Source organism: Phyllostomus discolor, chromosome 5 (assembly GCF_004126475.2).
Source record: "Phyllostomus discolor isolate MPI-MPIP mPhyDis1 chromosome 5, mPhyDis1.pri.v3, whole genome shotgun sequence".
Classification (NCBI taxonomy): domain Eukaryota; kingdom Metazoa; phylum Chordata; class Mammalia; order Chiroptera; family Phyllostomidae; genus Phyllostomus; species Phyllostomus discolor.
This window is the reverse complement of record NC_040907.2, coordinates 100,910,721-101,430,722: the sequence shown is the minus strand read 5'-3', so window position 1 is coordinate 101,430,722 and position 520,002 is coordinate 100,910,721. Positions and strand designations below refer to the sequence as shown.

Sequence of the window (520,002 nt, the reverse complement as noted above, 5' to 3'; positions counted from 1 at the left end):
AGATTCATTCATAGAGTACTCTCAAAGGTGCTCCTGCCTCTATTCACAAGGGCACAATAAAGCATCCAGGGAAGTGACTGGGTCTTAAAACATTAGAAATAATTTTTCAAATGCAGGAATGGAGAAAGGCAATCCAGGTATAAGGAATAACATGTTTTTGATAAAATCTGTTTACTCTGGAAAGTAGCTAAATATGAATAGAGAGTATAGGGGAGATGTGTGTCATGCGTTGGGGTGTGAGGTTTTAGAAGCAGGTCAAGAGCAGATCGAGAAAGTTTGTAAGCCCAATCCCGCAGGCAGTAGGAACCATGGAAAGATTTAATCTTACATGGTCAAATATTTCTACAGACTTCATGGGAAAGATAAACTAGAGGAGGAACTATGTCAGGGGCAGTCCAACTCATTAGACTATAGCCTAGGCCAGTCGTTCTTAATCCTGAGTATACAATAAAATAATGTAAGTTGAGTTTTTTAAAAAATACTGATGCAGCCCTGGACAGTGTGGCTCAGTTGGTTGGAGCATTGACCTGCAAATCGAAAGATCATGGGTCCAACTCTTGGCCAGGGCACATGCATGGGTTGCAGGTTCGGTCTCCAGTCAGGGCATGTACAAGAGGCAACTAATTGATGTTTCTCTCCCCCCTCCCTCCCTTCCCCATTCTCTAAAATCAATAAGCATGTCCTCAGATGAGGCTAAAAAATATTGATGCATAAAGGAATATATAGTAATGGAAGTTGTCATTAAAAGGATAAATCTAAATGACAAATGACTGTAAAACAATTATGTCTCTCATGGTTAGGAATATATAAAGAACATTAGTTTTAAAACAACACCACAGTGGCCTATTAGGAGAGTAGGGCAGATCAAATGGTCTAGGTTCTTGTGTTAACTAGGATGAGGATAAAAGTCCCAGTTTACCAGGTAACATGAGACTTAAAAGAGTGCATGTAAGTATGGTCAAGTGTGTAAATATGGTAAAGTAAGTATTTTCAAGCAGTAGAAAGAAAGCTAGTCTAATAAAGGACAATCCAAAATAAAAAAGAAAATAAGGGAAATAAAATAGGTATAACACCAGAAAACATTTAGTAATGTGATAGATTTAAATCCAAATAAACCAGTAATTACATGTACTACATGCTCTAATTTTTTTTAGATAAAATTTTTTAAAAACAGCTATGTGTACCTCACCAGAGAGAGGTCTAAAACTTTATGTCTTAATAGACAGAAGGGGAAAGGAAAATGAACATCATACAAATTTTAACCAAAAGATAATGATTAGCTATATTTCTGTGTGTTAAAAATTTTAAGACAAAAAGCATTGCTAGGGATGAAGATGTATACTTCAAGTAAGAGAATATATAACAACTCCAAAATTGTGTGTGATGTAGTAGCTTCAGCAACTCATGGGTCAGAGAAGAAATAAAATAATTAGAAAATATTTTGAACTGAATAACAATGTAAATATCATATACCACAGCTCATGCAAAGCAGCTAAAGTCATACTTAGCATCAAAATTATAGTCCTTAGAGTTAGTATTAGCAGGGAAAAAAGGCTGAAAACCAATATTCTATACATTCATCTTAAAAAGTAATTAAAAAGGAATAACTAAACCCAAAGAAAAATAAATGAGGAATTAATAAAATAGAAAAATATTGGAAGTTCTTACATTTTAAAATATTAAGAATGATAAATCATGACAAGGATGATAAATCATGATAAGAGAATGAGAAGAGGCATGGAATGACTAAAATTAAAAATAACAACAAACCTGACACTAGAAAAGAAAGGGACATGGAATGACTAGAAAGAACATTTTACATTGCTGGAAGGAATGCAACATGATTCAAGCATTATGGCAATTTCTTATACCTTTACCATATCTGTTAGTTTTCCATGGCTGCTTTAACAAGTTACCACAAACAGTGGATTAAAATAACAGTATTCTTACAGTTTGAGGGGTCAGAAAGTTGATATGGGTCTCAAAGAGCTAAAATCAAGGTGTGGATAGGGCCATGTTCAAGGCAAGAATCCCTTTTTTGGCCTTTTCTAGCTTCTGGAAACCATCTACATTCCTTGGCTCATGATCCAGCCTTTTTTAAAGCCACCAATGGTGAGCTGAGTTCTCACACTGGATCAGTCAGACCTTTTCCTCTTCCTTGTTCTTCCACTTAACTGGGCCTACCTTCATAATCTCCTTATCTGCTGAATAGCAACTTTAATTCCCCTCTGCCAGGTAACCTAACATTGAGAAAGTCCAGATTGAGATCTTTACGGGAGTGACATTAGAGGAATGGTGGTATGAGAGATCCCCTTGATCTCTCCCCCTGAAATTTCAACAAGTATATCAGCTATAACTCAACAAAGGAGTTCCTGTTCAACATACAGGCATGCCAAAGAGATCCCTGCATTGAAGTGTCTAAAGGTAGGCTAAAGGGAACAAACGAGGCAAGAAGGGAGGAGAGCCCAAATGAGACACTGACACAGCCCTGCAGCCCAGAGTTTGCAGTGGACTCAGCTTGAAGAAGGGAGGAACCCAGCTGTGGTGATGCCTCCTTTGGCTACCAGGGAGGAGCAGAGAGTCTTGGTGGACCTTTCTGCAGGAGTGAGCTGTATGAACTGCAGGTGAGAGGCCTGAGCAAGGACACAGTGCAGGGGTACTGCAGTGACGGTTGTCTGTCATGTGGTCATTGTTTCAAACAAAGAAATGGAGCCACAGAGCTCTGATGCCTTTTAGACTACCAAAACTCACCTCCTGTGGTCCTTGGTATCGGGTCTAGAGCACATTGTCTCCAAACCCAAGAACTGTTATATCAGAATTGCTATATCCCTCTGTGACTGATCCCCTGTTGGGATTAATGGCAGTGAAACCAATGGAGACCTGAAGTTGCCATTACTGAGAGGATAAAACAAATTCCACCCCTAAGCATCACAGCTATACTAATGACAGCCCTGGAGGTCAGCTTTGGGATTTCACCAAGCTTTAAAGCTCTTGATTCAGTGCCACCTACTGGAAAATAGTTAAAAGACCTCTTCATAGAAATCTAGTAAAGTACAATTAATACATAGATGCCTAGACAGAAACGGAGCCCATCATATACCATGAATAACCAAGGTAGCGAGGCAGCTCGTTACCATGTGAACTGGAACACATGGTAATCGGTGATATATACGACAGAGCATTCAAGTTAGCAAGTTGTGAAAATATTCAAGGAGATGCGAGAAAATGCAAACGGGCAATTTGATGCATTGAGAAAAATTAATGAAAAAAGTACCAAATAGATTGAAACTAAAAAAGAACCAAACAGAAATCCTAAAAATGAAGTATTCCAATAAAGGAGATCAGGAATGAACTACTGAGCATAAAAAACAGCCAACCAGATGGAGGAAAGAATTAGTGGTATTGAAGAGAGGAATCTAGAAATGATGCAGAGGGAAGAAGAGAGATATCTGAGCATAAAAAAAAAAAAAATGAAAGACCTCTACAAGAACAATCTGACTCCATCAGAAAGAGCAATATGAGAATAATAGGCATACCAGAAGAAGAATAGGCAAAAGGAAACGGCCTATTCAAACAAATAGATGAGAACTCTCCAAACCTATGGAAAGAACTAGATCCTCAAATCCAAGAAGGAAACAATACCTAGTGACCTTAATCAAAAGAGGCCCTCTCCAAGGCACATTTTCTTAAAACTCAAAAATAATGACATTCTCAAAGCAGCCAGGAAAAAAAAAAAAAAGACAGTGATCTACAAAGTGAATTCCATCAGATTATCATTGGACTTTTCAGTAGAAACTCTACAAGTTAGAGAGAAGGGAACCAAATATTCAAAATATTGAAAGAGAAATTACAAGGCAAGAATAATATGCCCAGCAAAGTTATCCTTTAAATATGAAGGAGGAATAAAAACCTTTCCAGACATACAGAAGCTGAGGGAATTTATCATCAGAAAATCTGAAAACAGCAAAAGGTCACAACATTTTGAGTGAGATCACCAAAGAAACAGCATAAACAGATAATTTGTGACAACAAAAACAGAAGGGGAGGGGGCAAAGGCTTGAACTGGCAAAGAAGGAGGGAAGTAGATGCACTCAAAATTAACAAACTATGGTATGTATTCAATTTCTTTTTCATAAATGTAAAGGTAACCACACACAACAACCCCAAATCTGACACACATAACTTAAAGAAGAAACAGAATAGAAGTATGGAATACTACCAAACAAAATCAACAGACAAACACAAAGAAAAATAACCAGTTTTCTGGGACAGAGATGCCAGAAAACAAAGAATAAAATGGCTATAGGAAATCCTCATCAATAATAACCCTAAATGTAAATGGATTGAATTCACCACTAAAGAGTTACAGAGAGCAGATTGTGTCTAAAACAACCCTAACAGTATGCCTTCAGGAGACATCTAAGCTGCAAAGACAATGGTAGATTTAAAGTGAAAGGGTGGAAACTAATTCTCCAAACAAATAACATCCACAGAAAAACAGGTGTAGCCATATTTATATCTGCCAAACATATGTTTATTTATTTTATTTTATTTTATTTTATTTTAATTGTTGTTCAAGTACTTTTCTGTCTTTTACTCCCATCCCCCCCAGTCCTCCCCACCTCCCCCCATTTCCACACCCCCTACATTTTCCCCATGTGTCCTTTATACTTGTTCCTGTAAACCCTTCCCCTCTTCCCCTGAAATTCCCTCCCCTCTCTCCTCTGGTCACTGTCAGCCTGTTCTCTATTTCACTGTCTTTGGTTATATTTTGCTTGTTTGTTTTGTTGTTTAGGTTCCTGTTAAAGGTGAGATCATATGGTATTTGTCTTTCACTGCCTGGCTTATTTCACTTAGCATAATGCTTTCCAGTTCCATCCGTGCTATCATAAAGGGTAGACACTCCTTTTTCTTTCAGCTGCATAGGATTCCATTCCATAAATGTACCACAGTTTTTTGATCCATTTACTGATGGGCACCTAGGTTGCTCCCAAAACTTGGCTATTGTAAATTGTGCTACTATGAACACTGGGGTGCCTAGGTTGTTTTGGATTGGTGTTTCAGGATCCTTAGGATATAATCCTAGCAGTGGAATTGCTGGGTCAAAAGGCAGACCCATTTTTAGTTTTCTTAGAAAATTCCATACTGTTTTCCATAGTGGTTGTACCAGTCTGCAATCCCACCAACAGTGCACTAGGGTCCCCTTTTCTCCACAACCTCTCCAACACTTGTTGTTTGTTGCTTTGTTTATGATGTTCATTCTGACAGGTGTGGTATCTCATTGTGGTTTTAATTTGCATCTCTCTGATAGCTAGTGATACTGAGCATCTTTTCATGTGTCTTTGGATTTTCTGTATGTCCTCCTTGGAGAGTGTCTGTTCAAGTCCTTTGCCCATTTTTAATTGGGTTGCTTGTTTCTTAGAGTGGAATCATGTAAGTTCTTTATATATTTTGGAGATTAAACCCTTGTCTGAGGTATCATTGGCAAATATGTTTTCCTATACAGTTGGTGCTCTTTTTATTTTAATACTGTTTTCTTTAGCCATGCAGAAGGTTTTTATTTTGATGAGATCCCATTTGTTTATTCTTTCCTTTATGTCCCTTGCTTTAGGAGACATATCAGTAAAAATGTTTCTGTGTGAAATATCTGGGATTGTCCTGCCTATGTTCTCCTGTAGGACTTTAATGGTGTCACGGCTTATATTTAAATCTTTTATCCACCTTGAATTTATGTTTGTGTATGATGTAAGTTGGTGCTCAAGTTTTATTTTTCTTGCACATAGCTGTCCAGTTCTCCCAACACCATTTGTTGAAGAGGCTATTTTTACTCCATTTTATGTTGCTTCCCCCTTTGTCAAATACTAATTGACCATAGAGATTTGGCTTCATTTCTAGACTCTCTGTCCTGTTCCATTGGTCCATGTGCCTGATTTTATGCCACTACTAGGCTGTTTTAATGACAGTGGCCTTGTAATACAGTTTGTTATTAGGTACCAATCCCTCCCCAGGAGGGATTGTGATCTCTCCTACTTTGCTCTTCTCTTTCAAAATTGCAGCAGCTATTCGGGGTCACTTATGGTTCCATATAAATTTTTGAAGTGTTTGTTCTATGTCTGTGAAATATGCCATTGGTACTTTAATAGGTACTGCATTGAATCTGTAAATTGCTTTGGGTAGTGGGGCCATTTTGATGATAATTCTTCCAATCCATGAACATGGTATATGTTTCCATTTGTTTATCTTCCTTGATTTCTTTCTTCAGTGTTGTGTAGTTTTCTGCATACTAGTCTTTTATCTCCTTGGTTAGATTTATTCATAGGTATTTTATTTTTCTTGTTGCTATATATTGAATGGGATTTTATTTCTTGATTTCTGGTTCTGCTGTGTCATTGTTGGTATACAAATATGCCTTTGATTTGTGAATATTGATTTTGTATCCTGCTGTTTTGCCAAATTCACTTATTAGGTTGAGCAGTTTTTTGTGGAGTCTATAGGATTTTTTTTTTTAAGATTTTATTTATTTATTTTTTAGAGAGGGAAGGGAGGGAGATAGAGAGAGAGAGAGAAACACCAATGTGCGGTTGCTGGCGGTTATGGCCTGCAACCCAGGCATGTGCCCTGGCTGGGAATCGAACCTGCGACACTTTGGTTTCCAGCCCGCACTCAATCCACTGAGGATTTTCTATGTACACTATCATGTCATCTGCAAACAATGACAGTTTTGTTTCCTCCTTTCTGATTTGGATGCCTTGTATTTCCTTTTCTTGTCTGATCTCTGTGGCTAAAACTTCCAATACTATATTGAATAGAAGTGTTGAAAGTGGACAGCCTTGTCTTCTTCCTGATCTTAGTGGAAAAGATTTTACTTTTTGCCCATTGAGTGTGATGTTAGCTGTAGGTCTATCATATATGGCCTTTATTATGTTGAGGAATGCTCCCTCTATTCCCACTTTGCTGAGTAGTTTTATTATAAATGGGTGCTATACCTTATCAAATGCTTTTTCTGCATCTATTGATATGTTCATGTAGTTTTTGTCTTTGCTTTGTTTATGTGATGCTTTACATTTACTGATTTGCAAATATTGTACCATCTTTGCATCCCTGGGATGAATCCCACTTGCTTGTGGTGTATGATCTTCTTAATGTATTGTTGGATGCGGTTTGCCAATATTTTGTTAAGGATTTTAGCATCTATGTTCATCAGCGATATTGGCCTGAAGTTTTCTTTCTTTGTTGTGTCTTTATCAGGTTTTGGGATTAGGATGATGGTGGCTTCATGAAAAGAGTTCGGGAGTCTTCTATCATTTGTGATTTTTTGGAATAGTCTGTGAAGGATAGGGGTTAGCTCTTCCTTCAGTGCTTTGTAGAATTCTCCTGTGAAACCATCTGGTCCCAGGCTTTTGTGTGTTGGGAGTTTTTTTATTACTGCTTCAATTTCATCTGTTGTTAGTGGTCTACTCAGGCTTTCTGCTTCTTCACCGAGTTTTGGAGTATTATATTTTTCCAGAAATTTGTTCATTTCACCTAGGTTTTCAAATTTCTTGGCATACCCTTCTTCATAGTAATTTCTTACAATTCTTTGTATTTCTGTGGTATCAGTTGTAATCTCTCCTCTTTCATTTCTGATTTTGTTTATTTGCATCCTCTCTCTTTTTTTTCTTGATTAGCCTGCTTAAAGGCTTGTCAATTTTTTTTTTATCTTTTCAAAGAACCAGGTCCTGGATTCATTAATCCTTAGAATTGTGCTTTTAGTCTCTGTGTCATTTAATTTTGCTCTGGTCTTGGTTATTTCCTTCCTTCTACTTGCTCTGGGCTGTCTTTGTTGTTGTTCCTTGAGTTCTTATAGGTGTAGGGTTAGGTTGTTTGTTTCAAATGTTTCCGTCTTTTTTAGGTAGGCCAGTATCACTATGAACTTCCCTCTTGGGACTGCCATTGCTGTGTCCCATAAGTTTTGGGTTGTTGTGAGTTCATTTTCATTTGTTTTCAGAAACTTTTTGAATTCTTCCCTAATTTCCTTGTTGACCTATTCTTTGGTTAATACCATGCTATCCAATCTCCATGATTTTGAGTGTTTGGGTTTTTTTCCCTTGGGGTTGGTTTCTAGTTTCAGTCCATTGTGGTCTGAGAAAATGCTTGGTATGTTTTCAGTTTTCTTGAATTTGTTGAGGCTTGTTTTGTATCCTATTATGGGGTCTCTCATTGAAACTGTTCCATGCACATTTGAAAAGAATGTGTTTTTAGCTTCTTTGGGATGAAGGACTCTATATATATCAGTTAAGTCCATTTTATGTAGGGCATTGTTCAATGCCTCAATATCTTTGTTGATATGTTTGGAAGATCTGTCCATTTTTGACAGTGGGATGTTTAAATCCCCTACTATGATTGTGTTGTTGTCAATATGTTTCTTGAAGTCCTCTAAGACTTTCTTTATTTATTTGGGTGCTTCTATGTTGGGTGCTCCTCTGTTGGGTGCATATATAAACATTTACAATGTTTAGGTCTTCCTGGTGGATTTTTCCCTTGAGTATTATGAAGTAACCCTCTGGGTCTCTCTTTATGGCCCTTTTTTGAAAGCATATGTTGTCTGATAGGAGTATTGCTATCCCAGCATTTTTTTTTTCTGTCTTTTTGCTTGGAAAATTTGTTTCCAGCCCTGCACTTTTTTAGTCTTTTGTCCTTAGGTGGGTGTCTTGTAGGCAGCATATGTGTGGGTCATGCTCTCTTACCAATCCAGCTATTCTGTGTCTTTTGATTGGAGCATTTAATCCATTTACATTTAAGGTTATTATTGATAAGTATTTATTCATTGTCATTTTCATACCTGTGTTCTGCTCTCTGTCTTTTCCTTCTTTTCCTTAAAGCAGGCCCTTTAGCATCTCTTGCAGAGCTGGTTTGGTGGAGGTGTATTCTTTTAGACTTCTTTTGTCTCGGAAGCTCTTTATGTGGCCTTCCATCTTGATTGAGAGCTTGCTGGGTAAAGTAGCCTTGGTTGCAGGCCTCTGGTTCTCATTACTTGGAATATTTCTTGCCATTCTCTTCTGGGTGTGGAAGGCTGCTTTGTCTGGCTTGAGCCCAGCTCCCACTAGGAGATGCACAGGACCCATGCCCACAGATAGGTTTTCCCATGGGGAATCAGGCCTGCAGTATACCTAGGCTGCTATAAGTCTTGCTTTTAGCTGAAACTCCCTCACCCTGAGTTGAGGACATTTACTGCAAAGCAACTTGCTAAAATCCATGCTAAACCTTCCAAGGATGAGTGTAACTGGTCCAACTACTTTTGCAAATATCTCTCTTCTATGATGTGATTACCAGCATCCTCTCTCCTTTGTTTTCTGTATAAGGTAACCACCTCAAGTGAGCGTGTGCATAGTTAATGAGGACCTTCTTGTAATGTACCCAGTAAGACAATAAAAGCTCATTGGAGTGAGGGCCAAGGCTTTTGCCCCCCTTGAGAGAAAAGCCATTCCATCCCCTTTCCTCCACTGAATTTGGTAATCCATGTGAATGTCTCATTTTTTCCATAATGATGTGGACCCCACAAGGCAGGATCCCCATCACTGGCTTGGAGCATTTCTATTTAGAAGTCAGCTGCTAACCTTATCGGGGCTCCCTTATACATTACTTACTATTTTTTCTCCCTTGCTGCCTTTAAGAGTCTCTCTTTGTCCTGGAACTTTGCCATTTTAATTATGATGTGTCTTGACGTGGGCCTCTTTGGGTTTCTCTTGATTGGGACTCTCTGTTTCTTGCATTTGTGTGACTTTTTCTCTCATCACATTAGGGAAGTTTTCCATCATTACTGTTTCAAATAGATTTTCTATCCCTTGCTCTTCTTCCACTCCTTCTTGTATCCTTGTTATACGGATATTATTACATTTCATATTGTCCTGCATCTCTCTTAATCCCTCTTCATTCTTTCTGACCCTCTTCCTTTTCTTGCTCATTTTGGATATTTGTTTTTGTTTTTGTTTTTTTTGGTCTTCAGCTCGCTGATCCGATCTTCTGCTTCATCAATCCTGCTTTTGATTTCTTCTACTGTGTTCTTCAGTTTAGAAATTGTATTCTTCATTTTCGCTTGGCTCTTGTTGATAGTTTGTTTCCTTTTTTGTGTTGATATAGTTTGCAATGAGTTCATTATAGTTTACCTGTAGCTTTTGGTAATCCTCTGTGAGCTCATTGAGCTTCCTGATAACTATTGCTTTCAACTCAATATCTGATAGTTTATTTGCCTCTATGTCATTTAGCATTCTTTCTGAGGCTTCCTCCTTTCCTTTCATTTGGGGATTGTTTCCTTGTCTTCCCATTGTTTGTGAGACTCTTCTTGTTAGCCTCACCTTCTTAAATTGATCTGTTCTGACTCCCTGGGTTTATTGCATGATCTTCTGTGATAGAGTACCTGTGAGATTCAGTGGTGCGGTCTCCTTGGTCTCCAAGCTCACTGGTCTTGGGCTGTCATTTAAGTTGGCTGTGTGTTTATCTTTGGGTTTTTATTGCTCTTAGATCTTTCTTTGGTTGGTCCTTCCCACCAGCTGGTTAACTGAGGGTCACTTTGTCCACCACCTCTTGTATTTTGTTGTGCTTGTGAGGGCAGGTTGTGTTGAAACTGGTTCTTCTGTGTGTATTAGGTTTTGACGATTCTCTCTTGCTCTTGTTCAATTGTTTGTATTGGGTAGTTTCTCCACTATTTAGTTGTATTTCTAGATAGGTCCTGTATTGAGATTCGTGTGGTTTCCAGTCCCTCCTTCACCTTCTTCTGTTGTTATCTGTTAGTGGTTCCTTTGTTGTTGGGTTTCTTCTTCCAGTGGGTATCCTGATGTTCACTGCTTTCACCTATTCTTTTTTATGATTATTTGGAGGAGTAAGGCAAAATGGTTTAAGACAGCAGGAAAGTATTCTATGATATTTACAGTAGCAGCTGATAGAGAAGAGATAGGAGATCCTTTTGCTATGTATAGTGTTAACCATGATCTTTCACCCAACTAGCCACTTTTTAGAAAGGATAGAAAGAAGATAAGACTCTTGTTGGGGAGGGAAGTATTGTGAGTTGGATCTAGAAAGCAGTGATGTTGTGGGAGGTCAGATTCTGAGGTAATGTGAGAATAAAGGATAGTAAATAGGTGTAGTGTCTGAGAGAATAGAGTTAACCACTACAGTAATAAAGTTCAGGAAATCGTGAAGTGAGCTAAGATCTGGGACAGGTGTTGTGAATATTTACAATTGTATGGAACAGCTATTATTTACAATAATATTCAAGCGACAATCATATGACAAAATGTATGTGATCTGGATAACAAGAATAGGGAGTATAGGACCTTGAGTAGTGTGCTAATGGAACACAAATGAAGTGAAGGACAGTAAATTAGCAAGACACTATCAAAGAGAGGAAAGGGGAAACCTGTCAAATGATACAATATAACCAGCTAATTAAAGATGACTATACAGAAAAAAAGAGAAATACAAAAATAGTATTAAAGTAAGAGATGTAAGAATAATGAAAAAAATAATACAAATATGCAATGATTTGTATGTTCTCTGTGATAGCAAAGTGAAATTTGTCACACTGAGCTGTTGCGATGCCCCCTCTTTGGGTCCAACTCTGGTCTTTTCACAGTTCCAGTTTTTTTTGTCTCACTTGTAAGTGTTAAAAAAACAAAACAAAATAGAAGAAGGAGGGAAGAAGAGATTAAATTGAAAAGCAAGGAAGAAAGAATAAATCAAGAAAGAAGGAAAGAGAGGAAAAGGGAATTGAAAGATAAAAAAATAATTAAAATTATAAAATTACTTAAAAAATAAAAAAGGCTCTTGTTGGTTTCAAACTGGCCACACTGCTTTTTCTGGTCTGGCTGGCTGCATCAGGCTGAGGGGAGATTGGTCTGGCTTTTCTCCCTTCCCGATCTGCACTCAGTCAGCCTCTTACACACTCTCCCCAGAGCTAGTCTGGCACCTTTCCCTGGCACCTAGCGTGTAGTATACGGGCCTTCCTGAGAGCTCACTTTCCCCAGGGGAAAATTGCTGCTGTGGACTGGGGTGCAGGAGCGCACGCACTTGGCCAGGATGCCTCAGTCCCGGAGGTTTGGGTGCATACCCTTCCTAGTTCTATGGGAGTGCTCAGCGCCTTTTGTGCAACATCGGGATCCCTGCCTGGCTGGGTGGGGAGTAAGCTGGAGTGATTGCTGCAGGAGAATTTCCCAAACAGTGTCTCTCTCTTCATTTTTCTTTTTGAGAAATTCCTCCTACTCAAGCCTGCTGCTCTGTACAGTGGTCTGGCTTCTCTCACAGCCAATTCTCCAGCACAGCCAGTTCTCCAGCCAGACCGGGGACTGTCGGGGTCAGGGCCCATTGCTGCACTATTCTCAACTCTCTCCAACTGGCATCCACAGATTCCATGGATGCTCACAGCCCCTGTGTGTTTGCCACTTAGTCCTTATTTCCTTCTCTGCGACTTCAAGTAACCAGATCTCTCCTGGTGCTGCCTAAGCCTTGTTTGGCCTGGGAGGGAGCAGTTGACCTGGTTCTCCCCCAAAGACCCTGTGGCAGACCCAGTGCATGCCAGGCCTGGGGCTGCAGCCATCCTGGTCCCTGGGCTGGTACCTGTGCTGGTCCCTGGGACCTTATTGTCCTGAAGCACTCTCCTTACTCTCTGGTTTTTCAGTGTCTGCTAAAATTTTTGGTCTCTTATTTTCATATATGCTGGGGTACTGTTGGCTGTTTGCTGTGTTCCTCCATAGATTGGCTAGGTTTTTCTTCCGTGTGTAGGGGAAAGTCGAATCTGCTTCCTCCTACCTTGTCTCCATCTTCCTCTAAATATCTGCCAAACACATTTAAAGATAGCAAAGGTAACAGGAGAGAAAGATGGAGATTTTATGATAAAGGGGACACTACGTCAAGAAGACATAATACATCTTAATATATATGCATACAATCATGGAGTACTGAAATATGTAAAGCAACTACTAACAGAAGTAAAGGGAGAAACAGACACAGAAATAGTCATTGTTAGGGATCTTAATATTCAACTGACAGCTCTAGATAGGTCATTGGAACAGAAAATCAAGAAAGATCAGCCTTAAATGACCCATTAGATTAAATAGACATAATTGACATATACAGAGCCTTTCATCACAGAACATCAGATTGTTCTCCAGTGCACGTGAAACATTCTCAAGGATAGGCCATATGTTGGGTCACAAAACTAGCCTCAACAAACTCAAAAACATTGAAATTTTACCAAGCACATTCTCTGATCACAATGCCTTGAAATTAGAAGTCACCTGCAAAAAGTAAGTAAAGAATCCCATAAATATGTGGTGATTAAACAACATACTACAAAAAATTGGGTCAAGGAAGAAATAAAAGGTGAGATCTAAACATGTAGGGACAAATGAGAATGATATACCAAATCTCCTGGGTTGTAGTGAAAGCAGTAATAAAAGAAGTTTATATCATTATAGGCCTATTTAAAAAATGAGAAATCATAAGTAAACAACCTAACATTACATCTTAAATACCTAGAAAATGAACAAATGCAACCCAAAGTCAGAAGGAGAAAGGAAATAATAAAAATTAGAGCAGAATTGAATGAAATAGGGAACAAAAAGACTATAAAAATTGATACAACAAAGAGCTGGTTCTTTGAAAAAATTAATAAAATTAACAACCCCCTGGCTAGATTCACTAAGGAAAAAAGAGAACAGACCCATATATACAAAATCAGAAACAAAAGAGAAGTTACCACAGACATCACAGAGACAAAGGATCATACTGTGAAAGACTATATTCCACCAAATTCAATAACCTAGAAGAAATAGTAAAGGTCCTAGAAGTATGTAACCTTCCTAGACTAAATCATGAAGAACTGAAAAATCTAAATAGACTGATCAACAATGAGGAAATTAGAGCAACCAATAAAAACCTCCCCCAAAATAAAAATCCAGGACCAGACTGCTTTACCAGTGAATTCTATTAAACATTTAAAAATTTAAAACCTATTCTTCTAACTCTTCCAAGGAATTGAAGAAGAGGCAATACTTCCTATCACATTTTTGAAGCCAACATAACCCTGATACCAAAACCTGGCAAGGATAACACACAAAAAGGAAAATTAAAGACCAATCTGTTGAATACAGATGCAAAAATCCTAAACAAAGTACTAGCAAATTGAATACAACAATATATTTAAAAATAATGTATCACCATCAAGTGGGGCACAAGGATGGTTCAATATATGCAAGTCAATCAATGTAATGTACCACATTAACAAAACAAAGGATAAAAGTCATAATTTTATCAGTAGCAGACAAAGCATTTAATAAGATATAATCTCCACTTATGATTAAAACAAATAGGAATAGAAGAGAAGCACCTCAACATAATAAAGGCATATATGACAAACCCTCAGCCAATATCATGCTCCATGGCAAAAAACTGAAAGATTTTTCTTTAAAATCAGGAACAAGACAGGGGTGCCCATTCTCACCACTCTTATTCAACATAGTTCTGGAAGTGCTAGTCAGAGCAAAAAGGAAGAGAAGGAAATAAAATGCATATCATTTTGGAAGGAAGAAGTAAAAGAGTCACTTTTGCAGAGGACATGATTCTGTACATAGAAAATGACCAGAGGGTAGTGGGGAGGGAGATAAGTGGGGAAAGAAGGGGAAGGATCTAGGCAAGAAACAGGTATAAATGACCTATGGACATGGACAACAGGGTAGGGATTGACTGTGGGAGTGGGGGGTGGGCAGGGCAGGGGAGAACAATGAGGGGAAAGTGGGAGAACTATAATGGAACAATAAATAAATAAAACTTAAAAATTAAAAAAAAAACAAAAAGAAAACTTTAAACAGTCCATGAAAAAAAACTTAAAAACAATAAACAAATACAGTAAAGTTGCAGGATACAAAATCAATGTACAAAAATCCACTGCTTTCCTATATACTAAAATGAAACTTCTGAAAAAGAAATTTTAAAAATTGCCTTTGTGACTGCAACCACAAGAATAAAATACCTAGGAATAAACTTAACAAAGGATGTGAAAGACCTATATAATGAAAGCTACAAAGCCTTATTAAAAGAGAATGAAAAGGATACAATGAGATGGAAAGACAGTCTTTGTTCATAGATTGTAAAAATCAACATAATTAAAATGGCCATGTTACCCAAAGCGATATACAGATTTAATGCAACCCCCATCAAAATCCCAATGTTACTTTTAAAGAATAGAACAAAAAATTATTAGATTTATATGGAGCCACAAAGGACCCTGAATAGACAAAGCAATTCTGGGAAAAAAAAAAAAAATTGGAGGTATCACACTACCTGATTTCAAATTATACTGTAGAGCTACAATAATCAAAACAGCTTGGTTCTGGCAGAAAAACAGGCACATAGATCAATAGAACAGAATTGCAAGCCCAGATATAAAACCACATGTATATGGGCAGATAATTTATGACAAAGAAGCCAGAAACAGCCAATGGAGAAAAGAAAGCCTCTTCAATAAATGGTGCTAGGAAAATCGGAAAACCATATACAAAAGAATGAAACTAGATTACAGTTTGTCCTTGTGTACAAAAATTAATTCAAAGTGGACCAAAGGCATAAGTATAAGATCTGAAACAGTAAATTACATAGAAGAAAACATACATACTAAAGTTATGGACCTTGGTTGTGGAGAACATTTTATGAATTTGACCCCAAAGCAAGGGGAGTAAAGGCAAAAATAAATGAATGGGACTATCTCAAACTAAAAGGCTTCTTCTGCCTTTTAGGGGGGAAAAAAAGATGATATTTACAAACAATAGCTCCAACAAGTGTTTAATATCCAAAATATATGAAGAACTCATAAAACTTTACACCAAACAATACAGTTGAAAAATGGGCAGAGAACCTGACCAGACACCTTTCCCAAGAAGACATATAAATGGCAAACAGATACATAAGATGTTCAACCCCACTAGCTATTAGGGAGATACAAATCAAAACTATAATGAGATACTACCTTATACCTGTTAGAATAGCTATCATCGACAGGACAAGTAGTAACAAGTGTTGGAGAAGATGTGATGAAAAGGGAACCCTCATTCACTGCTGGTGGGAATGTAGACTAGTACAGTCACTATGGAAAATAGTCTGACAGTTTCTCAAAAAATTAAGAATAGAGTTGCCCTGGCTGGCGTAGCTCAGTGGATTGAGCGCGGGCTGTGAACCAAAGCATCACAGGTTTGATTCCCAGTCAGGGCACATGCCTGGGTTGCAGGCCATGGCCCCCAGCAACTGCACATTGATGTTTCTCTCTCTCTTTCTCCCTCCCTTCTCTCTCTAAAAATAAATAAATAAAATCTTCAAAAAAAAAAAAAAAAACAGAGTTACAATATGACCCAGCCATCCCTCCCCTGGGTATCTGATAAGGACTCCAACCAGTGGGATCTGTGGTGTTGTGGATGCAGTGAACAAATTCACACAGACTGCAGAAGTCCTGTGGAGAAAAAGGGACAGCATGGCCACTCTGAGTGAGAGAGTGTTGTGAGAGAGTGCCCAGACCCTTGCCTGGACAGGCTTTTATTGCTTTTCTTGGAGCATTACCTCAGGGAAGGTCCTCATTCATCATTGTCAGGCAATAATGGTCAAACAATAGGTAACATTCAAAGAACTATGAGGGCTTATTCTGAGTCAGGGTCAGATAGCTAAAGGGCCATAAAACTTTGGGAAACAAACTCATTTCATGCTTGGACCCTTATCAGAAAATTGAGGACATTCTTAGCAAAGCAGGTTTCACAGGATTTTATGCATTCTTTCTTAGGCTTGATCACCCCAGGGAACCACCTGTTTCTGCCCAGGGCAGCACCACCCTCCAGCATTTTTTCAGGCTTAAGTCAAGCAGGGGAAGTGAGGCAGCCTTGAGATTAGGAGACATCTTACAGACAGAATGAGGACTCAGGCTATATCAAAACTGAGGGGTGAGGTTCCATCACCTCCTTTTTCTATAGCCCCCCAAGTCCTTCCCTGATGGCCCCTTGTGACTGTGCCTGTCTTAGGTCATCCTGCCCTTGAGTAATCTTACCTGTCATTGGCTAACCAGTCATCCGCCCGGGGCCAAGCAGGGTAAAGTAAAAGGGGGCAGAGGCGGTTCTCTGACCAGGAAGATAAGCTTTGTGTTCTTAGTGGCTTATGGTCCCAAGATCTCTTTACTTAGCCTTAGCCTTGGGGGGTTACAGCTTCTGAAACCAAGAAAGGTTTCAGAAGCTGTGGTCTGAAAGCTTGGTCTGAAACCAAGAAAGGTGGTCTCCAACAGGTATCTATCTGAAAACTTAAAAACATGTATTTTCAAATATATATGCACCTCTATGTTCATTGCAGCATTATTCAGTGGCCAAGACATGGAGACAATCAAAGTGTTCTGCAATAAAGGATTAAAGAAAATGTGGTACATATATACAGTGGAATACAAGAAAGCCACAAGAAAAAACTAAATACTGCCATCCTTGACAACATAGGTGGATCTTGTGAATATTATGGTAAGTGGGATAAGTCAGAAGAAACTAAGAGCTGTAATATTTCCCTCATATGCGGGATATAAAACTGAAACTCATGGATACACCAGTGTGGTGGTTGCCAGAGAGAAGATGATGGGGGAGGTGGAGGAGGCCTAATATGGTGATGGAAGACAATTTGACTGTAGGTCATGGTCACACAGTGCAATACACAGATCTAGTAGTATCATAGAAATGTACACTTGAAATCTGTATGATCCTGTTAACCAATGTCACCCCAATATATTTAATTTAAAATCTTTAAGGAAACATTGTTCTGCCTATCATGCCATACAACCAAGCAATTCCAGTCCTAAAAAATGCATTGAAGATAAGTGAAACTACTTGTTCATAGAAGATCCTGTATTTAAATGTTTATAACAGTTTTTTTCACAACCTGCCAAACTTGAAACAACCAAAATGTCCATTATCTGATGAACACATAAACAAGTAGTTCATCATACAATGAAAAGGGACAAGCTACTGTTACATGTAGAAACATGAATAAATCCCAAGGTAGTATGCTAAGTCAAGCCAGACTCAAAAGGCTATCTGGAGGCCCCAGGGAGAGAAGTGATGTGTGTCTCTTTACCAAAGCTACTTCATCTATTCACCCTCTGTTTGTGGTGGTGGATCCAGTGGCAAGGCAAGTGGGGCAGGGTCTAAGATGTTGCCACTGTCCTTCCTGAAATGGCAGTTAGGGAGCCAGAATGCAAGGGACCTGTCTCACAGAGCAAGAAGGTCAGTTCTTCTGAAGGTAAATTAATAAGTAAAATAATTGAAACAAACTGCCTTGCCTAGTTGTCAGATCTTGTGCACTTATCACTTATATAATACAGATATATTGTGCCTGCTGCCTATATATTGTCTCTCAGCTTTGAATTCCTCTTCCATCATCTGCTCTGTGAAAGTGAAGATGGGCCCTTTAAAGGTGCTTCCGTTATGTACTGGCACATGTTAAGTTTGTTACCAGAGGGCATAGGAAAGAGGTGTTTTTCTCTCCAGTTCCAGGATGCTCTTTCAATAGGTTCTTGAGAGCCAGGGCCTCACTCTGATTGTATTGTAGCAGACTGCCTTTGCTGAGGTCTCTTGTGAACAGCTTTTCTGGATTTAGTTTGTTAATATTTTATTTAGGATTTCTGCAACTCTCTTCATGCATAATTATCCTTTTTCAAAAGGATAATTTATTAGGCTTAGAAATGAAAGTCATACTGGTTATATAAAATGATTTTAGGAATGTTTCTTTACCTATTCCTGGGGAATGTATTTGCTTCCTATTATTGCTATAACAATTTACCACAAACTTAGTGGTAAGACCAATACAAATTTATTTACCTTATAATCTCTGTGGTTAGAAGTCTCACTTTGGTCTTATCAGGCTAAAATCCAGCAGAGAATCCATGTCCTCACCTTCCCCAGCTTCTGGAGGTTGCCCGTATAGCCTGTAAAGTGGCATCTCTCAGGTCCTGCTCAGCCATCACATTTCCCTCTTGACCACTGCTGGGAAAGGCTCTCAGCTTTTAAGGACCTAAATGATTAGACTGGGCCCCCCTAAACAATCAGGCCATTTCCCCAGCACAAGGCTGTAACCTGAACCACATCTGTAAAGTCTCTTTTGCAAGGTAAGTTTCCAGGAACTGGGGCACGGACATCTTTGGGATGGGCGCATTATTCTACCTACCACAGGGAAAGTCTATGAAAGAATGGCTTTCTTCTTTATACGTCTGGTAGGATTCTTGGATCAGGTTATTGCAGCCTAAACTTTATGCAGATTTCAATTATGGATTGTCTTTTATTATGAAAATTTCCATTAATTCTTGTATCAGTAAGTTAGTTTTAAAAATGAATTTATCATTTCTTCTATATTTTCAAATGTTTTGACATTTTAATACCTATAGGATCTATAGTGATATTTTTTATTCCCATTGTTTTTGCCTTATAACTTTTCCTTTTTAAGAAAAAAAAGCCAGACTTTTTGAAGTACAATTTACATTCAGTAAAAAATCTTCTAGGTGTGTAGTTGAATGAAATTTTACAAATGTATGTAGCCATGTAACTGTAAGAGGGTGCAGCCAAGAGGGGGGCCCCAAATAAGGATTTGTAATAGGGTTCAGAAGAGCTTGGAGATAATTGGCTCCACACCACAGGGCCACATCTGCCCAGAATGCTGGCAGCTGTGGCCAATTATGAGAGGAGCCGGAAATAGGGCTGCAGAGGAAGATTAGCGCTGGGATTTAAATGGAGGCACAGCAGCCATTGGGCATCTCTCTCTTTTTGGGACCACATGTCTGTTTAGAACTATGCAGCGTTGGTGTCTTGGTTGGACCATGAGGCTTGGGTGAGAGTCAGGACCACGAGGCTTTGGAAGTGCTCCCTTTTGCCACATGGAGGGTGCTGGGAGGACTGTGTGCATTTGTGGGGAACTTTAGTTTGTATTATTTCAAATGAATAATACATTCCTTTCCTTTTCACTGATCTCTGGTATTAAGAGACATCTTTCCTCAGGCAGCGGGCAAAACGAGCCCAGATAGGTGGGGAGGAACCCCCTGGAGACTGTAATATAACCACCACCACAATAAAGATATGGAATACTTCTACCACTCCAAAAGCATTCCTTGTGTGCCTCCTCCTCCCATTCTCTACAGGCCTGACCACCACGGATGATTTCTGTCTCTATCGTTTTGCTTTAGCATATAGTTATATGACAAAAATGTCACATAAATAGGAGTCATATAGTATAGCCACAGCCCCTATCCTAATGAAAAAGGATATTTTCTCTGTTAAATCTTTTACTTTTTTAAATAAAGAAATGCAGACATACAGAGTGGAACTGTGGAGCCACTCATTTAGACATAGGTGGCTTGTGGCTCTTCTTCCACAAATTTCCACATAGAGTGCTTCTAATTATAGTGCATCAGCTCCATGACCCCAAGTAGATGGCTTTAGCCCTGAGTGTCTGTGGCTCTAAAGATCCACACTGCCTTGTCCCACTTGCTGAGCAGCCAGTCAAATTCATAGACATAGAAAACATAGACCATTTTAGCAAACATAGATTTATAGGTAATATTACTGTCCAAAAAGTTCCTAATTATTTACATAGCAATCATATTCTTTCTTGAGTAAACATTTCATTTTTCATCTCAGTACACAGTTTGTGCTAATAATCAGATCCTGCCTTCCTTGATCAGCAAAAAACTCTATAGCCCCCTCCCACACCTTCCCTTTTTTGGTTTGGCTGATAAGAAGTTCAGAGTTTGATTTAGTGCCTAATACCAGTAATTAGCTTATCTTTAATTCCTAGTACATTTACCTCCCTGCTTCCCCTGTAAGGTTTCTGATAGCTTAAAAAATTAACTGCCCTGTTCACATGTGATGTGTTTTTACTATAAAGTTACCATCTATTTTTAAAGATTGTGTTTATTTATTTTAGAGAGGGGAAGGGAGGGAGAAAGAGAGGGAAAGAAACATCAATGTGTGGTTGCCTCTGATGTGCCCTCTACTGGAGACCTGGTCTGCAATCGAGGCATGTGCCCTGACTGGGAATCGAATTGGTGACCCCTCAGTTTTCAGGCCAGAACTCAATCCACTGAGTCACACCAGCAAGGGCCTCATTTTGGATTTGAATTTGGCAAAGCAGGCATTCTAAACAAGCACACATAGGAAATATATGTCCTCTAATTCTGTTTTATTTTTCCCATGTCTGCTTAGAGAATTTTTTTCTTTGTAAAGCTTAGCCTATTGCTTCATTTATCCATTCATCCAGTTTCTTCATATCTGTTGTGGCCTCTACAGGCCCTTCAGTGAGCATGATGGTGGCGCAGCCAGATCATCCAGAATCCTCTGGTTGAGGGCTCTGGTGGGGGAAACTTAGGATGGTGCACCCAACCTGGACTTGGTGGGGTCTCAAGCAATCTTTCCAGGGGAATTGACATCTGTGTGAAGGCCTAAAGGATGCTGGGTCAGCCAGAGGAGAGTAGGGGCTGTGCTTCAGGCAGAACACAGTCACCAAGGAGCACAGGCCCTTTTCCCTGACCTGTGAGAGGTTGGGGAATAAGCAAGGGTGAGGACAGCAAAGATCTTTTACCTGGTGTGAAAGGTTTTGGACTTTACCCTAAGGGTAATGGGAAGCCATTAAAGAGTTTAATAATGGGTATGGCTCCATCATATCTGTGTTTTGGTAAAAAGCCCCCATGGTCCTGTGTAAAACTGGATTGAACTACAGGTGTGAGTTGGTGCAGGGGGAGGGAAGGTTGGGGGAGCAACTGGGCTATTGGAGGGCTCAAGGTGGTAGAAATGACATGGGCTGGGTCCAGAGGACAGGAGGAATATTAGAGGGCTCCTGGGGAGACAGGATGGTGGGATGGTCCTGGCAGGACATGAGGTGGGAGGGCACCAAAGACAACTGCCTGGATCTCTGGCTTATTCACTTGAGCATATGGTTGTGTTACAACCTAGGGCAGGGAAGCCAGGGGCAGGAGCAGATTGTGGAATGAAGTGGCAATGACTGGAGAGCAAAGCAGGAGGTCCTGAAGAGATAGATACCATGTGCAGATGAGACTGGAGACTAAGGAGAATGTGAGATCACCCAGGGAACACATGTAGAGAGAGGGAAGTTCCCCCATCAAATCCAGAGGAATAACATATTTAGGTACAGACCGGGAAAAGGAACCTGCAGCAGAGTCAGAAAGAACAGCCAGGGTGGGAGGAGGAAAGCCAAGAGATGTGTACCCTGGAGAGAAGAGGCAGAGTGGACAAGAAGGACTGCTTTTAAGAATGAAGCCATCACATGCACAGTGCCAGGAGTGCAAGAATCACATGTAGAATTGGGATTTCTCCTCAGTGATGTCACTCATCACCAGAGCTAGCAATGGGACAGCAGTTTCATCAGAGGCTGGAGTGGGCAGAGTTGGATTCAGACGGTGGATGGAAGATGGATTCAGAGGTACACATAGTCAGTGGACTTGACTAAGAATGCTGGCTATGACAGGGAAGAGACGGGGAGTCATCTAGCTTTACTAAGTAATAAGTCACCCCCAAAATGCATACAACAACAACCATTTGTCATTTCTCACAAGATTTCAGATTGGCTAGATAGTTCTGCTGATCCAGGCCAGGCTCCCCTGAGCTGGGCTGGGGTACATCCTGGGTCTGCAGTCAGTTGCTGCCTGTCACCCCATCATTGAGAGTCTGAGCTTATTCCCATGGTGGAGACAGGGGTACAGGTTGCAGATGGAAATTTGTAAAGCTCCTGGAGGCCCAGGCATCCAATGGCAAACCATCACTCTCACTGCATAGCCAGTCTTGACCCAAGAAGTAGGAGGTAGATCCCACCTTCAGTGGGAGCAGCTACAGAGCTGCAGTAGGAGGAGGCAGATAGAGGCAAGGGGAAGTGTGGCATTGTGGTCACTTTGTCCTCAGTCCACTGGTTGATACACAGCATCTCTTCCCCTTTTGCCCTCTACTGGCCCCCTTCTCTACACAACAGCCACAGTGGCCCGATCACAGCTATGACTGCAACATTCCCAGGCCTCAAACCTCTTTGTCCTGATTGTGGCTTCATGTAGTTCAGCTTCCTGTAGGATCTGTTTCCATATGCTGTGGGATCCCCCAGTGATGTACTGGGCTATTCTAGTTTCCCAGAAAGTGTCAGCTCTCCTTCCTGAGGCCTCTCCACAAGCCCTCTTGCAGTGGATGCTTTCCTATGTGTTTACATGTTTTTTCAGTGATTGTCTTTCTAGAAGCAGCCCTGTAAGGGCAGGGGCTTTACTGGCTACATTAACCTCGTATCCCAAGGTGGTCACATACCTGGTCAGCAAGCATTTGCAGAGTGAATAAACAGCCACTGGACCAGCAGAAAGGAAATAAGAGACCAGGGTTATTTGGGGCAGAAGTGGTGAGAATGCCTGGAGGTGCTAACAGAGGAGACCAGCTTCAGTGGGCCTTGTCCACATGGGGCAGGTGCAAGGTCACCAGCGTGTCATGAGCACGTTGTCCTCTATTACCTGCCTTTCACTTCTCTTTAAGGCCTATTAGGACCCCCATAAGAGTGTATGATAGAATTCATTAGTAAGTCTATCAGCTGTGGATTTTCATAGATGCCCCCAGGTTAAGGAAGTTCTATTCCTAGTTTTTGAGTTTCATTTTGAGTTAGGAATCAATGCTGGATTTTGTCAAATGCTTTCTCTATATCTATTGAAATGATCATATTTTTTTTCTTTTTAGTTTATTTATTTTTATTGAGATATAATTAACATATAACATTGTATATGATTAAGGTATACAGCATGTTGATTTGATACACTTATATACTGCAATACGATGATCATTTTAGGTTGCCTAAAACCTGTATCACATCACAATTATCATTTCTTTTTTGTGGTGGGAAAATTATGACATGGTCTCTTAGCAACTTTGATGTTTAAAACAGAGTATTATTCTCTGTAATCTCTATGCTGTGCATCAGAGCTTCAGAACTTATTTGCCTATTAGTTGCAAATTTGTACCCTAAAATAATAAATTTCCAACTCCCCCAACCCCAACCTCTGGTAATCACCACTCTACTTTCTGTTTATATGAGTTTGGCTTTTTTAGATTCCACTTATAAATGGCATCATGTACTATTTGTCTTTCTATGTCTGGCTTATCTCAGTTAGCTTAATGCCCAAAAGGTCTAGTCATGTTGCAATGGCAAAATTTCCTTCTTTCTCATGACTGGATAATATTCCCTTGTGTATATGTGTATCACATTCTCTTTATTCATTTATTCATTGGCACACTTAGGTTGTGTCCATGCTTTGACTATTGTGAATAATGCTGCAACAAACATTGGCATGCAGCTCTCTCTTCAATATTCTCTTTTCATTTCCTTTGACTATATACCTAGAAGTAGAATTGCTGGATCATATGGTATTTTTACTTCTAATTATTTGAGGAAACTCCATACTGTTTTCCACAGTGACTAAGCCAATTTATATACTCACTCACAGTGCACAAAAACTTATGTCTTGTCTTCTTCATAATAGCTATTCTAGTAGGTATGAGGTAATAGCTCATAGTTTTCATGGCTTTGATTTGCATTTCCCTGGTTAGTAATGTTGAGCATCTTTCCATGTACCTGTTGGCCATTTTTATGACTTATTTAAAAATGTCTATTTAGTTATGCTTCCCATATGGTAATTGGATTTTTTTTGTTATTGAGTCATAGGTGTTATTTATATATTCTGAGTATTAACTTCTTATCCAATATATGGTGTGCAAATATTTCCCTCCCCATTCTGTAGATTGCTGTGAATTTTGGGGGTGAGGTTAAAATATATTTTTTGATTATGCTATTACAGTTGTCCCATTTCCCCCACTTTATTCCCCTCCACCCTGCACACCCTCTCCCAACGGCAAAACCTCCCCCTTAGTTCATGTCCATGGATAGAACATATAAATTCTTTGGCTTCTCTATTTCCTATACTATTCTTAACACCCCCTATTTTCTACCTACCATTTATGCTACTTATTCCCTGTACCTTTTCCCTCACTCCCCTCTTCCCTTCCCTGCTGATAACCTCCATGTGATCTCCATTTCTGTGATTCTGTTCCTGTTCTAGTTGTTTGCTTAGTTAGTTTTTCTTTTTGTTTGTTTTTTTTAGGTTCAGTTGTTGATAGTTGTGTATGTGTTGTCATTTTACTGTTCATATTTTTGGTCATCTTCTTTTTCTTAGATAAGTTCCTTTAACATTTCATATAATAAGGGCTTGGTGGTGATGAACTCCTTTAACTTGACATTATCTGGGAAGCATTTTATCTGCCCTTCCATTCTAAATGATAGCTTTGTTGCATAGAGTAACCTTGGTGGTAGGTCCTTGCCTTTCATGACTTTGAATACTTCTTTCCAGTCCCTTCTTGCCTGTAAGGTCTCTTTTGAGAAATGAGCTGATAGTCTAATAGGAACTCCTTTGTAGATAACTTTCTCCTTTTCTCTTGGTGCTTTTAATATTCTCTCCTTATCTTTAATCTTGGGTAAAATAATTATGGTGTGGCTTGATGTGTGCTTTCTTGGGTCCAGCTTCTTTGGGACTCTCTTAGCTTCCTGGACTTCTTGGAAGTCTTTTTCCTTTGCCAGACTGTGGAAGTTCTGCTTCATTATGTTTGCAAATAAGTTTTCAATTTCTTACTCTTCCCCTTCTTTTTCTGGCACCCTTATGATTCTGATGTTGGAACATTTAAAGTTGTCCTGGAGGTTCCTAAGCCTCTCTTCATTTTTTGGAATTCTTGTTTCTTCATTCTGTTCTGGCTGAATGTTTATTTCTTCCTTCTGTTCCAAATCTTTGATTTGGAGTCCCAGTTTTCTTCCCATCATTATTGGTTCCCTGTATATTTTCCCTTTATTTCACTTTTCATAGCCTTCACCTTTTCCTCTATTTTGTGACCATATGCAAACATTTCTGTGAGCATCCTGATGACCAGTGTTTTGAACTATGCATCTGATAAGTTGGCTATCTCTTCATCTCTTAGTTGTATTTATTCTTGAGCTTTGACCTGTTCTTTCATTTGGGCCATTTTTTTTTTTCTTTGTGTACCTGTTACATAGTAGGAGGCAGAGCATTAGGTATTCACCAGGGTGGGGCAATCCACATTCCTGTGCTGTGGCACTGTATGTCGGAGAGGGGCCCAAGAGGGAACAATGCTGCTTTTTCAGCTCTCTGCCAGTTTTCAATCACTTCCTCTGCTACCCATAAGCAAATTGGGCCCTTCTGGTGCAGATTCCTGGGCGGGTGATTTTGTGTATGTTCTAGGACCCTGTGGGTCTCTCCAATGAACTGTTCTGTGAGGCTGGGAGTTTTTACCACTGCCTCAACCCTCACAGATTTTTTTTAGTCTGAACTTTTGAGGCTTTATTTCCTCACACTGGAACCCTGGATTGTGCAGACTGTCTCACTCCCCTGTTGTTCTTCCCAGTTTATCTGCACACAGATATGGGACTGCCTGGTCTGCTCACCACTACATTGCCGTGAGTCCTCTCTGCCCTGGCTGCCCATTTCTGCCCCTCCTATCAGTCTGGATGAATGTTTCTTTTTTAACTCCTTGGTTGTCAGACTTCCATACAGCTCAATTTTCTGGAAGTTCTGGTTATTTTTTGTTTTTAAATTTGTTGTTGTCCTTCTTTTGTTTGTGCAAGGAGTCAAAGTGTATCCACCTATGCTTCCATCTTGGGCAGAAGTCTTCCTCAATGTGATATTTTCTTAATCAAATTTTTTTCTTCATAAAGAAATTCCTTTAATGTTTCTTGTAATACTGGCTTGGTGGTAAGTGGTTTTCTTTTTGGTCTGGGAAGCTCTTTATCTCTCTTTCAATTTTATATAATAGCCTTGCTTGGTTAAGTAGTCTTGGTTGTAGGTCCTTGCTTTTCATCACTTTGAATATTTTCTGCCAATCCCTCTGGCCTGAAATGTTTCTGTTGAGGAATCAACTGACAGTCATATGGACATCTCTTGTAGATAACTAACTGCCTTTGTGTTACTACTTTTAAAGTTCTCTCTTTGTCTTTAACCTTTGCCATTTTATTTATGATGTGTCTTGGTGTGGGATTCTTTGTGTCCATCTTGTTTGGGACTCTCTGCACTTGCTGAAATTTGATGTCTGTTTCCTTCACCAGATGAGGAAAGTTTTCACTCATCTTTTCAAATACGTTCTCAATAACTTTCTCTCTTTTCCTTCTGGTACCACTGTAACAGGAATGTTGTTATGCTTGATGTTGTCCCAGAGGCCCCATAAACTATCCTTACTATTTTAGGATTCTTTTTTCTTGTTGCTGTTCTGATTGGGTGTTTTTCACTGCCTTGTCTTCTAAATTATTAATTCAATTCTCTGCTTCATCTAATCTCTTGTTGATTCTATCTAATGAATTCTTAATTTCAGATACTGTATTTTTTAATTTCTGGCTGTCTTTTTTGTATTTTGTATCCTTTTTTTTATGTGTTCCTGTCTCTTTATTAAGTTCTTACTGAGTTCATCTGTTCTTTTCTTAAGTTCATTGAGGAACCTTATAACCAGTGTTTTGAACTTTACATCTAGTAGATTGCTTGTTTTCTTTTTGTTTAGTTCTTTTTATGGAGTTTTGTCCTATTCTTTCATTAGGGACATGTTTTGTTGTTATTTTTGGCTCCTTATTTTGCCCGCCTCCCTGTTTGTTTCTATGTGTTAGGTAGATCTACTGTTAATTATAATCTTGGCAAAGTAGCCTTATGTAATAGGTGTCCTGTGGGTCCCAAAGGTGCAGTCTCCCTGATCACCTGTGCTGGGTGCTTCAGGGGTGTCCCTTTGTGGTTTGTGCTCAAATACCTGTTGTATTTGAACCTTGATTGTTGCTGTTATGGCAGGGAGTAGAATTAACCCTCATGCTGACTGATTGTGAGGACTGGCTGTGACCACAGTGGAAGAGATGTTATGTTGGGGCTGATGCCATGTAGCAGTTTTACTTTAGTGGGCATCTGGTATCTGCCAAGTCCACTCTTTGTCATTTGTGGTGCTAAGGCATGCTCTGGTATGATCTGAAGCCAGCCACCAGGTACATTTGTTCTTGTGCCTCAGGAGAGGCTCCAGTGCAGGCCAAAGTCAGCTGCTACCTGTATCTGGCTCAGGCCACTTGGTTAGCTACCTACCAAGTGATCTTCAGTTTGTAGCTTCCTATACTGGGTTTGAATGTGCCTGGGAATGGTTATGCTGTGAACTGAGGCTGGCTGTGATGTGTGGGTCACTGGCCAGCAGTGATCATGGAATGCTGCAGATGGCTCATCGAAACACGAGAAAAAAACATGCATAGAGACAAACTAGTTTCTGTGGAGAAGTAGGGACGGAATGGCCACCCCTTCTAGTGGGGAGTGCGCCGATTTACCATCCAAACCTGCTTTTATTGGGCTCGTTTTGCATAATAATTCAGGTAAAGTACATTACTCATTACGAGGAAGTAAGGAACAATAGATAACAAGGAACTCTGCGGATCTATTTTGAGTCAGGGTCAAAGAGCTGTAAAACTTTGAGGAACAAACTAACTTCTTCCTTGGACCCTTCTCAGTCAACTGAGAGCATTCTAAACAAAGAAGGTTTCACAGTAATTTAAATGTTCTTTCTTAGGCCTGATCACCTGGGAAATCCACCCTTTTCAGCACCGAGCTGCACCACCCTGTCATTGTTTCAGGCAGGGAACCAAGGCAACCAAGAGATAAGGAGATTTTCTCCCAGACGCTGAGAACTCTGGCTATGTCAAAGCCGAGGAGCAAGGGTCCATCACCTCCTTTTGCTGTAGCCCCCAAAGTCCTTCTTTTGGGGGCCTCCCACATGATCGTGCCTGTCTTAGGTCATTCCCCCTTGGGGAATCTTACCTGTCTTTAGCTAACCGACCAAGCTTTGGGGTTCAGTTATGAATGAACCAGCAGAAGCAGCACTCCTGCCAGGGAGATAGGCTTTTGTCTCCTTGCTGGCTTATAGTTCAAAGGGTGTTCCCTCAGCCTTAGCCTAGGCAGGGGTTACAGCTTCTGATACCAGGCAGGGCGGTTCCCAACATGGCTGCCTCTAGTGCTGGGCTTGGGGCCACTTAACAAGAGATATAGGGCACACCTAGGCCAGCCACTCCTTGTTTGGGGTTTGTGGACTTCCGGGAGATTTCAGGAAATTTCACAGTGCAGACCAAGGCTGTCTACTTGTGAGAAATAGCCCCTGAAAGAGGTTAGGGTGGTACACAATTCAGGTGGGGCTGAGTTTTAGAAAAATCACCAGGGTTGGGCTATAGCAGTGTTATCCAGATTGATGGAGAATCAGATATAGTGCTGGCCTGCTCTTGCAGGCTGGAGGAGGGAGGGTTTACCAAGGAACAATGGAGTGGTACCTGGCAGCACTTTAGTCCAGACAAAGCTGCCTCTCCAGCTTTTGCCCTTAAGTTACACAATTCAGTTCCTCCCCATATGTCCCTGGCACTTTCTGAGCTGCTATCTCTTCTTTGGAGCTTAGGGCAAGTGTTTGTGCATAGGTGAGTCTATGTGTAGGTCCTTTAAGAGGATGTCTGTTTCAATAGCAGCCCTCCATCTCTCCCAAACCGAGTCCCTATTTGATTTTTAGAACCAGATGTTTTGGGGACTCTTCTTCCTGGCCCTGGTGCTTTGTGATGGGGATCCCTGTGTGGGGCTGGGACCCCTTGCTTCTCAGGAGGACCTCTGCAACTGAACTATCCCTCCCAGTTCTTAACTGCCACACATGGGTGTGGGGCCAGCCCATTCTGCATGTCTGTCCCTCCTACCAGTCTTGGCTTGGCTTCTTCTTTGTAATCTTAGTTATAGGAGTTCAATATTCAGGTGATTCTCAGGTGTGGTTATTCTATAATTTAGTTATAATTTTAATATGTTCATGGGAGAAGGTGAGCACAGTATTTACCTACTCACAAGTCCACAGTATATTTGATCTTGCTTTAAACAACTTACTATTTCATGGCAATTTTTAAAGTAGAAAAAAACAATATTTTATGTTATTCATATATTTTTCATTTTCAGTGATTTTTATTACATCGTGTAGATTTGAATTTCCTCTAGGTATGTTTTTCTTTAAGCCTGAAGAACTTCCTTTAACATTTTTGTTAAATTTTATTAGCAATAAATTTTTTTCAGCTTTTGTTTGTGTCAAGGTCTTTATGTGGCCTTTGGTTTTAAAAGATACAGTCACTGCCTTGGAAGTCTAAGTTGACTTTTTTTTTCATTCAATACTTTAAAAGGTGTTATTACCTTATGGTTTGCATTGTTCTTGATGAGATATTTTCCTCTTATTCTTAATTTAGTTCTACTCGATGTAATGTGCTTTTTTTTCTCTGACTGCTTTTAACTTTGTTTTCACATTGATTTTCAGGGGTTTGATTGTAATTTTTGTGTGTCTATATATGCATATATACACATACACATCATACATACACACCATATGTGTCATATATATGGTGTGTATGTATGATGTATCTGTGTATCTTTTTATGTTCTTCTTGGGACTCATTGAACCTCTTGTATCTGTATTTATAGCTTTCATCAAACTTGAAAATTTTTGGTCATAATTTCGTCAGTCTTTTTCTGTCCACTTTTCTTATTTCAATTACATGTCCTTTAGTATTGTACCATACCTCACTGTTGCTCTCTTAATATTCTCAGTTTTTGTTTCCTCTGTTTCATTTTGGATAGTTTCTACTGCTCTGTCTTCAAGTTCATTGATTTCTTTCTCACAAATCATCTGATCTGTTGTTAGGAGCATGAAGATATTTTTCATTTCAGATACTATATTTTTCATGTTTATAAGTTTAATTTGTGTCTTTTACAAATCTTTCTGATTTTTTTCCCATTATGTACATGCTTTTCTCTACCTTTTTAAAATTATAGACTGTATTTATAAGAGTAGTTTTAATGTTTTGTCTACTATATCAACTGTATCTTTGCTGGTCTGCTTCTATTGATTCAATCCTATATTTCTATGGTTTTTTTTTTTTGTATGATTGGTGATTGTTTATTGGATTCCAGAAATTTACATTATTACAGATGGAGTACTAGAGTTTGTTGCATCTCTTCAAACATGTTTGCCTTTTTTCTAGATGCAGTTAAATTCCTTGGAATCAGTTTAATCTTTTTGAAACTTGTGTTTGCACTTTGTCAGGCAGATTTATTCTGGAGTTAATTTGGTCCCTTTAGTGAGACCACACCCTTCCACAGGATCTAACAGCCTCTTCTATTATGAGATCACTCTTGCTTGCTTGTGGGAGCACAAACAGTTCCTGGTTCTGTGCCCATTATGGGAATTGTTTTGTCTGATTCCTGATGATCGCTCTTCCCCCAGCTTGTATCATTTCTTCACATATTTGCACAGCCTGATATTGGAGTTTAAGGGGCCTCTCTGAAGATCTTGAGGGCTTTCTTACTCTCTGCATCCCCCTCTTTTCTGGTTTCCTGTCTCACAAATTCTGCTTGTCTTGTCCTCTGTCTCTATAACTCAGTAGGCCCTAAGGTTCTGTTTGGGTTCCTCTTCTTTGTAATGAAGACTAGAAACTCTCTAGGCACTTGCTGAGCTCACTTATGTTATTCACCACCCTCCGCCGCTGCACTTTTACATGTTGAATTCCGAAACCCCAGTACCTCAGAATGTGACTGTATTTGATGTATGGCCTTTAAAAATGTAATTAAGGTTAAATGAGGAAACTAAGGTGGGCTCTAATATGACTAGTATCCTCACAAGATTAGGAGTTTGGGATACAGACACAAAGGGGAACCATGCGAAGGCATTAAGAGAGGGCAGCCATCTGCAAGCCAGGAGGAGAGGCCTCAGGAGAAACTAACCCTGTCAACATCTTGTCCTCAGACTTCTAGCTTTCAGAACTATGAGACAATAAATGCCTGTTGTTTAAGCCATCCAGTCCATGGTACTTTGTTATGGCAGCCCTAGCAAACTAATACACCTCCTTTGATTCCCTTCTCTCTGGAATCACTGTTCTGATGCCTGTGTTGTAATGTGTTAGATTTTATATGGCTATCTAGTTATGTAAGGTGGAAGGGTAAATCTGATTTCTGTTCTTCCATTATGTCCATAGGCCGAAGTCAGAACTGACCTTTAATCACTCAGAAATATCTGCTCAGTCTCTATGTATGATTCAAGAGGAGATGGCTATTCACAGAACATCAGATTAGAAGGAAGTCTAGTAGAGATTATGAAAACACAGACTACTATAAGAGAAGACTCAAAGTTAAAGTGATTTGAATACATAAAATTTTATTTCTCTCTCATGTAATACCATAGGTAGCCCATGCATGGCAGCTTGACTGGGTCAGAAGGTCCCTCCTTCTTACCTTTCTGCTATCTGAAGAGTTGACTCCTGTGTTCATATGTTCATGGCTTTCTCCATGTGCATATTCCAGCTTGAGAAAGAGAAAGTGCATGCGGCTTTCTACTCATAGTTTCTGCTTATGGCTAGGTCTGCAGCAGGCAGTCTTGGAAATGCATTTAGGGGACCATATGTACTCAGATAAAATTTTTATTTCCATGGAAGATGGGGACAATGGTAGCAGTCCATGCCACACATACAAGACTTCTATCTGGTAAGAGAAAAGACACTTTTTAAATGGGATGCAGGAGTGAACTTACATGCACAAAATCCTGTTCACCAGGCAGTATAAACAGTAGCTGAATTTTCCAGGATGGAGCCAGTAACAGTTGTTTTGGGATGGTGCATATCCACTTGTTTCATGGCTGAGAAATGGCTGTACTGAGATATCCCTCTGTGATGTTCTCACGCCTGATCTTGGGTAAGAGGAGGTGAGGAATGAATAAATCTGAGAGATATGGCCCAAAATCAAATTCTAAGACAATATGAAAATATAATCTATGGTAAATATAAAATTTAGGCATTGAGTGTAATAGTTGAACTATTGAACTTATGTTGTAATATTAATTCTGGATCATAATTTTCAGTCTAAACATCCTTACAAGATCCTCCAGGATTTTTTTTTTAACATTACACCCAAATATAACTGGCAGCTTGTAAGTTGTTACAAAAATGTTAGAAAACAGAAAAGTTATATTTGCCTAGGAGATGTAAAAAGAACCAAGTGCACATGGTCCAAGGCCTCTTTGATCATAGGGAGTTTGAACTGTCCTGACCAAAGACTTTATCACAGGTTATGGGGGATGCCCATGCAAATGGGTTTCTGCCCTTACCCCTGCTTAAAGGAGGATTCTTTCACATGATTTTTATGTTAAGCTTCCAGCTAAGATTTCATTTGAATAAAAGGTTCTAGGGTTTTGAAAATATAAAGTATAAAGCAGCTCTTTTACAATTTACTTGGTTGATGTAACTTGAATGTTTATATGAATAGATAACTCCAAAGCCTATAAAATAACCTGAAGGGACACCCACCTCCTTTGCACATTCTGTCCCTTTATCCTGGGGGTCCCTTCCAAGGTCCAGAGGCAGTTCCAACTCCTGAGCCCCAAGGACATGCTCTGTTATCACTAACCATTCTCTAAGCTTCACAGCTGCATGTCCTTTGGTGGTTTCCCACACACCCCTACACCATGCCAGCTACCTCAGCTGGACTGTCCATGGGGCATATGACCAGTGCAAAGTACAGTGGGACCCTCTGCATATTCCCATGTAGGCAGTTTTGCATTCACTAATGTCATGTCATCCTTTTGAAGGAACCTCAGTCACTCTGCAAAAGATCTTTGGTTAAGTGCAATAAACTTCTTGTTTCTATAAGTTTTTTTATAATATTTGAATTGGTTCATTAATCACTTCTTTTGAGGTAACTGTGACCTTTACTCTGGCATCATTTTTATCTACCTGTCCTACTAAGTAAGCTTTAGGGCATTGACAAATGTGATATTTCTGCCTTGATGGGTTCATCTAAATCATAGAATGCTCTACTAGGCAAGGCCCTGTGGTATGCCACTATAACCAAAAACTTCAGATTGAGAGTGTTTTGACTTGGCCCCATAGAAGATTCTAAATCCTTTGATTAAAATCTAGGTCCTTTGATGAGTCTTTGAAAAAATATAAATCAATCACAAACATCTGAAAAGTCATTTCCAGACTGATTTACATTTATTAGGGTTATGATGCATATTTAAGAGTAACTGAGTTCAAGGTAATGTATTGGATTTGCCATGATTTTAATAACTCAGTGTTGCAGGGTCTTCCCACCTTCTTCTCTTGTAAGTGTTCAGCACTACACTGGCTAAAAAGTGAGAAGAGACAAGCAGCCAAGACTGAGCCTTGCAGAGTCTGCATCTCTGCAAAGAGCATGTCCTGAACACTTGAAAGGGCTGACATTAGATATGAAGCCAGTCTGCAGAGTGCAGAGTGATGTTTCCACATCAAAACCAAGTGTAATAACTTCCAGCCAAGATGGAGGCATAGAAAGACACACTCTGCCTCCTGGCACAACAAAAGGACAACAATTTAAAAATAAAAAACAAACCAGAAGTGCCAGAAAATTGAACTGTATGGAAGTTCGACAACCAGGGAGTTAAAGAAGATACTCTCATCCAGACTGGTAGGACGGTCAGAGTCTGGCATCTGGGGTGGAGAGGACTCGAGGCAAGGCAGCAGCTGGAGGACCCAACACCAGATTGTGGAGCGGGGCATGCAAGGTTGCAGCTGTCCAGCAAGGCTACAGCAGCAGCTGGTGAAGCAGGAAGTCCTACATTCACACGCAGATAAACTAGGAGGAACAATTGGGGAGCAAACAGATCATGCAACCCACAACTTCAGCGAGGGGAAATAAAGCCTTAAACCACTGATTGAAAACACCTGTGGGGCTTGAGGTGGCAGTGTGAGAAACTCCCAGCCTCACAGGAGAGTTCACTGGAAAGACCCACAGGGTCCTAGAACTTACACAAACCCACCCACCTGGGAATCACCACCAGAAGGGGCCAGTTTGCTTGTGGGAAGTGGGGGAAGTGACTGAAAGCTGTCAGAGAGTAGAGCAAGCACCATTGTTCCCTCTTGGACCCCTTCCCCATGTACAATGTCATAATGCAGAGATGTGGATTACCCTGCCCTGGTGAATATCTAAGGCTCCACCCCTCACTACATAACAGGCTAGTCAAAAAAAAAAAAAAGCCCACATGAAAGAACAGATCAAAGTTCCAGAAAAAATACAACTGATGAAGAGATAGCCAACTTATCAGATGCATAGTTCAAAACACTGGTTATCAGGATGCTCACAGAATTGGTTGAATTTGGTCACAAATTAGATGAAAAAATGAAGGCTATGCTAAGTGAAATAAAGGAGAATGTACAGGGAACCAATTGTGATGGGAAGAAAAGTGGGACTCAAATCAATGGTGTGGGCCAGAAGGAAGAAAGAAACATCCAACAAGAAAAGAATGAAGAAACAAGAATTCAAAAATGAGGAGAGGCTTAGGAACCTCCAGGACATGTTTATACATTCCAACATACAATTATAGGGGTACCAGAAGGAGAAGAGGAAGAGCAACAAGTGGGAAAAGTTATTTCAACAAATAATAAAGGAGAGCTTCCCCAATCTGGCAAAGGAAATAGACTTCCAGGACATCCAGGAAGCTCAGAGAGTCCCAAAGAAGTTGGACCCCAAGGAAGAACACACCAAGGCACATCATAATTACATTACCCAAGATTAAAATTAAAGAGAATCCTATAAGCAGCAAGAGAAAGGGAGGCAGTTGCCTACAAAGGAGTTCCCATAAGACTGTCCAGTTGATTTCTCAGAAGAGACCTTACAGGCAAAAAGGGACTGGAAAGAAGTATTCTAAGTCATGAAAGTCAAGGACCTACATCCAAGATTGCTCTATCCAGCAAAGCTTTCATTTAGAATGGAAGGGTATGTCTTTTTATTTTCCTTCTAAATCTTTTAGTTTGAGATAATTTTAAACTTAACAAAAAAGTTTGCAAAATAATACAGAATTCTCATACACCTTTCACTCACTTCCCTTAATGTACATCTCACAAGAGTACAATATCTAAATCAGAAAATTAACATGATATGATCCTAATCAAACTTATTTGAATTTTTTCCCATTGTCCCACTAGTGTCTGTTTTCTTGCCTAGAACCTCACTTTACATTTGTTTTGCCTCTTAATTTCCTCCAGCCTGTGACAGCTTCTCAGTATTTTTCTGTTGCCTAGGATCATGGCTTGAATATGGGGAAATGAGTACATGTCTCTTATCTTACCAAAATTTCCCCCCATGGTAAACACAATCCTAACCCAATGTACCCAAGTTCTTTTAGTTTCAGCCTCCCTGCGTACTTGGTTTTCCATAGATGTAGACATCTGGCATCCTACTCTCTCATGCCCTTTTCATCTTTTATCTCTAGGACCACCCACAGTGCCTGTGCATGGCAATTAATCAATAAATGTTGCCTGAGCTGGATTCAGGTACTTAAGTGAACCCAGAATGTGTTGAGATTGTGTGAGGTACTGCACATGTATGCAAACATTTGTAGGAATGTGTGTGGGCAGAGGAGTGGGTCCTCTATGTATAGCTGTTGCAAAAATTGGTTATTTCTTTAAGCCAAATTAAGCCATTAACTTTTCAACTGAAATTTGTTGAGTATCAGTTTGGTGGCAAGTGCTGTACTGATTTGAAACTAAGGGAAGAACTAGAGAAGTGGCTAATGAAACCAATGAGGTATTATCCCTGCTCTGGTTGTTCAGTTTTCTAATAGAGCAAACACCTGCTGGCTGGAACAGACACCATAGCTCTGGGAGCATGGAGGCCATCAGGGAAAGCCTCCTAGAAGAGGTGACATCTTAGTGAGACTGGAGGGTTGAATGGGAATTCACCATGAGTGACAGAGACTGAGGTGGGAATCCCAGGCAAAGGTAAAAGAGAGGGTTGTATTCGGAGTGGGATCATATCCTTCTGTGCCAGGTCCCATGCCAGACACACTGCACATTCCTTCCAGCCTTTATGCCCCAGAAAGTAGGCATTATTGTTCTTTAAAGATGAACTGAAAGTAGCTCAGAGGCTGGTGACTGGTTCAAAGTCACAATTTCACAGAAGGCAGCCTTGAGGTCTAATCTCAAGAAAAGGAAACCTGTGGCTTGAATTTGAGGTCTCAGAGGATTACAGATGAAGGCCTTCATGAGAAGTGAAATAAGGGACATATAATCTGTAAAGAGACATAACAAGTTTAATTTTATACTTACGTCCTGGCCACCAGAGGCTCAGATCATAATTAGCAGGGGCCTCAAATGCTGGAGTTGGAGGCAGTTCTTTTCTGATGGACACTTATGGTCCTGTAACCTGTGAGCAGTGTGTGAACCATAGGGAGAGGCATAGACCTGGAACAGCCTCCTCTCTGCACACTCAGCCATGCTGCACAGAGACTTTTCAGGGGTGTCCAACCGTGGCCCACATGTAGCCCAGGATGGCTATGAATGCAACCCGACAGAAAATCATAAATTTACTTATAATGAGATTTTTTTGTCTTTGCTTGTGTTTGTGTATTTAAGATGTGGCTCAAGACAACTCTTCTTTTCCAGTGTGGCCCAGAGATATTAAAACCTGGGACACCTGTACAGAGATTGTTAGTGCTAAAGCTTCTGAGTAAGTTGATAGAATTAACAATAGCAGCAAGGAATACAGCCCTCTCCCTCTGCTTCACAGGAGGGAGAACCAGCAGGATCCCAGATGATTGAACCATAAAGGGAAAGTAAAGCCAGAGACAGGGACATGTGACTGTAGTCTTGAGCACTCAGGAAGTACATCAAACAGGCAAGACAGATGAGGAGGAAAGTACTTAGGTTTTAGAAGTGGAGTCCATTTTTCTTACTAAGATAAGAACAGTGGCCAGTAAGTCATGTGACCTTTCTCCTTGGTATTTTATGACTCCTGGGCTACCTTGACAGGTGACCAAGGAGTTACTCGAGGGACGCAGCCTCCTTCACACCACTGAAGACAATGTACCCCAAATGCCAAGAGCACAGTGCTTCTTTAGGAGCCTTGCACATCAGTGGGACCACATCATCAGTTCAGGAAATTTTCCACCAACATATACTTGTCACTCAATAACTGGTTCAAATACCCTGTTTCATGAGAGAACTGGGTGCTAAGGATTGTTACTTTTAGAAGCATGGGGGCAGGGTGGGAGAAGGAGGGCAAGACTGGGTGAGATAAGTAGTGGAGCAGTAGAGAAAGAAACTCTGAGTGTTACAGAATGGACCTGTGGGGAGGGTCAAGGTACTGTCACCAAAACAAGCCCCCTCCCCTGGGGTCTTTCTGTAATTGGTTCTTTGCCTGCTGCTCTAGGAATTGTGGCTCTCAATGCCAGAGTTTGGTAAAAAGGGAAAGAAGTATTTATTCAAAAGTTATAAAAGGCAAGCATAGATGTCACTCGCACATGGCTGGGGACGGGGACATGAGCTCCCATTCACCTGAGATTGACCCCCTTTTCAGATGTTCTGTTTGTACCTCATGGCCTTAATTGCTCTAATTGCAGCGGTTTCTACTGAGCCAGCATCTGTAATAGACGCAGCTGCCAGCCTTTCACTGATGGTACTCTTTTATCACTACTGCAGACTGGTGGGGGGAGGGGCACTGCCTGTCCTCACCCTCCAGGGTCTGAGGCTGGCTCCTGCCTTTCAAGTGAGACAGTGCTGGGCTGCTCCATGCACACTTGGTCAGTCTTCCTGGGCCTCTGGGACCTAGGTCTTGCATTATGCATAGGAGCAAGTGAAGCCTCACACATACTAATAAATGGCAGGACTTGGGCTCAAGCTAAGATTTCCTACTCGGTTGTCTACTACTCCATAACAAACCACTCTAAATGCAATGTTTAAAGCATCCACCATTTATCTGCTCAAAAGTCTGCACTTTGGGCTCAGTTGGCAGTTCTGCTGCTGGCCCTTGAGGTCCTCTGTGCAGGTACAGTCACATGGTTGTCAGGGAGCTGGGTGCCCCCAACACACATACTCATCAGGCAGCAGACTAGGTGCCAGCAGCAATAGTACACAAAGAGTAAGGTGCAAATACTTCAACTTCTGCTTGCATGACCTTTGCTGATGTCCCCGTGGGAGAGCCCCAAACAGGGATGGGAGGGGACCACACGGTATATGTCCTGGGACTGCCCATTACTGTCATGATGGACCACACTTCTTACTCCACACTGCTTTACAGCAAGAAATAAAATAACATTGTTGCATTGTTTGTGGTTACCCGAGATTATCTAAGTGAAAGTCCCCTCACTAGCTAAGGATCAGCAACTCAGTCCCTGATGATAGTAAGAAATATGGTCCCTCCTGCCACTGCATTCAACTCCTATGCTACCAGTAGAGGCAAGGAGGCTGGTGTTCTGAACAGGCACTTCTATTGGCCACATGTATCACTACCATACTTGGTAAAGATACCTCTTACTTTTATAATTAGAAAGGGTTTCAAATTCAGGGAAGAAATCATTACAGAAATACGTAAAAACAATCAAGACGATGAAAACCACAAGCACTCCCCAAGTCCAGAGTGAAAATTTGACATATATCTTCCGTTTATTATTCTCTAAGCATGATTTTTTTCTACCAACATATCAGAGTTTACCTACTGTTCACTTAATATATCTTGTACCTAGCCCCACAGACAGTGTTTGGCAGCTGCCTGACAGTCTCACATATCAGAGATGAGATAAATAATTTCTTGATGATGGGCATTTAAGATCCTTTTAATTTATCATTATTACAAGTAATGGTTCAGCAAATATTCTTAAAAATTTCTTTTAATTACAGTGGACATTCAACATTATATTAGTTTCAGTTATATAGCATAGTGGTTAGACATTTATACATCAAAGTGATCCTGCTGATAATTCTAGTACCTAGCTGATACCATACATAGTATTATAATATTGTTGACTATAATACCCCCTGTTCTGTACTTTATATCCCTATAACTGTTTAGTAACTGCCAACTTGTACTTCTTAATCCCTTTGCCTTTTTTCACCTAGCTGCTTACCCCCTCCCTTCTGGCAACCATTAATTAGTTCTCTGTATCTATGAGCTTGCTTCTGTTTTGTTTGTTCATTCTTTTTTTTAGAATCCACATATAAGTAAAATAATATGGTATTTATCTTCTCCACCAGACTTACTTCACTGAGCATAATACCCTCTATTTCCATTTATATTGTTGAAAATGTATTTCATTCTTTTCATATGACCAAGTATTGAATAACAGTCCATTGTATGGATGTCTCACAACATTTTTTAATTTATTTTTATTGTGATACTATTAAAGATGTCCCCAATTCCCCCCCACCCCTTGACTGCTTCTATTCAACCCCCACCACCCACTCTGCCCACTGGCCATCACCACACTGTTGTCTGTGTCTATGAGTTATGCATATATGTTCTTCGGCTAATCCCTTCACCTTCCTTTATCCAGCCCCCTACACCCCTAACAGCTGTATTCCATGTGTTCATGCCTCTTTTTATTTGTTCATCAGTTTATTTTGTTCATTAGATTTCACATATAAATGAGATTATATGGATTTGTCTTTCATTGACTGGCTTATTTCACTTAGCATAACAATCTCCAGGTATATCCATGCTATTGCAAAAGGTAGGATTTTCTTCTTTTTTATGGCCACGTAGTACTCCTTGTGTAAATGTACCATGGCTTTTTTATCCACTCATCTACTGATGGGCACTTGGGCTATTTCCAGATCTTGGCTTTTGTAAATAATGCTGCTATAAACTTAGGGGTACATATAATTTTTTGAATTGGTGTTTTGGAATTCTTAGAATATATTCCCAGAAGTGGGATCACTAGGTTTAAAGGCAGTTTCCATTTTTAATTTTCGAGGAAACTCCATACTGTTTTCTACAGTGGCTGCACCAGTCCTGTATTCCCACACACAGTGCAAAAGGGTTCCGCTTTCTCCGCATCCTCACCAGCACTTTTTATTTCTTGATTTATTTATGATAGCCATTCTATCAGGTGTGCAGTGATATCTCACTGTGATTTTAATTTGTATCTCTCTCATGATTAGTGACATTGAGCATTTTTTGATATGTTTATTGGCCATCTGTGTATACTCTTTGAGACTTGTCTATTCAGGTCTTTTGCCCATTATTTAATTAGATTGTTTGTCTTCCTGGTGTTGAGTTGTATAGTTTTTAAAATATGTTTTGGAAATTAGCCCTTTATCAGATGTATCATTGGCAAATTTGTTCTTCCATGCAGTGGATTCCTTTTCATTTTGTTGATGGTTACTTTTGCTATGCAGAAACTTTTAGTTTGATGTAGTCCCATTTGCTTACTTTTTCCCTTTGTTTCCCTTGCCTGAGGAAATATATTGGCAAAAATATTACTATGAGAGATGTCTAGGATTTTGCTGCCTAGGTTTTCTTCTAGGATTTTAATGGTTTTTTCAACTTACATTGAATGCTTTTTTCTATTTTAAGTTTATTCCTGTGTATTCCTGTATGGTATAAGTTGGTGGTCTAGTTTCATTTTTTTTGCATGTATCTATCCAATTTTCCCAATACCATTTATTAAAGAGACAGTCTTTACTCCATTGTACATTCTTGCCTCCTTTGTCAAACATTAATTACCCATATAGTTATGGGTTGATTTCTGGGCTCTCTGTTCTGCTCTATTGATCTATATGCCTGTTCTTATACCAGGATCAGTTTGTTTTGATTACAATAGCCTCGTAGTGTAGTTTGATATCAGGTAGTGTGATTCTTCCAACTTTTTTTCCTCTTTCTCAACATTGCTGAGACTATTTGGGGTCTTTTTTGGTTCCATATAAATTTTTGGAATACTTGTTTTAGATCTGTGAAATATGCCATTGGTATTTTAATAGAATTGTATTGAATCTATAGATCGCTTTGGGTAGTATGGATATTTTAATGATGTTAATTCTTCCAATATATGAACATAGTATATACTTTCATCTGTTTGTATCTTCCTCAGTTTCTTTCTTTGGTGTCATACACTTTTCCAAGTACCTCCTTTCACCTCCTTGGTTAAATTTATTCCTAGGTACCTTATATTTTTGTTGCAATAGTAAATGGAATTGTTTCCTTAGTTTCACTTTCTGATAGTTCATTATTGGTGTATAAAATACCACAAGTTTCTGAATGTTAATTTTTATTGTGCTACTTTGCTGAATTTATTTATTAGCTCTAGTAGTTTTTTGGTGAAGTCCTTAGGGTTTTCAATGAACAATAACATGTCATCTGCAAATAATGACAATTTTACTTCCCTTTTCCAATTTGAGTGCCTTTATTTCTTCTTGTCTGATTGCTGTGACTAGGACTTCTAGTACTATGTTGAATTAAGAGTGGTGAAAGCAGACATCCCTGTCTTCTTCCTGATCTCGAGGAAAATGTTTTAGTTTTTGGCCATTGAGTATGATATTGGATACTGGTTTATCATAAATGGCCTTTATTACATAGAGGTATTTTGCCTCTATTCCCACTTTGATGAAAATTTTTATCATAAATGTGTGCTGGGTTTTATCAAATGGTTTTTCTTAATCTAGTGATATGATCATGTGGTTTTGAATCCTCCATTTTGTTTATGTGATGTGTCACATGTATTGATTTGCAGATATTTTACCAAACTTGCACCCATGGTATAAATCCCTCTTGATCATAATGTATGATCTTTTCAATGTCTTCCTAGTTCCAATTTGCTAATATTTTGTTGAGAATTTTAGTATCTATATTCATCAAGGCTTTGGCCTATAATTTTCTTTCTTTGTAGCGTCTTTATCTGTTTTTGGAATTAGATAACTGACTCATAAAACGAGCTTGGAAGTTTTCCCTCCTTTTGAATTTTTTGAAATAGTTTAAGAAGGATAAGTGTTAATTCCTTTTTGAATATTTGCTAAAATTCACCTGTGAAGCTATTCAGTCCAGAACTTTTTATTTGTTGAGTTTTTTGATTACTGACTCAGTTTCACTAGTTGCAATCTGTCTATTCAGATTCTCTGATTCTTCCTGATTCAGCTTTGGAAGATTGTATGTTTCTAGGCATTTATCTATTTCTCCCAGATTGTCTAATTTTTTGGCATATAGTTGTTTGTAATATTTCCTTACAATTCTTTGTATTTCTTTGGTGTCAGTTGTAATCTCTCCTCTTTCATTTCTGATTGTGTTTATATGGGTCCTCTCTCTTTCTTTTCTTGATGAGTCTGCTTAAAGGCTTGTTGATTTTGTTTATGTTTTCAAAGAACCAGCTTCTGAATTTATTGATCCTTAGAACTGTTTCTTTTGTTTCTATGTTGTTTAATTCTGCTCTGATCCTAGTTATTTCCTTTCTTCTACTTGCTCTGGGCTGTGTTTTTTGTTGTTCAAGTTCTTGTAGGTGTAAGGTTAGGTTGTTTATTTGAAATATTTCTACCCTTTTTAGGTAGGCCTGTATTACTATGAACTTCCCTTTCAGAACTGCCTTTACTGTGTCCCATAAGTTTTGGGTTGTTGTAAGTTCATTTTCACTTGTTTCCACAAACTTTTTGATTTTTTCCTTGATCTCATTCTCAACCTATTCATTGTTTAATAGAATGCCCATGCATTCTATTAAATCTCCATGCAAATCTCCATGATTTGGAGTGTTTTTGAGTTTTTTCCTTGAGGTTGGTTTCTAGTTTCAAGCCCTTGTGGTCTGAGAAGATGCTTTTGATGATTTCAATTTTCTTGAATTTATTGAGGCCTGTGTTGTGTGCTATCATGTTTTCTATCTTTGAAAATGTTGCGTGTGCATTTAAAAAGAATGTGTATTTTGCTTCTTTGGGATGAATGGAATATATATATTCCATTAAGTCCATTTGATCTAGAACATCGTTCAATGCCACAATGTCTTTGTTGATATTTTGTTGGAAGATCTACCTATTTTTGACAATGGGTGTTAAAATCTCTTAGTACAAGTGTGTTGCTGTCTATATCTTCTTGAAGTCCTCCAAGATTTTCCTTATATATTTGGGTTCTCCTATGTTGGGTGCTTATATGTTTATAATGTTTATGTCTTCTTAATGAATTCTTCCCTTGAGTATTATGAAGTGTCCTTCTGAGTCTCTTTTTATGGCCTTTGTGTTGAAGTCTATTTTTTCTGGTATAAGTTATTGCTACCCAGGCTTTTTTTTTCCTGTCCATTTGCTTGGAATATTTTTTTCTAGCTCTTTACTTTCAGTTTGTGTAGGTCACTTGTTCAGAGGTGGGGCTCTTGTAGGCAGCATATGTGTGGGTCATGTTTACTTATCCACTCAGTCACCATATATCTTTGATTAGAATATTTACCCATTTACATTTAAGGTTATTATTGATAGGTTTATTCATTACCATTTTACTCCCTTTCTATATGTGTTCCCCTCTCTCTCTCACTCTTTTTCTTCCTCTTCTTAAAGCAGTCCCTTTAGCATCTCTTGCAGTACTGGTTTGGTGGAGGTGTATTCTTTCAGCCTTCTGTTTTGTCTGGGAAACTCCTTATCTCCCCTTCCATTTTAATTCAGAGCCTTGCTAGGTAGAGTAATCTTGGTTGCAGGCCTTTGCTTTTCATTACTTGGAATATTTCTTGCCATTCCCTGCTGGCTTGGAGTGTTTGAGAAGTCAGCTGTTAGACTTATTGTTGCTCTCAGGTACGTCACTTCCTGTTTCTCCCTTGCTGTCTTTAAGATTCTCTCTTTGTCTTGGAATTTTGCCATTTTATTTAGGATGTGTCTTGCAGTGGGCCTCTTTGGGTTACTGTTGATTGGGACCCTCTCTGCTTCCTGGATTTGTGTGACTTTTTCTCTCATCAAATTAGGGAAGTTTTCCATTATTACTTTTCAAACAGGTTTTCTATCCCTTGCTCTTCTTCTCCTTCTGGTATCCTTATTATATGGTTATTATTCCATTTCATGTTGTCCTACATTTTCCTTAACCCCTCTTCATTCTTTTTGAGTCTTTTTTCCTTTTCTTGACCTTTTTGGGATTTTTTTCTACCTTGTCCTCCAGCTTGCTGATGTGATCCTCTGCTTCATCTAGCCTGCTTTTGATCCCCTTTACTGTGTTCTTTAATTCAGAAGTTGTATTCTTCAATTCCTCTTAGCTCTTGTTTGTTTCTATGTCCTTTTTCATGCTGGTGTAATTCACAGTAAGTTTCTTGTATTTCTTGTAGCTTCACTGTTTTGTGCGGTTTTTTTGGTAATTCTCAGTGAGCTCATTGAGCTTCCTTATTACCATTGTTTTGAAGTCAATATCTGATAGTTGACTTGCTTCTATTTAATTTAGCATTATTTCTAAGGATTCCTCCTTCCCTTTTATTTGGGAGTTGTTTGTCTTCCCATTATTTGTGATACTTTACTAGGTTGTCACTGCTTCTTAAATTGTACTGTTTTGATTTTCTGACTTTGTGATGTGAACCTCTATGGTAGGAGGCCTGTGAGATTGAGTGATGCAGTCTCCTTGATCACCTGAACTTCATGCTTTTGAGGTGCCCTTTATGCCTTTTATGCTGGGTCTGTGGATGTATCTGGGTTTTGATTGTTCTTGGGTAGGTCTTTGGAAGGTCCTTTCCTCCAGCTGGTTGGCTGAGGGTCACTTTGCCCATCATGTTTTGTATGCTCTTGTGCAGATGTTGCCAGAACAAAACCACAAAGCCCAGGGCAGAAACCCACATCCGCAAAAGTGTCTCCCTCCCTCAAAATCCTACTGTCAATAGCAAATGAACCAGTATTAATAAGGGTGTAAAGATATTAAGACTATTATAAGAAAGGAGAGAAGTAAACTATGGTATAGAATCTAGTCACTTAATATGCACAAATTTGATGGATAAGAAATGAATGTTAAGCTGTACAGGAAAGAAAATATTGATGATCATGGGGAAGACCACAATTTATTTCATCTCAGTGGCCTCTCTTATTTACCACTGTTTTTCCTTTCTGGATCCACCTCTGGTAATGTCGGATGTTGACCTTGTCTGATCTTAGACAGTCTGCTCTCAGACTGCCAGGGATCTACTATCTGTTGCTGTCTTCTTCCATTGTTAATCTAGTCAGTCCTGCACTTAGCTGTCAGTCTTCAGCCCTCCTGGGCGAGGCTGAATTCCTCCTGGGATTGGGCTGAATCCTTCCTGAGGAAGGGGCTATTGTTTCTCCTCAGGCTGCTGCTGCTCGAGTGGAGTGGTTGCCTGAGCAGGATAGCTGCTGCTGCAGGGTGATGACTCAGCACTGGGATCCCAGTGTCTACTCTGTCTCCAAAGCTTCCATCCCCAGGCTCCCTCAGGAGTCTCCATCCCACTCTGCCCCTCCTATTGCCAGAGCTCTGGGTAAGTGGCTGCAAATGAAAATTTGTGTGTTGGCCCTTTAAACAGCTCTGTGTGTCCAGGTGTCCATGTCTAACAGAGAGCAACCCTGTCTCTTTTCACCACCATTTGTTATCTGTGTACTTTTTTGGTTCTGGTGCTCTAGGCTGGGGATCCCAGCTTAGGGTTTAGATCTAATTCTTCTCAGGGAGATCCAACCAGTTGCTTAATTATCCCTGCAGTGCTGCCTCCTATAGGTGCCCAGCCTGCCTTCCTGAGTCTTCACCACACTCCTTGCCAGTTAGTTAGTGCTGAAGATGATTCTTCTGTCTGCCTGGGATCATAAGGCTTCTCTCTTGCTATTGGTCAGTTGCTTGTTCCAGGTGATTTCTCCATAATTTAGCTGTAATTCCAGATTGGTCCTGGGAGGAGGTTAGTGTGGCTTCCATTTACTCCTCCTCCATCTTGCCTCAAGAAGACTTGGAATTATATATATATTGGGTCTTGATTTCTTATCTATTCATCTATTCTCTGTCTTTTGATTGAAGCATTTAAGCCAATTAGAAATGGTTATTGATAGGTACTAATTTATTGTCATTTTATTATTTTAATGCTGTTTCTTTTGTTGTTGTTGTTGTTTTCTTTCTTCTTATACTTCTTAAAGTAAGTCCTTAACATTTCTTATAATACTGATTTGGTGGTAGCAAACTCCTTTAGCTTTGCTTGTCTGGAAGTTCTTTATTTCTCCTTCAATTCTGAATGATAGCTTTGCTGGTTAAAGTAGTCTTGGTTGTAAATACTTTGACTATTTCATGCCTATGTTTTCTCGCCTGAAATGTTTCTGTTGGGAGATCAACTGACAGTCTTATGGAGGCTCTGTGTAGGTAATTATCTGATTTTCTCTCATTGCTTTTAAGATTCTCTCTTTGTCTTTAAACATTGACATTTTAATTATGATGTGTCTTGGTGTGGGCTTCTTTCAGTTCATCTTGCTTGGTTCAGTTCAGTTGCTTCAGTTCACTCTTTGCTTTTGGATTGGCATGTCTTTTTTCTTCACCAGTTCAGGAATGTTCAGGGTCATTATTTCTTCAAATAGGTTTTCAATTGTTTTGCTCTCTCTCTTCTCCTTCTGCTACCCCTATGTGGATGTTGTTATGCTTCATGTTGTCTCAAAATTCCCTTAAACTATCCCCATTCTTTTAAATTCTTTTTTCTTTTTGCTGCTCTGACTATATGTTTTTTCTACCTTTCTTCAAAATTGCTGATTTAGTCCTCTCCTTCATCCAACGATTTTTATTCCTTTCCTGACATCATATATAATATTCTTCATTTCTGACTAATTGTTTTTTATGGTTTCTGTGTCCCTTTCATGCTTTCATAGTTCTCCTTGAGCTCATGAGCACCTTTTAATCTTTGCTTTGAACTCGATATCTGATAGATTGTTTGCCTCTATTCTATTTTTTTTATAGACACTTCTCCTGTTCTTTTATTTGGGGCCTATTTCTTTGTATCCTTATTTTGATTGTCTCTTTGAATTTGTTTTTATGTAGTAAGTAGATCTGCTACAAATCCCAGTCTTTGGTTGGGTAGCCTTATAATAGTAGGTATTTTGTGGGAGCCAGTGGTTTGATCGTCTGAGCTGGGTGCCCTAGGATTGTCCCTTTGTTGCTTATGTGAGCCCTCCTGTGGCCTGTTTGCGCATGGGATTGACCCTCTGGCTTGCTGATTGTGAGGAAAAAACCTTGACCACAGCATGTGAGCTGCCCTCCAGATGCAGTTTCAACATGCCTTCTTCCACTAATGCTTGATTATAACACTTTCTTCAGCTAGTCTTTAGTTAGTTATTAAGTGTGATTTTTCCTCAATTTAGTTGTATTTCCAGTTTGGTCCTGGAAGGTGCTAGTGCAAAATTCACCTACTCCACTGCCATCTTAAAGACTGTCAAGTACCTTGTCAAGGATAGAAGTACCATGCTATAGAAAGCATGAGTATTCCTGTGGATGTGAGTTATCACAACTTTTTTATCCACTTGTCTATGGATGGTCACTTGGGTTGCTTCTATATCTTGGCTATTTTAAATAATATTGCAATGAACATAGCTTCACATACATTCTTTCAAATTAGTGTTTTATATTTCTTTGAATATATACCAAGAAGTGGATTTGCTTGGGTCATAAGTCAGTTTTATTTTTTTATTTTTGGGGGGAAACTCCACATTGTTTTCCACAGTGGTTGCACAAATCTGCACTTCCCACCAACAGTGCATGAGGGTTCTCTTTTCTCTACACCCTCAACTACACTTGTTGTTTATTGACTTATTGATGACAGCTTTTCTGAGAGGTGTGAGGTGGTATCTCATTGTGGTTTTGATTTGCATTTATTTAATGATTAGCGATGCTGAGCAACTTTTCATACATCAATTTACCATCTGTATACCCTCTTTAGAGAAGTTTTATTCGGGATTTTGCCCACTTTTTGATTGGGTTGTCTGTTTTTCTGATATTGAGTTGCCTCAGTTCTTTATAAACTTTGGATATTAATTCCTTATTACATGTATCATTGGGGAATATGTTCCTCCTTTCAGTGGGTTATCTTTTGTTTTAGTTGACAGTTTCCTTTACTGTGCAAAAACTTTTTAGTTTGATGTAGTCCATTTGTTTATTCATTTCTATTTGCTTGTTTGTTTCTCTTTCCCAAGGAGACACATTCAAACCATGTTACTGAAAGTTCACTGTCTATGTTTTCTTCTAGAAGTTTATGGTTTCAGATCTTATATTTAAGTCTTTAATCCATTTTGAGTTTGTTCTTGTATATGGCAAAAGAAGTCTAATTTTATTTTTTGCATGTATCTGTTCAATTTCCCAAACAGTTTATTAAAGAGAATATCTTTACCTCATTGTATGTTTTGTCTCCTTTGTTTTAGATTAATTGACCATATAATTGCAAATTTATTTCTGGGCTCTCTATTCTGTTCCATTGATCTATGTGTTGTTTTTGTGCCAGTACCATGTTGCTTTTTATTGCAATAAAAACTGTATTACTTGTAATATAGTTTGATATCAGGTAGGATACCTCCAATTTTGTTCTGTTTTTTTCAAGATTGCTTTGACTATTCACAGTCTTTTCTTGTTTCACATATATTTTAGGATTATTTGTTCTAGTTCTCCAAAAGTGTCAATGTATTTTGGTATAGATTGCATTGAATGTGTAGATTTCTTGGGGTACTATGGACATTTTAATGATGTTGATTCTTTCTATTGATGAGCATGATATATGCTTCTATTTATTTGTATCTTCACTTTTCTCTTCAGTGTATTATAGTTTTTAGTACAGGTCTTTTACTTTCTTGGTCAGAGGGTAAAATTGACTCTTAGGTTGACTGGCTGTGAGGATTGACTGTGGCTTACATCAAGCAAGCTATTATGTGGGAGATGCCCACTTGGAGTGGTATTTGCTTCAGAGAGCCTATGACACCTTCTGAGTCCACTCTTTGGATGTGCCACCTGTGTCTCAGGATGGTCTGAAGCTAGCCACTAGGTAAGTTGGTGTGGGACCCTCTTTCGAGGGACTCTGTTGTAGGTCCAGCTTACCTGCTACCTGTGTCTGGCCCAGGGTCGCCCATATGAACTATAAAGTGATATTGCCATTGGTAGCTGGGGTTTTTTTGGACTTGGAGGAACCTGGGAGTGGTTATACAGTGAACAAAGGCCACCTACCATTAGTGCCAGGCTTGGGGCTACTTAGCAAGTGGTACAGGGTACCCTGAAATCAGCCACTGCTTGTTTGGGGTTGGGGACCAGCAACTGTTTGTTTGGGTTAAAACTTTGAGAGATTTTAGGAAAGTAGGAAGCATGGGCTAAAGCCAGTCGCTTGTGTGGAACTAGCCACTGAAAGAGGTTTGGGTAGGCGTATCAATTGGGTGAAACAAGCAGTGTTAGCAGTTGAATGGAGATCTCAGAATTTGGTGCCCACCTGTAACTGCTGGCTACATGTGGGAAAGTATCAACAAAGAAACAATGGCACATGCCAGCATTCAGTCTAGCTGGACCCTCCAGTCCTTGCCTTGCAACTAGACCAATTCAGTTCCTCATTGTATATCTGTGACACTTTTCAGATATATCCCTTCTCTGTAGCTAAGACAAGTGTTTGTGAGTGAGTGCATGAGTCTGTGCTTAGGCCTTTTAAGAGGACACCTGGGTATACAGAAGCCCTCTCTTTCACCTGAACTGAGACCTTGCTGATTTTCAGAGTCAGGTTTTGTGGTGACTCTTCTTTCTGGCACTGGTGCTCGGGTCGAGGAGTCCAATGTGAGACTGGGATCCTTGCTTCTCAGGGGCCAGACCTCTGTACATGGGATATCCTCTTTTATTCCTAATCACCACACATGGGTATGGGGCCAGCCCTGTTCAAGTCTACACCCCTCTTACCAGTCCTGAGATGGTTTCTATCTTTTGTATCCTTACTTACAGGAGTTCTGTTCAGCTAGTCTTCAGGTGGTTATCAGTTGTGCCTGCTCTGTAATTAATTGTAATCTTGATATGGTTGTGGAGGGGATAAACACAGTATTTACCTACTTTGTTATCTTGACCAGAAAACCCAGTACATATCCTTTGATGTAACTTTTTGTTCACATTTCTGATCACTTTTTTGATTAGTCTCCCAAAGGTCCTAAGAGTATGAACACTTCAAGGCTCTTGGTACATTTTGCCAAACTGACTCGTGCCCACCTGCCTACAGTGAGCATGGAATGCTGTGGATGGTTCGTCGAAACACGAGAAAAACATACACAGAGACAAACAGGTCCTGTGGGGGAATAGGGACAGAATGGCCACCCTCTTTCAAGTGGGGAGAGCACCCAGTGTCCATACCCAAGCAGATTTTTATTGAGGAAAACAGACTTAGTTTGTGGATTCACAGTCTGGCAGAAAAGATCAAAAGATGTAGGCAACTTACAAGGTGGGACAGAACTCCTGCTGAAATTCTGGGCAAGGGTTATGGTCTTTAACATATGAAGAGCTACAGGTTCCAAAAGTTTCCTGCCTGTGCTTTTAAATTCCAAGTTCCTCCAGCAAACAGATCTCACAGGATCTTGCATATTCTATGTCCCAGGCCTGATCACCCTGGGGGTCCACTGTTTCTGGTCTGGGCTGCCCCTGCAGGCCTGAGTTAACAAAGAAGACAAGGCAGTAGGAGACTTGGATTTCTCACATCCAAGGGCAAAGACTCAGGCTTGACAAAGCCAAAGGGGGCAGGGGTTGATGTCCATCACCCCTTCATTTCCACAGCCCCGAGTCCTTCCCAGAAGCCTCCACATGATCATGGCTGTCTTAGGCAATTTCCCTCTGTGGGAAATCTTACCCATCATTGGCTAACTGATCAAGCTAGGAGGTTTTGGCACAGAACAGGCAGCGTTCATGCCAGGGAAATAAGTTTTGTCTCCTTCAGTGGCTCCTGGTCCGGAGGTCTTTCACTCAGTCTAAGTCATGGGGGGTTACAGCTTCCTGAGACCAGGCAGGGTGGCCCCCAACACCAAACTCTAAAGCTACCCCTTAAAAAGTGAAATTGCTATGATTCATGGCCTGTTGGGGACAGTTCCTGCCAGTCACAGAGCCATGTTGTTGGCTTGGCCTCCTACCTCAGGTGTCTCTCAGAGATCCTAGTCAGGGCTAGAGTTCTGCATGATGCAGGTGAGCCTCTCAGAAGATAGCTCCTCCTGTGACTTCAGACAAGGGCCTGTGCTGCTCAAGATGGGGCCGAGCAAGGAAGACTGGTGCTCCAAATGGCAGGAGGGTCAGCACTTAGAGCCTGAGAGAGCTTCCAAAGAAAACATAGTAGGGGACAGATGGCATTTTACATATGGTGTGTCTCCAGTGCTTTTTTCAGAGTAGATGGTCAATAAGGTTTTGTAAAATTAGAGGCTGAAGTAGCTGGAACCAATGGCTATAAAAATGACCCATAGCGGCTTGTTAGTAGGGAAGTGTTTGTAGGGAACCAATCTGCATGGCAGTGGCAAATGTAGCCCAGCCCCTGATTTAGAAAACTTGCAGGAGTGAGGCAGCACACAGGAACTGGTCCCACAGATTGGTTTTCCCATGGGAACCAGGCCTAGGCTGCTTTGAGGCTTGCTTTTTGCTAAAACTCCCTCACCATGAATCGAGGCCAGCAAATGTTTTCTGCATATCTTTAAAGTAACTTCCTAAAGTCTGTGCTAAACCTGCTAAGGATGGAGTGTAACCAGTTCAACCACTTTTGCAAATGCAAGGGTGATTGCATCACCCTTGCATTTGCAACATCCTTTCCTTACTTATCTGTAAAAGGTAATTACCTAAAGTGAACCTGTGCATAGTAAATGAGGACCATCCTCAATGTAATGGCCCAGAAAAACAATAAAAGCTTGTCCAGGCAAAGGTCAGGGCCCTCTCTCACTCAGAGAGTGGCCATGCCATCCCCTTTTTCTCCACAGGGCTTCTGTAGTCTGTGTGAATTTGTCATTGCATCCACAACACATGGACCCTGCTGGTCAGAGTCCACATCAGATGTAACCAAGCAAATATTTGAGTGGTGTAGATCAATTACAATAGAAATTTAGTGACAGCTCATTTACCTGTACATGTGTGTTTGTTTCTATTAGCACCTACTCTAAATTGGGTGATCTGCAATTCATAAGTGGAACTCAAATTTACACAGCTCTGTCTAAATGCACATTCATTTTCCATCATTCTCATCCGTCTGACTATATGTTTGCTGCCCTGGTGTAGGCACTGCTAATCGCCAAGCTATTTCCTGAAATGAGATATAGAGCAGGGCTCTTAATTTTGGCAGCATGTTAACATCCCTGGGAACCTTGTAGAAGATACTGACTTTTGGACTGACCGCAGGCCTATTGGCAAGAATTTTTGGGTGGATCTGGACACTGATATTTTTTCCTCAGGGTTGCTCCAATTTCACTGGGGCTGAGAACCACAAGTTCAGATAACTAGAGAAACAGATGCCCCTGAAAGCTTACTTTGCTAACTCTTTACTGATTCAACTGTGAAGAGACTCAATTCAATTTGCATATGTTCATGCAGCAATTTCTTTTTAAAATTAAACTTTGAAGAAAATTTCCATCAAAACTTAAATATGGCAAAGTATAATGCTGCCACCTCAGAATGATAGTCATCCTGTCTAAGTAGTACCGACTCAAAGACCAGGCTAGACCTGTGGGTCTGCAGCACGATTAACCAACAGGCAGAGCAGCAGCTGGGAGCACCCTGCTCCTGTCCCTGAAGAAAAGCCATTTTCAATTAACATCTACTCTAACAGGTACTAATAGAGGTAATTAAATAAGGAATTGATTAAACCTGTAATGGAAGTGTTAACAGCAAGGGTTCTCAAAGAGGTTGACTGGTACTTGGTCTATTGCCAGTACCCCACCTCATTTCTTGGTGCCGCAAACCTCCTTTCTTTTTGAACTGTGTTTTCAGGTGACATCCAGCAAGTAATTTCTTTTAATTGTCAGAAAAGTCAAGACTAATAAAAGGGGTGTAAATGATTAGAACAGAAGAGAATAAAATCAACTTAAGTTAGTGTTAAGTTATTAACACTAAGTAATTAACATCACTGTCTTATTGTTAAGACAGTAAGCAGGCCCTAAATGCTGACAAATGTCCCTGCCTCTCTTTGGACGTTTCTAGGACAGGGATGCCTTGCTCCAGCTGGCCTCCATGCCCCATGCTGCCAATAGGCTGAGGAAATCCTGGACTTCCCTGAGCCGTTGTCATCCACAATGAGGAGACTGAGCCTGCGTCATAGGCCCATAGGACAGTAGGTGATTGTGTATGAATTCACCATTCGACCCCAACACAGAACTGCATAGCTAGCCCTCTTGGTGGCATTTTTCCCTATGTCTTCCTCCATCTCATCTGAAGATCTTTCTCCATATGGAGAAGACAATGCAGAGTTGGTGTTGAGTTGTTGAGAGTTTTAAACAATAAATAAATGGGGCCACTTTAAGACATAGCCAGAGCTGTCAACCCAGACAAACTGTTGTATGTATCCTAAATCTTTGGAATGTTAAAATAGCACAAAATAACCTTTGGACTGGGAGTATCACAACAGTGTGTCCCAAAGAACTGTTTGCAAAGATAATAAGAAAGCAATAATTATGCCTATTAGACTGATAACTACTGGATTGAAAATTAAGCAATTCTTTAGAATTAACATCACTGTTGTTACTTGCACCAGTAGAATTTCCTTCTTTCTTTTTTCTTTTTTTAAATATATTTTATTGATTATGATATTACAGTTGTCCCATTTCCCCCCTTCACTCCCCTCCACCCTGTACGCCCTCTCCCACCCATATCCCCCCTTTAGTCATGTCCATTTGTCATACTTATAAGTTCTTTAGCTTCTACATTTCCCATACTATTCTTACCCTCCCCTATCTGTTTTCAACCTACAATCTATGATACTTATTCTCTATACCTTTTCCCCCTCTCTCTCCTCCCACTCCCATGTTGCTAACCCTCCATATGATCTCCATTTCTGTGGTTCTGTTCCTGTTCTAGTTGTTGCTTAGTTTCGTTTGCTTTTGTTTTAGGTGTGGTTGTTAATAATTGTGAGTTTGCTGTCCTTTTACTATACATGTTTTTTTTTTATCTTCTTTTCTTAGATAAGTCCCTTTAACATTTCCCTTTAACAGGGTGCAGCCAAGAGGGGGGACCCCAAATGGGCATTTAAATGGGGTCCAGAACTCAAGGTGTCCAGGAGATTTTAAGATGTCTTCACCCCTCCCCCCACAGGTGTGAGTTGGGGGAAGGGACACACAGAGCAAGAATGTGCAGGGCTGTTTTGTACAGCAACAGCTTTACAGCTAATCCATGGCACAGTGATTTAACATACCTATAGCCTTTGCCTGATCACTTGGATATGCTAAATAGCTGTAGCCATGCTCTGGGCCAGGGGGATGGAAAGAGACTCCCGCCACCCAGGATGTGACTGTGGGGCAGGTCCCCCAAGTTACAGTACCTGCGTGCGAGCTTGGAGAAGATTGGTTCCATGACATGGGGCCCCACCTGCCCAGACCCATGATGGCAACCAGACAGGAGTGGGTACCGGCCAGTCCAGGATCTGTGGGCCGTCAATGAAGCAGCCATCACCCTCCACCCGGTCATTTCAAACCCATACACCCTCCTGAGCCAGCTTCCCCCAATAGCAACGTGGTTTACCTGCCTTGATCTGAAGGATGCCTTTTCTTGCATTCCTGTGGCACCTTCCAGCCAACCCATTTCACCTTCGAATGGAAGATCCACACACTACAGTCAAGACTCAGTTGATCTGAACTAGACTGCCCCAGGGGTTTAGGAACTCCCCAACCTTATTTGAGGAAGCCCTAGCAAGAGACCTGAAGCCCCTCGCTGAGGGGGAGTTATCATGACAATTCTGCAGTACGTGGATGACCTCCTCCTGGTGGCCCATCCCAGGAACAGTGCTGGGAGGGAACACACATGCTGTTGAAGTTGCCTGGCTGAATTTAGGAAAGAACACCAGAAGCACATCCTGAACACACTCCTACTCTTCACGTTGAGTTGCAGAGGGTGCACTCTGTGTATCTGAAGTGCCCCCACAGCCGTCCGTGCAGTCTTCTGTCATGGCCCTTCATGGTGCTCCATCGGGTTCACCTGCCCAGTGGCCTGAAAGCTCCCTTGGCTTCTGGCAGCGTTGCCCAGCATAATGCTCGGCAACCAGGCCTGTCGGAAGTACTCATGGTATGATCAGGGGCACGGATGGAAAATGGAACTTTAGCTAAATTCTACCAGGAAACTGGACTGCCCTGAACAGACTTGCTGCCACTAGCATTGCTTAGGTTGCAGGAATCACCCCTTGGATCCACTACAGCTGAGCCAAAACAGCAGCAGATACTGAGGACCTGAGGACTAGGCCTGCACTTAGACTGCCCACGCTGAGGCTCCGGAGGATGCCAGCCAGTAAAGAAGACACCAAGGAATAGACCATTGTTCCGCAGGGTACCTGACTTTAATGGCACCTTCACAGGAGTATTGCAAATGGACTAGTGACTGTGACCCCTGCAGAATGGAATCCTGTGGAGTGGATCACCCTAGGAATAGTTTATCTCTGTTTGGTCTCTGCATTTGGGTTTATTGTATGCTTTGCTTACTAATGCAGCCCCTGTCTCAGCCTCAGCCTGCAAATGTAATACCCCTGGATGTAGGATTATGCTCAGCAGTAGAGTGGTCTCCTACTATCTTCCAGGGTCAGCTTTCAGCTCCTCCACTGACATGCCATCAGGTTGCATTCAGCCACAGCAATCCCTCTGCACTTGGGGAGGGAAGGCATACCAGACTGGAGTAACTTCCAGGACCATAGGATACCAGACCCGAAGGTGTCAGGCATATGGGACCCTGCATCCTCCGGAACTTGGTCCAGCACCTGGGGGCCACGGTGACCCGTAGGGCAGCTGCCAAAGTGTTAGCTCTCCAGTGGTACCAACACCAATATCAGCAGTTTCAACCTTCCCCAGCACCTCAGCCGTATAGCCACGTATATGTTGATGCCAAAGGGATAGAAACATCTTTATAGCATCAAAAGGGGGGGACTGTGACAGGACATACTGTGCAGTAGCCATTCTCAGATAGTGGTTCAGGACATACTGATCAGTGGCCATTCTCAGATAGCAGTATTTCAAGGGCTGCACACTAACCCCCACATTCTGCTTCTGTGTAACAGCTTCCTGCCAGCAACTGCTTTCCTCCCCCCTCCTCCTTCTGCCTTTGCAGCAAGAATATAAGCAAGCGCCCGCCTGAGCTCGGGGCCCAGAATTTGGAGACAGTCTCCTCTGCACGCATGAGTAAAACTCCACTTTGCAAACTCCGACGCTGTCTGAGTTGCTTTTCTGTAACAAATAAATGTTGCCTTTTACTTTGAAAGCACTTTTTAAGTTACCAAGGGCATCCACCTACCTTCAATCTTTCATCTTTAATGTCATAATTCTTAAGCAGGACTTTATCCCCCACTCACTTTTTGCTCTAAACTCATCTTGTTGCTCTAAACTCATCTCCAACTTCTCCCTGTAAGGTTTTCTTAGACCCCGCCGAGGAAATAAACAGCCAATCAGCCATGGAAACAGGCAGATGAGCTTTATTGTGGAAGTTTGTGCTCCGGGGTGACATTTCCCTGCCCGGAGAAGGGGCTAAGAAAAGACTGCGGGGAGAAGGGAAAGGCTGGGAGTTTATATGGCTGGACTTCTCACGGGAGCCAAGGATGGGTCTTGGTGAACAAAGAAGCAACTTAGCATTGGTGGCTCCTGGTCTGAGGTCAGTCACTCTTCTGGGTCAGAGTTCAGTTGCCATTTATTTTGTAGTCCAAATGGTGGCCATATTTGTAGTCCAAAATTGTAATTGTAACTAGATACCACTTGTCCTACCCTGCCCATCCTGACCACTCCCCACTTAAAAAAAATTATTTGGGATAATTAGGGATCCATATACCATTCACCAAGTTTCCTCAATGGTAGACCTTGCAAAACTATAGTACTATATCATGACCAGGAAACTAATACTGAAGTCATCCATGGCCTTATCCAGATTTCACCAGTTTTACTTGTCCTGGTGTGAGTGTGTGTACACATATTTATTTCTATGAAATTTGATCACATGTACCGAATCAGGTGACCACCACAAGTTACAGAACCTTCCATCACCACAAGAATCTTTCCTATTTGTAGTTTATACCTCTTCCCATCTTCAAACCATCCCCTACTCCTTGCAACTAATCTGTTCTCCATCTCTATAATTATATAATTTCAAAAATGTTTTATAAGTAAACAGTATGTAACATATTTTCTATTTTTTAAATAAAAATTATATATATAATTTTATATATATAGACACACACACATGCAGGGGTGAGAAAGTAAAGTTCATATGGAAAATAATACAATAATAAATAATAATAATATAAAAATAAACTGTTTTGTTGTACTCACAAGTGAAAGCCTACTTTTGCCCACCATATATATATATATATACCCACCATATTTATATATATATATATATTTATAAAATATAAATTCAATATTATTTTGTACTAGTTTCAGGTGTACAGCATAGTGGTTAGACAATCATATACTTTACAAAGTTGTTTCCACAATATTTCAAGTACCAACCTGGTACCATACATAGTTTTACAATGTTATTGACTGCATTTCCTATGCTATACTTTACATCCACCTGGTTATTTTATAACTACTAATCTGTACTTCTCAAATCCTTCACATTTTCTACACATCCCCCCAACCCATCACCCTTCTGGCAATCATCAGTCTGTTCTCTGTATCTATGTATCTTTTGTTTTGTTTATATTGTTCTTTAGATTCTACATATAACTGAAATCATATGGTATTCTCTTTGTCTGACTGACTTATTTCACTTAGCATAATACCCTCTGGGTACATCCATGATATTGCAAATGGTAGGATTTCATCCTTTTCATGGCTGAGTAATATTCCATTGTATATATGTATTACAACCTTTTACAACTTGGTAGCTTCCATATCTTGGCAGCTTCAATATATTGGTTATTATGAATAACTGCAATGAACATGAGGGTGCATACATTCTTTCAATTAAGTGTTATGGGTTTCTATAGATACTTACCCATAAGAGGAATTCTGGGTCATAAGGTAATTTCATTTTTAATCTTTTGACTAACCTCTGTAGAGTTTTCCATAGTGGCTACACCAGTCTATATTCTTTCCAACAGTACATGAGGATCTCTTTTGTTTGCATCCTCACCAGTACTTGTTTGTTGATTTATTGATGATAGTCATTCTGAAGGTGTGAGGTGGTATCTCATGGTTTTAATTTGCATTTCTTTGATTAGTGATGTGAGCATTTTTATAGGACTATTGGCCATCTCTATGTCCTCTTTGGGAGGTGTTTATTGAGGTTCTCTGCCCATGTTTTAATTTGGTTCTTTGTTTTCTTGGTGTTGGGTTGTCTGAGTTCTTTATAAATTTTATATTGACTTTTATCAGATGTATTATTTGCAAATATGTTCTTTCATTCAGGAGGCTGTCTTTTGTTTTGTTAATGATCTACTTTGATGTGCAAAAACTTTTTAGTTGATATAGTCCAATGTGTTTTTTTTTCTTTGCTTGTTTCTATTGCCTGAGGAGATACATCAGAACAATATTGCTAAGAGAAATGTCTGAGTTTATGAGTTTTTTCCTAGCAGTTTATGGTTCAAGTCTGACATTAAATCTTTGATTCCATTTTGAGTTTATTTTGTGTATGTTGTAGAATGGTCTAGATTTATTTTTATATGTATCTGTCCAATTTTCCAACACTTTTTATTGAATGAGGTATAGACTGTCTGTAGATCATTTTCTTTATTGCCTTCTTTGTCAAAAATTAATTAACCACATTGGTATGGGTTTATTTCTTGGCTCTCTATTCAGTTCTATTAATCTATGCAGGGGTGCAAACTCCTTTTCATCAAGGGCCACATCAACCTCTCAGTTGCCTTCAAAGGGTCAAATGTAATTTTAAGACTGTATAAATGTAGCTACTTCCTTAACTGCTAAGGAGATGAAATTACATTCAGCCTGTTGAGAGCAACCATGAAGCTGATGTGGCCTCCAGTGAAAATGAGTTTGACACCCCTGATTGATGCAGACACCAGCTCTCAGTGTCCACATCATTATGGATGAAATCACACAGTCACACAGACTACCAGATCCAGTGGAGGAAAAGGGGACAGCATGGCTTTTTTCTCAAGGGAAGAAAAAGCCTCAGCTTCTGCCATGACTGGCCTTCATTGGGTTTCTTTGCCCATTACAAGATGGTCCTCATTTACTATGCACAGTTCACTTTAGGTGGTTACCTTTTACAGAAAACAAAGGAGCCAATGCTGCTATCACATCACAGAAGAGGGATCTTTGCAATGAAAAGGCAAAAGTAGTTGAACCAGTTACACTCATCCTTGGAAGGTTTAGCATGGATTTTAGGAAGTTGCTTTGCAGTAAATGTCCTTAATTCAGGGTGAGGGAGTTTTAGCAAAAAGCAAGACTCATAGAGGCCTAGGTACATTGCAAACCTGATTCCCCATGGAGAACCTATCTGTGGGCGTGGGTCCTATGCATCTCCTAGTGGGAGCTGGGCCACACACCATGCAGAGTGGCCTCCCACACCTGATCTAATGTCTGTGTTTATACTAGTACTATACTGTTTTGATTACCATAGTCTTATAGTATAGTTTGATATTAGGTAGTATGATACCCTCCAACTTTGTTCTTCTTTCTCAAAATTGCTGTGGCTATTCAGGATCTTTTATGATTCCATATAATTTAGTTCTAATTCTGTTAAATACACTATAGGTATTTTGATAAGAAGTGCATTGAATCTGTAGCTTGCTTTAAGTACTGTGGACATTTTAATGATATTAATTTTTCATAGCCATGAGCAGAATATATCTTTCCATTTATTTGTATCTTCTCTTTCTTCAGTGTCTTACGATTTTCTGCATACAGGTCTTTCACCTCCTGGTTAAAGTTATTCCTAGGTGTTTTATGTTTCTTTGTTGTTTTTGATGCAATTGTAAATGAGATTGTTTTTTAGTTCCAATTTTGATAGTTTATTATTGGTGTATAAAAATGAAGTTGATTTCTGAACATTTATTTTGCATTCTGCTACTTTACCATTCATTTATCAATTCTAGTAAGTTTTTGGTGGAATCTTTAGGGCTATTTATGTACAGTATCATGTCATCTGCAAATAATGACAGTTTTACTGCTCCCTGTCCAATTAGTATGTCTTTTATTCTTCTTCTATTCTGATTTTGTGGCTAGGACTTCCAGTACTAAGTTGAATAAGAGTACTAGAAGTTAACATCCTGTTTGTTTTTGATCTTAAAGGAAATGCTTTAGTTTTCCTCATTGATTATGTTACCTGTTGATATTGTGTGTTTGTCATATACGGCCTTTGTTATGTGAGGTTCGTTCCTTCCTTTCCACTTTGCTGAGAGTTTTTATCATAAATGGGTGCTGAATGTTGTCAGTGCTTTTATGCATCTAGTGATATAATCATATTATATTTATCTTCATCTTGTTTAGATGTGGTGCATTATATTAATTGAGTTGTGATATTGTACCATTCTTGTATCCCAGAATAAATTCCACTTCTTCATGGTATATGCTCTTTTTAATGTATTGCTGAAGTTAGGTTTGCTAATATTTTGTTGAAGATTTTTGCATCTATGTTCATCAGGATATTGGTCTATAATTTTCTTTCTTGTAGTGCCTTTATCTGTTTTTGGAATTAGGATAATACTGACCTCATAAAAATGAACTTGAATGTCTTCCTCCTCATGAATTTTTTGAAGTAGTTTGAGGGTAGATGTTAGTTCTTTGAAAGTTTGGTAAAATTCACCTGTGAAGTCATCTGGTCCAGGACTTTGTTTGTTGGGAGTTTTTTTTTATTACTGTTTGATTTCATTTGTTGTAACAGGTTCAGATTTTATGTTTCTTCTTGATTCAGTTTTGGAGATTGTAAGATTCTAGGAATTTTTAAGTTTCTTCAAGACTGTCCAATTGTTGGCATATAGTTTGTTTGAAATATTTTATTATAATCCTTTGTATTTCCTTAGTGTCAGTGGTTACTTATCTTTCATTTCTGATTTCACTCATTTAGGACCTCTCTCTCTTTTTTTTTCCCCTCGATGAGTCTAGTTAAAGGTTTATCAATTTTTTTTAATCTTTAAAGTGCTAGTTCTTGGTTCACTGATGTTTTCTATTGTTACTTTTTAGACTTTATTTTTTATTCCTTTTTGATTTTTTTAAGAGATTTTATTTATTTATTTTCAGAGAGGGAAGGGAGGGAGAAAGAGAGAGAGAGAGAAACATCATGTGCGGTTGCTGGGGTCATGGCCCACGACCCAGGCATGTACCCTGACTGGGAATCGAACCTGTGACACTTTGGTTCACAGGCCACCGTTGAATCCACTGGGCCACACCAGCCAGGGATATTTCCTTTTTGATCTTTATAATTTATCTCTTTCTGGTCACTTTGGGCTTTGTTGTATTTTTCTACTTCCTTAGGTGTTAGATTTTTCTTGTTCTCATTTGGCCTGTATGCCATAAGTTTCCCTTTTAGAACTGCTTTTGCTGTGTTGTATAGATTTTTTGTTGTGTTTTCATTTCATTTGTGTCAAAGTATCGCTTGAATTTTCCGTTGATCTCATTATTAACCCATTGTTGTTAGTAACGTATTAGTTCTCACATGTTTTTGTGTTTTCAGTTTTTTTCTTGTAATTGACTTCTTCATTAATTTCATTATGTTCAGAGAAGATGCTTGATATGATTTCAATCTTCTAATATTTATTGAGACTTGCTTTGTGTCCTAACATGTGGTCTATCCTACAAATGTTTTGTGTGCATTTGAAAAACAAATGTATAATCTGCTGCTTTGGGGTAAAATGCTCTGAAAATATCAATTAAATCCAAGTGGCCCTGTATGTCATTTAAGGGTGCTGTTTCCTTGTTGATTTTCTGTCTGGAGGATCTTTCCATTAATGGTCATTGAGGTGTTAAAAGATCTTACTATCACTGTGTCATTGATAATCTATTTTATGTCTGTTAAAATTAGCTTTATATATTTAGGTGCCCCTATGTTGAGTGCATAAATGTTTACAAGGGTTGTATCCTCCTGTTAGATTAATCCATTTATCATTGTGTAATATCCTTCTTTGTCTCTTTTTATAGCCTTTGTTTTAAAGTATATTTTGTTTGATATGAGCCCTGTCCCAGGTATAAAAATTTCTTTTCATGAAATATCTTTTTCTGTCTCTTTATTTTCACTCTGTCTTTGTCTTAGTTTTGAGGTAGGTCTCGTGTAGACAGTGTTTATATGGGTCTTTATTTCTTATTCATTCAGCTGCCCTATGTCTTTTGACTAGAGCATTTAAGTCATTTATATTTTAGGTGATTATTGACAGGTATGTATTTATTACCTTTTATTTCTATAACTATGTTCCCTCTCTTTTTTTCTTCTTACTTTACTTTTTAAAATATATTTATTTGACTATGGTAATTACAGTTGTCCATTTTTTTCTCCCTTTTATTCCCCTTCAGCCTTGTAACCCCCCCCCCTCCCATCACATTCCCCCACCTTAGTTCATGTTCAAGGGTCATACATACAAAATCTTTGGCTTCTTCTCCATTTCCTATACTATTCTTAACCTCCCCCTGTTTATTTTTCCTACCTACCATTTATGCTTCTTATTCCCTGTATCTTTTCCCCTATTTCCTCCTCCCCCTTCCCTCCCCACTGATAACCCTCCATGCAATCTCTCCATTTCTGAGACTCTGTTCCTGTTCTAGTTATTTGCTTAGTTCATTTCTGTTTCTGTTTTTTGTTTTCTTAGGTTTGGTTGTTAATAGTGGTGAGTTTATTTTCATTTTACTGTTTGTAATTTTTGATCTTCTCCTATTTCTTGGATAGTCCCTTTAACACTTCATATAATAAGGTCTTGGGGATGATGAAACTTTTTGAACTTGACCTTGTTTAGGAATGAGTTTATCTGGCCTTCCATTCTAAATGCTAGCTTTGCTGGAGAGAATAATCTTGGATGTAGGTCCTTGACTTTCATGGCTTTGAGTATTTCTATCCAGCCCCTTCTTTCCTGTAAGGTTTCTTTTGAGAAATCAGCTGATAGTCTTATGGGCACTCCTTTGTAGGTAACTGTCTCTTTTTCTCTGCTGCTTTTAAGATTCTATCCTTCTCTTTAATCTTGGGTAATGTAATTATGACGTGCTTTGGTGTGTGCTTCCTTGATTCCAACTTCTTTGACAGTCTGAGCTTCCTGGAGTTTCTAGAAGTCTATTTCCATGCCAGATTAGAGAAGTTCTCCTTCATTATTTCTCAAATAAGTGCTCAATTTCTTACTCTTACTCTTCTCCTTCTGGCACCTCTATGACTCAGATGTTGGAACGTTTCAAGTTGTCCAGAGGTTCCTAATCTTCTCATGTTTTTGAATTCTTGTTTCTTCATTCTGTTCTGGTTGAATGTTTATTTCTTCATTCTGCTCCAAACTGTTGATTGAGTCCTGGTTTCCTTCCCTTCACTGTTGGTTCCGTGTACATTTTCCTTTATTTCACTTCTCATAGCCTTCACTTCTTCCTCTATTTTGTGACCATATGCAACCATTTCTGTGAGCATCTTGATTACCAGTGTTTTTGAACTGTGCATTTGATAGGTTAGCTGATGTAGACCCCAGCCTGTGGGGTCTGTGTGTTGTGGCTGGGATAGACGAATTCACACAGACTACAGAAATCCTGTGAGAAACAAGGATGGCATGGTGGCTCTCTACATGAGAAAGAGGACCCTGACCTCTGCCTGGACAGGCTTTTATTGCTTTCCTGGGCACATTACATCGAGGATGGTCCTCATGTACTATGCACAGGTTCACTGTAGGTCATTACCTTTTGCAGATAGCAAAGGAGAGGAGGTTTCTAGTTACTACAAAGAAAAAGGACATTTGCAAATGGAAAGGAAAAAGTGGTTGAACTGGTTATACTCATCTTTGGGAGGTTTAGCATAGATTTTAGGAAGTTACTTTAAAGATATGCAAGAACATTTGCTGCTTCAATTTAGGGTGAGGGAGTTTTAGCAAAAAGCAAGCCTCGAAGTGGCTCAGACACAATGCAGACTTAATTCCCCAAGGGAAATCCTATCCATAGGTGTGGGTCCTGTGTCCAGACCTCGCTCCTGCTCCCTGTCATTTTTCTGAGTCAGGGGCTGGGCTACATTTCCCATGCAATGCAGAATGATTCCCTATAGTTAGCTATCTCTTCATCACTTAGTTGTATTTATGCTGGAGCTTTGATCTGTTCTTTCATTTGAGCCATATTTTCTTTTTTGTCCTGGAGCACCTGTTATGTAGTAAGGGGAGGAGCTTAGGTATTCACCAGGGTGGGGCAAGCCAGGGAGGGGGCAACCCACATCGCTGTGTTATGGCACTGTATGTCGGGGAGGAGTCTGAAAGGGAACAATACGGCTTGCCCGCTCTTGGTCAGCTTTCAGTCACTTCCTCTGCTACCCACAGGCAAATTGGGCCCTTCTGGTTCTGATTCCCAGGTGGTGGGTTTGTGTATATTCTATGACCCTGTGGGTCTCTCCAATGAACTCTCCTGTGAGGCTGGGAGTTTCTCCTGCTGCCTCAACCCACACAGCTTTTTTCAGTCAGAGTTTTTGAGGCTTCATTTGCATGTGCCAGAACCCTGGGTTGTGCAGTCTGTCTCACTCTCCAGTTGTTCCTCCCAGCTTATCCGTATGCAAATGTGGGGACCACCTGGTCTGCCAGCCACTGCCTCGCCTGCCCTGGTCCTTTAGCCTCTGCCTTGCTGTGTGTCTTCTCTGCCCCAGCTGCCCATCTCTGCCCCTCCTACCAGTCTGAGCGAATATTTCTTTAACTCTTTGGTTGTCAGACTTCTACATAGTTCAATTTTCTGGCAGTTCTGTTTTTTTTGTTTGTTTGTTTGTTTGTAAATTTGTTGTTGTCCTTCTTTTGGTTGTGCAAGGAGGCAAAATGTATCTACCTATGCCTCCATCTTGGCCAGTCCTCCCCTCTTCTTCTTTTTCTTAAAGAAGACCCCTTAACATTTCTTATACTACAGGTTTGTTGGTATGAACTGCTTCAGCTTTTACTTATCTTGGATGCTCTTTATTTCTTTTCATTTCAATTTTAGCCCTGCCATGTAATCTTGGTTGTAGATATTTGCTTTTCATCACTTTAAATACTTTATGCTGATCCTTTAGCCTTAAATATTTATGTTGAGAGATCAGCTGACAGTCTGATGGAGCTGCTTTATAGATAATTATCAGCTTTTATCTTCTTGCCTTTAAAATTATCTTTGTTTTTAATCTTTGGTAGTTTAATTATGGTATGTCATAGTTGGGTCTCTTTGAGTTCATCTTATTTGGAACTCTGTGTTTCCTGAACTTGTGTGTCTTTTCTTTCAGTGGGTTAGGGAAGTTTTATTTTATTTTATTTTATTTTAATCATTGTTCAAGTACAGTTTTTCCCTTTTACTCCCAATGCAGCCCACCCTCCCAACCCTCCCACTTCCCTCCCATTACCACCCGGGTTAGGGAAGTTTTTATTCATTGTTTCTGTAAATATGATCTCAATTTCTTGTGCTCTCTCTTCATCCTCTGATATCACTATGATGCAAATGTTGTTATGCTTCATGTTGTCCTCAAAGATCCCTTAACCTGTCTCACCTGATGAAGGCATTCTTTTGAGTACTCTTAGCACAAATTTCCTCACAAACTTTATAGACAGGACCTTTATAGACATTCTGAACCTTATGGATGAGGTCTGCCACCATATAGACTAAGCCTGAAGCTGGATGAATGATCCCTTCCTTAATCTGTAACCAGATGCTCTAAGGCTGAATCGTATGGATGATTCCTTTCCTGATCCAGAAAAAAAAAATGCATGACCAAGGCCTAAACTGATGAGGGTCCCCTCTCTGAAGTGAATAAAGTCTCTGAAACCTCAAAAAGTGGGAGATCTTGGATCTGAGAGAACTTACTGAGAGATCTTCTAATGTCACCAAGAAAACAACTGAGCTCAAGGGGCTCATGCAGGAACTGGTGCATTGATTCAGGATGGCATCAGGAGGATGGTTGGTGCTGCTTCAGGTACCACCACTGCCACTAAAGCAGTGTCAACAAAAATCCCCAAAGAGGGGTGGAAAAAGACTTTATTTTGGCTAATAGTTTGCAAATCGAGAAAATGCATAGTCCAGAAGAAACCAAAAGTGTGCTCCAGAGAGAACAAAGAAAGCTGGAACTTATAAAGGCAAAAGTCAGTAGCTAGAAGAAAATAAACTTTTCCTATTGGCTACTTAACATGGTGTTATGGTTAGTTCCAGGTGGTGAGACTTAGAGGTAAGCAGGTTCCAGGATATGCTTCTATAACAAGCACAAAAGTCCAAGACTTCAAACCTCACTTAGGTCTTCTATGTAAATGAGTCTTCCAAATTGTACAGCCCCAATTTGTCCAAATTGTGCAGTTCTGGTTGGTTGGTGTAGATGCAGATGAAATTATAATTTTGCAGTTCTAATTGGATGGGGCAGTTCTCAGTCCACCGGTGAAAGATGCAGCCAGGGACTTCCTTATAAGTGTTGATTCAGGTGGGAGGAGCATAGTACAGGAGGTTGGAAACAGCCTGTGGTTTTTCCCAATATGCATGAGGAGCCTCTCTCAACAATGGCTGTCAGATTTTGGTTATAAATTTGGGCCCAGTTAATGCAAGGAGTCTGTTTTGGCAGATATATTCTCCCTGGGGATTCACAGCTAAAACTCTAGGCTTCATTATAAACTCTAGGCTTCAGAGAAAGTTCCGAAACTTCAGACCTGAAAAGCCTCAAAGGCTTCTCATTGCTTGTGTCACTGTTGGTTCTTAATAAGTATTCACTGGAATATTCTATAAATGGCAATATTTGAGACCATCTCCCCTGTGTCAGTCACATCACAGACACTGTTCTTGCTGATCTTCATGAAGAAAAATGGTCAGTATTCCTTTCCTCATTCTATAGATGAGAAAAAGCAAACTCAGAGTGCTGACTTAACTGCCCTAGATGGTCACTCTCCACATTGTCCTTTTTACAGTGTCTCCTTCCTCTCTGAAAAAAAGGATGCCTGCTGCATGGCCCTCAGCCTCCCACACTCACCTTTCACCAGGACTGCAGGTCCTCAGAACAGACTCCAGACTCTGAGTCACAGCTCTCCCTGTAACTCGGTTCACATGGGCATGAGGTTGTTTGTGGATCCTCCATGGAAGATTGTGCTGGTGACAGCATAAGACAAGTAAAGACCCCACAGGATAATGGACCAGACAGCTCTTTCTTCATTGCTGTGAGACTGACTAAGCCAGTTTTTGTCTCAACAGTAGCAGCATTTACCACATTGGCCAGGTGCTAGTGGGTCATCCATTTCCTTTCTACTTGATGGCCTCCTGATTTCAGCATCCAGGTCCCACAAATGTTCTAGGTTGGGGCTGTTGACCCAGAAAGCTGATGCACATCCAGGGCTAGAGCAAGAGCCCCTTCCCTCTCTGGCTTCCCACTTGCTCCAGGTTCTAGTGAGTATTGCATCTTCAGAAGGCATTTTCTCTGACTTCCTTTCAAAAGTGTTTTCTCCACCTTTTTAAGAGCAATTTCATCCTCTAAGAAAAGTCAGAAAGAAGAGATGTATTACCTTGACAACTTGAATATATGTCGTACAAAGTTAGTGAATGTCTTAGGCAAGAAGACAGACATAGCACTCACTTTCCTGTACATATAGGAAACAGAGCAGAGACAGTGATGGGTAGGAGCACATGTAGCCACCACCAGTGTGAGATCATGTCCATGGTGTCTCAGCAACCTGACTCCAAGCACTTCTCCTAAACACAGAATTCTTCCTCTGAGCACAGAGTCTTGGCAATCTGAATTTCCACTTTATCATCCAAGTGTTTCTGAATACTAAAATGCCCAGGCACATTCAATCCATGCTAGGCCTCTCTTTTTCTTTCTTAAGTCAGTGAAACTTGGTTTTCAAGAGGGGCATCAAGATCAAGAACAGTGGCTGGCAGCTGTCCTGGAGACTCCCTACCACCCACCCTACCCATGCCCAGTCCTTCTGGGCTTGATCACATGCCCACCCCAGAAAGCCCAACCTTCCTCCATTCGAAAAACTCTGACCATCTATTAAGATCTAAGTAATTGGTGTAATTAGTATAAGCATATAGCAATTTTAGGTGACTCAGAACCTTAAGCAGTGACAAAGTTCAAGCCTTTGAAAGCTTCCAGGTGATTCCAACATGTGGCCAAAGTAGAGAATCAGTGAGAGTGATCAGTGACGCCATGGGCAAACAGGTGGCAGGTCCCAAGGACACTGTGAGATCACACCTCCCTTAGAGGCCAAAGGTGGGCCAGGAGGAAGAGCTCTAGACCACAGCTCCAGGACTTCTCAAAGTCTTCCTCCTCTAATACCTATAATGGACTTCAACAAAGCATAGAGCCAGGCCACCAGGCCTTTGCAGGCATCACACCTGCTGGTTTTGGTTTCTGTTGGCCTGTCTGACCTTCCTTGCTAAGGTAACACTGCAGCTCCCAGGAGAATGAGCCATTAATGATGAATGACCCTGACAAGCTTTTATCAAGCATGTACTACATTCTAGGACTGAGTGGTCCCCTCCAAAAGAGTGTGGCAGGCATGGGACAAAGGAACATGGATATCATCTGCAAGGTGGGGCGGGGCTGGTGAGTCAGGCTGTGGGGGCAGTGGAAGAGGCATTGGTTTCCAGACAGAGTGCGAGATAATCTGGGCCTCTGCATGCCTTTGCACATTCTAGGTCCCCCTTTTGAAGGCTTTACCCCAGGGACACCAACCTTCCCAAGACATGGTGGTTCTGCTGGTTCTGTGCTATTGGAAAGAATGGGGCTAGCATTCTTGGAAGGACTTTGCTGGAGAGATCATCCCAGCAGTATCTTCCACTACTACTTCCAAATCATGAACCTCAGGGGCCAGGCTATGGTTCCTTATACTGATGATAGGAATTCTTTGGGGGGCACTGTCTACCCCACCCCTTGCAGCCAGGGTCCATTTGACTGATGAACAAGTGTTGCACTTAAAGAAGTTATGGGTAAAATAATTAAACTTCTGACCTGGAAAATGCAAGCATGTTGAGATGTTCATCTGGGGGCAGGAGACAAGGACATGTACATTCACTGTTTGGTGAACTGGGGTCAGCTCTGCCCTGTAGTCAGCTGTGAAGCACACTCTGGCCATGGTTCAAAGCTTAGTGGCTCCTGTAAGAGGTCAGCTATGACTTTCACACACAGGAGAGCTACCTACCCCTCCTTTTATGCTTCCTCAGGGTCATGAGCAATGACAACCTCAATGCCTGCACTGTGTCAGGCTGACATGGGTGGTAGATACAAGCCAGTGGCCACCACCCTGGCTGCTGTCTTCTCCTCTAAGGAGGGGCCAGACCATGTGCACAAAATGGCCACAGCTTGTGAGCCCAATTATCCATATCTAACAAGGGGCCTGAGCTTCACTTGGGAATCTAGTGGTCCTTGTACTGGAGAAAACCAAAAGGGCCTGAAAGCCCTCTCTTACAAGAGGCAGTTTACAAAGATTATGCCACTTGATTTTTAGTCTGAGAGTAGGTCTATCAAATGACATTGTTTTAGATGAAGAATCTCTGGCCTGAGATCACATAGTCAGTAGATACCCAGTATTTGAACTTGGCTTCTTCTAATCCCCAAAAACACCCATGAAATGAGCTCTGGAAGAAGACCAGACTGTGCAGGCTGGGGACCACATGCAGCAGGGCAGTCAGGATGCTGGGAGACCAACCACTCTGATGTTGCTGAGGACTCTTGGGCTGTGGGCTCTCAGTGTCTACATTGCTGATACTGTAACAGGGTGCAGCCAAGAGGGGGCCCCAAATAGGGATTTGGAATGGGGTCCAGAACTCAAGGTGTCCAGGTGATTTTAAGATGTCCTCACCCCCACCCCCCAGGTGTGGGTTAGGGGAAGGGACAAATGGAGCAGGGCCATTGAGAGCTGTTTCCGCAAAGCAACAGCCTTGCAGCTACCCTCTGGCATGGTAATTTAACATATCTGTAACCTTTGACTGGTTACATAGATATGTTAAATAGCTGTGGCCATGCTCTGAGCCAGGGGAATGGAAGTAACTTTCCCCCCCAAGATATAACTGGGGGGCAGTTCCCCCAAGTAACAGCCCTGCGTGGGAGCTTGGAGATGATTGGCTCCAGGACATGGGGCCACGCCTGCCCAGACTCATGATGACAGCCCAGTAAAGCTGGAAGGATATGAGTTCTGGCATGTGAAGCTGAGTGTAGGAGGAGTCGGAAATGGGGCTGCAGAGGAAGATTGGCTCGGGGATTTAAACCCAGACGCGGCAGCCATTGAGGGAGAACCATGTGGCTGTGGCAGTGCATAGAGGATCACAGCTATTGAAAAAGGGGAGAACCATGTGTCTTTAGCAGAGTGAGGACTCCCGCAGCCCTGTGAGAGAGAATCACCATGCGGTTTTAGCAGAAAATCGCCACTCGGCTTTGGGCAGAGTGGCGACCCCCCTCCCCCAAGCCCCACCCTCCCCAGCTCCCCACAGCTTTGTGGGGAGAAGCACTCGGTTTTGGCTGAGTGGTGACTCCCATGGCCCTGGGAGAGAGGACCACGCAGCTTTAGCAGAGATCCTGGCGACACAGCTGAGGGTGCCAGGAACCCAGGGAGTCTCCCTGTCAAGACGGGTCACTGGGAAGAACCAGAGGCTGCCTGAGCCATGGACTTCTATTTCTTTTCCTGAGATACGGTACTCCAGAATGGGCAAGTGGGAAGGAAGGACTGTGTGTGTTTTGTGGGTGTTTTAAGGAACTTTGGGATTTTGGTGAAGACATTAGGTCACTAGTTTAAGTTTTGTATAGCATTAAATAAACATTTCCTTTCCTTTTCATGAATCTCTGGCATTGAGAGACATCTTTCCTATAGGTGGTGGACATAATGGACCTGGGGGCTCCTTTAGATAATAGTATATTGTCCCAGGCCCCCCCTTATTTGTTTGGTAACAGCAGGCAGCTGCAACTGTCAGGATGAACTAGTGGTTCGGGTGAGCAGGAGGGCAACACCTGATTCAGAGCATTGGTCCCACATCCCTTTGATGTGGACCCCTGCTTGTGGAGTCTGAGACTTGTGGATGGGGGAGAGACATTCACGTGGACTACCAAGTCCTGTGGAGGAAAAGGGTGGGTGGCTTCACTCTCAAGAGGAGCCAAAAGCCATGGCCTCCACCATGACAGGACTTTATTTCTTTTTCTGGTCACAGTACATGATAGTCCTCATTTACTATGCCCTGGTTGGCTTTAGGTAGTTACCTTTTACAGAAAACAAAGGAACCAATGGTGCTAATCACATCACAGAAGAGGGATATTTGCAAATGAAAAGGCAAAAGTAGTTGAACCAGTTACACTCATCCTTGGAAGGTTTAACATGGATTTTAGGAAGTTGCTGTGCAATAAATGTCCTCAATTCAGGGTGAGGGAGTTTTAGCAAAAAGCAAGACTCAGAGGCCTAGGCACATTGCAGGCCTGATTCCCCATGGGAGAATCTATCTGTGGGCATGGGTCCTGTGCATCTCCGAGTGGGAGCTGGGCCCACACTATGTAGAACAGTCTCTTACATCCCTTGGCCAAGGGAAAGACAACTAAGGCCTTTTTCATTCTTCTAGAGCTCCTATAGCTGAGTGAGAGTCCTGAGTGTTAAACAGGAAATTAGGCAAAAATAAACCCTACTCTGAGTTAGAAGTCCCCCCCATGCTTGGTGCTGGAAATCCTGCTGCAGGGACAGTGGGCCTCTCCAGGACCCTGTGTTCCTGAGTCCCACCCCAGGGAAGGGGGTGTGAGGTCAAGGCTACAGGATAGAATAGTGAGGGTGTGCTGTGATGCTAACCACTCCTATCATCTGGCAGCTCTCAGCTCTAAGCAGCTTTGTGTTAAGGACCTGACAGCCATGAGTTGTGTCAAGTTATCACTAGTCTGGCTCTGTCCCATTGCTGGTGCCCACCTGTAAGCTGCACAGCTCCCTCTTCTCAGCTGTTACCTCCAAACCCTCTTTTACACTGACATTTAGATCCTCTGAAGAATATGGTTTGGAGGAGTCACAGGTCCTGCAAATTCATAGTCACTGGCCATGAGGTACTGCTGTACCCTTTAAGGTTGCTTTCTGAGTTTAAAGAACATCTCCAGTCTTGGCCACAATGTGCTGAGGGGGTAGGAGACTGATGGGCCAGCAAGGAAGGCAAGTTGCACACCTGTAGTGGCATTTCCCTAAACAGCCCTGGGCTGTGTTTCAGAAAGTAGTTTTCTGAGGCCAAGGCAAGTGCTCCACATGTACCAACACAGAGCTGTGCTGATGCTCCACATACAGAACCAAGTGAATTGTAATAAAGTTCTAGGAACACCAGCCCAGCACTGGCTCAATATGTGTAAGTTCTCAGGGTCAGACATAAGCTTGGAATCTGGCCAGGAGCTTGAGAAGGAGCTCACATTTCAGTCTCAGAGCTGAGAGAGCATTTTCATCAAGGAGACAGAAAGTGAGCTTCCTGCCTTCCTGGGGCACATGGGTGCATGTCCACTTTAAGACCCCACTCTTGTCCTCGCTCCATGGGCCAAGACCAGTGTTGAAGCTTGCTGGGAACAGGAAGATCCTTGGGCCCAGGAGGCAGCCTGGGCTTCTGGAGTGATAGCTTGTTCTTCTAGGATTTGCTCATCAGTTGGTATGGAGGTGTTTTGCAGCCCCACTGGGGTGAGTTGAGATGTGCTATGAGGGCTTGTTCTGCTAGCAATGCTTCCTCCCTGCACAGCTGGCACACGCTTTGCAGCTCCAGGCTAACCCTGGGTAGGGTGGGGATGCAGAGTACAACTTTCCTGGTTGCCCTGCCTCTCTTCCTTCCACATGCTCCTTCACCTCTTCATCTTCATCCAATACAGGAGAGCTAGAGGAGTGAGAAGGGGTGTGCATGTTGAGCAGGTAGAAAACATGGAGCCTATTATAGAGACAAAGACTATTATATGGCTGCTGTCTTTTGAGCAGTAACTTCAGGGAACAGGGTTAGAAACTGGGAAAGCCAGCTCAGGAAGGAGGAAGGTCTTAGAACTGTCCCACAGAAAGAGAATGCTATTTATGTGCCAGTTCCATGGGGCATTATTCTAGCTGAGTGTCCCCAGCCTCCTCTAGCCTTTCTGATGTGTAAATACTATGTAGGCTTCTGCAGGCTTGTCTCAGTGGGGTGACAGAAAAGCCCCAGGACACAAAGATGCAGTCAAAGGGAGGGATAGTGAGGTGATACTCACTAAACTGGTTGTCATGGTAACAGCTAAAGTAAAGGATGGGCCTAGAGGATTTGAGCGAGGGACACAGAAGGTTTTTGGCTTTCAATAAGCAGACAGCAACCCTGGCTGGTGGCTCAGGAAAAGAAGCCAAGTTTTGGCCAGGAGTCTTGTGAGCAGGTATGGGTCTCAGGGGCATACCTGAGTGGAGATCCTCAGAGAAATGGATGCATCCAGAGGCTGGAAAGTCAGAGACTGAGCCTGAAGTTCTCTGGGTGCCCAGCCCACTTGTCACTTCCTGCACAGTGAACTTTGGAACCAGAAAAGCCAGCATTTGTGCTGCCTGTTACTTGCCAGACCCAATAATCAGAGACAGGGATTGAATCTTTATGGGCGCTTTATTCAGATGGCAAGCGATCTGACAATATGATGGGTTTGTAAACTAACATTTCCTTTGTAATCTTACATTTCCTTTCAAGTCAGCCTTTTTTATAAGGGGACAAAAGTGTAGGTAAGGGGTCTGCAATTCAAGGGAAAAAAGTGTAGGCAAGGGATTTGGAATTAAGAAAAGAGGTTAATAAATAAAAGCTGCAGTCTGGCAATTTCCAAATGTTGTTTAATCCTCTGATTGGCCATTTCATTTTTTTAAACTGTATTTTATTGATTATGTTATTATATTTGTCCCATTTTTTCCGCTCCTTTATTCCCCTCTGCCCTGCAACCCCTGTCCCACCAGCATTCCTGTGCCCCTGCCTTCAGTTCATGTTCATGGGTGATACATAAAAGTTCTTGGGCTTCTCCATTTCCTATACTATTCTTAACCTCCCCCTGTTTATTTTCTACCTACCATTTATGCTTCTTATTCTCTGCATCTTTTCCCCCATTTCCCACCCCCTTCCATCCCCACTGATAACCCTCCATATGATCTCCATTTCTGTGAATTTGTTCCTGTTCTAGTTGTTTCCTTAGTTCATTTCTGTTTTTTATTTTTTGTTTTTTAGGTTCAGTTGTGGATAGTTGAGTTTGTTGTCATTTTACTATTCATATTTTTGATCATCTTCTTTTTCTTAGATAAGTTCCTTTAACATTGCATATAATAAGGGCTTGGTGATGATGAACTCCTTTAACTTGACATTATCTGGGAAGCACTTTATCTGCCTTTCCATTCTAAATGAAAGCTTTGCTGGAGAGAGTAATCTTGGATATAGGTCCTTGCCTTTCATGACTTTGAATACTTCTTTCCAGGCTCTTCTTGCCTGTAAGATTTCTTTTCAGAAATCAGCTAATAGTCCAATGGGAACTCCTTTGTAGGTAACTGTCTCCTTTTCTCTTGCTGCTTTTAAGATTCTATCCTTCTCTTCAACCTTAACTAATGTAATTATGATGTACCTTGGTGTGTGCTTCCTTGATTCCAACTTCTTTGACACTCTCTGAGCTTCCTGGACTACCTGGAAGTCTATTTTCTTTGCCAGATTAGAGTTCTCCTTCATTATTTTTTCAAATAAGTGTTCAATTTCTTACTCTTCTCCTTCTGGCACCTCTATGACTCAGATGTTGGAACGTTTCAAGTTGTCCCAGAGGTTCCTAAGCTTCTCCTCATGTTTTTGAATTCTTATTTCTTCATTCTGTTCTGGTTGAATATTTATTTCTTTCTTCTGCTCCAAACTGTTGATTTGAGTCCTGGTTTCCTTCCCTTCACTGTTGGTTCCCTGTACATTTTCTTTTCTTTCACTTTTCATAGCCTTCACTTCTTCCTCTATTTTGTGACCATATGCAACCATTTCTGTGAGCATCTTGATTACCAGTGTTTTGAACTGTGCATTTGATAGGTTAGCTATCTCTTCATCACTTAGTTGTATTTATTTGGAGCTTTGATCTGTTCTTTCATTTGGGCCATATTTTTTTTTTGTCTCAGTGTGATTGTTATGTTGTAATACGGGGAGGAGTCTTTGGTATTTGCCAGGATGGGGCAATACACATTGCTGCATTGTGGTGCTGTATGTGGGGGAGGGGTCCAAAAGGGAACAATACCGCTTGCCTGGCTCTTGGCCAGCCTTCAGTCACTTTCAGCCACTTCTCACAAGCAAATTGGACCCTTATGGTGCTGATTCCTGGGTGTGTGGGCTTGTGTACATTCTAGGATGCTGTGGAGCTCTCCAGTGAACTCTCCTGTGAGACTGGGAGTTTCTCCCACTGCTGAAACCCCCACAGGTTTTTAAAGTCAGAGGTTTTGAGGCTTTATTTCCATGTGCTAGAATCCTGGGTTGTGCAGTCTGTCTTGCTCCCCAGTTGTTTCTCCTGGTTTATCTGCACACACATGTGAGACTGCCAGCTGCTGCCTTACCCACCTTGGTCCTCCAGCCTCTGCCTTGCTGTGTGTCCTCTCTGCCCCAGCTGCCCATCCCTGCCCCTCCTACTGGTCTGAATGAATGTTTCTTTTTTAACTTCTTGGTTGTTGGACTTCCATACAGTTCAATTTTCTGGCAGTTCTGGTTGTTTTTTGTTTTTAAATTTGTTGTCCTTCTTTTGGTTGTGTGAGGAGGAAAAATGTATCTACCTACACCTCCATCTTGGCTGGCTCATCCACTGACTGGTCATTTTCTTTATCAGTGTTCTGTGTCATGTGTTCTGTTTCCTGGGCAATTTTCTTTATCTGTGTCCTGAGTGGTGACTGTCTCTCCCTGGAACACAATGGCTTAGATACCACCTTGATTGCTTATGGTCTCTTCTGGAGCACAAAAGTCAATCACTTGTGGTCTCTTGGAGTCAGATTGGGCTGTACCTGCAGTTCCTGAAACAATAGCTTTTTACATACATTAAATACTAGGCTTATTAACTATTACTTTAAACTAAAATTTTCCAATTCCTGAGTCCCCCATCAGCTTCTCACTGTTCCTTAATCAGCCACTGCATCTAGTTCATTTCACACAAAGCCCAGCATGCCTGCTCCTGCATCAACTCAGTACAGCTCCTCTAACCAAGGATTCTTGAAAAACACTTGGCACAGAGATAAAGAGACACACAGTGGAAGATGACAACATTAGGTAGAGGGTGACTGCAGCAGACTATGTGAGAAGGAGAGCAGGGGTAATAATAAAATCCTTAGCCACCAGCACAGAAGAAATAGATCTTACCTGTACCTGAGCAAATGCAGGACTGGGGCAGAAAGATGGGGCAGGGTCATAGGTTAGACGGTGTGAAGACTGGCCAGATGTGTAGAGGGGGTGCTCTGGCTCTGCCTGTGTACCACCAGCTGGGATAGGGAGAGGGTTCAGGGGGATTTTCACCCAGAGATGTGTAGGGCTACCTTTGGCAGGTAGAATGGATGCATCCGGCCAGCATTTTAGGTTCTGCAATTGGGCTCAGGAGAAGGGAAGCTGAGGCCCCAGCTTGGGAGTCCTTCATTGCTGGAGGCACTTTAGACTGCAAGAGTGTCTGAGGCCATCATGGGCAGGCATGGGGAGAGGAGCTCCATCTGGGAGGAGTATCAGTGTCCTCTGGCCAAGAGGAAAGAGTATCCAGAATGAAAGGATCACCTCATGGAACCAAATAGGACAAAGCCACTGAAAGAAGGCAGGAAAACTTCATGGAAAAGTGGTTCAGATGTTAATGGCAGCTCAATTTATCATCATGTGTGATAGCGCATCAGGAGGTGTGGGGCAGGCATAGGCTGTTATTTGGCCAGGAAGCAGATGGGCATGTGGGGCTGAGCAGGTCAAGAGTCATACATCCCCAGAGGCTTCTTGTTTCAGCCAGGCTTGGTAGCACATCAGGTCAGCATGGCCATGAGCAGTGCCATGATTCATGAATCTGGACTCTAGACCAAAGCTGTGCTGCCTGGAATAAGTCCAAGTCTTCCCTCTACCCTTGGCCTCTGCGGACCCAGACTCTATCCTATTTATGTCCCAGCCAGGGCCTGGGCAGCTTTTGGAAGCTTCCTATCTAGTATTCTAGCAATACTAATGGTCATGAGTCCTCAGCCATGATCTGGTCTGCAAGACTGTGATGAGATGCGCATGTGTACCCTGTACCAGTCTGAGGGCAGTCAGGGTGAAAATGCTTCAAGCAGGGCATTCTTTCAGCACATGTGACAGTCTCTGGTCACCCTTCCACTATGGGGGGAGGGAAGCTGGCACTGAAATACACAGAGGCTATTAATTAGGATTTGTTTGGTCAGTTTGGTAAAGAATTGAACAGCAGATTAAGTGGCCCTGGCCCCACCTCACCAAGGGTTACAAAGCCAGTTGGAGGCAGATGTGGTGCTAGAAGCTGACCCCTGATTCTTAGGCTTCTTTTCCTCCCTCTCCTCTCCCTCTGGCCCCTCGCCTTGTGGGTGTCTTGCCCCAGCTCTGAGGTTGGCAAGGTGTACACTGGTTTGAGTCCCTCACAATTTGATGCAGGCTGCTCCAGGCATGGTCAGCAGTTTCTCCCACCCTGGCTACAAGGACCCTACCCCAAGGCCACTGAATGCCAGCATGCAGGCATTGGGCAGAGGCACACCTGTGTGGGTTTTGCTGTGTTTGACTTAAAAAGTTGGTTGCCACTGAGTGGGGGCAAGTGGCATACAGGACATCTAGGTCACTGTCATCAAGGGCCACAGAGGGAAAGCTGAAAACCCACTCTAGCTATGAGGAACATTAACCTCCAGTTTTGAATCAGGCTTCAGGGAGCAAAGACACATGTGAGGTTATCCCAGTTAAGATAGTATGCAAGAACTTATATGGAGACATTATCAAAGACCACCTAGACAGGCCTACCTGGGTCAGGAATATGGTCTTGGCAGCCACACTGCCCAGGTTTGAATCCTAGTTACTCTACTTAGCTACTTCCTGAGGGCTCTCTGCTTCAGTTTCCCCATTATTGAAATTAGTATGTTCCTGACTCATAAAGCTGATTTGAAGACAAAAATAAGACAATGTGGGCGAAGCATGTGTGGGTTGAGCAGAGTGAGCACTTACTACTTCATACACACTACTGTAATCATGAACATGGGTGCTGCAGACTTCTAGGGCTCAGGGATTCACACCTTTCGCATCAAGCTGTTCTCCACCTTTGCTCTTGCTTGGGTCCCTCACTGTCACTGTCCCACTCTGTCTTGCACATTCAGTTCCCACAGCTGAACATGCAGTTTCTTTTAGCTCACCTGTGGGCAGAACTTGTGCCCCTGTCTGCTAGTGGTAAAGGGACCCATCTCCTGGTCAGATGCATGAGGCCAGGATGATAAGGAGGGGTGTCACACAGGACAAGCAAAGGACTGCTGTGCAGGCTTTTCTGGCTGCCTTGTTCACAAAGGGATGTGGGTACTCAGAACCTCTGGTCCCAGCCAAAAAGAAAAAAGGAGTCCTTGCTTACCATTGGCATCTGGACCAAAGTGTGACCTAAATTAATTGCTGTGAGTAGCAGAGGGTAAGGATGGAGGCTGGCCTCTTATTTCAGTAAAGGAGAAAGTCTCTCACCGGGGACTTCTGGTAGCAGTGTTCCCCTGGGGCTTGCTAAACAGGGGATCTTGATAGGCTATGGTAGCTGTGATAGTTAATTTTATGCGTCAACTTGATTGATCTAAGAGATGACCACATAGTTGGTAACACATTATTTCTGGGTGTGTCTGTAAGGATATTTCTGGAAGAGCTTAGCATTTGAATCAGTAGACTTGAGTTAAGCAAACTCACCCTCCCCAGTGCCTCACCCATTACCATGTGACTGATTCTCTCTCACTTCTTGAGCTACATCCACCATCTCCTGCCCTCAGACATCAGAGGTCCTGGTTTTTGGGTCTTTGCACTCAGACTGAATGAAACCAGGTTCTTTTTTGAGTTTCTAGCTTGTACATGGCAGATTGTGGGACTTCCCTTATTTATCTATTCTTCTAATATTTGTTCTGTTTCTCTGGAGAACACTGACAAATTCATAGGCCCACAGTTGGGAGACTTTCTGGGTGTCCTGCAACTCTTTCTCCACAATCTCATAGAGACTCCCTCTCAAAATATGGATGGCCTTCTCCATGGCCTCCATGCTGGCTTATCCAGGAGGACTTTCAGGTCTGCCCTATCTCTGCACATCCTTGCTGCCACCCTAGGCAAAAGTACCATTGCCTCTTTCCTGGACCTCAGGTTCCCCACATCCACTCTCTATATTTCCCACATGGGGAGCTTTAAAACATATACAGGGTTGCCTCACCCTCCCTGCTTACTTGCCCATTCCCTGTCCCCTGCCCTCTTCCCTTCCTGGTCTCCCAGTTTTAACCAAGTTATCTCCAGCCCTTCTGGGTATTTGTATATACCATTCCCTCTCTAAAAGTGACTTGCCACATTGCCCTCCACAACTACATGAGATCCTCTTCATGATCTCTTCTTACCTTTCACTATAGTAATTGTTTCCACAGTAACTACTGCTTAGTTCTTTTATTTAACTTTACTTCTGACGTCTTCCTCACAATGTGGTGCCGAGCATAGGCACATTATGGGCTGAGTCATGTCCCCCAAATTCCTATGCTGACATCCTAATCCCAATACTCAGAACATGACTGTACTTGGAGATAGGGTCCTTAAAGGAGTAATTGAGTTAACATGAGGTCATTGGGGAACCTAATTCAATTATGACTGGTGTCCTCATAAGAAGAGGAAAAATGGACACGCATACACACTGAAGAAAGATCATGTGAAGACACAGGGAAAAGATGACCATCTAACAGCCAGGGAGAGAGGCCTTAGAATGAATCACCCCTGCAGACACTGTGATCTCAGATTTCTAGCCTCCAGACAGTGAGGAAATATATGTGTGTTGTTTGTGCCACCCAGTCAGTTGTCCTTTATTATTGCAGCCCTCGCAGACTGAATACAGATACCATGGGTTTGTTCACCTCTGTTCCCATAGTAGCAAACATGGTATTTTCTGACTGACCTGCTGGAGCCTCACTGGGAATAAGCTCCAGAGAGGCTTGTACCTTTGCTTGGCACTTTGACTCCATCTCCGTGATTCTGGAGCCTGCCATGAGGAATCTTGGAAAATAGTTGTTGAATGAGTGAATAGAAGTGGGAGGGATAAAGAGGAGACACACAGATGCAGACTGAATGTCCTAAAATGACCTTGATGAAATAGGCATCATCCCCAGGTTTCTTCTGGCAGAAATGTGTGTGCCCTTTTCCTGTACAGGAGGAATGAGCCCTTTGCCTACCATGTGGACATTGCCTACTTCTGCCAACAATTTCCAGGCAGGAAACAGTTCAAATCTTGTTCTTGAGTGGGCTGGATCCCTCTGCCATAGCCTGTTCTTCTTAGGCACAGCCCTTCTTGTGTTTTTAGATATTTGTTCTGCATGAGCCTGCCTTTCCTGATTGTAAACTCTGCCCTTCCTTGACCTATCTCTAGAACCAAAATGACACTTGTGAGTGCACTATGTGCATTCTCTCATGCATGGAGGGGTGCAGACTGGAGCATTTTCTGGAATGTGGGTGGGTGCATTTCCTCCATAACAATTCCTTTCTGTATCCTGGCTTTTACCTGGTTCTATTTTTTAGGACATTAGAACATGACTTCCTCCAAACTCAAGACTCTTTCTCCACCTTCATATGTTCAAGTCTGTTGGTTATTATTCCAGATCCAGTTTTTATATATCATTTTCATAAATGTGGTCCAGTGAATATCTGATGATCCATTTTCTCAGACTTTGCTGGGGGATTTCTGGGGACATTGTTATGGGGAGGAGGTGGGCCTGAAAAGTTTTTATTTGGCCAGTCATGGTTTTCTCCTGTTTTGCTCCCAGCATGTCAGGAAGCCCTCTCATCTACATCCTCAATCCATGTGGTTTGGGTGGGTGAAAGCTCAGGGACAGCCTTTATCTAAGACCCTATCAGTCAGCATATTGCTGCCCTCTGTTCCCAGTGGCAGAGTCAGGGAGGTCATCATGGGCTCAGACTGAAACAGAGGTAATCAATCACAGCGAAAGGGAAGCTCTCTTTTGGTGGGGACAGCTATGCTCTTAGTCCTTCTAAACCTGCTGGTGACAATATTACTATGACATGGGGACAGCCTGCCTGAGAAGGGAGCCAACATGGAGGACAGCAAAGACAAGAGATACATAAGAGCAGCACATGAACACCTGGATTCAACTGATGCAGTTTCACCATTGGTATTTGGGCAGAACAGTCTTCAGGGTGTGGGACTATTATACACATTGCAAAATGGTCAACATCCCCAGTTCCCACCAGTAAAATGCGGATAATTTCTCCAGTCATCATAACAACTAGAACCACCTCCATCATTTCCATATATGTCAGATGACTACCTTGGCTTTTCAAATACTTGAGTCAAGAATCTCCCCATTTTACTTATTCCAGTTGTTTTCTGGCATTTTCAAATGAAAGGGCCCTTACTAATGTCACTCTGTCACAGCTTTTTTGGGTGTCTGTGACTTAATCCTTAGCATGCCAGTCAATCTTGATGTTGCCCGTCAGAGCACAGAACTAACTTAGAGAAGCCCATGGCTACTCAGGCACCTGTCAACATGGACAAAAAAAGTTACCAGATTCTAGTTCTAGAAAACTGCACTGTGGATAGGCCTCAGAGTGACTGGGCCAGCTCTGCAGTTGGGCTGACAACAATTTGACCTGAATCAGGGCACAGGCAGCTCACAGGACAAAGAATTACTCTCTTGCAGGCATCTGAGTGTGGCCTCCTTTGAGGAGTTAAGAGAACCACTTGGGAGTGTAATATCAAATGGAAATCAGAAGGTAACTCCAACAACATGTTCAAATCAATAAGGATCTTGACAAGATTCACAGAGATGGTGACTGGGTCAGTGCTTTCTCTGAGCAGGACATGCTTTAGGAGGGCTTCTGTGTTCTGCCTTTACAGGGTTTGAGCAAGAGGAGACACATTTTCACAGACTTAGAAGGGAACTTGGGGTACAACTGTTCATCTTTCCATCTAGTATGGGCCCAGGTATACACCCTCAGGTACAGCTCACAGCAAGTCACTCCCAGCTAATAATTATCAATAACCCCCCTGCCTGTGGGACACAGCACAGACATCCCTCATCCTAGCATGTGGTCTTGCCCCAGACATTGAGCATTGTGGTGCTTTCATCTCTCCATCTATGAATTCAGGCAGGTGGTTAGTGCAGACAGCAGAGTAAGTATTGGCTGCCAAAATTGTTTTAGGATTTCTGCAGCATTTAAGAAAAAGCAGATATTGGAAGTCCTGGCTCTGTCACTCATTTAACTCAGAGCTAATAAGATAATGTTACCAAGTCTCTATTTCTTCATCTATAAAATGATGGTGTTTAAGGACAGAGTGAAATAATGTTTGTGAAGATATTTTGTAAGTAAAAGGTTTTGGATAGTATTTCAGCCCCTCTGTTTGGAAAGCCTGGGCTCCTGTTCCTCAAAACCCTTAAGGATTGTTCAGGTCATTTTACTGGATTTGCCACTGTGTTGTCTTTACAGCTCTACTAGGAGCTAACTGCTCTCCCTCTCCATCCTCACCCTGCAACACCCACTGTGGCTTTTTGTGGGGAAGTTTACATGAAGGGCTGGCCCATTGAGCTTCTCCCCTGGGAAATAAGACCCAGTGCTCCCTCAGGACAAATATGCAACCTTATTGGTGTTAGTTAGAGGAAGAGATGGAACCCTTGTTTACAAAGTTCATAGAGACCAAAGCCTCACTGAAGCCCCAGTACACCAGTGGGTGATTGTCCCTGCTTTGTAAACTGAGTGGTTGAGCTGTCCCAGTGAGCACACTGTTCTCCCATTGGGTGTTAGACCACCAAAGGGAAATTAGTCCTGTTTGTTCAGTTAGTATGGATTCAGAACATGGGGTGTGTTATGGGATTTGAGTGTAAAATGGCACAGGCCCTGAGGGGTTGGCATGTCCATCTCTAGAGTCAGGATATTCCTGTTGGTCAGTCTTGTTGCACTGGCCTGCCAGGCACCCTATCCCGATGGACTTGTCCGCTGGCCCTGCTCTCCCCATTCTCTCTACATAGGACAGAGGGTTAGCACCCAGCTTTGGACTTGGAGAAGTAGATTTGAATTCAAGTCCCATAAGCTATGTGATCTGGAGCGATTATTTCTACCTCTTCTAACCTTGGTTGCTCATGTAACAAATGAATATAAGAACATCTTTTACCAGGCTTGTTGGGAGAGGTAGGTGAACACGTGCTATGCTTCCTTACTGGAGTGCTGGGTCCTCACTGTTCTCCCTACCTGTAGCTCATGGTATGTTATCTTATCTTATACAAGTTCATTTAATTTTTATAGAAGAGTAAAGTGGTTCTTTTCTAAGCTTCTTTCTAGCTCAAGCATATATATGATAGCCAAAGAATATAGGCATTTGTGTTGCCTAAGAAGGCAGTGAGAGCCTATTTCTGGAAACATCTGATAGATATCAGGCTACCAAGAGAGCCCTCTGCCAAACAATAGTCTATATGGCTGGTTTGGGTCAGGTCTACCTTTCTGGAGGTTGGCAATTTCCTGAAGTCCCTCCTGTTGGTGGCTTCAAGGTCTCCTCTACCCTGTGATCCCAAGGGCCAGACAGACAAGGGCAGGCTGTGACAGTACTTGTCTGAGAGGTCAGTACCAGACACTTCTGGTTGCCAGGAACTTGAATAACTACTGACACAAAGCACGTTCCCACAAGAAGGAATGTAAGTCATCTGCAAAAAGTCAAAGGACAAACCTTTCAGGCAAATGAACCCCTGAAAGGAGCTAGGGGTCCTTCAACTTGTGGCTAGACACCTACCACCCAGCCAGTGGATCTCTAGCACAGGTTGGGTAATCTGCTCAGTCTGCTCGGCAGCCCACCACCCTGACACAAATTCATGTACCCCACAAGGGAACACTCTTAGGTGACAGGTGTGTGAGTCAGCGGGCTGACCAGCAGGGACATGGGCTGGTGCCTGCCAAGTTCTGCTCCTATCAAGCTAGGTGTTTCTGCTCAAGCCCATCAGCCCTTGCCCCACCCTCACTGTTCCTACCACCCAGATACGAGACCTGTCCATGTTCATTTTTATTTAAAGACTCAGAAACACAGGCATCATAGTTTGTCAACACTATGAATTCTTCCAAAATCACACACTGACATTTGTGTATAACAAAAACATTGGTCTGTGAATGTGTGTATGAACTGTGCAAAGTGCAAAAAAATTCCCAGCCAGGCACTTGAGCATATTTGGGGCACCGGAATCAGGGAAGTTCTTGCCTGGCTCTGGTTCCCCACTTCCCTCTCATTATTCTCCGGTGGCCTCATGTACCCATCACCTTGGTGTCCACTGACCCCTCAGGTCATTGGTGGCTGTGGACTCTACTGTGCTCCTCAAGCAAGTCACCCTGGCTGCCAAATGCAACTGTACAACCAAGATGTGTAAGTCCCTGGGCCAGGGTGAAATATGAGGGTTTCAGACAAGGTATTGCTAGACAATACCGTGGTAAACAAAAATGAATGTGTCCTTTGAGGAAGATGGCCTGAAGGAAGGGTCTAATCCTCTTGTCTGCTGGTTAAATGATCATAAAGGCTGATGGATCTGACTAAACCTGTTTGAAAAATCAGCCTAAATATGGGGCCTATTGTATACCTACCTGCCCTCTGGGTACTGGGCATTTGCTCTGGGAGCCCCTCCTCAGAGGATACCTGGCTGGCTGGGCCTACAGCATCACTTTCCTTCCTAAGTCAGTACCAATGGCCACCCCTGATTCTGTTATGAGTGGGGACAGCTGATGTCTTACAAAGACTCTGGTCATCTTCTCCAGCTCTGCTGTGAGGAGTGCTGGGTCCAATAGGCTGCCGCCTCACCTACAGTTGCTGAGCTGTTCAGCACTTCCCATCTACCTCTACCATGAGCATCATGTGGGTGGTGGCCAGGAGAGGAAAGAAGGTCCAAGTTAGTTTATTCTGTTGCTTGGTAAAGCTGTCATTAAAAAAAAAAAAAAAAAGACTTTCCTTATGTGGAGAAATGAGTTAATACTGGTTTCAGTGGAGAACACTTACCTCAGTCAGCATGTTAATCCATGCATGTTTTTGGTGATGACATGATTTAAAATATGCACATAATTTTTGCAATTAAGTTTGCAGCTCATGGCAAATAGGTACCCTCTGGTTATCATTAACTCATGCACAGGACTCCTTATGTTTAAACGTTTTTTTTTCTGATTCAGAACAAATTTCTCAATTCTATTAAGTCTATTTTTAGAGAGGAAACAAGCCTTTCTTTAGGGTGATCCCACCGGTGTGCTAACCCTTGGGGCAGTAATGCATATCTAAGCCACATCCCAGAATAGGAACTCTGAAAATAAGCATTTGTATTTGGAAGCATCACACCAGGAGAGGGAATGTATCTGGATCTCATTGCATCCCCCCAAATCAGAGAGGTCTTATGTTACCAAAGGCTAATTTATTCAGCCTAATTTAAACCTGAGTGATTTTATAAAACTATAGTGAAGGTTTACAACTGTGACTTTGAACAGATGAGAATGTATTCCTAAGGTGTGAGTCTCTTGAAAGCAAGACTGCCTCATGACAGGGCTGCTGTAGGCAATGTCTGTGAGTGTAGGCAGTGGGGCCCAGGAATATATCTCTTGGACTCCACCTAGGGGAAGATCCCCAGGTCAGAGCTGCCCCTTCCTCTTTTCACTCCATCCCAGCTCCTGGATCCTTCCAGTCTACAGAGATGACTCATTCCTGTCACTCTCACTGTACCTCTAATATCTAGACCAAGGCTCATGCTGCCTGATAAGGGAGTAGTTATGTATTGTTTTTTAAATGGCAAAACCTTCACAAGGTTTTGTAGACTTTGAAGGCTTACATTTGAACTGTCATAAAAACTACACATTTCAATAGCCAGAAATCATAATTTGATAATGCTCATTGTAGTTATTGTTGTTAAAGCAAAAAAAGGGAAATTCCACATTTTAAGGCTGGGGTCGACCTTCATGTCCTTTGTACTGCCACACAAAAGGCAATTATAGTGCCTTTTACTCCAAATATTTCCAATTCGTGAATAATAATTATCACTGTCTAAACAAAGCATGGAAATTTGGTAATGGTTTAAAGAAATTGGCTTTTTCCAAAATCCCTTACATCCCCTAAATGGATTCCCTTTTATCCCATGGAACAGCAGCCAACACTGTGGTGTTGAGAATGTGGACTTTTCAGAGTTCTCCAAAATTCGTGTAGTAAATATAAAAATTCTGCCTATTTGATGTTTTCTCAGACATTTTTTCTTTCAAGCTCAACCAAGTCATTACAAAAAGGCAGCACCAGATGTATGAAAAATAGGCAATGTGTGACTGATTAAAGATATATAAAGCCTAACAGCTTTACATTAAAAAGATGTTAGAAAGAAGTGATGCAAAGGGGCAGTGGTGGCCAAAAAAAAGTGTTGTTCATAATACCGGCAGAGACAGAGCCCAAAGGGAGCCCCACAGGAGCTGTGTGCTGCTTTTCCAGGGAAAGTGGTGCCTCTGTGGAGGCCCATGGCCAGCAACACCCTTGCTGAGTGGCTTGGCGGCAGGTGACTGAGGTATAAAAAGAGGTGATGGAGCAATCTGAACCCTGCATGTAGCCCAAACAGCCCATGAAGCCATTCTGCAAACTGTCTGGCCCCATGCCCACTGCCTGCCCAGCAGCCCCATCCCAGTGCAAGTCTGTAGCTCCCAGACTTGCACCAGGAGATGCAAAGACATGGCCGATTGGCAGAAGTCACAGCAGCAAGTCCACCTGCATTAGCATCTCCCTCTCTCTCCAAAGGTATTTCTTTACAGTTCACATAGGGGTAGTAGGCATCTTGTCCAAGAACAACATCAGGGTGTGCTCTCAGTTGGGGGTTGTGAGTATAGGCGGGACCTCCACACCCTTGGGCCCCAACCCCAGGCTATGGTGTTCCCTGCCAGGGGCCTTAGAAGGCACCTGAGACCCTTGAGTGTTGTGACTCTTTTTGCACCTTGGGGCTTCCTGGAAGGCCTTCTTCCCTGGTGATGGGCTGTGGAAAGTTCATCCTCAGAAGCTCTCGACGAAACTGCCCGGGAAGAGGCCTGTGCGGCCATTCCTCTGCTGGGTCCCCTTGTACCAGCCATCCTCACGTTTCTTGTGCACAAACACAATGTCGCCTTCCTTCAGCTCTATCTCCTCCTCACTCTGGGGTGGGTATGACACCACCACTCGATACCTGAAGGGGAACGGGGGACAAACACTGCAGTGGGTAAGCCTGACCCAGACAGGCTGGAAGATGAGCCAGGGTCAGGCCCACTGTCTGCTGCAAGATCTCTTCATTTTCTTTTCCACTTCTTGGTGTAAATGGTTGCAATTTGGGGTTACTATTCTCACTTCAAAACCAATTCTATTTATCTTTAATTTTTATTTTTCTAAAACTTTTTCATTTTTATTAAAAATTTAATAATTTCTCCCTGTGATATCTTTTAGATCCTGATCTATGCAGCTGGAATGTCTCCACCCCAGGTGCAGTCCCACCATGTCACATCCTTCTTTCAGACTGTGGCCTTTCATGGGGTGGGAGGGAGTGGGGGGCAGCCACTTCAGCCCTAGGTCAGGCATTTGGTAAGGACAGGACACTTGGCTGTGTCCTGCCTTCTGACCTGTCCTGGCACAGGACCCTGTACTAGTGCCCTCAGCTCCTGAATGTCAGCCTTACTGCCTGAAGAGCAGGCAGGTGGAGGACACCTCTCAGGCAGGTGCCCCATGTGAGGCATAAAGATGCTTTGGATGTGGTGTTAATAAAATGGTAGTTCTTTTTAAAAATCATAAGATGTTGTGGCCTTAGCACCTCAACTGGCTGAGATCACATCATAAATGAGGCCCAATTTTTCACACACCTCATTCCTGAAAAACCTGAGAACCTCCCTGAGGCATCCAAACTCTGCACTCTTCATTTTCAGACCAACGTGACATATAATGCAAGTGGTGACATGACCTGCTGGGCACCTGAAGGGGGACCTGAGGGCCTGAGCTCTGACCAGATCAGGCACAGCCCCTGAGGAACCCAGGAGGCCTCAGCAGGTGCAGCAGTGGGTGGACACCCGCTGCTGTTCTTTATAACTGCCCCCCAAAAGCTCCCTCAATCTGAGACAAGGGACCCTTTCTGGCATCTTGCCAGGAGCCTCAGCATCAGCACAGGCAAGTCTGGCACACGTCCCACCCCCACATCTGTTCTTTAAGCATCAGAAAAGGATGAGGAAGGCTGAAAAGAAGCTTTGCTCTCTCTGTGGAGCAGCCTTCTCCTAAAACACCATCCATGAAAACCACCAAGTGCCCCTGTGCCCATATCCCTCACTACCCCCAGCCTGGCAGGTGTTGCACTGTTCTTACCACTCCAGCCAACTGAACCTTCCTACCACTCCGGGAACTTACAGGGGTGTGTGTGATCTGATGTCAGACTGGGTCCTGGACCCTCAACACACACAGCTAGAGATGGTGTATAGGGGGTGTCGAGAAGAGCCTACCCACCATGCTAGGTGCAGGAGTTGAGGTCCTGCAGGACAAAGTCCAAGAACTAAATGTGAACAGGTTCAGTGGCAGGCTAGGTGTAGCCACATTTACCCCCTGAAAACCTCTAGCTGAATTTTGCTACAGATATGGGTAGGCTGAGGTGGGCTGCAGGGGACTCTGGCCAGGCCAAGGTGCCCAGTAATTGTTCCCTAACTGACCAGGCAACATCCTGAGGGCAGTTCCTGGGTTGCCTGGGAAGGCATGCATTGAATCACTTTTGCCCACATTCTCCCATAACCATACCATGCATGTCCCCACGGGTTTCTTACGGGCCACTGCACTTGCCCTACTGCATGTTCCCTGCTTTATCTTTACTCCACTTCAATCTGCTGTCCACTCAGCAGCCACAGTAGTGAAAACATAAGGCAGGTCACAGCCCTTCTTTGCTCAGAAAGCTGCAGTGGTCTCCTTTTCTCAGAATAGAAGCCTAAGTTGGGAAAAGACTTCTGTGTTCTCATTACCCTCTGAGCACATCTGCTCTCCTCTACTTCCCTCAGGTACAGCCCAGGGCACCCACCTGAGAACTCCTGAGGGTTCCCTCTGCCCAAAATGCAATTCTCCACCTGTCTCGAGAACATTCCCCACTTTCTTCAGGCCCTTCCATGACCTATTTACGATACTTGTGGGTTCTCCATGCTGGTGTGCCAGCCCTGTGATGGGTGGCAGGAACTGTGGTCCCTTGCTCCCTGCTGTGTAACCAGTACCTAGAACAGCCCAGCATACAGTAAGTGCTCAGGCCAGTTACTGCCCTGCTAGGACACACTGGAGGGGAGGCTGTAGCACTGGAAGAGGGACTGGAGGGGAGGGGGTTGAAGGTGTTGGAGTAGCAGAAAGGGCAGAAGTTGAATGAGTGCCAGCTGGGGACCAGACGTTTCTGCTGCTCCCAGATGGAGAGGCTGAGCAGTGAGCAGTGGGGTCAGCAGAACCTGCTGCTCCATGCCAGCATCCCAATAAAGAGCTCCTACCCCCACTTGTCTCATATTAACAGATGACCCAGTCCCTGGAAGGCCACTAGTCTGACTGATGCTCCCATCTGTGGGCAATGAAAGATAACAGGAGTTGAAGTGTGTGCGGGAGAACAGGTCTGTCCTGCCACTTCTCTGCTTGGGGACTAAGGCTTGATCCATGGCTCTCTCAGCTCTCAGGCCTGTGAGTGCAGCTCCTGTGCAGTGGGACCTGTCCAACCCACAGGACCATGGGCCCTCTTCCTGCAAAGCCCCGGGCACATCACCAAGTCCAGAGTCACACAGATGGCATGTACCTTCACTGCTGTCTGCTATACCCTTCTCGTGTTTTCCTTCTTCTGAAGAAGGCTATGGGAACTCCATGAAGCAGTGAAGGGTCCCCCGACCAGGATTAGAGGGACAACTTGGAGGAGACACCACCCTGCTGCACCCTCATCCCTTGCAGTATCCAAGCCCCTCACTGGGGCTCACTGGCTGGATGGGAAAGGTGGGAAGTGTCCTTTACCCTCAGTCTTCCTTGGGCTACCAGCCAGCTGTAAAGGCCTGTCCTCCTGTCCCTGCCTTTCCCCATCAACCATAGCCACACAAATGGCCCCTGGTATCCCACACCAGGCTGTCCTAAGGGTTATCAAGGGGTTCCATATGTGGAGCCTTTCACCTGGTAGTCTGGTTTTTAGGAAACTAGGACATTCATTGTAAAACAAAGAGATCCCAAGTCAGCATTTCTCACCATGTCAGGACCTTGGCACAGATCCTGTGTCCATCTTGTACCTACTTGCTGAGATGCTGGGGGAATGAAGCCAGGAAATTTGCATTTTTAACAAATTCTAGGGGAGAATGCTTACATACTGATGTCTGAGAATTGACATGCTGAGTAAAAAAAATTACTGAGGAGATTTAATTTTCCTTCATTCCACATGTTCACAGAGACAAGGGCACTGGCCTGTCTGGGTTGGAATACAGAAGTCAGAGTTCAGGGCAGCTGGAGTTGGCACTGGTGCTTGGGGATGATGCACAGGCAGAGCAGACCCAGGCCCAGCAGGAGAGTTTGAGGACAGTAAGGAAGGTGACTCCTGGGGCTAACTTGGCAGGCATGCAGAGCTCCTCCCTCTGAGGGGGCAGGGCCAGCCAGGTACCCTAAGTGACTTGGAATAGCTGCAGGTGCAGGACATCAGAGCTAGTTTCCACTGATGTCCCTGGGAGTAAAAAAACTAACTTTTGGGATGTGGAGGAGGAGAGAAAGGAGAATGTAAGTTTTGTCCTCCTCCCAGTCCAGTGATGAAAACAGCTGCCTGCCAGGACACTCCCTGAAGGAGGATAGATGGCCTCTAGGATGTAGCAATGACCTGTGAGATCATCCAGCACTGCACACAGACTGCACCATTCCCAGGCCTCTAGCACCCAGGCTGAGTGTGAAAATACCAAGACCAGTCCTGGTCCTCCCTGTGGCTTTCTGCCATCCTCAACTCCTTTCCAAACACTTGCATCCTTCTCTCAATTTCCCAAGGAAAAGCAAAGCAAAGAAGGAGATGGTTTTTCGTACTCTGAACAAAAGACTGATTTTTGCTTCAACTGCCAGATTTGAAACAAACAAGCAAATGTGTTAGGAAAAAAGTAATTTGGTGCTTCTGAGCAATTAAATGACTTAATAAGCTCAAATGGATGATGTGACATATGAGACAGGCATTTAATGTGCCTGTCCAGATCATTCCAAGACTCTCAGCTATTCTTCCTGTTGCATAAAAGTAATTGATACCTGGGAGGAGATGGCGGCAAGGTAGGAGGGAGCAGATTCCACTTTTCCCTACACACAGGAGAAAAACCTAGCCAGTCTATAGAGGAACAGAGCAAATAGCCAACAGTAGTACCCCAGCATATATGAAAATAGGAGACCAAAAATTGTAGTGGACATTGAAAAACCAGATGGTCAGGAGAGTGCTTCAGGACAATAAGGTCCCAGGAACCAGTATGAGGACTAGAGCGGCTACAGCCCCAGGCCCAGTAGCGGCTGCCAGGCCTGCCACAGGGTTCTTGGGAGAGAGCTGGGTCAACTGCTCCCTCTCTGGCCAAACAAGATTTGAGTAGCACCGGGAGAGACCGGGTGGCATGAAGTCACAGAGAGGGGAATAAGGACTAAGTGGCAAACACACAGGGGCTGTGAGTACCCACAGTCTGTGGATGTTGGTTGGAGAGAGCTGAGAGTCAGGCTGCGACGTGGCCTGACCCTGATAGTCCCAGTCTGGCTAGAGAATTGGGCTGTGTGAGATGTCAGGTCGCTGAACAGAGTGGCAGACTTGAGTAGGAGGAATTTCTTGAAAAGGAAAAGTGAAAAAAGAGAGACACTGTCTGGGGAATTCTGCATTCCAGCCTCCTCCCCACCCAGCCAGGCAGCGCCTACCAGCGGGCAAGGGAAGCCCTGTGTTCCCCCAAAGCACCGGGAAGGGTGTGTGCCCAAACACATGGGGCCAGAGGCAGCCTGGCTGAGTGTGTGCACCCATGCCTGCAATCTGGGGACAGTGAGCTCTGCTAAAGGTCCCAGCCCACAGTGGTAACCCCTGGGAGAGTGCTGAGAAAGGCCTGGATCCCACACTCAAGGGCCCACAGAGAGGTACCAGTTAGCTTGGGGGAGAGTGCGAGTGCAAGGCTGACTGAGTGCTGATCAGAAATGGAGAAAAGTCCCTCAGCCTGCTGCAGACAGCAAGACCAGAGAAACTGGTGTAGCAAGAGGTATTTCTTAAGTAATTTTTTTGTTTTTTAATTTTTATTATTTTTCTCTCTCAATTCTTTTTTTCTTTCTCTCCTTCTTTCTTGTTTTATTCCTTCTTCCTTGCTTTCCAATTTTATCTCTTCTTCCTTCCTTCTTCTACTTTTTTTTTAAATACCCACAAGTGAGACAAAAAAAAAACCTGGAACTGTGAAACACCAGAGGTGGACCCAAAGATGGGGCATCCCAACAGCTGAGACAGTGAGATAAATTTCACTTTGCTATTACAGAGAACCTGAAAGTTATTGCATATTTGTATTATCATTATTCTTACATCTTTTATTTTAATAGTATTTTTGTATTCCTCTTCTTTCTGTATAGTCTCCTTCCCTTGGCTGGTTATATTGTATCATTTGACAGGTTTCCCCTGTTCTCTCTTTCATAGTGTACTGCTAATTTACTGTCCTTCACTTCACTTGTGTTCCATTAGCACATTACTCAAGGTCCTATACTTCCTATTCTTGTTATCTAGATCACATACATTCTGTCATATGATTGTTGCTCAAATATTATTTTAAATAATAGTTGTTTCATACAATTGTAAATACTACACAACACCTATCCCAGATCTTAGCTCACTTCACGATTTCCTGAACTTTATTACTGTAGTGGTTAACTCTATTCTCTCACACACTACACCTATTTACTATCCTTTACTCTCACATTACCTCAGAATCTGACCTCCCACAACCTTGCTGCCTTCTAGATGTAAGTCACAACACTTCCCTCCCCAACAAGAGTCTTACTTTCTTTCCATATTTTCTAAAAAGTGGCTAGTTGTGTGGAATATCATGGTTAACACTATACATAGCCAAAGGACCTCCTATCTCTTCTCTACCAGCTGATACTGTAAATATCATAGAATACTCTCTTGCTGTGTTAAACCATTTTGCCTTCCCCCTCTAAATGATCACAAAAAAGAGTAGGTGGAAGTGGTGAACACCAGGATACCTGCTGGAAGAGGAAACCCAATAACAAAGGATCCACCAATGGATAACAAGAGAAGAAGGTGAAGGAGGGAGTGGAAACCACACAAACCTCAATCCAGGACCTATCTGGAAATACAACTAAATAGTGGAGACACTACCCAGTACAAACAACTGAACAAGAACAAGAGAGAATCCTCAAAACCTTGTACACATGGACGAACCAGCTTCAACACAACCTGCCCTCACCAGCACAACAAAATACAAGAGGTGGTGGACAGAGTGACCCTTGATTAACCAGCTGGTGGGAAGGAACCACGAAAGAAAGACCTAACAACAATAAAAACCCAAAGACAAACACAGAGCCAACTTAAATGACAGCCAAGACAGTGAGCTCAGGAGATCAAGGAGACTGTACCACTGAATCTCACAGGTACTCTATCACAGAAGTTTACACCATAAACCCGGGAAGCCAGAACAGATCAATTTAAGAAACAGAGGCTAACAAGAAGAGTCTCACAAACAATGGGAAGACAAAGAAACAATCCCCAAATGAAAGGAAATGAGGAAGCCTCAGAAAGAATACTAAATGAAATTAGAGACAACTCAACTATCAGATATTGAGCTGAAAGCAAAAGTTATCAGCAAGCTCAATGAGCTCATAGTGAATTACCAGAAACTACAGGGAAACTAAAACGAGCTCACTGCAAACTAGCAACATGGAAAAGGAAATAGAAACTATTAACAAAGGCCAAAAAGAAATGAAGAATACAATTTCTGAACTGAAGAACACAGTAGAAGGAATCAAAAGCAGGATCGATGAAGCAGAAGACTGGATGAGCAAGCTGGAGGACAAAGTAGAAAAAAAACCCCACCCAAAATGAGCAAGAAAAGGAAAAGAGGCTCAGAAAGAATGAAGATGCATTAAGAGAAATGCAGGACAATATGAAACGTATTAATATCCGTACAACAGGGAGACCAGAAGGAGGAGAAGAAGAGCAAGGGATAGAAAACCTATTTGAAACAGTAATGATGGAAAACTTCCCTAATTTGATGAGAGAAAAAGTCACACAAATCCAGGGAACACAGAGTCCCAATCAAGAGGAACCCAAAGAGGCCCACCTCAAGACACATCATAATTAAAATGGCAAAATACCAAGACAAAGAGAGAATGTTAGAAGTAGCAATGGAGAAACAGGAAGTAACATACAAGGGAGCCCCAATAAGGTTAGCAGCTGACTTCTCAATGGAAACACTCCAAGCCAGAACAGAATGGCAAGAAATATTCTAAGTAATGAGAACCAGAGGTCTGCAACCAAGGCTACTTTACCCAGCAAGGCTCTCAATCAAGATAGAAGGCCAAATAAGGAGTACACCTCCACCAAACCAGCTCTGCAAGAGATGCTAAAGGGACTACTTTCAGAAAAGAAAGGAACAGAGAGAGAGAAAGGAGGGGGGGGGAACACAGGTATGAAAATGGCAATGAATAAGTACCTATTGATAATAACCTTAAATGTAAATGGATTAAATGCTCCAATCAAAAGACATAGAATAGCTGAATGGATAAGAAAGCATGACCCACATATACATTGCCTATGAGAGACCCACCTCAGGACAAAAGACTTACACAGACTAAAAGTGAAGGGCCGGAAGCAAATATTAAAAAGCCATAGAGACGCAGAAGGTTATTTCATAATACTCAAGGGAAGAATCCACCAAGAATACATAAACATTGTAAATATATATGCACCCAATGCAGGAGCACCCAAATACATAAAGAAAATCTTAAGAGGACTCCAAGAAAGATATTGATAGCAACACAATCACAGTAGGGGATTTTAACACCCCACTGTCAAAAATGGACAGATCTTCCACACAAACTATCAACGAAGGTATTGTGGCATTGAACAATGCCCTAGATCAAATGGTCTTAACTGATATATACATAGAACCCTTCATGCCAAAGAAGCTAAATACACATTCTTTTCAAATGCACATGGAATGGTTTCAAAGAGAGGCCACATGATAGGACACAAAACAAGCCTCAATGAATTAAAAAAAATTGAAAATCATATCAAGCATTTTCTCAGTCCACAAGGGACTGAAACTAGAAACCAACCCAAAGAAAAAAAACCCCAAACACTCAAAATCATGGAGATTAAATAGCATGCTATTAAACAATGAATGGGTCAAGAATGAAATTAGGGAAGACATCAAAAGGTTTCTGGAAACAAATGAAAATGAACTTACAACACCCAAAACTTATGGGACACAGTGAAGGCAGTCCTGAGAGGGAAGTTCATAGTGACACAGGCCTACCTAAAAAAGATAGAAACATTTCAAACAAACAGTCTAACCCTATGCCTACAAGAACTTGAGGAACAACAACAAAGACAGCCCAGAGCAAGTAGAAGGAAGGAAATAACCAAGATCAGAGCAGAATTAAATGCCATAGAGACTAAAAGCACAATTCTAAGGATTAATGAATCCAGGACCTGGTTCTTTGAAAAGATTAAAAAAAAATTGACTAGCCTTTAAGCAGGCTAATCAAGAAAAAAAAGAGAGAGGATGTAAATAAACAAAATCAGAAATGAAAGAGGAGAAATTACAACTGATACCACAGAAATACAAAGAATTGTAGGAAATTACTATGAAGAAATGTATGCCAAGAAATTTGAAAACCTAGGTGAAATGAACAAGTTTCTGGAAAAATATGTTGGGGACCACCCTGCCTGGTCTCAGGAAGCTATAACCCCCTGTGACTTAGGCTGAGTGAAAGACCTCTGGACCAGGAGCCACTAAGGAGGCATTTCCCTGGCATGATCGGCAGTTAATGACAGGTAACAATTCTCTAAGAAAGAGAATGAATCTATGACAGATGCGATCATGTGGGAATGCCCTGACAGAAGGGGCTGTGGAAATGAAGGGGTGATTGACATCAACCCCTGCCCCCTTGGCTTTGACAAAGCCTGAGTCTTTGCTCTTGGATGTGAGAAATCCAAGTCTCCTGGCTGCCTTTCTTCTCAGGCTTGCAGGGGCGAAACAGCCCAGACCAGAAATGGCGGGATCCTGGGGTGATCAGGCCTGGGACATAGAATATGCAAGATCCTGTGAGATCTGTTTGCTGGAGGATGTTATTAACTTGGAATTTAAAAGCACAGACAGGAAACCAAAACTAGCCCTTTAAGCAATACGTTAAAAACCCCAACCCTTGCCCAGAATTTCAGCAGGAGTTCTGTCCCCACCTTTGTAAATCACCTACATCTTTTGATCTTCTGCCAGACTGTGAATCCACAAACTAAATCTGTTTTCTCAATAAAAAGTTGCTTGGGTATGGCCAAGCGGCACCCTGCAGGAGAGAGGGTGGCCAAGGTGCTCCCTACGTGAGGAGTGGCCCTTCTGTTCCTATTCCCCCACAGAACCTGGTTGTCTCTGTGTATGTTTTTAGCATGTTTTGACGAACATCCATGGCTGAGATGGATACTGCAGGCCGGTATCTTCCACAAAATTACAATATTCCAAAACTCTATGAAGAAGCAGAAAGTCTGAGTAGACCAATAATAGCAGATGAAATTGAAGCAATAATCAAAAAACTCCTAACACACAAAAGCCTGGGACCAGATGGTTTCACGGGAGAATTCTTCAAAGCACTGAAGAGTTAACCCCATAAAAACTCTTTTTATGAATCTAGCATCATCGTAATTCCAAAACCAGATAAAGACACCACAAAGAAAGAAAACTTTAGGCCAATATCACTGATGAACATAGATGCTAAAATCCTCAATAATGTATTGGTAAACCACATCCAACAATACATTAAAATGATCATACACCATGACCAGGTAGGATTCATCCCAGGGATGCAAGAATGGTTCAATATTCGCAAATCAGTAAATGTAATACATCACATAAACAAAAACAAAGACAAAACCTCATGATCATATCAATAGATGCTGAAAAAGCATTTGATAACATACAGCATCCATTTATGATAAAAACACTCAGCAAAGTGGGAATAGAGGGAGCATTCCTCAACATAATAAAGGCCATATATGAGAGACCTACAGCTAACATCATACTCAATGGGAAAAAAATAAAATTTTTTCCACTAAGATCAGGAACAAGACAAGTTTGTCCACTTTCACCACTTGTATTCAACATAGTTTTGGAAGTTTTAGTCACAGCAATCAGACAAGTAAAGGAAAGAAAACGCATACAAATCAGAAAGGAGGAAACAAAACTGTCACTGTTTGCAGGTGACATGATAGTGTACATAGAAAATCCTATAGACTCAACCAAAATCCTATAGACTCAACCTAATAAATGAATTTGGCAAAATAGCAGGATACAAAGTCAATATCCAGAAATCAAAGGCATATTTGTATACCAACAATGAAACAGCAGAAGCAGAAATCAACAAAAAAAACCCATTTGATATGGCAAAAAGAAAAATAAAATACCTAGGAATAAACCTAACCAAAGAGGTAAAAGACCTGTATTCAGAAAAGTACACAACACTGAAGAAAGAAATCAAGAAAACCACAAACAAATGGAAACATGGATCCACCACGCTCATGGATCAGAAGAATCAAAATGTCCATACTACCCAAAGCAATTTACAGATTCAATGCAGTACCTATTAAAGTACCAATGGCATATTTCACAGACATAGAACAAACACTTCAAAAATTTATATGGAACTATAAATGACCCCGAATAGCTGCTGCAATTTTGAGAGAGAAGAGCAAAGCAGGAGGGATCACAATACCTGATATCAAACTGTATTATAAGGCCACTGTGATCAAAACAGCATGGTACTGGTATACAATCAGGCACATGGACCAATGGAACAAGACAGAGAGCCCAGCAGTTAACCCAAGTCTCTATGGTCAATTAATATTTGACAAAGTTGGAAGCAACATAAAATGGAGAAAAAAATAGCCTCTTCAACAAATGGTGTTGGGCAAACTGGACAGCTATGTGCAAGAAAAATGAAACTCGAGCACCAACTTACATCACACACAAAAATAAATTCAAGGTGGATAAAATATTTAAACATAAGCCGTGCCACCATGAAGGTCCTAAAGGAGAACACAGTCAGGAAAATCTCAGATATTTCACGCAGAAACATTTTTACTGATATGTCCCCTAGAGCAAGGGACATAAAGGAAAGAATAAACAAATGGGATCTCATCAAAATAAAAACCTTCTGCATGGCTAAAGAAAACAGTATTAAGACTCCCAGCCAAGATGGAGGCATAGGTGGACACACCGTGCCTCCATGCACAACCAAGATTGGAACAACAATTTAGAGGCAGAATAACACGCAGAACTGACAGAAAATGTATATGAATGGAAGTCGGACAGCCAAGAAGTTGAAATAGACCTGTTCATCAAGGCCCGTAGGAGGGGCAAAGATGAGCAGCTGGGCGCATGGCGCATAGAACAGGGGGAATTGGGTACATAAGGCAACCGGGAGTGCATAAGGCATCTGGGGCGGGCAAGAATGCAGCAGGTGGACCCTGACTACGCAAGTGGCAGCTGGCAGACCCAGTCAGGTGGTGATTGTGGTGCAGGGCACAGCGCCCAACCCAGGATCCCAGGGAAGGGACTGAGATCCCACGGAGAATGGAGCTACTGCCATTGTTCCCTCTCGACCCTGCCCTCACGTACAATGTCACAATCTAGTGACTAGGGTGCCCAGCCCTGGTGAACACCTAAGGCTTCGCCCCTCACTGTAACAGAAGCTAGCAGACCAAAAGAGAGAGAGAGAGAGAGAGAGAGAGAGAGAGAGAGAGAGAGAGAGAGATGGCTCACACAGAAGAACAAATCAGTGCCCCAGAACTCATTCTTTTGAGCGACCAAGAGATAGTCAACCTATCAGACGCACAGTTCAAAACACTGGTGATCAGGATGCTCACAGAATTGGTTGATTTCGGTCACAAATTAGATGAACAAATGCAGGCCACGATAAGAGAAATGAAGGAAAATGTACAGGGAACCAATAGTGATGGGAAGGAAACTGGGACTCAAAACAATAGAGTGGACCAGAAGGAAGAAAGAAACAACCAAACAGGAAAGAATGGAGAAATAAGAATTCAAAAAAATGAGGAGAAGCTTAGGGAGGTCCAGGACATCTTTAAACATTCCAACATCCGGATTATAGGGGTACCAGAAGGGGAAAAGGAAAAGTCAGAAATTGAAAACTTATTTGAACAAATAATAAAGGAAGACTTCCCCATTCTGGCAAAGGAAATAGACTTCCAGGAAGTCCAGGAAGCTCAGAGAGTCCCAAAGAAGTTGGACCCAAGAAGGAACACACCAAGGCATATCATAATTACATTAGCCAAGGTAAAAATGAAGGAGAGAATCCTAGAAGCAGCAAGAGATAAGGAGACAGTAACCTACAAAGGAGTTCCCATCAGACTGTCAGCTGATTTCTCAAAAGAGACCTTACAGGCAAGAAGGGGCTGGAAAGAAGTATTCCAAGTCATGAAAGGCAAGGACCTACATCCAAGACTAGTCTACCCAAAAAAGCTTTCACTTAGAATGGAAGGGCAGATCAAGTGCTTCTCAGATAAGGTCAAGTTAAAGGAGTTCATCATCACCAAGCCCTTATTTTATGAAATGTTAAGGGACTTATCGAAGAAAAGGAGATTTTAAAAAATGTATAGTAAAATGACAGCAAACTCACAATTATTAACAACCACACCTAAAGCAAAACCAAAAGAAAACTAAGCAAACAACCAGAACAGGAAGAGAACCACAGAAATGGAGATCACATGGAGGGTTAGCAACAGGGGAGTGGGAGGAGGAGAGAGGGGGAAAAGGTACAGAGAATAAGTAGCATAGATTGTAGGTAAAAAATAGACGGGGAAAGTAAGAACAGTATGGGAAATGTAGAAGCTAAAGAACTTATGACACATGGACATGAACTAAAGGGAGGGAATGTGGGTGGGAGAGGGTGTGCAAGGTGGAGGGGAGGGAAGGGGGGAAATGGGACAACTGTAATATCATAATCAATAAAATATATTTAAAAAAAGAAAACAGCATTAAAATAAAAAGAGAACCAACTCTATGGGAAGACATATTTGCCAATGATACCTCAGACAAGGGTTTAATCTCCAAAAAATATAGAAAGAACTTACATGACTCCACTCTAAGAGGACAAGCAACCCAATTAAAAAATGGGCAAAGGACTTGAACACACACTTCTCCAAGAAGGACATACAGAGGACCCAGAGACACATGAAAAGATCCTCAGTATCACTAGCTATCAGAGAGATTCAAATTAAAACCACAACGAGATACCACTTCACACTGGTGAGAATGACCATCATAAACAAAGCAATGAACAACATGTGTTGGAGAGGCTGTGGAGAAAAGGGGACCCTAGTGCACTGTTGGTGGGATTGCAGACTTGTACAACCACTATGAAAAACAGTATGGAATTTGCTAAGAAAACTAAAAATGGATCTGCCTTTTGACTAGCAATTTCACTACCAGGATTATACCCTAAGAACCCTGAAACACCAATCCAAAAGAACCTAGGCACCCCAGTGTTCATAGTAGCACAATTTACAATAGCCAAGTGCTGGAAGCAACCTAGGTGCCCATCAGTAAATGAATGGATCAAAAAACTATGGTACATTTACACGATGGAATTCTATGTAGCAGAAAGAAAGAAGGAGCTCCTACCCTTTGTGACAGCATGGATGGAACTAGAAAGCATTATGCTAAGTGAAATAAGCCAGGTAGTGAAAGAGAAATACCATATGATCTCACCTTTAACAGGAAGCAAACAACAAAACAAACAAAGAAGCAAAATATAACCAAAGACACTGAAATAGAGAACAGGCTGATAGTGACCAGTTGGGAGATGGGAGGGAATTTCAGCAGGAAAGGGGAAGGGTTTACAGGAACAAGTATGAAGGACACATGGACAAAAACTAGTGTGGGGTGGAAATGGGAAGGAATTGGGGAGGGCTAAGGGCTAGGGGCTGGGCTGGGATGGCAGTAAAAGATAGAAAACTGTACTTTAACAACAATTAAAATAAAATAAAATAAAGTAAAGTAAAATAAAATAAAGTGCTACTATGAATGGGTAAAAATTAATTGATACTTCCTATTATGTACACTTGTGGATGGCAGCTACTGTAGGTCATTACCATGGAGTCACAAATCAATGAGAGTGTCTCGCACTAAGATAAGTTATATCAAACATATCTTGTTTTCAGATAGGACTCAGAGAATCAAAAAGCTCAAAATCAGATGGAATTTTTACCAGTAAATTTTGCAATTAGCCTCATTTGTGCTGTTTGGATTGTCCTCCTGTGTCATCTGCTCTCCTCCCTTACAACAGGAATCACAAGGGGGCCCTCCACCTGGCACTTTTTGGAACACTTGCTTCTGCACTGTTGAAGACACATGGTCCCCAAGTTGGTGAAATGTGGTCATAACAGAGCAGTGTCCTGCTAGGAAATATTAAGGACACATCTATACTTTGGACATTACACTCTTAATATCAACATGTATTTTAGTTGCCTATTGCTGCTATAACAAATTTCTACAAATTTAGTGGCATAATAAAACACAACTTTCTTATCCTGTGATTTTTTCAGTCATCCCACACAGTCTCACAGGGATAAAAATCAAAGTCTCAGCAGGGCTGGTTCCTTCAGAAGGCTCCATGGGAGATTGTGCCCCTGTCCTTTTCCAGCTCCTTGGAGCTGTCCGCATGCCTGGGCTGGAGACTCCTTTCTCCATCTTCAAGGACAACAAGGGTAAGTGAGTCTTTCTCCCATCATATCACTGTATCCTTATCTTTTTCCTCCCTCTTACACTTAAAAGGACTCTTGTGGTTACAGTAGGCTCACTCAGATAATAGGGAATAATCTCACTTGGGGGAATTGGGGCACAGACATCTCTGGGAGCTATTATTCTGTCTACCATGACACATAATACATCAAAGCCAAAAACTTTACATCCTGACAAAACCAAACAACTTACAGGCCAGCAAGAAGTGAGGATGAATAGATTACCTGTGTGAACATAGAGGAAAAAAGACTGTGGCAATAAAAAATAGGAGAGGGCATGCCAGGCAGCACTGGAAGAATCCTTATCTATGATTGTATACATTATATGATATAATAGTATATATGTCATTTATCTTTAAAAGTTTTTAAATATTTTTTCTTTTATTGATTTTAGAGAGATGGGAAGGGAGGGAGGAGAGGGAGAGAAACATTGATGTGAGAATCATTGACCAGTTGCCTCTTGTGCATGCCCCAACTGAGGAGTGAACCCACAACCCAGGCAAGTGCCCTGATGGATAATTGAACCAGTGACCTTTTGGTTTGCAGGACAATGCTCAATCAACTGAGCCACACTGGCCAGGGCTGTCATTCCATATATTATTGTTGTTGCTCTTGTATATGTGCTCATAATTTTTTAGGTATTAACCTAGGTGTTTTACAAATATTATAACTATCAGGTAGGTATTATTATTCCCCATTTTATATATGTGGGAACTGGGGCTCAAAATAACCCCTTTATTTGGAGTGAAATGGCCAATAAGTGGCAAGTGTGCTGATTCCTCAAAACCACTCAGAAATACTGCCAAGATATAAGACAGCCAGAGGGCAAACACCTGGAGAACGAGGGCAGTGAGGTGGCTGCCTAGGAATGCAGCCAGACCTGTCCAGGACTGGCAGATCTCTGCTGTGTAGACAGGACATTAGTTATGAAACCACACCCCACTGTGATTTCCCCAAGCAACTTCCAGAAATGTGGCTCCCTCTGCATGCTGTCCATAGGGCATGAATATGTCCAGATTCCCAAATGTTAGTTTTGTAGGATGGGTTGGAAACTGGCCCTCTGGTTTATACATTAGTCTTGTGGGCTTGGCTCTAACAGGTCTCCTGTTGTCTTCCCCAAACCTTAGGGGATAGATGGTCAGACCCAAGGTGGTTTGTACTTAGGAGACATCTAAGAGATGCAGACAGTGGCTCTGCTGCACATGCTGCCTAGCAGTGCCAGGCAAGAGGGGGCACCCCTCCTCAGCGTGTTGGTGGTAGCAGCCTCAGTCTGAGATTCAGCCTTCCCTCTACCCATTCTCCCACCTACACAATCATAAAGTGGCCTTGTACACAGCAGGTTCTCCTCAGAGGACCCCATAGCAGGGGTTCTTGTCACAGCCACTTCTCTCTTCACAAGCCTGCAGGACCTGAGTCCAAGTGCTTTTAGGATTGGCCCCAGCCTGGACAGTGATCATTTTCATTGTCATGTCCTTAGCTTTCACCTTCCAGGGGCTCTCAAGACAAAGTAGCTTATGGGTGAGGAGGTTGGTGTTCTGGTCACTAATGAGCTGTGCAGAGTGCTGGGGACAAGAAGGCACCAAGAGGCTCTGGGTGCCATAACCCACTGTTTAGTTGGAATATTCAGAAAATAGGAAGAATCCTCTGAATCTCCTAGGTAATCATAGACTTCAGTGATTTTTTTCTAACGAGGTCTTTAAAGACATTTTTGAGCAATCTGGAAGTTGTAGGATCTGGGAAAGAACAGAAACCTAGGGAAGACATGAGAGAAGGTTTGAAATATGTAGAAGTTTGTCATTTGCAAGAGCCACCAACTTTGTGATCTGGAGAGGAAGGACCAGAACCCATATTCAGAAATCACAGGTAGCCAGGGGTTGGTTCCATAGAGGAGTGGCCCAAAGTTGGAGGAGGCTCCCCCAGAAGAAAAGGGAGGCTGGAGAGAGATAGACAGAGAGACACACACAGAGACTAAGAGAGACAAACTGGTGTGTGTGGTGTGATGTGTCAGGTGTGTAGGGTGCCTGTTTGTGTGGTCTTATTGGGAACCACCCTGCCTGGTTTCAGAAGCTGTAACCCCCCAAGGCTAAGGCTGAGTAAAAGACCTTGAGACCATAAGCCAATAAGGAGGCAAAGCTTAACTTCCTGTCAGGGGCACCACCTCTGCCCCCTTTACTGCACCCTGCTTAGCCCCTAGTGGATGACTGGGTTAGCCAATGATGGGTAGGATTCCTCAAGGGAAGGATGACCTAAGACAGGCACAGTCACAATGGGGCCATCAGGGAAGAACTTGGGGAACTATAGAAAAAGGGGGTGATGGACCCTCACCTCTTGGTTTTGACATAACTTGAGTTGTCATTCTGTCTGTAAGAAGTCTCCTAATCTCTTGGCTGCCTTACTTCCCCCACCTGACTTACTTAAGCCTGAAAAAATGCTGCAGGGTGGTGCTGCCTTGGGCAGGAACAGGTGGTTCCCCGGGGTGATCAAGCCTAAGAAAGAATGCATAAAATCCTGTGAAAACTGCTTTACTAAGAATGCCCTACATTTTCTGACAAGGATCCAAGCATAAAATGAGTTTGTTTCCCAAAGTTTTATGGCCCTTTAGCTATCTGACCCTGACTCAGAATAAGCCCTTAGTTCTTTGAATGTTATCTATTGCTTGATCATTACTGCCTGACAATGATTGATGAGCTTCACCTGTATTCCTGTCCAAATCGAACCCATTAAAAGCCCATTGAGGAACAGGCTCAAGGCCCTTCTCCTTTGAGAGATTGGCCATCTTTCCTCCCCAAACAGATCATGTCTTAGTAGATTTATTTTTATTTGTGGCAGATGGGGGGCTCTGCAGGTGGAGCTCCTGCCACATGGTCTGTGTGTATATTAGTGGTGTGTGCTTGTGTGGTGTGTGTGCTTGAGCAGTACATGTTTGTATACTGTGTGTATCTGTGTGGGGTATATGTTTGTGTAGTGTGTGTTGTTTATGTGGTGTATTTGTGGTGTGTGTACTTATTATATGGTATCTGTTTGGTGTTATTTGAGTGTATTTGTACTGTGTATTTGTAGTGTGTATATGTATGTATGTGTGGTCTGTGATATTTTCATGGTGTGTTTGTGGAGTGAAAGTGTTTGTGTATTGTGTGGTGTTTTTGTGGTGTTTGGTGATTGTGCTTTGTGTATTTGAGATTTGTGTTTATGTATTTATGTGATGATTTAATTCTGTGGGCGCTTGTGTGGTATTTTTTGTGTTGTGATGTTTTTATGGTGTCTATTTATGTGTGTGTGTTCAGTGTGTTGTATTTCACAGGTGTTTGCATGGTGTGCATGTATTTGTAGTGTTTGTGTTTTTGCAGTATACGTGTAGTTTGTGTTATTTCTGTAGTGCATGTTAATTTGTGCAGAATATTGTGTGGTGTTTTTTGTGTGTTGCATATATGAAGTTAGAGTTTGTATTTGACTATTTATGTGGAGTTTTGATGGTGTGTTTGAGCAGTATGTTTGTGTGTTGTGGTGTAGTGTTCATGTGGTATGTGTTTGTAGGTATATGGTGTATTTATGTTTGTATGTTTTTGTCCTATGCACTGTGTATTTGTAATGTGTGTGTTTGTATATGTTGGGTGTTGTTCATGCATTGTGTATGCTCGTGTGGTATTTGTGTGGTATGTGTGTGTTGTTTATATGGTGTTTGTGGCTTGTGTGGTGTTTGCATGATTGTGTGGTATGTGTGATGTGTAGTGATAGTGTGGTGTCTGTGATTATATGGTTTGTATCGTTTGAGTGGTGTTTGTGGTTTTAGTGTTTTTAGGGTATGTGTGTTTTGTTTGTGTAGTATATGTGGTTTGTGTGGTATAGTTTATTTGTAGCATTTGTGTGTCTGTCTAATATTTGTGTGGTATGTGTTTGTGGTGTTTATTTCATGTGTTTGTGTTTTGTGTGTTTGCATGGTATGTGTTTGGGTGTTTTAAATGTTTATGTGGTTTGTGTGGTATTTGTAAGGATTACGTGTTTGAGTGGTGTATATTTCATTTGTTGTTTGTGTGTTTATATGCTATGTGCTTGCACGGCATTTGTGTGTTAAGTGTATTTTTGTGTTGTTTCTTATTGTGTGGTGCATGGTGTTCTGTAGTATGTGTAGTTTTGTGTGATATGTGCACTGTTTGGTATTTTGGTGTGATGTGTATTTGTGCTGTGTTGTGTTTTGTGGTGTGTTTGTGTATTAGTGGTATGTGTTTGCATAGGTGTGGTGGTTGTGTGGTGTGTGGTATTTGTGTAGTGGTATTTCTGTTGTGTTTGTGTAGTATGTGTGTTTGTGTGTTGTATGTGTTTCAGCGGTGAGTGGTATATGTGTATTTGTGGTGTGGGTGTTGTGAGTTTATGTAGTGTTTCCATGGTGTGTGTGTTTGTGAGATGTGTCATATTTGTGTGCTGTGCATTTGTGGTGTATTATGGTTGTGTGATTTGGTGTTTTTGTAGCTTGTATTTTTAGTGTGTTTGTTTTTGTGTAATATATGTGTTGTGTTGTTTGTGTGGTATGTGTTTATGTGGTGTGTATGTGTAATGTATATTTGAGGTGCGTGTTTGTGTATTTTTGTGTGTTGTTTTTGTGATGTGTTTGTGGTATGTATTATGGTGTTTCTGTTGTGTGTATAAAATATGTTTGGCTTGTGTGTTAATGTGATTTTCGTGTAATTGTGGTATCTGTTTTTATGTTTACTGTTTAATGTTTTTATAGTGAATGGTACATGCATTTGTGGTATATGTTTGTGTACTGTGTATGTTTATGTGCTGTGTAATTATGCCTATTTGTATGTTTTAATGTATTTGTGTGCTGCGTGGTATTTCATGTGTGTTTCTGTGATGTATGTGGTTGTGTGTAGTGTGTTTACTTGGCTGCTGTGTGGTGCTTTTGTGTTCGTGTGGTATGTGTTCTTTGTGGTTTGTGTCTGCCTATGTGGTGTGTGGTGTTTGTGTGATGTGTGTGTTGTATTTGCATTGTGTATGGCATTTGTGTGTTGTGCTCATGTGTTTGTAGTTTTTGTGGTGTGTGGTATTTGTATGTATGTATGGTGTGTATTTGTGGTGTTGGGCTTATGTGTGTTTGTATGCTTATGTGGTATGTGTGTGTTTGAGTAGTATTACAATGTTTGTGTGGTATGTTTCTGTAGTGTGTGGTTTGTAAGATAAGATATGTGTTTCTTTGTTGTGGTATTTGTTGTATGTGTCAATGTGGTATTTTTGTTTATTTGTAGTCTGTATTTGTGTATTATTGTGTTTGTCTCAAATGTAGTTATGTGGTATTTGGTATGTGTGCTATGATGTCTGTTTGTGTGATATGTATTTGTGTTGTTTGTATGTTTATAGTATGTGTGTAATGCGTATTATTTGTGAAATGTGTATTTGTGATGTGTTTTGTGTTTGTGTTGTATGTGCTTGTGTGTTGTGGTGACTTTGTTGTAGTGATTGATGTGGTATGTGGTGTTTGGTGTGTGTGCTGTATTTGGTGTGTGCATGCATGGTATATATGTGTGCTTGTGTGTGTGTTGAATAGTACTTGTGTGGTATATGTGTTTGTGTTGTGTGTGTGTGTTTTTGTGGTATGTGTGTGTTTGTGTGGTATATGTTTGTAGTGTGTGTTTGTGTAATGTGTGGTATTCGGGTGGTGTGTGTTTACTTGAGTGTTTGTGTGGTATGTATTTGTGGTATATTTGTGTTTCTGTGTTTGTGTGTTATGTGTTTGGTGTGTTTTGTGGTGTGTGGTGTTTGGTGTATATTCAGTGTGTGTTTGTGTGTTTGTTGTAGTGTGTGTTTATGTTAATGTGTTTATGTGGTGCTTTTGGATTTTTGTTTTAATGTTTATGTGTTATGTACAATATGTTTTTGTGTGTTGAGATGTTTGCATACTGTGTTTTTGTTGTGGTGGGTGTGTGCTTCTGTAATGTGTGTGCTTGTGTGGAGTATGTGTGTTGTTTATGTGGTATGTGTGGTATATGAATCCAGTTCCAGAGGGCCTGGGATCTTACTGTGGGAAGGCACTTAATTGGAATGGGTCCTGCTGGGGGGTCAGAACCACAGGTATACCTTGGACAGACAGTGGGGTAGTGATCCACTATAGAGGATACAGAAACAGATGCTGATATCTTGAGACACACTCATACTATTTACAACTGAACATACCTAGATCCCTCTGTGGGCCAGGTGAACACAGGTGGCTGCTGACAATGCACCACACAAAATAGGGTGGTTCAGAGTCTGTACTCTTGGGCTGGAAAGCTTCAGTTCAATCCCTGGCTCTGCTGCTGACTTGCTGTGTGATCTTGAGCAAATTGCTCAGCCTTTTTACTTAGCCTCATTTTTCTCATCTATAGAATGGGGTTACTGAATTCATAGGGTTCTTGGGAGGACTAACTGGGATGTTGGCAGATATTAAACTACATTCAGAGATTGGCTGTCCTGGAGGTTCATGGCTAGAATCCATACCAACTGTTAAGTGTTCTGAATATCACCCCTGCCCAGAGCATTCTGTAAATCCTGTTAGTCTAAAAGTAGGTGTAAAGAGAGACTTACACTTTCCCTGTTTATCAGAAGTCAAGAATTGCTGGCCCATGTTGTCCCTCCAGATCCTTGGGCAGAGATTTGTTCTCAGTGGCTCAGAATCTCAATGCCACCCCAATGACTCAGCTCTAAATCCCATCATCAAGACCAGGGGTTGCCAAATTGTAGCCTGCACCTGATTTGGGTGGTTTGAGAACTATGAATGTTGTTACATTTTTAAATGGTTGAAAGATAAATCAAAAGAAGAATATTTCATGACACAAGAAAATTACATGCAATTTAAATTTCAATGTCCATCATTTACATATGGTCTATGGCTGCCTTTATTCTATCATGGTGAGGTGAATAGTTGCAAAGGAGACTATGGTCTGCTACATCTGCAATATTTACTACCTGGGCCTTTACAGGGAATGTGTGCTAATCCTGATTTATATTGAACCTTGACCAGCCCTGACATGACACCAGAGGTGAACAGATGCTCAGGAGAGTGGTGGCCTTTTCAGGGTACAGGTGCTGAAACACACATGGAAGAGTTGGTGTGGCCATGTGGGGTGAAGAATTCTGACAGCATTGCCAGGATTGTTTTCTTATTCTTACCATTTAATCAATGATGCAATGAGAAGGAACTTAGAAAGTACTTTCCCATTATCCTAATTTGATGTCACCTCCTCTCTCCACAGCACCTTCCAACCCTTATTTAAAGCTGACCCACTGAGCAAGACTCCAGCCTCTGACCCTTTGTCAAATTCAGCACCCATGGTCCCACAGTCCAAGGCCTCAGTGGGCCATGTCACCGCAATTAGACTCACTTTTATGAAACTCTGCAGGGGTGCCCAACCTTTTGGTGTCTCTGGGACACACTTGAAGAAGAAGAGTTGTTGTGGGCCACACACTAAATACACAAATGTTAATGAAAACTGATGAGCAAAAAGAAGGTTTTAAGTAAATTTATGATTTTGTGTCGGGCCACATTCATAGCCATGCTGGGCTGTGAGTTGGACATCTCCGCCAGGCTGAACTCTTATGAAATTACTGGTTTTGTTTTTTTTTTTAAAAAGTGAATGTTATTATATGGTTCAACCCAACAGAGTATATACATTTGAAGCTGTTTTGGAGGTAATTTTTTATAATTTTAAGATGTTTGAGTGGGGTGAGCTTCAAGAAAAGCTGCTTCCTGGGTGGGGTGCACAGGCCCATGGAAACTCAGCCCACTGGCCACACTCCAGGGTTTTCTCAGGGTTCAAAGAACACAGTCCTCTCTCTACCTCTCCTGGCTCAGTATCCCAGTGTTCTGAAAAATTTCCTAATGAATCCCTTATAAATACCAAACTCAGGACCCAGATAGATTCAGAACACAAAATATGCTCCCATTTATTCCCAAACTTGTTTTATTCAAGACTAACCATCCATGATGACCTGAGTAGATATGGCTAGTGATAGATGTCTAGTCAATTTAATCCTCAGAAAATTCCTGCTGTCCCTGCTCTCCAAAAGTGGTTCCAGACTTCACAGACCAACCCACACCAGGGTCTTAGAGGATGCACACTCACCCTCCACTCTTACCTCTCTCTGGGCACCGGCTTGGGCTTGGAGCAGGTGACGGCCATGTAGAAAGGGGCTTGCCTGGAAGGTGATGAGAAGTTCAGATCTAAGGAGCCCGCCTTTCTGTGCAGTGGCTCCATCTGCATTGCCCCCTGAATCTCGCTCTCTATGGGGCAGGACCCTGCCCGTCTGTGGATGGACAGTGAGGACACTTCTGGCCCCAATGCACCGTGGAATGAGGTGTCTACTGCCACCTGGTGGTCATGAGTGGGAGATATGGACGTTGGGGATCCAGACTTCTTCTTGGTGGATGCCCCTGCTAGAAGTTTCAGCAGCCCACTCTTCTTCTCTTTCTAGAAAGACACACAAAATTGAAATCCAGTGGGCTAATGCTTCTAAGTGTCCTTGTTCTCAGGGAGAGGAGGGAAGTATAATCCTTTTGGAAATTTGAAACGTAATCTGGTAAAGCTGGTTAAAGGAAGAAACAAAGCTAAGATTGAGAGCTTTTCCAACTCATGTCTTCCTTTCTCCAAACCTGGTGTAAGTGCCCCAAACAGCCCAGAAGGCACGTAGGGCAGACAGGAGGGTGCCGTTCCCAGGATAGTGTGCTGCAGGGGGCACTGAGAACACGTCCACTGGGCATCACAGGACCCACCCTAGCCTGACAACTCATTTGTTGTGTCAGGGGAACCAGCAGCCAACATAATTTGGTCGTTCCTCACTCAGTTTTTAAGTGGATTTCACTGCTTGGGGGTTAATTATTCTGCATCAGGCTTCCTGAGATTAGCTCCCTCAGTCTTAGGGATTCTGGACACATCTTCCATTGCAAACTTTTCCTCTGCATATATAATCTGTAACACACAGGAAACCTGCAGCACATGTGTGCATATGTGCATCTCTGATTTTTCTGGGGAGAATCACATGCTTGTCCCAGAGCTGAGGGTGGCCCCTGGTGAGGGCAAAGTCTCCCAGGCCCTGGATTCCTTCACTGGTGAATATTATGGTGAAAGTTCTTCACCTGGCAGAAGGCTTTCATACCTTCAGGGATGTGACAACATTCAGGACATGGTTCCCCACATATACAACCAGTGAAATAATCAGAAGAATCTCCCCTTACAAGAGTGAAGCTTGTCTCAATGTCATCCCATTAGGACATCCAGACCCCTCTCCAGGTGTAGAACTCATTCCCAGTTCCTACAGATGACCCCCTGCATCCACCCTAACTACCCACCAGCAAGTAAGATCCCTGAATGGTCTTCCTTAGGACTCTTGGGCCCTGCAGTTTGTCTCTTCATCTCATGCTGTGTGGGTTTGGAGCATGCTCTCCACAGGTGCCTGAGTCAGGCTGCAGCAGTGACACTCCTCCAGACAAGGGTGCAGACAGTGTCCATGGGGGTCCCAGCAATCATGTCCACACTTCTATTTGTCCTGAACTCTGTGCAGCAGTGGGAGTGAGTGGGCCCTTGGCAATGCCGGTGTGCATTGCATGGAGAGCTTTGACTGTTGCCATTGACACATCAAGGATATTCTGGGTGTGGGAGACAGGCACTCAATGGAGGCTACACCATGTGTGCAGGTGTGTGTGAGGACACATGGGTGAAAAAGCATGACAGTGTAGACACACAGAGAGGAGCTTTTAGAATAATGTGTGTGCCTTGGAATTTGGACGCTTTCATGGCTTCACTGGAATTTAGTTTTCTAACGACCAGTGGAAGTTAGGTAGCAGGTGGATACAGGGATATGGTGTGAAACGCTGGCTGTGAACAGAAGTCTGAAACTGTACCAAGTGGGTCAGTGATGGCCACCCAAAAGTCTGCTTTGTCATAGACTCACTGGACTTTGTAGGGACAGATGCATGATTTCCTCTTTCTGCCTGCCTTGTCTGCATGGTTAGAAGCTACCAGGGGGAGTCAGTTGCTGAAACTTCCTTCAAATATACATATCTAGTAACATGCATTTGCTTAAGCTAAGCCATGAACATTTTAGTATAAATAGTATGTTTTTCTGTACTCTTAGCACTGATATTAAAAGATACAGGCAGATGTTGTAAATACTGTCCATGATGATAAAAGGCAAGCCCAAGGGCTGGTAGGGAGCAGGTGGGTACAGGGTGACATGGCACAGGGTAACCCTGTCTGTTTACTTTGCCCAGCTCAGCCTTGTTTCAGCATTCTTTTTTAAAAAAATATATTTTATTGATTATGCTATTACAGTTGTCCCATTTCCCCCCTTCACTCCCCTCCACCTTGCACACCCTCTCCCACCCACTTCCCCCCTTTAGTTCATGTCCATGTGTCATAAGTTCTTTAGCTTCTACATTTCCCATACTATTCTTGTCCTCCCCCTGTCTATTTTCTCCCTACTGTCTATGCTACTTATTCTCTGTACCTTTTCCTATTCTCTCCTCCTCCCACTCCCCTGTTGCTAACCCTCCACGTGATCTCCATTTCTGTGGTTCTGTTCCTGTTCTAGTTGTTTGCTTAGTTTCTCTTGCTTTGGTTTTAGGTGTGGTTGTTAATAATTGTGAGTTTGCTGTCCTTTTACTATACATGTTTTTTCTTTATCTTCTTTTCTTAGATAAGTCCCTTTAACATTTCATAAAATAAGGGCTTGGTGATGATGAACTCCTTTAACTTGACCTTATCTGAGTAGCACTTGATCCGCCCTTCCATTCTAAATGAAAGCTTTTCTGGATAGACTAGTCTTGGATGTAGGTCCTTGCCTTTCATGACTTGGAATACTTCTTTCCAGCCCCTTCTTGCCTATAAGGTCTCTTTTGAGAAATCAGCTGACAGTCTGATGGGAACTCCTTTGTAGGTTACTGTCCCCTTATCTCTTGCTGCTTCTAGGATTCTCTCCTTCATTTTTACCTTGGCTAATGTAATTATGATATGCCTTGGTGTGTTCCTTCTTGGGTCCAACTTCTTTGGGACTCTCTGAGCTTCCTGGACTTCCTGGAAGTCTATTTCCTTTGCCAGAATGGGGAAGTTCTCCTTTATTATTTGTTCAAATAAGTTTTCAATTTCTGACTTTTCCTTTTCCCCTTCTGGTACCCCTATAATCCGGATGTTGGAATGTTTAAAGATGTCCTGGACCTCCCTAAGCTTCTCCTCATTTTTTTGAATTCTTATTTCTCCATTCTTTCCTGTTTGGTTGTTTCTTTCTTCCTTCTGGTCCACTCTATTGTTTTGAGTCCCAGTTTCCTTCCCATCACTATTGGTTCCCTGTGCATTTTCCTTCATTTCTCTTATCGTGGCCTGCATTTGTTCATCTAATTTGTGACCGAAATCAACCAATTCTGTGAGCATCCTGATCACCAGTGTTTTGAACTGTGCATCTGATAGGTTGGCAATCTCTCGGTAGCTCAAAAGGATGAGCTCTAGGACTTTGATTTGTTCTTCTGTGTGAGCCATCTCTCTCTCTTTTTTGGGGGGGGGGTCTGGTCACACCTTTTACAGTAAGGGGCGGAGCCTTAGGTGTTCACCAGGGCAGGGCACCCCAGTTGCTGGGTTGTGACATTGTCTGTGGGTGCGGGGGTGAGAGGGAACAATGGTGCTTGCTCCGTTCTCCGTGGGACCTCAGTCCCCTCTGCTGCTTCCTCCAAGCAAAATGGGCCCCTCTGGTGCTGATTCCCATGTGGGTGGGCTTGTGCATGCCGTGGGACCTTCCAAGAACCTCCCCTGTGAGGCTGGGTGTCTCTCTGTGCTCCTCAACTCCCACAGGTTTCCTCTATCAGTGTCCCGGGGCTCTATTTCCCAGCGCTGTGATCCTGGGTTTCGCGCACTGCCTTGCTTTACAGTCGCCACCTCACTGGATCTGCCAGTTTCCAGTTGCCACCCCTGGGCCAGGCTCTGCCAGCTGCCGCCTGCACACTCATGGTCCACCCGCTACAATCTTGTGTGACCCGGATGTCTTATGCACCCCTGGATGCCTTACGGGACCAGTCCCACCGCTCTCTGCTCTCTGAGCCACGACCCGCACCTGGCTGCTTGTCTCCGCCCCTCCTACCCGTCTGGATGCACAGGTCTAATTCAACTTCTTGGTTGTCCGACTTCCATTCAGATCAATTTTCTGTCATTTCTGGATGTTATTCTGTTCCTAAGTTGTTGTTGTCCCTATCTTGGTTGTGCGTGGAGGTATGGTGCATCCACCTATGCCTCCATCTTGACCGGAAGTCCTGTTTCAGCATTCTTGAAAAAGATTTGGGAACACTTAAGAGAGCTTCTTCAGTAATTCTAGGGAGCATCATGCAGCTGGCTTAGAGGTTGCCTCAGGGCATCCTTGTCCTCTACCTAGCTGGGGCTCCTGAGGCCAACACTACTAAAAGGTGTCATATAGGGGAGGGCATTGGAGCTGAGAGGACACTGTATGGATGTAAGGGATGGCATCTGATGGCCCATGGCCCTCTGGGCCCAGCTGTCAGAGCCCCCAACCCTTCACCACCAGCCTGGGCTTTCTGCCAGCATGTTCCCCCACTTGGCCTTTTCCTGCCCCCTCTTATTCCTTTTCTCCCAGAAGGCTTAAGTTGCTTTTCTTTCCCTGCTAGGATCCCCTCTAGATATGGTGTTGAGGGCAGGGGCTGTGTTTATTCTGTTCATCATCATCTCCCCCATGCCTAGAATGCTTCCTAGAACACAGCAGGTGCTCAATACTGGCTGGATGAAGTAACCTCATCTAGTGTGAGAATTCTTGTGGTCCTTTCAGGAGTTTCCTTCTGTCTCATGAGCAGAGAACACATTTGATCAACAGATGCTTGCCTGCAAGGCACTGCAGCGAGACAGATAGCCCAGCACCACAGCCATGCCTCACTGTGTATGCAGTGAGCTGAGAGAAGAAAGAGTCCCTGGGCCACTTAGCATGTTTGCTGTGAAGTCCAGCCTCAGCTGTGTGTCTGGAAAGTGCTGGGTTATTGCAATGGGCAATTTTCCTGTCTCAGTTCTCCATGATTAACTAGGACTGATCATTTTCTTAATTTGATTTTGGCACTGATATCGTGGTTGGAAGTGTCCATGACAGAATTCTGGTAATGCCTTCCTTAAGCATTTGGTTATTACACACTGCTGTGGAGTTCAGTGCCCTGGCAATTACTGAGCACAGAGTTCATGGAACAGAGATGCAGGGTGCTCCAGCATCTCCCCAGGGGTCTGTCAGTTCTCTGCCATGCAGGGAAGAACCAGCTAAAGAGCTCTTTGAGGGCCATGCAAAAAGACTCAGTGGTCAACTTCAAGGGCAACATCATGGAAGAATAAGAGGTTTTAGTGGATGCAATTTAGGGTCATTCTGGGCTAAAAGTTTATGTTAAAGAAAGATAGATTTGCTAGGGTTTCTCCTAGGACCAGAATGAAATTAGGGACTTTCATGCACCCAGTGAGCTGCAGAGAATGGTGTCCTACTTATGTGTTTGGGTCATTGCTTTCCTATACAAACTCATCATCATTCTGCTGTCTCCAGCTGTGGTTCAAATCATGCCCCCTGAGGGTGAAACACTTTCCATCCCAGTGACCCTCTGAAAGGCCAAGGTATGGTCACTTAAGCCTTGGTGGAGACCCCAGTATGCATTGTGGGAACAAAATGTACCCCGACAAGTTCTGCCAGAGGAGGAAGGCACATCTGCCCCCAAATAAGTGATGGGATAGTGCCCTCCAGTGGGGACAAGCCCTCCACTCATGATCACCTATGCCCCTCCCCCATCACACCATGTGGCTGATGGGGCTGGGAGCATAGGAGCAGCCCCAGGCTGGACACTCAAAGGCTTAGTTCTGAGTATTAGCTCCAGGGACACTGTTTGCCTCACAGAGTTAAGATAACAGATATAAGAATGCTTTTTAAACTATTAGTGTACCTCAAAATATTATGTAATATGCTGGTTTTATGATGTTTTGATATATTTAAGATTTTGCAAAATACCTAGGGCCTAGTTAGCTTCCAATACATTTTTGTTAAATGAATAAAATCTATTTCATCTCCAGGACTCAGTGTCTCACCACTAACCCTTGTTTTGTCTTGGAAAAGCACATAGACAATTCAGTGGCTCTTGGCTCTCCAACTCTGTGAACAAAGAACTAACCAGGGAGTTAGATAACGTACACTTTGGGCCCTACCCTTAAAGATTCTGACATGGCAGTTCTGAAATAGGGACAAAAACCAAGTGATTCTGGTATCAACCCACCAAGTGATCAATCAGAAGCCAATGGTCATCTGTGCAACCTGATACATGATTTCAGAGGTTATGGACAGTAATGTAAAAACAGACAAGAGATCAGCTTCAAGGGAAGGTGATAAAAGAAGAAAACTACTATTTATTCAACATTTACTTAGTGTCCCAGCTCGGGGGAACATGTATGGGTTTTCAGCAGTGTGTTAGGGTACAGGGTGCACTGGAGCGTGGATTCTAATCTGCCCTCTGAGCTGACTGGCCAGCTCCCAGATGAGGTCACCCTCTCCCAGCTGCACTTTGAGTGGCAGGGGCTAATGTGGGAAGAGGAGTTTGGCAGGCAAGGAGGGCCATGCAGGGCAGAGGGGCAGGTGCAAGCCCAGGACTGCAGGTGGGAAACAAGGCCACTCCAGAAGTTCCAGCTCTCAAGATAACACCTGAAACTGAAAGGCCCCCTCAGCATATAAATGGAACATCATACCAGAGAACAGGAACTTATGAGTTATATTAAGAAAAAGTGGTGCTTGCACACATACATGAGCACACAGTCACACTTGCACACACATGTACATACCACATACCCTGAAGTAAAGGCATATCTTACTATGAAAGAAATCTAATATTTAAAAAAGAGATATTTGAAGATGTTCATTCATATAGGAAAATTGTAAAACATTCACAAATGATAAAATAGTGGTTTTTCTATTAAGATTAAGATAAAGGGCTTCCCCCAAGGCCTTAGTTGTTTTACAGAACATTAATATAAAAACTTGACAAGAGGAAAAAGAAATTTAAAACTTAAATTAAGAACTGTTGCCAGTTAAAAGTTGATCAAAAATTATGGAAAATTGTCTCTGAAATTATAAGAAGTCAGAAGGAGTAGAATTTAATATGTAAACTGTGTTACTAAATTTTTCATGGATATAGTTGATTTCATTACAGTGAAGTAAGCCTGTAACATGACTTAAAGTGCTCTGTTTCTGCTCAGCTGTCTCCTTCACTGACCCATGCCTCAGCAGGCAGCTTTGCACCACTTCTGTTAAACAGATTTGCCGTCTTAACTCTTTTTTGCTTAGGGCAATGTATATAGTCATTGGTTGGGCACATATTGAATGTCAGGCCAGATATGATGGACACAAAAATTTAGTCTGCAAGGTTTAGCCTGAATAATCCAGGAAAACCTCAACTTTCAAAATACCAATCTGCTTGCACATGTCGATGGGTGCGGCTTTTCTCAACATCAGAAGGGTAGCTGAGGACAATTTATTTTTGAGAATAAAGGACTAGGCACAAGAACACATTTTTTCAATCTGCCAGGTGCACAAAATGACACTTGCGTGAGTTGAGACCCAGGAAATAGTGGTCAGGTCATGTTCAGATCATGTGTCCAAACTCAGTAACCTGGGAGCATCTGTGAAGAAAGCATAAAAGCACTCCCTTCCAGGCTGTCAACATCTGTCACAGGGGCAGTACTGGAATGGAGTGTAGGCTGAGGAGGCCCCCTACACAAGACTGGCTGGAAGATGGGAGACGTGGAGCAGGGCCATTAAGAGTTATTTTGCATATCAATAACTGCAGACTGTCTTCTAGAGTGGAGAAGGAAAAGTATGCATGACTTTAACCTGTGATATAACTGGCAGGCAGCTCCCCCTGGTGAGAGCTTGGAGATGGTTCCATCCACACCATGGGGACTAACTGTGGCAGACAAGAAAGGCAGAAAAATACGGGAGTGCTGGCAGGTGTAGCCAATTGTGGGAGAAATTGGAAATGGGGTTATGGAGGAGGTTCCAGGCTGTGATTTAAACTAAAAGTGGGCCACCACCAAGGTGCAGGAGACAATGCGAGACCAAGTGGGAAGAAAAGGGGTGAAAGGACTCTCACTGCTGGGCCATGAGGAGGTGCCATTTGGTTGTGGATTAAGAACTGGAGATTGTGGTGACACAGCTGATGGTGCTGGGAGCTGTGGGAGACCTGCCTAGCTGATCACAGATTACTGGGAGGAACCAGGAGTCTAGCTGAGCTACGGACTTCTTTTTCTTTTCCTGAGATACGGTACCCGTGACTGGCCTGGTTTGGCAAGGGTAGGTTGGACTGTGTGTGTTGGTGGGTGTTTTAAAAGGACTTTGGGATTTAATGGTGGCATTCCACCATTATTCCAAACCTGTACAACTTTTGAATAAATAGTTCCTTTCCTTTTTACCAAACTCTAGCATTGAGAGCCACAATTCCTAACACCTGGTGGTGGGCAAGAAGAATCATAGCACAGAAAGACCTTGGGGGAAAGGGCTTGTTTTGGTACCCATATCTGGGCCCCTACCCAGTTCATTCTGTAACAGTACTATTTAGCTTTTGTTATTATGCTCTTTTGTATTGTTTATCTTAAGTCAAACATGTTTCTTTTTGAGAGGAAATATAAAGGGAAAAGTTGCAACCTGTGCTTTGCAAATAATGGTACTAGATGTGATGAAACAGACAGAACTTGTACTATTCATTAGGTTATAGAGAAGGAGGTGGTCTTCTAGGAGGTGCCATTGGGGTGGCCTTGAGAGCTGGGCTGATCTGGATATAAGAGAAGGGCATGGGCTGGGAGTGATATGGTCTAGGTGAAGAATGAGAAGGTGTGGAAGGATATCTAGCCAAAAAAAGGTGGTGTGCTAGAGGTGTGCCTTCCTGGTGAGATGAGGAAGGCAGTGGAGAACACACCTTGGTGGCCTAAATGGTTACTGAGGAGCTTGGAGTCAGCTTGGGAGACAGTGGGAGCTACTGACAGCTGCACTGGAAGCCGAGCAATAGGAACAGGGATTGAGGGCCTTTGAGGTCACGGTGCTTCTGTGGAGCCTGAGAGGGAAGAGTGGTGCCCCCCGATGGTGATGGTGACATTGTTAACAGAGTGTTCAGAGGCAAGATGATACCAGCTCCTGCCAGGTGGAGACAGGAGGTGGGGAGGTATGTGCCCTAATGCTGTGCTCCTGGGTGGCAACCACAAAAACTGGCTCTGTACCCATGTGGCCATGGCAGACTCTTTATAGCTTCCAGCCTTGAGCTCATGCCAAACCCCTATGCTCATTCTTATCCATTGGTAATATGTTGAATAACATCAATATTCTGGCTGATGCAGCAGACAGAATAAAGGATACGGAGTGAATTAAGGTGGTTATATAATTCTCAGGTGCCACATGAATCTATGGGCAGTCAGAAAACCGTGGAAGGCCTGAGAGGCTACAGGAAGGTCAGCGTTTGGAGAGGGAGAGTCTTGAATTAGAATGACCTGCAGCTATACATTTGGGAAAGAAGTGCTGAGGCTAAAATATTGTGGGAGGTCTGGCCCACATGAGTTTAGCATATATAATGCTGGGCTTTAAAGAGCCTTTACATAGTCAAAATAAAACACCAAGGCACTATGTCCTTATCTTTACTGAGTTTGGCTCCAGGGCAGCAAATCACACTTGAAAGCCTTTTGACTGGAATTTTATGTTTGGACAGTTTCTTGTTGGAGATGGGGAAGGGTGAGTAAAAGTCACATCCTGTTAAAATTTTGATGGGGAAAGACACATCTCTGGTGATGCCTAAAAACACGTTACTGTAAGAGTAGAGAGGGTTATAACAATGTAAATATGCAATGCATTTTCAGAAAGGGTAGAGGAATAGAAGAGCTATAATAAACAGAGGAAGGAGTTAACAATCTAATTAAAAGAGACAAAAATTGTACATTTAGCTATTGACTAAACTTTAAAACACATCTTTAAAAAACACATTTAAAAAAAGATATAAGGTAACTAAGGTTGATTCATGAAAATAAAGTGGTAAATCACCACATGCCAACCTGATTGGGCTTCCTCTGGCTTTACAGTGAGATGCCTGCTGGTTGGGGCTGCTTTTCTTGCTCTTCCCAAGGAATGAAAATATTAGCAGGGAAGCCTTTGCTCAGTGCTCTGCCTGTGGTCCTATGCTGCGACCTCCAAAAAGCAGGATTGGAGATACTGGTATTTTGATCCTTCAAAGTGGAGCTACAGGTATTATGATCATAGCAGTTGGCCAGACGCAGAAATGGAGTGAAGAACACTCAGGAGCCTGGGCCTCCTGGCAAGTGGTTTTAGATGACCAGCCAAGTTCAGTACAGCATGAAGGAGCTCATGAAGTGAAAGAAACTGTCACCCTGAGGAACTTTAAAATGTTTAGTCACATCCTAACAGACTTGGAGACAGATGGCATATCTGTTAATGTCATTTATTAGTTGACTGAACTTGAACAAGTTACTTAGCTGCTTTTAGGCTCAGCTTCTTTATATGTAAAATGGAATACACACACATACAACTAATTATCCTGGAAACTATTTCTTGAGGATAGAGCCAGACACTATTCTAAGTCTTGTGCATACATTAGCTCATTAGGCTCTTAAATAGACACAGGGTAGTTAACTAGTAAGTTGCACAATCTGGATTTGAACCCAGAACTCAATTTCCAAATTTTAATTGCAGGTCTACTGCTGAGTCCTGAGAACTGAATATGACCAGGCACATAACCCTGTATGGCATTCAGTAATTGGTAGACACCCCACAATGCCTGGTCCAGATTTTCATTTGTTTAAGTCATTTCATGGATGGCACTAGGGTATTGACATAGAAAAATGATGCTTATAGAGCTCTGGAAGGGATTGCATGGTGACACAACAGTGGACTGGCCAGTAACATGTCATCCTGGTGGCATAGGCAGCACTTCACTTCTCAGAGCTGCTCCTTCAAGAAGAGATCAGTGCTGTTGGGAGGACTAATGATGGTGACACGTAAAGGACCTCACAAAGGTCCTTACCTGGTGCATAGTAAGTTCCCAGGAAACAGTAGCTGTTAGGATCCTGAGTTCTGGTAGGATATGACATAGCTCTTCATCCATTCATCTGCCCAGCCAGAATTCCTTTTCTGTCAGCATAGGCTGAGGTCAGAGAAATTACAGCCTGTCTCCATGTTGATCCAAAAAGGAAGATGCTAGCCCTGGCTGGCGTAGCTCAGTAAATTGAGTGCAGGCTGCGAACCAAAGTGTCGCAGGTTCGATTCCCAGTCAGGGTACATGCCTGGGTTGCAGGCCATGACCCCCAGCAACCACACAGTGATGTTTCTCTCTCTCTCTCTCTTTCTCCCTCCCTTCCCTCTCTAAAAATAAATAAATAAATAAATTCTTCAAAAAGGAAGATGCAAATAGCACCAAAGTATCAGATACACATCTATGAGCCTCTGGAAGTCTCTTGTGCAAAAATAGGCTGAGAATATCCTGTAAGTCCCTAAAACAGTCCAGTTTTGACCAGTTACTGAAGATGTCTCAGCAGCTCCAAACTTGAAGAAAAAGTTGGGTTTAAGGCCTAAGGGCAGGAATGTTGTAAAAAGCAAACCAAAGTAAACATGCTATATTCCATGTTTCATTCAAACTCAGTTTGCTGGGTGGAAGGCACTAGGTGCCCTTTCCAGCTCCCAGCAAACACAGTGAATATACATGGTGACAATGTAGTGATGACCAGAAATTATGCTAAAAAAGAGACATTAACCTCATCTGGGCCCCCCATCACCCCAAACCTGACATCTCCAGGGCACTGGCATTCCTTACCTCCTCCCCATTACCATGTTTCCTCCCTTGATTTCTTGACACTGTCTTATGGCCTCTTTTGCTGCCTTTCTGAACAGCTGTTGAGTCTTTCCAGAACTACTCCTTTCTTTCAGCCCAGTGCAACACTCCTAGACTCTTAGTCTCTCCTTTCACTTGTTAATATGCTTTTGCCTGAAGCTTCAACACAGGGTTGGCTCTCCAATTCTCCCTTTTATGGTAGTAGCATCTCCAGCCCCAATATCTCAAATAAGCTCCCAGGCTTTAATCTGCAACTTCATCTAGACATTATTTTAAGACAAAAATCACACAAATAAAACCATCAAAAGATGCCAGAAGCTCTGAGATGGAGGACTGGGGAGACTCTTTCACCCAGACCCAGTTAGAGAGAGCCAGAGATGATCATGTTCCCAGTTCCAGGTGAGTGGCCAGTAGTCTAGGTGACAGAGAGGCAGAGAAGGAGAGGAGTAAGGCCAAGACAGGGGGCCTGGGAGCTTAAGTTCTAGGCATGATTTTGGGCCATCACCCTGACACTATGCTGCTGTCTCTCCTGATCCCCACCACAGGGAGAAGCCTGAAAGCAGCTCCAGGATGCTCAGCAGTGCAGTCCACACCTGGGAGGTTCAGTTTTTCCAAGCTTGCAAATGATGGCAGCCCATACTCAGCCTCTTCATTTATCCACTCTTTCATTCTGCAGGTTTTGCCCCTTTTCAAGGGCCCTACCTACTCTTTTGTTTCCTTCTCAGTCAGGTAGGTAGTAACACCAGCATCCTCATACCTTTCTTTTATAGAGGAGGAAATAAAGCTAAGCAAATAAACAATGAAAACATGAACCGGATGCCTGGCATTATGTACACCATTTTCATTTTGATATACCTGTTCTGGTTGGCTTGGGCTGCCACAAAAAATACCAAAGACTAACAACAGACAGTAATTTTCTCACAGTTCTGAAGGCTGGAAGTCTGAGATCAGACTGCAAGCTTGGTCAGGTTCTTGGTGAGGGCTCCTTTCCTGGCTGCCTTCTCTTTGTGTCCTTGCATGGCCTGTCCTCATTGCATGTGCAAAGAAAAGCAGAGATCCCTCTCTTTCTATTCTTATAAAACCACCAATCCCACCAGGTGGCCCTACCCTCATAACTTCAACATTTCCCAATTACCCGCTAAAGGCCCCCAACACATTGTAGGTAGGGCTTCAACTTATGAGCCTGGGGGGACACAAACATTCCATCTGAAAACAGTCCTCTCCATGACAGCTGTTTAAGGGACATAGTTACCTCATTTACAGTTGAGAAAACTCAAGTTCAGAGAGATAAAGTGGATGGACCAGGCCTTGGACCCAGGTCTCTGGATGCAGACTCACAGGCTTCCTCTACTAGCTGCATTGCCTGTCATTCCCATGGTAGCTGGTGAATGAGTGAACAGAGGGTTTATTCTTCCCTCATTATAGGCATCACCAGAGGCCTCTCTCTGGCTTGGCCTTCCTGTCCCCCTGCCCCACACACCAGGGACTGGCTCAAGTTCTGAACACATTACACATTGTGTACTGAGTCTCACTAGCCTTCATTACTGTCCCCCAAACACTATGACACCCATCCCAAGGTAGAAATGGACTGAACTCTCCCATTGGCCTTTCTCAGACTAAGCTCTACCTTCTCTGCAAAATGTTCTCCTCCCAGCTAGGAGGTCTGTCCCTCTCCAGAGACTGAAGGCAACCACACATGGATCTCTGGCATTGAGCACAGGGCCAGTACGCTACTCTACTCACGTTTGGCCATCCTCTTTCTCTGACTTGATAATAGTCAGCATCCATATGCCTCCCTTTTAGATCAGTAATCACTAGATGTGTGATGAGGATCATGGTGGTGACTGAGATTAGTAATCAGCCTCCACTAGAGTGAAACTGTCTTAGTGACAGATGGGTGCAACCCTGAGAGTTAATTCAGCCAGTCTGGGTAGGGCAACCAGGCTACCTCCCTTACGATCCTTGATCCATCAGAGGAATGGAATGCTAGCATCCCCAATTCATCTCCTCACACTTCTCTTTCTTCTCAGCCCCACAGGCCATCAGAGCCTTCCTGAGGGCAGAGCTGGGCTGCACCATAGCCTGGCCCAGCCACGGGCCCAGCACTGAACAGGTGGGCCCAGAGCCTGGTGGGCCTGTCACAACTGCACAGCCAACTTCTGCAGCATGGTCCCATTGTGCTGTCACTCCACTTGGTAGGCAAGGCCAGGGTAACAGTGCCTTGGGTGGTATCACAAAGGCCACCACAGCAGGGCAGCTCATAACTGGGGAAGGAGGGTGAGTATGGCTCAGAAGACATGTGATGAGGCTTGTTGGGTGTGCACTGGACAATGACCTGACACAGGGCGCCAAGGTGCTCATTCAGAAGCCCAGAAAGCAGACTAACATTTTGGACAGTAAAGGGAAAGTGAGGTGCAGCAGTGCCACAGTGGGGTAGGAGCAGGTGACTTGAGTTCCTGTCTGGCTTCTACTACTTACCCACCAAGCAACCTTGAGTAAGTGAGTCAAATTTTCCATGCTTCATGGAAATACAGTGAATAGGAAAATTTATCTATTTGTGAAATAGGGTAACAGTAGTATCTAACAGAGAATTATATGGGGATCAAGTGAAATGATATGTTAGATGCCTGACACTTGGGAATTGCCATATTTGTCTGCTGTCATCATTGTCATCATCATCATCATCACTATCATCATCATCATCATTGTTGTATGGTTACAATACAGGTGTTTGGCACCGTGGAGATACTGGACACAGTGCCTGATTTCTGAAAGAATAAATCTTGGTTTGAAAGCTTCTCTAGTGTTGCTTTTTACTATTTTGGAAAAGAAAGTAGCACCTCTCCACCAAAGGAACAGCACCAGGCTCTAGTCTTTTCTTTTTAGGCAGTGGTCCACCCAGGTAGCAAGGTTGAACCCACCATTTTCACAGGCTGTGATGACATAGTTGGTCTGAGTGGACACATCACCTTGTGTGGCACTGAGCTGCAGGAGGCTGTCAGGAAACCCAGAACAGAAACAAGAATTATTGGAAAACTGGTTTCCCGTGATCACAGCTTGAATCATGATGGACCTCAGAGATCAGAAATCCACAGGTCTCATTAGTGGTCTGTAAATAGTTTCAGGTCTGGGAAGCCCCTGGAATTACAAAACTGGAATAGGTGTGTCTATATGGCCTTCACCAGGTTCTCAAAACAGCCCATGACCCCCTCCCTAAGAGATTGATGGTTTAATTCAATTGAAAGATGAGGAGTGGGAGGGTGTATGTGGACACCCAGCACTGACCAGCAGTTGTGTGGACAGGGCTGTGAAGTCTAGGATGAGAGTGCACTGTACTGCAAACTGCTGCTGCTTCTGCCCGTGATGTCAGGGGGAGTGGGAAAGCAAGGTTCCTTGCAGGTAACAGGTAAAACAGAATTTATTTTTGCATTTAATTAAAAAGTACTGAATTGAAGGGAGCAATAACAGACAAGAAATGTTCTGACTGAGCTCAAGGAAAGAGTGATAGGTCACAGAGCTAAAAGGGGACCTGGGAAATGTGACAGATTGAGTTTTCCAAATGTGGCCACAACACTGTTTCCTCATAAAGTGACTGTGGCACTCTGCTTGTGAAGAGCTGTGCTCCCTCCCCGTGTGCAGGAGACCCATGGCAGCCTCCAGGACATATCCCAGTGGATATGCTGTGTGTGACTCCAAGGCTAGCTCCCACTCTCAGAGCCCAGCTGCCCTGCTGAGAGGAAGTCCCAGCTCACCCACCTGCAGACTGCATGGAGAGGCCATGTGCTGGGGTTCCAACAAACAGCACAGCTGAGGATCCAGCCAACCACCAGTGTCAGCTGACAGACATGCATTAGCACACATCCAGATGGCTCTAGCCCAGCCAGCACACCATCCTGTAGGGAACCTCTTCACAAGGCATGGAAATGTAGCTCAGCACCCATGTGGAAAACCAGTGGGGAGCAAGTCAGCACACAGGGCCACACCCATGAAGAAGTTTTCCCATGGGAAATCAGGCCTGCATTATACCTAGGCTGCTTTGTGACTTGCTCTTGCTAAAACTCTCTCACCCTGAGTTCAGGCAGCAAACTCTTGCTGCATATCTTTAAAGTAACTTCCTGAAGTCTGTGCCAATTCTCCCAAGGACTGAAGTGTAACCAGACCTATTAGTCTTATCATTCCCTTGCATTTGCAACATTTTTTCCTTGTTAATCTGTAAGAAGTAATCAGTAACATCCTTCTGTGACTATCTATAAAAAGTAATTACCTAAAGCAAACCTAAGTATAATGAATGAAAACCTTCCTTGATGTATTCTATTAGAAAGCCAATAAAAGCTTGTCAAGGCAAAGGTCAGGGTACTCTCCTCTTAAGAGAGTGGCCATGCCATCCCTTTTCCTCCACAGGACTCAGCAGTCCATCTGAATTTATCTTGTCTCATCCATAACACTGCGGGCACTGCAGGCCAGTGTCTGAGTCATCATCCCCAGCCTTCATGCTTGGAGCTGAGGCCCCAGACATCCTGCAGGCAGAGATAATCTCTTGTGCCCTGCCCAAGGTCCTGACCCACAGAATCCAAACACAATGTTAGCATAACAGAATGATTGTTGTTTTAAGCCACTGAATTTTGGGGCTATTCACTGGGCAGAGTGCAGCAGATCTCACTTGGACCTCCCATGAGATTTGTAGTCCCAGACCATGCCTGTACAACATGACTGTGGCACTGACATCTCTGAGCATGAAGATCTTCCATGTGAGTGCCAACACACACACATACAGTATTTTTGATGAACTAGTGTGGGATGCAAAAAGGAAAGAACATCCCAACAGGTTTCTATGAAAAAGTTTACAGAAATAGTGGAAACTTGTATATCTGAAAGGCAAACCAGGCATTCAAATAATAGATGAGAAGAATTCTGAGGAGAGCAGCCTTCAGCATATCCTTACTGGAAACACAAAGACTTGTAGATAACCTAATATTGTACAATCAAACCAGGTAGCTGGGTTATAAAAACCAACAGATCATATTTACCACTGATGGGGAGTTTAGAAACTAGAAGTCCCTATCCTGATTTTAAGGCATAACTGGGACCCAAAGTAGAAAGGTCTCACTCAGAATATAGTCTTCAGACAGCCTGGGAAACCCAAACTGTGCAAGTCTGAATGTGTCAAAGAGACAACTAGACTGTTTTGTGGGAACTGAGAAAGAGAAATGGAAGTAAAAAATATAGCAAAAGCCACTGAAATGGAAGTGTGAAACCTAACAAGGACACTAGGACATGAAAAACATTTAAATTGAAGTTCAGTTCCCTCTAGAACCCACTGCTCAGCTGGCTCAGGACCCTAGGTGGGCGCTTTCATCACTGCCAGTGGCCAGGACACTCAGGACCTTCTCCCCAAGGTGTGTCTCAGTCTTGTCATCCTATTAGTCATACCACCAGGGTGGGGAGATTGGCAGGCGGGCATGGGGGACTTGTCAGCAGGAAAGAGATTTCCTCTACACAGACTTGGAAAGATAACTCCAGCACCAGTCTCAGTCCATGAAAGATGGTATTTATGTGGATTTTCTGACATTAGTGGGGGTGGCATTAGTGTGAGGGACTGGTTACCCCAGGAGATTGAGCAGCATGAGAAAGCAGTTAGGTGCCCTGGCTGGCGTAGCTCAGTGGATTGAGCGCGGGCTGGGAACCAAAGTGTCCCAGGTTCGATTCCCAGACAGGGTACATTCCTGGGTTGCAGGCCATAACCCCCAGCAACCTCACATTGATGTTTCTCTCTATCTCTCTCTCTATCTCTATCTCCCTCCCTTCCCTCCCTAAAAATAAATAAATAAAATCTTAAAAAAAAAAAAAAGAAAGCAGTTAGGAGACACCAGCAAAGAGAGCCAGGGGAGCCTGGATGCTCAGGGGTCTCTCAGAAAGGTTCACTCTGGCCCACTCCAGAACAGGCTTAGCAGAGAAAGGACAGAGCCTGAGGGCAGGTGGACAAGCCTCCTGGCAGCACCAGACAGGCCACCACCCCCTTCCCCCTCACTGGCCATCCAGTCCATCTCTATCCCTCCTCAGGAGCCTCTCCTGCTCTTAGTCCATGGGGAAACAATGTCCCCTCTGAAAGCTTGATGGGCATTCTAGGAAGATTTTATTTCTTTCTCCTTTGGTCTGTCCCATCACACATCACATGACTGTTGTTCAGGCCATCTTTAACCTCTGTATTTGCTATTTTACTTCCATGACAATGGACCACGAGGGTGTAGACCTCGTTACATGTCCTGTGCCCAGAGTCAAATGCTCCTGGTACCCCCAAAGTGTCCCATATTCTGAGGGTGATGCCAACCTTCGCTTGATAAGTGGCTCTGGGCCCAATGTGCAGCTGCTTCCATTGCCAGCAGAGAGGCCAGGCAGGCCTCATCTTCAAGTCCTCAGAGGAGCCTGGACACAGAATGGGGACTATGTCAGGCCTCTGGGTGGCACTCCTATTTTTTCTAGGAGTGAAGCTGTCTTCCCTAGGCAAACTACTACAGGGTTGAGGCAGAGTTAACTGGGCTTAATATTGTTAAATGAGAGAGCATTAAAATGCTGAGGTTTCAATTCTTTAGAAATTATTCTGGATTCAGCACTTGAGAAGCTATAGAAACATGTGACTCTGTTCCCTTGTCACCTCTGCCCAATACCATGTTTTCATTGAAGCAGGAAGGCCCTGCTAACCCAGTAGGATTTATAGCATAACATTAATTCTTTTAAAATTGCTTCAAAAGAGATTAGGCCAAAAGGCAGAAGGGCAGAGATAAGAAACCAGAACAGCCCTGTTTCCTTTTAGGGGTCTGGGCTGTGCAGTCACATTGTCCTGTTAGGATAACATTGCCTTGCATTTGGATTCCAACAGGCCTCTTGCTTTTCTGTGCAACAAACATAGCACTACCACAAATGATTAGATTAAATGAAATGTACTCAGATAAACTCTATAAAATCTGACATCCTTCCGAAGGATTTCTGGAATGAAACAAGAACAATTGAACACTTTGTTCATTACTCAGGTGTGTCAAACTCATATACTTCCTGACTTTTTAAAAACAGAACAGGTAGATAGAACCCACTTAATCCACTAGAAAGGCAGCAGCAGGTGGGGCACTGACACACAGAGGAGCAGGCTGCTTCATTAAGGGGTGCAGGGTTTCTGAGACTCAGCTGAAATTAAAGCTATTATTTCCATTAGCATACACAGTGGGCTGATGGCAGGTGGCCCTGCAAGCTCTGTGAGAAGATTTGGATTTTCTTCCTCTATTTTCGTGCTTATGACAGACAGACTGCTTCCAAGAAATTCAAGATGCACACCCAGCCTGGGGGCTACCTCACAGACACAGGTTCAGGAGCCGGCTGGCCAGTCCTCTTTTGCCACTGCCCTGTTGGCAGTACCTCCCTAAATAACGGTCCTGATTTGGGCTTTCATCCATGTCCAATATTAATTTGGCAACTGCTCCTAAACTTCTCTAAGGAGCCACCATCATGAAGACCTGTATGGTTGTTATTATCACATGAAAAATATCAGAAGAGGATAGGAATTTGAAAGAAACTGAGGTATGAGAATCCAGGTGAAGTCAGTTCTGCAGGTGCACTTAGTCCAGGATCCTCTGGACTAAGACCCTCTGCTCTCCTCTGAACTACTACCTATTCGTGGAAGAAGAGGGTACACCTCCCAGACCCTGTTACATGGCTGGATGTCCACGCAGGATCAACCTTCTAGACGACTGCCAGGCATCTACTTCACCTGTAGCCAAATAAGTCTCAGTAAAGGAGAATGTGGACAAGTTTAACAAGTGCTCCCTGCAAAAGAGCAGGTTAAGTAATCCATGTGTTACAGGTTAGTTTCTCTTCCACAACTTAACTCTTGGCACCATTTTTAAATTGGGTATGTGGAATTCAGATAGGGGCCCTCTGGTATTGGGTAAGGCCACAACATCTAGTTCTGATCAATGAATCATGGGAAAAAACATGTAACCACTCATGGGAAACCTTCCAGGAGTTTCCTTCCCTCTGCCACAGCAGCCAGCAGTGGTGGTGGTGGCAGGTCCATCAGCCTGAGCTGTGGGATGAAGAGACCTGGATTAGCTACTTTAGCCAAATGGCAAAGGACAAATTTATATGAGAAATGAACTAATGTTTCAGATGCTCATGGCTTAGATTGCCCTTTCAGCAGAGCACAGCCCAGTGCAGTGCATGAATATAGAGACAGACTGTGCAATGAGCTTTGAGAGCCAGAGGGAAAGTGGCCAAGTAGAATCAGATCAAAGGAGATGTACTATTTCTGAAATGAATATGCAAATCACACTCAGTCTTTCTTCAGTCTCTAAAATGTATATTTTCACAAAATATACTAAGTTCTTTTTAAAAATAAAGTGTTGTCTTCATGTTCTTATTATAGCTTTGGTAGATTTTGGTACATTCATACACCTGTGACACATCACTACAGTCGGGAAAGCATTATCTCCATGACCCCTAGATGTTTGTTCCTGCTCTCTGGAGTCCTTTGCTTGCTTTTGTCTGGCCCAGGAAACCACTGGTCTGCTTTCTGTCACTACAGATTAGTTTTCATTTTCTTTTCCCCCACTTCACCCAAAGACACTTTTCATTTCTTTTTAGAGATAGAGGAAGAAAGGGGAAGGAGAGAGAGAAACATCAATGAAAGAGAGAATCATCAATCCGTGGCTTCTCATACATACCCAAACTGGAGATCACATGTGCCCAGGCCAGGGACTGAACCTTCAACCCAGTCATGTTCCTTAATGGGGAATCAAACCCACAACCTTTTGGCTATAGGTCGATGCTCCAACCAACTGAGCTACACTGGCCAGAGTAGTTTTTATTTTATAAAATGAAATACTTAGGTATAAATCTAACAAAATATGTACAAAGTCAATATGAGGAAACTTCAAACTTCTGATGAATTAAATAAAAAAAACTAAATAAATGGAGAGATATTCCATATCTGTGGCTAGAAAGACTCAATTATTTCTGAGATGTCAATTCTCCCCAGCTTGATATATAGATTCAACACAATCCTAATCAATATTTCAGCAAGTTATTTTGCAGATACAACAAACTGATTCTGACATTTATATGGAGAGGTGAAAGACCCAGAATAGCCAACACAATATTGAAGGAGAAGAACAAAGTTGGACAACTGATAATACTTGACTTCAATACTTACTATAAAGCTACAATAAACAAGATGGATTGTACTGGCAAAAGAATAGACAAACAGATCAATGTAACAGAATACAGAGCCCCAAAATAGACCTACATAAATATAGTCAACAAACATTTGACAAAGTAGCGAAGGCAGTACAGTGGAGAAAATACTGTCTTTTCAATAGATAGTGCTCAAATAACTGGATATTCACATAAGGGGGGAGAGAGAGAGAGAGAGACAATCTAGATAACGACCTCTTAAAAAATTGACTCAAAAGGGATCTTACCATAAGACTTAATGTAGACTTAAATGTAAAATGCTAAACTATAAAACTCCTAGAAGAGAACATAAGAGAATATTTAGATGATCTTTGGTTTGGTGATGATTTTTTTAGATACAACACCAAAGGCATGATTTATTAAAGAAACAGTTGATAAGCTGGAATTCACAACATTAAAAATTTCTGCTCTGCAAAAGCTACTGTGAAGAGAATGAGAAGACAAGACACAGAACAGGAGAAAATTTTTGCAAAAGACAAATGTGATAAAAAGACTGTTAGCTAAAATATGCAAAGAACTCTTAAACTCAACAATCAGAAAGCAAACCACCAGATTAAAAAGTGGGCAAAAGCTCTGACAACCTCACCAAAGAAGAAAGACAGAAATCAAATGAGTCTATGAAAGAAAATGTTCAACATCCTATGTTATCAGGGAATTGTAAATTAAAATAACAATGAGACCCAACTACATACCTCCAAGAATGTTAAATCTAAAATATGATGACACCAAATGCTGGTGAGGACATGGAATAACAGTAAGTCTCATTCATGTTTTGGTGGCAATGCAACCACTTTGGAAGACGGTTTTGACAACTTTCAAAGTTTAACTCGTGCTCTTAGCATATGATTCATACATCACACACCTTAGTATTTACCCAAAAGGGATGAAAAGTTATGTCTCCACAAAATCTGCACACAATGTTTACAGCAGCTTCATCTGTAACTGCCAAAACTTACAAGCAATAAGAATCCTTCAGTAGGTGAATAGATAAATATACTATGGTACAGCCCTACAATGGAGTCTTATTCGATGCTAATAAATGAACTATCAAGCTATGAAAAGACATGGAGGAACATTAAATGTATGATACTAAGTGAAAGAAACCAGTCACATAGTATATCATTCCAGCTATATGACATTCTGAACAAGGAAAAACTATGAGGAAAAAGATCAGAGGTTGCCAGAGGTAAGGGGGAGGGAAGCATGGATAGGTAAAGCATTATAGGGAACCTATCCGTGTGGTATGGGGAATGTAGCCCAGCCCTTGAGAAAAAACAGCAGGAGTAAGTCAGCACACAGGAACTGGGCCCATGGATCAGTTTTCCTGTGGGGAATCAGGCCTGCATTGTAGCAGCCTAGGCTGCTATGGGGCTTGCTTTTTGCTAAAACTCCCTCACCCTGAATTGAGGCAGCAAATGTTTACTGCATATCTTTAAAGTAACCTCCTAAAATTTATGCCAAGCTTCCCAAGGATGGAGAATAACCAGTTCAACCACTTTTTCCTTTTCATTTGCAAATATCCTTTTTCTTTGTAGTAATTAGCAACTTCCTTTCCTTTGTTATTTGTAAAAGGTAACCTAAACTGAACCTGTTCATAGTAAATTAGGATCATCCTCGATGTAATGTACCCAGAAAAGCAATAAAAGCCTGTCCAGGCAGGGGTCAGGGCCCTCTCTCTCACTGAGATAGTGGCTGTGCTATCTATCCCTTTTTCTCCACAGGACTTCTGTAGTACATGTGAATTCATTCATTGCAGCCATATCACATGGACCCCAAGGGCTGAAGTCTGCATCAAAGCACATAAGATATTTAGAGTAGTGAAACGACTCTGTATGATACTACAATGATGTGTCAATATAGGTTCATCAACTGTAACAAATGTCCCACTCTGGAGTGGGGCAAAATCTTGATAGTGGGAGAGTCTATGCAAGTGTAGAAGCAGAAGTATTTGAAAAATCATTGTATTTTCTGAACAATTTTACTGTGAGCATAAAATTACTCCAAAAATAGTCTATCAAAAAAAAAGTCATTTAGAAGATGACACAATAGCAGAAGGGCTATTTTTAGAAAAGGAAGTACACTGTGAGGTGGCAGAACTGCACAGGTGGATCAACTTGCAGGATGCGTATGTATGTATGTGAGTGCATATGTGTGAGCGTATGTACACATATGCATGTGCATGCACACACATGTGTGTGCGTATACATATACACAGGTAAACTGTTCATGCATGAATGTGTAGTTGAGTGTGCATTTATATGTATGTATGTGTGTAGACTCTGTAGATTGTGACTCAATAAGAGGATGAGTTTTTAAGCATTAGGGTCAGTCCAGCCATGGAACTGTCTCTAGAGGTATTTTAGCAAAACCCAATTATCCTTCTTTAGAAATGCTGCAGACAGGACTGCTAGGTTGGTCAGGGGCTGATGGGTCCTTTCAGCTCAGATGACATCTTAAATGCCCTTGTAGTGCTAAGTTTGTGAGTCTGGGGCACTCATGCATGAGAGTCTCTAAGAGACCTTTTGCCAGGAGCACTTTATATAGGTACCTTTTCCTTAGGGAAGACTCTGTGAGTATTCATTTCCTGCCTTTTCTATGTACACCTTCAGCTCCAGGGATCCTGAAAGTCCAGTTCAGGGAATTAAGAGAGGAGGAAAGGGGTTGGAACTACAACAAACTACATACGGTGAGAAACAGACAACTCCCTTGGATCTCTCCAGTACTGCTTTGGTTATTCTTCTTAAGATCTTAGTATTGTCCTAGTACAAGTATCCAAAGCTGTGTCAAGTGGTTTAGAGAGCTTAAATGCCATGGAAACGAATGGTAACACTCTCCTTTTCTATACACCCTAGAAAATTTGAGGCTTCTTCCCATGGTATCCAAAGTACTGATTTGTGATGAAGTTGGACAGTAATCAGAAATTTGAAGTGATTTATACCCTCCCCTACCACAGGATGGATTTTACTTTACCTGTAACTTCACTTAAGAAGAGAAAACCTTAGTTCCCAAGTCACCTCAGTGATTATCCCATGTAGAGTGGGACAACTTCAGAGATTTCAGCCAACTAAACAAAGATTCTGAATTTAGTGTTATGGCCTAAGGGGTTAGAAAAGGCTCTTGGCTCTGGTTAGAACTCATCCCAATATGCCAACGTTGCAGGTTTGATCTCTGGTCATGGTCATAAGAAATCAACCAATGAATGCATAAAGAAATGGAATAATAAATCTGTGTGTGTGTGTCCCCCTTCCTCTCTGTCTAAAATCAATAAATGATAATTTAAAAAGCATTTAGAAAGGGCTGAGAGCAGAGCTAGTGCATTGTTCCCTCTCAGACCCTTCCCCAACATAGAGCACCACAAAGCAGCAATGTGGGTTGCCCACCCTGGTGAATACCTAAGGCTCCACCCCTTACTACATAAGAGGTGCACGGAAACAAACAAAACAAATGCTCCAAATGAAAGAACAGATTGAAGCTCCAGAGCAAATACAACTAAGAGATGAAGAGATAGCCAACTTATTAGATACATAATTCAAAACAATGTTAATCAGGATGCTCACAAAATGGTTGAGTATGGTCACAAAATGGAGGAAAAAGTGAAGGCTATGCAAAGTGAAATGAAGAGAAATGTATAGGGAATGAACAGTGAAAGGAAGGAAATGAGACTCAAATCGAAGTTTTGGAGCAGAAGGAAGAAATAAACATTCAGTCAGAACAGAATGAAGAAACAAGAATTCAAAAAATTGACTAGAGGCTTAAGGCCCTCTGGGACAACTTTAAATGTTCCAACATCTGAACCACAGGGGTGCCAGAGGGAGAAGAGAAAAAGCAAGAAACTAAAAATTTATTTGAAAAAATAATGAAGGAGAACTTCCCCAATCTGGCAAAGCAAATAGACTTCAGTAAGTCCAGGAAGCTCAGAGAGTCCCAAAGAAATTGGACCCAAGGAAGCACACACCAAGGCATGTCATAATTACATTACCAAAGGTTAAAGAGAAGGAGAGGTCTTAAAAGCAGCAAGATAAAAGGAGACAGTTACTTACAAAGGAGTGCCCATCAGACTATCAGCTGATTTCTGAAAAGAAACCTTACAGGCAAGAAGGGGCTAGAAGAAGTATTTGAAGTTATGAAAGGCAAAGACTTACATTCAAGATTACTCTATCCAGCAAAGCTATCATTTATAATGGAAGGGCAGATACAGTGCTCCCCAGATAAGGTCAAGTTAAAGGAGTTCATCATCACCAAGCCCTTACTATATGAAATATTAATGGGATTTATCTAAGAAGAAGAAGATGATCAAAAATATGAATAGTAAAATGACAGCAAACTCACAACTATCAACAACCAAACCTAAGAAAAACAAAAACAAAAACAAAAATGAACTAAGCAAACAACTAGAACAGTAACAGAATCACAGAAATGGAGATCACATGGAGGGTTATCAGTGGGCAGGGGAAGGGAGGAAAATGGGGGAAAACGTACAGGAAATAAGAAGCATAAATGGTAGGTACAAAATAGAAAGGGGGAGGTTAAGAATACTGCAGGAAATGGAGAAGTGAAAGAACTTATATATATGACCCATGGACATGAACTAAGGAGGGGATATGATGATAGGAGGTAGTGCAGGGTGGAGTGGAATAAAGGTGGGGGATGGGACAACTGTAATAGCATAATCAATAAAATATATTAAAAAACAGCAGTTACAATAGTTTTCCCCAATATCCCTATCTCACTGTGTGCCATGTAGGCTGATCTCATCCATTTCATCCTATGTATCCTTTTTGATCTAAATAAAATTTGGTCCACATACAATAAATTGGTTTTGTGGCCCATGAATGAGTTATTTACAAACACATGGTTTGAAAGATCCTGCTGCCAAGCTCACAGGAAAGGGTAAGTGCCTCATGGGCACATTAACAGCAGAAGGGCATTATGTGAAGTCAGGCCCAGAGAAGAGTCACAGTGTGGGAGATAGTTAATTGCAAGCACCCAGGGGCCTCATCAGTCAAGGTTTTGTCTCACAAGCTCAAGCCCGGAAGGGTCCAAATCAAATCGCAGCAGAGCTCAGCACCTGTACTATGAAAACACACAGGCACTGAGGTTTAGATCTCCCTGGACATTGGGGTTAGGAGTTCACTGTGTTTTCTGGGGGAAAATTGAGTAACAAATAGCCTGGAGAATATTGTCAGTTCCTTTTATAAGTCCCTTGGCCACACTCAGACATATGCACACCTACAATGGGCTCCCCAGAAGTTGATATGAAGCCAACTGCTGTGTTCTCAAGGTTGGGAAAACCTGTTCAGTTGTAATCATTCACACTGCGGGCTTAGAGCACACTGCAGTGGCTTGCTTGCTTTTGAGGGGTGGGATTTAAACAGCCATTGTCTTGACTCTTCTGCAAATAGAAACTGTGGGCATTTTGTACCTTACTATGAATTAGGAAAAATTCAACTATGAATACAGAAGGGAAAAACATTAACAGGTGATTTATCAGACTACTGCTTTTCTCTCTTTTCCTTCTCTCTTTCTTTTTTTCTTTCTCTTTCCTTCTTTCTCCCCTTCTTTCCTTCCTTCCTTTCCTTCCTTCCTTCCTTCCTTCCTTCCTTCCTTCCTTCCTTCCTTCCTTCCTTCTTTTCCCCTTTCTCTCTCTCTTTTTTCCTTCTTTTCTCTTTTCCCCCCCTCTGTTTGAAAGGTGAGAAATGAAAACTACACCTAACATTGTAAGGATGATGTACTTGTCTGCTGGGGTTTGATGCTGAAGATTGCTGCTATCCTATGGATTCATGCTCATTCCTTCCCACCAAGTCCATTTCACTTTCTACTTGAGCAAAACAAATTGCTCTCTGTGCTTTGAGAAGTCTGTGCCCAAGCCAGGACTGGCCAGGTACAACCTGCAGTGGCCTGTGCATTCCCACTGCCAGGCTTAGCCTGGGGAGTTCTCCAAGTTAAGCTGACATATCTTCTGCTTTCCATCTTTAAGCAGGGCTTTCTTCCAAGGTGCCTTCCATCAAGAGAAACCATGGACTCCACTACTCCTTGCTGATGTAGGAGAATTGTTAGCAGAAAGTAAGCCTTGAGTGAAAGCAAAATACCTGCTGAATGTCAAACAGCCCAGGCCTGCTGACAGCAGACCCAGTGCTGGTCTTTATTAGCAACACACTTAGGAGGGCAAAGATGGTGAATGATATCACTCTCCATACAACTTCCTACAAATCTGATCCTACTCAGTGATGAGCCACTTGAAGCCAGCCCTGTTTCACAAACTATAAAGAGGGAATTTGGAGGCAAAGAACCAGAAATGTTTACAGAGCTATTATAGCACTTCCCTAAGTCTGTCCCCTGTTTTTTCTTCAGCATTTAGGAGGTCTAGGGGATCTTGTCTTCTAGGAAATATCCAAATGAGAGAGTGGGACCACACCCCCATCTGTGCTACCTGACAAGACCCAGTCACATCTCCTAATCAGACTGTAGGTAGAAGGAAGCAGATCAAGACCTCAGTGATTTTCACACAGACATGGACACAAAACACAGAGCAACCACTGTGCTTCACACCCAGGCTTCCTGTTAGACTCAAGGAACTTTGAGCTTTGACAGTTGAGAGCTCAGCAGCAGTGGCTGTGACTAAGGCTTTTTCCACACTAGTTAGCATGGGAATCACCTTCCTCTGCAACAGACAAGACAGGTGGTGACAAGACCTGAGTGTTGGTCAAGAGGTCCTGAAGACTCTGGTGTTTGTATCTATGCAGGATTCCTGGAATCCCACTAACCACTGCATGCTGAGAGGGTGGGTGTGGCTCCAGGGGTCCTGGGATGATGGACTGAACAGTCAACAGTGGTTTTGGTACTGCCCCCAAAGAACAGGAGAGGCTGTCTTCACTAGTGTTGAGGGTCTCATCCCAACCCCAGCTAGCACACTCCAATCAAAATACTGTTTTTTTAAAATAATTTTGTTTTTTTATTCTTGTTCAAATACAGTTGTCTCCATTTTCACCCCACCACACCACCCCCCACCCCACCAATCCCCACCTCCCACCCTCGAACTTACCCCTTTTGGCTTTGTCCATATGTCTTTTAAAATGTTCCTTGATGGACCTTCCTCTATTTTCCCTCTTTCCTCTCCCTTCTGGTTACTCTCTGTTTGTTCTTTATTTCTATGTTTCTGGTTATGTTTCAGTTGCTTGTTTGTTCTGTCGATTAGGTTCTACTTATTGGTGAGATCATATTGGTATTTATATTTCGCCACTATTTCACTTAGCATAATGCTCTCCAGTTCCATCCATACTGTCATGAAGGGTAGGATAAAACACTGGTTTTATATGGAAAGATTTTAAAAGATTCACAGAATATGGTAAAGCCAAGGGAGAATGAACATAAACCTTTTATGCAGCAAGGCCAATAGAGATGGTTCCCTGTTGAAGATCTAGGCCCATTCTGCCCATAGAGCCATAGAGACACTGTCCCATGAGCACTGGCACTGTCCCACTGGCTTTCCCAGTGGCTTTAAAAGACTGAATGTGAAGAAAGGTAAAACATCTCATCAAGTTTTTCATATAGATTACATGTTGAAATGATAATATTTATTGATATGGAATTTAATAGATTATACCATTAAGTGAATTTCATGTTTTAATTTTATTTTTATATTTTTAAGCTTTTTAAAAAGGTAGCTACTAGGAGACTTTAAGTTAGATGTGTGTCTTAAATTATAGAGCACTGATTTAGAAATCTGGAGTCTAATCCTGGTTAATCCAATGTCTAGCTGGGTGGCAACTGAGGCAAGCTCACTGAAATCAGATTCATTTTGTGAAATAAACTTAATTCCTTTACAGTTAAAAGAATAGATAAAAATGCTACCCATGCCAAGTGTTGGGCTGGCATCCCCCTCTCATTTTTCCTGGGAAGACAGATCTTTCTCTTGTGACTGAACAGGTTATGGACTGATAAGGATTCACATGGAAGGGAGTGGGTGCACATAAGTAGATTTATGTAATTATTATTATAATATCCTGGTACATGGCAATAAGAATGTTGCTCTAAGAAAATGAATATATCACAACAATTTTCTGTTAGATGGACTAAAGCACCTAGAGGAGGAGACACATTTTTTTTCTTTCTTGCATAAGTATAGTTGGGCCTGGGTCAACCTTATGAATACCTGAGGCCTGAGTTCCACTTCAATAACCAGCTGCTTAATGGTTTGACCTCCACGTCTGTCACAAGCCTGGTGCCCACCTTCAAGACTTAGTTGTATAAAACATCCTTGGCATTGGGTGCCAAAGAGTTACGATAACCAGCTAGGCCAGAGCCACGGCTCACTCATGATGGGTTGCTTACCTTTTCATTTTTCTTCTCATCAGGTTTGCATTCCATGTTGGTGGGGCCGGATGTTGACAGGCTGCTAACAGTCCCCCCTCCAGTGTTCCCATTGAGATTGGCAGCAGTGACATTGGGAGGTGTGATGGCTGATGCTGCTGACATGAATGGGATGGTTGGCCAGACGCACTTGGCCTCAGTGATGGTCTGCATTGGGGGCTGATGGAGGTGCTTTGGGAACACCATGGAATGGGGCCTGAGGCTGGCTGTGGGCAGGCAAGATGGGGAGTTTTGGGTGCGCAGGGGTGACACTGTGGTGGTTGGTCGGTCTTGAGCCTGAGCAGAGCAGTGGGCAGCTGGAACACAGGGTTGGAGAGAAAGGTGGGTTGAAAGGTTAGTTTGAAACCTGACATGTAATTGCAATGCACTCTTTCCTGGTACAATCTGTCCAGTCACTGCAGACCTGGGCACATGTCACAGGGAGAGCCTGAGGCCCAGTACCCCAAGAACACATGCAGATGGCCTGCCCTCAGGACTGGGGACACCACTTCCTGCCTCACTGCCAGTTTCCTATTGAGTCCGTGACTGGCCCTCTGTGCTATGAAGAGCCAATGCACTCACCTTTGTTAGAATGTCTGTAAAAGCAAAGCCTGGAGGCGAACCCTGCATGTGGGGTATCATTGCAACAGCTCCCTGGACTGCAGTGACTAGGGCTTTGTTTCTGACACTTGGTACTTGGCCTGGCTGAGCTGTGCCCATTGCAGGCCAAAGCAGCTTGTATGTCCCTTCTCTCCCCACTGCAGCCCAGGGATCATGCACCACCCCTACCTTCCTGCCTGCATACTGCAGCCTCAATTTCCCATTCACATATCAGGAGCCTCATAGCCAGGAACCTTCCCTTGCCTAACAATGCTAGAACCCTGAAGGAAAACACGTGTACAAATCTGTCATTTGAAAAGGAGTAAAAGGCAGAAAACTGTGCTTAAACAATGATTAAAATAAAGTAAAAAAAAAAAAAGGAAAAGACAGTTCCCTCCAAACACAGTACCATGTTAAAATGAATCTCGCTATAGCTTGAGTTAGTAATTTTGAAGAACTGTCTCCTTACTAATTACAGAAACAAAGAGGGGGGAGCATGAGCCACACCACAGGGACAATGAGTTCTAGCCAGGGTAGATATGGCTCAAAAAGAGAGACACACCTGGTAGCAGGAGACATCACTTCACACCAAGTGTCCATTTAACATTGCACAACTCAGTTCCAGTTGTGTTGGCCTTATTAGTCAGAGAAAATTTATGCCACACTATTGCTATTTTCTAGCACCAGACTTTATGGCATGTGTGGGCTCAGCAACATGCAGCAAAATGATATTCTCAGCCCTAGATATGCCTTAGAAAGAGCACACACTCAAATACCTGCCCAGCTCCCCACCACAAAGCAACTCCTCCCTCTGACTGTGTGTTAGGAGCCTGTCCCATTTTTCTAGAAGGTGAGATATAGGAAGGTTTATTTTTGGTTTTAAAACTACTCAGAGTTTGGGATGACTTAGGATCTTCCCTCATCATGACTCCCTATTTCTAAGGAAGACCAGGTTAAGCAATGATGCAGATCGATGAAGCCAGTGGGGGTCACTTAATCACACCAAGGTAATCTGGGACTTGACCAGTGCTCCTGGGGCCATTTATCTGCCTCTCCCCTGCTGTTTGAGCTCCCTTTCACCCCAGTTTAGCAGCCCTGTAATGGGAGGTGATAGCTCAGCTAGAGAAGAGCAATTACACTTGGGTCCCAGAAGCTCTGCAAGGGTTGTTTCTGGTTCTTCTGCCAAGGGCTCGCATAGTTCACCTTTGGCTAGCTTCTCCCTGACCGCGCATCTCTTTATTAACCACATACAAAATAAGAGAGGGTATTCCAGAAAGTGCTAAGCCCAGTAGCCATACAGTCCCTCTGGCATCATTTCCTAATCTCTCCCCTACTTTCTCCTGTCAGCCACTTAGGCCTCCTGGCTACTCCAAAACAGACATGCAGGCTCTCTCTCCTCAGAGACTTGGTGTCCACTGGGTCTGTCACACAAACTGCCTTCCCCCAGATACCTGCACTGCTGCACCCCTTCACAGCTCCCAGTCAGGTCAGACACCACCTTCCTGGAGAGGCTGTCCTCACCAACCCCCTGAACAGTGCAACCTGACCCTTTGCAATTTCAACCCCCCTTGCCTTGCTATAATTTTTCTTTCCTCCAAAAGCATGCAGTCTCTGACTAATAAGGCCAACACAACTGGAACTGAGTTGTGCAATGTTAAATGGACACTTGGTGTGAAGTGATGTCTGTCTCCTGCCACCAGGTGTGTCTCTCTTTTTGAGCTATATCTACCCTGGCTAGAACTCACTGTCCCTTTTAGTTACCTGTGTAATATACCTCTTTATTATGTAGTGACTGCTCATTGTCTGTTTCCCCCTACCATACTGCAAGCTCCATTAGGGTGGGACCTTTTCTGTTTAATTTACTGACATATTTCAAACAGCTGTTTAATTTACTGACATATTTCAAACATGTAGGTAGTGCTTACATTTTTTTTTTAAATAAGTGAATGAGTCTTTGAAAAAAGAAAATCTCACCTAAAACATCCTCACACATTTCACAGAATTAAATCACTGGAGAAGAAAAAAATACTCTATAAGAAAGGAAAGCATGACACATTACACCAGCTGGTGGAAGAATTAGGATCCCATTTATCTTCAATAGGATTCACCCTCAATGCATCAATCAATGAACTGCTGACATAGACTACTATCCCTCTAGTGATCTGCCTAGTTAGTAATGCCAAAACAACCTATGTAAGAGATGTAGGTGGTTTGAGAAAACACTACTTACTATTCCACAGTTACTAGTTTCCCCTTTCCTCTCTTTATACCTTTGGCATGATTCAGTAACTCAAATCCCATTAGCCTTCAGTTCACTCCTCTATCTCCAGTACCTAGAAACTGTCCTAGCATCCATCCAATAAAAAACAGCTGAATGAATAAATTACCTATTCTATCATAAACTTTGTCCTTCCCTTATTCTCAGGTTTACCATTTCTCACTTGCTGTGTGAAATGAAACTCTGTAAACTCCCACAGCTTCAGGCCACGCTCTCTCCCGACTCATCCACATCCAGACCCACCCTTCCCTTCAGTCTCATGGATTCGGGTCTCACCAGTCAACCTTTCACCCTCATCTAGATTCTTTTCCCTGGCTCAGTGCCTTCTCGCTGGTATTTAGCTCCTCTAATAGTTTTCCTCCACCAAGTTGTCTCTCCCATTTAAAAAATCATCCTTTTTGTACTTTGTCTTCTTCTAGCTAGTACCTCCTTTTCTTGCTTTTCTTTATATATAATATTCTTTTTTCCTCTAATTTTATTTTATTGATTTTGCTATTAAAATTGTCCTGGTTTTTTCCCCTTTGCCCCCTTCCACACAGCACCCCCCACTCCCTCAGGCAATACCCCACCCTTGTTCATGTCCATGGGTCATGTGTGTAAGTTCTTTGGCTACTCCATTGCCTAGACTGTACTTTATATTCCCATGGCTATTCTGTAACTACCTATTTATACTTCTTTTTTTAAAGATTATAATTAGTCAACCCTTATTTATTTTTTTAAGATTTATTTATTTATTTTATTTTATTTTATTTATTATTTTTTTTAGAGAGAGAAGGGAGGGAGAAAGAGAGAGAGAGAGAAACATCAATATGCGGTTGCTGGGGGCCGTGGCCTGCAACCCAGGCATGTGCCCTGGCTGGGAATCGAACCTGCGATACTTTGGTTCACAGCTCGCGCTCAATCCACTGAGCTACGCCAGCCAGGGCCTATTCATACTTCTTAATCCCCTCACCTCTCACCCACCCTCCCATCTCTTTATCTTTAAACTTTGGCATTTTAATTATGATATGTCTTGGAGTAGATTTCTTTGTGTCCATCTTGTTTGGGACTCCTGTGCTTCCTAGACTTGTATATCTATTTCCTTCACCAAAAAAGTTTTCTTTCATTATTATTTCACATAGATTTCCAATTTCTTGCTCTTTCTCTTCTCCTCCTGGCACCCCTCTGAAATGAATGTTGGATTGCTTGAAGTTGACCCACAGGCTGCTCACACTATCCTCATTTTTTTGGATTATTTTTTCTTCTTGTTCTGATTGGTTGTTTTTTGCTTCCTTATGTTCCAAATCATTGATTTGATTCTTGGCTCCATCTGCTCTACTGTTGTTTCCCTGTAAGTTATTCATTATTTCAACTAGTATGTCCTTTGTTTCTGCCTGGGTCTTTTTTGTTGGGAACCACCCTGCCTAGTTTCAGGAGCTGTAACCCCCCCATGGCTAAGGCTGAGTGGGAGACCTGCAGACCAGGAGACACTAAGGAGACAAGCTTATCTCCCTGGCAGGAGCGCTACCTGCCCCTTGCCTGGCCCCCATTGCTTGGTTGGTTAGCCAAGGATGGGTAATTTTGATCAGAGGAGGATGGATCTAAGACAGGCATGATTATGTGGGAAGGCCTTCAGGGAAAGATTCAGAGGGGCTGTGGAAAAGAAGGGGTGTTCGACCCCCATCCCTCAGCTTTGTCTCTTCTGCCCGACTCAAGCCTGTGACAATAACAAGGTGTGGTGCAATTCACACTGGGGACTTTGGACTTCCTGGGGTGATCAAACTTGAAAAAGGAATATGTGAATCCCTGTGAAATCTGCTTGCTGAGGATGCTCTTAATTAGATTATGAAGGCTGAGGCAGGAATGAATTTAGCTTCTCAAGTTCTGTAGTTTTTTAGGTGATAAGACCCCAACTCAGTGGGATCCCTTTTTAGCCCTTTGAATGTTATCTATCTGTTTGATCGTAACTGTTAGACAATGGTTAATAAGCTGTATCCATGTTCCTACCCAATACTACCTAATGAAAAGCCTACTCAGTCAGTGGTTTGGGGTGCTCTCCCTCCTTTAGAGAGCGGCTGTACCATCCCTATTCCTCTACAGGACTTGGTAGTCTGTGTGTATTTCTCTCATATCTTGAACATTCACAGCAGCCGCAGATACTGCTGGCTGGTATCTGCCACACTTTGTTATGCTGTTTAGGTCCTCACTAAGTTCCTTGAGCATCCTTATAACAATTATTTTGAACTTTGCATCTGAGAGATTTCTTATCTCCATTTCATTTAGCTCTTTCTCTGGAGTTTTGATCTGTTCTTTCAGTTGAGCCATGTTTCTTTGTCTTCTCGTTTTGGCAGCCTCCCTGTTTGTTTCTGTGTATGAGATAGAGCTTCTTTGATTCTGTGTCTTGGTAGTGTGGTCTAATGTAATAGGTGTCCTGTAGGGTCCAGTGGCACAGCCTCCCCTATCACCCAAGCTGGGTATTCAAGGTATGCCCTTCATGTAGGCTGAGTATACCCTCCTCTTGCAGTTGAGCCTTGGTTGCTGTTAGTGATCAATGGGAGGGATTTACTCAGGCCAGTCAGCTGCAAGGACTGGCTGTGACCACTGACCACTAACCTCTGACATCTTTGGAGGATCAGCTGTGCAGGGGCAGGGTGGTGGTGCTCTGATGTGGTCTGTAGCACTGGGTGCACTGGCTCTGGGGTTTCCTGGGTGGTGCTGGCCAAAGTGAGCCCCCACCTGAGGCACCCTATCTGAGTTGTAAAGCAGTCTGAGATGGCTGCTACTTGTGCTGCTCCTGGGACTCACTGAAGCAAGCTGTTGCTTGTTTCAGAGGATTTAGGAAGTTGTGAAGCATGAGCCAGGACCAGCCATTAATATGGAAAAGCAGCTTTGGCGGGCTTGTAAGTTGGTTGTGGTGGAGTCTCTAGGAATCTCCAAGTTGGGTCAAACAGTGTTAGCCAGGTTGATGAAATTTCAGATACAGTACCAGTCTGCTGGCTGTGGGCTCAGAAATAGGACAATGGCCTCTGCTCACCTTGATGTCAGACACCTCAGCCTTCCCCGGCATGCCACTAGTGCCCTTCAAGCAGCCATCCTGTTGCCGGAGCCCAAAAGGAGTGAGTCTGAGTAGATGAGTCCTTGTGTGGGTTCTTTAAGAGGAACTGCTCCGGGCTCCAGAAGTTTCTTTCACAGACTCAATCCCTGTTGGTTTTTGCAGCCAGAAATTGTGGGTACTTATCTCCCTACACTGGAACCCTGGGCTGGGCGGCCTAGTGTAGGGTTAAGACTCCTTACTCCCGAGATATCTCTCCTAAATTTTTATCCCCCACATGTTGGTGTATACCAGCCTGTTCCTCATCTGCACCCCTCCTACCAGTCTGGATAGATGTGGTTTCTTTAATTCCATAGTTGTCAGACTTCCATTCAAGTAGATTTCTGTCAGTTCTACATCTTAGTTGTAATTTTGACGTGGCAAGCCATATATGCCTTTGTCACCATATTGACAGAAGTATACCTAATATTCTTGAAATAATGCCGACACTGGTCTTTCTCACTGTTCATTCATTTCTCTGTATGATTTGTTACTTGCTGTCATGGCACTTTTCATCTCTGCTCTGTGTTGTGGATAAATTCCTTTGTAGGGCTTCCCAGTGTCATTAATTTCTATCTTCAACTGAGTCCAGTCTAGAGTCAGCCCAGTTTTTGTAATTAAACAAATATATTTTCCCTTTATAAAATTTCAAGTTGGTTCTTTTTCATATCTAACAGTTTCTGATTCATAGCTATCCATCTCTTTTTTCTTTCTTCACAACATCCTGTTTTTGCTTTCTTTTTTAGAGGGTGAATGCCATTTCTTCCATTTCCTTTTAGAGGATCTTTAAAATACTGATATTAAAGACTTTCAGAGTGCTCTTATTTCCCTCTCATTTCATAGGTTTATTGGCTATCCTGTATGTATTAGTTGCCTCCAGCTTCTGAGATTTTAGTATGTAGCTCACCTTAAGTGGGAGTGTCTTAGTGCTGTGATTTCTGTGCCTGCTTACTTCTCAGGGTCTGGGTTTTTTGTTTTTTGTTTTTTTGTTTTTTTTCCTGCTTCTGCATTGTCTTCTTGGATGACCTCTTAGAACCAGGTATAATAGGATAGTCTGAGTTCTGGTCTTCCACAGGTGGTGCAGACCTAGTCCTCAGGCCACAGACAAACTCAGCTTGGTGCCCAGCTGTGACTTCCTGTTCTATCCCACACCTTAGGCAGTGAATGGCTCAGTATTGACCATGACCTGGAAGAAGCTGTGACTGCATCTGGTCCTTGATACTCACCAGGGCTCCTTGTCCATACTCTCTTGAAGGAGCTGAAAGTCAGCCAACACCACCTGCTTTTCATTCTTGAGCCCAGGATGGGGCCAGCCAGCCCTTCAACCCCACTTACTGTTCTGTGTTATATTTTGTTTAGATCCACAGAGATCAATTTTCAAAAATTGTAAAACAAATAAGCAAAACTGTTTGTGATTAAAACAGAGAAAGTAGGGGATTTTAAAGCTCACTATTTAACACTATTCAGGAGTCATTCATTTACTTCTTAGTCCACAGAAATATGGTTTCCCATATTTTCAGAAAAAGTATCCATTGATCTAATTGTTTATTTTTATAGCAATATCACACTAACTTGGTTACTATAGTTTTATAATATGTCTTGAAACCAGTGTTAGCTTTCCAAATTTGTTGTTATTTTCAAGGTTGTTTTTGGCTATTCTAGGTCCTTTGCATGCCTATATGAATTTGAAATCCAGACTATCAATTTCTATTGAAGTTAGGTGAGGTCTTGATTGATATTCCATTGAATCTATAGGTCAATTTTTGGAGAATATACACCTTAACAATACTGTCTTCTCACTCATGAATAAAACGTATCTATTTACTTAAGTATTCTTCAATTTCTCCTAGCAATATTTTGTAGTTTTTAATGTACAGGTCTTTCTCATCTTTTGCCAGATTTATCCCCCAGTAATTTATATTCTTGACGCTGTTAAAAATGGTATCATTTTTCTTTTAAATTGTTGTTCAAATACAATTGTCTCCATTTTTCCATCACCACTCCCTCACATACCAGGCATCCCCATCTCCCACCCTTGATCCTACCCTCCTTAGGCTTTGTCCTTGTGTCCTTTATACATGTTCCTTGACAATTATTCCTGCTTTCAACCCCATTATCTACTCCCACCTCCCCTCTGGTCACTGTCTCTTCTTAATTTCAATGTCTCTGGTTATATTTTGCTTGCTTATTTGTTCTGTTGATTAGTTTCTACTTATAGGTGAGATCATATGGTATTTGTCTTTCACAACCTGGATTACTTCACTTAGCATAATGCTCTCCAGAGCCACACATGTTGTCAAGAAGGGTAGGAGCTCCTTTCTTTTTGCTATGTAGTATTCCATTGTGTAAATGTATCACAGTTTTTTGATCTACTCATTTACTGATGGGTACTTAGGTAGCTTCCAGCACTTGGCCATTGTAAATTGTGCTGCTATGAACATAGGAGTGCATAAGTTCTTTTCAATTGGTTTTTCAGGTTTCTTAGGGTATAATCCAATCAGTGGAATTACTAGATCAAAAGGCAGTTTCATTTAGTTTTCTGGAGAAATTCCATACTGTTTTCCACATTGGTTGCACGTGTCTGCATTCCCACCAACAGTGTTGTAGGGTTCCCTTTTCTCCACAACCTCACCAGCATTTGTTGTTTGTTGATTTGTCTATGATGGTTATTCTGGCTGATGTGAAGTGGTATCTCATTGTGTTTTTAATTTGCAACTCTCTGACAGGTAGTGATGCTGAGAATCCTTTCCTATGTCTCTAGGCCCTTTGTATGTCATGAAATGCCATGTTCAGGTCCTTTACCCATTTCTTAATTGGGTTGCTTATCTTCCTGGAGTAGAATCATGTGAGTTCTTTATATATTTTGGAGATCAAACCAATCTCCAAGGCATCATTAGGCAAATATATTTTCTCATATTGTTGGTTCATTTTTCATTTTTCTGATGTTTTCTTTAGCTGTGCAGAAGTATTTTATTTTGATGAAGTCCCACCTGTTTATTATTTCCTTTATGTCCCTTGCTCTAGAGGACACATTGGTGAAAATATTGCTGCATGGAATATCTGAGATTTTCCTGCCTACGTTCTCCCCTAAGACTTTTATGGTGTCACAACTTATATTTAAGTCTTTTATCCTTTTTGAGTTTATTTTTGTATATGGTGTAAGTTGGTGGTTGTTTCCTTTTTTTTTTTTTTTTTTTTTTGCATGTAGCTGTTCATGTCACCCAACACCAATTGTTGAAGAGGCTATTTTTACTCCATTTTATGCCTTTCTCCCCTTTGTCAAGTATTAATTGATGATAGAGACTTGAGTTTATATCTAGGCTCCCTGTTCTGTTCCATTGGTCTATGCGTCTGTTCTTATGCCAGTACCAGACTGTTCTGATTACTGTGGCCTGGTAATATAGTTTGATATCAGGTATTGTGATCCCTCCTACTTTGCTTTTCTTTCTCAAAATTGTTGCAGCTATTCAGGGTAGTTTATAGTTCAATATACATTTTTGAAATGTTTGTTCTGTATCTGTGAAATATGTCATTGGTATTTTAACAGAGATTGCATTGAACCTATAAATTGCTTTAGATACTATGGATATTTTGATGATGTCAATTATTCCCATCCATGACCATGCTTCTATTTCTTTATGTCTTCCATAATTTCTTTCTTCAGTGTTGTGTAGTTTTCTGAGTACAGGTCTCTTACCTCCTTGGTAAAGTTTATTCCTAGGTACTTTATTTTTGTTGCTGCTACATCAAATTGGATTTTTTCCCCTGATTTCTGTTTCTAATATTTCATTGTTGTACAAAAATGCCTTCAATTTCTGAATATTGACTTTGTATCCCACTGTTTCTGCAAAATTCACTTATTTTGTCAAGTAGTTTTTTGGTGGAGTCTATAGAATTTTCTATCAGCAAAAAATGACAGTTTGCTTCCTCCTTTCCAGTTCGGATGCCTTTTATTTCTTTTGCTTGTCTGATCACTCTGGCTAGGATTTCTGTTCAACATAGTTGTGAAAGCAGACATACTTATGTTGTTCCTGATCTTAGTGCAAAATCTTTTAGTTTTTGCCTGTTGAGTATGATGTTGGCTGTAGCTTTCTCATATATGCCTTTATTATTTGAGGTATGCTTCCTCTACTCCCACTTTGCTGAATGTTTTATCATAAATGAGTGCTGTACTGTATCAAATGCTTTTTCTCCACCTATTGATATGACCATGTGATTTTTGCCTTTCCCTTTGTTTATATGACATATTACATTTAATGATTTGTTAGTATTGTACCATCCTTGCATCCCTGGGATGAGTCCCACTTGATCATGATGTATGATCTCTTTAATGTGTTGCTGCATGTGGTTTGCCAATAAAATTGGTATTGTTATTTTTAAATGTCATTTTTCAATTATTCATTAATACTATGTAAAACAATTGATTTTTTTATATTAATCTTGTGTCCTGAAACCTTGCTGAATTCATTTATTACCTCTAAACAAACCTTTTTTGTGTGTGTGTGAGTGTGGATTCTTTAGGGTTCTCTCTCTCTATAAGATCATGTACCCTGGAAATTGAGATAGAGTAGCTCCTCCCTTCCCAATCTGCATGCTTTTATTTCTTCTTCTTGACTAACCTCTCCAGTTAGAACTTACAACACAATATCAAATAGAAATGGCAAGAGTGGGCATCCTTGTCTTGATCCTTATCATGAGGGAAAGTTTTCAGTCTTTCACCAACAGTTTAGTGTTAGCTGTGGGTTTTCACAGGTGTCCTTTATGAGGTTGAAGAAGTTCACTTGTTTTTCTCATTTTCTGGGTTTTTATTAACAATAGATGATGAATTTTGTCAAGTTTTTCTCCACATCTATTCAACTGACCATGTTACTTCTATTTTTCAGTTTGTTAATATAGTGAAGTATATTGAGGTCAAACATTAATCAAATCTTGAATTCCTGGGATAAACACTACTTGGTCATGATGTACTATTCTAATGTTTATTTATTGGTATATTAGATTTGTTAAAATTCTTTTCAAAATTTTTATATTTATGTTTATGACTAATATTGGTCTAAAGTTTTCTTTTAATGTCTTTGTCTGGTTATGAAAGTAATGGTGGCCTTATAGAAAGAGTTAGAAAAGATTTTCTTCCTTTTTCCAATTTTCTGGAAGAGTTTCCAAAGAATTGTTAAAATTTCTTCCTTAGCTATTAAGTATATTTCACCAATGATGCCACTTAGGCCTGGAGTTTTCTTTGTGGAAGGTTTTTTTTTAAACTAATTCAATTTCTATAATTAATATAGGCCCCTCAGATTATCAACTACTTTTAAGTTTATTAATATACTGAGTTTACTGGCATAAAGAGTTTTTATAATCCCTTACTATCCTATAGAATCAAAAGGGATGTCACTTCAGTTATTACTGACATCAATAATTTGTGTATTCTTTCTATCCTTTATCCCTCTGGTTAGAGGTTTATCAACATTATTACTGATCTCAAGGAATTAAATTTTGGTTTCATTGATTTTCTCTACTATCATACAGCTTTCAATGTCACTGATTTATACACTGATCTTTTTCTCCTTTTTTGTGATTCCTTTGTTGTTCTTTTGATTCTAATTTCTTAAAGTGAAACTGAGGTCTCAAATCAATTGATTTGAGACTTTTTATTCCTTTTTCTAATATAGGTGTTTAGTGATATAAATTTCCAAATTTTGATATGACATGTTTTTATTTTCATTCAAATTTAAAATGTTTTCTAATACTACTTTTGATTTCTTCTTTGATCCATGGGTAATTTTGAAGTGTGGCATTTAATTTTCAAATATTTAGAGATATCTTGTGTTATTGATTTCTAATTTAACTCATCAGTGATCAGGAAATATAGTTTGAGTGACTTCAAATTTTTAAGATTTGAGATTTAACTGTTATGGCCCAGAATATGGTCTATCTTGGTAAATGTGTTCATGTGAAAAGAATGTGTATTTTTTGTAGAGTATTATATAAATGTCAATTTAGTTAAGTTGGTTATAGTGTTGTTCGAATGTCCTATATTCTTACCCATATTCTACTTGTATCAATTACTAAGAGAAGTATTGCAATCCCTGACTGCAACTGTAGAATTATCTATTTATATCTCCTTATAGCTCTAGCAGTAATGGCTTATATATGAGGCCTGTCTGAAAAGAGCCCAGCCATTGTTAATATAATGTGAATGGTTGGCACAACATCAATATAACCTGGCAGCCAAAGAGAGTAGACTCAAATGCACATATGTAAACAGTGATGACTTTACTGTACTAGTCAGTGGGGCTGACAGACACCATTAGGTGAACATATGTTCTATGTGGCAATTGCATTCAAATGACTGAGCATGTAGAGCAATGAATCTGCACCAAATTTTACATCAAGCTTGAACATTCGTCCACGGAAACTATTTGGATGATTCAGAAGGCTGCAGCTATGGGCAACTGGTGACTGTCAGTTTCATCATGACAATGTACCTGCTCGTGCATCACATCTCATGCAGAATTTTTTGGTGGAACATCAAATCACCCAGATGACCCAGTCCCCCTACAGCCCAGATTTGGTGCCCTGTGATTTTTGGCTTTTCCCAAAACTGAAATCACCTTTGAGAGGGAGATTTCAGACCATCAGTGAGATTCAGGAAACTGTGACAGGGCAGCTGATAGCATGTGGGAGAACTGTGTGAGGTTCCAAGATGCCTATTTTGAAGGGGACTGAGGTGTCACTGTCATGTATACATTTCTTGTGTTTTGTATCTTCTTCAAGAAATGTCTCTATTTTTCATAGTATATGGCTGGATACTTTCTGGGCAGACCACATATTTTGAGGTTCTGTTAGTTGAGGCATAAATATTTAGACCTCTTGATAAAGAACAAACTCTTTTACTATTGTAAAATTGGCTTTTTTTTGTTAGTAATGATATTCTTTGTTCTGAATTCTACTCTGTCTGGTATTAATATAATCAATTCAGATTTCTTCTGATTAGTATTAACATGGTAGTCAATCCTCATTATTCACAGATTCTGCATTTGCGTTTTTACCTACTAGCTAAAATTGATTTGTAACCCACAAATCAATACCTCTGGGGCTTTTGCAGCCATCATTAGACATGTGCATTTAGCAAATAATGTAAGTTACTCATGCACATATTCCCAGTGGAAGGGTGCCAACATGAAGCTCTTCTTTCCTATTTTATCTTATACAGAGATGCTCAGGGACAGAGAGACAGGAGGGAAAAAAGGGAAGTGCAGTGCAAGAAGCTCCAGCTCTGGGGCAGTTGGACAGGCTTGAATCTTGACTCTGTTACCAGTTATTAGGCTAGCCTTGGGCAAGTCACTTAACACTTCCAAACCTCATTTTCTCTTATGTAAAGTAAAGAAAATAGAATCTACCAGCATGAGTTGTTTTAGTATTAAAGATTGAAATCTATGTGAGACACACACCAAGACAAAATCCAACTGAATTGTTCAAAATAAATATTTCTGTGAGAAATAGAATCTCAAAAGCAGCCAAAGAAAAAAGGCACATTACATAAATCACACACACACAAATAAAGATGACAATAGATTTCTGATCAGGAACACTTCAGCTAAGAACACTGAAAAATAAATCTGTCAAGTTAAAATTTTATATCCAGAAAAATACCTTTAAAGATGAAAGAAAAATAAAGAGTTATTCACACCTAAAGGTAAAAGATTTCATCATTAATAGATCCACATATGAGAAATGTTGAACAACACAGTACTTGAGGAAGAATGAAATGATATCAGATGGAAATATGGATCTATACAAAGGAATGAAGAGAACTACAAATACCACAAATCATAACTACATGCCCTGGACTGGATAGCTTCACAGGCAAATTTAACCAAACATTCAAAGAAGAACTAACTCCTATCCTCAAATTGTTCCAAAAAATTCAGGAAGAGGGAAGACTCCCAAACTCTTTTTATGAAGCCAGTATTATTCTAATTCCAAAACTGGGTAAAGACACAACAAGATAGAAACTACTGGCCCATATCTGTGATGAACATAGATGCTAGAATCCTTAACATAATATTGGCAATCCAGATCCAGCAATATGTTAGAAAGATCATACACCATGATCAAGTAGATTCACCCCAGGAATGCAAAGATGGTACAATTTTTGCAAATCAATAAACATAATATACCACATAAACAAAATAAAGGACAACAATCACATGATCATAACAATAGATGCAGAAAAAGCATTTGATAAAAGTTCTCCCTCCCTGTACTGCAGTTTGGAAATTCTCTCTAGAGAGTGTGCTGGGGCCTACCTGTTTGTTTATCATCTCATCTGAATCATGACCTTGATTTTCTAATATCTAGTGCCCTCACAAACTGTTGTTTCATAAATTTTCTTTATTTTTTGTTATTTTCATTGGGAGGATAATTCTTGTCCTCATTTATTTTGGCTGTACCCAGAAGTCTAGCATTCATATGATCCAGCCATTCCACTTCTGGGTATTTATCCAAGGAAAATGAAAACATTAATTTGAAAGATATGTGCACCTTTGTGTTCATTATAGCATAATATTTACAATAGCCAAGATGAAAGTAACCTAGGTGTCTATTGTAGAGGAATGGATAAAGAAGATGTGGTATATATACAATATATACAACTATTGTATATACTAGGACTATTACTCAGCCATAAGAAAGAATGAAATATTGCCATCAGGCAATATGGTTAGAGAAGAGGGTATTACGCCAAGTGAAGTAAGTCAGACAGAGAAAAAAAATACCATATTATTTTACTTATATGTGGAATCTAAAAACAATAAATAAATAAATAAATAAACTGACAAAACAGAAACAGACTCATAGATATAGGAAATATGCTGATAGTTGCCAAATGGGAGGCAGGTAGGGGATGGGTGAATAACATGAAGAGGAATAAGAGTTACAAACTTCCAGTTATAAGAAAATGTGTAAGTCATAGGGATGCAACATATAGCATAGGAAAAGAGTGAATCCTATCATAACTGTATGACATGTATGACAGAAAGTTACTAGTCTTAGTGTGGTGATCAAATGCAAAACATATAAATGTTGAATCACTATGTTGTACACCTGAAACAAATATATATGTCAACTATACTTAAATAAAAAACAAAATAGAAAAACATGTGGCTTTATCTTTTAGCTATGAAAATATGATTATACCTAGTATTTAAAACCTTCTAGCAATAATATGCTCCTTTGCCCTTAGGACAAAAACTGAAATTCCTTGACATAGCTAAAAGAACCTTCATGATCATTTCTGAACACTTTTCAGCTTTATCACAAGGCACCTACCCTTCTGCTTTCTTTGTTCTTCCCCACTGACCCAATTTTAGTTCTTAAAAGCATGAGTCCTGTGTTAGCTTCAATCTGACCTCACTCCACCATTGCATGCTATATTCTACTCATCTTTGAGATCTAAAAGTAAATTTTGCCTCAGCAGAGAAATTGTCCTAGACATATTATTGTTCTCCTACCATACTTTTTGTCAGTCCCATCAAACTTAATGGGGTTACACATAGTAGAAACTTAGGTCATTCTCATTACCATGCCTGTGCCCTTGTTAGTCTCTCTGCCAGAATTCTTTCAAGATGCTGAAAAAGCAATTGATAAAGTCCAGTACTCATTTGTGACAAAACACTCCACAAAGTGGAAACAGAGGGAGCATACCTCAACATAATAAAGGCCACATACAAGAAACCTACAACCAACATCATATTCAATGGGCAAGAACCAAAAGCTTTCCCTTTAAAATCAAGAACAAGACAAGGGTGCCTGCTTTTACCACTTTTACCCAACATAGTATTGGAAGTTTTAGCCACAGCAATCAGACAAGCAAAAGAAATAAAAGACATCTAAATTGGAAAGGAGGAAGCAAAACTGTCACTGTTTCCAGATGACATGATAGTGTACACAGAAAACCCTACAGTCTCCACCAAAACACTATTTGACCTAGTAAGTGAATTTGGCAAAATAGTGGGATACAACATCAATATTCAAAAGTCAAGGGAATTTTTGTACACTAACAATGAATTATCAGAAAGAGAAACTATTGAAAAAAATCCCATTTACTATAGCAACAAGAAAAAATAAAGTACCTTGGAATAAATCTAATTATAGAGATAAAAGACTTGTACTCAGAAAACTACCAACACTGAAGAAAGTAATTGAGGAAGACACAAACAAATGGAAGCATATACCATGTTCATGGATTGGAGGAATTAACATCATTTAAATGACCATAATACTCACAGCAATGTATACATTCAACACAATTTCTATTAAAATACCAATGGCATATTTCACAGATCTAGAACAAACATTTCAAAAATGTAAATGGAACCATAAACAACTCCAAACAGCCTCAGCAATCTTGAGAAAGAAGAATGAAGTAGGAGGGATCACAATATCTGGTATCAAACTATACTACAAGGCCATGGTAATCAAAACCGTTTCATCCTGCCATAAGAACAGACACACAGATCAGTGGAACAGAATACAGAGCCCTGACTTAAACCCATATCTTTATGGCAATATTTTTTTATGTTTTTTTTTTTTACTTTTATAATTGAGGTTCAAATACAGTTGTCTCCATTTAACCACCACCACTTTGCCCCACCCAACTCACAAAACCCTCCGACTCTCAATGCACCCCACCTTGGCTCCATACACGGGTCCCTCATACATGTTCATTTATGTCCCTTCCCCTTCTTTCCCATGTCATTTCTCTCTCCTTTCCCCTCTGGTTACTATTAGTTTGTTGGCGATTTCAATGTCTCTGGCTATATTTTGCTTGCCAGTATGTTTGGTTAATTAGGTTCCACTTATAGGTGAGAACATATGGTATTTGTCTTTACTGCCTGTCTTACTTCTCTTAGCATAATACTTTCCAGTTCCACCCATATTGTCATGAAGGGTAGGAGCTTCTTCTTTCTTTCTTGCTGTGTGCAATTCCATTGTGTACATCTACTATAGTTTTTTGATCCACTCATTTAATGATGGGTACTTAGGTTGCTTCCAGCACTTGCTATTGTAAATTGTGGTGCTATGAACATTGGGGTGCATAGGTTCTTTTGGATTGGTGTTTCAGGGTTCTTAGTATATAATCCAAGGAGTGGAATTGCTGAGTATAAAGCAGTTCCATTTTTAGTTTTCTGAGGAAATTCCATACTGTTTTACACAGTGGCTGCACCAGTTTGCATTCCTACCAACAGTACACTAGGGTCCCCTTTTCTCCACATCCTCTCTGGCACTTGTTATGTGTTGCTTTGTTTATGATAGCCATTCTGAATGATGTGAAGTGGTATCCTATTGTGGTTTTAATCACCATCTCTCTGATGGCTAGTGATGGTGAGCATCTTTTCATATATCTCTGGGCCCTCTGTATGTCCTCCTTGGAGAAGTGTCTATTCAAGACTTTTGCCCACTTTTTAATTCCATTATTTGTCTTCATGGAGTGGAGTTGTGTGACTTATTTATATATTTTGGAGATCAAACCCTTGTCTGAGGTATCATTGGCAAATATATTTTCCCATATAGTTGGTTATCTTTTCATTTTAATGCTATTCTCTTTGGCCATGCAGAAGCTTTTTAATTTGATGAGGTCCCATTTGTTTATTCTTTCCTTTATGTCCCTTGCTCTAGGGACATATCAGTGAAAATATTGCTGTGTGGAATGTCTGAGATTTTCCTGCTAAGTTCTCCTCTAGGACTTTTATGGTGTCACAACTTATATTTAAGTCTTTTATATCCACCTTGAATTTATTTTTGTATATGGTGTAAGTTGGTGGTTGTTTCCTTTATTTGCATGTAGCTGTCCAAATCTCCCAACACCAGTTGTTGAAGAGGCTATTTTCCGTCCATTTTATGTTTCTTCCCCCTTTGTCAAATATTAATTGACCATAGAGACTTGGTTTACTTCTGTGCTCTCTATTCTGTTCCACTGGTCTATGTGTCTGTTCTTATGGCAGGACCAAATGGTTTTGATTACTATGACCTTGTGAATGTCAGTTTGATGTCAGGTATGGTGATCCCACCTACTTTGTTCTTCTTTCTCAAAATTGATGCAGCTATTCAGGGTAGTTTATAGTTCAGTATACATTTTTGAAATGTTTGATCTATATCTGTGAAATATGTCCTTGGTATTTTAATAGGGATTGTGTTGAATCTATAAATTGCTTTTGGTAGTATAGACATTTTGATGATGTTAATTCTTTCTATCCATGAACATGGTATATGCTTTCATTTATTTTTTTGTCTTCCTTAATTTCTTTCTTCAGTGTTGTGTAGTTTTCTGAAGTTGTGTAGTTGTATAAGTCTTTTACCTCCTTGGTTAGGTAGGTTTATTCTGAGGTATTGTATTTTTCTTCTTGCTATAGCAAAAGGGATTTTTTTCCTGATTCCTGTTTCTGATATTTTCTTGTTGGTGTACAAAAATGCCTTTGGTTTCTGAATATTGACTTCGTATCCCGCTATTTTGCCTAAGAGTCTCCACTGCACTCCTTACCAGGCTGGTTGTGCCGAAGCTGATTCTGTATGTCGAAAGTTATATGTTCTCTCTGGCCATTGCTCAGTTTTTTGTTCCAGATGCTTTCTCCACAATTGAATTGTAATACCAGATTGGTCCTGGGAGGAGGTCAGTGTGACTTCCATTCACTTCCCCACTATCTTCCTTCCTCGACAATTAATATTTGACAAAGGGGGCATAACCATATACCGGAGTAAATAATGCATCTTCAGCAAATGGTGTTGGGAGATCTAGACAGCTATATGCAAAAAACGAAAACTCAACTACCATCTTAGGCCATACACCAGAATAAACTCAAGATGGATAAAAGACTTAAATATAAGTTGTGACACCATAAAAGTCCTAGAGGAGAACATAGGCAGGAAAATCCCTGATATCCCATGCAGCAATATTTTTCCTGATATATCTCCTAGGGCAAGGGAAATAAAGGAAAAAATAAACAAATAGGACTATATCAATTAAAAAGCTTCTGCATAGCTAAAGAAACCATCATCATAATGAAAAGATATCCAAACATATGGGAGAACATATTTGCCAATGATACACTGGACAAGAGTTTAATCTCCAAAATAAATATGCAAAGGACTCATATGACTCAACACCAGGAAGACAACAATTCAATTAAAAAATGGGCAAAGTACCTGAATAGACATTACTCCAAGGAACACACACAGAAGGCCCAGAGATACATGATAGGATGCTCAACATCACTAGCCATCAGAGAAATGCAAATTAAAACCAAAATGAGATATCATCTAACATCTGTCAGAATGGCCATCATTAATAAATTAACAAACAAGTGCCGATGAGGATGTGGGGAAAAGGGAACCTTAGTGTACTGTTGGTAGGAATGCAGAATGGTGCAGCCTCTGGGAAAAACAGTATGGAATTTCTTCAAAAACCTAAAAATGGTAGTGCTTTTTGGCCTTGCAATTCCACTGCTACAGATTATACCCTAAGAATTCTGAAACAGCAATTCAAGAGAACCTATACACCCTTATGTTCATAGCAACACTATTTACAATAGCCAAGCACCGGGAACAGCCTAAATGCTCATCAGATGAGTGGATCAAAAAACTGGTATATTTACACAATGGAATACTGCACAGCATAAAGAAAGATGGAACTCCCATGCTTCATGACAGCATGGATGGAACTAGAGAGTATTATGCTAAATGAAATAAGCCAGTTTGGTGAAAGACAAATACCCTATGATCTCACTTGTAAATGGAAACTAATGAACAAAACAAACAAAAAGCAAAATAGAACCAGAGGCATGGAAACAAGGAATAAACTGACAGAGACCAGAGGGGAGGGGAGAGGGGGATAAGGGTGGAAAGAAGGGGAAGGGACTAGTTAAGGTACATGTATGAATGACCCATGGACATTGACAACAGGGTGGGGAGTGACTGTGGGAGCAGGCAGTGGGCTGGGTAGAGGACAGCAAACAGGGAAAAATTGGGACAACTCTAGTAGAACAACAATAAAATATTTAATAAAAGAACAGTATCACCTCCTCTTGAAAACTTTCCATAAACCTCTCCTACACTCCTCCCAATCTGAGTGCACTATCTCTCTTCAATACTTTCTTAATACCTGATGTTAAGGTATTGAAACTCTGTTGATGGAGGGCATCATAGTGTTTTTCAGGATCTACTGAGACTGTTTCCTTGCCCTTCTTTCTAACTGAGGGTAGAAACAAGGGTGTAGCTGTCTCTTCTCTGCATCTCCAGACCCTAACAGAGTGTCTTGTGTATACAGGGTTCTCTTTTACTACTTTTTTTGCTGATGAATATATGGCTGTAGACAGCTCTTGCTCCTGCTAAGTACTGATATGAGGCTATGTAGGCACTGTACTTCACAGGGATAGCTGCCCTTAAAAAAGAGTTACACTAATTAAATAGAATAAATCATATTGGGTGCTATGGCCAATGCTTTTGTAAGACTTTGGCTTGAAATGAGAAAATTGATGAAATGCCTCTCAACAACCTGGGTTGGGGTCTGCTGAAATGGGTAATTACAGCTGCAAACAATCTACTACTTGTACTGTCAACAGTTTTTTTTCCCTCATGCAAAATGCAGAGCAAAATGGAAAATGTTGTGGGAACTCAGTGGCATTTACCTTACTAATATGGCAGGATTGATATAATGTGGGGACAAATATTAGGATAGAATGCACTGGGAAAGCCATTTTAACCACCCTGTACATCACTCTTCCCATATGTAAAATTAAACTGATGGAAGAGAATGCTTGTTTCATCATGGTGGTTACTATGGTGATGGATGAGAAAGACACAATGTCGTATTGTCCCTAGTCATGCTAATTTCTTTTGATTCTGCTTGTTACTGCACAGAGGGAGAAATGACTGGTAGGTTTCATTTTCTTCTTTGAATTGGGAAAATTGCTAACAGGCCGTGGCATGTAAAGGCCATAATATGGGCATTTTGTGCTGATATCCCAGGGCTTCCATACTGGGATGTGCACTCTCATTGAGAAGCAGGGCTGTTGTAGTGTACATATAAACATGTGTATGACTTGTAGGTGAGTGGGCAGCATGTTTATAAGCAGAAGGGGCCTGGTTTGAGACATTAGGTGCCCTAGGTCCTGCCCAGATTCTCCAAGGGCCACAGAATAGTATTTTGACATAGAGTACCAGTCAGGAAACTCTGCTGTGGGTTTATCGCTTGGCTATTACAAGGGCTGATCCTATGTTGGAGGCTCCCAGTAAACAGCATCAGGTGAACTTAAACCAGGCTAGAAGCATAGCTGGTAAGGAGGTAACAATTGAGGGCAGAGGTCTCGCACTAGCTGCTATAGCTTGCAGAGTCTTAGAGTACACAGACAGCTAGCTCTTCCCCAAGCTCCCATAGGCAAAGCTGCAAAAACACAGAAACTCACTTTTGGCTAATTTAAGAAAAAAGATACATATGAAAGACTATTAAGCACTTATAGAATCTCTGCGATGGCAGGGTCAGTCTTGGAGGTTCTATAGCCAGGGAAGTGCCAAGCTCATCCCTGAGGCTTCCTTGGGCCAGATCCCACGACTGTTGGACACAGACACCACTAAGCGTGAGGCAGAGTCCACTTCACACCCATTGATGACTGGGCACTGCACACCACAACCTTGCTGCTCTTGAAAAGCTCCTGGATGTTTTCACCACCCCATTCATCCCCACAAGAGATCCATGTGGCCTCATATTTTTTTGTCCTCTGATTGGAGGACACATGCAGTCCATGTCACATGTCTGTGTCTTGCCTGAAAGGCAGGCTGACGATTTACACACCACCTGTGAGCCCCGCTCCGGCAGGCTGCTCCAAACCAACTGGTGAGCCACAGTGTGACCAGCACCCACTGCATCTCTCAAAGCCATGTCATTACATTCCTTCATAAACAAGTCCCTTTCTAGTCTCTTCTAGGTCAGGGGATGCCACTGTCATTCTCCCAGTCAACTGGTTCTACAAACCTGGAAACTGGACTTGGGTCCTCATTCTCTCTGAGCACTTCCATCTAGATCTCTCCAAGTCATAACCACTCTGCCTCCTAAATATCTCACTATTTCATCCCAATTCCACTATCCCACCCATGGGGCCCAGGCTCATCGTCACCTCTCACCAAGCACAGCAGCACCTTTCTCTTGGCTCCCAGCCTTGGGCTTCTGGCACCACCTCTTCTTCCCTGCTGTGTCTGGTGACATTTGGTTAAGGGCAAACCCTCTTGCTTCAAATCCTGTGGTGGGTCCCCACTTCCTTCAACAGAGAAGTCAACCCCCAGGTTCTGTGATAACTTTTAGGTTTACTTTTTTGATTCTCATGCATTGAGCACTCTAGTAATATTCTTATTCTCTAACTAAAAAATAAAATAGCTACAGTGTAGTGAATACATACTATATATGCCACGAAGATAGTCCTCACAGAGTGTCAGTGGAAGTCGTGCTGTCTTTCAGAGGAAGACACTAGGGCCACAGGAAAAATGTCAGTCTTGGCATTCAAAATAGGTCTGCCTGCCTCCCAAGCTCATGCCTTCAACCAGGCCTCTGTCTGCTCTGTCTTTGCTGAATTGCTTGCTGCTGGTAGAATAAGACTACTTTCTCCCATTTCTATTTGTTTGACTATTCCTTTCCTTCTGCTTCAAATAGCACCCTTCTTTGTTCCCCCATGTGAGTGTTACTTTGCTGCTCATTCTGAGATGCGATTCTTCTGAGAAGCCTTTCCCATTCTCCCTGTGCCATCATCAAGTGCCCCACAGCCCTCCCAGACAGTGCTGCCCATTGGCGATCCACCTAGGAGAGCTGAGAATGGCTGACTCAGGGTGGCTCATATCACATTCTGTGGTTCCTGCAAATACTCAGGAGTTCTGGCTGCCACCTGTAAGCCCAGACTATCATCAGCATAGGAACGTACATGCCACCTTCCCCAGAGAGTAACTGGGGTGGGGTGGTGAGTGTATATCCACTTCATTTGTGCCTCAGAAGAAAACATGGCCCCTGCTGCACTAGGTACTATCTCAATTTTTCATCCTGGAGAGGCTGCTTTCTGGAGTACTTCTAATGGGTTGGTTGTATCTGGTTAACTAGATTCTAAAAAGTCATGTATTTTAATGCTCCAAAGAGTTCACTTTTTGTGTGTGTGTCCTTTAAGCCTTACTTGGAGAAGACAAGAGATGATTTCTGAGAGAATAAGGTTTGTGTGGGAAAAGGAATTCTATGTTAGAGCTATATCCTCATTTTCTGGGTTCCTTTTACTGCATGGTGACAATGTTGTTGGCACTATGGTTTCAGAAGGTCACTGGTGTGGGCTTCTATGAGTGTCACATGAGTGAAGCTCCAGCAGTTCTTATTTCCTCGATGCTAAGCTTCCAAACAAGGCATGTTTACCTTGTTTATGCCTATATAATCCACCCTATAATTTTTTTTTCACTTCACATCATATTGAGAAAAAAACAGTTTTTCCTTAAATTGTGTCAGCATGTCTATTGATAATGCTGGCATGAAGGTGAAGGATCAATCAATGACCATCACTCCTTCCAGCTTCAGAGCATCTCAGACAGGGAATACTCTGCTTCAGTGTCTCATTACCAGCCCTGGCTTAGCATATGCTACCTAATTGGAAACCCTTAAGTGCCTGGGCCATGGAAGGTGTATGAAGCCAGCCCACACCCTCCTTGTAGCCTCAAATGGAGAGTTTAAAAGCACCACTATTAATCTTATTAGTCCATGCAGTCCTGCTGCTACAATGAAATGTATAAATATTCATAAATTCTTGAATCCACTTTAGCAGCCAGGATAAAATAAGTCAATAAATTTCCTGAAAATCAGCACAAGTTGATGATTGTGATAAGCAAATACAATTTGCCCCTCTGCCTCATTTCTGCTGTGAACTGCTCAAGACTTATGCCAAAATGTTTCTATGATTTGTGTACCCAAAACCCCATCTTCTTGTGAAATTTTCCAGAGAGTGAGGTCCCAGAAAGACTGGTACATACCTGTGGGGTTGGTGTTCCGGGATTGGCTTTCCACTGGCTGGGCTGAGTGCCAGAGACAGCTGCCGATTGAGGGAGAGGCTGCCTGGTGCTGGACCTGGGCTGTGCTGAGAGGAAGGACTGGTCTCAGGGCACAAGGAGGGCTGCTCAGGCTTCCACCACCTGGGTGGATGGTTGTGGTTATCCCTTTGACCAGTGGAGACCCTCCAACCACATTATTCCAGGGTGGCCCAGCCCCTTCTAAGGGAGCCCTGAGGAAATAAAACAGAATGAATTTCGGGACAGTGCAGATGAAACCACACTACATAGGCCACTGATAAAGGCCTGCTCTCATAGACTGGCTCTGAGATGAAGGCCTTAGTCTTGGAGGTACATTCTATGTTAGGCACTGTGTTAGTACCAAGATAACTCTTGTAGGTAAACAATGCTCAGAGCTCCAGCTGAGAAGGGCACACTTTGTAAAACCTTCACAGGGGCCAACTCTCAATGTGAATATTCAAGAAATAGCAAAAAAAAAGCCTCTAAAAACAGAAGAATGATTCTAATCAATAGAATATTTTGTACCAGGTCTACTGTTTTGACTCATCCTAACAAACAGCTGTATGTTCCTAAACACATCTAGAAAGATGACTCAGTCACATCCCACAAGGTTTGGGCACATCTGGCACGTGATGGGAAGTAGTGGCAAAGACCCATTCCCTCTGGACATCGCTACTGTCTTGGTTTGGCTAGCCTCTGGGAGGGACACAGACAAACCACATCCCACTGAGAGATGTCAAGGAAATTACAGTTTCATACTAGAAAATTATAGGGTCTGGCACAAATAACACCCTCTTTTTATTATAAAATAATAAGCATGTGACTCTAAATATAACAATATCACACTTAAGCACACCATATAACATTTCTGGTTATATGGTTAAAAGGAGGATGAAATGTTCAAATTAAAACTATAAATCATTACATCCATGTTATTACCCTACCAACCACACTCAAGCAGGCGTTACTTTTGCCAGGCCCTGCTGCCCTTTCACCCCATGGTTTCTAAATGAAACCAGTTTAGAGTGTTTAAGAAACAGCAACTTTTGAAGGGAAAATGGCTTTTAAACCCTTGTGCACTATGCATATTTGCACTCAATCCATGCTCTGGCTATCAGGATGCAGAACCCAGTGGAATCAGGTCTTGAAAGCTCTAGGGATTTAGTTTCAGGGGATTGGACTGTCTTCCATTTGTATCAGATCTCAGTAAACCCTCTTTATCCTCTTTGCATACCAGTCATGAGACACCAGAAGCCACACATGGGAGAGAACAGGCACTCTCAGACCTGTGGCTCCTGAGTGATGTAATAGGGTCCCCTCTCTGCGTGGGTTGGTGCCAGTGGATCTGACTTCAGATGGGAAAGAGCCCTTGCAGTGACCAGTCAGGGTCCTGCAGAGCATCTTAGAGAAAGGGCCTTCTAGAAAAGGGCTTGACACATTGCAACACCTTCCTGCATGAGCCCTTAGCACTGCCCTGAAATTCACTTCCACCAAGGAACTCAGTGAGCTGGCCAGCCGAAATCATGAATTTTTTAGCACATCTGCTACTTGCTGAACTCAATTTTACCCTAGGACATTTTAAAAATGAAATAAAGTGGGCTCAAAAATGATCAGCCTTCCCAGGAAGGGCAGTGGGATGAGGTAGATGTGACCCTGTTTTAGGCCAGCACTGCCCCTAGGGTGCTTTGAAAAGTATGGAGCAGTGTAGCCATCAATGCAAGATGTAAGCATCATTTAATTTCTTTCACAGCAATCTTGTTTCAAAGAGAGCATCAACCCATGGGCCATGGCCTCAGTTTGTGTGTCCTGGAGTGTCGACACAGCACTGTATCCATGGAGGGCTTCCATGAGTGAGACGGACTGAAATAAAATCAAGCAGTGGACCCCTCATCTCAATGGAAAATTAGACAACTTTGGATATTGTGTTAGTGAATTTTAAAAATTGTTCTGTTTTTATAAAAATAACATAACAGAAGATTTGTAAAACATAGGAAAGCACAAGAAAAAGTTTTAACCTATAATACTACCTCTTAATAACAATTGTTACCTTTTGAGAGTATATTATTTTTCCTTTGCATGTATGCATATGTGCATGTTTTATGTATAACAGGTCTACGTGATCACACATACACACTGCTATACTCACACAGTGCACAAGCACACAAATACCTGTACACACACACATCAGAATGTATAGCCTTGACATCTCACTCTCCTTGGTGACTTTCTATCCTCACTTAGTAATGCTGCCCTGACCTGCTCATTCTGTTCCCATCCTCTCCCCTGGCAGCTAGTGTCTGCTCAGGGAAAGACAAGCAAACCTAATTTAGAAGGTGAAATGCTCACCATATAGAACCCCTGTTCAAGGGGACTCTGAGCTCACAGGGCAGAACCCCACAGGCAGGGCATGTCCTGGCTGTCTTCTGAATTGTGTTTATGGGTGGCCCAGACACAGCATGACCTCCAGGCAGTGACAACAGTTGCAGGGCAGTGTGAGGGCCTCCTCCCTTCTTGCCCAGGCAGAAACTAACTATGACCTCACCTGGAAGCAGGCATCACGTAGTTCCCTGGAAACACCCCAGAGAGCCCAGACCTCAGGGATGTGCCCTTGAACCAGCCATCCTGACACTTCTCAAGGACGTGGTACATCTCACCCTTGTGCAGCTCCAGCTCATCATTCTTCTGGGGCTTGTAGGCATAGAGTGCCAGATACCTGCAGGTGGAAGAAGCAGGGACAAGGATAAAGAGTGGCAGGCAGGGTAGGCATAGGGCTGTTTGGCGTCACCTGGGGCACATGGGATCTCTTCTTTGGGTGAACCCAACCTAGAAAGAGTAGCTGGTGCCTCTCCAGCTTGTGACCTACTCTTCAAAATAAACCAACAAAGTTGTGGAGGAGGGGGAACTCCCAGCACAGCTAGGTCAGGGAGACACATGCAGGGAAGAGGTGGGGACCTGAGTGTCCACAGCCACTCCACAGCCCTGCTATGTGCCACTCCACCCAGGCAAGTGTGCGCCAGCATCACCTTTCCTGTGACAGCTCAAGAGGCTGCAAGACCTATCTAAGGGTCTAGGGGAGTGGTTTCAGAAGTACAATAGGGAACTTTTATTTATTTGTTTGTTTGTTTACTATTCTCTATATTGTCTCTATAGCCTGATGCTCTGGGAAAGAGAAACCTTTAGGGAAACCCTGAAGATTTTTAGGGAGAGAAAGTTAAACAAGTAGGAATGGGTTTTCCTTATCCAGTCTAACCTGGCCCTGGCTTATCCACTCAATGAGCTGGAAGAGGCCTGAGAGGCCCTTTTTAAAGCAAAGGCAGTCTGATTAGGAAATTCTTCATTGCAATATTTATACCATGACTAAATATTTAAATTCTACTTTTTAAAGCTTATTTGAATACAAGGAAAGAAAAATCTTAGTGGTGAAAATCCTGGCTTAAGGCATAGAAGTTGGGCCTCTAAGTTGCCCAGGAACCACAGCAAGTTCCTCTTGTAAAATACCCCTCAATCCCTAGCCTCACAGGGTACTTGTGGGGACTGGTAATATTGTAAACTTTTGGGTTTGCTACTTTTGGGTTTGAAGAATGGTAAGTCTTGAGCTGATAGTAAGAACTGTGTCAGATAACTGTCTTTGCTCATAAGATTCAGGCAGGAAAGCTGGTAGGGGCTTCAGATCAATAAGAGACCAAAGACTTTAGTTGACTCCTTGCAGGGCCCTTGGGCTTTTGGGGCTTAAGGAAGCACCAGGTCTCTGGGGACTGAGAAGGCTCACAGACTCCCCAGGGTACTCTCCTTACCCCAGAGGGGCCTTCTTAGTAGATGAATACAGAAATGTGACAAGAATATAGGGTTCAAATGAGAAGGAAGCATCCTAGGTCTAAGAGGCCTCATGAAGAATATGCTAGAACAGAATGAAAATCCTATGGAGTAAAAATTTCTTGACCTTAAATAAGAAAATAAAATAAAATGTGCTGTGCCTTTCCAACATCCTAATCTTACACACCCCAAGTACCTCTCTTTGATTCAATAAAAACCTTGTTTATTTTATTTTTTTTACAGGTTTCCCACCCCCTCAAGCCCGGTTCGCTCAAGGGCATCTGTGGGGTGACAGGGAGGCTTACATCTTGATTTTTTCCTGTTTGACACTGACAAACACTGACAATTAGGAAGGACTCTGGGCTTCAGGGAGGATAAAGCAAGCTGTCATGGGACCCTGGCTTGTCATGGTGTGAAGGCTGACTTTCATTTCGCAGCAATGCTCAAGTGACAGAGGATGCAGGTTGTAAACTGCACACTGGATGACTCTCAGGGAGCTCTTAGGTGGTGACAAGGAATTATTAAAAATGAAAAAGTCACAGAGAAGCTGCGTTCACACCACAGATGTGGCTACAGGTGCCCTTTTGCAATTCAGGGCTGCCTTTTATGGGAGGAGGCAGGGTATCCCAACAGCTCAGGCTCATGCAAAAGGAGGATGAAAGCAAGAGGAAAGAGGGGATCTGTGGGAGGCTTGTACACTGATAAGAATGTTGCATGACTTTTTGTGCTTGCCCTCAAGAAAATATAATTGAAGTATGAACCCTAGTTAAGTTTGCCTCATTCTGTGTCTTCATGGTATGAGGACAATCTTTCACGGCTAGTGAATACAATGGCAGCAGCAGCATGCAAAGCAGGGACAGCCTTTCCTTGGGATATGCATGTGCACAACACAGACCTCCCCAAGAAAATCATGTCTCCTTGGTCAGGGGGGACATGCACTGCCTTTGTTCCCTCAGGGCCCTCATCCTCAGGCTTCTAAACAAGGCTCAGGCCCACGGTTCTGTTCTGCTCCCTCCTGGTCATGTGCAGAGCCTGGCCTGCATGAGCAGAAGGACACATGACCCCTGGTGGCCTGCTTCACTGGGCCCTCCTAAACCCCCTGTCCCAGGAGAAAGTATCCAGGGGGGCCTCCCTGGCCCATGGCTGCTGAACACTTCTTGCACATTGCAGAGCTCAGTACAGCTCAGCTTTCCTCTACACCAGAGCTCTGCATTCTTGAAGACTTCTTTCAACTCCTCAAGCTGGGAGCTGTGTTGAAGAGTTTAAATTCCCTGCCCTTCCTTTCTCACTGCTCACCACATTCCTGTGGGATCTGAGAAGTTTTAAGCAGCTGTGTCCTCTTGTGACCAATAATTGGTCCTTAGCAAGGGTTCAGGTAAGAGGTGACCACTTGCTACTCTGTGGCCACATCTACCTCCTGAGCAGTGATGACTGATAGTGCACAGGGAAACCTAAGTCCAGCTCCAAAAAGGGACAACATGTACATATCCCTAGCTAGGGGCACCCAGCAAACCTTGGCTCAGGGAAGCGTTACTCTCTCCAAGATGCTCCCGGGATATACTAAACATGTTCTTCCTCAAGACCTTGATCCTTACTTTCCTCTCTGTCTGGACCCCTCATCTCTTATCTATCTGCCTCCTCTCCACCCCCAACTACATTGTATGGTCCACAGAGGTAGAGATTTTTATCTGTTTTGTTCACTGCTCTATCCTCAGTATCTAGAACAGTGTCTGGCATGTAGTAAGTTCTCAATAAATATTTGTTGAAAGAGGAATAAAATAGGGGCTCTGGTTTTGAGACTAAGATTAAGATTGCTAAAGAAAAGTGTATGTGTGTGTGTGTGTATGCTAGGAACTATTTCATACTGCCTCAAGGTCTGCCAGCTGCTCTTGAATATAAAATAAGCACAGAGTGCACAACTTAGGGTTTTCCTTCTTTAGGTCAGTGTGGAGAGCTGGCAGTCTGGAGATGGCAGCCATGGGGAAGTGCTCATGGAAGGAGGAAAGAAAATGCAGGCAGCATAGGGCTACAGAACTGCTGCCTCCAAAACAGAAGGAGAAGAAATGAAAAGAAGAAGCAGAAGATGAAAGAAGGGGCAAGGAGGGCAGAGAAAATAAGCAACTGTCCAGGAGGAAGCTAAGCTGGCCTGGAAGAACACAGCCGGAGAGAATAAAGCAGTGAAGGTGACGATCTAAGGGGAAGGGAGGGGAGCAACTTGTCCCTTCAGTGGCACCTGAAGGGATGAGAGGTGAGTGAAAGAGTAGGGAGAAATCTGGAGTTGAAAAAGCTTTATTTAGCAGAGATACCAAACCAGCCCCAGGAGGTGTCAAGCCTTTCTCTGACCAGGGCACTGTGGGTGGCTTAGAAAAGAGTCACTGTAACTTGGTGACTCTTCCTTTGCTTCTTCAGCCTCTGGGACCTAGATGACTACAACGGGCCACCTGTACTGTCCACCTTTGCCCCTGTACCTACCCTTTCAGCCTCTGGTACCTGGGTGGCTGGGTCACCGTGCTGTCCACCTGCTAGTGGAGTGTGAAGCTATGGAATTAGGAGCTGTCCCTGCTAGAGAAAGGACAAGCCCTTGCCAATGAGTGTACTGTATGAGGCCATGTTGGCTCAGTAGCCTGAGGACCAGGACCCACACCTGCCCACAATTGGCTGTGTCCCTTAGCATCTAAATTCCACAGTGGGGAATTCACAATCCAGATTTAAGAAATGAAGCAAGAGTTTGCAATTGTGATAAATACCTAGGAAACATTTGAGTTGTTGGACAGTCATGTTGTGATCCTGGAGGAGTGGCCATCAAATCACTGAAATTGTGTTTTCAGAATGAGTTGATTATCTTTCACTCAACATTTTAGAGTTCTCAGGCCATTCAATGGGACAAAGACTTTGCCTTCACTTCTCAGCACAAAAGGGGTTTTCATCTTTCCCCAGCAAAACAAAAATGAAGATTCTTTAGATTGTTGGCCCCGAGTCATCTTGATTAAGACCTTTAAGTCAGAAATGCCTTCTTTCAAAATTCCATTTTTATTTTACATAAACACAGACAAGGTTGCTAATGAAAACAATAAAGGTAGGAAACGGGCAACTAAGAGGTGAACTTAGCTGAACCTCCACTGCTTGACCTATCTGACTTGGACTGAGTTGCAGGATACTGCCACAGAGCAGCGGCACTCCTGCTACCCGGCTTCCCAGGGCATATGATACACTGGGTCTGCTGAGATGGCATGGCTCTGAGGCTAGTTTGCAAAAGACAGATTTGGTTCTCATACTGCACCACGCCTCGTCACATGGGAGATCTACATTTTTAACAGGGAGAAGTTGCTATTTTTCTCATAATGTCAGCTATTCTATTTATTAGATGCCCAGTCATATGGGCACCCCTCAGGTGCTTAACAATGAGTGGTGCAGAAAGGAGTCATTTCCAAGGATGCCATCACTCCCAAGGGACAGCACACCCCTCAAAACACAGGTCTCAAAATCATCAGAATCAAAAACTCTGATTTTACTTTTGTTATAAGAAGTTGCTGTCCAAGGGCCCTGAAGACACTCATGCAGAGCTCTACCCCCATCAGAGGTGCCAAGGGCTACAGGCTGAGGCAGGACAAGGGCAGAAGGGCAAAAAATTGGCATTTGCCATGTGCCAACTTTTCACACATTTTCATCTAAACTCCACATGAACTCTGAGGCTGGGTAGATTGCCCTATTTCACAGCTGAGGAACCTAAGGCTTAAAAAAGACTGAGAATCTGTGTTCATATAACAAGTTAGAGGCAGACTGGATTCTGTGGCCCCAAGGGCCAGACAGAGCACCATGAGAGGCTGTGGAAGAGGCTGGAGGCCAAGCTGTTGGCCCATGTGAAACTAGGTTCTGAAACTGCATTGGCAATACTTCACCAAGGTGCCCCAGGGCTTGCTCTTTTCATCTTTAATTTGTTCTGTAGGTGAGTAATTCCTCTTCCAGTCTCAATATTTCAAGTTCAGCCTCCAGTGTGTGTGTTTCTGGGGAACTGGAATGTAAATAAATCTGACTTCACCTTGAAAAATCTCTACCCCTTCTTATTTTTCCTTTGGATGCCTCAGACGGAAACCAACAGCAGATGGACCTGGTCATTTTTCTGCACATGGTGTCTGCAGATCTGGCATGAGGCTTGTGCTGGGGCAGGGCGCTGGCCTGGGGTGGGAATAGGTCAGCATCTGCTTTCCTTTCAGAATGACTCATGAAGAAGCACCAGGGACCATACTGTAATGGAGGAAGGACCACCCACTCTCAGCCTGACACTGCAGTGTCTGCTTTGTGCTCTGGGTCACTTGGTCTAGGTTCCTAATGACAGTCATGGGGCTGCTGTCTCTTTACTCCCTTACCCCTCCGCCCCTCCTTGCAGAACTGTAGGTGCTAACAGTCTCTTGGCAAACTAGATGACCCATAGTGCTCAGAGCTGCAGCTGGTCCTCATGGAGCCTATGGGGACCACAACCAGGCCTGGTGGGAGATGCAGAGAATGAGGCAGTGCACACTGCAAGAGGTTCTCATTCTCGTGGTTTCCAGGGACTATCATGTTTCCAGGGCCTCTCTTGGCTTCCAGGGCCTCTCATTCCTTCACGAGGCCTTCAGGTAGACTCTGTTACACATGTGAGTAGATGGAGGCTGACCCTTCTGGCCTTGAATTCCCCTCTGTGGATTCACACACAAAGATTGGTGTTGGACTTCCGGCAAGATGGAGGAATAGGTGGATGCACCGTACCTCCTCGTACAACCAAGATTAGAAAACCAATAATTTACAACAATAATTTACTATCAGAATAACACCCAGATCCGGCAGAGGATTTATCTGAATGGAAGTCGGGCAGCCAAGAGGTTGAAGTAGACGCGTTCATCCGTACTGGTAGGAGAAGACGAGCCGGCGGACGCGGGGCTGGCTCGGGCCAGCGGCACGCGGAGGTCGGGGGAAGGTTTGGCGCGAAATCGGCGCAAAAGCCATCGGGCGTGTAAGAAGGCAGAGGTGATCCCTGAGTACGCAAGCTGCGGCTGGCAGACCCAGAGGGGCAGCGATTGTGGACCAGGGCAGAACTCGCGGCCCGGAAGCCCAGACAAGGGTCTGAGTCCAGGGGAACGGAACTACCGCCATTGTTTTCTCCCGCCCCGCTCCTGCTCCCGCCCCGCCCCCACGTATAACGTCACAATCTAGCGACGGGGTGCCCAGCCCAGGTGAGCACCTAAAGCTCCGACCCCCACCGTAACAAGAGCAACCAGACCGGAAAAAAAAAAAGGAGAGACAGGGGAAAAGAAAAAACAAAAACCATGTTTTCACCAGAGCAGATCAGTCCCCCAGGACTCATCCTTTTGAGCGACCAAGAATTAGCCAATCTATCAGATGCGCAGTTCAAAACACTGGTGATCAGAAAGCTCACGGAACTGGTGGATCTTGGACGAAATCTAGATGAAAGAATGCAGATTACCATAAAACAGATGCAGGAAGACACGCGGAGGAGAGCCAATAGTGAAAGGAAGGAATATGAGTCTCAAAACAATACAGTGGACCAGAAGGAAGATAGAATCAACCAAGCAGGAAAGCATGATGAAATAAGAATTCAAAAAATTGAGGAAAAGATTAAGAGCATCCAAGACACCTTTAAACATTCCAATATCCGAATTATAGGGGTACCAGAATCGGAAGGGGAAAAGCAACAGATTGAGCACGTATTTGAACAAATAATAAAGGAGAACTTCCCCAATCTGGCAAAGGGAACAGTCTTCCAAGAAATCCAAGAAGCTCAGAGAGCCCCAAAGAAGTTGGACCCAAGAAGAAACACACCAAGGCACATCATAATTACATTAGCCAAGGTAAAAATGAAGGAGAGAATCCTAGAAGCAGCAAGAGGTAAGGGGACAGTCACCTACAAAGGAGTTCCCATCAGACTGTCAGCTGATTTCTCCAAAGAGACCTTACAGGCAAGAAGGGGCTGGAAAGAAATATTCCAAGTCATGAAAGACAAGGACCTACATCCCAGATTGCTCTATCCAGCAAAGCTCTCATTTAGAATGGAAGGGCAGATAAAGTGCTTCTCAGATAAGGTCAAGTTAAAGGAGTTCATCATCACCAAGCCCTTATTTTATGAAATGCTAAAGGGACTTATCTAAGAAAAGAAGATAAAGAAAAGACATGTATAGTAAAAGGACAGCAAACTCACAAATATCAACAACCACACCTAAAGCAAAACCAAAAGAAACTAAGTAAACAATTAGAACAGGAACAGAACCACAGAAATGGAGGGCACATGGAGGGTTAGCAGCAGGGGGTGGGAGGAGGAGAGAGAGGGAAAAGGTATAGAGAATAAGTAGCATAGAATGTAGGTTGAAAATAGATAGGGGGAGGGCAAGAATAGTACGGGAAATGTAGAAACTAAAGAACTCATAAATATGACACATGGACATGTACTAAAGGGGGAAATGTGGGTGGGAGGGGGGTACAGGGTGGAGGGGAGAGAGGGGGGGAAATGGGACAACTGTAAAAGCATAATCAATAAAATATATTAAAAAAAAAAGATTGGTGTTAAAAATCCCTTATTTAAGGCAACAATAGGTGAATTTAGTTCAGAGAGCCTTCTTTCCCACTGCCCAAAGCCTTGATAGGGCTTTTGTTTCAGTAGGAAAAGGTGCCTCCTCCCCTCCTGGGATGCAGCAACACTGAGTGTGAGTCAGGGCAGAACAGCTAGGCCCCATGATTCCTCTCTCTGTCCTCCCTCAGACTTGGGCACACCAGACACACCCAGCAGCTGGGACCACTAGCCTAGGCATCTTGCACTCCCTGTTTTTACAAGCAGCTTGTTGGGCACCTCCATGCACTGCAATAACTCACCCATTTTACTAACTCATTTCTATAGCAAGACCTTCATTTGCTGTTGTTATTTGTCTACAGATTTCCCTTCTACTTTAATCAAGGAGAGAATTAAAGTAGTTTAGTGCCCTTGTTAATTTTATACTCTTTCTCTTCTATTTGATGGCTTGCTTGTGTTTTAGGGAAAATATTTCCACTACTCCTATGAAGAATTCTGTTCATGTTTTTCTGGTTACCAGGGGCCACACAGCTCAAATCAGCAAGACATGTCTACTCATGACTGTTCAATTCAGTAGATGCCCACCAAGTGACAGCCATGTGCAGCCAGGTGGGAGTCTGCCCCAGGAGCACCTACCTGCTCAGGGGAGAGGGAGACAGACAACACAGGTGTCATGTTAGGGTCTACATGGATGTCCATGCTCATCAGGCCAGGTAAGTCCTCTGAAGGAGGTGGCAGCTGAGCTGGGGGAGCTGTGAGTTGATAAGGTACTGAGATGGGGATGAAGGCAGACAGACATTCAGAGGAAGAGAACAGAAGAGTATTTAGGGAACTGTTGTGTGGCCATAGAGTAGCCTGCCCCTTGTGTAGTCTTTCTGTTGGTCCTGATTTCCTAGGAACCCACACACAGCCAGGTCTAGTCCAGATGAGGTTCTCCAAGCAGGAACACAGTGTTGGGAGCCCAGAGAAGGAAGGGACAGGGGGTGGCATGGCTGCAAGGCCAGCCACTGGAAAACCTGCCTGTAGGGGCTATTGAGCTGTGACCTACATGGGGCAGGTGGTCCTGGACCAGCAGCATTAGCATCTCCTGGGAACTTTTTAGAGATGTACATTCTGGGGCCTCATCCCAGGGCTACTGGGGTAAAACCCAGAAATCTGTGTTTGAACAGCCCTCCAGAGATTTCTGCTGTGTTCTGAAGTTGAAGACCCACCTCGGTGCTGGGTCTGGTGGAGCTGGGCCCAGGTACCTGCTCAAGGATCGCAGCTCTATCCCCTAGAGGGGGTATGGGGTTGCCGATGGCTGGTAGCAGTGACTCTCAGTGGGAAGTTTCCTTCCAAGGGTCTCCTGAAGCCCACACCAGCTCTCTTCAGTTGGGACACTGAAGTTCCATCTGGGCTCCAGAGTTCCCTGAGGATCAGCTGGGCTTCCCTTTATCCACAGCTCAGGGCCTCACTCCCTCACAGGTGTGGCTCCTCAAAGCAGTCCTCCACAAGCTTTAGCCTCAGGTCTGCTTCCAGAAAACCTGATTTAGGCAACACTGGTGCTGCCAAGGGCCCATCACCACGTGTAGGGCTGGAGATTGGCTTTCTGTCCACTGCCATCAACCCTACTGGCACCTGTACAAGTCTCCAACCTCTGCCCGCTAGGCTGTTCACTCTGCTCAAGGTGATTCTTCTGCTCTTCCCACATGCATTCTTCTCTACTCCCTAGCTGCATGGGGCCTTATCATGGTCTCTCCCTTAAGGTGATCAGCAATCAGGGCTATAGTAGGGCAGGTACTGTAACTCTGGGTGTGCTTATCATAAGGCTGGTATTGTCAAAGAAGGCTGGATTGTGGGTTGACCCTAAGTCCTGGCCCTCAGTCATGGCAGGGACTTATGTTACTGGGTCCCAATGTACTGAGCTCACACTAATCAAGTCCATTTCAGACTGAAGTGCAGAACCAGCCTCTGTGTTATGGATCTGTGGTAGAAGAGAAACCCTTTCCTGTGTGAGGCAAGCTCAAGTCACCAGTCCCTTTCCAAACATCAGAATATGGTCTTTAGAAGGTAGGTTGGCAACCTCTTGACCCTCAAGACAAATGGAGGTGGAGTCAGGAAGAGTTCTACTTTCTTGTACTGCCCCCTCGGGTCCTTCATTCCCCTCGCTGGCTCTGAGAAACACACAGAGAAGTAGAGGTGAGAATTCACCCCCAGTCCAAGTGGTGTTCTCTATCAAACTCTACACCAACCACAGGGGCTCTGGCCCAGAGCATGGCCTCTAAGACCAGACATGCACTCCTGTACCCCAGGAAGCACTGCAGAACAGGTGGATAAAGGATAGAACAGGTGGATAAAGGGCCAGGGAATGGATTTCAGGTGACCTCCCCATGCTGAGGAAGTGAGAAGGGAGGGAATTGGCTCCTGGGTGGGCAAACTGAGACTTCCTCCTGTATTTCAGGGCAACCAAAGCTTTAGGAAATTGGTGCCCATGCAAACTTTTTATATGGCTTAAGAAGGGGGTAAGGCAGAAAACTGTACTTGAACAACAATTAAAATAAAAATTCAAAAAAAGAAGGGGGTAAGAACACTCTTCAGCCAATAGCTGACCTGAGTGATCAGGCCCTTTAATCATACAGGCTCACATTTCAAAACACACAACTTGACCTGCAGAAAGCAAATCCACATGTTAATGAGGATTACCGAAAGCAGGCCTATTGGAGACTCCATGGCCCACTACAACACACTCGCTGTTGCACTTGTTTCTGTGAAGGCAGCATTTCTCATGCTCAATCTCAGACTACCTTTGAACATGACTACTGGTACTGTTTTGGGAAGAACAGAGAGATAACAAGCAACCATACTGCCACCCTGCATGCCTGTCACTGGTATGCATAGACCACTAACTTTTTGGAGCTAAAAAGGATTGATGAGTGATCAGGCTAACTAATCCCCTACTTGATAAACTAATGAGGTCAGCTGGCTCTTATTCACCATAGGAGTAAAATAAAAAATGTGATTTCAAAGATCATGTTCTCAAAGTGGATTGTGTGCAGTGCTGTAACATATGTGATATTACCTGCCATTGTGCCTGGTACTCATGAACAGTCATGCAAAGCACACATTGAACTTACAATGCCAATCACAGGCATGCTGGTCATGACTTTCTTGCCACTCAGGTGACCACTATGACCAGGACACATTCCTGCCCAAGTGTTTATCATCCTTTGAAGGACTCTATTTGACATGGAAGTCTCCCTTCAGTTACCCAAATGAAAATCTGAACCCAAACAGGGACAGCTGTGTTCTGGGGGTGAGATAAAGGAGAAAGCAAAAAGATGGAGATCCCAATGGCAGAGCACAGTAGGAACAGAGGTCCCTCCATACTCTGGACAAAATGACAAAACCTGCATAATATGAAAGGTCTATGCATGGCTGAGACCTCCAGAATATGATAAGGGACTCAAGACATGGAAATTTTTAGCTTAAGGTAAAAAGTTATAAGTTTAGCAAGTAATGTGTATGTTAAAGCTTTTGTTTCAGAAACTACAAATAAGGCCAGTCCTGGCTCCTGGGGAAACAGCTGACCTCCTGGGGCACTGCTAAAGATTACTGCCTGGAGGCAACTGGAAGCATCAGGGCCTTTGTGTTCCAGGGAGGGACTGATGACCACACTACCCTGGGAACAACTAACTGCCCAGGACTGCAATGTTGCAACTTCTGAATCTCAAAGTCCTCACTGCACCTTATTTACTCTCCCTGTTATAAAAAGTCTGCCTGGAAAGAGAAGACTAGGTGGTCTGTTGGGGTATGAACCCACCATCTTCTCAGATTGCTGGCCATCTGAATAAAGTGCCCGTAAAGATTTAATTACTTTCATTGCTTATTGACTTTGATAGTGACAGGCAGCCTGAACATGGGTCTCTTCTGGTTTCAAATACACTCACATCTCTTGGGGAATGACATTCTTGGAACTGTATTACCATTTGGGTCTCAAAGACAGAGCAGCCTTCTTGGGTGGCTGATTTGATGCATAAGAGCTAAGGACTCAGGGCCAACACCAGGAGTCCCCTGCACAAAGGAGGAGTAAGGCTGTGGCTGTCATTGAACAAGTAAACATTTGTTGAGAGCCTGTGTACTGGGCATTTGTTTTGGGATCCAAAACTGAAACACCTGGGCCTTATTCTTGAAGTGCTCACAGTGTCCTGCCTCTCTCATTTGGGGAAGTACATTAGGGCCCAAGGGTCTTCTGGGGATGATGGTCTATTTCTTCAGGGGAAAGTCCTGAATCCAGCTCTGGAAGAGCAAGACCATCATCACCATCCCTCCCCATGGCCCCCGGCTTGAGGGGAAGCCATTGGAACTCACACAGGAGACCTAGTCAGAAGATTGATTCGCCTGTCCAGTGCTGTTGAAAACTTGAATTCCAACCTAAACACATCTAGAAGGTAGTGTATAATCTATGTTCCCCCCTTAGGAAGTGAGTTTAAATATAGGTAAGTATCAATTTCCTTTTGTTTAGTTGGATGTGGTAATAACTAATCACAGCAGAATGGGCAGAGAAAGTAGGGGATGCTCGGTGATTTCCTATCTGCCACCAGATAAAGGCAAACATTTCCACTAGGCTTAAAAATGTAGAGAGCATGCATCAGGATGGTCAAGCTACCTCTAGGAAACCTTTTGGAGCTTGGCACCTTGCTTTTTCAAAAGGTATTTTGCTTGAAATACATTCTGTTCTGCAACAACAGATTCTAAGTGTTCCTCTGACCTGCATGGTACCTATGGAACTTTCCACTTCACCATATTATTTATAAAATTCATATTCTCCACCATGAAACATCCATTCAAGTAACTGACTAATTGCCAAATAAAAGAATACAAGGCAGTTTGATTCTTCAGAATGCTGTTTCAGTAGGGAATTTTAAACTACACATATCTTTAAAGAACTATAATTTACCAAGAGCAGATTTTCTAAACAAGACAAGCATGTCTCTTCTAGCAGTGATCCACTGGGTTACACTGGGCTATGATACACAGCTGCCATGCATGGGTATGGCAGTTTTGGTTGTCAAGACACTGAGCTACTTCTGAGCAGTTGCTAACTAAACACCAAGGAAGTTCCATGACTACCCACTTCTCTGGCATCCTCCCAATGCCAGGATCCCTAGCCCAAACTTCTCAGGAGTCCATGAAGTATTCTCTGTGCTATAGCTAATCCTTTCCTAACTGGCCAGTGCCTATATCAGGACATTTTGATTATCCTCCCTGCTTATGATTAATATCCTAGGGACAATGACACTTAAAAGCCTGCTTGACTTTTCTGCACTTTCCCATCAGTAGTATTGTTAGAGGCACATAACTTAAATTACTCACTAGTAACAAATGAGACAACCCTATAGAAACTATATATTTACAAGCTAGCAGTAAAAGGGGAGAGAGATGCAGAAAGCATGGGACCCAAAACATAACAGCAGCTCACATATTGAAGGACAGCTGGGCTTTGGGAGCCATGCAGTGCTGCTCAGCCACTGGGTTGGATCCAGCCGGGGAGGAGTCCTACAAACAGACAAGAAGAGACAGTGAGTTGACAGGAGTCTTCTGCTGAGGAAGAGAAAGACAAAGTTGAGTTGGAGTCCAGAGACACTTGCTCTCTCCTCAGGGCTACTTGTCTTGTTTGGGTTGTTAATAATGTTTTTCCAATATACTAGAGAGAGCTTGGTGGCCCATGACATGGGGCCCAAGTCAGCTTTCAAGAGGCCCCCTGAAGTGGCTGCTCAGTACACTACTCTGTAGCCTGTATCTGGGTTAATTAGCACCACACTGTGCTTAATATAGAAGAAGGCAGTTTCTAGAAGCCCATTTTTATTCTTAGAATTTGAATTATTCATTCTTGTGTTTGTAAAAAGAAAATCCAGACAAAACCTTTCATGCTACAAAGCCTGGGCTCATTTAAAAACTGAACTCCAAGAAACTGAAGATTAATCTCTACAGAAAATTGGTCTTTTGGCTGTGAACAGAGGGGCATGCTGTAGTGCAACAGGACTGAAAGAAACAGCGTCTCCACCTCAGGCCCTGAGGGGTTCAAAGCTCCTATGCACAAAGATGATTGGAGGAAGGACTGCTTCAAGGTGGTTCCAATAAACATCAGGTGCATGCTAAGCAGGCTGAGGGGAGTGGTTAGGGGCCAAGCAGAGAGATATGGGCTGTGTGATCATCTGGTGGAAGCAACTCCTGCACAGAGATCTCTGTAGAGATCCCTCATGAACTCATGAGGGACACAATGTCCCCAAGTCTCCTCACTACCCAGCTTTCCCATTTAGCCCCAGTCATTCTCCAGGGCAGCACCCTATCTTCTAGTTCAGAGGACACAATGAATTGAATTGTATCCCCCAAAAGATATGTCCAAGTTGTAGCCCCTGGTGTCTATGAAGGTGACTATGTGATCCTAAAATCAGATCACCTTTTATTAGAATGGGCCCTAAATCCAATGACAAGTGTCCATAAAAGAGAGAGAAAAGAAGAACAGAGACACCCACAGAGGAAGAAAAGCCACATGAAGATGGAGGCATAGATTGGTGTGATGCATCTATAAAGCTAAGGAACTCCAACTGCAGCAACCACCAGAAGCTGGGAGACAGGCCTAGGCTGGATTCTCCCTCAGCCTCTAGAAGCAACCAATACTGCCAACATCTTGATTTTGGACTTCTGTTTTCCAGTACTGTGACAGGATAACTCCCTGTTGCTTTGAGCCACCCAGTTTGTGGTACTATTACAGCAGCCCCCAGGGAACTAATACAACTCAACTCACTGACTCATTCTGACCTTGCTTAGCTGATGAGCTCCACATGCTAAGGCAACCTCCCAACCCTCCCTGGTGGTTGACCTCTCTACTTCACCAGGAGTCATGAAAGGTGCTGGAAATCACAGCACATCCACAACCTCTAAGAAGTTAGAAATTCTATTTCTTCTTGTTTAAACAATGAAGTGCTGGTGGAATGAGCACATGCAACACAAACATAACACTCCTCATTTCTCCAAGGTCCCTCAAAGTCTCAAAGGACTTCCCATTCCAAGCTGCTACATCTGTGAGAGAAAATGCTGATTTCCAAAGGTGGCCCCTTCACAAATCTCATCCCTGTGCCTGATGCACAGATGCCATTTTCTGGGGTGATGTGTGAGAGCTAGGCTAAAAGGTGGGACATTCTTCTGCTGATAAATTCAGGGGACTTCCATCTGCTCATCATGCCTGCCCAACATAAGAGGGGAGATAGAGACTAGAAGGCATCACACATCAAAGCTTGGGGATGTTTTCCTTCAAGGTGGTTGCTGGCGGAGGTCACCATGGCTGTCCAGGGACCATCCTCCATAGAGCGGCAGAACAGGTGGGAAGGTGACAGCCACAGGTGTGGGCACCTTGTTGCAGACTCTTCCTCCCCTGGAGTATTGGCAAGACCCCTAGTGCTGGTTTTCCACAGCTCTCCTTGTATGGTCCCTAGAGAAGGGTGTGGGCAGGATGTTAGGGCCCTTCACTCACTCAAACAGGCATGGGGCAGGAGTGTCCATGAGCACCTTCAGTATGGAGTTCATCAGCTAAGCAAGGTCAGAACTGGTTGTTAAGTTAATAAGAAAGGCCCCCATCAGCTCTCCACAAAAGCAAATAGTGTGATGGTCAGTTGAGTTGTAGGGTTGTTCCACCTGCATGTGACATGTTTTAGGTCCTCACTGACATGAGCTGACCACCTAATTGTGAAGACAGGCTGGGGCACAGACACAACCTCTGATCTCAGTGTAGGGCTTGCACTGGAAGAAGACAAGCATTAGATATGCCATTATAGACATAGGGGTCCTTGCAAGTGTAGGACCACAGGAATACACAACATTGAAACTGAGGTACCTGCCAGGTGAAGCTATCAGGTAGTAAAAAAGTCTATAGTTTAGAAAGGTCTTGAAGGGCAGAATTAAGACTGTTTGGGCTTAAGCAGTTGGTTGGAAGAGAACCCTATGGGAAAGTGTGCAAAGGATGGGAAGGGGAGCAGTGATGTTCATGTGAGGGTTAAAGAAAGAGAATCTAGTGGAGGAGGCAAGGGAAGTGCTCAGAAGCAAAGACAGGAAAGAAGCTCAGGAATGAGTCTTGTCCGCAGTGTCCAGTGCTGATGAGATGTCAAGGAGGAGGAAGATGGAGCAGGGACAATGGACTGTGCACTGTTGTGACCTTGAGCAGCTGGGTTTTGGAAGCAGGAGTAAAGATAGAGGTCAGATTACAGAGTGAAGTGTGTTCAACATGTAAGTGGAAATGTATTCATGGTAGAGAGAAGAATGAGAGGGAGACTTCCAGGAGCAGTGCTGGAAGAAGACAATGCAGAAGGGAGAAGGAACAGCTCTGTGGCACCTTTCAGGAGAGACAGTGGCACCCAGGCAGAGGCAGCAGCTTGCCACTTTCCTTCTAGTCCCGTGCTTCCACATCTTCTTACCTCTGCCCTTGGCTCTTAGAACAAAGCACTGGGACCCTGAGTCTAGAGTCTTTAGACTTCCCCATATGGCTATATGGTGCAGAGACCTTCATGAAACCCTAGCTGCTGTCACACAGTATACTCCAAAAGGAGAAAGGACCACAAATGTCAGACTCTCCTACATTTTCTACTCTTCCATCACTAACACAGACAAGCACAAGACACCTTTCAATTTGAGGCTCAAAATCAAAGCACTCTTCCTTTTCTGTTTTAGAACTCCCTCTTCCCTTCCTGGGCCCTTTAGCTAACCTTACACAGTTGCCACTTTTCTTCTTTATTTTTCATCATAGTTTTTTCTCCCTTTTCAGTGTCAACATCAACATTGTCTTAGCCTCAAGCCTGTTTTGTAAAGTGCCAGAGAACCAATATTTTAGGCTCTGTGTTTTATTGCATCTTCCTCTTCTTTTCATTATTTCTTTGTTTCCTTCTCCCACCCATCCTTTTTTGTCCCCCCTTTTTAAAACAACCCTTAAAAATAAATCATTCAACTTCTGGCCAAGTTGGAGGCATAGGTGGACGCACTGTACCTCCATGCACAACCAAGATTGGAACAACAACAATTTAGAGGCAGAATAACACCCAGAACTGGCAGAAAATTTATCTGAATGGAAGTCAGACAGCCAAGAAGTTGAAATAGACCCATTCATCTAGACCGGTAGGAGGGGTGGAGATGAGCAGCTGGGCGCAGGTCACAGCGCTGAGAACAGGGAGAAATGAGTGCATAAGGCACCTGGGGGTGCATAAGGCATCTGGGGCATGCAAGAATGCAGCAGGTGGACCCTGAATATGCAAGCGGCAGCTGGCAGACCCAGTGAGGCAGCGATTGTGGAGCAGGGCAGAACACGCAACCCAGGAATCGAGGGAAGGGACTGAGGTCCCATGAGAACAGAGCTACTGCCATTGTTCCCTCTCAACCCCGCCCTCACAAACAATGTTATAATCTAGAGACTGGGGTGCCCAGCCCTGGTGAACACCTAAGGCTCCGCCCCTCACTGCAACAGGAGCAACCAGACCCCCCCCCCAAAAAAAAGAGAGAGAGAGAGAGAGATGGCTCAAACAGAAAAACAAATCAGTGCCCCAGAACTCATTCTTTTGAGCAACCAAGAGATAGCTAACCTATCAGATGCACAGTTCAAAACAATGGTGATCAGGAAGCTCACAGAATTGGTTGATTTTGGTCACAAATTAGATGAACAAATGCAGGGTACCATAAAAGAAATGAAGGAAAATGCATAGGGAACCAATAGTGATGGGAAGGAAACTGGGACTCAAAACAATAGTGGACCAGAAGAAAGAAAGAAACAACCAAACAGGAAAGAATGGAGAAATAAGAATTCAAAAAAACGAGGAGAAGCTTAGGAACCTCCAGGACATCTTTAAACATTCCAACATCCGAATTATAGGGGTACCAGAAGGGGAAGAGGTAGAGCAACAGATTGAAAACATATTTGAACAAATAATAAAGGAGAACTTCCCCATTCTGGCAAAGGAAATAGACTTCCAGGAAGTCCAGGAAGCTCAGAGAGTCCCAAAGAAGTTGGACCCAAGAAGAAACACACCAAGGCACATCATAATTACATTAGCCAAGGTAAAAATGAAGGAGAGAATCCTAGAAGCAGCAAGAGATAAAGGGACAGTCACCTACAAAGGAGTTCCCATCAGACTGTCAGCTGATTTCTCAAAAGAGACCTTACAGGGAAGAAGGGGCTGGAAAGAAATATTCCAAGTCATGAAAGACAAGGACCTATATCCCAGATTACTCTATCCAGCAAAGCTTTCATTGAGAATGGAAGGGCAGATCAAGTGCTTCTCAGATAAGGTCAAGTTAAAGGAGTTCATCATCACCAAGCCCTTATTTTATGAAATGTTTAAGAGACTTATCTAAGAAAAGAAGATTTCAAAAACATGTATAGTAAAAGGACAGCAAACTCACAATTATTAACAACCACACCTAAAGCAAAACCAAAAGAAACTAAGCAAATAACTAGAACAGGATCAGAACCACAGAAATGGAGATCACATGGTGGGTTAGCAACAGGGGAGTGGGAGGAGGAGAGAGGGGGAAAGGGTACAGAGAATAAGTAGCACAGATTGTAGGTAGAAAATAGACAGGGGGAGGGTAAGAATAGTATGAGAAATGTAGAAGCTAAAGAACTTATAAGTATGACACATGGACATGAACTAAAGGGGGGGAAGTGGGTGGGAGAGGGTGTACAGGGTGGAGGGGAGTGAAGGGGGAAATGGGACAACTGTAATAGCATAATCAATAAAATCCATTAAAAATAAATAAATGATTCTTGGTACAAGAGGCATGTAAAAATGGTTCCATGGGCCATGCTTTGTGTGGCATTCTGGAGGCAGCATCAGCTGGAGAGCTCTGAAAATGGCCCTATTTTAGAGGGAGCACTATTGCCTCCCTCTGCCTTCCTGCCACAAGGGTATAGGTCCCACATCTAGACCTTGGGGAGCAAGGCAAGCTTCTTAACCCCCAGCGCATCACTGCCCCTCTGGCCTGGCATCAAAATGAGGCCCATGAAGCAGACCTAAACCTGGTTGGAGCAGGAGTCCAGCACGGCTCCAGGACCCCCTGACTGCTTTACAGCATCCTTGAACACGGGCCTGGCTAATACATCACACCCACCCTCCCTCTCTGACTCAGGTCACTGATGGAGTGGCCCCCAGGATCAGGATGTTTGAAGGGCCTCCTAGGGTGGCATGACACCACCACACAGGATTCTACGCAGCCAGGAGGCAGTGTAGCACACAGCAATGCTTCTGGCCTTCGGGAGTGGGGACCAACACTTCTTTGCTATGGGGTCTCTGGTACCCAGCACAGACCCTGCATGGAAAGAACCATGTTATATTTCTGTGAAAGCCTCAAGTGACATCCCTTTGGAGCCCAGTAAAGGAAAGAAATGCTAGGGTGACCCACCATCCTGCTGTGACCAGGACTGTCCTGATGTGTGCTCTGAAGGTCTGGGTCCCAGAAGAGCCCTCAGTCCTGGGTGCACCACAACATGGGACACCTTCCATGGACTCAGACCTGGGTTCAGTCAGGAGCTGGGGTGCATCCTGGAGCATGAGAGAAGGGCTGTGCTGTCTCTGACACAGACCTGTGAGTTTCCATCTGGCTGCACCACTCATGGGAGGTGGCTCCAAGGTCTCCAGACCAAGGCCACACCCCAGACCAATCACTTCAGTGACCTGGAAAAACTGTCCAATCTCCTCTCCTAAAGCCTCAGTTTCCCTATCTGTGAAATGGATCAACATCAGTGCCTCCCAGCTTTCAGGGTGAAGTGAGCAGGGTCGTGACTATCCTGAGGGAAACAGCTGGCTGGATTTTTTCAGTCCTCCAGGTGATGATGGTGTGCAGTGAATTCTGGGGGATAGGTACTTAGAATTCTCTGGCAGCAGATGTAGGAGGCTGGGGCACTACACCATATATGGCCTGTCACTGGGGACAGGCCAGCAAGCACTGACAGGAGTGGACATTGGCCCACAGTAAGGCTAACTTAGCCCAAGCTTCTGAGATAGGACCTGTGACTGTAGGCAGTCTTGAACCCACCTACCTTTACCCACCACCAGCTTTCCAGAACCTTCTTCTTGCACCACATCAGAGAGAGACCCAGAGCAGAGAGTGATAATCAGACAGATGAGGCACCCAGAGCCCTGAGTATTGTATCTGACATCTTGGAGCTCATGGCTTATTCCCTGATTCTCTGCACAATAGAAAGAACCACTACAGACAACACTGACAGGCTCAGCTGAGGAGAGGCCTCTGTGTCTGCTCTCGTCACCCTACAGCAAGCCAGCCAGGAGGCACCACTATTGTTATTTAACAGACAAGGCAACTGAGGGACTAGGAGAGACTGGACAGATTTTCTGGGTCATGAAGTGCAAGGACAGTGTTGAACTTGGCTCCTAGTGACAACTCCATAGGCTCAGAGAGGTTCAGCAACTTTTGGTTAATGCTGCTAGTGAGCAGAGTCCTCTCTGCCCTACACTATACCATACCAGGTCCAAGATCTGAATTTACAGAGTGCCAGCTGTTTTCTGCAGGGACTGGCAGGCAACTTCCTGTTTCCTCTCCTTTGGCCTGCAGTCATTCCTGAACATTTTACACAAGAGGAAGGATTAAGTGACATCCACTTGCTGGATTCATGCGCATACCATACCACTTCCCAAAGGAGCCAGAGGCAGGGAGAGCTGTTGGATGAGCACAGCACTGACACTACCCACACCATCTGGGCTTGTTTCCTCATGTGTGAGTGAACATAATTAAAGCTACTGGTTCTCCCTAGGGTGAGGTGTGCTACCCAGGGGAGGAAGCCTTGGCAGGGGAGGGAAAGCAGCAGAAGAGGAAATAAGAGGTACAGCAGCTGACAAAGGCGGGAGGTACACTTGACAGGCCCTTAGGTTTTGCCTCACTGCCTGCTGCTGTTAGGACCCTGAGAATTTTGTCACAGCTACTACATTTTAGGGCCATTTCTATAGAAACCACAACCCCCACACATTCTTTCCATTTTAAAGGAACACAAAAGACAGCCAGATGAATCAGTGACATTGAGGATCCCAAACTCAGCCACTGAGGCTCCCTTGTTTGTGTAGCTCACCCCTGGCATGGCTCAGCCACACCAATGCTGTGTGCATGGCCATGAGTATGGGGGTATTTGATTTTTATACGGTTCATGTTCCTCCACAGGGTTTTAGAATCAAGTCAGTTAAAATGCAACAGGATCATCCCACATTAGGTAGCCCTTTCTGATATGCAGTAATAGGCATACAGGGGTCACATCAGACCCTGTCTTACAGATGGACTCAGCTGGGGCCACTTATGCAGGCCCTTCACACCAGCCTGGCCAGGAGCAGGCACACAGGCTAGCTCAGCCTAGTTGCCTCTTTCCACTCTGGCTGCCAGCTCTTCCAGGGCACACAGGCCAGTTGCTCAGAACTTTCTATAGACTACTGTGCAACTTTCAATGAGAGTTCAATAATTATCAACAACAATACCTACCATTGTGCTCCAGAAGAAAACTTGATGGACCCCATGCCCCAAGGCCTCACAAAACCCCTTCCCTATGTGGCCTGGGAAGACCTTTGTGTGTAGGCAAGGGGGAACACATGAGTAGACAGGGTTGGTCTTGGTTCTAGATGACCAGCCCTGTCATCTCACAGGGGCCCCAAATCCAATCTATTGGTGAAGGCATTCTGTGTCACAGCTTGGATGGACACATCAAATCTTGAGGGTCTGGGAATTTCAAGGGGCTGGCTGGACACTTGCTAGGGCAGGCACTGCCCATGACCCAGGGAACTGATGAGCCTGGTACTCCTGCTCTCTGTTCTAAAAGCCTGGAGTCTGTCCCCATGATGCCAGCCTGGCATATGGAGGCTTGTGTGTTGATGAATGCATGCCTACAACAGGGCTAGATTTTTCCAGGTGCCTGATCACAAAGCCTACATCTGATCCCCAATCATAGAACTCTGGGTCTGAGTCCTCTCCCCATAGCAAGCCCAGCCTAGTGGGGAAAAGGATCCATGAGGTGCTGTGGCTGTGGCAGGACCTATTGTCTGGCATGCCTTAGTTGCCCTGGGTAAGTCCCTGGGACAGCCCAGGGATGTATATCACAGTGTGATGCCCAAAGCCGGTGAAGTGACACAGAGTTAGGAAGGCAGCATTGGACCAGTGGCAGAGCTGGGGGCAGGTCTCTGGTATAGCCGACTACAGCCAGCACACTGAGGCCTGTAGGAAATAGCATGTGGCAGCTCCTCCTTAACTCCCAGCCACTCAGTATCACCTCTTGCTACTCCCAACAAATGAATTAAATTGGAACAGAGAGACAGGTGAAAACTGCTTTTCTTGACCTCTTACCCTTTGTGATGACATTCATTAAATTCCAGAGCCTGGCCACAAGTCTCACTTCAAGTCGAATTGATGGAAAATAGGCCTCAGGGTCCCAGCCATCTCTAAAACAATCTAATTCAGCATTTAAATCTTTGTGGAAAAAAGTGGAGCACATCTTTTTAAAAAATCTGTTCCCTTCCTGCTCTGGGAGCTGAGTACAGCAGAGCCAGACCACAGAGCACAGACTGTGACACTCATGGGTTGCTGACGCCTGTGGGCTCTGCTTGCTTGTTTTCAGAACTCCAGGGAACACTTAGGGTGTGAACTTTGGACTTAATCCCCACAAATGGCAGGATGTAGAGACCAGATGCCTGGCCGCCCTGGCTGGTTAACTGAAGATAAGGCCACCTTCCCCTCAGTCCTCTCCTGTCCTTTATCTGACTGGTGGAAGTACAACTGGTGCCATGAAATATCTGTTAGAATATTGATATAAGGACTAAAAAATGTAGTCAGTTCTGGTTCTGAGCTCTAGCTTTTTCACTCTCTGTTGAAAGGGAAAGGAGTTGGCAAGTGCTAACTCCTAAAAGCATCCTAGCACTAAACCAAGGTATTTTCCATAACACCATCAGATAGACTGAATGCAAGCTGAGATGGGATAATGTTATTCAAAGGCTACTGTATGATGGACCATTGAAAAGCACCTCACCAAATGTCGAGAGTATCAGTCACATATTTATACTCTGTTAGTGACAGGAAGACATGCCTACCAAATTCAGTGAGTCCTGGAGACCAGGCAGTAAAAAGGGAATGACAGTTTACCCCAGAGGGTCTGCTGCTTTAGCCTCCTTCATGCTAGTTCAAGGGACAGAATGCTGAGCTCCAAGCTGAGGATGGAGCCCTCAGACCCAGGGACGGATGCCCAGCTCCTCCCTGTCTGTGCCCCAAGGACATTACCTGGGCAGGACCACTGCAGGACAGATGAGTCAGGTCCCCGATCCTGGCCACAGCCCGGGGATCACTGGAGCTGATCAGAACTGGAGCACTAATTTCCATGGAATGCCTGTGGCTGGTGGCCTGTGAGAACCTGTGTGTCACACTGAACGTGGTAAAGGAATGGCGTTTCTTGGTGTTCTTCTTGCCGTCTGCACGCTGTTGAAAGGCACTGACTGCTCCTGTGCTGCTTAAAGTGGGACATGGGGCCATACTGGCCACTGTGCTGGGGTCAGAGGGCAATGAGGCATGGCAGCCAGATACAGCAGCTGGGCAGAGCTTGTCCATTTCAATAAGCTCCTTGGCAGAGTCGTTGAGCTAAGTGAGAAAGTGGGAGAGAGGGCTTCATTAAATAACGATCACAGGCTACATCCAGCTTTCTGAGCTCTTTCAGCCTGCACTCACATTTAAAAATCGACAATGTGTTCAAACTGGTCAGATATTTCTAGCAGAGTATCCAATATGAATGGTGTGGTAAAAACACAACAAAAGGCGACATGCTGTCTGAAGATTCTATTGAAAAACTTTGTATAGCAGCAGTATTTTCCAAGAGCTGGCTACCACATCTGCCCCAGTGTGGTCCCAGTCTTTTCCTGGCTGCCCATTTTTGAGGGGCCAGAGAGAGAGGAGCAAGGAATGCCCAATGACCATCCAACATTCACCATGACAACAGGTTCCTGGCCTACCTTGTACCATCTAGTCACTCAGGTAGGAGAATTCAAGGCATGTGACCAGAATACACTTTCTAACCACTAGTGACACAGGTGGCAGGTAAGTCCAGCCATGTGAATAGGAGCCATGGGTATTCTTTTGGGTAAGAGCCTACAGCAGGCTGCCAAGACCCAGGGCTGCCCTGACCTTGGCCCATGAGGAGTCAATACTCCTTATTTCCAGCAATTCACAAAGACTCAAGGCATAACTCTTTCCCTGCCCTCATACCTGCACCACAAAATAGCAGGTGCCTTTACAGAGAAGAGTTTGATCCTGTTTGAGTCCATGCCAGCATATGGTAACTGGGTGTTACTACTCTGGAGGCCATGCTGGAAGTGCTTGGAAGATGAAGGGGCTCTGGGAGGAGTGAGGCCTTGTACTCCTGTTAGGGGTCAGGAAGGGCCTCTGGTTAAATGAAGGATCAGTTCATCTTCCAGGAGCCAGAGTGTGCTCCTGACTCCTACACTTGGAGCAAGTTTTCCATTCAAAGTGTACAGCAGAGCCCTTTCCCTCTGGAGCTGCACTTGACTCAACCTAACTTCATACCTAAAGGTGGAAGTTACAGTGTTTGAAGAAATGAAGCAGAGAGAGACAATTTGTTCAGTGTGGCCAGGAAGAAAATGTGATATGAGAATGTGCTTGGAACCAGCTCCACAAGATGGGTTAGAAAAATTCCATTATGCTAGGTAAATATCTGTAGAATTGTATTCTTTCTCCCTCATCTTTTCAGAAGTAGCAGAAGAAACAGAGTGAATACCAGCTAGCCCCCTGGGATGTACCTCAGGAAACATGAAGTTAAGCAGGAGGGAACTCGAGCCATTGTTTTTTGTTTTCTTCTCACCTGACAGAAAGGGTGTGAGAGTCATGGCTTGAGCAGGCCTGGTGCACGCCTTGTCCTGCATGACTAGCCTGTGCTGGTGTTGGAAAGCAGAGGCCACAGTGACACCTACACCAGCAGGGTGGGTGCCCTGCCCAGCTTCTTGATGGAGCCAGTACACAGCTGGATCTGACTGTGGCCAGAGCACATGTCAGCACAGTGGTTGCTGGGTTCACAAGGCGGGCTACGGCAGCATCCCTGTGCTCAATTTTTCTCTTTCCAGATGTCACATTCCTAAATTTTTAGCCTTGGACATAAGCTCTGTGTGGTCTCCAGGGGAAAATTTGCCCTAACCAATGGGCCTTAAGCCCAGAGACCCAGAGTTTCAGAGTGTCCAGGCAGAGCCAGCTGCCACATGCCACCCTCTAGCAGGTGTCCACATAATTACCATGGGGTCAGAAGTGGTCCTGGAGTTGGTTCCCCTGTTTAGGGCATGGGATGGAAGTCAGCGTGGTCATGACTATACCCACACCCACAGTTTTTTTTTTTTAACCAAGTGGGACTATGGGATGTAGGGTCCAGGGAAGGGACCATCAAGGCCAGTGGTGATGGACAGTGTAAGAGGAGTATGGCACATCAAAGACTAACCTCCCATCTTTACCCTTTGGCCAAGCTGTGCTGCTTTGAGAGCAAGGGAGTACCCAGGGTGTAAACCATGCCCTATGTGCTCCCCTGCCTCCCCTGATCTGGCAGGGTATAGCTTCCCCTGCCCCAGGCCATAGCTTCCCCTGCCCTAGGGCACTTCCCAGGGTAGTAGAACAGGTCAGGAAGGTTTTCAAAGTCAGTCCTGACTCCTTCCCTCCACACTCACTGCCAAGGTCAGCCCCCTGTCAGGGGAAGGGGAAAAGGCAGTACGAAGGACCCTGCTGGAACACCAACATATCTGCAAGCTAGGGCAGGTGGGTGAGCAGGGAGAAAAGAAAGAGGTAAAGACCATGCAGTACAGAGTTCAGTGCTGAGGGTAAAGCACAGACCAAGGTGCCAGTTTAGAGAAGGAGTGAGTCAACAGAGGCTACTATGTGGAGGCAGTTTGAAGCCTGGGGAATGAACTAAGCAGAGTCTGGATTGATGCATAGCATTCAGATGGGAGCAGAAAGAGCAAGCGTGGCAAGGAAATCGACAAAGGCAGGAGGTCTTTGCAGGTAGGTAACGGCAACCTGGAGCCATACCCATGTCCTTGGCTGAGCCTGGAATATGGGCTGGAACCAGGTATTGATCAGGCCAGGAGAGGCCATGCCAATACACAGTGGAGTCTGGCTTCAGGACTGGGTTGGGAAATTTCCTCAGTCCTGTGCCATGGAGGAAAACACCAGGCTTTTGCTTAGGGTACACCACTAGGGTATGACACTGCTGGCATCTTGATAACTTTAAAAAAAACAGACAAAGCTCCACTGAATTGAAGCAATGAAAGCACAGATGTGTCATCTTTATAAGGCGAGGTAGATCACACACATGGATGTCTTCAGAAGACCCTTGCCTGGGCTGCCAACATTTTCATTACAACACCTGTCTTTCAGAGGGAAGTTATGAAAAACTCACTCCAAGCCCCCAAACATGTGATTTAAATCCAGGATCATTTACTTTGAAATGCTTCCTCTAACCAGGCTCCACTGTTTTGCTCTATTTTATGCCTTTTTTTTTCACTTGTTTCCTCAATAGTCCTGGCTCAAAGAACTCGGAAGCACCTGTTCCCTCCCACAGCCCTGCATGGGGCTCTCCAAAGTCAGCCTCCTGGACCCCAGTGTTCTGCACCTGCCCTACAGGGCCAGGAGCAAAACAGAAAAGCAGGGAGGCACAATGCTCCTTATTTACGGGTATTGGAATATGGTCTAAACACTACCCACCATATATCTCCACTTGGAAGGTAATTATGTAAAAATTATGTGCTCAAGGATGGACTAAAATTATTTCATTTTTCCCCAAAGCAGTAAACCTGTCTTGCTTAGTTCTACTGTTACTCTGTTGAGTCAGTATCAGAAATTCCATTCTCAAAACCTGGAAATCCAGGCACTGACAGGTCAGGTATCTGCACATCCAGAACACACAGAGCCATAAAGGAGTTGAGCACAGCTACCAGGAGGACTTTGTTGTCTGGTCTTGTAGCAGTGCTGTCTATCCCCCTGTGTGCCATGCAGCCCACAGCACATGTCAGTCCTCAACATGTGTTCCAGGGGCTGCTTCCAAATAACCACACTGCCCTTTCTCTCTCCAGGGAGAACCAGAGTTCAGGGACATCATGCTCCTCTCACTCATGCCTTAACAATCCAAAGCCTATTGTGGGTGTTGAAAGTGAGGGACAATACATTTCCATTGAAGATAGTGCTTTTAAGAAACCATAGGAAAAATAAGAACTTCTGCTTCCAAAGTGGTATATTCTCACCATTTTATCATGGCCCTAGAGCCTGTAACATCTTTGCATGAGGAGAGGGAGCTTCCAGTAAAACGACTACTAATGAAACAAACAGTTCAGTTTTGTCTTCTTTACTTGAGTTGCTGCTGGTGACAAGTGACATCTTATTGGAGATAGAGATGATAGGAGAGAGAAAGAAAGAATGAAAGAAAGAACAAAAGAAAGAAAGAACGAAAGAAAGAAAGAATGAAAGAAAGAAAGAAAGGGAGAAGGGAGAAAGAGGAAGGAAGGAAGGAAGGAAGGAAGGAAGGAAGGAAGGAAGGAAGGAAGGAAGGAAGGAAGGAGGGAAGAGGGAGGAAGGGAGGGAGGGAGGGAGGGAGGGAGGGAGGGAGGGAGGAAGAAAATTATCTAGTAATTGACCACCCATGCCTGGAGACCTTGACTTGCTAGACTTTGACAAGTGCCATGGAAATGCTTCATCTCTGGGACTTGGTTCCAGAGGCAAAGTTCACTGTCCAGGGAAGCTGCCATGTTACACAAGGCTAGGGATGGGCCTGGCAGCTGGCACCACCAATGGTGTCCAAGTTGGAAAACCTCTCTCTGGGTGCATACATCTATACCACATGGGCCCATTATTGCAGGACACCTCTACCTACCAACATCTGCCTGTGGCAGTGGCTCCTGCATCAGACCTGTTCAGAGTAGACATAATTTCCTATCACCTCCTACTCCAACTGAGGAAACCAGATAGCTCTGCTTTGCCCTGAGTAGGTGCTGCAGCCCTGCCTCATAGGACCAGGGGAATATTGGGGGACAGCTGAGGAGACAATGAACAAACAGCTGGGAGGTTTCCTCCTCCTTTCTCCCAACCAGAATACTAGATCATGTTGTGAGTAGCAGCTGACTGGCAATTGTGAAGGGGTAGACAAGTGCTTCCTGCTTTAGAGTGCTCCCCTCTCTCAGCCAAGACACTTATCTGGGGATGAACAGGCTCTGCTGCTCCATCCACATATGGGGTCACCTGATTTGTATCTCAAGTGTGTACCTCCAGTCCACACAGACAACACACTCAGGCAGACTATACCTTCATTATCTATACAACTCTAAAATCAGTGATTAACCAATACGTCCAATAACTCCAATTTTTATTTTTTATTAAAATAAAAGAAGTTTTCAACTTCCATACAAAATGGAAACAAAGCGGTTGTCCCAATGTTTAAACATCTTAATGAATTTGTTCAATTATCAGAGGATTGTTTATTCACTACAAGGCCTGCTCCCTCTTGCTCTGTAGGACCCTCTGGGGGGCCAACCCACAGTCACATACTCCTAGGGACATGGCATCAGATGGGCCAGGCCAGCTCAGACACATTTTCTTTCACCATGGGTCCAGTCTTGGCAATGGGAGTGTAACTGTCAGCCAAGGTCACTCCCCTGTCAGGGACTCTGTGTCCTGCCTCTGTGGCTTAGAGACCCTCTTCTCAAGATTTTGTTTCACCAACTTTATTAGCTAAACTATGATATTCTTCCACTACCACTCTTTCTTCCAACCTTAGAAACATCTAGAAAAGTGAGAAGAATTAAAGAGTTCCTTCTTTCCACTGTTTCAATAGTTCCACAAGTGGCTTGTTGGAATTGGTTGTAGCAAGCATCCCAGCTGCATCTGAATTTGGGGATCAGGTTGAATAAAGAAGGCTCTCTCACAGCAGCTTACATGAGCCATGACACCCCCTTGGGGAGCCTGAGGCCAGATGGGATTTTGGTGCTTGGCCTGGGAAAGTGCCAGACCAGGGGGCCTGTGCAGAGCATGGTTGCTCAGAAATGACTAGTTCTGAGTGAGAGAACTTTAAAGTGGATGTGTGTAGGACTTTTGAAAAAAAGGATAAAATTGAGAAACCAGACATACAGGATGATATCAGATAAAACATGAAAGGAAGGACACTGGGGTGAGAGGTTTCCAGCAATTCTCAAGAAAAATAACAGGAAATAGAGGGGCACAGTGACTCCTCCATCCTGGCCCAGAGGGAGGAAGTCCAATCTCAATGTATCTGCAGCAAGGAGCAAATAGAGCTTGTGACTGAGAACTGAGTGAGGGAAGCAACTCCTTTCATGGAAATCTAGGAAGCCAAGGGATAGGCATGTTGGAGAGCAAGTGCTCACAGTTTTAAAAAAGACAGCATATGAAAAGATTCCATTCTTTTCATTCAGGCAAAAACCTCTTCTGAGCATGAACCATGTGCAGGACTCTGTTCTAGGCACTAGGACCACGGCAGTAACATAGGAGCCAGGTCTAGTAAGCTTCCACTTCGATGTGGACTGACTGACTCAGATCACTTGTTAAAGATGCAGATTCTGGTTCAATAGGCTTGGGATATTGCCCAAGTTTTTGTATTTCTTTAAGTTCCCAGAAGACGAATCAGCTGCCCTTGACAGATCCCATTTGAGTCATGAGCCTCTAGAACACCGCTTTGTAATTTAGGCTTCTCTTGACCCACCATATCCACATGACCAAAGACAGCAGTTTCTGCTTCGTATTTCCTTTAATGCAGGGCAGGTTTACCACATTGGCCTGTTACTCCTTCAAGTGTCATAAACTCAATAGCAGATGAAGAATGTCCTTCACCTGCTTGAAACATTTGTCAGAAGAAATCTCAGGATCTTCCCACTTCAGTAAAGATAGGCCGGCAAAAACAGCTGAGCTGCATCGATGAGTGCTTCTTGGTTATAAAACACTTCAGTCTGTATAAGACTAAACTATTTGCAGGGGGTGGGTAAGAACAGATGATTTCCTTTTAATTGTGGCACCCCTTATCTTGTTCCCTAAAGGTCATACCTGGAACACAGCTACATACAGCCTTTGAGGAGAAAAGCTACCAAAATAAGACAAGTGGCCTGGTGATGACCACCAGCCAAACACATCTGAGATCTACCTTCATCATGACAAAGGCTCACCTGACTCTTATATCAACCTTCTGACGTGATAATAGCATAGCAATTTTACAGATGAGCAAACTGAGATTCAGAGAGTTTAAGTCACTTGTTCCAAACCACATAGCTTACCAAGCAGCACTGTCACTACCACTCACACCTTTTAGTACATCACATTGCATCTGCCATCATTCCTATTACTGCAGAGTGTGGGGATGCTTTTGTGACCTTGCTACATCTTTAGGTTAAAAAATTAATGTACCCATTCAGGTATATCTTTGTCGTTGGCAATTGAACAGGTTGGGTTCACTTCACATATTCAAATGTGGGTCTTTAAAAGTCAGACCAAATTTTTGGCATGAAAATTAGGTAAGGCAAATTTTCACACTGGAGGGACTTCAGCTACAGTTACTGAGGGTGGAAGGCCATTTCTGTTTCTTCCTTTTATTTTGATTATGTGGCAGTGACCTCACAGCTGTTAACAATGCCAAACTTTTATTTACTGAGGACATTGAACTCTAGACTATTTTAATGCCATGTGCCAACATTGTCCCACTGTTCCATTCATTCAACAAATACTTTTTGTGCACCTTCTGAGGCTATTTCCATCCTCACAAAGTAGTAAGTAATGTGAGAGCATCATGGAAACCTGGACAAAAGTTTATAGTACCTGGCTACTGGAAAGCCCTGAGTAAACCTTCACCTTACCCAGCACAGGGGAACTGCCTCTTTTCCATTCTGTTCTCTCCAGGTTTGCCCGTGAAGCCTTGCTCTTCCCCTCAGGATGACTGAAATATACAGGGGAGGCTCTAGTTATGTTGTCAAAGTGGGCTGGCAAACTGAGGCAATTATTCAGAAAACTGAGGTTTAAAATAAAAAATATCCAGCAACTAAAATGAATGAGAAAACAATTCCATTTACAACTGCATCAAAAAATACCAAGGAAAAAATTTAACCAAGGAGGTAAAAGACCTCTACCCAGAAAACTGTAACACAATGAAGAAACAAAATGAAGGAGATTCAAGATAAAGTGCTTATGGATTGAGAGAATTAACTTTTGTTAAAATGTCCATACTACCCAAAGAAACCTCTAGATTCAATGCAATCCCTAACAAAGTAACAATGGCATTTTTCATAGAGCTAGACCAACTGACTGTAAAATTTATGTGGAACCACAAATGATCCTAAATAACTATAGCAATCTTGACAAAGAACAACAATGTTGGAGGGATCACACTACCTGATATCACACTATACTACAGAGCTATAGTAATCAAAACAGCATTTTAGTAGCATAAAAACAGACACATAGATCAATGGAACAGAACAGAAAACCGAGAAATGAACCCACGCCTGTATGATCAATTAATATATGACAAACAAAGCTACAATATGCAATGGGGTAAAGACAGTCTTTTCAATAATAATATTGGGAAAACTGGACAGATAAATGCAAAAAAAAATGAAGCTAAACCATATACAACCACTCTCTAGAATAGACTTAAATGTAAGGCCAGAAACCATGACACTCCTAAAACAAAGGCAGTAAAGTCTTAGATGCCACCCTCAACAATATTTTTTTGATACATCAACTTGGACAAGGGAAACAAACAAAAAACCAAACAGGACTACATCCAATAATAAGATTTGCACAGCGAAAGAAACCATCAACAAAATGAAAAGAAAACCTACTGAATGGAAGAAAATATTTACCAATATTACACCCAATAAAGTTAATCTACAAACTACATAAAGAATTCATACAACTTTAATAGTAAAAAAAAAAACAATCTGATAAAAAAATGGGAAGAGGATCTAAATGGACATTTCTGCAAAGAGGACATAAACATGGCCAATAGACATCTGAAAAGATGCTAAACACCACTAATCATCACTGAAATGCAAATTAAAACCACAATGAGATATTGTCTCACAGCCATCAAAATGGCTATCATTAATAAAACCACACACAACAAATGTTGGTGAGGATGTGGAGAAAAGGAAACCCTCGTGCACTGTTGGTGGGAATGCAAATTGTTGCAGCCACTATGGAAAACAGTATAGAGGTTCCTCAAAAATTAAAAAATAGAACTACCATATGATCCAGCAATCCCACTTCTTTGTATTTACCCAATCAAAACACTATTTTGAAAAGACATATGCACACCTATGTTCACTGAAGCATTATTTACAATAGCCAAAATAAGGAAGCAAATAAAGTGTCCCTCAGTAGATGAATGAATAAATCAGTGGTGGCACATACATACAATGGAATATTACTTAGCCATTAAAATAAATGAAACCTTGCCATTTAGGACAACATGGATGCACCTGGAGGGTATTATGCTAATGAAGTTAAGTTAGACAGAGAAAGACAAATAGCATGTGATTTCACTTATATGTGGAATCTAAAAAACACAATAAATGGACAAACAAAACAGGAACAGACTCATAGATACAGAGAACAAACTGATGGTTGCCAGATGGGAGAGGGGTTGGGGATTGCATGAAAAAGATGAAAGGATTAAGAAGTAGAAGTTATAAAAACAGTTGCAGGATTGTAGAATGCAGCATTGGGAATATAGTCAATAAGATAGTAATAACTATGTATGATACATGGGTGCTGCACTTAACAGGTGATCATATGTATGATACATGGGTGCTGCACTTAACAGCATGATCACTTCATAAGTTATATAAATGTCTAATCACTATGTTGTACAACTGAAACTAATATTGTATATTGACTGTAATTGAAAAATAATTTTTAAAAAACTAATGAAGGTGTAGGCCTGAACTGCACAGACAACTGCCTAGCCACGCATGTGAAGACTGAGGGAGTATAGGCAAGCATTTTGAAAGAAATGATACCTAGAGATCCAAGAACGGTGGATGTTACACTCACCTCTTGCCAGGACCAAACTGGAAGTACACCTAAAGTATACAGCAATCACCCTGAATAACCAACTGAAGACTAGTTGAAGAGACCAGTGATTTATAGAACAAGCCACATCAAGACTGGTAGGAAGAGTGGAGATTCCAAAAGGGCTGGCCCCACTCCCAGAGGTGGCAGCTGAGATTCTGGAGGAATATCTCAGCTGCAAAGGTTCCCCTTGAGGTGCTTAGGGTCTCAACCCCAGGCTGGGCTCCCCAGCCCAGAGCACCAGAGCCAGGAAGAGGTGTCCACATAACAACTGGCTGTGAAAATGAGCAGGGATTCTGTTTCCCAGGGAGAGATAGGAGTTTGCTAGAGATACACACACACCATATTAAAGGGCCAATGTACAAAATCTCATTCACAGTTACTCACCCTGGGAGTGAGGGCAGACTGGATTAGAGTTGTGTGAGGAGAACTTGGGGTTTGTACTCTGGGGAGAGAGCTGAGGAGACAGCTGCTGGGACTCCAGTGCTGACTCACTTTTTGGCACCACAGGCACCAACTTCCTTGGGTGGAACATGCCCCTCCCTATGGCATCAGACTGAGGGAATATAATAGCTCCACTCTCAGAATTCCCTGTCAATTCACCCTGTGCAGTTTGAATCTGCTGAGGAGTCAGCTACCTGGGTCAGGGTATAGAGATATGGGCAGGCTCAGGGGGTGTTCGTGACTAAATTATATGGCTTTGAGTTGGAGGCCATTCTGCCCTTTTTCCATGAACCTGGCTGGCACTTTCCCATCATGAGAGATCTGCTAGAACAACTCTCCAGGGTCCAGGCAGCTCCACCCTGTAGAATTCTGGGAAGAATCTGGAACAGACTGAGTTATGTGACTCAGGGGCAGAGACCAATCCTCCCACCTTACCCCAAGCCTAACCAACACCTCCCCCTCTCCTAACTCCCTCCCTGTAGCCTACCCTGCTGAGATAAGGCTCCTGACAGAATCTGGGGCAGACCGAGTTGTGTGGCCCCAGAACAGGGGAAATTTTTCTCTTTCTCATGCCCAACTGGTGCAGAATCTTCCCTTCGCACAGCCAAATCCTGGTCTGTTTGGGCCTGATAAACTCTGCTGTCCTCACTTTGACAATTCCCTGAGACCTCACCTCATTATGGAGGTATGCAAGCATCCAGCAGAGAGCAACTAGACTTGGTCTACCCTGGGATAGTTGCTGAGTGGCCTCACACCCAGCACTGGCCCTGAGTTTGAATCTGTATAGATCTGGTTAATACCACTTGCTCTCTTCCTGGTGACTTACTGAGAATTTACCTCATGCAACTTGAGTATTGGTAGAGGCTCTTTCAATGACTGAGACTAACAGGCAAAGGCAGGTGAAGGTGGATCTCTGGGTGTCTTGGAACATTTGTTTACCTGCCCCAATGCCTGTTGTTGGTAAAAGCCAGCCTTGGTGTACAGCTTAATTCTTCTTGCATATACCTAGGCTCAGAAGCAGCAGCAGCCACAACCTGTGGATTGCTTGTAGCTCCAAACAGGTTGCCCAGGGCAACAGGAAGTAACAGGAAGCATCTGAAATTGGCCTGCACCAGAATCCCCAGAACCAATACATCCAGTGGCCAGCTTCACACAACATCAGGGCAGGATCCAACTAGCTTCACAAGTGACATATACAAAAAGAGATCTCAGCAGGAGCCAGATCCTGCTGAGGCAAATTCCACTCCATGTGGTCAGCACCTGCATAACAGTTCATATACTTCAGTACGGGTTGATCTTCACAGTCAAACAGCCTGAGGGTTAACTGCATATGTGGACAGGCCAAGGAAATCAAGATTCAATTACAACAGAAAGACCCACATAACCCACACAAGAAACATTTCTGGAGTACCCAGTGAAGGTGATCAAGGAGACTGTATCATTCTTTCCCAGAGGACACATACTACATAAGGCAACCCTACCAAGACTGGGAGTTACAGCAGATCTACTTAACACATAGAAATAAACAAATAAACACAAAGAGGCAGCTAAAATGAGAGACAAAGAAACATTACCCAAATAAAAGAACAGGAGAAATCTCCAGAAAAAGATCTAAATGAAATGGAGGAAAGCAATTATAAGATAAAGAGTTCAAAAGAATGGTTATAAGGATGCTCAAGAAACTTGCTGTAGTGAGAACTACAGCAGCATGAAAAATGACATAGAAACTTATTATAAAAATAATAAGGAATTAATAAGGAAAAATATTTAATTATATAAATATAATTATTTATAATTATTAATTATAATAAAGAAATAATAAGGAAAGAAAAGAGGAAGGGAGAGAGTGAAACACTGATGTGAAAGAGAAGCATTAATTGGTTGCCTCATGTTTGTGTCCAGACTGGGTATTGTATGCACGGGAACTTTATCCTGCAACAGGAATCATCCTGCAACCTCTTGGCTATGGGACAGTGCTCCAACAAATGGAGCCACACCAGCCAGTAGTAAAGAGTGTTCTTTTTTTTTTAAAAAAAGAAGAAACAAAAGAAGAACATAGTTCAAAGAATAAAATGGCAATAAATACAAACCTATCAATAATTATTTTAAATGTAAACAGATTAAATGCTCCAATCAAAAGACATAGGATAGCTGAATGGATAAGAAAACAAGACCCATATATATATATATATGCACTCTACAAGAGACCCACCTCAGAACAAAAGATACACACAGACTAAAAGTAAAGGGATGGAAAAAGATATTTTATGGAAATAGAAATAAAGAAAAGGCTAGGGTAGCAATACTTATATCTGATAAAATAAACTTTAAAACAAAGGTTACAGAAAAAGACAGAGAAGGACAGTACATAATGATAAAGCAATCCAACACAAGGATATAACCCTTATAAATATTTATGCACCCATATAGGAGCACCTAAATATATGAAGCAATCTTGATGGACCTAAAGGGAGAGATCTACAGTAATACAGGCAAAATGGGGGATTTTAACACCCCATTATTATCAATGGATAGACATTCAGACTGAAAATGGTGTCCTTAAATGACACACTAGATCAGATAGATTTAATTGATATGTTCAGAGCATTTCAGCACAGAGCAGCAGAATATACATTCTTCCTAAGTGCACATGAAAAGTGTTTTAGGATAGACCACATGTTAGGACACAAAACAAGTCAATGATTTAAGAAGATTGAAATAATATCAAGCACCTTCTCTGACCACATTCTCTGACCATATTGCCATGAAACTAGAAATCAATCACAAAAAAAAATAACTGAAAAACACACAAAGACATGGAGACTAAACAACATGTTACTAAACAAAGAATGGTTTAACAATTAGATCAAGGAAGAAATCATAAGATACCTTGAAACAAATGAAAATGAGAACACAACAGCCGAAAATCTATGCGACACAGTGCAAGTGGTCCTAAGTGAGAAATTCATAGCATTAGAGGCCTACCTACCTCATGAAACAAGAAAAATCTCAAATAAACAACCTAACTTTACACTTAAAGGAACAACCAAAAAACTCACAAAGCCCAAAGTGAGTAAAAGAAAGAAAATAGTAAAGATCAGAGCAGAAATAACAAATAGGGTAAAAAAAATACACAGATCAATGAAACCAAGTGCTGGTTCTTTGAAAAGATAAGTAATTTTGATATACCTTTAACTAGATTTTTCAAGGAAAATAAAAAGAGATGACCCAAATAAATACAATCCGAAATGAAAGAGGAGATGTAACAACTGACGCCAAAAATACAAAGGATTGTAAGAAAATATTTAAAAAACTCTCTGCTAACAAACTGGACAATCTGGATGAAATGAATAAATTCCTAGAAACATACAATCTTTCAAAACAGAATCAGGAAGGTTCAGAAAATATGAATGGACAGATTACAACTAATGAAATTGAAGTAGTAACTAAAAAACTCCCAACAAACAGCTAGATTGGTTGGCTCAGTCAGCTGGAGTGTCATCTCACACACCAAAAAAGGTTTGGGTTCAATTTCTGGTCACAGAACATATGTAGGTTGCAGGTTCCATTCTTGGCTGGGCTGCATACAGGGGGCAACAGATTGATGTTTTTCTCTCACACTGATGTTTCTCTCTCTTTCCCCTTTCCCCCCTCTCTAAAAAAATCAATAAACATGTCCTCAGGTGATAATTTAAATAAAACAACTTTCGACAAACAAAAGTCCTGGACCAAATGGCTTTAGAGGAGAATTCTACCAAACATCCAAATGAGAACAAACAGCTATCCTTCTCCAACTATTCCAAAAAATTCAAAAGATAGAAAGACTCCCTATCCTAATTCCAAAACCAGAAAAAGGTACTACAAAATAAGAAAATGACAGACCAATATTCTGATAAACATAGATGTTAAAACCTTAACAAAATATTAGCAAACAGGATCCAGCAATGCATTAAAAAGATCATACACCATGAGCAAGTGGAATTTATTCTGGAATGCAAAGTTGGTACAACATCTGCAAATCAATAAATGTGATACACAACATAAATAAAATGAAGGATAAAAATCACACTATCATACCAATAGATACAGAAAAAACATTTGATAAAATCCAGCACCAATTTATGATAAAAGCTCCTAGAAAAGACAGAACATACCTCAACATAATAGAGACCATATATAACAAACCCACAGCTAAAATCATTCTCAAGGGATGCCCATTTTCACCACTCTTATTCAACATAGTACCGGAAGTTCTAACCATAGAAATCAAACAAGCAGAAGAAATAAAAGGCATCCAAATTGGAAAGGAAGAAGTAAAACTTCCTATTTGCTGATGACATGATACTGTATATAGAGAACCCTAAAGGTTCCCACCCCAAAACTACTAGAACTGATAAGTGAATTTAGTAATATAGCAGGATACAAAGTAAATCAGAAATTGGTTGCATTTTAATACACCAACAATGATGTAATGATCAGAAATGGAAACTAAGAAAACAATTCCATTTATATTGTATCAAAAAATAAAATACCTAGGAATAAATACCAAGAATGTAAAAGGCCAGTATTTAGAAAATTAGAGGATGCTGAAGAAAGAAACTGAAGATACAGGTAAGTGGAAGCATATACCACATTCACAAATAGGAAGAATTAACATCATTGAAATGTTCATACCACCCAAAGCAATCAACAGATTCAATGGAATTCCTATCAAAATACCAATGGTATAATTCACAGAACTAGAAAAATTAATCCAAAAATTTATATGGAATGACAAACAACCCCAAATAGCCACAATAATCTTGAGGAAGAAGAAGAAAGTTGGAGAAATTATACTACTTGATATCAAACTATAATACAAGGCTATAGCAATCAAAGCAGCATGGTACTGGCTTAAAAACAGACACATATATCAGTGGAATAGAAGAGAGAGCTCAGATATAAATCCAAACCATTATGGTCAATTAATATTTGACAAAGAAGGCAAGAACATACAATGGGGTAAATAGCATTGTATCTAGTATTCAATAAATGGTGTTGGGAAAATTGGACAGATATATGCCAAAAAAAAGAAAGTAGACCACCTTCTTACACCATACACAAGAATAAACTCAAAATGGATTAAAGACTTAAATGTTAGACTCAAAGCCATAAAAATCCTAAAAGAAAATATAGGCAGTCAAAATCCAAAACATTTCTTTAGCAGTATTTTTTCTGATATATCTCCTCAGGCAAGGAAAACAAAAGAAAAAAATAAGCAAACGAGACTACATCAAACTAAAAAAATTTGCACAGCAAAGAAAACCATTAACAAAATAAAAAGACAACCCACTGAATGTGAGAACATAATTGCCAATACATCTGATAAGGGGTTAATACCCAAAATTTATAAAGAACTTATAAAACTCAATACCAAAAAATCAAGTAATCCAATTAAAAAATGGGCTAAAGACCTGAACAGACACTTCTGCACAGAGGACATACAGATAGCCAATAGGCATGTGAAAATACACACAACCTCAGTAATCACCAGAGAAATGCAAATTAAAAGCACAATGAGATACCTCATAGCTGGGGACCAAGGGTGGGAAGTAGGGATGGATAGGGTCAGAGGACTGGTGGAGGGAAAATGGAGACAGCTGTACTTGAACAACAATAAAAAAAAGTGAAAAAACCCAACATGTGTTGGTGAGTTTGTAGAGAAATTGGAACTCTTATTGTAGTAACTGTGGAAAGCAGTATGGGGTTATCCCAAAAATTGAAAATGGAACTGCCTTATGACCCAGTGATTCCACTTCTGGCCATATACCCAAATAAACCTGAAACACTAATTTAAAAGAATATAAGCACCCCTATGTTCATTGCTGCATTATTTACAATAGCTAAGATTTGGAAGCAGCCAGAGTGCCTATGAGATGAGTGAATAAAAAGCTGTGGTACATTTCCACAATGGAATACAACAGAGCTGTAAAAAAGAAGGAAATCTTACCTTTTGGACAGCATGGATGGATCTGGAGAGTATTTGCTAAGTGAAATAAGCCAGTCAGAGAAAGACAAATACCATATGATTTCACTTACATGTGGAATATAATGAACAAAATAAACTAACAAATAACACAGAAACAGACTAATAAAAACAGAGAACAGACTGAGAACTATCAGAGGGAAGTGATTAGGGGGCTGGGTGAGAAAGGTAAAGGGATTAAGCAAAAAAAAAAAACCCAAAATTCATAGACAGACAAGAGCATGGTGATTACCAGAGGGATAGGATACTTTTGGGAGGTAGGAGAGGGTAAAGAGGGATAAATGGTAATGAAAGGAGACTTGACTTGGGGTGGTAAACACACAATACAATATATAGATGATAATTATGGAGCTGCACACCTGAAATTCATAAAATTTTATTAACTAGTGTCAGTAATTCCAATGGAAAAAAAGTAATGATGCCTAAAAATTAAAGTAGGAAATGAGGGAGATGCTATTCATTTTAGCATCCTGTTCACATAGACTAGACAAAGTCCCAATTAAGTCAGTTGCCAAGGCACCTCCCATGAGGGCTCTGTTATTCCACCAGCCCCTGGAAACACATGAAGAACAGGGTTTGTTTCACCTGCCTCTAAGTTGTCAGCAACTCTGGAGGGCAGTGTGGCACAACTATGGAGCACCTTGGTAAATCTGCCCTTTGCCCTCATGCAGATGACAGTGGCATGCATGTGTAACCTATGTAACCTACTGCTGGCCCTGAGAATCAGATGGGCATTCTGGTCTTCTACTAACACCTGGAACATGACCATGAGCCCAGAAAATGACCTTGAAGCCACAACCACCACCTCCGTGTGGGCCTCCCAAGCTACCTGCAACAGAAGGTCACTGTGTTCTTACTTAGTGAGGGCATCCCTACACCAATCAGAAAACACATGCAGCACTCCCTCTCTCTGGGCCTCTGTTCAAGGTGGTCCACCCTTAACTCCCTGGGCACTCACTACAATTACCATGGGAGCGAGGCTTCCCATTATTTGACTTCAGCCTCTTAACACTGGGCAATGTTTCTTTCCTGTGCCAGCCATCATACTCTCATTTCAGAATGGAGGCCTAAGAGAAGGGAAATTTCAAAAGAGTCTGATACAAATTACAGTGAGAAAACAGAAAACTTCACTCATTTCCTAAGAATATATGAAAGAAAAAGGCCCACAAACAGTAAAGTTCTGAATAGCAACTTGGCAGGATGTGCCCTGTTATCAGAGGAATCACTTATTAGAAGCCTTGAGATTATTGTAAGGACCCTGTGAAAATTTTGCCTGAATGCAAACTTAACAAAAGACAAAATGGTTGTTTTTCAGCCAAGGAGAAGAATAGGAAGAGGACCATTTATTCTCCACTTTCTGTGAGAGCCCCCAGTGATGTCTCTGCCAGGAAGGTGGTACCAGCAGGAGGCACATGCTCCTCTCCAGAGATGCTTAAACCTTGGAAGAGTGCCCTGCCCTCAGTACACAATCTCACAGGGCCCTTCTGTCCAGTGGTCACAGATCTTAGGCAGCTAAGGAGGAAGGAGTGAGTGCAGTAAAAAATACATGGCTGTCATTGGGTTCAGAATTTAAAATTCAGAAGGCAGGTGGCAGCTTCACCAGTGGGTCCCACCTTTTCATTTATTGGGCATCTCAACCAGTAAAGCATTTCTGGACATATGCCTCCAATAATTTACACATATTTTCTAGCAGGACACTATATTATATCCATGATAAAACATACGTTGTAATTAAAGCTGTTCAAATATAAAAAATTAAACCATAAATTGAACAGAAGCTGTAATATTTTCTTTCCTTACTCACAGAACTGTATGCTTGCCACCTTAGAGACCAATACCTAAGACCAGTGCTTTTCTATCAATTTAGTGGGTCCAACCAGAATTCTTTAAGATATATATATATTGGAATGTATCACCTTTAACAGGAACCTAAAGAACAAAACAAAGAAACAAGCAAAATATAACTAAAGACACTGAAATAGAGAACAGTCTGACAGTGTTCAGAGGGGAGAGGAGAGGGAATTGCAGGGGAAAAGGGGAAGGGTTTACAGGAAGAAGTATAAAGGACACATGGATAAAAACTAGGGGCAGGTGGAAATGGGAGGGGTGAGGGGAGGGTTGGGTGGGTGGGTTGGGATGGGAGTAAAAGACAGAAAATTGTACTGCAACAACAATTAAAATTTTTAAAAAAGAATGTATCATATGTGCTCAGGGTAAAAGCATTTCCAGGAAATGTTTAGTTAGTTTCACATAAACACTGATGTGTTTGCCCTTGGTTGGAATGTAAAATGCATTCCTTATTATGTGTCACAATCCAAAAAGACTGAAAGTCATTGACACTGAAGGGAGAAGAAATACATTTGGTGGATGAGAAGTAAAGAGTCCCCTTCTGCTCATCTGCACAGATGTAAATGTCTGGTGCAGGCAGGTACAGGGAGCAGTACCCTGGCTCACTGTGTGGCACCGATCTGACAGCCAGGGGTTTTCTGAATGCCCCAGTCCTTCCTCCTCTCCTTAAGGGAAGCCTAACATTGAACACCCAGCCAGAGGTGCCAGGGTGTATGACTACAAAGGGGTGCTCACAGTCCCATCTGTCCTCACAGGCCCTAGGCGCCTGGGAAAAAGATGGGATATTTGTGCATCTGCAGCTTCTCTGGGATAGGAAATCAACTCCCAAGGTCAGTGAGCAAGACCTATGTGGCCATGAAGCCTCCAATACTGCCTGTGGCAGGGCCAAGGGACAGAGAAATGCTTGGCCATGGTTTACGGACAGCCATCAGACCACCACTGAATTGTTCTGCTATTGGAGCCTTGACATTTGAACCTGCTGCTTTATCACCACTTAATTTAAACAGCCCTCAACCACTTGGAGAGCCTCCAAATAGCAAGCATTTCCTCTCTCTCCTCCCCTATCTCTGTTTCTCCCTCTCTTCTTTCCTCAGTCTCCGTCTCTCTTTCTTCTTTCTCTCTCTTTCTGAGATCTCAGGTCAACCCCTATAACAAGATAGTCAAGATCTCAGAGTTCTGAAAATTATAGCCTCCTCCTTCCTCTTACAAGCAATTGTCTCATTTCACAGATGGTTAATGAGCTTAGTGCTAAGCACATACTAGGTGATCAGTAAATACCTAGTCAATGAATGAATGTGACTTACATTTGTGTGTGTATACAATGACATCTACTTATGGAGTATGATGTACACCCTGTGCTCAGCACTTGTCCACATGCCTTCAACAACCCCTTTGAAGGAGCTGTGACTTACACCCCACTTCCCACACATGGACCCAGCAGCTAAGAGAAGTTATGAGGCCTGTCTGGGGAGGGGTGCTGGAAGTGGGGCTCCAAACAATTCACCTCAGCCACTCACCAGGCCCCTATTGCCTAAATGAGCTGGGCAGAGTGATATGTGGCTGGTGAAGCTTTTTTCATGGAGAGAACTTTTCTTAGGGACATATTCCATGGCCACAAGGGGCATAAGGATATTTATTCATAACTCATAATGCAAACTGAATGAAAGATTTATTTAGAGAAAATTTGGGTTAAATGGGGAAGAAACTTAATTTCAATGGTTACAAACATGGACCAAAAGTACCATGGGTATTTCAAGGTTGGGAGAGTCGTAGGTAGGAAGCTCATCTGTGGTTGCCCATGTGCACATGCTGTGTGTGCTCAGGTCCTGGAGATTTCAGGCTAAATGGGCTCTGGAGAGCAGGTGGCACAGATGGTAAAGCAGATCTGGGTGGGTTGTTAGGGATTCTTGGGGCAGCAGGGAGATGGAACTGGAAGGGGCATGCTCAAGTGGACTGAGGAGAGGTCCCCAAACCACTTGAGGGTGGCGCTACAGAAGGAAAATGGAGTCTGATTACCGAGCACACATGTATTAGACACCTACTGCTTGCCAGGGGCTCTGCTTGACATTGAAGGTATATCAGTGAAAAAAGCAGACAAAACTCCCACCCTCCTGGAGACCCAGAAATAAGCAAGTAAATAATATTTAGTATGTCAGATGGTGGGCAGTATATTGAGAAAAAGTATGAGAAAGATACACTGGGTGGGGAGGGTTGCAGTTACATAGGGTGACTTGGAAAGGCCTCACTGAGAAAATGACCTGTGAAACGAATCTGAAGGAGGCATGGGAGGGAGCCAGCTGACCTCTGAGAGAAGAGAGGCAGGGGTGGGGACAGTGGGTGCAGAAGCCTTGAACTCAAAGTGGGCTGGTGTGTCTGAGGAGCAAGGAGGGCAAAGTAACTGTGGTAGTCTCTTTGGTGGAGATGAGGGCAGAGGTGATGAGGAGCAGCCAGGCCAGGACCCTGGAAAGTCCTGGCTTTGGTCTGAGGTGGGTGGTCTACCGCAGTCGAGGGACTTCTGACATGACCCCTGACTATTGTGCTCAGAACAGACTGTAGGGGTTTGGGGCTTTGAAACTAATATGACAATTTCATTGGAAAGTTCTCACAATTTTATGAAAAAAGCAAGATAGAAATACTTATGCAGCATAATCCCAAATTTGTTCAAAATATATATAAATTTATATAGAGAAAAAAATAAAGGAAAGAAAACACAATGTTAACAACATTTCATTTCATTCTTTTTCTACATGAATCACATTTACTAAAAGGATTATAGATTATTTTAATTTTCTTCTTCATAGTTTTTTGAATTCCCTATTTTGAACAATAGCCAGCTATTATTTTTTATAACTAGGAAATCATTAAAAACAAAACAAATGACCACATTAGGCCGGGATATCTATCAGCCTATGGTGAGATTCCTAAGTCATGGCACTAACACATTTTTTTTTCCATTTTGTGCAAAATGTGAGGTACAGTAAAAAGGCTTTGGTTTTTCAGTTGTGTGAAATGTGGTTATTTTGTAGGAGCATGAGGTTTCAGGGAAGGTCTAGCAAAGGTCTTCTTTGAGGCCAGTTGAGCAGTGGTGTCTTGATGTTGAAAGCCAGCTCCTACTCTTTGGGGAGGCTCCAGATCCGTAGGGAATATCCCCTGTGTCATGCTGCCACAAGGCATCTGAGAACTCAGCAGGTGGAAAGGATCCCACAAGGCCCAATGGGAAGCAAAGTGGAACTCCAGAGAGTAAAGCAGAGGTGGAGGGCAGGGTCAGGACAAGTGCCCCTACTACTGGTGTCTGTGTAGTTGTGTAATGAGATGTAGGTCAAGAGGGCCCAGGGCCCCACCACAAGCCTAGCTTGGGGGCTGGCAAAAGTGACAGCACAGGTATTGAGTTATTTTGCATACCTGTAACAGCAGGTTAGGTTCATACCTATATGCAAAAATGGTTATTTTGCATATCAACTGCAGGCAAGCTAGGGAGAGGGGGGTGACTTTGACCCAGATGTGACTGGGATCCAGCTCCCCTGGTTACTAGTTACCATGCCCACACAAGAGCTTAGAGATAGTTTGTTCCAGGCTATGGGGCCACCCCTGCCTGGACTATGGCAGCCAAGAAAGTCAGAGGATATGGGAGAGTGCTCACAGTGTAGCTGATTGTAGGAGGTATTGGAAATGGGGTTATGGAGGAGTTCCAGGCTTGGGTTTAAACTAAAAGGCAAGGCGCCACAAGGGATGGGGGATAATGTGAGAATGTGTGGGAAGAAAGGGGTAAAAGGACTCTAGCTGGCAGGCCACAAGGAGGTGCCCCATGCTTTTGGATTGAGAACTGGAGATCACAGTGACACAGCTGATGGTGCTGGGAACAACAAGAGACTTGCCCAGCTGAGCAAGGATTACTGGGAGAAACTTGAAATCTAGCCAAGCTATGGACTTCTACTTCTTTTCCTGAGATACGGTAACCCTGACTGGTCTGGTTTGGCAAGGGAAGGCAGGACTGTGTGTATATTTGTGGGTGTTTTAAAGAAACTCTGAGATTTAACAGCAACATTCCGCCATTACTCTAAACCTGTGTAACTTTTGAATTAACAGATCCTTTCCTTTTTACCAAACTCTGGTATTGAAAGCCACAGTTCATACCAGTGGTGAGCAAAGACGAACTTAGAACGGAAAGACCTCAGGAGAAGGGGCTTGTTTCAGTAATAGTATCTTGGCTCCCAAGTGGGTCCTTTTTTGTAACAGCTATGTGGGGACACAGCCATGCCTGCTTACCTGCTAGCTTTGGCCTTACAGAGGTAGAGCTGGGAAATGAGAATTGCTGACCCTGCACTGGAAAAGCACTCCTGACTTCTTCTCTCACTGCCCTCCTGTCAGTCATCTGATTGCAGGGGCAGAGGTATGACTCAGTATTTTTAAAACTTTTTACAACACACACAAAGTAGAAAGATGCATTTATCACCCCATCAGCAAACACCACCACTCTGCCTTTTTGTTGCTGCCTGCCCTCCTCCACTGTTTCACTGCAGTGTTTTAAAGCAAATTGCAGAAATGGTATTATTTCAGCTGCAAATGCTGAACATACATATTTAACAGAACGGCTATCACTGTCTCTGGTCCACCCTCACTGACCCTTCACAGCTTCAGTGCATTCAGAAGCTGAAGGTACTGGGCTCATGTTTCTTCTTCCCATTCTTCCAGCTCTAGTTCAAGTCAGCAATTCCAAGCAAAGGAGCAGGTTTGCAGTCTCCACTCTCTCTTGGGTGGGGAGGTCCCAAGGCCTATGCTTGAGAGTGAGGAACTAGCAAGTTTCTTTGTTTCCAGATCTGATCTGTATTCCTCTACTGACATTTATCAGTAATAAAGTTAACATTTCAATTTCTATCTCTCAGATACTCATCTTTTTCTCAGCTAGATCTACGAATAGGGTATGAAGACTTGCTATGATTAAAAAACCCCAGTGACAATCCAATAAATTTTCCCTAAAGTTTACATATTTAAGATCATGTTAACCAATAAATTGTGTTGCAAATTTAGTAATAAGAAATACAAACAAGAGCAGAGTTTCAACCACACATTCATCCCCTTTTAAGGACAAAAAGGTTTATAGAAGCGTAAATTGACCCCTGGGATTATTCCTTTCCACCTGGTCTTAGGCCTTGCCTCAGTCCTGAACCACCACAAGGTTTGCAGACTGCTCCTGCCATTGCAGCCTCAGCATATGTTCCAAAGGGAGAGATGGCTCACAGCACTGGGGCTTCTCCAGCTCAGTGCTGTGATCAGACACTGCAGTCCCCTCTGAGACCTGGGCTGGCTACTCCCTGCCTCTCCCACTGAAGTCCAGTCCTCAGGCTCTGGTCCTAGGATGACACTGGCCACACCTCTTCTGAAAGCTGGATGATTTCAGACCAGGTTCCCATGGCCTACTTGGTTCATGCATACTCATCTCTAAATGACTGTTTTCCTTCACTCCAAATGAAACAGAATATGATTACAAATTGCATTTTCAAAATGTGAAGTTCTTTTCCCTTATTCATACAACAGCCTCCAAAACAACACACTAGCAGTAAAGTTCAATTTTGCAACAAAGTACAGGGAGGAGAAAGCCTACTAAGTAACAGAGCTGGACTGCAGCCTGATGGTTTGGTGCTTGCAGCTGGCCCTTCCTTTATGCCAAGGGAGACAGGTGGGCTGTGGTGAGGAGCCTGGATTTATGCTAAGAGCAATGTACCTCTCTGGGTCTTTAGGTGGAAGTGAGGCAGTACCAAAGTCAGGTACCTTTGTAGAGAAGGCTCTGGCAGCAGAGTGAAAATGAACTACAGAGAGATGGGGTGGAGGGCTGGTTAGGAGAGGGTTGACAAATAACAACTAGCCTGGGCTGGGGCTGTCCTGAGACCTTCTCCCTGCATCCTGAGGGGCCCAAGACCCTGTGGGTTTCTGAACATGACACCTTGGAAACTTCTATTCTAGAAGGTTCTTTTACAATTTTACACTATCAACCTCCTAAGCCCCTGCTACCCTGAGGTAAAAGCAGGGGTGGGCTTAGAAATGACAGGGACATGGTCAGGGAGGGGTCAGTGGACACAGGAACAAAGCTTGTGTGCACTGAGCAGGGAAGGGTCTGAAAAGGAGATGGACCCAACTCAGATTCATCACCTAGTCTGCTAAGTTACCTTTGCTTCCAGTGTCATATATGAGAAACCTATAGCCAACATCATACTTAACAGGCAAAAACTAAAAGTTTTCCCACTAAGATCGGGAAGAAGACAAGGATGTCTCCTTTCACCACTTCTGTTCAACAAGTATTGGAAGTCCTAGCCAGAACAATCAGACAAGAAAAAGAAATAAAAGGCAACCAATTGGAAAAGAGGAAGTAAAACTGTCTTCTTAACAGAAGACATGAAAGTGTACATAGAAAACCCTATAGACTCCACCAAAAAACTACTAGACTTGATAAGTGAATTTGGCAAAACATTAAGATACTAAGACAATATTCAGAAATCGAAGGCATTTTTGTACACCAACAATGACACCTTAGAAACAGAAATCAGGAAGAATACCCCATTTGCTATAGCAACAAGAAAAATAAAATACCTAGGAACAAATCTAACCAAGGAGGTAAAAGACCTGTACTCAGAAAACTATACAACACTGAAGAAAGAAATTAAGGAAGACACAAACAAATGGAAGCATATACCATGTTCATGAATTAGAAGAATTAACATGAACATCAAAATGTTCACACTACCCAATTTATAGATTCAATGCAACCCCTATTAAAATACCAGTGACATATTTCACAGATATAGAATAAACATTTCAAAAATTTGTATGGAACCATAAATGACCCCCAAACAGCTGCCACAGTTCTGAGAAAGAAGAACAAAGTAGGAGGGATCAGGATACCTGACATCAAACTATATTACAAGGCCATGGTAATCAAAACAGCCTGGAACTGGCAAAAAACAGATACATAGATGAATGAATCAGAATAGAGAGACCAGAAATAAACCCAAGTCTCTATGGTCAATTAATATTTGACAAAAGGGCAGAAGTATAAAATGTAAAAATAGCCTCTTCAACAAGTGGCATTGGAAGATCTGCACAGCTACATGCAAAAAAATAAAACTCTACCACCAACTTACCCCATGCACAAAAATAAACTCAAGGTGGATAAGAGACAAACATAAGTCATGACACCATAAAATCCTAGAGGGGAACATAGGAAAATCTCAGCTATTCCACTCAGCAATATTTTCACTGATATGTTCCTAGAGCAAGGGCATAAAGGAAAGAATAAACAAATGGGACTTCATGAAAATAAAAAGCTTTTGCACAGCTAAAGAAAACATCAGCTAATGAAAAGGGAACCAAACATATGGGAAAATATATTTGCTAATGATACCTGGGACAAGGGTTTGACCTCCAAAATATACAAAGAACTCACAGGACTACACTCCAGGAAGACAAACAATCTAATTAAAATATGAGCAAAGGACCTGAACAGACACTTCTCCAGGGAGGACATACAGAGGGCCCAGAGACATATGAAAGGATGCTTAGCATCACTAGCCATCAGAGAGATGCAAATTAAAACCACAATGAGATACCACTTCACACCAGTCATAATGGTCATTATAAACAAATCAATAAACAACAAGTGCTGGCGAGGTTATGGAGAAAAGGGAACCCTAGTACACTATTGGTGGGAATGCAGACTGGTGCAGCCACTGTGGAAAACGGTATGTAATTTCTCAAAAACTAAAAATGGAACTGACTTTTGACCTCACATTTCTACTGCTGGGATTATACCCTAAGAATCCTGAAACACCAATCCAAAAGAACCTGTGGCACCCCAATGTTCATGGCACAATTTACCATAGCTAAGTGGTGGAAGTAACCTAAGCGCCCATCATTAAATGAGTGGATCAAAAAATTATGGTTTATATACACAATGGAATACTATGCAGCAGAAAGAAAGGGGCTCCTATCCTTCATGACAGCATATATGGATCTGGAGAGCATTATACTAAGTGAAGTAAGCCAGGCAGTGAAAGGCATATACTATATAATCTTACCTATAAGTGGAACCTAATCAACAAAACAAGCAAACAAAATATAATCAGAGACACTGAAATAAGAAAAACTGACAGTAACTAGAGGGGATGGGGGAAATAGAGGAAGGGTTGTCAAGGAAAATGTGGGGGACACATGGATAAGCCAAGGGGTATGGGATCAAAGGTGGGAGGTGGGGATGCATGGGGCGGGCATGGTAGGGGGAAAGTGGAGACAACTGTACTTGAACAACAATTTAAAAAATTTATATTTCTCCCTTTCCAGGTTTATTTTTCTCCATAGAGAATACAGTACCATGTAGTGGAGGGGTGGGGGGGGGGGAAGGCAGAAAATTACTTGAACAACAATAAAAAAATTTTAAAAAAAGAGAGAGAATAAAGTACTGTGTAGAATTTACTCCTTTCTCTATTGTTTGTCTCCTCCCAGAAGAATAAGGTTTCAAGATGCTTCTCCTCTGCTGTGTTCATGAATGTACTTCCAGGGCCTGGCATATAATGAATGCTGAAGGAAGGAAGGAAGGAAGGAAGGAAGGAAGGAAGGAAGGAAGGAAGGGAGGGAGGGAGGGAAGGAGGGGAGGGGAGGGAAGGAGGAAGGGTAGCCTGAGAGATATAGCCTGAAGAACACCATGGTGGTGGAAATTTGCTCCTTCAGTCAAGGGCTAAGACACACCAACAGAAATCTAGAGCAGAAGAAATAATTAAGTCACTGAGCTGCTGACAACCCCTTCTGTTGTAGATGAACTTCTACTTTGTAGCTGAAGTTGGGATGACTGAATGTGGCTACAGTTGCTCTCCTTAGAGACACATATCATATACAAGGGACTTGCCATGAGTACAAGTGTAGCAACTTGTTAGCCTCTAGACTCTCATTCACACGGCTTCTCACAGAGCTTGACACAGCTTTGCAGAGTGCCAAGGGGAGTTTGAGCAGGGAAGTGAGGTGGAAAAACCCCTGACAACAGAGAAATTTGGAAAAGTGTGCTTGACAAACCAAGGCTTTGCCTCTGCTTCCAGCAGAATCCTCCAAAGATTCAAACCATAATTCTTAATTGCTCCCACTTGGAGGATTTGAAAGAAGTAAAAGCAATGGAGAAGAGCTTTGAGTTTCTCTGACAAGGTAAAGAAGAAACAAGATGAAACCAGAATTTGCTGCTTTTTTCTTTTCATTTTCAATAATCAGCTGGATTGAGGCGGCTACAGTAAGTCTCCCAATATGCACATGCATGGTTTGATCATTTCACCTGAATCTGGCCACCAACAACTTAAAATTTCTCCTTTCCAAGCAAAGTGTTAATACAAGGTAATACAGAAAAGCATAATGCCAGGAGAGGCATTTTTCCAACTATCTCAGAGGGTTAATTTTGGTAACAATCTGTTGGCAAGGTTTAGAACTAATGAGGATATGAGGATGCAGCAACTAGGAACTCCACAAATGCTCAGTCTGGGGGGAAGAAGCCCAGAGTTTTCACAGCCCCTACAGACTCCAGATGGGATTGGTTCCTTTCACACCAAACACAAACCCTGATGCTCAGCCAAAAAATAGTGTGTTGTCACCTCATAAACAACCAGAGCCAATTTCTCCATGGCTAAATATGCTTTCACCTTCACATCTCAAAATAGTTGCCACCAGTAAGGTCTGCCTAAGGTAGCCCCATAAGCAGGTTTCTGCCCATGTGGATGGCCAAGGTGTGCCCTCAGGGCCAAGTGGAATCTGGCAAGGCAAGTTTAGTTTTTTTTTCCACTTTTTAAAAAAGATTTTATTTATTTATTTTTAGAGAGGGAAGGGAGGGAGAAAGGGAGAGAGAGAAACATCAATGTGTGGTTGCTGGGGGCTATGGCCTGCAACCCAGGCATGTGCCCTGACTGGGAATCGAACCTGCGATACTTTGGTTCGCAGCCCGCGCTCAATCCACTGAGCTACACCAGCCAGGGCTGCAAGTTTAGTTTTTTTAAAGTATATTTTATGGATTATGCTATTACAGTTTTCCCAATTTTTCTCCTTTATCCCCCCTCCACCCTGCACCTCTCAACTCTCCAGTATTCCCCACACCCTTGGTTCATGTCCATGGCTTGTACATATAAGTTCTTTGAGTCCTCTGTTTCCTCTACCATTCTTAACCTCTCCCCATCTATTTTATGCCCACCAATTATGCTTCTTATTCCCTGTACCTTCCCCACTATTCTTCCTCTCCCCCTCCTCACTGAAAAAATCTCCATATGATCTCCATTTCTCTGATTCTGTTCCTGTTCTAGTTGTTTGCTTAGTTTTTGTTTTTTTTTTAGGTTCAGTTGTTGATAGGTGTGAGTTTGTTGTCATTTTACTGTTCATAGTTTTTGATCTTCTATTTCTTAGATAAGTCCCTTTAACATTTCATATAATAAGGATTTGGTAATGATGAATTCCTTTACCTTGGCCTTATCTGGGAAGCACTTTATCAGTCCTTCCATTCTAAATAATAGCTTTGCTGGATAGAGTAATCTTGGATGCAGGTCCTTGTCTTTCACAACTTTTAATATTTCTTTCCAGCCCCTTCTTGCCTATAAGGCTTCTTTTGAAAAATCAGCTGATAGTCTTATGGGCACTCCTTTGTAGGTAACCCTCTCCTTTCCTTTTGCTGCTTTTAAGATTCTCTCTTTATCTTTAATTTTGGGTAACTTAATGATGATGTGCCTTGGTGTGTTCCTCTTTGGGTCCAAATTCCTTGGGACTCTCTGGGCTTCCTGAGCTTTCTGGAAGTCTATTTCCTTCACCAGATTGGGGAAGCTTTCCTTCATTATTTGTTCAAATAAATTTTCAACTTCTTGCTCTTGTTCTTCTCCTTCTGGTCCCCATAATTTGAATGTTAGGACTTTTCAAGTTGCCCTAGAGTTCCCTAAGCCTCTCCTCATTTTTTTGAATTCTTGTTTCTTCATTCTGTTCCAGTTGGATATTTATTTCTTCCTTTTGTTTCAAATTGTTGATTTGAGCCCCAGTTTCCTTCTCTTCACTGTTGGTTTCCTGTATATTTTGCTTTACTTCACTTTGGGTACCCTTCATTTATTCCTTCATTTTGCAGTCGAGCTCTATCAGTTCTGTGAGCACCCTGATTCCCAGTGTTTTGAACTTTGCATGGCTCTCTCCTCGTTGTTTAGCTCGTTTCCTGGAGATCTGATCTGTTCTTTCATGTGGGCCATATTTTTTTTTTTGTCTCAGTGCACCTGTCATGCTATAAGAGGGCAGTGCCTTAGGTATTGGCCAGGGCATGGCAACCCTCTTTACTGCATTGTGGTGCTGTCTGTGGGGGAGGGGTCAGAGAGGTAACAATGTGGCTTACTTGCTCTACTCTAGCCCTACTCTCCAACGAACTCTTATGTGTGAGACTGGGAGTTCTCCCATCATGGCAATCCCCACAGTAGTTTATAGCTAGCTTTGAGTCTTTAGTTTCCTGTTCATACAGCCCCATCTGGCCCACATGGTCTATGGCCTTGCCATGCAGCCTCTCCGCCTGGCTCTGCTTCTCCTTCTGGTCTGGCAAATGTTGAAGCTTCATGCAGTTTGATTTTTCTGGCACTTCTGGGTTTTTTTATTGTTTTTAGATTTGTTGTTATCTTTCTTTTGGTTGTGTAAGAAAGTAAAGCAATTCTATCTATGCCTCCATCTTGGCCCTTGGACAGGGCAGCTGCCCCCAGGTTGAGACACTTTCAGTTTCTACTTGCCTTTCAAAATTGGGGATTCATTCCTGAAAGGCAGCACTCACTTCCTCTGGGCCTGCCAGCAGCTGCACCCCTTAGGCTATAGACAAGGCTCCAAGCTGTCCTGATTGATGCTCCTGGTGAGGCTGCCAGAACCAACGACTTCACAAGGACTCACCGAGACCTACTGTGTGCCTCCAAGAAGTATATGCTGAAAGCATCCTAGCTGAGGCCTCTGCAGAAATAGTCCATGGGTTATTCCTTGTACTTCATTTAGTTGTGGGAAATATTGGCCCACAACCCAACAAAATTTCACAAATGCACTAATTGCCTACTGTGTCAAGCACTATGCCAGAATAGAAAAGGGAAAAAATTATGTGTTCTGGCTTCAAAGGGGCTTACTTATGTAGTTAGGGTAACAAACAACAACAGTGACAAAGCACCCAGCAATGATGGAATGTAACACAATGTATATTATATATTATATTATAGTATATGTATGTTATATTACAAGATGTTAACTTCACAAATACTTCAAAAAGTGAAAGGAATGAGCTGGTACCACCTATGAACCTATCTATTTTTGTCAGGGAAGAAACCCAATGACCATGAACAATGATCATAAACAAAAATTCACGTCCCTCCAACATTCCTGAGCAGTTTTTTTTCTATTTCCTTCCTGAGCCTTTTTCATACCATTTCTGATGTTGCAGAGTTAAGGTGTCCTGAGAGTTAGTATCTGGGTAAGGGGATCAGAAGCCACAGCCAATTAGAAGAAATGGCAAGACACAACAGCAATGTAACACACATACCTATGGGCTCTAATAGGAAAGGCAGAAATAAAAGAATAAGATAAGAATGTGGGAACTCAAGAGAGAAGGTGAGTCAAGGCACCATGAAAGCTCTACCATGGTATCATAGTATAACCACTCTCCACAGTGAACGATCACTTCAAAGGCTATCTCCAGTTCTGCACATCTCCAATAAAAGTCCTGACTATTTACTCTTGGCACTGAAGTTGGGGACATAGCACAGGAGAGCCACAGCTGACCTACAGCTTCTGTTCTGCCAAAAATACCCCTTTGATTCAAATTTTCTTTTTCCTCAGTTTTAATGATATAATGGACATATAACACTGTACTAATTTAAGGTGTACAATGTAATGATTTGTCACCCTTATTTCAAAATTCCTAAACCATCACAGATTAATACCTACTCAGCCAAGATGAAGTCATAAGGGTCATGTTTACCCTCTTGCCTGAAACGCTGAGAAAAGATCTATGAAACATGGTTTCAGACATGAGACATCGGATGGCTCAGAACAGTAACTGCGAAAAGAGGTCAGCCTGTGGTTGTCCCTGGGTCCCTGAGCCTCTCCCTGAGGTGAGAAGATGGAGTTTTAAGTCACATGGCTAGAGTCCTGCCAAGGGAAAATATGCAGAGGGTCCCCCTCAAACATTCAGCTAAGTACAGATGAGGGCAACATGAAGAGGAGAAGGCAGAGCAATTCCTGAGGCTCAGACAGAGCTAGGAGGAATGTGCATTCCCACCTTCCACAGTGAAAACCAGGTAAGTCATGGAGTATGGAATAGAGAAGACTGTAGACTCAGAAGTGTGGGGGCTTAGGACTCCATTAATGGAACAATACATAAAGCAAGCCTCAAAAGCATAAAACTGTTTTCTAAGTAAATTAGTTTATCCCAGGATAAACTAATGCAGAGAGTAGCCTTCTCCTGCCCAGTCTATCTACCTAGCAAGGACCAGTCCCTCCCACTCACCAGTTCCCTTCATTAAGGCTGCTGGACAATCCTCTCCACCAGAGCAGGAATCTCAGCAGTGTACTAAAAAAAATAATCCTTCTATGGGGAAAAATGGGTGAGATTTGGTAAAATGAATTCTACAGAGATAATGTGCCCTCCTCTGTAGGTGATGTTAGGGACAGGCCTGCCCACTGGCCCCCACAGTGCTGACCCGGCCAGGAAGGCCCCAGGCTGGGAGAGCCTGCTACAGCCACAGGCACCACCTCATTGCTCTGCAGTAATACATGGAGACAGGGATGGGTATCACTGGTTTTAGAATTGTACCAGGGTAAAATGTTATTAAAACCTGGTCATGTCACTAACCTGACACTTGAGGGTTTCCATGGTTCCCCAGATGACTATCTGGTATCCGAGTCACCCTTTCCAGACACCATCTGTCTGCACATACTCCCTCATGCTCTAACAGCTCTGATGGTAGCCCATGGAGAGATACTAGCTGGGTACACACAATGCATCCCATGTTAGCAGTGGGTGGATTTCTACCAACACTTTATAGAAGTTAGAAGGCAGTAAAAACTGATAAAAGAAAGAAAAAGTAACTAGAAGATGTTCTTTGTCCAAGGGAGCCCCATGGCTAGCAGCCACTGCCCCCACTAATTGGGCTGGTGAGAGTCCAGGGAATGACTGGCTGTGACCCTCAGCAGCTGTCAAGAACCCTTGGCTTCTTTCAGAGGCCTTTGTCCCCTCCAGAAGCATCTTTATGCAGATGCAGTGGCTGTGAAACCATTGTTTTCTGTTTGTGTGATGCTGGACAACCTACACGGGCCTGTGCCTATTACCTCATAGATCCTCCTGATACAACCTTCTGATGTGGTGCTAATCCACATTTTGTACAGGAATACAAACATACATCATATAACCCAACAAAGCCTATGTAGCCTTGGGTTACAGAGTCAAGATTGAGAGCAATAGCCCTTTCAGCCTCCTAGTCCAGTATTTCCAGATGGGAGGGAAGGGAAGGTCAATTAGGAGCAGAACGTTAGAACTTCCATTTTCCCCTCCCACCACCCACATTGATTCCTGACATGTTGAGTTTCTCTTTCAGGAGCTGGGGCAGTTCTTAGAAGAAGGAGGGAGAAGCAGAGACCAGGACTGGTGACTAAGAATGGGCTCTGCTTAACAAGGAACACACCTGCAAACATACCCACAGGGTCTCAATTAGAATGTAGGGTCTGTGGAGGGCACTGAGGGGGAGAAGGGGCTTAGGCATTCCTCAGAAGCCACAGTCCTTATCTCCCTCCCTGAAAACATACTACCTGTACCAGCCAAGGAGGGGAAAACCAAGACAAAGTTGAAGAAATAACAAACAGTTTCTTCTTTGCATCAGGAATGGCAAATCTAGCATCTGGAAGGGCTGTTCACAGCTTTAAAACAGAACAGAGCACATACAATTAAGAATTCCAGAGAGATTCTGTTTCTAGTAAAAAAGCTTCCAATTGTGCCTGTACATTATTACCAAATGCTTAAATACCATATTTAGTGACACTAGCTCAAAATAGTATTCTCTCTTTATAAAAAAATGAAACAATAGGAAGATAACCATGCTACATGAGCAAGACAAATTGAGTTCAACATCACAATCAAATAAGGCTTTGAATGAAATTGTCTAACAATGTAATTATAATTATTGTGCTGAATAAGGACTTTCAAATGGGAAATAACTGTCATTAATAACTACCTACTGTTTTAGACATTACATTTACTTGACTAAATCAAGATTTTAGCTTTTGCCTCCATCATTTTCTATAAATATTAATTTATTTTTTCATAAGTAGCATTCTATCAACAGTTTTCCCTCAAAACACAGAGGATTTGTTCAACACCACAACTGAGGCAAACATGTACTAACACCAACAGAGAAGGGCTGGCATCTGTTCCCCACAGTCAGAATCCTCTGGGGTCCCACTGGCCCCAGGATGAGGTTGCCCCCCACTGGAGCCCACCCTACCTCCCCCACCTCTCTCACTGTCCAGAATTCAGCTCCTCCAAAATTGTGCCTGTTAGTGCACCAGGTCTGCAGTATCCCCAGGACAGGGGTTCCTGAGTGTTCTCTCCCTCAGGTAGGTGAGGACCAGGCACACTGTGGAAGGCCAATGTAGAATTCAGACCACTGGCATGCAGAGCGGTGGGAAGGGAAGAAAGAGGACAGGGCAGAGCTGCCCTGGGGTGTCAGGGCCAGAGGACAGACCCAACACATGGCCACTGTTTGGCTCAGGTTTGGTAAATAGGCTTTCCTTCTGCAAAAGCCACTCAAGATGCATCCAGCTGAGGGTGGAGTGATAAACGTTAGCTGTCTTGGATCTATATGGATTGTCAGAGAGACAAGACAAAACTCCTGACTTCAGCAACACACCAGGCTGCTCAGAAGGACCACTCCTCACCACAGGCCTTACCTTCCAGTTTCCTCACACCTGTTTGGACCTGAGCTTTCTCCCTTTGTGGCCCACAGAGCTGGCATCTTCTTTCTTCTGAATTGCCCTCATTGATCACTATTCCCACTTGGCAGACAGTAGCTAGAGACTTGACAGCATACTAGCACCCATAGCCATTGCGGTTTTCACTTTCTAATATGTTTATATAATTGACCTATGTAACTGATTTGTTATCTGTCCCCCACACTAGAAAGTGAGTTAGACACAAAAAAAGGGGTATTTTTTTGTTGTTTACTCGTGTAACTGGTGAGACTAGCACCTGACATGTAGTGGCTGTGCATTGTTTATTAAATTATATTATATATATTTGTTAATTTGAGGAGGATTTCAGAGCTAGAGCTGATGAGAACTAATGGCAAAGCAGATTTACAAAGTGAGGGAGAAAAGCAGACTGAAGAGAACCCATGTTTTAGTTTGGGAACCTGAGTGGTGCTGTCAGTGTGGTGGGTATGGAGGCATTGAGAAGAGAGTGGGAGGGACCAGGCAATGCCAGAGTGGACACAAGAGCTGAGGGGCTGGAGACCGGGCAGTCTTAGTCCCTTGTTAATCTATCCCAGACCTGAGCCTGCACCTCAGAGCAGGGCAGAGTTACAGGCCTGGGTGTGGTCTTAGGGAACTTCCTATGAGTCCCCCAGCACCACCCACAGCACTCCACCATGGCACTCCACAGCTGGGGTCAGGGAAAAATGACCACCAGACATGGCCCAGCCATAGCTCTGCCTGCCACAGCCCACACAGGGCATACATTTTCCTGATGTGAGAATGGTCACTGAGAAGAGTTGCTGCACGTACTTTTTCAAACTTCTTCCAGGCCTCAGGATTCCTCTCAACTGAGGTCACTACTGGATTGGAAGTCCCCAAGGACAATTTCTCATCTCAACCCAAGACCTGAGCACAGCACTGCAACAACTCTCCTCAGAGCTCATCCTACTCCAATTCCTATGGGCCAGATTCAAGGAAGTGTGCTTTTGCCACCAGTGAAATTCTGTCTGCTTTCCTTATATCCCCAAAGCAACAAGGCTGACCAGCCACAGAGAGGAAAATGAGAAACTATTAAAGCTTTACATCTAGCAATTGGGGGGACAGAGGTTGAGGGACTCATGTCTGTGACAACCTGTGGCACTTTGTGTGCACACAGCCATGGTCACAGAAAGCAAGAGAAAATCATCCAGCTCTTCTCTCTCCAGATCCTGGGTGATCTTAGGAAACCCAATGAGATAGTGGTGGCTTCTCTGAATATGTATATGTCACCAGAATCTACACCAATTCATCTGTGCCCCTATTTCTGTGTCTCATTTCAGAGTGCAGCAGAGGCTGCTATGACCCATGGTTCAGCACCTGCTTCAGCCTCTCCCATCTCAGGCTAACCGTCTACTCATCTGGGTGTGTGGATAGACACACACACACATGCTGGGCTAAGCAAGATATTTCATGTTACCTGACATTTGCAAGATAAGTTCCCTGAAACATCTTATTTTTAAAACAGCTCCAAGGCATCTAGGGCACTAAGCCATGTCTCCTTTGGGAGTCAAGAAAACTGCCTTCCCTTTTTCAGTCTGCTGCCCACACCAGAGAAAGAACTTGGGCTGGGGCTGGTGCCAAGCACCAGTGCCTCAGGGCACAGTGCTCAAGTTTCTTATCATCCAAGTGGGGAGGATGTTCTCTCCCCATAACACCCCCAAGAAGCTAAACAAACTAGAGCAGTCAATGAAAACACAGGTAATAAACAGTTCCAACTATAATTGAACATTAGTTGGTGAGATAGAGTGAAACCTTCTGCCAAAAAACTGCTGTGGTTCTCTTCTTTCAATCCAGATTTGAAGGCAGCAGAGGCTCCTGGGATGTTGAGAGATTCTCTCTCGTCTGAACAGAATAGCAGCATGGGTAGTGTGTGCTGGCTGCAGGGACAGGAGCTTGACACCCTACTATCTCTGCCTGTCCTCACACCACAGACTCGGGTCCATCTTTACCTGTTCACCATGGATGGTCAGGGGGAGTTAGAAAGGGATTTCTAACTCCTCAGACCCTCCCTCATTTGCTGCCAGAGAGGAGGTGATGTAGGCTGATTATGTATGTGTGTGGGGCATATGTGTATACACTGGAGTATACCCTTCTACCCTATGGGACTATGTCACCTAGATAACCATTCACAATCACACAGTACCCCAACCACACAGTAGCTAATTTTTAAATATCCTATTCAGTATAGATAAAGCAATATCATATTACTGAGTAACTCTGGAGGACTTTTTCAGTTAACTGATGGTGATCTAGGTCTCTCTATTACTCTGCTTGAACAACTGATTTTCTAAATGTGAAGGTAGAACCTGACATTTATATTTATTTCATTTCATCATTCTCTTCAAGTGTGTTTCCAGCCCATTGCAGTCTTTGAGATCTTAATTCTGGACCCATGGAGAGGTTTTTTTTCCCCTCAGACAAGCATCACAGGCAAATTTGCTAATGCATCTCATAAGCCTCCATGCAAGACTCAGTGCTCCCCCACTGAGACTCAGAGCAGAACAGCCACAGTGCTCTTGCATTCTCTCTCTAGATCTCTCCAGACTGAGGCTACTCCCACCAACACTCCTTGAGGACAGCATTCAGGTGAGGTACCTCTCCTATCATGCACGTTGCTTGTCTTGTGGATATTACCCAACTGCAAAAGCTGCTCAGCTCAGGAAACCACTGCAGCACTGTCATGCCTGCATAGAAATAGGGGCACATCTGCCCTCAGAGATCTCTCACCTCCTCTGCGAAGTGAAGAGGATCACTGTGAGAAAATACCAGCCATGCAAGGCCAAGTATGCTTAATGCCAAGAAATGACACAAAGATCCCCAATAAACACACAAATAGGCCACTGAGCAGTTATCCATTTAACAAACAATAATCTAATACAGGCCTGGTCTGTGTCCATTATTGTCTTTAAGCCTCACAATTACCCTGTGAGGTCCATGTTGTTGCCCTTGCTCAATAGAGAAAGCTGAGGCTCAGGAATTGTAAAGAACATGCCATGGATCACACATCTAGTGCACAGTGTTGAGCCTTGTTAGTTTCACCTCTGAAGACCAGGATGCCCTGAGTTGCTCCATGGCCCACTCCTGGTCCTGCCATTGGGGTTGACCTTTGCTCATGAGAAATGGGCCCTGCTCTTAGGGAACAGCCAGAGGGCCATACTAAGGGCAGACCCCAAGCATGCCATCTTCAAGACCCATGAAAAAGGAGAATGAAGCTGGCTTGGCAGGACCTTGGATCAGGCACTCATGCTACATTGTGGGGCCACCAAAGCCAGACCCAGTCAAGACATGCTGGGCTCAGGAATCACAGTGCTTCCACATGTCCCATAGCATACTGACCTTTGCAGGTAGAACTGCTGCCTTCCCTCATGAGGACAAGGCTCTCCTACTCCCTAGACCTGAGAAATTCTCTCAGATCGAATCATTCTTACTTCCATTAGAACAGTGCCTTTTGAAGAACCAAAATGATGACAATTATTCTGCCCCCTCCAGGACTAGAGACATGGAGGGCAGGCCCTGCCTTGGGTTTGTTCTGTGAGGATGAGCTACTGGTTCTCTCCCTGTCCTGAGTGGACACCAATGAGAGGTTAGCCCAGGCTATAGGCCCAGGTGAGGGCATCAAACAGACAGGCATCTGTAAAATAAGCCATCAGTCCCCATGTAGAGATGACCTGTGGACAATGACTGCTCGTGAAATCAATGGGAAGAAAAGAACAAGGAGGTTCAAGCCTGCAGGAGTGGGACCCAGGAAGTCAGCAAGTAGAGCTGAAAGGCAGTAAGGTGAAGAAGGTCAAAGGCCTGGGGAATTAAACCCCCAGAGTGTGGTGAGGGAGAGTTTGGGCAAGGGAGCAAGGTGCAGACTTAGTGCCAGGGATCAGCAGGGGCAGGTCATGGTGGCAGGTGCACTTGGCAGCTGGGCCCCCCGTAGCTGTGGACAGGGTGGGTGAAAAGGTTATCCCCATCATCCACCAGGAAGCACAGGCATTTCTGGAGACATCGTCTGTTCTCACAGGAAATGGGTCAACAGCAGCATGAGGCCAAGCCAGCTCCAGGCTGGGTTATACCATATGTCCCACGTATCTGCCAGGCAAGTCAGGGTGAAGAAACAGACTAGCAAGAAGAGGACCACACAGTCTGCAGAGCAGACATTCTCATTTGATTCTTAAAGATGCTTGGATCAAGCATTGTGGCCTGAACTGCATCCATGGGAAACCAGGTAAGGGGAGCACCTCAGTGCACTGCAGGACCCCAGTGGATGCCTGCCCACAAGCCTGTGTGCAGCCTGTACCACACTTCAAAACACAGCTGGAAGGGCTAGAGGAAAGCTCTTTGTAATTCAGTCCTATGAGGAACATGAATCCAGCCACATGACCTCATGAGTGCCAGGATCACTTTTGGAGAGAAACAGCATTCCAAACTGTGCCATCTACCTGAACAGAAGCCCAAGACAAAAGCCAAGGCTCCCTCCTGACATGCCAGTCTGGCTCAGATTCAAGCTCTGTGAAGGACCCAAGTTCCAGCCATTCTGATCTCAAATGCTCATTCAGGCTCACAGAAGAAGGTGGTCTTGGCTAAATTATTATCCTTCTGACCCACCTAGCTCCACCCCAAGGCTACCTATGAGGCAAGAGTCACATGAGACTTTTACTCCGTAAGTGCTTTAAAAGGGAATTGATATGTAAACAGAGAAATAGTCTCAGGAAATATCCATTGGGGGCTTCTTGTCTTTAGTGGTTGTTGAGGAACCAAGAGTCTGTTTCAGAGCATCTCAGGCAGTGCTATGGCTGCAGCTGGGGCACTAAGGGTACTGGTGTGGGATGGGGCACTACACGGGCCACAGTCCAGCCCAAGAAGGAATGGCACAAGGAGGAGCCAGGCCCTTGCCTGGGGCTGTTCCAGGTGTGCCTGTTCCTGCTATGGTTCCTGGGAGAAGTCCCTGGCTCCAGAACTTCAAGGGCCATGGTGCATCCTCTTTGAGGAAACACATAGGGTCTGAGGAGCCTGTGCTTAGAGCACAGATGGGTCAGTGAGTGGAGATGTGGGGGCAAGAAGGGCCACAGGGACAGAAAGATGAAGGAGCCTCTGTTATATCATGGAAAGAGGAGTATTTGAAAGGAACATCCCAAATGGCTAGGAAGTCAGACATTGGGAAGGCACAGGTGGCTGACTTGCTAGCATGGTCTTTGCATATGCCTGCAGAGCCAGAGACAGCCATCAGAAAGCCTAGCTGTTTGGATTCCCAGCCCTGTGCACAAGTATTCTGCCTCCCTGACCATGCCTGAACCTCTGAGGAAAGGGGGTAGTTGATGAGCCTTACTCGGCCTTTGGCAGGGCATGGGTGCCACTACCTTGGGGTTCTCTAGAGGCTTTCTCCAAGCTTCTTAAATTGTAGTATAAAGAAGAGTGAACAAACATTAACTGTGCATCATTTGATAGTTGCTCCATCTGTGTAGCTACTCCCAAGACCAAGGCATTAAACATCTCCATACTTATAAGCCTCCATCTAATCTCTTCCAGTCAATTTTCCTCCAAAGTCACCACTGCTCAAAAACTCATCATGACCCTAGACTAGTTCTACCTGATTTTGAACTTCCATTACAAAAAAATATTTCAGCATATGCTTTTGTGTGTGGCTTCTTTAAAAAATTTGTCTGTGAGAATCATCCATGCTTTCAAGTGCAGTAATCTTTTGTTCATTTTCACTGCTGGATAGTAGTTTGTTCTGTGGACACACTATATTTAGCCATTCCACTGTTGGTGGACATTTGAATTGTTTGTACAATAGTTTGGGACCATCACGGTGATGTTTCTATGAATATTCATATATACATATATGAATATATATATGAGTACTCCTGTAAGAGTCTGCCTGGGAAAAAATTTCTCAGACATTTCCTGAAATGTCTGAGAGCACAATTTGTTTTTTACTTCTCAACCACCCTGTAGTGGTATTCATGCATCAAGCTCTTTTATTTTAAGCAGCAGGATGGAAAGGAACATACTTTTGGGAACTGAAGCAAATGCACAAATAGAAGCTCATATGGTGTTAGGGAAATTGTGAGTCTTACAGGTGTACTATAGAAGAATGGGTGTGTGTGTGTGTGTGTGTGTGTACTTATTTTTATTGTTGTGGGAAGAGTCTCAGATTTTCCTACACAGCTTATCTAAAATATATGAAAGGACCATAAAATTTAGGGAAGGGGAAAGAAATGACAAGAAATGAGAATGGAAAAATAGATTAGGGTCAAATTGCAAAGTGCCTTGAATGCCATGCTAAAGCAATTGGACTTTATCCCATAAGCAACCGGAATCACCAGATGTGTTTAACAAACACCTATTGGCACTCATATACTCTTGGCAGGTATGGCAAAGCTGGCCATGTCACCTTCTAAGCTGAGTGAACTGAGGTTTCTTAGTGGGGGTAGGGGACTGAGGGGCTAAGTCTAGGGCAAATAACCTGTATTCAAGTCCCAGCTCTGCCTCGTATCAGGGGTGACTCCAGTGGTCACAGGGCGGCACCTGTGTTCTGCTCAGGAATGTACACATGCACATGCACTACAAATGTTGCATACGTGTGCATATACACACACACAGAAAATGCTCTTGCACACACAATGGTGAACAGAGGTTGAGAAGTCAAGCATTCTAACACACTCCCTATTCAACAGTGGACCAGAACTCACTCACTGGAAACCTAGTGCTTCATAGTTAAAGAAAAGAGACAGGAAATTAATGGGCCTCAAATTAGCCTAAATACTCTTTACTTTAGGGACTGGCAGATGGATGAACTTGCCCAATAATGCAGAGTCCTAGGACGACACCGCCAATAGTCTGGCAGTGTTTCCTTCATCTCTTATGAGCTCTGCTCCTCTGGGGTTGGGAAACAAAGCAAAACTACTGTGGAGAGTCTCAGAAAATGGGTGCCAGCACAGGTTTCCCATCAAAACTGGGCAAGGCCCACAAGAAGCCCTCCTTTGTTGCCCTCACAGTGAGATGATTCACAGCTAGGTCTGGGACAGATCACTCAAACCTGACCAAGGCAGTTTTCATAGGACTGAAGTGGTGACTATAAACCCTGTTTCATTTTTGATTACTGTGGAATAGCCTCTTTCTCTCTTAGAATGGGGGTTCCAAGGTCAGGTTACATCCGGTCTGGTAAAATAAACAACATGAGCAAAAGAGAAGGCAAGCCTTAGACAGTGTAGCCTTACCTCCACATACAGGAGGGGAAAAATTCCGACCTTGTCTCCCAGCATTCCCTCTGCCCAGTTGTCATCCACTCTTCTGATCACAGACAAGACTTCACCCTGGAGTTGCCAGAGCCCACGGTGTGTGCCATCACAGGGACATACACACAACAAAAAAGAAAACAAAACACTTTAAGTGCTGCTGAAGCCAAGAAAAGAGTCTAAGCAATGATTCAAAGAATGGTTGATTATCCATTTAGAGATGTGACATGTGAAAGCAGTCAACCCTTACATTTTCACTCAGGATATCTCTCTCTTATGTATTGATTATAGCTACAAAGATGCTTAATTGGAAAAGCATGGCAACTTACAATATATAGTAATCTCTCCTTATCCTTGGTTTTGCTTTCCAGTTTCAGTTACCTAATCAACTGCAGTCCAGAAATATTAAATGGAAATTCCAGAAATAAGCAATCCATAAGATTTCAATTGCATGTCATTCTGAATAGTATAATGAAATCTCACACTATCCCATCTAGGAGGTGAATCAACCCTCTTCCACGATCACCATGCTGTATACATTCCTTGCCCATTAGTCACTTAATAATCATCTAGATCAATGATTTTCAACCTTATTCATCTCATGGCACATATAAACTAATCACTAAAATTCTGAGGCACACCCAAAAATACATTATTTTTTTGCCAATCTGACAAAAATAGGTATAATTTTGATTGATACACAACAAAAATAGTAATTACCCACTCTTTTTGCTCTAAAGTGACATTTCAAAAAATCAGGTGCCTATACTTGTACATAAGGATTTCTGGTAACAAGAATTAACAAATCAGATTAAACCTTATTATATGATGTGACCAATAAGATATAACTATATATTCATGGTTCAAGACAGGGCATTAATACCAGATGATTGTATGGGCTGTATTCACTTTTTTATTTGAAAATGTAAGGAAAAAAGAGGTCAGTGACACTGACTAAACAGGTAGTGTATGTTTTAAAGATTCTTGTGTCACGTTTGTTGACAATTGCTGGTCTAGATTATCAGATCAACTGTCACAGAATCACAGTGTTTGTGCTCTAGTAACCCTTATTTTACTTAATAATAACCCCAAAGCACAAGAATAGTGATGCTGGGAATTTGGATATGACAAAGAGAAGCTTTTTTGCATAGGATAGTATATATTGGGTCCCATACTATTGTGGTTTCAGGCATCTACTGGAGGTCTTGAAATGTATACACTCCACAGATAAAGAGAGACTACTGTAGTTTATATTTTAAAATTCATGTTCCTATACTTAATAAATAAAAAATATTTTGAATAAATATAAATTCACTGTAAAACTCTTTAAGGTTCTGTCCTGATCAGAGAACAAAAAATGTCCCAATTCAACCCACTCCACTTATTTGGAGTGGTGGGTACATAAAGCTTTGAATAACCCTCCTAAATTCATTGGCATAACTGGCAATATCAAGTATATGTGCAAAGTGGAAACAGAGAAAGAAAGAGGCATGAAGCAAGCAAGAAAGAGGAGCTTTCAGGGGAGGTTGGGAGACAGGCAGTTGGTGAGGGAGGAAATGTCCAGAATGCCTTCCCAGGTGCCAAAATCTACAGAGACAAATGGCAGAGGAGTGTGGAAAGGGGGATGGGAGAGAGAAAAGACAAAGAAGGGATGGAAAACAAAAGGGGGAACAAGGGAAACACTGGGGAAGAGAGAGAGAGAACTCATGCTGCACCACATGTTAACCAGACAGGGACACCATGGACAAAACTTGGTGCCTATACCAAGGGGGTCTTTGACTAGTTTCTGTTCCCTCTCCAATAACCATCCTTCCTTTAGTACACAGGGTGTATAATGGAACCCACCAAAGATTGTCTGTCTAAGTATCCACCTCCCCGCCATGCCACATCAAGACCCCCTGTAGTTTGTCTCTCAAGAATCTGCTGGAGGATCAACTTGAGCATCTGGACTCTAATATGTTAAAGAGGAGATGGCCAAGAGCAGCCTAATGGGGTAACCCTTACTGGGTCTGTCTGTTAAATGAGATTTCGATACTTAAATGAGAAGCAAAAATATGGGACTTGAAGGCCTCAATCAAGATCAGGGGGACATTTTAGGCCAGCAGACTTCATGAAATTATCACAGAAGCTGCTTCATTATAAATGGAAGGACCACACAGTTTTGGGCTTTTCATCTGAGGCAAGGCAGGAATGAGCTAATGGGAGCTGGATATGCCTTTCAGAGAACACAAAGAGAAGAAAACAAGGGAGAGTATTATACTAAGAAGTTCCTCCAAGGTCCCTTTCAAACCTCTTGTCTACTACTAAATTAGAGTAGAGTTCAGGGGCAAGCCCTTGTTTTCCCTGTCCTCACCCCCAATCACCAGCTTTAAAAAATACAAAATGACTTTTGACTTCAGAATAGTTCTTTTTTTCAGTTGACACAGGCTAGAAAAATACAATAGATATTATAAGGAAATCATATCATTTCACATAGTATATAGGGTAGATGGTTCTTGGGCTACTGGATGATATTTACAAGAGCTTCCTTGTAGCAAATGCTCAGCCATTCAGAGTGTGGGGGCTTTTTAAATAAGTGTTAGGGCCAAAGTGGCTGACTGACTTGAGGTGAGATGTAGAGAGAATGCCTCTAACTCCCATGCCTTCTCACCTCACAAGTTCCTGACCAGAACTCAGATCTGCCAATGAGAGGTCCCTAGAGCTTCACTGAACATGCAAAGAGACATGTAACTGAATCCTTCCTATAAGTCTAACTTTTTGCAATAAGCAAAATAACATAAAAAGGACATTCAATTTTTTTAAAATTAAAAATAACAAAGAACAAGCCCTTGTATTTTACAAGTTATGTAAAATAACTGGCTGGGGTAGCTCAGTGGATTGAGTGCAGGCTGTGAACCAAAGTGTTGCAGGTTTGATTCCCAGTCAGGGCACATGCCTGGGTTGCAGGCCATGACCCCCAGCAACCGCACATTGATGTCTCTCTCTCTCTCCCCCTCCCTTCCCTCTCTAAAAATAAATAAATAAAATCTTTAAAAAACATAACAAAGAACAAAATACCAGATTAATTTTGGTTAAAAGAGAAAATACCATAATATCTACATTATTATAAGTCTGATCTAAAAGTTAGAACAAAAGAAATAAAAGAAAATAAAACCAGATCTATGAATATTAGAAATATGAATATATAATTTTCTACTTAGAAAAACAGAGCACCAACTAAAAATTAGAATAAGTAAGAAACACAGAAAAATGCTAATTTTAAAATACATACATAAAGATCATTGATTTTTCCCATTTGCCACAAATAATCAGTTATAAAAGTGTGATTAAAATTGGCTAATCATTAAAAAATAATGTTAGTTCTTTAATTCACTGTATATTCCCCTCCCAAACTTATAAGGCTAAAGATTTAAATGTTAAAAAATAGTTGAATATCCAAAAAGAAACTATGAATAGATGTTTAATCTTGAGCTGGGAAAGGTCTTTTGAAGTATGATAACAAAGATTCAGCCAACAGAAAAATGACATTCTCTATGTCAAAAAACAGCAAAAACAAAATAAAAGGCAAATAAACTAGTAAAACACTTGCAGGATATATGAGAGTCTAAGACTTAATATTTTTACTATATTAAAAACTTGAAGACATAGTAGAAGAAAAACAAATATTTTAAAAGAAAAATAGGCCAGGGGCAAAAACCAGGTAACTCACACAAAAAAGTAAAGCTAATTGCCAATAAACAGACTTAAAAAAGCTACACTTGACTAGTAATAAAAATATACAATTTTAAACAAGAAGATTCCTTTTTCCTTTGTTCTTTTTACCTACCAAATTAGCAAAGATAATACACAAGCAACTCACAATGTTGGCCAGCATGCAGGAAACAGGACCTTTATCATTTTGGGGTGATATATAAATTTATGGCAAGCAGTTAAGCAATTTCTATCAATCATTAGTGCTTGCCTATATGCAAAGAGGTTTAGCTCTGAGGATGTTCATCACAGTGTCTGTTCAACTAGAGGAAACCTAGAGACAAATGCAGAGCAAAAGAGGATTAGTTAAATAAATTATCTACCAATATCATACCCAGCCCACTCTAGCCATTCTTTCTGACCTAAGGAGGATGGGGAAATGGAGACATACCTGTGGAGTTAACAATCTACATGTGTAGTCTCCTTCAAAGAAGACTGAGACCTAATAATAGGATCACAGAACTATAAAACACTTCTATTCTCCCCAGACTATCACGTTACTGAAGTCCTATTTACAGCAGTTCCCTTTGCCTGGTACATCATGTCCAGCTACAATGATTACTATATATATTAAAGGCAAAAAACGCAGTTTGAAGAGACAGAGCAAACATTCAGAACCAGATTTATATATGGCAGTGATGTTGGAATTATCAGATGGGAATTAAAAGCAACTAGACTAATATGCTAAGGGCTCTAATGGATTAAGTAGACAGTGTACAAGAATAGAAGAGCAATGTAAGTAAAGATGGAAATTTTAAGAAAGAACAAAAATTAATGCTAGAGGTAAAACTCTGTAAGATAAATTTTGCCTTTGATAGCCTTATTAGTAGGTTGGACACAGCTGAGGAAAGAATCTCTGAACTTAAACATATCACTAGAGACCACCAAAACTATAAAGCAAAGAGAAAAAAGACTGGAGAAAAAAAACACAAAACAGAATATTCAAGGACTATGAGACAACTACAAAAATATGCATAATGGAAATATCAGAAGGAGGAGGAAGGAGGGAAGGAAGGAAGGAAGGGAAGGAAGGGAAGGAGGGAAGGAGGAAAAAAGGAAAAGGAAGGAAGGAAAAGAAAGGAAGGGAGGGAGGGGAAAGAAAAGAAAAAGGTTTGACCACAAGCAGTGTCAAATCTTTATGAGTAGGAATTTCCCCAAATTAACATCAGACATCAAACTATAGATTCAGGAAGTTTAGAAAATAACAAGTAAGATAAATGCCAAAAAACCTACACCCAGGCATATTATTTTCAGATGAAAGAAAATCAAAGATGAAGAAAAAATTATTAAAAGAAGCCAGAGAGAAAAAGATGCCATACCTCTATAGGAGCAAAGATAAAAATTATGTCCAACTTCTCAGAAACCATGCAAGCAAGAAGAGAATGGAGTAAAATATTTAAAGTGTTGAGAGTAAAAAAACCCCGTCAACCTAGAATTCTGTACCCTTCAATAGTGGGAGTGAAATAAAGACTTTCTCAAACAAAAATTGAGAGAATTTGTTGCTAGTATATCTGTCTTGTAAGAAATGTTAAAAGTTCTTTAGAGAGAAGAAAAATTATATGTCAAAAACTCAAACTTACACACAAAAAGGAAAAGTACTAGAGAAAGAATAAATGAAGGTAAAATAAAACTTTTCACTTTTCCTAATCTTAATCCTCACCCAAAGATATGTTTTTATTGGTTTAGGCAGAGAAGAAAAGAGAGTGAGAAAAACAGTGATGTGAGACAGAAACATCAATCAGTTGCCTCCCATATGTGCACCAAAAAGGGATCGAATTTACCACTTTTTGGTGTATGGGACAATGCTCCAACCAACTGAGCTGCTCAGCCAGGGCTCATTTTTCTTCATCTTAATTTATCTAACAGATACTAGTTTCTAATAACAGCAACAATGTGTTTGATTATGTTTATATATACAAATATCATGTTATATATCACATATATTATAAATATATATACTTGTGTATGCTTATATATAAAAAATTAATCCAAAAACTATAAAAAATTATATAGCATGACCCAGTGGATATTTCCCAGGTATAAAATGCAGGTTCAATTTTCAAAAATCAATTAATGTAATCCATTACATTGATAGGCTAAAGAAAAAACAAATGTCCACACTGTCACACTGTCCATCAATCAATGCAGAAAAAACATTTCACAAAAATCAAACACCCACTTATGATTTAAAAAATTTTCTCAGTAAACTAGGAATAGAGTAAAACTTCCTCAACATGGTAAAGCAAATTTAGCAGAAGTCCTGCAGCTAACCACCATACTTAATGGTCAGAAACACGCAGCTTCCCACTAAGATCAGGAATAAGGCAACTATGTCCCCTCTAACCACAGCCTTCTAATATACTAAAAGTACTATCTAAAGCAATGAGACCAAAAAGGAGATGAAGGATATACAAGTTGGAAAGGAAGAAATAAAACTTTGTTCACAGATGACATGATTATCTATATAGAAAATCTGAGAGAGTCATCACCATCATGGCAGAGTGAGTTGCTGCCTTTGTTTCTCCCTTAAAATTACAACAAAAGATCCCCTGCTCAACAACCAAACTTGCCTGAAATATCTATGCATTGAAATGTCGTGGAAAATAACTCACACTCGGAAGAGACGGGGGAGCACGATCCTTTATTACGTGTGCAAGCTTAGAGGAGAATCTCCAAATTCTGAGCCCCAAACTTTATCTTCCCAGGGTTTAAATAGCCCCAGGCTTCCTACCTACGTGGCGAAGCAAGGTTACAGAAACCAAATGCGGAAGTTAGGTCTAGCTACCTTTTATGGGAAACAAAGGAACAAAGCACAGGAGGAAATCTGCAGAAGCTACAAAGCACAGGAGCTTATCATGAGGGTTACAGAGCACAGGAGCTTATCATGGGGGTTAGTGTATGACCTTGAGATAACTGCTTATCTGGGAATGGCTGCTGGTCAGCTCCTACCTAAGAATAGCTACTGCTCAGCTATGTCCTGTCACAGGAACATCTGAAGATGGGCATATTGGAACACAAAGGGGAGAAGCCATGTGGGAAGGACAGGGACATTTGCTACAGACACAGTCCCATAACCACAGTGGCTCCAGAGAGCACAATAGTGGGGAGAAGTTGAATTGCAGCCCTCATAGTACAACCTGGATTGTAAGAAGGACAGAAGCACTGATCCCTGAGAAAAGCCATCCCACCTCTCCCCACTCCTTATGGCCAGATCCTGATACAGGTGACTGGAAAGCTTAAAATAACACAGCACTGCCTACAATCATTACTGGAAGAGGGGCAGAGTCACACAGCATGAAATTGCCTCCATAGCCCCACCCATCTTGGCAGATCCTGGTAAAGAGAGCTGAGATGCTATAGGCAGTGCAGTAGTGCTTACAGCCTTTGCTTTCAGTGGGGCAGAGCTGCATCACAGTGAGCTTGCCTCCATAGTGACACTTATCCCAGCAGATCCAGGTGGAGAAAATTGAGGTGTTTAAATAGTATAGCACAGATGCAAAATCATATATTTTTCCCCCTTCCCCACCCATCTAGGAAGAGCCTGGTAGAAGCAGTGGATGCACTAAAAAACTTAGTGGGGCCAGCAACCATTAGTAAAAAGGAGGCAGTGCTGGGAGCTCGCTAAGCCAATTATCACCTGCCACATACCTACATCACGGAGGTTGTGCTCTGTAACCAAGGTGAGCTGGTCACAGATGAAACACCTGCCATCTCAGTGTGTATACAGAATTTTCCTTAACCAAATCAACACCACGTAACTGTAATCACAAAGGTGATGGTGATTACAATAGTATGGGTAATAGTATGGGTAAAGGAAAACAAAAACTATCTACTGGAAAAGAAAAGAAAGTACTCTACCTTAAAACCTGCTAAATTGCTGATAGCAAATTAGTGTCTAAACAAACAAGAAAGAGCTCAAGATGTTAAATGGATAGGTAAAGAAATAATCCATCAATACCTTGAATAACCAAGGTAACATGGGAGCACACAAAAAAAATGAAAAGTCTCCAGAAAATAAACTCAGTCATGTAGGACTGAGTTAAATGACAAGAGAATTTGTGATTACAGTTATGAGGAAGCACAATGAGATACAAGAGAACTCAAAAAGGCAGTTCAATGAGATCAGGAAGAAAACTAGTGAGCAAATGAAATACTTTATCAAAGACATTGTAATTATTAAAATAACCAACATAAATTATGGAGCTGAGAAATCATTAAATGAGATGAGAAATGCATTAGAGAACATTGAGAACAGAGCAGACGATATGGAAGACAGAAAGTGAACGCAAATATAGAAACCTAGAAATGACCTAGGAAAATAAGAGAGAATTAAGAGTTAAACAAGAAAAAAAACTCTATGAGAACTATCTGACTCCTGACTCCATCAGAAAGAGGAACATAAGTATATGAGGAGAAGAGAAAAAAAAAAGGAAACAGAGAGTCTACTCAAAAACTAGTTGATGAGAACTTTACAAACCTTTGGAAGGGAAAAACTGAACTTCTGGATAGAGGAAACCAACAGAACACCAATATTATCAAAGCACAAAACCTCCTCCAAGACATTTTATTCAACTGTCAAAGTTAATCACAAAAAAATTTTCAAGGCAGCCATAGATAAAATACTATAAAACTGCAAAGGAAACCCCATTAGATTATCTTCAGATTTTTCAACAGAAACCTTACAAGCAAGGAAGAGTGGAATAAAACATTCAAAATATTGAAAGAAATTAACCATCAGCCAAGAAATATACATGTAGCAAAGTTATCTTCTAGATGTGAGTAGAAAAAAAGGCTTTCCAAGATAAACAAAAGCTGAGGGAATAAATTGCCTCAAGATTGCATTACAAGAAATGTTGAAAAAACTCTTCTACTTGAAAAAAAAAAGACATAGGTATACAAAACTTTGAGTAAGATGACAGACAGAAGCAGAAAATTGAACCTTTATTTCAGAATAGGATATTATGCACTTAATTATAAAATAAAGCTTAAAGGGAATAAGCATTTTTAAAATTACTATAACTTCTGCAATTTGGAGGGACAAAGCACAGCATAAAAAGGAATAATTTTTGACAACAAAGACATAGCAGAGGAGGAGGAAAATGACTGAACTTGCACAGGTAAATGAAGATAAGATGCAATCAGAAGAAAAAGGACTATCCTATATATGAAACTTTCATTTTTACATAAACCCAATGGTAATCACTAAACAAGAATCTAGAGCTGAGGCTTGCAACATAAAAGAAGAAGAAACAGAGAAAATCATAGAAAACCACCAAACTAAAACAACAGACAGAAGCAGAAGGGAAGAGGAACAAGGGAGATACACAGCAACCAGAAAACAAAACATGAAATAACTGTAGTAAATCCTCCTATATCAATAATCATCGTAAATGTGAATGGACTGAACTAACGAATCAAAAGGAAAAGACTAGTGAAATGGATTAAAAAACAAGACCTGAATACATGTAGCCTTCAGGAGAGTCATCTCTAGTAAAAGACAAACATGAGCTTAAAATGGGTAGAAGATGAAACTCAAGCAAATTGCACCCAGAGAAAACCAGGCATAACCATACTTATATCAGACAAAATAGATTTCAGGATAAAGAAGGTAACAAGAAATGTTGAAAAAACTCTTCTACTTGAAAAAAAAAAAGACATATGGGCAAGAACAACTACTTGCCCTAAGAAGAAATAAAAGTAGAGATCAAAAGACACAGAGAGAGAAATGAAAATGAAACCATGACATACCAAAATTGTGTGGATGCAGTGAAAGTTATACTAATTTTCTTCCTGACATCACTGAACTGCCTTTCTGAGTTATATTGTATCTCACTGAGTTTCTTCATAGCTGAAATTTTAAATTCTATGTCATTTAAGTCACAGTCTTCCATGACTCTGAATTTGGTTCTGGAGCCTCTTCATTTTCTTTTTGTGTTCCTATGTTACCTTGGTTGTTCATGGTATTTGATGGATTTTCTGCCTATATACATACTATTATATTTTAATAATAAAGGGAATTTTTCATCAAGAATACATAAAATATCAATATACATGCACCCAACCTAGGAACACCAAAATATAATATAGAAAGCAATTACTAACAGACCTAAAAGGAGACACTGACAAAAACACAAATATTGTAGGGGGCTTGAATACCCCATTGACAGCATTGAATAGATCATCCAAACACAAAGTCAATAAGTAAGACTGACCTTAAATGACACATTCAACCACATGGATACAATCAATATTTTTAGAACTTTCCATCCCAAAATGATAGAATATACATTCTTCTCAAGTGTACATGGAATATTCTCAAGGACAGACCATATGTTGGGGCACAAAACTAGTCTAAATAAGTTTAAGAAGATTGAAATCATACTAAGCATATTTTTTAAGCACAATATGAAACTGGAAATTAACTACAAGAAGAAAAGTGGAAAGACAACAAATATGTGGAGATTCAACAACAACATGCTACTGAACAACTACTAGTCCAAGGAAGAAATAAAAGTAGAGTTCAAAAGAAGAATCCATATAAAGACTAATGATGATGAAAATATTACATATCAAAATTTGGGAGATGCAGCAAAAGTGATACAAATGGGGATGTTTATAGGATTACAGGCCTGCCTCGGGAAAAAGAAAAAACTTCAAATTAACAATCTAATATTATACCTTAAAAACTAGAAAAAATGAAGCCCAAAGTCAGTTGAAAAAAAAAAGAATAATAAAGGTTAGATGGGAAATAAATGAAATACAGAAAAAACAATAGGAAAAATAATGAAACAAAAAGCTGTTTCTTAGATATGATACATAAAATTTATAAGCTTCTGGCTAAACTCACAAAGAGAAAAGAAGAGACTTAAATCAATAAAGCCAGAAATGAAAGAAAAGTTACAAAGGACACCACAGAAATACAAAAGATCACACAAAAATATTATGAAAGGCTATATGCCACCAAATTCAATAATCTAGAAGAAACAGATAAATTCTTAGAAATATATAACCTTCCTAGACTGAACCATGAGCTGGAAAACCTAAATAGACTGATCACTATTAAGGAAATTAAAACAGTAATAAAAAACTTCCCCAAAAACCAAAGTCCAGATAGCTTCATTAGTGAATTCTACCAAACATTTAAAGAAGATTTAATACATATCCTCCTTAAACTCTTCCAAAATTGAAGAGGAGGGAATACTTCCCAACTCATTTTATGAGGCCAACATGACCCTGATAAAAACCTGCAAGAACAACACAAAAAATTGCAGGCCAGTATCTCTGGTAAAGACAGATGCAAAAATCCTAAACAACTGAATACAATAATACATTAAGAGGATCATACACTATGACCAAGTGAGGTTCATTCCAGGGAAGCAATTATGATTCAACATGCATAAGTCAATGTGGTATTATACCACATTAATAAAACAAAAAATACAAATCATATCATCCTATCAATAGATGTACAAAAAGACAAGATACAACATCCATTTGTGGTAAAAACACTTAATAAAATTGGTATAGAAGACAAGTACCTTCACATAATAAAGACTATATACAACAAACCCTCAACTAATATACTCAATGTTGAAAAACTAAAAGCTTTCCCTCTAAGATCAGGAATAGAAAAAAGATGTCCACTCCTACCACTTTTATTCAACATAGTACTGGAAGTTCTAGGCAGAGTAATTAGACAAGAAAAAAAATTAAAGGCATTCAAATTGGGAATGAAAAAGTAAGCCGTTACTATTTGCAGATGACATAATTCCATATATAAAAAACCTTAAAGACTCTACCAAAAGACTATTAGAAACAATAAGTAAATACAGTAAAGAGGCAGGATATAAAATCAATATACAATAATCCATTGAGTTTCTATATACTAACAACAATATAGCAAAAAGAGAAATGAAAAAAGTCCCATTTACAATTGTAACAAAAAGATAAAATACCTAGGAATAAACTTAACATAAGAGGTAAAGGACCTATACAATGAAAACTGTAAGATATTGTTGAAAGAAACTGAAAAGACATGAAGAAATGGAAAGATACTGTGTTCATGATTGGAAGAATTAATATTGTTAAAATGGCCATATCACCTAAAGTGATATATAGATTTAATGCCAACCCCATCAAAATCCCAGTGGCATTTTCGACAGAAATAGAACGAAAAAAGTCTAACATTTGTATGGAACCAGAAAAGACCTCGAATAGCCAAAACAGTCTTGAATTAAAAGAACAATGTCCAAGGTATCACACTCCCTGACTTCAAGCCACACCACAAAGCATCTGTAATTAAAACAGTCTGCCAATGGTATTGGCAGAAAAAAAAGACAGACCAGAGGAGCAGACTAGAGAGCCCAGAAATAAACCAACAAATACAGGGTCAATTAATTTATGACAAGGAGCCAAAAACTTACAATAGAGAGGTGAAGTCTCTTCAATAAACCATGTTGGGAAAACTGAAAAGCCACATGAAAATACAATGAAACTAGACTATTACCTAACACTATACATAAAAATTAACTCAATTTGGATTAAAGATTTGAATGTAAGATCAGAAACAATAAGATGCATAGACAAAAACACAGTCACTAAACTTATAAATCTTGGTCTTAGAGGGGCTTCTGTGAACTTGACCCCAAAAGTAAGGTAAGTAAAAGTAAAAATAAATGAAGAAAACTATGTGAAACTAAAAAGCTTCTAAACACCAAAAGAAACCATCAACAAAACAAAAAAGTAAACAACCAAATGGGAAAAGGTATTTGCAAATGATGGATGTGATAAGGGGCTAATATCCAAAATATATAAACTCAGGAGATACAAGATGGCAGGAGAATAGGTAAAAGTTATACTTACCTCCTTGCAGAACAAACCTGGAATTGCAACTAAAATGTAGAACAATCAGCCTGAATAACCAACTGAAAACTAGCTGAATGGAAGTCTTATAATGAAGGATTTACAGAAGAAACCACATCAAGCCTGTTATGTTAGGAAGGACAGAGACACACAAAGGGTTAGCCCTGCACCTACATGAGGCAATTGAAACTTTGGAGGGAAATCTCAGCTGCAAAGGTCCCTCCTGAGAAGCATGGGGTCATAATGACATGCTGGGCTCCTCACCCAGTCCAAAGCACCAGAGCCAGAAAAAGGTGCCCATATAACATCTGGCTGTGAAAATCAGTAAGAATTCTGTCTACCAGGAATAGAAACCCAGGCAAACTCTTAAAAAGCCAGTACACAAAATGTCACTTGCAGCCACTCACCCTGAGCTCTGGTCAGGGGAGGACAGCTTAGAGCAGACTGGAGTCATGCAAGAAGAGACAGGGTTATATGGATTCAGGGAGGGAGCTGAAGAATCAGCTGTCAGGGTCCTTGCACTGAGTCTTTCTCCCACTGTGCCCACAGACACAATCTTTCCTGGATTGAGCATTCCCCTCCATATATAATCAGCCTGGAGCATGCAATGGCCCTAGCCTCTTGACTCTGTGTCAACTCAACCCACCAAGCTCACACTCTGTGATAGTCAGCTGTCTGAGTCCATAATACAGAGGTCCGGGCAAACTCAGGTGGTGAGAGACTGAGTGTGTGGTTCAGACCAGCAATGCCCCAGGAGATACACTAGTCCCATCCTGCCCCACAGTGCAGACTTTCTAGGAGGGTCTTGAAAAGGTTCAGGAAGAGTCAGGAACAGATTAAGTTGTGGGGCTCCAGAACAGGAGCCATTTTATTGTCACATGCCCAGTGAGCATCACAGTTCCTGTGTGGAGTCGTTGCTTCACATGACCAAACTTTGGTCTGTTTGGGCCTGAGCAATTCTTCTGGCCTCAAAATGATGACTACCTGTGACCCCAACCCACTACAGAGATCCACAGAAACCTGGAAAGTGGTGGTTGGCCTTGGTGTACCCTAAAGCTTTTGCTGAGTAGCCTCAGATTCAGCACTGTGTGTGTGTGTGTGTGCACACTAGATCAGATGGATTTAATTGATATTTATAGAACATTTCACCCTAAAGCAGCAGAATATGCATTCTTTTCCAGTGCACATGGAAGATTTTCTAGGATAGACAACATGTTAGAACACAAAAAAGTCCAATAAATTTACGAATACTGAAATCATATCAAGCATCTTCTCTGATTACAATGGTATGAAGCTAGAAATCAATTACAAAAGAAAAACTGAAAAATGCACAAATGGAGGCTAAATAACATGTTAATAAACAATCAAGGGGCAACAATAAGTCAAGAGCGAAATCAAAAGATATCTTGAAACAAATGAAAACGAGAACAAAACAATCCAAAACCTACAGGACACAGCAAAAACTGTCCAAAGATGGAAATTTATAGCATTATGGGACTATCCGAAGAAACAAGAAAAATTTCAAATTAAAAATCTAATCTGATAAAGGAACTGGAAAAGAAATGAACAAACAAAGCCCAAAGTTAGTCGAAGAAAGACAATAATAAAGATCATAGGGGAAATAAATAAAATAAAGTTTATTTATCAAAAAATTCAAAATTTCAATGAAACTAAGAGATGTTTCTTTGAAAAGATAAACAAGATTGATAAGCCTTTATCCAGACGCATCAAGAAAAAAAGAGAGAACCCAAATATACAAAATCAGAAATGAAAGAGAAGTAACTGCTGATACTACAGAAATACAAATGAATGTAAAAAAATATTATGCACAACTATGTGATAACAAATTACACAATTTCAAAGAAATGCAAAAATTCCTAGGAATATACCATCTTCCAAAATTGAATCAAGAAAAACAGAAATTCTCAACATACCAATTACAACTAACAAATTAAAAGCAGCAATCAAAGAAAAATAAAAATCCCAACAAACATAAGTCCTGGACCAGAAGGCTTCACAAGTGAATTTTACCAGATATTCAAAGGAGGACTAAACCTATATTTCTCATACTACTCTAAAAAAGTCAGGAGGACAGAAGACTCTCAGGCTTATTTTACAAAGCCAGCATTACCCTAATTTCAAAACTAGATAAAGACACTACAAAGAAATAAAACTACAGGTCAATATTCCTGATGAACAGATAAAAAAAATCCTCAACAAAATAATAGCAAACAGGGTCCAGCAATAAATTTAAAAGATTGGATAAAAATATTCCATATCACTAGCTATAAGGGAAATGCAAATCAATACAACAATGAAATACCACCTTACATGTTAGAATGGCTGTTATCAATAAGACAAAAAATCAGTTCTGGAGAGGATGTGTAGAAAAAGGAACCCATATAAACTGCTGGTAGGAATGTAAACTGGTGTAGCTGCTATGGAAAACAGTATGGAGGTTCCTCAAATGATTAAAAATAAAGATGCCATATGAAAAGCAATCCTGCTTCTGGGTATCTTCCCAGAGACATTGAGAACACTTATTTATAAATGTCTATGTACCCTATGTTCATTGAGCATTATTCACAATAGCTAAGACATGAAAACCACCCAGTGTCCTTTGATGGATGACTGAATTAAGAAGTGGTACATACATACAAATGAATAGTGCTCAGTCATAAAACAGGATGAAATATGGCCATCCTGTGGCAACATGGATGAATCTTGAAAGTATGCTAAGTGAAATAATTCAGATGGAAAAATACAAGATCATAATATTTTACTCATATGTGGGATACTATACAAAAAGCAACGGATGAACAACAACAAAAACCCTCATAGATACAGACAACAGAATGATGGTAACCAAAGGGGAAGGGAGTTGGGAGAGGACAAAAGAGGCAAGAGGGGTCAAATACAAGGTGACAAAAGGAGACTAGACTTCAGGTAGTGAACACATAATAGGGTCTACAGACATTGTATTATTTTGTTGTACACCTGAAATTTATGTAATGTTACTAACAAATGTTACCCTAACAAATTTAATGTAAAAAGGAAAATCTGAAAGAATCAGTAAAAAACTCCTAAAACTGATGAGGAGTTATAGTAAGGTTGCAGGACAGAAGATTAATATATAAAAGTTAATCATTTTTCTATATACAGGCATGCCTTGGAGATACTACAGGTTTAGATCCAGACCACTGCAATACAGTGAATCATAATCTTCTTTGGAGGTGGAGAGTCTTGCCTTCAATTGGTTAAAAAAAAAAAAAAAGAATGTAATATTTGTGAAACAAAATAAAATGAGGTATGCATGTAATAATGAACAAGTGGGATTTGACATTAAGAACACAATACTGTCTACATTAGCATCTAAAAGTGAAAATACTTAGGTATAAATATAACAAAGTAAGTATAAATAGCTATATGAGAAAAACCACAAAACTCTGATCAGTGAAATCAAAGAAAAACAAAATAGAGAGATGTATATACTCATGGATCGAAGGACTCAATACTGTCACATTAGTTTTTTGTAACTTCTATATTTAGTGCAATCCCAGTAAAAATCTCAGCAAGTTATTTTGTAGATATTTACAAACTGATTATAAAGTTTTTATGGAAAGGCAAAAGGCCCAGAATAGCCAACATAATATTGAAAGAGAGAATAAAGGCAGAGAGACTATTTGACTTTAAGACTTACCATAAAGCTACGGTTTTCAAGACAGTGTGGTATTGGTGATAGAATATAAAAATAGATCAAAAGAACATAACAGAGCATCTACACATAAATATAGTTGACTGATCGCTGACAAAGGAACAATGACAATATAATAGAGAAAAGTCAGTTTTTTCAACAAATGGTGCTGAAACAATTCGACATTCACATGCAAAATATAAATCTAGACCAAGACTTTATACCTTTCAGAAAAAATAACTAAAAATGGATTACAGACTAAATATGAAACAAAAAATTATTAAACTCTTAGAAACTAACTTAGAAGAAAATCTAAGGATTTGGTAATGACTTTTAGGACAAAATGGCAAAGGACAGTCCATGAAAGAAAAATTGATAAGCTGGACTTCATTAAAATTAAAAATTTCTGTTCTGCAAATAAAACTGTCAAGAAAGTGAAAAAAGATTCTCTGTAGGACTTCTGGCCAAAATGGAGGTATAGGTAGACACACTGTGCCACCTCACACAACCAAAATAAGGACAACAATTTAGAAACAAAATAACAACCAGAACTGACAAAAAATTGAACTGCATGTAAGTCTGACAACCAAGGAATTAAAATAGACACATTCATCCAGACTGGTAGGAAGAGCAGAGTCTGGCAGTCAGGAGGAGAGGGGTCTTGGCAAAAAAAAAAGCAGTGGTACCGGGTGCACAAGGCAGCAGCCTACAAACCCCGGGTGCACAAGTCCTCAGTGGGTGGACCCTGGGCGCAGAGTGGCAACAGGCAGACCCAGTGAGGCGGCGATTGTGAAGCAGGGCACAGAGCACAAGGTGGCTGGCTGACTGAGCAGTCCCACATTCCTGTGCGGATAAACCAGGCAGAACTGGGGAGTGAGACAGGCAGTGCATGCCAGGGACCCAGCACTGGGAAATAAAGCCTCAAACCACTGACAGAAAACACCTCTAGGGGTTGAGGTGCTGGGAGACTTCCAGCCTCACAGGAGAGTTCGTTAGAGAGAACCAGAGGGTCCTAGAACATACACAAGCCCACCCACATGGGAATCAGCACCAGAAAGGCCCAGTTTGCTTGAGGGAAGCAGCAGAAGGGACTGAAATCTGACAGAGAGCGAGCAAGCACCACTGTTCCCTCTCAGACCCTGCCACCACATACAGTGTCACAACCCAACAACTGGGTTGCCCCACCATGGTGAACACCTAAGGCTATGTCTCTCATATGTAACAGGTGTGACAAGACAAAAAAATGGTCCAAACAGAAGAACAGATCAAAACTCCAGAGCAAATACAAGTAAGCAACGAAGAGATAGCCAACCTATCAGATGCACAGTTCAAAGCACTGGTAATCAGAATGCTCACAGAATTGGTTCAATTTGGTCACAAATTAGACAAAAAAATGAAGGCTACACTAAGTGAAATGAAGAAAAATGCACAATCAATGGTGTGGACTAGAAGGAAGAAAGAAACAACTAAACAGAAAAGAATGAAGAAACAAGAATTCAAAAAATGAGCAGAGGCTTAGGAACCTCCAGGACATGTTTAAACATTCCAACATCCGAATTATAGGGGTACCAGAAGGAGAAGAGGAAGAGCAACAAGTGGGAAAGTTATTTCAACAAATAATAAAGGGGAACTTCCTCAATCTGGCAAAGGAAATAGACTTCCAGGACATCCAGGAAGCTCAGAGAGTCCCAAAGAAGTTGGACCCAAGGAAGAACACACCAAGGCACATCATAATTACATTACCCAAGATTAAAATTAAAGAGAATCCTATAAGCAGCAAGAGAAAAGGAGGCAGTTACCTACAAAGGAGTTCCCATCAGACTGTCAGCTGATTTCTCAAAAGAGACCTTGCAGGCAAGAAGGGACTGGAAAGAATTATTCCAAGTCATGAAAGGCAAGGACCTACATCCAAGATTGCTCTCGCTAGCAAAGCTTTCATTTAGAATGGAAGGGCAGATAAAGTGCTTCTCAGATAAGGTCAAGTTCAAGGAGTTCATCATCACCAAGCCCTTATTATGTGACATGTTAAAGGGATTTATCTAAGAAAAATAAGATAAAAAATATGAATAGTAAAATGACAGCAAACTCACAATTACTAACAACTACACCTAAAACAAAAACAAACTAAGGAAACAACTAGAACAGGAACAGAACCACAGAAATGGAGATCACATAGAGGGTTAGCACCAGGGGAGTGGGAGGAGGAGAGAGGGGGAAAAGGTAGAGAGAATAAGTAGCATAGATGGTAGGTAGAAAGTAGACAGGGAGAAGGCAAGAATAGTATGGGAAATGTAGAAGCTAAAGAACTTATGACACACAGACATGAACTAAAGGGGGGAATGTGGGCTGGAGAGGGTGTTCAGGATGGAGGGGAATGAAGGAGGGAAATGGAACAACTGTAATAGCATAATCAATAAAATAGAAATAAAAATAAAAATAAAGAAAGTGAAAAAGCGAGCTATGGACTCATGTAAATATCTGTAAAGGACATATCTGATAAAGAACTGTTATCCAAAACACACAAAAAAAACTCTTAAAATGCAGTAATAAGAAAACATACAATCCAATTTTAAATAGGGTCAAAGATCCTAACATTCATCTCACTAAAGAAGATATACAGATGTCAGGTTAGCAAAGGAAAAGATGTTCTATTTCATATGTCATCAGGAAAATGCAAATTAAAACAACAATGAGATACACCTATTAGAGTAGTGAAATCTGAATACTAACAGCACCATGTGCTGATGAGGCTGTGGAGTCACAGTGACTCTCATTCATTTCTGGTGGGGATACAATATAGTGCAGACACACTGAAAGACAGCTCAGTGGTTTTTTTACATAACTAAACATACTCTTAACTTTAGAAGCCAACAATCATATTGTTTGGAAAACAAGCTGAATACTTATGTCTACACAAAAGCCTGCACATGGATATTTATAGCAGGTTTATTTACAATCACTAAAGCTTAAAAGCAATAAAAATTCTTCAGTAGGGCATTAGATAAACAAGCTCAAGTGCTATAAAGAAATGAACTTTTAAGCCATGAAAACATATGGAAGAAACTTAAATGCATATTACTAAATGAAAGAAGGCAATATGAATATACTACATACTACATCTAACTATATGACATTGTGGAAAAGGTAAAACTATACAGACAAAATGATTAATGGTTTCTAGGGTCTGGTGAAGGAGGGATAAATCAGCAGAGCACTGAGGATTTGGGGGGCAGTAAAACTGCTCTTTATGATACTATAATGATGAATATATGTCATTACACATGTACCCAAAGAATGAACAACACCAAGTGAAGCCTAATTTAAACTATAGGCTTTTGGGTGGCATGATGTGTCGCTGCATACTCATAAGTTGTAACAAATGCACCACTCCAGTGGGGATGTTGATAATGGGAAATGCTGTGCATGTGTGGAGACAGGAGGCATATGGAGAATCTGTATACATTCCACTTGATTTAGGAAGGAGCCTAAAACTGCTCTACAAATTAAATCTATTTAAAAACCCAGCTAATGGCACCAAAGTGATGAAAATGAACTACTAAAGACCCTACAATAATACTGGTACAGCTCATAAACTCAGTGTTGAGAGAAAACAGAGTTGGACACAAAAGCATGTTTTGCATATTTCATGTATTTGAAGTATAAGAATAGACAGAACTAATGTATGGTGTTAGAAGAGATGGGAGAAGGGAAATGTGGAGGTACTGGGGTGCTGACATCCCATTTTTTCCACTAGGTATTGATTATAAGGATATATTCTTTCCAATATCATGCTGCATAATTTTGATCAATGAACTTGTGAGTACATTATGTTATATTTAGATACAACAGTTTTCTAATAAAACATAATGGTATAGATAAGTTATGGCATACCTTGAATATTGCATTGGTACTAACACATCTCTAAAGGGACTTAACATTCTAAGGAAGCCAGTCATTATGTGAACAGTCTCAAATCAAGTTACAGAAAGCTGGAGAAGAAAGTGGGATCACCAAGCCTGAGAAATGAAAAAGCTGGTGTGATTACTGTCTCTGAACTTTGGCATCACTGCCAAACTGAATAGCCTAGCTTAGTCTGGGTTACCCAGAGGGTGGGATCAGCTCCCCTTTATGTGAGATTAGAACATATAGGGAAGCTGTCCAAAAATGAGTATAGTCTTAGGTCAGGGAATCTGCCACCACTCTAAGTGTTAGGCAGTGCCCACCTGTTCCATATACAGCCACCAATGTATGAGCATCCCTTAAGTGCCAGGCATGGGAAGGAAACTATCCTTTCTCAAGGAGAGCTCAGTACCAGGTAGGAAAGGCCCAATCATAAAGCTATGGATATTATCCCATATTGTAGGGGACCAGCTTGTTTTGGTCTGGCAACTATGACTCAGCTCTGTATGGAAAATCTACAGAAGTAAGGTGGTGGGCAGGAGCCAGACCTTCAAACCAAGTTTTCCTGGAATCAGGCCTAGAAAATGCATACAGATTGTTATGGCTTGCTCTTGCTAAAACTCCATCACCCTGGTCTGAAACAGTAGTTGTGTATTGTCTATCTTTAAGGTAATTTCCAAAGCCTGTGTGAGTTTTCCCAAGGACAGAGCTAATCAGCTCACTGCCTTTCCCTTCTGCATGTTATTTTCATTTCCTTGATTGTACCTAAAATGTAGACAATAATATTCTATGTAATAGATAATAAATCCTTCTTTGACGTAAAACCCAAGAAAAACAATCAAAGCCTGTTTAAGCAAGGGTCAGGGAGCTGTCCTCTTGAGAAAGTGGTCGAGGCACTCAGAGGTGCTCCAAGGCACTCTCCTCTTGAAAGAATGGCTGTGCCATTATTTTTCTCCATAGGATTGCTGTAGCCTGTGCATTTATTACTGTCTTCAGTCACAACAGGTAGACTCAGCTGGCCAGAGTCCGCCACACCATATGATGTAATTACAGTAAAATCCCATTGTAATGCATGAATGGGATTCAAAATCCAATCATGTCAAATGTGCTGTGAGGTTAGTGATGTGAACAAGTGGAATCTGCACAGTTCCACCTGCCTATCAGATGTAAATTCAATGTCTCAGCTGTGATTTGGTGGCACCTGGTGGCAGGTGTCTAATCTGACTCGAATATTGATGGGGGCAATTCTGGGTCCTATGGCTGCTCTAGAATGCTCCTATTTATCTGGAACACATTTTTGGAGACACTAGGTTGGGAGATTACTGGGTACAGACAGATAGATAGCTGCTTTGCATACACACCAATAAGTATCTAACTACCTCTAACCCAAACTCATGAAATGGAGACAACCTCTAATGAGGATCATTTGAGTGCCAGGTAACAAGAAAATTCACTCTTGTGTGTCAGTACTACCAGCATGGAATCTGGTGTGTTCTGGAAAGAATAATGACTTCTCCCACCATGAATGCAGGATCAGGACAACTATTTTTTATAGCTGAGCACATCATGTCTCAAAGTCCTGTAACCAGTGCTTTCAGGAGAACAAGGAAAGGGGAAATACCTGTTGTGGCCTCTTTGGTACATTAAGACACTAAGTGAACTTCCTATATGACAATGGCAAAACCCACCTGCATTGGTTGGACATGAGTTTTCAGTTGCTGTTTCATGAAGAATGGCAGCCCCTGAAGCTCAATGTGGTGGGGCTGCAGGCAGCCTCAGAACAAAGTTCTGTTTCCCAGAAGCAAATGGGATGTCTAAGGAAACACTACATGCCTGGCTTGCATAATGGCTGTATGTCACAGGTCAGCAAACCTTTCTAGAAAGAGCCAGATGGTCAATATTTCATGATTTGCAGGCCATGCTGTCACTGTCACTGTCACATATTCAACCCTGCTGTTTTCATGTGAAAGTAACCAAAGAGGACATGTAAATGAAGGAGCCCAGCTGTGGATCAAGAAAACTTTATTTATGAAAACAGCAGCAGGTGAGCATGTTTGACCTGAAGCTTACCGAGCCTTGCTTGATGTAGATGAATAAATACAATCTAACTAGACCCACAGAACTGCAGACAGTTGGGAGGGGCAGACAAGTTTCTGGCCCAATATGGCAGCAGTGAGGATTTTACAAATGAAGGTTGTTTTCAGGGCATCATTTCAGTCTCAAATGCATGACTTGATTTAATTTCCAGGACTCATGTAAACTGCTCATTATGCACTGTGGGTAAGTAGACTTCCACATGCTGTTTCCCCTGTTCCCTGAAATGTCTAAGCTTTGAAAATACACCATATGCATCATCATGGTGGAGGCTCTCCATTGTATATATGTGGCCTCAGTGTGGTCCAAAATGATTGTAAGTCTGGGCCATGAACATAATGTGGTTATTAAAAAGAATATGGCCTTTCTTCCCAAGCCCCAGTAGGAAATACATTTGCAAAGAATTTAGGTACCAAAGTATTACCACTACATAAAAGGGGCCTTTACACTGCATTTATAATTCATTTGCCTAACTCTCCTGCAGTGTGCGCATTCCTTTCTACCTGGGGAAAAGTAGGGCTGTAAATAGAGGGACTGACTCTGTGAAGGACAGAAGCTGCAGAGTAGAGCACTGACCTGCTGGGAGACTGGAGTGGCTATTCCTACAGAAGCCTCTGGATGCCACTAAAGGTGGCAGGTAGAGCACACTGTCCTTCAATACTGCAAAGGTCCATCTCAGTCAATGTCACAGTTCATGTATCAAAGGCTTAGCCTGAAACTATGTTCACTGAAAACCTTGGACAGTTCCTTCAGCAGCTCTGGACAAACCAACCTCTGAAGGCTCAGTATTTTACCCTCCTCAATGAGCCATATGGCAACATCACATATAAAACACCTAGAAACATCCCTCAAAAAGCCATTAATAGTAAGCAAATCACTCTCCTGGAGTGCTCTCCAACTCCTCTAAGCTCCTCCTTCACCTGAGTCAAGAGGTTTCCAAGAAACTACAAGGGAACCAGAGCAAGAGGCAAAGACAGCCCCTTTAGAGCCTCTGCATTGCTGTAGCCTGCTCAGTGTGGCTATGGCCACAGCTCCACTCCCTGCAGTGTGACTGGGGACCAGGCCCTATCTCTGACAGCACTGCCTTGTCAGAATGCAAGCCAGCCACAGATAGAGCTTCTAACTCACTGTGTTTCACAGAAAGAAGGAAAAATTTTAAAGGGAAAAGCTCAAATATTTCCTCAACCTTTTGTCAAAGAAAGGACACAAAATTATTCATTCCTCTGATAGTTGTAGCAGTTCTAAGTGAGGCTCTTAATGGAATCCTAGCTGCCATGTATCCCCTGTGGTCCTGCTGAGGTCTCAGGTGACTGTGACTTTCGGGAGCCCAGGGTCTTTCTCCTGTTGTCTGTGTGGATTCACAGGTGCCAGAGGCCTACAACTGCTCAAAGGCAAAAAACTATGAGTGAGGCAGACTTGCCATGGGCTCTCAGTGCTCAGGAGAACCTACAGCCACAGGGTAGGCCCAGGTAGAAATGGGGAGGTCACAGGTCAAATGTCATACCCCTGTTAGTGCTTGGAGCTCTCTCCATTACAGACACACATACTCAGGCTCTGCATACATATACATACCACATGCACACACACACATGCCTTCCAACAGGGTGGGGTCTCAGGTGTCATGAAGATACTTCTCCTGATCTTCCTACTGTGGGCTGTGAACACTTGAGAGTGGGACTCTGTGCCCACTCACTGGCCTGACACCTACCCCCACACCTGGAACCCAATTTAGGATTGATAAATGTCTTTAAAATGAATAAATATACAAAGGAAGATGGAATAGGATAAACTTACACTCTCTTTAGTGTTGGGGACAGCCTGCTTGGTCTCAGGAAGCTGTAACCCCCCATGACTTAGGCTAAATGAGAGACCTCTGGACCAGGAGCCACTAAGGAGACAAAACTTATTTCCCTGGCATGAACGCTGCCTGTTCTGTGCCTGACCTCCTAAGCTTGATCAGTTAGCCAATGATGGGTAAGATTTCCCTAGGAGGGAATCATCTAAGACAGACATGATCACATGGAGGCTTCTGGGAAGAGACTCAGAGTTGTGGAAATGAAGGGGTGATGGACATCAACCCCTGCCCCCTTGGCTTTGTCAAAGCCTGAGTCCTTGTTCTTAGAAGTGAGAAATCCAAGTCTCCTGGCTGCCTTTGTCTCCTCTGTTGACTCAGGCCTGTGGAAATAGCAGGGGTGGTGCAGCCCAGACCAGAAATGGCAGACCCCTGAGGTAATCAGGCCTGGGACATACAATATGCAAGATCCTGTGAGATCTGTTTGCTAGAGGATGTTATTAGATTAGAATATGAAGGCACAAGCAGGAAACGAGACTAGCCTTTTAGGTCCTGTAGTGATAAAACCCCAAACTCTGTCCAGAACCACAGTGGGGGTTCTGTCTGCATCTTTGTAAGTCACCTACTTCTTTGTATCTTTTCTGCCAGACTGTGAATCCACAAACTAAGTCTGTATTCTCAATAAAAATCTGCCTGGGAATGGAAACAGGGAGCTCTCCACTAGAGAGAGTGGCCGTTCTGTCTCTATTTCCCCACAGGACCTGGTTGTCTCTGTGTATGTTTTTCTCGTGTGTTGATGAGCATCTGCAGCAGAGATAGATACTGCTGGCTGGTATACGCCACACTTTAGTAAGACCAGCTGACCCCAGTAAGACCAGGCCAAGGCCAAGCACCCTACTTAGCCTCACTGTCAAATATGTATTTATAGTCCTGGGTGCCCTTCACTGATCACACTGGAGATAAATGGAGAATAGATGATGGATGACCCCATCCTCAGGAATCCTGCATTTCAGCCAGGACACACAGACAACTGTATAAATATAAATACCTTCTTGGGAGGAGTGAATGAGAATGTGGAGAGCTGGGTAAGGAACCTCCATCACAAGGGTCAGGGCACTCTGAATGGCATGCAGACAGGAGTGGGGCATCCAGACCTGTGGAGACAGCTGCAGAAGGCCCACAGAAGCTTGCAATGTGGCTATAGAGACAAGGGACCTAGACATCAGCATGGCTGGGAGTGCAGTGAGCCAGGGGCAAAGTGTTGGCAAAAGGCTTGGGAGAGGGCAGGTAGAGGGTCAAGTAGGGTCATACAGACAGCACAGACTATGATGTTGACTCTAGGGAAGACAGAAGCCATCTGACACAGGGTGAAAGGCTCTTGGGCTCCACCTGTTGAGGGGGAATGGGCTAGGGGCACCCACAATGAGCAAGGGAGACAGTTGGGCAGAGAGTGTGAGGCCTATCCTGGGAGAAGAGATCACACTGTGAATAGTTTTGAAAACACTTCTTGACCCAAGCTTCAGAACTATCCCTAGCTTTGTCTACAAATCAACATGGTTTCCAGTACCATTTGTCTGACCCTTCTCTTGATATTGAAATAAGGGGTTGAGCAATGACAGTCTTCAGCAGCCCCCTCCCTAGGTTTCCTCTGAACCCTGCTCCCTGGTCACAAGTGCTCATAAATTGATCCCTTGAGTAAAGACACTTTCTTCAAAAAGGCCAAGTGGCACTCTGAGGTGGCTGAAGGGCTACAGTCCAGCTGGAAGTAGGGATCCAGAACCTAAGAGCCAAGGTAACTGAGTTCCTTGGGTAACTTTTTCAGAGCAAAGTAGCCTGAGAAGAATGCAGAGCTGAGGAAGAAGAGGAGACAGAGCCCCTGGCTTTCCTGAGGCTCATCAGCTTTGGTCCATGATCACCAAGTTTGTGAGTGTTCCCAGCGCTAAAGCATATCCAACTTCCCCGCAGAAAGAGGTAGGGATGACATGGTGGGTGCAGGGGGCACCTGCTAATGGGGACAGAAGCCTTGCCACAGGGCTGAGGGGACTTCTACCCCTGGGCAATTCTCCCAAGATTAGATACCAGGAAAATGAGAGTACAATGGACTAGTCATGGAATTCTAAGCTCTCCATGTAGCATATGTCCTGGGAAGGATGTTTATTTTTCTGTGAGAGTTCTGGGCTAACACAAAAAGTCAAATGTATCTGACAGAACTGCAACTTTTCCTGGAAAAGGAAGAAAGCAGAGTGGCAGAAAGCAAATATTTATTGAATGCAAATTCTGAGCTCAGTTCTAAATGCCCTCGCTCATTGAATCCTATTATAAATTCCATTTCATACTTTAAAAAGAACCTCAAAATGTCCCAAAATCACTGGTGCCAAAGTCACGATAACAAAAAACATATGATAATCTGAATCTTTGTCTACCTGACTCTAGAGCCCAAACTGCCTCCATTTGATGTTTACCTAAGCCTGTCCCCTGGATCAGAAAAACATCATTTGGGATTAATGCTGGGTTGATTCACAAAGGAGAGAATTCCCACAAGTTGGAAATGATGATTAAACATCCAGCAGTATAAGAAGATTGTATAGAAGGGTTGACACCAACAGGAGAAAAGTCTGATAGATCAGAACAAACTGTGATGGTATTTTAAAAGGGTTTCTGCCAACTCAAAGCATCCCTTCAGTGCTGGCTGGGGAAGGAAAGGTGCCAGATGGTGATCAGAAAGGAACTCTCTCTATCTCCACGAGTCCTGTGGTTTTGATAGGGGACTCAAGAGTTGGAAAATTTTAGTTTAAGGTGAAAAGTTATAAGCCTAGCAAGTAATGTGTATGTTAAAGCTTTTGTTTCAGAAACTACAGATAAGGCCTGTCCTTGCTCCTGGGAAAACAGCTGACCTCCTGGGGCACTGCTAAAGATTACCACCTGGGGACAACTGGAAGCATCAGGGCCTTTGTGTGTTCCAGGAAGAGACAGATGACCACAGGCTTCTGGGAACAGCTAACTGCCCAGGACAGGAACGTTGCAGCTTCTTTCACCTAATCCTCCCTGAATCTCAAAGCCCTCAGGGCACCTTGTTTATTCCCTGCTATAAAAACGTTGGCCTGGAAAGAAAAGACTAGATGGTCTGTTAGGGTATGAAACCACCATCTTCTCAGATTGCCGGCCATCTGAATAAAGCGCCCATAAAAGATTCAATCACTGTCATTGCTTATAGGTTTAGTAGTGACAGGCAGCCTGAACGTCAGTGTCTTTTCCATTTTCAGTTTTGCACACAGCAAGCATGATGGGAGGCTAGAGGGATAAGATTCGAGCAAACACAGTGTGAGCCTCAGGTCCCCACTGAAAGTTGGGTGCAAAAGTGGTTCTACTATTGGCCATACACAGACTGAGAAAATCTCATGACCTTGGAAGATTCTTGAGCATTACAGAGTGACTTTACTAAAGGGCAGCCCCAGGCCTTTAATCCAACACAGCTCCCGGCAAGGTGATAAAAGTGTCCTCATTCACTGAAAGTTACATGGCTAGAGTTCAGTAAACATTTGCTGAATCCTGTAGTTGAGTGAAAATATGTTAACATGGAGTAGGCTGCCACAAAAAGGAACGGACCTCAAGGTCCTGTCTCCTTGGCCAAGCCCTAAGCTCAGATCTTTACTTGACTCACTTAGGTCTCCATACCCCCAGGGTAGGTATCAGTGTCCTAATCTTGGGGATAAGGAGCTAGTGGCCTAGAAATGTTAAGTGTTTTCCTAAGGTCACACAGTTCAGGTCCATTGTGGGATTCCCCAGCTGCACAGTCCCTGCACCAAACCTAACCCGTCCTGTGGATCTGGAGGGCAGCATGCATCAAAGTCTCAGCCTGGAAGGAACCAGCTAACAGAGCCTGGGGACAGCACACTGCTTTCCTGTAGTCATTTTATTTGCCCACATGCAGCTTTGGGGAGTGGGACTAAAATAGGCTTTTTATAGTTGCTTTTTTAAAAGTAATTATTCATTCCCTTCTTAAATGAAACAAAAACTTTGGTTTTAAAATGACTTTAATGAATGCAATTTTAATAAGACTGTTCAAAATCCCCCAACATAATTCAAAATAAAAACAATGCCAACCTCAGAATAACTCTAAGGAAGTCTAGCAGAGTTCTAATTTTTCCTGTGAGGACTACTTTAATGTTTTTTGAAGTATCAAATATTAAATGCTATCACTGAATATTTTGGAGCACTTTACTAAATACCAGGCTTCCTGGGTGACCAGCATATCTCATTATTCTCTGAAATTGTTTTCTGAACACTTATTCCTTGACTGTTTCTCCCACTAGACTTCAGGCTCCAGGACAGCAGTGAGTCTGTCTGCAACTTCCAGATACAGCACAGCTCCCAGTAGTGTGGGGATTGTTATATCTCTATTAAGTAGACAAATGCCCCTCTGTACTCTTGTCCAGTGGGCTCTGGTCTTCACCTTGGAGCTCAGTGTCCCAGGAAAAGGCTGGAAGAATGGAGCCAGTTATGGTGGTGAAGGAAAGGCAAGCTTTGGCACCCTGCAGGAGAAGTGGGGAGGGGGTACTCCAGGGCTCTGCAGTTGTCATTTCTTGGTAAGCTCTCCTTGGTGAAATTCTGAAGCCCAGAAACAAGGTTTAGCAAGGGCCCATCCAGACCATGAGATGTTGTTGGAGTCCCTGCTATTGGTCCAAAGAGATAACACAAGGTATCACAGAATCACAGAGGGTTCATCTTCAGGGCAGATTCTTGAGAGTCCATTGGGCAGAGAAGTGTGCAAGGTAGGGATTCAGTCTGCCTGGCACTCAGGGCAGCTTGCCACAGTCACCTCAGACTAAGAGAAAGAGGGAGCGAGAAGATGAGGAAAGAGAGAGCTGGGGGTAGGGAAGAGGGAACCTGGATGCCAGAGAACAACTGGAGTTAGCTTCAGAAAACCTTGACAAAAGGAAGGAATAAAGAGTTGAATGTAGAATGAAAAAGAAATAGATTATTCACTGTCGTGTGAACAATGGAACAAGACATGATTAGTAGCCATGCACTGGATGTGCCAATTTTGCTCAGAAGTGGTGTACAAAATACGCTAACAGTTCCCCCACCCTAGAAAGCTCAGTGCCACAGCCAAGTTGTGCACTATGAAGATGGAAAGAGTACAATGTCCTCTCAGAAGTGGGAAGAATGTGAGCTTTAAAGTTAGAGATTTGAGTTAGAATTCCAGCTCTGTTATTGACAACTTTCTATTGGGGTGGTGGAGGGGGAGAGAGAACAGGTGGTGGAGGGAGGAAAGGAGAAGGAAAAGGAAAGAGAGTGACAGAAGGAGGAAGAACAGAGATGCCCAAGTCCCCAGCCCTGGGTAAAAGTGGTAGCCTCTTTGAGCTTTGGTTCCAACATCAAGAAGACAGTGAGGATGAAAAACAGGGTTCTACAGTAAATAAGATCACTGGGTGATCTGATCATAAATTCCTAACTGGGCAGGTCCTGCCTAAGCATGTAACTTCTTCACTAAAAGGCTTAACTTTGCCTTAAGCCAGCCCTGTCCACTGTTTCTGTGCACTTAGGCTAACACATCTTTGAAATAAGTCATGGCCACTCTCAAGAGAGCACATAAGCTTGTTAACTATCCTGTAATACAATCCCATCCTTGTTTTCTCCACCTCCATGGAATCTTCCTTATGTCTCCTCCTTAATTCCAAATGCATACAACAAGTTTCAAAACTGTTATTCTGTGAAGCATTTGAGGTCTTGTTCCAGGCATATGTCCTCAGTTTGGCTCAAAGAAACTCTTATAAAATTTTTCTACAGCTTGGATGTTTCTTAGGTAGACAACAGCTCCAACTACTTCCCTTAGAACCTTGGTGGTTGTGAAGATAAAGTCTCAGAAATCACCCTGGCTGTTGTAACTCAGTTGGTTGGAGCATTGTCCCATAACTGAAACATTGCATGTTCAATCCCAGCAGGGGCAAATGCCTACATTGTGGCTTTGTTCCCCAGTCTGGGCACATGTGGGGGTAACCAATTGATGCTTCTCTCTTGCACTGATATTTCTCTCTGTCCCTTCTTCTTTATCTAAAAGCAATGAAAAAAATGTCTTCGGGTAAGGATACAAAAAGAAGTTATAAACATAAAACCTCAGTACAGATAAATCCATGAGAACTGTTTCACAGCCACCCAGCATGAATAGAAGTGTCAAAGACCCTCTGATGCCCTCCCCTGAAAATAAGGAAGGAGGGAGCCACGCAGATGAGAATGGGGCACAATTTGTCATGGATGTGAAAGGGCCATCAAGGGCTAAGGGCTGTCACCTCTGTCCTGTGATGCTTGCCAATCTCCAAGGTCTTTCACTTGCTCTCCTGGAACAACTCCACTGGTAAGTATTGTTTAGCTTGTCACTAACTGGGTCCCTCTGGATCTCTAGAAGACAAGGCAGTGACATGTTGGTTTCTGTGCCCAACCACCCAGCCCTGTGATCAGAAGGGGATCTTTGCAGAGTTCCTCCTTATGAACTGTGAGAGTCCTAGGAAGACTTCATTCCTCTGCACCTGAGTTACTGCTTAGACACATGGCTCAGGGGAGAAGGGTTCTGCTCTGAGAACACCCTGTCAGCTCCTGGTGCAGCCATGTGTCAGGAGTGTGCCATCTCATTCCAGCCAACAAAACCTCCTTGGGAGGTAGACATAATTCCATTCCCACTTAGGGAGGCCCAGTGGGGAGGGCAGATCTCAGGCAGGAGCATGATTCAAATGGGCAGGAAGGCAACCGGGCTCTGGGCTGGGAATTGCTGTATGATGACTGTGTTCACAGAGGCCACCTTACCTTGGTGAAGGTCAGGCAGTCCTTGTCCTGGTCTTGGTCCTTCATCTCAAAGTCATATAGGGCTTTGCCCTGGGGTAGGGCAGGTGGCAGGGGCCGGAGGCACTGCATGTAGCTGGCTGACAGGAAGCTGTGGGTACCACCCAGTTCCCCATGGAACCAGTGCTCATCCACCCTGTGCTGAAGGATGATGACATCTCCCCAGTTGAACTTGAGGTCACCAGGCTCTTTCCCCTCATAACTGTAGGGGGATTTGCCATAGGGAAGCTGGGAAGTACTCTGAAAGCAAAATACAACATCAGTTACTCGGTGCAGCCTTCCTTCTGCCTGGGCAGCCTGGAGTGTGGGGCTCCCGTGTGCTGAGGGCACATGCAGAATGCCCTTGCATGGAAAGTCTTTCAAAGAAACAGATCCCCTGTCACTGGAACATGCAAGTCCAAGGCCCTGCCTAGACAAGAGAGTCTATAAAAGGGCCCTGTGATGGTCATTCCCTCTCCAGTTATGCATCAGTGGGGCCATGCACTGCTCTGGGCCTTGTGTATGCACCAGCTCACTCTGTGCTGAAAGGACTCTGAAGCAGGAGCTGAATAATCTTCATTTACAGGGGAAGAGACGAAGCATGGAGAGCCTGAAGTCCCACACCTGTAAGGATAGGGCAGAATCCACATTTAGGGGCTCTCATTCCAGAGTGTTCTCATCCACTACTCTGATGAATTGATCTCCATTAGGTGTTCTATCTGCCAGATTTCCAACAACTGTCTTCCAACAAAATTTTCCTTACTTTGTCTTTGAAACTTCACAGCAACTCAGAATATGCCTCAAGGTGGGTTTCGAGTTGAGGCAACAGACTTGCACAGACTGTACTGTGTTCTTCTCACTTTTGGCATATACCTCTGATGTACAGCTCCAAGGGACAGCCATGGGAAGGTAGATACCACCCCTGGGACCTTGGCCCTCAATGCATCATAAGTTCTAACAACTGGTCCCTGGCTTTCACAGAGCCCCTCAACCATGACTCATAGTTTTTTGATGCCTATAGCAGTCTGGTGCAGAAGTACAATTTCGAGAGTATAAAACAGTATCCTCTTAATGACATGGGATATTCCTGTTACTCTGGCAAGCTAACACTTTCAAAAGTGATTTGCCATCTTTGGTCACAAACAGTGACCAGCTCTGAAACCCAAACAGATTTCTTGGCACTCTTATGCTCTTCAGCAATAAGGTGTCTGTGGAACTACCCTGTAACTTGGTGTCATCTTCCACTCCCTGGGCAACTCTCACTTAACTGGACCTGTTTCCTAAAGACCAGTGGCCACATGGGTTTTTCTTCCTCTTCTTTATCAGTGGCCAAAACCCACTGAACTGAGTAAGCTTTGCCAAAGGCCAATTCTATGCCAAAGGAAAACCAAAAATGTTACTATTGTCCCCATGTCAACACCTAACAATTTCCCTAACAGAAGCTGCATTTTGTCACTGAGGCTGCCCAAGCCAAGGATTTCTTTAGTTTTTGAATCAGTCAATACAGGCACAAAAGCCTGAAGTGGGAGTACATGATAAAGCTCTTTGTAGAGGATTTAATTGGTTGGCAACTCAGTGCCCCTGAATTTCTGTTTCAGAAATGTCAAACACAGGAGTTAAAAGAGTATCTGCTGGCAAACTGACAAACAGCCACCATTAATGAATTAAATAGGAACATATGAGGATTTGCAGATCTCAATGAGGAAAAAAATCAGTTTGCTTCCAGTAACACTCATCCTGGCAGGCATTACACTATATGCACAATAGACTGCCACAGGCCTCAATCTTAGAGAGCTGGGCAAAAGGGTAACTTATAATCCAAGGCCTGTGACCATAAAATAATAGAAGAGGCTATGGGTTGTGGGTCACACAAGAGCCAATCAGCCTCCAGCCCAGGGGTTCCAAATAAAGGACAATTTTGTACCCTGGGGGACATTTGGTAATGTCTGAAGACATGTCTGGTTGTCACAACTGGGAAGCAGGCACTATTGGCATATAATATGTAAAAACCAGGGATGTTGCTAAACAGCCTACAGTGCAGGGAATGCCCCACCCTCTCCATACACAGAATTACCAGGCCCAGAAGGCCAATAGTGCTGAGGCTGAGAAAGCCTGATGCAGCCCTTAGGTTAATTAACAAAACAACAGAGTATCTTCCTTGTTCTATTTGAACTTGGTGTATCACAACTTTAAAAATTAAATATAACATTTATTTCTGTGATATATTTTCACTAGTGACCACATGGAGCAGCTGATATACCCTTTGAGGTAAGATGAGTTAAAGAAATGAAGAAAAAACTTACTGTTAATCTTGAAAACTGGCCTCAACTAGGCACACAAAAGAAAATGTCACTGTGTCACAGACCGACTCCATTTCCTTTGGCAGCCAGACTGAGAGAGTCACGCTCAAAGAAGTACTGTAAGAGCCATCCATGTTGAAGCTATTTGGTCCTTTCGCACTATGGACAAGGGTGAGCAGGAGCTGCCATGTGCACTTCTGTTTTGATGCTCCGCCTCCCTCTGTGCACTTTCATGCCATTTCTACAGACGCACCTCCCCTCCCCCGTGTGGAGGCACACTGGCATTACTATTCTGATCTGCTCACATCAGCTTATTAACTCTGTTGACAAAGAGGATGCTTCCAAGCACCACTTACACTCTTGTACAATCCTGGCCCAACCTACTCAGTGAGGCTGGGAAGGACCTGGCTGTAGTGAAGAGAGATCCAGATACTGCCTTATGGCAGGGCTGGTGCTCTTGAGTAGTGTGTCTTCACTGTTTCTGGGAGGCACACACTCTGACATTTGAAGGACTACATCTTTCATAGATTCTCCAGAGTGAGCATGGCTGCACCTTTCTGAGCACTGTGGCCCCTAGGCCTCCCAGGCCAGCATAACCACTTTTACAATCCCTGTCTCTATCTGCTCTTATGGTATGACTCTAAATTCTCTGTGCTTCCAACTTGTCTTGTGAACAGTGGGCTGTAGACCCTGAAAAAAAAAAAAAAAGAGACACCTACTAAGAAAGGCTCCTGGTAGCTAAATGTACTCATTTTAAAAAACAGAGCTCAGTAGCCATTTCTGCACAGGCTCTTCTCACCAAAACTGTACTTCAGGGATAGGCCTATCCTGAACTGCTTGCCTACACAGTGTTTCTGTCATCTGAGCTAACCCTTATAGAGGAGTTCCTGGAATCCTAATTCAACCAATAGGACTAAGGCTTTCTCCATCCAATTGGAGCTGTGCACTCCTGGCCAATCAGACCAGCTCTATTGTGACCAATAAGGACAGTACTAAGACCAGTCAAATTGTGTGAATTAGACATCCTCATTAGCATGAAGATGGACCAATCAGTGACCTGGGGCAGGGACTTCTGTCCATATAAGTAAGCCCCCCTCTGGCTCCAAGAGCATAGCTTCCCTTTCCACCAAATACTGAAGAGTGCTTCTCCCTGGCTGAGCTAAAACACACTAGACCAGTGTAGGCCAGCACAGTGCAAAGCAGACGGTGCCCTACATATGCTTGTTAATTCAAATGTACTCAGGTTATTAATAGGGTTGGGGGAAGTGAGAAAATTTAGAAATGACAGATAGGTCTGATATGGTAACCCTGTAAAACAGCATGTCTTACACAGGTCCAGGAAAAAAGGTGCTAGTCCCAGCTATGTAAAGAGAGGGTAAGACCCAGTGTCCTAGCATGTGAACCAGAGAAGGACTAGGTCAGGCTCTGAAGAGCAGAAGTAGGGGTTGGAGTAGACAACACATGGCCCTCACCATGGCCCCTCAGCAGCAGGGACAGGGCTTACAACCTTTTGGTAGGGAGGGCAGGGCTGGGAGCAAGCAAGCTTACTGGCTCCATCCATGTCTAGTTAGACAGCTGTGTTCTTCATCTCCCATTGGTGGGAAGGGCAGAGAGAGGGAAATACTCCAACTCGCTATGCCCCCACCTGTGAAATGCCAAGGTTATTATCCAATAGGGCAACACTGAGAGGGTCAGTAAACCTTTAAGATGCATAACACATTTTGGAGGGTTCCTTCAAAAAAAAAATCAAAATCAGAGATGATGTTGAGAGGCATATTATCTAGGAGGTCAGGACCTGGATCTCCCTGTTGGGAAACTCTGGGAAATGGTGATGCTCAGCACTCCCACAACACGTTTTATTTTCAAAGCCCTTTATAAGGTTAACTAATTGGTCCATGACTAGGGCCTAAGACAAGCAAATGCTATTATGGTGCAGGGTCGGGGAACATCTGAAAGGAACTCTGAAACCCCAGCCTCCCTAACCCTGCCAAGGAAACTGAGTGGGTTTTCTGCAGCCATTTCCTTTCTGCCCCCTAGCGGACCTCATAACTCTCTCACATTGTGTATGTTGCCCTTTGGAGGAACTGACTTTAAACATTGCACCAAGCCACCATTATATTATGTGGGTTCATGACATTAAGGAAAAGAAATGGGGTGGGGGGAAGGGGAAATACACATGGGATGCCTACAGGATAATTAACACCAGCCACCCCTGCAAGGCATTAATAATAATTAAACCCTTAATGTCAGTTTTATGGCTTATTACTCAGATATAGCACACAAGTATTACTGTGGGCTCAATGTCCTCCCCATGGAGACATGGGTGCTGGTGCACACATAGCAGCTATCTTCTGCTGAGATCAGCACAGCAGTGAGATTTAACGAATGTGCCTCCCTTCCGCCAGGGTACTGATGCTGAATAGAGTTGGCTTCCCTGGAGTGAGGGTGGGTGCCACAGCTGGCCCATGTGAAGGAAGAGATCTTGGCTTGTTCAGGCATTCTCTGATCTTCCAGAAAGCTGGGGTGAAGAGTGTGGACAAAGAAATCAGTCATCTTCTAGATACCAAGGACAACCCAATTTCCCTCACCCAGTACTTTCCATATATCACTGTTGTGGATCTAACCACTAGTTACCAGTGGAGGCCCCCAGACTATTGGCTCCACCAAGATAGATACTGTGCCTGCTTTTGTTCCATGCTGCACCCCCAGTCCTGGCCTGTAGAGGTAACCTGTTCAAAATACCTGTTGAATGAATGTATATATGAAATCTAAGACCAACTCCCTGAAATTAGGGCTGGGCAAAAAGCCTCTGGCTGGAAGAACTTTTCCTGCATGTTATTTTTCCTAAGATTTGAGGTTTGGGGATCCATGTAGCCAAAAATACTGTTGCTAACAGTGGCTGGGCCTGATGAACAGGGAAAATCCTACCAATTGCTCCATGAGGAGTGAAATAAACAGCTGGAGGAAGCAGCCTGAGCAAAGGCATGGAGTCACAGACACTGGCTTGCTTCCCACAGAACACAGAGGAGTTGACCAGTATGGGGGAAATGAATCCTGGAGAATTCCAGGGACAGTGAACAGGCCAGGGGGGGCATTGCCCAACCACAAACAAACCAAGCATCTCAGGGTCTATGAAGGTGACAGACTGCTAATTGCTCCCCAGCATCCAGTTGTTCCTTCTTCCGGTCAGTAAGAATATTCCACATTTCAACTGGAATCAAGATGACCCAGCTAACTAATAACTTGATCTTGTAGCCTCATGTGTAGAGCTCCATGGCCATCTGTCAAAATTTTAGTCAATGGAGTGCAAGTGAAAGTGATTTGTACAAATTCTGGACCTGGGCCATGTTTTAGAATGACATTTATAAGGAAATTCCAGTTCCTGACCTTCCCTTCCCATGGACTGGATGGCAGTGTGGTGAGGATAGCCATTTTTTTTCCACACAAAGATTACATAGACTCAGATTGAAAGATGGAAAGAACCTGGGTTCTTGGATGACTTTGTAGAAGACAGCCCCAAACTGTGACTTGAGAAAAAAAGAAACTTTATCTTATTTGAGGCACTGTGTTTTGGGATCTTCCTATCAGCAGCGTAGTCTGTACCTTGACTAATTCAGGATGTCTGAGGTCAGATTTACAGTTTCTTTAGCTCACAAACCATTTTCAAGCTAAAGTACTTTATTATCACTGTGGAGGTTACCATGCATGCACTTTCCCTTTTTTAAAAGATTTCATTTATTTATTTTTAGAGAGGGAATGGAGGGAGAAAGAGAGAGAGAGAGAGAAAAACATCAATGTGTGGTTGCTGGGGGTCATGGCCTGCAATTCAGGCATGTACCCTGACTGGGAATCGAACCTGTGACACTTTGCTTTGCAGCCCGTGCTCAGTCCACTGAGCTATGCCACCCAGGGCTGAGAAACTGGGTTTTAAAAGGCTAGTTTTGGAGATTCTGGTCATGATGGAGGTATAGCAAGAAATGCTTCGCTTCCTCATACAACCAAAAGAAGGATAACAACCAATTAAAAAAAATAAACAACCACGAGTGCAATGAAATCAAACTGCATGAAACTCTGACAACCAAGGAGTTAAGAAACATTCACCCAGAAAGGTAGGAGGGACAGAGATGGGCAGCCAAGTGGAGAGGACACAGGTCAAGGCAGCAGACCATGTGGGCAAAGCAGGGTTGGCTGAATGGGAAACTAAAGACTCAAAGCTAGCTGTAAACTACTGTGGGGGTTGCCATGGCAGAGAAACTCCCAGTCTCACATGAGTTCATTGGAAAGTGGGGCTAGAGCAGAGCAAGCAAGCTACACTGTCCCATCTCGGACACCTCCTTGACAGACAGTGCCACATGCAGCAAAGAGGGTGTCCTAGCCCTGGCCAATACCTAAGGCCCTACCCCCTTACAACATAACAGGTGTGCCCAGACAAAGAAATATGGCCCAAAGTGAAAGAACAGATCAAAACTACAGAAAAAAGCTAAGCAATGAGGAGATAGCCAACCTATCTGATGCAGAGTTCAAAACACTGGTAATCAGGATGCTTGCAGAACTGATTGAGCTCAGTTGCAAAATGAAGGAATAAATGAAGGGTACCCAAAGCGAAATAAAGCAAAATATAAAGGGAACCAACAGTGAAGGGAAGGAAACTAGGACTCAAATCAATGATTTGAAACAAAAAGAAGAAATAAACATCCAACTGAAACTGAGACTTCCTAAGCTTTTCCTCATTTTTAAAAATTGTTTCTTCATTCCTCTGGAAATAAAGTTGTCCTCTGGGACAACTTTAAGCACTATAACATCAGAATCATAGGGGTGCCAGAAGGAGAACAAGAGCAAGAAGTTGAAAACTTATTTGAACAAATAATGAAGGAAAACTTCCCCAATCTGGACAAGGAAATAGACTTCCAGGAAGCCCAGGGAGTCCCAAAGAAATTGGACCAAGGGGGAACACACCAAGGCACATCATCATTACATTACCCAAGATTAAAGATAAAGAGAGAAACTTAAAGGTGGCAAGATAAAAGGAGAGAGTGACCTACAAAGGAGTACCCATAAGACTGTCAGCTGATTTCTCAAAAGAAACCTTACACTGTAAGGCCAAATATATTTTCAACTCCTTAACAATTAAGGAGTAGTTACATTTATACAGCTCTAAAATTATTTTGGCCCTTTGAGAGCAACCTCGAGGTTGATGTGTTCCCCTGGTATAAATGAGTTTGACACCCCTGTCTTATAGGTAAGAAGGGGCAGGAAAGAAGTATTTGAAGTCATGAAAGGCAAAGACCTGCATCCAAATTTACTCTATCCAACAAAGCTATCACTTAGAATGGAAGGACAGATAAAGTGCTTCCCAAATAACATCAAATTAAAGGAGTTCATCATCACCCAGCACTTATTATATGAAATGTTAAAGGTACTTATCTAAGAAATAGAAGATCAAAAACTATGAACAGTAAAATCACAACAAATTCACAACTATCAACTGAACCAAAAAAAACAAAAACAAAAACAAAAACTAAGCAAACAACTAGAACAGGAATAGAACCACAGAAATGGAGATGACATGAGGGTTTTCAGTGGGGAGATAGAGGGAAAGAGTGGGGGTGGGGGAAGCAACAGGGAATAAGAAGCATAATTGGTAGGCATAAAATAGATGGGGAGAGATTAGGAATGGTATAGGAAACAGAGAAGTCAAAGAACTTATATGTACAAACATGGACATGAACTAAGGGTGGGCAGAAATGCTGGAGGGCTGAAGGATGCAGGGTGGAGGGGTTAGATAAAGGGGAGAAAAAAGTTAGGATAACTGTAATAGCATAATCAATAAAATATACTTAAAAACATAAAAAAAAAATAAAAAGGCTAGTTTTGCCTTAAAGACATCTGGTGACCCTGGGCTGGATGGAGTCATCTGCAGGTAGGTGTGAAGCCCTTGGGTTCCTCCAGATGAATCTCACTATGAAAGCAAAGCCATTCCTCTGCCATACATGGGGTGTGGCTCTGACAACCTCTTCTCAAATGAGCTAAATACAAGTTTATAATAAAACCATTATGTCAAAAAATTAACCTTTTTCAAAACAGCACTCTCCTCTTCAAGGAATATATTTTTTTTTATAAAGCTCATTTTTTTAAAGATTTTATTTATTTATTTATTTATTTAGAGAGGGAAGGGAGGGAGGGGGAGAGAGAGAGAGAGAGGGAGAGGGAGAGGGAGAGGGAGAGGGAGAGGGAGGGTGGGAGAGAGAGAGGGAGAGGGAGAGAAACATCAGTGTGCAGTTGCTGGGGGCCATGGCCTGCAACCCAGGCATGTGCCCTGACTGGGAATCAAACCCGCGACACTTTGGTTCACAGCCCGCACTCAATCCACTGAGCTACGCCAGCCCGGGCAGGAATGTATTTTTTAAAAAGCTAATTCACCCTCCTAAGGATGTAAAGCCAATTTCTAAGTCATTCATGTGCTGTAATGCAGAAAGAGAAGAGACTAGGATCAAACCAGGTCTAACTTGGAGAAAACAAGATCCTATAAGACATGTGATCTGAAAACATACTCAGGAAACCATTCTTAGGAAATGTTGCTCCTGAAAAGGAAATTTCTCAGTTAGGAGGTTTTTGCTTTGATTTTTTTCCATTTGGGGAGATATTTGCAATCAGCATTATTGAGGATGAAGGTAATTCTGTGAAATGCATGTGTGCAGGCCCATGTTCACAAGCTAACCCTTGGCTCGGAATTACACTGACAAGCTCCCAGGTGACACCCTATCCTTGAGGAGGGTGTGGCTCACTGCTTCCTTGCACAAGGATGCACAGTGCTGCGGCGCTCTTGCTCTGGCCAAGTCTAGGAGCTCACTTTTTACTATCCACATGAAGAGAGAAAAATGGAACCCTGATGTCAGCAAACGATGAGAGACCAGACTGACCTCAGCTCAAGACCCTGCTGGCCCCAGCTCTGTGCTGCCTGTTAGTCCAGACTGAGCCTCAGGTATACACACTGTTGTGTGTCCCTTCTCCTTTGAGACCCACATGATCTGCACAGTCTGGGCAGCTCCTCACATTTGATTCTCAAAACAAAAGCATTTACAATTGCTTTTCTGTGCAGCAAGGTTTTCAAAGACCACTGCTTTGACAGAGGTTCTGTAGAACTGCTAGTACACACTGCTGCATTCAGGCAAACCACAGTTCCACAAAGTTTTGTTTTCACCAGAAATCTGTTTCTGGTTTGTAAAGATAAAGGTTCCCTGGGAGAAGCTTCTGGGGAATTCTTGTGATGTCCAATTCTGGATTATCCATGCTGCGGTGGGTGAGAGTTCATAGCTAGCTGTGAACTGCCTTAACATTACATTTTAAGCAGCCTTTCAGCCTTCTAAATGAACTTCTTTCTGTGTCCCTCAAGGGGCCTGGGACACACAGCTTACTGAGCTGTTAGCACATGGTAACCATCCCATCTCCTCTCTCTCCTCCTGACCCAAGGAAAGAGAACAGTGGAACAGCTTGATGTCATACTGAGATGAGAAGGTTCTACAAAGAAGAAAGCAAAGGAAGCTGAACAAGGAGGCTCCCTGAAAGGAATACCATAGGTTCCCTGATCCAGGGCTGCATGTGCCACCAGGCAGAGCAGAGTGGCACCATGAGGCCAACCACCAAGAGTTATGGTGGGAAAGGAGGCATGGAGTGGCACACCCTTTCACTGAAATCAAACTGTACATGCCCAGCGCTCCCAGAGTTGAAGAAGAATGTGCCTTCCACCGTTGGCTGGGAGAAGCAGAATTTGACCAAGCCAATGGCCTACTTAGGGGTGGGTACAAGGCCCCCTGTAGGAGCACCAAGATTTCTCACAGCCACCTGGGCTTCCAAACTTCTCCAGGTGGCCATGGAGCTGGACATCTAAGTGTGACTTCCCCACCCAGGGGAAGCTTTAACTCTGCCATTGCATTCTGCCCCGTCTTTAATTTCTTATCTTCACTAAGAGCTTGAAAGGTTCAAAGGCTAACAAAGAGAAGTTTTGAGCCCCCAGGCAATCCCCTGTTCCACTTGTGCATACTTGTGTTCTGTCAGACACATCACAATTCCCGTAAAGCTCCTACACCAGACCTACTCGCTGCCCTGCCACCTATGAACCATTCCAGGCTCTCCTGACACCTTCAGCCTCTGTGACTTTACAGTGCTCCAGAGGCCCCTATGGTCCTGGGAAATATGATGGCCCAGGGGCCTGTGCCTCATTGAAGGGCCTACCCTAAAGTGTGAAGAGTGTTCTCTAACATCTAGTTCAAGAAGAACATCACAAGTAGTCCTGTTCTGACAAATATGTAAACATGAAATAATCGGAATTGCCTGCAGAAGTTTTAATACTGGGGTTGGTAGTCCCATATCTAGGTCTAGGTTGCTTGTATTTTTTTAACTTTATTTTTATTAGTTGTTAAGTAAGCATTGTAATTGTTTATTTAGAGACCAGAATGCTTAGTTCAGGCCCTTAGGACCCACTGTTTATACTCTGTGCTGAGAGGACACACACACACTCTCTCAAACTGTGTCTCAGACATAATCCACCCACCACACATTGAGGTATATGGTTCTGTAGTCAGTGAGAAGGAAGGAAAGGTAAATGAAGGTGAACATATCTGAGATTAGCATATATCAGGGATTAGCAAACCATGGTCCCAGGACCAAATCCATCCTGCCTCCTGTCTTTAGCTGTGCCTATCCATTTACAACAGCAGAAACCACAGGGAGCACAAAGCCAAAACATCTGCTATCTGGCCCTTCACAGGCAGTCTGACAACTGCTGGAACAAAATGTCAAGATTGGCAATGACCCCAGGAAAGATGCTTACACAGTCTCCCCTCACTGAAGGAGAAAGATGGGCAGCTGTAGGACTCCTCTGTGTCAACAGAGTGTATGTTGCATTTAAGAGCAGCACTGCCACTCCTGGTGTTTAAGCAGTGATTTGGGACTCAGGAGCAGCCCTGGCTTAATGATGGCCTTGCAATATGCCTTTCAAAAAAGCATCTCAATTCTCAGATGCTTCATTTTCCCATACACTGAAAATAAATCTGTCCTTCCCTATGTCCTAGTAATGTGAATAGAATAAGACTGATAATAGGTAACAAGCTTTTTGTCTCTTAATGAAGAAGGTACCATAAAAACCATTAGCACAGACTTCTGAGGCAAATTCTTGCCTCAGGAGCCTGGATGCTGGTACTGAACAGTCAGGAGTTTCTCAGTGTACACAGCGGCCAGTGATGAACTCAAATATCCTTGGGGGAGGAGGTAAGGACAATGCCTGCTGGGACCTACACACTTCAGCTCAATAACGTATCAGGTGAAAGAGAGTCAGCAGCAGTCTAGTGAGTTGTGCTTAGCTGTGACTTCCTCTTTTATCTCTTACAGATCTCTGTAAGCTGATTCAGGGTTCCAGGAGTAACTAGCACCCAGCTTCCAAAGGGATGCTCTTTAGCTTAACTTTCACAGCTCCTTCATTAGGACTGACCACTTTCTTGGTAGTTCCCAGGATACTCCACATGCTGCTTCCTACACTCTCCTGTCACCCAATGAGTCCTCACATCAACCCTCTGCAGTTGGTCTTATGTTATTAGCACATTACAGATAGGAAACTGAGATGTAATTAAGTTCAGTAACTTGCCTAAAGTCCCAGGGGTAGGAGGACATTATAGACCAGTATCAGAGCCAAGAAAGTCTGACTTCCAAGCCTAAAAGCCAACTTTCCACTTATACTGCCTCCGAAAAAGAAAAAGCGACATGGCCATTTATTTAGCTTCTTCTTCACTCCAGGTACTTGATATTGCTCACAGGAACCCTGTGAAGTTGAAACTATTATTGCCATTTTATAAGTGAGAAGAATTAAGAGAGACAAGTAAGTTCCTCAGTGTCATGGGGCTTGTAAGAGCATGCTCAGCTCTTAGCCACCAGCCTGCCTTCTCACTCTCCCAAAGTGTAAGAGGGGAGACATGGAGCCCTAATAATCACTAATTTAACATGGAATGAAAAGGAAAGGTGTAGACTGATTATCCCTGAGGACAGAAGGATCCAGATCTGTGCCTATATTTATCCAGTTTGGAGAAGTGTTCATTTTTCCATATTCTGGGTGGCGAACCCACACTAGGAGCCTCATGGTCTCCCCTGCTCCCTCCCACTCCTTTCCAGGCCCCACTCACCTATAGGACCCTGTATCCCCAAGCTCTGCCCTCACTGTTCAGGGTAGCTGATTGCCATCCCAGCATTTCCTGTCCCTTTCTTTGCCAGATCCCCTGCCTCTCTGGCTGGAATCACAGCACAGTGAAAACTGTGGCTGCCTCACTTTGCCCTTGTCATCAAGGAGAGGGTCTCCTACTCACTCTCCCCACCAGCTGCTGTTCTTCTTCCAGCCAATCAAGCCTCTGCCCTTATTTTTAGGGAAAAGCCATCCAAGGGTAGTGTCCCACAGAAATCTATCAGACCCACAAAGCAGCATTATTTACCATAAAGAGGTTCACAGTGGCCTAAGGAACCTGAACAATGAAGTGGTCTTTAAATACTCAGTGTCTAAATGTATAAGATTTGAACAAGTAGTTAGACTTTTTCACAATCTTAGAAACTTGCCTCATCTTTAAAAAATTAATAAATTTGCCATTTACCAAAATTATTCTAAGGTGTTATAATTATTCATTCATTTAATCTTCATGACAATATTATGAGGCAAGCATTACTATTGTGTCCATTTTATAGATGAGGAAATTGAGTCAAAAAGAAGTAACTTGCTCAAGGTTACATAACCAGTCAATATCCTTTATGCTGAGATAAGCAAACATTTCCTATAAAGGCCAGATGGTAAATGCACAGGTGGGCAAAAGGAGGTTTACAGTTGTGAAACAGTTTATTCTTATTATTTATGCATTAATTATTGTATGAATTATTATTATTAACCTACTTTTGCCTACCCCTATATTTCACACTTTGCAGGCCATAGGTCTCCTGACAAAACTACTTAATTCTGCCATTATAGCCTGAAAGCAGATGTAGATTCCATGGATTTTACATAAATGAGCGGGTGTGGTTGTATTCCAAAACACTTAATTTTTAACAACAGGCAGTGGGGAGCAGTGGCCCTCAGGATGTTCAATGCTTCAAAATGTGATCACACTGAAGTTGTTCTCAAGTCCATAGTAATGGGGAACTGAGGTAGCATTTATTTTATTTTGCATTTTAAAAAATAAAACATCAATGAATTGACTTCCTTAAAATATCTGATGCATTAAACTGGTCCTATGCAGTTTTTTTGTGCATTTCAGTAATAAAAGGCAATATTAATATGTCTAACAAGGATATGTAGGGGATTTTTAAAGGTAAAATTAATCACTCTTAACTTGAACCACAGGCAGGTGAATGCCTGAACTTCACAAATATAGACAAGTTCATCATTTTTCTCTGAGGTGGAGGCCTGGCACAGGATAACGATTCTGAACCCTAAGCAATGGACTTGGGAAACAAGCTTGAGGCTCAGAACTGTAGTCTCTCCTGGAATGTGCTCCAGGTACTGTGACTCATCCCTGTGGCCATTCCCACTCCTGGCAGAGCCAGATCTGCAGTAAACAGACCAAAGGAAAGAGCTGCTGCTCCAGGCTGGTCAGGCTCTGGTTTCACTCAGCTTCCATAGAAACCCAGGCTGAGGGTAAAGCCTGCCCCAAAAGTGAGAGGGATAAATGACCTGCAGGATGGTGTGTCAGGGATGGTCAAGGCTGTGCTTTCACAGCTTATGTCCATCCCAGCAGGACAGCGCAAAGAAGCCCATTAGTTTCTGATCATTTATTATGCATCACAAGAAATACTTCAATGCATTTGTATACAACTAACAGGTCTTGTAAATCCAAGAGCATGACCCACAGTACTATTTCTCCTGCCCATGCAGACACACTAACCTCTGAGAGCCTGTAAGAATTGCTCAGCAGAGCGACACCAATGTGCCCATGGCCCACTGGGCAGATGGGAGTTCCTTTGCCCACTACCAGCAGCCCTAGTTCCTTAGCACCAAAGGAGAGCTATCAATGGCCTACTGACCAAACTAAAGGCAGAGCAGTCTTGGTCCAGCAGGAGCTGAGGAGAGTGGAGCTTGGGGAGGTGGCTCTGTCATTCTGTCCCACATACAGTCTTAGAAATAGGCAGGGGTCAAGGCAGCATTAAGAAACTTCATGCCACTTCTGCCTGGCTCAGACCCCATGGCCCTGCAGGAAGATCCACATGCTGCATGCTGAGCCAGAGGAGCTGCCTGTTTGTTAGAGCAGAGCTTCAGACTGAGAGGGCAGCAGCCCTGGGTGGGGTTCTCAGCCTTCATGATATCTGGTGCAAAAGTGGAGCCAGGAACACAAGTTCTCATAGGGTACATGAAGGTGGGATGATGAAGGGGAGACAGAAGACACTCAAGTTGCCTTACCACGAAGTCAGAGGTGAAGAAGGCTTGACCCAGGTCAGACATACACGGCCTGAGGGAAAGCTCAAAGATGCAGCTGCTTGCCTCTCAGGGGTAAAGAAGAGTCTCTTCTGCTAATGTGCACTGTCAGCTGTGGCCAATCAATACACTAAACAAAACACTAGAATAACTTGCATAAGTCATGCTGTCTTCTCATTGTAGATGAAGTAGACAGTGACAGAGTCCCAGTTCCTAGTACTGCTGGGCTCAGCTGGTGTCCATGACTAAGCATAGACTGGCAAAGCCCCAGGAAAGCCCACAGGAGGTTCTGGCCCATTCTGCTGTGTAGATCAAGTACTCAGGGCCAGCTCCACCAAGGCTAGCCCAGGCAGAAGCATCTGCAGCCCTCCCACAGAACTTAATAAAAGACTTAATAACTGGTACATTTGAGAAGAGGAGAGAGACACATAGAAAATAAATCCTTCAATACCTGTGGCATATTAAAAGAGTAAGTACTGTGAAGAAATACACTGGGAAGAGGATTGGAAGTGGCAGTGGGACTGGCGTTTGCAATTTCCAATTAAGTGAGGTGGGCCAGAACAAATGCGAAAAAGCAGAGGAGCCCTGCAGCTTCTGGCATCAGGGAAAGCCTTGGATGAAAGGATGGGAAGGTACCTGGCCTTTGATAATTCCTTCTTTCACACTCAAATCAGTTTCTTCATGATGTAAAATGGAGAGAGAGAACAGAGAGAGAGGGAGGAGGCAGGAAAGAAGGTTGCATGGCTGTGGCATGCAACTTCTGGTGTTACTGTAGGCAGCCTGTCAGCCACAGCACTGGCCTGCCTGGTTACTTGGAGAGGTAGGTTATGTGGGGGCTACACAGAGGACACAGGCATGCCATGCAGACTCCAACCAGCTTCCTCAAATGTGCAGGCCCTTTGTACAGCATCAGGAGGCTGGCTGAGGGCTGTGGCATCTCTAGGCTTCCTTACGGCGGGTCCTGCAGCCCCCTCAGTACCGCAGACAGTCAGAAAGTGCTGGGAATTCTCCCACATTGTCCAAGATGGCACAGGGGAAGGTTCTTAGAAGAGCATGCAAAAATCTAGAAAGATTCATGGATAGGACCCAAGTGCACCAACAGCTAGAAAGATAATTGGATAGAAAAAAAGTCTTCCCCTATTTATAATGATGGGATTGAGCAGGAATGGGGGATATTCTTTAAGAAATGAGTCTATAATTATCCTAGGACCCAGCACCTGAATAAACCTCTCCTTTTGCATCAGCACCTGTCTGATGAATTTGATTTTTGTTGTGGAAAGTAGCTGAACTTGCATTTTCACTTACAGTTTTTTACAACCACAAAGAGACAGCATGAACCTTGGTAAGTCCCAGATGACCTGGGCTGAGGTTCCAGCTACCTGCAGCAGGCTGACCCTAGGAGTAGGACTGTGAGGACTTTCCAGCAGATGCCAAGGGCTTTTCTCAAAATATTTCCATGCACTCCTTCACTAGCTATCAGCCTCCTGAAATGCCTGGCTGGTGAAAGGAAATGAGTCTCTGTGGAGCAGGCTCCAAGAATGGGTAATTAGAATGGGTGTGCACACCAGCGGTCCAATATCTTTATTGCTTGGGTGTCATGCCACATGGGATTCATCCCACTTGGGCTTCATGCCACTTGGCTCCAGTTAGGACCATTTTCAGTACTAGTTGGTAGGCTGTCCCTACCCCTTGGCTTCATGCCCCCTGGCCTTCATGCCATGGGTCTGATCAAGCCCACTTGCAATATTGGTTGGCAGGAGATAAGATGCTAGGATTTGCATGTGAACACTCATTTGAACTAATGGAATTATGGATCCAAGTTTTGTTCATATGTTCCCACTCTGTCTAGGGTCTTTCTATGGTTATGGTTATGGGTTTATACTTTCGTGTGATCAGGGCTTGTTCTGTTTCAACTCCTGAAGGGGCCCACTGGACCTAATTTTAGCAGATTTGTCCATATATAGCTATTATCCAATGGCTAAGATCAAATTGATTTTCTTTCTCCTGTAACACTGCTTGGCCAAGCATACTACAGACTATGAGGGAAAATGGCCCTTAAATGATATGTTCCCTAAATTACTGCAATATCACACAGCTGAAATTGTCTTGCCAACAGTCAGGAAAATGGGATGAAATCCTTATGTACAGAAGTTTATGCCTTTAAACAATTTAGATTTGACAAAGAAAGTAAACAAACTAATGATACAGAGATGGAAAATGACTTCAAAACCCTCCCTTATAGTAAGACACAGGAAGAAAAGAAAGGTGAGGAGATGAATCTTTTTAATGCTCTGAACCTGGGGACACCCAGGATTAGCAGCAGGAAGATTTCCCCTGCCTCCACTCCTGCTGTTAGATACCCTTGAAGTAGGGCTCAGAGGGGCCACAGCCCTACCCCTATATGATGAAGGAATGGTCTTCCCCTTGAAGGCCTGGCAGGGTCCCCAATGTGACCAGGAAGCAACCTTGTCCAGAACAGAACAATTTCCTATGAGGCAATACCCTCTAGGTAGAATAAACCAGAAAGGCCAGCCCACTGGCTACTGTTGGACCCATACTCCATTTTCCACTTCAGATTTACCAGATTGGGAGAATTCCCACCCCTCATGTAGGGATGATCCTCAGATAATAGCAGATTGTATCACCTCCACTTTTGCCACTCACCATCCAAAGTGGACAGATGAACAGGCCCTCCATAACATCCTGCTAACAGCAGGTACAAAGTAGCTAGTTATATTCTCCATCAAGAGAATCCCAATGGGACCTCCAACCCAGCTGGGACAGTTCCCTTGTCAGAGCCCAACTGGGACCCAGAGAACAGGGACCTAGCCTTCCTAGAATATTGTATATTATGAAAGGGGTACCTAAACAAAAAAGCCTGAATAAGATACAGGCCATTCAATAGAAGCCAAACAAAGATTCTTCTGATTTTTTAGAAAGGATCTATTAAGCCTATTGAAAGCACACTGATGCTGACTCAAAGGCACCAGAAAATATCCAGATTTGCAAACATGCAGTGGCATACCTGGGATTCCAACTGAAACAAAGCCCCAGGAGCTCGATGGCTGATCAAAAACAAGCCATCACTACAATAAAAATCCTCCCAAACTGGAAACAACTTCCTGGAAACTTAGGATCACAGGGTTTTGCTGAATTTGGATTCCTAACTTTGGCCTTATAATGAAACCACTGTATAATATTTTAAAAGGACTAGACTCTGAACCACTTGAATGGACAAGAGGCTGTCAGGCAGTATTTGACACCCTGAAGGAAAAACTAGTTTTGGCTCTCACACTGGGATTGCCCAGTTTACAGAAACCTTTCAAATTATACATTCATGAAGGGCAAGGGATTAGACTTCAGGGACTAACCCAGACCCTGAGAAATACCCCTCAACCCATAGCCTATCCTGCAAAGAAACTAGATCACAGAACAAAGGGATGGCCCTATTACTTTGGGCAATAGCAGCTACCTGTGACATCTTGCAGGAAGCAGAAAAATTCACTCTAAATACTAAATACTATGGTATTTTCTTGTATACCACACCATATCCTAAAACTATTAAAGAGAAAGGAGGGTACTGGCTGATGTCAGGGTGCATGGAAAAATATCCATCCATTTATTAGACAACCCAAACATTACTTACAAATAACCACTACCTTAAACCTGGTCACCCTACTCCTGGACTCAGACAGAAGCTCAGATTTCCAACATGATTGCTTAGAAATCATTGCAAAGCCACAACAGACCATCATTAACTTCAGAAATCACCCAAAAGATAGGACAGGCACTACAGATTCAATGGAAACTACATGTATCTTGGAGACCCCAATCTATGGGGAAGACTGAGAAAACGAACCACACAATAAAGAGGACCCTACCCTGACCGGCGTGACTTCGTTGGGCATCATCTCGCAAAACAAAAGGACGCTGGTTTGATACCTAGTCAGAGCACATGTCTAGGTTGAGAGTTTGGTCCCCAGTCAGGGCAAATATGGTAGGCAATCAATGGATGTTTCTCACTTATAGACTATGCCCCCCTGACAATACAAAGAAACCACAGAACATAAGCCCTCCATCCATACCCTTGTAAGACTACAGGGTCCAGAGTTTAGAAGGAGGAATTATTACTATAGACAGCCATCAGAGTGTGGGCCTGCTGGCCATTTCAGTGGGGTGGGCTACATAGAGGATGCAGGAATCAATGTTTCTTTCCCTCCTTTTCGTCCTCCCTTCCCCATCCCCTCAGAAAAACAAAAAAGGAAGATGACCTGGCAAAAATATGAAAATATGCCAGGAAACACATTTGAAATGGGACCAGGAACTCCCTATTACCTTGCTCCAGATTGGGGTGGTACCCCAAAGTGGGCTTAATGTGACCCCTTTTGAAATGGTTTATGGGAGACCCATCTAAGTTTCTGTTTTAGGAACAACCCCTTTATATTTAGAACATGAATAAAAAAATCAAACAATATGTACAACATTTAGAGTAAACACTAACAACATTGCACAACTTTGCTCACTGCGGATCTAACTACCAATCTGAAGAGCCCTTGCACCTGTTCCAGCTGGGAGATTGAGTCTTACTAAGGACCTGGAAAACTCAAGATCCTGACCAGAAGTTGGCCAAGTGATGGACATCCCTACAATACCCTGCTGACAGCACACCCTTCCCTAAAGTTCACAGGAATCAAGCCTTGGATCCACCACACACTGATAAAGTGGGAGCCGCCTGAGGAGGACTTGGATCTTGCTACTGCTGTTGATACTGGAAAGGAAAGCAGAACCTGCACTCCTGAGGATGATTTAAAATTACTCTTTTGGAAAGGGACAGCACTTCCCAACACTAAGTGACAATGTTACTTTTTATTTTATTATTATTTTTGACAATTGTTTTACTTTATGCCTATGCTTGGACCAATAATGCCTTTGTTTGCATTTCCCAGAGAGTGGCTCCCTTGGCAAACTTATCCCACTGTTGGGAGTGCCACCCAAAGTCTCACTCAGAATTAGGCCATGGAGAGCCTTAAGACACTCCAGTTCTGATTTAATTACAATTCCCTGTGAACTCCTTAGCATACTCCTCTCATTAAATACTTGAGTGCTTGTTTACATAATAGGTCTCACTTTGAAAGCCCCATCTGCAACACCACCTCTTGAAATATGAAGCAGTCCATCAGCTTTGCTTATTCAACAGTGCCATCCTTGAGACACCAAGTATGCCTCTTTCTGAAGGGCAAAGACAACAATTCTCCCTTGCATAAAACCTCCCCTCCCGTCTTGATGCCTTTCTTCCTTCAGTAGATAACAGGAATGTCTGCATCCAGGCATAAGTAAGACTATGCCCCCCTGACAATACAAAGAAACCACAGAACATAAGCCCTCCATCCATACCCTTGTAAGACTACAGGGTACAGAGTTTAGAAGGGGGAATTGTTACTATAGGCAGCCATCAGAGTGTGGGCCTGCTGGTCACTTCAGTGGGGTGGGCTACACAGGGGCTACACAGAGGATGCAGGAACACTGGAATCCAGGCATGTCCTGTAGACTCCAACCAGCTCCACTAGATGTGTAGGTACTGTGTACAGTTTTCAGCATCAGGAGCTGGGCTGAGGGATGCAGAATGTCCAGGCTTCTTGGTGCTAGGTCCTAAAGATCCCCTTCTGAACTACTGTAGACAGTCAGGGAGCACCAGGGAGTCTCCCCAATGGCCAAGTTGGTGCAGGGGGAAGTTCTTGCATAGAGCACACCAAAAGCTAGATCAGTGGATAGGGCCTGACTGCACTTATTTCTAGAAAGCTGAATGGACAGGACTCAAGTATGCCATAAGCTAGCATAAGTGAATACAGAAAAAAAGCACCCCCCCTTCCCAATCCTTATAAGAACTGCAGACTTGACCAAGAAGGCTGGTTCCCCCCCAAGGGGGATGGTCCTTGAGACAGGGGCCTACCATTCTCCCAGGCCATGACTCCTGAATAAACCTCTTTCCTTTTGTACCAGCACCTGTCTCACAAATTTGGCTTTTGTTGTGGCAGGCAGCCAAAATTGTGATTTGGTTACACTGGGGTACTGGAGGGTCTGTGCACAATACTGGGGGGTTCAGTTTCATGAGCCAAAACACCAGTATTCCTGATGTGCAAGGATACAGAGACCCAGACCAAGAGCATGGAGAGAAAGAAAAAAAATGCCTTTATTTCAGTTTATCTTCTGGTCATTTTGGGAAAAGCATCTTCCTGTGCTCAAGCAAAGAGCTGAGGAGAACTTTTTAGATTTTTGTCTGAAGTCAACAGGTGTTACAAAGATTCCAAATGCCTGGCTTTTCACAGGGGCTTAGACCACAGCTAATTCATGGCACAATCTCCATTCAACACATATTAATTGTGGACTTCCATTATAGGCAAGGTACTAGCAACACAGAGGTGAATGACGTGAAGACAAGAGGCATTCATAGTCCCTAACACAGATCCTGGTTATCAATGGGAACCTAAGTGAGAAACACCACATATGCATGCACAGGCACACACACACCTTTTAGGGGGGTTGGGAGCAATAGTGTCTATTTGTATATCTGATAACATTTGAAGTATCTCTTTTCCCACCTACCTCTCATTCATTCAACCATCCATCATCCGTCTGTCAATTACTGATACCTTCTTTGTGCTGGAATATACAGAACATTTGTGACTTTAAAAAAATCCATAGGATAGAAGTCTCATATACTTCCAAGATACTCCAAGATAAGAAACAAACAGAAAAGGTAACAGAGAGGTGGGCACAAAGAAAAGTTTGTCATTTTCTTTAGTTTTGTAATAATATTTAAAATGCAAACAAAAACTAAGGAAAAAATAACATTCTTCTTCCTGTAGGCCACAAAGTCAGGCAGACTTTCCACACCCATTCCAAAATGACAGAAAATAGGCAAAATATTCCTTCCAGCACTTTCCCTCAGAGAGCCTCCACAGCCACCCCAGAGTGGGAAATGACAGATAGTTTGTACAGGCTACATATATTTCATCACATTTGCAGCTTTTTACAATTATTAACCATTTTCTTTATTTGGTAATAGATAAATTAAACATTTCTTAAGGGACAGGAATGTGGTCTTCTTATGGTGTCCCCTTCTCAAAGCTCAGTTCAATGACTGGAGATCCAGGAACTCACTGGAAAATGATGTGGTTTATTTGGATCAAAGTTAAAACGTTCCCCAGAGAGACTTTTGGAAACCATTTACTTTCATAAAATATTCTTCCTTTTTTGAGAGCCAGACATTGCAAAACTGCCTAAAGATGGGAGAACAGATGGACTAAAGATGGAGGCTGGGCCTATGGTAAGAAAAAGCATCTATTGCCTTGCTTGTGTCAGGCTCCTGCATTTATTTTACCTTTCTGCTTTCTTGCTTCTCAGCTCTAAATAAAGTTGAGTATGCCCTCATGCAGCTCTGAGAGATGTGGAAGCCTCACTATGGTAGGCAGTCAGACAGGCATAAGCAGAGCAGGATAATAGGCCAGGTACAGAATGTCACCAGGAGAGAAAGTCCCAGACACTCAACAATGGGTACCTAGCAAAAGGCAAAACTGGAAAAACAAGAACCTAACCCCAGGGTAACCTTTCCTCCCCTAGCATATCACTGGCCATGTGGGTGGGACTGTCCCCCTGACCTTTCTTTCCCTGACATGTTGCTGGTCATACAGGGGGAATGAAGAAGGGGTTGAGAATGGCTTCTAAGCATTAAGCCTCCAGGACAATGAGGTTCTGACCCACATCAAATACATCTAGGCCTCAGTTGTGCTTCAGCTCCAGGCCCAGGAAGCAGTGAAATCAGAGAAGTGACGCCATGGCTGCCTCAGGACCAGCTATGTTGATTAATGACCACCTGCCCTGGTGCTCGTCAATCAGTGAAGTCCATGACCTGAAAGGACACACCTGGAGAGGTGATTAATATTCTGTTTGGATCCTCCCCTTGACGCCTTCAGATAAATACTCTCCACATGGAGAACCCAGTGCTCTGTCTACTAGCATGCCCATGCCTTTCCCTACCCCTTTCCCTCAGGCACATTTTCCTTGTCTCTTTCTTTCTCCTAAGCTTTAAAGGACCTTTTTTGCCTCTGTAACTTGTTTTCTGAGACCATTTATTCTACAGCTCACTTCTACCTCTGTGACTTTCTGAATAAACTTTTGCTTGTATTTTAGCCTTGGCTCTGAATTCTTTCTTGACTAGAACTCAAGTACTGAGGTTGCCGAACCAAGGTCTGGTCTGACTTCACCATCTAACACCTGGTGCTATCTGCACTGCTAATATCTCTATTGAAGCTTCCTCCACTAGGGGAGGCCTGTCAGCTTCAGACTCATCGGAATTGACCATACATCTCAGAAACATGCCTGAAGAAGGTTGGGCCATGGAGAAGGGAGAGAAAATAGTTACTAGTTCTAGCCATGACCTCTGGAACTATTTGTTTTTTCCCTTGAGGCAAAGAATCCAGTGATTTATATACACTGAAAAACTTTTAGTGAAGAACCACCTGATCAACCTGCAGATCAACCTGATTCTTTGGGCCTAGAAGTGTTCCTCCTGGGGCCCTGTTCTCAGTGAAAAAGCTCTTTTTTCCCTGAGTTATCATTTACATAGAAGTCTCCAGGATGGTTCTGAGACAGAAAGATTTACAGACAATCCTCTAAGCTTGGTGGAATCTGGTCAGTGAATGGGCCTAGAAATCAGCTTCATGGGGAGAGGACTGAGTAAGGGTAAAATAACAACAACAACAATTTATAGAGGCAGCCATGTGAAAAAAAACTGCAACTGGAGTGAGAGAAATAATTTTTGAGAGGACAGAAATGTGAAGTAAAAGAGGAGGTAAGTCTTACCAGGAGAAACCTGAGGAACATTCCAGGTCATTGTACTAAGAAAGTATCTCTGTGGACACATGACCACAGAGGCCAACCAGGATGTGGAAGTAATTGGCAGGGGCTCCTCAAGATCTCTGCATTAACATCCCATGGAAAGGTGCAGCTCACAGTCCTGGGTTTGGAGGACAGAAAAGTGGGCTGGGAATTCACATGTTTGTCATTCATACATTCCAAATCTGGACAATATTTAATGCTCATATGAGATACTATCACATTCCTGCCATCAAAATGAGCATGAGTCTGTCTGATTCATACACACAAAGGTTTGGGGAAAAGGACAACCATGCTGCCAGATCACAGAATGGTGTGCAAATGGGACCCTAAAATGGAGACTAGTCACCCCAACAAAAACTACTTCCATTTCTATCAGTTCCAGATCCAAGCATCCAGGACAATCTTCCTAACTGATACAACTAAGATGCTGGTTGAAAACTATAAAGACCATTTTTGAAATGCATTGCTGAAACTGGAGTTTCACAGCACCACCTGTGAAGTGTTTTTGAAAAAACAAATAAGTAAGTAAACAAACAAATCTAATCAAATCTGTTCACAGAAAATACAGAAACTGAAAGAGAATGGTACACAACAGCACACAGGATACAACCAGTTCAATAAAGATTGTGGGAATTCCACAGGACAAAGACTAGGGTTTGTCAACAAATTACTGACAGGAAGAGGCAGTGTGCACTGCAAAATGTGAAAAGAAATGGAAGAGACATGCATGATCCAGTGTCATGTGTGCACCTTATTTCGAACAAACAAACACAAACCATGAAAAGCTGGCTTACAGACTAGCAAGGAAACCTGCTGATAGGCTGAGATTAGCAAATAGTTGATAATTTTGAAAGATGTTGATGTTGCAGTTATGTTTTTCCTTTTTTAAAAAGAATCCATCTGTTGGAGATATATACTGAAATATTTACAGGTGAAATAATAGGGTTTGGAATTTGCTTTAAAAGATCCCCCCACAAAAAGGGAAGCAGATAAAAAAATAAGATTGGCTAATGTTGAGTAACTGTTGATGCTGGGTGTTCTATAGACAGGGTCATGACACCAGACCCAGATTATTGTGGATGTTTGAAAGTATACATAATAACAAGAAAAAGAAATACATTGCTGACCTGACAAAAAAGAAAATACTAGGCAAAGGTCAAAAACAAATACAGGAACCCCAGGAAGAAAGTGCCACCACCAGTTTTTTCATTACATTATTTTTTATTGTATTTTTTCCACTACCATTTATCCCTCCTATACCCACTACCACCTCCAACCATCTTTCCCCCCAGCAATTACCACACTGTTGGCTGTATCCATGAGTTCTTTCTCTGTTTTTGCTCAATCCCTCCACCCCCAACTCTACCCCCAGAGCTGTCAGCCTGCTCTCTATCTATGAACCTGTCTCTATTTTGCTTATTATTTCAGTTTGTACATTAGATTCCATATATGAGTGAAATCATATGCTATCTAATATCAAACTATACTATAAGGCCATAGTAATCAAAACAGCATGGTACTGGCATAAAAACAGACACAAATTAATGGAACAAAATAGAAAGCTCAGAAATAAACCCACACCTTTATAGTCAATATTCGACAAAGGAGGCAAAAATATACAATAGACTAGAGATAGTTTATTCAATAAATGGGAAAATTGGACAGATACTTGCAAAAAAATAAAACTAGACCACCTTCTTATGCCACACACAAGAATAAACTCAAAATGGATTAAAGACTTAAATGTTAGACTCAAAACCATAAAAATCCTAGAAGAAAACATAGGCAGTAAAATCTTGGACATTTCTTATAGCAACATATTTTCTGGTATGAGTGGGGACACACACAAAAAACCCCTAGAAATATCTTCTTCAGGGCAAGCCCCCTGTAGTAAAGTCTTCCCCTGCTAGGTGAGTGTTCTAGGAACTCATCTGTTTCAGTATACCAGCTGGTGTGAAAGGCTGCATTCAGCTTCAGTGAAATTTTTTGAAGATTCTTTCAATCAGTTAGCCTATTTCATGATGGGTGATGTGTGAGTGCACTTGCCCAAACTGTTCTGAGTGTTCATCAGTTTTTGACCAAAAATGGTATGACCAACCCCCACCCCCATGCCCTACCCTACCTATACACCCAATCTCAACCTAAATGGCCTTTTTTCCTTGTTTCCCTCAATGAAAAAAGTCATCAAAGGGAAACATTTTGCCAATGTGGAAGAGGTAAAACAAAAAACAGAAGCACTAAAAGGCATCAAAATCAAACCCAAAAACGGTTTCAAGCAGTGGAAATAACATCTCAACAGCTGTATTGCATCAAATGAAGAGTACTTTGAAGGTGACTACAGTTTAAGCATGTAAGAAATAAATAAAAATGTTTTTATAAATAAATTCTGGATTCTTTTGGGTCCCTCCTTGTATATCTTCTCAGGCAAAGGAAACAAAAGAAAAAGTAAACAAGTGGGACTGCATCAAAATAAAAATTTTTGCACAGCAAAGGAACCCATCATCAAAATGAAAAGACAACCTACTGAACTGAATATACCCAGGAGAATATACTAGCTGATACATCTGATAAGGGGTTAATATAAAAAATTTATAAAGAACTTTTAAAACTCAACACCAAAATACAAACCAATTAAAATATTGGCAAAGTACCTGAAACGACACTTTTCCAAAGAGGACATGCAGATGGCCAAAAGATATATGAAAAGATGCTCAACATTACTAATCATCAGATAAATGCAAATTAAAACCACAAGAAATCACCTCACGCATGCCAGAATGACTATCATTAATAAACCAGCAGACAACAACTGTTGGTGAGGATGTGGAGAAAAGGAAACACTTGTGTACTGTTGGTGGGAATGCAGACTGGTGCAGCCACTGTGTGGAACAGTATAGAGTTACCTTTAAAAATTAAAAATGGAACTAGCCAAGGGGGAGGGTGGGAGCCAGGGAGGGAGGTGGGTTTGAAGAGGGTTGAGGGGAGGGGCAGGGAGAATATACAAACAACTGTAATTAAACAATAAAATAATTTAAATATAAAAAAGTTAATTAGAAATCTGTAAAAAAAATGGAGCTACCTTATGACCCAGAATTTCCATTTCTGAGAATTTATTCAAAGAAACCTGAAACACTAATTCAAAAGACTATATGCACTCCTATATTCATTGCAGTGTTATTTACAATAGCCAAGATTTGGAAGCAGCCAAGTGTCCATCAAAAGATGAGTGGATAAACAGCTATGGTACATTTACACAAAGGAATACTGCTTGGCTATGAAAAAGAAGGAAATTTTACCCTCTGTGACAGCATGGATGAACATGGAAGACATTATGCTAAGTGAAACCACTGCCAGTTTTATTGTAAGGTTTCTGCTGAGCTATTTTGCCTTTGATGATGGGGCAGGCTGTGAAGCCTCGAGATCATTTACAATAGGAGTCTACTAAAAGCTGCCTAAGAAATTTTGACTTTGAACAGGCTACACCCTTAGTGGAAGTGAGAATGGGAAATATGCCAGCTGCACTGAGGACCAATCTCTTAAACACAAGATTTGCCAGCTGACTTCATCAATGTATAAAAAATCGTAACACATCATTTCTAATTTGGGTATTCTAAGAATATAAGGTGGTTTAACATTAGAAAAATTACTCATTTGTCACACTGAAGACTGAAAAAGAAAAACCTTATAATCTCAAAATTAAAGAAAATTCATTTGATAAAATTCAAAATTGACTTTTAAAATTAATTTTAGTAAACTGAAACAGAAGACAATTTTCATAATCTAACAAAGAATATCAACAAAAACTCCACAACAAACATCAGCCTTAATGGGGAAATCTCAAACATGTGATCTTTAAGATCAGGAATAAGGCAAGATACTTTTTCTACCACTCGACTTCAGCACTGCACTGGAATGCTGTCAGACAAGAGAAATAACAGGAAGAAGCAAACTACAGTCACTTGCAGATATGATTATCTATGTGAAAACCCAAAAATACCGCCTGGAAATTTTTAGAATTAATAAGAACTTGGCAAGAATATTGGATACCAATATACAAAGTCAGCTGTTCTATACAATCACAAGCAGTTAGAGTATATAATATTTTTAAAATACTTTATTACAAAACACAAATATATTTTAAAATATTTTTGTTGCCTTTATAAATGGTACTAGACATAAATTTAATAATAAATGTGCATACTCTTTATGTAGAATATTATAAAACTTTACTGAAAGATACTCAAGATGATCTACATTTAATTAGATGGAATGATTCAGAAAAGCTGTAATTTTCTCTCAAATGGATGTGTAGTTCAAATGCATTTCCGATGTAAATCTTAACAGAATTTTTAATTACTTAAGCAAGATACTCTGTCTGTCCCTCAGGTTCCTCTCCTATGAGGCAACCATCACCAGAATAAAACCTACTTTATTGGAAAGGATTAAAACTTGATATATCCAGAACTACTCAGAACAGTGACAATCGGGTAAATACTAGATAAATACTACTTATCGTCAAGGTAAAGACAAGTAACCCTGACCAGGTGGTTCAGTTACTTAGAGCATTGACTTGATATGCCAAGGTTGTGGGTTAGATCTGCAGTCAGGGCACATACAAGAAGCAACCGATGAATGCATCAGTAAGTGCAACAACAAATCATTGTTTCCTGCTCTCTCTCTCCCTACTTTTTTCCCTTTCACTCTCTCTCCCTCTAAAAATCAGTAAATAAAATGTTAAAAATGTATATAAACAGTCAAGTAATTTCAACAAGCACTGTAAAAAAGACAAACACAAAGGCTCCATAAGTCCATGAAGAGATACTCAATACAGCATTAGTAGTCAGAGATTTAATAATTAAGCCACAAGGAGATAACATTTCACACTCACAAAGTTGACAAAAATTAAAAAGCCAACAATAGCAAATGTTGACCAAGATGTAGAACAAAGTATCAGTCACTAGCTATTCAATTCCAAAAAATACAGCCTAGTGTTCTCTAGACTAGAGTAAGAATGCACTTCTACATCAACAAGCAGATGTAACTGAAATGGCCACCAATTGTAGAGGACACAAATCATGGTACACTATCCAGTAGAAAAAATGAATCTGTCAACATGGCTGATTCTTTGCTGAGTAGAAGAAGCAGGTCATAAAAGAACACATATTGATTCTAAGTATGTAGTAATCAGCACTAGGCAAAGCTAAATAAAACTAAATGAATTAGTATTTAGAGACACATACATATGTGTCCTTAAATGATTTTACATTCTAAAGAAAAGTAAAGGAGACATTAAAACAACAGGTAGAGCCAGCTGATGGGCCTCTAGGTCCTTAAGTTTTTGTTATATTATCATTCTTTAAACTGTGTATATACATATGTTTAACAGGCTTTAATTATACATTTCATAATAAAAATATTGCTAAAACTAAAATGTAAAGACTATTCATTTCTAATCTAAATACCACACACTCTTTTAACCCTCTCTGAGCTTTCTATCTAGAGCAACTTGGAATGAAAGCCTGTGAAGTCCATGTTTGAGACAGCATCACTGTGATGCAGCAGGAACCAAGAAACAGTGGGAACCACTGACTCTGCACACTGCTCATTGTGGCAGTCTGCAAACCAGGGTAGTGTGGATGGGAAATAGCTGTTTTTTTTTTTTTTTAACACTTTAGTTAAGTACCATCATGTAAAACATTGGGACAAACATGCAGAGTGGCTCACAAGATGGAGCTCAGGCACAGGGCAGCAGACTTGGAATCTGGTGTGGATCCAGACTAGAAAAGAAACTCCTAGCAGTCACAGTTAGGAATAAATGGACTGTGCTGGAGGTGGTGAGTTCTATGACTGTCTGGGCTTCATGTAGACATAGGGGGTGAGTCCTTGGGGTTGGGAGTGAGACAAAACCAAGAAAGTAAACAGAGTAAGTGGTCCCTCTAATCTACTTCAGGCCTGAGATACTATGATTTCTTGACTTGCTCTGTGTCAATCAGTCCACCCTGACTCCACAATGCCAGCTGGACGGGTGTAGTCAAGCACCAATCTTTAGAGAAATTAAAAATTAGTGTGTTGTTTCTAAGCATGGCAGAGAAATGGGACCAAGAACCCACACACTGACCTCTAGGGCCTGGTAAGAGTCATCACATCCTACCTTCTAGCCCCTAGGAAAAACAAACACAATCCCTCCACCCCTCTCCATATAGACATTTCTTAACATAAGCCAAAGGCCTGTTCCAGAATAGACTTTTTCTCCCCCAAACTGTGATTGCATTTTTTGTATCAGTCATTACTATTCAGAAAAGGAAAAAAGGAGAGGGTTTAGGGAAGGAACATCTTAACTGTTGCTTCAAGGAGATAATGTGCCAACATGCACACATGCACGAATGTGGTTGAGATTCCATCACTGATGAGGGAAGAACATTGCTGACCCTTGGACTCAGAAGCAGGGCTCTCGGCAGGCTCTGCTTCCATCTGTGTGTCCTCTCCTCAGTATCACCCACTGTGCTTGCACAGTGATTGTCATTTTCATGAATAGCTTCTGAGCAGGGAATTCCAGAATAAAGGATCAACTGTGCCTTCCTAAAATACTACCTTCTAGGACTTATTAGCAGTTTATAAATATTAGTTGACAAGTCATTAACATGGATTTCTTTCCAAGGTAAGTGGTGACTGTAACCTTCATTATTATTTTATATCTAAAAGATTAATGAAAACCACTTCACATCCACAAGGATGGTTATAACCATAAAGACAGACAATAGTAAATGTTGCAAAAATATGCACACACCGAGAACCCTTATCCTTTGCTTATGGGAATGTAAAATGGATCCAGCAATTCCATTACTAGCTGGATGAAAACATATGTTCACACGTAGCTTGTACATGAATATTCATGGCAAGACTCTTTACAATCGTCAAAAAGTGAGAACTCAAGTGTCCATAACCAGATGAATGGATGAACAAATGTGGTCCATCCACACAAAGCACTGCTAATCAGCCATAAAAAGAGTGTTGATACTTGTGACTACAAAAGTGAACTATGAAAATATGTGCCAAATGAAAGAAATCACACAAAAATGGCCACACATTGTGGATGTAGGAGACTGTTCTGCATGGTGTGGGCCCAACTCCCACTTGGAGATGCACAGGACCCACGCCTACGGATAGGTTCTCCCGTGGGGAATCAAGCCTGCAATGTATGAGTCTTGCTTTTTGTTAAAATCTCCCTCACCCTGAATTGAGGACATTTACTGCAAAGTAACTTCCTAAATCCTCTCTAAACCTTCCAAGGTGAGTGTAACTGGTTCAACCACTTTTGCCTTTTCATTTGCAAATATCCCTCTTCTGTGATGTGATTAGCAGCATTGGCTCCTTTGTTTTCTGTAAAAGGTAACCACCTAAAGCAAACCTGTGCATAGTAAATGAGGACCATCATGTAATGGGCAGAGAAACCCAATAAAGGCCTATCATGGCAGAGGCCGTGGCTTTTGCTCCCCTTGAGGGAAAAGCCATGTTGTCCCTTTTCCTCCACCAGACTCAGTAGTCCGTGTGAATGTCTCATTTCATCCATAATGACTTGGACACTGAGAGCTGGTGTCTGCATCACATGAAGCGTTTAGAACAGGAGCAGGAGCCAGGAGAACAGGGAGTGGCTGTTACTGGGTATGGGGTTTCTTTTTGGAATGAAGACAATGTTTAGGAACTTAGATGGTGATGCCTGCACAACTTTGTGACTAGACTAAAAACCAAATATAAAATTTAAAAAACTAAAAGATTAGTATTCTGAGATATTTGAGGCCCTAAACTAACAACACTTATTAGTACCTATGAAACAGGTTTGCAGGTTAGAACAATGTCTTCATGCTCACCATCCCTTTGAACTCTATAGTGATATGCAGGAGGACAGTGGCAGCATGAGCATTATCGTTTTCTTCATTTTCTCTGGGTGCTGCTGGAGGGCACAGAGCCAGACATCTATGGAACCCATGGGGTCCAGGAGCTGTCAGCCTTGTGCAGAAGCAGAGTCAGATGTGCTGGGACCTAAATTGTATAGTAATTGGATGGTACTGGGTCCCACCCACTACCACTTATAATATTCCTCCTGGAGAGAGAACTGGGTGAGGTGGGAACTCCAAATGACCATCATAGAATGCACTTGGGTTATTTATTATTTTAAATATCACTGCACATTCTTTGAGATGGCATGTATTTTTGTGTTTCTGTGTGTGCATTTCTGATTACTCACACATGTCCCCATTCATGAAGAAAATGTAGAGCCTATAGCTAGAGTCTCCAGGCCTCTTCCTTGGATCCTTCTCTGTGAGCCCTGCTTTACAGGTACTTGACCCTGTGCCAACCCTTGTGGAATACCTGATGACTTCCAGACCCAAACCTGATGAATCAGAGGGTCCTAATAGCCCCCTGGCACTTTGCCCCACTTCACAAGTACATATTTCCCCTTTCCCTCCTTTGCATTGTCCCCTGGAATACATGCTGGGAACCCAATTACAGCTAGCAAAAGCCAAAGCAGCAAAACATCTGCAATTTCTCCCTATGTCTGCTATAATGTTTTAATGCAATAACCCCAGGAGCAGGATGATAAGGACACTACTACAATACAAGGAAATCCCTCTGTATCATGGCTCAATAGCTCACATGCCATATGTAGCTTTTTAAAAAATAATGTCTGCCTATTTTCATTCAATTCCAATCTAGCCATGGAAAAGCCACACCTTGGCCTCATCTTGACATTATAAGATTGTGCATGGCACTTTAATTGAAAGCAATAAAGCTTTCTGCCCATATCCTAACATGGTGAGATACACAAACACCAGAAGCCTGAATTCCAAGTTGGAGAAGGGGCCTCATTTGAATTCTCATTGCTGAAAAACCAAAGGATGAACTTAATGAACTGGAAATCACTTACATGAACACTGTTTATGCTCAGTTAATGCATCCTTTTAAAAAGTTTTTTTCCCTTCATTGGACCATTCTTTCACATTTGACTGGCAACTTCTGCAGATTTAGTCATTCAGCCAATTTATTTTTGAGTAGCTCTTAAAAAATCAGCACACTATTATATAGCAGAGGCCCCATTTGTGGAATTATTTACAGCCTAACTTAAAAATCAAAGCTTCCTTAAGACTGATAATTTTATTGGCTGACTTCAGCTCACCTCTAAGGCAAGGAAACTTACACTTCTTAGTTCATTATCCTGGGCTGCTGCCATATCTTTCAACTGTTAAGGTTGCCCATGGGACCCACTTCACAGGTTTAGCTTTTCCTCTTCCTGGTCTGGCTGCACTCAGACTCTATGAGTTTACATAGGAGAGTTTGAATTTAGGACCTGAAGAGGAAATGCAAATTTTACAGAGTCATACTAAAAAAAAGAGAAGGGGTGGAGATTACTTGGGAATCTCAGGCTGTTAAAAGCCATGCCAAGTATTGTGTCTGTGTGTCTTTCTCTCCCTTTCCTGTTCTCCATCTCTTTTTCTCCATTGTCCTTTGCCCCTTATATGCTTTCTCTTTTTCTCTTTCCTTGTTGTGTTTTCCAGTTGTCAAGGTGATTATTTTAAGCCATCTACTCCTTAAAATGTGGTATTTGCTTTGGTACTGAATCATCAGTACTGATAATCTTCAGAGCTCAGACATGCCTTTTGAAAATTGTCCCACCTCCGCTTTACTGAAGTCCTGAAATCCTAACCACAGAACTTTAGGCAAGCAGTGGTAATCCTTAAAAACTTGTTCAGAACTTGGGGATTTTCATGGCCAGTCTTTGATGTCAACTTCCAGCATTCACAATGGTAGCTGGAAGAAGACCCTCTCCTCTCTAGAAGTCTGTCTTTCCTTGAGTTGAATAGCAAGCAACTAGGGTTGACAGCTACATGTTTATTCATATTTGCCCTATCTATTTTACCACAAAAAGGGTTTTATGTAGACAAGACTCCAAAACAGCTTTGGTAAACTTTAATCCCCTAGCAATTAGTTTCATTTCCTATAATCCATCCAGTCATTGAAAAATGAAAATTTCTTTTTTTTAATTTTTATTTTATTTTGTTTTATTTTATTTTAATCATTGTTCAATTACACTTTTCTCCCTTTTACTCCCAATCCAGACGACCCACCCAACCCTCCCCACTTCCTTCCCATTACCACCCTCCCCCTAGTTTTTGTCATGTGTCCTTTAAATTTGTTCCTGTAAACCGTTCCCATTTTCCCCTGAAATTCCCTCTTCTGTCCCCTCTGGTCACTGTCAGCCTGTCCTCTTTTTCAGTGTCTTTGGTTATATTTTGCTTGTTTCTTTGTTTTGTTGTTTAGGTTCCTGTTAAAGGTGAGATCATATGGTATTTGTCTTTCACTGCCTGGCTTATTTCGCTTAGCATAATGCTTTCCAGCTCCATCCATGCTGTTGCAAAGGGTAGGAGCTCCTTTCTTTCTGCTGCATAGAATTCCATTGTGTAAGTGTACCATAGTTTTTTGATCCATTCATTTACTGATGGGCATCTAGGTTGCTTCCAGCACCTAGCTATTGTAAATTGTGCTGCTATGAACATTGGGGTGCATAGGTTCTTTTGGATTGGTGTTTTAGTGTTCTTAGGATATAGTCCCAGCAGTGGAATTGCTGGGTCAAAAGGCAGATCTATTTTTAGTTTCCTGAGGAAGTTCCATACTGCTTTCCATAGTGGTTGTACCAGTCTGAAGTCCCACCAACAGTGCACTAGGGTCCCCTTTTCTCCACAACCTCTCCAACACTTGTTGTTTGTTGCTTTGTTTATGATGGCCATTCTGACTGGTGTAAAGTGGTATCTCATTGTGGTTTTAGTTTGCATCTCTCTGATAGCTAGTGATATTGAACTGATGTCTTTGGATTTCATGTGTCTTTGGATTTTCTGTATGTCCTCCTTGGAGAAGTGTCTGTTGAAGTCATTTGCCTATTTTTTAATTGGGTTCCCTGTCTTCTTAGAGTGTACTTGTGTAAGTTCTTTATATATTTTGGAGATTAAACCCTTGTCTGAGGTATCATTGGCAAATATCTTTTCCCATACAGTTGGTTCTTTTTTTATTTTGATACTGTTTTCTTTAGCTGTGCAGAAGCTTTTTATTTTGATGAGGTCCTATTTGTTTGTTCTTTCCTTTATGTCCCTTGCTCCAGGGGACATGTCAGTAAAAAAGTTTCTGCGTGAAATATCTGAGATTTTCCTACCTACGTTCTCCTCTAGGACTTCAATGGTGTCATGTTTTATATTTAAGTCTTTTATCTACCTTGAATTTATTTTTGTATAAGGTTTAAGTTGGTGCTCGAGTTTCATTTTTTTGCATGTAGCTGTCCAGTTCTCCCAACACCGTTTGTTGAAGAGGCTATTTTTACTCCATTTTATGTTGCTGCCGCCTTTGTCAAATATTAATTGACTGTAGAGACTTGGGGAAAATTTCTATCTTAATAAAAACACCACCACCTTCCTTTGTTAAATGGAAACAAAGCACAATATAATTTGTAAAATACTGTAAGGAGAAAATCAAAATTCTTTAACTGTCTACCCTGGCTCAACTCATTTTCACTTCAAATACTTCTAATCCCTGCTGGCTTTGGCAATGAAGGATGTTCTGAAGTGAGGAAGAGGCAATTTGCATGCTCCTTTTACTATGCCAATTTACTAAATTAATTGCCAAAGCAGTAAAAGAAACAGCATTTTGATGAAGACAGACTAATTCAAAATGAATGTGAGGACATAAGATTAGAGTCCCATTACCACACACCTCAAAGCATGCAAAGAACACAAAGAGTTCCAGAGACACATTTGTGCATGTTGGCATCTGTATGTACATGTGTGTGTCTTTCATTACTATTACAATTTTTTAAAATTACTTTGATTGATTATGCTATTACAGCTGTTCCTGCCTTTTCCCCCCCTTTCGCCACCACCAGCCAACTGCACCCTTTCCCCTTCCTCAGTCAAGCCCCATAACATTTTCCGTGTCCTTGGGTTACGCATACATGTTCTCTGGTTAATCCCTTCACCATTTTCATTCATTCCCCTACTCCCCTGGTAGCTGTCAGTCTGTTCATCTCCATGTATCTATGCTTCCATTTCCATTTTGTTTGATAGTTTATTGTGTTCATTGGAATCCACATATAAGTAAAATCATATAGTATTTTCCTTCATTGACTGGCTTATTTCACGTGGCACATATTATCCAGGTCCATTATGCTGTTCAAAAATGTAATGTAAGAGTTTCTTCTTTTCCCCACCACATAGTATTCCATTGTGTAAATGTATCATAGTTTTTAAATCCACTCATCTACTGATGGGCACTTAGGCTGTTTCCAGATCTTGGCTATTGTAAATAGCACTGCCATGAATGTAGGGGTGCATATATTTTTTTGTATTGGTGGTTCAGTATTCATAGGATATATTTGCAGAAGTGGTATCCATGGTCATAAGGCAGTTCCATTTTTAATTTTCTGAGGTAACTCCATACTGCTTTCCACAGTGGCTGCACCAGTCTGAATTCCCACCAACAGTGCATAAGAGTTTCCTTTTCTTCACATTCTTGCCAGCACTTGTTTTTTCCTGATTTATTGATGGTAGCCATTCTGACAGATGTGAGGTGATAGCTCATTGTAGTTTTAATTTGTATCTCTCTAATGATTAGTAATGTTCAGTATTTTTCCATGTCTGTGGACATATGCTGTGGACAGCATTTTTCCAGACTGTAGAGACTTTATTCAGTGCAGACTGAATAAGTGTCTATTCAGATCATTTTTTAAGTGGATTATTTGTCCTCCTGGAGTTAAGCTATATTAGTTCTTTGTGTATTTTGGAAATTAAACCTTTATCAGATGCTTCATTTGAGAGAATATTCTCCCATAGAGGGGGTTTCCTTTTCATCTTGCTGATGGTTTCTTTAGCTGTGCAGAAACTTTTTCATTTGATATAGTCCCATTTGCTTATTTTTTCCTTTGCTTCTAATGCCCTGGGAGATACACTGGCCAAAATATTGCTTCATGAAATAGCTGAGATTTTACTGCATATACTTTCTTCCAGGATTTTTATGGTTTCATGACTTACATTTAAGTCTCTTATCCATTTTGAGTTTATTCTTGTGTATGGTGGTCTAGTTTCATTTTTCTGCATGTACCAGTCCAGTTTTCCCAAGACCATTTATTGAAGAGACTGTCTTTGCTCCATTGTATGCTCTTGCCATCTTTGTCAAATATCAACTGACTATAAAGGATGGGCTCTCTGTTCTGTTCCATTGATCTATATGTCTGTTGTTATGCCACTACCAAGCTGTTTTGATTATAGTGGCCTTGTAGTATAGTTTGATAGCAAATATTGTGATACCTCCACCTTTGTTCTTCTTTTACAAGATTGCTGAGGCTATTTGGGATCGTTTGGGGCTACATATAAATGTTTGGAATACTTGTCCTAGTTCTGTGAAATATGCCATTAGTGTTTTAATAGGAATTACATTGATTCTATAGATTGCTTTGGGTAGTATGGGCATTTTAATAACGTTAATTCTTCTAATCCATGAATATGGTATATGCTGCCACTTATTTGTATCTTCCTCAAATTCTTTCTTCAGTGTCCTATTGTTTTCTGAGTACAGATCTTTTACCTTCATGGCTAAAATTTATTCCTAGGTACCCTATTTTTTGTTGTTGCAATAGCAAATGGGATTTTTTTTTTTTTTTTTTTTTTTAGTTTTCTTCCTCTCTCTCTTTTTTTCTTGAGGGACTGGTTCTTTATTTTAAAAAGAGATTTGTCAATTTTCGTATCAAAATAATTGCACTATTAGTTTCTTTTTTGCTGAATCGGCTCCCAAAGAGACCATACCAAAGGAGAGTACATTTTAAGCAAGTAAGCTGCAGGATGTGAACCTAACAGACCTCACAGAAACCTCACCAATAAGGGAGTACTGGGTAAGGAAAGAAACTTAAAGATCAGCACACTGCCAGCACAGACTGTGGAAGGTTTTCACAGCCAGATGGGGTGGCTAGTGTGCCCCAATCCCAAAGAAGCAAAGTTTCAAAATAATATAAAATTTAAAGACAGTTTTGTACATAAACTATTCAAGATTTCTGCAGCACAAACTGATACAAAGCACAATGAGATGGCATTTTTAATCATAGCAGCTTCAGACCCAGAAAAGGGTGATGAGATGATTCCATATGGCTAAATCAGTGGCAAAAACATAATTTTCTTTCTTTCAAGGAGGCAAATAATTGGTCACTTCAACCTATGGGGCACATGATCAATTTTGTGAAACACTGAGAAGGGGGCACAGATGAGACAAGGATTTGGTCTCAGAGAGGTATCATCATTTACTTTGGTCACTTCTGATCTAAAAAAAAATTATCCCACAATACTTTAAAGCTGAAACCTGAACATCATTTTTTTTTCTCTTTGGCTAACTCCTCCTGGAATCACCTGTCTGGTTTGACTGGTACCCTGCACAAAGCAATGACTCCCCATAGTGGAGTCTTTCTCTGGGCTCTGTTTGGCTCTCAATAAGGTAGCCCCATACGTCTTTCCCTTCCCTATGCACAAGGCAGTATGGATTAAGCTGAAAAATTACCTTCCAAAAGTGAGAAAGGGATTGAATTGATGCTTGAGAACTGTGGAATTATTTAGAATATTTTACAAATGGTTGCTACAACAACAACAACAACAAAAAAGGTAATTATAAAACATGCACATCACAACATACTTTTAAAGACACTGCATTGTGCTCACATTCCCTTAAATATTGTCCCCAGAGGTACTTAGTCTCTAGCCCAACCAGAATCTTTGGGAGAGGCAGATACAGTTTGATTAAAAAGACATTGGGTAGGGGTGGGGAGAAGTGAAAGGAGAAAGCAGCCTTCCAGTTAAAGATCAATCCTCAATTTAAAGGTCAACTTCTGGCTTGCTGGCCTCAGGTGGAGTCAGGGTTAGAGGAGCAGGGTCAGATGGAGGAGCAGCAGCAGGGCAGGAATGAGGTGCTCTACATCTCATCCAGGTCAAGCAGAGTCTGGTCCAGCATCTTTTGTGTACAAAGGTATTTCTCTTCGGTGCATTTCAGTTTATCTTCCAAGTCATCGATTGTCTTTTCCATCTTGACTACCGATCTCTCAGCTAACTCAGCACAATGTCTCTGCCTCCTTGAGTTTATCATCATTAAGAAACTTTATCTCTTCCTCATATTTGTCTTCTTTTTGAGAGTACTTTTCATCAGCAGCACTCAGGCACTTCAGGGTTTGGTCCATCCATCTGATCTGTTCATCCATCTCTCAGGAACGGGACTCTGCCAGCTCAGCTTGTTATTCTGTGCATTCCAAATCTCCCTCAACAATCACCAACTGACCAGCCACATCTTTTTTTAAAAAAGATTTTATTTACTTTTAGAGAAAGAGGAAGGGAGGGAGAAAGAGAGGGAGAGAAATGATCAACATGTGGCTGCCTGTCTTGTGCATACCCTACTGGGGACCTGACCTGCAACCTAGGCATGTGCCCTGACTGGGAATCAAACCAGTGGCCCTTTGGTTCACAGGGCAGTGCTCAATCCACTGAGCAACACCAGCCAGGGCACTTGCTACCTCTTTATACTTCCTATCTGCTTCTTCTGCAATGAGCTTAGCTTTTTTTTAGCTTGATTTCCTGGAGTTCCAGCTTTCCTTCATCTTTTAAAGCTCAGTTTTCAATAACCTTCATACTTCTCTTGTTTTCATCAGCAGCTTTCTCAGCTTCCTCCAGCTTTTGCAGGGCAGTGGCCAGGCACTCCTAAGCACAGTCCAGCTTCTCTTCAAACAACTGGATCCTACAGTTCAAGAAGGTCACCTCAGCCTCAGCCTGTTCCTGGGCCCACCTTTCTCCCTCCACTTCCCACTGGAAGCATTTGGTCCTCTCCTCTGCATCAGTGGCCTGTTGCTGCAGAACTTGGATCTTGCATTCCACCACTCTGATGGTGGTTATCCCAGCCATGGTGCCCGCCCAGCTCCTGTTGGGCTTCCTGCCTCTTTCTCTTGGTGCTGCAGCCACTCATCACCCTACTTCTGCCTGCCTCTTAGTTCTCTTCCTGATAGTTCATTATTGGTGTATAAAAATGCCATCAATTTCTGGGTATTGGTTTTGTATCCAGTTACTTGGCCAAATTCATTTATTAGGTCTAGTAGTTATTTTGGTGGAGTCTGTAGGGTTTTCTATGTACAATATCATGTCATCTGCATATAATGATTTTTTTACTTCCTTCTTTACAATTTGGATGTCTTTTATGTCTTCTTCTTGTCTGAGCACCATGGCTAGGGCTTCCAGACTATAATAAAAGTGGTGAAAGTGTACACCACTGCCTTGTTCCTGATCTTAAGGGGAACACTTTTAGTTTTTGTCCATCGAAAATGATGTTAGTTGTAGGGTTTTTTTTTTAAAGATTTATTTATTTTTAGAGAGAGGAAAAGGGAGAGTAAAAGAGAGGGAGAAAAACATCAATGTGTGGGTGCCTCTCACACACCCCTTACTGGGGACCTGGCCCACAGCCCAGGCACGTGCCCTGACTGGGAATCAAACCAGCAACCATTTGGTTTGCAGGCAGGCACTCAATCCACTGAGTCACACCAGCCAGGGCTAGTTGTAGGTTTTTCATATATGGCCTTCATTTTGTTGAGGTATGATACCTTTATTCCCATTTTGATGAGAGGCTTTATGATAAAGTGGTGCTGAATTTTATCAAATGATTTTTCTGCATCTATTGATATGATCATGTGGTTTTCATCTTTAATTTGTTTATGTGATGTATCATAGTTATTGACTTGCATATATTGTACCAACCTTTCATCTATGGGATAAATCCCACTTGATCATGGTGTATAATCTTTTAAATGTATTGCTAGGTCCAGAATGCTAATATTTTTTTGAACATTTTAGTATCTATATCTGTCAGGGGTATTGGCCTATAATTTTCTTTCTGCCTTGTATCTTTATCTGGTTTTGGAATTATGATAATACTGGCTAACACTATCCTCATAAAAAGATCTTGAAAGTCTTCCTCTTGAATTTTTTGGAACAGGTTCAGAAATATAGGTGTTAATTCTTCTTTGACTCACTGATAAAACTCACCTGTGAAGCCATATCATCCAGGACTTTTGTGTACTGGGAGTTTTTTGATTACTCCTTCAATTTCATCAGTTGATCAATATTGGTCTATTCAGGATTTTTGATTCTTCATGACTCACTTTTGAAAGACTGTATATTTCTAGAAATTTATCCATTTCACCCAGGTTTTCCAATATCTTGTCATATAATTATTCATAGTAATTTATTATAATTGCTTGCATTTCTGTCATATCAGTTGTTACTTCATTTCTTTCACTGCTGATTTTATTTATTTGGGTCCTCTCTTTTTTTTTTTTTTTGATAAGTCTGTTTAAAGGCTCATCAATCTTGTTTATCTTTTCAAAGAATCAGCTCCTGGTTTCATTGATCATCTGTACTGTTTTTTTAGTCTCTATGTCATTAATTGCCACTCTGATCCTGATTATTTCCTTTATTCTACTTGCTCTGGGCTTTGTTTGTTGTTTTTCTAGTCTTTTAAGGCGTAGGGTTAGACCATTGATTGAGATTTTTCTTGCCTCTTGAGGAAGGCCTGTAGTGCTATGACTTTCCCTCTCAGGACTGCTTTTTTTGTGTGCTCCATAGATTTTGGGTCCCTGTATGTTCAGTTTCAATTGTTTCCAGGTATTTATTGATCTCCTCCTAGATCTCCTTGATAGCCCATTCATTATTTAGTAACATGCTATTTAGTTTCCAAATATTTGAGTATTTTTGAGTGTTTTTATTGAGGTGGGTTTCTAATTTTATGCCACTGTGATCCAAGAAAATCCTTGACATGGTTTCAATCTTCTTGAATTTAACTTATTTTGTGACCTAACATGTGGTCTGTCTTTGAGGACAATTGATGTGCACTTGAGAAGAATGTATATTCTGCTGCTTTGGGATGAATTATTCTGTAAATATCAAATAAATCCACTTGATCTAGTGTGTCATTTGATGTCACTATTTCCTTGCTGATTTGTGGTCTGGATGATCTACCCAATCATTACAGTGGGGTGTTATAAGCCCCTATTATGACAGTATTGCAGTTGATCTCTTCCTTAATGCCCACGAAGATTTTCTTTATTTATTTAGGTCTTCCTGTATGGAACGCATATATGTTTACAAGGGTTATATCCTCTTATTGATCAATCCTTTTAGCATTATGTAGTGACCCTCTTTGTTTCTTTTTATGGACTTTGTTTTGAAGTCCATTTTGTCAGATATACGTATTGCTACTCCATTTTTTTTTTCATTTCCATTTGCATGGAGTATTTTCATCCATTCCTTTATTCTCAGCCTGTGGAAATATTTCGTTCTGATGTGAGTCTCCTGGTAGACAGCATACATATGGGTCATGTTTTCTTATCCATTCAGTGATTCTACATTTTTTGCTTGGAGCATTCACTCCATTTACATTTATGGTTATGACAGATAGGTACTTATTCACTGACATTTTAAAATTCTACCTCTCTCCCTCTTCTTCTTCTTAATGAACATCCTTTAACATTTCTTGCAGTGGTTTGATGGTAATGAACTCTTTTAGTCTTTTTTATTTTCATCTGAGAAGCTCTTTATTTGGCTTTCAATTTTAAACAACAGTATTGCTGTGTATAGCAACCCAGGTTGCATGTTCTTTTGGCCTGTAGTGTTTCTTTTGTTTGTTTGTTTTAATTCTCTTATTATTGTTAAATTACAGTTATATTTTCTTCCACCCATTCCCCCTATCCCCTCTAAACCCACCTCCCTCCCTTGCTTCCACCACCCCTGTTGGGAATGGCCCTGCCGGTTTTCAGAAGCTGTAATCCCCCCATGGCTAAGGCTGAGTGAATGACCTTTGGACCAGAAGCCACTAAGGAGACAAAGCTTATCTCCCTGGCAGGGGCACGGCTTCTGCTCCTTTTTCTTCACCCTGCCTGGTGCCCAAAGCTTGGTTGGTTAGCCAATGACGGGTAAGATTCCCCAAGTAGGGAATGACCTAAGACAAGCATGATCACAGAAAGGCCCCAGGGAAGGACTTGGGGGGCTATAGCAAAAGTGGGTGATGGACCCTCACACTTTGGCTTTGACAAAGCCTGAGTCCTCCTTCTGTCTGCAAGAAATCCTAATCTCTTGGCTGCCTACTTCCACTGCCTGACTTAAGCCTGAAACAATGACAGAGGGCGGTGCAGCCCTGTGCTGGAATGGGTGGGCTCCCTAGGGTGATCAGACCTAAGAAAGAATATGTAAAATCCTATGAAACCTTCTTTGTTTAGAATGCTCTCAATTAAATGAAAGAGTCTGAGCAGGAAGTGAATTTGTCTCTCAAAGTTTTATGGCTCTTTAGCTATCTGACCCTGACTCAAAATAGGCCCTCAGAGTTCTTTGTATGCTATCTATTGTTTTTGATCCTTACTGCCTGACAGTGATTACTGAGCTTTACCTGTATTCCTGTGCAAAATGAACCTAATAAAAGCCCACTGAGGAAAAGGCTCTTGGTCCTTCTCCTTTCAGAGATCGGCCACCTTTCCTCCCCAAGCAGATCATGTCTTGATAGACTTATTCTCATCCATGGTGGCCGGGGAAGGGGGCCTGAGGGTGAAGCCCTACCACACCTCCCCCTTGGTTTTGTCCATGTGTCCTTTATAGTAGCTCCTGAAAAACCTCCCCACTGTCCCCTCCTCACTCTCCTCTGGCTATTGTTAGATTGTTCTTAATTTCAATGACTCTGGTTATATTTTGTTTGCTTTTTTCTTTTGTTGATGATGTTCCAGTTAAAGGTGTGATCATATGATATATGTCCCTCACTGCCTGGCTTATTTCACTTAGCATAATGCTCTCCAGTTCCATCCATGCTGTTGCAAACAGCATAAGCTCCTTCTTTCTCTCTACTGTGTAGAATTCCATCAGGTAAATGTACCATAGTTTTTTGACCCATTCATTTACTGATGGGCATCTAGGTTGCTTCCAACACGTGGCTATTGTAAATTGTGCTGCTATGAACATCGGAGTGCATAGGTTCTTTTGGATTGGTGTTTCAGGGCTCTTAAGGTATAATCCCAAGAGAGAATTGCTGGGTCAAATGGCAGTTACATTTTTAGTTCTCTGAGGAAACTCCATACTGTTTTCCACAGTGGCGGCACCAGTCTGCAATCCCACCAACAATGCACTACGTTTCCCTTTTCTCCACATCCTCCCCAACACTTTTTTGTTGATTTATGTTGGCCATTCTGACTGGTGTGAGGTGGTATCTCATTGTGGTTTCAATTTGCATCTCTCTGATGGCTAGTGACGTTGAGCATCTTTTCATGTGTCTCTGGGCCCTCTCTATGTCCTCCTTGGACAAGTGTCTGTTCAAGTCTTTTGCCCATTTTTTAATATTTTTTTGTCTTCCTGGAGTGGAGTCATGTGAGTTCTTTATATATTTTGGAGATCAAGGCCTTGACCAAGGTGTCATTGGCAAATATGTTTTCCCATACAGTTCACTCTCTTTTCATTTTAATGCTGTTTTCTTTAGCTGTGCAGAAACTTTTTAATTTGGTGAGGTCCAATTTGTTTATTCTTTCCTTTATGTCCCTTGCTTTATGGATATATCTGTGAAGATGTTGCTGTGTGGAATGTCTGAGATTTTCCTGCCAATGTTTTCCTCTAGGACTTTTATGGTGTTACCACTTATATTTAAGTCTTTTATCCCACCTTGAATTTATTTTTATGTATGGTATAAGCTGGTGATCAAGTTTCATTTTTTTTTCCATGTAGCTGTCCAGATCTCCCAACACCATTTGTTGAAGAGGCTGTATCTTTGCTCCATTTTATGCAACTTCACCCTTTGTCAAATATTAAAGAGAGATATTAAATATTAAAGAGAACCCATAGAGATTTGGGTTTATTTCTGGGATCTCTGTTCTGTTCCATTGGTCCATGTGCCTGTTTTTATGCCAGTACCAGGCTATTTTGATTTCAGTGGCCTTGTAATACAGTTTGATATCAGGTATTATGATCCCTCCTGCTTTGTTCTTCTTTCTCAAAATTGTGGCAGCTACTAGGGGTCGTTTATGGTTCCATATAAATTTTTGAAATGTTGTTCTATATTTGTGAAATATGCCATTGGTACTCTAATAGGGATTGCATTGAATCTGTAAATTGCTTTGGGTAGTATAGACATTTTGATGATGTTAATTCTTCCAATCCATGAGCATGGTACATGCTTCCATTTATTTGTGTCTTCCTTAATTTCTTTCTTCAGTGTTGTATAGTTTTCTGAGTACAGGTCTTTTACCTCTTTGGTTAGGTTTATTCCTAGGTACTTTATTTTTCTTGTTGTTATATCAAATGGTTTTTTTCTTCCTGATTTCTGTTTCTGATGTTTCATTGTTGGTGTACAAAATTAACTTTGATTTCTGAGTATTGATTTTGTATCCTGCTGTTTTACCAAATTCATTTATTAGGTCAAGTAGTTTTTTGGTGGAGTTTATAGGATTTTCTATGTACACTATCATGTCATCTGTAGACAGTAACAGTTTTGTTTCCTCCTTTCCAATTTGGATGCCTTTTCTTTTTCTTGTCTGACTGCTGTGGCTAGGACTTCCAGTACTATGTTGAAAAGCAGTGGTGAAAGTGGGCATCCATGTCTTGTTCCTGATCTTAGTGGGAAAGCTCTAAGTTTTTGTCCATTGAGGATGATGTTGGTTGTAGGTCTCTCATACATGGCCTTTATTATGTTGATGAATGCTCCCTCTACTCCCACTTTGCTGAGTGTTTTTATCATAAATGGTTTCTGTACCTTATCAAATGTTTTTTTCTGCATCTATTGATATGATCATGTGATTTTTGTCTTTCGTTTTGTTTATGTGGTGTATTATGTTTATTGACTTGCAAATATTGTACCATCCTTGCATCTCTGGGATGAATCCCACTTGGTCATGGTGTATGATCTTTTTAACATATTGCTGGATACGGTTTACCAATATTTTGTTGAGGATTTTAGTGTGTATGTTCATCAGTGATATTGGCCTGAAGTGTTCTTTCTTTGTTATCTCTTTATCTGGTTTTGGGATTAGGATGACGTTGACTTTATAAAAAGAGTTTGTGAGTCTTCCATCTTTTTGAATTTTTTTTGAAATAATCTGTGGAGGATGGGGGTTAGCTCTCTCTTAAAAGCTCTGGAAAATTGTCCTGTGAAACCATGTGGTTCAGGGCTTTTGTGTGTTGGAAGCTTTTTGATTACTGTTTCAATTTCATCAGGTGTTATTGGTCTGTTCAAGCTTTCTGCTTCTTCATTATTGAGTTTTGGACGATTATATTTTTCTAGAAATTTGCCCATTTCATCTAAGTCTTCAAATTTCTTGGCATATAGTTCTTCATAGTAATTTCTTAAAATCCTTTGTGTTTCTGGCGTATCAGTTATAACCTTTCCTCTGTCATTTCTGATTGCATTTATTTGGGTCCTCTCTCTTTTTTTTCTTGATGTGCCTGCTTAAAGGCTTGTCAATTTTGTTTATCTTTTCAAAGAACTAGGTCCTGGATTCATTGATCCTTAGAATTGTGCTTTTAGTGTCTATGCCATTTAATTCTGCTCTGATCTTGGTTATTTCATTCTTTCTACTTGCTCTGGGTTGTCTTTGTTGTTGTTCCTTGAGTTCCTGTAGGTGTAGGGTTAGGTTGTTTATTTGAAATGTTTCTATCTTTTTTAGGTAGGCCTGTGAACTTCCCTCTCAGGACTGGCCTGTAGTGTTTCTATTGAGGAATCAGCTGACATCCTTATAGTAACTCACTTGTATGTAACTCTCTTGCTGCCTTCAAAATTTTCTCCTTGACCTGGCTTGTTGCCATTGAATTGTGGTATGGCTTGGTGTAGGTCTCTTTCAGTTCATCTTGACTGAGACTCTCTGTACTTCCTGGACTTGTGCCACCTTTGCCCTCATCACACTAGGGAAGTTTCCTGTCATTATTTCTTCAAACAGGTTCTCTATCCCTTGCTCACACTCATTTTCTTCTGGCACTCCTATGATGTGAATGTTGTTGCAGTTGATGTTGTCCCAAAGGTCCTTTACACTTTTCTCTTTTCTCTTTTAATTTTCATTCTCTCTTTGGGTGGATACTGTTATCTTGTCCTGAATTTGCTGATTCAGTTCTCTGCTTCATCTAACCTACTGTTAATTCCTTCAGGTGAATTCTTCATATCAGATATTGTATTCTTCATTTCTGACTGGTTGTTATTTAAGGTTTCTATGTTCTTTTTAATGACTACTGTCTCTATTTAAGTTTCAGTGAGGTCATCCTTTTTTCCCCTGAGGTCCTTGGGCATCCTTATTAACCATTATTTTAAACTCTGTATCTGGTACTTGAGTTGCTTTCATTTCACTTATTTCTTTCAAATCTTTTTGTGGGGATTTCTGTTGTTCTTTTGTTTGGACATTTTTTCTTTGTTGCCCCATTTGATCGCTGTGTGTTGGGTAGGTGTGCTATGTCTTCCAAACTGCTTTCATAGTATTATGATAAATGTGTCTTGCTGGAGTCAGTGACACAATCCTTCAGAACACCTGAACTCCATGGTCCAGAAATGTACCTACAACAGGAGCATGCCCCCTGTTGTAGTTGAGTCTTGAATGCTATTGGCTCTTTTGTGGATAGAGTTTACCCAGAAACTGTAAGGGTAAAATTCAACCTCCATGTGTGAGATGCTGTGCAGGGGTTACCCCTTCATGTACTGTTGTTCCTAGCAGGGTCTGGAACCTGCAAAAATCCCCCTTTGGGTGTACTGATTCTGTGGTTATTTGGTTCAAGCTTTAGTGTGGGCTGAAGCCCCCCACTGGTTTTGTTGGTTCTGGGTCCACTTTGAAGGGGATCAGATACAGGTCACTGTCAAATGTTGTATGTGATTGGCCCTGGGCTACTTGTCTATAACTACCACAATGTTTACTGTTTGTGTCTGTGTCTACTGGACCTGTGTGTGCCCGTGAGGGGCTAATCTATGAAAGAGAGCAAGCTTTTTCCTGTATAGTGCTGGTGGCATCTCTGTATAATATTCGAGGCTCCCTGAGGTCTGCCTCCACCTTTGAGTCATTCTGCCCCTCTGTGAGGTTACCTGGTCTTCCTCCTGAGCCTTTTGATGAGGGACTGTAGGCTGAGCCCAATACTATTGAGAAAAGGGTAGTGGTTTTCCACTTGTGAGTCTCGTAATCTATAAGCCACTCAGTGACAGGAGAGTAACCCCTGCTCAAAGCCAACCCCTTTAGTCTGTGCCAGAGACCTCAGCACTTCCTTCCTCTAGGGGGCATACTGCTGAGCCAGAATGGGTACATTCAGCTTTCCCCTTTGCAAGAGTAAGCTCAGCAGCTTTGGACTCCAGGGGATAGATCCAAAGAGACTCCCTTGGGGGTGATGCCTGACCAGCATGCAGGTGAATTCTCCTTCTCATTCCAAGACCTCAGTTGGAGACTAAGCTTTCTGTCCCATTCCCAGGAAATGACCTTCAAGGGATGAGTAGTATTTCTTATTAGTAACACTTATGAAACAATCTTAGATGCTTTACAAACATTCTAGTCCTCATTTTAAAAACCAGCAAGATAGGTGATATTAATTTTTATTTTTCAGGTCAAGGATTGTAGTTCAGAAATATTACGAAAATTGTATAGGGTTACACATTCATTCCCCATCTCTAGGGAATGCTTTTATTCTGTTATGGAATACATACTTTAAACAATGATGTTTTCAGATAATTTTTGAAGTAAACTTTCAGTGCATACTGAATCCACTTGGCTACCTACAGGAGGCAAGACATTCCAGATGGGTTTGGTTCCAGATTCCTCCCTCTTTCTTTCAAAGCCACTCTCTGAACTTTGAGCTGAGGGAGTGGCCTCAGGCCACACTCACTGGAGCTTATCTTAAAGGCTTTGTCTTTAGGTTGGATGGCAACAGCCCGAAAGTTGAGCACCTGGGCTCCTCCTGGCACTAGCTTCTCATGGTACCATTTGGTTGTAAATGGTCACAATGGTTTCATAGGGACCTCAGTCTCAACAGAAGAGCTAAAGCTAAAGGACATGCTGTCCTTACTCTTGGCATGCCTAAGGTCCCTGCCAAAGCCTGGTTAGATCCACCCTGCCTTTGAACTAATATATCCATAACAGCAACCCACAGCTGTCTGACATCAATCTGAATAATGCATGTTTCAGAGCTCTCTGGTTTGTTCCCCTTGTACAATTCTCTCTTAATCAAAAAGTGCTCAGTGATGCTCCCTCCTCACATGCAGTGTGTACAATAAACTGGTGCAAGGCTGGCATCTGTGAGTAAGGTTTCTACATCTGGGAAGTATGCAGCAGTCACACTAGGAGGAACTGGCATGGAAATACTGCAAAACATCTCGGGCTGAGCTTCAGATTTCAAAGTGACTCTTTTGCTTGTACAACTTTATAATCTTGGCATTTGTCAAATGCTTATGTTTTGCTTAATCTGAAATTAGACTAGGATTTCACTCTCATTCTCTGTATCACCACAGTGGGGTTTCAGCTTAAAAGGAGGTTGTTTGTTTGTTTTTGCATATAGAACTTGAGACCACTCATGTTTTAGTGAAATAGGGTACTCAGAATCATTACTAGCCATCTCCTCCACTTTGTAACACCTGCCTTCAGTTCAAATGCAGGTTTTACCCTGCACTGTGGCTTTGCTCAGTAAAGGTGGCAAACCTGCTCAAGGCCCCTCCATTCTTATGCCTAGTGTGATGCTACCGACCATACTCATCTTTCCTCTTGATCCAGACTCCAGTCATTTGCCTCCATTAAAAATATAAATACCAGACAGATGGGGTTGTTCCTATGTCCTAGGCAGAAATATATTTGGTGAAATGTTTCTTCTCAAAGGGCAGGCATCCCTCTTATTTTAACATGTAACTAATATTGTGCACTTGAAATCATTTAAACATGAGTCAGTTTTCTTTTCCCAGGGACAGAAAGTCACAGAAACCAAAGAGGACTGTCTGATGATCCTGTACCTTAAGAAGGAGGATTAGAATAGAGGAGTCAAAACCTAGCATAAATTTGACCAGAACTGAGTCCTTACTGCAACCTGGACCACACAACACACTTCTCTCTGACCCAGTGAGCTGGGGGTCCCCAGGGGAGAGGTGCCCTTCCTAGGACTGAGGTAGAGAGATTCCTCATTGAGGTCCAATAGATGAAGAGAGAGTAATAACTTAAACTCTCCTCCCTCTGCCCCTTCTCTCTTGGAATTAACTCTCCAGATCTTGAAGTAGAGTCATGGCAAAGAATGCTGACCATGGGTAGGAGGAAACACAGAACCATCATCAGCTCATAAAATTATATAAATAGGGTTTCAGCCTTGCCAAGAGAGTACATCCAAGTCAGAGGTGCAGCTATGATCTCATGGACCCTACAGATTAAAAACGCAAAATGAAAAACAAATCTACATAAAAGCTGCGTACAAATGTTCATAGCAGCTTTACTCATGTTTGCCACTTGGAAGCAACCAAAATGTCCTTCAGTAGGTGAATAGATAAATAAACATCCACATAATGGAATATTATCCAGCATTAAAAACAAATGAGCTGTCAAGCCAAGGAAATAGATGAAGAAAGCTTACACACATATCAGCAAATGAAAAGTGAATCTGAAAGGCTATATACTGTAGGACTGCAATTTTATGACATTCTAAAATGACAAAACTATGGAAACAGTAAAAAGATTAGAGGTTTCTAGGAACTGGGGCAGAAGGAGAAAGAGATGAATCTGCAGAACACAGATGATTTTTAAAGCAGTGAAACTGCTCTGTATGAGACTATAATGATGGGTACATGCCATTTATACCTTTGTCCAAAGCCATGGAGTGTATGTACAACACTAAAAGTGAACCTTGATGTAAACTATGGACTTTGGGTGACACGACATGTTACTGTAGGTTCATCGATTTTAAGAAATGTTCCTCTACAGTGGGAGATGTGGATAATGGGGAGGCTGTGCATGTGGGAGCAGGAGGTATAGGAGAAATTTCTCTACCTCCCAGCTTTGCTATGAACCTAAAACTGTTCTAAAAATAAAGCCTATTAAAAAAGCAGAAAGACTCTGTAAGACGAATTACAAGTTCTCCTCATGTCATAGACTGTGGTTTTAGAGGCCACCATTAGTGATGATCACAGCAACATGCCACCTGTGAATAGGAGTCCAGTAGTTAACTCTCTGGGAGGAGAAACACCAAGTATACCAAGCCCTGTCCACCAGCTGGAGGTAGAGTTAGCTACCACGGTGTGTCAGTTTCCCCAGTGCCCGCATCAATACAACATCCAGAAAGGGAGGTGTGATCTTCATTCCCTCCCACCATCATCCTTCCCTTGTCCTCCCAGTGACTCTGAGAGCTGGACTTGGAGGTGGGCAGATTTGTTGCATGAAATGAAACCAAGGACCAGGACATCAGTGCAACCTTTTCCACACTCTGAGTTCAACAAAACCAGCTCAGAACACCTCCTAGAGCCCCATCTTGCCCCCTCTCTCATTTGAAAGCTTCATTTTTATGTACTTTAGAACTGCATGCTAGAAAAGTATTTTTTAATTACATCAACTTCCTAAATGTTAGAAATTTTTGCAAATTAGGTGACAATCTCTGATACATTCACACAAAATCTCACACAGACTGAAAAACGCATTTCAAAAGGCTCCCCATTTTCGAGTACAACAGAGGGGCAGAGACCTGCTCTGATAGTGGGTGAGGCAATGTTCTGGTAGCTGGTACTTCCATCAAGTCCTGGCAACTCAAAGTGACTGAAGGACCTTCTGAGATGGCAGTGCTACACTCGGCCCTTCCACACCAACAGAGGCTTGTCTGGGCCAAGGCAGCAAAAAGCACTTACTTCTCTACCTCCCTAAATGTCACAAGAGCCAGACACAAGGACAATGAAAGATAGGGAGATAGGTTCTGGATGGGAAAGCCTTGGCTACAGTGGGAGGTGCCTGCCTTCAGCAGCAGTTAGGTAAACCCATGCAGACCCTTACTTAACACATATATCCTCACACATTATAGCTTTTGACATCCATGAGACACGCACACTCACAGTTCCCTCTGCTTACACCAAACACTGACCACTGCTCTGCACATTTATGTTTTCATGTTGATACTTTCTAGATGCCTTTTAGTAAAAGTAAGTGTATTCTACAGACAGAAGCTATTACTTTCTTCAAACTATCCTACTGAAATAGGAACAGGGGTTTATTTTGCTTTGTTTTTACTTTATTTTTTTTTACTTATTGATTTTAGAGAGGAGATGAAAGGGTGGTGGTGTCGAGAAGGGTGGGGGAGGGGGGAGAGAGAGAGAGAAATTGATTTGTCCTTCCATGTATTTATGTTGTACATTCATTGTATATGTCCTGACTAGGGATTGAACTTGCAACCTTGGCATATTGGGATGACACTCCAAACAACTGAGCCACAGGCTAGGGCTCTTTTGCTTTGTTTCTAATCACAAAGAGAATTGTAACACTCAAGGAACAAAGCAATTTACCTTGCTTAGCATTACTCAGTTAACAGCCCAACACTGGGGCAGACTGTTCCCACTGGACAATTCTGCCTTGTGATGAAGAGATGGGACCCCCTGACACTGTGAGGATTTGCTTATGACAAGGCAGACCCCAGAGAACAAAACCTTTTGCCAATAATACTGTGTACAATGAAGCCAACTGCCTTTGTCTCCACTCTTGCAAAGCAGTGTTGTCCAATGACCCTTTCTGCACTGAGGGCAACACTGCTGTTCGGTATGGCATTTACTTGCCAAGCGTGATGAGTAGCAACTGTACTGGACAGCACAGCTCTGGGATAAGTGCTGGAGCTTCTAACAGTAGGGCTTCACCCACAGTAACAGTTATATGGGCGGTGCTGTGAGTTTCCTGTAGTCACCAGGGAAGTGTTAGCTACATGCCACTTCCTGCTGACAGGCTCTAATGGGCTCATCTAACATACTTGTGGGTTGATTTGCCTTCTCACACACAGGAATTTGATGCCAGCCCAGCTACCTCTCATGTTAAAACCAAAAGGGCAAAAGAATTTACAGAGGAAGAAAGTGGCTGGTGAAGGTCATTCACTTTTTAAAAGAATCATCAAATGATGCCTTAAGAAGCAAGTTTGCCTTATACATGTAAAGAAGGACTAATTAAAAACTTTATACACAATTTCTAGAATTTTAACCTTTGAAAACAAGTGACAGACACATGAAAAATAAGAGGTAGACATTATCTATGAAGTGGCAGGAATCATAAAAATGAGTAAGTTAGCTGTTTTATTCATACAGTGGAGAAATTCAATCTTGCAGGTAAAGTCAAAGTTCTGGTCACTAGGGCTGATGCAGATACCTGGAGGGATCCTGCTCCCCACCCTCCATCTCTGCTGGCCTGGCTATGCCAAAGCATCATCACTCTCACTCTTATAAGTTCCATGAAATTTTTCCCATCAGGATATCTGTTCTTTGGAATCCTAAGCCTTTAAGATGATTGTGGATTTATCAACTTAACCATTTCAGGAAAAAAAATTCTCCTAAACTGTATTCCAAGAACTGCTTTCTTAAACAGATTGCATTTCATACATGTGATCCCATGTGGTTCTTGGACCCTGTACCTGGGCCACCCCTATCTCCTGGTCCCCTGGTTACAGAGCACAGTGCTACCACTGTCTCCTGGCATTTCACAGCCTGCTTTCAGGTAACTGCTTAGGCTTCTGCTTTCTGTCACTATAATCCACAGTGGCCCAGGTCCTCATGACTCCTATCTTCCCACAGCCTCCTCCCCTGTCCTGCTGTACCAGGGTCTTCTGGTCCTGGGGCTCTTTCTGGTCACCTTCCTCTCCTGCATCAAAACCTCTGTTTCTCTCATGTCCTTCAAAACAAAGTCCAAACACCTCAGCTTATGTGCAAGGCCATAAAGCTCTTTCCCAAATATCATCTCCACTGGTATTCTTCAGTTCTCTTTGCTCTAGCTAAAGCCCCCTCACTCTTCCCCAAAAGCATCCAGAATGCCAAGCCCCTGTCCTCTGTCCTGCCCTCTGCATACAGTGGTAGACCCTGCATCTCCACAAATAAATTCAAAGTATCTTTTAGGTCTTAGCATAAATGTCACCACCTGGAGAAGGCGTCCTTCCTTTGAACCAGGGAAATCAATTTCTGTCCAGTAAGGTCCTAAAATATGTCCTTCTCACCTGTCAATGTTAAGCTTGAGAGGCAGCCAGAACTGCCTGCAGTGAGCCTCACTGCTGGCTGGAGCCCAGGTCTTCCATTCACAGCTGTGTGGTCTTGGACTAAGTCCAATATCTTTCTGGGCTTCAGTTTCCTCTTTTGCAAAAGACTGATAATGGAAACCCTTAAGCTTGTTGTGAAAACTGCCTCATATAATAGGTGGATGGTGAAGAAGAGGATGTCTGGCACATGGCAAGCACTGACCTGGGAATTATCAGTGTTTCTCATGAAAACGCCTTAAAATCTGACACTTCAGCTGTGATTCTCATCCCAGGCAGTACAGGAGGAAAAACAGATGTCAGGCTCTGTCCTGGATATATACATTCAAGAGGGTTTGGGGTAAGGCCTAGATATCATCAAAAGGAGGGTGGGTCCAGCATCATGCCAAGGTTGAGGACACTGGCACAAACAAGTTCCCTAATCCACTCCCCAGTCCCCCTTGGCTCTTCACAGCTAGTCGATGCAAACAGAGGAGGCTGATGAACACAGGACTCAACTCCACTGTGGTGTGAGCTTGAGATGGATTCCTTGTCTTCTGTTCTTCTCAGTGCTACAAATGTACCCACACATAACACAAAGTCCTTCTTCTCCTTCCACTTTACAGTAGATAAAAGTAAAACTGAAGAGCTACTATGGAAAACAGTATGACACTTTCTCAATAAGATAAAAAACTACCTGATAACCCAGTGATTCCACTCCTAGATTATATACCCCAAAGAATTAAAAGCAGGTATTCAAGCAAATACTCATCCAGAAGTGTTCAGTGTAGCTCTAAGCTCAATAGCCCAAACACGGAAGCAGCCCAAAAGTTCAATGGGTGAATGAACAAACAAAATGTGTTGATAGAGGCTAACTAGAACTTTAAGCAAACACCGTCAGGAGGGTCTATGGGTGGAGCTAAGGTTTATGAAAGTTCTCACACTCTATGAAATCACAATAATCCTAAAGGAAAAACCCTACATTTATAGTGAAGCTCTATGGTTCTAACTTCCCCTTCCTTAACTTCCTATTCCCTTATACTATAAATACCCCTCCATCGTGGCATGCAGGCCAGACTGTGCACGAGGCTTGCAATGTCTGCATTTGCTGGGTTGCAATCCTTTCTTTTTCCTTAATAAATCCTTTTTGGTGAGGAGGCACATAGTCAATATTACTTTTCAGTTGACATTTTGGAGGTTCATTCAGGATTCCAGAGAAAAACAACCTAACTTCAGTACAAGTGAGCAACCAGGGGCAGGTGCCCCACACAGAGTTGCTTTGGCTCACTGCCTGCTATCTGACTCAGAAGCTTGGGGTGAGATTTTTCCTGGAATTGAACTTCTGCTTTTTTGTATTTTGAAGCTCTCCAGGCTTTATTCAAGAATTGTTTAGACTTTCTTATTGTTGCTGTTATTAAAAAGGACTTCCTTGTTTGTTTATCTGTTATTTGTGAGTATTTGATTTGGCATGTTGGCCTGATTTCTTTGGAAATAGGTAGTCCTTTGAGACAAAGCTGGCTTTTGCTGAAAGATCCCTCTGAAGATGGAGGTTAATTCTACTGAAATTAGCCAGTTTGGCTGAATATTAGACTGTGTAGTCTCAATGAGAGGAGTGCCACTCAGCCTGTAAATGGATTCCCAAAGGGTCAGTTATTTTCCTAGAACTGGTTGTTAGCCTTCACCCTGGCCCTCTGGGATCAGACTGTTCAAGAGTGAGGTTGACCTGTTGGTTGCTCGAGCTATTATTGTCTTGGGTTTTCACTCTAGAAAAGAAAAAAACAACTCTGAAAAATAAGATCTCAGCTATCTGAATATTTTAAGACCAGCCCTCCTCTGCCAGAGACATCAGCTGAGTACTATGGTTAAAAGCTATGGGCAGTTTTCATACTCATATTTAACTAAGTGGACAGATCTGACTAAAAGTGATTCAGAAAATCAGTGGCCATTCTAGAGAACTTTCAAGATTCTCAAACTTTTCTTAAAACCAAATTTGACAATAATAGTGCTAAAATTGGTAAAACTGAGTGGAATGCTCATTTTGAATGTTATTTTGCAGCTTCCAAATGAGACTAAGAGTCTGAAGTTGCCTCTTTGAAAAATAAAAGTTTAAAATTAACACAGTCTACTGAAAATTTAAGAGAGAATGTTCTCTCCCTGCAGTGCCACTCTGCCCTCCCCTCTCTACTCCATAGGCTCAGGATCTATCTTCAGGTCCACCACATCCTTCTATAGAGATGTTGCCTCAGTCTTCTTCTTCTTCAGCTTGCACAAGCACTTCTTCCTTGACTCCTCTGCCTCAAGTCCACTTCTGATGCTGTCTTTCCTTATACTGCTGCCTTCTTTACCTTTGGCTCACCTATGGTGCCATTGTTCCTTGAACCCTCTCCTACTATTTCTTTCCCTGAACTTATCAGTACTTCCCCACTTAAAATTAAACCTCTAAGGATCCTAACAGACCCAAGTTTCATATGTGCCCTAGACTAAAGCTCAATTACAAGCCATTGTAAAGGAATTCCCTGAGGTAACTGAGGATCCTCACAAGGCTGCTGAGGAATTTGATATTATTACTATCAGCCTGGGTTTTCTGATTAATATCAGCTAATTCATGTTATTTTGTGAAGGCCATGCTCAAAATTGGATGAGCACTCTTGGATGGGAGAGTCCTGAAATGGACTTAAAAAAGCAAACCTCCAATTTTTTGGAAGAAGCTAGAGAAGTTGCTCATAAACTATACTAAGCAATTCCTAAGCTTTCTCAAAGACTATTGATTGGAGCAAAATTCCGACTTGTTCACAAAAGTCTGACAAATCTCTTCATGACTATTATAATAGACTTCAGGACATTTTTAAGGAAAATTCTGATCTTCAGATGTTGACTCCACTCGGGTAACTTTTAAGGCTTTATTTGTTAACAGGTTGAACAGAGATATTCTCCTCCTAGTTAGAAGAACCAGGATGGAATGGGAGACAATGGCCACCTAGATTTGGTTAATTTAGCCAGTCAGCTTGCCTGTACTCTGGATGAGCCACTTAGAAGTAAGATTGTCAAGATTTTTAAATTTCAACTTCAGCAAGTGATAAGCCCTATGCCACCAAAAAACTTTAAACTTTTGCCTTTATTGAAGAGACCCAACACAGGAAAAGGGACTGCCATAAGTTTAAGTGTTTCATATGCTCACAGCCTTCTAACCAGCTTTTTCAAGGTCCCCAGTGATGGGGCTCTGAGAAACTACAGGGGCGTTTTCCAATCCAATCAACTTGAAGAAACTTCTCTCTTCATGTTGGTAAGGGAATTAATTCTATTGCTGTTGAGGCTGGTGCTACACTCTGGGTGTTCAACCCCACTGTCATAAAACAGCTCTTGCTTCAGAGTTATAACAATTCAAAGAGTGGGCATTTCAAACAAACCTCAACAGGTCCATATCTCTGAACCTATTCCTTTTTGCTTAGGCCCCTTAAACCAACACATTGTTTTCTCCTTTGTTCTTTTGCTCCTATCCACTAATTAGGTGACATTTTCTAAAGAAGTATCATGTTGGAATATGCTTTTCCTGAAAGGAGAAAATAATGTAATGGTTTGACAATAACTCTCAGAATGACCGATTAGGTGAATTAAATGGCCTTTCAACATCTTTTATTTTGCTCCATTCTTGATGGTACAGCAGGTAAATCTGAGTGCGCTGATCATTATCCCTATTGGACCAACTGCCATCTCTATGGGAAAAGTCTCCAACTGACACTGGCAGAGTCCACAGTGCACCTAATATTAAGATTTAAATCAATACTTCAAAACCTCTTCCCACAATTAATAAGTAAAGAGGCCCTTCAAGGCATAAAGCCCATAATAGTTTACGTAACTCAGGGCCTCATTACCCCTTGTACTAGTCCCTGTAATACTGCTATTCTACCTGTTGAGGAATTCAAAGGGCCAAGGGTAAAGGTTTCTCCAGGACCTCTGAGCAATAAACCACATTATTACCCCTTGACATCCTGGTGGTCCTAAGCCTCATACACTGCTAGCATCTATCCCAACTAGAAGTAAATTCCTAACAGTAATTGATTTGTGTGTTGCATTCTTTAGAATTCCAGTCAATGAAGCTAGACAGTATCTTTTGCCTTCACTGGGAAACGAAAACAGTTTACCTCAACAGTAGTGCCTCAGTGTTTCCCTGAAAGCTTTTCTTATTGCTCACAAATTCCAAAGACTGATTTAGACAACATAATTTTCCTTAAAGGTTCCACCTTATTGCAGTATGTGGATGATTTTACTTCTTCACTCTTCTTCTCAGGCCTCCTCACAGGAAGACAGCATCCACTTGGTAGAATTTTTGGCCTTACAGGAGCATAAGTTCTATAAAGAAATATTCCAATGTTTCTAAACTCAGGTTTAATATTTGAGACATCTGATATTAAAATAAGAACTACAGTAGGACCCAGATAGGTTTCACAGTGTCCTAAGTTTCCCAAAGCCCAAAACTAAGTATGAATTGCAAGGTTTTCTCAGGCTAGAAGGCTACTGACAAAACCTGTATGTATCTTACTAAACAATGACAGTCTTGAACCAATTTTATGGGAAGAACAGAATATCAGCCTTTAAAGTATTAAAGGAGAGTTGAATAAACCCACCTGCTCTTGGGCATCCTATTATCAGATTCCTATTTCCTTTTTGTGCATGAAAAGGAAGGAAATGCCCTTTGAGGTATTCACTTGAAAACTCAGACCCATAGAATACTGGAGTGAGCAACTGGACCCTGTGGCTGAGGTATAACTCCCCTTGCCTTAGAGCCATTGTGGTTACTGACCTCTTGGCTAAGGGCACAGAAGAAACTTACAGGATCCCCTCTAACCATCTTTGTGCCTCATGCAGCAGAGGCTCTCCTGAATTCTCTTCACACCCAACATCTTTCAGTTAGCTGCCTTACTTCCTATAAAATATGTATCCTAACTGCTTCCCAATAACTCTTTCACAGTATAATAACCTTAACCAAGCTACTCTTCTTTCTCATGACTGCTGACACTGAGGAATCATCTCCTGACTTCTTGTGACAATTTGCAGGAGATTCCTCTTGGTAAAGCTGATTTCTCATGGTTTACAGATGGTTCATACTTAAAAAATGAAAATGCTAAGTACTGTGCTGGTTAGGCCATTTTAACCCCTTTGAAGACACTAAGGCAAGATCTTTGTCTTTAGCTACTTCAGCACAGCAGGCCAAATCATATAGGGTGGGGGAAAAGTAGGTTTCCAGTTGTTCATATGGAAAATACAATAATTAAAATAGAAGAATAAACTCTGTGATTCACATACCCACAATTTTAAACTTACTTTTGCCCACCCTGTATGCCCTCACTTGATCTTGTATTTTAACAAAGGGTAAAACCGTCAACATTTATACTTGACTATAGATATGCCTTTGGAGTAGTTGATGATTTTGGAATGTTCCATCAATGCAGGTTTTTTTTTTTTTTTTTACCTCCAATGGAGATAAAATTCAAAATGATCCATATGTTCAGGAATTATTGAATGCTATATTTTTACCTTAAGCTTTAGCTATTATTAAGGTTCCAGGACATTCTAAGATTGAATCTCTGGAACCTAAAGGAAATTACCTGTTGACATTTCTGCTAAGAATGCTGCCCTTAAAAGGCACCAGCAGTAGTTGAAATTCTATCATGGCCCCAGAAGATGTTTCCCCAGTTGATGGCTTGTAAAAATTGGCCAGAGAAGTCCAATAATTAGCTTCAGATATACAAAAACAAGATTGCAAATCCAACAATAGCTAGTTTGATAAGAAGAGAAAACTCTGCAACCCATTCCTACTAGAATCTCTAAAATTTCCATTCCTGATTACTATATATGCATTAAACCCTTGGTTCACTGACAAAATGACAATATTCATGAATCAATATTGGTGGGGGGATATTAACAAGACTGAGAAAGATGCCTACCTTAAGTGTCCCAACTGTCCAAAGGACAACCCAAGGGAGCCTGACCACACTGACACTGGACATTTTAAATTGCATAACACCCACTTGAAGTTTTGGCAAATACGGTATCCTTGTTTCATGGATATGAGTATGTTTTAGTCATGATGTATATGTTTTCTCACTGCATTGAAGCTTTGCCTTGTAGACAAACTAATGACTCTGTAGTGAATGAGAAGATTATTCCTACCTGGGGGAATCCTCTTGAAATCTATAGTGATGGAGGAATGCATTATATTGGTCAAGTGCTACAACAGTGTGCTGCTTGGCAGCATTTTCACTTGCTTACTATCCTTAATCTTCAGGTTTAGTTGAACATACTAATGGCATTAGTAAGATTCAATTGGCAAAATTTGTAAAAACTTTTCAAATACCTTGGCCAAAAGCACTGCTGTTAATCCTTTTGAATCTTAGGTCTACACCTTTGGGAACTCATAAGCTTTCACCTTTCAAGATGATTAAAGGATACCCCATGCATTTGGGTCTTGCTTCTTTTAATCTACACCTGATAAAGGAGACACATTTCACTACTGTAAAGGGTTCTAGTGAAGATGATCATGCTCCCTAGCTGGTGTGTTCAGTAGACTCAGCACTTGCTTGTGAACTGAAAGGTTGCCAGTTTGATACCCACTCAGGCACATGCCTGGGTTGTGAGCCAGTTCCTTGGTTGGGGGCATGCAAGAGGCAACCAATTGATGTTTCTCTCTCTCTGCTCTTCCTTCTTTTCCCCTTCCACTAAAAATATTAATAAATAAATAAAATCTAAAAGGAAAGAAAAGAATAACCATGCTTTGGTAGAACAATCTTATCAAAGTGTCCTCCATGGAAATGAAATACACAGAATCCATACCTTAGAATTGCAAGTTTTGTTTACTGGAAAAGACATGTCAAAAAAGATTCCCTCCATCTGTATGAAACACCTTTTTCCATTCCTTTAGTTTTAGTCTGTGTGTCTCTTTCATTTTGAGGTGGGTCTCTTGTAGACAGCATATATGTGGGACTTGTTTTCTTATCCATTCTGCTACCCTCTGTCTTTTGATCGAAGCTTGTAAGCCATTGACATTTAAAGTGATTACTGTTAGGTATGTATTCATTACCATTTTATTTTTAAAACTACGTCCCCCTGTTTTTTTTTTCCCTTCTTCTGGTTAAAGAAGATGCTTTAACATTTCTTGTAATATTAGTTTGGTGGTAATGAACTACTTTAGTGTTTTTCTTACCTGGGAAGCTCTTTACTTCTCCTTTAATTTTAAATGATAGCTTTGTTGGGTAAAGTTGTCTTAGTTGTAGGTCTTTGCTTTTTATTACTTTGAATATTTCATACCAATCTCTTCTGGTCTGAAATGTTTTTGTTGAGAAATCAACTTTCATTCTTATAGGAGCTTCCTTGTAGGTTACTGTCTTTCTCTTGCTGCTTTTAAGATTCTTTCTTTGTCTTAACCTTTGGCATTTTAATTATGATGTGTCTTGGTGTGGTCCTCTTTGGTTGATTCTGTTTGAAACATTGTGCTTCCTGGGCTTGCATGTCTTTTTTCTTCATCTGGTTAGGGAAGTTTTCATCACTTTTCCCTTCAAATAGGTTCTCAATCCCTTGCTTTCTCTCTCTTCTTCTTCTGTACTCCAGTGATGTGGATATTGTTATGTTTCATGTTGTCACATAAATCCCTTGAACTGTCCTCACCTTTTAAAATTCTTTTTTTGTTTTTGCTGCTCTGATTGGGTGTTTTCTTCTTCTCTGTCTTTCAAATCACTGATTTGATCCTCTGCTTCATATAACCTACTGTTTATTGATTCTGAATTCCAGATAGTGTAGTCTTCATTTTCACTGATTCTTTTTTTATGATTTTTATGTCCTTTTTCAAGCTGTCAAAGTTCTCACTAAGTACCTTGAACTTCCTTAAAACCATTTTTTAAAAAATTCTGTATCTGGTAAATTGATTGCCACTAATTCATTTAATTTTTTTCTGGGTATTTTTCCTGTTCTTTCATTAAAGGGATCAATTCAACAAGAGGATATAACCCTTATAAATATTTATGTGCCACTAAAGGAGCATCTAAATATATAAAACAAATCTTGATGGACATAAAAGGAGAGATCAATAGTAATACAGTCAAACACAGTCATAGCAGGGGACTTTAACACTGCATTGACATCAGGGGACAAATCTTCAAGACAGAAACTCAACAAAGAAACAGCAGCCTTAAATGACACACTTTTTTGGATCAGATAAATTTAATTGATATCTTCAGAGCATTTCAGCCCAGCAGGACATACATTCTTTTCAAGTATACATGGAACATTTTCTAGGCTAGACCACATGTTATGACACAAAATAAGTGCCAATAAATTACAAAAAAAACCTGAAATATATATCAAACATCTTCTCTGACCATAATGGTATGAAACTAAAAATCATTCATAAGAAAAAAAATGAAAAAACACGCAAATATACAGAGGCTAAACATTATGGTACTGAACAGTGAATAGGTTAGCAATGAAATCAAGAAAGGAATCAAAAGATACCTTAAAACAAATGAAAATGAGAACACAACAACCCAAAATCTATGACACAGAAAAAGCAGTCCTAAGGGGGGAATTCATAGCATTACAGGCTTACCTCAGGAAACAAGAAAAATCTCAAATGGACAATCTAACTTTACACTTGAATAAACTATTAAAAGAAAACAAATAAGACCCAAAGTGAATAGAAGAAAGAAAGTAATAAAGGTCATAGAAGAACTATACAAAATAGGAGTCTAAAAATACAAAAGATCAATGAAACCAAGAGCTGGTTCTTTAGAAAGATAAACAAGACTGACAAACCTTTAACCAGACTCATCAAGAAAAAAACATAGGACTCAAACATAAAAATCAAAAGTGAAAGAGAAGTAACAACAGACTCCACAGAAATACAAAAGATTCTAAAAAAATATTATGAAAATCTATATGCTGACAAATTGTACAATCTGGAAGAAATGGAAAAATTCCTAGAAACATACAATCTTCCAAAAATAAATCAGGAAGAATCAGAAAATCTGAATAGATCAGTAACAACTAATGAAACTGAAGCAGTAATATAAAAAAAACTCCCAGTACACAAAAGTCTTGGACCACATGGCTTCACAGGCTAATTTTACCAGTCATTCAAATAAGAATTAACACCTATCCTTCTTAAACTATTCCAAAAAATTCAAGAAGAAGGAAGACATCCAGGATCTTTTTATGAGGTCAGCATTATCCTAATTCCTAAACAAGGTAAAGATACTACAAAGAAAGAAAATTAAGGGCCAGTATCCCTGATAAACACAGATGCTAAAATCCTCAACAAAATATTAGCAAACCTGATCCAGTAATACATTAAAAAAATCATGCACCCCAATCAGATGGAATTTATTACTGGGATGCAATGTTGGTACAATATTCACAAATCAATAAATGTGATACACCACATAAAAATGGATAAAAACCACATGATCACATCAACAGATACAGAGAAAGCATCTGACAAAATCCAGTGCCCATTTATGATAAAAGCCCTTAACAAAGTGGGAATAAAGGGAACACACCTCAACATAATACAGACCATATATGACAAACCCACAACCAAAATTGAACTCAACAGGCAAAAAACTAAATATGTTTCCCTTAAAATCAGGAATTAGACAGGGATGTCCACTTTCACCACTATTATGTAACATAGTACTGGAAGTCCTAACCGCAGCAACCACACAAGGAGAAGATATAAAAGGCATCCAAATTGGAAATAAAGAAGTAAAACTGTCATTATTTGAAGATGATGTGATACTGTACAGAGAGAACTTTAAAGATTCCACCCATATGTTATTGGAATAGATAAAGTAGCAGGATAGAAAATACTCAGAAATTGGTTGCATTTTAATACACCTATAACGAACTACAAGAAAGGGAAAGTTAAAAAAAAACTCCATTTATAATTTCATAAAAATACCTAGGAATAAATTTAACCAAGGATGTAAAAGACCTGCATGTGAAAAATTATAACAAACTGAAGAAAGAAATGGAAGAAGATACAAATAAGTGTTAAGTATATACTCTTTTTATGGATAGGGAGAATTAACATCATAAAAATGTCCATACTACCAAAAGCTATCTATAGATTCCCATTAAGATACCAATGGCATATTTCACAGAACTAGAACAAATATTGCAAAAATGTATATGGAACCACAAAAGATCCTGAATAGTCACAGCAATCTTGAGAAAGAACAAATTGGGAGGAATCATGCTACCTGATATCAAAATATACTACAAGGCCATAGTAATCAAAACAGCATGGTACTGGCATAAAAACAGATGTATAGATCAATGGAAGAAAATAGAGATCTGAGAAATCAACCCATGCTTTTATGGTCAATTAATATTTAACAAAGGAGGCAAGAACATAATGGGTTAAAGACAATCTATTCAATAAATGATATTGGGAAAACTGGACAGATACATGCAAAAAATGGAACTAGACAACCCTACTATATCATATGCAAGAATAAACTCAAAATGGATTAAACATTTAAATGTTAGACTCAGAACCATAAAAATCCTAGAAGGAAACATGGACAGTAAAACCTCAGACATTCTTGTAGCAATATTTTTTCTGATATGTCTCCTTGGACAAAAGAAAGAAAAGAAAAAATAAAACAAATAAGACTACATCAAACTAAAAAGTTTTTGCAAAGCAAAAGAAATCATCAACAAATGAAAAGACAACCTAGTGAATGAGAGAACATAGCAGTTAATATCCAAAATTTATAAAGAGCTTATATAACTCCTCACCAAGAAAACAAACAATCCAATTAAAAATGAACAAAGGACATGAATAGACACACTTCTCCAAAGAAGACATACAGATATCCAATAGACATATGAAAAGATGATTAACACCACTAATCAGACAGATGCAAATTAAAACCACACGGAGATACCACCTCACTCCTTCAAGAATGGCTACCATCAATAAATCAACAGACAACAAGCACTGGTGAGGATGTGGAGAAAAGGGAACCCTTGTGTATTGTTCATGGGAATGCAGAGTGGTGCAAGGCACTGTGGAAAGCAGTATGGAGTTACCTCAAAAAATTAAAAATGAAACTGTTGTATGACCCAGGGATTTCACTCTTGGGACTATATCCTAAGAATCCTGAAACATGGACTAGAAAGAATATAAGCAACCCTATGTTCACTGTAGCAATATTTATCATAGCCAAGATTTAGAAGCAGCCTTGGCTGATGTGGCTCAGTGGATTGAATGCTGGCCTATGAACCTAAGGGTTTCCAGTTTGATTCCCAATCAAGGCATATGCCTGAATTGCAGGCCAGGTCCCCAGTAGGGGACACACACAAAGAAACAACACATTGATGTTTCTCTTCCTCTCTTTATCCCTCCCTTCCCCTCTCTCTAAAAATAAATAAATAAATAAAATCTTTAAAAACAAGATTTGGAAGCAGCCTGAGTGCTCATCAGTAGATCAGTGGATAAAAAAGGTGTAATATATTTATGCAATAGAATACTACTCAGCTGTAAAAGAAATGGAAATCTTTTGTGCCAGAATGGATGGACCTAGACAGTGTTATGTTAAGTGAAATAAACCAGTCAGAGAAAGATAAATACCATATGATTTCACTCTTATGTGGAATGGGACAAAAGAAACAAACAAACAAAATAGAAACAGAACTACGAATACAGAAAACTGACAGATTTTAGAGGGCAGGGAGTGAGGGGGCTGGTGAAATAGGTGAAGGAATTAAGCAAAAACAAACAAACAAACAAAAAACTCCCAGAAGCAGACAACAGAGGGTAAAGGGGGGATAAATGGTGACAGAAGACTTTCCTTTGGGTTTGGAGCAAACAATACAATATACAGATGATGTGTTATAGAATTGTACCCTTGAAACCTATATAATTTTGTTAACCAATATCATCACCCCAATACATTCACTACATTTTTTTAAAAAAGAATTCCAACAACAAAAAGAAGATTCCCTCTAGCTTTCCTGGAAGGGCCCTTTTCAATCCTGCTGACTAACCACTGTGCTGTTAGAGTCCAGGAAGCATACCCAGGATGCGTGTGCCACATCTGAAGAAGGCCTGGACACGCACATGGTCTGATGACCTGAAGGTTAAGCTGTTGAAACTAAAGCAGGCGATTGCTGAAGGAAACAAATTGCCAAAATGACTGAATCAGGTCTCTACAACTCTTTTCTTACTATTAATTCTTATTTCATTTTTCCTCTTTTCCTCAAAAGGGATATGCCTTTTTTATATTTCCTAAGCTACTGTGAATGGACAGAACCTTTCTGGTTGTTGAATCTGTCATCAAGAACTTTGATCTATCCAAGATGATAATGTTCTTTGTTCCATTATCTACAGGTTTGAGCTCCTAGTTTAAAGTCATTGTGTACATTAGGTTGTTATGTTCTAATTGTTTTGAATTCTTCTCGTTATTAAGTTCTGTACCTGTTGCCTGTTAACCCTGGATACAAGCTGTTCCTTCCATGTACTTTCCCTCTGATGTGAGAAATGACAACCATAGAGGTCTTTCCTGACATCGAGGGACAAAGGGATGCTGAAGTTGGAAGAGCTGATCATTGATGAGCAATGCTTTCAGAGGAAGAGCTCAATTAAAAAGGGGGAATAAGACTAACTGCAATTTTTCACAAACATAATCAGTCAGGATGGTCTAGGGGAGTGGCTATGATTTATGGATGTTCTCGCACTCTATGCAATTGCAAGAACCCTACACATAAGAACCATACAGAAAGAACTCTGTTTACAGTGAGGCTCTATGGTTTTAACTACCCCTTCTCTTAACTTCCTATTCCCTTCTATAAATACCCTTCCATGTTGGCACGCAGGCCAGACAGTACATGTGGCTTGCTGTGTCTGCATGCCCCAAGTTGCAACTTTTTCTTTTTCCCGAATAAATCCTTTTTGGTGACAAATCACCTAGTTGATACTTTTTTCAGTTGACATTGTATATACACAATGGAATATTAGTATTAAGAGGAATGAAATTCTGATGCATACTGCAATGTGGATGATATAACTGCAAAACTAGCTCTAAATGGTTCCATCCTATTTAATGATACTGAGTGGCTCTTCAGAGACAACATACAAAGAATGCAAGTCATGCAGCCAGGGCATATGCAGAGGAGAAAACTTTGACTTCCAGGTGCACCTGGAACCAAAGTCTTACCTCATCTCCCACTGCCTCCCTGCCCCTGCCCCCCCCCCACAGAATCAAGGGACCAAGGCAGAACCAGAACTTGACCAATGGAATACTTTCCAAGGGTCCATTGTCCAGGAAAAGCTGATGTTGATGCCCTTTGATCATACATGGCCAAGCTCCCACCAGCATTTCTGTATATCTGTTTCCCCAGTTCCATAAAACCCTTGCCATGGTCCAGTGAGCAAGACAGATTTGAGGTACCACTAGAGCTCCAATCTTCTCAGTTGGTGCCTTCTCCATCAACAAACTTTTCCTGTGCCAAACTCTGACATTTTCAGTTTTGACCTTTGGAATTTTTGTGAACACAAATTTGGCTTTGGTAACAAACTTGAAATCATATGGTAGGTAAAAGAAGCCAGACACTAAAGAACAAATACTCTATGATTCTGCTTATATGAGGTACCTAGAGCACTGAAATCCATAGAGACAGAAAGAATAGAGGCTGCCAGGGACTGGAATGAGGGGGAGTGGAAGTAATAGTTTAATGTGTTCTGGAACTAGACAGAGGTGACTATTGCATAACACTGCGAATGTGCTAAATGCCACTGAACTATACACCTTAAATAGTTAAAATGGTGAATTTTATATTACATTTATTTTACCACAATAAAAATAATTAAAAATCCAAGAATTAAACTTGTTAGAATTATTACAGAGAGGAACAAGCTGACTTTGAATGAGGATCTTACCCACAAGGAAAGATTTAGAACCTAAGTTGCAAAGTTATTTTAGTCCCTTAGACCCATTATATTCCATTTATTAAACTCATTCTTCATAAGATTTTCAGTTTTGAAGTAACCAAACTAACAGTTCTGGATAGCTGGCATGTCTTTGAACTGACAACACTAAAAGAAACCAAGAAACACACAGCACAATATTACCCTGGTTGACATCTGATTGGTGGACAGGCCACCTTGACATCAGGTAAGCTCCACAAAAAAGGCAGCACCAGCAGCACCTCAACTCTGCTGGCCTGGACTCACCATTGTAAAGGGCATTTTCAATAAAAGCATGGTTGTGATTTACAGAAATACAAGCCTTCAAAAGTCTCTGTGACTCTATCCCCTTCTGATCATCTAGTTGTGAGTAGAGGACCAGAAAACAACTTTGAAGCTATCATTAAGTAATAATACTAAATAATGGTAGAAACTGCTTTTTTAGTGAAGTTCACTGATTATGCCATACCATTATTAGCCTTGAAGTGACTCACTCAACACTTGCTATTAGTGCTGTATTCAAAGTGAAGCCAGACAAGGAAAAATAGAACCACCAGGGAATCCCAATCAGAAAAGGGTTCCCATAGATTTGATCTCTAATCAAGTACTAAGTCATCCTGCCATCATCCACTGCTTTTATGACAAAAGTACATCTTGTCAAAGCCATTGCATAAAACATGGAGAGGCGCCAAGCAGAGGAATAGCTGCCTGCCTGCCCTCAAATTGTTCTTTCCTACCCTCGCCAGGTGGCTCAGTTGATTGGGTGTCAACCTGTAAACCAAAAGGGTGCTGGTTTGATTCCAGGTATGGGCACATACCTAAATCACAGGTTGAATTCCCAGTTGGATGCGTGAGAGAGGAAACCAATCAATGTTTCTATCTCATGTGAATGTTTCTCTCCCTCTGTCCTTCCTTTCTCCTCTCTCTAGAATCAATAAGCATGTCCTCAGGTGAGGATTAAAACAAAAAACAAAATGAGAAAAATTGAGAAAAAATGGCGGCTTTGCTCCAGGGAGCGTGATTCTTGGCTTCTCTGCAGGGAAGGGAAACTCTCAGATCCGTGGAAAAACAAAGCAAGCGGCCTAGGTTACCAAAACATTTTTGAAAACAGGACATCAAAAATTATAGCGATCATTGAAAAACCAGATGGTAAGGAGACTGCTTCAGGACAACAGGGGCACAGGGATCAGCATGGGGACCAGGGGGGTTGCAGTCCCCAAGCCCAGTGCTCCCAGGTCTGCCTCAGGGCACCCGGGAGAGTCCCTGCTCCCTCCCTGGACTACGGGGGGTGAGCAACACCAGGGGAGACCTTGTGGCTTGAAGGCACAGAGAGGGGAGTTGGACTGGGAGACAAAGGTGCAAGGGCAGTGAGCTCCCACCCATAGCCCTGGGAGAAGTGAGTGCCTCCAGCCAGCATGACCAGGGGTGGCCTGGAAGTGCGCCCACACCCCCAGCCCGGTGGGAGTGTGGATTAGTGGAAAACCCAGACCTCATCAAGGAAAGGGCACGGGCATTCTCAGGTTTCTGGAGCCTGCCATGGTGAACTGTGGAAGCACATGCCCCCTTGGGAATCCTGACTCTCAAGCTGTGAACCCAAGAGGGATACTGTGCTTAGAGTGGTGTTAGAGCCCAAAACTGAAAAATTTGGTGGATGGGCGCACCCGTTTACAATCCCCAGGGATTGCACTGTGAATCCAGAAAAGCTGTGGGTGCTTCCCAAGAACATAGCGCCCGCCACGGTGAAATCTGGGGGAAGGGCACATATCCTTGTGATCCCTGGAGCTTGCATGTGAAACTGAAAAGACACAAGAGCCCTGCGGAGCCCAGAGACCAGGAGACCACAACAGTGAGCTCTGGAGAGCCTGCTCAGGAACACCCAGGGTCCTGTAGGGAAAGTCAGATTGGTTCTGGGGAGAGCAACCTGCTGGCCCTGGGGATAGTACCTGAGAGATTTAGTGAGATTTGACTGGGAAGAGTGATAAGCATTTCAAATGCCACTCAGCCTGCTGAAGCCACCAAGACCAGAAAAACTGGTCTGGCCAGTTAGAAACCAACAAGAGGTTTTTTTGTTTTGTTTTGTTTTGTTTGGCTGTTGTTGGTTGATTGATTTTATCTTGTGTTTTAAGTGACATTTTATTTTTCAATTCTTATTATTTTTATACTCCCAATCCCTTATGTTTCTCTTCCATTCATCCTAGTATTATTCTTTCCACTCCAAATTTATCCCTCCTGCACTCCATCTTCTGTCCCCCCGCCTTTTTTTTTTTTGAGCTTACAAGTTACTGCAACTTTGTATTATATTTTTCTTACTTTTCTGACATTTTTTATCTTAATAGTGTTTTGGTATTCTTTTTCTTTCTGTATAATCTTCTTTGCTTGGCTAGTTATACTGTCATTTAATAGGTTCCCGCTGTTATCTCAGTCACAGCGTGTTGACAATTTACTATCCTTCATCTGTGTTCCCTTAGTATACCTCTCAAGGTTCTATACTCCTTATTCTTGTTACCTAGATCTCGTAAATTCTGCTACAAGATTGTTGCTTTAATATTACTGTAAATAAGACCTAGTTCATACAATTGTAAATACTACTTAACACCCTTCCCTGACCTCAGCCCACTTCGCAATTTCCTGAACTATATTATTGTAGGGGTTGTCTCTATTCTTTTACACACTACTCCTACTTACTAATCTTTATTCCCACCATACCTCAGAATCTGACCTCCCACAGCCTCACAGCTTTCTAAATCTGACTAACAATCATCTAGTCCCCAATAAGAGTCTTACCTTCTTTCCATCCTTTCTAAAACGTGGATAGTGGGGTGGAGGATCACAGTTAACACTATAAGGAGCCAAAGGATATCCCATCTCTTCTCTACTGACTGCTAATATAAATATGATAGTATACAATCTTGTTGTCTTAAACCATTTTGCATTACTCCTCCACTGATCACAAATAAGAGTAGGGGGAAGTTGTGAACACCAGGATACATGAAGGAGACTGCACCACTGACTCTCACAGGCATTCTAACACAGAAGTTCACACCATAATCACAGGGAACCAGAACAGATCAATTTAAGAAACAGAGGCTAACAAGAAGAGTCTCATGAACAATGAGAAGACAAAGAAACAATCCCCAAAGGAAGGGAAAGGAGGAAGCTGAAAAAAAAATGCTAAATGAAATAGAGGCAACTCAACTATCAGATATTGAGTTCAAAACAATGATTATTAGGAAGCTCAATGAACTGAAAATGAGCTACCAGAAACTAGAGGGAAGCTACAACGATCTCACTGCAAACTATATAAACATGAAAAAGGAAATAGAAACTCTCAACAAGGGCCAAGAGGAAATGAAGAATACCATTTCTGAACCTAGGAACACAGTAGAAGGAATCAAAAGCAGGACTGATGAAGCAGAAGATCACATTAGCGAGCTAGAGGACAAAGTAGAAAACAACACCCAGAAAGGGCGAGAAAAGGAAAAGAGACTAGAAAGAATGAAGAGGGATTAAGAGAAATGCAAGACAATATGAAATGTAATAAAACCCGTATAATAGGGATACCAGAAGGAGAAGAAGAAGAACAAGGGATAGAAAACCTATTTTAAAAAGTAATGATGGAAAACTTCCCTAATTTGATGAGAGAAAAAGTCACACAAATCCAGGAAACACAGACAGTCCCAATCAAGAGGAACCCAAAGAGGCCCACCTCAACACACATCATAATTAAAATGGCAAAATTGGAAGACAAAGAGAGAATATTAAAGGCAGCAAGGGAGAAACAGGAAGTAACATACAAGGGAGCCCCAATAAGGCTAACAGATGACTTCTCAAGGGAAAAACTCCAAGCCAGAGGAGAATAGCAAGAAATATTCCAAGTAATGAGAACCACAGGTCTGCAACCAAGGCTACTATACTCACCAAGGCTCTCAGTCAAGATAGAAGGCCAAATAAGAAGCTTCCCAGACAAAAGAAGTCTAAAAGAATACACCTCGACTAAACCAGCTCTGCAAGAGATTCTAAAAGGACTGCTTTAAGGAAGGGAGGGAAGAGAGAGAGAGAGAGAGAGAGAGAGAGAGAGAGAAACACACGTACATAAAAGACAATGAATAAGTACCTATCAATAATAACCTTAAACATAAATGGATTAAATGCTCCAACCAAAAGACATAGAATAGCTGAAGGAATAAGAAAAAAATGACTCATACATATGCTACTTACAAGAGACCCACCTCAAGATAAAAGACCTGCACAGACTGAAAGTGAAGGTTGGAAACAAATCTTCCAACTAAATGGACAGGAAAAAAAAGACGGGGTAGCAATACTCATATCAGACAAAATAGACTTCCAAAAAAGGGTCATAAAGAGAGACCCAGAAGGTCACTTCATAATACTCAAGGGAAGAATCCACCAAGAAGACATAAATATTGTAAATATATGCGCACCCAACGTAGGAGCACCTAAATACATAAAGAAAATCTTAGAGGACTTCGAGAACGATACTGACAGCACAATTATAGTGGGGGATTTTAACACCCCACTATAAAAATTGGACAGATCTTCCAAACAAAATATCAACAAAGATATTGTGGCATTGAACAATACCCTAGATGAAATGGGCTTTACTGATATATACCGAGCCCTCCATCCAAAAGAAGCTAAATACACATTCTTTTCAAATGGACACGGAACATTTTCAAAGATTGACCACATGATAGGGTATAAAACGAGCCTCAACAATTTCAAAAAAATTGAAATCATACCAAGTATTTTCTTGGATCACAAGGACCTGAAGCTAGAAACCAACACCAAATAAAAAAACCCCAAACACTCAAAATCATGGAGATTAAACAGCATGCTATTAAACAATGAATGGGTCAAGAATGAAATTAGGGAAGAAATCAAAAGGTTTCTGGAAACAAATGAAAATGAACTCACAACAACCCAAAACTTATGAGACACAGCCAAGGCAGTCCTGAGAGGGAAGTTCACAGCGATACAGGCCCACCTAAAAAAGTTAGAAACATTTCAAACAAACAACCTAACCCTACGTCTACAAGAATTCAAGGAACAACAACAAAGATAGCCCAGAGCAAGCAGAAGGAAGGAAATAACCAAGATCAGAGCAGAATTCAATGACATAGAGACTAAAAGCACAATTCTAAGGATCAATGAATCCAAGAGCTGGTTCTTTGAACACATAAACAAAATTGACAACCCTTTAAGCAGACTCATCAAGAAAAAAAGACACAAGACCCAAATAAACACAATCAAAAATGAAAGAGGAGAGATTACAACAAATACCACAGAAATAGAAAGGATTGTGAGAAATTACTATGAAGAACTGTATGCTAAGAAATTTGAAAACCTAGATGAAATGGACACATTTCTAGAAAAATATAACCTTCCAAAACTCAATGATAAAGAAGCAGAAAGCCTGAACAAACCAATAACAGCAAAAGAACTTGAAGCAGTAATCAGAAAACTCCCAACACACAAAAGCCCTGGACCACATGATTTCACAGGAGAATTCTACAAAGCATTTAGGGAAGAGCTAACCCCTACCCTTCACACACTATTCCAAAACATCCAGGATGATGGGAGACTCCCAAACTCTTTTTATGAAGCCAACATCATCCTAATCCCAAAATCAGATAAAGACACAACAAAGAAAGAAAACTTCAGGCCAATATCACTGATGAACATAGACGCTAAAATCCTCAACAAAATACTGGCAAACCACATCCAACAATACATTAAAACGTTCATACACCATGACCAAGTGGGATTCATTCCAGGGATGCAAGGATGGTTCAATATTTACAAATCAGTAAATGTAATACTTCACATAAAGAAAAAGCAAAGACAAAAACCACATGATCATATCAATAGATGCAGAAAAAACATTTGATAAGGTACAGCACGCATTTTTGATAAAAACACTCAGCAAAGTAGGAATAGAGGGAGCATTCCTCAACATAATGAAGGTCATATATGAGAGACCTACAGCCAACATCATACTCAATAGGCAAAAATTAAAATATTTTCCATTAAGATCAGGAACAAGACAAGGATGTTCACTTTCACCACTTCTATTCAGTATAGTACTGGAAGTTTTAGCCACAGTGATAAGACAAGAAAAGGAAATAAAAGGCATCCAAATTGGAAAGGAGGAAACAAAACTGTTACTGTTTGCAGATGACATGATAGTGTACATAGAAAATCCTATAGACTTCACCAAAAAACTGCTTGACCTAGTAAATAAATTTGGCAAAACAGTGTGATACAAAGTCAATATCCAGAAATCAAAGGCATTTCTGTACACCAACAATGAAACAGCAGAAGCAGAAATCAAGGAAAAAATCCCATTTGAAATAGGAAAAAGAAAAATAAAATACCTAGGAATAAACCTAACCAAAGAGGTAAAAGACCTGTATTTAGAAAACTGCATAACACTGAGGAAAGAAATCAAGAAAGACACTAACATATGGAAACATATACCGTGTTCATGGGTAGGAAGAATCAATATAATCAAAATGTCCATACTACCCAAAGAAATTTACACATTCAATGCAATACCTATTCAAGTACCAATGGCTTATTTCACAGACATAGAACAAACACTTCAAAAATTTATATGGAATCATAAATGACCCCAAATAGCTGCTGCAATTTTGAGAAAGAAGAGTAAAGTAGGAGGGGTCACAATACCTGACACTAAACTATACTACAAGGCCACTGTAATCAAAACAGCCTGGCACTGGCATAAAAACAGGCACATGGACCAATGGAACAGAACAGAGAGCCCAGAAATAAACCCAAGTCTCCATGGTCAATTAATATTTGACAAAGGAGGCAGCAACATAAAATGGAGTAAAAATAGCCTCTTCAACAAATGGTGTTGGGAGAACTGGATAGCTACATGCAAAAAAAATGAAACTTGAGCACCAACTTACACCTTATACAAAAATAAATTCAAGGTGGATAAAAGACTTAAATATAAAACATGACACCATTAAAGTCCTAGAGGAGAACATAGGTAGCAAAATCTCAGATATTTGATTCAGAAACTTTTTTACTGACATGTCCCCTAGAGCAAGGGACATAAAGGAAAGAATAAACAAATGGGACTTCATCAAAATAAAAAGCTTCTTCTGCACAGCTAAAGAAAACAGTATCAAAAGAAAAAGAGAACCAACTGTATGGGAAAACATATTTGCCAATGATACCTCTGGCAAGGGCTTAATCTCCAAAATATATAAAGAACTTACACGAGTACACTCTAAGAAGACAAGAAACCCAATTAAAAAATGGGCAAAGGACTTCAACAGACACTTCTCCAAGGAGGACATAAAGAAAATCCAAAGACAAATGAAATGATGCTCAATATCACTAGCTATCAGAGAGATGCAAACTAAAACCACAATGAGACACCACTTCACACCAGTCAGAATGGCCATCATAAACAAAGCAACAAACAAGTGTTGGAGAGGTTGTGGAGAAAAGGGGTCCCTAGTGCACTGTTGGTGGGACTTCAGACTGGTACAACCACTATGGAAAGCAGTATGGAACTTCCTCAGGAAACTAAAAAGAAATCTGCCTTTTGACCCTGCAATTCTACTGCTGGGACTATATCCTAAGAACACTAAAACACCAATCCAAAAGAACCTATGCACCCCAATGTTCATAGCAGCACAATTTACAATAGCTAGGTGCTGGAAGCAACCTAGATACCCATCAGTAAATGAATGGATCAAAAAACTATGGTACATTTACACAATGGAATTCTACATAGCAGAAAGAAAGAAGGAGCTCCTACCCTTTGCAACAGCATGGATGGAGCTGGAAAGCATTATGCTAAGCGAAACAAACCAGGTAGTGAAAGGCAAATACCATATGATCTCACTTTTAACAGGAACCTAAACAACAAAACAAAGAAACAAGCAAAATATAACCAAAGACACTGAAATAGAGGACAGGCTGACAGTGACCAGAGGGGACAGAAGAGGGAATTTGAGGGGAGAATGGGCAGGGTTCACAGGAACAAATTTAAAGGACACATGGACAAAAACTAGGGGGAGGGTGGTAATGGGCGGGAAGTGGGGAGGGTTGGGTGGGTGGGCTGGATTGAGAGTAAAAGGGAGAAAACAGTATTTGAACAATGATTAAAATAAACAAACAAACAAAAAAAATGTTCTTTCCTAACTTCTCCTGGCAGAGTACTCCTGTAATGAGTGAAGCAGAACATCTGCAACATCATATAATACAACATGAACTTAATTACATCAGCCCTGGTGGGTTGCTCAGTTAGTAGGAGCATTGTCCCATACACCGAAAGGTTGCAGGCTGCAGGTTCAATCCCAGGTAAGGGCACATACCTACTTTCAAGTTCAGTCATGGTTGGTACGTACAGAGGTAACTAATCGATGTTTCTTTCTCTCTTCCTCTCTCTGTTTCTCCCTCTCCCCCCACCAAATCAATATCAATAAACATAAACTCGGGTGAGGAAAACAAAAACAGCTTTAAAAAAGAATTAAATCAATTTGGCTAAATAAATTGCAAGGTACTGAACTTTTGTTGTGAAAAGTTTTTTTGTGAAAAGATATTTATGTATATTTAATTTCCAAATAAGCATCTTTCAGCAATGGAAATTAAATGTGATTATTTGATTAACAGTATGACAGGCACAAGTATTTTTCTATTACAAGATACTATAAGAAATACAGAACTACTGTTGATTACATAGAGAATCAAGAAATACACATTAGTGCTAGCTGGTGTAGCTCAGTGGATTGAGCACTGGCTTGTGAACCAAAGGGTTGCTGGTTCGATTCCCAGTCAGGGCACATGCCTGGATTGCTGGCCGTGTTCCCAGTAGGGGGAGCGTGAGAGGCAACCACACACTGATGTTTCTCCCACTCTCTTTCTCCTTCCCTTCCCCTCTCTCTAAAAATAAATAAATAAAATCTTAAAGAAAATAAGTGCACATTAGAAGTCTGTCATTTATAAACTAAAAAATGCACTGAAATAATCACAGCTGCCTTCAATTATGTTACACAAGTGGTACATACAAATGACAAATGACTGAACAAAGAATTCCTCCATGACCACATCACAAAGCCAGGATGTGCCCTACACACCCATGTACCATGCTTCTTGTGCTGTTACACTCCAGCTTTGGCAATTCAGGTAGATATACTATCAACCAATCTATCAAATGGCCATGTGGTTTTTAAACGTCTTCCTGGACCATCCCCTAAAGGAGTCTCCAAACAACAGGAAATGTGATCATGCCATTTCAGGTAGGATTTGTTTTAAATAATGTTCTAGGTTACTGGGTGCATTTGGTGTTGACTGGTTACTCTGAAATCATTCTGAGACTTAAATTACAATGGGCCATGGTCAACGCATGTGTCTTTCTGCTTGAAGAGCAATGCCAGCTAATACATCAAGTCAGAGAGCACATCCACAAGGCAGGTACAAGATGCATGGACACAGACCTGCCTCCCTGTCTCCATGGGCCATGGCCCCACTGCCTCCTACAGGTGGATACACTCTAAAACTACAGTGTGTCATCTCAAGGGCAATGCCATCACAAAGGTCCTGGTATTGCTTAGGGGGCAAGAAATGTGTGTCCAGGTGCCTGTCACCTGTTGTGTTCCCGCTATGCCACACCATCAGGGTGCTAAGAAGGGCCATCTGGGCAGCAGCGTGGCCCCTTCCTCTCACCACCCACAGTCTTACTTGATGATGTGGGGAAACCTCTGAAGATTCCTGTTGGCCTCACTCTGAGAATGTTTTTCCTGAAACCTCTTTCATTCTGCTCTGCCCTCTGCCTCCTGCTGAAAGAGTGAAAACAGATGTGTTGGGAGGCTCCCACAGGGAGTCACTAAGCTTTGCCATGTGCTGCCAGTGCATGGGTTTTCCTGGATGGGCAAAGAGTCCTGCATGGGGCCCTAGGGCACAGGATAGTCAGACAGCATTGCAGGGCAGCTCATGTCCCAGCCCATACCTGATACTCCTGGGGACTGAGCTTCCTGTCTGCATCGCCTCTTAGAGGAAGTCTGCCCCAACCGTTGCACAGACCCTGCCAACATGGCTATTCCTGCAGGGAAAATGCAGATGATGTGATAGTTGCTTCCCATATCAGCAGGAAGCAATTTCCCTCATGCATCCCATTGTGGCTGGTATGAGCCTGACAGAGGCAGTAAGCCACTCCTGAAGTCACTCTGATTTCTAAACTGCCTGGACTTAGTGAGAGCTCAGTAAACACTGTGCCAAATGAGCAAGGAGCAAAACACTGGGCAGCTGCACAAAGGGTGGAGCTCAGAGCACCCAGCTTGCCCAAGGCCCCAAATGAACTCTTCCTGTTGTCACATGCACTTGTCTGAATTAGAGCCACCGAGGACCCCTGCCTCTGAGACCACTCTGCAAGCTATGGCAGCTGCTCAGGGGTGCTGTCAGGATGTGTGCACTCTCTAGTCTCAGCTATATGCTGCAAGAAAGGAAGAGAAGTGAGGAAACCCTGCACACAGATGGACCACATCAAGGCCTGCCAGGGCTCTCTGCTCTGTCTTATCATCTCAGACCAGCAGGTGGGGCTAAGGAGGACCCTACAGAGTGTAGCTGGACAATCCCAGGCACCTTCTTAGGAGGATGAAATCTTTTCTATTCTATTTGTTGTCTTACAAATGCTCAGTGGCCCCTGTGAAGAGAATGAAGGGAAAATGCAAGTTGAGGGATAGTAATGCCTCTTGTGAGCAATAAACAAACAAAAAAAAGACACTTCATTGTCTAGGAGATTTTTATAATGTACCTCAGGAAAAGGCTTCTACTTTACTATAACTCACCAAATTGAAGAAGAAACAACAGTCACAACTCTGAGAACTAACCCAGAAGCTCAACATACTCCACTGTGGACTTTTCCCTAAGAGATGGATGCTATCGAAATAATAAAAAGTACTATAGGTGCAACTTCATTGCAAACACCCAGATACCATTCAGGTTGAGAAAACACCCAATGGAGAAAACCCCAAGTGACTAGATATCTTGATAAGTTAGGGAATGAACAGAATGCATGTTCCTTTTTATAAGCTGATGCTGCTCTTAACAGATAGGACTGAAACCAGGCAGGTGGCTTTTAGCTCTGACCTGTCTCCTCAGTAGCTATGTCTCTCCTAAGACTGCTCTGGGGGCTGCTCTTCTCCAGCATCTACCAATCACAGCTGCCCAGACTTGGGGATGGGGGAGTCCCACCTCTCCTTGCATTGGCTCTGTGCACAGCACCTGTGGTGATCCCTCCCAGCTCAGCCACCCTTGCAGCCCAGGTAAAACAGAGTGCATCTACTAGCAGAGTGGTTCTCCTCCATGCTCTCTGAGCACTGGGTCTACCTGTCACTGTTGACAAGTATGGGACTAAGCAGAGTAGTGATAAAACACCTTGCTCTGCAGTAGGCCAAGCAAGTACAAAAGAAAGCTGGAAATTCATGCTGGAGTTGGGCCCTTCACATCTGCATTCTTGATATTTACCCATTTTGTTAGCCCTGGAATCCTCAGGGCCTGGCTTGGGGATTCTCCCATCATACACGAGGTTTCTCTAATCCATATTATTTCAAAGGACTCAAACAAATTTAGTTTAATAATTGTTTGGGGGTTTGACTACCCTTGTTGAGCTGATTCAAGGGCTCATTTCACCTCTACTATATATAATCCTGCCACTGTGTTGGGGAGGGAGGTGGCAGGAGACTGCCAATGAGCATGACTGACATTATTTTGAGGTAGATTTTAAGTCTGGGTCAAGATAATGCCTATATTGTAGGACAATGGCTGGCTGCACAAGGAGAGGCCAGATGAACCAGGAGGGCACGGCCACTGGCTGGATACACATTTGCCCCAAGTGGCCCAATTCAAAGAGAAGGAGTTGGGCCAAGCCTGCCACACTCCACAGCAGCAACAGATAGAGACCTTCTGAGATGATGAAAATGGCCAAATCTGTGCTGTTCTGGACAGTGGTCACTAGCTCTCAAGCACTTGAAAAGTGTCTAGTATTACTGAAAAGCTAAATCTAATTCAAATTACTTTACATTAAAATCTGAATAGTTTAAATCTGCATCGGGTAGCTCAGCTCTAAAGTATGTGTACTAACAAGATAAGAGGGCAGTTGTAAAGAGGGGTGACAACCTCAGCTGACTAATATCTCAGAGCAATCATTGGTACCACTCACACCCTGGAGTGAGGAGAGAGGAGACCCAGGAAGCTACCCAAAGACAGGGGACAGAGGATGCCTAGCAGCCATGCAGGCAGGCTAGAAGCCGGGCCTCCCAAGCTTGACCACATGGCTCTGCTCTTCCCCCTTATGTCTGCTGGACCTATGTAGCAGCCTGTGCCTTGTTACTTGTACAAGAAGAGTTGGGCTCTCTTTCTTGATTCTCAGAAGGGAACAGAAAGCATCTCAGGATCACCAAACTCACTGGCTGCCACAGGCTATGCCTGAAAATAGTTCCACTCAAAAAATGTCACTATGGAAAAAATATGGAGGTCCCTCAAAAAATCAAGAATAGAGCAACCATATGACCCAGCAATCCCTCTTCTGGGTATCTACCTGAAAAATTTAAAAACATTTATTACTAAATATATATGCATAATATATTCATTGAAACAACCCAAGTGTTTTTTGATGGATGATTGGATAAAGAAGTGGTATATATACACAACAGAATACTAAGCTATAAAAAGATTAAATACTGCCATTTGCAATAAGACAGATGGATCTTAAGAGTGTTTTGTTAAGTAAATTAAGTCAGACAGAAAAGGACAAGAACTATGGGATTTCACTCATATGTGGAATATGAAACAAAAAGCAACAAACACAACAAACAATGATATATCACCTCACACCTGCCAATAAATGAACAAGTGTTGGAGAGGATGTGGAAAAAAGGGAACCCTTGTGCACTGTTGGTGGGAATGCAGACTGGTGCAGACACTGTGGAAAACAGTATGAAGTTTCCTTAAAAAGCTAAAAATGGAACTGCCTTTTTACCCAGCAATGCCACTTCTAAACATATATCCTAAGAATCTTGAAACACCAAAAGAATATAGCACCCCTATGTTTATTGCAGTTATTTACAATAGCTAAGGTTTGGAAATAGCCCAACTGTCCATCAGTAGATGAGTGGATAAAAAGCTGTGGCACATTTACACAATGGAGTACTACGTAGCCATAAAAAAAAAGGAAATCTTACCTTTTGCACCAGCATGGAAGGATCTAGAGATTATTATGCTAAGTGAAATAAACCAGTCAGAAAAATACAAATACCATATGATCTCACATTTATGTGTAATCTAATGAACAAAAGAAAATGATGAACAAAATGGAAACAGAGGTATGGATACATGGAGCAGTCTAACAACAGTTGGAGGGGAGGCACTGAATGAAAGAAGGTAAAGGGATTAGACAAACAATATATATGGATAACCCATGGACACAGGCAACAGTGTGGTGATGGCCTGCAAGAAGGGAGGTGGGGACTCGGTAAAGACAGGCAAAGGCATGGGGGAAATGATGACCTCTGTAATAGTGTCAGCAACAAAGGAAAAAAATTAAACTAAATTATAAAACCAAAAAACTCAGACAACAGAATGATTGCTACCATAGGGCAAGGGGCTAGGGGATGATGAGGAGAGTAAAGGGGGTCAAATATGTGATGAAAAGAGACTAGACTTTTCAGGTGGTGAGCAGACATAGAGCACACAGATGTCATATTACAAAATTGTACACCTGAAATTTATACAATGTTATCAACAAATGTTATCCCTAAAATTTAATTAAACAAAAAATCCTCTATCCTGCCTCTCTGTTCACAGCTGGGGAGGGAAGAAGAAAGTGAGCAGAACCTTCAGACACTAGAACCTCTGGAAAGAGCAGCACAGGATGGGGCATCATGTGGCTTCCTGACAGAACCCGAACTGTGTCATCTGGACCATGGGAATGACACCACTCAAATGGAGTGGGCAGGAGGCTGGGAGCTGAAAGGAATAGCACATTTTGACCCCCAAATCTTTAGGAGCTATTTGGAAGAACGTCCTTGAGAGCAAATCTCACTCTGGCCTGAACTTCTCAAATATCCTAAAGAGGCAAGACAGGGCCAAAATGATGATAAGAAAGATGTGTTTATGAGGCCATCCTCCCAAGAACAGCTTTACAAATATATTTTAATCAAGGACCTTTGCTAAATCACTTCCTCCTCCTCAAAAATAAAGGAGTTCAGTTGAAGTACTGGCCTGCACTTCTGGGCAAAGGAACAGTATGGTCTGTGCCTGGCCTGGGTCAGGCAGCAAGTGTGCAAGGGGAGGAACTGCATGTGTACCCACACCCACACAGCACACAGCATATATACATATACACAGACACACCTCACACATACACATACCTCTCCAACACACATACATAGACACATATACAGTATATACACCATGCATAGACACATTTCAGGCACAGAGACATACCATACATGCTGCACACATGTATGCAAAAGGCACATGTGTACAGAGGTGCAAATGCTCCAATATACTTGCCTAAAACTTGTTCTGTGCATAGGAACCAGGACAACTTCCCTAAAGCAAATAAGCAGGTACTGAAATAGCAATTATTACTTACTGAGTGTTTACTGCACTGGGCACTTCATATACAACCTTATTTAATGCTTGAACTGTAAGGTATCTACTCTCTCCTTGCACAGATGAGGAAGCAGAGACTGAGCCAGGGCTATCAAGCTTCCAGCATTCCAGAGGTGGCCAAGCCAGGAGTCAGCGGGGGCTGGCTGCTGTCCCACACTTGCATGGAGCACAGCCCTGCAAGGGTCATGAGGGGGTGTGGAGACCTGATACTCTGCCTAGTTTGAGAGCTGTTCCAATCTAGCAGGAACTGAGGAAGGTAAGGAGAACTATGGGCTCATGGATCACACACACATTGGTGAGAAAGGGACTGTGGGCAGGCCCCCAGGGAAGTCCACTGTCAGGTGGAGAGTCTGTAGTTCAATTGGTTTGCAGGCAGGAAAAGGAGGAAGAAAATGATGGAGAGAGGAAGAATAGCTTCCCAGTGTATCTCACTGATCATTCCCTTAGCTGCCCACCTTGGATGTGGATACCTGGCATGCCAAGAACATGTGGTGGTGTCTTCCTCACACAGGCCAAGGACCATGTGCACTGTACCTGTGCACTCACCCATGGAGCAGCTGGTCACCCAGCACAGTACCAACTCTCATACACACAAGCACTCATAAGACTGCACACTGTGGAATGAACAGAACAATCCTTACCTGCTTTAAGCTTCATCATCCTATTCCTTTATTACTTGGCTTTGCACACCCTACTTGTAATTCAGCAGTTCTACAATTTCCTCTTAGGCTATTTAATTGAATGTTCAGCCTGTTGTGCATGCTGGGTTCTGGAAACACTTTAATCAGTTAATAAATTAGCCCAGAGCAGACAGCAAACAAGCAAAAAAAAAGATTGCTTCAGGATTCCCTTTTTATCCCCCAATTGTTTAGAAACATTCCAGAGAGAACCAGTTTTTAGATTCCTTGAATATAGAGCAAAAGAAGCACCTTACAATTCAAGGTTTCCTGCAAGCTCCCAGGAGGGGGAATTTAGGAAATAAAGGCAATGTCACCCCCTGGGGATTCTCAGAGCCTCCCCGTGGAGCAGACCTCCTGTCCTGGGGCACCAGGTCAAAGACCTGGAGGGTGAATCAGAGATGTCCCCCTCCTCTCCAAAGGCCCCATAGGCTAGCACCTCCCTTAGGGTGGCCTTCAGCAATCTCTCAAGTATGTTGGGGGCCCCATATGTGGGAAGCATCATCCCTTCACATCGAGTTACAGCAGTGACCAAAATGGGAAAATATCTCTGCTCCACTTTCCCTCAAATTTAGGAGCAAAAACAGACAATAAAAAAAATATACAAATAACATACAGAGAAGGCTAGATAGTAGGAAGTTCTCCAGAAAAGAAAATTAAGGGAAAGGGAACAAGAAGTATTTGAGGGAGGCAGACTTGTAATTTTAAGTAGAGTGATCAGGGAAGCCCCACTAAGACAGAGGCATGGGAGCAAGGAAAGGTTTTCAAGGCTGGGAACAGCATGTGCAAATATCCTAAGGTGGGAGCCTGCCTGGTGAGTTATGTGAAAGGCAGAGGCAGTGCAACTGCAGCAGGTAGAGGGGGCTGGTCAGGGTAGAAGTGACAGAAGCACTGGCCCTCCCAGGCCATTTAATAGGCTCTGGCTTCTTCTCTGACTGTGATGGGAGGCACTGGGGTTGTGGTTGGATTCTAGGACTGGCATAATCTGACATCTGTGTTAAGAGAATCGCTCTGGCCACTGTGTGGAAATACACACAGGGGTAGGGCAGGAAGTAGGAGAGAGGCAGGAGGCAGCTCTGTCATCAGGGAAGAGGACTTAAGGCCAGGGCCAGAGAAGGTAGGACTGCAGGTGTTCTGTGGGGAGAGCTAACAGGGTGTTCCAATGCAGGACAAGGGACAGGAGAGACCTCCACATTGGCCTACCTCATGGGAGGAGAGTTGTGGCACCAGACCTGGGGTGCTGGGAGGTGCACCTAACTAATGATTCTGCTCTACTGGCCTCACACATTGCAGGTGGCCAGGGCTGAAATGAGGCTCATGGTCCCAGAGGAAGGGATCCCACACATACCCTGCTCAGCCTATCCTCAGAAATGGCCTAGAAAACACCCTCCTCCTGTGGCTCACAGGCCATGGGGCCCAGGGCAGCCACCACCCCTCTGCTCCCATGCAGAAATTTGACCAGGTATGAGACCCTCATGGACACATGGTCTCACTCCCATCTCCCTCATACCTCCAAGCAGCCCCACTCAGTAGGAAAATGGCTGAGACAGTCTGTGCACACCCTGCTCTCTCTCCACCCCCTCCTTTCCTTCTCTCTATCTATTTGGTGACGTCTTTATACTGACTTCCAAAATCTTATACCTTCTGTCCTTCCCCTGAGGCTGCCCCTGATACCCTGCACATCTCTGTCCCCACCTGTTCAAGGAGCAGATCTGATTGGGACAGTCCATCTCTATCCAGTGGAGGACACCCCTGCTGGACAGGTTCTCACACCACACCACATGCCAGGGGAACACCTGGAGGCCTGGGGGTAGGGGTGGTTGTGCTGGGCGACGGCAAGTTCAGGTGCCGGCTCTCCAGGTGGCTCTTCAGGTTCTGGTCACCCAGGTGGCAGGATCTTATCTCTTTACCTTTTGGTGGACCTTCTGGGGGCTTTCTTTCACCTTTCTTAGCAAAGGGTATATGCAAGAAGGCAAGCAAAAATTAGTATTTTCTATTATTTGCAGTATTTGTAATAATAACAATAAAAATGTTAATGAAAAAGGGACAGATCAACAGCAAACTCCTCCCAGGAAATCAGCTCCTCAAAGACATTTCCTGACCATGCACTTTGTATAGATTTCATCCATGCTTCTTTCTCCTTCTCTCTGCTCACTTTCTTCTTGGCACTCACCACTGTGTGTAGATGTGCCTTTGGGTGTTTACATCTTAACTATCACTCCCACTGGGACCAGAAGCTCCTTGAGAGCAGAATCAGATTTGCATCACTTGCCACCATATACTTAGGACTGGCCTCAATGCCTGACTGCCATAGAGGGACTCAGTCAATGAATGTTACATGAATGAGGAAATAGGTACATGGTTGGACCCTTAGGGTAGGCTCCCAGACATAGGCCATCCATCCTGAAACCTAAATATAATAAGCACTCATCAAATATTAGCTAAAATAACAACTGAGAAAACACTGTGTTCACTACCAAACACACTCCTCCTCTCACCCCCTTCTCTCCTTACTAAGGCCTCTTTTTCACTCTTCTAAGCACACCTACATGCTGGGCTCTACATAAGGAGTTTGTCTGAGTTCCCAGTAGAACCAGCACCTCCTCCAGGTGGGTCTTCCTCAGAGCAGTCCTCCCTTGGGGTTGTGATGCCCTGGACATGGCCAAGCTGTCTTTTTCCCAGTTGAGTCCCAGGATCACACAGTAGGTGCTCAAACATTTGATAACCAGGTGAAGGAATACAAGGATAGTTCTAATAACAATTCTTTATACAGACAGAACATCTGTCTTTGTAAAAGCCATCCAGTGACCTGAGCAAAATCTCCTACCAAGAAACTTTGACCCACAGACACCTCCTTTGAGACAATGAAAGAAAGACTTCTGGCTAGAGCAACCTTATTTCATGGAAGAGGCCCAAGGGATAACCAACCATAAACCACACATAGCTCCCTCTTCATGGATCAAACAGAAAAATCCATGGTCACTTTTCAGGTAGAGAAAAGAAGATGATAAGGAGGGACAGGACATAACCAGCCACTTTGCTACACCATGGTGCACGATGCAGGAATGCTTTTGGAGGACACAGAAAAAGAGCATAGGCCACTAAAAGAATCAGGGCTCCTCAAGCCACAGCCATTTTATGGCAAGAAAATTTGGGCAAGGCGTAAGTTCCCTGGGCCATGATACTGCTTTTCCTCATTCCTGGTCTGAATATAAATTCAAGTGTTCTGCCCAGATGTGGGTAAAGGAGTATGTTGTTCTCACTGATTATGTCCAGATGATTTCAGAAAAAGCTCATAGCCAAGCAGGAGTGTTATGAAAGGACACTTATTCTTTGGTATAACTACTCCCACTTTGAGAGGGCACTGCCTCAAAGACAACTAAGTGAGTCTGGGAAACTGGGGTTTAATTTACAAAAGGGCTTCCCTAGATTGGGATGCTCTTCATGCCCTTCATCTTGTATAGGTCACTGGGGAAGCTGAATCCCATTAGGTGCAGAGGGGCAGGCAATGTGGGTGAGGAAAGGGAGAGATGACCTTGGCCCTTCCTCTGTTGGCCAGCCCTCTCACTTATCTGGTGGCCTGGATGATCAGTGACCAGCAATACAGTGAATGCTCAGATCAGTCCAGAAAAGCAGAGACAGGGAGCACCCCTCTGCCAGGAGTAGGAGGCCTCTGACTGTGAGGACCACTGCCATGCCCTGCACATAGTGAGTTACCTCTGTGGACCTGTATCTTTGCTCTATAGTGCTGGATATATTGAAAAGAAGAATTTTTTAAATCTTCCTTCTCTGTGGTGCCATCCCTGAAACGGCAAAAATCACAAGTAACTCTCAGTGCAGCGTTGCCTACGAGGCAAAATAGACACTGTCTCTTAGAGCTTTGCCACAGAACAGGAGACTCTACTTCCCTCTGCCTGAGTCTCAGAAAGCCAGTCTTTCTGTCTGTAACTGAGGGCTGACATATCCATGTAAATGACAATCAGTCCTAGTAAACCAGCAGGTATGCATTTCCCTGCACACCATCGCAACAAGACAGGTGTTGCCCTGGCTGCTGTGGCTCAGTGAGTTGAGCACTGGCCTTTCGGTCACCAGTTTGATTCTCCATCAGGGCCATGCCTGGACTGTGGGCCAGGTCCCCAGTTGGTGGTGTGCAAGAAGCAACCATTCAATGTTTCTCTCCTGTTGTTTCTCCCTTCCTTCCCCTTCCTCTAAAAAATTAAAGAAATAAAAATCTAAAAAAACAAAACAAAACAAAGACAGCTGTCTTCCAGGCAAGGTTCAAAGATTGGCAAAAGAGAAAGAAAAGATGAATACGTGAGAAAAATGTCCAAAGTAGAAATTAGGAAATGCGTCTTGAAACAATGGGATAAAATATTCTATGGGAAATATTTGTAATGATTTTAAAAGTATTAAATATCCCATTTTAAAAACATATAATGAAGTAAAAAAATGTTCAAACTAATAGAACATTAAGTGAAAAAACAGGGATATAAAACTTCATGTTTAACATGATCCCAATCATGTGAAACAAACACATATGCAGGACACCCAAATATTTATGAGGATCTTCCCTGGATTATGGACAGGGCAAATTCCATTTCCTTCTTTAAACATCATTTTTATATACTTATATATTCTATATTTTCTGTACTGAGCATAATGTTTTTAAATTGGAAGGAAACATTTTAAAACACATTATTTTCAGACTGAAGAGACATCATATATGGCTCAGCTTTTGGCAGCTCCACCAACCTGAGATGTGAGTCACCTGAAACTGATGACCTTGCCAAGTTTAAGCCCACTGCTGTCTCCCCCCTCCCTAATGAAGTCTGTGGATACACCAGAGCCCATGAGAACAGGTAGGGACTATGCCTCCAAATTCCTCCCAGCTTCTCCCCACCAAACAGGGCTGTCTGAGATCAGAAGACCAAAGGGACAACAGCGTCTTCCCAGGGCAGAGCCAGGGAGAACGTGGCACTCCTCTAAAGCTTTCTGCCTGAGCACCATCTCGACCTGAGCACCCTCCTCACACCCACCACTAGGCCCTGCAGAGCATCCAGCACTCCCAGCAGTCCTTGGGAATGAAACACAGCATCTCCACTTGCTCCTTGGGCAGGGGGGCCTTGTCTCACCAAAGGCATAGAGGCAGCTATAGGCAGAACATGAAAAAAATCAAAACAATTTCCCTCCCTCTCAAGCATAATGTGAAATAGAGAGAAATATCTTGGTTTCTTTTTTCTCCTGACAGCCTTTTGTTGTTCCTTTTCCAGCATTCCTCCACATATCTTAACATTTTCAGAAAAATCATGTTAAATTATACCCTCCCTCCCACCTCAGACTCACAAGAACAGGGTGTCAAATTAAGTCCTATTTGACACATTCGGTGACCAGTTCTAGACACCTCCCAGGTCAAGGAAATTATGGGCTCTCTCAGGAATCAAATGAGAACATTAGAAGGTGGGACCCTCAGCAGCTCCAGAAAGTCAGGTCATCATTTACTGTGTACCTATTCGGTACCCAGCACTCTGTTAGGCACTCCAGAGAAACAGCAAGAGACTAAGTAACCAAACACACAGCCCTCATTCTCAACAAATTTACCCTCTGGCAAGAGGCAGAAGAAACACACAGGGAAGAATAAAGATAATAATTAAGCCCTTAACCAGATAGAAAAGGCATTTCAAGCAGTTATTAGAAGCTGTCAAGAGTACTGTGTTGTGTGTCTGAGCAACAGTAGAGCCTCCATGAGTACAGCCGGGGCAGGGGCAGCAATCAGGACATGCATCTGTGTTCTTGCTCCCAAGGACTGGGAATGGAACAAGAAAGAAGAAAGAAGGCTTCAAGGAGGAATGAGGACTTGGGATGATTCAGAAAAATAATAGGCTTTGGGTAAATGAAAAGACATTTTAGTCAGAGGAAATATACCCAGGCATGAACATTGAGTATTTTATGCTTGAGTACATTCATTTCTTCTTTCACTCAACTAATGTAATAAACATTTATTACATGCCTAGGTGCAATTCATTGTAATCCAATGAGAAACAGAAGCTCTCACTTTGCCCTACTTTTTCCTTGTTATTGCCATGAAGAAGAAATAATGTAATGAGCCCCCAAAATCCGTCTCACTCAGGGACCATGTGACATTGGCTACCTTTATCCACAGCACTTGAAGTGTGGTCCATGGACCAGCAGCACTTGTATCACCAGAGAGCTTCTTTGGTTAATACTTAAGCTCCCCTTGGAGCTTCACACATCCCCTTGGACCTCTAGAATCAGAATCTGCATTTGTACAAGCCGCCCAGTGGTGTCCTACCAAATTACAAATTAGAAGCACTGACCCAGGTCAAAGAGCCCTGAAGGCTTAGAGCCCAAGACTGATAGATTGAGCTACAACGAACTTCCAAGATCATCTAGCTCAACCCCCACAATATGCTTGGTGATGAAACTAAGGTTTGAAAAAGTTAGTTGATTTTCCAGTTTTTAAGATTTCATTGTCAACTGGTTTAGGCTAAAAAAAAAACAACAACCCACAAACCCTCAACAACAAGGTGCTATTTTATGACTCACATCATCCCTCAGCATGCTTCCCAGAAGCTAAGGGTCTGCCATTCTTCAAGTTCCCATTTTGTAACATGAAGCCACCACGGCCTGAGCCATCTGAACAAGAGAATCCCAGAGGGATAAACATTACAGAGCTTCCCATGTGCTTCAAAACCAAAAATAAGGCCATTTAAGTATAAGATCATGGTAACCATAACTACTGAGACCTTTGCACAGATTCCCACTGTACCCAGTGATACTGCCTATAATGGTGGTGCCTCCTAGACTCACTTTTTGTTGAACTGAGACACACATCATCAAGAAAGTACAAACTTTGTACAAACATCAATTTTTCTACAGTATAGTACATACTGAATTGGTTGTTTTTAAGACTCCTTTTTGGAGAAGCAAATAACTTGGAATCCTACTTCAGTTGGGAGTAAATAAGGAGAAAAAGCATCTCCAGCTAGTTGGTGACAAGATGGCATCACACTGTGTGCATATCATGTGTGCAGTCCAAGCCATGTGATGGCAGGCAAAAGGGCTCTTTTTTTTGTGAGGATAGATGAAGCATAGAGGAAGAGATAGTTAATAATTTTCTTTTGCATATGACAGCTTAGAAAATCCTAGTTGGGCTTTATAATTTAACACCCATTCCAAGAAATAGTTGGCAAATGAATGTGAGTAACAGTGCCATTTTCATCTACCGGCTGGAATGATTGTTTATGTCCTTGATAAGCCCACTAATAAATTTATCAGTGTATTCCCAGTGGTGGTTTGGAGTCCAGATGCAGTATCTCATGCTCTGGATACACTGGTACCACTTTCTTTAAGTACCTCCATCTGTTTCTCTATCATATGGTCTACAGGTTTTCAGAGCTACTAAATAAGAAAGTGATGTCGGTTACCCTGTAGTCACTTTAGAACTATCTGTCATCTCATCCCTGTGTCCTCCAGCAGGACCACAGACAAGGATCAGGGATAGCAGACTTCCAGGCTCCTGGCAGGACTACAACATGCAAGCAGGAAAAATGATAGCAAAGAGTGAAAGTAAGTCATCTCCTTTGGTGACAATTCTTTGCCTTACAAAACTCCCAGTGTGCTGTTAGGAAATGCAGAATAATCCTCAACAGTTTGGGGGTGACATTAGGCCTATAAGACAAAGATTCTGTTTTGGGAGGTCACTTGGAGTGCCCAGCAATGTAAGGAGGAAACAATCTTTAATGACATTTGAGTAGACCCTTCATATTTTGGCTTCCTCTGATCTGAACAACTTGCAGAGTCACACTGAAATGCCTCCTTTGTGACCTGGTCTTTAGACAATCACAACGTGAGTGTTCACAAACCCAAATATGTTAAGAATTGGGGCAACCTAGCCATGCCAAACCTCTCCTAATTCTAACTGTACTTAATGAAAAAGCAATCACAGCCGATGACAGCCATCCTGATTTTTAATTTTTTTTTTATGAGGCCCAGGATTTAGATTCTGCATGGTTGCAAATGTGGGTGTCCAGGTTTCCCCAATTCTTCTTGAAGGAAGAAGTTCAAAGAGTTTTCTTGGTAGCCTCACCTTTGCGCAAGCAAGATAGCTCAGGGGCATAAGACTAAGACAAAGGAATGGAGAATAGCATGTTGTGATGGGGTGACTCAACCAGCTGGCAGCAATCAGCCTCTGCAGTGCCCACATCGAGTGGTGCCCCATTTTTAAAATTTTACCTGAAAGAAGAGAGATGGCACAATCAACTTGATAATGAAGAGAGTCTGTAAAAGGAAATTTACCAAGTTGGAAATTGCATCATAGGCAGACCAACAACCTACAACTAGCAACAGGGGGACGCATTCAGCACCTGAGCCTGAAAGGGAGGAAAAGAAAGAGGTTCACAGAACCCATAGATAAGCACAGATGCAAAGGGACTGCTATGAGCAGTGGCCTCTAAGGAAGGAGACAGCGGAAGGCAAACATCCCGCTCCATGCTTCCTCCTCCAGCATGTGCCCAGGATATGGTCCAGACAGCTCAGCCTCCTGGGCACACAGAGAATCAAGGGGGAGAGTGGCTTTGCAGGGCCAGGTGGAAATTTCCTGTGCTCTCAGAGACTCCTGGACAGCCTTGAGATGCCTGAACACCTTAGAAGAATGGATTCTTTATGTTCTTGATAAACCCATCTACTCATAAGTGTGGTTTGGAGTTCTGAAGGTCTGCAGACACTGGTTTGGCTTTTCTAAAGGGTATGAGGGACTGGGGAATGATTGTGATTACTTGGGGGGGGGCAGTTGGGAACCACTATACACACACACAGAGGAGGCCAAGCGTCTATTTACAGGACTCACCAGAAACCAGTTCCTTGGAAAAATTCTAAAAATGTAAAATTCTGTGACATGTGATCACTACCCCTCTCCAATTTCTGACATCCCCGGGGGAGAGTCCACTGTTATGGCCTGAGTGTGTCAGTAGGTGATGGAAACCAAGACAACAAACATAGATGCAGCCAGGTGACTGAGCTTGGGGCAGTCTGTCAGCACTGTCACATCTCCCAGTGAGCCCACTACCAAGATGGGGCTGAAAACTGCTCACTTGTGCATTTGGATGCAGACCACATCACTGCTGACAGCCTCCTAGACACATGGGCTCAAAAGATGAGAAAGGCTCAGACTTTGGGAGGAAGATGTGCACCTCCTCTGTGCTCAACATCCTCCCTGTGGGTCTTGCCATGCAACATATCTCTGTAGGGAACCAGATGTCACTGTCATCAGACTCATAATAGCACAGTTCAGTTTTTCTGTCAAATGAGTTTCTGCCACAATAGGGGACATAAATTTTCAGTTTTCAGAACTTTATGGATTTTAGAATTGTGGATAAAAGACCTGTGTGTAGGGCTCCTTGCACATGCTAATCAAGAACTCTTTGTCACAGGACTGCTGTGAGCCAGCCTATGCTCAGTGCCCCATTAAGGGACTGAACTATGAGAAAACCTGGGCTCCACATGGCCCCAAGGGCCCTGTGCCAGTTCCAGGCCTGCCCTTGAGCAAAACATTGACTCTGTCCAGGTTTTGGTTAGTGCACTGTACCATTCAGACAATAAGAATGTATCTCCTGTGGGATCCCTGCAAAATGGCGAGAAATGGTAATATCACAAGGTACCTCAAGCAGTAATATCACAAGGTACCTCGAGGCCCTTCCCTCCACCTTAGTCTTCCTGTCTTGCATCCTCTTAGTTGCTCTGAGGGCTGTGGTTCAGCACAGCCAGGCAGATCACCATCCCCAATCATATGTTTGTCATCACAACTAAAAAATCTGTCCCAACCTTTTTTGCCTATTCTTTACTGTAAGAACTGAAAGTGAAACAAAGTACTAGGATGAAGTTATTTTGCAAATCCACAGATACAGGTATCTAGGCTCCAGGGCTCTGACTACCACATACTTTTCCTTTCTTCCCCTGAAGGACTCTTTGCTAGATGTTCACCTCTCAGTGATAGAAACATCATTTTATTCATAAGCATAAGGTCAGATTTTTACCAAGACCTTACTTAAATATCACAGCTTTTCCTAGTAAATTATCTTGCAGTTCACAGAACCTGAGAACCCAGAGCAGAAAAGAGAGATGGAAATAAAACAGGAGAAAACACAAAGGTGATTGGGCAACAGGGAACAACTCGCGGCTCCAAGCCACACAGAGGCCTGGTCTCCACAACTGAATATGAAGCAGGTGAGACTAGAACAAGGAAGAAGAAACCCTCTCTAATCCTCAGACTCACACACTGCTGGTTGTCAGAGGCTTTGGCTTCCTCACACTGGGCCAGGGGTCCTTGCCATATGCAAAAGCCACTCATAAATCTTTGTCCCACAGAACTCTGAGACACAGCAGGCTCCAGGTATTGCACCATGACAAGAGAGCATGACTAGAACAAGGCTTACCACCCAGCCCACTGGACTTCTTCTGCCAGATACTCAAAGATCCTGGGGTCCACTGCCCCTGCCTGCACTGGCACTGCTAACTCACACTTCCACATACTAACACAGGGCAGCCTGCTGACAGCGAAGCCACAGGACAGTGAATGGCCCATCCATAAGTCTAATTAACACAAAGCATTTGGTATCATTGTCATGGAAAGGCCAGCTTCATGCATCTGTTAACACTTGATATTTCACCTGCCTTTCCAGAGTGCTAAGGCACTCAGCCCCACAAAAATGGCACTCCCAGCACATGGCTGTGTAGCATGGTCCCCAACCAGAATGACTTGTGCTTAACCCCTCCTGTTGCTGGGGCTTCCTTCCAGGTTGGTGTTGGATGATGAGCTGTTTCTTTGTTTCACATTTTCTCTGGGCAGTGAGGAGATGGGTGTGACCTGACTGCAGAGTGACAGTACCTTATGCACAGTAGAGGGCAGCTGTCTCCCACATAGAGTTCCTTTGGATATTATGAGACCAAAACATCTCTTTTTTTTTTTTATTTAATTGTTGTTCAAGTACAGTTTTCTATCTTTTACTCCCATCCCACCCCACCCCTGCTCAGCCCTCCCCACCTCCCTCCCATTTCTACCCCCCTAGTTTTTGTCCATGTGTCCTTTATACTTGTTCCTGTAAACTCTTCCCCTTTTCCCCTGAAATTCCCTCCCCTCTCCCCTCTGGTCAGCCTGTTCCCTATTTCAGTGCCTTTGCTTATATTTTATTGTTTATTTGTTTTGTTGTTTGGGTTCCTGTTAAAGACGAGATCATATGGTATTTGTCTTTTACCTGGCTTTGCTGGCTTATTTCATTTAGCATAATGCTTTCTAGTTCCATCCATGCTGTTGCAAAGAGCTGGAGCTCCTTCTTTCTTTCTGCTGCATAGAATTCCATTGTATAAATGTACCATAGTTTTTTGATCCATTCATTTACTGATGGGCACTTAGGTTGCTTCCAAAACTTGGTTATTGTAAATTGTGCTGCTATGAACATTGGGGTGCACAGGTTCTTTTGGATTGGTGTTTCAGGGTTCTTAGGATATAATCCTAGCAGTGGAATTGCTTGTTCAAAAGGCAGGTCTGCTTTTAGTTTTCTGAGAAAATTCCATACTGTTTTCCATAGTGGTTTGTACTAGTCTGCAATCCCACCAACAGTGCACTAGGGTTCCCTTTTCTCCACATCTTCTCCAACACTTGTTGTTTGTTGCTTTGTTTATGATGGCCATTCTGACCAGTGTGACTGGGATCTCATTGTGGTTTTAATTTTCATCTCTCTGATAGCTAGCAATACTGACATCCTTTCATATGTCTCTGGACCCTCTATATATCCTCCTTGGAGAAGTGTCTGTTCAAGTCTTTTGCCCATTTTTTAATTGGGTTGCTTGTCTTCTTAGAGTGGAGTCATGTAAGTTCTTTATGTATTTTGGAGATTAAACCCTTGTCTGAGACCAAAACTGCTGGTTTTCACTGCTTTCCCAAACACTGTCATTGGAAAGCAGATGAGCCCAGCATGGGTCTTTTAAATTTCCTTTAAGCGTCATCCTACCTGGTCTTCAGGTCATTTTAAATCACACACATTGTGAAAACATGCCCAACCACGCAGTGGAGTTGCTCTCAGAAATCTACAGTTAAGTGGCTCTGCCCAGCCTGTCCTGGGAGGGTGTTCTAAAAAAGCACCCAAGCCTCAATAATACCATTTGGCCCATAAAACTGGCAGTGGTCTCTCAGACACTTAGAGATGCCACTCCACAGGCAAAACCACCCTGTTCAGGAGCCCTGAAAACCAGTGAAAACCCCTGAAAAATCAGTGCTGTATTCTGGTATCAAAAGAAAAGAAGGAAGGGGAGGCCTGTTTAGTAATGTGAAGTTCTAAAACCACCCTGTTTCCTGAGCTAAAACACTTCCAGTGGCTTCCCCACCAGAGGGCAAGCAGGAAGGTGAGGCTGAAGGAGTGATCGGAAGGGGCTGTGTCTGTTTCTTCCAGGCCCATCTCCCAGCCACACTCCCAAGGCTGGTTGCTTCTGAGAATAAGTCCTACTCTGGAGGCAGGAGCCTGTCCCAAGAACCACCAAGTTTCACCTATTTCATCTTTCATAACTTATTTTATAATTTTGGTCACTACCAGTCCTTGAATGCTTTAAGAAAGAAATATCCTGTTAGTAATACTCACTATCAATAGAATGAAGGTGTTTAAGAAAACCAACACCATCCAAATGGTGTGACTTCCCAAAAAGAAACTCATGAGGGGAACATCACAGGTAAGAAAACTGGAAGCCCTCCAACCCATTCCCCACGGAGCCACTTCCTCTATAAGACCTATGGGCTCTGGGTCACATTCTTTCAAGATCTCCCTTAAGGAGTGAAAATGAGAGGGCTGGTTAGCCACTGCTTAGCTGGGACAAGGAATATTCCTGTGAATGTGAATGAGGAGCTGGTAGTATATGCAAAGCTCCATTCCCAGTGTCACTCTCCCTGTAGGTTTCTCCTAGGCCAGGTTCAAGGTCTCAAAGAATAACAGAATCATGGGGAAGAAACTGGGTCCACAACACAGAATGTGGGCACTGGGATGGAGTCTGAGGCCACTCCATATGTGCTGCAACTACAAATCCATATCCTGCACCAGTCCCTGACTAGCAGCCTGGACTTGTCCTCAAGGGACAGAAGCTCCTGCCTCCATGGCAGAGCTGCATAAGTGGAGTAATTAAAGCCAGGTGAAGCCAAGTTCAAATCCCAAGTCCACGACTTAACATCTCTGAGACTTGGAAGCTACTTTACATCCCTAAGTCTCCAATTCTTAATCTAGAAAAGGGAGCTCATGTCCCCTCTTCCTGGGTCCCTGGAAGCATCTAGAGACATGTACTGGACACCTCCCTTGCAGCTGTGCTCCCACAGCCCCAAATGCTACAAAAAAGCCAAAATTCACCCCATAACCACCTTTGCTTCACCTCATACCCTATCTCACCTTAAGGAGCAACCCCACATCTCACTGGTGTCTTTCAGAAGCCTCTGTGGGTAACACAAGTGGTACTTGGGATCACTCAGCATTTCTGAGTTTCCTGCTGGCCAGTGAAGCTCTGGTCTCTCAGGGTGCATGGTGCTGAGCAAGAAGAGACACTAAAACACTCACTTTCAATGGGTGAAGTGAGGCCTCAATGGAAGAGGATAGCTGTGGTGCCCTTGGGGCTGGAAAAGGAGCTCTACATCTCTCAGGGGCAGGAGTCCAGGGAGGCTTCAACAAGTAGATGAGTTTGAACAGAGGACTTTCCAGATGGAGGAAAGGCTGCAGGCCTAGCTCTGAGTGGGAGCAGGGCTGGGCCACAGACCCCAGGCATCTTCTCATGGATATGCCAGCCACTTTTAAAAACTAGGTGTTTATAGTTACCCTTCAGAATTAATCATCCTATTGCCTTCAGTGCTGCTGCCCGTGAACCTAGCCCTGGGCCAAGCTGTGACTTCACTTCTGTCTGTGAACATAGCTCTATGTAATCTTCATTCAACCCCTGCTGGACCCCTTCTTACATACAAGGGACCTGGTGCTCAGTAAGCTGAAAGAATGTGCCCCAACATCATCACTTCAGATATGCCATGTCTCCACATACCTCAGGCCCCTTGTGGACCTGCCTGACTCCAGAGAGGGCTGCCAGGACATCTCCCATTAGGTCAGGATCTACTACAACTTGTCCTGACCAAGGGCAGATGTACACTGCCTCCAGCCTCACCCTCACCTTGCCCAGGTGCTGAGCTTAGAGAACACAGAAAGAGACTGCTGAGTCTTGATAGAGCTACATCATTCATTCCCCTTTGGCCTTACTAGTTCCTAAATCTTGAACCAGAAACATAAATTTGAAAAGTAAAAGAAAATAATCAGCCAAGCCCACTTTAAGGGAATAGCCCCAAGCACACTGGGGTGCACAGACACCTCCATCACAAGGATAAGCACTAGGGTGAGTTAACAGCTCCCTACACTATCTATTCCACTGAGAGTCTCAACATGTGGCAACAGCTCCAGGCCCACCAGGAACTACAACACTACGCCACACAACCCACAATAGGCTCGGGCTCTTCAAGCCCAGGGCCTTCTGGATGTGGTATGCCCTGCAGGGCCATGGAGTGGCGCAGAAAGTCTGCTTGAGCTCACCCCTTGCCCCACACCCATGTTTTGGCCTGTCAGCGAAACCCAAGGTCACTGCTTCCCTGAAGTGGATTCTTTTTGTTAAAGAAAAGCAGGCAGCTTGCACCAACTATGAACATAACTAAATAATACAATCTGATCTACACACATGCACAAAGTGTCTCTCCCTTCATTAATATGCAAAGGAAGCATGGGGATTTAACCCTAATAAACACATAGAGCAATAAAATAGATAAAAACAACAGCTACTTTCCAAACCAGTCAGAAACTGGACCTTTGGGAAGGCAAAAAAAAAAAAAACCCCAAAAATCACACAAGTGAGCAAGCAAGCAAAGCACCTTCTCTCCCTGAGTTGTAGCACAATTAGAGACAGGGCACCCAGGGCCTCAGCCCTGGGTCACCTCTACGGCCTGGCAATACCATTTAACTCAGGCTTCTCTCAGGCTCCTGCCAGCCAACCCACAGTGCAGCCACACCTTCTTTAGGTTCTGCCTTTGGAGGCAGAATGTCAGCTCTAGGGGCAGTCTGCACTTCCATTCTTCACCCTCCTCAATGGCCCCTGTGCTCTACCCCACAAATAATCACCTGCCCCTGTGGTCTGGTTGCCCATACCCCACAATGGTCAATGTGCTCATCTCCACAGAATCACCTTGCAGGTTTGCTTTGCAGTTCTGCTGCCACTCCACCATCAGGATTTAGTTCCACCCTGAAGCCAGAAATGTGGATAATCTGGCTCACTAAAAACAAATTATGTTCAAATGAAGTATATAGCACTTTTTCAGTGAATAGACCAGAGCCTGATGGAAAAAGTTCCTGTCTTCAGTTCCCCAGCAGTGGAACACCCATCATCCCCTCTCACAGCAGTGAGAAATGCATGCTCCACAGTCAGACCGACAAATCTGACAACTCCCCCAGCATGTCTGTGCTTGACATGGGGAACAGAGGGCACTCCAGTCTGGGACTGTGACAGCAGCAGAGTGAGGATGGATTACAGTTGTCCCTCGCTATATCAAGGCTCACTCATTGCGTTGTGGCTTCACTGTATCGAGGGTACTACAGTGAAGCTGCAATGAGTGAGTTGCGATATAGCAAGGGACGACTGTACACTTCACTGGTGAGTACCCATATAGGATTTTATATGTTGTTAAAATTATGTAGGTTTAAGAGTGTAGAAGGTGTTTAAGAGCACATGAAGTATTTATAAGAGTGTGAGAAAGGTTTATAGGAGTGTGGGAAGGGTTTACAAAGCCATAAAATAAATATAATACCCCTCCTTCTTGGATTTTCACCTATCGCAGGGGTCTCTGGAACATAACTCCCATGATAGGTGGGGGATCACTGTATTGGCTGTCCTCACCTTCCCAGTCCCAGCAATCAGTTAGTGACAGTACAGAACTGTGACAGATAGGCTCCACTTCTTATCATATGGGTGACCCATTCCTGTCTTTCAATAATCAGTCCCCTCTCTCTTACCACCTCTTCCCTCCTCCCACCTCTCCACTTCCAACTCCCTCTGGGGACAATGTGGCTCAGTAGTTAGGTGTCTGAGGATCTGCAACTACGCAGATCTGTTTGAATCTGCATCATCATTTCTACCTGCACAAGGGCCTAATGGCCAGAGCTTCAGTTTCTGCCTTTGCAATGAGGATACACTATCAGCTTCTAAAGGCTTGTTATGCCCAGTATATGTATAATGGGCAGAGGACAGCCAATCACACAGTAGGTGCTCAATTAATGGGAAGAGGAATGAGGACCTTGTCTAAACAAAATCCATAACATTCTTAAGTCATAGACTCATTTAGAGTGAACCTCATTTCAGCTCATGCAGATATATCATGCAGGCACTCACCCTTCAATGCTAAATAGCAGAAAAGCTGTTTAATCACCCAATTTGTTTATTGGTCTATTGGTATGAAGTTTTAGAAACTCCTTACTTAACACTTTGAAGGACAGGGAAATTGGATCCCTGCATTTCTTTCCTACTGCGGCTAGTATCACACCATCACTGCAGCCAAGCCCCTGTCTGGTCAACAATCACCCAGGAAGGGATTCCCCATTGCTCCCCCTTCCCCAGTGCTCACTGTCCAGCAGGCTGGGTTTCTAATTACATCCCACCCTCATCCAGAAAGCATACACATGATAGACATGGAGCAGCAGCAGGCAAGAAGGCTGATGCTGTCCAGGCTGTGGGACCCCAGGCCAGTACTCTCCACTTTCTGGGCCACTATTTCCTTGTATGTGAAAGGAGGGGGTTACACTGAGAGGCCCCTGGGTTCCTTTCCAGTGTTAACATGCTAGGATTTAAGCTGAATTCTCAGTGACCAGTTCTCTGTGTTTCATGTGGTTCTTATTCTGCACTGATGCAGATCATTAAAGTTAACTGCAGATGTCCAAGCTATTTGTGATTCTGAGCACAGCAGCAAGAAGGAGCCCTGAAAAGCACAGGGAAATGAACTGTGCCAAATTCTTATATAAAAAGAAAAAAGAAAAGGGGGGCCTATTTAGCAATCTGAAGTCATAATCCTCTGCCTCTCCTACCCCAAAGCAGCACAGCCCAAGAGAACCCATGGCCTTGGGCACAGTTGTTTTGGTGCCCCCTCATTTCCTACACACTCTCACCCCCCAATTGCCCAGAGGTCCTCAAGGGCCCACAACCTAATTATTCCCACAGGCCCTGCCAGGACCCCATACTACTATATACAATCTCTAACCCTTCCCTCAAAAGCAATCCTCCCCTACCCGCCTCACCTGGTCTAGCTCTAAGATGTCTTAGCTTGAAATCAGTCTGAGGAACCAAAGAGCTGACAAGCAGGCCAATGTCTGTAATGGTTTGGCATCACTGTTCCCAAGGGAATGTTCCCAAAGGAACTGTAAGCTGACAAGAGCCGAGAAAGTAGAAAATCCCAATGATGGAATTCCAAAAGAAAAGGGTGGTTAGGACATTTCTGGGTAAAGATAAGAGGCTGAGAAAGGAATGTACCCTATTTCCTTGAAATTCCACCAAATAGGCCACTGTGTGTACTTTTCCCTCCAAACCCAGACCTGCAGAATGTGAATGATGAGAAGGCAGTTGTGGTGACTTCCCCAGCATCTAATCAAGGTAGAGAAAGAGTCTAAAGGCAGGATAAGGAAAACCATGGAAGCTCCCAGTTGGGTGAAGCCACTTCCTTTAGGATGGTAGAGCTGCAAATTTAGCCTAAATGTGAATATTCTCGCATCTTCACTAGCCCCTCATTAGCCCCAAAATCCTCTCATGGTCGTCAGCTTTGAATGAGCAATGGAGATGGTGGAAAAGGTCGGAGTTAAGTCACCCCCCTCAGAAGTGAGCAAATCTCTCAGCAAGCTAATCAGCATAGTACACCTAAGCCTTGTGCCAAAATACGAGTGTGGAATCTGGACTAGAGTTTTTATTCTGCCTCTCAAGGCTACATGGATGATTTTCTAGGCTATAATGGAGTTATCATAAAATAAATGGCTAAAGCAGCCACAACCAGGTAGAAAAGTCATGTCAAAGTCAAGCACATGCCCATTGACTTTGAGATGAATAAGCCTACAGGCCAAAAAATATTCTTTTCTTTATTGTTGAAATTACATACTTACACAGTGCCTGGGTAGATTCCTCAGCAAAACCTCCCTTGCCTCCATTCCTGTGGTGTGTGCTCTCTCAGCCCTTGACTTTGGGCTTAGCCACATGACTTACATTGGCCAATGGGATATTGGGGAACAAGACACAGGCAAAAGTTTGAAAATTGTCTGAGCTGGGCGTAGGTGGGCTTTCTTTCAGTCTTGTCTTCTTACATGAGAACATTTTTCAGGAGGCTGCTGGTCCAAAGAAAGTAAAAGTCAAATGCAACAAACCTGGACCCAACCACAGCTTAAAGCCAAGACAGGCATGTCATCCAAAACTCACAAGTGAGTAGTAAATGCTCATAGTGTTTGCCCATGGATGACATGGACCAAATGCTCATGGACTCTTGGACTGAGTTGTTATGCAGTATCTTTGGGGCACTGACTGACAGTGTCTCACATTCCTATAACCACATGGTCAGCCTTCTCCACTGTCAAATCTCCATACCTCATCGTTAAGCTCTTTTCATTGGGTTTATTTTATTTATTTTAGTTGAGCAGAGAGCACTGAACACCCGGGTAGAAGAAGGGATGCCCTGTTCCCTCAGAAGTGCCATCCCTTCTATTAATTGAAAAGCCCCAACCTGAAGCTCCTTAGGCCTCCGCTGCTACAGGTGCCTGCTCTGCATTTGTGCTGGAGAAACGGAAGCATTAGCCCTGTTGGTACCATGTCCACCATGGACTGGAGGAAACACCCTCCACAAATGAGTGCAGATGAGATAGGTCAGGTGCATTACTGAAATGGCTGCTAGCAAAAGAAATACCTTCGTAAGTTATTTTCACAAGGAAAGAATCCAAGTTATCTGGCCATTGTTTTTTCACTTTCAAGATGTAAGGTTGTGAGGCAGAAGAATGTAATTTTCCAAGTAATCATTTTCCCAAATCTATGCATCCATCAACAACTACACTGTTGTCACAATGATATGCCTGGGGTTCCTCATGAACGGAGGGCCCTGAGTGGGAGAGACAAAGTTCCAACCTCAGCACTTCCTGTTGAATTCCTAATTAACTCTAAGCTCTGTGCATGCACAGGAGCTCAGATAATAGATATGCCAGTGCACACAGTAAGTCTGAGGGATGTACCTTTCACCTGAACCAAAGCCTGTGGACTGCTCAGAGGTACAGGCATCTGCTAAATGCCATAACAGGAGTAGGGCTCCTCAAAATCCTACTAAATCTTATAAAATTACACAGTCATTAGTAATTGAGAGCATGAAGGGGATTCCCATAACCGAGTTGCAGGTCACATAAAGACACTTAAATTAAGTGATACCAGAGAAAGAATCAACTCAAAATCCAAGTTAAGCATTGCCTGAAAACAGGAGTACTGTTGCTAGAATCACATTTAGATTACTGCACAGAGAAAGAGGCCAGCATAAAAAATCCAAAAATTGAGGACCACACCTGGCCCCAGTGTAGCAAAATTCTGGGATCCATTTCTGAGTAAATACAGACACACTGAAGGCCTGTCATACCACCCCTAACTCAAGTCCTGTGGGTTCTAAGCAGATGAAGGACAACCCATGTGGAGCTGACTTCACATTTATTCCAGTATCTTACTTGATGATTGGCATTTCACAGGTACTCAATGAAAGACTGTTGGATTTTTGTCTTCAACTCTCCCTCAAACACAAAGGTTGGCCAAATGTTTCAGATTCTATCTCTCCTTTCCTCATTGTTTAACTGTTTTACTTCTATATGGTAGGATACATGTAAAAAATCAAAACTGACTTCTCTAGATACAAAACAACTGAGCAAGCTGATATGTTGACCATGCTAGAATAAAGGCGATTTTTTTTAGGTATTCTCTAAGGATTTAGACTGTTTGCCTAGTAACAGCTCTGATCTGTCCAGCACCTTAGCTCAAAGCTCTCATAACATAATGATAGTGATTGTATTATTTAGTTTCACAATACACATGTGAAACACAAGTTTCTTCAGCTACTGCAATCATTTTACAGGTGAAAAAATTAAAGCACTAAGCAGTTTGAATAAGGCCCTCCACACAGCAATGACTGGACTAGAGTTTCAAGTCCTTCCTGGGTTCTAGGGGGCATTTACATTCTTCAGATGGGCCTGGACCCTGGATACAGTCATTCTCAGGCCATTGTCACTAGGCTTGTGCCAATAGTAGCCATTTTGTTTATTGAGGGAGACATATTTATTATCAATGCCACTCACATCCCAAAGATCTAATCCTGTATTGATTTAACCATGACCCCTTTACTAGAGAAAATGATTCTTTATTCCTCTAAGATATGAAATTTTTACCATCTCCAAAATCACATACAAGGTCTGTCTGGAAAAAGTCCAGCCACTGTCAATACAATGAGAACAGATTGCATGACATCAATGTAACCTGGCAGCCAAGGAGAGTAGACTGGAATGCACATCTGTGACCAATGACATCTTCACTGTACAGTCAGTGGGGGCAGTAGATGCCCATTGAGTAAGCATGTGTACTGTGTGGCCAAATGACTGATTAGAGCAACAAATCTGCATCAAATTTTGCATTAAGCTTAAACCTTCCTCTGTAGAAACTATTGACTAATGATTCAGAAGGCTACAGCTATAAGCAGCCATGATTGGCAGCTCCATCACAACAAGACACCCACTCATGCATCAAATGTCTTACAGAGTCTTTTGGTGAAATTCATCACATATTGTACAGAATTTTTTTTATGAAACATCAAATGACCCAGGTGACTTAGCCTCCCTACAGGCCAGATTTGACATCCTAGGACTTCTGGCTTTTCCCAGAAAATCATCTTTGGAAGGAAAGAGATTTTAGACCATCGATGAGATTCTGGAAAATATGATGGGGCAGCTGATAGCAATTCTAACAAAACATTTTGCAGAGTGTTTTGAACAGTGGAAGAGGCACTGGGAGAACTGTGTGAGGTCCCAAGGTGTCTACTTTGAAAGAGACTGAGGTGTCATTGTCCTATGTACAATATTTCTTGTATCTTGTATCTTTTTCAATATATATCTCTATTTTTCCTAGTACATAGATGGATACTTTCTGGAGAGATCTCGTATACTTGCGCATTTGGTAGTGTGGGAGAATATTTGTACTTTCTCTGCTTTTCAGTTGAATACCTACTTCTGCAGACTCAGACACTGATCCTAGAGAATAAAGGGCTTCCTCACTCTAACCCTTGGCAGGTTCAAACAAAGGACACCCTCAGCCATGTCCTGATCAGAATCAATCAGCCTCTGAGGAGAGCAAATGCCATCGAAATTAATGAGTGTTCCATTCCTCTCTGTCAAACCAACCATGAAACTCTCCCTGGGATGAAAACACTGGGTTGAGCACTATGCTGATAGGAGAATGTTTTGTCTTCCCAAACCCAGCTGTAACTGACATGGGCTATAAATCTATCCCATAACTGAAGACAAAGAATTTTTATTCTCCATAAACCAAGAGTGAACTTGAAAAACCAACTGACCTTGAAGTCCAAAACCTCACTTGCATTACCAGTTCCTCCTGGACATTGACACCCTTGTAACTGAGGCCTCACTGGATAAACTTAGTAGAGAGGAAGTATGTAGGTGGCTATATTGGAGAGGAAGGGGGGGACAGCAAAAAGTGAAATGAACTGTGCAAACCTAAGTATTCTTTAAAAATACTTCAGCTGTCCAAATGCACAGATAACCTTGGTTAAGCCCCAAACTTGGAAGGGGCAACAATCCTACAGACAGGAGAAGAAAGGGCGGGTGTACCAGGTAGGTGCAAGATACAATCTGAGTGCTTATCAACTGATTTGCACTTTATTATTAAGATTTCTAGTCACCTCAATCATTTGAAACAGCCTTCAACCCCAAAATAAACAGCACCTCAAATAAATGAGAGAAACTACTGTCCAATTGCCCATGGACAAGAAAGCCCAGACAGCAGAGAACGTTGATTTCTTCATGGTTCTAGCTCCTCAGAGCTCCTGGCCCACCACAGACTTCTTGTGTCTGTTGAACAGAAAGATCCCAGGACATTCCTCAGATACCATTAATAAGCACTCAGGCAACTGTCTGTAAGGGCCAGGCATGGTTCTGAGTAATTTACCAATATTACCACAAACATGTAAAGTGAAGTCTGGTCATTGGATTTCCCTAGGCAGCCCCAAGTCTCTCCTACCTTGCACCAGAAAAAAAGCATAGGGTTATTGTCTCATTTCTCAGCCCTAGCAACCTCACTATATAGCAATCAAGTATGTTTATATTCATGGTGATTATTCAGAGTTTAATGAAAGACTGAATTCAAGCTCCTTTCTGTTGCTGGAATAAAGCACACAAGCATAGATTACATTCTTTTATTAAAATAGAAGTTGTTCTGAGGGGGATGTTCAGAGAGAGCAATATTTCATTATTTGTAAAGGTAGAAGTCATATAAAGGAGGTATCATGCTAACCTACAAATATTATAAAGTAAGTCATACTCAGAACTAGCTTTTATTTACTGAAGTGAAATTCTGGCAAAAGAAATAGACATATAGGAAGTCCAGAAGCATCCCAAGGAAGTTGGACTAAAGGAAGTATACACCAAGGCAAATCATAATTACATTACCCAAGATTAAAGATCAGGAAAGAATCTTAAAAGCAACAAGACAAAAGGAGACAGTTACCTACAAAGAAGTTCCCATAAGACTATCAGCTGATTTCTCAAAACAAACCCTGCAGGCAAGAAGAAGATGGAAAGAAGTATTTGAAGTCATAAAAGGCAAGGACCTACATCCAAGATTACTCTATGCAGCAAAGCTTTCATTAGAATGGAAGGGCAAGTAAAGTGCTTCCCAGATAAGCTCAGGTGAAAGGACTTCATCATCATCAAGCTCTTATTATGTGAAATGGTAAAGGGACTTATCTAAGAAAAAGAAGATGATCAAAAATACATACAGTAAAATGGTAATACACTAACAACTATCAACAACCAACCTTAAAAAACAAAAACATAAATGAACTAAGCAAACAAGCAGAACAGGGACAGATTCACAGGAATAAAGATCACATGGGGGATTATCAGTGGGGAGGGGGAGTGGGGAGAATGGGGGAAAAGGTAAAGGGAGTAAGAAGAATAAATGGTAGATACAAAATAGACAGGGAGAGGTTAAGAACAAAATGGGAAATGGAAAAGCCAAAGAACTTATATGTGTGACCCAGGGATATGAACTAAGGTGAGGGAATGATGGTGGGGGTGGGTACAGGGCAGAGGGGAGTAAAGGGGAGAAAAAAATGAGACAACTATAATAGTATAATCAATAAAATATATTAAAAATTTTTTAAATAAAAATAAAACTCACAGATAGATGTTTAAAAAAGAACTAATAACCTTACATGTAAATAGACTGAATGCTCCAATTAAAAGACAAAGTACCTGAATGGATAAGAAATCATGACCCGCACATATGCTGCCTACAAAAGACCCACCTTAGAACAAAAGACCTACACAAACTGAAAGTGAAGGGTTGAAAAAAATATTACAAATAAATGGACAGGAAAAAAAGCTAGGCTAGCAATATTTATATCAGACAAAATAGGCTTTAAACTAAAGGCCATAAAGAGAGACACAGAAGGACACTTCATAATACTCATGGGAAGAAAAAATTCATCAAGAAGACATAAATATTGTAAACATATCTGTGATCAACATACAAGAACCCAAATATATAAGAAAAATCTTGGAGGACATCAAGAAAGATATAGATGGCAACACACTTATACTTGGGGATTTAAGACACCACTGTCAACAATGGAGAGATCTTCCAAACAAAATATCAAAAAGGAAATTGTGAAACTGAATGACACATTAGATCAAGTGGAATTAACTGAGATATATATGCAGAACCTTTCATCCCAAAGAAGAAAAATGCACATGCTTTTCAAATACACATGGAACACTTTCAAATATAGACCACATGATAGCACATGAAACAAGACCCAACAAGTTCAAGAAAATTGAAATAATAGCAAGCATTTTCTTGAATGATGGGGGGTTGAAACTAGAAACCAACCTCAAAGAAAAAAAACCCAAACACTCAAACTCATGGATATTGAATAGCATGCCATTAAACAATGAATGGATCAAGAGTGTAATAAGGGAAGAAATCAAAAAGTTTCTGGAAACAAATGAAAATGAACTCACAACAGTTCAAAACTTATGGGACACAATGAAGGCTGTCCTGAGAAGAAGTTCATAGCAATACAGGCCTACCTAAAAAAGTTAGAAACATTTCAAATAAACAAATTAATCCTACAGCTACAAGAATTTGAGGAACAACAACAAAGACAGCCCAGAGAAGGTAGAAGGAAGGAAATAACCAAGATCAGAGCAGAATTAAATGACATAGAGACTAAAAGCACAATTCTAAGGATCAATAAATCCAGGAGCTGGTTCTTTGAAAAGATAAACAAAATCGACAAGCCTTTAAAGCAGACTCATCATGAAAAAAGGAGAGTGAACCCACATAAACACAATCAGAAACAAAAGAGGAGAGTTTACAACTGATGCCATAAAAATACAAAGAATTGTAAAAAATGACTACATTAAGAATTATATGCCAAGAAATTTGAAAACCTAGGTGAAATGGACAAATTTCTAGAAAAATATAATCTCCCAAAACTGAATGAAGAAGAAGCAGAAAGCCTGAACAGACCAATAAAAGCAGATGAAATTGAAGCAGTAATCAAAAAACTCCTAACACACAAAAGCCCTGGACCAGGTGGTTTCACAGAGAATTTTACAAAACACTTAAGAGCTACCCCTATTCTTCATGGACTATTAAAAAAAAAAAAAAAGAAAAAAAAACACAAGAAGATGGAAGGCTCCCAAACTCTTTTTATGAAGCCAAAAGCATCCTAATTTCAAAACCAGATAAAGACATAACAAAGAAAGAACACTTCAGGCCAATATTGCTGATCAACATAGATGCTAAAGGCCTCAACAAAATATTGGCTAACCGCATCCAGCAATATGTTAAAAAAGATTATACATGATGATCAAGTGGGATTTATCCCAGGGATGCAAAAATGGTACAATATTCGCAAATCAATAAATGTAATATATCATATAAACAAAGGAAAGACAAAAATCATATGATCATATGAATAGATGCAGAAAGAGCATTTGATAAGGTACAGTACCCATTTGTGATAAAAACACTCAGCAAAGTGGGAGTATAGGTAGCATTCCTCAACAGAATAGAGGCCATATATGAGAGAGCTACAGTCAACATCATACTCAGTGGGCAAAAATGTAAAGCTTTCCTACTAAGATCAGGAAACAGACAAGGATATCCACTTTCACCACTTGTATTTAACATAGTATTGGAAATCCTAGTCACAACAATCAGACAAGAAAAAGAAATAAAAGGCATCCAAATTGGAAAGGAGGAAAAAAAACTGTCACTGTTTGAAGATGACATGATAATGTACATAGAAAATCCTAGAGACTCCATCAAAAAACTCCTCAATCTAATAAGTGAATCTGGAAAAACAGTGGTATACAAAGTCAATATTCAGAAATTGAAGGCATTTTTGTACACCAACAATGAAATATCAGGAACAGAAATCAGGAAAAAAATCCAATTTGATATAGCGACAAGAAAAATAAAGTACCTAGGAATAAACCTAACCAAGGAGGTGAAATACCTACACTCAGAAAACTACACAACACTGAAGAAAGAAAATAGGAAAGACACAAACAAATGGAAGAATATAGCATGTTCAAGGACTGGAAGAACTGACATCATCAAAATGTCCATACTACCCAAGGCAATTTATAGATTCAATGCAATCCCTATTAAAACACCAATGGTATATTTCACATATATAGAACAAACATTTAAAAAATTATATGGAATCATAAACCCTGAATAGCTAAAATTATTTTTAGAAAGAAGAAGAAAGTAGGAGGGATCACAATACCTGACATAAAACTATACTACAAGGTCACTGTTATCAGAACACTCTGGTACCTGCATTAGTAGAGATACATAGATAATGGAACAGAATAGAGAGCCCAGAAATTAACCCAAGTCTGAATGATCAATTAATATTTGAAAAAGGGAGCAGAAGCATAAAATGGAGTACAAATAGCCTCTTCAATAAATGGTGTTGGGAGATCTGGACAGCTACATGCAAAAATGAAATTAAACCATCAACTTACACCATACACAAAAATAAACTTAATATGGATAACAGTCACAACACCATAAAAGTCCTAGAGAAAAACATAGGCAGGAAAATCTCAGATATTCCATGCAGCAATATTTTCACCAATGTGTCTGCCACAGCAAGCCATATAAAGGAAAGAATAAACAAATGGGACTTCATCAAATTAAAGAGTTTCTGCATGGCTAAAGAAAACATCAGCAAAGTGAAAAGGGAACCAACCATATAGGAAAACATATTTTCCAATGATACCTTAGAAAAGTGTTTGATTTCCAAAATATATAAAGAACTCACACAACTCCCCTCCAGGAAGACAAAAAATCCATTAAAAAATGGGCAAAGGACCTGGACAGACACTTCTCCAAGGAGGACATACAGCGGGCTCAGAGACATAGGGAAGGATGCTCAGCATCACTAGTCATCAGAGATGCAAATTAAAACCACCATGAGATACCACTTTGCACCAGTCAGAATGGCCATCATTAACGAATCAACAAACAGTAAGTGCTGGGGAGGTTGTGGAGAAAAGGGAACCCTAATATATTGTTGGTGAAAATGCAGACTGGTACAGCCACTATGGAAAACAGTATGGAATTTCCTCAGAAAGCTAAAAATGGAATTCCACTGGTGGATTTATATCCTAAGAATCCTGAAACACTAATTGAGAAGAACCTATGCACCCCAATGTTCATAGCAGCATTATTTACAATAGTCAAGTGCTGGAAGCAACCTAAGTGCTCATCAGTAAATGAGTAGATAAAAAAAAAAAAACAACCTGTGATCTTTTACACAATGGAATACTATTCAGCAAAAAAAATAAGGAACTCCTACCCTTTGCAACAGTATGCACAGACCTGGAAAGCATCATGCTAAGTGACATAAGCCAGGTGGAAAGACAAATACTATATGATCTCACCTATAGGTGGAACCTAATCAACAAAACAAAGAAGCAAGCCAGTAAAATATAACCAGACATTGTAATAAAGAACAAACTGACAGTAACCAAAGGGAAGGGGGGGGGATAACAGGGGAAATAAGGGTTTAGGGTCATCAAGGAACATGTATAAAAGACCCATGTATAAAACCAAAGGTGGATAGCATTGAGGGTGGTTTGTGGTGGGGGCAGAGGAGAGTAGTGGGGGAAAAATGGAGACAACTGTGCTTGAACAACAATAAAAAATTTAAAAAATAAAATAACCTCATTAACAACTGCATAAAGAAGAATAAAATACCTAGGAATAAATTTTACCAAGGAGCTAAAAGACCTGCACACTGCAAACTGTAAGATATTGATGTAAACACTGAAGGAGAAACAAATAAATGTGAAGATATTCCATGTTCATGTATTAGAACAAAGTTGTTAAATTATCTACTCTACTCACAGTAATCTACAGATTCAATGCAATCCCTATCAAAATTCCAATAGCCTTTTTTTCAGAAATACAACAATCCTAAAATTTGTATGAAATTATAAGAAAACCCAAATAGCCACAGCAATCTTGAAAAAGAAAAAAAAGTTGGAGATTATCACGCTATCTGATATCAAACTATACTACAAGGCCACTGATAATCAAAACTGCCTGGTACTGGTATAAAACCAGATACATGGTCCTGACTGGTATAGCTCAATGTGTTGGGCATTATCTTGCAAACTGAAAGGTCATCATTTTGATTCCCACTGAAGGTGCATGCTTGTGTTGTGGGCCAGGTCTCCAGTTGAGGACATGCAAGAGGCAACCAATCAGTTTCACCTACACATCAATGTCTCTCTCTTTCTTCCTCTCTCCCTCCCTTCCCCTCAATCTAAAAATAAATTAATAAGTAAAATCTTTAAAAACAAACACATAAATCAGTGGAATAGAACAGAGAGTCTGGAAATAAACCCACACATTTAGGGCCAATTAATTTAATGCAAGAGAGCCAAGAATATAAAAAGGACAGTCTCTTCAATAAATGGTGCTGAGAAAACTGGACAGCCCCATGCAAAAGAATAAAACTGCACCACTCTTACACCACACACAAAAATTAACTCAAAATAGATTAAAGACTTGAATGTAAGACCAGAAACCAAAAAATCTCCTAAAGAAACATAGGGGTTAAGCTCCTTGATACCAGTCCTGGCAATGATTTTTTGCATTTGACACCAAAATCAAAGGCAACAAAAGCAAAAATACACAAGCTTTTCTTTTAAAAAAGAAAGGAAATAATAGAAAGGGAAAAAAAATGCATGATTTCAATGATCAAGACTCAGGTTCTCAATTCCATATAAAAATCACTTGGGGAAGATGTATCTATCCCTTCCTGCTACTTTCCCACTGTCTTTCTTAACATCATAAAAACTCAGCAAAAGTGAGTAACAGGAAGTTTCTCCCTTCTAGAATGAAACTTCAACCCTCCCCTTCCTCCCCAGCAACCCTCTCCAACCTCCTTTGTACTTGTTGCCCAGCTCAACACCACAGTGCAGCCAGAACAGAGAGCAAGTGCTTCATAACCTTGTGCACGGAGCCCAGGGGTATGGTGGCTATGTTACAGGGTGCAGCCAAGTGCGGGGGACCCCAAATAAGCATTTGAAATGAGGTCCAGAACTCAAGGTGTCCAAGAAATCTTAGGATGTCCTCACCTCCTATTCAGGTGTGAATTGGGGGAAGGAACACATGAAGCAGGGCCATTGAGAGCTGTTTTGTACAGCAACAGCTTTGAAGCTAACCTCTGGTGTGGTCACTTAACATATCTGTAAACTTTAACTGGTTACATAGATATGTTAAATAGCTGTGGCTATGCTCTGAGACAGGGGAATGGAAGTAACTTGCCCACCAAGATGTAACTGGGGGGCAGGTCCCCCAAGTTACAGTGCCTGCGTGGGAGCTTGGAGAAGTGTAGCTGATGGTAGGGGGAGTTGGAAATGGGGCTGCAGAGGAAGGTTGGCGTGGGGATTTAAAACCCAGACATGGTAGCCATTGCAGAGAGAACCATGCAGCTGTGGCAGTGCAGAGAGGATCAGCCATTGACAAGAGAACCACGTGGCTCTGGCTGAGTGGGGACTCCCTCAGCCATTGTGCAGAGAGGACCACATGGCTAGAGCAGTGGTTAGAGAACCTCGTGGCTTTGCCAGAGTGGGGACCTCTGCAGCATTAGTAGGAAGAACCACCACCCAGCTTTAGCAGAGATCCTGGTGACACAGCTGATGGTGCTGGGAACCGAGGGAGGTCTACCAGCTGAGATGGATTACTGAGAAGAACCAGGGGCTGTCTGAGCCATGGCTCTTTTCCTGAGATGGTACCCCAGACTGGGCAAAGGGGGATGAAAGGACTGTGTGCATTTGCAGGTGTTTTAAGGGACCTTAGGATTTTGATGGAGACATTAGGCCACTACTTTCAGTTTGTATAGCATTAAATGAATATTTCCTCTCCTTTTCACAAATCTCTGGCATTGAGAGACATTTTTTCTATAGGCAGCAGACATAACGAACCTGGGGGTTCCTTCTGGTAATAGTATATCACCTTAGGCCCCTCTTTGATCCCCTTGTTGTTTTGTAACAGCAGGTCCTTGCTCCCATGCAATCCCTGCAAGGATGCCACCTTGCCTCACTACCTGCCCCCAGCCTCTCCCTCCTATGTAGGAACCACTTCTCCTCAGGACCTCCTGGGAGACCTACAGCCGTGTGTTCTGTCTGACTCTTCCCAAACACAGTGAAGATGCTTGAAAAACTTAAAAGGGAAGCAAGTGCAGAGAGAAAAAGAAAAGAGGCATCTAAGTGGGGTCCTGCTCCCATACTGAGGTTTGTCAGTCATTCTCTCCCCCTTCCTAGACACATCACACCCACAACAGCACCCACCCCACTTCAGGAGCTCCCACTCAGGAGAATCACATTCACAGGATTCTGTTGAAAGGGAGTGAAGACACTCAAATACTATAAAGACAAAAGTCACATTTTCCTTCCCCTTAGAAACACTAATTTTGTCTTTTTAAAAAGAAGCCCAGGAACAGGTTTATAGCAGGGTGGAGGCAGTGGTCCTCCATGCTTGTTCATCTGCTTCTTCATCTAGTGCATTCAGAACTTTTTATGAGCCAATGGTTTTTATCTTTAGGATTTGTTTGTGTTCTCTTTAAGCTTCTTGTGCTTGTGTCTTGAGCCTGCCCTCTTCCCTAATGGGTGACACTCCACCCCATCCCCACCATAGATCTGACAAGCCCTGTCTGGTTCCTTTGTTTGTCTTGACATGTATTTCCTATTTGGAGGCAGGAAGATTCCTACAGAAACATGACAGATCTCAGCACATACAAGGAAAATCACCAATAGGAAGATAGTCCTAGTACAACCATCTCCCTAGCTGATTCCTGTCAACTACTGAGATGCCCTTGTCACAGACAAGAAGAATTCCAGAAGCTTTTGTTAATGTATTTCTATATTGATTGATGCTGTTGCTAAAAGAGTAGGTCTTAAAGTTCTCATAACAAGGCAAAAAAATGTGTAATTCTGTGAGGTGATGGATGTTAACTTGGTTATCATTTCACAACATATACATACAAGGTCTGTGCAGAAAAAGCCAAACCATTGTTAATATAATGAGAATGGTTTGTGTAACATCAATGTAACCTGGCAGTCAAGTAGAGTGGACTGTAATGCACATGAGTAAGCAATGACAACTTCACTGTACTGGTCAGCAGGAGCAGTAGATGCTATTTAGTGAGCATGTGCACTGTGTGGCCAGCATATTCAAAATGGCTGAATGAGTAGAGCAATGAATCTGCTTCAAAATTTGCATTAAACTTGAATGTTCCTCTGCAGAAATTATTCAAATGATTCAGGAGGCCACAGCTATGGGCAATGGTAATTGGCAGCTTTATCACAACATACCCACCCATGCATCAAGTCCTCTGAAGAGTTTTTTTTGTGAAACACCAAATAACCCAGGTGACTTAGCCCATCTACAACCCAGATTTGTCATGCTTTGACTTCTATCTTTTCCCAAAACTAAAATCACCTTGGAAAGGGAAGAGATTTCAGATCAGATTCAAGAAAATATGATGGGGCAGCTGATGAAAATTCTGACAAAGGATTTTTACAGAGTATTTTGAACAGTGGAAGAGACACTGGGAGAACTGTGTGAGGTTCCAAAGTGCCTACTTTGAAGGGAACTTCTTGTGATACAAGACTTTTTCTGTCTTGTATCTTGTTCAATATATGTCTCTATTTTTCATATTACATAGCTGGATACCTTCTGGACAGACCTTGTATGTCAAATCAACATATTGTACATCTTAAACTTATACAATGTCATATGTCCATTATATCTCAATATAATTAGAAAAATACTGATGCTTTTATTGATGTCTGACTTAAGATAGTAGTATTTTTAAGTCTTATAAATACTTTATAGTTTTGCAAATTAAAATTTGCTGCTTATGCACACTTGTAAATAAATTGTCTCACAGATATAACCTTTACTGCTCAGTGGAGATAGATCATCATTCCTCAGCAGAGAGCAGCTACCTGTAGTGCAGGTCTTCAGCTCTGAATATTTGGGGGGTGATTAAATAATGTGTGATAAATCTCCCTGCAGCTCTCACACATGTGTGCACACATTCACTCTTCTTGTTTTTTTTTTTTTTAAATCAAATAACCCACAATTGAGTTATCCATTCTACTTTTGATGTGCATGTTAGTATGTTGCTAATGGGCCACTTGGGGCCATGTCACTGCTCAGTGACCAAGGGAAGGAAAAGCCTGAAATAAAAGCATTTTACACTTGTTTTTGTGTTGGCTCCTGAGATACCTTTTTGGGTGTGAAGGACTTGCAGGTTGTGCTTGACCTGCCTGGATCAATGCTATTCCTGCAGCAACAATGTTGGGCACACAGGTACCCTCGGTGTCACCAATAGTTTAAGGGACTCACTCTCTGAGACAGTGACAAGAAATGGAGGCAGCAGGGAAGGAGAGATTAAGAATGCCTTTGAGCCAGCATTTCTAAACATAGGTGTCCTCTGTCATGTCCTCTAGATGGAAGTAAGTCTCTTCATGTCAGAGGATGCTCCAACTTCAGGTATGATACACTGGAAGGATCTGCTTAGATACACACACACGGCCACACACACCCACAAGCAAACTTCTGCACTCTCAGAATTTCTCCACAACTCAGCAGACCATTTCCATTTTCTTTCAATCCCTGAAATAGTCAGAACTGACCAGACTGGGAGCTGGAGGAATTTTAGTGCCCAGATCAGAGGTTTCCACCCCTGCTGTCCACATCTCACATCTCACCACATTCCAGGCCTAAAGGCAAAGCCTTTATGCATCTGTCTCTTGTATTAAAGATTTTTTCATTTTTATTAATAAAAAAACCTGCAACTGTTCATCAGAGCTTCTGACTGTAATCAGAAACCTATGCCTATCCTGTCAACCAAAGCAAAGACATTCTGTGATAAGGTCAGCAGCTGTGCTGAGGCAAATGCAGGGGACAAGGAGGAAGCCTCACTACCTTCAACAGGACCTGCACTTGCAGTAACCCCAGGTGTAACAGCCTCTCATTTCACAGAGGAAACATGCAATCATGACCATCAGCGCCAGGTCACTTTTGCCATTACAAGGTACAAGCTATAAAGCTCAATGTTAACAACTGGTTGAGCATTGTGAGAATTACTGTGTGTTTGCAACAGCTGACTTTTGAAGATTTTAATTACATGAAGAGAAAGAGAACTAGGAAAAATCAACATGTCTTCCATTTTTTAGTATATGTTTATTTTTCAATTTCATTCCTTTTCAGCAGTTGGTGACACATCCCACAGGTTGCCAGTTGTCTAGGCTTCCTATTTGGGGCATTTTAATCCTGACACATGGCTCTTCTCTACACCTTCCATTCCTCCAATAACCTCCATGGCTTTATTAACTGTCCCTTTTTAATGACAAGAAAAGACCAGAACCCCATTTTGAAAGGCCTCAGGAGCCAGAGTGGAAGCTGCCAAATCCTTTCTGAGCAGGCCTTCTTGCCACATGCTCCCCAAATGGTGGTGTCTCAAATGCAAACCACAAGGCTCTCCATGATGCAAAGACTCCTGCCTTCACATAAACAAACTAACCAAACAAACAAACAAACAAACAAAATAACCCTGGAGTCTTATAAGAATTTTGCCAGAAAGAGAGCCTGAGAGGTTTGGATATAATCTGACAATGTAAAGTGGAGACACTGTATCCTAGAGCACCCAGTGAGGGTGAAGCTTGAGGGAAAAGGCCCAGCTTTGGGTCAGACATGGAAGTCAACATGGCTCTTTGGTCCTTAGCAAGTTCCTTGAGCTCCCCATGCCTCAGTTTTCCCTTCTGTAACATGGGGTATGTAATAACAAGGGCACCAACCTGGTGAGCTGAGGAAGGCACTGGGTAAGTGATACACAGAAAGAAGTTGGAGACTACTTGCCTCTACTGGGCCCACAGTGATTGCTGTTATCATTTCTCTCATGAAGTTCAGCACCACCCAGACTCCCGACTTCCCACTGGTTTTCAATCCTGCCTTCAGATCTTACAACACAATGTAGCACTGTCCTTGACACTTTATTCATCAACAAATCTGCCATCATTTATTTACTGAGTAACTGGAAGATGCTGAGGGGTTGACATAGGCTCCTGGTCTCAGGATCAGGATGCTTATGCTGGAATTCTTCCTGTACTCAGAAAGTGAGAATGACTAGTGAGCAAGCAGCAGGAAACTCAGTCTAGCATGAAGCAAACACCCACCAAATCAAAGTATTTCACTCAAAGTCCATCAATTCTGAGGCAGGCACCTGGCAGCTCCTTCTCAGTGTCTAGAGAAGATGCCTGCAGGGGCAGTCTGGGGGTCACCAAGCCCACCCCCACTGGAGAGAGAGAAGAGGGCCAAGGGCTGGAACTGAGGCTGGACTGGGCTGGCTGTGATCTCATGGGGGCTGGCAGAGGAATGCCATTTGGATCCTTGATCCCATAAGCAAAGGCTTCTGTAAGTGGGCTGGCCATGACCTCTTCCCAGAAGTCCCTTCTCCCACTGATACCTCTGCTCCATGCTCAGAACCTATTGCTGCAGTGCAGAGCCTTGTCCAACAGTGACCACTGATGCTGGAGGAAGGGCAACAATAAAAGCCTGGGAGTTCTGGTGGCAACTCAGGCACTTGAGCTCTGGGAGCCTAAAACAGTAAGGGAGACTCATGCTGAGTGCTGAGGTGTGTGCCCAGAGTTCAACCAAAGTCATTGGGCAGAAGAAAGGTCTGTGTGTGTGCCGGCCTCAATGCTTAATCCCAACTCATGGACATGAACCTCTTCCTCCCACCCAGGAACCCTCAGTCTTCTCTTTCAGGGGGGGACCACACAGATATTTAGGGTTTTTTCTTTATAATTTATCACTCTCAAAATACACCTACTCACATATACAAACCAGAATACACACTATTTAACATAAAAACAAAATTGACTTGAAGTTAGTCCAAAAAGGTTCAGATTTCTCTGTAACCAAACCCTAGGGCCCTGCATTTTTCTGTTTTGAACAGTGACAAGAACTTTTCATTTCCTTGGGACATGAAAGCTGAGTCTGCTGCCCTCCAAGACCTGATGTTTGTTCTCATGAGGATAGCCAGAATGAAAGGGGGAAGGCCTAGAGTCAGCCATGACACTCCAGGCCCCCTAGTGCAGTAACTGGCCATGCATACCTCTTGGCCACCCGAAGAAAAGGTGCAACCATGAAGGGTCTACAGTGCCATAAATCATAAAGCTGCTGGAGGAGACTTCCAGATCTACAAAAAGATTCCAGGGGAAACAAAACCTAGAATTAACCTATTTCAAGCAAGTTTTTCCTGATGAAAAGTGCCCAAAACTCACCTCACACTTCAAACTGATTGACAGTTTAATACCAGGGTGAGTGGTGACCACCATATAAAATAACATTGTATAAGGACAAGCCAGTATGGTTACCTGAGATAAATGGGGAGCACTCATAGACTCAGAAGCTGACCATATTGAGGTGGACAGGAACCACTCATAGATCATGTGAAGCTCCTAAATGCTCCAGATCAAGGACACTGACATGCATAGCTCATAGCCAGGTCTAGTGATGCGTTCTCCCTGAGGGGCTTCCCTGGGAGGATAAGTTCATCCTTTGGCTTTGCTCAGGTAATGAAAATCCTAAGCAAATTTCTGTCTGTCTCCTCAAGGCAAAAAAATCATAGAGTATGAATCTTTCCATGCTTTAACACCCTAACCCACAAGAAGCCTATTAAACTTTCCATATTCCAGCCACTTAATTACTTACTCTTTAGAAGTCTCTGAGGGAATAAAGCACAAATCCCAGCCTCCAATCCCAGGCTGGAAGGGAAGGGCCTGGGTAGGTTTGCCTGTCTGCAAAGAGTGGGGCCCCTATGTGCTGCCTTCTGGACCTGGGGATCCCCCAGGGTGCCATGAGAGGCCACCAGGGCATCAAAAGCAGGATTTGATGGTGGTGACCCCAAGCTTCTGCAGTCAGGTGGGGCTGATCCCAGTGTGAGGTAAGGAGCTCCCAGTTCTCATCCTATCTGTCTGGTGCTTTTAAATTATGGTCACCTGAGATAATCATCTCTCATATTTACAAAATTAATTAGCCAAGCAGTTTCTCTGCAAGCTTTCAGAGTCTTAACAATGGTCTTCTTTAAATAACACTTCCTTAGAAAAATACAACTCTGATCTAATGGGAAAGGCCCCAGCTCCCTAGTCACCCAGGTGTTTCTTGCACAGAGGCTCAGGGGCTCTTGTGGGCTGTGCATCCTTAGCCTATCAGAGCAGCTTGTCAGCTGGCCTTTTCCTGCTTTGGCCACACGTTGTTCTGCTAGGGGACCTGGTTCTATAGCACCCTGTAGCCTCTCCTCCTGATTAAATAAAGTACAATGCTACATATCCATGGAAGTATTTTTAATATACATGATATTTAATCATCAGAATGTCTTTTGTTTTAGCAGAGTAGAGAGACATTTAATAAAGTGCAGGCAGGTAGCCCTCCAGAGCCTCAGTTCCTTCAAAATAACTGAAGGGTTGACATAGCTGGCCCCCATGGTGTTCCCAGCTTCCAAACACTGTTTGCATCCATGATGAAGGCCTAGAAATGCCTGTCATTCATGCCAATTTTCAATGAGTCAAACTTTGAATATATGCCCATTCAATAAGACTAGTAACTAGTAAACACACAAGTTGCATTGCTTTCATAAAAGTGGAGTTTGTCATCTACTCTGGGCAATTTCCAGGCAAGGCAGTGACAGAACAGCATTAGTGTTTGGGGGATTTAGACATGCACTGGGAAACAGTCTCTCTGCCTTCCAATGAAAATCAAGGGAACAGCCCTGTTTGGTGTAGCTCAGTGGATTGAGTGCGGGCCGGAGAACCAAAGGGTCACCAGTTCGATTCCTCCTGTCTCGGGCACATGCCTGGATTGCAGGCCAGGTCTCCAGTAGGGAGCACATGAGAAGTAACACAAACCACACATTGATATTCCTCTCCCTCTCTTTCTCCTTCCCTTCCCCTCTCTTGAAAAATAAATAAACAAAATATTTTAAAAAATAAAATCAAGGGAAGAAATAGGACATAACTACTTGTGAACTTAAACTGTCATACAGTAAATAGTGCAGGTGTTACAAGGTCATATATCTTTATTGGAAAGTTGAATTACCCAGTTAGTAAGTGTGGGTACTCAACCGGGAGAGATAATTAAAAAATAGTGGTTGGACATGAAGAGTTTACAGATGGAGTTATCAAAGCTTGGGGTTCTGTTTTGTTTCCCTATTTCTTATCCTGCAATACAGTATTTTAGCTCTGTTCAGAGCTCCTTTTCCCCTTCCCCTTGCACACTGAGCCCCAACTGCATCCCCAACCCTACCCAGGACAGGGTCAGTCACCTGCCTGCAGAAAGGTTTCTAAAGATGCAGTGGAGGGTATTACGGGAACTCAAATGCTGGGCAAAATGTGTGAGGAGAATGGTACTAGTCTCACCACAGACAAGAAACTCTCATTGCTGTTCTCGCAAGGGGGTGACAGATGGACATAAAACATGAACCCCAACCACAACTTCACTAGCATTTAACCCATTGCAGCCCCTGGCCCCACTCAGATGGCTTGGAAACATGCTGCATACCTGTCAGAAAGAGAATCAGAGACTTCCCCAGCAGCTCTCTGGATGTTACTTAAACGGCAGGTTGGCTACCCCAAAAGACAACCATGCAGGTCACTGTGGGGCAGGGCGCAGACCCCTAGGCCCTTTCTATCCTGCAGTATCCCCTAGACTATCATTCATTACCCAGGCAGGCTCTGTGCCTGCCACACAGAAGCTATTCTGGGCCCTGGGTTGGGGGTCCACCTTGTCCAACAGTACATGTTTTCCTTGCTCCGCCACCATCGGCTCAAAGTGGAGCTGCCTCTTCTTTGCCCAGGTTTTCTGCACAGCAAAGACTGGCATGGCTTCAGTCAATGGGTAGGAAGTTAAACAGCACAGACACAACTTTCTTGATTTCAGGCTGAATGAACAGAAACCCCACTCTGTCTATGAGGGACACACACATCCACACAGACAGCCTGGGTGGCCCATACCTTCACAAAGAACAGAATAGAAGGGAGCACAGGGAGCCCACTTTATGTAATGAATAAGGGCAGCTGCAAAGGGCTTCCTGCCCACCTAGCAGGGTCCTAACCTTGACCTGCTCCTCAAGGAGACTCACCACATTGTCACAGCAGAATATAAGAGGATCACAGAACAGGTAAGACTTCTCATAGACCCATGAGCACATCTGTTGGTGTCTTACAGCTTCCAGTGGCTAACTTATTAGAGGCATCTGGGTATTGCAGTGAGGGACACATAGGGAAGGGAGGTATGTGTGCATCTTGGTCAATTGCAGATATCTCACAAGCACCACTTTAATAGCATCTGGTATTTTTCAAAGCTAGGAAGTACCCCTTCCTTGATATCTGCCTTGACCATCATCACACCTGTTGTCTTTGCAGTCAGCTGGTTCAGTTCCACAAGCAGCACTTTTTACTGCTCTGCTATCATACAGTGAAAACAAACAAAATGCAATCTCCACAACTAGTGCCCTGCTTTGGTTTCAGCACAATGTGAGGACAGAAACTGCCCTAGGCCCCAGGAAGGGACAATCATCTTCTCATCAATGCTTTGTTTACATGATAGGAAAAACCATCAGCTGAGGTGTTCTCTCCTTATATATGAGCCACTACAAATGGAAGGCTCCTACCTGGCATTGATTGAACCAGATCAGTATAATAGAGGACTGCACAGTGGACTATTAACTAACTCCCTGTACCGGACTACCAGGCATTGGCAGGTCTTCTTGGCAGAAGGGGTTACATATGTAAGCCATTTCAGGCAATCCTCTGCTATTGCGCTCCTCCCTGCAGACCAGTGTCCTCTAAAGGGAAGCTAATACTTCACTACCCAGAGAAAAGGCACACCTTGGGCTTGAGAAGGTCCATAAGCATACCTTCCTATCACAGAACTAGATAGGCTGAGGCTAGGAAGGCAACCTGCTCTCCAGTGGAGTCCATTTACATTCAATATTCTCTGAGGGGAGAAGAAAAAAACCCTCCCTCTGGACCATGTATGTAGGCACTTTGTTTGAACACAATATAAGGTCACCTGAAGTTTAAGTTTGTCCTTTTACAGGGATGGTCAGATGGGACTACAATACATGATCAAAAGTCTACTCTCCACCTTATGGGTGGGCTTCTCCCCCATGCTTCTTTTGGCCCTAGATGACTCATCAGGTCTCAACGACAATCACCTCCTTTCAGTTAGCATATTACATGAAAGATGTCTCCAAGCCCACTTTATAGATGAAAGTTTAGCAGCTTGTCCACAATAGCACAGAGCTGGGATCAAAACCCAGGTGTGGCAGGTTCAGAAGCCAGCTATTTTTCCATCACAGTCCTTATCTGGCCCCCAGCTCAACACAGCCACCTTCATCTGTTATTCCACCATATAAACCAGGGCTGCTCTGGTGTTACCGGGGTGGTGTGGGCTTGGAACCAGGGTTCAGGGTGCCTGTATGGCAAGGATGGTACTTCCTGGGGACACATACAGGGCTCTGCTATGACAGGCAGAGAAGTAAAGACTTGCCCAAGGCCTCATGCCCATAGAGGCTCTACAGAGCAGCCAAGAAGAAGGAAGAAACTTCTCTGAAAGTGCTTTCTGAACTTCAAGCATTAGGCAAACGCAAGTGATTGTGGCAGGATGGGTTGCCACTAACTGCTGACAAAAGAGGAAGCTCATTTGGATCACCCTGCCAGCCTTACCCCTCCTTTGTTACTACCTGACTGCATCACTTAGTGTCACATTCTAACATGTGAGAAATGGGCCTTGGGAGGAGCCCAGGTCCGCTGATCAACTGGTGTGGTGGATTACTAGTGAGCACTGTGTTGGTGACACCACACCTGCATGGTCCTTCAGCTCTCGCCCTCCACAGGCTGCATCTGTGCCTGGCCTTGATGGGTGAGGTGAGGACTCAAAGGTGGCTTTCCTACATTCAAGAAGGAATAGAAAGTTTGAGAGGCCTTCACCAAAACCCTGGCTCCACTAGATTTAATGGCTCTCTTGACCCCTTAGTTCTTTGTTCTTCAAAATGGGTACACAAAATAAATGTTTAATTCCCTACAAATGACTGCTGGAAATCTTGCCCCTAGGCATTTATTTTTAGGAGTTACTAAGGTACATTTATTCTTACATGAGTATAGGTTGATGGGCTATAAACTTATCAGTCACCAGCTCTTTGGTGTTTCTAGCATTTGGGCCAAATGAGTGCCTAAATCAGAAAATCAGTCTCAAGAAAAAGCCTGCTTCCCAAGGGCAGGTAGATTCCTGGTAGCCCAGGGATGCAGGGCTGCCTGAACCAGCAAAACAAAAAGTGCACAATTGTGTGTATGTGTATACATGTGTGGTGCCAATCAAAGCAGGAAAGGACCACTGATGTAGGGCACAAAAGCCAAGCTGGGCAGCTTCAACTTGGGCCTGGGCACAGCCCTGACCCTGGTGCTAGGGAGCAGAGCATTTACAGTGACTCATCAGGGAAGATGGATTTTCAATAAAATCTCCACTTACACTATGTCTTTGTTTCCTTTGCATAAAACATATTCTTAGCCTTAGATTCTACACTTGGACCCCTTGCCTTTGCGGGGGGGGGGGGGGGGGGACTGAGACAGGGGAGCTCAGGAAATGGATAACATAGCAAAGGCTTTTATAAAGTATACACCAAAGCATTGAGAGTGAGAGTGAATCTTCTTTATGAAGCAAGTGGTAGGAAAGGCATCCTGCCCAGAGGAGTCAAGGAAGAGAGTTATGCTAGTCCTGTGCCCTAGGCTTCTCAGACCCATGTAGGGCACACCAACTGCAATTGGGGCAGCAAGACGTGATCTGGCAGCCTGTGCAATCAGACTGCCTGGGGGACAAGCTGCCTGTGCAGGTATGGCCAACCCTGATGTTCCCCACATGCACTCCACAGACACAGTGCAGTTGGCCATACAGGGGAGCCAAGAGACTCCCTTCTTCTTAATCCCATAGTTTAACAGCAGAACAGCTGACTTGTTACATGATGGACTGAATGATCTGACTCAGACTCCCCAAAAATGTCTTACCTTAATGCCCACATGAAAATAGCTCCTGTCCCAATGGGTACCTTTCCATGGCACAGAGTGAATAAAGACTCTGGAGAAAATAAGAGAGAGATTTGGTGGCATTTCAGCTGCTTGGTCTGGGAAATTTGTGGCCACTAAGACAGATGCACAGGATCTGAGTGGATTCCAATGCAATAAAATGCAAGCCCAGGAGAGGGAAAGGGGTGCCAAGCCAAGAAGTCCATCTCCATGAACACACATAAAACTACTGTCGGATCAGATCAGGGACTAGCAGCTCATCTCCACGGCATTGGGACACAAGAGATGGCAAATCATCTGGCACCCCAAATCCTTGAAATAAAATCCTCCTTTCCTGTTCTCCAGTGATTTCATTCATCAATAGCTTGGACTTTTCCCTTTCACTGAATAATACTTAACTCCCTACAGGAAGTCAGAAAAGAGATTTAGAAAATGAAATTTAGACAAGAAAGACTAGGGGAAAAGTAACAATGAAAACTATGGCACAATCCCATGAGCAAAGTCTCCAGAAGCTCTCAAAGTCTTAACACACTGAGCACAGGGGGATCCCATGCTGCCTTGCATTACACAGAGAGAGCCGGGATCTTACATATTTGTGAGTGCTCTCCAATTCCCCTTGTTTCAATAAGGCAGTCCTGGGCTCCATGTTTAAATAAATCACAGTTTGTAAATATTTAAAACTCTTCCAGGGAAAATAGTACATTATTATCTGTATCTCTAAATGAGATTATAATCACTTTCCACAGACATGTCAAGAATTGCTTTGGAGTTCATCCCAGGACTGACATAGTAGTACCCACCCCCTTAATTTCCAGTATTATGCTGAACCAGGATTAAGCCCAACAATGGGCTCCGTGGAACTGGCAGTCTCTTTAAAACTGTGGTGTCATCTTAGCTTCTGTTTTATTCCCAGCTCAAGGGACAGACACTGAGGAAGTGAGGTGCTGTGCAAAAGCCCTGAGAGCAGTAGCCAGCAACACACTCAGCCTCCCCATCATGGAAGTTACAGGCTGGTAGGGAAGGTCTGTGATGAGGAAACAGGACAGTTAGAGAGTGTTTATGGACAAGCACACACAGCAGCTCTTTTTCTGGGTAAAATGCGTGCTACTGGCCAGGGCAAGAAATTAGAGATGCCCTCCTCCTCCCTCCCACTGGGCCTAGGTCTGCTGGACTCAACCAGAGATAATTAAAGAGGCAAAAAGAAGAACCAATTTGTTTTATTTTATTAAACAAAATGAAAAACTTTGTTTAATCAAAACGCAAACAATAGTCAGGCTGGTTTCATTTCGTTACCTTTATTAAATCAGGAACACATGCCTCAGCTGGGATTCTGGCCCCAGCAGTGAATGGAACTTATCCAAAGACATAAGCCTGTAATCTTCCACATTTCTTCCAATAACATCTTTACTTAAAACAGACAAACAAAAAAGAAAGCTGTTCCCCCCAATTTTTAAATCTTTTCCAAAGTTTTCCAAATGCTTAGCCCTTCCTCATTCAACATTTTCATGTTATAGAGATAATGGCATCTTTAGTAAGAAGTGTCCGATTATTTTGATAAGGTTTTTTGCTAAATTTGTAACTTCTGTGACTAAAGATACCCAATTAGTTGACTGATATAAACCCCTGTCCAACTCTAAAACTGATCACAACCTCATGGGATCTTTATACTGATCACTAAAATCAAAACAATGCAGAGATTCAATGTTAATGGCAAAGCTGACAAAAATAAAGTATGTCCAGTGCCCTGTGTTCTTAAAATAGTTTGATTCCAGTTTCATTCAATGTGTTGCTGTCCACTGGAATCCTGTTGTGACAGACCTCTAGAAATACCCAAATTGAATGTGCCATTCTGTGGTTCCCATGAGTTGCCTACATTGATTAGGAAAGAAAAATCACACACAGAGTTTGGCATGCATGCATGCACACACACCCCTGTCCAACTTTTAAAACACCATACAATGACACAGGCACACATAACCCTCTTTTAGCCTTAGGAGGAGTATGAGCTTTCATGAGGACTCATCACAGAGATCCCCATCTCCTCTTCCATTTAGGTCTCAACTCTGATGCAGGGTCAAAATTGCCTGTTCTTATGGAAATGATGCTCACTACCTGATCTAATCTGAACCATAGAGCCCTGCATGGAAGTTCAGTACCACTCCAGGCCATTTTTCTGGATTTTGAGACCAGAATGGTCTGTAGTGAGTCCTGCCTCACTGAGCCTACCCACAAGTATATGGTCTCTTACAGAGAGGGAATGCTGCCCCAAGGAGGCAGTGCTCCCCAAGCTCTGAACCTGCACATCCCACAGCCCTGCCATGTGCTAAGGGAGTCCTGTGTAGGAGACCATTCATGTGGCACGGGCCCAGCTCCCACTTGGAGATGCACAGGACCCACACCTACGAATAGGTTCTCCCATGGGGAATCAGGCCTGTAATGTGTCTAGGCTGCTTTGAGTCTTGCTCTTGCTAAAAAACTCCCTCACCATGAATTGAGGACATTTACTGCAAAGTAACTTCCTAAAATCTGCTCTAAACCTTCCCAGGATGCATGTAACTGGTTCAACCACTTTTGCCTTTTCATTTGCAAATATCCCTCTCCTGTGATGTGATTAGTGGTATTGGCTCCTTTGTTTTCTGTAAAAGGTAACCACCTAAAGCCAACCTGTGCATGGTAAATGAGGACCATCATGTAATGTGCTGAGAAACCCAATAAAGGCCAGTCACAGCAAGGGCCAGGGCTTTTGCTCCCCTTGAGAGAAAATCCACGTTGTCCCTTTTCCTCCACCGGACTCAGTAGTCCATGCAAATGTTTCATTTCATCCATAATGATGTGGACAATGCAGGCTGGTGTTTGCATCATCCTGAAAACCAAAGCTCTCACCACAGAAGAGATTACACCTCATGGGAGAGGCTGGCACAGAAACACAGCAGGTGGGAGAACTGCTGAGATAGGGAGAAGCATGACTAAGACACTGACTATTCACCTGCCACCTTCTTATGGAATCAAGAGGACAAGCCATGAGTTCTCTACCTGTGCCTTCAAAGTTAATGTATGTTTAAGATATGGTCTTGTGAAACACAAGTATATGTTAGCACAATGCCAGGTGCCAAGCTGAACCAAGCTGCTGGCATTTACACATCATGTGTCAGGCACATTTCAAGAACTTTACTCTCTTAATTCATTTGACCCTGTCACTAGCCCAATCAGGAAAATGCCACTCTAATTTTACAGATGAGGAAATGGTAAAGAATCATGTCATCGATTCCTGGGTCTGTGCTCCCCATGTGCTGCTGAATAAAAAACAAAAACAAAAAAACAGAAAACACCTGTCTCAAGTCAGAGAGGAAGGTCTGGAATTAAGGCAGGAAAGGCTTCAAAATGGAAGCAGTAGAAAAATTTGATTCCTTCCTGTTTTCCTCTAAGTACCTTTGTTGGGAGGGTAGGGAAGGTAGTCATACTGGCTTCTACTTTCCCAGGTGTATTCTTGTGCATGCAATCAAAAAAAGCAACCCTTACTCAAGAGAAATCTAGGGTAAATATAATTTGAATGCCCCACACCCAAACAAGCTATATAGTTAACAACCTGTACAACTTCACATGGCAACCCTAGGAATTGTGGGATGGTAATTGAAGAGTAAAATGGTTTTACAATAAAAAAATGCAGTGCAAGAAAAAAATGCTCATATACCACTTCCTGGGATGGTACCTCCGCTTGCTGAATAATTATTTTCTTAAATTATGTATTGTGAATCTTTATATGTCAACCCACACAGCAATAGTTGCATCTAAATCAGACAGAAACAATGATCTCCAAATTGCCCTGGTGATTTAATAACCACTTGTTCTACTTTCCAGATATTCAAATTCCCTTGCAAATGACACAGACACAAACAATTTTTATCAAAACACTAAGTATAATCTATACCAAGAGACTTAAATAAATTAGAAAAATCAGAATATGCTGCCTCAAAACCTGACACCTTAAATGAGAACCAAAGATATAAGCAATGCTACTATGTTGCCTGGATTGGAAAACAAGTAGCAAGTTTGAGAAGTGTCAGTGTTGGGCAAGGAGGAATGTCTTCACCAGACCACCCAGGAAAGCAGTGCCCACCCTCCTGAAACCACCTCACAGAATCAATCCTGGGCCTCTTGCTTCCTAAACACTTCTGCTGCCAGTAGAAATGATTTCTGCTGGGCAACAATCAATCAACAAAAAAGTTAAGCAAATTTAAAGGCTTGAAGTATGAGTATAAACCTGAAGCAATGAATTTTGTTTTCTGAAATTCCTGAAGAAAGGGATAACCAACTAGTTTCAATTTGCCTACTGTGTTCCCAGTTTTAGCACCATGTCCCAAGGAACTGCTCAGTTCCAGGCAAACTGGGACAGCTAATCATCCTATTAAGAAGCCAAAACTGAAGACTTACAAAAGTCAGAGTAGCCATAGTGAAAGTTCCAGAAATAAACACGAAAACTTCATTTTATATGTAATCATTAAATGAAGTAATTGGGAATAAGCTCTGCCTCTGTTGGACATTATAAAATTTCTACATTAAGCCCAAACATCCTTTTTTACTATAATGTTGAAATAAATTGATCTCACCTTTTCTTTGGGATGGGGGGTTGGATATTTTTGCCTATATGAAAACAAAGAGGAGAAAGGCAAGATGGCAGAGGAATGAACAAAAGTCACACTAACCTCCTCTCAGGACCAATCTGGAATTACAACTAAATTGTGGAAAAACCACCAGGAACAAACAACTGAACAATAGCGAGAGAGAGGACTTATAACCTCAGACATTCAGAAGAATCGGCTTCAGCACAACCTGTTTGGTAAGAACTGCCATGGAGACTTGAGAGGGCTGGCTGGGTGTCCACAGGCAGCAGTGTGGGAGGGATAATTAAGTGGTCAGTAGGATACCCCTAAGAAGAACAGGGTCTAAACCCCAAGCTGGGATCCCCAGACTAGAACATCAGAGCCCCAAAAGTACACAGATAACAACCAGTGGCGAAAATTGGCAGGGCTGCTCTCCACCAGAGATGGACATCTGAAGGAGCAAAAAGCCATGTAAAGAGACAACGTACAAATTTTCATTTGTAGCCCCTTACCTTGGGCTCTAGCAAAGGTGGGGTCAGAGTGGGCTACAGATGCCTAAGGAGAGACTAGGGACATAAACTTTGGGGAGAGAGCTGAGAGACTAACCACCAGGATCTCAGTGCTGAATCACCCCCTATATGGCAGGAAAATCATATTCAGACAGACCACTCCTCTCTGAACAGAAAAAGCCTGGGAGAAACAATAGCACTGACCTCAGGACAAATTCTGCCCTAACTCTGTGGTGCTTAAGCCAGACTACTGAGTTCTGAGTGACTAGATTAACAACTGAAGGAGATAGCCACAGACAGTAGATCCCTGGCAAAGGTGGGACAGACTGAACTAGAGATGCTTGAGGAGAGACAGGGTACACAGGCTTTGGCAGATAGCTGATAAAGAGGCTGTTGCGATACCAGTGTTGAGTAATCTCCAATACAGCAGCATCCATCCTGTTCAAGTAGACCACTCCCCTTCAAGCAGCAGCAGCCTGAGGTGAAACAATAGCCCCAAACCCAGGGTGGATTCTGCCCACCTTATCGGGCTTAAACCTCATTGCTGAGTGCAGAGTGACTAGATTCACAAATGAAGAGAACAGCCACAGACAGTAGGTCTCTTGCAGTCTCAGAGCAGGCTACCTAAGGTCACACAGGGTCAACATCTGACATCACCAGAGGTGGATCCAGAAAGAAAAAACAGAGATAAATACTAGAGGTTACCTAGATGATATCCACTTTGGTCTTCTCCAGGATAAGCAATATTTTCTTTCTATGAAAGCTATCCCTCATAGTTTTCTAAATTTCATTTCTTGTCCATCAAGTTTATGCATATTAAGTCACTAGAATATATACTATAGTTTATTTCTATCCTTTCTTATAACAGTCTTAATCCCTTTAAACTCTTATTAATACTGGTTCATCTGCTGTTGATAGTGGGATTACGGGGAAGAGATACTTTTGCAGATGTGGCGTTGTTCCCTGGGCTTTGTGGTTTTCTTCTGGCAGCACCTCACAACAGCACACAAGATGTGGTGAGCAGAGTGACCCTCAGTCATCTAGCTGGAGGGAAGGACTCACCAAAGAATGACCCAACAACAATCAAAACCCAATTACATTCAGACAGCAAACAAATGGTATAAACGGCATCCCAAGAGCATCAAGTTCAGGAGATCAAACAGACTGCACCACTGAATGTCACAGATCTCCTACCATAGAAGTTCACACCACAAACTAGAGGAGTCAAAATAACAATTTAAGAAGCAGAGGCTAACAAGAAGAGTCTCACAAACAGTGGGAAGACAAAGAAACAAACCCCAAATAAAAGGAAAGAAGGAATCCTCAGAAGAAGGCTAAATGGAACAGATGCAAATCAACTATCAGATATTGAGTTCAAAACAATGGTTATGAGGAAGCTCAATGAGCTTACTGAGAATTACCAAAAAATACAGGGAAACTATGAGGAACTTACTGCAAACCATATGAACATGAAAAACAAAACAGAAACTATCAACAAGAACTAAGAAGAAATGATGAATACAATTTCTAAATTGAAGAACACAACAGAAAAAAATAAAAGCAGGCTAGATGAAGCAGAGGACTGAATCAGCGAAGCTGGAGGATAAGGTAAAAAAAAAAAAACTCCCCAAAAAGCAAGAAAAGGAAAAAAAGACTCAGAAAGAATGAAAAGGTGTTAAGGGAGATGCAGAACAACATGAAATGTAATTATCCATATAATAGAGATACCAGAATGAGAAGAAGAAGAGCAAGGGATAGAAAACCTGTTTGAAAAAATAATGATGGAAAATTTCCCTAATTTGATGAGAGAAAATTTCACACCAATCCAGGAAATACAGAGGGCCCCATCAAGAGGAATCCAAAAAGGCCCACTTCACAACACATCATAATTTAAATGGCAAAATTCCAAGACAAAGGGAGAATCTTAAAGGCAGCAAGGGAAAAAAACAGGCAGTAACATACAAGGGAGCCCCGACAAAGCTAATACCTGACTTCTCAGCGGAAACGCTCCAACCCAGAAGGGAATGGCAACAAATATTCCAAGCAATAAAAAGCAAAGGCCCTAGAAACTCTCAATTAAAATGGAAGGCTAAATAATGGGCTTCCCAGACAAAAGAAGTCTAAAAGAATACACCTCCACCAAACCCGCAAAGCAAGATATGCTACAGGGACTGCTTTAAGAAGAGGAAGAAAAACAGTGAGAGAGAAAGGAACAAAGGTGCAAAGGGAGTAAAATGGCAATCAATAAGTACCTATCAATAATAGCTTTAAATGGTAACGGATTACATGCTCCAATCAAAAGACACAGAGTAGCTGAATGGATAAAAAATCATGACCCACACATATGCTGCTTACAAGAGACCCACCTCAGAACAAAAGACCTACACAGACTGAAAGTGTAGGGCTGGGAAAAAATATTTGAAGCAAATGGACAGGAAAAAAAAGTTGTGGTAGCAATACTCATACCAGAAAAAATAGACTTCAAAACAAGGACCATAAAAAGAGACCCAGAAGGACACTTCATAATACTTGAGAAAGGAAAAATCCATCAAGAAGATGGAAACATCATAAGTATATGTGCACCCCACACAGGAGCACCAAAATATATAAGGAAAATCTTAGAGCACTTCAAGAAAGATGTCAACAGCAACGTAATTATAGTAGGGGATTTTAACACCCCACTGTCAAAAATGGACAGGTCTTCCAAACAAAATATCAACAAAGATACTGCGGCACTGAACAATGTTCTAGATCAAATGGATTTAATTGATACATACATATATAGATAGACAGATACTTTCATCCCAACGAAACAAAAAAACATTCTTTTCAAATGCACATGGAATATTTTCAATGACAGACCACATGATAGGACACAAAACAAGCCTCAACAAATTCAAGAAAATTGAAACCATATCAAGCATCTTCTCAGACCACAAGGACCAGAGGCTAGAAACCAACCTCAAAGGAAAAAAAAAAAAACACTCAAATTTGTGGAGATTGAATAGCATGCTATTCAACAATGAAGGGGTTAATAATGAAATCAAGGAAGAAATCAAAAAAGTTTCTGGAAACAAATGAAACTGAACTCACAACAACCCAAAACCTATGTGACACAGCAAAGGTAGTCCAGAGTGTTCCACTGTATCATAGTGATACGGCCCTATGTAAAAAAGGTAGAAACATTTCAAATAAAAAATCTAATCCTTTATTTACACGAACTGGAAGAACAACAACCAGGACACCCAAGAACAAGTAGAAGGAAGGAAATAACCAAGATCAGAACACAATTAAATGATAGAGACTAAATGAAAAGTTCTGAGGATTAATAAATCCAGGAGCTGGTTTGTTGAAAAGGTAAACAAATTGAGAAGCCTCTAAGCAGACTCATAAAGAAAAAAAGAGAGAGGACCCAAATAAATACAATAAAAAATGAAAGAGATATTACAACTGACACCACAGAAATACAAAGGATTTTAAGAGTAGTATGAAGAACTATATACCAAGACATTTCATAACCTAGGTGAAATGAACAAATTTCTAGAAAAATATAATCTTCCCAAACTGAATTGAGAAGAAGCACAAAGCCTGAACAGTCCAATTACAGCTGACAAAAATCTTAGCAGGAATAAAACAACTCCTGGCACACAAAAGCCCTGGACCAGACCATTTCACAGGGGAATTTTACAAACCATTTAAGTAAACGCTAACCCCTATCCTTCTCAGACTATTCCAAAAGATCCAAGAGAAGGGAAGGGAAGACTCCCAAACTTTTTATGAAGCCAGCATCATTCTTATTCCAAAACCACATAAAGACCGAACAAAGAAAGAAAACTACAGGCCAATATCACTGATTAACACAGATGCTGAAATCCTCAACAAAATACTGGTAAACCACATCCAGCAATACATTAAAAAGATCATAAAATATGATAGAGTGGAATTCATCCCAAGGTTGCAGGGATGGTACCAAATTTGCATATCAATAGATATAATACATCACATAAACAAAAGCAAAGACGAAAATCACATGATCATATCAAAAGATGCAAAAAAAAAGGCATTTGATAAGGTACAGCACCCATTTATGATAAAAACTCTCCGCACAATGGAAGTAGAGGGAGCATACTTCAACATATTAAAGACCATATATGACACACACTGAGATACCACTTCACACCCACTATACTGTCAAAAATTAATAAGTTAAAGAATACCAAGTGCTACGTAAGACATGGACCCTCTGTAACTCTTACCCCTGCTGCTGGAAAAAAAATGTTTGCTGCTATCTATCAATGATGAAAATGTATGATTCTACAGCCTAGCAACTCTTCTACCAAGGATATTTATAAGAAATCCTTGCACATGTGCACCAGGAGGTAAGTATAATTATGTTTATATCAGTAGTGACCACAATAGCCCCAAACAGGGCACAAGTCAACCCCCATCAATGGTAGAACAGGTACATGACTCTGCTGCATGCATACAATAAGTCTGAATGCAGTTGTGAATGTGAATAGTCCACTGCAGCACAGCCTAGACAGCAGTGTTGAAGAAGCATGCATGCTGTGTGAGTCCATATACAAATCTGTCAGCAGGTGAAAGTAAGCGACAACTAGTTTAAGGGGAGGTACATACACACAGTGCCTTTAACACGATATGTAGGACAGTGGTTATCTATGGTGGGATGTGGGGTACTAGATAATTCCGGGTTGTATAATGAGCTACTTGATTCTGGTTGGTGAGTATATGGGTGCTCATCTGAGTACTGTCCTTTAAATTGTATATATGGTTTTTAATTTATCATAAAATATCCTTATTTTGTCTTCATTTTAAACAGCTTTATACATGTTCTTCTTTTATGTGGGTAGTTGGGTAAAAGTAGGTTTACAGTTGTTTGTATGGAAAATACTATGATAATTAATAAATAATACAAGAATAAACTGTTTCACATACTCACAACTGTAAACCTACTTCTGCCCAACCCTGTATTTCATAATTAATTTTTAAAAAAATACATATGAGAAATAATTTAAAGTTCAGTTTGCTAATATGAAAAATAAAACTAGACCATGAAGGACAGCCTTGATGAAGAGCTGACTAAGCAGCTAGCCTGTCAGAACAGAGGAGCTGGGAACATTCATGCACACATTTTTGGAAGGGAGAACTCATGAGTACAGCTGGGAGGAACTTCTTCTAGAGGCACAGGACAGGCAACAAACAAAGATGTGTGACTGCCCACACTGTCCTAGTCAGGAAGGAGGCTGGTTTTGCACATGACCAATGTTAGCACAGACATTCCAGAAGTGTCCCTGCAGGAAGACACTAATGCAGGACGTGGTGGGTGGTGAGCTCAGTTGGCCCTGAGAGTTCACTGGCTTTCCTTTGAAGGAACACTTATTTGAAGGCTAATATAAGGTGCAGGGAAAAGGACAGAGGAGGTTTTTGGAAGGGATAAAGCTCTCCAAGGCCATCCTTGACATGCCACTGGCTAGCTACTAGGAATTAAAGGGAAAATTGGAACACTCAATCTGTGTGTGGAGGTTTGGGGTCGGGTGGAGGTGACCTAATTTTGTTCTTTGTTATTTCACTGCTTGCTTCCTCATGCCTTGCAACCGAAACTCCAAGTCTGGTGTCTCTGGACAATATCTACACACTCATGGAATTTTAGGACCCTTTCCCCACAAATGGGAAAAAGTAAAAGAGCATTACAATTGAATGCAGTTGTAATTCCAGGTAAGATGTCACCTTGTCTTAGACAGTGGTAAGTCTAACTGGAAAGAAACTAATCAACTTCCTGTACCATGAGCCCCCCTTATCCACTGAAAACCCTTCCTCATCATGCCAATGCAGTGTTCACCTGGAAATGGAAGTCAGAGGGACCTGAAGAGTCTGCCTGACATCCATGCTTCCTATCCTCATCATCAAGCATGTGTCACATACACTCATCATATAGAATAGACTACTCAGAACTGCTCATGATCAGAACCTAAACATATAGATCAGAGCCCAGATCCATGTTTACAACCAAACACAGGAACAAGGAGGCACTTCAGGTTTCCACATACCCTCTACTCCTCCCAGGCTATCTAAGCATGGGCATTCACCTTTATGAAAAGCCAAACAATTCCATGTTAACTTCACACAATTTCAAAAAGACACAGCTGCCCATGAGGAAAAGGGAGGAAGAGATGACAGCAATGATTGTTCATACCCATGACCCTGTGGCAGGAAAAGAAAAACTCCAAAAGTTTCTTATGCTCTATAACTGTAACACTTGCAAAATTTCACACAGGACTGTAGAAGCTGACTAGTCATAACCAAGGCAATAGCCAGTTACTCAAGGTCGTACACTAACTCCCATGATAAGCTCCTGTGCTCTGTAGCTTCTGCAAATTTCCTCCTGCATTTTTCTCTTTTGTCTCCCATATAAGGTAGCTAGACCTAGCTTCTGCATTCAGCTTCTGTAACCTTGCTTCATCACGTAGGCAGGAAGCCCGGGACTATTTAAACCCCGGGAAAGTGAGGATAGGTGCTCAGAGGATTTGGATGTTAACCCTTCTGGGCCCCCCGGTAATAAAGTTTGTGCTTCGTTATCTCCTCAGGTGTGGGTGGGTTTTCCACAACAACCCCATTAGGCACATGATTCCTATTTCAACCTCACAACTACCATGCAAAGTAAAGCATCACTGCATCTTACAAACGAGGAGAGAAGCTCAAAAAAGTTGTTACAGTCCTAGATATAAAACAGGTTTGAACCTAGGCATCCTGATTTCAAAAATCATTTCATCACAGTGCTTTGAGTGAGCCACTTTGTGCATCAAAAACTAGCTATTTTTTGTTTCTTTTTAATTATATTTCATTGATTATGCTGTTGCAGTTGTCCTGATTTCTCTCCCTCTGTCCACTTTCACCCAGCACCCCCACTCCTTCAGGCAATCCCCACACCTTGTTCATGTCCATGGGTCATGTATGTAAGTTCTTCGGTTACTCCATTTCCTATACTGTACTTCATATCCCCATGGCTATTCTGTAACTACCTATTTGTACTAATCCCGTCACCTCCTCACCTATTCCCCTACAACCCCCTCCCATCTGGCAATGACCAAAATACTCTTCATATCCATGATTCTGTCTCTGTACTCCTTGTTTAGTTTGTTTTTTAGATTCAACTGTTAATAGATATGTATTTATTGCCAATTTATTGTTCATTGTTTTGATCTTTCTCTTAAATAAGTCCCTTTCACATTTCATATAATAATGGTTTGGTGACAATGAATTCCTTTAGTTTTGTTGTTGTTTGTTTGTTTTTTTTGTTTGTTTGTTTTGTTTTTGTCTGGGAAGCACTTTATCTGCCCTTCCATTCTAAATGATAGCTTTGTTGGGTACAGCAACCTTGGTTGTAGGTCCCTGCTTTTCATGACTTTGAATATTTCTTGCCAATTCCTTCTAGCCTGCAAAATTTCCTTTGAGAAAGCAGCTGACAGTCATGGGAACTCCCTGGTAGGCAACTAACTTCTTTTCTGTTGCTGCTTTTAAGATTCTCTCTTTATCTTTAACCTTTGAAAACTTTCATTATGGGGCATATTTTTATGCTCCCTCAAAAGATCTCATGAGTCCAGTAAGTAATGTTGAGGATTACTGAAGTACTCTAGATTCCCAGTCTCTAAGAGTCCTCAAACTCAGGGAGTTTACAAAGGCCATTAAAGACTAAGGGTACCTGGAGACAACTTTACCTGGAAAACCAAAAGGTCAAGGAATGATACCAAAAACAATGTTTACAATGAATTTCCTTAATTGGTTAGTATATTTATTGTGGTGACTTTCAGAGAAAAATCTTGACAAATCTGGTCTCAGTTCAAGAGGTATGAAGCAAACATGGAAAATCCTGATGCTATTTTACAGAGCCCCACATTTGTCTCTCTGAAACTCAATTTCCTGTTTACTAACACATCAGTTTAGAGGTGTAGCTTGTCCAAGAAAAACCAAAATTAATTTACTTTCCACTTCCAGTTGACACTTGGAAAGGAAAATTACTGATTTTCATATGAAGAACTAATGTGCAGGTTACTCTGGCAGACTCTGAGGGTCTGAGAATCCAGACTGAAATCACCACAGGAAACAGAAGTTACACCCAAGAGGGAAGTCCAGTTATAGCAGAATCTGATGCTATCCATGAGCTGGAGACAGAAGGAAGTGACCATAAGCATGGACCTTACCATGACCATGGCAATGGGCAGCTCTGCTCACCAACTTTGTGTCTGAAAACTTCAGAGTAGCAACAAGCTGACCCTTGGAAGACACGGTCTGTAGGTCCTCTGAGAATACAGAAATGATTCCTCCACAAACAACTGTGCCCTGGCAATGGGACTGTGTGGTGACAGAGGCTAGAGCCACCCCTTCCCCTGTGTGGACAGTTAGGTTCCTTAGCAGAAGGCTGCCAGAACCACGGTGGGGAGCCAGAAAAAACCAAGGGTGGTGAGAACTATGCTCACTTCCTTAGAAAAAACAATGGGCTCCTGTTTGAGGACTGAAACCCCAGGGCAGGCCCAAGGTCAATTACCTTAGCCATGCATCTACCTTTGTGTCCACACCACATGGAACAGAACTGCAGTTCTACAGTGGTGCAGGCTGCAGTGTGAAAAATGTGTGAAACCTCTCCTCAGCTGGGAGGGCTGTTCTCAGATGCCTGAAGAGGCCAGTGGCAGAGAGGGACCTGTATGAGCTGTTTCAGGGACAAAACAGGCTGTTTCAAAGGCCAGGTATTGGCTCCTTGAGGCTGTGGTTTTCAGGGATGTAGATAACTCCATTCCCAGATTCCATCCCTGTATTTGCCTGGCAGAAATTCTGATAACATCTTCTCTTACTAACTGGCATTCTTGCATTTTCCTCATTCTGTCAGCTTACTCCTAGTACAACTATTAGGTCAAACTACTCTCATCTTATACACAGTCTCACACAGCATAGGGCTCCATACATTTAATTTTAGTCTCACATGTGGTGTTGCTTTGTGATATTTCCAAAGCAGAAGGAAGACAGAATTGCATTCATGGGTGAAAACCAGTACAGTACTTACCTCTTTGCCTAAAGACTTAATACAATATAATATGACTCCTCTTAATACTACCAGAGGTATATATATCATGACCAATTGGCTATATGCCCTTTTGCAACACTGCTCGTAAATGCAAAAGTTACCTAAGAAAGATTTGCATAATATTTTGCTGTGACTTGTGTGTCCTTATTAAATTCTCCCCATTACATTTTATCTCCAGCTCAGATTAGAACCCATTGTTTTAGAGTCCATAAATATATCCTTCAAATAGTACAAGGAAAACCAAAAAATACCTAAAAATGATTTGCTAAACTTTTACTTAAGGAAACTATTGTTTCCATTGGAATATAGGCAGCATAAGGCCAACAGAATAGAAAATAACCTACAATTTTCCATTGCACTGTTTAGTGATCAATGCTAACAACAGAAGCTGTTGCTCATGAAAAAATGAGCTGGGCAGAGAACAAGAGAATCACCAACTGACCAATGTTGTTATGCTGCATACATACTCAGTACCAACTCCTCTTGGGTTCTAATCCATTCACACACTCACTCATCCATTCACTCACTGGCTCATCCATTCACACATTCATTCATCCACTCATTCACTCACTCATCCACTTACTCCATGGCTCACCCCCTCACTCGCTCACTCATCCTTTCATACATTCACTCACCTACTCACTCACTGACTCATCCATTCATTTGTTCATTCACTCATCCATCCATTCATTCATTCATCCACTCACTCTTTCATCCATCCATACATTCACTCATCCACCCATACACTCACTCACTCATCCACTCACCTACTCATCCACTCACTCACTGGCTTATCCATTCACTTGTTCACTCATCCATTTATATATTCACTCATATCTATTCATTCACTTACTCATTGATTAATTTATTCACAAATCCACTCACTCATCTATCCATACATTCACTCATCCATTCATCTGTTCACTCATTTATTGGCAAATCTGTTCACTCACTCATCCATTCATTCACTCATTCATTCATTCACTGGCTCATTCATTCATTCAGTCATTTATTCAAATCCATTCACTCTTCCATTCAACATGTCTCAAATATATTGTAGGATCACTGAATTGTGAGAAGCTAGGATGCAGAAGGATGATAAAAATGAAAAAGTAACAGTCTTGTCCTCAAGTGATTTCTAGTAAAATGAAGAGACATAGTGATGCACACTGAACAGAACACAAAAAACAACAACAAAAAAAGACCTCTCACACTAAAACTTATAAACAAAGTGCTATAGAAATCCAGAAGGGCAATTAATTCCAACCAATTCATTGTTGGAACCTGAGGTAAATTTCAATGGAGGAGATATTTAAATTAGCTGCTTAAGGGTAAGTATGATTTTGGTCTGAAAAGTGGGGAAAGAGGGAGGATGTAGCAAGCTTATAACATAAGTTCTTCAGTTCAGTCCATGTAGGCATCCACCTCTCCCCTTCCACTGGCACCACTCTTATGAAACTTCCACACATAGGGGTCACTTATGTTTACTCACATCCTCTCACACATGACTACTCCTTTTTCTCAGCAAGTTCCTCCTTGGCTCAGGTGACTCCACCCCTCCTTGGCCCCAGTGGCTACTCTCAGTCTTTTCCCACATCTAGGTCACCGTACCCTGGGCTCTGTGTATCCTCTCTCTAGAGATCTGTCCAACCCCATGGCATTAATGCTGCCTCTGTGAAGGATGATGATACAAATTATAGCAAACCAGGAATGCTGTGAGAATGAAAGGGGGTCCTTTTATAATGAGGCTGAGACAGGTGTAGACTAGGACTATCCTGGAAAACAAGAACATGCCACTCTTTCTAGATGCCATTGACTCTAACAATCTATGTCTCTAGCTTGTATAACCAATTGAATACTTGCCATCTTTACTTGGATGTTGTTGGGAACTGCCCTGCCTGGTTTCAGAAACTGTAACCCCTCATGGCTAAGGCTCAATAGAAAGACCTTGGGACCATAAGCTACTTAGAAGACAAAGCTTATCTTCTTTGTAGGGGCACCACCTCTGTCTCCTTTCATTTCACCCTGCTTAGGCCTGGGTGGATGACTGGTTAGACAATGATGGGTAAAATTCCTCAAAGGAGAGATGACCTAAGACAGGCATGGTCATGAAGGGTCCCTCAGGGAAGGACTTGGGGGGCTACAGAAAAAGGGTGTGATGGACCCTCACCCCTCGGTTCTGACATAGCCTGAGTCCTCATTTTGTCTGCAAGAAGTCTCCTAATCTCTAGGCTGCCTTACTTCCCCTGCCTAATTTAAGCCTGGAACAAGCCTTAATCCTGAAACAGTGCTGGAGGTGGGTGCAGCCCTGTGCTGGAAAGGGTGGGTTCCCTGGGGTGATCAGGCCTAAGAAAGAATGCATAAAATCCTATGAAACCTACTTTGCTAATACCCTCAATTTAAATGATAAGGGTCCAAGCATGACGTAAGTTTATTCCCCAAAGTTTTATAGCCCTTTAACTATCTGACTCTGACTCAGAATAAGCCCTCAGAGTTCTCTGAATGTTATCTACTGTTTAATCATTTCTGTCTGACAATGATTGATGAGCTTTACATATATACCCTATATTCCTATGCAAATTAAACCCAATAAAAGACCACTGAGGAACAGGTTCCTGGTCCTTCTCCTTTGAGACATTGACCACCTCTCCTCCCCCAAACAGATCATGTCTTGGTAGACTTATTGTCATCTGTGGCAGCTAGGGGTGAGAGGGGAGGGCTGCAGGCAGAGCCCCCTACACAGGATGTCTAACAGACACTTCAATCTTCATATGCTCCAATTATAAATTTTTATATTCCATTTGGATATTTAGTAATCTTTGCAACTTTGGTATATGATATTCACATCTATCCCACTGCTGAAGCCAAAACTCTAGGAGAGTGAGTCAGAAGTAGGAGGCCTACTTGGGTTGACCAAATATCCAGTTAGACCACCACCAGGGCAGGACAGTAAGTAAAGAAACATTGACTTCATCTCTTGGGTTCATTTCCATCAACTCCTGTTTTCCTGGTGACCACTCAGTTCCCAGTACTGGGATATGTAAAACAGTAAGGCCTGGTGGCATTCTTGACATCTGAGGGTTAGGACCCAGAAACAGACATGCAGCACACATGTGATGATCCACACTACAGGGAGACACCAGAAGGTGGTGTTCTACTTTGCTGCCAGCTCACTCACCCATGAGCTTTAAGACTCCCTAAGCTCAGCTTCCACCGGACCAATAACAGCAAAATTCCTGGGGTGGGACCAGGCATAGGATTTCTGAAGCTCATTCAGGTAATTCTAACTTGCTGCCAAAGTTGAGAACACTAGGACAAGGGAACATATAAGACAGGACAGCAACACAGATGAGAGAAAATGATTCTTCCTGGCAGTAGTTTATGACTGGTGAAACGGAAGGAAAGAGAAATAACATTAAAAGGAAAGAGAGTAATACACCATCTACATGATAGGCTGTACATGACACACCTTTGTTATACAAACTCTGCACTCAATAGAGAAAATATTGGGAAATTAAATCCTCTAGTCTCAGTCCAATTGCTCAAGGGAACTGTGGACAACAAAACAACTGTGATAGCAGCTCTCTGTGGACACTGATGCTCAGATCCAAGCAGAAGAGAAAGATTCCTGAAGAGACTAGAGATACACAGATATGGATGAAAAAATCCACAGCAAAAGAGGGAGCCACAGATATGATGGAACAATAAAGGTAAAATCTGACACTGAGGTGTGCATGTGAGTGCAGGAATGACATTTTTAAAATCTGATCTTCTGCTAACAAAATGTTATACAACCTCACTGTAAGAATTTTAAAAAGATAAAAGGAAAAGAAAGACACAAGGGAAATCATCCAATTGAAAAAGCAGCCTATGGCCCTGGCTGGTGTGGCTCAGTGGATTAAGTTCTGTACTGCGAAACAAAGGGTCACTGGTTTGATTCCCAGTCTAGGGCACATGCCTGGGTTGTGGACCAGGTCCCCAGTGGGGTGTATGTAAGAGGCAACCACATATTGATGTTTCCCTCCCATTCTCCCTCCCTTTCCCTCTCTAAAAATAAATAAAATCTTCTTTAAAAGGAAAGAAAAAGCAGCCTATGGAATGGGAGAAAGTATTTGCAAACCACGTATCTGATAAGGAATTAATATCTAAAATATATAAATTACTCATTAACTCAATGACAGAAAGAAACAATCTAATTTAAAAACAGGCAGAGGAATTCAACAGACATTTCTCCAAAGACGACTTCCAAATGGCCAACAGGTGCATGAAATGGTGCTCAACATCACTAATCATCAGGGAAATGCAAATCAAAACCCCAAAGAGACATCACTTCACACCTGTCAGAATGACTATTATCAAAAAGACAAGAGATAACAAGTGTTGGTAAGGATGTGATGAAAAGGGAAGCTCTGTGCATTGTTGGTGGGTATGTAAGTTGGTAGAGCCACTATGGAAATCAGTATTAAAGTTACCTGAAGAATCAAAATTAGAACCACCTTAGGATGCAGTAATTCCACTTGTGGATACACATCCAAAGGAAATAAAAAAGGATATGGACTGATTTCCTGTCAAGATGGCAGCATACACAGATATGGCTCACCTCTTCTCACAACCACATCAAAATTACAACTAAAATATAGAAAAACCATCATTCAGAACCATCAGAAACTGAGTTGAATGGAAGTCTGAGAACTATGGAATTAAGGAAACCACATCCATCCAGACTGGTAGGAGGGGTGCACATGTGGAATGGCTGGTCCCACACCCAAGTGCTATGGAAAAAAATTCAAGAGAGATATCAGGAGTGAGAACAGTGCCACACCAGGACCCCAGCCCAGGGTTCCAGTGCCAGGAAGGTAAGTCCCCACAACTTCTGGCTGCAAACACCAGAGGGATTGAGTATGTGAAGAAACTTCTGGAGCCCCAACTAGTTTCTCTTAACCCACAACAGACTCCTCTCTCAGACTCATTCCCTCTGAGCTCCAGCACTGGGGTAGTAGCTTGAAAGGCAGCAGTGGACTACTGAGAGGAACTGAAATGTCTGGCATCAAGGCAAGCAGAAGCCATTATTTCTTTTCTAAACCAGGCCCCCCCCGCAACACACACACTGCCACTGAGTCAACAAACTGGTGCCATAGCTGAGATTCCACCAACCTGACTATTTTATCCAGATCCCCAGAGACTTTGCCCCACTGAACTTATCAGCCCACCCATGCTGCTTTTCCATATGAATAGCTGGTCTTGGTTCATGCTTCACAACTTCCTAAATCCTATCAGACAAGCAACAGCTGGCCTCAGTGAGTCAGGTAAGGCACTAGCAGCAGCCAGCCTAAATTCACAGCTTGGCTTTACCTGGGAATCTCCAAGCCAGGCACAAGTAGCATCCATCTCAGACTGCTTTATAGCTCAGGCAGTGTGGCCCTGGAAAAAACACAGGTGGGTGTTGACCTTGGACTGTACCACCCAAGAAACCCAGGGCCAGCAAACCCAGCAGACAACTATAGACTGCTTCAAAGTACCACCACCCTGTCCCTGCACAGCTGATCCTCCAAGGACAGCAGAGGTTGCTGGTTAGTGGTGATAGCTAACTCTTACATCTGACTGGACTCAGTAAATCCCTCTCATTGATCTGTCAACAGCAACCAAGGCTCAACTACAAAAGGAGGGTGTACTCAGCCCACATAAAGGGTGCACCTTGAGTACCCAGCTTGGGTGACAGGGACGCTAGGCCACTGGACTGTTTAGGACACCTACTACATTAGGCCACACTATCAAGACACGGAGTCACAGCAGCCCTACCTAATACATAGAAACAAACACAGAGAGGCTATCAAAATGAGGAGACAAAGAAATATGGCCCAAATGAAAGAACAGATCAAAACTCCAGAAAAAGAGCTAAACAAAACTGAGATAAGAAATCTATCAGATGCAGAGTTCAAAATAATGGATACTCAAGGAGCTTAGTGAGGACCTCAGAAACATAAAAAAGATCCAGTCAGAAACAAAGAATATACTAATTGAAACAAAGAATACTTTACAGGGAAACAACAGTAAAGTGGATGAAGCCAAGAATCAAATCAATGATTTGGAACATAAGGAAGCAAAAAACCACCATGTAGAATGAGAAGAAAATAAGAATCCAAAAAAATGAGGACAAAAAAATGAGTATAAGCAGCCTGTGGGACAACTTCAAAAGATCCAACATTTGCATCATAGGGGTGCCAGAAGGAGAAGAGAAAGAGCAAGAAATTGAAAATGTATTGGAAAAAAATAATTAAAGAAAACCTCCCTAATTTGATGAAAGAAATAGACATGCAAGTCCAGGAAGCACAGAGTCCCAAACAAGATGAGCTCAAAAGTCCCACTCCAAGACATATCATAATTAAAATGCCAAAGGTTAAAGAAACAGAATCTTAAAAGCAGCAATAAAAAAGAAGTTAGTTGCCTACAGGGGAGTTCCCATAAGACTGTCAGTTGATTTCTCAAAAAAAAAAAAAAAAAAAAAAACTTTGCAGGCTTAAAGGAATTAGCAAGAAATATTCATGAAAAGTAAGGATCTACAGCCAAGATTGCTCTACCCAACAAAGCTATCATTTAAAATTGAAGGGCAGACAAAGAGCTTCCCAGACAAGAAAAAAACAAAAGGAGCTCATCATCACCAAACCATTATTATATGGAATGTTAAAGGGGGAGAAAGGGAAGACAGTGGTGTGGTAGGAGGGAGCAGATTCCACTTACTTCTACACATGGGAGAAAAACCTAGCTGATCTACAGAGGAACAGAGCAAACAGCCAACAGTACCACAGCATATATGAAAATAGATCAAAATTATAGCAGACATTGAAAAACCAGACATTAAGGAGAGTGTTTCAGGACAATAAGGGCCCAGGGATCAGCACGGGGACCAGGGAGGTTGCAGCTCCAGGCCCAAGGCTCACCAGGTATCCCACAGGGCTCTTGGGAGAGAGCTGGGTCAACCACTCCCTCCCCAGACAAACAAGGATTGAGCAGCACAGGGGAGGACGGGTTGCTTGAAAGCACAGAGAGGGGAGTGAGGACTGAGTAGCAAAGACACAGACTGTGAACAACCACACATAGCCCTGGGAAGAGTGCGTGCCAGAGCCAGTGGGACCAAGGGTGGCCAGGCTGTGCGCTGCACCCACAACCTGGGGTGAGTGTGCCTTATGGAAGACCCAGAGCCCACAACTGTAAACCCAGGGGAGGCGTGCACTCTGTAGGAGCCACCAAACCCACAGCCATGGTCCCAAGGTCCGGGTGGGGATGGCAGTGGGAGGAGGCATGCACCCCATACGACACTTGGAGCCCACACCCATAAAGCTGAGGGAAATGTGCTTCAGAGGGCCCGGATCCCACACCCAGGGACCTGCAGAGAGACATCAGACTGGGTCAGGGGAGATGTGTGCAACTGAGTGCTGAACAGGAAAGGAAAAAAGAGAAACCAATCACCCCTCAGCCTGCTGCAGCCAGCAAGACCAGAAAAATTGGTTTGGCCAGTTTGAAACCAACAAGAGGTTTTGTTTGTTTGTTTGTTTGTTTGATTTTTTTATTTTTTAATTTTTATTATTTTTATATCTCTCAATTCCTTTTGCTTTTCTTTCCTTCTTTCTCGTTTTATTCCTTCTTCCTTTCTTTCCACTTTTATCTCTTCTTCCTTCCTTCTGCTTTTTTTTTCTTTTTCCCCTTTTTCTTTTTAAATACCCAAAAGTGAGAACAAAAAAAAAAAAAGAACTGTGAAAAGACCAGACTTATACCCAAAGACGGGGCATCCCAACACCTGAGACAGCTAGGGAGACAAATTTCACTTTGCTATTACAGAGAACCTGCAAGTTATTGCATATGTGTATTATTTTTTTCATTACTCTTACAACTTTTAGTTTAATAGTACTTTTGTATTTCTCTTCTTTCTGTACTATCTTCTTTGCTTGGCTGGTTAAACTGTATCATTTGACAGGCTTCCCCTGTTATCTCATTCATAGTGTATTGCTAATTTACTGTCCTTCACTTCATTTCTCTTCCTTTAGTACACTACCCAAGACTCTATACTCCCTATTCTTGTTATCTAGATCTCATAGATTCTGTCATATGATTGTTGCTCTAATATTACTGTAAATAATAGCTATTCCATACAATTATAAATACTACACAACACCTCCTCCCCCAGTAGATCTTAGCTCACTTCACGGTTTACTGAAATCTATTACTGTAGTGGTTAATTCTATTTTCACACACATTACACCTATTTACTATCCTTTACTCACACCTTATCTCAGAAATCTGACATCCCACAACTCCACTGCTTTCTAGATCCAACTAACACTCCTTCCCTCCCCAACAAGAATCTTATATTCTTTCCATCCTTTCTAAAAAGTGGCTACTTGGGTGAAATATCACAGTTAACACTATACATAGCCAAAGGTTATCCTATTTGTTCTCTATTGGGTGCCACTGTAAAGATCATAAAATATTCTCTTGCTGACTTAAACAATTTTGCCTTCCCCCTCCAACTGATCACAAAGAAGAGTAGGTGGAAGCTGTGAACACCAGGATACCTGAAGGAGACTGCACCACTGAATCTCACAGGTAATCTACCACAGAAGTTCACACCATAAACCCAGGGAACCAGAACAGATCAATTTAAGAAGCTGAAGCTAACAAGAAGAGTCTCGCAAACAATGGAAAGACAAAAAATCAAAACCCAAATGAAAGGAAAGGAGGAAGCCTCAGAAAGAATGCTAAATGAAATAGAGGTAAGTCAACTGTCAGATATTGAGTTCAAAGCAATGATTATCAGGAAGCTCAATGAGCTTACAATGAGCTACCAGAAACTACATGGAAACTACAGTGAACTCACTGCAAACTATACCAACATGAAAAAGGAAATAGAAACTATTAACAAGGCCAAGAAGAAATGAACAATAAAATTTCTGAACTGAAGAACACAGTAGAAGGAATCAAAAGCACAATCAGTGAAGCAGAAGATTGGGTCAGTGAGCTAGAGGACAAAGTAGAAAAAAACACCCAGAAAGAGCAAGAAAAGGAAACAAGGCTCAGAAAGAATGAAGAGGGATTAAGAGAAATGCAGGACAATATGAAATATAATAATATCTGTATAATAGGGATACCAGAAGGACAAGAAGAAGAGCAACGGATAGAAAACCTATTTCAAAAAGTAATGATAGAAAACTTCCCTAATTTGATGAGAGAAAAAGTCACACAAATCCAGGAAACACAGACAGTCCCAATCAAGACAAACCCAAAGAGGCCCACCTCAAGACACATCAAAATTGAAATGGCAAAATTTCAAGACAAAGAGAGAATCTTGAAGGCAGCAAGGGAGAAACATGAAGTAACATACAAGGGAGCCCCAATAAGGATAGCAGCTGACTTCTCAATGGAAATGCTCCCAGCCAGAACAGAATGGAAGGAAATATTCCAAGTAATGAGAACCAGGGGTCTGCAACCAAGGCTACTTTACCCAGCAAGGCTCTCAATCAAGACAGAAGGCCAAAGAAGAAGCTTCCCAGAGAAAAGAAGGCTAAAAGAATATACCTCCACCAAACCAGATCTACAAGACATGCTAAAGGGTATGCTTGAAGGAAAGGAAGAAAAAGAGAGAGAGGGGAAAACAGGTACGAAAATGGCAATGAATAAGTACTTATCAATAATAACCTTAAATGTAAATGGATTAAATGTTCCAATCAAAAGACATAGAAGAGCTGAATGGATAAGAAAGCATGACCCACACAAATACTGCCTACAAGAGACCCACCTCAGGATAAAAGACCTGCACAGACTGAAAGTGAAGGGCTGGAAACAAATCTTCCAAGCAAATGGAAAGGAAAAAAAAAAGCCAGGGTAGCAATACTCATATCAGACAAAATAGACTTCCAAAAAAGTTCCATAAAGACAGACACAGAGGGTAACTTCATAATACTCAAGAGAAGAATCCACCAAGAAGACATAAACATTGTAAATATATATGCACCCAACATAGGAACACCCAAATACATAAAGAAAATCTTAGAGGACTTCAAGAAAGATATTGACAGCAACACAATTACAGTAGGGGATTTTAACATTCCACTTTCAAAAATGGACAGATATTTCAAATAAAATATCAACAAAGATATTGTGGCATTGAACAGTGCCCTAGAGGAAATGGACTTGACTGATATATGTAGAGCCCTCCATCCCAAAGAAGCTAAATACACATGCTTTTCAAATGTGCATGGAACATTTTCAAAGATACACCACATGATGGGACACAAAACAAGCCTCAACAAATTCAAAAAAATTAAAATCATACCAAGCATCTTCTCAGATCACAAGAGAATGAAACTAGAAACCAACTCCATGGAAAAAAACCCAAAACACACAAAATCATGGAAATTGAATAGAATGCTATTAAACAATGAGTGGAACAAAAATGAAATTAGGGAAGAAATAAAATGTTTCTGGAAACAAACAAAAAGGAACTCACAATAACCCAAAACTTATGGGACACTGCCAAGGCAGTCCTGAGAGGGAAGTTCATAGCAATACAGGAATACCTAAAAAAGGATACAAATATGTCAAATAAACAACCTAACCATACGTCTACAAAAACTCAAGAACAACAAAGATAGCTCAGAGCAAGTAGAAGAAAGAAAATAACTAAGATCAGAGCAGAATTAAATGACAGAGACTAAAAGCACAATTCTAAAGATTAATGAATCCAAGAGCTGGCTCTTTGAAAAGATAAAACAAATTGACAAGCTTTTAAGCAGATTGTTCAAGGAAAAAGAGAGAGGACCCCAAAAAACACAATCAGAAATGAGAGAGGAGAGATTACAACTGATACCACAGAAATACAAAGGACTGTAGAAATTACTATGAAGAACTGTGTGACAAGAAATTTGAAAATCTAGGTGAAATGGACAAATTTCTAGAAAAATATAATCTCCCAAAACTGAATGAAGAAGAAGCAGAAAGCTTGAGCAGACCAATAACAGCAGATGAAATTGAAGCAGCAATAAAAAAAACTCCTGACACACAAAAACCCTGGACCAGGAGATTTTCACGGGAGAATTCTACAAAGCATTTAAGGAGCAGCAAACCCCTATCCTTCACAGACTATTCCAAAAAAATCTAAAATGATGGAAGACTCCAAAACTCTTTTTATGAAGCCAGCATCATCCTAATCCCAAAACCAGATAAACACACAACAAAGAAAGAAAAATCCAGGCCAATATCACTGATGAACATAGACGCTAAAATCCTCAACAAAATATTGGCAAACCACATCCACAATACATTAAAAAGATCATACACCATGACCAAGTGGGATTCATCCCAGGGATGCAAGGATGGTACAATATTCACAAATCAATAAATGTAACACACCACATAAACAAAAGAAAAGACAAAAATCACATAATCATATCAATAGAAGCTGGAAAAGCACTTGACAATGTACAGCATCCATTTATGATACAGACACTCAGCAAAATGGGAATAGAGGGAGCATTCGTCAACATAATAAAGGCCATATATGAGAAGCCTATAGCCAACATCATACTCAATGGGGAAAAACTAAAATCTTTCCCCACTAAGATCAGGAACAACACAAGGTTGTCTACTTTCAACACTTCTATTCAACATAGTACTGGAAGTTTTAACCAGAGCGATCAGATAAGAAAAAGAGGTAAAGGCATCCAAATCAGAAAGGAGGAAACAAAACTGTCACTGTTTGAAGATGACATGATAGTGTACATAGAAAATCCTATAAACTCCATCAAAAAACTAGTTGACCTAATAAATGAATTTGGAAAAACAGCAGATACAAAGTCAATATCCAGAAATCAAAGGCATTTCTGTACACCAGCAATGAAACAGCAGAAGCAGAAATCAAGAAAAAAAGTCCCATTATACATAGCAAAAAGAAAATTAAAATACCTTGGAATAAACCTAACCAAAGAGGTAAAAGACCTGTATTCAGAAAACTATACAACACTGAAAAAAGAATTCAAGGAAGACACAAATAAATGGAAACATATATCATGTTGTTGGACCAGAAGAATTAACGTCATCAAAATGTACATACTACCCAAAGCGATTTACACATTCAATGCAATACCTATTAAAGTACCAATGGCATATTTCACAGACATGAACAAACACTTGAAAAATTTATATGGAACCACAAGCGACCCTGTATAGCTGCTGCAGTTTTCAGAAAGAAGAGTAAAGTAGGAGGGATCACAATACCTAAGACTAAACTGTATTATAAGGCCACTGTAATCAAAACAGCCTGGTACTAGCATAAAAACAGGCACAGGGAGCAATGGAACAGAACAGAGAGCCCAGAAATAAACCCAAGGCTCTATGGTCAATTAATATTCAACAAAGGGGGCAGCAACATAACATGGAGTAAAAATAGCTTCTTCAACAAATGGTGTTGAGAGAACTGGACAGCTACGTGCAAAAATATGAAACTCGAACACCAACTTACACCTTTTACAAAAATAAATTCAAGGTAGATAAAAGACTTAAATATAAACCATGACAACATTAAAGTCCTAGAGGAGAACACAGGCAGGAAAATCTCAGATATTTCATGCAGCAACATTTTTACTGATATGTCCCCTAGAGCAAGGAACATAAAGGAGAGAATAAACAAATGGGACTTCATCAAAATAAAAAGCTTCTTCTGCACAGCTAAAGAAAATATTAAAATAAAAAGACAACCAAATGTTTGGGAAAGTATATTTGCCAACAATATCTCAGACAAGGGTTTAATCTCCAAAATATATAAAAAGCTTACATGACTCCACTCTAAGAAACAAGCAACCCAATTAAAATATGGGCAAAGGACTTGAACACACACTTCTCCAAGGAGGACATACAGAGAGTCCAGAGACACATGAAAAGATACTCAGTGTCACTAGCCACCAGAGAGATGCAAATTAAAACCACAATGAGATATCACTTCACACCAGTCAGAATGGCCATTATAAACAAAGCAACAAACAACAAGTGTTGGAGAGGTTGTGGAGAAAAGAGGTTCCTAGTGCACTGTTGGTGGGATTGCAGACTGGTACAACCACTATGGAAAACAGTATGGAATTTTCTCAGAAAACTAAAAATGGATCTGCCTTTTGACCCAGCAATTCCACTGGTAGGATTATATCCTAAGAACCCTGAAACACCAATCCAAAAGAACCTATGCACCCCAGCGTTCTTACCAGCATAGTTTACAATAGCCAAGTATTGGAAGCAACCTAGTTGCCCATCAGTAAATGAGTGGATCAAAAAACTATGGTACATTTACACAATGGAATTCTATGCAGCAGAAAGAAAGAAGGAGCTCCTACCCTTTGCAACAGCATGGATGGAACTGGAAAGCATTATGCTAAGCAAAATAAGCCAGGCAGTGAAAGACAAATACCATATGATCTCACCTTTACAGGAACCTAATCAACAAAACAAACAAATGAGGAAAATATAACCAAAGACACTGAAACAGAGAACAGGCTGACAGTGACCAGAGGGGAGGAAATTTCAGGGTAAAAGGCGAAGGGTATACAGCAACAAGTATAAAGGACACATGGACAAAAACTGGGGATGGGGGGTGGAAATGGGAGGGAGGGAGGGATGGGTGGGTGGATTAGAATGGGAGTAAAGGACAGAGAACTGTACATGAACAATGATTAAAATAAAATTAATAAAAGAGAAATGTTAAAGGGGCTTATTTAAGGAAAAAAGATCAAAACTGCGAACAATGGCAAAAATATATATCTATCAACAATTGTATCTAAAAAGCAAAGTAAGCAAACAAGAGGAACAGAGATAGAATCATAGATATGTAGAGCATTTTGATGGTTTGCAGATGGGAGGGGGTGTGGGGTAATGGGTGAGGAGGTGAGGGGATTAATAAGTACAAATATACAGTTACAGAATAGCCATGTAGATGTAGAGTACAGTGTAGGAAATGGAGGTGCTAAGAACTTATATGCATGACCCATGGACATGAACAAGGTATGGGGATTGCCTGGGGGAGGGTTCTGGGTGGAGAGGGTCAAACAGGGAAAAATTGGGAAAACTGCAATAGCATAATCAATAAAATATAATTATAAAATAAAATAAGAATATGGAAGAAATACCTGCACTCCAATGTTTATTGCAGCTTTATTCACAATAGCCAAAGTATGGAAACAACCTAAGAGTCCCCTGACAAATGAATGGATAAAGCTGTGGGTACATAAGTATAATGGAATACTACTCAGCTCTAAGGAAGAAGGAAATCCTAGCATTTGCAACAATATGAATGAACCTTGAGGGTATTATGCTGAGTGGAGTAATCCAGAGAAAGGCAAATACCGCATGGTAGCACTTATATGTGGAATCTTAAAAAAAAACCAAAACCCTCAAACTTACAAAAACAGAAAGTAGAAAAGTAGTTGCCAGTTATTGCACATTGGGAGAAATTGGGAGAGATGGATAAAATTGTACAATCTTTCAGTGATGAGAATGTCTGAGGATCAAATGTGTAACATGGTGCCTATAGTTGACAACCCTATATTGTAGCAATTTTCAACTGCTGTGACTATTTAGTCAGGGGCACTGACCTCTTTTCCCTTAGATTGTCAAATTATAAAATAACAGCCAACACAACAACAGCTGTCTGGTGTGCATGAATAAATTATACCTACTTTATTGTCAGATGGACAAAAAATGTAACACAGTTTTGGTAGTGCTACAGAATTTTAGTAATTACTTCATGTGTGCCATGAGATGAAAAAGGTTTAAAATCGCTGGTGTATTATGTAAATGAAATTTGCTAAAAGAGTAGGAATTAAATGTTCTCAAATAAACACATAAGGTCATGGATGTTTTATTAAATGATGGACAAAACTGTTTCACAAAAAAAATTTAATAAAAGATAAATTTAAACAAAAAAGACATTCCTAAAATATTCTTTCCATTCTTTTTTCCAATATATGCACATATCACATGAAAAACAGGGAGGATCACACCATATAAAGAATTTTGTGTCCTTCCAATATCCTTCCATCCTTCATAATGCTTCATCACTATCATAAGCTTCTTTACAAATAATCTGTTCTTTTTTTTTCTTATATCTTGGTTCGATTCTCAGGATATAATTGCCAGTTCAAAGATGATATGCACCCTTTCTAGATTTAGACAAATTGCTTTTCAGGAAGTTTTCTTTTTGACTTGTGGAAGTGCAAATGTGTCTCATTCTCTTATCGTCATTGAACGTTAACTAATTTTTAGTAATATATTAGACAATGTGTCACTTTATTCTTAAGAGTTTATTACTAAGACCACTTATATGCCTTGTAGTTCTCCTGATGCTCTGTAGAGTTCTTTTTGGTCAAAAGGAAGGTGCAGGTTGGTATAGGGAGATGTGGTCTTGACTGGGTGTGGGTTATATTGATAAGAAATTGGGGTAGAGAAGACAGCAGCACACAAGAAAGAGGCCAAGACACGGTGTCAAGTTCTCCAGGAGACAGGGTTCACTCAAGAGTCCAGAAGGAGGATTTGACTTTACAGGAAGAGAGAAAAATCTCTTGGTTTTTTGAAAGCAGGACAAGAGGTAAAAATGTGAACAAATTCAGAGGCTACAGAGAGGGAAGGTTAAAAGTGTTCCCACCTATGGCCTCTGGGATACATGGGAAATAGTCATGCCAGTGAAAGGTTTGAAACTATAGGAATGAAAAACCTATTTATCAATAGGTTAATGTACTGTAGATCTCTAGCAGGGGACTCTCCTACTGATAGAACTGAAAGAGGCCATGAAGTTTAAGCCTGATTTTGCATATAAAAAACTGAAGCCTGGAGATTTTAAGGGGGTGATCCTGATTCCCCAGGAAGAAATGCCTGTACCAAGTCTAGAATCCTTGGGTATGGCTCATTCCACCATATGATATAACATCCTTCACTCAAGTAAGCAAATTAAGGACAGACTTTGGGACAAAGGTTGGCAGTCCCTGAGCAACTAAGTGATTTTTTCCATCAGATTAGGCAACATGCCCTCTGAGAACAGCCCAGCATCCTGATTTGAGAACCCATCACTGACCAGAAAACATTTCTGAAATGGGTAATAATGGCCAGACTCTCAGTGATGGTGTGACTCCTCACCAGTCAGCACACATGTTCCTAAGCCTCAGAGGAAACCCAGCAACCATTCTGGAGGGTGCTGTGACAGGCAGTCTCTTTAGTTATCACCCCTAATGATGAAAGGCAGATAGTCATGGATGTTCTCTTCCAAAAACACATGATGACAGGAACAGGGTGTCAGATCTTCTCCACAGGCCATTCTGTTTAAGTTGGAGTGTTTGGCAGAGCATTCCCCTCCCCTAAAATCTTCAACCAAGAATACTTTTAGCAAAGCGATCACCCTTCATTTGCTCCTCTTTTTTCCCTGTTTTTCTCATGTTTGCAAACAATGGTGTCTGTACATTAACCCCATTTCCCTCATCAGATCTTAAAGTCAAATTAAGGTCTAAACTCAAAATCTCTTCAGGATACATAATTCATTTGATCTGAAAAACATTCTAACTTGATAAAGGAAAGAAGGCCCAGATTTTTACTAGCAAAATATATCCCTATTCAATTTATTTTTATTTGAGGAGGAAGAAGTAATTATTCTGGAAAGGATCCATTGAAAACATAACAAAATACAAACATTTCCTTAAGCAGCGGGAGTGTACAGCACCTCCCCATACAGAGGCTTCCAATGAAACAAAATGAATAACCCAAAGCTAGCACTCTGTCACTCACCTGATCTTTGATTCAAGGAGCACCTGGATTCCATGCAAAACACCATGCTACCACAGACTACAGAAAGAAAGAGGTCTGGGTACGAACCGCAAAGTGCTCATGGGAAATGGAGTTTGGGCATGTTTGGGCAAAATGGACATGGACAAAACCTTAACATTTAGCCCGAATATACACCCAGAGAACTCATCGCCATATCTACCTGCAGCTTTTATTCTCCACAAATAGAAAGAACAGACAACTGAATGGATTCCCTCTCCAACAGCTGCTCTACCTCTCTGGTTCCCACTGTTCCTGACTGTGCCAGATCATCCTCCAGGAAAGTGCTGGAGCTGCTGCCTTCTGGGACACATCATACCTCAACAGATTGTTTGGGGCACCAGGGACTTTTCCTCATACATGGTAAGAACCACATGTGGAAACAACACATGAAATGGCTACTTCAAGAAAAGATTTTGAGCAACAGGACACACACCCTATTTACTGTTGAGTGAGACCATCCCTTAAGCAATCACCTTCTGTAACCACACTCTAGGTTTAAGAAGCTCTGAAAACAATGGGACAACTTAATAGCATAATCAATAAGATGTACTTAAAAAAAGAATTTACACTGGGAAAAAAAGAATTTACACTGGGGCGATATTGGTCAAAGTGTAGAAACTTTCAGTTATAAGATGAATAAAACTGCCAGCACTTTAGTGTATAGCATTACATAACTATAGTTAACAATACTGTATTGTATACTGGGAAGTTGGTTTAATCTTCTCACCATAACAACAACAAAATGGTAATTATGTGAGGTGAAGGATTTATTAACTAGCCTTATTGTGGTAAATGTTTAGCAACATATATATGTATCAAGTCATATCATATACCTTAAATTTACACAATGTTGTATGTCAATTATCTCAATAAAGCTGTAAGGAAAAAAAGAAGCGCTGAAAACAAAGGCATCAGTAAAGCTAAAGAAAGCTCTTGAAGAAAAATCCCTTCCCCATATTTTCCTATTAGGCAAAATAAGGGTGTCACAAATAATCTGCTGACATGCTTCGCAAAAAGTGGTATTTCCTGCTTTCGTCCAGGTTGGCAGGGTCACCTTGCAAAGTCAGAAAAACCAGTCTGCATTATCCCAGTGCTCAATCCACTGCTGTGAGTTGGGGATGGATACAGAGCTAAGCTGCTAGAGAGCTCCCACTCCTTCCTATCTTCCCTTTTCCCTCCCAGCAGACACCACACTGATGGACACAAGACCTTCTGGGAGATGTGGGGCTCCATGGTGAACCCCCATGGGACACTCTCTTCACCTACCCTTTTACTCCCGAGCACTGTTACTTGGGTGAGTCCTGCCTTGAAAGGGAAGTGGCAATTGCACAAAGTGCTTTTCCATGAGCATCACACAGAGCTCCTAATTGCCAGTCACTAAGTCAGAAATTCTCAGACCACTATTTTGCATGAGAACAAGGAGAGTGTGACATTAAATTGTAGACATGGCAGTCAAGAGCATAAAGATTAAGCTTTATTTTCATGATCAAAGAATATACAATACTTTTAAAACTGTTAAATATAGAAAACAAAAAATTTATTTTAAGGTAGTATACAATCTACCTTTAATACTTTTGTTAGTTGTCTTCCAGCCTTTCTCATGCACAGGTTTATAAGGTTTAAAAATAGAACATCAGTGTATATGCCATTTGGTGTTTCTTTCTAAGAGCCACCACTGTTTTATTGAATTAGTCTTAATAAAATCATTTTATGGAACTGCCTTTGGGACCTGGCAATTCTACTGCTGGAAGTATACCCTAAGAACCCTGAAACACCAATTGAAAAGAACCTGTGTACCCCAATGTTCATAGCAGCACAATCTACAATAGCCAAGTGCTGGAAGAAACGTAAGTGCCCATCAGTAAACGAAGGGATCAAAAAACTGTGGTACATATACAATGGAATACTACGCAGCAGAAAGAAAGAAGGAGCTCCTACCCTTAGCAACAGCATGGATGGGTCTGGAGAGTATTATGCTAAGTGAAATAAGCCAGGCAGTGAAAGAAAAATACCATGATCTCACCTATAAGTAGAACCTAATCAACAAAATAAACAAGCAAGAAAATAGAACCAGGGATGCTGAAATAAAGAACAAACTGATAGTAACCAAAGAGGAAGGGGGAGAGGGATAATAAGGGATAATAAGGGGAGGGGCATCAAGGAACATGTATAAAGGAGACATGGACAAAGCCTAAGGGGGTAGGTTTGAGGGTAGGAGGTGGGGATGGTGGGGCAGGGGGGTGTGGTGGGGTAAAAATGGAGACAATTGTACTTGAACAACAATAAAAAATCCTTTTAAACTAGGTGCATAACCCTGAACTAACTGCATATACAACAGTTTATTTACTAATCCCTAGACTCCTAAATAATAATATTGATGTTGTTCTCCATTTTTTTGCTCTATTTAATGTAATACTAAAGTGAAAACTTTGTGTAAAGGGTGTTTGGTTTTTGTGTTTGTGTTGAGGATTTCTTTTTTATGGCAGTTCCCCAAAAGTAATCTCTGGGTCAGAGACACAGATGTTGTAAAGGTTTCCAATCCATCACACTAAGCTCCAGAAGGGTCAGCTTACTAACTAGTCACCACAGCCTTATCAAGACTGTACTTTTCAACATTCTTTGTTAATTTGACAATTGAGAAATGGCACTTTATTATTTTTTTTCAATAGGTACCTCTTTGATTACTTAGATCAAACATTTTTCCCTGTATTCAGATTACCAAAATTAAATGTTTTCCAGCATTATTGTCATTTCTTGTATTATGAATTATTTACATATGTTCTTTGTTGCTTAATATGATCAGTTTTGATAGTTTTAAACAATTAAAACTTTTAATGAATTCTTCGTATATTGAAAATGTTGGGCTCTGCTTTGGCTTGTGTGGCTCAGTGGATTAAGTGCCAGCCTGCAAACCAAAGGGTTGCCAGTTCGATTCCCAGTCAAGGCACATGCCTGGGTTGTGGGCCAGGCCCCATTTGGGGGTGCATGAGAGGCAATCACACATTTATGTTTCTCTCCCTCTCTTTCTCCTTCCCTTCCCCTTTCTCTAAAAGTAAATAAATAAGATCTTTTTAAAAATATTGAGCCCTGGCTGGTGGGCTCAGTGGATTGAGTGCTGGCCTATGAACAAAGGGTCGCCAGTTTGATTCCCAATCAGGGCACAGGCCTGGGCTGCAGATTGGGTCTCCAGTTTGGAATGTGCAAGAGGCAACAACACATTGATGTTTCCCTCCCTTTCTTTTTCTCTCCCTTCCCCTCTCTCTAAAAATAAATAAATCAAAAATTAAAAAATTAAAATATTGACTCTTTGAAATTGATTCTGTAAATATCTTTCCTCTATGTGTATTTTGACTTTCAGTTTAATGACATTTTTATTTTCAAATCATCACCTGAGGATATGTTTATTGATTTGAGAGAGAGAAGAGAGGAGGGGGGCAGTAAGAGAAAGAGAAATATTGATGTGAGAGAGAAACATCAATTGGTTGCCTCCCATATACACCCTGACTGGGAATCTAACCCTCAACCTTTTGGTGTATGAGATGACATTCCAACTAACTGAACCACTTGGCCAGGGCATGAGGGTTTTTGTTTAGTTTCTTTTTGAAACTTGTTTTTAACATTGCACATGTCAACATGATACCACTATTTTCTTTGGTTGCCTTCTCTCACTTTTAAATTTGGATGGGTATCTTGCACCACGTATAGATTGTTCCAGTCCTTCTGTGCCCTGAGTTTTTAAATATTTAACCCTTGGGCCAGCTGAACATTATGTGGCGGCTGCTTCTCCTTATCCTCTAGCTAATCTGGCCCTGTCACCTGAGCCTGTAAGCACATATCACCTGCAGGCTTTTACAAACTGTCACAGTAATTGTGGTTTTGACCTTGGGTTTGAGTCCCCCTACCTGTATGGAGTACATGAGTCTGGCCCATGCCATACTTCAACTGCAGTACCAGTCTGCAAACAGGAAACAGTTCCATGGGCGTCAGGAAGGAAAATAAAATAAGGAGTCAGTGCAGGGTAGTGAGGACTTCCTTGACCTTTAGGCTCCTTTTCCATTTAAGCAGCATCTTCTAGTGGTAGTTTCAACAGTACTGTCCTTGTTTCTAAACAAAATAGAGACCTCATTCATCATCACCTTCAATGAAATGTATGCAAAGGAATAACCATAATAAAATATATCATTTCTTTCCTAAAATGCACTTACCCAAGAAGACTTTCTCTTCTGCTTCCTAATAAACATCACCCATTATCACATGCCTGTGGTATATTTGAGGGAGGAGGAAAGTAGGGGTAATGGATAATTTACATCAATGGTATGGGAATAGGATTCCTTACTGGTATTGCTTCCTGCCACCAAGAGGAAAGAACATCACAGAATGCCCCAAGAGGGCTTTGCTGGGAAAAGCAGGCACCCTCTGAGGAATCACATGCCCATCCCCAACCCCTCAAACTCTCCACGCCCACCCCCATGACTGCAGAAATGATCTGGTTCCTCCACCCCAGGGGAATTTGGTTATTAATAAAAAGTCCAAACTAATCTTTTAGAAGGTTACTTGTCAATGGAAGCCAGTTTTCACTCCTGGAAAGAGATTTCTTTCTTTTTGGCAGAGTAACAGCTTTAAAAATGTCCCCCAGAAACAAACCGTTAATCTTGGAGATGTTTAAACCTTAAATAAGTTTTATGCATCTTATTGTAGGTCAAAGTAAAATACCATAGCCTCTCAAAGTAAGGACAGTGAACTTCAGAGGTCCTCCTCTGTGCAATGAATTGGGTTGGCCAAAAAGTCCATTACATTTTTTCTGTACAATGGCTCTACCAGTGCTTAGTTGTCTTTAACTTCATTCAAAACAGTAGTGAGAGAGAGGGTACTCTTTCTCTCTCACTACTGACCTCAAAAAATAGCAAAAGCAAAACAAACAACAGCCTTGGAGGCCCAGTGCCTACAGCAATCTCTCACATCCCACTGTGGGCCCTCCTACTATCACTTCTAACCTGCTTCTTCATTTCCAGGGGACCATGTACACCTGTCATACTAATAATGAGCCCTGATTTGTATGGTACATACTCACCCTACTTAGACACTAGATAAAGAGTTAGAAAAGATTAGGGTCTTTCAAACTGGACTCTCTGGAGCCTTCAGAGATCACTGGGATGGAAAAGGAAGACAAGGAGGAAGAAGAGAAAAACAGGGAGGATTCTTGGCACTCTCAACCACACTTCTCCCAGATCCACTCAGTTTTTCTATCTCTATAAGCTTTTACTTGAAGAAAGGCTCCTGCTACAAGGTGCTTGGAAGCCACGGGCTACACAGACTCCAAGGGAATCCTCGCCTACAACTATCATTCTGTGGTCTGGTGTTAAAGCTCTGTCTCCTAAGAAAGAGGAAAATGACACCTAATTGGCCTGGAGGAATTAGCACAACTTCACAGGTAACAGACATATATATATATATATACCTTACAGCCTGATAAACTTTGGGGTCCAGTGACAACAGGAGCTGAGGTACAGGCACACACCCAACTCCTCAAACACACAAATACATAAAAGAGAACAATATGATTTTGCCTGGAGCCCTTTAGAGTTTGAGTTGGTAACAGAACTGTTCAGCAATATTCCATTTCTCCTCTTAAAAGGAACACATCAGGTTGAATTCCCCCAGGAAGTCAGGTGTGGTTATATAACTCATTTTAGCACATAAAGGTCAAATGGATGTGGCCCATTCCACTTCAAGAGCCTCAGTGCTATCTGCCATATTCCTCTCTTTTCAAATTGTACCTCCCTGAGTGAGATCAGCAAGAATGAAGCCCCTCATCCTCTGATATAAACATATAGGATGAATGAGAAATCTTTAGTGTTTATTATTTTCAATACTAAAGAGCCAATCCTGATCATTACAGAGAAAGTTTAGATAATATAGAAGGAATGCATTGAAAATTTGTGTACTCTAGCCAATGCTTCCTAAAATTGGTTCCAATGAACAGTGTCCCCAAAGGACAATTGTTAGAAAAACTGTCTATTTCATCTTCCTCCTAAAGTACCTCAAGTTTTAGGTTCTAAATATCCTGCAATAAAGAAAAAGTTTAACTTTACTTAACCTAAAGTTTCCCTATATGAATCTTCCCATGGAACGCATATTTCATGGCTTACCTCCTAACAGCTGGAGAACCACAACTCTAGGTGCTTCAGAAAAGTATACATGACTATTAAGAATCAAACATATTCTTAGTAACCAATTAGTAATAAATTCAGAGATTTCCATAGTATGGATAAAATATTATTAATTGTATGGTACAGCTACTTTGGAAAACAATCTGGCAATTTCTTATAAAATTAAATAAATATTCACTGTATGATCCCTCTCCTAAATATTTATCCAAGTGAATTAGAAAGCTATGCTTACACAAAATTCTTTATGTGAATTTACTGTAACTTTATTAATAATTGTTAAAGCAAAAATAACTCAAATGCCTTTCAGTGTTAAATGGACATTCTACTATGGTACATCCATACAGTGGCAGCACTCAGCAATAAAAAATAACCAACTATTGATAGGCACAAGAACCTGTATTAATTATAAACATGGTATGCTGAGTGAAAGAAGCCAGACTCAAAGGTTACATATTATGTGATCCAACTTATATGACATTCTGGAATATGCAAAACTATAGGAACAGAAAATTGATCAGTGACTGCCAGAGGCTGGGGGTTTGAGGAAAGTATGACAACAAAGAAGCAGAAAGTTTGTTCAGAGTTGATAGACCCTAGATTTTCATATCTTGATTATGGTGGTGGTCTCTTGACTGCAATTATTTGTGAAAATTCACAGACCTAGAAACCAAAAAGTTGAATTACTGAAATGTATTAGACCTCAGTAAAACTGTATTATTAACTTAGTTTAATGTAAAAATGGCCAGATGTGTTTAAGTGACCCCTTTAAGCATCATCAAGGAAAATTGGGAACAGTTCTTAGAGCCCTTGGTTTCCCTCACCTTGCTGTATTCAATTATCTCATCTTTGATCAGCCAGATGATCCCACACTTCCCTAAAACACACCATTAGTTAATCACTCCATTCCAAAAAGAAGGGATAGACAGGCTAGAAGGAAAGGGTAGTAACCCATAGTTGGCATCACTTTATGCATCATGATAAAGCTTCATACTTACTAAGCATCAGATGTGTGAGGCACCATGCTGTTTCATGTTCCCTCTGTCAATCTCCACAAATATACTATGAGATAGTTATACTTATCTCCTATTTACAGACAGGCAAACTAGGTTCAGAGAAATTAAGCAACTCACCCAGGTTACACAGTTTGGAAGTTGTAAAGTAATAACTTGAACTTCTTTCTATACTTCTAGCAACTTGATATTATTTTCCAATGCTAAAATATGATACCACTATAATGGCTATAAACAACATGGTAGGTAATATGTGTTGGCAAAGATGTGCAAAAAATTTGAACTCTCATACACTTCTAGGAACATACAATGATGCAGCCATTTTGAAAAACAGACTGGAAGTTCTTCACATGATTAAATGGAGTTATCAAATGATTCAGCAATTCCATTCCTAAGTATACACCCATGAAAAATGAAAATATAAGTCCATACAGAAACTTATATATGAATATTCACAGCAGCATTATTGATAATGGTCAAAAGTAAAAATAACTCAAATTTCCATCATCAAACGAATGGACAAATAAAATGTGATATATTCATACAACAGAATATGATTTGGCAATAAAAAGAACAATTGTCCTAAAATTGATTATGGTGATGGATGCAAAATTCTGTGAATACAATAAAAGCCACTGAATCATACACTGTAAGTAGTGAAATTATATGGCATGTGAATTATATGTTAATAAGACTGTTTTCTAAATAGTATATACTCTACCCCAGCTATAGTAAATCCTACATTGCTAAAAGTAAGTAAGAGGAGCAAGGAATAGATAATCCAGCAGAACAAATAAATCCCAAATATTACATAGCTGCCTTTAGAATACATGATAAGATATACTTTAGAAGCAGACTAAAAATATTAATTAAATTTTTACTTAGGCTAATATTAAAATTAATATATTGTCCTTAGCCACATGTTAGTTGAGAGTAGAGGGTTGCAGCCTTGTTAACCAGTACATGGAACGAAGAGAAGAAATAAATATAGCAGAAACCCCCAGTGGAAAAACCTATGAACAGATAAGGATATTGACTCTTAATTGATGTTTCTGGAAAAAGAATTCAAGCACTATATGTTAGAATATCAGTGGGAGTTGGTCTTCACAAGAAGAGAAGAGCATCCTTCCCCAACTAGACACAATTCTAAGGATGCCAATGTTAATGTGGCTGATAATTGCATTAACTTTCCCCTATGGGAGTTCTTTTTTTTGTAACACATTTGTCAAAATGTCATCACATCATCCTGCCTCCCTCTATTTGCCCACAAATTCCTCACAGCTATGGAGTAATTAGGGCAGTAATTAGGGCAGAAACAGCCCATGGATGGATAACTGCTCTAGCCTCAGAGTCCATGTGAAACTTGACAAAGACTCTCTAAAGAGACCACTACAGCAAGGGAGTCAGCTAAGTCATGTGCACACAGGTAAGGCAAGCCACCTAAGGCTTCTTTAGGATCATAGGAACAAATAGTAATTGCATCACAGAAGCCATCTCTCCTGCTCTGTCTGAATGCTGATGTTCAGGAACCGTGAGAACCGAGAACACATAACAAAGTGCACTTTCATCTTGCACTGTCAGCCCAGCTCCCTCACAGATAAGTGTAGCCCTCTCTGCTCTCCCACATGGACCATCCCTTAACCAGGATGGGAGAAGCCCCCAAAGGGAAGCGAAGTGGTCAGTGAAATCCAGGAGATTTAGAAATGATAATGGAATTTTTGGGTCTTCATTAAAAATAAATATATTAAATAAATAAACAGAATTTGTGGTATATACATGTAATGGAATATTATTCAGCCTTAAAAAGGAAGGGCATTCTGACACAGGCTACAGCATGGACAAGCCTTGAAGACATTATGTTCAGCAAAATAAGCCAGACACCAAGGCCAGTGTTATAGGAGTCTAGTTATGTGATGAACCTACCAGTATCATCCATGCTTCATGTTCTGTGTTTCAATGCTCTGACATCTGGGGCATTGCTGACTCTGGAAGCACTGGCGCTCTCAAAGTTAGCCAAGTCCCAGAGGTAGCAAACAACTCGTCCATGAGTGTGCCTTCCAAATGCAAACCACTCAATTCAGAACCCACACAGCTCTAACTACTAGCTCTGTGGAGCTCTCACACTCTGAACCACTATCCACTTTCTTTAATTACCTCAGGGCAAGCACCAGACAACTAGGGACAGCCCTATGCCCAGGGTTCACTAAAATCATTCAAACTAGCCAATCATAAACCTGCTTACCTGCTGCTTCCCTTCCTTCCTTGGAAACCACAACCAAGGCTCTTGCTCACTCCCCACTGCTTTTGTCTAACTGACCCTGGCACTTCCCTATGTATCCCCCTGTGCCTGGTGTTCCCTTCCTTTTGATAACTGTGACTCACACAGCATCTTTTCAATGGCAGCTATCTCAGTTGATGTCACCACACCTGAATAATAATAAAACCTGTATTAAAATAGTAGAACAGTCAAATTCATAGAGAAAGAAACTACAATGGTGGTTGCCAGGAGAAGTGGGTATGCAATGGTTAGTATTTAACAAGTACAGAGTTTCAGTTGCAGATGATGAAAAAGTTTTGGAGACAGATGTTTGCATGATTGCACAACGACATGAATGCACTTAATGTCTGAACTGGACCCTAAAAGTGATTAAAATGAAAAATGTTCCAGATATGTATTTTAACACAATAAAAATAAATAAACAAACTAAAGGAATATAGCATATACCCTTAACATCATGTGATGAGAGGGGTATTTCATCTCTGTAGTCTTCCTCTCAAAAACCCTTAACTCCAGTCTAATCATGAAAAAAACATCAGGCATATCCAGTTGAGAGGCAGTCTACAAAATGCCTGATCAACACTCCTCAAAACTATCAAGGTCACCAAAAACAAGGAGAGTCTGAAAAACTGTCAGCCATGTGAAGCCTAAGCACACACAACAACTAAATATAATTGTTACAGGGTGTAGCCAACAGGGGGGACCCCAAATAGGCATTTGGAATGGGGTCTAGAACTCAAGGTGTCTAGGAGATTTTAGGATGTTCTCACCCCCCCACCCCAGGTGTGGGTTGGGGGAAGGGACAAATGGAGCAAGGCCTTTGAGAGCTGTTTCCCACAGCAACAGCCTTGTAGCTAACCTCTGGAGTGGTCATTTAACATATCTATAGCCTTTGGCTGGTCACTTAGATATGCTAAATAGCTATGGCCATGCTCAAGGCCAGGGGGATGGAAAGGGACCTCCCCCCAAGATGGGACTGGGGGGCAGGTCCGCTGAGTTACAGCACCTGCATGGGAGCTCGGAGATGATTGGCTCCATGACATGGGGACACACCTGCCCAGACCCATGATGGCGACCAGAAAACCTGGAAAAAACAGCAGATTGAGGGCAAGTGTGCCTGAGTGTAGGAGGAGTCGGAAATGGGGCTGCAGAGGAAGATTGTCACAGAGATTTAAACCCAGACATGGCAGCCATTGAGGAGGAGAACCATGTGGCTGTGGAAGTGCAGAGAGGATCACAACCATTGGAGAGAGAAAACCACACAGCTTTAGCAGAGTGGAGACTCCCGCAGCCCTGAGAGGGAGAACCATGCAGCTCTGGCAGAGTGGGGACTCCCATGGCCCTGGGAGAGAGGACCATGTGCCTCTGCCAGAGTGGGGACCCCCGCAGCTTTAGAAGGGGGAACCACCACCTGGTTTTAGCAGAGATCCCGGCAACTCAGCTGAGGGTGCCAGGAACCCAGGGAGGTCTCCCAGTTGAGATCGAGTACTAACTGGGAATAACCAGAGGACTGCCTGAGCCATGGACTTCTATTTCCTTTCCTGAGATACAGTACTCTGGACTGGGCAAAGGGGGAAGGAAGGAAGGACTGTGTCTGTTTGTGGGTATTTTAAGGGACTTTAGGATTTTTTGATAAAGACATTAGGTCACTACTTTATTTATTTTTTTTAAGATTTTATTTATTTATTTTTAGGGAGGGAAAGGGGGGGAGAGAGAGAGAGAGAGAGAAACATCAATGTGTGGTTGCTGGGGGTTATGGCCTGCAACCCAGAAATGTACCCTGGCTGGGAATCGAACCTGGGACACTTTGGTTCCCAGCCCACGCTCAATCCACTGAGCTACACCAGCCAGGGCTAGGTCACTACTTTAAGTTTGTATAGCATTAAATAAACATTTCCTTTCCTTTTCATGAATCTCTGGCATTGAGAGACGTCTTTCCTCTGGCGGCGGACATAACAGACCTGGGGGCTTCTTTCAGTAATAGTATATCGTCCCAGGCCCCCCTTGTTTGTTCTGTAACATAATGTGATGGGGCCTCCTGGCTGGGATCCTGGATCAGAAAAGGGGCATTATGGAAAAGCTCAAGAAATCCAAATAGAGTGCAGATGTTGGTTAATAATATGGTATCAAATGTACCACACCAATATGAGGTGTTAATAGGGGAAATGGGATGTGAGGTATATGGGAAGTCTCTCTACAATATTCACAAATATCCTAAAGTAATGAGGACATCAAAAAGAGGGGACAGAAAGAGGTGGCACCTGGAGATAAAACACAAGCTAAATATCTTTAGACTAACAGACATGTTGCCTACAACAGAATTCATGGCATCTGCTCATTAAAGAGACAATAAAAGCCCTTGAGAGACAGAAACACACAATATAACACTTGCCATTGAGCACATTCTGGAGACTGTGAAGGCTGCTGGTTGAATTTCTGACAGTATTGTATGCAAGCAGTGCAATGTTTGCCAAACGCTGCAAGTATGTAGTCTGTAGCATGAAATTTTAACCATTAGAGACATCTGTATAAATCAGGAAAGAGCCAAAGTATTAAATTATATAAACACACCAGTGTCTGGGCACCACCTTCCTACAAAGAAAAGAAAACATGGAGCTGCTCACCACTCTCTGTCCACCCATAACACAAGTAAATTCCACACCCACTGAGCCAGGACCAATACTCAGTAAGTGCCCACTATGCTCAGGGTTGGGAAGTAACTGGAGATGCATCCCAAGTGAAGGTCACCATTCATGAGAGCTTACTGGTAAATGGACTGCAGACACACGCAGATCAAAGGAAGAGACACTGGGAGGGCCCAGGGTGATTGCTGACAGTGAACTGGAATTCAGGGAAGAAAGCATTGACTTCAGCTGGCCCAGGCAGGACAATCTTCCCAGAAGAAGGATAACTGCAGCTGGGCCTTGAAGAATTGTGTAGAGTTCTGTTGTCTGTAGAGGACTAGACAATGTGACAGGCAAGGAGGGCAGCATGGGATGAGAGGAGGAGCTGTTGGAGGGCACAGCCATGCTAGCTTGAGAGTACTCTTCCAAACAACAATGATATCGATGAAGGTTAGGGACCCAGTCAGACCAGGAACCTCTCTACATTTAATAGTCCCTGATTTCTCCCCATATCTTCAACCTTAGCACTTCCACCACATTTGTTTTTTCACTTGACTTGTAACTCTTTTCAAGTTCTTATTGTAGTAATTTCCTAGTGTGGACATGCATGGTTCACCTCCTTATGACAACAGCCACCAATTTCTTGTTATGCAACCACTCCACTCCCACTGTCATTCCTGAGGCCTGGATGGGATCCCCTTATGGCCAAAGGGAGCACAGGTCCTGAGTCCAAGCCACCTGCCACCACATCACCAGTTTGCACAGCCAGCCCAGGGACTCTTCATGTGTTCTATAGGTACTGCCAGAAGAGATTCCATAAAGGCTTCCAGAAAAGGGGTGAAGACACTGTACCACCCTACTCCCAGGGGTGACCCTGGAGTCGACTTGGGGGAGGTCCAGTGTTACAAAGAAACCAAGTCCTGATGGCATCATCTGGGCCACATATCCAGCCCAGTGCCACCTACCTCAGGACTGTATCACCTTTCTTTCTTTATTTGGGCTGGTTCAAGTTAGATTTTCTGTCTCTTGCAACTATAAAAATCCTGGTTCATTTCTATAATCAACTACTTCTCTTACTAGGCCATAATGCATTACATAATGTCATATACATCTGAGTGTCTCCAAAGAACTAGCATAATGTCTTCCATATCCTACAATAACCTAGGATGGCACGAAGCCTCTAAGTGAGGAGAAGCAAAGTGGGAGTTGGAAGAGACTCAGGGAAGAGCACTGATTCAAGAAGAAATGAAGAATAACTATAAGAGACTGAGACAGCAAGCCATCCTAAATAACAAAGAGCTAAACTTTAAAAGGGCTTAAAAGAGGCCACTGCTACAGCTGAATTTTGATATAAATCTTCAGAAGTGACAGGGTGTACTTACCCATGGGGACTGCAATTGCCATGCTCTACAGAAGCCCCATGTAACTCCCACCCTCAGGGCCCAAGCATATCCAAGGAAGGGCTGATCTGTAACTAAGTATGACCTTAGCTTTGAAAGAGCCTACAGGATCACGACTGAAATGAGCTCAATGATCTGCTTACACACCTGCTTTTACATGAACTATTAAAGTTAAAAATTTCAAAGGAGCTGATCCCACTCTAAGTTCTTTCTGCAGATGCTGACAAGCAGAACATGGAGTAGGGTTAATGAAACTAGGAGATAGATACAGTTTCTATTTGGGAACAACTGCCTCCTTCATCTCCCTCCTCCTAAAAATGAGGAAGGGTTTTTGCCTAAATGAAAAATGATAAGATTAGAGTTAGGCAGAAATATTATTCAGGTTCAGGTCTGTTTCTCACAACAAAGCAATATTCTAATATTAAAATCACAGTTTGGTGATTTATTGTGGCTAGCTCCAACAACAGGAGGTTAGAATAGGGTCTCTTCAAAAGCACACTTGAAGCTTGCCCTTAAATACTGAAGTTCAGAAATGCACAGACCTACTCTTATTCCCTCCTCATCTGCAATATTTATAGGAAAGAAAAAAGTAAACTCTGATGTTTTGAATTCAAGGAGGCAGGTATTTGGGCATCACACTGGCTGGTCCTGGAGAAGGACTCAGAGCACCCCACATGAAAAACTATTCTCTAGCCCCAACTTTCAGGTTAGACTCCATACTGTGGGCCTCTGCACTGACCACCATACTAGAAAGTTCTCAAGATCCCTAGTGGGAAGTCAGCCTGGTATGCATGTTTAAAGGCAATGGTTTGTGTAAGAACTGCTGGGAAACTTGTTAAAATGCCAATTTCCTGCCTCTGAGTTGCATCTGGGTGGGGCCCAAAGGCCTGCAGTTTTGAAACCATCCTCACTTCCAGTACCTCCACCCAGCTGAGAGTGCAGTGACTTAAAGAACACCAGCCTGGCCCCCAGGCATACAATAAATCTTTTTTTTTTCATTACTAAAATAGTAATGAATCTTGGGATCTTTGAATCCCAAGTAGCCAAGAATGGGATGAGACAGAATCTCACAAGTCTTAGAACCTCACTTCACACATGAGGAAACTGAGGTCAGAGGAGTTAACTGGCTGTTCAAATATCACCTAGGTTGGTCAGTTGTGGTGTTAAAAAGTTCCAACTTGCCCTGGCTGGCGTAGCTCAGTGGATTGAGCACAGGCTCCGAACCAAAGTGTCGCAGGTTTGATTCCCAGCCAGGGTACATGCCTGGGTTGCAGGCTATAATCCCCAGCAACTGTACATTGATGTTTCTCTCTCTCTCTCTCTATCCCCCTCCCTTCCTTCTCTAAAAATAAATAAATAAAATCTTTAAAAAAAAAAAGTCCCAGCTCAGTCACTCCCTTCTTTTAGACCTAATCTTTCCATCAAATCCACAAAATTCCTTTGTAAATTAAACAATTAAAAAAAGACAAGATTATTTTAGAATTCCTTAACTCCATTAAAATAGGTGTGATCTGCTGTGGCTTTTCCAATTTCAATTTTAATTCATTGACAGTAAATAAAATTAAAATCCAGTTCCTAAGTGTTGTTAGACACATTTCCCAGACAAAATGCCACATGTGGCTCATGGTACCACCTGGGACAGAGTGGGATATAGAACATGGGAGACAACACTGGCAGATCTGCACAAGCTTCCAACAGATGCTTTACTTCCCTTTGACATTGAGAAATCAAAAGACAGCTGCATGTCTACAAATTGTACCCGACATATGACATATAGTTTGAGTATTTACTACTATTACTGAACAAGTCTGGTTTGCTATGTCAAAAGGCAAGTGTGATACATTTTAATCAGCTATACAAACAAAGTTTGCTCTTAATCACCAATCTCCTTCCATGGTCCCCACACACTTTAACTGGACCAGCCAACCAGAAAGCAGAAATAAGAGACTGGTGGAGTAACCAAAATGGAAGCACATGGGCACTCCAAAGAGGCAGGCATGTGGTCCCCTTCCCACCAGAAGAATGAACATTCTGACCATGCCATCTCCCTCCTTCCCTTTCTCACCCTGGGCCTGGCATACCCCTTGTTCTCCATTCCCAACCCCTCATCTGTGTCACACTCTAGAGAAACATGACCATGACTGGCAGCACTGGCAAGCAAGAGAGACTTAAAGGGCAAGAAGGTGGCAGTGTGAAAAGAGCCAAGTTCAGGAAGTTAGTGGTTAGTTGGAAGGCTGAGGCCAGTATGGAAATCCTAGGATGCACAGAGAGAGAGGAGCTGGAGTAAAAACAGCTCTGAACCATTGAGCCCAATTCCCAGCCATTCACATTCAGCTTCCTGATCTCTGCCTTCTCATGTCCACAGTCGGGCTAATGTCCGGCCCACAAAGTCAACCCACAGGAGTGTTCCAAGGATAAGTAATGTCCTTGATAAGTAATGTCCTGATACATGCAACAGGCTTGAAAACTCTGAGGTACTCCACAACACAAAGGCACTATGGACCACTGTGGGACACAAGACCTCAATTAAAGCCTAAGAGGAGCGGGATCCCACTCAATGCATGTTTATATCCTTGGATGTACCATGCCCTGCTCCAGCAGCACCCAGGGAAGGCTGGGAGTTCTTTTACCTGAGCATAAAGGCATTTTGATCATTGTGTTTCAGTGAGAGAATCCTGGCCTGGAGTCAGAGGTCTAGGGCTCTGGTCCCAGCTCTATGTGGATTCAGCTTGTCACTGTGGGCAGAGCCCCTGCTGCCTTGATGCTCAGTCCCACCATGTATAAGGGAGGGATCAGTTCATATCAATGACTCCCATCTAAAAGAACACGCAAAACACATGACAATGCCAACAGAGAGGGGAGGGGAGTGATGGGTACAAAAGAAAGAAGGCACACCACACAGGTGACTCTAAGAATAGGGTCCCTGGGCCAGCAACTTGGAACTTGTTTGAAATGCAGGTTTTAGTAAGGCCCCACCCCAGACCTGCTGCCTCAGAAACTTTGGGGTGCAGGGAAGGAGGGCAACAATCTGTACTTTTAACAAGCCCAGTGATCCTGGTGTATTTGCAAATTTGAGAAGCCCTACTTGGAACACACACACACAGGCACACATGTGTGCACAAAAAGGTTTTCATTCTGGCTTACAGATGTGAAGACAAGTTTTACAGCCTCAGGTAAAGGACGTTATTTCTGGGATCAAATCTCTGTTCGATGTTTTAAGCTGTGACTTCATGGGCTGTTTGCTTAACCTCACTGAGCCCTAATTTTCTCATGTGTAAAACAGGGACAAAACATCCCCTACATCTGAAGATTGTTGAGAAGAGACCATACATGCCCATAAATGATTCAGCAGAGCTGGCCTGGAGAACATTGCCCCATGAGCACTATTCTCCCTTGCTCCTGTGTCTATCTCCTCTATGTAACTGGGCATCACACCTCCATGTGTCCAACTCCACGAGCTCTTACAGCATCAAAATGAAAACTGTCCTTCTGCCCTGAGACTCCCACAAGTCTTCTAGTTGCTGGATGACTTGCTGGATGACTCAGCTTGATAGACATGCAATTCCTTGGGACTATTCCCTCCCTTTCCTTTGGATACTAAGAAGTTCTAAGCTTGGAATTTAGAAAATGTCTTGAATCTTAACCAGTCTCTTCACTAGTACATGGGGCTCTCCTGACCTCATTTTTCCCTGTGATCTAATCATATTTATATTTTCTTCATTGCATTAATCATGGGTTTTTTTCTTTATTAAATCAGTTCATTTATTTTTACCAGGCCAAGAAGCACTGAATAAACAGCAGATTAAGTAGCTCTTTTTGTTCTCATTTACAGACTGCTACCATGAGGGTAAGAAAACAACCCCCAGTCACTCTCACTGGCTGGCACTATCATGCCTGAACCCAAATTGTAGTTTTCTGTTGTTTTCTGACTAAAAGGGGAGGTAATAAGGCTGAGTTTTGGCTAGGAGATAAAAAGGTCTATTGTTTGATTTTGTAGCCAGAAGGCATCAGTAACATACACTCTTTCATCTGTTCCTATGCTTCTGCCTAGTTAGCGGTACCATGTAGGTTTATGTGGCAGAAAGGAGGTGGAAACTGAAGACTAGTTTTTCACTCAAATGTTATTTACAGAACATTTCATCCAGAAACTCAGAAGCTCATACTTTAAATCAAAAGGACAACCGCTGCTGAGGTAGTAGAAATCCATACCTTCCCTTAAGCCATAAAAACCAGTGCAAGAGAGCCAAAAAGTTTAAAATACAAAAATGCCCTTTTTTGTGCCATGTCTTATGAATGATCCCTGATTAAAATGAGGTCTGGCCATGAATCTCAGAAAGCTGATAAGGTCAGATTTTTTTTTTCTTTAGGACAGAAAAGGAGATTAAAGCAATTTTCTGTCTCAACCTAGTTTCCAAAAACCTCTAGCCCAGTTCATGGTCACAGTGAATTCATACCTAATCCTCTGCACAGTCCACAGGCCCAAGGGAAGGCAGGTGACAAAAGCAACACCAGAGGGAAATGCCCTGAGCTTTTGTTCCTGTCTGAGCTGCTCTAAGAAGTTTCCAGGCACTACCTTCCTGCCAGGCCACAACTGAGATCACCCTCAGTGGGAGGGAGTGGTCTCCAGCCAGGAGAGTTGTCCTTTCCCTCACCGAGACCATGAAGACAACAGGTGGGTCATTCTGGAGTGATTAGGCCTCCTCTGTATTAACCATGTGTGCTGAGCCAGCTCTATCCAATCAAAGCATCTGCTGAAGGGCATCCTGAGGCTCCTACTTTCAGTGGAAACTGAATTTCCTGTTTCCTTTTATATTGTCTTTCCCCCTCCTGTAAGAAGTTTCAAATTGGAAAATGGGTAAGCTGTAAACAAATGAGCCAGAGAAGGAAATTCAAACAATCATGTGTGCAAGAGCTCAGTCTGCCTGAGCCACACCCTTGAGAAAGTCACAACAGGCCAGAGGGAAGGTGAGCCCTATGGACGAATGTCCAAGGGCTCCAGTCCCCAGCACTCTGCACCAGCCCTTACCTAACTCTGTCCCACTCATCACCCACATGACGGGCAGGGCACTCCACTCATCGGCAGCTGGCTAACAAAGGCTGAATGGAGGTGAATGTGCACTAGCTGGCCAAGAACCTGCAGACATGGCATGGAGGGCTAGGAGCCAAGCTTGTGCAAAGCAAGACACAACAAAAGGCAACGTCTCCCCCTCACTAGGACAGGCAGTGTAGGGATGAGGTATAGTCTGGGGTTAGGAGGAGAGAAGCAGGGGGCCTGAGAAGCCTACCTTCTATTCCAATGGTCCCATTTCAGATATTTTAAATTGATTCTTTGTAGCTTATCCAGTTGTTTTTCAGTTCTCTTTGAAGTCCTTTAGCTCACAGATAGAGCTTTTTAGAATCTTCTGATGGGTTAGAGCAAAGTGAAAAGCACCAAAATAGTCCTGGGGTGACCCTGAGGAGACAATCTGGGATGCTGGCTCCGCCAGAAAGCAGTCCAAGTCCAGGAGCATTTGTAGCCTATTCTCTGAAGGGTGCACCTATTGGGGTTCCCCCAGGATGATGGAGACATCATGCCCTAATTCCTCACAATACATGGGCTCCCTTCATAGGAAACCGGGACATAGGGTGCCCAATGAGGGGCTGAATGTATTTACTGATAATTAGGAAGCATATCTCCTAATCAAGAAGGGGTTTCCTGAGATTCCTTTGAAGTCTCCTGGGACTTAGAGCCATTTAGGTAATGTCTAGAACTGTAACTTCAAAGGAACTGGGAAGTAAAAGGCATTCAGCATATCTCACCTGGCTTGCTACACAAGCACAGCCACATAGCCACAGTACTCCCTGGCCAGCTGAATGCCATTGCTGCCTTTCTTCCAAAAATGAAGGCTTTTCTGTGAGAGCCATGGTCTACATTTGTAGCCCAGAACCATCAGGAGTGGTATAAGTGTCCCTGTTGTGACATGTTCCCCAAGCAAAGTCAAATCCATGGCCCAGAGCAGCAGAAGATACACTGTGGGCTCAGAGCCCTCCACAAGTACTGCCAATAAGTGGGCCCAGCCTGCCTTACCACCACAGCCAGGATGGCATTAATCAAACACAGCAGGGAAAAGAATCTGTGTTTTTTGCTATGACATAGTTATTTGGTGTTAAATGCCAGCTCTCTTCACACAAGAAGGGCTGTCTTCCCTTCTTGTCTTCCCTGTTTCTCTGTCTTCCCATTTTAGGTGACTCTTTTTGTTTGTTTCTGATCTCTGGTTGCTCCACTTTGCCTGCATGTCTTTGTGGGGTAGACATCTGTGGTAGGAGTTCTGTGGGACTCAGTGGTGCTTTCCTTTTGATCTCTTTATCTGGGTGTTCTAGAGTTGCCCTTTATTCAATTTATGTGGGCTTTCTTGTTATACTTGGGAAATGATTTTTGATGCTCATTTGTTGCTGGGTTCTCCTTTCTGGCTGGCTAACTGGGAGTCACAGACCCTGCCACATCTTGTAGGCTGTTGCATAGGTGATGGTTAACAAAGCAATACTACCCAAAAACCAAACCCATGCCAACAAAAATACCCCCTACCACATCAGCAATATCAACAGCAATTGAACAAAGATTAATAAAGGTGGAAAGAAATTAAGAATACTATAAGATAGGAAAAATGAAATATGAGATGACTAAAGGAGAGAAAAATTATTTTGAGAAGGAAGAGGGAGGAGCATTCTATTCCCTACAACAAGAGTAGGGAATAGAAACAAGATGAAGAAAGAGAGAAAATAAAATTTAAAACATAAGTAAAACAGGGAAGATCAATGGCAAAATAGAGTAAGAAAAGGGAAGAGTATAATATGAGGTTTGAAATAAAACTTTAAAAAGTGAACCAAAAGGAACAAAACTGCAGGAAAACCATAACAGAGTCAATAACAATAATAGCTGAGCCAAAATTAATAAAGTAGAAAGAGAATAAGAATACTGTATGAAAAAAGTGAGCATATGAGATGTCTACAGTAAAGAAAAATGATTTTGAGAGGATAGAGGGAGAAGAAATGATAAGAGTAAGGAACAGAATCCAGGATAAGAACGGGAAAATATAAAATTCCACACACAAACAAGGGCAGGAGGAAGGCAAAATGGAGTAAGATGGGGGAGTAAGCTGTGAGATTTGAAAACATTTTTACATGAACAAATAGGAATACAATTGAAGAAAAACATCAATAACCTTAATATCCATGCCAAACAAGCCACACTTTATAAAGGTGGAAAGAAAATAAGAATGTTATAAGAAGGGGAAAAAGAATCTGAGCTGACTAAAGGAAGGAAGAATGATTTTAAGGGGATAGAGTGAGTAGAAATAGTAAGAGTAAGGAATAGGAACAAGGAATAACATGGGGGGAAATAAAATTTACAATGAAAATAAGAAAGGGCAGGGAAAAGGTAAAATGGAGTAAGACAAGGGAAGAGTAAATGTGAGATTTGAAATAAATATAAAAATATACATAAAAAGAATAAAAAATAAAAGACAAAGAATGGTAATTACTTGGAATGCAATTGAAGCAAAAGAAGAAATATTAAAAGGCGATGCAAAAGAAAGAAAAAAATAAATTCTGAAGAACAAGGTAGAAGTCTTCTCAGGAGAGATTGGTGTTTGCCTTCTGGATTCATTCCTGGCTTTTTACCAGCTCAGGGTCCAAGGGTAGGTTGTCCAACTTCTGGCAGCACCGCCTGGATCACCTTCACCTGTCTTCTATTGTGATCAGGAGGGTGGGACCCCTGAGTTTCCCCTGAGAGGCACTGTTCAGTCTTCTGGAAAATTGTTGGTGTGTTCCCCCTGCCCCTGTATTACTCATCTTGGTCTGCCCCAGCTTATTTCCAATAATGTATAGTTTCTGATTAAATAGCTGTCTGTTTCAAGGGCAGAGCCAATGTGTATAAGAGGGGCAGCTCTTTCCTGCTTGGTACTGATGGTAGCAATGTGTGTGAGCCAAGGCTGGGTGGGTCCTGATTCCCTCTTGTTGCAATGATTTCAGATCTCCCTGCTTTGCTGGCCTTGGTGGAATAGGGACCTAGGAACCAGTGTGTTTTGTCTCCCTAAGAGAAGTTCAAAATGAGCCCTTTAGGCATTTCTCTTTCTGTCTTTCCCATGAGGAATGCCCCTTGCAGGGTGCCTGTCCTGGCTGTTTTGTGGAGGTTTCCTGTTGGATGTGGTGGTGCTTTCAATCCTGCAGGACATGGGGGCTGTGTAAGTCCTTCTCTTCCCAGAGGTTTCATCTCTGCCAGCAGAGGAAGGGGGCTCTCCCTGGCTGTAAATAATCTCAGGCGCTCAACTCTTGCCCATCCCGTTCCCAGCCCACTGCCTTCACAGCAAACAGCCCTGAACTTCCACTCTGTGCAGCCTCTGGCCTGCTACCTGCACCAGGCTAGGGCTGAGAAATCCCCTTGCTATGTGCCTTTTTGATCTCTCTGTTTAGCTATATTCAGTGGGAGCAAACCACACTTGCAATCTTTTCCCTTTGCTGGCAGGGCAGCTGCACACTGGGTCCTGGCCTACTGTGTTTCAGCTCTCCTTTTAAAAAGTCTTTCTGGACACACCCACTGAAATACTGATTCACTGTCCAGTTTTCCACACGCACCACTTCTCCAAAAAGCCAAAAGTCTCTCAGAATCCCAGCTGGCTGTGGACTGTCTCCTACACCCCACCCATGTAAGAAAGTCCCCCTCTCTCTGGCACTCTCCCACTCGGTATTTGCCATTGAAGCTATGGGTTTACTGTTCCCGGTGTGTGTGTGTAGCCTGGATCTCCCCAACTTTGTGTATCCATGTCGCTCCTGGCCAGGATATGGGGGTTCTCTGCCCTGGGAGGGGAGGGAGCTTCAAAGCAAAGCTGTGATTTCTGACTAGACTCTCCACCTCCACAGCTGCAGGCACCATGCATGGAATGGTTCCCCTTCAAACTATAAAATCTCCTTATTGCCCACTATGAAGCATCTTCTGTTCTTCTTGGCTTCCAAACTTTATGTTAGCTAAGATTCCACTTATGTTCAGTTTATCTGTCAGCAGATCACTCAAGTAGCTGCGCTGAGGGCAATCGCAAGTGAACTCAGCTTCCACCTACTTGTCCACCATCTTCTCTCCTCCCTAGGTTCACTGATCTTTGTCAAAATATTTCTTCTTTATAGAGTAACCTCTCATCCCCCTTGTTAAATAGACTGTTATAATTTTAACCTTGAAAGCAACTATATAAAGAAGATGCATTCTCCCTTCTCCCATGACCCAAGTGACCTTCTCCCCTCCCATTGTCTCCTTGTCTGGCATTAGGGGCAAGTGGCAGGAGAGGGTGAACTACAGACTTCTTTATTACAAAACCAAGACATACTCTGAGAGAGAGGGAGAGCCAGAGGGGAGGAAAAAATGGAAGGAGGGAGGAAAAGAGAGAAAGGAGAGAGACATGGAATGTTTAATAGCACAATAAATTATGACACATATGGAAGCTATTAATCTCAGCTGAAATTTTAATACTGCTCATTTTTTTAAAAGAACAGTATTACTAGATTCAGAAGTAGAAAATCTGTTTTGGGAAAACAGATTATTTGATGTCTCACTCTGCCACTAAAAAATGTGTGACTCGGAGTGACCTGTTGTTCTCACCAAGCGGGGCTCCAGAGCTCTGACTGAGATGGCTCTGACTGAGGTAACTCTGCCCTTGAGTCTGCATGTCTACCCTCCTCACCCATACACTCCCCAGAGCCCCCAGCAGCCCTGTGAGCTCAGTCCTCTGAAGTGCACAGAGTCCTGTCCAGTGGCAGGGGAAGGAAGTAAGGCAAGGCAGTAAAGTGACTGTCTCAAGCTCAAATAGCTAATTAGTAACAGAGCTACAGCCAAATCCCAGCTTTCTGATGAGCTCACAGAAGCAGCTCAAAGTGTCAGCAAGAACATCAGGCTATCCTTTTATTTCATATCAACAGATACCCAGGTCTTATCTTATTCCTTCCCATAATATCTGGCCCTGGGCCTCACTTCTTTCTTGACATCTCCACTTCTTGGGTCCTCACAGCCCTGGCCTCCCATCCCTGGGTACTCTCCTCACTCTTGGGCAGGTCTAGGTCTCCTCTTCCTCCAGCCATCACAGCAGATGCTCCCTGAAGGATCACAGAGTCCTCCTCCTTGTTTCTCTATCATCCATTAAGTGACCCTGTCTCCTCCTGTGGTTTTAACTATGAACCATATGATGAAAACTATTTCCAGTCTACATGTTAACCTTTTATGTCCAACATCTGCCATACTTAGACAATACCTGCCAACACTTAGACATATCACAAATACAAAATTGTACTTTAAGACAGTTCACAGAAAATGCCATTTCCTCCCCTCTCCAAACTTGATCACCTTCCTGTTTTCCCTACCTAATTTACTCAAACCACAAACATGGGGCTCCTCTCAGACCTCCTCCCTCCCCTGGTCCCCACATTTAACCCAATCATCAAATCTTGCCTCAGGGATTGGCTTCAAGCCTCCTAGAGGAGTCATTCAGCCAGCCCTCTTCTGAACTGCATTACCTACCACATGCTGGCCTTCATTCTCTTCCACCAGAATTACTAAAATAGCCTCCTAACCAGATTCATGGTGTCCAACCATAACCTCTTCAAGTGATCTACCACACTATCACCACGATGATCATATCCTGTTCCTATTTAAAACCGTCCCATGGTTTCTCACTAAAGGAAAAGGATAAAGCCAGTCTCCAAAACATGGTAGATGAGGTCACAATTGTTCTGACCCCAGCCTACCTGTTCAGATTCACAGTTTGCAGTCCTGACACTGCTCTACCCAACACCCTTCCCTCCCTTGCCTGTCTGTCTTATTTTAAAAGCCCAATGCCCATGACAGAGGCTGAAAATGACAGATACTCACTTTCCCAGACTCCCTGCAAATACTATGCCCACATTCTCCCCAGTCAGGCACAGGGAAAACATGTTGGCCATTTGGGGAGGATTTTCCTCACTAATGAAAGGAGAGTTTCCTTCAAATGCTGTCATTGGAGGACATGGTACTTGGGCTGCATCGGCAGTCTCCTATTGTGGAGATCACACAGTGGGTGGTAGGAAGAGCCTGACTCCTTGATGACATCTTTGAGCCCAGGATCATCCTTAAAACCACTTATTACCAGAGTTCTTGCCAAATGACAGCATGAGTTTCCTATGATTTAAACCACTTTCAGTTAGGTTTTTGTTACTTGTAGCCAAAAACATCCAAATGACATGTCTACTCAACTGTATTACTACATTCTCTGAGCCTTCTCCCAGGCTGTGTCCTCTGCTTGCTCAAATACCATTTGTATATCTTCTCAGAGTACAGACTCCTCCAGGACATCTGGCAGATGTCTGTCTCATCATTTATCACATCATATTGCAATCATCTCTCTGCACCATCAGACAGAAGCTCCCTGAAGTCAGAGACTACCTTTACCCACACTTGTTCATGCATTGCCCAGCCTGGTATAGAGGTCACACCATACAAGCTCATCAGCTGCATTTCACTTCTCCAACCAGCTGTGAACAATGCAGGGCCTTCCTTTGTGCTCTAATTAAGCCACACTGATAAGAATGGGTTCATTTTGAGACTTTTATATTGTTTTCCTCATCAGGGTCCTCAGTAAAATTTTGTCCAAGTGAAGAGCTGTAATCAACTATAAACAGCCAAAGCAGCCCTCTACTTAGGGAACCTATACTGGAATCTAACTGAAAACTGCCCCCCACCACCCCCCAGAGTAAACTACTTTACTTTCCTCAGCCCTGTCTTGGGAGCCTTACTTCATGGGGTTGGATGGAGGTGAGGAATAAAGAGAGGGAAAGAAAATTTTAGGGGAGAATTCCACTGGTAGCCTGAGACCCTGACAAATCAGCTAGAAGCCAAAACAAAAGCCCCACCCCTCCAGGGGCATGACTCTGAGCCATCATCAGGCAAGACACACCAATCAATCTAGTCACCAAACAGAGCCAGCTCCTGTGCCTGTGAGTTTACAATCTCTTGCAGGAATTCTAAAGCCCAGTTGTACCAAAGCAAGTGCTCACTGAATTATCTCCTAACTCTGATAGTCACACTCAGGTTTTGAGAAAGAGGTAACAAAGGTGTGGAAGGCTGTATGTACTAAGTGCTACCCACTTTTGTCCATGATGGGCCTTGCCTCTCCTGATGAATACCGCACAGACAGTTTCTCCCTATACTGCGGGTATGCCCTCTTGTGTTTTTCTCAGACAAAGCCCATTGTATTTCCTCATCATATTTCTAACCTCTCCAGGGCTGTGCTCTGTCTTCACTGCTGTTTTAACACCTTCTGATTTAGCATCATCTGTGAATTTCATTAAACTGCGGTTTACTGTTGCTTACAGCATCATTAATGAAAATGTTAAAACAAAAAAAACTAGGGCTGGTAACCAATGCCTGCTGTGATGATGAGATACCTCCACCCCACTTCCCTCACTGCCATCATCCTGGATATCTGTTTCCCCTCTGCCACTGAGATGTCCCCACCAGCCTACAGGACACAGGCAGGGTCACCTCTTTGCCCCACAGACATGCATAAATGGCTGTATTAACCCAAGTAGATGTGCCCTTTACAGAATACCCAAACAAACAGACCAACTCAGAGCTGTGGACAATCCCCAAAACCTGTTAGGGGAGAAAGAGTTTAGCTGAGAGTGCCCATGCCTGTTCCTGCCAATCTAACTGAGCCCCAAAGGATGCCCCTGATACAGAATTACAGCAGAACTTTGCTACATGTAAAGTGGCACTTTCTTCTTTTTCAGTTAAAAAATGAAAGTTCCCACCTAGGGATTCTAAATCGATTTTTAAATGTAAAACATTATGTTTTACAATGATTTGTCTTTATAAATAGGGACCCTTGCCAAAGGAGTAATCAAAGGCTCCGCAGCATTTCTCCCTGCCTGAACCAAGAGAAGTACTGTAAGAAATCCAACTTCTTCCCATAACCCTACCACAAGAAGCCCAATAGACCTCAGCTCCCACGGTGTGCAGGCCCAGCCCAGGTCCTGCTCTGAGCTAGGACATAGCCCATAGTCTCCTCCTGCCCATGTCTGCAGGTGTCAAGGAAATGAAGCCTGCCACTCCCTGTTCAAACCATTTGTTCTGAGCTCTAGATAGCCTCACATGTCCTGTTCCAGTTATCCAGTTACTCCAGACAACCCTGACTCCTGAGATGGCGTTCTAGTACCTACCATGCCACTCACCAGCTGGGAAACTTTGAAAATAGTCTACAGCCTCTCTAGGCTCACTTCCCATAAACAAAATGAAGAACTTAGATAAGACCAGTAGTTTCCCACTTTGGATTTACTGGACCAGGTAAACTAAAAATCTTGAAATACTACTTCTAGGTATATGAAAGAACTAAAAGCAGGAACTAATACAGATATTTGCATACTCAGTATTCACAGCAGCATTATTCACAGTAGCTAAAAGGTGGGAATCCATGTGTCCATCAATGGATGAATGGATATGCAAAGTGTGATATATATACAGACAATGGAATATCATTCAGCTTTAAAAAGGAAGGAAATTCCAACACATGCTACAAAATGTCATATGATACCACTTATATAAGTAGTCTAATTCATAGATATAGTAAAATAAAGTTTAGGTGAAGAAGAAAATGAACAAAACTGCTAAATGAGTATAGGATTTAAGTTTGAGGTGATAGAAAAGTTTTGGAAATGGTGATGCACAGCACTGGGAATGTTAATGCCACTGAATTGTACACTTAAAAATGGCTAAAATGACAAGTTTTAGGTTAAGTATATTTTAATACAATAAAAATAGTTTTTTAAAATCTTTAAATATTGGTATGTCCAATCTGTCATTCTATCGCATAAGCATAAGAGTTGAACAAACCATGCATACTCTTACCACCAATGCATAAGAAGAAGGCTCTTTTAACACACAAAAAGTGTGGGGGGGGGGGTGGATAGAAAGCTTAAAAGGAGGAAAAACATTCCCTTTGAGAGCTGGTACCTTTACTCAGATAATATATAGCACAGAAACAGACATGTACTCCACACTGTTCTCATTTGCAATCATTTTTTCCCAAGCCACAGACACCGACCACCAGCTGCCAGCCCAGGAGAGTCTGAGGCACATTTCTTCCTAACTCAGTGACATCACAATGGCAACCTGAAATCAGTCATAATGGGAGTATTTATACCTCAGAAATTGGCATTTGCTATCAGTCAGGGCTTTTTTCTTTTTCCAGAGAAACTACTGCTAAGCATGTGCCACCATACCATCAAAGCCAAGAAAGTTGGTTACAGTTGCGCTGAAGTCACCTTTCTGTGACCTGGCATGAGGGAACTTCTGATTTGATGACTACTCAGTTTTTGTACAACCTAGAAATAGTTGTCATATCAGACCATTAAGCCTCAGCTACACAACTAAAATGCCAAACAGACCAGAGCACAGAGGGAGAAAGACAGAACTGCTGTGTTCTCTTAGGCATTTGCATACATTAGTTCCAAAGACCCCATGTGCTCACCCTGAGGACTGTCAGCACAGAGAAGAGGTGGCTGAATAAACACAGAACCCTAGGCTCACATATTGAGAATTCTGGCAGTGCCCACATGAAGGCTTCATATACCTTGGAACACTGAGAAAAATATGGGCAACATTTGGGGGTTTGGTTTGGGGCACTTATGCCATGGAAAGCTGTTGTGGGTAGGAACAGTTCAGTCCACACTGACAACATCCCTGTCAATGCTGGGCCTCCCCAAAGCCCCTGTGCCAAAGACACCTCTACCACATACATCAGAACTTCTCTACCACTTGTACTGACCCTCTTTAAGAACGTTCCCGAGCAGGTCAGTAAAAGAAAAGTTCCTAGTAGAAGATAACTACCCTGAACTCACTTTTTCCTGGAGATGTTTGTGCATCCATACCTGTCCAACATGGATCCTTTGCCTCTCTCCCTATGACAGGGCTATACTCCTAGAGCAGCAGTACAGAGGTTAGAGAAAAATATTAAATATTCTGATTATCCATAGCTGCATAAAAAAACAGCCAAAACCCGGTGGCTAGAGAGAAAAAAATGGCAGAGGAGTGAATGGGAGTCACACTAACCTCCTCCCAGGACCAATCTGGAATTACAACTCAGTTGTGGAGAAACCACCCGGAACAAACAACTGAGCAATAAGCAGAGAGAAGCATATAACATCAGACACACAGAACCAGCTTTGGTAAAAATGATCTGGTAAGGAGTGCAGTGTAGACTCAAGAAGGCTGGCTGGGCACCCACAGGAGGCAGCACCAGCAGGATAATTAAGCAGCTGGTTGTATCCCTCAAAGAAGATTGGGGTCTAAACCCTAAGCCAGGATTCCTAGCCTACAATGCCAGAGCTCAAAAAGTACACAGATAGCAACCAGTGGAAAAAGCAGCAGGATTGCTCTCTGCCAGAGACAGATGAGTAGAGATGCAAGGGTATTTAAAGGGCCAACACACAAAATTTCATTTGTAGCCACTTACCTGGGGCTCAGGCAAAGGCAGGGACAGTGTAGACTAGAGATGCTTGAGGAGAAACTGGGTACAGAGGCTTTGAGGACAGAACTAAGAGAGTAGCCACCAGGATCCTGGTGCTGAGTCATCTCCCAGACAGTAGCAGCCTTTGTGCTCAGGCAGACCACTCACCTCTGAGCAGCACCTACCTGAGGGGAAACAATAGCCCCCACCTCAGGAGGGTTTGGCCCCTCCCTACAGTGCTTAAACCTGACTGCTGAGTGCAGAGGGACCACATTAACAATTGAAGGAGACAGCCAGTGACAGCAGATCACTGGATGTAGCCAACAGGCTGCCTAAGGTCAGATGGGGTCAACATCTGACATCACCAAAGGCCGATCCAGAAAGAAAAAAAAAAACAAAAAAACAGTGGTAAATACAAGAGACTACTGATATGAAAGCTACTGTGGTCTCCTCCATGATTTGAGGTACTTTTTTCCTGCATAACTTTATAACAATTAATTTCTTGTTCAGTGAATTTGTATATAATAAATCACTACATTTTAAACTATAGTGTATTTCAATTTACACATTTTCCCCCTACCTTCTCTTAGCTCATATTGCCTTCCTCTTTCCTTGCAATATTCTCATTTCAAATTTGGCTTTCTCTCTAGCTACAACTTGTTTCCATTCCACACTCTTACTGTTCCTTCCCTGTCCAGACACTCAAAATGAATTCTCTTGTCAAGGGTCATTTCATATCCTTTTGCCCAGCTATTAAAATAGTGTGTTCTCTCTACTGCTATAACAAACTTTGCTACTTGGTTGTGGGTAGAGTAGTTGTTGTTGCATTGTTTTTTCAAGGGAATTTCTAGAGATTCACTAATTTTATATTTCAGATAATAAATTTTACTGGAACCCTCTCCTACTTTTTTTTTTTTTTACTCAAATTTTAATTATGTCATCTTAGCCTGTTTTTTTCTTTTTCTTTTTTTTCTGTCTTCTATTTCTTTTTCATCCTGCCCTTTTAATTTTCCTTATTCTTTTTTCTTTTCCTTTACATCCCAATATTTAATTTTTCCCTCACTTAGTCTAGTTTTTGACCCTCACTCTTAGTACTCCCTCTCCATCATTATAAAATCACTTCCCAATCCTCTAAACATCTCTTAGACTTTTCTTTGTTTCTTTTTTCCCCTCTTATTCCCATACCACCTATATTAATTTTAGCTCATTTGTTGTTGATAGTACTCTGGTGGATCTTCCTCTCCTATTCAGATCCTATATTTTTATTACTTAATATTTTCCTCTCTTTTTCTTTCTCTCTCTTATTTTATTTTATACTATTTTAATTTCTGTTTAAACGTAATATATGCTTCCCTTCTCATACTCCATTCCACACTCTTCATTCCCTTTCTTTATTCATAAGGTAAACTTTACCATCTCTCCTTCCATTGCTCCAAATCCCAAATCTTATCAGTGCTCCTTCCTTTACCCTCTCAAAATCATTTCTCTTTCAGTAGGTCATCACATATCCACTCTCTTTTCTTATAATAGTCTTAACCTCATTACATTCTTATTAATACTGGCTCTTTAGCTACTGATAGTGGGATTGTTGTGGGGGAGCTATATATTTCTGGGTGTGGGTTCATTTCTTGGGGCCTCTGGTTTTGTTCAGGCAGCACCTGCACAACAGCACATAAGACGTGATGGGCAAAGTGACCCTCAGTCAACCAAGGACAGGGAAGGACCCATGAAAGAATGTCCCAACAACAAAGAAAACAAAATTACATCCAGAAAAGCAGCAATAAAGGCATAAATGACATCCCATGAATGTCAACTTGAGGTGATAAAGGAGATTGCACCACTGTGTCTCATACTCCTCCCACCATAGAAGTTCACACCACAAAGTCGGAAAGTCAAAACGGATCAATTTAAGAAATAGAAGCAAACAAGAAGAGTCCCACAAACAATGGGAAGACAAAGAAACAACCCCAAATGTAAAGGAAAGGAGGAATCCTAAGAAAGAATGCTAAATGAAACACAGGCAAGTCAACTATCAGATATTGAGTTCAAAACAATGGCTATGAGGAAGCTCAATGGGCTCACAGAGAATTACCAAAAATAACAGGGAAACTATAAAGAACTTACTGCAAATGGTATCAGCAAATGATTCACATAGAAACACACAAGGGCCAAGAAGAAACTAAGAATACAATTTCTGAAATAAAGAACACAGTACAAGGAATCAAAAGCAGGCTAGATGAGCTCTGGCTGGCGTAGCTCGATGGATTGAGTGTGGGCTGTGAACCAAAATGTCGCAGGTTCGATTCCCAGTCAGGGCACATGCCTGGGTTGCAGGCCATGGCCCCCAGCAACTGCACATTGATGTTTCTCTCTCGCATTCTTTCTCCCTCCCTTCCCTCTCTAAAAAATAAATAAATACAATCTTAAAAAAAAAAAAGGCAGGCTAGATGAAGCAGAAGATCAAATCAGTGACCCAGAGGACAAAGTAGAAAAACTTCCCAAAAAAGAGCAAGAAAAAGAAAAAAGACTGAAAAAAAAAGAAAAGAGGGGTTAAGGGAATTGCAGGACAACATGAAACAGAATAATATCTGTCTAATAGGGATACAAGAAGGAGAAGAAGAGGAGCAAGGTATACAAAACATATCTGAAAAAGTAATGATGGAAAACTTCCCTAATTTGATGAGAGAAAAATTCACACAAGTCCAGGAAGCACAGAGGGTCCCAATCAAGAGGAACTTAAAAAGGCCCACTGCAAGACACATCATAATTAAAATGGCAAAATTCCAAGACAAAGAAATAATCTTAAAGACAGCAATGGAGAAACAGGAAGTAATATACAAGGGAGCCCCAATAAGACTAGCAGCTGACTTCTCAACAGAAACATTACAAGCCAGAAGAGAATGGCAACAAATATTCCAAGTAATGAAAAACAAAGACTTACAACCAAGACTACTCTATCCAGCACGGCTTGCTCTCAATGAAAATGGAAGGTGAAATAAGGAGCTTCCCAGACAAAAGAAGTCTAAAAGAATACACCTCCACCAAACCTGCACTGCAAGAGATGCTAAAGGGACTGCTTTAAGAAGAGGAAGAAAAACAGTGAGAGAGAAAGGAATAAAGGTAGAAAGGGAGTAAAATGGCAATCAGTAAGTACATATCAATGATAACCTCAAATGTAAATGGATTAAATGTTCCAATTAAAAGACACAGAAGAGGTGAATGGATAAGAAAACATGACCCATACATATGCTGCCTACAAGAGTCCCACCTCAGAACAAAAGACCTACACAGACTGAAAGTGAAGGGCTGAAAAAGAATATTCCATGCAAACAATCAGGGAACAAAAAGCTGGGGTAGCAATGTTTATATCAGACAAAATAGGCTTCATAACAAAGGCCATAAAAAAGACATGAAAGACATTTCATAATACTCAAGGGAAGGATCCATCAAGAAGACATAAACATTATAAAGATATATGCACCCAACATAGGAGTACCCAAATACATAAGGTAATTTCTGGAGGATTTTAAGAGAGATATAGACAGTAACACACTTATACTAGGGGATTTTAACATCCCACTGTCAAAAATGGATAGGTCTTCCAAACAAAATATCAAAAAGGATATTGTGGCATTAAACAGTGTCCTAGATGAAATGGACTTAACTGATATATATGGAACCTTTCATCCCAAAGAAGCAAAATACACATTCTTTTCAAGTGCACATGGAACACTTTCAAAGACAGACCACATAACAGGACACAAAACAAGACCCAACAAATTCAAGAAAATTGAAATTATATCAAGCATCTTCTCAGATCACAAAGGCCTGAAGCTAGTAACCAACCTCAAGGAAAAAACTCAAAAAACACTCAAACTGATGGAGATTGAATAGCATGCTATTAAACAATGAATGGATCAAGAATGAGATCAAGGAAGAAATCAAAAAGTTTCACCTTGGCTGGCGTAGCTCAGTGGATTGAGCACGGGCTGCGAACCAAAGTGTTGCAGGTTCGATTCCCAGTCAGGGTACATGCTTGGGTTGCAGGCCATGACCCCCAGCAACCGCACATTGATGTTTCTCTCTCTCTCTCTCTTTCTCCCTCCCTTCCCTCTCTAAAAATAAATAAATAAAATCTTTAAAAAAAAGTTTCTAGAAACAGATGAAAATGAACTCACAACAGTCCAAAACTTATGGGGCACAGTGAAGGCAGTCCTGAGAGGGAAGTTCATAGAGATACAGACCTACCCAAAGAAAGATAGAAATATTTCAAATAAACAACCTAACCCTATACCTACAAGAATCTGAGAAACAAAAACAAAAACAGCTCAAAGCAAGTAGAAGGAAGAAAATGACCAAGATCAGAGGAGAATTAAATGAGATAGAGACTAAAAGCACAATTCTAAGGATCAATGAATCCAGGGGCTGGTTCTTTGAAAAGATAAACAAAATTGACAAGCCATTAAGCAGACTCATCAAGAAAAAAAGACAGAGGATCAAAATAAACACAATCAGAAATGAAAGAGGAAAAATTACAACTGACACCACAGAAATACAAAGGATTGTTAAGAAATTACTATGAAGAACTATACACCAAGAAGTTTGAAAACCTAGGTGAAATAGACAAATTTTTAGACAAATATAAGCTTCCAAAACTGAATGATGAAGAAGCAGAAAGCCTGAACAGAACAATAACAGGTAACGAAATCAAAGACAAACAATCCAATTAAAAATGGGCAAAGGACCTGAACAGACACTTCTCCAAGGACATACAGAGGGCCCAGAGATATATGAAATGATATGCAGTATCACTAGCCATCAGAGAGATTCAAATTAAAACCACAATGAGATACCACTTCACACCAGTCAGAATGGTCATCATAAACAAATCAACAAACAGTAAATGCTGGCAGGATTGTGGAGAGAAGTGAACCCTAGTTCAATGTTAGTGGGAATGAAAACTGATGCAGCCTCTGTGGAAAACAGTATGAAATTCCCTCAAAAAACTAAAAATGGAATTGACTTTTTCCCTGGCAATTCCACTGCTGGGTTTATACCCTAAGAATCCTGAAACACTAATTCAAAAGAACCTATGCACCCCAATGTTCATAGCAGCACAATTTACAATGGCCAAGTGCTGGAAGCAACCTAAATGCCCATCAGCAAATGCGTAGATCAAAAAACTATGCTACATTTATACGATGAAATACCACACAACTGAAAGAAAGAAGGAGCTCCTACCCTTCATGACAACACAGATGGAACTGGAAAGTATTATGCTAAGTAAGCCAAGCAGTGAAAGACAAATACCATTTGATCTCACCTATAAGTGGAACCTAATTAACAAAACAAACTGGCAAGCTAAATATAGCCAGAGACATTTACCATATTTTTCAGACTATAAGGCGCACTGTTTTACCACATTTTTTGCTTCAATTTTTCCCCTTTTCCTCCTCTAAAACCTAGGTGCATCTTATGGTACAGACCCCAGATGCACCTAAGTTTTAGAGGGGGAAAAATTTTGAAGCAAAAAATGTGGTAAAAAAAAGTGCATCTTATAGTCCAAAAAATATGGTAAATTGACAACAAACTAACAGTAACCAGAGGGGAGGGGGGAGGGGGAAATAACGTTGGAAAGAAGGGAAAGGGACATAAATGAACATGAATGAGGAACCCATGGACAGAGCCAAGGGGGTGTGGGATTGAGGGTGGGAGATGGGCATGGGTATGGTGGTGGGAGAATGGAGACAACTATATTTGAACATCAATAAAAAAAGGAAAAATAAAAATAAATAAATAAAATGATGCCCCCCCCCAAAAAAAAACTAAGTGGTTTGCGAGAGTCAGTTTTGTTTACAAATATCTAATGTGAACAGGAATAGTCCATTTCTGTTTCACATGAGCTCAACTGGGATCCAAGAAGCTCACTCACATGACAGGCAAGGTGATGATACTGCCTCCTAGAGCTTAGCTGGGACTGTGAACTGGATGGTCAGTTCCTCTCCACAGGCCTGCTTGGCTTTCCTCACAGGATGGTCATTCCAAGTGACAGTGCAAGCTGCTGGTCTCTGAAGGTCTGTGCCCAGAAACTCGCACCAAGTCACTTCTTCTGTGTCTATTGGTCAAAGCATCCAGAGAGTCCAGGTTTGGAGAAGGGGGTTTGCTCTAGGTAGCAGCACTGTCCACGACCACATCAAGGTGTGAACTAAAACCTCCACTCTGCTGGGTCACTTAGGAACCACACCACAGTCACGTCATGTCTCAGGAGAGTTTAATCTTAGAATATAAATTCCATAAAGATTGACTGACCGGCCAGCATACTGCCTAGCATAGGCTCTCAACAAATGTTTGCTGAATTGTTGAATTCAACAAGTCTGATTCTTAAGGTTCTTTTTCTTTTAAGTCCCACCAGATTTCTAAAACCAAGGGTGGGGATGGGGGTAGCAAATATTATCAAGTGCAAAAGAAAGAATTCTGAATTAGAACAAAACTATTTTGAAATGCCTGAGAAAATTACCACAGAGGGAAACAGCCATGTGACAACTTATTAAATTGGTCCCCAAACAATATGAAATAGTTTAATTAAAAAAATACAAATAAAATGGTGCCATTTGAACAGATCAAAATCAGTTATTAACCAGAGTAAAGCTGATTTCAGCTTCTTAGAAAATTATATACTCAATTTAGTCTTGGGTAATTCTTACTATATAAATTTTTCATTTATAAGTGAAAATAGCTTTCCAAATTCAATACATGACACACTATACCATGCAGCAGCTGCACCCCAGGAAACAATTTTAGGGCTCCATTGCATCTTTATTTTTCACAATTTCAATATCCTAATAACACACAAATAGCATTTTGCTCTTTACATAAGCACTGTTTTACTGTATGATTCCATGATACACATCTTTGCAAAGGCAGGTGACTCTGCTACATAATATTATCACATAAATAACTACGCATATCACAAATTGCTGCTTAAGCTTTCTTACCTGTCACTTTTTCTTAGCTATCTCCATAGCAACCTGCTTCCCCTCCCCCAGAGACAAAGGGAACACAGAAGATATGTTTAAATTGGCATAAATCAGAGACAAATTCTTTATTGAATCAGATACACAGCTTACTCTAATGATTACCATACACCAACATTATCTAGACTAATGTAGTTCATAAAAATGAACTGCTGGAAACAGACCTCTCTGTTTATACTCTATGACAGCATAATTATAAAATATGGCATGTATTCTTCTCACTGTTGTACCCTCGTCCCTTATTTATCATCCTCTGTAACCACACCATCCTTCCTCACGGTACATACAGCCCCCATGCCTTTCCCCCAAAATGATCTCAGACATGTCCTACCTCAAATGTTCAAGGGCTTGTGGACAACTCTCATCTCCTGCAAAGACAGAGCCCAGACAAATATAGGTGTGCCAAGGTGGATTTCAGTCATGAAACAGACTTACCCAAATGCAAGCTCATGGCCCAGAACTGGGCAGAAAATATGTTTTAAGAATTATCTCAATTAACTTTAATAATTGTGACTGGGACAGCACACACAAAATTTTTGCCACTCTTGGTGACTTCCTCTTTTCACAAATCCTCTAGTTGATAACCAAGGTTAAAACACCCTGCTGAACCCCTGTAATAACATGCAGTACCAAGCAGGAACTCCAGGGAAGGAAGATCGCCTTGCCCTCCCATTCATACACTCTCAGTACATAAAATCCCCAAAGAGCTCCAGTAAAGACCTAAACAGCAACCTCACTACTACCAGGTCTTTAAACATTCTCTAAATAGTAAATGTGATAATCTCAGTATTACAGGGAGTTAAGAGTCTAAACACACACCTATTTTTTAAGTAAATAAATGATACATAACCCTATAGTTGGTTTTGATAGAAAAAGAAGAAGCAGTAAGAAAATTTCAGCTTTACACATACACAGAGCATTTCACCTGACTCAGGTGGGCTGACTAGGAGGCAACACAAAAGAGGATGCCCCACCCCATCCAGAGACCACTGTGCCCTGCACAACACCAGCACACAGCTGCTCTCTCCCATGTGTGCGAAACATGTCCTTCTCTACCTTCAGAAGTTAATTTTGTTGTAAGTAAAAATAGTCACAAAGCTTGCTCTATTTTAAAAGTTAAGCTTCAAAAAGCTTAGTTTGGCCCCCACTTCCAGTTTATAGAAAATACAGGGAATTGAGAAACGAGTTAAATGACACAACCCAAAGGATGACCTGACAAATCCAGAGTGTGTGACGTTTTACAAAACAACTAGTTTGTTGTCTTCAAAAGGTCAATGCCTTACAAAACAACCTTGGGAAAACTGTTCTAGAACGCTGGTACTCAAGCAGAAAATATTGTCTGCAAGCGGGCACGTGGCACTGTCTGAAGAAGATGCTGGTTGTCACAGCAGAGGCATGTGGTGCCACTGGCATCTAGAGAGTTGCAGCTGGGATGCTGCTCCACACACATTTCACATCCATGTGAGGAACAGTGGTGCTGGACCCTGGTTTAGAAAAAAGAGATGAAGGGACATAATAGCAAAACACATCAAAAGACTTGTAAGGGACAAAAGGGAAATCCAAATATGGACCACACTGATATGCTATTGGTAATATTAGGAAATTCTTGTTAGTTCTCTTAGGTGGGCATGGGAAAATTATCATAAAGACAGGCCCTTATTCTTCAGAAATATGTGCTAAATTACCTAAAGATGAGCAAAATAACATCTGCAAAATAAAATTTTCATGGTTCATCCAAGATAGACATACAGGTAAACAGTTACATAAAAAGAAAAACCAACACAGTAAAATTAATGGTTAAATATAAATGAAGAAATAGGTATTCACTGGATTCTTCTTCCATCTTTTCTTGCTGTTTGAAAATATGCATCACAGAAATTGGTGGGAGGTAGAAATTCAGGCCACATTTTCACATATGTAGAATATTCTGATTTTGCATTGAGAACCTCTTTCTATGCCTCCATATTTGTGCATTTGAGTAACATGCAGGTATGCTGCTGGTGGCTTTGGAGGCCCTGTACTGTCCAGTCCAAAAAAGGAACAAGGCCTGATGGAAGGAGGACATGACACACTCACAGGGGATAGACAATGCCAGAGGAGCACAGGGGTGTGTGTACAGAAAATACAGGACCAAGGAAGGCTTTGGGGAAGACATGGCACTTCCACTGGTTCTTCTGGGATGAGCAGAAGTGTAAACTAGCAGAGGGAGATCTAGGCCACAAGGGTGGGAAAGTCTGGTGTGCCTAAGAGTACAGAGTAATTATATGGTTTGTACCAAAGTGACAAGGAATGGGTCATACAAAGCTGGATGGACAGAGGCAGTCATGGAGACCCCACAGGAAGCTGTGAGACTGGAGCAACTCTACTCAGCGGGCAATGAGGAGTTGTACACTTTTGAACACAGAAGTGACTTGAGGAGTAAGACTCTAGCAATGATACAGTGATTGCCTGGCCATGGCTACATGCATGCAGGCATGAGGAACACCCCAGAACGAGGCAGCCAGTTCACAATGGGGCAGTGGGGATGACTGAAATTGTGTCTGCATCTGTACCCCAGTCTACAGTATCCACCCAGGGCAGCCACTCTAGCCTCTTAGTTACAGTGATACATCTGCCCCTTCCAGACACTGTCCCTTAGCTCTCTAAAGAGGCTCCCACGTCTGTCTTCATCTCCCCTTCCTGCATTCCTGTGGAGTCAACATGCTCCTTGATGGATAAGGGCCTGAAAAGTTATGGGACAGTGCTGAACACCATGTTACTGACTAGAGAAACCCTTGCAACCCAGATCCCCTTCCCTTGTAACCACTGCAAAGTCACCATTGGGGCAAGATTGGTCTCCCAATACACACAATGCTACAATCATGTTCTTGTTTCTTTCACATAATGTACACTCTAAAATATTACTGTCAAAACTAGGAAATGTGCTGATGATAAAAGCAGCTGTTATTTCTATGAATTTTGCAACAAAGACTTAAAAGTTTGGTCTGATCCCAAAATGGACCTCTCCTCCCTTTTCATTGAAATGTGTGTTAAGAGTTAGTTGGTCCAGAGGTTGTGGGTTATTGTTAAGCTGAAATGTGTGCAAGAGCCTAAGAATACTGCTTCATTTTAAAGGCTGTCAGCAGTCCCAGAACAGAGCTGTCATGTGGCTTTTACAGATGGGAATATCGTGGTCAGGGAGGAAGTAGCTAACCCAAGACTCTTTACTGCTTGATTTAGCCAGGATCCAGGGTCACAGGGCCAGACCACATGCTCCATCTTCTAGGCTCTAAAGCCAGAACTCTCAGTTTTTAAGAACAATCACTGTTGACTGCAGGGAGAGAGGAAGAGGTACAGGAGGGGCTGAAGGAGTAACAGGTGATGCTAATCACTCACCAGCTACCTAGACACGTGAGGAAAGGGCACAATACCAGGGATGCAGAAAGAAAACGAAACTGAAACACAAATTCATCCAGTTACAGCTTCACATCGCAAAATCTTAAACAGTGGAAAGCCCCTGCGGCAGCTAGAACACAATCTCCAGAGAATCTCATTTTCAACCTCTCTTTTAAAAGGGCTGAGGACCTGCCTTTACTAGACCTTAAAAACAGATGACATTCAAATCTTCTTTTTTTAAGATTTTATTTATTTATTTTTAGAGAGGGAAGGGAAGGAGAAAGAGAGAGAGAGAGAAACATCAATGTGCAGCTGCTAGGGGTCATGGCCTGCAACCCAGGCATGTACCCTGACTGGGAATCGAACCTGCAACACTTTGGTTCGCAGCCTGCGCTCAATCCACTGAGCTACGCCAGCCAGGGCGACATTCAAATCTTCTAGGGCCACTATGCCCATGGGAGGGCTCAGGGTGACCCTGTGTAGCCTGGATAGAGGGTAGAAAAGGTAGAGCTGCTTTTCCCACTCCCCCGTCTGCAAGCTGTGAATGTGCCCATTTTCTGTCCTGTGAGTGTGAGTAAGGGGAAGAAGTGACCACTTTCCCTGAATGGCCAAAAGCTAATAGGCCAAGGTCACCTCCCAGAGACTGTCTCTGTACCTATCCCAAGCCACCCCATAACAAACCCAGCCAGGACTCAAGGCAACTCTAATGTGGCCTACAGTCACTACTGTCTTCCCTAGTTTCTTTGGATATATAACCAATGACTTTCATTAAAATATCTGCTTCTCAACCAACTTTGGTTTTGTTGATTTTGTTTGTTTCCTTCTTTCTTTGTTTTACTGCATGTATACTGGTGTTGATTTCAAATGCATTAGATAAACTGGTGGGGTGTACCTGCTGGGAACACAGGACATAATTCTCCTAAGAGAGCATCACCTTCCCATAAAAGAACATGAAGAGATCTGCCGAGCAGCAGTTTTTCCCACTAATGAGGTTCAGACTTCTCATCACTGTGGTTGTGCCCTCTGAGCAGAGTACTGCTGCCTCAGAAACTTTGTGGGCTAAACTGAGGAATCTGTGGACTGATAGATTTTACTTGAGAAATTACATGCATATGCTGAAGGCAAAGGTGAGCTCATGGAAGGTGCTCAGGGAGAACTGGCCTGGGTATAGGTGAAAGGATTGGCCAAGAGGCAGGAAATGGAGAAGCCTGATCAGAGAGAAGGCAGGGAAAGGGCAGGCCAGTGCAGCAATCTGATGCAGAATGAGAAAGTGGAGAGAATGAAGAGGGAAGGGGGACTATGGCTCCCGCAGGTATGCAACCTTGGCTCACACATGGGCCCACCTGACTCCCCAGGACTGACGGGTTCTTAAACCCCAACCTCACCCCATGTCTTCTGCCACCAACTGTCCCCAACAGCACCCAGGCAACAGTGCAGAGATCTAGGGTTAGGCTTTTCTCCTCCTCCCTGAACAGGGGGCTCTGTATTTTCATGGTGCTCTGGGCCCTAAGAGACCTGGTTATGGAACAGATACCTGGGGGAGAGAAGGAACCATACAGAATCAAGCCATCAGCATCTCCAGACAGAGAGGGACCACAGGCACAGAGAGAGGAGGGCTGGAGACACAGGCCAGAGAGGAAGTTTGGAGACCCAGACCCAAGCAGGACTTGAAGGCCATAGTCATCATCTTGAGAAAGAGGGAAAGAGCCAGGAAAGATGAGGAGCATGGTCTGTAGGAAAAAGTAGACTGCTACCTGCTTTGGGTGTCTGTGAGTCTTGGAGCAAACATACTCAAACTGCCAGAAGCCCTTCTGCAAAACCCTAACTGTTCCCTCACACACAGGACCCCCACAGTGATCATCTCTGCAGACAGGTGTTCTCTTGTCAACCAGAAATGGCTGTACTTACAGGACTGTCTTAAGAACATGTGGAGACAATATGTAATATGCCCCCCACTACTCACTGGGCAACAATCCCACAGTCTCTTTAAAGACAGATATTGGTTATCAGCCTTAGCACAGGTGACATTTCTCTGAGGAGGAGTCTGTTCTGAGAACTGTAGGATGCTTAGCAGCATCCACTGGGTGCCAGCAGCACTCCTCTTGGCTGTGACTACCCAGACTATATGTAGACACTGTCAGATGTCTTTGGGGCACAGACTGAGAAGTTGGTCTCCCCCATCATGAGGCAGCCTATCTTGTCCCCTCTCCCTCACACTCCTTAGCTCACTTTTATTTTTAGATTATCTGTCACAAAGGTGTTTATCCCTGTCTCACACTGTTAAGAAATTATTCTTTAGAGCCATAAATCTTGCTGCCATGTACCCTACATTGTAGCTGTAATCGCACAGGGTTGAGAGCCCAGGTGTATTGTATTTTTTCATTCACAGCACATGCAGTCAATGTTACCTATCGCCCCAGGAGGCCCCTGATGTGACTATCCCTGGCATCCAGGAGGTACCTCCAAGTGTGCTGTTCAATGCATGGAGAGGATAAATGGAAGCGGCAGGGCCCCACACTCCTGTGTACCCCGAGAGGGGAGCTGATCCAGTCACAGCCTGACTGCCCAAGAAGGCTAACAGGGCTGCAGACCCACTGACAGGGGACCTAAAATTCTCAGCAGCCACAAAGGAAACCTGCCCCTCACTCAGTACAGACCCAACTCCATGAAAATTCTCAACCTCCCCCATCTGTCAGATCCCACATACTGAGGCTGTCAGCTGGGGCACCCACATAATCTATGGAACCAACAGAAAATGCAAGTGCAGACCCTTTGTGCAAACAGCAGGAAAAACGGCCTTTTCTTTTCTTCTATAATCGCTCATCCTACCTGTTTCACATCAGGCAGGGCCAATGGAGAGTATAAGCAGTACTGGCTACCCCTAGACTTTGAGCAGGTCCTGCAGTGCCCATAACAGCAGGGAATAGCCATCCTGAGTGGCAACACATGGGAGTCCAAGTGCCAATTCCCTGACATGCTCACTGTACCTCAAAAACACAAATCAAAGATAAGATTATTAAGAATATTAAGACACCCTGGCTGGTGTAGCTCAGTGGATTGAGTGCGGGCTGCGAACCAAAGTGTCACAGGTTCGATTCTCAGTCAGGGCACATGCCTGGGTTGCAGGCCACTGCCCCCAGCAACCGCACATTGATGTGTCTCTCTCCCTCTCTCTTTCTCCCTCCCTTCCCTCTCTAAAAATAAATAAACAAAATCTTTAAAAAAAAAGAATATTAAAACAGCAACTGCAGAACATTAAACCTGGAGGGGACCTTGGGGTGCCCTCAGAGGCCTGCTGCTCAGGCACCAACCATAGGCAGCCTGCTTCAAGGAGCACCTGGGCACACAGCAGATTCTGAGTCCCAAGTCACCATCACAAATAGGATCTTGTTTGCACCTGAGAGGAGAGCTTTATCTTCCCCTTTTACTGATGAAGAAACACAGGGTCTGACAGATTATGCCACTGCCAGAGGACAAACAACCTGCAGATGGCACAAGCAACACTGTATGTTGGCCTGGCCAGTCTCTTCCAAACCATCTTTATCTGCCTTGCAGGCCTTTCTCAGGTCAGGGAGAAGAGCAGTGGACCCAAGCAGTTTCTGACGGGAAGTATAGAGCCCAGAATGGTTGAAACCCAACCTCTACCTAGGAAAAGGTCTTGATTTATTTTAGTGTACTCATGCCAATAAGGAGAAAAGACTGGCACTCCCAAAATGGGCTGTAGTGAAGGCCTTTGGGACTGGGTGGTTAAGCGGGACCAGGTAGAATGAGACTAGGTGGTTAAATGGGAGAAAGGAACATCAGCCTCTGCACACCTGTGCCCAGGGCTTCAGAGGGTATCTGAGGTCACCTCTGCCTCTATGTAAGAACAGCCCTCTGGTGTCATGCCCCCAAAAGTTGAGGGTCAGACTGTCAGCAGCATATAACCAGCCCTGGTCCTGTCTTGACCACAGGTGGGCCTGAAGAGTGTGTGGTGCAGCTCTTTCTCCCCCCGTTGGGGAAAACCCCTGCACACATCAGCACAAGGTTCACACCATGATCTAATTCAGTCTCTGCCACCAGATTTAAGCTGCCTGGTCCAAGGTACACTCTTCAGTCACAAAAACTATGGTGCTCCTGGTGCTCAGAGAGTCTGGATCATCTAAGCAGTGTCCAAATCCAGTTCCATTACCTTGGAGCCACCCTCATAAGCAGACAAAGCTGTGACCTTCTTAGCACACGTTCTAAGCAGCTGATTCTGATACTCCATATAGACCATTCCCCAGCTGGGCTGCCCCAGAGTAGCAACAGACCTACATGTCACAGGATTAAATGACAGCAAAGGCCAGGAGATGACCTAGGCCATGGGTGAGGGTGACCAAGCTATGAGACAGCCCAGGAACTCAGAGAGGCACTGGATACAGGAAAGGTTGAAGGGCGTCCACAGCCATGGGACAGTCTCTCCCTCACCCCATCTCAGAGGTAGCCCAATGATGGTCTCAGTGACTGACCACTTCAGAAACCTGACTTCTGTTTACACAACAGGCTCCTTTCTTGTTTCTATGCCCCCTGTGCCATTATCTGACAAGCCTCTAGGGTGAACAGGATTTCAGATAGCCAACTCAGCCTCAACCGACCAGCTGTGTGACCTTGAGTGATCCTGAGTGAGCCCCGAACCTCTCTGCCTCTATCCCACATCCCACAAAGGAGGCTTTGAACAAGATGGCCTGATGACATCTCTTAGAGACCTTTAACATACACACATTCCCAGCACTGAAACTCACATGCACCTACACAGGAGCAAATGCAACAGCTGCAGGGGTTCCCAGTGTTACTTCCTGAAGGCCTACAGGACAGACTTGTCACCTGCCTCTTTCACTGTGGGAAAGGTATTAGGTAACAAGGCAGCTTAGCACCCAGAGGTATAAGAGAAATTAGGGAAACCTTCCAAATAACTGGGCTTATTCCATTTCAGAATGAAGTGGCAATGAAAAGCAAATATTTTAAAGTGGGGAGTTCTGGCCAAAATGGGGGCATAGGTAGAAATGCTTCACTTCCTCACACTACCAAAATAAAGACAACAACCAATTTAAAAACAACAAACAACCCTAAGTGCCAGAAAACCAAACTGCATGGAACTACAATAACCAAGGAGTTAAATAAACATTCACCCAGGAAGGTAGGAAGTGCTGAGATGGGCAGCTGAGTGGAGATGACTGGCAGCAAGGCAGTGGACCATGTGGGTGAGAAGGGACTGTCTGACCAGGAAACTATACTCAAAACCTCTAGCTGTCAAATCCTGCGGGGGTTGTGGAGGTGGGAGAAACTCCCAGTCTCACAGAAGAGTTCCTCAGAAAGAGGAGCTAGAGCACAGCAACTGAGCTGCACTGTTCTCTCTCAGACCCCTCCCCCATAGACAGCACCACAATTCAGCAAAGGGGGTTGCTCCTCCCTGGCAAATACCTGAGGCTCCACCCCCTTGTAACATAACAAGTGCACCAAGACAAAGAAATATGGACCAAATGAAAGAACACAACAGAACTCCAGAAAAAGAGCTAAGCAATGAGGAGACAGAAAACCTATCTGATGGAGAGTTCAAAACATTGGGAATCAGGATGCTCACAGAACTGATTGAGATAGGTAGCAAAATGAAGGAAGAAATGAAGGATATACAAAGTAAAATAAAGGAAAATACACAGGGAACCAACAGTGAAGGGAAAGAAACCAGGACTCACATAAACAATTTGAAACAAAAGGAAGAAATAAACACCCAACCAGAACAGAATGAATAAGAATTCAAAAAAATGAGGAGAGGCTTAGGAACCTCTGGGACAACTTTAAGTACTCCAACATCCAAACAGGGATGAGACAGAAGGAGGAGAGGAGGAGCAAGAAATTGAAAATTTATTTGAACAAATAATGAAGGAAAACTTCCCCAATCTGGTGAAGGAAATAGACTTCCAGGAAGTCCAGGAAGCTCAGAGAGTCCCAAAGAAATTGGACCCAAGGAGGACCACACCAAGATACATCATAAGTAAGTTACCCAAGATTAAGGGTAAGGAGATAACTTAAAGCAGCAAGAGGAGAGAGTTACCTACAAAGGAGTGCCCATAAAACTATCAGCTGATTTCTCAAAAGAAAACTTACAGGCAAGAAGGGGCTGGAAGGAAGTATTCAAAGTCATGAAAGGCAAAGACCTACATCCAAGAAAGATGTAGCTTTGCTCTATCCAGCAAAGCTTTCATTTAGAATGGAAGGACAGATAAAGTGCTTCCTAGATAATGTCAAGTTAAAGGAGTTCATCACTACCCAGCCTTTATTATATGAAATGTTAAAGGGACTTATCTAAGAAACAGAAGAAGATAAAAAACTAAGAACAGTAAAATGACAGCAAACTCACAACTATCAACTGAACCTAAAAAAAGAACAAAACAATACAAAAAAAAAAAAACAGGCAAACAACTAGAACAGGAACAGAATAACATAAATGGAGATCACATGAGGGTTGTCAGTGGGGAGTGGGAGGGGTAAAATGGGGCAAAGGGTACAGGGAGTAAGAAGTATAATTAGCAGGCACAAAATAGATGGGGGGAGGTTAAGAACAGCATAGGAAATAGAGAAGCCGAAGAACTTATATGTACAACCCATCAACATGAACTAAGGGGGTGGGGAATGCTGGAGGGTACGGGGGTACAACAAGGAGAAAATAATTGGGAAAACTGTAATAGCATAATCAATAAAATATACTTTAAAAAATAAGTAATTTGAGCCCTGCCTTGTGTGGTTCATTGGATTAGGCACAGTGGCCTGCAAACCAGTGGCTTGCTGGTTAGTCTCCCCATCGAGGAGCATGTGCTTAAATTGCAGGTCAGGTCGTGCAAGAGGCAACCAATCAATGTTTCTCTCATGCACTGATGTTTCCCTTCCTCACTTTCATCCTCCCTTCCCCTCTCCCTAAGAATAAAAACAAATAAAATATTTAAAAATGATTCATTTGACCTTCAGTGTTGTGTTACACCTATTGGTTATGCCATCTGGTAGGTGTCAGGGCATTTGACTGGAAACGGAAGAGAGAAACCAGACACCTAGTAGACTTTAAAAAACAATCTACATATGGCTTTAAGAGTTAAGGCTGTGAAAATAAACAATAAAAAATTTGCATGAATTTGCCTCAACATAATAAGATGCAATGGGAGTTTGGGAATTGTCCATCTGCATTAACAACCTGTTAACTCAGGTGTTATGCAAGTCCACAGGAAAAAGAATCAATATTTTGGGAGTTTATAACCCATAAGCAACAACCCATAAGCAACCGATCTGATTGTGATAGAGGGATTTTCATTATAGTTTTTGTTAAAGCTCACAGACACAAAATTACCTTATGTGATAATAGGAAAGTTAAAGCAGCAACAGTTACTATGTTAAAAAGTACTTGGAAATCTCCTCTCCTTGTTAGTTCTGCCAACTTCTTTTATCATAAGCAGTGAATAGATCTGTTAAAGAAACACTATGATTACATTTCTCACAACCAGTTTGTTTCCAGCTCCTAGGAGGCATCCATTATGCAGTTACATGCCAAGTGTGATTCCCAGCCTGTGCCAACCACTGGGTGGACCTCACACTGTGACCTTTGTCACTGTCAGCTTCAGAACTCTGACCAATGTTGCAAAATGGGTATCAGCTCTTAGGGCCTTCACAAAAGACAGAACTGCTGGAAGTTCCAAATAGCTATGATGCAATTATAAAAACTGCTTTTACTGGGCTTTTAATTTCAACTTTGATTATTAAATAAGACATCAAATTGGTATATATTTGTGATAAGCCAGGAAGTCATTTGATGGGAAAGTATTTAAAAAAGAAGAGAAATACTAATATAAATCACATGGCTTTTTATTTTGCTAAATAAACTCTTTAGGGAGAAATTCTGACTGAAATGGTCATTTTTCTCCAACAGGTATGACACAGACAGTAAAAAGTACTGAGCACTCAAGTTCACCATCTGTTGAGTGGTGAGGTAGCAGATAAAGCCTAAGGAGCAAAAGCAACAGTTGCTGCTGCGGCTCTTCCAGAACAGGTAACTAACTCGAGAAGGCTCCTGGCCAGACTTCACACCATGTCCTTCTTAAAACGCTTGCGGCTTCTCTACTACTGTGGAGGATCATAACCAGGACTTTCTATCCCAGAAGAAACACAACACTGTCATTGAGGTCAGAGTCCAGTAGAAGCCTCTGCTAGCAGGGACATGGGAGCATTTCCTCTCAACCCCTGAGTCTCCAGAAGGTTCCAGTTGGAGCATGCAGATCTCTGTTAGAGTTACCACCTACATTTTTCCTTCACATCCAGCCCTGAGGGAATTTGGCAGGCACTGGAATAAAGCTGCCTCCATTCATCAAGAGAAGCTTCTATTTTTCAGAGTAAAGAGAGCACTTAAACATTTTCAGATTCCTTTATTTTAAAAAAATGCTAGAATAAATGCCAGTTGTTATACAATGCCCCAGAAAAGCAAACAGCTGTCCTTTGCAATTACACTTAAAGAAGCAACCTAGAAAACAGGAATTATTTCCATTCTATTCATGAACATCAATAAGTAACCCGATTGTGGTATGTTGTTTTTGTGATGGTTTCTCAGAAAGTCACAAAAGTCACACTGACAGCAGCATCATGTGACATTATGGTGAACAACTCAAGCAGACCGAAGCACTGTGCATACGAGGAGAGCCACCCCAAAACCCAGAATTTATTTATAAAAATTGTGTATTTGTTCTTATATGTTTAAACTTCAGTCACCTTCAAAGTACTCTACATTTAATGCAATGTACCTATTGAGACTATTTTTTTACACTGCTCAAAACAGTTTTTGAAGTCGTCAATTTTCATGTCTTTTAGTGCCTCTGCTATTTTTTGTTTAAACTCTTCGAGATTGACAAAACATTACCTTTGAGGACTTTTTTTCATTGGGGAAACAAAAAAGTCACTCAGGGTGAGACAGGGTTAATAGGGAGGGTGGGGCAGGAGGGTCATACTTTTTTGGACAAAAACTGCTGAACACTCAGTGCAGTGTGGGCAGATGCACTAATAAGTCACCCACCCTGCAATGGGCAAATGTGCTGAAAGGGTCTTCAAAATAAATTCACTGAAGCTGAATGCAGCCTCTCACAACAATGCCAGCTGGCACACTGACACAGATGGGTTCCTAAAACACTCACCTAGCAGGGGAAGCCTGTACTACAAGGGGATCACCCTCCAGAAGATAATCGTGGGTTTTTGGGGCACCTCCTTTATATTAGTTATTCCCTAGACTACCCAGGGCAAGAATAACTTCCATCTCTGCACACAGACTTATGAGAGAAAAAATAACCACCTGACTCGCCCTCCCCTATGCAGCATGGCAACAGGGTACTATTTCTCCAGACCAGGACATTCACACAGACAGCGAGAACATGAGCCCTGATATGTAAATGGTGTGTAAATGGCCCACAGTGTCTTCACCCTGGGAGAACAGCAGCCCTTCCAGGGAGAAAGGACAGAGAAAAACCATGCTCCATATCAGACAAGTTTTTCTGTTCTGCTTACAGATCTTATACTAAAAAGAACACAGAAGTCATACGGTGGCAGGTGGGGGCTCTGTGATGTTACCAGGGAGGGCTTCCTGGCCCAGGAGCAGGTCTGGCTCTCAGAAGGGCCCTGCACTATGACAAATCATGTACCTATTATTCCTTAGACCCCTAGATCCTACAGGGAGCACCTCCAAGTAGAGATCATGCACTACCCTCAGGGGAACACAATTTCCAAATAAGGAGGGGAGCAGAGAGAAGGGGGTCCCTTCCACTACAATGGGCCAGGTCCCTGAAAAGACAGGCTTCATGGAGGGGTCACAAGAGTCAAGAGAGGCATAACACAGAAAGATTCAACATTCACTGAAGTTCTGGGCAAACCAGGCCAAGGGAGTACAGCACACAGAGGACACCCAAATCTGTAATGAATGAGCCTGGAACTACACCCTTGTCACATGAAGCAGGAGGAGGACTCAGAGAAAAGTGTAAAGCAAGCCTCATTGGTATGTGTGCACATGTGTATAATACACACATGGACCATGTGTGCACATACATATATGCTTCTCTGTCTGTGGCCTTAAGCACCATGGTCACTTTTTCTAAGCATTGTTATTTTTTAAAACTCTATGGTTGTATTTTATACTCTATAACAAAAAAATTCATTTATCAGTCTAAACAGAGGCAACTAAATGAGTTAAATCAGAATGATACATTTTTTAAATTGGGCAACCACTGAAATTTCAAGTAGACTTTAAAATCTCAACCTAAGACAGTAAAAGAAAAAAAATGCTTTTGGAAATAGTTTGTTGAAATGAGGAAGAAGTAGTAAGCTGGGACAGCAGAGTGTGTGGTCATGGCCCTTAATAAATAGTGTTTAAGTGATCTGAGAGGCAGGGCTAGTGCTCATGGGGAGTAGGGTACCAGGGTGAGGGCCCAGCTTGGCCTTTGGGAGTCAGGCCAACATCCTAGATACATAACAGGGGAAGCAGCCAAGTGGTTTTCAAGTTTCCACCCGATTATAGCATTCTTTTATGTTATAAGCTGTAAAATAAGTGTAACCACAAAATGGCACGTTTACTAAAAGTGTAACTAAATTCTGGTCCAATAGCTACAAATGAAGACATGCAAAATTAATAGGTACAATATATTGCAAATGATATTCACCAGGGACTTTCTTTCTCCCAAATGCTCCTAAATCCTTACAAGTGTGCCAGGAAGGAAAGCGTTCACCTCTAAGTCATGTAAGGGGCTCCTCTATAGGAGAAAAGCAAGGAATACAGATCTCCTACAGTGATGCCACAGGATTTTCTATCCAACTTAAAATCTTGCTCAAAATGTGAACTGTCTTGTGATTTAGCTGGGGGCAGGGGAAAATCAATCTGTTTTAGCAGTTGTTGGAAATGTGAAACACAAATGTGTTCCTAAATTAAAGTCTGAGTATCTGGCCCTATCTATATACCTTTACTTTACATACAACTTGAACTTACATAGGGTGATCCAGCATGGTGCTGAAGAACATGCACTCTGATGCCTCACTCCTTGGGTTCAAATCCTGGTTCTACCTCTTACTGCTGTGCAACCTCACATAAGATACTAAACCTCTCTGTATCTTCATCTGCATGCTGGAAATAATAGCAGTACCTGCTTCTAGGGTTGTTGTGAGGATTATATGAATTAACCTGTGCAAATACTAAGAATGCAGTAAGCACTCCACTTATCATCTTCATTTTAGCAAAGGAAGAGTAACTCAAAATGTGAGTCATCAGTGCTGACATTTTCAAACACCAGGAAAACTACTGAAAGGTGCATTTCAAGGATGCAGAGACATGGTCTGTCCTCTTCTAAAGTTAAAATCACTGTGGGAATGTAAAACACAGGCAACACTATGGGTTAAGTGTACAAAACAGCCATCCCAGGGAATGAGGGAATAAAAATTGCCCATAGAATGGTATGAACATGCTCACAACAATCAGGGCCAGACCAGTGCTGGCCAAGCACAGGGGCACGTAGCCAGGCTGAGTAGAGCCAGTGGGGACAGTAACTAAGGGCAGATCAACAGCCCACTGCTACACTAATGAGTGATTTGGCCACTTCCAGGAATACAAGAATTCTTTTAAATTGAGATACTGTCACCCCACTTCTCATACTGTAGTATAAGTTTATCACAAAATTCTTAATGTGTCAAGTTAATCATCTAAAATCACAACATCAACTCCTAGATGTGTAAAATTGATTAAGTTCCTCACTTCCTATCTAGGACATGTCTTTTCCACCTAGAGCCCTGCCTAGTGAACTAACATTAACTATGAGTATCCTTGGATGTCCTGTCCAGGGCCTCAGCATGGGATTCTCTGCCAACCACAGGTGGGGAGAGGGATGCAGGGTGCAGGTGGATAAACTCCATGGCCAACAATCTATGCTTCATGAAAGCTGCACTTCACAACCTGATTTGTTATTCAAGTAAATGTGATGTCCTCCTCTATTTTATTAAATTAATTTGTCTCTTCAGATCAAGGATTTAAAACAAGACTTTGCATTTAAGTTCCCAAAGAAAACAAACAGCTCTTTTCACTCATCTCTGAAGCACTAACAATCCAATCTTTTATTGGTTTAAAAAATGCACATATTGAACTTGGCTTACATGGGATTCCATTCACATCCATTCAGAAAGAACCATTTATCTGACAATATATCCCTGTCAAATTATTCTGGTTGATATACAAAAAAATAACCATCCTTCAAATCACCAACAGGAAAACACTTTTAGCAATCAGGAAAATAATCCAGATGCAATCCAAACCACCTACCATGGATATAATCTCTGATCACGTCTTATTATATCGATGGCATACCTCAGCCCCAAAGGAAATGGAAAAATACAAACTACTGAAATGTAGGTTCCATATTTTAATCATGGATTGGGGAAAATACAATATGGCTATAATTTATTATTCACAGACATCTACAATTCTCTTCATCTTTTCCAAATGGAAATAAATGGAGAATATAAATACCTTCTTACACTCACCACTGTCTGATAAAGCCAATGTCTCCCTGGGGCCTGCCTTGATGACAAACATCAACTTTTGCTCAAGTTTCTGGGCAACCAGTCAACTGCCTCATTTGGCTTGGTAATAAATACTTTCCTGAATGTGACACAATTCTCCAACTCAGCAAACCCCAACCAGAAAGTGAAGAACAAAGATGGAGAAGAAGCTAGTAGATGATGGGAAGGGTCTATCCCAGTGTGAGGTGTGAGCTGAAGGGGACCTGCTTGCTTCTGAAGGTACTTGGGCATACCAGGGTTGGGTGGATGTGTACAAACAACTGTCAACTGATAGTTATTGGCACTGTTACAGAACACAACAAGCGGGGCCTGGGATGATATACTATTATTGAAAGAAGGCCCCGGGTCCGTTATGTCCGCCGCCAGAGGAAAGACGTCTCTCAATGCCAGAGATTCGTGAAAAGGAAAGGAAATGTTTATTTAATGCTATACAGACTTAAAGTAGTGACCTAATGTCTTCACCAAAATCCCAAAGTCCCTTAAAACACCCACAAACACACAGTCGTTCCTTCCTTCCCCCTTTGCCCAGTCCAGAGTACCGTATCTCAGGAAAGGAAATAGAAGTCCATGGCTCAGGCAGTCCTCTGGTTCTTCCCAGTTAGAACTCCATCTCGACTGGGAGACCTCCCTGGGTTCCCAGCACCCTCAGCTGAGTCGCCAGGATCTCTGCTAAAACCAGGTGGTGGTTCCCCCTTCTAAAGCTGTGGGAGTCCCCACTCTGCCAGGCCGCGTGGTTCTCTCTCTCAGGGCTGCGCATGGTTCTCCCTTCTAAAGCAGCATGGTTCTCCTCCAATGGCTGCACATGGCTGTTCTTCTCAAGGCTGTGCATGGCTCTCCCTCTCAGGGCTGCAGGAGTCTCCACTCCATCAAGGCCGCATGGTTCTTTTCCTCAATGGCCGCCAAATCTGGGTTTTTAAATCCCTGAGGCCAATCTTCTTCTGCAGCCCCATTTCCGACTCCTCCCACACTCGGCTTCACATGCCAGAACTCATAACCTTCCAGCTTTACTGGGGTGCCATCATGAGTCTGGGCAGGCGTGGCCCCATGTCCTGGAGCCAATCCTCTCTGAGCTCCCACGCAGGCGCTGTAACGCAGGGGACCTGACCCCCCAGTTACTTCTGGGTGGGGAAGTTACTTCTGTTCCCCTGGCTTAGAGCTGATCACAGCTACTTAACATATCTATGCAACCAGTCAAAGGTTATAGATATGCCAAACGACCACGCCAGAGTTTAGCTGCATGGCTGTTGCTATGCTAAACAGCTCTCAATGGCCCTGCTCCATTTGTCCCTTCCCCCAACCCACTCCCTGGGCGGGGAGGATGGAGACATCCCAAAATCTCCTGGACACCTTAAGTTCTGGACCCCATTCGAAATGCCTATTTGGGGTCCCCCCTCTTGGCTGCACCCTGTAACAGCACCAGTTCAACATCAATAGGAATCCACAAATTTGGCGTGCAGTAAAGAAGTAAACCTTATTCAGTGCAAAACAGCTCAATTGTGATAAAGCAAGGCTATGAGGCAGTCTTGGGGTTGGGCCCCTCTCTGGCTAGACAACTCTGCTCTGTATGCTCCCTGCCAGTCTGCTCTTCCTTGCAGTGATCTGCTCCACTGTGCTCCAGAGAAGCTCTTCAGTGTTCCAGCAGTCTTCAGTGGAAAGGGAATGTACATTCCCAAAGCCAGAGGGGAGCTAACTTATATAGAAAGAAGTCCCCACCACTGGTCTGTAATTGGTCTGTCCTCATGCAAACAAGGACTCCAAATTCTCACCATTTGATTGGTCCAAAGAGCACTGTCCTGAATGATCAGAAAGGAGCCGCTCTGATTGGTCAGTGAAGAAGCTGATGGAGACATAGCTGAGTAGCTCCAATTGGATGGGGCAAGTCTCAGTCTTAGTGGTAGAAATAGGATTCCAGGAACTCCTCCATAAGGGCTGGCTCAGATGGCAGAAACAACGTGCAAGCAGCAGTTCTGTATAGGCTTCTCCCTGAAATGCTGTTTGCATGAAAGACCCTGTTTAGAAACGGCTGCTAGCCTTTTTTTTTTTTTTTAATTTGACCCCAGTTAGCCACCAGGAGCTTTTTAAAATAGGTATCTTGTTTCTCAGGATCCACACAACCTAGGAAGGAGAGGGTCTGGGGCTGAGTGATGGTTTAGAGCCTCCCACCTCTGCCCTGTAGGACTCTGAATGGAGTTCCTGGATTGGGGCAAATGGGAGGCCACAGCTCCCCTCAGGGTCCTACTGCCCACAGCACATACCACACCAGCTATTATCAAGTGCCTTCATCACTTGAAAAACTACCTTTCTGTGTTTTACTCTGCCAGGAAACTCTACCAGGGGTGCCTAACCCCTGACCCATGGGCCACATGCAACCCAGGATAGCTGTGAATATGGCCCAACACAAAATGGCAAGTTTACTTAAAATCCTTTTTTGCTCATCAGTTTTCATTAGTGTTTGTGTTTTTAAGGTGTGGCCCAAGACAATTCTTCCAGTGTGGCCCAGAGACATCAAAAGATTGGACACTCCTGCAAGTATAGGCCTTTTTTGTGTGATAAATGTCTATTTTTATGAGCAAGGATCTGAACATGCTCGTTTGAAAAAGGTGGGGGGAGACAGTTTAAGAATGGTTTGACCATTCCAGGAGTCTCCCAGAACTCTAGAACTCCCAAGGGAGAGAGCAGAAGTTCAGACCACCCTAAAAGGAGTTATAGATTTATTCAAACACCAGTCAGGCACCAGCAGGCAGGCCCAGCAGTTCACTGATGCCTTTACACATGATGCAACCACACACACACACAGATCAAGACACCCTAGGACTGCACCTAAGGTTCAAAACACACTGTGTCACTTAACCCCACTAAAGACTATTACATCTCCATTCTATAGATGAGAAAAACTGAAGCTCTGACGTGCTGAGGAGCTCACCTACAGCTCATAAGTGCAGAGCTGGGGTTAAAAGTCAGGGATGTGGGGTTCCAGAGCCCACACTCCTCAAGTTGATGTCACAAAAGGAGAGTGTGGCCCCTTGGGACAACACAATGACCTGGTGTTCTGTGTGACCTTGGACAGGTAATTTAACCTATAAGAGCCTTACCTCCTTATCTACAAAGTGGATAAATTCTCATCCACCTGACAGAGCTGCTGTGAGGATCAAATATGCCAAGCAGAAAAGTGCTGGGAGGCAGCATATGTTTAGCTTTTGTTTGGGGGACGAACTATACATTTTCAGAATCAAAGAATGAGTGAATAGGCAGGATAAGAAGTGAATTTCTAGGTTCTATTTTCAGAAAAAGTAAAACTGAAATGTGAAGAGCTAGTGTACTACTCAAATGTTTACACACAAAAGACATACCCTTCAGAGGGCACTGGAACCTCCTTGGGCTTCAATTTCCTGATCTTTCAGTTGTAGAAGTTAAATTACTGTATATGCCTAGATACAGGATAAAATTTTGTTTCCCAAATCACCAGGCACCAAGGAGGGAGTCACCTTCTCCTTGGTTCCTACCAGACTCATATTGCAAAGAACTTCACCAATTACTTTATTAGCAACACCAAAATACTATTTGGAGGAAACACAAGCCTGAAACTAACTTAATCAATAATGGTTTCACGATGTGCTTTTTGAGAAGCACTATACAAAAGACAACCTTAACACAGAGTCAGTGTTAAATTATCTGAAAAGGAATGACCCAGAGTTCGAAGTGCTGGATGATATAAACAATCCTTTAAGGTTCATTTTAAAAGAAAAAGTAGCCTGTTCCAATATTGGGTGAATCAGTTATTGTGGCTCAGGACAGAAATGATTAGTGAATGCATCCCAAGCTGAGCAGATAATGGTGCTCCTCACGGTTAAACACATTTGGGGCCAAGGAGTTCAGGTATGGAATGCTGGTTGAGAGGAGGCTGTCACACACTCGTGAGAAGAGTAGGTAGGCAGCTCAAGGGGAAAACTGAGCTGGAGAGAAAAGATATAAGAATGGAAAGCAGGGCCAGAGCCTGGGATGGATCCCTCAAAAACCCCTGTAGCTGAGGAGTAGAAATTGAAAGAGCCTGTGGTCAGAAGCAGAAAGAAGCGCAGGAGTAATGGCACTTGGAACCCACTGTATGAGAGAATGTCAAGGAGACTGAATTGACATGTGAAGCCCCAAGACGGGATAGCATTGCCATTCCTCCAGTGCTTGTCATGCTAAGAAACAAATTGATGCCTATGTGGCAGGAGATACAAGTTCATAGGGTAGAGAAAGGCAAATTCACTGTGGGAAGTCAATGTTCACACAGTCAGAGTCAGGGAAAAGACAGGAAGGTTCTCATGTGTCACATCCTTAAAGAGTGTAGGGTCCAGTGGTGGCCAATTAAACAATAGTTCCAAGAAAGGAGTAGTGAATTAGAGGATTGAGAGGACCTACAGTTGATCTAGATCAATTATACCTATGCTAAATGGTCACTGAATTTACCATTAGGCCTCACATTAATAGTAATGGAATGATATACAGCATATCACAGTGTTTTACATGTGCTGCCTGATTTGATCCTCCTCACAGTATTCCCACTGGGTGGTAAAATAAGAGTTCATGTTCTGATCAAATGCTCACTACTCACAAGGCAATTCATTCCATACTCAAAACATGTCTATTTAAAAGTCAGTTCCTATGGAACAGGACTCTTCTGTAGCTTCCACGAGTTCTGCCTCTTAAAGACAAACAAAAGCGGTATGTTTGAAGATTGTGTTTTCCTCTAGTCTTCTCTCTCTCTCTCTCTCTCTCTCTCTCTCTCTCTCTCTCTCTCTCTCCCTCCCTCAGCTCTTCCTACAGTGAGGAATTTCATCCAGATTTTCCTGCTGTTTTTGTCTCTGACTTTGTCCCACCCCACTCTCCACATACTGACCCCCTACTATGGGCCAGATGCTGGGAGAGGTTCACGACTCATCTCATTTCGTTCTCATGATGGTTCTGCAGAAGATGACTTGTTCAAGGTCACATAGGAAATAAGTATTCAAACTCGTGTCTTTCTGAAACCAAAAATTCCATCAGCAAAAGCTAGAGATACACTGTCCAGTACCGTAGCCACCTACCATACCTGGCACCTACCACATCTGACACACAAGGAAACATGCCTGTTTCAACTGAGATATGAAGTAAGAGTAAAACACACACCAAATTGGGAAGGCTTAGCTTAAAAAAAGAATGTAAAACATCTCAATTTTTATGTTTATTCTATGCTGAAATGATAATATTTTGGATATATTGGATTAAATACAATATATTAAAATTGGTTTCACCTGTTTCTTTTTACTTTTTTAAGTGTGACTACTAGAAATTTTTTAATTATATATATATGCCTCTTATTCATAGTTTAGATTATAATTCTTTTGAGCAGCACTAATCTACAACACTAGAATGAGAAGTCTCAGCTCTTTGAACAGTGACTGTCCTGGTATAAGAGCCATAACTCAAGGAGTAGCCATTTGATGAATCTAATATCAGATGGCATGAGAAGTTCCTGACCAGTGATAAAATCTGAGCTTTATCTTTCTGTATTCTATTATTGTTTTGCATTTTATTTCCTAGGGTTTTTACAGAATAAAGTTTTATAAATAAATGAAATATGCTCATTGAAAAAAAAAAAGGAAAAATACATCCTACAACATGTACACCTATAAGGATGATGTGCTCCAAAACCTATTAGGATACCCAAAAAAGGTTCTGCGATGATAAGGCCACCAATGTGAAAGATTCATAGGAAATTTTTGAATTACCTTTATAAAATATGAGGGCAAAAATTATTTTCAAATATAATGGTATGCGATTTTAAGGTATAATTAAACTAAGTATTAGAAGCAGATACTTGAGTATTCCATTTAAATTCCTAGAAATTCAAATACCCAGGTGGGCCTGACAGTACTTTAATGTTCATGTAAGAAAAAAAAAGGAAATAATTTAAGTTGAAAGTCATTTTATATTTGGACAAATATAGTACATTATACAAGGGATCAGCATCCTAGTCTCAGAGCATTAAAATTTAACTGGAGCCATCATTTATCCAATTACTTATCCCCTTACTCATTGGTTCATTCAATACAGATTTTTTTTTTATTTTAATTGTTGTTCAAGTATAATTTTCTGTCTTTTACTCCTACCCCAGCCCACGCCCCAAACCCACCCTACCTCCCTCCCATTTCCACCCCCCCCCTAGTTTTTGTCCATGTGTCCTTTATACTTTGTTCCTGTAAACCCTTTCCCTTTCCCCTGAAATTCCCTCCCCTCTCTCCTCTGGTCACTATCAGCCTGTTCTCTATTTCAGTATCTTTGGTTATATTTTGCTTGTTTGTTTGTTTTGTTGTTTAGGTTCCTGTTAAAGGTGAGATCATATGGTATTTGTCTTTCACCTGGCTTATTTCGCTTAGCATAATGCTTTCCAGTTCCATCCATGCTGTCGCAAAGGGTAGGAGCTCCTTCTAAGAAAGAATAAATAAATGGGATCTCATAAAAATAAAAAGCTTCTGCATGGCTAAAGAAAACAGTATTAAAATAAAAAGAGAACCAACCGTATGGGAGAACATATTTGCCAATGATACCTCAGACAAGGGTTTAATCTCCAAAATATATAAAAAAAACTTACACGAATCCACTCTAAGGAACAAGCAACCCAATTAAAAAATGGGCAAAGGACTTGAACAGACACTTCTCCAAGGAGGACATGCAGAGGGTCCAGAGACACATGAAAAGATACTCAGTATCACTAGCTATCAGAGAGATGCAAATTAAAACCACAATGAGATACCACTTCACACCAGTCAGAATGGCCATCATAAGCAAAGCAACAAACAACAAGTGTTTGAGAGGTTGTGAAGAAAAGGGGACCCTAGTGCACTGTTGGTGGGATTGCAGACCGGTACAACCACTATGGAAAACAGTATGGAATTTTCTCAGAAAACTAAAAAATAGATCTGCCTTTTGACCCAGCAATTCCACTGCTAGGATTATATCCTAAGAATCCTGAAACACCAATCCAGAACAACCTATGCACCCCAATGTTCATAGCAGCACAATTTACAACAGCCAAGTGTTGGAAGCAATGTAGGTGCCCATCAGTAAATAAATGGATCAAAAAACTATGGTACATTTGCACATTCAACACAGATTTTTGCATAACTTCCATGTGCCTCCAAGTCTCAATCACAACCATGAGAAACACCCAACCATATGAGATGACACTAAGTAGAAACCTTCTGGAACTTCTCTATGCCCCAACAGGTTTAGATTTCAACCCACTTTTAAACATTATTCTGGTTTGGAGCACGCACATGTTTATACATGGAAAGTTATTTTTTTAATCCAAAATCAGACTTCTCCTTTCTCTTGGAAGGAGTGAATATCACCTAACCAGCTCACTGTTCCTGTCACTGACAAGCACGAAGGTCTGGGGAGGCCCACTCAAGTCCCTTACAATCATGACAATACAGTTGAACTAAGATTTAAAAGGAAAACCAGACAGCATATAAACAATGTAACAATATAAACTTAATACCTGCAGGACATAAAAAGGGGGTACAGATCATTGAGAAATGGTCTTCAGAAAGTGGCAAGAGGAAGTCTTCTCAGAGATGCAAAGAAACAAACAGCAAAGCCCTGGCTGGCATAGCTCAGTGGATTGAGCGCAGGCTGGGAACCAAAGTGTCCCAGGTTCGATTCCCAGCCAGGGTACATTCCTGGGTTGCAGGCCATAAGCCCCAGCAACCGCACATTGATGTTTCTATCTCTCTCTCTATCTCTATCTCTATCTCCTTCCCTTCCCTCCCTAAAAATAAATTTAAAAAATATTAAAAAAAAAAAAGAAAAAAGAAACAAACAGCAGCATCAGAGGCTGAGAGTGGACCCACCTGCACAATTTGGAGAAGAAAGAAGAGGTGGGGGAGAGTGTGGGGCAAAGGGTGTTGATCAAAGGGAAGTCTGGGTAAGGAGTTGATGTGTTCAGTGAAGGGCATCTACTGTAGGTTCTTAAGCCATAGAGAAAGATAACACAGGCAGCTTTAAATAAAAAGGAAGCTAGTAAAAGTATGTGGTATCTGTATGGACTAGAAGAGAAAAGAATGGGGCTATAGACTTTTAGGTTTCTTGTGCTGATGGTGGTGGTATGTGTGTATATGTTGCACGTGGGTCACCGGCCAGCAGTGACCACAGAACGCTGTGGATGGCTCGTCAAAAAACACGCGAGAAAAAAAAAAAACATGCACAGAGACAAACTAGTTCCTGTGGGGACGTAGGGATGAAATGGCCACCCCCCCCAGTGGGAAGCACACCAATTTACCGTCCATACCTGCTTTTATTGGGCTCATTTTGCATAATAATTCAGGTAAAGTACAGTACTTATCAGGGGGAAGTAAGGAACTATAGAAAACAAGGAACTCTGCTGGTCTATTGAGTCGGGGTCAAAGAGCTGTAAGACTTTGAGGAACAAACTAACTTCCTCCTTGGACCCCTCTCATTCAACTGAGAGCATTCTAAACAAAGAAGGTTTCACAGTAATTTACATGTTCTTTCTTAGGCCTGATCACCCCGGAGAATCCGCTCTTTTCAGCACAGAGCTACACCACCCTGTCATTGTTTCAGGCTTAGGTGGAGCAAGGGAACTAAGGCAATAAGGAGTTTTTCTCCCAGACGATGAGAACTCAGGCTATGTCAAAGCCGAGGAGCAAGGGTCCATCATCCCCTTTTGCTGCAGCCCCCCAAGTCCTTCTTTTGGGGTCCTCCCAAAGTGATCATGCCTGTCTTAGGTCGTTCCCCCCTTGGGGAATCTTACCCGTCTTTGGCTAACTGACCAAGCTTTTTGGGGTTCAGTTCTGAATACAGCAGCAGAAGCAGCATTCCTGCCAGGGAAATAAGCTTTTGTCTCCTTGCTGGCTTACGGTTCCAAGGGCGTTCCCTTAGCCTTAGCCTAGGCAGGGATTTCAGCTTCTGATACCAGTCAGGGCGGTTCCCAACATGTATATATTCATTTTAGCAGTGGAATCCTTTCTTCAAACCAAATTTTATAGAACTGAATGGAATGTAGTATTCTGGATTAGATCCTGGAACAGAAAAAATACATGAGTGGAAAAAATGGTGAAGCCTGAATAAAGTCTCTATAGTAGACCCCCTTATCTGTGTGGGATCCATTCCAAGACCCATAGTGAATGCCAGAAATGAGGGGTAGTACCAAACCCTACATGTAAAGTTTGATTTATAAATGATGCAGAGTAAGAGATTAACCACAATAATAACAAAACAGAACAATTATAACAATATAAGAGTTATGTGAATGGCTTTGGGGCCATCAGTAAGAAAAATAATGGTGACTTGGACACAAGCACCCCAATACTACAAGAGTCCATCTGAGTGACCAAGGCCACTAAGACACTAACTGGGCAGGAAGTATTTATAGCGTGGAGACACTGGACAAAAGGATGATTCACAACCCAGATGGGATGGAGCCAGAAGGCACAAGATCTTATTACATTACACAGAACAGTGTTCAGTTTAAAACTTATGAATTGTTTCTTTCTGGAATTTTCCTTTTAATATTTTTGGACCATGACTGACTGTGGGTAACTGAAACCACAAAAAGCCAAACCATGGATAGGAAAGCAGGGGGGTGAGGGGGCTACTGTAAGTTAGTTAATAGTAATGTAGCCATGTCAATTTCTTAGTTTTGACAAATGTACCACGGTAATGCAAAATGTTAAACATTAGGAGGAACTGGGTGATGGGTACACAGAGGCAATTCTCTGTACTGTTTTGTTAACTTTCCCATAAATCTAAAATTAGTCCAAAATAACAAGTTTATTTGAAAAAAACCTGACACAGAAGTCCAACACTAAAAATAGATGAGCTGCAGCAAGGGCCTGCTCACTCCTCCCTCTCACTTCCTCCACCTGCCTATGCCCAAGGAGGGCCCCAGTGAGCATAACATGAACATGGAGGGGCAGCCATCAGAGGACTGTCTGGTCAAAAGAGGACAAATAGTGATATAAGTAGGATTAGAACTGTCAACCTGAGAATGCCTGCTTCAAAATAAACTAGTACATGCCTAAGAAATCTAATAGCATCCCACTCTAAGTGCTCTCTGCATGTGGTCCCTTTCCAGTAAGCCCAGCTAGCACTCAGTCCCTGAAGCCCATGTGACTGCTCCATCATCTGAATGGACAGGAAAAGTCACCTGACACTAGAGGAGTCACTTCATTAGCTGGCTAACGGCCTATGGAGCACCTATTGGGAAGTGATTCTGCGACCATTACAATGATCCCTTTTGTGAACTGGAATCAGGAAACAGGAAAAGAATAGCTACTGACACGATCTGCCAAGTCAGGAAAGATGACATATGCTGGAGGCAGAAAAAAGCAGAGACTGTGAGCAGGAAGGAGAGGGAACAGGACAGAGATGGGGAGTGGTCAGTGGTAGGACAGGTATAGAGAGAAGCTGACAGAAGGGGCACAGCCCAACAGAGAACCCACAATCCAGTGGAACAACTGCTCCTACAGCCAGGTTCACTAGTGGTTCCTGTTCCTCCTGAGGCCCAGTGTCCAACTGTGCTTGGGTCCCCATGCAGAGGAAACCTTACAATAAGTTCCCACAACTTGAGGGAGTCTGGTTCTTACAACCAAAAGAGTGTTTAAAAAATACCTATGGGCCAGCCCTGGATGGTGTGGCTCAGATGGAATGTTGTCCTATAACTGAAAGATTGCAGGTTCAATTCCCAGTCACAGCACATACCCAGGTTGAGGGTTTGATCCACAGTCTGGGCCTTATGATCCCTGGTCTGGATGCACATGATCCCTGGTCTGGCAAATATGATCCCCGGTGTGGGTGCATATGGAGACAACCAATTGACATGCCACTCTCAAATCACATTTCTCTCTCACCCTTCCTCTTTCCCTTCCTCTCTATCTAAGATGCAAAGAAGAAAATGTCCTCAGGTTAGGATTAAAAAAAAAACAACAGAAAGACTGGGCCACAATGATCCAGCCTCTGGCTTGATTAATAGCTCCAGTTCTTTCTTCCACAACCTTTTTGGTCCCCCTGTTTTTCTCCTACAAGGAACACTTTGAAGGGTAGGAGACATTGTAGTTTAGCCAAGAGGGCCCTGGGCTGGTGGTCAGAGGTCAGGGGCCAGGATTTCAGGCCCTGTAGCTTCATCTACTGCAGAAAGGCTTCAGGCTTGGACTCAGAAGCTCTAAAAGTTTCTTGACCACCTCCTCTTTTTATCATCCACTTACTCCTTGGCCATCACCTCCAGAGAATGAAAAGAGCTACCTAATGGAGCACAGAGTGGACCCTAATTCTGATTGTCCTATTTCTATAGAACTGTGAGACAGCTATTTCCCTGGTGAAAGGCACTATACATTGTACCCACTTCCTTTCAGCTGCCAAGACATAAACAGACTCTCCTGAGGTTCAGTAAAAGGATGTGAATCCCATTCTGGTTAAACACACAGACACAATATTATTACAATCTAAAAGAAAAGCACCTTTATTTCTTCCAAAATCTACATACACACAAAGTCAGCTTCACTATCTTATGCTGAGAAGACAGTCCATAGCCACTTTCTCAGGTTTCCATGAAGTTATCATTTAATTCACTTATTAATTCAGTGATTATATATACATTTATTTTACTGTAATGTTACAGAACACAACAAGGGGGGCCTGGGATGATATACTATTATTGAAAGAAGGCCCCGGGTCCATTATGTCCACCGCCAGAGGAAAGACGTCTCTCAATGCCAGAGATTCGTGAAAAGGAAAGGAAATGCTTATTTAATGCTATACAAACTTAAAGTAGTGACCTAACGTCTTCACCAAAATCCCAAAGTCCCTTAAAACACCCACAAACAGACACAGTCCTTCCTTCCTTCCCCCTTTGCCCAGTCCAGAGTACCGTATCTCAGGAAAGGAAATAGAAGTCCATGGCTTAGGTAGTCCTCTGGTTCTTCCCAGTTAGTACTCGATCTCGACTGGGAGACCTCCCTGGGTTCCCGGCACCCTCCGCTGAGTCACCGGGACCTCTGCTAAAACCAGGTGGTGGTTCCCCCTTCTAAAGCTGCAGGGGGGGGGCGGTCCCCACTCTGCCAGGCCGCGTGGTTCCCTCTCTCTGGGATGCGGGAGTCTCCACTCCGTCAAGTCCGCGTGGTTCTCCTCCCTAAAGCAGCATGGTTCTCTCTTCTAAAGCAGCATGGTTCTCTTCCTCAAGCAGCATGGTTCTCCCCCCTAAAGCAGCCTGATTCTCCTCCCACACTCGGCTTCACATGCCAGAACTCATAACCTTCCAGCTTTACTGGGCTGCCATCATGAGTCTGGGCAGGCGTGGCCCCATGTCCTGGAGCCAATCCTCTCTGAGCTCCCACACAGGCGCTGTAACTCAGGGGACCCGCCCCCCCAGTTACATCTAGGTGGGGAAGTTACTTCTGGGTGGGGAAGTTACTTCTGTTCCCCTGGCTTAGAGCTGATCACAGCTACTTAACCTATCTATGCAACCAGCCAAAGGCTATAGATATGTTAAATGACCAACCCAGAGGTTAGCTGCAAGGCTGTTGCTATGCAAAACAGCTCTCAATGGCCCTGCTCCATTTGTCCCTTTCCCCAACCCACACCCTGGGGTGGGGGATGGAGACATCTTAAAATCTCCTGGACACCTTAAGTTCTGGACCACATTTCAAATGCCCATTTGGGGTCCCCCCTCTTGGCTGCACCCTGTAATAGTAATACAGTTATTTTGCTAATAAAACACTTTGTACACCTGTGAAATCTAATAAGAGGTTTCCAGGACTACACAACATGCCAATTAAAAATGCCAATTAGTCCTGACTAGCGTGGCTCAGTTTGTTGAGCATCATCCCTCTTATGCAAAAGATCACCAGTTGGGTTCCTGGTCAGGGCAGTTGCCTCAGTTGCAGGTTTGATCCCTGGTTGGAACGCATGTGAGAGGCAACCAATTGATGTTTCTCTCCCTCTCTTTTTACCTCCTGTCCCCTCTCTTTAAAAATAAATAAGTAAAATATTTTTCTTAAGTTATTTAAAAATGTTAATTAGATCTAAGTGAACAAGATCTATGTGAACCACACAAGAAATTTAACAAAGTGAATTCCAGGGAGGGAAAGGAAGAAGAACATGATATCTTAAGTAAGCCATCAGCTCTGCCTTACTCTCTCACCACAGACTCTTGTGATTCTAAAAAACATACCACATTTGAGTTCAAATATCTTGGGTCAAAAGGTTAACATAATAATATATAGCAACGCACTTAGAACACAGGTGGCAAACCCAAGGCCCTCCACCTTGTTTTATCTGGCCTGGTACCTTTTTTATACCCAGTGGCAGAACCGATCTCCTTGCCCCTAGTTAAGGAGTCATTATATTTATACAGTCCTAAAATTACATTCGGCCCTTTCAAGGCAACGGTGAGGCTGATGTGGCCCCCAGTGAAAACTATGAACATTAAAGTGACAACAAACTCACAACTATCAACAACTGAATCTAAAAAAAAAAAAAAAAAACTAAGTAAACAGGTAGAACAGAAATAGAATTGCAGATATGAAGATCAGGGAGGGTTATCAATGGGGCTGGGGTGGGAGAAGAATGGGGGAAAAGGTAGAAGTGTAAGTGGTAGGTACAGAATAGACAGAGAGAGATTAAGAACAGTATAGGCGATGGAGAAGCCCAAGAACTTACATGCACGTTCCATGGACATGAACTAATGGGGGAACTGCTGGTGGGAAGAGAGGTACCAGGTGGGGGAAAAATGGGGAAAAATTGGGACAACTGTAATAGCATAGTCAAGAAAATATACTTAAAAATAAAATATCCAGGAAGAGAAAAAAAGATCTACCACTATCATCAGCAAATGTTGCCCACCCTAAGTTTAAATTTAAATTTAAATTTAAATTTAAATTTAGGGACCTTGTAAGGAAAATGGAGTCAGTCAGGCTCCCTCACCCAGATGTCTGGACAACTGTGGTTTAGCAGTGTTCACATAGCCTTCGTCAGGGCCTGCATGCATAGAATGAAGCTCTGTTACATAACCTGAAGGTCAGTGTTGCCACCTTGCCAGCTTTGTGTACACTTAGTATATAAGAGAGTCAGGACTTCCCACAGCACGTGTGGATCACCCCACTCCAGGATAAAGGCATGTCAGACATCCTGACATCTCAGTGAATTTTCTTCCATCTGCCTGAATCCCTTGTGAACCTGCCTGGCCCTGAATGGCTGTAGAACAGACCTGCACCCTAAATTCACAACAGGTTTCTGTCTGCACCTGTAGAGAACCTGTCAGGCTACTGACTGGTGATTTCTGCTGTCCCAGGTAGCAGATCCAAGCCTGCCCTGGGCATTTGGAAAGGAGGGCAAGTGCCAAAATGCTGCAGAGCACTCAGTCCCCCTTCTGTGAGGCATTCTCAGTATGGTGAAAAGAATGCTATTAAGCCTTAAGAAAGCTGGAGGAAGAGGAACTGAGGCAAGATGACTTACTGTTGCCTCCTGGAAGCCAGCTGATCCAAACTTTAAAGGGCCAACAAAGCAACAATTGTCAGGAAAACACACCACCCACAGAAGTGAAGAGTGAAGAGAGAACACTGAAAACAGCATGAAGAAATAAAAATGGAATCACAAAATTCACTGAAGAAGAGAGAGAAAAGAAAGGGCTGTGCAAAGATTTTTGGCTCAGGAGTGTTGGGTTGTCACCTCAACAAAGTCGACAGGGACCTGGATCACCAACCTGGTATAGACTGATTACTTCAATACGGATGATGCAAGTTGCCCATTCCAACCCAGAAGCCACCTAACTCCCCAGATGTCCTAAGCAGGGGGTGTGGGGGGGTATGAGTCCTCTTGGCCCCCAGCACCACCCACAGAAGGCCTGGCTGTCATAGATATTTTAGGGGTTGTTCAGATGGACAACCCCAGATGAACAGCCTGGGGTTGCACAAGAGTCTCTAAGCCCATGAGGTTGTTTGTACCAAGTAAGCTTTAAGTGGAAAACTGGTATCCCAGACTGTAGGTGCTTGCTGGTTAAAGCTGATGTACTGATTGGTTTGGAGACAGCCAGGAAATGCTACAGTTAATATCAACCACACTTCACAGACCAGCCATTAACCCTGTGTAGGATACATGTGCTGAAAGAAACAAAAGAAATTCTATTTCCCACAATACCTAAATTAAAAATGTGAGAAATTGCTGAAGTTTGGTGAATACAGATGCACATCAGTATGTAAAGTGATCTTAAACAGAATCATGGTTCACAAAGGGCAAATGCAATGTGGCAGTTGGTGGCTGATGCTGGCACAGAGGAGCTCTCGCCCTTAGAGAAGCATAAATACTTACTGTATTTGAGAACCTACTAGGTACTAGACAGTAGGATGGAGGGGACCTGTCCTATACTCTACACCCCAGTCTTGTCACTGTTTCAACACTTTATGAATCACTATCTCTGGTCAATAAAGCACTTAGTTTCTTTGCAGCAGCTGTATTTGAAAAAGACAGTCTCCACAGGCCTATGAGTACAGAGCACATACATCCAACACCAACAGTGCTGCCAGTGGCTGGCCCTCATCCACACAGCTCTGAGTCACACAGAAGGGAAGGGCATACCATCTTCAGTGAAGGGCTAATAGGGAAGTTGAAGAGCTACAATCCATGTTGAAAGGCTACTGATACCTGCCAGGTGTGTTAACCCATGAGGTTTGACACATGGTACAAGTCCTCAGAATCCAGGATCTGTCACCTCATTTGAGATGTTGGAGGAAATAACTCCAGGAAAACTGCTACCATAATGTGTGCAAAGGTGACACCAGAAAGGTATCCCAAATCCATAAGAACCATACAATATAAATTCAGTTCTAGAAGGCACAGAGGGCTGCTATGCAGCCAAATCAGAAGGCTGCCCTTGCTTCAGGAGCGTCTACTCTCATTCTGAACATGGGTAGACTACATACTTGAGGCAATCATTGCTCATGAGAAAACTAACCCAGACACCATGAATCACACTGGTTGTGTTTCAGGTGATGTTAATTTAGCACAGGCTGCATGCCTCATCTCACACAAACCCATCTGGCTTTTATTACCATTGGCCAGGCTTAGTAAGGGAAATAGGTGCAATTTTTAAGTTATCCAGAATTTGAAATATGAGCATCAAAGCTAAGAAGTCCAAAGGTTTATCTGTAAACAGTAAATATTTATTACTTATATAGAAATGTTTAAAATACACATAGGGATATGGTGGTGGTGCTTCAATTCTGTGTGTAGTAGAAATGAAAGCATGGTGTTTAACTGTCCAAGAACACACAGTGGCTGTTACTCCCAGGACTTCAATGCTGTTTTAAACATGAGCTTGGTGCTCCGGTTGCTGACAAGGTGGCAGCCAATTGTTGGGCCACTTTCTAAAGACTGACATCATTTTTATACCAAGTACTTGTTGTAGTACCTGGTATATAGTAGGTACTCAAACAAATATTCAGTAAAGCAGAAGGAAGGAATGCATCCCTATCCTATTTACTGAACCACTGTGTGACAGCCTGGCTATGATCCCTGGTACTCCTGGGGATTTCTCATGTTTGAGTGTTGTGGAAAACTTGCTATCCCGTTCTCAATGCCCTTGGCTCCAGACATGATAGCCACTCCACCATTTCTACCAACTTGAATCCTAATTCGTTTAAACTCATATAAATTCACATGAGCATTACATGCACATTCTGATAAGCAGAAATGTAAATATAATATCTTATTTACAGATAAGCACCGCAACAGTTAACAACATAAACACTTACGGCAGAGTAGAGAAACAACCCACCAAGCCACTCCTCTTTCCGATCTCCCAAAGGACCACTGATCTCTAAATGTCAGTAAGTCATCAATGGCTAAAGGCAAATTTAAAGAAGGCAGCAATCTGTGAGTAGAATCCAAATTGTGCTACCATTTGATGCACTTCTTTATTCTAAATCCATTGTGGGAATAGTGGGAAAGGGGCACCCACATTGTGGCATGCCAGAACAATTTTTAAACTATTCATCACTGCCAACACCTTCAGTTTGACACCCTAGTCTTTTATGACTAATTAGAATTCCAGCAGAACATATATCAAGCATGCATTTCTAATTCATCTAATCTGATAAAAAGTGACCTAGCCACTTCAAGTGATGGAATAAAGATCATTTTTTCCTTAACTAAAGCCTTCTGATGTTTTATTCAAGACTATTGCCATGAAAAAGAGTATGTTAACTATGAAAAAATAAAGATTAACTACAGATTGAACTGAAACACACACTTGAAACAACTCTATAATTGAGACCCAATTTCACCACACTCCAGCAAGCAAGTGGGCTCTGAAAGCCAGAATGAAGGAAAAACTGGATGTAAATGCGCTCAGCTCAAGTGCACCAAACAGCATAACCCAGGCAGTTGTGGACAAGCAACTGTGCCAGGCAAATGGAGAAGATGCACTGTGCTTTCAGGAGAACCTTCAACCAGCTGAATCTGCAACTGAGAGCTATTCTTCTCTTCTCCCCTGCTGCATTTTAAAAACAGGTTATAGTTTATACTTTTTTTACATTAATGAAACTTATAGTGATCAGATAACAAAGATCAATTTGGAAGCAATTTAAAAGGTGAAACAAACAGGTTCAAGCACTTGGCTTAGATGTCCATTGATGCTCAACAACCCAGTCACAATAACACAGGCCAACTTGGAATCTAAAGGCAAAGCATGGTATCAGATTACACACACACACACATCCACACATACCCTTCCTAGGATACCATACAAATGAATCCACTAGCAGTAAGGTGGCCCTGTGAAGTATGCCCAATTGGTGATACAAGAATTCCAGATTTTGATGTTAGTAATAGTCACTGAAATGATGGCCACTTATGTGTGCTAGGCACTCCATGTACATTAACCTTCTTCATCCAATGAAACAAGTAAAGACCCTAACTCATTGAACAGAAGGCTCAGAAAAGCTAGGGGCAGATGGTGAGAAAGTCGGGATTAAAACTGTGTTGGGACTCCCAACCACCATGCAACTTTGGCCACACACCAAGCCCCATCTCTTGCCCTCCTTCCTCACAGGACTTCACAAAGCCCAGGGACCTTCCCTGTCTGCAGCCGCATTCATGGGGGATGCCCATTCTGTGCCCCAGGGCCCTGGCTGAGCTGCAGCTGGTCCAGGCACCAGTCTAGAATGCAACACTGGCCTCAGGCATGAGGGGACATGCGTGAGCATAGCCAAGTCACAGTTTGCTCACCAACCTGGAAAGTGAATGCTAGGGAAAGAAACCCTTCTTTCTCTGCTGATAAGTATTGTCTTGAGGATATGATATCTTGAGGCCCAGTGGTTGTGGCTAAAGGTGAGACCCACAAGGTGGCAGAGCAGAAGGACAGATGAGTATGCATTCCTGAGGACAGAATGGCACCACTTGGAAAATCCATCCTGCCTACATCCACATTGTCTGCTCACATCACCTGCATAAGGCTGCTATAACTTGCCCTCAAAGCCATAACTGATATGATGCTCTTTTCTCAGGACCACATTGCTCTGAGACTCACATCCTGGATTTATAAGCTGGATTTATTAAACTGGAAAAGCATCTGCAGCCATGGGCAGACTGCATCCACAGGTTGGTGCTACTTAAATTTGGAACCTTAGTTTTTAATTAACTGGATTTGTTACAGAGTGAAAAGACTCCTCTAACCACAAATTCAGTTCATCTGTCAATCTGAGGTCTATCTCTCAAATGTATCCCTGGTAATTGTTTGACACTAAGCAAGAAAACCTTGGGGTCTCAGCTTCCCCACCTATGTGACTAGCTACCTGGCTGAGCTGTAGTAGAAAATGGATAAGATACACTTAAATGATGTACATTCAACCCCTGGCACACAGCAGGCACCCACTGAACACCTCGAACATAGTAGGCACTCACTGAGTATTAACTTTAGATTATTCACTGCCACAAACTGAAACACAATGCTACTGTAAGTCTCAGGGGTGTTATTTCCATACCCACAGGGTCTTTTGAAAACAGATCTAAAAAAGACTTTGCTGTGACTCATCTGTCATGTCTTCAAAGGCCAGTGTCTGCCCCTTGTCATCACAGTGACCACAAGTCAACCAGTTGTCTGCCATCCTATAAGCTGTGAGGGGACTGGAAGGGAGTCACGAAATCTGCCGCCTGGCCTCTGGGCAATGGTACTCACAAGAGCAAATATAAACTTGAGTTAAATACTATGCAAACCAAAGACATTTGAATGCAAAAAAAAAAAAAAAAAAACCAAAAAAAAACAAAACTACCGACTCCTTGGAAAACCATGGTGACCGCTAAGAAAAGATTCACCAAAGACAGACTACTTTAGAACTGTGAAATTAGGCATGAACAAAAACATAAAATATTGAAGGGGGTTTATTTAAATCCAGAAGGTGCTCCACTCAGAATTTTTAAAGATTCTTTTAGTTCTCAATCCATATGAAAGAAACAAATAGAAAATCATAAATTGTGGCTGTTTAAGCTGGAATGCAAATTTGGAACTGTGGACCCTGAGGAAGAAGATGCCTACCAAGAAGGGCTCCTGGTGGTTTAACTGGGTTTAAATTAAAAACAAAACAAAGACATAGCCTAGCAGTCATATTGCACATGAAGTACAACTTTTTACATGCAAATTGCCCTTCAAGGAGAAGCCTGCACAGAACCACCTTCTTATACCATGTTTTTGCCATCTGAGTCAGCCCTTGAGCAGTTCCTGGAATCCTATTTCAATGAACAGGACTGAGGCTTCCCCTTCCAATTGAATTTGTGCAGCTATATCCCCATTAACATCTTCACAACAAATCAGAGCAGCTCCATTCTGACCAGTGAGGGCAGTCTTTTGGACCAATCAAACTGCAAGGATTTGCAGTCCTCATTTGCATGAGGATGGACCTATTAGGCACCAGAAGCAGGATTTCTCTCTATATAAGCCAGCTCCCCTTTCAGTCAGAGAGTGCATTTTCCCTTTCCACCAAAGACTAAAGAGTGCAGCCTTGTGTTTCCCTGGCTAAAGCTGAAACATGAAGTCATATCACTAGGGCAGAGCACAGTGGAGCAGACCAGAGTGGAGTATACCAGACCAGAACTGAGCTGCCTAGCTGAAGAGAGGCCTGGCCCCGGGGGCTACCTTATGACCATGCTCTTTTCACAGCTGAACTGTATCACCATTGATATTTTATACCACAGGTGGCAAACACAAGGCCTGCGGGCTGAAGCCAGCCCTCCACCTTGTTTTATCTGGCCCAGCACCTTGTTTCTACCCAGCAGCAGCACCAAGCTCCTTGTCCTTAGTTAAGGAGTAGTTACATCTATACAGTCCTAAAATTACATTTGGCCCCTTGAAGGCAACCACAAGGCTGATGTCGTCCCCAGTGAAAATGAGTTTGACACCTCTACTTTACACTGAATAAAGTTTCCTTCTTCACTGCATACCAAATTGGGGATTCCTATTGGCAGTGAATTGGCAGCAACAACCATTAGTTGGTAGAACTCAAAGAAAAGTCCTTAGCCCTGCATCCAGAAAATTGCATATGTACAAGGTCTGTCCAGAAAGAGTCCAGCCATTGTTAATATAAGAACTGTTTGCATAACATCGATGTTACCTGGCAGCCAAGGAGAATGGACCAGAATTCGTATGTGTGAACAATGACAACTTCACTGTATTAATTGCTGGGGGTGGTAGATGCCCATTAGTGAGCATGTGTAACATGTGACCATCACACCCAAAATGACTGAGCGACTAGAGCAACAAATCTGCATCAAATTTTGTATGAAGCTTGAACATTCATCCAGAAACTATTTGAATGACTCAGAAGGCCACAGCTGTGGGCAACTGGTGATTGGTAGCTTCATCACAGCAACTTGCTCACTCATGCAACACACGTCATCTAGTGTAGGGGTTTTGGTGACTCAGCCCCATTACAGCCCAGTGTAAGGCCCTGTGACTTCTGACTTTTTCCCAAACTAAAATCACCTTAGAAAGGGAAGAGACTTCAGACCATTGATGATATTCAGGAAAATATGATGCGGCAGCTGATGGCAATTGGGAGAAGTATGTGAGATCCCAAGGTGCCTACTCTGAAGGGAACTGAGTGAGCAATGTTTCATGTGTACAATGTTTCTTGTATCTTGTATATTCTTCAATAAATGTCTCCATTTTTCATTTTACATGGCCAGATACCTTCTGAGCAGACTTTGTATGTTTATAAAATATTTGCTACAGATCACTTGTAAGGTGCTCCTATTTATTTGACTTTTCCCATTACTGGGTCTCACTCACAGTGGCTAAAAGATACAGAAGACATTTCCAATTTAAACATGTCCTGAAGTACTTACTACAAAATACATAATACATACAACCTAATTAGGCTGTAATGCCCGTGTTTTATATCATCAAAGCATTACCCAAGCTTTCTATAGTTCTTTAATTTGTAATAATGCCTACTCCTAACCTTCATTAGGTCAGTGAATTGACACTGATTGACAGAAACCACCTGAAAGCAGAGAGTGGAATGGCTTCCAACCCTTAACGTCAGCTCCATAAAGAGAGCCCATGCCCCACCCAGTTCACTTAGAATGAATGGTGTCTGGCACAGTATAGGTACATAGTAAATTCTGTGTATCCCCAAATAAAACACAAGGGATGTTTTTTAAAAAAAATCACTCAGAAAAAGTTGGAGTTTTCTTATATTAGAATCCTCATTAGAATATATTAAGAAGTACCTATACTATTTGAATCACTGAATTTGGAACCACAAAACTCTGTTAGAAAAACATGTTACCCAGAAACATCTTGATCAATGCTACTTAGAGGTATTAAATGGGTCACCTTGCAAAACTAAAAACAAAACAAAACAAAACAAAAAAACAAATAGGCTGACAAACTTATCACACATTTTTAGCAATTGCAATGGTTAGACATTGCTGTTAAAACAGGAGTTTTTAAAGATCACTTTAAGAAGCAACACCTGACAAGTATTTGCCAAACAGGCGAATGAAGATATCAACAGTCCTAAACTTAGGCAGTGGGTACTTGTAACTTGGTATAAAATTTCCAGGTGAAAGCGAGAGGCTCTGCTAACCAGGTCAGAGGATTCCACATGACTCTGTGATAACCAAAACCCTGATGAAAATTAGTGAAGAGTGTGGAAAAAAACCGTTTCACGAACGAAACAGGAATTAATACATTTTATACCTGATTCATCCCCAATGTCTAACTGTAACTACATTAACAATCAATTAAGCAGATATTTATCCACATTTCTAAAAAGTTTACATATCCCAAATAGTCCAAAAGGTTTATTAAGGAGCTTCTCACTGGGAAAATAGGGGACTGTCTTATACAGTGATCCCTCACCTATCATGGGGGTTACGTTCCAGAGATCCCTGCGATAGGTGAAAATCCGAGAAGTAGCAGCCTTTTATTTTATTACTTATATATATTTTAAAGCTTTATAAACCCTTTCCACACTCCTATAAACCTTTCCCACTCTCTCATTAACTTTTCCCACACTCTTATAAACACTTCATATGCTCTTAAACACTTTCTATGCCCTTAAATCTACATAATTTTAACAACATATAAAATTCTATATGGGTACTCACCAGTGAAGTGTACAAGTCGTCCCTCGCTATATCGTGGTTCACTTATCGCAATACAGTGAAGCCTCAATAAGTGAACTGCGATATAGTGAGAGACGACTATATTTACAGTTACCCACTACTAAAGTATACATGGTATTTGCCAAGTAATAACATGAGTGCCCATCTATTAAGCAACATGCAGCAATAACCAGCATTCAGCTTTGCTATCAGCAATCCAATGGACAGTAGAATACCAAAAGCCTATTTGGAAGTATAATTTTCAGCTGAAGTCTGCCTGCCAAAATTATAGGCTTGCGTGATGTAAGACATTTCATGCAGGACTTCCAGTTGCCCAAGAAGATTCCCACTGACTGCTAAAAATTAGTGAATAGAAAGCTTTACTTTTTCCTCTTTGAAGGTAATCATATATAAGATTGATTTAATTCAGACTCTTCATAGAACCCAAACTTAGTCTTTACTGCTGTGGGCCTGCAAAGAAGAAAGAACTGGAGGTCACACTTCGTTAACACAACAAATAGAAAGAAAGAAAATGTGGTCAAACTCTGACCAGGTGCATAAGTTGGTTGGAACGTCATCCAGCACACCAAAAGTTTGCAGGTTCAATTCCCAGTCAGGGGAGTACAGGAGGCCACTATCCTTCTCTCTCCACCACCCCCCCTTCCTCCCTCTTTCCTCTCCTCTCACCCTTCCTCTCTCTCTAAAAGTAATAAACATATCCTCAGGTGAGGAATTTTTTTAATGTGGTCAAAAGTTCCCTAAATCTCAGAAAGCATCAACATAGTGAGAGCTGTATGTGCCTATAGAGAAAGCCAATCATTTATCCCAAAATCCACTCAACAAAAAATTAATTTCCTGTTCCTAAGTGGCACTACTAAAAGTTATAAGTTCAACCGCTTTGACGTATATTTTTAATGCTCCAAATGGAACCACAGAGTTCCAAGACCTGAGGTTGCCTCCTTACCAATGCAATTCCCATAAGATGAACTGGGAGGGCATCTGTAAACACATGGTCATCAAAATATTTTTCTAAAAGCATCATTCCAAAAATCATTTACTTCTCTGACCTTTAATTATATACCTTAGATAAAAACAGCAAAGAAAAAAGGAAAAGTTTAAAAATCTGTTAACACTTGTAACTGAATTTAATCACAAACAAGACCAAAGAAAACTTCATTCCCCTTCAGCAGTGATCCCAAGTACAAATATGCCTTATCTCTTATTGACTACCCATTCTTCCTAATCCACAGAGAAAACCCAGTTTGGCAAAGTACGACATTTAACTTTAAAGCTCAACATCCAAGGGTTTAAGTTCCTAAGCACACAGATGCCACAGCACTGAGCAATTCAGGTGGCCGAGTTTTCCCAGAATGTCAGCATTATACACATTGGAAGGATTATGTAAGTGGCTGAAGCACCACCAGCTCTTTAAATGGTCAAAAATACAGAAATACAGTTGTGTTCTCTAAAATGAGTAACTGTAGTAGATCAGCAATGTATTTTTTACTTTAAGTAGGCTTTTCTACATTTAAAGAAAATATTAGATATGGGTACCTTGCTTGTCACACCAGCATCCCATGGGCTATCCTCACCCCATAACAGTTCCCAAGGTGACACAAGGTGTGAAATTACACATTGAAGTAGGCTTTAAGACCAAATCACTAAAACCCTCAAAATAAGATCTTTAACTGAAATAGAAGCAATGGATGCTATGAAATGTAATTGTGCACGCGCGCACACACACACACACACACACACAACCCCAAACCCAGGCCCTGGCTGGCGTAGCTCAGTGGATTGAGCACGGGCTGGGAACCAAAGTGTCCTAGGTTCAATTCCCAGCCAGGGTACATTCCTGGGTTGCAGGCCATAACCCCCAGCAACCGCCCATTGATACCTCTCTCTCTCTCTCTCCCTCTCTCTCTCTGTCTCTGTCTCTCTCTCTCTCTCTCCCTCCCTTCCCTCTCTAAAAAAATAAATAAATAAAATCTTTAAAAGAATTATGTGTTAAAAAAAAAAAAACCCAAACCCCACATGAGACTGCAATGCTGCCTAAGGACCCAAGAGAGGACTAGGGCTTCCAACAGAAGGAGTCCAAGAAGGGATGGGTCAAACATTTCTCCTGAGAAATTAACTTCTTCCCTCCTGTTAAACAGAGTTCATAACTTGGACTCTTCCAACCCTGGTCACACCTCTGTTCATTCCTCCCTTGCTAGACCTGCAGGCAGGAGGCCCAGTCTTCCCTGTGACCAGAACCCAGGGAACATTAAGCACTAACTTTACCCAGGCAGGGGGAGGTGTGCAGAAGGTTGGTCTGAAGGTCCACAGGAAGAAGGCTGTTTCTGGAAAAATAGGAGGGCACAGCCCCAGCCAGCAGAGGGACTAGAGGTGATCCACGGACAAGACATGCCCACTCCTTGGGAGGATGGGGTGTTGACATTCATATAAACAGATAACAAGTTTCCCTGGGATCACATGCCTCCACAGTGCAATTGCAGGTGGTGGGAAAAGAGATTCCAAGGGAGAGGATGGATGGAAGGCAGGCACAGACAAAAAGTTCAAAGGAAAGGGAGCAGATGGGGGTAGACGCGGTGTCCAAAAGTTGGCAAGTAGAACTTGAAGAGCTACACTCACGGAGGGAAGTCCCTGAAGGAAAGTTGGAGAAAGAAGAGCGTAGAGAAGGTCGTTATGGAGACACCTCTGTTCTCCACACTCCCGCGTGCGCGCGCGCACACACATGCACACACCCCTCGGCGCCAAAAAGGCTACCCACCTTTGCCAGAGGAACGCTCCTGCTAGTCGCCAGCTCGCACAGACTGCCCACCTCCATAGAGAGATCTGGTGAGCCCGGGGCGCTACCGGCTGTGCTGCTCACGACCCCCGCGAGCTTGGAGGCCACCCTCGAGTCTGGGACAGCACGAGGCCTCTGGCGGATGCCATCCAGCAAGCGCACCAGCAGGATGTTGGCGGGCAGCTCCTCCACACCGCAGCCCACCAGGACGCGGCACTCCGGGCAGCGCAGCTCCTGATGCGAGCGCACGATGCTCTCCAGACAGTGGCGACAGAAGGTGTGCTGACACGGCAGCACCTTGGCCGTGGTATCCAAGCGCTCCAGGCACACGGAACACTCCAGAAGATCCAGCAGGGACGACTCTTCCATGTCCTCGCCCAAAGCCGAGGCCATAACGGTCCGCAGTCCGCCAGGCCTATCGTTGTCGCCCTCGCCCTCGGTCTGTGTAGCCGCGGCAGCGGCCTAGGACACGCATTACCAGGACGCTCCGAGCAGCATAGGGGAGGCGGAAGCCACGCGCAACTGTCTAGGTCCCAGGGCCGGAGCTGGACCCACCGCAGGCAGCCATCAGGATGGCACCCGGGCGACAGTCTGGGAGCCAGGCTCCGCCGGGACTTCCTTCACCCTGGCTGGCGGCCCGAGGCTCCGGCCGCCGAGGTGCAGAGTAGCACGTCGACAGGCTTGCCTGGGGGGTACTTGGAGTTCTACGCCCCGTAAGCTAGCTCCCGGCCAAAGGGATTATACAGTGCTCCGAATAGCACGCCTGAGGCTAACGACCACACCTGTGCCACGGCGTGTCAGCCCCACGCAAGGCTCTAAGGGAGTCGCCCACCACCACACTCAGGGAGCTCTGCACTCCAAGTGGCCTCCCAAGGCCAGGAGCCCCACCAAAAGAAGTGCGGGTAGTGGCCAGTTGAGTCCCCGGGGAGCAGCGTGAGCGCTTTCTTGCGCCGCTGCTCAGCCACACCGCCCCCGCGACATCCCCATTGCACCCAGGGCCCGCCTACTATACGCTGCCCGAAGCAGGTTCAGCCGGATCCTTCCTCTTCCCTCCACCGCAAAGAAGTGCTCGGGGAGCGTGCGGAGGTCACGATCGCTGAAGCTGACGAGCAAGCTGGGCGCATGGCGGCACCCCTTAGGGCACCTCCAGGGTTCCCTGGAACTCTGTGCTTGCCTTTCTGCGCAGACTGGGCCCTGTCTCCTCCTGACGATCCGAGTCTTCCCTTCGGCTTTCCTTCAGCCTCAAGCAGGGAGATTTTTCTCTCGACACTGCCACAAAGGAAAGTTTCGTAGGTGTTACCCCGACTGCCTTCTTGGCCAACGCTGGCGAGCATCTTAGGGACATAGCCAACACCTGAGCATCCTCCCCGATAACTCTCTGGAGAGCTCGCGATCCAGTAGCCTTTCCAGGCAGAGCGCACAGGTGACAATCCCTCAGCTGAGGGTGTGGTGCGGAGACACCGCGCAAAGCCCAGGGGGAAGGCGCTGGAGTTGGCAAGGGTTCCCAGGGTCAGCTCCGGTTCCTCCCAGCGGTCCCTGTCTGGAGTCGCGGATTCGGGAGGCTAGCGCTGCTGCCCGCCAGACCGACACCTTTCCACAGGGCACTCGGTTCAGCGTCCTACTCCCACCCCTGACGGCCAGCGCAGTGCGGCCACCCGCCCCCTTCCCCCGCGAGGTCTCTGCAATTTCTCCTCGGGAGGCCCAAAAGAGGGAAATTCAGCGAGCTTCAGAGGAACGGAAGTACCTACGGAGGACCCGGAGCAGCCGGGAAGTTCGATTTCCTGTAGTGCGCTGCCCCCTCGTGGCCACTTTGTGTTAGCAGGCCGAATTCCCTCCCTGCCCAGCATAAACTCCAGTCCTTGGGAAGCACACCAGGAAGCCAGGTTGTTGCCAGTGCCAAGGTAAGAAGAGGTGTTCAGGCCCGCCTAGGAGTCAGGCTAAACTGTGGTTTGTCAATTTAAGTATAACTTTTATTCTCAACTTTTCAAAGAGAAAGTAATATCTGAGGTTTAAATGACGAGAACATGCCTAAGCATTATTTTATATAATCCTCCAAATGGCAGTGAGATCATTATTTTAATCTTATTGTACTTGTGAGGAAGGAATGGCTTATAGTTATGAAATCACTGAGGCTGAATTCTGTTAGTTTGTTGTATCTCCAGAACCTAACGCATGGAAAAAATTACATTCATTACAATATAAGCTCCCTATAAGCTACAGTTTTACACTGTAATATCCTGTGCCTAGGACAGTGCCTGGGTACATAGTAGGCTCTCAATAAATATTTGATTAATTAATGAAAAACGTTTTCGGAATCATTTATCACCTAGTGGTGATATGAACATTCAGATCTTAGAATCTCAATTCCAGGTCTCCTGAGCTCATATCAGGCTACCATTCTTGGAAACTTTGCTACTAATAACAGCAGGAGAACTTTCCGCCTGCCTGGTGGACATCTGTTAGTAATGTGGATTTCTCTATTGGTTGTTCACATTATCACTGGCAACTGTGTGAGATGGAAGGTGTCCTGGAGCTGCCTGGCTAACCATACCTGGGAGCAGACTTTCCAGGAGGACCAGGAAGGAAATGCACATCCCAGTACAAGGAAGTGCCTCCACATTAGCCTCCTTTTACTCTTTGACCCTGGCTCAGGAACAAGAAAGGGAAAATTTCCAAAGGACCTGTTAGCAGGTGCAGAAAAACAGGGATCAGGTGTTAACCTAGGTTCAGCAACCTCAATTCTTGAGTTCTGGCTAAGAATTGAGAGCCAAGATTCAAATTGTAAGAGAAAGTTTATTTAGAAAGTCGCAGAAGTAGAAGTGAGCCATAGAAGAAATGGGCTCAGGAAACAAATTATAGCAAAAGAAGGACCCCTGGAGTGGTAGGACGGGTAGGGGGAGAGATACAGGCTTTGAGAGACCAAAGAGGGAGAAGAGGTTCCAAGCATTCTGGGGCAGGGAGGTGGGGAGAAGGAACTACAGAGAGATAAGCACCTTGAGAGACAAAAGGAGGTTGGGCTCGAGAAAGAAGAAAGGGAGAAGAGGGGAGGAAAGAGCAGGGAGAGAAGAGAGGGAGAATGAGCCCTAGAGAAAGGAGATGGTACAGGTGTGTTCTGTAGAGTGCTCCAGAGAGAGTAGCATTGGGTCCTCTGCCTTGAGGGTGTTTATCTGGAGATCTCAGGAGTATCCCAATAGAATAGTCATCAGTTTTCCAGGTGTGTCTCTTCAGGGCTGTGGTCTCCATTGATGGGTTGGTGCCAAGGGAGGGGTTCATTAGTCATTGTAGCTGGTCCTCATATCAACCATGGTGTGACTTTGCCTGGTTTTGCTGCTCTTCTGAGCCTGGAGCCAAAACACAGCTGAGGCCTACACGTCATCTCCAGACATCAATGCTTAAGGTAGTGGCTGTGCAAGGGTTTATAGTTTTGCCTGTTGTTAAACACCAGGGCTTTCCAACCTGGTAACCCTCTGCACCTGGCCCATAGGTTCCTGTTCTGCTCATGCCTATCTAAATGCCTACTACAGACCCAAAATGCTTAATCTAAAAGCAGGTGTCAGAGAGACAGAACAGAAGGGGGAGCAGAAACAGGGAACCCTCAGACACTGGGAAGGCTGGCAGACAATAGGGCTACCTGTAATAAAACATCCTGGGTGCTTTTGGTTGCCAGCAACAGAAACCAACTTAAGTTAGGTTTTTCAAAGGAGCAGAATAGATTATGAGCATCAGCACTCCAGGCAGAGGGCCAGGTTACTACAGACAATCCCCTGTGTGTCTTGCTCTGCACACTTCTCTATGTAATGATGGGCTCTTTCCTTCTCTTGCACCAGCAGCTTTACTTCCCAGCCTGCATGATAGAAAACATGGTCAGAACCTCTCTTTCCCAACCTGCATGATAGGAAACATGGTCAGAGCTCCAGAAGCACTGCATCCATAGCTTCAGCCACTGACAAAATGCATTCCTCCGACTGTCACATGCTGCAGGTTTTAAAGCCCTAGCAACCAAACTGGGCCCAGAGGTCACTCTCTGAACCAATGAGTGCTGGCTATAGGAGCAGAATCATCTGAAACCTGGCAGCACCCTCAGGAGTCACACAGAAGAACTGAGTTTCCAGAATAAATGGTATGTGGGGGACCCAGATCCCTCTGTCCTCAACTTTCCTCTGTACTATATGCATCTGGGGCCACACAAGAGCAAATGCAGTGTGGCTAAACCTCACCTTTCTCAAACCTCCCCTGCTTCCACTCTCCCTGTTAGCCCCTGCCTTACCCTGCTCGCACAGCACAGACAGGCTGGGCAGGGTGAGACTAGGCCATGGTGCACGGTGGGATTGCAGTGAGCCGTGCCTGCATTTTGCAGAGTGGGTAAATGCTGCCCAGCCCCAGTGTATCACACACTCTTTTGAGAAAATGAGGGCCAAGCATTGCCAGACCTTTCTACTTTTGAAGAGAAGATGGAAGGCCACTTGTTATGTGAGATATCCTGATGTCCAACAATTGGCAAGCAATCCAGCTCTCAAAAAAAAAAAAAAACAAACGTATTGGCCAAATAAAATGAATATGTGGCCAAATTGGCCAACAGGCAACTAGTTTGCAATTTATAGTTGAAGTAGCCAAGTAAAATGTAGTACAGCATAAAGGAAGTTAAGGGCATGAACTAAATAGTTGAAGTATTACAAATACAGTTTTATATTACTCAGTTAAATTTTCACATGTTCAATAAGTCAATCATGTAAGTAAATGATTGAGGACCTGGCTTAACAGTCATCCACATGAAAAGATCTTGGGAATCTAGTGACCACAAGCATAATGTGAGCCAACATGAGTTATTAGTGTAGTATGGCTGACTATAAAAGTAATGAAATCGTAGAATGTTAAAGTTGGAAATAGGGAAAGAAATAATCTCATTGAATCTCAGGCTTGTTAGATCTCATTTGTGGGATTACTTTCAATTGTGGGGGCAAATATTAATGAACAGGTGGTAAGGGATCTAGAGACCTCGTCTATGAATTTAGGATGAAGAGAGTGTTTCTTTCCAAAGAAGGAGTTCAGAGACAGGATGGGTGGCTATATGTCAAGGTTTTGGCTGCCCAATGTCTGAATTGCTTCTTAAATGTGGGTGATTCTCTACTTGGTGAAAGTCAGATTTTTTTCCAGCTAGGGTATGGGGATATGACAGGTTCATCAGCCTGACAGCTTCCCACAGCCCCCATGCCTGGAGAGGGGGAATGAAGGTGGCAATGGAGCATCATGGAGTTCCAGATGCAGGGGCTGACAGGGAAATATGGCAGGGCCTGAAGCAACAGTGCCCTGAATCTTGTGCCCAAGTGATATCTCAGGGGAAGGGTCTGACTGTTGGTACCAGACACAATTGGGGTGGTAAGCCTGGGCTGTGGGCCATGCTGGCTTGCCTGTTTTTCTGGTGACCCTATGGGTTTTCCAGTTTTATTTAATTAGTTTCCTTTCATTGTTGTTGTTGTTGTTTTTAAATTAACCAGAGTCAGTTTCTGTTGTTTACAATAGGGAACTCTAATTGATACATTATTTATTACCAGAGACCAATGAAGGCTGTCAACATGAGACCATTTTCACCATGCTGAACTTCTCCTCTTAGCCTTCATGTTGGGAGAATATCAAAGTGAGCCACTTGGGGCACCATTTGTTCATTCAACAAACAGTGCCTGAGTGCATTCTCTATGTCTGGTGCCGGGTGGACCAAAGCCAGCAGTGTGGTGCTGCGAGTAGAGCCTATGTCTGGGGATGAAGGAACCGCTGGCTGGTCTAACTCAGGTAAGTGACATCACCTCTGTCAACCTCAATTACATCTTCTATAAACTGGGAGATGAAAATATTTCACCTACTTATAGGCATAAGATCATTGAAATCTCTGAGACTGAATAACACATTGAAAAAGTATATTTGTTTACCCTTGTTATAAGCAGGAGAACTAAAATGAATTAAAGTTACAGGAGGCAGATTTCAGTTAAATGTTGAGAAGGGCTTTTTATTAGGCTGAGTTGTCCAACAAAGCACTGGCTGTTCCATTAATTAGGAGCTCCCATCACTAAAGAATTAAAGCACAATTATGTCTGTAAGGAATATTGTAAAAGAGATCAATTTTCATCTCTTCTGTTCTCTCACAAAGCACCTCTGTATTGGACAGATGGTACTGGTCAGTCCAGCAACCCCTCTCTTGAAGTACCTCTTCATCCCAAGTCCATGTGACCCTCAAAGAAGGCCAGTCACACCCCTACACCTGTGTCCCCAACAAGCCATGTGGCCTCGGCTGGCTAATCAGAATCATTCTTGCTCTGAGATGAGTAGATAATGGCAGGCACATAACTAAGCAGCACTAATGAGCTTCTAAACTGAGATTTGACATATAGGCATAGATATTGAAGGAGGAAAGTTCTCTTTCCCTATTAATTCTGAGCCCTGAAGACTCAGCCTTGGACTCTAGTGGCCGCCTGTCCTGCCACAGGAAGAAGCTGAAGCATAGGTGGGAGTGAGGGAGAGGAGAGGAGGGTCAGGAAAATGGGAGGGAAAGGGAGGAGGAGGAAGAGGAGGAAGAGGAGGAAGAAGGTGAGGAGGAGAACAAGCAAGAGGAGGCAAGAGAGAATCCTAATGATTCATTTGACCATTTGAATCCATGGATGAAGCTGTGCCTAAATTCTATGTGAGTCATTATAAGCCTGCTTTTGCTTAAGCTGGTTTGAGATGAACTTCTGTCACTTGCAACCAAATGACTTTCAACCATAGCATGCCTTCTTGTGGCTACCCTCACACCATCAGTTACCTAGGTACCCAAGTTTAGAACAGAAGCCCACCCTGAAAACTCCCCTCACCTCAGTCCCTCATATATACCTAATTACCAATATTTGCAGCTTTCTAACATCATAATAGACTTATTATTCCCCAAGTGTCTCCCATTTCAATTCCCACGTCCATGCCCATCACCAACAATTCAGTATCTCACTGCCTCTAACTGAACAATGGTTCCTCTCTCCTCAGCCACTCCACCCATGTGTCTGCATTATAGGGCCAGACTTACTCCCTGGCTGTTTCTCTGGCAGGTATAACTTTCCTTATCTTCCAAACTCCTTCCCAAATCCACCCCAGCTTGCCCACCTGTGTGTATAAATGCTGCTGCATCTTTCTGCTCCTTGTTGAAACTCCATCCAGCTCACAGACTACCCCCTCCAGGAAACCTTTCCTGATTGCCTGTCTTTTGAATCCCCTTGGCTCCTTTTCTTTGCTTCTTTCACATTCTGCTTTACCTTATGTTTATTTTTCAGTGGTGTTATAGCCCCTACCAGCCTGCAAACTTCCCAAGAGCAAAGACTGTTCCATTAGTCTTTAAAACTCTTCAAGAAATGTCCTAAGCATAGTAGGCAATTAATAAACAAACATCTGCAGAGTTGGACTAAACTCAATTTGAAGAGACTGAAACAGTCAATCTCTAAATTCTCTTTTACTCCAAAACTATATAAGATCGGGACTTTCTATTGCACTTTACTGTTTATAAAAAGGAATAAAGCTCTCAAAATGAATTTCACATAGTATGTATTGTGATTGCAGGCATGAGGTAATAATAGCAAGACTCTTAGTAGCTAAGAAACTCACCAATTCTAATACTTAGACTGCATCTGTATCTGCATCTGTAATGTACAGAGAGAAGGTGGACAGGGTCTACACCCCATTTCTCCATTCTGGGGCCTTCTCAGCAGACACCTAACTTTTGATATTAGGTGTCTCTTCTCTGTAAAGCACGTGGACTTCTCTCCACTCAACATCCACCCCACCAAATCCTTATCTATTGGTTTATTCTTGTGATCAACTCCCCACCCCAAGGTATAATCAACCTTTCAAGTCCATTATCCATATATATATATATATATATATATATATATATATATATATATGAGCACCCATTTGTCATGTAGGAAATGGTCCTCAGCCCCAGAGAATCAGCAGGGAGAAAGCTTACAACCAACTTTCATGATCTGCCATCTGTTTGTGGATGGAAACATGTTACAAAGAAGAGTAAAAATGAGAAAGTCACCCAGGAGTGTTCCAGAGTGCAGGTGCTACAGCCTGCTGGCTGGACTAGATTGGCCTGGGCTGAAGAAGGTGAGAGGACCCTCAGGGCAGGGAGAGGAGCTTCCAAAAGATCAAAGGCACAGCATGAGGAGCAAAGAAGAGACCTTACTGGCAGGAGAATGAAGACCAATGGGTTTGAAAAATAAGTCAATGGCATAGAGTACACATGTCAAAAAGTCTACCTAAATAGATTGGTGAACCCATGAAGGCCCTGTAGAACTACCAAGAGGCTCTCCCAGGCATTTCAATATTTTAGGGAGGCTTATCTGGGCAACCCTGAAAGCAACCATTTGGGCAAGGACACGTCCTTGGGAAACACAAGATTATAATTCATTGGGTTACAGAGGGTGCACAACAATGTGAGTGTACTCAATACCACTGAACACTTACAATGGTTAAAATGGCAAATTTTGTGTTATGTATATTTTATCACAATTAAAAATAAGGATAAAAATAAAATAACAAAGGAGTAGTGACTCAGGTAATAAGTAAGGACCTTGGCCTGCAGGAGGTTGTACAACAAGCAGCTGGAAATAGGACACAAAGTTAGTGAGGCCCTGGAGGGAGCACTGACTGCCAGGCACAGCCTGTGCCCTCTGTGTAGGTGGGCTCACTTCATCCTCTACACAGCCAAGTGAGGTGGGCAGTATGCCTCAGTGTTACAGGTGAAGAAACTGAAACAGGGGAGGTTTAAGTAACTTGTCCAAGGTCACACAGCTACTCAGTGGAAGAATCAGGATTTGCATCCAAAGGGTGGAACTCGAGTCTATTTTATATCCACCCAACCCCTGGAGCTCAGGAATAAGGGGAAAACTAAAAATGTACCTTTGAAATCATCCGCTTACAGGCCCTGGGAAGCCCCAGGGGAGTGGATGCTTCCAATCATGGAGAAGATGGGAGGAAAGCTTTTACAGGTCAGAGCCCTGGGAAGGACAGTGCTTCAAGGGAGTGGGGGAAGCAACAGTGGAGCACTGAGAGAGATGGACAAGCCACAGGGTCAGAAAAGAACTAGAGAGGGTGGTAAGAACATTTGGTCACCTCACTAGTCTGCACACAGAGGAAAGGCCAGTGAGCGTGTGTTATTGACTCAAGGCCATGTCTGATATTAACAGTGTCCATCTGCAAGCCTCAGGATAGCCACACACATTCACAACTGCCTCTGCAACACTCTCCATGCAACCTGCAGCATCCCCCAACAGTGTGCTGTCCAACTAAGATAAGGGAGTACAGAGTCAGCCAGTCTTGAGGGTAGCTTCTTTCCAACATTTTCAGTTCACAGTCTGTGCAAGATACCTAGGATGTCCAAGCCTGTTGATTTAAAATAAGATAAGTTAAACCTGCCTTGCCATTTAGATAAGATCTCAGTAAAACAATGTGTATGAAGTGGGGCTGTCAAAACCCCGCTCATCTGCTCTCAGCCCTCACTGTCCCAACCCATGCCCAGCACCCAGTAACCAGCACCCAGTACCAGAGGTCTCTGCACTCAGGAGATTTCTCTGTCCACCTGGAGAGTACTCTGCTTGCATCCATGTGGCAGGCTCCATAAGCCAGGGATGACCTTTGTCAATGTCAGAGGGCAGCTCTCTTTGTCCCTTGGAAAAGATAACTCTCCAGTGGTTCCCTGAGGCCACTGAAAGATTAAGCTTCACGTACCCAGCTCTTCATTGACTGGCTTCCCCTCTCCACATCAATTTCCCACACCCCTGTAGATGTTCCCTGGGATTGCCTCCCAAATCAGCCACTCATCCTCAAATCCTTCATTTAGGGTTTGCTTCTGGGGAAACACAAACCAAACAGAGTGTAATTCTGGCAAAGAGTAGGTACTCAATAAATGGAACCCCCTTCATGAAAAGTGTGTTTTCTTCCTGTTTCTCCTCAAAACCATGTGTGTTCTTTTTATTTGGAGCTTCCTCTGTTCCATGAAACATAGATGCTTTGTCTCCCTTTCCTGAACCAAAGCTCCTGAATTGAAGTTAGTACTTTCCCAACTAGCAAGCACAAGTTTACATACAAAAGAACCTCAGGTAATGCTCGCTGGATACACATCATGAAATAAGAAATGCCTCTTCTCACTGGTGAGACGCAGAAAGAAGAGAGCAGGAGGAATCATGGATACCATCGACTTAAAAGGGGAGACCAGAGGACTAAGTTAAGGGGCCAGATAACAAGTTTTAGTTTAGGCAAATGAGCTGGAGGTACTAGCAGGCCAGGGAGGTGCAGATGTCTGGAAGTTAGGGATAGGATTTAAACAGAATTCCAGAAGATTAGTATTGGGGATGGAAATTTAGGAGTCATTTTCTTGGAAGTGATGGATAAAGCTTCAGGTGAGAAGAATAAGCACTGCTTCTTCCTTCAAACTTGCAGGGAGGAATCTTTCCCACTTCCTGCACAGAGGAAAGTGGAGGAACCTGTAGCAGAAGGTCTCATCAGTCACTCTCAGTTACTCAGAACACTTTCCAACTGCAGGTTGCAAAATACTTTACAGATGTAATTCAGTTTTACATAAATGTTGCCATAGCCATTACAGAGAACATGATAAAGGAACATTCTTAACCTTGCAAAATATGTGCCTTGCATTTTATTTTACTTTTTGAAGCAGCTATTCAAGATAATCTAAATGTAATGTCACTGGTCCAAGTACAAGATATGATATTGTTCTTCAGGACCTCACCTTTATTCCTTTCTTTCTTTTAATAACATTTTAAAATTATTGTTCAAGTACAATTTTCTGTCTTTTACTCCCACCCCAACCCACCCCCCCCCAGTGCTCCCCAGCTCTCTCCCATTTCCACCCACCCCTAGTTTTTGTCCATATGTCCTTTATACTTGTTCCTGCAAACCCTTCCCCTTTTCCCCAGAAATTCCCTCCCCTATCCCCTCTGGTCATTGTCAGCCTGTTCTCTATTTCAGTGTCTTTGGTTATATTTTGCTTGTTTGTTTGTTTGTTGTTTAGGTTTCACCTTTGTTTCTTAATGTTGATATACCTGGTTAGGAGAACTTAAACTACTTTTCAACCTGAGTAAGCTGCCACATGTGAGTTGGTAGCTTGTTTATTGTGTAGGTGAGGCTCAAGATGTTTTGGGTCCAGGTGTCTCAGTGCTGGGAAGAAATGTTTAATAGCTCCCTTTTCTTATGGATAGATAAGACCAGTAGGTACACACTGCCCAGGGCAACATTCAATAGAAACATTTTTTGTAACCTAACAAAATTACTCTTCCCTGACCCTCCTGGCATGTAAAGCTGAGAGGCTCAAGTCAGTTTCCATAGTCTTCTGACCCTTCACCAAGATACTTTTCTGACTGTAGTATGCCAGGAGAGACAACCCAGAGCATAAGTGGTCACCTATCCAAAAAGAATGAGTTTGTTCTCATAGCCCAGGTCTTGGTGGTCATGGGACAAATTGGCCTAGCTGAACATGTGCATGAAGCCAGAAGACCTTCCCTCCCCAACCTCCTGATACACAATAGCTGTATGTGCATGGGTAATATTGAGATGCCACCTGGAGAGACCTATTGGCTGAAGTGGCCAAGGGGAGGGACTGGCTCCCTGGAATGTCTTGTGGTGGTCCACCCCATCCCAGTTGTAAAAGAGAGTAAATCCAGACCCTTAGCAGATTGGGTCAGGTGAACGTCGGTTGGGCAAGCATCTACTGGGGTCCTCCTCCTTCTCTCACAGACCTGCAGAGTCAGGGTCACTGCCACCCTACAGGATGCCTCGGGCCAGCAAGGCCAGCATAGGAAGCAATGGTAGCAGGTGCCAGGGGTCTGGGCCAGACACTCACACCCTCTAGTTCTCCCCCTGAATGCCTTGGAAACAGAACTAGTCCCTTCAGACTAAGATGATGCACGGGGAGATCCCAAGACAAATCTCTAGAATTAATTTGATTAGGCAGGGGCTTGACTGATTACTTGGAACATTAATAACATTTTAAGCATGAATTTGTTCAAAATAATGGAATAGGCCATTCAATTTAATAAGTAAAGCATGATTTATTCTAAAGCAATGAACATTTTACTCTGATGAGGCATCTCCTCATTACTGACTACAGTTTCCCTAGCATTGTGACATAAATATTTCAGATTCCTTGAGGGTATTAAAAATAATCCTATAGTTGTCTATGTTTTTTTCACAGCCTTCAGAAGACTTACAATAAGTTCTCTCCTCCAGTTAGGATACATAACACACTTTATTTTAGTTTGGCTCAAGATTTTGGAAAATAGTTAAACTTGTATGCATGGTACATTTATTAAGCTAAAGCACTGCATTGGTAATACTTTTAACACAATAAAGAAAATCCCTTATTTAAATTATAGTCATAAACTAAATGAATGAAAATTGAATATAAAAAAACTTTCAGAATAATCACAGTATAATTGACATTGAATAACATTTAATATCTGAATTCATGTCTTGGAAAAAGTACATCTTTAATCATCCAAGGGGACACTGTCAATTATAACTAATAGTGGTATATTTTCTAGAAAAATGTAAATACTTTATGAATGGTATAAAGCTAAAGCAGAATAATTAATCTCATGAGAAAGAGTGATGGAATCTTTTCACTGATAAGATAATATTTGCTTTTCAGTCAGGCACTGAGTGGTTTTTCGGAACACGTCTGGTGGCTCCACAGATTATAACAGAGAACATGGCAGCCCTGAGGGGATGGAGCCTGATGGTGTCATCAAGAGCAACTGGAATGAGATTGTTGACAACTTTCACAATGTGAATTTAAAGGAGCCTCTTCTTTGGAGTATTTATGCTTATGGTTTTGAGAAGCCTTCAGCTATTCAGCAGAGGGCTGCCATTCCTTGTATTAAAAGGGTATGATGTGATTGCTCAAGCTCAGTCAGGTACTGGCAATACAGCCACATTTGCTATTTCCATTCTGCAACAGTTAGAGATTGAGTTCAAGGAGACCCAAGCACTAGTATTAGCCCCCACCAAAGAACTGGCACGACAGATCCAAAAGGTAATTCTGGCACTTGGAGACTACACGGAAGCAACTTGCCATACCTGCATTGATAGAACCAATGTTCACAATGAAATGCAAAAACTGCAGGCTGAAACATTACATATTGTTGTCGGTACACCAGGGAGAGTATTTGATATATTAAACAGAAGATATCTTTCTCCAAAATGGATCAAAATGATTTTTTGGATGAAGCAGATGAAATGTTGAACCAGGGATTTAAGGATCAAATCTATGAGATTTTCCAGAAATTAAATACAAGGATTCAGGTTGTGTTGCTTTCTGCCAGGACACCAATTGATATGTTTGAAGTGACCAAAAAATTCATGAGAAATCCAATTCAAATTCTGGTGAAAAAGGAAGAATTGTTCCTTGAAGGAATAAACAGTTTTATATTAATGTTGAAAGAGAGAAATGGAAGTTGGATACACTTTGTGACTTGTATGAGACACTGATGACTAGACAGGCTGTCATTTTTCTCAATACAAGGTGCAAGGTGGACTGGCTCACTGAGAAAATGCGTGCCAGGAACTCCATAGTTTCTGCTTTGCATGGTGACCTGGACCAGAAGGAAAGAGATGTTATCATGAGGGAATTCTGATCAGGGTCTAGCTGTATTCTAATTACTACTGACTTGTTGGCCAGTGAGATTGATGTGCAACAAGTGTCATTGGTTTTAAACTATGATCTACCTACCAATTGTGAAAACTACATTTACAGAATTGGCATAATGGGGATCAATTGGGGAGGAAATATGTAGCTATAAACTTTGTTACTGAAGAAAACAAGACAATTCTTCATGAGATTTTCTATAATACTACAGTGGAGAAAATGTCAGTGAATGTGACCTTATTTAATTCCTGGGATGAGATAGTTTTGAATGTAGTGTTCACTGTTGCTGAATAGGGGTTCACAGCATGCATTGTGCTTCTTTCTTTTGGAATATTTGAATCTTATCTCAGTGCTCACAACAGATCAGAAATACAGATTTTCATAGCAAAGCAACTTAAGTCGTGAGCTCTTGTGAGGAAACTCATTGGCTGTATCCTCTTTAGAGTTACACTGTTGGGGTTGGGTATGAAAGATGGGATCTGTAAAATCTTTCTTTCTTAGGAATTTACTTCCTAGTTCTGTAGAAATGGTTGTATTAGATGTTCTCTATCATTTAATAATATACTTGTGGACTAAAAGATGTAAGTACTGTATAAAATCAGCCAATTATGTTAAAGTAGCTTATGTGCCTTTATTGTGTTTTGTCATTGGCCTGAATAGAAGGCCCTTAAAATTGATTTTTTAGAAAATGTTTGAATGTATTTTGTTTATATTTATTCAACAAAGTATTTAATTAGTGTTTAATGTAAACTGGACCCTTTTGCTAAGCCCCAACAAGCAATCATATCTTAGTTAGGGTTAAACCCCCAGTAAAATTACCATATAGCATGCATATTAATGAAGTTTGAATGTTAAATAAATTGTATATTCACTTTTAAAAAAGAGAATATTCACCTCCTTTTGAGAAAATTTAAAATTGCAAATCCACCAACAGTTGTTTTTATTCTAAACTGTGGTGAAACACATAGACCTTTTTAGAATAAAATACATATTGAAAGTTTGCGTGTGCTTTAGTGGACATCACTTCCAGAGACATCAGGGCTGATACAATGTTTCTGGTATTTCTCCAGAGATACCATAAAAAGAAGGACCTCAAACATTCCTTAAAAAGCCAGGTCACAGCCTTCTGTGAGCCTAGGACGATGCTTTCCAAGAAAAGCTTTATGAAGGCAATACAGTTGATTCAGTTATAGGATCACAAACTCAAATTAGAATGTGCCTTCACTCAGCCTTTCTGCCTGACACCAACACTGCTGCAGCATGGTGGTCTCACCCTCTGCATGGACACAGTCAGCGTCCTTTATCAGTAGATGCCACTGTGTGGAGGGTCCTTCCACATATAGAGCCTTCATCCGCCTACCAGTAAATTTTACCGATTTTCCCTTCTCTAAGCAACCAGGAATGAATGTCATCCCTGACCATATGACTCTACAAATATTTGAAATCATAACTTTTTGGTGTTTTTTTTTTTTTTGCTAGGAAGTCATCTGGTGCCCCCGATGTGAAATCTGTTGCCATGCTTGCTCTCACCCAGAACAGGAGCAATATTTGTAGGCTGTGTCATAGGAGGTCATAGTAAAATGTTCCAGTTACATATTGCCATGTAAAAAATCCCCCAAATTTAGTAGCTTAAAACAATGGTACTGTTTATTTTGTTTACACAACTGTTTGGTGACCTCAGTGGGAATAGCTTCTTTTCTCCACTCTGTTCAAAGGTGGTGCAAGGCTCCCAAGTCTGGCCATCAGTGCTGGTTTATGTTGGCGGGGCTGTCTGCCAGTGTGCCTTCATGCAACCTCTCCATGTGGCCTGGGTTCCAAAGAAGGTGTACCCAGAGAGTGAGCCAGGTGGAAGTCTCATCACCTCAAGAGTCACAAAGGATCATTTTCTCTGTATCCCATTCATCCGGATAGTCACAGGCTGTAGTCAAAAGAGCTCACCCAGGATAAAGAGCTGGGGAAATACATTTCACCTCTGATGGGGAAGTGGCAAGGTTTTAGAAAGTAATATGGAATTGAAAATTTTCCTGCAGTCCATTTACTGCAAAAATACCATCTCCCAAATATAGTGCATTTGAAATTCCATTCTAGTTCCAATGATGGTAAATGCCATCTGCCTATGTTAGTGGTTCAGAGTCAATCAAGCCTTACTATAATTTCCAACATCCCAATTCCATTGTCTGTAGAACAGTCCCACCCACTCACAGAGCTATTGCTATTTGCCAGAAAAGCAAGCCATGAATCCTGCTCACCAAGCACTCCAGGAGGATAGATACTCAGGCATTATTGGACAAGTAGAATTTTATTTATAATCCACTTTATGCCCATTGTACAAAAATTCCTGTGTGCATTGGATTCCAGCATCATTACTCTACCTTTCAGCACTTTGTTATAAATAAGACTCAGAGACCAAAGGGACCCTCCTGGAGTCTTCCGTCTCTTAGCAGAGAGATACTGTGTGCCTCAGCGGAAGTGACAGGGTTTGATTTTCAGCATACATTCTGAGCATTACACACAGTGTTGGGGGAAAGAAGATCTGTGAGATTCATGTGCTCAATTTCCCATATTCAGGGTAGCAGAATTTAAGATCCAAAGTTCTTTTTATGATTATAAGAGCAGAAGGACCATAGAAAGATGTAAGAATCATTCCAAGAGCATTATCTTTAGAAAAAGAAAGTTGATTAAATTTTAGTTCACCTAACTTCATCAGGATTACTGTAGTTGAATCTCTAGTCTATTGATACAAATTAAATATAATTTGCACCCACATTTATGAAGTCTTATTTTGCCTGTAAAGTACAATGAGATAATAAATATTCATATCACATAAATAGAAAACATTTTTTATTAATCAGCAATAAGTTGTGTTTGAAGAAAGCAATTCAATTAAACTTGTAATAAATAACTGGTCATTAAAAATCTGTTAGTGCTCTTGGATTTCCTGTGTCTGCCTGCCTTTGAGAATTGCTTGCCTGTACTTATGTTATTTATAATAAAATACAAAAACCATTTTAAAATGGTTTGCCATTAAGGTCCTGAATTAAATTCATGTATAAAATTCAGAGTTAGAGCTCCTACTTGTCCCTCGTCTCTTTAGGTCTCTTGGTGCTCTGCATTGCACAGTAGTGTGGAGCACAGGGGGAATGTGCTAAAGTTTCATCACAGCTCACACTTTTCATTGGTAAAATGATATACCTTCTCAGAAAGGGGTCCACACTTTTCAAGAGCCCTCCATTATGTTCATTCATTCATTTGTTCACTCATTCGAGATACATAGTGAGCACAGTCAGGCAGTTGTTAAGGGAGCATCGCCAATAAGACAGGACTCCTGCACTTTGGTACAAGAAGCAGAAAGGAGGTACTAAGTAAATATTTATTAAATAAAAGAATCAAGTAATAGTAGGAGTTTGAAATGTGTCATCATATAGTATGAATTAGGCAGCACATATGCCCAAAAATATTCTCAATTTTCCAGTGGTACCCCAGTGTAAGAGAACTGGGATTACTAACACGTGATCCCTCACAGCCTTTTCCTTGACAGTGGAGGCTACAGGATTCAGGTTCTGCTCTCCAGTTCCCTCACAGACAAGATTTTCTAGGCCAGTTCTTTGGCTTTGTAACAGAGAGAAGAGCAATTGCACAGGTAAAGCACAAAAGGTGTGAGCTGTGAGAACTCAGGTGTGAGAACTCAAACAGGAGTTCTGGGTTGAGAGGAAAAGGGAACAAAGAGCTGTGGTGTATCAGGAGAGTGACCACACATCTGGTTTGCCCAACATATGTTTCCTCCTATACTTTGCACAGTATCAACTTAGCTAAGCAGGAGCTCTGCTTTCACAATTCTTTTCCTATAAGTCTAGGCTGAGGTGAAAATGTGTGCAAGGTTTAGAGATAGAGGCAAGTTGGCAGGCTATCCCTGCATACTGTGAAGTTTGGTGAATGACCAGGTGCCACTGCATATCTACTCAGATCTTGGAGCTGGGCTTGTGGTTGGGGCAGAGCCTGGCCCCTCTGGATCCTGGCCAGTGCATATGCAGTATGGTGCAGAAGGGCTTTTTTTGTATGTCAGCCCTGTGGCTGAGGTTGGAGCTGGTGAGACAGAGATGGTTCCAATTTGTCATTGTTCTTTCTTATGTGTCTTTAAGCTTTCCTTCCAAATGTCAGTCCTGTCAGCCTCAGGCCAACACCAGAGGCAGAAGCAGCAGCCTGGAATTAGACTTCTTCATCAGCTCACACCCCTTATTCTTCATTACTTCAAGGGCCTCTGCCTCTCTAATTAAACCCTGGCCAGCACAATCAGCTCAGTGCAGTTTTTGTTAGTGCTCCCTTCTAGTTTAAATGATGAACTATATGTTTATCTAAGTATAAATTGATGGGAAATGAGGGGACTTTTAAATGATTACTGTGGTTGTTGCAGATTAACTATCCCACTCATAGAATTAAAGGCACAAAAAATCCTGTGAAACTGTTTGTTATTGTTGCTGGGGTTGTTTCTTTAATTCAATCTCCCTTTAGATTCAGCTGAAAGACCAATGGCTCTCCATTCCCCATCCTCCCTCTCAAAAGACTTTCACAGGTGCATTTTGACAGGAGATAGGCTTTTGAGAACATCACTTTAGATCTTTAAGATTGATATTTCTAACTACCAAAGACTATGTCAAGAGAGAACAATTTTTAAGTGTTTTTCTTTTCTCATTACCTTATCTATGTACTTGGGGATTAAAGGTTCAGGAGAACTTAGCACAGGTATTTTTAAAAGATACTTGTTGAGATGCTTTTTTTGTTTCTTTTTATTTCTTCTTTTTCTCTTTTTAAGGAAGACGCTTTAGAAATATACATTATTATACACTGCCATTCCTGATTTTTTTTTTTTGCTACTCTGTACATACTTCACACTCCTATTACAGTCTTTAGAAGCTGGTGGGGAGGTTCACCCTGTTCAACCTGAGGGTAGTCAGATGTTCAGAAGGAGGCTGAGGACTACCATCTGGATGGTTCAGGGATGCACTCTCTGAGAGTATCTCTTTAGTCACCTTTTGGATACAAATGGGGCACAGCCAGTCTAAAATACTTTAGGACAAAATAAACTGTATCCTGAATTTGCCACAGTTTTATTGTCAGGCATCACCACCCTGCTCTTTCTCTCTCAAAGATGTCTTTAGCACATACCTCTATTGCTTGATCTATCCTCTTTCCTACAATTTTGACCCTATTTTAACAACAAACCTGTCCTTTTTCTTCTTTTCACCATTTCTGCTTTTGTATCTTCATTTTTTTATATTTTCTTAAAACATTTAATGGAAATTTATATTATGTAACATATTCTATGTTATTTCATTAAATTTTTACAACACACTTGTGAGTTAAACTGGAGGGCTGTTCGCATTTGTCAGAGATATTGCCAAATGGCTCTGGTCTGGTTTAATTTACAGAAAGCCTATTCCATTTATCCAAGTATATATTTTAACAAATTATTCTCTTTGAACAGCAAATCCGAGGAGAGAGGAAAAAAGCCTGCCAGGTCCTCATTCTGGGCCCTTCTCTGGTCTGGACTTTCTTTCCCTGAACGAAGAATGCTGGAGGCAGGCAGGGCACCTAAGGTTCCCACAGAATACCACTTGGTTTCTTAGACTCCCATTTTCAGTTAATTAGCTTATTCTTGGGGCCATCATAAATTGAGTTTCAATTTTTTATATATATTATAAAGACTTTGTCATTTTTTAATTTAAATTATTTTATTGTTGTTCAATTACAGTTGTCCATATATTCTCCCCTGTATCTTTATTTTTATCTTTTTAACATTGTGACACATAAAAATATTGATGAATTTCCCAGCATGGGATAATTCTTGAAAACCCAAGTACCAAGAATTTTAGTGGTCACATGAAGACTATATAGGGTTAGAACTCAGAAAATAGAGTAACAAACTGAAAGAGAATATAAAATAAGTATAGTTAAAGACATAAACTTTGGAATTAAAACCCAAAGAAGAGAAAAAGATTGTACAAAAAAGATATAGATTCTCCATTCCAACTGGAATTTAGAAGCTGGAAAACATAGCTTCCACCTTTACTATAACAACAACAACAACAACAAAATACTAGGCAATATACAACTTAACAGCTTTTCCTGAACCCATCAGAGATTTGAGGTGGAAAGGCAACCAACTAGCTTGAAATCTCAGAAAAGACAGATACTTCCAAGGGCATGAGCACTTGCTTACCTGGGGCAGATGCCATCTGACAAAGGTAAGAAGAATTTGACTAAAATTCATAATTCATTGCTGGAGGATGAATGTGGGCTTCCCAGGGTCCACAGATTTAGAGGTGATTGAGACCTATTTGAAGGCTGTTCTTTCTGTACCTACCTCATGGGGTAGTAGCACTATGACTGCAAAATTCCCAAGGAAGAAATCCCTATGAGGCAGGCCTGGGAGATAGGAAAGCAGCCACTCAGGGAAAGGCACATACAGGGAGAGAACCTGTACAGATCTCTCTCCCTTTTCCCCTAGAGTACAAAAGCTTTGACATCTGGGGGAACAGAGTATATTGCCCTTCTGATACTGATGGAACCCCACTGTATCTGGGAAAAGGGAACAACAAAAAGCCCCTCCACTCCTGATAGACACTAGGAATATGTGGTGCACCCAGAACTACAGCTGGGTAGACACAATCATTGAGATGACTATACTACAGAGAGCAAGCAACAGAATACACGCCCAAGACTAAGACATAATCATAACAACAGGGAACACTCCATCCCCTATCCACCTAAAGGCCAAGAGGCACTGAATTATAAAAACAGGTCATGAAGGGATAAGGTGAGAGTGTGGAAAGAGAAACTATTTCAGAGGCTTAGCCCAGAAGGAAAACCTAAAGCTGAGGGATAGGTAGAAACTAATAAAAAAAAAAAAAAACCCTCTGGCAAACCCAGCTCATGCTAAATACAGAAAACAGTAGAGAAATTTAAGGCTGTGGTATACTGAGAGTCACAGCAGAGAACATAGATCTCAAACCCAGCACAACTCCTGACTAGATCCCATACTAAAGGCACAGTAGAATGAAGGTTGTGTCCATTTCCAGGCACAAAATCTGTTTGCTTCTGTATTTACCAGCTGACACAATATCAGGATCTTAACAAAATACTACAAGACATAAAAAATAAAAAATAAATAAATAAAAGCACCATGGCTGGCTCAGCTCAGTGGATTGAGCTCGGACTGCGAACCAGAGTATCGCAGGTTCGATTCCCAGTCAGGGCACATGCCTGGGTTGCAGGCCATGACCCCCAGCAACCACACATTGATGTTTCTCTCTTTCTCCCTCCCTTCCCTGTCAAAAAGTAAATGAAATCTTAAAAAAAAAAAAAAAAAAAAGCAAGATAAGGAAGAGTTAAGATGGTGTCAGAGTAGGAAGGAGCAGATTCGGCTTCCCTCTGCTCAGGGGAGAAAATCCTGGCCGATCTATGGAGTAGAGAAGCAAGCAACCAACATACTTCAGCATATGTGAAAATAGGGGACCAAGGATTGTGGCAGAACTGAAAAATCGGACCCTAAGAAGAGTGCTGCAACAAGGTAGGGTCCCAGGGACCAGCGTGGGGTCCAGGGCTGCAGCCCCAGGCCCAGTGCCCACTACCAGGGTTGCCATAGAGTCCTTGGGAAAGAGCCGGGACAACTGCTTGCTCCCTCCCCGGCCAAACAAGGTCTGAGCGGCACTGAGAGGAATCCAGGTGCTAGCAAACACACAAGAGCTGTGAGCACCTTAGGAGGCTGTGGACACCGTAGGGGCTGGGTTGCGCAGTGGGCCCTGATCCCCACAACCACCGGTCTGGCTGGAGAGTTTGGCTGGGGAGAAGCCAGGCCATTGTGTGGAGTGACAGGCTTGAACAGGAGGAATTTCTCAAGAGGAAGGAGTGAAAAGACAGACACTGTTTGGGGAATTCTCCTAAAGTGATCAATCGCTCCAGCCTCCCTGCCACCCAGCCAAGGGCTCATGGGCACACATGCATGCAGGGAGAGCATCCCCGCACCCCAGTCCACAGCAGTAACACTGGGGGAAGGACTGATTCCCACACCCAGGGTGCAAGACTGAGGAGCCACGTTAGGTTCCCAGGCAGTGCGGGAGCCAGTGTGCGCCCCAATGACCAAGGAAGAAAAGCCATACCAGTCACCCCTCAGCCTGCTGCAGCCAGCAAGAGCAGAAAAACCAGTTTGGCCACTTTGAAGCCAAGAGACTTTTTAATTTTATTCTATTTTTTTAATAATTCTTAATTTTTAATTTTTATTGATTTTATTCTCTTTTAATTTCCTTTTCCTCTCTTTCCTCCTTTCTTGTTTTATTCCTTCCTCCTTCCTTTCTTCCAATTTTATCTCTTCTTACTTCCTTCATCTGCCTTTTTTATTTTTATTTTTTAAAATTTTTTCTAAATCTGTGAAAAGACCAAAGTTGAACCCAAAGAAGGGGCATCACAACAGCTGGGACAGTGAGACAAATTTCACTCTGCTATTACAGAGAACCTGCAAGTTATTGCATATTTGTATTATTATTATTTTTCCAGTATTCTTAATAGTCTTTTTTAAATAGTATTTTTGTATCCCTCTTCTTTTTGTATAGTCTGCTTTGCTAGGCTGGTTATATTGTATGACCTGACAGCTTTCCCCTGATATCTCTTCCATAGCGTATTGCTAATCTACTGTCCTTTAATTCACCTGTGTCCCATTAACACACTATTCGAAGTTCTATACTCCCTATTCTTATTCCCTAGATCTCATAGATTATGTCATATGATTGTTGCTCTAATATTATTTTAAATAATTGCTGTTCCATGCAATTGTAATTACTTCACAACACTCCTCCCAGATCTTAGCCCATTTCAAAATTTTCTGAACTCTATTACTGTAGTGGTTAACTCTATTCTTTCACACACTACACCTATTTACTATCCTTTACTCTCACCTTACCCCAGAATCTGACCGCCCACAACCTCCCTGCTTTATAGATCCAACTCACAATCCTTCCTCCCCCAACAAGAGTCTTATCTTCTTTCCATCCTTTCTAAAAATCAGCTAGCTGGGTGGAAGACCACGGTTAACACTGTACATAGTGAAAGGATCTCCTATATCTTCCCTACTTGCTACTACTGTAAATAGCATAGAATTCTCTGTTGCTGTCTTAAACCATTTTGCCTTCCCCCTCCAAATGATCACAAAAAAGAGTAGGTGGAGGCAGTGAACACCAGGATACCCACTGGAAGAGGAAACCCAACAACAAAGGAAAGACTAACAGATAACAACAGAAGAAGATGAAGAAGGGAGTAGTAACCACACAAACCTCAATCCAGGACCTATCTGGAAATACAACTAAACAGTAGAGACAGTACCCAATACAAACAACTGAACAAGAGCAAGAGAGAATCCTTAAAACCTTATACACATGTAAGAACCAGCTTCAACACAACCTGCCCTCACCAGAACAACAAAATACAAGAGGTGGTGGACAGATTGACCCTCATTTAACCAGCTGGTGGGAAGGAACCACCAAAGAAAGACCCAAAAACAATCAAAACCCAAAGGCAAAAACAAAGCCAACTTAAATGACAGCCCAACGACAACCCAAAGACAGCACCAGGTCTCCAATTAGGAGATCAAGGTGCAGTCTCCTTGATATCCCACTGAGTTTGGGAGATCAAGGAAACTGCACCACGGAAACTCACTGCTATTCTACTACAGAAGTTCACACCACAAACTCAGGGAGCCAGAACAGATCAATTTAAGAAGCTGAGGCTAACAAGAAGAGTCTCACAAACAATGCGAAGACAAAGAAACAATCCCAATTGAAGGAAAAGGAGGAAGCCTCAGAAAGAATGCTAAATGAAATAGAGGCAATTCAGCTATCAGATATTGAGTTCAAAGCAATGATTGTCAGGAAGCTCAATGAGCTCACAATGAGCTACCAGAAACTAAAGGGAAGCTACAATTAAATCACTGAAAACTACATCAACATGAAAAAGGAAATAGAAACTATCAACAAGGGCCAAGAGGAAATAAAGAATACAATTTCTGAACTGAAGAACACTGTAGAAGGAATCAAAAGCAGGGTCGATGAAGTAGAAGATCAGATCAGTGAGCTAGAGAACAAAGTAGAAAACACCACCCAGAAAGAGCAAGAAAAGGAAAAGAGGATCAGAAAGAATGAAGAGGGATTAAGAGAAATGCAAGAAAATATGAAATATAATAATATCCATATAATAGGGATACCAGAAGGAGAAGAAGAGGAGCAAGGGATAGAAAAGCTATATGAAAAAGTAATGATGGAAAACTTCCCTAATTTGATGAGAGAAAAAGTCACACAAATCCAGGGAACACAGAGTCCCAATCAAGAGGAACCCAAAGAGGCCCACCTCAAGCCCCAGCTGCTTATTGGGGCTCCCAGCTTATTGGGAGCCCCAATAAGATTAGCAGCTGACTTCTCAATGGAAACACTCCAAGCCAGAGGAGATTGGCAAGAAATATTCCAAGTAATGAGAACCAGAGGTCTGCAACCAAGGCTACTTTACCCAGCAAGGCTCTCAATCAAGACAGAAGGCCAAATAAGAAGCTTCCCAGAAAAAAGAAGTCTAAAAGAATACACCTCCACCAAAGCAGCTCTGCAAGAGATGCTAAAGGGCATGCTTTAAGGAAAAGAAGGAAAAGACGGAGAGACAGAGAGAGAGAGACAGACAGAGAGAGAGAGAGAGAAACACAGGTACAAAAATGGCAATGAATAAGTACCTATCAGTAATAACCTTAAATGTAAATGGATTAAATGCTCCCATCAAAAGACATAGAATAGCTAAATGGATATGAAAGCATGACCCACACATATGTTGCCTACAAGAGACCCTCCTCAGGACAAAAGATCTACACAGATTAAAAGTGAAGGGCTGGAAACAAATATTCCAAGCAAATGGACAGGAAAAAAAAGCTGGGGTAGCAATACTTATATCAGACAAAAGAGACTTCCAAAAAAGGGCCATAAAAAGAGACCCAGAATGT

General features: G+C 42.2%; 1 protein-coding gene, 4 long non-coding RNA genes and 2 pseudogenes across 7 annotated transcripts; 4 read left to right on the top strand and 3 right to left on the bottom strand.

Annotated features, from left to right (window-relative positions):
- Nucleotides 1–86,117: 86,117 nt before the first annotated feature.
- Nucleotides 86,118–496,952, bottom strand: SH3RF3 (SH3 domain containing ring finger 3). 3 transcript variants are annotated; one of them, XM_028512030.2, is made up of 10 exons: nt 495,278–496,952; nt 262,566–262,841; nt 231,655–231,750; nt 190,294–190,647; nt 180,467–180,543; nt 167,179–167,349; nt 164,601–164,848; nt 140,590–140,924; nt 111,273–111,604; nt 86,118–88,355 (listed from the first exon to the last, which is right to left on the bottom strand). In XM_028512030.2, exons 1-10 carry the CDS (start codon nt 495,686–495,688, stop codon nt 88,187–88,189), a joined length of 2,469 nt encoding a protein of 822 aa, XP_028367831.2. In that variant the 5' UTR covers nt 495,689–496,952; the 3' UTR covers nt 86,118–88,186. The 3 variants fall into 3 exon arrangements, with proteins under 3 accessions (XP_028367831.2, XP_035882531.1, XP_035882532.1); XM_036026638.1 differs by lacking the exon at nt 231,655–231,750; XM_036026639.1 differs by lacking the exons at nt 231,655–231,750; nt 262,566–262,841.
- On the top strand, nt 154,738–156,317 carry LOC118500766. Its single transcript, XR_004903348.1, has 2 exons — nt 154,738–154,805; nt 156,206–156,317. It is a non-coding gene; the product is annotated as an uncharacterized LOC118500766 (long non-coding RNA).
- Nucleotides 248,457–261,775, top strand: LOC118500767. The gene is made up of 3 exons (XR_004903349.1): nt 248,457–248,470; nt 248,857–248,863; nt 261,240–261,775. It is a non-coding gene; the product is annotated as an uncharacterized LOC118500767 (long non-coding RNA).
- Nucleotides 300,571–302,185, bottom strand: LOC114498033 (annotated as a pseudogene).
- LOC118500764 lies at nt 394,925–411,600 on the top strand. The gene is made up of 2 exons (XR_004903346.1): nt 394,925–395,054; nt 411,560–411,600. It is a non-coding gene; the product is annotated as an uncharacterized LOC118500764 (long non-coding RNA).
- Nucleotides 442,034–451,728, bottom strand: LOC118500765. Its single transcript, XR_004903347.1, has 3 exons — nt 451,718–451,728; nt 450,197–450,202; nt 442,034–442,928 (listed from the first exon to the last, which is right to left on the bottom strand). It is a non-coding gene; the product is annotated as an uncharacterized LOC118500765 (long non-coding RNA).
- An 8,748-nt stretch (nt 496,953–505,700) lies between the features above and the next one.
- Nucleotides 505,701–509,678, top strand: LOC114497000 (annotated as a pseudogene).
- Nucleotides 509,679–520,002: the final 10,324 nt, after the last annotated feature.

Excerpts from the sequence above, each read along its gene's own strand:
- SH3RF3 (XM_028512030.2), bottom strand. The coding sequence starts at position 495,688 with ATGGCCTCGGCTTTGGGCGAGGACATGGAAGAGTCGTCCCTGCTGGAT. Across the intron at positions 190,648-231,654 it reads TTCCCCTCCTGTATGTGGAG|CTCAACGACTCTGCCAAGGA; the intron begins GTAAGGCTACAC and ends TTTCTCACTTAG. Across the intron at positions 111,605-140,589 it reads ATGAGAAGAAAAATGAAAAG|AAAGAGAAGAAGAGTGGGCT; the intron begins GTAAGCAACCCA and ends GTGTCTTTCTAG.